This window comes from Rhipicephalus microplus, chromosome X (assembly GCF_043290135.1).
Source record: "Rhipicephalus microplus isolate Deutch F79 chromosome X, USDA_Rmic, whole genome shotgun sequence".
In the NCBI taxonomy this organism is placed as follows: domain Eukaryota; kingdom Metazoa; phylum Arthropoda; class Arachnida; order Ixodida; family Ixodidae; genus Rhipicephalus; species Rhipicephalus microplus.
The window spans coordinates 151,840,732-152,417,447 of record NC_134710.1 but is presented as its reverse complement, the minus strand read 5'-3'; the positions used below and the strand labels follow the sequence as shown (position 1 = coordinate 152,417,447).

The 576,716-nt window shown below is 43.2% G+C and overlaps 8 protein-coding genes and 1 long non-coding RNA gene across 12 annotated transcripts in view; 3 read left to right on the top strand and 6 right to left on the bottom strand.

Annotated features, from left to right (window-relative positions):
* The window catches only part of LOC119176893 (uncharacterized), a 210,143-nt gene extending 24,139 nt beyond the window's left edge, over window positions 1-186,004 (top strand). The window contains exons 4-8 of the mRNA XM_075878015.1: window positions 34,993-35,097; window positions 140,274-140,324; window positions 174,133-174,213; window positions 180,340-180,387; window positions 181,917-186,004. Coding sequence (XP_075734130.1) covers window positions 34,993-35,097; window positions 140,274-140,324; window positions 174,133-174,213; window positions 180,340-180,387; window positions 181,917-182,437 — 806 coding nt within the window. The 3' untranslated portion in view covers window positions 182,438-186,004. The remainder of the gene's footprint in view (window positions 1-34,992; window positions 35,098-140,273; window positions 140,325-174,132; window positions 174,214-180,339; window positions 180,388-181,916) is intronic.
* LOC142775830 (uncharacterized) lies at window positions 54,980-142,878 on the bottom strand. Its single transcript, XM_075878016.1, has 3 exons — window positions 142,460-142,878; window positions 125,621-125,723; window positions 54,980-55,163 (listed from the first exon to the last, which is right to left on the bottom strand). The coding sequence occupies exons 1-3, from the start codon at window positions 142,537-142,539 to the stop codon at window positions 55,005-55,007; spliced, it is 342 nt and encodes a 113-aa protein (XP_075734131.1). The 5' UTR covers window positions 142,540-142,878; the 3' UTR covers window positions 54,980-55,004.
* Window positions 186,005-290,137: 104,133 nt separating the features above from the next.
* On the bottom strand, window positions 290,138-314,653 carry Snx21 (Sorting nexin 21). 2 transcript variants are annotated; one of them, XM_075878012.1, is made up of 5 exons: window positions 314,362-314,653; window positions 312,497-312,774; window positions 307,301-307,437; window positions 299,980-300,361; window positions 290,138-294,175 (listed from the first exon to the last, which is right to left on the bottom strand). In XM_075878012.1, the coding sequence occupies exons 2-5, from the start codon at window positions 312,639-312,641 to the stop codon at window positions 293,853-293,855; spliced, it is 987 nt and encodes a 328-aa protein (XP_075734127.1). In that variant the 5' UTR covers window positions 312,642-312,774; window positions 314,362-314,653; the 3' UTR covers window positions 290,138-293,852. The 2 variants fall into 2 exon arrangements, with proteins under 2 accessions (XP_075734127.1, XP_037284300.1); XM_037428403.2 differs by lacking the exon at window positions 314,362-314,653 and adding an exon at window positions 308,641-308,732 and having other exon boundaries at window positions 312,497-312,633.
* Window positions 314,654-314,811: 158 nt separating this feature from the next.
* Window positions 314,812-347,686, top strand: LOC119177042 (uncharacterized). Its single transcript, XM_037428401.2, has 6 exons — window positions 314,812-315,142; window positions 315,345-315,537; window positions 319,032-319,193; window positions 327,990-328,197; window positions 329,325-329,520; window positions 332,119-347,686. Exons 2-6 carry the CDS (start codon window positions 315,364-315,366, stop codon window positions 332,270-332,272), a joined length of 894 nt encoding a protein of 297 aa, XP_037284298.1. The 5' UTR covers window positions 314,812-315,142; window positions 315,345-315,363; the 3' UTR covers window positions 332,273-347,686.
* An 8,653-nt stretch (window positions 347,687-356,339) lies between these two features.
* Uev1A (Ubiquitin-conjugating enzyme variant 1A) lies at window positions 356,340-403,347 on the bottom strand. 3 transcript variants are annotated; one of them, XM_075878013.1, is made up of 4 exons: window positions 403,328-403,347; window positions 390,518-390,669; window positions 383,509-383,634; window positions 356,340-361,903 (listed from the first exon to the last, which is right to left on the bottom strand). In XM_075878013.1, exons 2-4 carry the CDS (start codon window positions 390,560-390,562, stop codon window positions 361,763-361,765), a joined length of 312 nt encoding a protein of 103 aa, XP_075734128.1. In that variant the 5' UTR covers window positions 390,563-390,669; window positions 403,328-403,347; the 3' UTR covers window positions 356,340-361,762. The 3 variants fall into 3 exon arrangements, with proteins under 3 accessions (XP_075734128.1, XP_037284296.1, XP_037284297.1); XM_037428399.2 differs by lacking the exon at window positions 403,328-403,347 and adding an exon at window positions 403,076-403,220; XM_037428400.2 differs by lacking the exon at window positions 403,328-403,347 and adding an exon at window positions 402,820-403,001.
* A 9,575-nt stretch (window positions 403,348-412,922) lies between these two features.
* Window positions 412,923-454,404, bottom strand: LOC119177040 (docking protein 5). Its single transcript, XM_037428398.2, has 7 exons — window positions 453,876-454,404; window positions 453,374-453,458; window positions 448,847-449,069; window positions 447,559-447,675; window positions 424,997-425,186; window positions 423,292-423,439; window positions 412,923-420,973 (listed from the first exon to the last, which is right to left on the bottom strand). Exons 2-7 carry the CDS (start codon window positions 453,437-453,439, stop codon window positions 420,716-420,718), a joined length of 1,002 nt encoding a protein of 333 aa, XP_037284295.1. The 5' UTR covers window positions 453,440-453,458; window positions 453,876-454,404; the 3' UTR covers window positions 412,923-420,715.
* Window positions 454,405-460,298: 5,894 nt separating this feature from the next.
* Window positions 460,299-530,935, top strand: LOC119177039 (RING finger and SPRY domain-containing protein 1). The gene is made up of 15 exons (XM_075878014.1): window positions 460,299-460,854; window positions 462,326-462,796; window positions 463,075-463,240; window positions 465,071-465,197; window positions 468,470-468,528; window positions 476,566-476,635; window positions 476,906-477,046; window positions 480,643-480,653; window positions 483,393-483,497; window positions 489,184-489,327; window positions 504,490-504,601; window positions 507,702-507,804; window positions 512,136-512,291; window positions 514,344-514,448; window positions 516,561-530,935. Exons 2-15 carry the CDS (start codon window positions 462,375-462,377, stop codon window positions 516,646-516,648), a joined length of 1,809 nt encoding a protein of 602 aa, XP_075734129.1. The 5' UTR covers window positions 460,299-460,854; window positions 462,326-462,374; the 3' UTR covers window positions 516,649-530,935.
* A 6,441-nt stretch (window positions 530,936-537,376) lies between these two features.
* On the bottom strand, window positions 537,377-539,885 carry LOC119177038 (obg-like ATPase 1). Its single transcript, XM_037428395.2, has 2 exons — window positions 538,893-539,885; window positions 537,377-537,868 (listed from the first exon to the last, which is right to left on the bottom strand). Exons 1-2 carry the CDS (start codon window positions 539,748-539,750, stop codon window positions 537,533-537,535), a joined length of 1,194 nt encoding a protein of 397 aa, XP_037284292.1. The 5' UTR covers window positions 539,751-539,885; the 3' UTR covers window positions 537,377-537,532.
* Window positions 539,886-561,863: 21,978 nt separating this feature from the next.
* Window positions 561,864-576,716, bottom strand: part of LOC119175509 (uncharacterized) — a 71,491-nt gene continuing 56,638 nt past the window's right edge. Inside the window, exons 2-3 of the long non-coding RNA XR_005110296.2 lie at window positions 569,010-569,143; window positions 561,864-564,143 (exon numbers count right to left, since the gene is read on the bottom strand). This is a non-coding gene — a long non-coding RNA (uncharacterized LOC119175509). The remainder of the gene's footprint in view (window positions 564,144-569,009; window positions 569,144-576,716) is intronic.

Below are 576,716 nucleotides of genomic sequence, written 5' to 3'. Positions count from 1 at the left end.
ATACCGTTTGCAAGCGCTGCGGGTGTATTGGGTATAGCAGGCACCATATGAGTTTTAGAATAGCGTTTGCCCTGCTGCGATCCGCAACGCACGATCGCAGCGACACCGTAGCCTCGAAACCAGCGTTTGCGGGCCACATGCAGGCCGCGATCGCCACACGCAATTTCGGATTTTATGCGTGCGGTCCGCGAACGCGAACGCCGACTCGCATTACAACGCATGCGCAATGGCAGCGAACGCACCGCAAGGGCTCGCTGTGCGCTATTCTAAAGCTCCCTAATAAGGCACGCCGTCGTGGAGGGCTCCGGAAATTTTGACCAGCTTGTAATTTTTAACGTGCACCTGAATATCAACGCACGGGCGTATAGTATTTTTGCCTACATTAATGATGCGACCGATACGGCCGCGATCAAACCCGCACATTTCAGGTCAGCATGCGAACATCGTTACCACTGTGCCACGGCTGCGGCACTTTTATTTGTAGTTGACAAGTGTTATATAAACCTACTTTTATACTCTTGTTCGCACAGCCTGATTCAGGCCAAGGTTGGCAGTGCTAGTGCAGCAGACCACTGCTTCAGAAAAACGAAATAAAAAAAAAAGAACTTGTCCTTATGCGCCTATCCCGACATTGATAGCCATCCGGTCGGCTCTCCATCAGAACGTCTTTTTGAGCGAATTGACTCATTGCAGAGCAAGGGAGTAACAGCACGAAAACACACCCACAATATAAAAGGAAACACGGATACACATGTGCCGACTTACAAATGATTTTAATGGTACACTGAAACACATGTGCCAGAGTAACGCATCAAAAAAAGGTAAAGACAGGGATGGTAAACAAGGTTTTTCAGAGCACAGCGCTGACGACGCACAACGCCAGCCACGGAATGATCAGAACAAACACGCGATTTTCAATTTTTTTTTTCTTTCCTTCAGATCTACTACCCAACCACCACATCCAGCAGATGAAACTCGGCATCAAAGAGAGCGATAGGTTGCTAACGCACTTCTTGTCAAGTTTCTAAACGTGATACTCTCATAAATTACCACGTGCAGTCTTCCCATCACTCCTACATAGAATGGTGGTCTCTTTAAACTGGGCCTTACGAACTGTGCACTTAGGCCCAAACAACGAAACGTTCCTTTTCTTTGACCGCGTCCTCTCCTTACGTGAGGCCTTCTTACAACCAAGTACCGACGGAGGAAGCAAGCGTACTCTGAAAGCTCCCTTAACCCGTCCTCGCGGGAGGAATGGTTGCCGCGCTCCTGCGTTCGAGATTATCGAATATAAGCTTTGCTCACAAGCGTTTATTCTGTAAAAAAAGTTGGGTCACCACATCACTTTCAAATTGAAGTGTTAATATAGAGACGCGTGTACGCTTTCTTCCAACTACGACTACTGAATGTGAAAAGCCACCGTAGTCGAGCGCAAAACGTAGTGCATTCTAGCAACACTGCGCGCCGTCGGGCCTGGCACCGTGCACGCACGCTCGCCGCTCGTGTCTCCCCGCAGAGGTGGGGTGGGAGGGTTGCCTCGAAAACGAAAACATCACGTGGGCTAGCTGTGAGGCGAAGCGCTCGTGCAGGCAAGGAGCGGACCTAAGGGCGCACGAAGGTAGCCCCAAAGCAACCTTAAGCTGAGGAAGCGCTAAGGAAGCCTTTCACCGAGGGCTCCTTAGTGAGGAAGCTTTCAGAGTGACATAAGGCGGCCTCACAAAAATGAAGGCTTCCTTACTGAGGAAAGGAACGTTTCGTTGTTTGGCCCTTACTAACATGCGCAACTAAATGTGCGTCAATGATCGTTTGGGGAAACACGTACAAGAAACTGCACGAACTAGGTCACATGTACAAGACAAGTATATTACACACATTGATGATTGATTTTTGGGGTTTAACGTTCCAAAACCACCATATCATTATGAGAAACGCCGTGGTGGAGGGCTCCGGAAATTTCGACCACCTGGGGTTCTTTAACGTGCACCCAAACCTGAGCACACGGGCCTACAACATTTCCGCCTGCATCGGAAATGCAGCCGCCGCAGTCGGGATTCGATCCCGCGACCTGCGGGTCAGCAGCCGAGGACCTTAGCCACTAGACTACCGCGGCGGGACGTACGACAGGTATATTACGTACGTACGTACGTACGTACATACATACATACATACATACATACATACATACATACATACATACATACATACATACATACATACATACATACACTCAGCCAGGTGCCGGATAACGGGTGGCATATAGGCCGCGTGCTCTTGCGTACTGTCTACTATCACGGCTGTGGACAGCCCGGCGAAGAGAGATATACGTGACTCCCTTTAGGCGGCTTCAAACATGAGAAATGCCACCTGTCGCAATCGCTAATAAGCCGTCGAAGTGCGTATACGGCCCGCACGCGGATGCGCGTGAAAGGGAAGCAAAAGAATGCGCCGTATACTACAGCGGCGGCGAAGCGTAGGCAACGACTGCACCGTGAACGGTGAAGGGGGAGGGGGGCGGGCGGAAGGAAAAATTGAGACGTGCGCCCGCTCATGTTCTCCAGCGCGCGCATGAAGGAGGGAGAAAAAAGGAAAAATAAAACAGAGGCGAGTACCGGGGAAGCTGAGAAGTTTCGCATTCGCGGTGCGGCCACGACATAGTGCATGCGCGACTGAAACACTGGCTTTGTATGTTGATGCTCATGTTCTAGAAAAGCATGGCAAAAACGAAACAAACGGAAGACAGCGAGACAAAGAAAGATCAAAGCTGAAAATCGGTTGGTTGATGTTTGATTAGTGACTGCGTATATTGATGATGAACTTGAACATCAAGTACAGAAGTCAGGTGCAGAAGTGGGCAGGAGAGCATATGCTACCGACATTTGCCACTCTTTTGAATACTAAGTACAGTTTTCATATTCCAGCATGGATTTGTAATAGTGAACCACGACCAAGACAACCATGGTTGTCTTGGTCGTGGTTCACTGCAGTGTACTGCTGTAGAGATAATGTACCACCTATACAAATCCCCATTTTTTAAAGAGCACCTGAATGCAGTAACAATAAAGATTTCGAGCTTTGTTCTGCACCATTTCTTGACCCCAACTGCACGCGGACGTTCGCAAAAGAGATGTGCAGAAGCATTATTTATTTGGAGGGAGACTGTCTTGTCCGTCGCTAATTTGTGTACGTCATACTAGACCTTGGCGTGCGTTTTGGCATTCACTTGAACAGCGGTGTGATGTTGAATAAAGCTAATGATATTGATATGTGAGGTTTAACGTCCCAAAACGATTATGAGAGACGCCGTAGTGGAGGGCTCCGGAAATTTGAACCACCTGGGGTTCTTTAACGTGCACCCAAATCTGAGCACACGGGCCTACAACATTTCCGCCTCCATCGTAAATGCAGCCGCCGCAGCCGGGATTCAATCCCGCCACCTGCGGATCAGCAGCCGAGTACCTTAGCCACTAGACCACCGCGGCGGGGCTGTTGAATAAAAGTAAGAGTAGCCACTCCCCATAAAGAAGATCGGTTAAAGACTGAAAATGAGTCAAAACCCCTCTATATCGTGAAAAAATGCGCATAAATTCTAATTGCGGAAATAAGTAATCGTCGAATTGCTCTAAAGCCGCTCCTGCCCCAGCGTGCAGCTCGCGGCAGTTCGCGCGTACGAAATGCAAATGGTAGAGTAGGCACGCTAAATACACACGCAACGTTTACGTGCGAAAGCGCATTGTCTTCAAACGGCTGATAATAGGCTGCTATGAATGACGCGCATGTACCTCGTGACACAAATAAGCAAAATTGCTCACAGCACACGCACGTGCGTGAAACATATATAAGTTTCGACAGCCGAACATTGCCTCGTCGCGCCGGTATCCACGAATTTCAGTGAGCGAAACACCCGCGGTTCACGGGGAAGCACGAAAACGACACACGAACACACGTTAATCGTACTTGCAGAACGGCGCACCACAAACCGAAGTCGGAGCCGAAAGCGCTCACCGGGGTTGTCTCGAGTTCATGAAGCCCTACAAACTGCTGATCAAAAACATGCGCAAACGAATTCATATGGCACAAAAAAGTTCAAGGTTCCGCTGACGGTTTGCAAAAAGGCACATGGTAGATATATACCACCGCAAAAAACGCTCGTCTTCATACGGTGGCGCTGTGGTGCAATGTTTAAGACATCTGCTTCACGTGCATGCAGTCCCGAGTTCAATTTCAGTGCTGAGTGAGGTTTGCTTGTTAATCTCGCATATGTGGATTATTGTGATACTAATGGTTTTGTTATTACCTGTAGTCATAATGTCCACCATATTATCGGCGAGAAACCGGATGCGCAAAGTAGTGCTTTTTTTATTTCCTCAACCGCGGGCCAGGCCACTTGCGGAAATGTCACGCCTAACCGCAGGCCGTATCCAAGAAAAATTTGACGTAAAATATCGGCCGATCCTTGTCTCGCCTATTCTGAAGGCCACTTCCGATTGGGCCAGTTACTCTGGGACACGGCTACGGAGCCGCATAACTAACTGAATATAAGCGGCCATAATTTGACTTGATTTCCCGCGTATTCTAGCCAGTATTTGACAAGAGTGAAGATACATATTTTTGTGGAAACTCCGGAAGGACATCAAGAATATCCGCAACGAAAGAGATGTTGCCAGAGACAAATATTAAATGCTTTATTTATCAAGAAAACTGAACAGACACACGCACGCCTCATTACGTCACTGATGCTGGTATATAGGAAAGCGTTGCGATTCCCTTTCGGTGCCGCTTGTTCAGTATTGTGTGCTGTCTTCAGTTCCTTGTTTGGGCTTCGAACTCGGAAAATCCAGACACGCGATATAGCTATGAATGTTCTGTACTTTTCACATTCGCTTCTTCTTGCTTGTTATATATTTCCCAGTTGCTATAGAAAATAGCGGCAAAAAAAAGAAAGAAACGCACCCTCCGTGCTTTATATTGTCCGACTAAATGAAGCAAGGCTATGATTTAGCAGCTTCCACTACCGTATAGTGACCCTTATACGCTGAACATTTGCAGCGAAGGTCACTGTTGCGTTGAACTTCGTGCGGTGCGTAACCAAACAAGAATTCCACGTCGACAGCAACCAATCAGTGCCCTAAATATGCGATGACATGCATACTCATGGAAGGCAACTTCAACTGTTCCTGACCTCTTGAGGGCCCTGCCGCGGGGGTCTAGTGGCTAAGGTACTCGGCTGCTGACCCGCAGGGCGCGGGCGCGAATCCCGGCTGCGGCGGCTGCATTTCCGACGGAGGCGGAAATGTTGTAGGCCTGTGTACTCAGATTTGGGTGCACGTTAAAGCACCCCAGGTGGTCGAAATTTCCGGAGCCTTCCACTACGGCGTCTCTCATAATCATCAGTGGTTTTGGGACGTTAAACCCCACATATCAATCAATCAATCAATCAATCAATCAATGACCTCTTGAGGGAATGAAAAAGCTCATCCCACTCTAAGCTCCTCAAACGTATATGTCATCGCCAACATGTGCTTGCTGAATGCGTTTAGAAGTCCTGAGCGCACTGAGCAAACTGTTCAGGTTGACTGAGAGAAGGCAGGCTACCCGTACGCCACTCTGTACGCTGTCTGTTGCGGCAAATATGGTGCAGAAGTAGCGAAACCTCAACGAAGATCTGCCTTAAGAGGACGCAAAGCTATTCGTGATTCCCTACATATGCATCGCATGCCCCATACCCATAATTTGAGAAAGATTGCCTTGAGAAAGGTGGTTTACTCTGCCCCGTTTAAGTGTCTCTCAACAAGATCTCCAAATAGGACACATGAGCGCATTATTCTCTTTGTGCAACAATTCGTGACGCCAACTATTCGTTCACGGCGTGACGTGACGTCAGGATAAAATGGGTTCCCGATTGGTCGATATACGAAAGATATCTGCTGTCACTTGTCTCCTGCACCCTGCTTTTTCATGGAGTCGCGTACCCGTTCTGCTTTGTCTGACATGGCTATCACGCGCGATAAACTGATTTCGCTTCGTTTTGTGCGTTTGCGACTGCACTATAGCGGAGATAGCATGCAGCGTGCTCACGTAAAGTGCGAAAACCTGACTCGCTAAGCGCTTAGTGCTGATAATAATATTATCAAGGGTGTTGCGTCTCAAAATCACGATACGATTATGAGAGACGCCGTAGTGAACGGCTCCGAAAATGTTGACTATCGGGCGTTATTCAACGCGCAGTGATGTCAAACAATACGCGGGCATCTACCATTTCGCCGCCATTGAAATGCGACTGCCGCGGCCGGGATCTAACCAGCGACCTTTGGGTCAACAGCCGGACTTTGCAGCCGCTGTTCCACCGAGATGGACTTTAGTGCTCACAATTCGCGTGTTTTATAATAAAAAAAAGGAGTGGCGAGCACGAGAAAGCACTTGTAGGAAGGGCGGTGAAGGCGAAAGAGGAACTCTCGCCTCGGCTTTGAACTCGGTGTACTTTAGGGGCTCTCCTATCGGCCCCCAAAGAACCTCTGAAAATGGAAAGAGCCAGCGCGATATTCTCACCTGGCTTTTCCAAATTTTGCCGCGCATTTCACCAGCACAGTGGTTCACGTTACGTCATAGCGGTACAAGCTCTCGATTGGTGCTTTAGTGAGGGATATCAGTTGTGAATGATGTAGCATATTTCGCCGCGCAGTCGCGTGCCCATCCTGTTTTGTACCACTTGAATATCGTGCGCTATAAACTGGTTTCACTTCGTTCAGTGCATTTCCGACTGCATAAGCGGAGGCAACAGCGTGTAGCCGAAAAACGCTAAATACTTACAGACAAACACTTACTTCTAACATTGTCTACCTGATTTATGAATAGCTAAATGGCGAGGATCTAATAGTGTCTTTGGGAAGTGTCGCGAAGGCGAGAAAAAAACTACGGTCTCTCCTTTGAAATTGGTGCTGTTTAGGGGCCCTTTAAGCTTTCCAGGCTCTGTAGAATGACCAACCCTTGCATCCGAAGAGCCATGCATCGTGAATCACAAAACCAAGTGCGTCAGACGTCAGACGGGTGTGGTCTATGGGACCCTTTTGTCGTGTAGAAGGACGTATAGGCCGAACCAAGCAATGCCTGAATGATAGATTGAGACGGCATAATGACAACGTTAGAAATGGCAGAGAAGGCCACCTTAAAATTTATTGCCGTGATTGTCAAAGTAGTGTTGACTTAGTCCATGTAGTGTTGTCAATGTGCTGGCAATGTAGTGTTGATTGTCAATGAAATGTTCCCATGATCGTCAATGTAAAATTGACATGCTCACTTTGGCTTAGTTCAACTGAGCTGAAGTGAGTATGAGTGGGCGTGTACCTGAGCATATCGAGATGAACCTGCATAAGTGTAAGCTTGCCCGAATCACAAGGAGCCAAAGTGAATTTTAGGTGGGCATGAGTCTGAATAAACTAGAGCTAATGAACTCCGGTGAGTCGAAGTTTGTGCTGATATCTGCGTGAATTGAAGTAAAGCTATAGCATGTGATTCTAATCCCTCTTAGTTCAAGTTAGTTTACGCGATGATAAGCACATATGAATTCGCGACGTAAATTAATGATCAGAATAGAACTCATGATTGATTAGGTGTAAACCGATGTATCCGTAAATAGGATGAGGCGCAGTGAATTCCTCATGCCGTGAAGCTGAAGGAGCTTGTTTGAATCTGTACCACCGTTGTTCAGGGTGATGCTGTGCGAGTTCAGTGAGGTCTGGTTGTTTTGTTTTTATTTGAACATACTGCAGGCTCAACCAGCCGTCGCAGAAGTGGGTAGAGAAAAAAAAAGCATTTCAAAGAAGAAAAAGAACAAAGTGACAATCATGAACAGAAATGAATGGCCCGCACCTCTGCAACAAATGATTCCACAGTATAGTGTGATTCACAACACTATCCGGTAACGTGTTCCACTGACCAATTGTCGAGGGTAAGAGTGAATATTTGTGAGTGTTGATGCGGATTAAAAGTTGTCTGATTGTTTCTATCTGATGAACGGATCCAAGAGAGCCTCCATGCCTATGATTTATCCCAAGCTGAAGCTGAAGGTTAGCCTGGGTAACTGCTTAATTTCAGGCTATGTCTGTGAGACAGACTGAGTGAAATTTGTTTACTTTGGCAATCTAGGCTGGCTGGAATAATGGAACACTTATGCAGCTTTTTACGGGTTTACTCAGTCGGCTGTAGTGATTACACTAAGTTGTGAAGTCGGCATTTCCGTGCCCAACGGTATCTGGTATATGGCATAATTGTTTTCCCCAAACAATTATTGTAATTCGATAAAAGCCGATAATTTTTTCATGTGTCCAAGTCTACCGCTGAAGATAGGACCTTTGCATCAAATACGGCGCCCTTTTGCGAGCTAACCTGACACCATTTCCCGTCCAGTTTATCCTCATACCCCATTCCCGGAAAACATTGCAATAACATTGAAGGATACCTACAGAAAATGTCGCGTGTGAAGTAGTTCACGTATCTATCGACTCCAGTAGGTGATTGCATGTATATATTCATGCTCTTTCGCACAGTAAAAAAAATTCTTCAGATCAAGAAAATTGTCCACGTAATCGGGACATTGCTCTGTTGGTGCCTTGTAAATTGTCCAAATTATGCACTGTGATCACTTAGGCTACCTTATTCACTAGGCTAAAGAGTTCTACCGCATCAGAAGCCTCAGTGGCTTCTTTTCGTTATAGCATCTTACACGGATACGTTACCTGCTAGGTTATACATGAGACAAATTTTTCAAAAAAGCGTTCCGGTGATGTCACAAATATATGTGATGTTCAGCATTATCAACCGAGAGTTTCTGCAATCATGACTGAGAAGTTGTAACTTATATATAGGCATTGGCCACGCCCTGCAGAACAAACCAAATTACATCGTGTGCAAAATCTCTCCCATAATGTCTACGATTACGAATAAAATATGAAATTGCAGAGCACACAATAATATATTTAGTACCGCGCCGTATAGTGAGTTTCAAAAGGTGGCCACACCGACAAGCAAAGTAAACATATGCACGAATTCATCAAACGATATGGGTGCAGTTACAGAATTCACTCAAAACGAATGGCGCTCGCCACAAGCGGAGTAAAGATAGGCCCATACATAAACCAGCAGGTGCAGATGTTGCCGAAGTCTCCGGGAGATGACGTGACGACATGAATTCTTGCTTCAATTTATTTCTAGACCACCATGTGTGTGTTGTCACAATGATGGAGGAGAAAATCCACGCGTTCATGAATGCCCGTGGCGGTAAAACGAAATCTAAAGGCCGACTCAATGTGGCCCGACCACTGAAATTTCACTCTGAAAAATGAACAAATCAACGAAGAAATCAATGATTAAATAATTAAAGATATATCAGCATACTGATGTGAAGCCGCATTCGTTGCAATATTGAGACGCATTGCAATGAAGCAAACTTGCGCATTGAAATTCTCATCGAAAATAAGGTAAAAACTTTTAAAATTTTCTACATCAAATAATACAATACATCCGATGAAATCATATAATTTCGCGAGTTTCACATATGCTTCAGGACTTATACGTGGATTTAACGCGCATTTCGTCGAACTTATACTGTTTAGAGAACTAGTCCTCTCGGTGTATTTATAGACACATACGTGGAACTGACCATGTGTTTCAGATTTTTGCCTCTGCTTTTTATATAATACATTCAATATCTATCTATACATCTATCTATCTATCTATCTATCTATCTATCTATCTATCTATCTATCTATCTATCTATCTATCTATCTATCTATCTATCTATCTATCTATCTATCCGTCCGTCCGTCCGTCCGTCCGTCCGTCCGTCTGTCTGTCTGTCTGTCTGTCTGTCTGTGCGTGTAAGTGTGTGAGTTAACTCATTACTTTAATTACCATCACGGGCAGCCCCCTGATGGCAATAGCCACAAAATGTAACAAGATCCGACTTGGGTTGCATATGTTGAAGATCGTGCATGGCGCTCTTTCAAGCAGCCATTCCGTTTTATATCCGCCTGGCACTTTTTCGTCGCACTCCAGCCGCGTATACGCCACTGCGGCTCTGCGCCTGTGCGTGGTCAGGAAGAAGGCAGGAAGGAAGTCCGATGGCCGGGCGTCCGACTCTGTATGCGTTGGCCAACGGCACGGAGGAGTGACATCCGTTTCAAGCTTCCCTGAAATTCTGTACAGCGAATGAGCAGGTGGAAGCGGTGCTGTATTTGGGCCCTTCAAAGTCATGATAAAAGGAGGCAATAAGTGTCTCTTTAACATAGTCAACCATCCAGATGGTATAGGACATCCACTTGATATTTGTGTATACAATGCTGGTGGGTAATTGGGAACACGTGAATTCGCACAGCCAGTCGAGTTGGGAACTAAAGATAATAATAATAAGAAGAATAATAATAAGAATTATTATTATTATTATTATTATTATTATTATTATTATTATTATTATTATTATTATTATTATTATTATTATTATTATTATTATTATTATTATTATTATAACATGTAGTGTTTCGCGTCTGAAAATCACGATATGATTATGAGAGACGCCGTAGTGGAGGTCTTTGGAAATTTCGGCCATCTTCGCAATCTTCGGGAACTATAGCAGGGAGTACAAACCAAGATATATGTAGGCTGTAAAACCTGCCATAAAAATCATGGGGGTTGTTAAACAAATATAGCTAATGAAAGTGCTTATACCGTTTAAATCAGCATGCTGTCGCAACGCGGAATGAACAAGACGCCTAGCAACGGTGCGACGAGGAAATACAAGAATATGCATAGAGATCACAGAAGCACCGTCACCTTCCTCAGAAAAACGAGTGTTGCTGCTTGTGCTGCTCACACAGTTGTTCTTTGCCGGCCTGCCGGTTAATTTGTCCTAACAGTAATTTCTTAATTGTAAAACTGAATTTGCGCCATTCCTCGCACTACTTTAGAAGTCTTATGATGTTATGATGTCTTATGAGGTCTTATGGGTTAAAAAATGCACATATAGAAGCCTAGTTTTTATTGTAAGATGAAAAGTTGCGTGCTATCGGAAAGAGAACTACTTAAATGTCCGCAAACTTGGGAAAGCTTGCCAACCTTGATTCAATTGATTCTGTTCTGCTATAGCTGCACACTTATTCAAACATTTTCTCTAACTTTCGAATCCCTTCCATTGTTGTTTTTTTAAGAAAAAGTACCAAAAAATTGGATTTATAAGGTTGAAGAATTGAGCTACTGCGGTTATCTTTTTTTTTTCATTTGCTCGAGAAATATCGAATCGAAATAACTTTTATGAAGACCTATACTTTTGAAAGAAATATAAGCTGAGGCCATATTTAGACATGAGGATGGCTGTACTCCAACAGTGATTTCGTTTTGGTTCAAACAAATCACACACGAGTGACGAGTGAACCAGTGGTTGAATAAGCGTACAACTGCGCTACATTCACAGCTGAGGTTTCTTCCGGCGCAAGCCTTTCGACGTCCAATCCGAAATTGGATGCCTTTACCTTCAAGAATATCTCCGATAGTGGAACGGCAAGTTCTGAAGAAGAGAGAAATGAGCAATCGCTTTGAGCCGAGTGTAGTGTATTGATGTAGAAAGTCGCCCTCTTCGGTGATCTTCATCAGTGGACGTTCTTCCTATTTCGTGAATACTGAATACTGTAAAAGCAGCGCGATCATTTAATACACAGGTCTCTGAAGACTTGGTAAAGCTTGTTCCGCGTTTAGGCTTGCAGCACGTATAGCAAGGGTAAAGCAAAAATTTATACAGATGAGTTTTTTTTTTGGTTTCTCATTCTTATGCATCCTCAAAATAAATATAATATAGGCCGGTCCTTCTAAGTATTTTCACGCGTGGGATTAGGACGCTCACTCTCAGTGATACAGCGATGAGGCAAAAAAGTGTTGTATGTACATTACTGAAAGTTGCCACTATGTAGACAGAGTCTCTATATGACCGTGTCCTGTGCCGTTGCTCTGGGAGCTTTGCAGTAAATGGTGTCCCTTATTGATTACACGTCTTAAATTGCATATATGAATCCACTTCCTCAGAGGGACTTCAAAGTAACTCCTAAGCTGACCGACATAGTGTGCTGCATTGTGTAACAATCTATTTTTGTTTGTTTGTTTGTTTCTTTGTTTGTTTGTTTGTTTTCAAAGTGTAGGCAGTCTGATATGTGTGGTTTAACGTCCCAAAACCACCATTCGATTATGAGAGACGGTGGAGAACTCCGGAAATTTTGACCACCTGGGGTTCTTTAACGTGCACCCAAATCTGAGCGCACGGGCCGGCAGTATTTTCGCCTCCATCAAAAATGCGGCCGCCGCAGTCGGGATTCGATGCCGCAACCTGCGGTACAGCAGCCGAGTACCTTAGCCACTAGACCACCGCGGCTGGGCTCAAAGGGAAGACTGTCCTGTTACCGGCATAATCTATGGCAATACGCCTTATGATTTCGAATACATCTTTCATTCACTTTCATTCATTTCACTTGGTGAATACCACTTTCTTGCGGTGGACTTTATTTACTATTCAGTAAGTTCATGAAGGCGATAAATGTATATATACGCAAAAGACATTCCCTTCGTGCGTTAGGGACGACATGTTATTCTTTAAAAATTGGTTGAGACCATACAATCGCTAGAATGTTAAAAAAATCATTATATATATATATATATATATATATATATATATATATATATATATATATATATATATATATATATATGTATATATATATATATATATATGAAATGTAAATAAGCAGAAAGAAAAGTGGGTGAAAAAATAACCTGCCTTGAGCAGGAATCAAACCTACGACCTTCTAATAACGCGTTCAAAGCATGGAACGCGTTATTCGAAGGTTGTAGGTTCGATTCCTGCTCAAGGCAGGTTATTTTTTCACCCACATTTCTTTCTTCTTATTTACGTTTCATTTGTACTAATAACTTCCCCTATACATTCTTTGGTATTATTGTCTGCTATATCTCATTAATATTGTGTCAAAACACGGAAAAACAAGCCTTTAGGTATATACTTCGCATATTAATTATATATATATATATATATATATATATATATATATATATATATATATATATATATATATATATATATATATATATATATATATATATATATATATATATATATATATATGCTTATTTTTCAATTATGCACATAGTTATACGCTCCCCTCTTGTGAATATCTTTAGACCAGCGTTGTCTGCACTTGTGAATGGAGCGCATGGTTTCGAGTATATAGCTCAACTCCTGTTTTTTTTTAACTTTGTGTTTGGTAAATTTATGTAATTATTTAAACCTGCTACCCTCTGCACAGTCAGCGCGCACAGTTCTTGGCTGATACAGCGATGTGCAAGTCCGTGGCAAGTGCCCGCACTGAATGAAGTGCGTGAGGCTTTTCTCGTTGCAGCGTCCACTGCTGTAAATGCAGACATGGTTATGAAAACAAGTGCACGTCTTCATTTACACCGTGGACTCTTCCTATAAAAAAAAAGCTTTATTCATTTCGCAATATGTCAGTAAGGAACCTCCGAAAGGTATTGTTATAATCCCTAATGATGTCAGCTCGCAAAAATAGGTATAATTAAAAGTAGATACAAATAACCTCATCTTGGACAACACGGGATAAGTCTCATCACTTCACTTTTTTTATAGGGAAATGAAGCGACGACAGTTTTCAAGGACCAAAACTTTCGAACCCGCCTGCCCATTCCTTGCATTCCTTGCGGAGATCATCAATATCTCAATGCACAGATCCGTGGCGCGCTATATTGCATGGCAGGAGGTGTAGCGACAAGAACAGCCACTGGTGAAAAAAAAAAAGAAGAAATTTCCGGCACAGCGCAATGATATCGAATTCGGCGGAAGTTTGCAACACAAGCGGCGCCGCGCAGTTTGCAGCGCAGTCCAAAGCAACGCGTGCAGTTCGTGGCAGGAAGCGCATCGCTTCCGAGAAGAAAAACAGCGACATCCGGTTTTGTTTCCGGTTCGCTTCCGGTAGAGAAACATCCCCGCGCTCTCTGCCGTTCCGTTCTTCTACTTGCGAAATGACCCGGAGCGCGTTCAACATCGGCGGCCGCCTGAATAGAGAAGGAGTTTTGTGTGTATAAAACTATCCGGCTGTAGACGGTACAACACGCGGAAAAAAAATAGACGCAAAATTCTCGGGCCCCGTTCACACACGCTTCGACGAGCTCAGGTTTTTGACTTCCCTCCTTCTCCAGCCCTGCTCAATTATTTTTTTACTTCTTTATTTCTTCTTTCTTAGATTTTATGCCCATTGTGATGGCACATCGACGAACTTGAGGTATTTGGAATGTCATTAGGAATACAAACAAATTGGTTCCAGTGAGTGTCGACCCTGTATGGCAAAATGGTTTCATAATAATGGTTACTCGAAGGACGTTGATGTTATTGGAATAATAGTTATCACATTATGGTACGTTTAACAAAATACCCTCAAAGTAAGACAAAGCGCCAAAAAAAAAGATTGTCTCACTTACCACGGCTACAAAAAATTATTAAATTGATATTTCAATATACACATGATGATGCACGACGTGCCAAATGCTAAATGAAGGTCGGACGCTTTAATGCGTGCATGGTATCTTTTCTGAAACTCATCATGCAAGCTAATGTCGTAAAGAAAAATATGCAACAAACTTAAAGGTTAATGCTAGAATAGGGCACGAGAAGTGTTTCTGCATGTATCTTGGCATCACCGCTGCAAATAATTTTGTCAGTTTGACTTCCACAAAATGTTGTATCATTCCTGCAGGGTGTATACATTCTCTTAAAGTATCATTAAACGCTTATGTTGTAGAGCAACTTTTGAAAATGAGGATCAGTAAATTGTCCCCCGATTCATTTCAATACCCTATTCCTTTCCTCATGCAGAGTAGCATACAGGCGAATGAGTTCGTGGGTGCTTTAAGAGTCTAGGGTTCAATAAAGGGCTATATTTTCTTCTTGCTTCTATAGAAATAGCTCTTAATACCGTACTTCGCACCATAAAAGTGTAAGTGTACAGCGGTGTCCTCAACAACGCAAGAAGCAAACGAAATTATGACGGCAATAAACGCATGCAGCAGGGAGGATCGACCAAGCACAGTAGCGTAGCCCACCAGACCCATGCCCCCCCCCCCCCCACCCGTCCCTTCCCCCGAAATATTTTTCGCCACAGCAAACATAGCACAAAATGACCCTTTGCATGCCCGGCCACCTTTCATAATAAGGAAGTGCCCCCCCCCCCCCTATAGAAAATAATCAGCCAACGCCCCTGACCAAGCAACACGATTAAGAATAGCCACTTGAAGAGAGAGTGTTTATAAGTTCCCTAAATTATCTTTATTTGTATCTGTGAACATACAGGTTGTCCCCGCTAAGCTAGAGTTTAGAAATACGCCGACACAGTGCATGCTGCAACACAAGCGTCTGGAGTATTGTCTGGAGTACGTCACATCATTCTTCTGTTTTAATTGTTTAATTAGGTGTACTTACCTGAGTAATTTTTGAAGGAACATGAAGCTAGCGAAAAATTCCAACGAGACAACCGAAGATCAGTTTGCAAGATGTTCGATTAGATAGTCTTTAACAATCTATGTATTAAATATGGGTATTTTTCTGCATGCTACAACATGCCCGCGAAATAGAAAAAAAGTACCACGTGACAAGTCCGCCTGCGCCCTTGTGGGCGCCGTTAATGCATTGATTGATATGTGGGGTTTAACGTCCCAAAACCACGATATGATTATGAGAGACGCCGTTGTGGAGGGCTCCAGAAATTTCGACCACCTGGGGTTCTTTAACGTGCACCCAAATATGAGCACACGGGCCTACAACATTTCCGCCTAGTAAGCAGATGCACTGCACGAGTATGCAGCGAAACAGCCCTTTCACGCAAACTATGAAGTTCTCCCGAAGACTGATGTGTTATAGAGATTCCGTTGACGAAATATTGTAACAAAGCGTATACAGTGCACGCGTACGTAGAAGTTTGCCAGCAAAAAAAAAAAAACAACAGCGAAATATTGCTATTGCATTTGAAATGGAGCAGCCACCACTGTCCTGGCACGTATGGCACAATTTTTGCGTTTACTGAAGGAAGACAGAAGATACTTTAGGTATGCATAGAGTACGGTATAAGTTAGAGCTCAATGCAACCACATATGCGAAAGTTGAACTTAGTATATTCAGAAAAGTTTCTTTAAATACGGAGAAAATTATGTTCGCCTGCAAAGACGACCTAGGAATAAGTAACTGAATAAGTATAAGTGAATAAGTATGCACTTATATACGATGTAATTTTCAAAATAATAAAAGTGCCATTATACAGTAAGACACCTATATCGTCATGGCACACGAACTCTATTGAGGCAAAAATACTTTTCCGCAGCTAAAGTTGTACATTGAAAGGACTACTTAACAAAATCTTGCTAATTATTTTTGCATTATCAGCCTCAGAGCAGCCATTTCTATTAAGAAAGTTGTCGCAATCTGTGGCGTAGCCATTTTAAATTAAATAAAATCACACGTACTTTTTTTATATTCATAACCGATTTAAAGGCGCCGATCCAGGCAAATATTGGAATCCATCGAACGGGTAATTTTCGGTATCACCTAAGCTTGAACCTCGAATTTCGGGCAGATAGGTTGAAACAATCATGAAATTAGCTGAGAACCAAATACTTTTTACGCTGCTGTTTTTCGTTTCGGGTGCCCGTATATATGACGAAGCACGGCTATCAGTATATCTAAGCCTCCTTATGGGTTTCACGGCGCCCCATAGCAAACGACGCTTACCGCCCGACATTTTCCGATACAATATTGTGGATATGGCTTGTACGACATTCTTTATGGCTTCTCGCTTAATCGTGTGTCGCTTTTAAATCAAGTTGCAAGTGAATTTGCATGTCAGAAGTAAACGAGCAAGTCATTTAATTTGCTTTCTCATGAAGAGATTTTCCCCCTCTTTTTCAGCCTTTTCATTTTTCTGGCAAAAAATGCTTGAATTTTCTGCAGTCTCGGTGAAAGACGTCAAGTTTTGCAAAGCTGCTAACTTATTTTCTTATTTGCGTTTCTATGCCATTCGGTGCGGACTCAACTGTATCCGGTTAATTTCATAGAAGTCCATACGGTCGGCTATATTATGACTATAACAGAAGTGGAAAACAACCACAATAAATTGAAGCCCTCCGTACAGACAAAACAGGTGTGAACAACACGTACACTTGAATTAACGTATTCACACGAAACGATATATGACTTTACGAGAATGCATATAGAAAACCCATATACAGAGAAACTATATATTTTCATGATAGCCCTGTTTTTATGGTATCCACTTTTCCAGTATTTATATATACAATGTCCGGGAATACCATGCCATTCATATTTTCAAGAAAGAGTCGACACACGGAAAAAAAAAACGATAAGATTCGTTAGCCTGCTCCACTCAAAGAGCACTCGGAAGAAAGCTGCGCTTACCGAACACCGTGAAATCTCAAAGAGCGTGCGGTGGTCGCACCTTCATGTCTCCCTGGTTTTCATTTCTGTGTCATTTCTTCACAACTTATTGATGTGTAATCATGAGGAATAATAACTTTAGCCTTTCGCTGCCCATTCTTTCTTTCAGCAACGAAAGGGTGGTGGGGAGGGGACAATGGTTTACGATACAGTTTGCAAAGTTCAGTTAACGAGTGCTCACTTTCATTAAATATGAATCTCGATACGAAACATTATTCATTTTACTAACACCATTGCTTTTTGTATGTGGATTCCATATCACTTTGCCTTCTTCATAATGGCTATATTAGCACCTTGAAACCTCTAGTATAGGATGTTTCTCCTCGCTTATGCTCATCACTGTTAACTTTGACGCATTGAAACCTTCCACTTACGATGCCGTTTTTTTAGGTTTATATTCATGTCTAGTTGATTGAAAGGCAGAAGAGAAGGATGTAGGTCGCAGGTGGGTCTAGTATTGCGTGATATGCAAGTGCCCCGCCCGGTTTTCTCTTTTAAGGTTGAATTGAACACATGAGCCTTTATTTTTTTTTTTAGGCAAGGCGTGGGAAAAGAAGTGCAACGTGACATATACGATGCTGTTCCGAAGGAGTAACGTGCCATTGTATTACATATTGCAGTCATCCAGGAAGATTATGATTAAAAGTTCAAACAAAAGAGGGAGCACTATCTCCAGGAACTCCAGAATAGCGTTAGCAACTTTGTTTCTTTATTATTATTATTATTATTATTATTATTATTATTATTATTATTATTATTATTATTATTTTGGTGCGAATACAAGTCACCGGCTGCTCAACTATTGAAGGGTTTGAGCAATCGGCATATTGGGTTTACACTCACATATCAAGCAACATTGTCGCACTAACACTATAGGACGATTGAAAAAGAAAATGGTCTCATCATAATATCGGGAGAAAAAATACTTGTCTCCTACATCATACAATATTCTATGTGCCAAGCATGTGCACCATCAGTAAACTAGTGTAGAAAATAAGTCTAAAAATAATCATATCATGTAATTATAATGTCTCCAAAGATAGCTGAAGGGTGACCACCTCTGCAGCTCATTTGGTATATACAGAGCAGAATCGCGAGTTGGGCAAGTCGGTAGATGGTCATTGTAGAATAATTGACAGCGCCTGGGTTAGGTAAGAATAGAAGAAAAGGACACTGTGTGATTTTCTTCTGTTCGTACCTAACCCGTGGCGGCGTCAACAAGGCCTACTCTATAGATGGATATATGCACCGGGTGCGTTATTCGAAGGTCGCTGGTTCGCTTTATGTCAGCGGCAAGTTATATTTTCTTCCACTTTTTATTCTTCACATTTGCATGAGGATTACTATTATTAACATGCCCTAAGTACTTTTCTTCGGGCCATTGTCTCTTAGATCAATTTATTATTGTTTTTAAGAAAGAAAATGAGCCCTCAAATTACCACTACTTTCCGCTACATTGATAGCGGGTTGCACGTACTCTGCAGATAACGCAACATAGTAAATATATGAAATACAATACTAAGCGGCCGTAGAGTGATAGGAATAAAGCGTTTAAACGATTTTGGAAAGCACATATAAATGTAAGGGCCGCGGATTTAAGAGATTTCTTTTAATGTCGATTGGCTTGCTGTCTCAATGTCATTAGTTCTGGTTTATGTCGGGGCTTCGGTGCGTGGGGATGCGGGTAGTCTAGAAAGAGGTTGCATTTATGCCATCCGCAGTTGCATTTGTGATTTATTTTCGCTAGAGACAATTCATTGCAAAAACTTAGTGCAACTTGCACTAAGTCGGGCAACACTGGTTCACAACGGAGCTGGTGCATGGGCAGGTGTCAGCTTCTGTAATGTACACAAAGTGTTTGGGGGGTCATTGAGCGCGAGCCGGCTCATTGTGGTGATGACGATGATGATGATAATTTGCTATCTACGACACTCGACAAACCTCGACCATAAGAGCTCTGCTGCAAAAGTATTTTGTGCAGGCAGTGCCCTCCTGACCAATTAAAGAAAGGTTTGCACACTTCTATCTAAAGGTAAAGTAATTTTTTAATGCAACAAGTGCATCGATATGATAAACCAGAGCTTTTAGGACTTTGGTAAACCCACGCATTTGTACATAGCTTGAAAGACGTTGCCTGATATGGTGGCGCAGAATAGCTATTCATTGCGGGTTAATTGTTTCATGAATTTGATGCCGCGTTGTGATTTTTTATAACCTTGGTAGTATATAGTTTCCCTTTCACAGGGAAACACAGGTTACATTATATTTCTCCGAATAAAAAGACGAGGACGCTGACCGCAATAGAACAAAACTGTATGACCTTTAGGCACCCGCAGCACGAGAGCCCTGTTCGGTTGGTACCGAGATGGTCATACATTTTTATTCTATTGAGGTCAGCATCTTCGGTTTTTTTTTTCTCAATAATTTTTCATTACCAGACAGGGCGTCTGTCGAAGCCTTCATTTCATTATATTTCTCTCTTTGAAGAGCTGGATCAGTACTTTAGTTGTTTTTTATTAAAGAAAAACAAACGAGGAGAGCATCCAAGCTTGCGGGCCTATACAGGAGGTTATACCACGCCAGCATACAAATAAAGAAACAACTCGCAAGCAGAAAGCCATTCATTCATTGACAAAACCTTATTCGTGTCCTGAAGCCCGGTCTTTTCACACCGAGGCGGGCCGCGTCCACATCGGTACCGTCAGGCCGAGCCTTGTGGCCTCATCGTGGACCTTTTGGACTGTCCGTAGTTGGTCTTGATAAGACGCGCTTCGCACCATCGTCTGCCAGTAAAGCCATTGTTCTTCGGGGTCGACAGCACGCCAGCATGTGTCTGATCCCAATGATGCCATCGCACGCGTCACACTTGTCTTGAATTTCACTGTCAGGGAGAATTTTATGTGGAAAATACGGAGTGGGGTAAGTTCTGGTTTGCAGTAAACGTAGCGTGACTGCAGCCTGAGCCCTGTTCAATTTTGCGTGTGGCAGTGGGAGTCGCCTACGCCCCAAGTAATATTATTTTGTGATGTTGTTGTAATTGATTAAATTATTTTTATAGCCCCTGGAATGGTAGTGGGCGTCGGATCGAGTCTGACCGGCACGGAAAGCGAGTCCTCGTGCCAGCTCATTCGTCACCTCATTGAGGTTGACCCGATGTTTCGTCCACTTGTCCCATATTTTATTTATTTTTATTTGCAATACTGTCGACTCCAATGTTGGAGTCATTACAGAGGGCACATTGCAGGTAGTATACATTCATGAAGAACATTCATGAGCAGGAAACCATCGAATTTCAGTATCGATAGGATTGACTTTGCTCATAAGTTTAACTACAGTCCCAGCGACATAGCCCTTGTCGAAGCTCGTAATTGCTGCTTTGGAGTCGCAATAGACGTATGACCATTTTCTGTTCCTGATAGCTATAAAGCAATCGCCTTCAGGGTATTCTGCGGCTTGCTAGACTTATATATTAAAGAAAACATTATCAATACTAATCAGTCATCGGTGTTTCCTTTTATGTCTATAGTGCTTTCGGACAGCTTCTTCTTTGTGATTTTTGAATATTACTTGAACGATACGGCGATCTAGGAAAAGCAGGCCGTGACACATTCTATATCCTTCTCATCTTCCTATATTAAAGTAAAACGAAACAGCTTATTTATTGCGTAGAACTTGAAGCACGCTGACGTCCTAAGCACGGCCTCGAATAAAAATGTCATCATTAGGAGGCTGTCCTTGGCGCAATGCATTTCAAGAGCACAATGGCATGAAAACGAAAATCCGAGGCATTGGTCTGTTGTAGTGTATAGGTATAACAGTTGCACAACTTTGCGACACGTCCTTCGATGAGCAATGTTCAGAGTGAAGAATAACGAACATGAATAACGGCCACGAGACCATAACGTTCTTTGTCTTCGATATTGCGTGGTGTCGTAAGCATTATGCAGCGATTTTTGCACATATACGTAAGCCAGGACAACAGCGCCGCAAAGTTCATCAAAGTGGGTCGACGGGCCAGTAGCGGCTTCGCAGAACGAAAACGAAACCAAACTGCTCCTTATTTGTGATTGGCGAAGCGCCAACCAATCGGAAGTCGCCATTTCCTCTCTCATCTGGGCAAAGAACAAACAAAAAAAGGAGGAAATATCTCGGGAGGGAAGGAAAAGCCTGGTTTTTCTGCGCCGAGAAACAGGGACTGTAGAGAGAAAGAAAGAATAAAGAAGTTCCCCCTGTGAAAGACGCACACAGCTTTGCTGGGGCAGGAAAGTACATGGCAAAAGAGCAGGGCCGGCGAGTTTAAATGGGAGCCAATGGGAGCGGCGGACTGGCGTGACGTAGCGCAGCCAATCGGAAGAAGGGAGAAAGGAAGACGTCAGGAAGTTGCCAAGAGAACGAGGGAGTCAACCGGCGCGCGCGCGCTCCCGTGAACGGGAGAAGGAATGAAAAGGGACGCGAGGGGGCTTGACGTGAATGCATCCCCGAATTTCCGTTAATTTCGCGGGCCGAGAAAATTAACGCTATGCGCTCGCTCGCCGCGCTGATAAAGCCTTTTTGGGGGGGCGCGCGCGAACTCCATTGCTGCTACGCAAGTGCTGAAGAAACGGGGCGATGGCAGCTCCTGCGTTCCCGCAGCAAAGCGGCCAGCGAGACACAAAGCGCTTCGGTTTCGCGCACAGCGATAAGGAGTGCGCTTCGGCCCAGCGCGCTTCGCTTGCTGCAGCTTTGTGCCACTGTTTTTCAAGCTCGGCGTGCTCGAAGTCGCGTCGCGCTTTAAGAAAGAAAATTTCAGCACGCGAGCGGGACCGGAGGAAAATTAATGCACCCGGCTTCACTTGCAGGGCGATAGAGGGCGTTCTGAACAATAGAACGCCAGGGGCGAGACTGCGGGAATCGATACGCGGATCTATTGTTTCCGAGCGGCCTCCCCATTGTTCCAGCCGAAAAGCGTAGAAAGCGACGGAACCGTAAAGTGTGCCCGCGACGCGTCGCTTGCGCTTGTTTGGTTTTCTCTGCAAATCATGTTTGTAGAAGAGCACTTTGGGAAGGGAACACAGTGCCGTGTCTGTCGACAGTTTAAAACAAAGAAATGTCGAGTTTTAATTCAGTTAGCCACTTCCTTCGCATACTAATCAGAAGTGATTGTTGGATCCAAGTGCCGCTACCCTCCCCCCCACCTCTTATTTTTTGTCTGTTTGTAACATACTATGATTGTGAAGGGGTGTAATGAATTATCATTCGAATGTGCACAGGCTGCAGCGAAGATGCTTTCGTGCAATCGTTTTTTTTTTGTTTTTTTTTTGTTTCCACCATAACTGGGACTTTACAACAACATTAGGTATACAGATTGTTTGGAGAAATGTCTCCGAAAAGCCTAATAATTAATGCAATAAGGGAGACCCGCCTGCTTCGCACTTACTTCTTCTGTGGTGGTGGACATGCTAATGCGACTAGAGACATCAGTTACCACAGTAGTTAAGTAAATTAGGTTAACTAACTTTTTGGTTAGAGGGAGAAGCTGAATGGGTGAAATGAAAGAATTGGAGCCCTTCCTGCGAACAAGCCATTGCCGCTTTGAGATTACGAAAAAGTGACCTCTAATAACTATTGCATAGTAATAAAGTTCACCCAAAATTCACCTATTAAATTGGTTAATTTGTTCGAATTCATCTTTAGGTTCTTACGTGGTCACGCGACTGTATCCCTTTTAAAGTAGGCAAAAAAAAAAAAGGTTGAGCTCACTCGGACTCAAGCTCACAAAAATTTACCTTAACCACTGGGACTCATAATCACAGTTTTTGTTTCTTTGAACTAAACTCACTCACCAAAACGTTCCACCACCACACTTATTCGGACTCAATCTCACTAAATTTTTCTCTCAATTCGACTCACTTGGACTCAAGCTCACAAATGTATTACTCAACCGGACTTGGGCTCATGGCCCCATTTTAGTGAATCTGAGTAGCTCAACTCGAGTGAGTTTTCCGGCCTATGGTCACAGGACGTGATCCGTTGATCGGTTATCAAATTTGTGGGGGTTTCCAGCCAATTACTTGGACGAGTACAACGACAGAAGGATAGATGACACCACTGGTGTATCATCTACCCCCTTGCCCTCGTCCAAGTAGTTGGCTGGAGCCCCTCGCTATGTGCAACCAATGAGGTCAGGCAAGCACTAATTTCAAGCTATAAATTTGGCGCTAAAATTTATGTAAAGTCAGCACTTAGTCCCGTGTTTTTTTGTTTTTTTTTGCCATCGAACGTTAACGCCGACGTCTGCCAGATTTGGCTTTTTATAAGGCCTCTATGCAATGCTTTCACACTCAAACACACATGAACGAACTGAAATTTCGAAGGAAAGATTACCACTTTGGAAGCTCACAGTAATCTCCCTGCTCTCGTAGCACAGAAAGCTCTGAGCCACAAAACTATGAAACACAAGCACCTCCACAGCGTCCAATGAAGAAAAAAGACCGATTTCTCTTACATGTGTGCTGAAGAAAAGTTTAAATCGACGTTTCAGCCCGGGAGCGGTCTCTATTAAAAGGACACCACAGAAGCAACGACATCAATCTTGTACACTTTGTGACGCAGAGTAGCGTTGAAACATTGCGCTATATATAGCTTAGCTTGCTAAAAAGAGTGCAAAGCATGAACACCCCAAAAAAATCGTTGTGTAAGGATGCAGAGCTTGCAAAATACAACGTTATTGTGAGCAATTCACCATCGTATAGGCGTAATGAGACTTTGGCGAGTGGCATTATCTGAAAATGTGGCCACACGTATACACAGAAGCAAATTTCGACAGAAATATGGGATTTCACTCAGACTCACTCATGAAACATATGTTGCTCTGAGAGCTCACTCGGACTCACACTCACCGAAAGTTGTCTCAACCGGACTCACTTGGCCTTAAACTCACCGAAATTTTTCTCACTCGGACTCAGACTCGCCGAACTTTTTTCTCAGCCTAACTCGCACTAAAATTCATCAACATATTGCGCAGCCGGAGCCACTCAGACTGAAAATCGTGGCTTGACTTGAGTATGGCTGAGCCCGAGTGAGTCGAATCATGAATTCGTTGGCATAAAACTAGCTTTTCTGTTGATTGTGTAAACGCCCTCTAACGCCAACATCTCACATGATCAGTGCTTTACGATACGCCTTTTGATCTTGTACTTTGAAATGCGAGTTTTTAGTGTGTGCAATATAGTAAGGACGTTTTTACGAAACGTGGGACTGACGTGACGTGAGTTATTTCTACGAAGGACGTCCGTTTAAGATTTTGTGAGCGGTGTTATGGCACCTCCGCCCGCCCCCCTTCCTTTAACTCATGCCTCTGATCGATAAACACTCAGGGGGTACATGAACGTGTGTGGAAATTTTTGTGAATAGATATTGCAACGTTACCCTGCATCACCTTCACTTATACAACTGCTCCAGACATGACACCGCACGCTATTCCTTGCTTCTTTATGGACGTGAACCTTCTCTGCCTCTTCATACACTCCTTCCCGCTGGTTCAAGCTCCCCTGTCACATACGTCCGCGATGCCGTTGAGCGAGCCGACGGGGCACGACAGATCGCCCGAGAACGGATATATACTTGCTCAAGCCTCTCAGAAAGATCGATACGATCGCCACCACCATGAAGTTTCGTATACACCCGGTTCTCTATACTCTTGTGGACCCCATGTCGTCACATCGGCCTCTCAGAAAAGCTCTTATTTCGCTATGAGGGACCATACAAAGTCCTACGCAAGGTCACCAACCTCATCTACGAGATACAGCGAGTTGTCGATGCAGCGCACTAGACGCCATCACCATCTACAGTTGGGCACGTCGTAAGACTGAAGCTTTAATGTGTCGCCCAACACTCCGCTTTCGTGGCGAGCGCTGGGTCGGCGCTTTAACGCCGCGGGGTATAACCACAAGGCAGTAGTGGGATTGGACCATAAAGTGGTAGAGGGTGTCTGCCTGGAAGAAAAGACTACGAAGTGGATAGAGACTGGTCCCAGCCCGCCAGTGTGCGAGCCATTGCCGTCACGTGTAAACGTCGTAAATATCCGTAAGTTTACGTTTCCTTGTAAGATTATATAAATTTTAACTAAAGCCTATATAAAACTGTTAAGAATACTCATAGGCGAATAAATAGGATAATAGGTCTGCAATGAAAGGCGGAGCTCACTCAGACTCACTCAAGAAATGCATTTTGCGCTTGGGGCTCACTCGGACTTAGACTTAGCATTATTTTCCTAAGTCGGCCTCACTCAATTTCAGACTCACTAAAATATTTGTCGACCGAGGCCACTCGGACTCAAGCTCACAAAAATATTACTCACTCGTCCTTATTAACACTCACGGCTCGATGTGCATCTGAGTGAGTCGACTCATGGGTGAGTTTGCCGACCCATGGGCACCAAAGACATGCCGAAATTGCAATAACATCACAGTCGTATCAAGTTTCCAGTAAGCGTGCTTTCTCAGAGGTGTTTTCCAGCAGTGTATAAAATATAAGGGCACCAGAGCATTACTTCATTTTCAGTCGTTCAATATTGTTAAGAAATTGATTCAAATTGATTTTAGGAACACTACACGCTTTGAAAACCATGCAGGGGCACAGCTTTCAGTCTTGTGTTACTCGCACTAGAAATTGGACTACCTTGTTTACCGCACAACGAAATTCCACTGATGTTTTGAGTGAACCCTTTGGACAACTTATTAAGATCTACGCGAAATGGAGACTGTGAATGCGCTGAGATAGAAAGCGTAACCGAGGATGTCCAACGGTTACAGGTCAAACGAAAAAGACATCAGAAATTCGCAGGCATGAAATTAAATCAGCTAGCGCAGGGCAGGGTGGGTCGGAGATCTTTGAGAGGGGCCTTTCTCCGGCGGTGAACATGAAAGATTATTATTATTATTGATATTATTATTATTATTATTATTATTATTATTATTATTATTATTATTATTATTATTATTAGTGGCACAGGCGTTTCATGTGGTAGGTGATCCAATGAAACTGGATGACATGCATGCATGGGTAGGATGACCAACGCAGAAATTCGAACGAAGACCTGACCTGCTACTAATGGAAAAGATCACTATGTAACTGTCTCGATTGATCGCACTGACCGGCAAGTTGCAGTATGACCAGTCGGACATGCTCTCGGAGTGTCGTCAGGGCACGTTGTCCATGATAGTTAACGCAGCAATGTCATTGTTCTCATGGCTTCCTTCTAGATGGCTGCGGGTCTGACCAAGTGTTGAGCAGTCAGTCGATTGAAATCAACGAACGTGTGCGCGATGCGAGGTAGAGTCTAGAACGCGCCATCTGACAAGTCACCTCAGTGCGAGCTCGGTAGCTTTTTATAGAGCAATCATGTGAATTAACTGCGGTGGCGAGGTCGCGAGCTGTGGGTGCACTTAAACCAGTTGGCGGCAGAGCTCAAATAATGACAACAATCGTAAGTGACGATTCCAAGAATTGAAGGTGCTAGGGAAGACGTTGAACAGGAGGGCGTTCAGAATAAACAGCCTACATGACCCAAATGTGTATTATTCCAAACTGAGGAAACCACGTATATCCGGGTTTATATACGTGCACAAACCATGATATACACCTGAATCAAAGCACACGGGCCTTTATCACTCGGCCTCCATTGAAATGCGACCGCCGCGACCGGAGGCGACAAACTTTTCAAGAATGAATACATCAAGAGATTGGGAGGCATGACACCTCAGTTCCTGTTAAATTCAATAGAACAATCGTAGCACAAAGCCAGCTTCGGAAAGCGACATTTTACCAGATTTGTTTCTAAGTGTGTACATAGCAACTCTTACTTTTATTTTGAAACGCTAAGCGCGATGACACGAGTTCGATCCCCGGTCAAGTCGGCCGCCTTCAGTTGGGGCGAAATGTTGAAAAGACCGCAGGTGTGGTCAGACTTAGCTCGGCAGAAAAGAACATCGGATGGTCGAAATTATTACGGAGTCACCTGTTACGGCGTGTATTGTGATCATGTCCCGGTTCTGGATCGTAAAACTCTGGCAATCATTTTATTTTGAGTTTCGGAGGTCGTAAGCGTTTATGACACCAAGATTTACACCGTGCACCAAGATCGTTTTATGTTATTCAGGCTATGTTGTCAGCATCAATAAAGTAATTATTCATACCTCAGTAAGATATTTCATAAAAACAGCAGTACATTCATTAGGAATACTTAATGGCACCTGCTAATTAGTGGCAAGCATGGATAATACAATGAGTAGGTACATTCCTTTGTTAATTGTCGCAGGAATCGTAAACGCATCGCCGCCGTTCCGACCAAACTATTGGGTGCCCTTAAAAAATGAAATGTCAACGAAGTATTTACTGTATATTGGAGACATATTTTCAACATCGGTAGCATTGATCGAATGACGATCTTACTTTTTCGAACCTCGCACTTAACGCAGAAACATACCAGGGCGTTTCAAGAAATGCGTCCAATATTCTTTAAAAATCCCAGAAAAAAGGTATCTCCGTGCTACTTGCTTCGTTGTCTTCCGTGGCAGAAGGTGTCCTCAGATGGATACAAACAATAATTGCCGCAGTAAAACAGAAATGAACAAAATTAATTTTTTAACCAGTGGTAACAGCCGGTCGAGTCAAATGGGCGAATGCAAGCCCTTCCTACGAATAGTCCATAGCCTTTTTTGAAATTTTGGAAAAGCGGCCACTGGTAAACACCGCGGAACGATGCAACGAAGCTAATTTAACTGGACAAACCAAAAACGATGCACCAAACCGCGCATCTACCATTCAATTCGACAACGGCCGCAGTGACGAGACTGTTTCCCTCGCCGTAATCAACAGTCAATACTTCGCTTCGAGGCCGCTTATCGAAGCTTGCTTGTTAGCGCCCCTCCCCCAATGTGGGAGAAACAGTGTCGTCACTGGGAGCGTTGTCGAAGTGAATGGTGGATGCGCTGTTTGGTGCGTCGGTTTCGGTTTCGCCGAATTGGCCAGATCGCATCGCTCCGCGGTGGTTACTAGTAGCCAATTTCCCGAAATTTTAAAGTGGCTATGAACTATTTGTAGAAAGCGCTTGAATTGGCCCCTTTGACTCGACTAGCTATTACCACTAGATTTTTTTTTTGTACTGCAGGCCCTCCTCGGGTCCATGCAGGAGTAAAATACAAGAATGCAATCAAGCGATGCATTCTTATACACTGAATATCTTGGCCTAATTGAAGTATTATTACAAATAATAAGTACCCAACTCCAAAGTAATATCAATGTTTATACATATAATTCATAACAGACAGCAAAATCGCAAAAACTTTTTCTAATACACACAAGTCACTTAAATCATATACAAATCAAGCTGTTTTCAATATACATCGCTTTTATCAAAAACTCTAGACTTTCAATATGTTTCATAAATGAATCTGTCGAGGCATCATTTACTGCCTCTGCAGATAACATTTTCCAGTAAAAAATTGCGCGATGAAAGAGAGTGAACTTGCGGGCATTAATTAATGTGGCTATTAGCAGCTGCCGGAAAGTTTTCTCTCGTGAATCGTCCTTAATGAAACTTTCGAAGGTTGCTTGAGATAACATCAAGTCTCCATGATAAAGTTGGTATAGAGGAATTTTATTCTGCACACTATCCTGCGTTGCTCAAGTTTTGGTATGCTTGCCTTTATGCGTAGATTTGTTAAACTTGACTGTCGGGAGTAAAGGAATAAATAAAACGTAAAGCTATCTTGGACTCTTTCAATTTTGTTAATCAAATATTGTTGCCAAGGGTGCGAGTCTCTGTTATTTGTGTTATATTCTATAATTACTGCCATCATTCATGTTTCTACGCATCTATAGAGCCTTCTTTCTCAGGAACGCAACGCCGCAAATAGCACGCAGATACCCCCTTTCTGTGATATTTAAAGAATATTGGACACATTTCTTGAAACACCCTGTATACATAGCATGCGGCATTAAAGTAAAAGTATAGCTGTGTACGCAATTGACTTTCGGAAAGTGCTTCAATTATGTCGTGAAAAACTGAAACTCGATCTCGCGCAACCGAAACTGTGCGTGACCTTAGAAGAGATGGCTACTTAAGCATGCTGTCACAAAGTCTCGACTCTCGAGACACCGTAATAGTCTGTAAGGGCGCTTACATTTCACGGTTACGACAGGTATTGTGTAAAGCCCCCGCTTCGTTCCCAAGCGAGGACGAAGAGGGGTCGGCTAACAGCGCTGAACGCAGGGATTGAAAAAGAGTGAGATCATCCCTCACTGCCACAGAGTTAACAAGAGCGCGGGTCTCGATACTGGGCCATATTCGTGGCGCCATCGACTTCTCATTGAACAGCCATTGGCGAGGCGGCTTTTGGCCACGACGCGCAGTCAACGCTGTTCGTCCCCGCTGGTGGCGGTAATTGCCGCTACGCGCGTCCCCATGGCTGCCACCGTACAGGCAGCGAGGCCGGGGAGCGACCTCTCGTTACGGGGTGCTGCCTTGGAGCGCTGGTCTCGTGGGAACTCAACTGGAAGTCGACAGCGCCCGATTGTGCGCCCGAAGTGTCGCGCCAATGGACCCCGGCGAGCGGGAAAAGCGCGTGGCCTGCCACGCGTGTCCCCCACTACTACCGTTCGCTGGAAACTGATCGGCCGTGTGGCACTTTGGGGTCGCAATGATTTCGGACTCTCTTCCGCCTCTGGGAAGCTTCTCTGCACCACCCCGCTGCTCGTCTTCTCTGCTCCACGTCGCGGTCCTCTCATTCTTTTTGCGCCCCGTCGCATGCGCGTGAGTTATCGTCACGCACGCGGAGTGAATTTATTTGCTGCTCACACAATACAGCCCCGGCATACGCTGCGCGCACATCATCGGCGACAACGTGTCGCGTGTCGGCTAAACGAGCTGCCTTGTGGGAGCATGTATATGCCGTGCAGGATCGCCGATAGCTGCGCGGGTGGCGCAGGACGGCCGCCTGCTCGCGTGCGCAATTGTGCAGCCGCACTGCATGTCCGAAGTACACGAGGGGGGAGGGGGGACTGTTACGAGCTGCACCGAACATTATAGGCCACTGTGGTGTGTTGCTCACTCTCCGAGCATCTTTTTCTCGTCGCTTTCATTGACAAACATGGTCCTGTGGGACAGGCTAAGCGATCATAATTTTTTTCCCCCTCTTGACTACTGAAGGATCCGGAGCAAATGGTTTCTGGCTGAGGGAAGCTAAATCACGGGGCCTCTCCTTCGTTATCTGTGTATTCAATATACACGCTGTACGATTAGATGCTGTTTTACATATATTGAAATGCGTACAGACGTTGGCGCTCGGAAACTATAAATTTTGCCTATGCATATATGTATGCACGTTATCACAGTATTACGATATGTCACCACTCTACATGTAGCTCAGCGTATAGGCGTTTTGGTTGTCGTTACCAGAGTCATAATGTTTTCTTACGTCTGTTTGTCCGTTTGCTTATGAACAACATAATCCAGTGCTATCATGGAGGGTGCATGGGGGGGGGGGGGAGGGGGTTACTAGGAATAATAGCCGTCTTCCTTTCTAGAGCACACGGTGTCAATGCTGGGTACTCAATTTTCGGTCGGTGCTCAGAAAATTAACACAACTTTAGGCATTCAAACTGCTTGTCTTGTAAATAACAACGTGCTGTTAACACTGCGCCTACCTACAGTTTCACCCCGCCACGGTGGTCTAGTGGCTAAGCTACTCGGCTGCTGACCCGCAGGTCGCGGGATCGAATCCCGGCTGCGGCGGCTGCACTTCCGATGGAGGCGGAAATGTTATAGGCCCGTGTGCTAGGATTTGGGTGCACGTTAAACAACCCCAGGTGGTCGAAATTTCCGCCCTCCACTACGGCGTGTCTCTTAATCATATGGTGGTTTTGGGACGTTAAACCCCGCATATCATTACCTACAGTTTCAAGTGGGTCATCAATAATTATTATACGAGCATGAGTATAACGTCAAACGCGGCATACAACGAAAAAGACGGATATCTTTATTAATGCGTAAGTAAACTAATATCGAGCGATCTCTTTGGTATTTTTGATAAGATGCATGGAAGGTTGCTATAGTTTCGCTCCCGAAGAGATTACAATGAACAACAAGTGTCATGAATGCCTTTCCAGTGGAGGTTTTTGGCAATTCAAGTTTATAGGATAAGTTAATGTTTTGCACTGTGGCAAGCCATACTGTGCATTCCCAAATGCGCTTTATCTGATCAGTATATCACTTTCTCTTCAATATCGAAGTGTAGCTTTTCTCTTTCTGGCATATCCCCAATGAAGCCCGTCAAAAACATCTGACGAAGGAAAAGGAACTCTCTTTGTTCCTTTTTAACTGTCGAACAACTGCGTATTGAATAGTCAAAAACTGAAATGACGATTTTGTCAGCAGAACCATTCACACATAGGAAACAAAGTATTAGGCATGGTCATTTTGACAGCACCTGAACTAATACTTTTCAGCTTACGAACCTGATGGCTTGATCAGCCGTCGTGATAGAAAACACGCTGTTACGTAACGTGAACTGAACCTACGACAGAAAAGAACCTCGGACATAATGCCTGGCATGACACACCCCGTATAATCTTAAACGTCCGTGCAATCAAAGCTCCACTTTGACTCGTATATGTCCACAAAATAACCGCCTCTGGGCGGGAATGGTCACTTCGCACGAGCGGTAATCGGCAGCAATGCTTGATAATCACGACGTAATATTGAGCTGAGTGGTCGTGGTCAACTTGTTTCACTGAAAAGTGAACTTAAAGTCGAGGTTTGTCGGAGTATACATGGGTTAGGCAAGTGACAGCCTTACGCACAGCGTCGCGAAGGTACAGGGACGCACGGGATTACTTTTTTTTTGCATTTATCAAGAATGATAAATTATTTTAGCAGATAGCTCGTTGCACTAGCTTGCTAGAAGTCTCTGGAAATCAAAAGAATAAAATAGGGCCAGCTGTGGAGAATCGCACCCTTGCATGATCACGCTATACAATGAATAATTTTGTGAAGCGTAAGCAGAAATTAGTTGTATCACGTGTGCGTGAAGTTACCGGGATTAGCAAACCTACTGTCTCCTTCGTGCGGCCTATACGCAAATCACCTTTGATTTAAAATATATCATGCGAACTCCACGGCATGTTCGTGCAGTGCGGTGGCAAAGCACACAGCTTAAGTGTCGCCGGACCAGGGGCCTATTTATTATACCCCTGTCACACGGCCACCACTAAACTCCGTTGAACACCGTCAACGTAAATCTCCCCTAGGTGGTTTGATGGAGAAGGAGTTGTGGCAGTGTCACACGGCAATGAAAAGGTTGTAACAGTTGGCGCGAGGGGGCTCAGCTGGTGCTGTTTGATTTTCGGAAAAGTATTCTGATTTCATCTCTATTGATTTTCTTATGAATTCTCGTTCTGGGGTTTTTACAAAAAAAACACTATTAAGGAGGTAAGAGGCTTACAAACCATAAAAATATTTTCAAATAAAAACGAATTCGCTAAATGTAGCGATGTTCCTAGTGACGCTGGCCACATTGTGCTTTTAGTTGTTTTGTTGCCTGTATTCATGCCTGTGTACGAAAGTTCTTGTGCTTCCTTGCCTCGTGAGCGCACATTTTGTGTTCTTCAGCCATGAGTGACACAGCGACGACCACAACCACACGCATGGACGAAATATTTTTCAATGGCGCCGGCCGGCCCGACTCGCGAGGCACCCCGTGCGAGGCACGGAGTGTAGAGCATCAGTGTTGAGAGTAAGTGAACTCTGGCGGGCGTAAATATATGTAAACAAACACGCGTTGTGAATGAGTACTACAACGTAAGAACGTTTAAGATTGCCAAAATGTATTATTCTTTCACTGCGGCCACTTAGTGCTCGAAATTTTTCTCTGACCTCTAGACTGCTGGGGACGAGAGTACCTCGTTTCGCTTCGAAAGGAGATCGTTGAACGTCCTTTGCGAAGCGCTCCGTTTACCTTCGTTTGGGTAAGGGTGGCCGTGTGACACGGACCGCATCTTCGTTGTCGTCAGGACGAGGGAGTTAAACGGTCTTCGCGGGTGCCCGTGTGGCAGGGGTATTACTCACCGAGAAATTGCATCAGTTCAGTTTTGAACTGCAGGATCTGGACACTCATGTATTGTTCCTCAGTCAATACTTGAATGATCGATGATGACATGGCGCACTTAAGAGCAGATAAAGTGCTTCAAAAGGAAGATTCCCTTTTTTGTTATCTATCGCAGTTCATTCATTTATCTGAGATTTATTATTTTTTCACATTATCATCCCGATGACGACGTACATGGTGACGACAAATTCTCGTTCAGCATTGCGATATGTGTCTGTCATAATAATATGGTGGTTTTCGGACGATACGACTGACATATTAAATATATCAAGCATGGGGATACAGTTGCACTCATTTACGGAGAACTACAGCTATAGCTGCAACTCTGCACAAATTATTTCGTAGTAAAGCGTACTGGGTAGACAACAATGCATAACTTTAAGCAGCTGACAAAAAGGCCTTATGTGATGACAGGGGAGCTTAAGAGTGGTGTGAGGGGAACTACGTGTTCCTTTAAAATCAATCAATCAATCAATCGGTTTTCATTATTACGAAGAGAGGGTCGTCACGGAACATGAAATATACAGAAATGAGGGTCTGGGACCACAATGAGGTCTGGGACCACGGCAATGGGACCACATGTATGTATAGTACAACGGGAAATTCAGATGTCATTGTACCAGGCGCATTTTTAAATAATATTCTCAACCAGATCAAAAGCTGTCGTATTCGTCCCTTCTCTTCTCCGGTGTCAAATATTTTCGCTACGTGATGAGTTACACTGAAAGAAATGGTGGTGTTTCTAACACTTGTGCCATAATTTCTAAAGCTTTTTTTTTAGTAGCATAGTGTGAGTAATTTAAAATTTCTCAAGACATCCTAGGCACACTGTATACACGACAGTCAATAATATTTACACTTATCATGTAGGGCAAATGAAACGAAACAAACACACAAAAAGGGCAAATGAAATGACACGAAGGACAACTCTCAGAGCACAAACTGGGCTTCTCCCACAGAATAACATCTCTAATATATATATATATATATATATATATATATATATATATATATATATATATATATATATATATATATATATATATATATATATATATATATATATATATATATATATATATATATATATATATATATATATATATATATATATATATATATATATATATATATATATGTGTGTGTGTGTGTGTGTGTGTGTGTGTGTGTGTGTGTGTGTGTGTGTGTGTGTGTTTGTGTGTGTGTGTGTGTGTGTGTGTGTGTGTTCAACGGCGAATGCGTTCATCGAGAAGTGACAATGTTTACGCGGTTGCGTGTTCACAGGTGGTGGAAGCGCGGCTTCAAACAACGACGGCCCGGGGGGTCGAAGTGCTGCCAAGGCGTACGCTTCCACGCCCGATAGTCACCCGCTGCGGCTGACCAAGGACGGTGAGTGCTTGCCCGGTCTGTCAGAGCAGCTATACATTCCTCGCAAGACAGCAATGTCAGGGCTCATGCAGCTCGTCAGAGAGCTATACTGTTAGAGGCACTGCGAAAGCTTTGCATAAAAAAAATCACAATGGTCACAAGAACGTAAGGCTAATCTTTAAGTGTTATCTGTGGTACCTGACAGGCATCGATATCAATATCAATCTCAGCGAATAACTTACTTTCTGCATGACGATTAAGGGTGAAAGATATTGAGGACGTTAAACTATTGCGTCGTACTCTGCGACGCTGATCAGTGGTTGCGTTAGCATATATACGCACTGGCACAGCCAGACACCCATCAGCGCACCAACTGCACACACCAGTTACATGCCCCATGAGTGAACACTACTATCTGATTAACTCAATGCGGCAGCAAACGCCAGCGCTGCCAGTGACTCTCGAAGGAAAAGGGGCGACGAGATAGTGCCACCGGATATTTCGACGATGCTTGGCGGGTTCCGCCGCCACTATGCGTATGCAGGATGTCTCGATGGCAGCAGTGTTTGGCATCGAGGCACCCTGCTTATGCGTAGTGGGGCACATTATCTGGTGGTGTTACAGAGAAATAACCTTTGCTTCATGTGAGCGAACTTTTTTTTTTTCAATATATTACATACAGCATCCGTCAATAGAAGCACCTTCTGATGCACCACCATAGCTTGCATGGCACGTGGCATCATACGACCCTGTGGAATAAGCTGAAGCAAGCTAACGCTTTAAAATAAGCAGATGCACTGCACGCGTATGCAGCGAAACAGCCCTTTCACGCAAACTATAAAGTTCTCCCGAAGACTGATGTGTTATAGAGATTTCATTGACGAAATATTGGAACAAAGCGTATACAGTACACGCGTTTCGAACGCATTCGTGTATTTGTCTATTCTTGTGTTTTGGTTTTTGTTTTGTTTTGGATAAAGTAATGGCTCGTTGTAAACCTCGCTGGGAAGCGAATTGGTTAGCTTGAAAGGGTCAAGGTGGTCAAGTGGGGCTGCTGAACTTTTGCTGAATTTCGTGTACTTCAGTTCGTGACAAGCCGCTACCAGCTGGTGCTTCACGGGCTTTCTTCAGTGCGCCTGAAGAGTTCACGAGGTACTGCGCGTTGCCATTCATAACGAAAGACGCAGTAGAGATGCGGCGATGGTTAAGAATTATTACAGCAGAGCTGTCATGCCCACCGTTTGCCTGACTCGCGATGTAGACAAGATGAGCTCGGCCCAGCTTGCCTTTGCCACGTCAAGACAAGTTCATCATAGCGCAGCCTAAATAAGCCTAGTTCAGCATGGAAAACCTGCTAAGCGTAATTTAACTATTTATGTCAAATTCTAATCGGTGATAATTAGGCAGAGTAGAGACTCTGGTGTACTAAAATCATACCGTGCTTGAAGGATGCACCAAGTTATATAAGTCTAATTATGACCATTACGAATTAGTAATAATTGCGTTAATTTGCTTATTAAGTTTAGGTTGATTGGGAATACGAGTTAATCAAGTCGAACACGCGAATATGCAAATCATAACAATTGAAATACCCCGCCGCGGTAGTCTAGTGCCTAAGGTACTCGGCTGCTGACCCGCAGGTCGACGCGATAGAATTCCGGCTGCGGCGGCTGCATTTCCGATGGAGGCGGAAATGTTGTAGGCCCGTGTGCTCAGATTTGGGTGCACGTTAAAGAACCCCAGGTGGTTGAAATCTCTGGAGCCCTCCACTACGGCGTTTCTCATAATCATATCGTGGTTTTGGGACGTTAAACCCCACATATCTATCAGAACGATTGAAATAAGTAGACTAATTAGGCTATAACTAGGCCAAGGTTTTCTTGGAATAAATGCAATCGAGATCAAGCCTCATATATGAAAAGTAGGCCAGTTAAGCAAATACGCTTAACAAAGCTGCTCAGCGTTTTGGTTGCCAAGTGACACCCAATTTAAGCCGATTGATACCTAACGCATAATAGTGATTTATAATGGATGACGTGACCACGTCGCGCAACGGTGCGTAAATTCGCGTGTCTATACTCAAGTGAGGTCCAGCTAAGGGCCGATCAGACAGTTATGTCAATCAAATTCAATATTTTATCCCCTGATTGACTCCCGCAAATTCCATAAAATACAAAAAAACATTCTTCGACTGGCTTTTTAATGTCGTTACTCAGGCGTTATTGATAAGGGTAGGCGAATATTCTAAAACTTCGAATAACGAATTCAATACCAGTTTTGTTTGATTCCGTACTCACTTGAAGAAGAAGCATTAGAAAACCGGATATTTTTTGAATATTTTAGAACAAAAAGTCTTAAAAGTAACAAAATTTTGGAACAGAGAGGCGCTAAGTTTCATGTTTTAATCGTAGAACTTGTTCTAATCATAGAGGTTTCAAGATGCATGCAGCCGGAGCTTTTAAATAAATATTGACACTAGCATGATCATAGGATGAACGTGTTTTTGCCTAAAGCTCCAGTGTCGCCTCAGTGATATGTATTATAATATTTCCGATGATGTTGATTCATGAATATTGTTCAATATTTATACGCAAGTTTTATTTAAAATCTGCTGATAAGGTGCCAAGGAGAATACTGTAGTTACTGTTGAATTTTCACCTGTAATTATAAAATGTGTCTAATGCTCTAGTTGCTGCTTTTTACGTGCTTACGAGTTTCCATGATGGTCAAATTTTATTTTTGCCACTTAAAAGTAATCACAATGTTTATTTGCTAAAGCTTCATAGTTTTTAATTTTAAAAAAATTGTAGTGGAATTATTCAGCTGTTTCGAAAATGCTTACATTACTGTTCTAGGGTAGCTTTGAAAATGATTGCCTTATATTCGAAAACTATTCGAATGGTCTTCAATTTATATTCATATTTAAGTCAATGCCACCACTGTTCAATTCGTATTCGATTCAGTTCTAAAATTCATTATTCACACATGTGTATAACATATTTTTAACGAAGTTTTTTTCTGGTGTTTATATCAAAGCAGCATTTTAAAAGCCACTGAAGTTGTCTCTTTATGCATTTTGTGTGGAGAAATTGCTCATAAAGGTCTTGCAGACGACGTCGTTTAAAACAGAGACAAACAGATCTGTCAAGTGTACTTTTCCCACTTATTTAAGGCATAGATATGATTGTTCTTGTCTATTCAAGCACTTCTATAGCTTTCGAGGGGGTCAGTTTCTAGTTTTCAACATTTACGATCAGCCTTGCATGATTGGCCACAGAAATGCAGGGGCCTTTTTTGCTGGCTCATAGGAATCCTCTTTATTTGCGACCAGCTTCTTACTTGACCAAATGTTTTGTTTTTTGTAACTACTTTTTTTGTGAAAACGGCGTGACATAAATACAGAAAACACGCGAGCACTCTGTTCGTCTCTTTACTTCGAGTCCTTTTCAGAATAATGAATGCGTACCAACTCGGCCCATTTTCAGTCCCACTTTTGTTTTCTTTTCCATTAAGTTCTCTCGGTCCAAGAGTTCGATATGGAGCAACTCTGTGCGGTGAAGGCATGCGGCTAGCGTGACCTTGCATGGTATGCTTTGCTGAACACTATACAAGACAAAATTGATCTTTGTTTCACCCGGCAGAAATCATTTAGGGCGCCCATGATGATATCATGGTGATATGTGAAACCTCTACGACGACAAAGTTTCATTTCCCCGCAGTTTTCGGCATATTATATTCTAACTGCTGTCGCTTTCACTAGGCCCAACAGTTACATAGGCTTATCGTTTTACATATAGTCTGTCTAACTGAAACAGCGTGACTAGTCTGAGATGGCTGTCATCACACCGTGTATTGTAAGAATTTCAGAGCGTTACGAAAATCGGCAGATGAAATATAAAGACGCCAAATATTTGAAAGTGGTAAAAATGCCCTATAGATCTAGAGATAAATCCCTATAAGACTGTCATGACGGTGACGCTTTGCAGCAGCCTTGCAAAAAAAATGCAGGCTGCGAAAATTTTCTGCATCGTGCAGCTTGGTTGGTGCAGACGTGCGGGTATGAAGTAGCAGCGCAGTAGACGACACTTGTACCTGACGATGCCACTTTTTGTTTATGTGATGACGCATCAAAGAGAACAAAACAACTTTGTTGTATTTCATTTATTTCATCACGTAATAGCCGTGGTCAATAGGTATAGATGAGCACATTCTCTGGTTAATGGGTTAATTTAATTACACATCACATAAAGAAAGCAGAAAGGGGCTGGAGCCCGCGAGAATTATTTCAGAGATCAACACACCGCTTCGGCAAGTTTATCATTAGGCTTGATTTCCCGTAAGCATCCACACAGCACATTACAGAATGTGCATTTTTATACAAGACTTATTATACATATATATATATATATATATATATATATATATATATATATATATATATATATATATATATATATATATATATATATATATATATATATATATATACATATATTGTACCGAAGCATAGTGGCGCCAGCTCTGTGCCAGCGTGAAAGAAGACGTTGACGTCCGTGTGTGGCTCGTGCTTGCCGGGTTCCTGCCTGTACCAGCTTGTTGCGGCTAACGTTTCTGGAATAATAACCTGTGTTTTTACGCAACCTTGCTCGTTGCATTTGGTGGAAACGTGCTGGGTAACGTCCTGGAGCTCCGCAGCCGTAAGCTACCATCTCAGTCCGCGATGACCGAGCGCGTCGATCCCCCACAAGGCTCTTCCACGCTGCCACCTGTCATGTGTTCTGGTGTACTTCGTCTGCGTGACCCACCAGTATACAACGGCACTGAAGATCAAGATGTCGAGGACTGGCTGGCAGAGTACGAGCATGCCAGCGCGATTAACAAGTGGGATGACCCTGCGATGCTGACTCACGTCATCTTCTACTTGACGGATTTGGCCAACCTATGGTTCACCAACCACCAAGCCGACATCCCCACCTGGTCGGTTTTCAAAGAGGCCGTCACCTCGTTTTTCGGTCGTCCAGCCATGCGTAAGCTTCGCGCTGAACTGGGACTGCGGGGACGATTTCAGCGAAATGGTGAGAGGTTCACAAGCTACATTGAGGATGTGATCAGCCTCTGTAGGCGAGTTGATGACAGGATGACGGAGGCTGACAGAATAAAGAACATAATGAAATGCATTGATGACGACGCTTTTCATATGCTTGTGGCCAAAGACCCACAGACCGTCACGGCCTTGATTCAGTTATGTCAAAGTTTCGATGAGCTGCGCAAGCGACGAGTTTCTACACGTCGCGCTAATACGCAGACAGCTGATATTTCGGCCTTGGAGTGCAAAGTGGCCCCGACTACAGCGTGTTAATGCCTCAAATTCAACAGTACATCCGGGAGGAAGTTGCTCGACAGCTCTCTCTTGTCGCCACCATCAACGAGACCCCCACAACACTGGACCACTCACTTCGCCGTGCTATTCAGACGCAAGTTGCCGAGGCTCTCCCTTCGCCCACATCCCCAATATCAGTGGCTGCACCGCTGACTTATGCAGAAGCCGTCCGCCGACCTTCTCCCCAACCGCCGCTCCCTTCATACAGTCCAGCCACCAACTACTACAGGTCACTAGTTTCAGTTTATCCGGTAAATCGGCCCATTCCACCACCTCGAGCACCTGCCAACTCTTGGCGTACTCCGGATAACCGGCCCATCTGCTACAACTGTGGTATTCCAGGACATGTCGCGCGCTACTGTCGTCGCCGTGAATTCTATTTTAATGATGTGCAGCATTCCGGCAACATACCTCGGCCATCAGAATCGCATGTGACACCTGATTCGCATGACCCCCGCTCACGTCGACCAGACTTCAGCCGACGTCGATCTCCTTCACCCCGTCTTCGGTCTCCTTCCCCCATGCTTCGCCGTTCCAACCACGCCCAGGAGGAAAACTGACAGTCGCAGTTCCTGAGGCAAGAGCTGCGCCACCGACGAAATTTCCAAGGCCTCATCTATCGCCCCCTAACGAGATTGCCGTGTTTGTGGACGGTTTCGCCACAACTGCTCTTGTCGACACAGGTGCCGCTATTTGTATAATCAGTGAAGTGTTATGCCGCAAACTGAACAAAGTGACGACTCCACTGGTTGAAATTTCTTTACGCACGGCGAGTTCGCAACACGTCCAACCTTCTGCCACATGCACTGCTCGTGTTGTGATTCAAGGAGTGCTTTACATCGTAGAATTTGTCGTCCTTCCGCATGCGTCTCATGAAATCATCCTGGGATGGAACTTTCTTTCCGCTAATCATGCGGTTGTCGACTGCGCTCGTGCTCAACTCGTTTTGTTTCCATTCAGCACGACATTCATAGATCTCCCTCGCTCACCCAAAAAGGTGATCGTCGCCGCTGACGTCGTCATTTCTGCTTTTTCGGTCACCGCGGTATCTCTTTTGTGCAACTCCGTTTCCGATTCAACTGCCCTATTTATGCCGTCACAAGAATGCGCTCGTCGCCGGAACCTTGTCGTCCCGTTTGCCGTCATAACACTTGCCGATGGCTCCAGTGCCGTGTACGTGTGCAATCCGTTCCCTTGTCCCGCTACCTTATTGCATGGCGAATGCATTGGGAGTCTTGACACTTATGATGACATCTTTCCTTTCGATGCCCGTTCTGATACGACACCGATGTCCGTGGATGCTGTCACAGCTGGCACCGCACCCTCACTACCTGACGAAGACGTTCTGTTGCGCAGCGTAGACACCGGCCTTACGCAAGACCAGCGCAATCAGCTCATTCAACTACTTGACCGTTTCCGCGCCTCCTTCGACCACGGACAACCTCCCTTGGGGCGCACGTCAGTTGTCGCTCACCATATCGACACCGGTCATCATACTCCACTTCGTCAGCGCCCCTACCGCGTCTCGCAGGCCGAGCGTGACGTCATCACTCAACACGTCGACGCGATGCTGCAACGTGGTGTTATTCAGCACTCACACAGTCCTTGGGCTTCGCCAGTGGTCCTCGTGCGAAAAAAGGATGGCTCCATCAGGTTTTGCGTGGATTATCGTCGACTAAACAACATCACACGCAAGGATGTTTAGCCTCTGCCACACATTGATGACGCCTTGGATTGCCTTCAAGGTGCGGAGTTTTTCTCTTCACTGGATCTGCGCTCTGGATATTGGCAAGTACCAATGGCTGAACCAGACCGTCCAAAAACGGCGTTTGTGACCCCTGACGGCTTATATGAATTTAATGTAATGCCCTTCGGTCTTTGCAATGCGCCTGCGACTTTTGAAAGAATGATGGACAGTGTCCTCAGGGGACTTAAATGGCACATCTGTCTTTGCTATTTAGACGACATAGTTGTATTCTCGGCGAATTTCGAAACTCATCTTTCCCGTCTGGAACAAGTTCTCCAGTGCCTTACGGCAGCCGGGTTGCAACTTAACTTCAAGAAATGTCGTTTTGGCGCCCGCAAACTCACAATTCTCGGTCACGTCGTTTCAAAAGAAGGAATATCGCCAGATCCTGCCAAACTGCGTGCCGTTGCCGAGTACCCCAAGCCTACTACCCTAAAGGAGCTTCGTAGTTTCATAGGCTTGTGTTCCTATTTTCGGCGTTTCATTCGCAATTTTGCCTCTATAATTGCCCCTCTGACGCAGCTTCTCTCCCGTAGCACTGACCTCTCTGGCTGGAATTCCCACTGCGATGAGGCATTCACGGCGCTACGCCGGCTACTCATCTCTCCGCCAGTTCTCCACCACTTCGATCCCAATGCACCCACTGAAATTCACACTGATGCAAGCGGTGTCGGCCTCGGTGCCATTCTCGCTCAACGCAAGGATGGCTGCGACGAGTACGTTGTCGCCTATGCCAGCCGTACACTAACGAAGGCAGAGTCCAACTATTCCGTCACGGAAAAGGAGTGCTTGGCTATCATTTGGGCTATAGGAAAATTTCGCACCTACCTTTACGGACGCCAGTTTGATGTTGTCACAGATCACCATGCCTTATGCTGGTTAGCGTCCATGAAAGATCCTACTGGCCGCATCGCTCGTTGGGCTTTACGCCTTCAGGAATACGATATCCGTGTTGTTTATCGCTCAGGACGCAGACATTCAGACGCCGATGCACTATCCCGTTCTCCACTGCCTCCTGACCTTGCCTGCTTATCAACTGCCATTTGCGATTCGTCATCGTTGAGCATCACTGACATGCCATCCGAACAGCGCAAGGATCCCTGGATCAATTCTTTGCTCGACGTCCTCTCTCACAGTTCGTCAGAAACGACTTCACGCTCCCTCTCTCGTCAAGCAAGACACTTTGCTGTCCGTGAAGGCTTGTTGTATCGCCGCAATTACGTGACGGATGGCCGTAGGTGGCTCCTTGTCATCCCTCGTCATTTGCGTTCGGACATCTGCGCTGCCTTTCACGATGACCCCCAGTGTGGCCACGCTGGAGTATTTAAGACTTACTCTCGCCTTCGTCTAAGATACTACTGGCGCGGCATGTATCGGCACGTTCGCCAGTACGTTCGGTCATGCACCACGTGTCAACGACGCAAGACGCCTTCTCACAGCACTGCTGGCCCTTTGCAACCCTTAACCTGCCCAGCGAGACCATTCGACCGCGTCGGAATTGATATTTATGGTCCTCTACCCAACTCTCTTCGAGGCAACCGGTGGATTATCGTCGCCGTGGATCATTTAACACGCTACGCTGAAACATCTGCGCTGCCTGCTACCACTGCGAAAGACGTTGCGTCCTTTCTTCTTCACCATCTCATTTTGCGACACGGTGCACCTCGTGAATTACTCAGTGACCGTGGACGCGTGTTTCTCTCGAACGCCGTCGACGAGCTACTCAAGGCATGTCGCACTGTCCATAGGAAATCCTCGGCATACCATCCCCAAACCAATGGCATGACAGAACGCTTTAACCGTACCCTTGGAGATATGCTTGCCATGTATGCCTCTGACGACCACACTAATTGGGACCAAGTGCTCCCTTTTGTCACGTACGCGTACAACTCTGCGCCACAAACAACCACTGGCTTTTCTCCTTTCTTCCTTCTGTACGGACGTGAGCCATCATGCTCCATGGACACCATTCTCCCTTACAGGCCTGATGTTTCCGAAGCGACGCCTGTTTCCGAAGCAGCTGCTTATGCCGAAGAGTGTCGTCAACTCGCTCGCTCATTTACCGCACAAGACCAATGGCGCCAGAAAACTGACCACGATGCCTCTGCGTCTACTGTACACTATAACCCAGGAATGCTGGTTTGGCTCTGGGTCCCGTCTACCCCTCCCGGTCTTTCCCCGAAGCTTTCATCGAAATACCATGGCCCCTACCGTGTGGTGCGGCAAACATCTCCTGTCAACTATGAAGTTGAGCCCATTGATCCACCCTCGGACCAACGCTGCCGTGGGCGTGAAACCGTACACGTATCACGCCTCAAACCGTGCTATGACCCCCTTGTCGTGTCCTTTCCCTAGGTCGCCAGGTTGGCTCCTTTCTGCGCGGGGAGTAATTGTACCGAAGCATAGTGGCGCCAGCTCTGTGCCAGCGTGAAAGAAGACGTTGACGTCCGTGTGTGGCTCGTGCTTGCCGGGTTCCTGCCTGTACCAGCTTGTTGCGGCTAACGTTTCCGGAATAATAACCTGTGTTTTTACGCAACCTTGCTCGTTGCAATATATATATATATATATATATATATATATATATATATATATATATATATATATATATATATATATATATATATATATATATATATATATTAGATTGATTACCACAACTACCAAACGTTGACACTTTTACGGTTAGAGCTAAAAACAGCGACAAGTCAATCAACCACAACCACAGCCACCGTATATGAACCGCCTCGGGTAGTACGGCAGAGTCGGCAGCAGGTCATACGAGGTGCCAATAGTGATCTCGGACTCGCAATCAGCATGTCGTCAATACCTCACTGGAGCTGTATCGAAAATTACCGCTAAATTTTTATAGGCACACACAGTGAACAATATCAAGCTGTAATTTAGCGTACAGCACACGCGGGGCTAGAGGGTAATGAGAAAGCACATGGTATAGCTCATGCAATTAGTATCCGAGTGCTGATAGTGACCTTCTAAGAACTTCCAGTCACCCCACGCCACATCCTGGAGACACAAAGAAAAGAAAGCCAAAAACTCAGCTCACCACATCCCAATCTTGATATTGGGCAGGCTAGGGACTGGCTCTGGTTACAAACTAACACGTACCCCAATCTACTAATTCTCAACAAAATCCACCCAGCGCAGTACCCGGACTAATGCCCGTGGTGTTGGGAGTGACCATCTCTCACCCACATAATGTGAACATGTAGACTTAGACCCCCCGAAATTAATTCACCCTTATTAGGGAGAAACTCATTGGAGAGGCAGTGGGAGGTCTGGCTTACGAGAAAGGATCGAGAGAGCCAAGTTGCTCTGCTTCATCAGGCCCAGCGAGCCCAAAAGGCCTGTGGGGCCCTGGACTAGGAAACCCACCCACATTCGTCCTTATTCTCTCTAGTAAAAAAGTTCCTCTTCCTCCTCCTCCTACTACTACCACTACCACTACCACTATCACTACCACTATCACTACCACTATCACTACCACTATCACTACCACTATCACTACCACTACCACTACCACTACCACTACTACTACTAACTTTTATGCTTCACAAACACACGCGTCCTGTATACGTGCTTCGCCATACCACATTAAATATTGCCGCAATAATGCATGGTAGAAGCGTATACATTGCCAGCGGGCGTCAGACTATGTGATGATGATAATGACTTCATGGCTTAAAGCCAGTCATTCACTACACAAGGCGCACACGTTACTACTGCGTGTATTCCCTTAAACTCACGTAGGGGGTGCATAACAAGTTCGAAAAGATTTCATGCACCAAGTGTTTGAAGTACGCACTAGAGACACAACATAGCTGTCACGTTCAACAATTAAAGGCGAATCTTAAAGATCCACCATTTTTTTGCGTCTTGTTAGTTACCAGTCTAAAATTTCAAAAAGTCACATGGAGCCTAAAGGTACAAAAATTAGGCACCCATCATTCCCATGCTGCCAGAAGCACTATGCGTTGCAGCTTCCATAACCAGGTTTCCCACTAGCTTATTATTTAAAAACTCTATTTATTGCGGATTATATCTCAGATAAACTTGTTAGTTATAACAGTAATACAATTTGTAACATGTGTTGAGAACGTACTTTTGGAGCACAAAGAAAGCAGTAAGAACTGACTGCTTTGGCTTTTCTGAAATTTCAACATTTTACATAATAAGTACATCTAAGGAAATACTAGTTGAAATTTCATAATCGTTGCTATATCCCCGCAGAATCCACCTTAGGCATACGCGTTTATTCATCAGAAAAAAAAAGTTGCGTTATTCTTTGGTCTGCACTAAACTTCAACTACCCTGAACTTCTATGAAGCCACAGATTCTTGAAGGTGTAGCTTGTATTTTAAACTCCATGATACTTCGTACGCTGTATGGGAAGCACAAAGACGAATGATCCACCTTCCAAAGATACCATAACAGAGATACAAGAAACTTGAAGATTGATTGATATGTGAGGTTTAACGTCCCAAAACCACCATATTATTATGAGAGACGCAAAAAAGAAACCCGAAGAATGTCTTAGATAGTACTCATATGTAAGATACATGTATCTATGATACCGCTCAGTCCTGTCTCTGCGATTATGACCCCTTCGTTTCAATCGCACCTTCGAAGCCACATCTAACCTCAGCGGCGACACAACCTTTTCGCTCCCCCTCCCTGTCAGTTATTTCCCACTTACAAAAGATAGAAATGATTTTTTCCTAATTAGTACTATATATTTGTGTAGGAGCGTTCCCATCAAAGGTGATACCGGGAACTACTCTCATGGGAAAACAATACATAGTAAGGATAGTCCAGCTTAGAACAGACGAGCGAACAAGGGAGACAGTGCACACTGCAATACACGAATTAAAGCCAGTGGTTTCACAAGGCACATACACCTAAAGAGCATCAATTTTGAGGTAAAGGCCTTTGACCTTGCTGTAAAGTTTCACGAAAGTTCTGTACTTTCTTTTTTGTATCTATACACCGTTTATTTATTAATGTTCAACAATAGCTAGAAAACTAAACCCTTTGACCACGAACTTTGAGAGTACATGTCTCGAAACTTGTGTCATGCTCGCAATTCGTTCCCAGTGCATATAAAGCTTGAATTGACTAACTTCAATTTTAAATAATTCGAATTTGTGCAGCAGGGTTATTACTGTCACAATCAATTCTCAATGCTTCGATAATTATTTGTATATTGGTTTTACTTTCTCGCGCAACTAATGTGCGCCTCTGACAACAGTCTGGCTCAATAAGCAAGATTTTCCTGTTGCAAGGGTGATACTTCAAAATTCCATTAACGATAAAAAGAGAGATTACGCGGACTGTGTTTAAGCAGAAGGAAATCTCAGCTGACTCATCGTTTATAATGGCTACCCACAGCGTCGCAGCCCTCAGCTCCCCCTCCCCCGTTCGCGCCCCTAATCCTGCTATGGATACTCGCCCTTCATTCGCAGCCACAACGCTACCGATGACAGTATGTCATCACATCGGAGAGGGACACGTCCATCACAAAAGCAGTTCCCACATCCTCTGACAGTGCAGAAGCTCGTTAATGAAAAAAAAAAGCTCGACGGCCATGCGTCCAACACCACGATAAAGGCAAGGAGCGAGAAAAGAAGGCTTTCCGAAACAATGGACTACCCCGAAAAGAGCATCAATGTAAAAGTGTGCTGAACCATGAATTTCGCCACGAGACGCAGCCCATTCACGAGCCGATGGCACGCAACTGAGACAGAGCAAAAAGACAGGATCGTCCAAAAATACAAAAGACGGTGGCACAGTCCATGCGCGTGGCTCAAATGGGGGACGCTACCACAGTGACCAGGTTCATTCGTCATGCAAAGTGCAGTGTTCGTAATTAGGCGCACGCGATGCCGCTTCTTCGTGCGCTGACGGCAACACAGCAAGTTCGGGAGCGCCCGGGGAGGTCACGTGCCAAAGCGCGCTTCCGAATCCGGCCGCGTGCCACCAATCACGCATGGCGCCATCCCACGGCCATGGTCGCAACCGTGACACGCGCACATTGCTACATCGTTCACTGCGATGCCGAAGCTAGCGCTGATGGTGGCTGGCTAGCGAGGCAACTACGGCCTTGCTGTAGTACTCTCTCCTTCCTTTTCTTGCAGCTCCCTTATATCGATGCTGCTTTCCAGTTCTTTGCAATTAGTCTCTTTCCATGTACGTGTACCTCATTAGCAGTGTCTAATCAAAACAATAAAGAAAATTTTTATCCCATTTCACTTACCCTTCCTGCTACCACACTGAAAAGCATATGGGGGCTAGTGATGCAGAATGCACAAGAAGCACTTGCCAGCAAGAACCATGGGTTTGTGTCTCTCTATTATGCCTGTTAAAATATAGTGAAGTGAGCTGAGTAAATGTTTTACTGGAAGATCGAGAAAATGCGAGAGTAGTCCTTGCACAGGGGAAGCGCAGAACTGAGGGCGGAAAAAAAAAGCAGAATGGACCTGAAATAAGCTCACAGGCTGAGGTCGTCGTGTCCTCTACAAGCACCTATGTGCAAGCGCTATGGCCATATTCGTTCTACTCATTTTTAAAAATGAATGAGAAATTGGATGGTAAATCCTGTCAATTCAGAAGAAGATGCGATAACAACGGCAGATGCTAAAAAGAAAAAAAAAAGCTTATGAAACTGAAGCTTCATAGAAAAGGAAGAACGGGCAGGGGCACAGGAAGCGATATTGCCAACACTCCTCGGTCGATTCCACATCCTAATGGTTCAAACCTCCTTAAAGTTCTACATTTTACCGGCGCGAAGATCAGAGTACGCATTTATCAGCGGCCCTGTCTCCTTCTTTCTTGCACAATGGCCATAATTTGATACACCTCAGATAAATTTTGTTAAAAAGGAACTAGATTGCATAAATGTAGACATTAGCACAGTACTTGAAACTAATTCCTCTACCCTCAACATTAGGATAGAGTGTGATGAAATCTTCCTCCTACAAGCCAAGCTACAATCTCTCAGATTCTTTATCAATACATTAAACGATTGCTTGGTACATGCAGAAAGAAATAATGAGATGCTTCTGTGAACAATGACAAGGCAGGCGTAGAAATTGCCTCTGATTTCCTCGACTGGTCTTTCTCAGTGAGGCTTCCAGATTTCACTCCTATATTTGAAGCCGAGCTAGTACCTATTAATTTAGCATTTCGAAAACTTCCTACGACCGAACCCACTGCAATTATCCTTACAGATTCAATTTCGGTGTTTGAAGCTCTGACAACCTCAGAACAACCTCGTGCCCTAGCAACGTTCCACCCATTAGCACCGCCGCATTTAAAACTCCTGAAATTACTGGGGTCTTAGGTCACTGCGGATTACAATTAAATGAACTGGCAGATGCTTTGGCGCGGGCATCACTCAATGGACCATTAATTTCAGTATTCCCCGAATTGGAATACTGATCAGAGGTTAGACATAGAAAACTTGCTATTTTTACAGATAGTTTGGAAAATATCACAAGATGAACAGGTTATCAGCACCTCAAATACAGATAGTTTGGAAAATATCACAAGATGAACAGGTTATCAGCACCTCAAATTCCCATGGAAATCTCAGTGGAGTCCGTCGAAACAACTAAACAAGTTATTATCCCCAGATTCCGGTGCCGTGCTCCCCCATTAAATTTTATTTACACAGAGTTGGTCTGACACTCTCCCCTATTTGTCCGTTCTGCGAAGAATCAGAAACTATTGAACATTATTTTGGCTCAAGTCGTAACTATGTAGTAATTAGGAAACGACTTCTAGCTATTTCGTTTGCGAAGCTAGGTTTAAATTTAAGCACCGGTACTGTTCTAAATTTTGGTGCGTTCGTTTTGGGAAATTTCCACAGAGATGTATTCGATGCGCTGTGTAATTTCATTCAAGACTCTAAACGTTTTTCAACATAAGGCCCACTATAACAAATACTCAAAACCAAAGCGGGACGAGAAGTAATTTTCGAAAGGCGGATAAATCTGAGACGTGCATACCAAATTAATCGGGTTTGGCAAACTCAATATTCTGGTCGGCTCCCGAAACCAAGGTATAGTTATTATATTAGTGTATTTTTTTTTGTTTTTACTCTCACTCTCTTAATCTTTGTTTCTTTTTAATATACTGTCTTCCTTCCACTTTTTCCTTTTTTCCCCTTTTTATTATAAGCAATAGTGCAGTTATCGTCCCCATATGAGACTATATGTTTTCTTGGCCAATCCCCCAGAGTGGGTATGAGCCATAGATTCTAGGCTACAAACAAACAAACGGTTCATTAGTTTAGTCACTAGAAGAGAGCATCAGCTCTTTTTTCCTTCCTGATGCACCGAATACTTTTTTTTATTTCTAAATACTGTCGGCCGTCACAGCCGTAACAGGGTGGGTACAGTAAATGTCAACATAAGACGAAAACAAGTATAACATATTATAATAAAGACAGAACTAGAAAAATACATATTTTTTAAACAAAGAAAACAAATATTTAGAAACGCTGTAAAAAACGTACATACAGACATTGTGACGGTATGCAGTATAAAGTACCTACACGATGTATTTCCGAACAACATAGCAATGTACGTACAACACCAGAAATATACAATGTTGATGATATGCGGGGCTTAACGTCCCAAAACCATCATATGATTATGAGAGACGCCGTATAGTGGAGGGCTCCGGAAATTTAGACCACCTGGGGTTCTCTAACGTGCACCCAAATCTGAGCATACGGGCCTACAGCATTTTCGCCTCCATCGAAAATGCAGCCGCCGAAATGGGTATTCGATCACGCGACCTGCGGGACAGCAGCCGAGTACCTTATCCACTAGACCACCGCGGCGGGGCAATAGACAATGTTAGGCTACATTTTTAATGCACTCGTCAAAGCTGTCCGTGCTCTTCAAATTCAGTACACATAGTGGCAACTGATTCCACTCTTTTATCTTTCGTGAAAAAAACAATATTCATACACATAGAGATCGGATTTCGGAAAAAAACACAAATTGATTGCATGATCTGACATCGCTAGTCGGTCTGGGAGCAATATGAGATTTAATTTTAATATTGAGGTGCCCTTTTGATAACAGAAAAAGAAGTTTAAGTCGACCAACTTTCAGGCGTTGAGCCAGCGTAGGCAGTTCAAGCAACCAAAGCAATTCAGAAACGAAGTAATTACCATAGTAACGCGATGAAATTGTCCTTCCGGCTTTTCTCTGTACTTTTTCATTTCAATTTATTTAACCCCCGTGGAACGGATCTCATATTGCATTGGTATATTCTAACATTGACCTTATGTAGGTCAAATATGCAAGCAGCTTAATGGGTGGTGTTGCTAGCTTTCGTATGCGGAGAAGGGATCATACCTTTTTTTTTGCAGCTACAAAAATGCTGTTCACGTGTGGTTACAAACTTAAGTTTTTTGAAATTATTAGGCCTAGGTATTTTATGGAGTCAGCTTCGTTTAGAGTTGTGGAATTCATGTCATAAGGACATTTGATGACGTGCTTTCCTTGGTTCGTAACTCTGGGCCTAACTGACTTCTATTTATTAATTTTCATGTGTCATTTAGTGACCCATTCTTCTACAGCTTTGGGAACTTGCATAGGTGACGCTTCATCATTCTGGTTACTAATTCTATGATATATTCATGATATACTAGGCAGTCATCTGTGAAAAACCTGACGGCTATGTCGTCACTTATGTCAAGAGCACAATCGTTTATGTAAATAAAAAAAAGCAGTGGTCTTAAGGCGGATCTCGCCAGAAGTTATGTTAAGCAGATTCGATTTGCGACCGTTTATTTTGACGTATTGCGTTCGACCTGTGAGGTATGAGCAAATTCACACTACGGCTTCCAAATTTATATTCATTTCCATTAGCGTATTTATTAACTTGGTGTGCGCAACCCAATGAAAAGCTTTCAATAGATGTAAACATACAGCGTCCATCTGTTTTCTGTTATTCGATGCAGTTCAAAAGTCTTTTTCCGTGAAAAGCCGTGCTGATTAGAGAAAAAACAGCTTCTTTTTTTCAAGGCAACCATACATTTATTTTGATATGATGTGCTCAAGAAGCTTGTAGCACATACACGTCAATGAAATGGGCCGATAGTTTCCGATGTTTTGCTTTTCACCTGATTTGTCTACCGGAACAGCTTTTGCGACCAACCAATTATTTGGGATCTGCTTCATTGCTAGCGATGCCTTAAATATAATTTCAAGATAGTGGCCTACCAATTCTCAATATCTGCGTAAAAACACGTTTGGTATACTGTAAGGACCAATGGATTTCTTATATTCAAAATTAACCAATATTGCTACAATACATTCATATGACGCCTCCATATCAGACATTGCTGAAATGTATGGGGATTGCAGCTCAAAGGTGGAAAAACCATTTGCAGAACTATCAGTAAAGACATATTAGAAAAAACTATTACAGCAAGTCGCAATACGAGAGCATTCCGTCACAAGTTCATTATTAATGACAGTGGCCATAGGACGTTTGTCATCCAGTGACAAATGGCGCCAATAAAGGTGTGCATCGTCGTTCGTAAAACCAGTCAATGTCACATCATGGAAAGTTTCTTTTAGCAGCAGTCAGTTTCGTGCACAATGCAGTGCTTAGTGTCGAATGTTTATTGTAATCTTTTCTCAACTTTTTTGTTCACGGCAAGTTTTCCGTTTTATATGTATGATATTACTGGTTATGCACGAATTCTGCCTTTTTTTCATTCTTTCTCATCGGTACAAACCTACTGGTGCAGTGAAATACGATGTCTTTAAATTCTGCCCAAATTGCGTTGGCGTCATTGGTCTAGCTGAAGCTATTCAAACCTAGCGAAAGATGATCAATAATGCTTGGTTCATTGGTTCTGACAAAATTTAGGACGTGCGTGTTTGTGCTGTCAGTCATTAGGCACAAAGTGGTAGGCTTTATCATCAAATAAACTAGCTGATCATCCGAAATACCAGCCTCTATTAACACATCATATTCTTCAAATCGCCTGTCTAGGAACAATAAATCCAATATTGATCCCGATTTTCTAATTACGCACGTTCACTCTTCAATTACGTGTTTCAAAGCATGACTGAAGGCTATATCTAGGAGTAGTTCACTTTTTTTTTTCGCCCTCCGCGCGAATCTCAGACCAGTCGGTGCCAGCTATAAGTGGAAATCTCCAGAAAGTATAGTCATTCGAGAGCTGCGGATCTTTGGGCCTTCCAAAGTTGCATGTTTTCGAGATACGAAATGGGGGAGTTCGGTGGTCTATATACCGCGCCAAGAATTATAGTTGTTTTACCTACTTTAATTTGACACCAAACACTTTCATGTGTTGGAATACAGGGCATTTGTACACAGTCGGTATCAGCCTAGATCACAACAGCAACTCCACCGCCACACGCATCCCGGTCCCTGCGAATGATTTTTAGTTCGGTGGTACCAGCTCTTAGTCTTATTTTCGGCAGCAGCCGCGTTTCGGTAATCGTGATAACACGAGGATCGTAGGTAGCCAGAATGCGTTCCAGGTCTCCAACCTTGTATAGCCAGACTTCTTGCATTCAAATTGATCAAGCGTAATGGGTTCGGATCAGATTCTTTTTCTCGTCAGTCATATTTAAACAGAAGAAGCATGTCTTTTCGGACTCTCAACCTTCACGCGGCTGTTATTCGAATGATCCCACGTGTACACGTCCGAGTCCACGTGCAGTTTGTCACAATTCAAGCGCACATGACACCTGTGCGCTGTCCCTTTGTCGTTTCGCAAAACCCCAGAGCATTTTACGCCTTCCCAATGTTTCCTTTAAAAATTTATCCGATATAGAGATGCCACTGCCTTTCAGCTTTCTGCACTGCTTCTAAACTTTAGCCTTTTCCCCGTATAGTCATACAACCTGAGAACGATAGGTCGGGGTCTAGCACTTTTCTTCCCTATCCTGTGTATTCGTTTCATGGTACTCTAGTTGACAGCAAGCCTTTTTTTTTGGGGGGGGGGGGGGGGGATACGTTTAGTAGCACGTTTGCTTCAAGGTCGGTGACAGATTCTTTCTTGGTTTTTGGTACTCCAAATATCATATAAGCTATTCCACCTACTTCTGTTCTCGAAGCTTTCTATTCTTTCCTGCTGTTTACGAAGAGTGAAATCCAATTCCTTAACTCTTTTTGACAATTGAGCAATCATACTCACTTGTTCTTTAATCGCCTCAAATCTGCTTTTCACTGCCTTCAGTCGCTTGTTCCAGGTTTCTAGATCGGTTTGTATTGCATTTTGCCCATTACAGAACTCCTTGAACGTTTATATCGTTTCTGGCCCTGGGTTCATTTCTACATCACCGCAGAGCAATAGACACCATAATGCAAAGCAAAAAAAAATCACTTTAGGCCACGGTAGCGCAACGACAAAGCGATCATGCTTCTTGTAGCCATAATAACAATAATAAATAACCTGTTCAAGGATTGATTGATATGTGGGGTTTAACGTCCCCAAGCCACCATATGATTAAGAAAGACGCCGTAGTGAAGGGCTCCGGAAATTTCGACCACCTGCGGTTCTTTAACGTGCACCCAAATCTGAGCACACGGGCCTACAACATTTCCGCCTCCATCGGAAATACAGCCGCCGCAGCCGGGATTAGTTCCCGCGAGCTGCGGGTCAGCAGCCGAGTACCTTAGCATACACCACCGCGGCGAACCTGATCAAGGAAGGGAAGCCGATTAGGCGATATTGCAAATGCTGTGCCGCTGTGCCCACTGAGGCCGTAATTGTTGAAGCTGGTTTATTTATAGGGTCAGCCATGATCCGTGTTGCTTGGCGTTGGTTACCGTGTCCCAGAGTGCAGTCGATAGCGTGGTCCGGCTGAGTGCCGATGGTGTCCGCAGACGGCCAGATGGCGCACTGGTTCCACGCATGCAGTTGGTATGATGCGCAATCTGCATTACCTGTTCAAGGAACAGAAGACGATTGATTAGGCAACATTGCGTAAGCTGTGAGGCTGTGCCCACTGATGCACTGATATGGCTCTGATGATGCACTGATACATATGCATCGCATCACTATTCAACTTTCAAGCCCGTATTTTTCTTCTGACCGCGGATTTATCGAAATGTACTCCGCGCACAGTCACTTTCTCTACAGCGAGCAGGTAAGTGTGCTTCGGGACTACGGTCTTGTGCTCTATCATTCTGCCAGTTATGACAGCCGCTTGTTTCTCGAACATAACAGAGACAAGACTTCCCAGGTTCCAAGGTGGCGTGTATACGTATATATCAGTGCGCATTCAGTTAATCTGAGGGAATGTGAGTTTGGTTGAAGAGTATAATAGATACATACCTTCCCCTCACCCTCACCTTCCTCTTTTTATTCTGTATCATGTTTTTATATATTTTTGAATATTTGTTATCTTTACATTTTTTATCCAGCGAAGTGACCGTACACATTCTTTCTTTTTTCCTTGAAGTGCACAAAAAAATTGGTTGCGACGCTTCGGCATGAACGCCCATTGTAGTGGTCTAGTAGCTAAGGTACTCGGCTGCTTAACCACAGGTCGCAGCTAAGATGAAATCCCGGCTTCGGCGGCTGTATTTTCGGTGGAGGCGAAACCATGCACTCCAATTTGGGTACACGTTAAAAAACCCCAGGTGGTCAAAATTTCCGGAGCCCTCCACTACAGCGTCTCTCATATTCATATGGTAGTTTTGGGACGTTACACCCCGCATATCAATCAAAGCTTCGGCATGCATGCTCATCGACAGTTTTCACTAATTAGTCCAGTTGTAAGAGATCGTATTTCCTGTTCACTGTCTTTTCCTTATGACCTCTTCAATACGTCAAACCGATTACATGTTTTCCAATCCAAAAAGTTACCATCCTAAAATTGTTTCTAACACTTAAATTCATGACGTTGCACAGGGCGATATATATATATATATATATATATATATATATATATATATATATATATATATATATATATATATATATATATATATATATATATATATATATATATATATATATATATATATATATAGGATATGGCACAACGGGAGCGTTGTCAACAAGGATAAATATATTTATTTCCCAACAGTTTCGGGAGGGGTCCTCCCTTCATCAGGGGATGAGTTATACTGACATGAACTTCCAAACTTCGTTGCTGCCGCGTCCCTGCTCCCGTTGTGCCATATCCTATACCTTCAAGAAGACTAACTGGTCCATTGAATTATTACTCCCACTACATATATATATATATATATATATAGATATATATATATATATATATATATATATATATATATATATATATATATATATTAAATTATACACTACAAGGATGCTGAAGAAGCATCTTTACTTATTCAGGTGGCATTTTTCATCGCATCGTTGGAATATCAAAATTATCGAAGGTTTTACAGATGTCCAATAGGTTGGTGAATTCCTGCAACTTTTTAAAATAGACTGCTCCTTTTACCGTGTCGCAGCCGCTGGAGTAATACGCCAAATAGAGATTGATGGAGCAAGACCAATGTCTTTGTGTCCTCACACGAACGTTTATTCCTCTTGTGATTTCTAATTTCAAAAGCTGTTGAGAAACATTTTTGTCTTGGTCCCTCGAACACATTGGAAGCATTTTACAGCATGCAGTAAGAGGCAGATTCCAAGGTTCTGGATTGACTGATATGGAGGGTTTAAAGTCCCCAAACCACCATATGGTTACAAGAGACGCCGCAGTGGAGGGCTCCGGAAATTTCGACCACCTGGGGTTCCTTAACGTGCACCAAAATCTGAGCACACAGGCCTACAGCATTTTCGCCTCCAACGAAAATTCCGGTATTTGATCCGGGAAAAACTCCGGGATTCGATCCCGCGACTTGCCGGTCAGCAGCCGAGTACCCTAGGGCCGTTCCACGCGCTTCCCGCACAGCCGCAACGCACTTGCCGGGACCCCTACCGCTCTCAAGCGAGGGACAAATAAGCCAATTGGTGATGCTGCGGAGGAGGAAAGAGCATCGCCAATGGGCTTATTTGTCCCCCGCTTGCATGCGGCAGGGGCCCTGGCAAGTGCGTTGCGGCTGTGCGGGAAGCGCGTGGAACGGCTCTTAGCCACTAGACCACCACAGCGGGACCCGAGATTCAGGAGCGGCACACTTTTCGTTTTATGGTTTCTAGCATTTCATTTTTTTTTCATGTGATTCAGAAAGCCATCTTTTATACACTCCTAGGTTGTACGTGTTGCTACGCGCTTAAAACGTACAATCTGTTTGTACTCATATGTCCACCTATTCTATTTATAATAAATAAATATATAAATAGATAAACATGAGTCGCCCAACAATAACGATTGTCACTGGCATGTGTACAGACAGCGCTGTTTCCGTAATTGCAGCAATCGCAAATTGTTGAGCACGTTCACATCCTAAGGACCCCAGCTCCCAACAGTGAGGCAGACACGATCAACCGTGTCCGCTGTGGTTCGTCATTCGCCGCTGTGCTTCGGCCTCCGGCGTGCGACTGGTGACGGATGGCCGCGTTTGCGGGGTGATCACAGAAGCGGAGTCGCATGCGCCGAGCAGCTGCTGTCAGACGCTGCAAGCGTTCAGTGGTTTCCTCCCGCTAAACGGGCACGTTATTCAAGCGCTCACGCGCGCAGTCGTAGTCACGCAGGTCGAGACGGCCTGGTCGACGAACTGCCAAGGTGCCACGCGAACCCCTCGCCAAATCCACGCCCCTTATCACATTCCCACGGAAATGCGCGCTCTTTTTTTCTTCTTTTTTTTATCTATTCTGTTTTTCACTCATTTCCTGCACTATGCTATTGCGTCATACTATTTTTACATGAAAAAAAAAGGTTCACCGCTGGAAGATAAATGCTGAATAAAAAAACGGCAAAGTAACATTACTGCGTTTCCCAACGCTATAGTGATTCATAAACATTAAACATCTTCCCGAATCCACACATGCTTTAGCTGTTTCATACGTCGGAAATATCGTCCAAGATCTTCGTAGGTGTATACTTTATATATTAGTTTATATATTAGTTCGTCATCCTTCTGCAATGAGTAGCTAAACTTGGATCTTCTGTCCTTGTGCGGCTCAATGTATAGGGGCAGGGCCGGTGCTCCCGGACGATCAATTTCGGTGGTATACTCTTCCTGCTCTGCGATTAATACCAGCGATGCCATGAAATATGGATATACTAGAAGTGATAATGATCAAGAATAAAATATCCGCTGCTATGCGAAGACAAACGCTGCGCTTTGGATAATACACTATTTTTACGCATAATCTATAGCAGCAGCAATTACACCCTCGAATGTCAAGAAAGGCAAGGCTGATCATGTCACTCAATCTTCCTCGCAGAAAGCAACGGAGTGCCGCGTAAAAATCTATTTTCCTTCTTCCACGCGTGGACCATGTTGTGCAAATACCACAGACAAGATGCCCTGACGAAGATGTCACTGGCGCGAACAAAGCGACCGGCTTGCCCCGTTCCGCACGCACGGCTTCCCGTGCTAAACGCGGGCCCACGCTGACCGCTGCGCGCCCACGCAAAACGCGTTGCATTTCATATGCGGTCGCCCTTCGCCAGCGCTGATTGCACGCGGCGATGGGCTCGCGGGAAGAACCGTATCGCGTGCTTCTCCAATTTCGTGGTTCGTTAGCAGCGCCGGCTAACGCGGGGCGCGCCCAGCGCAGCTTTATCGCCCGCTGATCCCCACCAGCCCGGGTACCTGTGACACACACCGAACGGTTCGCGTTGATGGAGGCGCGCTCGGGGAGCCCATCCAGGCTGACACGGAGCGAGGAGGGTCTCGCGATACCAGGCGGCCTCCGGTCCGCCCCACGGCCGAGCCCCGGTCGCCGCTTCCGCTCGCGATAACGCCAACGCTGGCTCCGCCGGACCCGGCGTGTCAGGATGAGCGGTGCGCCGAACAAAAGTGGGAAGAAATCCGCGAAGACGGAAGCGCGGGTTGCGTGTCTGTGAACTGTGTCTGTTTTGCTCCGGCACGGACAGTCGGCAATCCTTCGCTGGTGCCGGACAGGAGGGGGCAGCTGATACGCTTATGGCTTGTTGATAACGAGCTAAAATACCATAACACGATCTCGAAAGGAAATAAAAAGGGTAAATAAACTAAAGCTTTCTTTTACAGTACTTCCTGCTCTGTCTTGCTAAATGTACAGCCAGAAACGGTGATTCACATAGAAGTCAGTGAAATATATAATAATTTTGGCGTTATGATAGACCCAACTTAAGCACATCATTTCACAGCAGTTTTTCTCAACAGAAAAAACAGCCCTTGTGCTTATTCATAGCTCAAAAGTTCCTATATGTATCCCAAGGCCTGTATGTGTGTGCACAGGCACAGGCCGTGGTGTTAGCAGCACACCGCGGCCTGCAGACAGCCCAGCTGCCCGCATGCAGTGTTCATGCACGTGTATGTGGGAAGTAGTCCAAACATGCAGCGCCCTAATGCAGACATGTAAACACTGACTCCGCATGTATACAATGAAATCTGTAACCGCCGCTCTGCCTGCCAGCATGGTGCATATGGGGGCTAAACGAGCTATGTACTCAAGACAGCGGCCTCGTTTGACGATACAGGCAATACAGTTGAGCGGTCACAGGCTGTCTCGGTAAGCCACGTGCAAGTTGAACGCTGCGTCATCAGTTTGTATTCATAGATGCAGTTTACGTGAGTACGTATTAGCTCAGTTTACCTTGTTCTATTTATGCCCACTACATTCGGCTGGCTCCACGCACGTGGCTTGCGGTGAACCACAAGCTCGGGTAAAATCGTAATGGTTACGCATTTCATCTAAAAAAAGAAAAAAATGTGTCCTGTGTGCTTGATCGGTGTTTTAAAAACGCAAACTGAATTCAGATTCCTTTATTTCAGCATTCATTGTGAAACAAGTGCTATAGGACAGGAACAAAACAGCCGCTATTGCCACGGCTTGACAAAGACCCCTGCGCGCTTACACTGCAGCTAGTAATTTTTTTTCGTCCTTCTGCACCAATAGCATATAAATTATTAAATTACTGAATTTCGTTCCGTCCCACGGAGCCACGATCAACTTTTCTTCACAATTTTTTTTCCGTAACAAACGGTACGATGTACCAGTGCATGACAGGGGTGTAGCCATAAATATTTTGGGGTACGTGGGGCGTGGGAAGAGAGGTTAACCACCTTTATGCATTCTCGTACTTGTGTTTATACGCTCGTGTACATATACACGTGCACAATTTCGTGATTTCGAGGAGGGGGATTGAATCCCTCCCGCCTATGGCTTATCCAGTGGGGCATGAATACATTACTGCCTATGTACAGGACTACAACGCGCAGTCTGTAAGCGAGCAACGTACGTTAGGTCGGTGCCTATGCATTTTCTCTTATATTAAACAACCATCACACAATCAAATCAGCTGGAACTTTCCTTTTCTGTGGTTATCAATACAAATGGGTACATACTGCTGGACTTAGTTGTTAAAATTACTATTGAATGTCTGCAGTGGTTTTACTGAATTTCGAAGTGAATGACGAAAAGTGAAATCTGGCATTAAGTTTGTTCAGGTGGCCTTATCTCTCTTTTATGTTGCCTCCATTGAGTCAGTGCCATGTTGATATATTGCGTGGTTACAAAGGATATTAATTCCTAAATTTTTACGAGATATTTCATAGCAAACCAAAGACACTTTGACCATCTCTGACCCCATGGTGGACCAGTGATTAACCCCCATATTCGGAAACGCACCTTCACATGAACATGACCCACCACCGCTTCAATTAATGCCGAACAAACGCGTTTCGAACGCGCTGCTTGAGTTGGCGCCAAGGTAGCACAAACGTGCAGATGCATTTCCAATGAGCTGCAACGAAGGCTGTGGCAAGTCAATGCTCAAGTCAAGGAGCGTTTCTGAATGCGGCGGGTAAGGTGCTCGGCTGCTGAACCGAAGGTTCTGGGTTCGATCCCGGCCTGGGCGGTCGCATTATGGTGGAGGCAAAACGCTAAAGGCCCGTGTTACATAGGTCGGCAAAAAGTTTCGAGCTCACTCAGGCTCACTCAGAAAACATGCCTCGCCCTTGGGGCTCACTCGGACTCACACTCACCTATGTTTTTTTTTTTTTTTCGTCGAGTGGACTCACTCGTAAGTCAGTTTCACTAAACATTTTCTCTATCGGTTAACTTAATCTCACCACAAATAACTTACCCAGATTCGCTCAGACGCATGGCTCTGTCTAAGTGAGTGCGGATGAGTAGACTCATGGTTACGTCAGCGTATACTATTAGCTGTTTCGTTCAAGGTGTCAGTGCTTCTTAAGATCAATATCTCTTGGCAGTGGTTGTGGTGCTCGGTTGCCGACCCGAAGGCCACGGTGGTCAAAATTTCGATGGAGCTGAAATGGTAGAGGCCCGTGTACTGTGCGTTGTCAGTGCACGTATAGAACACCCGGAGATGGTGGAAATTTCCAGAGCCCTCCACTAGGGCGATCGCGGTTTTGGACCTAAAACACCTTAAATATTATTAACACCGATACCTCGCATAATCGGTGCTCTACTCGGCGCTTCTGATATGGTATTTGTGGATACAAATTTTCGGTAGTTGCAATCCACAAAGGACATTTTTATCCAATGTGCTGACTCATGCGAGATTTTTTTAACGAGATCCTCTTTTGAAAAAGAATTAGAGGAGGGTCAAGACACCTGCCCCCCCCGTAACTTCGGCATCTGTTCGATTAATATTGAGCCGGCGTATGTACGCTACTACATTGAGAGGTGGGTAGACACAATAAGTTTAAACGTGAGCCGACATAAGGATTATAGTAATGCTGAAGCTGAGTCGGTAGCACGAGAGGTCAGCGAACCAGTGTGGAGCTCAGTCACATTCACTCATGAACTATAACTAGCCCTAAGGGCTCACTCATACTCGCACTCGTCAAAGTTCTCCTCAACTGCCCTCACTCGGACTCAGGCTCGCCAAAAAAATTTTCTCAGTCGGACTCACTTGGACTTACACTCCGCCCAATACTCGCCGGGGCACACCCTCATGGCTCGATCTGAGTACAGCGAATGTGTTGGTTGACCTATCGGTACTGTGTGACGTATGTACACGTTGAAGATCGCCACGCGGTCGAAATTTCCGGAGCCCTCAACTACGCCGTTCTCCTAATCATATCGGGGTACACCAGATATTAATTGATTGATACGTGGGGTTTAACGTCCCAGAACCACCATATGATTACGAGAGACGCCGTAGGCAAGTGGCTCCGGAAATTTTGACCACCTGGGGTTCTTTAACGTGCACCCAAATCTGAGCACACGGGCCTACAACATTTCCGCCTCCATCGGAAATGCAGCCGCCGCAGCCGGGATTCGATCCCGCGACCTGTGGGTTAGCAGCCGAGTATATACCTTAGCCACCGCGGCGGGGCACACCAGATATTATTGCTAATTGATTAGATCCATCCATCCATCCACCCACCCACCCACAAAGAATAACAATCAGAATTCAACCCGTCATCGAAGAAAGTCCTGATCCGTGGCAGTCAAGCATTCTACCACAGAGCCCCGTGATCTCTTGAAGCAGCTTAGCAAAAGACCCTGTGACGGCGTCATATGAAAACAACATCAGTTGTGGTTGTAATGCAGGTCATTCGCTTTTAAAACAATAAAGTAATACAGCAATATGACTTAGCAAGTAATATTCAAGGGTTTATCGACGACGAGGCAACGAATTCTATATGCTATGCACACCATATATCACGCATGGCATATGTCATTTCGATAAAAGGGACGTCTGCGCTGCTGGGACATGAATATTAACGTTACGGCGGACCATTCCCTGCCTTATAAGCGGTAGTGTTGATGACATACTTGGTGAATACACCATATGCACACTACTCCGTTTACACAAGCACGTACATTCACGTCGTAATGAATGTGCTCAGCAAAAAAAAAACAAAAAAGAAGGATGCCGCATACGCAGCTACTCACTCACTGCGCCGCGTGAAACCACCTCTCCCACAATGCATATAGGATCGGCCAAAATTTTCTCGCTTGAGATTATCCATGCATGAAATCTGAAGCGCATGTCGGCTGTCGTGTGATATGAAAACTAAGGCAGTCCTGACTACCTGTATATATAAGGGTAACTGCACGATTTTGTCGTAATCAACTCCATTCAGTAGAGACTGCATATTGCGTACTGGAGTACGTTCCCCCTGCTTGTTCTCGATATTCGATGCGGACACGGTTAAATAGTGAATAAAATAAAAACATTAACGATAGGCCAGATGTCTCACAACACAGCCGTGACAATCCGATTGATTTGTTGACATGTGGTGTTTAACATCCCAAAACCCCCACATGATTATCATAGACGCCGTAGTGGAGGGCTTCGGAAATTTCGACCAGCCGGGTTTCTTTAACGTGCACCCGAATCTGAGCACATGGGCCTACAGCATTTTCGCCTCCATCGAAAATGCAGCCGCCGAAGTGGGTATTCGATCCCGCGACCTGCGGGTCAGCACCCGAGTGCCTTAGCCACTAGACCACTGCGACGGGGCAGCCGTCTCAATCCGTGGGTGCTATCTTAGATTGGATGCCATCTTAGGTGTTTTCTTAGCGGATGATTGTGATGTGTTGACGGTTACGTTTTGAAAATAACAATCTAACAAGTGAGCATGTGAGAACTAAGAGATGCGGCTCATATATAGGACTAGAGTTCCAGCAGACCGAACTTGTTGACGTCCGATGTATATTATGGATTGTGGGTGGAATTTGATGTCATGCGTCCTAGATTCATTATTTCACCTCAATATAGTTTATTTGCATCCAGAGCATTAAAAAGTTGTAATAATTGCCAAAGAGGACAATGAAATCTGCATCCAGGAATTTATCACAGGTTCTATATCCGCAAAAACTGATTGTCATGTTTCTAAGTCAACTTATCTAGTTGTAAAAGCGGGCATACTCGGGCGTTGACGAATGAAAAAATTATGAAAGTCAATGACCGGACTTGCAGAATGTATACAGAGGGGCTCCTGTGATGGCCCGAGCACTGTTCATATATCGGCAGAGCGTTGAGAATGCGTTTTTAAACACTGTTGGTAAACTATAATGTTGGAAGTTACATACTTGTAGATTGAATATCTGTTAAAGAAAAAGTTGGTGTAGAGATGAATAAAAGCCAGGATCATTGCAACCTGGAACAATACACCATCTGTATCACTTCTGTAATTTCAAAAATAAATAAATAAATATTAAAAGTTGCAACGCATTCCTTTGGCGCGCGAAAGAAACTGTGGAGGAGGGGGTGCGAGTGCATGCATGCAAATAAATTAAAAAACCTCTAGAAGCGGAAGTTCGTACGCTGTAATGTCTCCGCGCATGCCACACGTATTCAATCTGAAGCCACGGCGAAGCACAAAAGCCGAAACACAGCTTATGTTAAATATACAAGCTAGAACGTACACACATTGAGGCTGCTGTCATTTTTTTAATAGCAGATAACTCAATTAATGAGACTGCGAAGTTGCGTTCAGTGTGTGCACTTTTCCTTTTTTCATTGAGATGGTAAACGATAGAAAGCTATTTATGAGCATCCACATGTTCATTAACTATGTCTAGTAATATTCAAAAAAGAACGGTGATAGAAGTCATCTGGGGCCTGAAAAGGGGTTGTCCGCCACGAAAGTTCGAATTTCGGCAAGTGGTTCGTGCATCATGATTTTAGTTTTACAACTGGGCTTGTACAGTTTTAGTCTGTCAAGCTTAATCACCGACTTGTTTATTAGCTCAGCGGAGAGACAAAGCAACGCCAATCAATTAAAACTTTCGTGTCAGTAAGGATGCAGCTTCTGCTATGACAGAAAAGAAAATCGATATAAACAATCAATATGACTGAATCGATTTTTAATTAAACTGTGCTCTTTGGTTCTCAAACAAGCACGCAACTTTTGCGGTGACGAGTTTTGAAGGAAGTTTAACTTCACGCAGAAAATCCAATAAACATGAAACTGGGTCCTGAACTTTGACGTTACGTAACGTTTTCTGTGGTGGGCCTATTACATGGCACGATGTAGCTTTACGCCTTGAGGAGGGAATACGTGTGATAAACTAACAAAAAGTATAAAATAAGAAGGACTACGTCTAGGTGGAGCTGTTCACTTTGCTGCTCCAGCATACTCCGCACGGTGACATTTTATTCATTAATGAATAAGGATGATATCTGGGAAACCTATGCATTTATCCGAGCACTTATGCCTATTTTTCTCATAAATTAAACTCTCCGCTCTTCTTTCCAGCTTTCCTTACCTTTACTCTGGCTGGTGTAGACTAAAGTAAAGCTTACTCTGGCTGGTGTAGCCTATAGTAAAGTGTCTTGTTGACGAATGTAAGGTGTCACTAAGATATTAACCTGGCCAATAGCAGCTCATTTTTTGCTTCCTAATAAACTTGCTCATAATTTTTTCTATCTCTTATCACTAGGTGCTGACGTCATTGCGTAACTAGTGGAAACTTCCAGCATCTTCGCAGTTGAGCAGTTCGCTACTTATACATTTTCAACAGCGTTGGTAAAGCTACCTGCTGGAAGAAAGCTTGCGTATTCGAAAGTTAGTTTTTAGGCATGTAAGTGTAGAAGAAAAGCTGCATATAGATTTAGTGGCGGCTGCACTAGAGCACGAAATCAAAGCAAAGTGTAAACTATTGCAGAACATGAGCGGATGGCGTTCAGCGGCGCTGTGAGGCTGTCGATGGAACGAACACTGTGCGCGCCTCCCTCCTAATCTGATAGATGGCGCAGCCAACGTGCTAGTGGTCTGTCTGGAGGGCACGGATGTTCCACCGGTCCCAATGTGTGTTGCGTGACAAAATCTGCCCTGTTTACTGGTGGTTTCGACAATGGGTGATCAATGTAGCTCCTTTTTTTTTTCCCTACATGTTTGTCTATTTGATGTTAATCTGGTACCGCGTTTGATGGTCACTCGCACGCCGTAAACTGTGCAATTCTAGAAAATATCGAATTCCCTTGTCACTTTGTTGACAACGTGTGCCGCATGTGCTTAGTGTGCCGCATTGCACTTCCTTGTTTCTTTTAATCCCGTTCTGAAAATAACTCTTTTGTCTGTCTAATTGAGTAGCACTCCGTGCAGGCATTACAAGATAAATTTCTCGCGCAATACAGCCTGAAACTTTTGCCCATTGGTATATCTTTGGAATCGGGCGTTTCTACGAATGTTTACATAACCTGTTGAGCGAATGTACGCAGGACGTAAGGGGAGAAACAGGCCACTTTCACATTTATATACACTAAAATATCGTTAAATCGACCTCCGTCCATTCGCAAAATTTGATCATTCGGACATGTCCGGACTCGAGTGACCATGGTTTCGTCCACAGTGGATGTGGCGCTCAGTAGCTTTGTAGACTCCGGGCAATGCGCGCGCATTGCAGCTAAACTCAAACATGGTGGAAGCTGTTCAAGATGAAGGGCTTCGATCGCGGTCCGCTCATGCTAGCATAAAACTCACGCGCTACATTGTCATAGTAAGATCAGTTGCCAGCCATTGTTCCGGCAAAACGTTATCCTCCCGTGCGCGTGGTGGTGGTGGCGGTACGTAATAACGGATGGATTCAGAGCACGTGTCGGGTGGAGACAAGAGGGTCTTGAGCCGCGTTCACATTGTGAGCAAAGTCTCGCTAATTATAAATTTTAAGGCTTTTACGCTGTGTTTATGCAAAGTAAGCGCTGCATTTATGCATTCATCAAGAAAATAAAGATACATTGATGTAGTGAATGTTCTTTACTGTTTTCTCGATCTTTTTGATAAGTCGGCATTCGGTTAGTCGGTGCATTTTTTCTAGCCTCATTAAGTCTGAATTAACGAGCTTTTACTGCACTCTACATTTACATGCACTCTGCGCACCTGTCAAGGGTATGGTTTAAATTTAAAATTTCACCTTATTTACTGCACAGAATAACTTCGAATGTACACAACAAGCGTGAGTATGCATGCGGGTGTTTGTGAGTGCCTGGTGTAGGGTGGGGGAGCAGCAGAGGGAGGGGAAGAATTACAAGTGGTGGCGAGGACACGCACACAACAAGAACTCAATAGTCTCCCATATTACCTGCAGGAGACATGCGTCTAAGATGGATCACGATGGATAACAATCAATGAGTGCTCAGGTATGCCTTCACTTGCGAAGGCAGCCCTGATGGATCTGAATTTTAGTCAACGCAATTGTGATAAGTCATGAACATGCGATTGTACTTGAGAGGCACTCCGCAGACCTGGATTGATATACGAGCAACAGCACCATGTTCAGATTTGAACCTTAAAAGCGTGAGAGGATTATGAAGCTATTGCTGATTTAGCAGCGGCGGTCTGCAACAACAGTATAGTGAGCACCACTGAAATGTTTCCAGCTCCTGAATGGTGAGACAAACTCAGCAAACCCGATTAATCTGCGGCAGACAACACCACGCAGGAGAAGGAAAGGAAATTCATCATACCTATTCCCGATGACCGCGGCACCCAAATACTTTTCCCCACTGACCACGCCAGACCGGTATACGTGTCTGCGAAAGCCAGTGGAAAGGACGCGAAATCTCTCATTGATAGAGGAGCGCCTACCACTACCGTTAGCAAGAACATGATCACTGAGATTAATCTAAGGAAAGATTATCATCCTGTCATCCAGTACGGTTATGATGAAAAGAAACAACTGAATTATGAATGGGTATTCTTCTTCATTGTGTGTCAAGGCAAGAGCACCATTGGAAAAACGTTGGTCCTTCGCGGAGTGAAACAATAATCACCCAGTTTGGCACAGATGGCCAAAAAACTTCGAAATTCTGAAAGATATATGTTTAGCGCACTTCCCCACCAAAGTACCAGCGTCGTCCGCAATACAGTCGAACCCTTTATAAGAGACACTGATACAAGAGACAAATGGTTATAAGAGACATCAGTGTGCCTATACAGTAAAATACAGGTTGATAAGAAAATGCATACGGGGTACCCTGCTTATAAAATACATCTCATATGAGACAAGAATTTCTGCCCGGAGCATGCCTCTTACCTGTATCAAGCCCAGTCGCTCTCTAAGGACGATGACGGGGAGTTCACTTTCTCGGGGTGGAAACCAATGTCCCAGTCCCAGTATAGGTTATGATAATGCAGAATGACAAGTAACAGTACTTGAAAGGAAAGCCAGTGGACGCAAGGATTTCGCGAGACACATCTTGTCGGGAAGTGATTCGGAATTGCAATAAAGAAAAAGAAAAAGTGAGCTCCACAACTGTCAACATCAAAGTGCGACACCTCAGCAGATGCTCACAAGGTAAGGGATAAGGAGGGATTAAAAGAGATGGATGGAAAAGTAAAGACCGACAGAATTGTGAAAGATTTGGGAGAGGGTTAGAGAAGTCTGTGGATGGGGTCAAGATCGGCGAGTGGACGAAGAAGAGAGGACACGCGGACGAGACAACCATCAGCCACGAAATCCGCCGAGCGTCTCGTCTTCATAAAGCGTGCCAATCGCCAAGGTGGTGTAGCGGTTACGGAGCTCGGCTGCTGACCCGATGGCGGAGGTTTCGATCCCGGCAGAGGTGGTTGCATTTCGGTGGAGTTGAAATAATAGTGGCTTGTCTACTGTACGTTGTCAGTGCACGTTGAGAAACACCACACGTCCGAAATTTCTGGAGTCCTCCACTACGGCGTCCTTGATAATCATAGATCATAGTTTTGTGACGTAAAATCTTGGGCATTATTAAAGCATGCACACAGCCGCAATCTCCTAGCTGCACGATCCACTCCTACCTCCTCGCCAGGAAGATCAGGGACGTCTATTGTCCCATCGTACAGCGGCGAGGAGGAGAACTCGCATTACCGAAGTGCATGCAGGCATCGGTGCCCATGGTCTCTTCAAGTCACCTGATTGACAACAACGAATCTATTCAGTCAATTCGTATTCCTCACCGGCACGGTAAAGTCGTTCACCGAGTTCAGCGATGATCAATAGGCGTGAACCCCACAATTTACCATTTGAAGATAAACATCCTTTCTTCGATTTTGTAGTCGCCGTAGCTATCCGTAGAAGTCCTTCTTTCGCCACTACTCTGGTTTTTACTGCTTCGACTGGACAAGGGCTAACATCTATACAAAGCCCATTTTCAGTGAAGATGAGGCGGGCGCTTCCACGGCATTTTGCGGTACGTTTGAATCTCTCTTGACATGGGCAAGCTACCGCGCAAGATGGCCGCCGCATGGCTGGCTCTCCTTGCAGCCATTGACAAAAACGTTCGGAAGCTCACTGCTGGCAGTAGACACCGTTCACATGTATCCCGAGTTACTTTGCGTAAACGTATACCCGAAGGCATCGTCGCCCCACCACGGCGGTCTATAGTGGCTAAGGTACTCGGCTGCTGACAGGTCAGTTGGGGATCTTGTGCTTTAAATTTATTCCAATCCCTTGTGGCTTTCTTTAAACTTGGACGGCTTGAAAATATTTGTAGCAGGAGCACGTTTTCGCTAAATGCTGAGAATAAACTAAGAGCGAACCTGAGCGCTCTTGTTTATGTCTGTGCCGTGTCCCGTGAGTGTTATTCCAAGCATTGAAACTCTCTAGAAAAAAACCAGTGAGAGCTCACTTTTAAGGGGGTGCGAGTGCCGCAGCGGGATGTCTAAAGCTCTCTGAGGTTCTTGTGGTCACCCAAACAGGGATGACGTTGTCAAAAGTGCAGCCGTGAACCTTCGTCACGTCGCTCATGATGCCGCGCCTATGCACTGGTATTCTCCACGTAACTCAGCGTGTCCCCCACAGAACCTTGAATTATTACTGAAACTACAGCTGTCAGCCATGATTGCTCACCATGACGCTACAACATTGCGTCGGTTTCGAAGCAGTGCAGCGTCTACCAACTCATTGAGAACACGATTGAGGACGATAGTGCCTTGCTTGGGCAATTCATCCATATGTGATAACCGCAACTCCGTAGAGACTATTGACATTACCTTATACCGCTACCCCCCCTTTTAGCAAGATCGCCAACTTTTCCAGTCTAACCTGACGAGTCTCGATCATCGGCCTTTTACTGAAAGAAATATCTTAGGGCACCTGTTCTCACAGCTCATCAACCCAGAAAAGCACATGAACCCTCCTGCAGTACTTGAAGTCAACAACACTGAGCTACCCCCTGTGAAACCCTGCACTGTTTATGTCTCTCTCTTTCCCTCTTATTCCTCTCCCCATGTGTTGGGTAGCAACTGGATGTAGTATAGTTAACCCCCCTACATCTCCTATATTCCTTCTCTCGCCAAACAACTTCACGCTCGTTAAATGTACTACTTAAAAGCGTGGTAGTGTCACAAACGCTTATATAAAACGTCTTTAGGTGGATGATCATTACCTCTTTTCTTTTGCACACATCAAGGCCACGTTATAGAGCTATATCATGCACACTGGGACCAGTTGAAATTTATTTTCCCCTCTCCAACTTAAGATAACAGACTATTATAGAGTAATTTAATTAATAAATTCTGCAAAACAATTGCTCAAGGTTCTTTCTGAATTCATGTGTAGGTGTCGTTTCCTGCTTACTTATATTTTCATGCAAAAGAATTAAGAAACAAATGCTGACACGTTCTCACCTAAGTGAATTTTATAAACATCATGAAGGTAACAATTTCTTATGAAATCTACCACTTATTTCACTGTATTTGTATAGATCAGTTAACGCAGTCACAAATGAGAAGCACAATGAACACAGCTTCTAAAGGGGTGTCAACCTAAAAGTACAGATTTTTTTTTCTTGCCTCATGTGCGAAAGGTGACTTACCATTATTTAAATCTCATTCTAGCCCTTGTAAAAAGTAAGAGTCATTCTCTAATTATATTGGGTAGTCGATATCATTAGAGTTCGTGCTGTCAACCATTCAAATCGCTTTTTTATCTCTATATCTCTTATTAGGTCCCTTGTGATCGTGATGGCGCATTGCCGTGAAAAGTTATCTAATGGAAATCTGTCGGAAACGTAAAGAGTAAACGGAGAGGGAACGCTGAAAGACTAGGCGTGAAGGCCGAGCACAGAGGGGAAGGAGGGGGATCCTGGTTGAGTACGGAGGTGGTTTAAATCACTCAGTTGACTAAGCCACTCTTCGCTCGGAACAAGTTCGGCGCTCGCTCGCACGCATAACACGACCGCCACCCGCGCCATCTATCCCTTACAGGCCCCAATGAAAACTTCGTCCTCAATCAAACACGCACAGGCGTCGCACTTTGCGCAACAAAAGCGCCGATGTGACAAGTCCCATATTCGTTTCCCAGCCGGGTGACTGAGCTGCAACAGCGAGGTGACCCCGCTCGATGACGCGCAGTGCCGAGAATTCATCAACTAAGGCCTCGCTACGCACAAGAGAGAGAGGGCAGAATGTACGGGGTGGAAGAACGAAGGCGTCCATCAAACCCACTCCAGGCGAACGCCACATAAACACCGGCCAAATCGGCTGCACCAGCCGCACGCCATTGTGCGCTCGACACTGGCGCGGCCGCTGCCACACAGCGGCCATTCATCGAAGCTCGGTTGCCAGCGACCCATTTTGTTCGGAGCTCCGGCTCGTGTCTCCGCCGCCACGGGGCGCCACTGGAAAGACCATGGTCTGGGCCGCGAGCCGTGGGATTTTCGGGTCCTCTCCGGACTGCGAAAACAGGGCGCGCAGTAATTGCAGAGGCCGCCAGAGCGCGTTGTTGCAGTGGCGTCTATGTAAAAAGGGCGACGGCGCCTCTCGGCTGTGTTGTGCATGCCTGCGAATGCACTCCGACGCCGAAAAGCGGCCACGCGACCGGCACGCGCTTCGCGAGCGTGAATGAAGTTGCTACAAATGTGCGAGCGCGGTTGCGCATTTTGCGGGCGCTGCAGCTACACAGAACGTCGCGACTCCGCGCGAAGTCCGACCACACGAGTGCTGGCAGCACTCGTGAGAATACGTCGGAGCTAAGTGTAGCCAGTGTACTATATTCCATTTCACAACATGCATCCCCGGAATGCGGCGCCGGTGTCTTGAAGGCTCATTGCGGTCGAAAGTTAGCGAGAGAATGGAACCAGGACGATTAAACTGTCCAGAAAGTAGCTGAAGCAGAAAGCGTTCAAATTTCTGTTTTGCTCCATCCACACGAAGCCAACTAACCGTAAGCAAGAAAAACACGTTGTAAATTAACCGTAACTTATTTATTTGTTGTTAGTTTTTATTTCTTTATTTATGTATTTGTTTATTTATTTATTTATATCTGCAACGCCTTCGCAAGTATTACAAGACAGGTGTGGGGTAAATCTCTTCACTATTAGTATTCAATATCAGCACAAAAAGCGTGGAAAAGATGATCATGACTCTATGCATACATTTGCTGGAAGAACAATGCAGTCTTTTATGGTTTAGCAGAAAAAAAATTAATATCGCACGACACCTCTGAAAAGAGTTAATAAATTTTCAAACTGTGGTCCCTTCTACTTGACATATAAGATGGTGACATAGAAATGCGGAAAAAATTTTAAGCAATGAAAATTATGATGGAAGAAAAGAGAACTTGCTGCATGGAGTGGTTGAACCGATATTTCAGTTGGGCATGTGAAAAAGGTACACGTAGTAAGCTTCGATTCAATAGGATAGAAATACCGGTATCTTAACCACCTCGCTTGTGCATCGCACTTTGTGTACAATTCACAAACTTTGTTGAGTATCATTTAAACCTAAGTGGTACATGCCAGTAACTGTAGCTTTTCTTTGTCTGAGAGCTACTTTACATGCCCACACTCACTCTTGGAATGACGGATATGGTATTAAGGGCGGGGGCAAAACATACCTGCCGTCCTCCAGATTGAAATTTTCTGCATTTGTGTAGACTCTGCATGTAGAGCATGTTTCACATATGCACTTCATGCCCCATGTGATGTTTCAACGTTGCACACGGAAGAGAAAGAAATACAAGGAAAGGCTGGGGGGTATATCGGTCGCGAGGCCCTCCACTGGAGGAGCAGGCGCTGCAATCGCGGTGACGTGCAGGGTTGGATTCACATGATCTCGCCTCGCTCTGGCGAAGGAAAGCTGGCGGTTGAATGCGTTGTTTTTAACTGGGACTTCGCGGTGTTTTCACTTTTGAACAGTGTTGTTTTGCTCTCACTTCATGTGTGCAGACTTATACAGACTGCACAACCCGGATAGTTTCAGTAAATGTTATCACTGGCGCGCCCCAGAGTGCCATATGCGTACGCGATGCCTCTGTCACAGCCGCTGGCTGAACCACTGTCACCTCTCTCTTTCTATGTGGTTGTCCATGGAGTTAAAACGAGCACTGACCACAATTGTTCACATAAAATCAGAGCGTTTAATTACCACACGGGAACCTCGTTCACAAGGAAAAATGAATGTGCAAACAGCCCGATTATGTATATCTTAAAATACGACTTACGTGCGTACATGTGGGGGAAGTTGCCGTCGTTACATGTAAGAATGTGCGCCGTCGTCTGTGTTGTCGAAGAGTCAAAATAAAGCCCGGAAGCCCAGTTCTTTTTCTTATATTTTTTGTTAATTTAATCTATTCCGGTCTATTTCATGGCCAATTGCGTCTGCGTGTTCGGCCACTGCGGCACGTTTGTCGAACCCTTCTTTTTTACATCATACTTGTGCCAATTCATGTCTGCTAAATCTACTTCTCTCGCCAAAGTAACTTTTACCACAGTCTGCACCAGCCCCCATTCTCCTCCCCGGGTGTCTCTCTCCACGTGTGTATACCCCACCCGTGTTTAGAAGCCTTGAGCTTTTTGCGCAAACTTTCTCGCGTAAAGTTCTTGATAAAAATATCTCCTGTTAGATGCTTCAATAAAACTTTCATGACTCGGTTGCAACAACTGATCATTTGTGTTTGAAGGTACAAGATCGAAATGCATATCGTAGAGCATCAATTATTCGAGACATTGGCCTTAAAGTGCATTGACACTGATCGAAAAAGCGTGAACGGAGTCATGAGTTGACTGAGTCAGTCTCACTCAGACTCGAATCAAGCCATGAATCAGAGTCTGAGTGAGTCCGCTTGAGTAATTTTGTGGCGAATTCGAGCCCCAGTGAGTCCGGTTGAGGAAACTTGACGAACTGAGTGAGCCTTAAGGGGAAAATGTGTTTCATGAGCGTCTGCCCATTTACTGGCAATTTGTTTCTCTTTGCTTTCTCTCTCCTCTCTCTCGATCACTATCATCTTTATACTCCCTTTCCCATTCCCCCAGCGTAGGTTAGCCAACCAGGCATGTATGTGCCTGGTTAACCTCCCTGCCTTCTCTCTTATTGTTCCTGTTCCTCTCATCAGATAGGCTGAGTGAGCTCCACATTTTTTAGGACTTATGGCTTCCGGAGACGGAAGCACCGCGAAATTACTGGTCTTCGTCATGGTGACTCCGTGTGATACAAGAAGCCATTGCAGCGTGTATATATGGCATCTCATGGCATATGTTGGAATAACCTTTGTTAGGGCTGATAAGTGTATGATGGCATTTTGGAGTCATTTACTCATATCTCTGAGGACCAACATTTCCTTAGTTTCTATTAAGAAGCAATTGAAATATTAGTGGTCAAATTGTAGATATATTCTTTTTTCAGTTATTTTTCTGACTTTCAGCCCCTATAAAATGCACTCCGTTTTCCTTGTACTCAATGTTCGGTTGTGTTGTACAGGTGATTCTGGTAATGCTACTGCTGCAGACTACTTCATATCTTATGTGTAATATTTAAAAGGAATCCTTCGAGACTCTCGTATGCATATGTGTACGCTGCAAGCGTTATTCGTAAAGGCAATAAACAATCATTGAAATTTTTCATGGTTGGAGTAGTCGCGTGACCAACACTAAATGCGTTCAAGCATTAGCTGGTCGTATTGATGGCATTCTCTCTGGTCTATTCCCCCGTAATTGTAGGCCGAAGTCGCCTAATGATCCAAACTATGTTCTTTTTGGAGACGAAGTCAAAAGTACGCCTTTAGGCTGCAGAACTTTTGTATAAAGTGCATGGTCTCAATGGTTCCATGTGCCATTGTGTAGCCACCCTTGCGGCTGTCGCAATACTGTCTGTTCCGTTACAGCGACTATAGGAGTTTCAGGCAATTGTTGAAATGAATACTTATAGTTTGTGCGACTTGTGAGAGAGACCAACAAACGCTAGATATACATCTAGATAACTTTCCGGATCAACTGCAGTGCCCCAGACATGTTATAGTCACACGTTTACATATAGGTTCCATACACACGAAGGATATGAACGCAATCTATTGCTGTGATTGCAGTAAAATAATTCAGTTACCCAGTTTAAAATTTGAACATAACAAGGAGGGTACACCTACGTTTATACAAAATTCCCGCCAGTGATAAGATAAAGTCTTAATTCATAATTGATTGGTATGTGAGGTTTGACGTCCCAAGACCTCCATTTCATTATGAGAGACGGCGTAGTGGAGGGCTCTAGAAATTTCGGACCTCCTGGGGTTCTTTAACGTGTACCGGTCTTAATTCATAATTAATTTCTTAACTCATAAAGAAAGCAACAGAATACCAATCAAGAAGGGCGTAAGGCAGGGGGACACAATCTCCCCAATGCTATTTACCACGTGCTTACAGGAGGTTTTCAGAAGCCTAGAATGGGAACCGTTAGGGATAAGAGTTAATGGAGAGTACCTTAGTAACCTGCGCTTCGCCGATGACATTGAATTGCTGAGTAACTCAGGGGACGAATTGCAACTCATGATTACGGAGTTAGACAAGGAGAGCAGAAAGGTGGGTCTTAAAATGAATCTGCAGAAAACGAAGGTAATGTACAACAGCCTCGGAAAAGAACAGCGCTTCGAAATAGGTAATAGTGCCCTTGAAGTTGTAAAAGACTATGTCTACTTAGGACAGGTAATAACCGCGGAGCCAAACCACGAGACTGAAGTAACTAGAAGAATAAGAATGGGGTGGAGCACATTTGGAAAGCACACTCATATCATGACAGGTAGATTGCCACTATAAGAGGAAGGTATGGGTATAAGAGGGGGTTAAGGGTATTTTATAGCTGAAATCAAGAAGAAGAAATGGACATGGGCCGGGCATGTAGCGCGTAGACAGGACAACCGCTGGTCGTTCAGGGTAACTAACTGGATTCCCAGAGAAGGCAAGCGGGTTAGGGGGAGACAGAAGGTTAGGTGGGCAGATGAGATTAAGAAGTTTGCGGGTATAAATTGGCAGCAGCAAGCACAGGACCGGGTTAACTGGCGGAACATGGGAGAGGCTCTTATCCTGCAGTGGACATAGTCAGGCTGATGATGATGATGATGATGCTGATGATGATGCTGATGATGATGATGATGATGGTCTTAATTGATATCTGTCAAATAATATTAAATATGCAAATTTTGCCGAAATGAACGTATGTACGACGCTATAGGAATGAAAATAAAATCAGGACTTCAACTATAGCTACACTCATTTTCTCGGTTACTCCATTCCTAAATCAGGCAGTGTGTTTTTGTCTTTACATTCATGGATGTTGCCTTGAGCGCCGTTAGTATCCATTGCAGGGCAGTGACGTTACTTCTCATTTATTTTTGTTGCCCTAACCAGAACGCTGCGGCTTATCGATCACTTTCATTTGTTTTTGTTGCGTTGGGTCTTTGCTTTCGGCGCCGGTGATATGCCGCTCATTGCGAAAGTTTCGCGTCGTATTTGAAGCTTGCGCGCGAAAGTTGTGGAACTTTCAAACCCCACTTGCAATTTTGTGCCCACCTCAGCCACGTTTCTTTCTCTTTTTCTTTCTCTCTTTATTCCATTCTTTCGCTATTTTCCCTTTCTTTCTTTCCTTCTTCTTTTCTTTTTTTCTACAGTTTAATGAGCACAGTGAACGTCGAGTGAGCAAACATTATTACAAAGTTTGCCTGGTCGTATATTCTTTAGACGAAGTGCATTTCAATAATACATGATATAACTGTACTAAATTATATCTATGTATATAGTCATACGAAAACTCCGCAATTACTTGTGGATTTATAATACGTGTACTCATCAAGTTATGCACATTGCTACTTATGTATACGCGTACCGTGAGCAATGTACTGGCGCGCATAGCGGGAACCAGCCAAATAGTCGGCCACGGTGTGCCCCCGCTTCCGGGATTCGTGTGGGCAAATGGTGATGCCTTAGACGCTGATGCGTGAAGGCGTCACTAGCCATGTACATCCTGATGATGATATGTCGGATTTAACGTCCCAAAACCACCATATGATTATGAGAGACGCCGTAGTGGAGTTCTCTGTAAATTTCGACCCCCTGAGGTGCTTTAACGTGCACCCAAATCACGGCCTACAACATTTCCTCCTCCGTCGGAAATGCAGCCGCCGCCGCCGGGATTCGATCCCGCGACCTGTGGGTCAGCAGCCGAGTACCTTAGCCACTCGAAGCCTTACAGTAGTACTTGTTATTTACAGCCTATGAGTTGGGTTGGGGCTGCACTACATAGTGATTTTTTTTTCATGTATGAATGGAATCGAATAAAAAAACTTGAATAATGTGACTCTTGCTACTTTTTTGGCGGTGTGTTTCTAAGGATGTTCCATCAAAATATACAACAAATATATAAATAATGTAGTAAGAAAAGTAAGATTTTTATACTTCATCTCACTCTTTCGGTATTAGCGTCACCAGTAATTTCGGAATATCGAAAGCATACGGTGCCGAAATCAATGCATGCTACACAAAAGCAGCTAATATAATTTCTTGCATGCAAGTTTAAAGATGCATAGTTATTTTGCTCGCTCAAAACACGCCAAGTGTCATATGCTTTTTAAAAAGATGAACGAGCTATTATTTCATGAATGTCCAAGACTTACTTTTTAACAAATTCAACAAAAACAAAGAAGAAATTTGAGCGCACGGATCATTCGGAAAAATAAAACGAGAGACCAAGAATGAACGCAGTGAGTGGAAAACGCAGATTTTATATACTTTTGTAATATGCATTTTGACTTTCGCTTCTGATATTATTATTCCTGAGCTGCATGAGTTATCAATGTTACTCAGCTGCTTTCACGCGTCGGCTAGCGTGCACAATGGCAACCATATCCGTGGAACACTGCACCGGCTACGAATTGGTGCACATCAATCGATGAGGGAAAATAACAATCGTATAATACTGGACGGGGAGCGTGAAGATGAAGGAGAGAGTGTGAGTTTCGAAAGAAAGAGCAAACACTTCTGAAGGCAGTCTAAGATAAAAGCCATAAAGAAAAACACAGATGCGCGTGGAATTACTAAAATAAAGAAAGAGCAAAAGAAGAGAAATGAAAATGGATGCCGCCATCACTTGAGCTGTCACACTAGCATGTTTGAAAATCGTGTTTTTACATTCTATACCACTGAAACCGCGGGTTTCGATATCAACAATCACTGGATTTTTCTTCTTGCTTCTCACCGCATTAGATGCTGCACCGCTTGCTTCTTTTTCTTTCTGTTATTTTTTTTGGAGAGGGGGGGGGGAGATGTTTGCGCTTTTGCGAAGGAATTAAGTATTTGCGTCCGTGAGTGCTCAAAGCCTGTGGAGGAGACAAAGGAAAAAGGAGGGGATATCTAAAATGAAAATCTGACCCTCCATATATATATCTATTGTAATGACCACGAACAAGACGAGAAAGGCGAAGCAGAGGAAGACGATCTGAGGAGTAGATCAGCCGGCCCGCAGCAAGGGTGCCGTCTCTGTCTCTCTGATTTTATTACAATGGCGCCGTTGTCGAAAGGCTTTGGCTAACCTCAGCTGCCAGCTTGCGGTCCCGCGTCTTCCCGAGGAACACCGTCAGTCACGCTTCCTCACTGATGACACCCTCAAGGCGATCATTGCGGCAAGTATTATATATATATATATATATATATATATATATATATATATATATATATATATATATATATATATATATATATATGTATATATATATATATATATATATATATATATATATATATATATATATATATATATATAACCTTTTAAATTGGAATTTTGTGGTTAACAAGTCGTATAATGCAGGGGGCACATACAAAAACTTTAATTGGCGTTTCGGCCAGCGACTGGCCTTCATTGCATTAAAAGTTTATGTGCTCTTGTGGAAGACAGAAGAAAACGAAAAAATCAATCGAAGTGAGAACACAAGTTGTGCGACGAGTGGCCGCGGCAGCAAAGTATGGAGGGTCGCCTAACTAAACCGTGGTTTAACTTCCAGCCCAGCGATACGCGGTCGCTTCTGGAAACGAGTCTATTTATAGAAGCGCTTCGTTCCCACTGCGTCGAACACAATACTTCCGCCTTCCCACAGTGAAATAAATGAGAAAAAATAAAAGAAATGAATAAAAACGTGCTATCTAAAAAAAAAGAAAGCGGCCCACTTCTGGTCCCGCACCGGTGCTGTTTATGATTGACAGATATATTTGTGCGCTCCCCTCCCGATCACTGCGGCATCGGCCTGATCGCGTATATCCCAGGCAGTTGAGTTTTTAAGATTATTATTATGACTTGTCCGAGCAAGCGGGTAGGACATGCCGTACATAAAGCGGCACGTGCGTCCCGAAAGCGCGCATTAGCGGAGCGCGTGCGTATCGCTGCACGCGCGCCACCGGCGGCGGCCGCCGGAAGCGCCGAGGCGCTCCTGCACGCCACGGGCCGCATATAGATATACCATGCGAGATGAGAGAGGGCGCTACCAGAGACCACTGGCCAGGATCGGCACAGGGCGCGGGTCGACAATGCATTGCTGCACGCGACCGCCAGTGCATATACTAGCCGGCTAGACTTTCGCACTAGAAAAAAACGTAGCTTGTTTGACGCGTACAAGAACAGTTGCTTTACTACTCTTCTCTCTCTATCTCTCTTTTTTCCGCGTCGTGCAGCATCTCCATTTCGTGCATCAACGTCTTTAGGCAATAGCAGATAGTGTTCTGCTATAAATGGCCCACTGGGAGAGCCCAGTATAACCGAACGGAGGCGCGTGCGTTCATTTAATAAGGATCGCTGTGCCAAAGGGCGCATTCATCGCCAGTCGGAGAAGAGCCAACCGAGAGAGGCAAACTATAAAACAAGGAAGACTCGGATAAAGAGCAGTGACAGTCAGGCAGTGGAAACCTCCTCGAGTAGACGTCGCATCCAACGGAGCGAAACGGGGCTCGTGTTTTCGGGCAGAGGGGTGCGACCATAGCGGGAACGCGCGAGCAGGGGAAGATATTTCCACGCGTGGGGAACTGTGTTATCCTTATTGCCGCCATTATACGATGGGCGGTAGTCGGGACCGCTCCCCGAGAGAAAGCGCGAGAGATGGCTAAAAAGAAGACACCCCCGTGTCAATCTCTGCGGTTTTTTTTTCTCTTCCCCCCTCCCCCCTCTTACTCTGTCTACGTCCCTTTCTGTTTTTGTAGCGCAGGTCCGTTGCTGCTGATGGCGGACTTTTAGTGCCAGCCGTTCCTTTTTTCTTTTTTTTTTCGTTCAAGCTCCCTTGATTCGTTCGTCCCCGTTCCTTTTTCTGACGGCGCGTGCAAAGCCGCCAAGAGGGAAGTGAGTGAGGTGACTCGCGGGATATGGATATGGATCGGTTTCCCACAGAGCCGTTGGCGGCCCCGCCGAGAGACCCCGCCGCTGACGGAAAGTGACCCTGTCTTGTGCGCGCGTACCGCTCTCCCGGTGTTTGCATTCGCCGAGAGCCGAAACGAATCGCTTAACGCCGCGCTCCAGACGCCACTCAACGCTGCGAGAGAACGCCGTGACCGGAGCGCGGCTTATGAAGTTCTCGGCAAGAAAATGTACGGACATTTCGAAACCCTGGCGGCCGTCATAATCGCGGAGCGGCTAACTGAGCGTCGTACGTGAACCTCAGACATGAGGAGAGCAAAAGCAAACAAGTTTTCTTTTGATGGGTTCGTGATGGGCTTTTGAGGTTATAAAGCGCTCCATCGCAGAACGAATTATTCGGGGTAAGTGTCGCCTATGTGCATGCATATATGATCGTAACAAGGTAAAGAGGCGCAATGTGAAAATATGTGTATGTAAAAGACAGAGAGGGATATAGACAGAAAGAATGCCGGTCTCGTGGTCTCTCTGTCTTTGTTTCATTCATTGCACAGAACTACTTTATGATGTGCGCCAACTCGCCCAACACTCTGCTAATGTCTACGATCGTTGCGTTTTTTTTTTTTTTTTCAAAACGATGCTTATAATCAATCTGGGATGACCTTTTTTTTCTCTGTCAAGTATTGCTCTCGCGTAATAGGTGTTAGACCTAGGCGTAGTCACGGGTCAGAGGCATGTCCAACGTATATACGAGCTATTGCGAATACGCATATCATACAGGGGCAATGTATACATTCAAGGAATATTCTTCCGCGGCATCATTTAGTGATACAAGTGGAATCAACGCACATCGACCGCTGTCAATACCAGATCTAGTGACTTTATCGGTAAGATAATTCTCACCAGTGCTGTAATGTCTCAATTACATGTAAACGCGCGCCATGCTCGCTGTATAGGCTGTGGTGATGAGATGGCTGACTTAGGCAGCTAATGCGAGAGTGGCTTACATGCATTCCTCTGTTCACCCTTGCTTCTGAGAAGCATGCAGTCAAGAGTGCTGAGTGAAAACAAATTACAGAAATATATAAAGAGAGTACATGTTCTTTTAAGAACGAGGCTATATTGCTGGGACATATACCAAAAAGTTAAGAAAAAGAATGATCACACTAAGGAAGAGCTGGCTAAGTATACATTTTGTGTGTATCAAAGCACAGTTTCTCCGCGCTAAATAAGCGATGAAATCTTGACATGAACATTCACGGAACCATAAACAATCTCAGAAGAGAGGGTAAACTCCTCTCCGCTGATACGCGGAGAGGAGTGCAGCATGAGGCCGAAAAGGAGAGACAGCACCACGTTGCGTATCGGATATAGACCTATCAGGAGCGACGGAAGTTCATTCTTCTCTTTTCGGCGTTCCCCGCTTCTTGTCGCACCACGGCGTCGCAATTTTTACATTCCCTCCTATTCTCTTTGTCATCGGCGCTGGCGTCCTCTAACGACGCGCAACGCACCCAATCTTCACGTATAGCCGCGTATGAACTGGAGCTGCAATGCATGCGTGTACTCCTCATACTTAACGTGACCGTAGAGTGCTTTGGGGAGCTTTGTTTTGATAGCCGAGTCAGTGCGCATGTTCTATAGTGTCGCTTGCACAGCATAAACACGAGGGTTGAAACTTAGAGAGGTAAAAAAAAAAGGAAACGCTAAAGCACTGAGACCAGCCACTTCGGGCCGCTCCACACGCACAGCTTCACACTCGGCTACGGAGAATGGCGTTCACCTGTCAGCGCATATATGCGAATATAAATTACTATGCGTGTGCCAGGCGCCGGCGTTGGTTGCGCCGTCGATCCGCTGAGGTCGTACTGCGTTTTGTTGTCGGAGCGCACGCGGACATTTCTTGAAAACCTGCGCATCCACGTCTCTGCACTTCCGCCGCTGTGCTCCGCCTCGGGCGAAATGGCGTTCGTGGTACACAGAACGCTGCGCATTCAAAGAGAGATAGAGAGACATATTTCCCGCCTCCATTTGTTCGCTGGGTATGCTGCTACTGTTTTTCTTATACGTCTGTGACTCTATTTTCTTTCACGGGTTGCTTTTTTTTAGGATAATGTTGGGGCGTACTTGCAATATAGAGTGACATTGTGTTCTTTCCATGCCGTATCCGTTTCTGTAGTTTCACTTATGACACCTTTTTAGTGTATGTGTGCGACACTATGCATGGAGTTTCATTATGCATATGCACACCAACAAAACTCTCATTGAGTCTACTAGCTATGCGATACGAATCGTTGCTCGTGTGTGTTACCAAGGGGTTAGTATGTATATAACTGCACAATGCAACGGTAGCGTTAATAACATGTACTAACAACAACAAGTAGCAGCCATAACTAATAAGATTAATCACTATACCCATAAATACAGTAATAACATTCAGTGCGCCTTATATATATTCCATATAATTTATCATGCTCAGCACTTCATATAAGCGCTTACTCACTGTATAGGTGCAGGTTTCGTCGCCATTATTAGATTGAATGTATACTAAAGACGAAAAAAAAATGATATTCGAAAACAAACTTGTCTCTGTAGTGTTTTTCATTACTTGCTCAATCATTAGGATGTCACGGTCAGGCTGAGCACATTAAACAGCAAGAAACAACGCATCGCTCAATGCAACAAACATGCTACTAGAAACATGCGAAATTTATACTGTTGGACATTGCCCACTTACTCCGTTAGGTAGGTTGTCGCTTGATTCCTTTTTCTATTATGCCTAATTTGCTCATTATTGGCTGATCTGAGAAAAACAGAGGCACAGCATACTGCGTATACACCAGAGATCACTTACCATCGGTTCCATTTTCTGGACCCAGCGCTGTGACTGCAGCTGCTACTTACTTAGTCTTTGCGAGTGGGAAGATACAGCGTTGTGTGGTCTCGGCATGGGTCTTGCATACACCAGCGCCTATTCATGTATGATTTAAACGGCCGACAGTGCCATGTACGGTGGCAGTGGTGTCAAGTGCTACTGCCTATTTTGAAAATGCAAGACTTTACCTCCCTATTCAGCTCTCAATCAGCTAAAGGAAAGTGCTTTTACCGTTAACAAGATCTTGGGGCCATCTCACAGTGCGTTACAGACAAAAACCAACGAAAGCGCTCCTACATTTTCTCGTGACTATCGGGCTGATTTACTGTCTGTGACAACGAGCACATAACTGTTAGTACGACGACGGCACCACGGTGGTGTTTTTTTTTTTTAATATACTCTCAAGCTTTTTTTTTTCTTTGCTCTTTACTGTACGTCGGTGTCCTCAAGAGGGCTCAACCCCGGTTAATAATATCCTGCTTCTCCTCCCCTTATCCTCTGACAACATAATCCGAGAAAAAGAATCGGAACAGAATCGTTGCGTTTAATGAAGAAAACAGAACGCCCTTTCCAAGAACAATCAGGCCTCACAGTATAGGCTGAAAAGTGTAGGCAGTATATTCGAAAACGATACAAAGGCAGTACGTACGCGTTCCAAACTCAGTCCCTTCACAATTCCCAGCTCCATAAAACACTCCATGCGCTGGCAACACTGATCAAAAAAACAAAGATGGCTGTGCTTAACAGGGTCAACGCGGCACTTTCGCTAGGCGCTGTGCTGAAGTTTCTTGATTGTGGCGTCGGATCCCGTAGCTTCGTCCAAGGCAAAAAGATGCTGGCCGCAGACCGCCTCATTCTCATCGGCATACAGGATTTCACTGGCAAAAGCGCGGAAATATTTGCGCTGTGCGTGCAAACATCAAGCTTCTTCAGCGAACCGCATCAGATTAGGTTCAAATTGAAGAACCTGTCTAGCAAGCTTGAGGCTAAAGAAGACAAGGGCTCATGCGCAGCGGGCCTCTCCAAAGGTACTAGCTCTCTTGATTTGCGTTACTACACTGCGACAGGCAAGGCTTTAAAGGGACCGCTAAATGATTTTTCTCAACCCAGTTTTTTTTTTTTTCGGTGCGACACAGATCTTACCCTTAGTATCATTCGTAGCTGCAGCAGTTACTCCCAATAACACGTAGTGATTTCATGAGCGGTATTTTCCGATATGAAAAGCTCTGAACACGGATGTCCCTTCTTGTCCAGCAACGCTGAGAATTGAATTAGACAGCGATGCCGGTAGCCCTTCTAGCGACTTGTGCATGCTGTCATTGTTCCGCTTTCGCAGGAGTTCCTGTAGCTATGCCCAAGTACGTTTATTCTTAGCTTTACAACTATTTTTCAAAAATAACAAGCCGTTACGATGAGACAATGTGGCATTATACAGCTTCCCTGTATTTGTACCAGGTTGCATGCGCCTGCGCCCAAGGTTGATGCGCCTGTATCGTGAATGGCTTGTCCCATCGTCGTTGCTCTCTCGCCACACGAGCCAGGACAAGTCGCCGAAAACGTCACTGCACACATGCGCGGCCGTGCTGAGTAGCAGTACATGTCATTTCTAATATTAAGTGAAGGTAGAAAAACTACGTCACTACAAAATCTTGGCAACCTGAAATCTGCATGCACGGTTTCATGAACACGCAGAAAAGCTGCTCAAGACGCGCTGACAAGAATAAGATCATTGCATCATGCAAAGGCAGCGCCACTTTAATCCGTTCTACCAACACAGGCCATATGTACATTTTTATGGAGTAATATGAAGCTAGCAGTATTTCAGTACTAACAAGAAAATTGTTGACTGCGTACACGGTCATGTGACAGGATACATAGGATAATTGAAGTTTCTGCCGCCATGCAGTTGGTGCCACAGTCCATTTTTTTAGATTTCCAATCAATAAATAAAATATAACTTCACTTTTCACGAAAAAATAACAGTTCTTTTCAGTCGCTATGAGGGACAATCTTTCAATCTATGCAGCCATCTCATTTCATGATCTGGGCAGTTGTCAGTTAATAGTATCGAGGTAACAATACGCAGGGACTCGTGCTGCCGATGGTATGCCACATTGAGTTCAGTTGTCCCATCAAAAGCTGAATACGCATGCCACTCACTTTATTACAAAACGCAGCTATGCCTGTACCGGTGTATCTTGAGGTCAGGTAAATCGTATAGTTTCAATTGTAATATGAGTGCTTTTATCTTTTCGTTTGCCGATCCTTGTTATTAGGTTTCTAATGAATAAGGTCGTGTGCTTCCGAACGCTCACTTGTTTGTAGTAGTAGTAGTTGTAGTAGTACGTTATTTACAGTAAGCCGGATACAGAGCTCACTGCAGGGGTTTGTGTCGGCAGTAGTTGATATTCAAAGCAGATATTTGCACGCACATATACGGATGCACGGGAATCATTTATATGCGCACGAACATACATTCACGCACGCTGCACACGCGCGACCTTCGCGCGCACGTTTATGTGCGTGTACACACACACACACACACACACACAAGCAAAATAAAAAATTCTCGAGGGTAAGGATTACAGCATATTCATTTGGGAATGGATGCCAAGAAGACTGGCGCAGAAAACAATCATCGAGAAATACAGCCACACACGTAACCCAATAGATTTCCTAAAGCGCTTGCTTACATGAACGAAACTATACTTGGTACTTAGAGAAGCCCGAATATTGATAAGAATGCACACACACGAAATATTGGCGTACTCACCGAGGAGAATTAGGTCGTTGTGAGCGCATTGATTGGAACAAGCTATACCGTATAGTGCCCGTCACCTTCTTTGCACTGCGTAATTTGTGCAGTTCTCTGTCGCGCGTCGTCTGCACCCATCGGGAAGTGATAGAACAAAACGTTGCCATCTTTTCATCGTGATGGTCTTTGGACATTGCTTTCTTTTTTCTTAAGATCACGCATGTGACATGGCGGAAATAAAGGAACTATATATGCGGCCGCGTCTCAACACGCCCATCGTGGGCACATGTCTCCATTCAAGTTTGGCCCTATAGCTGTTAGCACCGCTTCCAGGCACGGCTGCTAGGTGGCGAGGGCTCAGTCTGAGTCGCGAATACAAGAAAAGAAAAAACGCCACAAGACACGATGGTTACCTAGAGGAGATGAACGCAGTGCATAGTGTAAGCATCAGTCGTTTTCCGGGCTAGGTGATGCAGTGCAGGCTATCACAGGACAAAAGTTCACCATCTGTACTCCTCTCAATTAAGTTAACTATTTTCGTTTCTTTTGATCTATCTATTTATCTATCTATCTATCTACCTATCTGCCTACGTCTGGGTGCTCTCATGATGACCTCGTTAACTGGGGGCACGAGGGTAAGAAAGTTCGACGAATATGTCCAGTTCGTCATGACATGAATAGCGTGAAAACCCCGTCAAGTATACGTCCTAAAGCCTTATCTCCAGACACTTGTAGCACATACTCGGGTACCATGCGCGACAGTGTTATATCCACCCTGGAATGGCAAGATTAGACTTTAAAACTTTCAGTGCGAGAGCAAATATTATGGTCCCAGCAGGAATTGAAATCAAGCATTCTTCGTGGCAATCAAGTATTCCACCACAGAATACCACCAGGTCTCAAAAGCGCTTTAGGAAAATACCTTATGCAGGAGTAATGTTAGGGAAACGTCAATTGTGGTTGCAGTGAGCTGACTAGGTAACTGGTAAACATTACATATGAACTTCAATGATAGAGCCGTCACGCCAGGTTAAAGTCCATTGCATTTAGGTGTCATCCACTGAAGTTGGGCTGCGTGGTACGAGCTAGGCCTCCCATCCTCGTAAACACAAGCGCTACATATCAGCTTACAGCTGCTGGTGTTGGTAATATATGTTGTACATGTTGTTGCAAACATTACTCAACTGTAAACAACTGCTTATATAAAAGATAGGCGACTGTTCAACATAAGTTTTTGTGACCATTTATGATTGAAAAAGTACTTGGACCGTGGCTACATTCCCATTATTAAAGGCACGATGTGAGTGCCCTTCGTGATTTTAGTAATAGACACAAGTTTAATTAACTGTCCTTAGTTCATATTATACTTTTGGCCTCTATCCTCAATGTGATCCCTATATATGAACTGGACTATGCTGAGATATACTGTGGTCATTCATGCATTATAAGCCCTATAGTCCATATAGTATGTACGTACATACATAGTGCCTCTGATTAGTTTTTCTTTTTTTATTCTTACTTTTTCGTATTTCTGTGTTATCTTGTACATTACTGTCAGGATGTTGGGATAGCCGGCTCTCACGTAGCCTACATTCTCATATTTTGCCAAGTATATATTAAAAATGTCTCTGCGTACAAAGTTTGTACATGTCTTAAGCTTGATTTCGTAATGCTTAGCTCAAAAAATATTACACCGTAGTCACCCTCTCAGCGATTGCTTCGCATAATATCGCTTCCCATCGTACATGGGATCTGCCATTTTTAGTTTATTTTTTATCTTTTCTTTTTTTCCGTTGTAACTATGCACATGCATGATCCTGAAACCTGTGTACGCGCTGCATTCCTCCGGAGTCACACGTGGAGAGGACATTAAGGGCAAAAACATAAAATGATGCACTGCCAAGACAACGTGCACACAGCTACTACATATACCTCAGTTACATTACTTCGTTGAAAGGTGCGCTTGGTGGAGGAATGACTGCATGGAAACAGCTAATTCGTATATAATGCGTCACTTGGGTATTCTTGCACCAACTACAAATTTAGACGCAGTCGTTTTCAATGTTCGAATGAAGCTCCTGTGGCTGAGCGACTCAGATACTGAGATGGCGCATGTAAAGCAGGGCAGGCTCCTTTTGTGTTCAATCAGTTATTGGACAGGGGCCAATTTGATCTTATTTTAAAATAAGCAATTAACATTGACTGGTATCAAGAGGTCCAATACAATACGCATATGCGTCTTGAGTTAGACACATTGTTTTATATCAAATTCAATCAAATCAAAGTCTATTTGCATCATTAAGTTGTGGGCAAGCTTGGGCGAAAAGAGAAATAGTTCGCTTGAGGAAAGCCGAAGCCCCCAATACAAGGCGAACAAAAAAGACACACAAGTATGTACAAGTATATGAGCAATTATAAACGCACGCACGCGTTTGTGTGTGTGCGTGTGTGTGTATGTGCTTGTGTGTATGTGCGTGCGTGGGTGCGTGTGTATTTGTGAGTGTGTGTGGGGGCGGGGGCATATGTTCGCACATAAAAAAAAGAAGGAAAAGGCGTTTCATACTTGGACTTGCTAATGACCCAGATGTGCTGTTAGATTTTAATGCGGATGGTGTACATCGTCTCGATATAGCCCCGTTTATTGATATATTGTTGTAGGCATGCTTTTCATTTATTAATTTTAAACGTTGTAAGGATAATCTGTATTGCTACCCACATTTGTTCTGAAGTTTTTTTACGCCCTCTATACAAACTCAAACAACTAACAGCCATTCCTGTATGCGGATGAAACCCTTCCACATGCCAGGTAGCGAGATCTATTGGTCCAGCGTTTAGTACTTTTTAGTCCCTTTGTCTAGCTGTAATAAAGCTTATTCGAAAGTCTACGCTCTCATCAGACACTTATTAAACAGCTTTCGCAGTCCTAGTCATTTGTAATAATTGGCCTACTTCCTATTGTTCGCTTCAGACGCCTAGACGCACCACATGCACACACTTGGTCACCACGGGATGTTAATTTACACGTGATTGACCTTTATTTCACTTTAACATTTGAGTCACTCTTGATTGCCGCTTGATCCCCTAGCATAGCCTTACTAATTCGACTTACATTGATTTTCCTGTAATTCAACCTAATTTACATTTGATTCACTTTCTGCTCTAACCGCTTTTAACCACTTGGCATTAAAACATTGGGAATTCTATCCTCAGATTAAGGAAGGGTCTTGAAAGCGCCATCTGTGCACTAAAAGATCTAACACAAGAAAGAAAATGTGTTTGCTAGAAATTGCCTTTGAATTTAAATATTTTTTTTCAATGGGGTGCACATCCACTTTAAAAAAAATTCCTAATGAATGTGAAATAGCCGTGGTCGGGGCCAACAATTTCTGACCAAACCGTGGCGCCACCGGCCGCTGCCATTTCTACTCATTGACAGTAGTGCACGCGCCACCCTTCTTATTAAATTGCTCTTCTTTTGTATTTATCTTTTCTTTATCAAGGTTCAGCGGCGCAGTCCGTCAGCTCGCGAAAATCCCGTGGTGGCAAAAAAGCAAAACACCCGCAAATAAAAGAAGAGCGTGGCCTCCAGGGTGCCGCAGTCACGGAATCCAATTTGCATGATGAGTTTGATTCGCGGCACTGCGAACGTCGGAGCGGGCGCGGGTCACAGCTCGGGTAACTCGTTGACCGGTCCCGATTATCTGGCACATTGTCGCGCTACGCTCATACTGGCGCGGTCATTTTCCTTTTCGTACACACTCGTGTTTTTTTTTTTTCTTGTCCAATCACAGACCCTGTTTCACCGGCTGCGCGACAGAGAATTTCGAATCTTCCCCTCCCCCTTCCACTCCTTCGCTTCCCGTTCGACTGCGCGGGACACTCTCACTTAACGGCAAACACGACTTGTTTCTACCCGGACAAGTCACTTAACGACGTTTCATTTGACTGACTGCGTCAACAATACAATTTCAGGATTGTGTCCCCGCGCTTCTTCATTTCCATTCGATTTTATCTTTCGTTTTTTTTTTTTTTAAGTGATATGATTATAACTCCCTCTACATTCAAAGAGCCCGCCCAGTGCTCGTTTGCGAGAAGAGAGAACTTGAGGCTGATTTTTTTTTTCTAGCTTCCTTTTTGGCGTCTCTGTTTGTGTAAAAACTCACGCCTGAAGACCCAGATGTTCGATTGTCATTGTTCGCGACGTGTTCGCGCCTCCCATTGTGACGAGACACATGTTGCTCGGCGTCGCGAAAGATGAAAGAACCGAGCCCGAGAAACAAAAACAAAAACGCACAAAGAAGCGTGGAAAACGCGTAACCCCGCAGGAAGCGCGATTGGCGAGGAAGCTACTTTTCATATTTTACTGCGGCCCGCTTACACGCAAACAGAGAGCGGATCCCCAAATGTAATTTTCCGTAAACTCTCCGCCCGGGCTGCCGAACGAGCTAGGAGGAAGAGGACGCCCGAAACAGAGCGACAAGCAAATCGACAGCAGAAATTTCAAGCAGCACTCTGGGCGCCAACGTGCGATGGCAAGCGGCCGCGACGACCTGTGATTTCGGGAGCGCGCCATGCAGAGCCCGCCATGAATCCCCACTCCTCCCCTCGATGATCCCGGCGCTTTGTGTAGTTTGTCGCCGCCAGCGCGCGCAGCTTGGAGACGTCATTATGGAGCGCGGTGCAAATGCTCGCCGTCCATTCACTCACCCCAGACCTGAACGAATGCTCTGCGCTTCGAGTTTCCGGCCGTCCGTGTCTGCGTGAAGAGCTCTGCTTTTTAACTCGTCTCCCGTTTGTGCTCGGTTCTTTCTGTACCGTAATAAACTACGAAAACTCGTACTTGCCCGCCCTGATAAAGCGAGAAAATGCAGTCTCGGCGCAGCACACACCTTCTCAACAGCTCTGCCTGTAAGGAGAGCACAAACAGGCTTTAATTAATTTGTGTTCTGTGTACTGCACTTTGTAACGTTCAGAGACTATTTCGGTATCCATTTGAAATGACACAACATTCTGGCGGCCGTAAAAGTCGGCAGGGTCTGCAGCGCGTGGCGGAGCGACGGGGAACTGCATTGCTGTGTCGCCTATCACGCGGCCTGGCGTCGAGCTATTGGTTGAGGCCTGCATGCCGATTAGCTCCGGCAACGCAGCTTTCAGAGCAGCGTCGCTGACAGAAGACCTGCTGACGTATTTCCGTCACGAAAATACGTCAGCAGCCGGCAAAGAAAAAGTGTTCCGTTGCCGGGAGTGGAACCCATGACCTCTCAGTTCACGACGATGTCTGGTGGGTGTTTAACCTACTACGCCACCACCAAAGCTATGAAGGAGGCTATAATAACACGTTTTTTTATCTCTTCACAGTGCTGTTGTGCGCACAACACTGCCACCGTCTGGAAACGGAGGAGGGAAGCGTGGCTTCCACTATTGGCTCAGGAAGCGCAGCGTATTGTCGCTTTTTCATGCTCATCAGACAATAATAAGTTGTTGCTGCGCAAACTAATAACTAATAGGCACATATTGGGCGAGAGCCAATGTTGAGGTTGGCGAGGTGAGATTGAGAACAGGGAGCGCCGGCTTCTGCAGGAAAAGGCTTTAGTTACGTGCACTGCAAGGCATGTACAAAAGGCACCTGGAAAGAAAACTTTCCACAGTCCTATCCTGTAGAAACGTTTCTACAATCTGTAGAGCCTGATTTACTCACTTCACAGATATATACTCAGGCTTTAGGTCATTGTGTTATGAATACCATTAATCATTAGCATTTGATGTTAGTAGTCTTCTTTAAATCAATTTCATGTTTGCGGGAAATGTATGCATGTATGTAAAAAAACTGTAACCTATAATACATTCTTTATTCCTTACGTTTTGTATCTTGGTTTTCGATTGTGTGCTTACGACAGTGTAGTGTGTGCCTGTTTTACATAGTGTCACTATTTTTTATTCAGTTGGTATATTGTGTATTGTATTTTCTTGCCCTCCTTACTATAATCTTGAAATTTCTGGGGGTTGGCAGTCTAAATAAATAAATAAATAAATAAATAAATAAATAAATAAATAAATAAATAAATAAAAGAGCCTTCAGAGTTACGCTCATAAAGCTGATTTAATGCCATCTAACACGATGTGTTATTAAAGTATAGCTGCAGTGTTCTCTCTGCGTGAATATCAAAGCAGAAGCTGCCACGAACGTACCGCAGCGTACAAATTAGGAAAAAAGTATTCCTTTATTCGATGCTATCGACTTCGAAACGCAGACGACAGTAGAAAGAAAAAAAAAGTAAGTGCGGCACGTATATAGCGTGGCGTTCGAAGTTTGCCCCAAGGCAGCAGGAATGTAAAGGAAGCCGCATTCTAATTAGTGATGAACGAACCACCTGACACGGAGTGGCGCGAAGGCGGGTATACTGCGGTGGCCTCCTGGAGACGGCGCTGTTGCTGACGATGCGGGGCGCCAGAGAAGCGTGCGGTGCCGGAAGAGCCGCTCCGATTCGCCCGCCTGCGACTCCAATTTGCGAAGTGTTTTGGCGCGCCACTCCTTGCCTCGTTCCCAGTTAGCATTTCCTCTCCGATTTTCCCGCACGCATAGCAAAACGAATTCGCGCACGCCGAGCGTCGTGAGCAAGATCCCTTTGAATACGCCGTCTCGTTAACGGGTTATCCGCCCAGCTCGGCAGTGGCGTCCCTTTTACTTTCGCCACTTTCCTCCCTTCGTAGTCTCTCTCTCAGCTCTGAACGAATCGTACAAAGTTCTTGAAACTGAAAGCGCAAGTGCGAGACGCTGTTTGTTTGTGCATGCACGTGTGAAGAGTTTTCAGTCTTTTAGAGGGAACTGGCATGGATTCAGTCTTCGCTCCTTTTGTTATGACACACCCGCGGTCGATATATCGTCTCGTCCAGTCACCAAATGATGGTATAGCCTTGCTATCCGCGCTTATAGCAGGTTTTCTACGCACTGCTATGTCAAAGACGGTTTCAATTTCTGTGCTATAATCGGACGTTATACAGGTGCTCGTTTCACTAATTTATTTGCCCGAGTAAGGGCGCGCGGGCCGCCATACTAAATTAATGAGAGAATATATGCTGTCTGCCACACCATCATCAGCGCTATCGCTTTTAAAGTACTGAGTTCACCGGGGTAATTCACTCAAAAATCTCGAAAGGCAAAAAGAAAATAGTGGCCCTGAGCATATTTCTGTCAATGCTGAAAAAGACAATTGAAATAATGGTGTGCTTGAAACGAAGCCCTCCGTCTTGACGACACCCCCCCCCCCTTTTTTTTTTGTTACGCCCTTTTTAGGGTATTCTCCTATTCGAAGACGGCGAGAGATGATATATATATATATATATATATATATATATATATATATATATATATATATATATATATATATGAGATCTAACAGACAGTAATGCCAAGGAATGTACAGGGGAAGTTATTAGAACCAATTGAATGTAAATAAGAAGAAAGAAAAGTGGATGAAAAAATAACCAGCCGTGAGCAGGAAACGAACCTACGACCTTCGAATAACGCGTTCGATGCTCTAACCACTGAGCTACCACAGCGGCCTTCCCTCCATCCACTTTTTTGGGTTTATATGTGAATTTAGAAGTAGGAGTGACAGTCAGCGCCATCTATAAGCCAAACGACGAGTGTGAAAACACTCTTATGCGCATGTTTGGCGTCACGTAGCACGTGAACTTATTACGAGCGGGCAGCTGATTAATTGTCCCTCTTATACAACCTAAACACACCAAGTCTGCCATTATGAGACCCTCGTTCAATGAAATAAGGGAAAGAAGTGTATACCTAAGGGCTCGTTTTTCCGTGTTTTAACACAATATTAATGAGATCTAACAGACAGTAATGCCAAGGAATGTACAGGGGAAGTTATTAGAACCAATTGAATGTAAATAAGAAGAAAGAAAAGTGGATGAAAAAATAACCAGCCGTCAGCAGGAATTTTTTCGTCCACTTTTCTTTCTTCTTATTTACATTCAATTGGTTTTAATAACTGCCCCTGTACATTCCTTGGCATTACTGTCTGTTAGATCTCATTAATATTGTGTTAAAACACGGAAAAACAAGCCCTTAGGTATACACTTATTTCCCTTAATATATATATATATATATATATATATATATATATATATATATATATATATATATATATATATATATATATATATATATATATATATATATATATAGAGCATCGAACGCGTAATTCAAAGGTCGTAGGTTCGATTCCTGCTCACAGTTGGTAATTTTTTCATCCACTTTTCTTTCTTCTTATTTACATTCCATTGGTTTTAATAACTTCCCCTGTACATTCCTTGGCATTACTGTCTGTTATATCTCATTAATATTGTGTTAAAACACGGAAAAACGAGCCCTTAGGTATACACTTCTTTCCCTTATATATATATATATATATATATATATATATATATATATATATATATATATATCGAACAATTTTCTATCGCCTATAAGAACAGATTGAGTGATTACTGATGTGATTAAAAACTTCGCGTTACTTGTTAGTTTCCCTAGCGTGAGGCCAAAAGTGACCATGGTACTCTGCTGAGAGAGGGGATATATATATATATATATATATATATATATATATATATATATATATATATATATATATATATATATATATATATATATATATATATATATATATTTATATATATATATATATATATATATATATTGACAGGAAGGGTACCGTACCAGTCTTGAAAGAACGTACGTCAACATTAACATCATCTTAGTAGATAAAAAAGAAGACGTAGCTTACTCTCCGTTCTCTACGAACTATTTACAAAAGTATTATTGACTGATATGTGGGGTTTTACATCCCAAAACCGCCATATGAGTATGAAAGACGCTGTAGCGAAGGGCTCCGGAAATTTCGATCATCTGGGGTTCTTTAACGTGCACCAAAATCTGTCCACACGGGCCTACAGCATTTACAAAAATAACTTCTAATATATAATTAAGGTGGTATTAGAGCTCAATCAACGGAAGGACCAAGCAGCATTTCGTGCAGGCTACTCCACAATAGACCACATTCATACTATCAATGAGGCGATGGAGGAATGCGCGGAAAACAGCCAACCCTTTTACGTACCGTTCATCGATTACGAGAAGGCACTTGACTCAGTTGAGACATGAGCAATAATGTAGGCACTACGGAATCGGGGCATCGAAGAACCCTACATAAATGTACAGGAATAAATCTACAGGATCCACAGCCACCATAGTTCTCCATAAAGAAAGCAACAGAATCCCAATAAAGAAGAGTGTAAGGCAGGGAGACACGATCTATCCAATGCTTTTCACCGCGTGTTTACAGAAGGTTTTCAGGGCCCTAGATTGCGAAGAGTTAGGGATAAGGGTTGACGGAGAGTATCTTAGTAACCCGCGATTCGCTGATGACATTGCCTTGATGAGTAACTCAGGGGACGTATTGCAGCACATGGTTACTGAACTGGACAAGGAAAGCACAAAAGTAGGTCTGAAACGTAATACGCATGATATGTGGGGTTTAACGTCCCAAAACCACTATGTGATTATGAGAGACGCCGTAGTGGAGGGCTCCGGAAAATTTAGACCACCTGGGGTTCTTTAACGTGCACCCAAATCTGAGCACACGGGCCTACAACATTTCCGCCTCCATCGGAAATGCAGCCGCCGCAGCCGGGATTTGACCCGCGACCTGCGGGTCAGCAGCGTAATACGCACAAAACTAAAGTAATGTGCAACAGTCTCGGCAGAAAACAGCACTTTGCGATATGTGGAGAGACGCTGAAAGTTGTAAAGGAATATGTCCACTTAGGACAGATGGTAACCGCGGATCCAAATCGTGAGAGTGAAGTGACTATAGAAGAATATATGGATAGGGTGGATCACATTCGGCAAGCATTGCCAAATCATCAATGGTAATCTACCACTAACCCTAAAGAGGAAGTATATAACAGATGCATCTTGCCAGTACATACGGAGCAGAAACCTACGGAGAGCAAGAAATTAGCGTTCTGCTTGTAATAAACATATAGCTTAGCAGAACGTAACGCATATATGGTAACGAGCAGGTTTAGAGCTTTTCCCTTCCCGCATACTCGAACAGTGTATGAGCGTAGTCACACTGAGTCAAGCAGGCGTTGCGGGAGTTCGAAAACGCTAATGCGCACAAAGCAACAAGCTAGCGGCGCGGACCCGCTCACGGCCCCCTGGAAAGCATTCAATGCTTCACGCCTCCCGCCTTGCCCAATTTCGATTCCCCCGCGACGCGCGTTTCAATGGTTTTCCTTTCTCGTGTTTCCTTTTCCTGCCTGCCTGGGGAGAGGATACAGTGGCGCCGTTTTCCGGCTGCCTCCTTCGGCCGCCCGTTTTCCCGAAACGAGGTCACGGAACGCTCCAAGGACGCACGGCTGCCACGCGACGCCGGGTCCATCGGCGGCGACGTTGCAGATTCCGAGAGTGAATCGCGTTATGATGTATGGCTCAGTCAGTTTTTCCATATCAAATGACCAAACGGGCATCTCCGGGGCGGCCCATGGCCGAGCTGTCCCCTGCGGTGACGGATGGACGCGTCCGGCAACGGTCAGTATACGCAATTGGCACTGCCGTATACCACCGTGCGATGGTCAATGCTCGTATATATATACTTACTCTCCAGCATGGTACCATTGTCCAAACGGCACGACTTTTGGCGCCATGTGGTGCGGACATAAATATCAAAGCGCGGCCGCAGTTCTAGACACGCGGCGGGCGTCGACACTGAACGACGCAACGGCGTCCACAACGCCGCAAGATGAGCGCGCGTGCGGGTTCGCTCCAGGTCTCCACCTTTTCAGCCAAAAAAACGGTCAAGGTTTCGTCCTTCAGAATGACTGGCAAAACGTCCGCTCGAACATGTCGCCCGGTCTGCAGTGCACATATGCACAACGCGTTACATGCGCAGGCCCCGAGATGGTGAAAGCGCATAGATACGACGCATGAAAACATAATCTCGTTAAAGCAGAACGTATCTGCCCATTTGGCGTATCGCCGACTCTGTCGTCTTCGTTGTTTGTCATTTTCACTTAAAAGTAGAATCCAGCGCACACAATACACGTTCGGCCACAAGTAAATATACGATGAAGCTGATTATGGCCTCGTTTATATAATTGGTCTCCGTATTTGAGAGAAAGAAATAGACAGGAAAGCCAGGGAAGTTAACCAAGCTTATGGCTCGGTTAGCTACCTTATACACTGGGGGTGGGGAAAAGGGAGAATAAGAGAAAGGAAATAGACAGAGAGAGAAGAAAGAAGAGTAAGAAAGAGATGAATAAATAGTCAGCTCAAGACACAGCATGGTCTGACACTGTTCTTTCACAAGCGCTTCTCAAGTCCTGTGGTCCTTATTAAGAAGCACAGCGTACGCGACTCTCACAGCGTACGCCGCTGGTCAATTTTGACAAGCCGTTGTTTGTGCAGTTCAGTGAAGGTACCCTATCATATAGTTAAGGGAATAGCGATGCCCTGGGATTTTCAGGCTTTGAGATCGCCCAATCAACTTGGCGTGCTGTATAACTCTCATTGATCTTATAACGTGGGATTGTGTGGGACTATCGGAGCTTGGGTTGAGTTTGTCTCATTTATTGCCTTATTTTATTTTTTGCCTTCAATTATTTGAAAATGCACCAATGCGTCTTGAAAGGTCCGCGCTGCCGCTAGCTTTCTTTCTGATGCAAAGTGAATATGCGTATTACATGGCCCTCTACAAGGTGCACTCGTGATCTCCTGGCTCCTCCCTGGTAATATTGCTTCGTGGAGAAACACTTATATAGCAACGTTGGCATGACTCGAATACGATTACAAAGAGAGAGAAATCCCAATAAATAATAAAACGTGACTCGCTTCCTGCTCCTTCTCATTCATTTTGGCTCAGCTTCCTCTTCCCAACATTGTTTTTCTACTTCATAAGTCCTAAACTTTCGGATGGGGAGGAGATGAGAGAAAAAAAATGGAAAAGAATCCGGAAGGGACCATCTCATTTGGCCAACGCTCAGACAATGCAGCGCATTTCAGTCCGCGTAAACGCCTACCAAGCCACTGCGAAAGCCCGAACCTCCCGCGCGGCCTTCGGCCGTGGAGAATTATCGTCCAAACAGGAACAATGGCGATGCTTATAAAGTGCGCAAGAGCCCTGTAGGGCATCTCGCCTACATTACGAACGGTCGCAAAGGAAGCTTTTTGTGTCCAGTAGAGTGAGATGATGGGCGCCTATTTGCTGTTGCTTCGCGGCTCTATTCATTAAGTTTGGGTAATACGTGGAAGCGGTGGGCCTTGTTTTAATGTGGTTTAACTGTGCTGAGTCTCCAAACCATGGTAGTTCTCTGTGAAGACAATTGTTAGTGGGAAATAAAATGTGTAAATCGCGAATAAAGAGACGGAATAGAGGGAATGAAGCAGTAGTGCTATAGAAAATAAAGAACACAAATTTAAAAAGCCCTCGAGTGCGAAATGGTCTCCCTATACTGTTACGACAATTAAGAAAAATGCGTGTTTCACCAGTTTAGCGTGAATGAACAATTGTATGCAACAGTAGCTCGCACTTGGTGCAGATGACTTCTAGAAAGCTGGACCGGTAAAAAAAAAGCCCTTTGTTGTTCGCCTTCATTGAAACAACTACCGTGCACATGTAGTGAACTTATATTCATATTCTTCACGAACAAGTACTTCCCGCTTCATGTGACAAACAGGATCAGCTTCCGTGCAGCAAATGTGAAAAAAAAAATACTTATTTGCTGGAAAACCAAATGAAGTTAGTATATAATTAGAAAAGAAACAAGTAATCAAGAATTTGGGGAGACATGAGCTTGCAACATGTGAATTCGTGTACTATTTGTGCCAGTATCATGCACTACAAAGTAAAAGACACAGAGTACAGATTCCTCAAACCAAGTGCGCTTCACTTCTCTTATGTGAGTCAGGGAACATAACTTATCGCAGCTATAGGCTGTCTGCAGAGTTCGTTTGAAGTGCAATCCTCTTAGAACACCTGAGAGGATCGCACATACATCTGTGGTACAAACTTGAAACATGCATATGGCATGCAGTGTTTGCATCAGTCTGCAAAGTAAATGTGTTATGAATCATCAATGTAAACATTTGAAAGGCCGGTAGACATCAGGAATCAACAGGTTATCTTCCCCCGCACTTTACGCAATATATGATAGCATATCACGCTCACATGAAAGTCCATGGTCCAGGCCGCACGTTGGGAGCGAGGAAGCTAACCTGCATGAGCGGGGCTCGCTTCTGCTTGGATGGTGACATGCTTGGATTGCTGGAGATATGCCGATATAGAAGAGGAAAATTCTCAATAAGGCTACATTTCCTTCGACTAACAGTAGTTTATCATGCTTTTCAATGAATTAGGCACATTTTTAAGACGTTTCTTACCCCTATGGAGTGAATAAAATGTTTTGGTATTTGTTAACGTGAGGAACTGACCAACCGACGAATTTGTGTGCATAGAAAACGTGTGGAAGTTTGAGGAAGCCGCTGTTTGGCGTTTGTCAGTAAAATGCTCTCTCTCTTTCTCTCTCTAGCTGGCTCGATATTTCTAATGTTTGTTAGGTCAAAGAGTCTCACTCGAAGACTCATCGAGTCCACTTATTCCTCCAAGGTTCTTTCTTTGATATAAAAATCCAATTTCCTTGAGCTGTAGCTGCATGGCTTTCAGACGTGGCTGGCAGTCTGTCAGGCCATATAACTGTCTGACCCGGTTATATTTGGATATCCATTGGAGCCTGGCCAAACCGCCGCGTACACGGTGCAGATATGTTTGAATTCCAATCTCAATCTATATATAACCAGCGTGACCACAGGCACGTTTTTTGATGTCCGCGCTCCTACCGGACAAGCTGAGAGAGGTGAATTTCAGATATTACGTGCGGCAGACTTCGGAAATAGATGCATGTTAGCACGTGCGATGGGTTGATTTTTACATCATTATAGAATGTGATCGTGTAGATAATGGGACGCGAACGAAATTCCACGCCACGTAAGAATAATACCCTTTCACGATGAACAAGATTGAGTTTAGCCATACTAATAACAAGTATAGTGGGGAAAGGCTGCACATGTCCAAAACTCTTCATGCCTATATAACATAACCTGTTAATGCTGATGGTATTCAGTCGAGTACTATATGGAAGAAATAGCTTCCATAATAACAACCGAAGGATTTCTGGTTTACGTGTACATTTCACTGTCGTCAAGGAAGGGTGTGCCATTTCTCTCTACCGAATGGACGTGCGTAACCATATACTACAACACAACGTAGATGATATCAAGGTGAAGTTCGCTGCAGTGACATGGAACTCGGCGGTTGCCACCTGACCAAAATCAAAGAAGCCGAATAGAAAAAAAAAGGAACATCATCAGGCACTTCCTGCCACAGCCAATATTACGCGATTCATTCAGACGTGATGCACCAAGCTGCGTCCAATATTCCGGATCTTCATGAAGTATACTTTTATTGTAATTTTTATGCACTCTTACGTTCACGGGCGGTTTCTGGCCTGCAATTCTCTGTTTTTTCATCTCGCAGACGATGTAACAATTGAACCGCAGGTTGTAAAACCTGACGTGCATAGCATGCTCATTCACTGCGCATGCGATGAAAGTGCATTGCCCTAGCTCTGTAGTCTCATAACTGTCGACGAAGTGAAGCGTCAATCCTCTGGCCGCCGTAACCATGCGACATTTTTTCCTGGGCGTTAAACAGTCTGGTGCGCCGCCGCTGTCCCACGCCGTGGGCCCCCTTATTTATCCTGCGCGTGTCGGCCAGCGAGCACTCAGCGGGCCGGGCACACAACGCCGGTATGCCGGCTGCAGCGAGCGACCGATTCATCAGCGCCGCGTCGATGGATAGCTGCGCTATCTGCGGCGCGCCCATTGTCGTCAGCCGGAGAGAAAGGGGCTCCCCGCCGCCGTCACAAAGGGGCGACGTGGGCGCGCGACAAAGAGCGGCGAACAGCGCCCCCACCGTCTCTCTTTCCCTCTGCTGTTTCTTTCACTGTGCGCGCACTTTATGTATGTATGTATGTATGTATGTATGTATGTATGTATGTATGTATGTATGTATGTATGTATGTATGTATGTATGTATGTATGTATGTACGTACGTACGTATGTATGTATGTATGTATGTATGTATGCATGTATGACGTGTATACATACTTACGTCTGTATGTACGTACGTATGCAAATACGTACGAATGCATTGTTATAAGCCGCATTAAACCTACTTGGCTTGAAAGGATTAGAAGTGGCGATCAATGGTGAATACGACAGCAACGTACATTTTGCAAACGACATCGCCATGTTCATCTGCTCTGGGAAATCGTTCCAAGCTTTGCCGAGAAAGTGTGAGTGCAGTATTGAAGATTGATATAAAGAAAGGAGAAGAAATGTAATTGTAAAATAGTCTGGCGAGAAAACATTTAATGCGTGATTTTGAGGGCGGAACTTGGGATCAGCTACCCGAAGGCGTGCACAATGGGGAAGGGGGGGGGGGGTAGCCACTTCTTCCTCTTTTTAGGCATCGGAGCAGGGCGCAAAGTATTCCTAACGCCTTTGGTCAGTGTTGATTGATTTGATATGTGGGGTTTAACGTCCCAAAACCACCATATCATTATGAGAGACGCCATAGTGGAGGGCTCCGGAAATTTCGACCACCTGGGGTTCTTTAACGTGCACCCAAATCTGAGTACACGGGCCTACAACATTTCCGCCTCTACCGGAAATGCAGCCGCCGCAGCCGGGATTCGAACCGGCGACCTGCGGGTCGGCAGCCGAGTACCTTATCCACTAGACCACCGCGGCGGGGCCCTTTGGTCAGTGTGACCTACTAGTGCGCTATCTTTTCGCGCAGAGAAATAACGTCTAAAAGCTATCAACCAACTAATTCGCCTAAACGTCTGACTGACTTGCTTGTCCCGCCTTTGGTTAAGGTGCAGGGTTATGGCCATGTAGGCGAACACATCACCGAACGGCGCCAGCACACACATGTATAGCAGTCGTTCTCGGGCACCAACACTTATATGCAAACCCAATCAGTTAAGTACGCTGCTTTGGCACCGTTCATTGGTGTTTCTATAAAAGCGTTTGTGGTTTAGCGTATGTGTACAGTGTAAAATTTCGTAGCAGCAATCATACTAATCATGACAATAAACGATGCACAAGTTTCCATGGCCAGACGGTGGGCATCGTGATGGAACAGTGCAGAGCACCGAAACGAAACGGGGGGGCGTGAGAAGAAATATCTGGCCAGTTACAAAAGAAAAAAAATGAATACCGAAAAGCGTGTGAAAGAGATTTTGTTCTTGCATGTAGGTTAACGAAAGCGTTGCACGTAATGTACACGCGAAACTTCCGTAAATCAAGCAGTGGAATTAAGGGGCTCGCTCTACTTTCTATAACAAAATGAAATTTCTAGTTAATGTTTCACAACTTCATACAAGGTCATAATAAATTAAAAAAATGCAGAAACATAAGGCTCTCGCGGTGTGCCACAACATACACGCCAATAGATGAAATCTACTCCACGCAAAGACCCGGAGAGCACCGGACAAAACGCGCAGACTCCGACACTCGGGTTACTTTTGGAAAGGGTGCACGAGGCACACGAACAGCGGGCGCGCGCCTAACCTTTGTGTCGTGTTTGTGAGCCTGCCCGAAAAAAGAGAAAAAAAAAAGGGAACAGCACCGGTGATAGGGCCGCTCACGCGAACAGAGAGGAATCGCGCGGGATCGTCGATGTCGTCCGCGATAGCGCTGAGCAGCCAGGACAATGGGATTTGCTTTGACCCTGCGCGAGGAGTGCTCTCAATGCGGGCCACATAGCGGTCTGCCTTCTGGCCCCGCGAGACCAGTGCGTCAACCGCGTGCTCGGGATTACGACCGCTAGAACGGACTTGTGGAGTCTAATCCTCTTCGCGCTCTGTTTGCGTCCGTTGTTTGGCTTGTGTGTTGCTCCTTGGGCGTTATCTTAAAGCTGTTTACGAGAGGCGGCCCCGTCTGCCTCCTGACCCGCGGTCGCGTGCGTTGACAATGCTCCCCCCAACGGACAAGCTCTTTCCGTGGCCCGCTCGGCGTGTACGAATAAGTGCCGGACACGAGCGAACCGCGCCTGGCAATTTGAGTTGGCGTATAGCTGATCGCGCCCTCGCAGGCAAGCATCGGCTTTGTTCAACTTTCTATTGCGTGCGTTCGCGGGGCGCAGTTCCGATCGCGGGAGGGGGGCAAAAGCTGTAGCAGGTGCGTCGGGCATTGAGATCGTGGTCAAGGCAGCCGCGGTTATAGTTTGATTGCGTCATCCAAAGGTCAGGCAGCAAAGACGTTGTTTCCTTCCATCAACTATCGCACACCATAGTATACGTAATGCGTGTTCGTAAACACCGCATTGACTGCGTTTGTGTGTGTGGGGGGGGGGGGAGTAGATACGCACACGTTCTGCTGAATACTTATTCAAATGAAAATCATATTTTCAATATTTTTTTATTCCTACACTCGCACGACATCGACTCGATTATTCTATTTTCTCATTCGACGACGTGTTCGTAAGACACCAGGCGGCTGTCAGATGAGGTCTAGAGTGAAACGCGAACACTCGCTAGTCACATGGTATGTCGCACTTAATATTTAAAAGATTGTTTTTAATGCTCTATGTGGTCCTTTCAATGTGTACATTTGGCGGCAGCACTGCAGGGTTTGTTCTGTGCGCGCTACATACACCCACGTACTTAGCGTCGGCTGCATACGAGCGGCCCAAGATGGTGCTGAGGGGGTTCTCTCTCACCCCTCCTCCACGACAGTAATCGATCCGCGGAGCAAGAGTGGGTTCCGCGGCCGGCACGGGCCCTGCTGCTTCATCGGGACGCACTCTCCGTGAGACGCACAAACCCCTTCCCTCACGTCCGTCGGAGGCGGACAATGGCGAGACCGGAAGGGTCCGGCCGTCCATTTCCGCCCAGCCCTTTGAGGCCAGCGCGTCCGGCCCGCGGCCCTGAACAGGTCGCAGCACTCGGCCGGGAATGTGGCCCGTATAAGGGTCCACAGCGTGCCAGCGCATCTATAGTTACCAGCGCACGCGTCACCATACAGCACTGCTTCATTGGGTCACTCTCTCACTCGGGGCCTAAAGTTGCCTAGAAGTGTGGCAGCTTGGGCTAGTTGGTATGACACGACGATAGTTATAGCGCGAGAACAAAACGACGACACAGAGACAAGAAGGACACGAAAGACACGAGCGTGTCTTTCGTGTCCTTCTTGTCTCCGTGTCGTCGTTTTCTTCTCGGGCTATAACTATCGTCATGCTGAAGTTGCCGGCGCACAAATGTGTCACGTATACAGAAAGACATGGTAGGCCATTTTTTTTTCTCGAGCTTTGCTTTGTGTTGAAAGGCAGGTTTTTTTAAGAGAGCATGATTTCATGCCGAGAGATGAGAACCGCGAACCGCAAGGCTCTTCATACCTTTCGTCGTGTACGCAACTGATGTCACATTTCGTGGGGCGCGTGAGGTAAATTCACAATAAAAGGGACTTTTACTCTCTTCATTTACACGGTAGGTTCCGTTCAGTCTGACCTCAATCTTAACATAATGAGAAGAACGTTTGGCAGATACACTTGATCATAAGTACATATATAGCTGACAAACATTCGCCCCGGGGTCTGCGAAAAGGTTCGTGTACTAATATTTAGGTTCACGTTGAGAAACAGGAGGCCGAAATTTTTCTGATGTTTCCCACTGCGCCGTTATTCACTTGAACCGCATACTTACATATTTCTTAAATAGTATTGGAATATTTGCTGCCATTGCTTAGCTGTAATTACCGATATTGTATGGTCTACATAGGATAAGGTATGGTCTAAATTTTTTACGCAGGACACACACACGTACGCAAGAAGAAGTTTAAAACATGGAAATAGAGAAACGAAACATTGCAGGGCCGCTGAAGGTGAGGTACACGCAAGTTTGCCTCACTTTGCATATGGACGACGTCGGGCTATGTTTGGCCGAAGTTTCTCGCAATATTCAACCTGACCCCATTGCAACAAAAATCAGAGACCCCATTCTGACTGAAAATTTAGACCACGTGAATTATCGCCAATGAGCCTGCAAGTATCGAGCAACATACTAAATGTCCAACATATGCGTATTCACATGTTCTACGTGGAACGATTCGACCGACATGTGCACTAAGTTTTAAGTGTACACAATCGGATTCGTACGCAGGCCCTTCATCTTAATAGTGTGACACCAGTCACTGAGCTTCATGCGAATTCCGCACTTTTCGCCCGTATAACAAACAAATTAGTAGGACTTCAAAAGATTAATTTCCGAGATTTTACGCTCCAAACCGTACAATTGTCAAGACCCCTTTATATTTTGAGAAAGAAGAGAATATTATAACAAGAATTTTTGAAGTTTAATATCTGAAAGCCACAATATGAGATCAATATATATATATATATATATATATATATATATATATATATATATATATATATATATATAAGGAGGGCGCCGGGAATTTTGACTACATGAGGTTCTTGAACGTGCATCCACATGCAAGTCTACACGCGTTTTTTTTTTTTTTTGTATTTCGCTTTCTTCGTTATGCGGCCGCCATGACCGGGAACCGAGGCCGCGTATGTTCTTCACGCTTAATTGACAGCAAACGCCATAAAGCCGCTGGGCCAGCGCGCGGTGGTTAATCGATGAGGCCGCGGCCGGGAGTTGTTGAAGGCCCGTGGACCGACGGTCGGCTTTGGAGGGGGTCGGACTAGTTGCGCAACTTGGTCTTTGCTCATCGGAGATGCGGGGGAAACTTCGCTGGCGGCAAGGGTGACTACACGCGGCGCTGAGCGACGGGGTGGGATGTGGTTCAGGGATCGCTCCCCGGCCTCCCGCAGTCCATCAACGTGTGGCTTGCGCAACCGTGACTAAGGATGATGTACGACGACAGAGGTCATCGCTACAGCTCGACGCGCACGATGCACGCCCTCAACAAGGATGCTTCCGAAGAGTCCTCGAGCATGAGTCGTGCCGGAGAGGGCGGAGGTGCACACATGCATGCACCGCTTTGGAGACATCAATTACGTCGCGATTGAACGAAAAGCAAGATTCATATGGGGACAAAAAAGGGTCGGCGGGAACCAAATGATCAGATATATACTTACTCCAACTCGAAACTGACTTGTCACGTCCGAAACCTCCTGTATGCAGCGTACTCGGCGGCTAATTTAGTGACACAACGACGATAGTTATAGTGCGATAACAGAACGATGATAAAGAGACAAGAAGGACACTTCTTCTTGTCTCTTTGTCGTTGTTATGTTCTCGCGCTATAACTATCGTCATGTCATACCAACTAGCCAAAGCTGCCACACTTCTTAGTGACACCTATATAATATAAGTGTTAGTCCGCGGTATTCACAGGTACAGGAAACGATATATATATATATATATATATATATATATATATATATATATATATATATATATATATATATATATATATATATATATATATATATATTGGAGGAGCGTTTGTCGCCGGATCCGGGAATAATAGGAGAATAAAAGGAGTTTGACTCACAAGTGAAAAGATTTTTTACTTGACGTTTCGACCGTGGGCCCGGCCTTCGTGACGAAGGCCGGGCCCACGGTCGAAACGTCAAGTAAAAAATCTTTTCACTTGTGAGTCAAACTCCTTTTATTCTCCTATATATATATATATATATATATATATATATATATATATATATATATATACAAAGGTTCCGTTTGTATAGTACATAGGTTGTGGTTTGAAAGCACAAAGCACTGTATACGATGTAGCCTGGTCGCGTGAATAACCAATAGGGAGTTTTCGAAAAGGAGCCCCAAAAGTTTGTGGCCCCAAAGCAATAGCGTTGATGCCACTGCGCATGCGTTGGGAACGTTATTTCTCGAATGTAGCGGGAGCCTAAAAGCCTGCCCCAAAAGCTTTGCGTTAGACAAGCGTTATGGCACCCACTCAAGTCACATGACCCATAATTGGGTGAGTATCCAAAGCGCCGTATTCCCTATTCGAAAACTCTTCGCTCCTGCTTGACCCAACAAAGCATGCATGCGCAAAACGCTTTGGGGCTACAAACTTTTGGGGACCTTATTCGAAAAACTCCCTAATACGTACGCCGTTAGTTCATAATAATACTTCGTTATAAATTATGTTTCCTTGCTATGCAGTCCAACCCGACCTTATCGAACTCAGGTTAATCGAACTATGCTTTATATTGAACTACTTTCGAAAGAGGCAGTGCTTTAGCATCAACGCACAGGAATATCTACAGGTATACATCGAACGAACTATAGCCGCAACACTTTATATATCAAACATCCGGCAACGCGAAACGCCCTAAGAAGTGGGCTTTTTCTCGCATTTTTTTTTTACTTTTCTTCCTGAAAGGGGACTTCTCCCACATGCTTTCCGCAGATCACGTGGCGGGGTTAGCAGGGCGCCGCCCTATAAGTGAGTACAAACCACCGCTTGCCATAATGTGCTGTCGCCCATGATTCCTCGCCGTTGCTCCGATGGTCCTTCGTGCGGGGTCACCATTCGCTTCTCCGCTCATTCGGTTAACACGATGGATGCCATAAAACTAAAGAACTTGCTGTTCTCCACGAAGTTGGCTATAATTAGGGTGGTCCAACGTGAAGATAAGAAACCTGACGTCGCCGCTGAAAACAGCATTCTATGAAGCGCACTGACAAAGATATTCAAACATTGAAAAAAAGCAAAAAAAAATGCATTAAGGCGAAACCAGATTGTATGCTTACGGTGCCTGACGAGTACACATGAACATTTGAGGAGCTATTTTCATCTATAGTGCGATTTATTGCGTATAATTAATCCCTGCATATTAGCCAGCATCCCCAACTACCAGCCACAGACAAATACTCCATAAAATAAGAATGAGTTAGGGGGCGCTTGAGCTTCGCCTCAGAAGAAGAAAACGCTAACACAACAGGGCCCCACTCGCATTGCCTTATCAATCGGTAGACTCCCTTCACTTCTCTGTCGGCCCCTCAACCGTGTCGCAAGGAAACGAATGCCTGTGCGCGTGAAATTGGTCCTAAAGAACAACTGTCCTATAGTATACAATGTTCTGCTACAAGTGCAGCTGCGAAGTGCCCACGACGACATAATTATTCCTCTTGAAAATCACCGAAGTACCCTCTACGCTTCCGTAAGGCTAGCACATGAACCTCGTGGTCACACTTCGCTGATGAAGATGTCCGAGAGATTTGTAGTGGATAGAATTTTGAACCATTCGCTGGTTGTGTAATTCACATGTCATGACACGTGGTGTGATTATGACGTCCAATATTTCATGAATTATGAAGACTCTTCGCATTACATGGCATTCGCTCTCTCCTCTCTCTGTTTTTGTTTGTTTATTTGTTTGTTTTTTGTCGGACAGATCCAAGCGATGGCGTGAGATCTCATAGAATTGCTGCTTTCCACGTAGATGTCATGGGTTGGATTCCCACTCAAATTGAAGATTTCACTTATTTAGCATCTATCTCCAATTTTCGCTCACGGACAACGGTGATCGTTCGCTCACAACCAACGACGCTGACACGAACTTCTGCAAAACAAGCCCCCGTATTGCCGTAAAGGTGTGTTTGTTGCATTACCGCAAAGAAATGCCACAAAGCAAACTTGCGCACTCAAGTTTCTTTAGAAATGCCGTAATAGTATCAAAAGATGCATATATAATTATCCTTGGTATCAAGCTAACCCTCCTCCTTTTTTACGAGTTCTATATATTGTCACGTTAAAGAGACAGGAGACGTTTTTAAGGCGTCCTCACAAAAGTCCGAAGAGCGGTCGGCTCAGCACAGCCAAAAACAGAACAATGGCACGAGGGGAACTGCCACTTCGTCTGCCTCTTTTGCGCTGGCAGATCAAGCGCGCGGCACTGCCCCTCCTCCCTGAAGAGCATCGCCTCGATGCTAAACGAAGCGTGTATCGTAAAAAAAAAACATTGTCACAGTGTGTGGTACGGTTTTAACCGCACCACGTGCACAATCTCGGGTCGTAGCTGTCGGCGTCGGGGTGGTTGGCTTCCGTCCGGAAGGACTTCGTAATTGACGTCGCTCACTTGTCGTAGCACTTTGTACGGGCCAAAATACCGACTGAGAAGCTTCTCAGAGAGACCTTTGCAGCGCACAGGGGTCCAAACCAACACCTGGTCACCTGGTTTATAATCGACTTGTCTGTGGCAGCGGTTGTAGCGCTGTGCATCGACGCCTTGTTGTTTCTTGATGTTTACGCGGGCTAGTTGACGTGCTTCCTCGGCTCGTTGCACGAAACACTCAGCATCTTCGTCGAGATTCTCGATGTTGTCAATGTCGCATGGGAGCATTGCGTCCAACATCGTCTGAACGTCCCGACCGTATAGAAGACGAAACGGAGTGAATCGTGTGGTCTCTTGCGTAGCGGTATTATACGCGAATGTTACGTAAGGCAGTATTTCATCCCACGTCTTGTGCTGTACGTCTATGTACATAGACAGCATATCAGTCATCGTTTTGTTAAGCCGCTCGGTCAGTCCATTTGTCTGAGGGTGATACGCTGTTGTCTTGCGATGCGTGGAGTAACTTAACTGAAAAACTTGTTCAAGGAGCCTTGCTGTAAACGCTGTTCCTCGGTCTGTGATGACACAGGATGGAGCACCGTGGCGTAATACAATTCTCTCGATGAAAAACTGAGCAACTTCACAAGCCGTGCTTTTAGGAAGCGCCTTAGTTTCAGCATAGCGGGTTAGATAATCTGTAGCGACGATTATCCACTTGTTGCCGGAAGATGACAAGGGAAACGGACCCAGGAGGTCCATGCCGACTTGATCGAAGGGTGTTCTGGGTGGCTCGATAGGGTGAAGTAATCCCGCAGGCTTAACAGATGGGGATTTTCGGCGCTGGCATTCGCGGCAGGCTTGAACGTACTGTTTAACGCAAGCGGCAAGTTTCGGCCAGTAGTAAGACTTTCGTACCCTAGCGATGGTTCGGGTGATGCCCAGATGACCCGATGGAGGCTCGTTGTGGCAGGCAAATAGAATTTCCTCACGCAGCTCTGCGGGGACGACCAACAGGTAAGTTTTGTTGCTGGCGGCTGCGTTCTTCTTGTACAACACGCCCTGTCGTAAGCAGAAGGATGACAATCCGCGAGTTATATGCTGGGGCAGTGATACGTTGCGGCCCTCTAGATGTTCAATGATAGGTCGCAATTGAGCATCTGCTCGCTGCCGTAAAGCCAAGTCTGTTACGCTTACGGAGCCAAGGAAAGGGCAGTCCTCTTCGAAGCTCTGAGCGGCAGGCTCAACTGGCGCGCGTGACAACGTGTCCGCATCTTCGTGTGCACGACCGGACTTGTACACGATAGTGACGTCGTACTCCTGCAGACGTAGGCTCCACCTTGCCAGTCGTCCGGAGGGGTCTCTGAGGTTCGCAAGCCAGCACAGCGAGTGATGATCCGTCACTACTCTGAATGGACGGCCGTAAAGGTAAGGTCGAAACTTAGCAATTGCCCACACGACAGCAAGGCACTCCTTCTCCGTGGTACTGTAGTTTGACTCCGGGCGTGTTAGGGTTCGGCTTGCGTAGGCGATAACCTTTTCAATTCCCTCCTGCCGTTGGACGAGTACCGCGCCCAGACCGACGTTACTGGCGTCGGTATGAATTTCTGTTTCGGCTTCCTCGTCGAAATGTCCAAGAACAGGTGGTGATGCCAGGCGAAGCCGAAGCTCTGTGAATGCTGATTCTTGTTCAGCACTCCAAACGAACGGCGTATCGTCTCTAGTGAGTCTAGTTAATGGTTCGGCAATTTTCGAAAAATTGCCTATAAAGCGCCGGTAGTACGCGCATAGACCAAGAAACCGCCGCACACTTTTCTTATCGGCAGGAGTCGGGAAGGCTGCGACAGCGGCGGTTTTCTCAGGGTCAGGACGGACGCCTTCTGCGCTTACGACATGTCCAAGGAACTTTAGTTCTTCGTAACCGAAATGGCATTTTTGCGGCTTTAACGTAAGGTTAGCCGTCCGAATCGCCTCAAGTACTTGTCGTAGTCGCTTCAGATGTTCGGAGAAGCTGGTTGAAAACACGACCACATCATCCAAGTACACAAGGCAGCTTTGCCATTTTAAGTCAGTCAACACAGTGTCCATCATGCGTTGGAAGGTAGCTGGCGCAGAGCAGAGTCCGAACGGTAGCACCCGAAATTCGTAGAGGCCATCCGGCGTGACAAAGGCGGTTTTTTCGCGGTCGCGCTCATCAACCTCAATTTGCCAGTAGCCACTCTTTAAATCCAGGGAAGAAAAATACTTCGCTCGTCGTAGTCGGTCAAGCGAGTCATCAATACGCGGCAGCGGATAAACATCTTTTTTTGTGACGTTGTTGAGCTTTCTGTAATCTACACAGAAGCGAAGCGTACCGTCCTTCTTCTTAACCAGAACGACCGGTGAGGACCAGGGACTGTTCGAAGGCTGGATAACGCCGTCGTCGATCATTTCTTTCACTTGCTGCTTGATAGCTGCGCGTTCTGTCGGCGAGACGCGGTATGGCTGTTGGTGAATAGGTCTTGCGTCGTCGTAAGTGATTATCCTGTGCTGTGTAATTGGCGTCTGACTCACTTTAGACGACTGAGCAAAGCACGCCCTGAATTCAAACAATAGCTCTCGCAAGGCCCTCTGGTTCTCTTCTGGCAGTGCACTGTTCATGTCAACATCTATTACGGTTTGTCCATTGCGGCTACTGTCTTCACAGGCAAAACACTCAATGACGTCCTCCAAGGCTTCAGCGTAGGCGACCGCAGTGCCCCGGAAAAGGTGACGATGCTCATTGGTGAAATTTGTAATCATGACCTCGGCTGTACCGTTCCGAATGTCAATGATGCCTCGTGCCACAGAAATTCCAAGCGCCAGCAGCAGGGAGACGTTGCACTCTGCCACTGTTTCACCGTCACTGGTTCCTTCGGAAGTCACCTGAATTAGGATACTTGCACGAGGTGGTATTGTGACACTGTCGTCGGAAACACGGAGGGCGGTTGTACGGCGGTTGGAGTCCCTTGGCGTAGCGTTGACTGTCGAAAAGGAAATGCAGCGTCGCCGTAGGTCGATTACGGCGCCATATTCCCGAAGAAAATCGAGGCCGAGAATTAATTCGCGGGAGCAGTCACGTAGCACGATGGAGCTGACCAAAAACGTGCAGCCTCGTATTTGTAGCCTGGACGTGCACAAACCAACCGGCGTTACAACATGTCCGCCAGCTGTACGTACATGCGATCCTGTCCAAGGCATTATCACTTTCTTCAAGGTACGTGCCAATTGTCCGCTAATAATCGAGTAGTCAGCACCAGTGTCTATTAAGGCAGTTAAATTGCGACCGTCGAGCAGCACAGGTATGTCCATTGAAAAGTCGCTCAGCTGGGATACAGGCGCCGGCGTAGTCGAATTTCCGTTGGTCCGATGTCGCGTCGATTGGAGGGCGAGGTCTTCATCACGTCGAGAATCAGCGGCCTCGCCTCGAAAGGTCGCTGGCGTTAGTTTTCCAGGCGAGGGCTCGGAGACCGTCCTTGCGGCCTTCGATTTCCGTTGCCTGAATAAGATGACGACCGCGGTGACGGTGAGCGCGACTGACGCCTGAGTGGGACGTTCTGCCGATCGATAAAATCTTCAATTTCTGGTGGTCTCTGTCCAAACCGGGGGCGGGGTGAATTGGCAGGAAAACCCTGCAGCCCAAGTCGGCGGTACTGGCAGTCTCGGTAGAGGTGACCCGCTTCACCGCAGTGGTAGCAAAGCGGTCGTCGGTCGGGCATGCGCCATATGTCGGATTTACGCATGACGGGTCGAGTGTCTGCAAAATAAGGGACCACCTGTGCGGACTGCAGTGTGGCGTACGGGGTTGCGGCTGGTAGTGGGACTGGTGCAGGTGCGTTGTGTTCGAACGTGTCGGTATAAGTGGTGCGCTGGAAACCACTCACTGGGTATGGTGTCGTGGACGACGGAACGGTGCGTCTCAATACGTCTGCGTAGGTCACCCCTAGAGGTTCACTTGAAGTTGCGAACGCCTGAAGTGGTGCAGCAACCTGCGTTGGTGTCTCGCGGCGAGGTGTGCCGAGCGCATGCTGAACTTCGTCACGTATGATGGTGGCGATGCAATTCGTGGAAGGCTGCTGCTGCGCCTGGTTCAGCTGTTGCAGCTGTTGTAGCTCGTCGCGAACAACCGAACGTATCAGCTCGCGAAGCGCTCCCACGTCGGTCGGGAACGAGCCTAGCCCGGTGGTATAGGTAGCATTCACTTGCCGATCGTACTGGTTCCGCTGCTGCAGCGCCTTTTCCATGGCGACGGCTTCAGTGAGGAACTCCGCGACCGTTCTAGGCGGACTACGAATGAGTCCAGCGAAGAGCTGCTCTTTCACACCTCGCATCAAGTGTCGCAGCTTCTTGTCTTCCGGCATGGTTGGATCGGCGCGAGTGAACAGATGAACCATATCCTCCACGTATGTAGCCACACCTTCATTAGGCATCTGCATGCGGGACTGGAGGGCCCTTTCAGCGCGCTCTCGACGATCGAGACTCGAGTACGTTTCGCGGAGCCTGTGACAGAACTCATGCCACGACGTTAGGAGGCCCTTGCGGTTCTGGAACCATGTGCGAGCACCATCCAGAAGACTAAAGTACACATTCTTGAGCTTCGCTACTTCGTCCCACCCGTTGAAATCCGCTACGTACTCGTACTCAGCCAGCCAATCTTCCACATCTTCATAGAGGCCACCACGAAAGGGACTCGGAACACGTGGTTTTTGTAGCGTGTAATGAGTGGGTGCAGCTGCGGGTGCAGCGGTTGGAGCAGCGGCGGCTCCAGCGGTAGGGGAAGCGGTGACAGCAACAGTATTCTCCATACCAGTCGACGTACTTGTACTGTGAGGCACAAACTCGGGGGACAGTCCTCGAATCCTCCGACTGAAACGGTGTACCGGCGTAAGCTCTGGGTTTTGGGTCACGTTCCGGCTGCTAGAAGGAGTCTGTTGCATAGGTGAGGTTACCCAGCACCTCCACCATTAAAATGTCACGTTAAAGAGACAGGAGACGTTTTTAAGGCGTCCTCACAAAAGTCCGAAGAGCGGTCGGCTCAGCACAGCCAAAAACAGAACAATGGCACGAGGGGAACTGCCACTTCGTCTGCCTCTTTTGCGCTGGCAGATCAAGCGCGCGGCAATATGCGCGTTTGACTGTGTTTGTGAACGAGGAATTAAATTATTGAATGGTACTTTACAAAAGAGAATAACATGTCATTCACTCGTGTTCTTGAAGCTTCGAAGTTTCACGTAGAAAATTCATTCATTGATAAGAAGCACTTAGGAAAATGGTACCATTGAAAAAACCATAATTCATGCAGATGTACTCCCGTAAGTCACACAAGACTACGTACGCATACATCTTTTGTGTTTGCTTTAAAACAGGGTCTTCATAGATTACAGAGGAAACAAGATTTATTCTGATAATAAAATGTGGAGAAAAGGAAATCACCTGTGTATAGCAAACGAGCACCAAGTTGCATGCATCGATAATGCGTTGATCGGCAGGACGTCGTCATGCCAGCTGTTGCAGAAATTTAGTTCTGCGAAGCAATTCACTGTTTTTTTTTTTTTTCTCCCGGCCCCTTTTCATTCACACAACTCTTGCAACACTAACGTAAAAAAGCAAAAGAGCAGAAAGCGAGTTAAGTTCACGATTGAAACCTCCATTCATGGCAGCTTTTCGTGGTCATGCAGTGTCAGAATACCGCAGGTAATGCACTAGGCTGAAGAAAAAAAATACCAGCTCACAGATTGTTTTCGTAAGCAAACTGCACCTATTGTTCTCTCGCATACGCTTAATACCTTGTTATATGTTTGCTTCTGCAAAGGACGTCGTACCAGCTCGGGTGCACGCCAAGTGGCGTGCTGTCGATTCCGCCCTTTGCAGACGTATGTGGCGCACCCATGCAGTCACGTATAGAGGCTATATGCGCGCCTTAAATTATACATTCGAAATGCAGCTGGAGAGCATGAATCGATAATCGCCCACTCGGTCGAAGACGCACGCGTCGAACTAAGCGGCTCCAATACAGAGTAGCGCGGAGGGCAGTGAGCGTTAACGGTCTTCAAATGACCCCACCACTCGAGGAATGTGCGCGCCCAGGTGTCGTGCGGCGGGAGGAATCATGCGGTGGCGAGGCGAACGGCCGTCTTCTCGTTTCATGGTGTGCTAAGAACAACAAAAAAATAAAGGACGGGGCAAGAAAAAAGACGGAAAAAAAATAAGGGCGAGGTGCCTGGGAGTTTGCCCGTTGCTGGGTTCCTGTCCGGACTTCCGCGTCCTTAGCGGACGTTTAGAAACCTCGCACCGCCAGTGACGCTTCCCCGAAACAAGCGTTCCGCCGATCAAGTCGGTCGGACGACTGACGTACAACGCCGGGCCGGCGCGCCAGTGCTTCTCTTCGTAGCTCGTTACGGACCCTTTTGTGTTTCCGTCGAGGGTCTTCTCTAGGTTTTTTTCCGGCGCACTCCTTCGCCGACCTCCGGTGGTCGGAAATCGTCTGGTTCCGGCGGATTTCTCGCGCCACTCCTGGCAACAAGAACCGGCGCCCGCCTTTCCGGCCCCCGGATTCGCGCATAATGTGCCGCATCCGGATTCCATTGGTCGGCACCGGTCGGAGCCCTTTCCCCCGACTCTCGCAGCTGCGCTTTCCCATTGGCCGTCGTGCCGCGCCAATGGCGGGCTTCTCGGATCGAGAGCGAGGAGGCCCGAGAGCGATGGGCGCCCAGCACGCCAGGCTCACTCCGCAAGCCCACCGAAGCGGTCCAGCGCACCGTGTGACAAGCGAGCGTGGCATGACTGTAGGTGCCGGGCGTGACGCGGGTGGCGGCAGACCGTGAGTGACGTGGCGTGATTGGAGGCATCGTGGCTCGCGACGTGGCCGCCGACTGCCGGCAGCCTCAGCCGAGGTTCGGGCACGCGGCGGCGGCTGAGGTCTGCCGCCTGTGGATGACTTCGGGAAAACGCGTGCCTCCCACGGATCACCTGCTCAACAACTCCGTCACAAACCTCACCATGCTGTTCACCGGTAAACTGGCCCTGTTGCCTTGGCGACCAGCATGCGGTCGCACGGCTGTCTCTAAACGCATGCGAAAAAAACTACGCAGCTGTCTGAGGCGTTGCTGGAGAACGCCTCACGCAGTTGCGCCCTGTTAAGGCTCCGTAGGAGCACGTGCTTTATCAGTACGGCGGGTGCTTTCTGACACTTGTGGAGAATGACAATGACATGAAAAACCTATGCTTATACTTCTGTAATCTAGCCGTTTCGCATTATGTTTCCTATTAGGCGATCTTTTTAGGCACCCTCTTACAAGTACTAATTTCTCCTCTCTTAATGCCAACCACGACAGTGCGCGTACAAAATATGAATACAAGAATAAACGAGCCCAGTGTATAAGCTATCCTGGCGTTTACAAATGCAGACTTTGGCGGGCTTTCACCGCAGATATTCAGCAGGCAAGGAAGGAAGATTTGGAAGCCACAGTTGTGCGACAAAACATGGCAGTGCAATTTTTAGGCAATCTTAATCTGCAGTTAATCAATGACATCGAAATAATATTGCCATTTATTAGCCTACAGAGAGAGAGAGAGAGAAAGGAAGGTTGGGAGGTTAACCAGATATTGGCATCCGGTTTGCTACCCAGCACTTGGGGGGGGGGGGGGGGAGAGGGGCAAGAAAGAGGGGGTAGATAGAGAGGAAAGTTTAGGTGTACTTAAGCCATGATCAGCATTTGTATCAAGCGCTATAGCGCTGTCTAACTTGCAACCTTTCAGTTTTAACACGAAAGCATTTAAGACCCCGTGTTGCAGAAAAAGCGGTATCAGTGGTGTTTTTCGTGAGTGAAAATTCCGATTTACGCAAAGAATAAAAATGAGAGTGCAAGCAGGAATCGTACTAGGCATTTTGCGTGGAACTCGAGTGTTACACCACATAGGCACACGAACTGCCTGAAGCCGTTTCGGAGAATGACCTCATACGGCCGTCACCTTGGACGAAGAACCATGCATGCTTATAGACGCAATATTGTGCGACAGAAGCCTTTATGGAATCGCACCAGGTGTCAACACCATGTGAGCTGCCTCACAAATGGGTGGTTTAAAGCTCCCTAACCGTTGCAAAGAGCTCATCCACAATACATCATCATTATAATCAGCCAGAGAATTAACAAAGTCTGCAGCTATGCAGTTTGGCGTATTGCCTTGAAGGCGCGTATAGTGGATACTTCGCAAAATGGTGCATTATGGCATAGCATAAGCACTTCGCAAATGCACTTGCGGCAGGCGCCTATGGGCGAGTTTACCGCAGTGAATGTCACGTGTACTTACGTTCCTTTCTCAACGGCGCTGTTGAGGAGTCCACTGAGAAGCTATATATGCGTGGCAACCGAATACGCAGGCTATGAGAACCGGGCCCGAAACGCCGTATCGCATTCCACGCTTAAACGCGAACCTTAAGCATCCTCCAATTTTCGCTTGTTTATTTACTTGTTGACATCATATGGGTGTCTATTTAAAGGGTTCTCTACATGGGGGGCATTTGACCGTAAGTTTCTAGAGTAACACTGACACGGTTTTTGGTGCCCTAAATGAAAAGGTTAATTGAAGAGCTTCTTTTTTTTACCATATAGACCCCAGTCTATATATGACACCGATCGATAATCTAGACGAAGGAAGACATCGAAGTTTATTGTTACTAATTGAAATATCTAAATACTACGCAAAATGAGAGGGAAAGTATATAGAAAAAAATTCCCACTTTCAGGAGGAGCCATGACTCGAAAACCTCTAATCACAGTGAAATATTAGAGTTACGCGAATATTTTTGAAAATAATTTTAGTATACTGCTCCCACGATGCAAGATAAATTGTATGCATGCATTTCTTTAACGCTCTGTACGAATTATACAACACACTACAATCCAGCAACAGAAAGTGCAAGGTAACAAAATTTAATGATTAATTACTCGAAAATGAGCCCATTATTTCTCATATTATTCTGCATTTAGTATGTACTTATACATAGATTGGGCTGAGGTTCCTCCTGGGAAGCATGTCTCATGTCTGCAACAAACCAACCAATGTACTGGACACACTTGTGTGTTCGTGTTTTTTTTTCACCGGTGCTCATTACATGATGTGTACACGTCTTCTCTTTATATCACGCCAATACGACAATTGATTGATTTGTGGCGTTTAACGTCCCAAAACCACCATATGATTATGAGAGACGCCGTAGTGGAGGGCTCCGGAAATTTCGACCACCTGGGGTTCTTTAACGTGCACCCAAATCTGAGCACACGGGCCTACAACATTTCCGCCTCCATCGGAAATGCAGGTGCCACAGCCGGGATTCGATCCCGCGACCTGCGGGTCAGCAGCCGAGTACCTTAGCCACTAAACCACCGTGACGGGGCCGCCAATACGACAAGAGAGCAGCGTTCATTTTCACTGTCTTGCTTCCTCGGTTGTAACACAAAAACAGGGTACAGAGTTTCACCTGGCTGATAATATAGAATAAAAGGGGGGAAAAAACGACCAGACAAGCTGGCCGACACCTCCCCCTCTTAATGGAAAAAAAAATACTGAGAGAAGCCCTAAAATCGCATTACACTCAGCACTGGAAACAGGACGTTGCCAACCACATTTCTCTCAGCGAAATCGACGGAGCGATGTTATTTCTGCTGTCTCGATGCCGACGCTCGTTTCCGTCGATAGTTGTCATCGTTCCACAGAAGTTTTACCGGAAATGTTTAACCAGATTACATCGAATTCTGCGAACGAAAAGCAAACAGCGTCGCGGGCATGTACGCGTTCCTTAGCCTGTTTTACGAAAAAGCGTGAGTGATGTGTGTGAATATTTTGTAAGTTTTGTGCAATGCGTTCGTACGCGTTTCATATAGCACTTGTATTGCAAGATATAAAGAGCATCCTGACCTCTAGATATTGGTTCTGCAAACTACGAGTGGGTAGTATTTAGAATAATTATCCTATTTTTTGCAGTTTATGAAATTTAATAAGATCACCTTGTTAAAAGGCTGAATGTTGTTGAATAAACAATGGTGCATTTAGTATAAGCAAAATACGTAAGCTCCCCCTAAAATGCGCAATAATTTATGTTGCGTGTTTTTCGTTTAAACATTGTTTTTGTATGGCGTAAAATAAAAACACGATGCCATATTTTTTTCTGTTACCTCCTTTCCTCTTTCAATTTTTGTATTTGTATGTACATGTGTTGCGTCATCTTTTACCACATTTTGTCCTGGTTTTAGAAACCCTCCTATACCTCCACATACTATTTCGTCACTAAGAATGACAAAAAACAGTTATGGTGCCTCCTTAGATGGAGCACTGTAAATGGCACTTAGCATATAGTTGAAAAACGATGAAATTACAACAAAATTCTTTGTTTTCGTTTGACCATATCTTCAAAGTAGTGTGCGGAAATTTCTGTCTGAAGTATGAAGAAATTTAACTAGACGATGGCCCGTCACTTCTGCCGAGTATAGCGACCTGAGGCTGAACGCCCCCCAAATTAGCTGCAAGTGTGCAAAGCGTGCACACTAATACTCATTTCAATGTTAACCATGATGTTGGCGGCGTTGGTCTAGTGGCTAAGGTACTCGGCTGCTGACCCGCAGAAGGCGGGATCGAATCCCGGCTGTGGCGGCTGCATTTCCGACGGAGGCGGAAATGATGTAGGCCCGTGTGCTCAGATTTGAGTGCACGTTAAAGAACCCCAGGTGGTCGAAATTTCCGGAGCCCTCCACTACGGCGTCTCTGATAATCATATAGTGGCTTTGGGACGTTAAACCCCACGTATTATGATGTGGGCTTTCTTGCAGTTTCCCTTTCTTTCTTATCAATTGAGAGCAGTTTCGGAAATAACTACGAGGTATGCCGTAGTGCAGGCTCCGGAAATTTCGACCAACTGTGGTCCTGTGACCTTCGCCTAAATCTATGCACACGGGCCACATAGAATTTGGCCTCTATGCGGCAGCCGGCTGCAGTCTGTATTCAATCCCGCATCTTTCGAGTCAGCAGTGAAGCCCTATAACCACTATACCACCGTGGCAGGTCAAAATATGCTCGTGAAGCTGTACGCTGGTTACTCTGGATGACTAAGAAAAGGCAAAGTAAATATGGGTACAAACCTGTCGTCGTATGTACGCACGTGGGTAAACCTGAAACAGCAGTGTCGCGTTGCCACGTCAGCCGATTTGCATCAGTTACCCCCCCCTTCCCCTTTATATTGCGTTATTTTTCTTCAGAAGGACAGAGGGGGCCTGGAAGTGGGTCAGAAAAAAAGAGGGTGTGCAACGGTGAAATTACAAAATAAGAACAAAATCACCTGTTTGCTTATATATTAACACAAAAAGTTTCTGTTTTTCTGCATTTGTTATTTAATTTTTTTTGTTTCAAATGAAAGGTGCATAAAGCCCTCAAGAGCCTAGAAAAGGAACTACTAAGCGTGAGTGCCCCCTGAAAAGTAATTACAGTGCATTTTTCGAAAGCTAGTTTGGCTTACTGCTGTGCCCTGACGTCACAACACGGCATGAGCTTCTCGCCACGAGCTCGCGCAAAACTGCTCCGCACAGTTTCTTCGTTGGGGACGCACAAGTGGTCATTTTGAAAGTTTCGGTCCATGACGTTACTACAATTAGTCAGATGGCTGTGTGACCTCCCCGAAATTCGTACATTAGCCTTACGTCAAGCAAGTGTCGATGTCAGCAGGTGCACCATGGGAAAATTGACTTTGGTGTCAAAATAAGATATGATGCCGGCCTTTCCCGACTTTCATGGAGCCGTCTATGTATGCAGGATATTTGTGCGGGAGTTCAAACACACCCATGAAAAATTGTAACAGCACCGCTTAAGTATAGGTGCCCGTGAAGGAACCCCAGGTATACTCGAAATAAATCTGGAGATCACACTACGACAATCCTCACAATGATAACGTGGCTTTAACATGTAAAACCCGAGCAACTATTGTTGCTATTGTTTTATAAGATGTTCAATGTATAGTGTCGCTGTGGCGAATGACCGCATAACACGGGCTGTAGTACGCCGATATGTGCATACCACGCATGACAAGGGAAAGCCCATGCTAAGGGGAAAGGGTGGCATGGTGTAGACGAAAGGCACTAGGGATGCGTTACTAGGGATGGGTGAATATTTCAAAGGCTATTATAGTAGTTCATAGGGTAAATGAACAGAAGACGAGAACCCAGAAGAAGCTTGACAAACGTGGGTGCTTCGTCACGAATTTAATTTATTATAAATTTCGAAGGATTCTTCATGAACGAATATGTGCATGTTTAACTGTAAGTGCCATTCTTGTGAAGGGGCTTTCACTGCAGTTTTAAATTGCTATGCCGCGATGTTGCCCAATGAAGGGAAATCTGCACTGCCACAAAGCCACACTTCGAAGCTAAATGTATGGAGGGGGGGTGGTCAAAAATTCCCAGGCCGCGCTCCCATGGGATTGTTTGATTGATTGATTGATTGATTGATTGATTGGTTGGTTGATTGATTGATTGATTGATATGTGGAGTTTAACGTCCTAAGACCAGCATATGATTATGACAGACGCCGCAGTGGAGGGCTCCAGAAATTTCGACCACCTGAGATTCTTTAGCGTGCACGCAAAGTTGAGCACATAGGCCTACAGCATTGTCGCCTCCATCGAAAATGCAGCCGCCGCAACGCTCCTATGTGAATGCATGGGATAAGGGCCTGGAAAATTTGATCCCCCCGATCTCTGTACATATTGTGTAATATGTACCCCCACAGTTCACCTGAATTGTTTTTTAATTCCAAAATTGTTATACGGGCTTACGTGCAGTAAGTATAGTAAACATTAAAACGTAACGTATTGTACCACTTATAACTTGCACTATACTGTGCCAAATTTCGCTGTTTTTCGAAGTTCTTTCCACTTCCCTTCGAATCAAAAAAGCGGCATTCACACGTGCTTAGTTAAATTTTTTTTAAACTGTGCAGGTTAATAGAGTCTGGACGAAACAACTCGTTTTTTTTTCTTTTTATTATGTGGTATATACAATATGCTATTCTAACTGTTCGACTCTAAATTATTCGACCAAATCAATAATGGCTTCGAAGCTCAAATGTACTATTTGTCCATTCCTAACTGTTACACATGTCATGGCCTGTCAGACAGTGGAGGGCTCCGGAAATTTCGACCACCTGGGGTTCTTTAACGTGCACCCAAATCTGAGTACACGGGCCTACATCGTTTCCGCCTCCATCGGAAATGCAGCCGCCGCAGCTGGGATTCAATCCCGTGACCTGGACGAATACGCATGTAAACTACACTTGTACAAAAAAAGAAAAAATAATATAGTAAGAACCATTATTTGATGGCAGACAGCATGTTTTTGGCTATAATAATTAAGTCACTATAATTATATTCCAGACAGGTTGACATAAGGTGCCTCTAGAATGAGCACAATGCGCTTCAGCTGCAACGGGGAGTGGATTGTAAGGAATAGAATTCATTCTATTCCCATTGCTTTTAAAGAATTTCTTAAAGGTAATTTGTATTATGTGGATAAATTCTTGAGAAGGAAAGAAGGGGAAATAAATAAGCGGAAGGACAATGAGGTTGGCCAGCCCTCCGACCGGCTGGCTACCCTGTGCTGGAGAAGGGGGTAAGGGGTATAAAAGATGATAGAAAAGAGATGCGACAAAGAGCAAAAAGACAAAAAATAGTGGAAGAGAAAAAGCAAAATAAAGAGAATACAACACTAAAGTTTGTCTCTAAGACCAGTTATCCACATAAAAAAACGTATTAATTTTCAAAGCCTTCTGAACTGAGGATGAACTCGGCCAATGACGCAGAATGCTTTGTTCCGACAAATTCCTAGTCTAGATAGAGCTTCAGTAAGTTCTTGTCTTCACACGTTGAAAGGGGTACACTCGCACAAAAGATGGGCAGTTGTTTCATCGCAGCTGCAGCAATTGCATGTAGAGGTGCTGGCCATTCCGATAAGAAAGGAGTAGGCGTTCGTGAAGGCTACGCCAAGCCACAAACAGCACAGAAGTGTCTTCTCCACTCGAGATATTCCTGAGGAAAGACGAACTTTAAGATCGAGATCCAAGTTATGTAGGCGAGCATTTGCGAATTTCATCAAGTTCCACTGTACCAGTGTGAGATCACGTGCAAGTGAACGAAGCCTTGTAGCTCCGTCAGTTCTTGAGAACGAGATGGCTGTGTATTGCGTACCGTCATGTGCAGATCTAGTGGCCTCATCTGCGCGCTCGTTGCCATATATAGCGCAGTGGCCTGGTATCCACTGATGCGCTATCATGTATTGTTTCTCGATTGCTTGGTAGTGAAGAAGCTTTGTATCGGCTACTAACTGTTCATTGGGACCATGGCAAAAGGGTGACATAAGACATTAAAAAGCTGCCTTCAAGTCCGAAAAGAAGAACCAAGCTTCCTAAGGTTCAACTATAAACTCCACAGCTGCACATATGGTGGCGAGTTCTGCAGCTTTCGATGTCGTCAAATGCGATGTCTTGAATTTAATTGTGATAGACTTCGTGAGAATAACCTCCGTCCCTACTGAGCTTACTGAAGAAACAGAGCCATTCATGTAAATTAAAGGCGTCCGTTGTGCTTCTCTTGCAGGAAGCGTAATGTGGCCTGTTTCAGGGCTAGATGCGACGACTGTTTCTGATTTTGCATGCCAGAAATCGTAAGAAAAGAATTGAGTGGGTGTAGGCACCCAATGGTGACGGTGGCCGTGCTGAATATTTGAAGAGCGATGGAATCACAGCGCAATGCTGAGATATGGTTGCACTGAACGCTGAGTGGGGCCTAGAAAATTGAAGTGAGGCGAGGTGATACAATGGAATCCGAGCGATACGTCTTAAGTGCGTTCTCAAGGCGCCTACGCAGATGTATGTGTTGACTGGATAATCACGCGCATTGACGACTGTCCCTGCTGTATATGCGCATGTCGGAATGTCAGTACTCGCAGTACTTGGGCTAGAAGCGACTGGAGGACGCGCATGTTTGTTCTTCGGATCCCGCAAAGCACAGATGAGCTGTAGCGAATAAAACCGACAAACAGAACAGTGTAGAGTTGAAGCATAGCTCGTGCTGATGTACACCACGTTTTTCCAGCAATAAACCTTAGTATGTGGGTGATCATGGCGAGTTTCGTTTTCATGTAGGCGATATGAGGGCTCCAGGAGAGGTCGCCATCAACTATGACTCCCAGGAATCGGTCCTTCACGCAGTTGATCGTGTGTCCGTTGATTTTAAGGACACACGGGCCCGTAACCTTATGCGGGAATGCAAGAAGCGAGCACTTCTCTGATGACCGCTCTAATCCCCGTTTTTCGAGGTACTTTGTTTCCAGTGTAGCCACTCTCTGAAGCCTGGCACACACATGAAGGCGTGTTACTCCTGACACCCAGATGCAAATGTCATCTGCATATTTTGATAGATGGACTGATCGTGTAAGTGCGTCAACCAGGCCGAGGAGCGCTAGGCTGAAAAGTGGGGGGCTAAGAACACTACCTTGGGGCACACCGCGAAAGTGTAATAATGCATTGTTGTGCCATCCTCATTCTGTACAAAGAAGGTCTGCCCTTCAAATAGCTGTCGATTCATGGGTAAACCCGATCCCCTAATTTAACACTTTCCAAGACATTCAGAATGGCTTCATGTGATACATTATCGTATGCGCCTTTTACGTCCAAGAACAGCGGCGCAGATAATTGTTCAAGGCTTTTTTGATGTTCCACAGACGAGACTGCAGGTCGATAACGTTATCAATAGCGGACCGCTCACACTGAAAGCCCGTCACAGCATCATCTTGTGGTGCTCTAGGTAGGCGAGTCAAAATCATCCTCTCCATCACTTTCCCGAAATAGCTGGCAAGTGCGATGGGGCGATTAGAAGTCAAGTCCAGAGAATATTTACCTGGCTCAACCACAGGGACGAGGCGGTTGGATTTCCAAGAAGAATTAAGGGGCCGATTCGCTGCTCCACGAGTCGTTGTTCACGGATAGAAGGGCCCGTCGAACTGCATCACCGAGGTTGCAGATGAATTTTCGAGTGTTCACAAACAGGCTGACTGGTGAAATTGCGGTGCATTAGATGAGGCACTTCATTTATAACGAGAATTTTTATAAAAACGTGAGCGGCCCGAAAGTCAGACAGCCCTGGCGCACTCGCGAGCCAAGGCCTAACAAGCCGCTTGCTTTGCGAACATCTGTATTCCGGCCAACAAATTTGTTTCGTGGTCAGCTGCACATGTAATGGGAAGTTACAGTTTTCTTCAGTTCGACATTCAAAGCTGAACGATTTGCAGCGGCTGAAACTTAGGTAGAAGACGACGGCTCAACTTTATGAAGCACATGACGTCACATATGCCAAGACAAAATGGCGGTCGCCGGTGTCTATGGCTGGTGACTTCTAGGGCTCAATTTGGAATTAAATATTTATTTACAGTTCATTTTTCATAAGTGTACAAGCACAATGGACCCTCTACTTCCGTTTTTCACTGAGAACCACAATTGAGTGGGTGACCGTGTCACGGCCTTTTTAATATGAAATGCGAAAACTTGAATACACTTCTTCACGAAGGGTCTAGCGTGGGGAAGGGGGGGGGGGGGGGGACTTGGTTTTACGGAACCTTCAACTAAACTGTCAATATGGCGCCTTCTACCACCTATCACAGTTCTATATTTTATTGTAACTGTGAAATTATCTGTGAAGGCTTGCAAGGAGCAGCTAATTTAAATGACGCTCTAATTGGCCTCGCCGAAGTAATTTCCGAGACAGTGTCCATCGTTACTATACCGAAAACATATGGTATTCATATAGAAGTAACATTGGCAGCCAGAGTTTGCTAGAGTTCAGTCAAGTGTGTTTACAGCGTCTCAGTACAAGTGCGCTGCCAAGAACTTCAAATGGCAACGGATATAGATGCGTTGCTATTCACGTTTTTAAGATGAAAACTAATGTTTTCTTTACACTAATGTTTTATGCCTTCTTTGATCTGAAATTGTTAAATGATCCGATTCTGTTAGTTTCATTCTGTACTTTATCGCGATGTATGTCTTTATTGTGTACTTATTCGAATTTTTATGTTCACGCCCTTCCTGCTAAAATCCCCGATGGGATTGGCAGTATGTCGAAATAAAATAAATAAATAAAATGTGTCGTTTATGTATTGCAAGCAATAACAACTTTTGACGATTAATAATCAACCGCTGACATTTAAACGTCATCTTTGATCATAAGAGTGTATGACAACAGTGTGCAACTGTGTCAAAACGTGTGTGCTGGAGATATGCGATTGTTTAGCTTTCTGACAGTACAGCACCCATTGCAGCAGTCGCTACTCGGCAACTGTGCTAATTAAGCTTTCTTATCGGTTACATTATAATATGCTAACTGTGTTGAGGTTCTACATTCTGGAACTACTATACAAATATCACAGACGCCGTAGTGTAGGGCGCCGGAAATTTCGACCACCTGGGCTTATATAACGTGCGCCTAAACCTAAGCGAACGGGCTTCTAGACGTCACAGCTGGGTTAATAGGCCACTGTACGACGGCCACTAGCCCACCACGGCGGGTCGGCCACCTTCGATACTGTTTTCTGGTCATGTCAAGCATGAGTATATAATATTTCTTCGTATTTATTTATTTATTTATGTATTTATTTATTTACAAAATACTATTAACCCTCCACGAGAAGTGAAAAATACAAACATTGTATACAAGCGAGGTGATGCAATGGCAATACAAGAAGAATATCCTAGAATTGAACACACACAACAGTAACGACATCTTTACGTGAAGTGTCGTGATCGTGGAATTTGCCAATGTATACGACATACAAACATAACAACACGTTGCCTATACGAAACCAAAATATTCAAGAAAATAAAACATTACAGTGTGAATGCTTTCACCCGTACTCAGCTGCAGTTTAGTCAGAACTTGGAGACACCAACACAATATTTTCAATACTTTCTAGAATTTTTTGAAGTGCTGGTTGTGGCTGTGCAACGGCGATTAAATTCATCGTATTCCATTGTTTTATAACGCGAGTAAAAAAATAAAAAACAGAAGGTGTTGCAAAAGTATTTTCTGTACATTTGGTGGTGTTTTTGGTGCACCATCTTTGTTGTGTTTTTTTAACGACGAATGCCGAGGCCTTAGTTTTTAAGTGGCTATTCAACAATTAGTGTACAATCTTCAACCAAGGTATTTTTGCTCTGTCGTTGAGAATAAGTAGCTCTGCTTGGTGCAAAAGCTCGGAGGGAAAATCCGCTCACTTGAAGCGATTAAAAATGATTCTTAAGGCCTTGCGTTGTACGTTCTCGAGCATATAGCTATGTCAGTGTTTTTTGAAGAAAACCACACTTTATTCGCGGATTACAACATTGGTCTTATAAAAGTAATGTAAGAAAAGTGCTTCGTATCACTGCTAGCATGACGTAACGTTCGTTTTACAAAAAAAAAAACAAGTTTTTCGTTGCTTGTGGTTTGTCTGAACGTACGTCGGGAAATGGCAGCGTCGATTGACGGCGCAGCAGCCGTAACAACACTCCCAAAAGCTCTGCGGTGCAGCATTCGGACATATAGGACTTTCAAAGCTTTTCGAGGCGCATAGATCGAAATTCCGCGAATACGGGTTGCGCCTTGCATTTCGGCTCAGTGCGCAATAGAAGTAGTTCGCGATGCTCCCGTGCTTTCTCTCTTTTTCTCTCTCTTTTCACTTTGATTGTTCTGGCTGCTGCTGTCCTCTCACTGACGCCCCTGCTGCCGCCTCCTGACTGATGCCACTCTTTATGTAGTCTTTTCCAACATGAGCGATTACATGATATGAATTCATATATAGCGGTATACTTTGCCCTCGCTGACTTTTTAAACTGTCTGCACGAGTTGCAGCTACAATACAAATTTGGCTCTCTATTATCTGCCTTTTTTAGGGAACTGTGTTCACCCACCACGAGCCTAGCTCACACTCGAGCGCATGTCAACGAAACACAGTCGATAAAAGTTTCACTAACGGCTCGACGGTGACGGTTTGCATCTGCTCTCAATTTTGTCGTGCAACAAATACGCGTCATTTGATGGTCTCGCCAATGTTATAACAACAGAACATCTTCATTCCGTGAACTTGTGAAAATCGGAAAGGCAATTTTCTAGACTTATCATGGCTATCTCTTCAAAATGTGAACAGCATTCAGTGGCGCAAAGTAAGCTTCCAAAGCTATATTTAAAGGTGTAATAAAATAAAACCCTGTCTATTCATAGCTTTAGCGGCACACTCAATCTCTGGCGGTACCCACAAGTTCTGGCTGAGCCCTTCCTGATCCTTGGCTACACCCTCAAGTGTGTGGTCACCTTCTAACATATCAGAGTCGTCAGTCAGTACAGCTTGTGGGGTAATGAACACGCCAATTCTGAAATGAAGAACGCTCTGAACAATAAATACACACAGCTTGTATTCCCTTTTCTCGCCCGCCAATTGTATTTTACCGGGTCAATATGAAACATGGCAAAAACTTGACAGTTTTCTTTTCAGCTAACGCTGAGGACAACACACATGCGAAAACACATGTGCTCTCAAGAGACATTGGATAAAATACTGACAATCAGTAGCATTCGTGTTCGTGCCTGCAATACCGGATGCCAGATATAATACTCATGACTCATGAGCCACATAGGCCATGGCGGCCGTGATTTCGTTGGACGTAAAAATACTTGATGACCATGTGCTTAGATTTATGTGTACGTTAAAGAACTCTAGGTGGTCAAAATTGACTGAGCCCTATCCTACGGCGTCTCTCATAATCATATGGTGGTTTTGGCATGTTAAACATAGGCTTTTCACCTTAATATATCGGTTGTAATAATCAACCCCCCCCCCCCCTACTCTGGCGCACGTCACGTGATGTTGCACCATACCTGCGGAATCGGCCTAACTCACTCAAGTACCGGTCGTGACGGCGGATTTTTCTCCCTCGGGACCCGTATAATGCTTTCACCTGAACTGCGACCTTAGGGACAACATACTAAGATGATTCTAGTAACATTGCCGCAAATCAGTAAAAAAAAAAAACAGTGTAGCGTTCCAGCGTTTCTACATCGATTAGTGCTTGGAGTTGCCGCTTACACGTCGTTAGGTGAATTTCGTGTGTCATGTTGATTCCCCGAAGAAAACTCTGGGCGATGAGCATAAACATATAACACATCTTATATGTGATCATCGTCAGTGCATGGAGGATTGACGAAGCTTAGCTCGTATGTATTGTAATGCCCGATATGACCAAAGGTGGCTGTTGTCATATCGGGCATTACAATACATACGAGCTAAGCTTCGTCAATCCTTCATGCACTGACATACATACATACATACGAGCTAAGCTTAAATTTAGCGGCTATAAGCCGCTAAATTGGGCTCTTGTAGTCAGTATATTATATTGAGCATCCAGGCCATCCAGCACTTACTGGACTTTTTGTTAAGTACATTGACCTTAGCTAAATATTACGTTCGCGATCCGTAATGCCTCTCTCCACTGTTATCATAAATATAATGACCCATAGTAGGCCTTTTTCTTTCCCCGTACCTGACGCTCTGACTCAGCCCAGATATAGCTTTTTTGAGAATATACGTCAGTTGCATTTTAAGTGAGGAGCACATCAGAGGGCAGGGCTGTCGTATTCTGTGGTCACTTGGCGTAACGCAGGCATAGCCGCGTATAAAAATAGTAAAAAAGGAAGCGAGCTAGCAGCAGAAAGAGAAAAAAAGAAACACATACAGTAAGATATAGACAGAGAAAAAATAGAAAAGGATAGAAACAAATAAATTGGAATATAAAGAGAAAAAGCACAAAAAGAAATGAAAAAGGACAAAAGAAATGAATAGAGGAGGAATGAGAAAGAAAACCAGATAAAAATAAAAAAGCATTCTCAATATTTGAATAGATCATCTTCAGCTTTCTGAGGAGAGTCACGGGATGCGTGACTCTCTAAAAGGGGTTTAACGTATATATCCTTAGAATTATATATGTGGCAAGACATGGCTCATCAGTAGTAGCGACAGGTACTCCTTTTTTTTCTGAGCTTTCATAACTATGTTACTGATTACTATACGAATGAGCAGCAGGTCAACCTTCTTGCTTTTCATATGGTTAAACATATCTTCTTCTGCTTGTAAAACAACGCCGTTGCGTGGCACAGCATCATAAGTTTCTGACAATTAGGATCAATCATAGGCTGAGTGCATAGAAACTTTTACGGCCTAACTTGACTAATACCACATGGCCGGCACAGGGACGGGCTGCAATTTGGCTCGAAAGCATATGTCGGGTAAGGGCTATTTGTGTACACATGTTTCCGGGTGGTGTTGTAGCCCCCTCGTTTTGCTGAACGGCGGCTGACTACCTACCATAGAGGCTCCCTTTGTACTGTGTAATTTCTACGGGACATCTGCAGCGCCTGCCCTCAGTTATCTTATTTACGCACCCTTTCTTTCGGAGGCCCAATATGATCTCCTCCATAAAATGTTATTTTTAAAGCAGGTTTCTTCTGAAGCATAGAGGTAAAGAAGGAAGCCTCCTTTTCAAAAGGCGTGGTATTTACTCACTGAACGACAGGACATACAAGAGATAAAATCAAATACCCCAAAGAATCCCACGGCTCAAGCAAATGCACGCGAGTAAGAACGGTAAAAGAACACCCCTACACGTAGGGAGGAACGCAGTGGGTGTTTCCGGGGAGTGGAGTATCCTCCCTCGTGATTGAACGAGAAAACAGCATCGACGAGAAGCAAATTTACATGGAAAACGTGGGCAGGCCCTTTGGGTCCGTGATGCACCAGCCTTGATTCTTACGAGCCTTTAAAAACAATGCAATTTAGCCCAAAAATATGTGTAATTTCACAGATTCGATGTATAGCGAGCACGTAACATGTGAAAGTCTTCAACAACCTTTCAGAAATGTGCGCATTGCATTCTTCTTCAGACGCGAATGATTATTTAATTTCGCAAGCAACAGGAAAAATACTGGTAATTTCCCACTATAATACGTAAAGAAAGATATATTGATAATCATGTTGCAGGCGTCTTCACTTTGCTAGAGCCCAGATAGTTAAATGACTGAATACTTGTCAGTGACCTGCTGCTTTCTTTGGCTGTTTTCGTTGCTTGAAACGTGAATCCACTACGCCGCGCTTGTGAGAGTGAATTATCTTATCCATCCCTCTGAACGTCTTTACCGTCTTTACCTATTTTTCATTGAAGTATACAAGCAAGTGATGAGGACTATTGAGAATTTTCACCAATCCTGTAACCTGGTTGAAGAAATTCTTGTGAAAGAATCACACATTGAACTTCATCGTTGACAAGAATGAGCAAGGTCGTTTGTGCGCTCAACGGTAAGCACACAAGACTTGCAAGCGATGCCCCGTGTGTATTATGCCGCAATAAGAACAAACAGGCCATCTTGCACATGAAAAAACAATTATCAGAGGTTTTTTTTTTATTTGCTATGGTTAGTTACTGGCTCGAACACCACAGGCAGCAACGTTCCATATGTATCGTAAGTTGTGTACTTGTCACCCCTTTCTTAAAACTAGAATGGTTTTATGAAAAAAGACACGGAATAAGTACATAGCGTCGAATTCTACTACGGACGATTCACGTCGGTTATGTTCGCACATTAAAGAATTTCTGGCCGTTAAATAAATGCATGCAGGTAGCGAGCTGCTGGAATAATTTATCAGTGTAGCACAATTTGCTGCTTTGTCTTGCTGCCCCTGGAACAATTCGAATGAACAAATATTGAAAAGCCATACGTTGGGTAGCTTCGCCTTTTTATAACGGAAGAAAAAAAAATATCGAAGGCGGTTGTGTACAAACCATTGACAGGAATTGTCGACGAATGCAGTTAACGCTTCAGGAAAGCTACATTAATTGAATGGTACCGTGACTCCGTATAGTTGTTGCATGAGAAACACCTATAACGCTTGTTCTTTTACTGCGCAAGTTTCTACAAAACAGAGCCTTCAACAGGTGCATCTGTATTTCGTCAGGCAGGATATGCGCATCGAAGTGCTTCAAGAGTTTGCATTCAGCAACGAATGGACCTCGAAACATGCGTCAGCTCGTGCAATGTCATCCCTTTGGGCACAAGTATTTCATTTAACAGTGAGCGTAAGTGTGACGTAAGTGAGCGTAAATTTTCTCGAGAAACAGCTTTGATGGTTTGCGAGTAGTTTTCCACAAACCACCAGCAACGTCGTGCGACGGCGCTTGACGTGGCCACCGGCTATAGAGTAAACCGTAGTGCCACAGTGACTTTCACATCGTTTGAGTAAATGTGTTTGTGTTGTGTGTTCTGTGTAACAGTGGCTGCGCTTCCTACCAAAACGGATTCATACCAATTGGCCCGATACAATTGTTTAATAAATGTTCAGAGGTAAGTACCGGCGCAGGGGTGCAAAACTTTTGTAAAAACTCACTCCTAGTTTACTTCACATGATCGCGTGGTTTTGGAGGTATTTGTTTTAAACTCAAAGCAATCGTTTAGCTCGCCACGCCTGAAAAAAAATATTTAGGTAGAGACTGTGCTGGGAAGTTCTACTAGCCTCAGAACATTTAGATAACTGGACTTAAGATATTATTGCGAAGTGTGTTTTGTGATCCCCGACACAAGATCTTGCAGGGTCTCATCAAGTCTCGTCAGGCTTTCGATTCTTTAAAAAAAAAAAAAACTCACAGATATACAGTCGAACCCACTTATAACAATATTCAAGCGCCACGAAAATGTTATTGTTATAACCAATAACTGGTATAAACGGGTTACACGGAAATAAAAATATGGGGATGACACGCTGTTGTGAGAAAAATATAATATAAGATGGGATTGTCGGCGGTGATCGAAATTCGACCGATGCAGCCGGGATTTAACCCATGCCTTTCGGGTTCTCTTTTATTTACGAAGGCCGTGGACTGATAGAAAGAAAATCAATGTTATGACGCCAGGTCCCGCCCCCCCCCCCCCCTCCAATATATCATGATGGCATTCTTCAAAAATTGAACAAGACGTTTTCATAATGTTCTGCCAACGAGCCTGGTGTCGCAAGTTATTTGTTTACGATCCACCGTAGGTATATTCGCGCGAAACAGCATCAAATAAAAAAATAAAAGCGTTAATAGACGTACTATTACCTACACCCTCGGCGGGCACCAAAAGTAAGCCAAGTGGTTCTCGTACATAAGTACATTTACACACTAGTCACCGCGTTCACGCAAACGTGCATGCATCATGTAGTGACGTGGTGGTGCATCAGTACTCTGTATACTTCTGCCAATTTCGGTCGTGTCATTCCTCCTATATCTGAGTGCTATATATCATATATACTGAGTACAGCTTTTTCTCTCCACCAGCTTGCATATATCTGAACTTTGTTTAACTTGATATTCGCAAACCATAAAACCGATTACTTCTTAGTTTCGGTGGGCGAGTTAATGCGTGGTGGGACTCTTCTTCCTGTTATTTGTTCTCTGATGGAATAAATCAAGCAATCTTTGAATACATAAAAAATTGTGAAATACAGTTATTTTAACTGGCGTCTCGCTATCGGAGCAAGCTTATTTTGATCTTGTACGTGCGCAGCTCAAACGCTTCCGCTGTCCAGCCAGCTCGGTCGAAACGAGCTGAAACAAGCCCCATGCCCCTTGCGTAGTATATACCAAATTGTTCAAAATGGGCGACACCAAAGCGTCAAGTCTCTTCGCGTGCGCTTGGCGAAGGCGAGGCACGTCAAGGCGGCCAAAAACGACCCCGCACTAGCACGCGACGCGCTTAGCACGTCTGCGCATGCCACTCCGAGTGCAAACAAAAAACGAGTCGCCCACAGCGCGCGACTGTCCGAATCAGTGCGAGCCGCGAAACAACGAAGCAAATCCTGCTCGCACAGAGCACGTCAGGTCGTCCGGGTGTGCACGTGCGCGAGGCGGAAAGGCGCCTGGTGAGAATAAAAAAGCGCGTTGGCGAGTGAGCCACCGCGATCTCCATTAGCCCTGGCCGGCGCCTTGTTTGTTCTCGCAAACACCGGCTCCGCGCACGGGACCCAGGCAGAGACTTTTGCGCATTTGTTTCGCGCACATATTCGAGGCAAACGGGAGAGAAAGCGCAAAGAGTGGTGCAACAATCAGGCCGACAGTCCAGGCGTGACTGCTGCACGTTGAACACACTGTCAACTGTCGCACTGACACGTGCGCGTTCATGGGGGCGCGCACCTGGGAAACACGAGTATTACTGAGCGTCTCCTCAACACAAATCGCTGCCTTCATGATACGCCCCCGAATACGCGTTCGTAGGAGCACTAAATAATGTTGCTTCGGCTAGCTGAAGCAATATTTTTATACCACTTTTTTTATACAGCGACGATAAACTGTACAAAATATTCCTATGTTGCTTTCTTTTTCCGAATTCAAGCAATTGGAAGAATTTCAGTATCAAGAGTTGAAAACAACCCTGTCGAGGCAACACAACTGTGGTAATATTACATGAACTGTATGCGTATTTATCATTTTACGTCCTGTGCTGTAAACAAAACCACACACATTCATGGTTGTGTGAAACTGGCTAGTCATAATTTTTACCAGACAGGTGCATATACTGAGAATTGTAAACTGACCAAGTAAGCACTCCACCGACAGATTTGTATTAACTCAGACACAGGTACAAATAGACGTTCGATGAAATGCAGAGACATTCGTGGACAATGGTTTTTGCCTGGCTAACAAGCAGGTTGCAAACGTGAAAACAACCGCTTCGTAACTGCGACCTGCACCAATAATAGCTTGCTCCCTAAAGCAAAATAATGCCAAACTATGACCGGCATTTACAGACACCTTATTTTCGTGCTTAATAAAAAGGGCATAAAAGTGGGCTACCTGGAAGACGTGGCCTTGTGTGTAAGGCAAACTGTGCACAAGACTTTCTTAGCAGAGTGAGAACTAAAAGTTGCACTGTAAGCACACTGCGTAAGATACAAGCTAAACTTACGCGTCCGTAATGCTGTAGGTGTAATGAGCGAGCGGAAAGGCTGCTTGCCGTTGGTGATGATGCTTGTCGTGTAACTTTGTTTGAGTGCACGTCAACCCGATTACGACGCAAATCAATAGTAAGTGGTAGTTTGTAATAATTTGGTGTCGTGTAAGCTGCCAGTACTCCTGGAGAACATCGAATCCAGTGCCACAAGGAGAGCTCCCGGACGATGCTGTAAGGCCACCCTGAAGTGTACATGAAAAAGTATAATGCTCACGCAATGTGAGATACGTGCTCTTTCGGCAGCGCATTTACAAACAGAGTATGAAGTAAGCACTCAGATAGAAGGCCAGAACACAGCTTGGTCTACCTTTCCACCGTACTAAATTATCTGTCTTTCAGTTAGCTGAAACTATAAATGAGTGGACATTTAAGTTCCGCTTAACGTGTCGCGACTTTTTGCTTCTTTCTTTTTCTTTAGCATTCATTTCACAATTTCGTTAACGTCTCAGTAAACACTCTGAGAAAATTTGATGCGCACGGCTGTGGTGCGAAGGCCAAACGCGTTACGGTGCACCTGTGCAACGTATTTCGGTTTCTGCATATGCTTCTGGAGACCCCAGTCGCATAGCCCCAATTCGACGTCTAGAGGCTTCCCCTCTATGCGCTGAAATCATGCGGCACGGAGTTATTGTATTACACGGGGCATCCGCATTCTTAGTAATCAGGAAAAATAAATATTGTGCCCATTCTGGCTGAATACTTTTTAGTGGTACGTTATGGAACCTGCCTAAACAGCCCTCCTTCAAAGAGGTCTAAAAAGACGTTCTGTAGGTCTCAAGCGTGCAGGACATTGAATATCATAGCTATAAGAAAATTTGTATACATCCTTTTTTCCTTGCACCCATGTCTTATTTTTTTAGTATTTCAGTGTTTATTTTAATAAACACATATTTGTGTTATAGTATTCATGTGCACAGTGTTTAGATGGCTCACGCCTTCAAAGAAATTATACGTATTTGTTTAATGCGTGCCATAAACGCCGTAGATCCAAAATAATTAGCCATGATCGAGTGACTCGACGTTTTTCATCATTTTTTTTAAATCGAAATAATTTTCCAAGCGAGGTGCCTATACACCAAGTATCCTTAGTTGTCCCAAGGGGGAGGGGGGGGGGGTCTTGTGCGTTATGCTAAATATGGCAGCTGCAATTAGATCTGGGCGGACTCCCACCAGCTTCCTTCTTTTCGTTGTGAATGCTTACAGATATACCCATAGAGTTTCTCACAACCATACCTAGAGGGAAATCTGGTGCTAGCAAGTTGCTGGATGCAAGGGAATGACAGGATACGTGAGCTTCAAACTTGACTCGGGTTCGTATATACCTCAAAGACACGTCTGGGTTCACGTTAAAATGATCGATTTCTTACTAAAAGAGCACGTAATAAGCTATTTATTTTTGTCATTGCACATAAACGTGTTTTATTTACCACTGGAACCTTCTGCGTCTATGTACAATTTTACGAAGCGTAAGAAGTAACCAACGGCCGCTAAACTTGGCAGGCAGACGACAAAACGAGCGTTTTTTTCACCACGTTTATGTCGTCTGTTTTTTTGTTTTTTTTTCTTCACTGTTTGGTTGTGCCGTCAAGGTGAGTGAACTTTTATTTTAGAATATAATACACGTGAACGAGATCCACCTATGAACGTTTAGTTTTAGAGAAGCTTTATTTACGCAGTCTTATTAGCTTTTGAGCCAAAGCCTGCACTCAACACCAGCCAACGCAAGCCTCGCAGACACTCATACCGTCATTGCAGTGCTCCAACATCGCCCCTTAAAAAATTCGCACAGACGGTGGCGCCACACTATCCTCTAGGTATTTGTGAGAAACTCTAAGGATATACCACTAAGAGTATTCCTAATTGTCCGACTAGAGCTACAAACATATCGTTGCGTTCTTCAACTCTACTTTCCCATTACATTTCGTGGACTGTGCTACGAGGCTTTATATACCATGGCGTGATACAAGATATGAACGCAGCGTTGAGATTCACGCTGTGTGATACGACTCTTCATGTAGACCAGACAAACTAACAAAAATTTCCTGTTCAATAGTTCATCGATTCCCAACATATCGAGCAGCGTGTGGGCCTTTCTTTGATTACGACAATACCCTGTTTATGCATTCGCTACTGAGACTAGCGGGAAGGGCAGCCTATGCTGTCCTTCCCGCTATACTTTCGAACCAGCCTAAAGTTAGGCAAGCGCTGCCAGCTGCGCAAAATGGAAGCACTGCTTTTATAGTTTTATTCCGTATCCACGCATCTCGACGCTCAGAAACGAACAAACGTCCACTTCGCGCCGTTCATGTGCAGAGAAGTGTATCGACGACAACACGAAAAGGCGAAAGAAGATCGAGTTTTGAGCGCAACGCCGTATAAATTTTACATGCCGCTGGGAACGTAACATTCAAAGAATTACCACCGGGACCGTACATGGATGTTATGGCATAGAGGCTCTGCGAGGAGCGAAATGCGTACTCAGATTCACAGCGCCACTTGGGTGAGCGGCGGCTCACCGTTGCGCAAGTGTGGACCTATAACGCGGCGGCGGGCTTCAGTTCTTTCCTCAACAAGAGCGCGCGCGCAAGAGGAATGGAAGTATAGGCAAATGGCGTGCGCAGCGTAGCCAGGAGGCACAGCAGCAGCCGATGTCCGCGAACCAGGGAGTCGATGCGACGCAGCTCGATACGTACGAGTGCCTTCTCTAGGCGCAGATTTTTTTACTGGCTAGAAGCAACGATCGATACGCACATTTCCTTCACTTTCTTCTGGAGACCGCCTTCGGCGTCTTTACAGACTGCTTTTCTACCTCATTCCAGTCAATTCTGTCTGCGCCGGGCCATCTATATTCCTAGCCTTGATGACAGGCATAAAAAAAAGCGACAGAAAATTTGCCTTGACCCCTTTTTTTCATTACGCAATGTAAAAAAAGATCTAAAATCGTTTCATAAAACAGAAGCCAGGAAAAATAAATCTGCGATAAATACGTGTATTCAACCCCCTCCCCCCCTATTTTTCCCTTTTACCATGCAAACCCCATAGCAACATTCTCGGGTAAGCTTTCCTGTCTCTCATCTTGCTTTGACAAACATAGAGGGGGGAAGAAAAAGTCGTACAGTAACAAATCGACCGGTGAAACAATTACGCGCTCACGGGCAAGCTTTTGCCGAAGTTATGTTTTGCACAGTTGGTGCTTGGGTACAACAGCACGTAACCCATCCTCTCCTCTCCGGCGGGTTTCTTCGCACTTGTACTGACTGCTGTAACATATTTTAGTGGTTTTTTTAGACAAACTATGTTGTCAAGACATAATTCCCGGGGCTATAATTTCTGAAAGTGTTTTGTTTTGCCATTTATGTTAAGTTTGGTAGTACGGCCAGCGCTCAGAGTAAAGTACACAATCCGTGAAAAATGATAAAGAAATGAACAAGCATTAAAATGTGTCTCTAATTATTTATCCACAGCTTATGAGCCATGAAAACTGCCATGCTCCAAACTTCTCTGTGAATCATAACTGAAGTCCTGTCTTACGTGCATTGCCCGATTGCGTCGCATTCGTAGAAACCATAGTCGGATGCTATACGGAGTCTACATGAAGACGTCGATGTTCAGACGCAACACGGAGATGAACCAAAGAAAGTTGTCTCTTGTATTGCATTAAAATTGAAGATACGCGTTGTATTTCGGCCAAAATAGCGGCCTGATTAGGTCTTCGGGATCACTATTTGCTGATCTCTACGAGTAAAAGCAGGTCGTTCTGTTAGCTTGATTTTGCATTACAAAACGTATTCTGACAAGATATTGAGAGCAGCAAAGTCCTCAAAACAATTACATCATAATATTTATTTTTTTTAAATATATGGCGTGTAGATAAAATTGCGGCACTGAGATCATGTTTTTAGCGACTAAATTTGGAATACCGAACTGCATCAGGTACCACCAGTACGAAATGCATCTACGATACCGCTTCCGATGGTCATAACTGTGTGTTCCTGTAACTGCGTGTGCCTTATACGGTCGCACAGCAGATGCGACAGCCTGGACCACATCGGTCGAATCAATGAGCTTGCCTAAAAAGAGGCAACACTGTCACGTTCACTGTGTCTAGAGTAAATGCAATATTACGAAGTGATTGGTGTAAATACCATGCATAGATACTTTCACTGAAAACAACCGACAGCGCACGTCACGCGAGCACCGGGATAATGCAGATAATGCCTTAACTAGACATATCTTTCTGTGAACAGAACCACAGTAAGCACTCTGAGGCGCCGCATGCATTCCAGTGCCTATAAGTAAATATTTACTTTTTTGGTACAAACGTCAGTGTACATTCTAAAGTCATCGTATCAAGAAGTTGTAAGGACGTTCCCTAAGCTGAAGAATGATTTGCACCACGTGTATAATGAACGATTCCGGTAGCACCCCTTGAAAAAAAGGCGAAGGAATAGATGAACTAACGTGTTCTGTTATCATTCTTTCATTCCAGAAACGTCGTACAAGGCCGCATGGGGATCACCATCACCTACTCAAGCACAAGGTTAGTACAGGTTCATTCACACAGATTGCGTATTACAGCATTACGTACGCGCAGGTTTTGTATGCATGCGTACCTTTTTGAGAGAACGACGAATTGTGGACGTGTGAGTTGAACCATGTTGTCGTAAATTCATGTATAAGCCACAACAACCGCCAACGCGACATCAACGCGAAATACCTGAAGAGACTGTTTCTACCGCGAGGTCAAACTTATGTGATCAAGTATAACAATCTTGCGCACCATAAAACTTGAGCTTAGCACCGTTGTGCCTGCATATCTCGCAAAGCTATTCATTGTCCTGTGACCCAAGACGTCTTCCTTCTCCTCCTGCGAAGGACTGCGAAAACGCCGCTGAAGCTACAAGTATGGCTCTTTCGTTATCTTCACGTAAGCCACAACTTCAGCTATGGCTTGAGTTTCTGGGTGCACGTGCGTCTTCGAATGACACCACTTCCGTTAACATCGCAGCGATGCCTTCCTGGTAGCTAACATCTGGCTGGCCGGCTACTTTCGTGACGTTACACATAGCTGGCTGCCGCATCTCCGATTTCCTCATTGTGTGTATTTATTATGTTCTCACATGTTTTGAATGACCATGAACAGGAGTGAGAGTTGAACGAGCATTGCCCAATACAAATATGGGACCCATATATTCTTGTGGAATAAGGTTAAGAGACAAGTTGTGAACCAACGTTTGTACTTCTTCAAAGTAGTATCGCTCATCATTCGTCGCAGCAAATGGCTTCATATGAGATTCTGCGACGAGTGCACAGCCAATAAAGGAAGATCGCGAACTTTTCAATAGCTGATTGAAGCAAGTCTGGCCCCTAAAGTCGTTCTTTGTTATACAGTACAGTACGATAAAGATACACAATGCCACACAGCAACGTACGATGGGCACCGATTCATCTATGAAACAGATAGTGCCAACAGACAGGTTATGTGAAGGGTTTCGCTGAAACCACCACACGGAAATAAGGCTGACGGACAAGGGCGGTATGCAGACGGGAAAGGGCAGAAAAGGTGAGAGCGAGAAGTGTGGTTGAAATCGTAAATTTTGATTCATGGTGCGTATGAAAACGCATGCCCTGGTGGGAAAAAATTAAATACGCTGCTTTTCTTTTCAGAAATAGCAAGTCAGAGGGATACTTTAAAAAATATCTATTGCCACAAACGAGCCATGTAGCTTTCAAGGCATTTTGAATGCTTCCAGGCAGTAGCACACGTAAAACGCTTTTTGATTCACGCTGTTTTTCATCCTTAAATATCACACAAGCATTGCGCGATTTCTCCTATGAAATTGAAACCCGTGAATGCGCGTGTGATATCATTTTAATTTTTTTAAAAGTACGCATTAGCTTTTCTATGGCGTATATGTAAGGAAATCCTTTTTGACCTGATAGGAGAAATGATCTGAAGTCCATACAGCAACCCGCCATTATCTAAAAGCTTCTTCTATCGGTCTCGACGCGAGTTCAAGTTTCACAGTAGCACGTTCAAAAAGAGAATGCAACGAAAACATCAAAAAAACTAAACCCGGATATCAGTAATCCGCTTCACAAAAGCCCCCTCAATCCAATCAACAAAACTAAGACCAGGTTTAGCACTCGTTTTTTCAATACCAAAAGGCATAGTCAGTTGTAGAGGAGCGATCAGACGGGCCGTCGTTGAAATGATTTCGGTGTATAGCCAGCGTGAAGGCGAGGCAGCTGTATCGTCCACGCTCAGCCGACCAGAAAGTCGCGGCAGCATGTGCGGTCATGTCGACACCTCCGCGGTTCCTTCGCCCCCGCGCGCTCTTCGCTGTGCTGCAACACCGCTGAGCAACTTGCAAATTCAACTCCCCGTCCTCTCAGACGAGCGGATTCGAGAAGCGTTACTGTCATCTGCTGCTCGCTGCAAAACAGCGCGGTTAACTCGCGCGAATTCTGTCGCTCTTCTTTGTATGCTATCGCTTCGTTCACGCCTGTTTCTTTCGTTTTGCGAGCCGCTTTGCGCTCTGCCACCGCGTGGGTGTCGGCAGTCGCCCGACACAAGCGCGAGCAGTTGTCGCGGTGCCGATAAGCGGGGTCATTGGGAAACAAGGAAAGGGAGGGCGGGTACGTGTCCCCCGAAGGGTGTCCCGCGGTACTCACCCGACCTGAGCTTTTTGATTACCCGATGTCGTCGCAGCAAGCCCGGCAAAGCTTGCCACCGCACGTTCATTGACTTTCATGAGGCCGACAGGGGTCGACCCGCGCCTGCTGCGGCGGCAGAGGCAAGAACCCTCCTGGGACGACGTCGGGCGCCAACAAATCGCTGTCACCGCCCAGGACGCCTCTCGCTCCGCTGGACGACGTGTCTCTCCTCCGCTCGATCCGAAGCGTTACACATGCTCCCTTTCAACGAAACCGGCCCGCCCGCCGAGCTGCTACGCCGGTAAAGCAGGAAGGACAAGTGACTGGCGACGGTCGTCGGAATGGCTTGTGTACTACAATAAGCGCGTCCGCTGAAACATCAGAGTGCGCATGATCGGGAAGCCTTAGTGGACAGAGCGCTGTGTAACTTTAAAATGGTTTAAAGATGAGCGCGTGGCATTACCGTGTGCTGTCTCTCGACAACTATCACGTATGCCAGAACTGTCAATCCTCCTTATTGTTGGATCAAAGCTTGGTATCGGTAGTTCGTGAGTCTATGTTGAGTAAACCATGCCAGCGCAAGCGCTGTTCAGACCTGTTGTGTTGCACGTTGGTTCCCCACTTTATTTGTATATAAAGTCTGCTCGTTGCTTTTGAAGCTTACGTGCAAAAGCGCTTCATATACTTATTGTATTTCTGAAGCCAATTGTACGCTTGATTAAAATGTGCTCAATTAAACGCGTACAGACTGCTCTCCGTTGTCACCGCACTACTTTCTTTTTCACTTCTCAATTGTGTATTTCAAAGGTTTACACATAGAGCTCACCCGCCAAGGCGTCTCTCATAATCATAAGGTGGTTTTGGGACGTTAAACCCCACATATCAATCAATCAATCAATCAATCAATTAATCATTCACATAGAGCTCACAATGAGGTAAGCGTAAAAAAATGGCGTAAGTCTACATTGAAGCATTCGTAACAGTTATCCTGTTTTTCCTTCTCTGCTGAATCTTCAGCCATGCGCGCTTGTCTTCGTAAAAAGGGCACACCGTAGAAGTGCGAAATATCACTTAACTCTAACGTAACGCATTATGGCATAAAAAGGGCACACCGTAGAAGTGCGAAATATCACTTAACTCTAACGTAACGCATTATGGCATCTGCACAAATATTATGATCTCTTAACGAACGAAATTCATCTTTCGCCCCATCTATAAAAGATCTTTAGAAGTGCTTCACTTATTTTCCACCATTTATACAAGCTTGATTTCTTTTACAAAAAAAATCACTGTTCGTCGTACAGAATATCACGTTACGTCTCTGCTATAAGAGCCTAAAATTTCTCACACGCGTAAGTTAGTTAAAACAGCAAAGGTGAGAAAAAAAAACAAATGTCCTGAAATCCTAATTCATTTTTACGTCTCCTCGAGCTTAACAAAGAATGATGTCACCGCTTGAAGGTGGTGTGTAACAGTGTAGAGGTAGCATACACTGCGACGCTATTAATGGGAACATTTCGCGAAGCACAAATGATGACTCCGTTAATGATCTGCGGGTAATGATTCGGCACAATCCTCTTCCTTAATTGTATCGAGCGAAAATTATTCTGTCAACGATTATTCTTTTATCTATAGACCCGCAATCCTCAAGACATTCATTTTCGTTTTTGTCTGTCGCGAGCGATTCTGGGTCCATACTCTTAGTGGCATACTTAAACCTTCATAAAAGCGCACACAAGGGGTGACTCTCGTTCATTCTTCTAAGAGAGATTTCTTATACGATTCTAAGCACTTCCGGCAATGGAAACGCCGTTCTAACACATTTCAGAAGTTGTTGACCTCGCAACTTCTGAAAGTGTCCGACACTGAATGAAAGAGCTAAACAAAAGTGCGAAATCAGAATAATAGACAGTTCCTTTTGCAAGATTGGTATTGTCATTTCAATGGACACTAATTCATGTAGTGTTCTTTGCAATTACTATAGATAAGTAAATGCCACACAGCACGTGTGGTTGGAATCGTCTATTACGAGCAATTCTAAGGAAACAGGTTTCTTGTGAATACAGACTTAGCACCTTGATTTCGTAAATGCATTATACCTAAATAATGACGCATAATATACATGACGGAAATGGCGTTTTACTATCAGTGCAATAGTGACATTACTCCTTGAGATTGTATCATGAATTAACACAATAAGGTCACGCATCCGGTAAGCTTATTCAGGTGTTCTTGGTTTTCATTACTTGAACACGCTTTAGTGTGTTATAATAGAATATAATATTTAAAACACCAACTGTATCTATGTTACAAACCACGAAGATGTGTGGTTGATTACTCTTCGATACATTTATTTTGGATCCAATCTTTCAACTACTCATGTTGGAATATTGATTGATTGATTGATTGATTGATTGATTGATTGATTGATTTGTTAAATTTCCACATCCAGGAGACTAAGGTTAATTATAAAAGTAAAAGAAAACACTGACCAAAGTTCAGAATGACGTGTAAAAGTTCTACACACGAACAAAAATAAATAACTTGCACCCATGGGGACAGTTAGGTAGAGAAAATGCAAAACATCCCGTGGTGGTCACGAGCTCAAACAACATGTAGAAATTGAGCCACACCCGCAAAAAACAAGAGAAGCCCCCGCCTGGAGGTGAAAATCAACTTCGTTGCTTCCCTTCCTTCCCAATACGCGAAAAGAACATTTTCTTCCTTGCGTTTTTTTTTCTTCTTTTTGCCTCGTATTGTTCCGGTTCCTTGTGAACACCGGGCTCTTGCCCGCACTCGTGATTGTGTTCGCCATCGGATAGGACGGACACAAGTGCGTACCTCACGTAGACGAATAACAGCAGGCCACGAAAAAATCCCTCGACGTCTAACCCACTTCCCACTGATTGAGGATAGAGGCATGTAGTCAGGTGCTCCGTGGCCAGCAGACTGAGAAAGTAAAGGAAACAAGATAGAAAAAAAAGCGCCAGCGTTCTACGAACACGATCAGCAGACGGACACGCGGATACGAGTGCAAGCGTGTACACGAACGAGAGAAGTGCCGACAACTGAGAATCAGGCCGGCGCGCGAAATGCAATTGCCGGGAGGAGCCAATGCGATTGTTTCCCACCGGCCGCCTTTTCCTGCTGAGACGAGAAGTGAAACGACAATAAGCGCCAGCGCAGGACGCAACGGTGTTCTGTGCCGTGCACCAGTATCAACAAGCAGGAAGAAAAAAAAAGAAAAGCGTGTGTAAAAAACACCAGATGTGCGCGGTCAGGTGCCTGCTGGACACTGGCTGCAAATAAGTGAGTCAGAATCTGCAGCGTCAGACGCTGTTGTGCTTCGGCTTGCTGTTGGTGCCCTTGTTAGGAAGGAAAGAACTCCCACACAATGCAGCGCATTCTGTGTGTACGTGCAAACTCTGAGCTGGGTCGAGCGCGCGCGCGCGCGCGCGTCGTGTGTGTGTGTGTGTGTGTGTGTGTGTGTGTGTGTGTGTGTGTGTGTGTGTGTGTGTGTGTGTGTGTGTGTGTGTGTGTGTGTGTGTGTGTGTGTGTGTGTGTGTGTGTGTGTGTGTGTTTTCGTGCGTATTTTAATTCATGCGTCAGAAAGTGCAGAGCTATTCGTTCAAAACTTCCTCACTATCTATGTGCAGATACCGGTGACGTTCTCTCTATAAGATACAATGCGCCAGTATCCCGTATAAAGCGTCAAGTGACATCGCACAAAAGTGCAAAATGCACCACATAATAACATGTACAGCCGCGTCCAATATATGTTGTCTGTGCTCAGTGGCGCCAGCACTGCAAAACGGTGCCAAGTAGCCAAATTTACTGAATTACATTGTTCCTGTTGCTCGTACTCCATGAACTGATCTATCATTTCCCAGTGTAACTATTCAGGCTTGTGGCCTCTTCAACCACGGTGACTACGTTTGCAGCCCCGCCTTAGTGGTCTAGTGGCTAAGGTACTCGGCTGCTTACCCGCAGGTCACAGGATCAAATTCCGGCTGCATTTTCCATAGAGTGAAAAATGCTGTAGGCCCTTGTGCTCAGATTTGGGTGCACGTTTTAAAGAACCCCGGGTAGTCTAAGTTTTCGGGGCCCTACACTACGGCATCTCTCATAATCATATGGTGGTTTTGTAACGTTAAGCCCCACATATCTGTCTATCTGACCCCTTTGCTACTCATCTTGAATGCGAACGTACGGATCATAAATCTCTAACAATGGTGCTCGGTGGCCCGAAATGAACTACTGCCCGGTGTAGGCGGTGTTATGCCACAGACATAGTCCTCATTGAGGAGTGCTTCCTCTCATAAGATTGAGCGCTGTTCCGGCGAACTGTCTCCCTCCCCCCTCCCAGCGTCAAGACACCGTGCAGTTCCGCGGAAAGCGTCACCTCCTCCGCCGAGCCACCGTGTAGTTTCAGGTAAAGCTTCGTCTTCTCCGCTAAGCCCCGGGAACTGGCCTGAGAGAAAGGACCAAAAACGTTATTTAAGGCCGTGCTGGCCCCATGTTTGGGGGATTTCGCCCCAGCCGATGTCGTCATGCTGGCTGGCTCTGTATAAACTTTAACCTGCTGCTTTAGTAAACGTTCCTACCTGTTGCTGTTTTCAAAACAATTGCCTCCCTATTCCACATCTGGGCGAAGGCTTCAGCGACGTCCGTTCTGCTGCTTGCTGCTCTTGGCTACCACTACCATTGCGACACAGCTAATTCATAACAGTGGTGGCAGTGGTGGGATGCCATCAAACCCACAATAATAACAGCAGATAACTTTCTCCTGTAAAGCGTGCTCTGTCTTTGTAATGTGTGCTACAGGTTGAGCCAACTCAAGAGCCTGCTCTTAGACATGTCGAAAGATGGTGTAGTTTTTCGGAATTATCATAAGTTAGGTAGTTTCCAAAACACAAAACCTCTTCCTTTCTTTTTGCTTGTCATACAAGAAATGCATATATGAATACATTTCGTGGTGAAACGCCGCCTATCACGACAGCTCGGCGGCATTCTGACAGCGCCGTTCGTAAACAACGCGCACCGCAATCGCGCTGCCAGCGAGGCCACCCACGGAGCACTCGGGTTTCAGGCCGTATCAACGGTCTTTTGTCGAGTAAGGCACTCGAGAAGCACGCTGACACCGGGACCATTGTCAGCGCCAGCAGCGATGCAGAGAAACTTAACGACCCAGGAGCAAGCGTGTACATAAGTCACTCCTGCGCGTTCGCAAACAACCACATCAGGAACGGAAACATATCGTTTTCTTCACTCCTGCCTTCAATGCTCTTGAAAAGAAAGACAGACACTTTTTTGGGCTGCATTTAATAAGTTTCATATCTAGATAATCGCATAAAGCAAACTAACCGCGAGCAAAGTGCGAATGCCTTTCAAGTCGACGGAGCAAGAGAACCGTTCTTTTTTGCGGCCTATGCTTTCTTTCAAGTTTCGTTTTTTTTTTTAATACGAATCATATTCTGTGTGTATATGTTTGTGCCCGTTCCTATCGTTGCGCGCACGCGACTGCTAGAAGAGCTCAACTCGAAGCGAACACCATGCACCACCGCTAGCAGCAGAAGCATTGTGAGCTGCGACGCGCGCAGACCCATAGCGGCACTGCTGCTCGGCGAACATTTGCATCGCTCCTTTGACCCCGCAGTCGTTTTAATAAAGACGACTCCGTTCTGTGCCGCTTGTCCTTTTATTACTTTTGTGCGTCCCTGTCTTCGCTGTCTGACTTGCGTTTATTTTCGCGGGTGCCTTCAAGAGAGACGTGCAGTGAAAATCGTGCTTTTGCGGTACGTGTTTATTTGCTCCCTCGTCTGCCTGGCTCGTGCGCTTTATTTTATGGACTCCGGCCCGTCTCCAACTTTTTTTTTTCTCACGATGGCTGTCGATGTGCAGTTTTTATTAGCGATGCCGTACGCCTTATGATCTTTTTGTTGGCCAGTCGCGACCACTTTTTTTTTTTGTCGAAATGTTCTCGCTGATACCTCCTCATAGACTGAAAAAAGGGTTATTTAGTGCTTATAAGTTAATTAGATTTTATTTAAACTAAACCTGAATGATTGCTCTCGCTCATATTGTCATCATATTGTTTGTGTTTACAAGAAACATTTATTTGAGTACTGTTATGCGAAGTATCATGCTGAAACAACATATATATTCAAGATTGCTACGCAAAAAAAAAAAGAATAGGAAGATGAAGAAGGAACTGTGATGTCTTTTTTCCTTAACAACCAACACAGGCAGCCAATACATTGGCAACAAAGGAAGAGCCAGAAGGACACCTTTTTTCGTATGATATTATCACCCGCACATCACTCTATAGAACACGTTGTCATAGGTATTTTTACATGCTTACGTTATTATAGCTTTTAGGCATCATAACCAAGGAAGTTTAGACTATTCAGTAGTGCGGCGTATTACAATAGAACATCTTACTTGTACTGTAATATTGCAAAACTTATCTCTCTGTTTTCTTAAGATGCATTGTTTTGGAGATTTTTAAGTGCACTTTACCCTTGCACCATAAATGTGCAGATATTATTGTCACCATCATCCCTACCACCATGGAAAATATGTTGCATCTATCAAAATGTCTTGAACAGTGATTGCATTGTTCTGACATGTTGCTGTTTTAAATGCGAAGTATTTTTAGTGAACTTTGCGACTTTGTGCGTATCTATCTATCTATCTATCTATCTATCTATCTATCTATCTATCTATCTATCTATCTATCTATCTATCTATCTATCTATCTATCTATCTATCTATCTATCTATCTATCTATCTATCTATCTATTTGTCTATCTATCTAGCCGCTTACGTTTGGGTGCTCTCGTGGTCACCCCCTTAACTTGGTGTGAACCAAAATTAGCATGGGAGGGTAAGATGGTTTGACGAATATGATGTGCTCGTCAAGACATGAGTAATGTCACAATCCCGTCGCGTATGTCGTCAAACACTTCCTCCAGACAGTGGCACATACCCACGAGTGGGTATGTGTCTCTGGTATGCGGGTATATGCCACAGGTGATTGACAGTTTGTATCTACCAGGAACAACGAGAACACACATAGGCAATTTTAACGCGCGAGCGTTAAGAAATACCCGACATCGGTAACGTCAACTCGACGAATGCAAAGCCTTTGTACCACCTCAAGGTCCCAGCTGAAATCAAACCCAAGAATTCTGCGAGGCAATGAAGCATTCTACCACAGAGCTACACCAGGTCTCGGAAATATTTTTCATATAGACGCTAATCTTCGTGAAACGTCAATAGTGGTTGCAGTGCCGCCTACCCAATTTTATAAACATAAGATATGTATTTCTTTGATACAGCTGTCACGTCAGATTAACGTAAATTGTGGTTAATTGCCAGGCGCTGAAGATTATTTATGTAGCAGTGTCAAGGTCCAGCATCCTCGCCAGCATCAATGCTTCATATCAGCTTCTGGCGTTGCTAATACGCATGTTCCAGATGGCATCGTTGTGCAAGAGCAAACAACTGGTTATATAAACACCTGCAAATCTTCAGCATATGTTTGTGCCTGCAACATTTGCACATATATCTATTTAGCGTCATTTCATGACATGTCGTTAAATACGAAACTGTAGCACATTCACCTGCCTTCCTCATGCTTCGCACAACGTCGATTCCCAGGTACATGGCATCTGCCAATTTTTTTTGAAAACTCGTGTTAAATATTATTGCCCATTTACGGGCAAGCTTTTATTTATTTCTTACGAATGACCCATATCTACTCATCTTCAGTATTAATATCAGTCTCACATGGATTCACATTTATACTCACGTCTACTCTCATGTATTTCAAAGCAGTATCGTTCGTACACCATTTCAATATTTATTGGTAAGAAGCGGGAATTATGTAGGACGGCGCCTTGACTCCCTTCGCCAACTATTCCAGGAAAGTTCTTGATAAATGTATCTTATGTCGTCATCTCGTTCAAGAAAAAAAATTCCTTACCGATTTGCAACTGCTCATAACTTAACTTGTATTCGAAGGTGTACTAAATAAGAAGGCAACAAGAAGAACACCCAGAAAGTGAAGTATTTAACGAGCATTGACAACATGGTCGAAAAAGCTCATCCTAGCCTAACGGAGCGACGAGTCGACTCACTCACACTCAGATTGAGCCGTGAGTTGAGTTAGTCCTAATGAGTAACATTTTGGTGAATTTGAGTCCGAGTGAGTTCGGTTGAATAAATGTTTTGTGAGTATGAGTCTGAGTGAGCCATCAGTCAAAATATATCACACGAGTGAGTCTGAGAAAGCTCTACCAATTTCGTCGACTTGTGAGAATGACCGTCGACGCACAAGCGCACAAACTGCTTTGAGCCGAGGTGCCTGTTCTCCGAGCAGTGAGTCACTTCGGCGCAAGCGTCCGTCCACGTGCCAGCGCCTATAGCATTGACACTCAAGTTTACACATGCATATCCTTATGACAGGATATATATATGGTCAGGTGAGAGACAAGGTTTTGCTATTACTATTGTCCATACATTTCAAGCAAGCGAGTACAAGGCATTTTATCTTAAACTTGTCCTTGCAATTAAAATTTGAGCATCATGACCCACTACGCAATGCACCCTGCAGAGATGATTCGCGCATCTACGTAATTTGTGATGAGCCATAGGCAAAACCTCATACGCCGACAACAGAGCTGTAACACCTGATTTGTCCGAAACTATTACCAAGTGGCTAATAAACTTTTTCTTCTTATCATGAAATAAAAAGAAACCAAACCTACTCCAACGCTTTCTAAAATGTGTGCGTTAAAATTTTGGCCTTTGCGCAGTATTTTCGCTTTACTTTTCTTTTCATGCTCATTAAATCATGATGATGAAGATATATGAGGTCTAACCTCCCAAAATTACCATAGGATTATGAGAAACACCGTAGGGGAGGGCTCCGGATATTTTGACCACCTGGGATTCTTTAACGTGCACCCAAATCTGAGCGCACGAAGCTACAGCCTTTTCGCCTCCATCGAGAATGCACGCACATTAAAGCATTAGGTACGTTAAGCTCGTTGTCGTGCAAGAAAACTCGGCGGATTTTTAAGTGACAATTCTCTTCGTGGCTTCACCCTCTTGCAAAGACAATATATCAGTAAACCAACCAGTGGGCTTTAACAAACCAATAGCCAGCTACGTGAGGGAAAACCAAGCGTTGGAGATGTCGTCCGCTCATCGCAATCAAAGAAATAGAAAGAGAACCGGAAAAAAAAGAACACAAAACAGCAATATGATACGCAACCTGGGGCTCCGAGACGCTCGTGCCGAGTAGGAAGAGGAGGACGAAAAAAAAAGGGCCGTGCTTGCACGGAGAGAGATAAGGACAACGCACGCGTACGCTACGCTGCTCGGCACCAGTGACAGCAGCAGTCGAGTAAGAGAGCGGAGCAGCGATGCACGCGGGGCCCAACGTGTTCGGAGCGTATCGGGGATCGGTTCCTGGGGTGGGCGAGAAGGAAAGGGGCTCATTAGCTCTCCTTTGTCCGGGCGCCGAGCAGCAAAAGGCAGCCCGCGTCGCCAGCGGCCACCGCGATCGTCCTCGGCTGGAGGGGAGCACACCACCGGCCCGATAAAGACCGCAGTGACTGCTGCCGCCACTTTCTCTGCGAGATTCGGCGCTCGTTCGACTTGGGCTCGTCCGAAACGCTGGGGTCGCAACTACAGGCACAGGCGAAATCGGGCCTCGGGGAATATGTGGGAGAAAACGCAACGTTACGGCGACTAATAATAATGTCATAATTGCCGGGATTTTGCTTGTCAGCGTCGGCATATGATTGTGAGGCACGTCATTGCGGGACACTCACGAGTAACTTATGTCCCATTGGGTCCTTTAACGTGCACTTATATCTGAGTACAGGGGTATTCCCGCATTTCGCTCTCGTACATATGCAGCCGCCGTGACTGGGAATTGAACCATTCAGTGTCCTCGAACCTATGGTGGCGCAGCAATTCGCGTGCTAAGACATAACAATGGGTGTCCGTAGCCTAAGCAGGTGTAACCAAAAAGCGAGTAGTCTTCTTGTTTTAATTCACCGTAATGGATCCCCTTAAATTGGCTAGAAAAAAATCGAAAAGCTGATAGCGCTGAGCTTGTCGCTTTCTGCTCAAACTGCTTTTTCATCTTCATATTCGATCAAAGGTAGCATTAACTCAGTGCCATTTATATGCACACGCATTAATGAACACTGTTCAGCACAAAGAAAAATACAACTAAATCTCAGTGAACAGAACTATTTGGCGGAATCGTGACCCTATGCAGAACATTGTGAGCAATAACGCTCTGCAGCAGTCGAGTCATCTATATGTGCCAAATAAACACACGGAATATAAATAGAAAGTTGGAACATACACGGCCGGCTCTGCCAAGTTTTGAATTTGTCAGATAATATCCTTGAAAATAAAAGAAAAACAAGTATCTAGTTATGGCACTCCACCATTCTTAACCTGTAGGGGACGAACCTTAAAGGGTGCCTCACGCGATTCTGAAAATGCGAAAAAACGAGCGCGTTATTCTCTCCCGGCGTTTCTAGTCTCACTGGCGCACTTCATGACGCAAGAACGGTGATTTACGTCACACCGTTACGGTGCATACTCTCGATTGGACCATATACGCGTAATATCATTCATGAGTTGTCTCCTGCACTCTTTTGCCATCCAGCCGCCCACTCCTTCCTTCCTTGTCTCAGATGCACATTGTGTGCGATCAATTTGTTTCACTTCGTTTTGCTTGTTTTAGACTGCGCAAGCGGAGATCAAAGCGTGTAGCGGGCACGTGCGAAATGCTGATAGGCTCAACGCTTAGTGCTGAGATTGTACACGTGCTTTTAAAAAATATGTAAGGGTGGTGTGTGTGTGGGGGGGGATATTAGATGTTTACAAAGGGCAGCGAAGGCGAGAAAGAAACAACTCCCCCGTTTTTGAACGCGGGATTGTTAAGGGTTCTTTAAATGAGAAAGTTGCAGTCGGGCTAAAGACCTCGCAACTAGCGTTGGACGGAAAATAAAGGATCCCACATTAAGGCACAGGAAGACGGCAATATACAGGTTTCATAAAAGAAGCTGATGCTATTGATATTCTGATCGAAACTATTGCTGCGGTGCAGGTTACAATGCATGTTTTGAGCATATTAGCTCTCAAAGTAACAGAATGAGCACCAAAGATTGGGATATCTTTCGAAGGGCCCTTTTCTTTGTTGAAAGCAACCAAGTGAATATGACAATTAGGCCCGAGAAATCACAAAGACCACTTATTGCCTTTAATTGTAGTGTACTAATCATAACGTAAATTGAAGTAATTAAAGAGGACAAAAACCACTCTTTCTATCGGTGGGATGCAAATTTACAACTTTATAATTATGCTAAGCACAGAAAAACATAATGACGGACTGCAGTGAACAAGATGGTGTTATGTAGAAGTGTGAGTTGTTGGTTTATACAGTTGGCGCTACATTTGTAAGTACACGCGCGCTGAAGCAGATGCAGTTCAAAGGCGGACGAACACTGACGCTTGTCTACGTTCGAACTGCGTCTGCTACTGATTTTTCGTCTTCAAATAGTCTGATGACACTAGGGATCATACTGAGGCGTTTATTTTTTTTTAAAGAGCCAAATGCAAAAACCAAAACTAGGCTACATTTCAGTGGAACGTAAAGCATGCCTAAGTATCTTCAATTTCTAGAACAGTTATCATCAAATTGGGACAATTCCTTATTGTAACATGAGCTCAAAATGGCAATTGTTTTTTAAAAAACGAGCCAAGTACTCTAACTGTTTCAATCAAAGTGAGCCACATTGATTAAATAAACTCTGCGCCAACAAACATGATCAAAATAACCAACGTGGTCTCACCCAAAATGTTTCACTTGTGTCTTAGTTACTTTGTTATTGTGCTTACGTTCCACAATTAGGTTTTCTAGCGTGATTTGGCACTTATTGAAAGACATGATGTTTAGTGAAAAAACTCTATTGTAAAGTGTAAGAGGCTCACTTGCCCACTTTTTTCTGTATCTTAGTGATTGTCCTCGACTTTAGCAAAGTAGTATCTTGTCCTCCATCCTCTCTAACACAATATATTTGAAATAAAACAGGTATAAAATAAAGATATCAGACGTCTATCTATTCCCTAATAACAAGAAGTGGTCAGAAAAGGCATGGCATAAAACTGATCGGAACACTTTTAAAGGCCTTCAATGGATGCCACAAAGAAGAAAACACTGATGAAAGTCCAGAATAGTGCCCCTTTTGCGTTGAAGCACGGCAGCGACGGGAGCATAAGTATGATATCGATTCTATCACGAAATATTGCTACACTGTACATTCGAATTGTTTTACACTTATTTCACGAGCTAATTCATGTCTAAATGAAATGTTTCAATCTATATGAACCAAATACAAACTTCACTCTACAATACTGTCAATATTTGGCTATGTAGATTTTAGCCACATTATATATTTGTGTTATTTAGGGGAAAGAAACATACTGACAAAAAGTTGTTTGAGCAGGTCCAATCATATTGTCAGTAGAAAAAAAAAAGTGCGTGTTTCTCAGTTTTACTTGAAGTGCATTTGGCTCTTTTAGAAAAAAAAACGCCTCAATTGTTCGTAAGATGCAAAGTCTAAGTACGGGCGGGTTTGTATTCCATTTCAAAAGTGGTGACTGCGCAAGGGAAGACATGTGACCACGGAATCCCTGGTCTCTTTGTCCTGTATTTTTCCCTTGCGCTGTAATCTTTTTAGAAGTGTTCGTGAAAACTATTTGTTTCCAACGAGCTGTATTCATAGTGAGGTGTATAGGATGGATTTTCAGTGATTGTTTTATACCCTTTTTTTTTGTCGAAAACGATATTTCACATTGACATGGGTAGTCTCCCTAACAAGAAGTCATCTGACACACAGCGATGAATAAATGAAGTGCATTTTAAATGAGGTTGGTGTCGAAAAAATCACGGACGGTGAAGGATGGGAAAGGCAGGCGTATACTACGTTCAGTGAGCTTTGAGCAATTATGACGTGGTGTCGCCGGCAATGGGGAGCTGTGCATGAAACTATTCCAAAATTAAGTTATGTTTTTTATCTATCTATCTATCTATCTATCTATCTATCTATCTATCTATCTATCTATCTATCTATCTATCTATCTATCTATCTATCTATCTATCTATCTATCTATCTATCTCAGAGCTGTGCATCCCTGTGACGACATCAGTAGTAGCATATTGCTGACTATGTTTTCAATCTCATGCTCGCGCTAACTAGCGGTGAAACAAATGGTGAAAGATGACAACGTTTATTTGAAATATATGACATGCTATCCAGGCTAGAACTCTACTTCTCTGAAACTGTCGCGTCTGTAAACGTGCGGGTACAGTGCGCAAAATGCTACCACATTTTCTCCTCTTATTCATGAAAGCATATGCTGTGTTTATCCATATTCGTTTTTTTTTTCTTTTTCACATGCTTAGCGTAACAAGGCCAACTGCAGTTCTAAATGCGAGCGTTTCATGCAGCCACTTTTCTATGAATATCAGTGGACGCACATCCGACGTGGCGTCTCGTTTTTCCCGTCCGCTGCGCGCACGCAGCCGCACACGCCGGCACGAGTGATAATATCTCGATTCCCGTCACGCGCCCCCACCTGCACGAAACCAGCATTTTTCTTTCTCTTGTGCCCATTTGCTTCACTAATGAAGCCTGATTACTTGTGCCATATCCAAAAGGTGCCCTCTCCTCCTCACAACTATCGCCTTCTTAATGGAGCTACGTGACGTAACGAGTATACATCGCGCTCACGCACAGAGTCCTTCTCCTGGCAGCGTTTCCGGCTGGTGTCGGGTGCTGCCCGAAACGCGATCGTCTTTCGCGTCTCGCGTGTATATACACCGCCCGCTCCCACGGCCTCGTGTGCTTGCGCGCATCTATGAAGTAGCTTTTATGTCCTTTTTTTTATTCTTTTGCACGTCGAGTATCGTCGACGTAAGTTTTTGCCATGTTCACTTTTTCTCATTCTAATGCAGCCGTAAATGTGTTTTTATAGTAACACCGTGATTACATCAGTGCAGCTATTGGCAGATCAAAGGATTAGGTAAAAATCACAGTCACTGACAAAACTCAGTAAGCGAAGATAATTTATTATAATAGTTATAACAAAAAAAGTCCGCATCGAATGTCCTTCGGGAGTTGTCGAAGCGGTGCTTAGAGTTTTATTGTACGTTTTGTCTTGGTTTTTGGGCGGCATTGGCATGGCTTCTTTCATCTGCTTCACTTGTCAGCGCCTACAACGGCCCCAAGGCACGCACTGCGTATTCGGCTTCACATCTTCTTAAATCTGGAATTCGCCTGATGCGTACAATCCTCTATGTCGGTTTTACATCAATGATGATTGATATGTGGTGTTTAACGTCCCAAAATATCCATTTGATTATGAGAGACGCCATAGTGGAGGGCTCCGGAAATTTCGACCACCTGGGGTTCTTTAACGTGCACCCAAATCTGAGCACACAGGCCTACAACCTTTCCGCCTCCATCGGAAACGGGTTTTACATCAAGTCGTTCAGACAGCTTTTATGGCGCTACTGCGAGTGTTAACGTGCCCTCGTTTACATTTGTCTACACCGCGAGTACAACACGTTCATATGATTTAGCAGCTGTTTGCGAATGACGTACACTACAAGCTGCAGGCAGCAAAAAAAATGACAGTTTCGTATTGGGATATGAAAACTGAAGTGACGGGTCTAGGTGAAGCTGGCGGGTATGCAGAAAACTAGATGTATTCTTTTGTTTCTTATTGTTTTAGCAATATATATAATTCTTTTTTTCTACCCATACGCCTTACCCATTTCAGGGTACAATACTGGATATTTCACTTCCGGTTAACCTTCCTGCCTTTAGCTTGCCCTTTCTCACTGTCCCTCGCTATGGTTCAGATGAATTCAGATCTTGCGAGCCTGCGTGTGAGCCTGCGTGTGAGTAAGACACACACCTCCGGAGCGTGGACGCCTAGGGTCACACACAGTCGAATTGAGAAAATTTGTATTCTTTTATTCATTAATTTCTTTACGGCGATGGTCGTCTTACGTGACAAAGGGACGTACAAAAAGATAAACAGCCTTCTCGTTTAGTGAGCGTAGAGATGCTCACGCACTTAAATGTAAGAAGTGTAAAAGCCCCAGCCGAATCGAAAAGTTAAAACGTTCGTATGAGCGGAAATCGCAATAGCCAAGGCTTCCGCCGATTACGAGCATCTTTTATGAACACGTTTCATCAATACAAGCCTAAATGGTCACACTGTGTTGTAGTTCCTGAAATTTGAGATTTCTGCGCGTTTAGTCAACTGGAGAATGGTCAGGCAGTAACTTACTGCGCACTCAAGACAGTCCTAGAACATGGGATTTGTTAACTTTTTTTTAAATTCATGGTTAGAGAGAGAACAAGAAGTAGAAACAAAGAAGGGCAGACATAAAACGTAAGCGTCGTGTTTATCGTCTCGCTGGCTTCATCTGCGTCCGCAGTGCTGTTTACAACCATGTAAAAACATAATCATGAACGACGTTCTTCCTCCCCAACACAGTTACGAACATCATTTCATGTTTTTTTTTATGCATGAGCGCCAAATAATACGTATACGTCTGCAATGTCGGTAGCTATTTTCAAGTATACTGAAAAGCCTTCGTGAAGAAAGCATCTAAACTCCTGGCTAAATTTACGCTTCACGAAAGTTAGTAGCGAATAAAAATGTCGTCGCAGCAAAAGAGAAAAAGCTTGGCGAACGTGGCACTCATCTCTCGGCACTCATCTCTCATGTTACAAATTGCTGGTAGTCGCGCAAAAATATTGAAGCGAACAGATTCAATGTACTACCAATCCACCCGTGGCGTGTAGGACCATCGGTTAAACCCCGCATAGTCCCCCGTGCCTCAACTCAGGAATTTCCTAGTAGAACGCTGCATTGGTAGTTTCGAGGTTGTTGTCTTAATGAGCACCAAGTAATACGTACTGCTAGAATGTCGCGCTTATTACCGAGACTGCGTAGAGCTGATGCGAAATATTACAAATCAGGAGTGTCAAACATTTTCCTATTTTGCTTAAAATGCACATCTGCAAGATGAAATGTCACAAAAACATTTTGCAGCAAATTTCAACTCAACACACATATGCATGACACCGTCCGCCGAAATTATTTTCACTTTGAACGTATACAATCCTGCCTATTAGCAAACGTATTCCCCACACTATATCTGGTTTATTTGAACTCCATTTATGGAATCTCTCTCCTCTCTTTTTCGTCTTCTCCGCTCCTTTAACACTGAGTAGTGGGCCGGAAAATTTATTCAGGCTGACCTTCATTTTTTTCTGATGTAATAAATGAATCTCTTGCTCTATCTCTAGTTATGGAACGCTTACCACCGGTATTCACAATCACAGCCATGATGTAAAATGTACAGTTAATGTTTTTCGCCTTCTTTATTTGTTTGTTAATATCGCACTGTGGCCACGCACTCTTAGCCTTCAATGCAACGAGACGCCAATGCCAATGGCGATGGTTAATTTTCGCGTCTGATGAAACATTGAAGAATTTCACCTTAAAGGTCAACTAAAAACGACTTTTTGCTTATTGGTAAGGTACAATTTCACAATTACAAAAACACCCCTCTTACAGTAAGACAACGTTGATTGATATGTGGGATTTAACGTCCCAAAACCACTATATGATTATGAGAGACACCGTAGTGCAGGGCTCCGGAAATTTCTACCACCTGGGGTTCTTTAAGTGCACCCAAGTCTGAGCACACGGGCCTACAACATTTCCGCCTCCATCGGAAATGCAGCCGCCATAGCTGGAATTCGAACCCGCGACCTGCGGGTCAGCAGCCGAGTACCTCAGCCACTAGACTACCGCGGCGGGGCAGTGAAACAACGTTTGGTATTAGAAACTGTGGTTGGAGACGCCACCTTGTTAATCCCGCACCAAACACCATGACGTCAAAGGTTTTGAGGGCGTCTACTGGGTCATACGTAGCTTCAAATAGAATTGAATTGTGTTGTAATCTGTGATGGCCATAGGCCTCCCATAAAAATTTTCCGAAAGTTTCATCGAACCAATGTCAAGAAAATACCTCAAATACATTTTGAGATTTTCGACATCACGCGCGAAAATTTTAGCGCACAATTTAAAAATGAAATTTTAACGTCTATTTTCTCCGCTAATAATGACCTCATAATATTGACACTTATAAAATTTAAACTTTCATAGTGCGGTTTATCAGTCTAAACCAAGACATTGTTTCTTTCGAGTGTCCCTTTAATGTGGTGCGCATCTAGTGCGGTCTGCACTGGGACAGTCGGCGTTGATTCTAAAAGCGTTGTCATCACTAAGGTAAAAAAAAAATCCCAGTTCATTGCTATATTTCTTTTTTTCTTTCTTTTCTTTCTTTGTTTGTTTGTTTATTTATTTAGTTATTTTCCTCTTTTTTTATTCCTTTTTTTCTTTACTATAGCTTCATTTTCATTTACTTTTTTCTCACTTTCTTTCTTTGCCCCGCCGCAGTGGTCTAGTGTTATGGCGCTCGAGGGCTAGCATAAAGGTCACAGGATTAAATCCCAGCGAGGGTGGCCACATTTTAGATAGAGGCGAAAATGCTATAAACCTGTGTACCCAGATTCGGGTGCACGTTATAGAACCGCAGGTGGTCCAGGTTTCCAGAGCCTTTCACTACCTCATGATCTCTCATGATCATACAGTGGTTTTTAGACGTAAGCCCACTTATTATTATTATTATTTTTTTAAGGTGAACTTAAGAACTGTGAAGACCCCTCGTTTCTCCTCTGTGGTTACAGAAAACGTATAGCAACACCTCCTCTTAAAAAACACAGATCCTAGCAGCTATCGCTCACATTACTTCTCAGGTATACGCTATAAGTGTCCTGGTAAATATGAAGCATATATTTATTATTTATGAAGTCGAACAAAAACATAATCACGCATTCATCTGTGGCTTTAGGTGAACGTGTTTTGTACCTTTGTTTTCATTAATATAATATCTTATTTGTTTCTCTCAGCTTCTACGCTAGCTTTGCGAGGAGCGCTATGGCCGAAAACAGGGTATGCCTTCCCAGAACTTCTAAAAAATAACTGCCTCCACCGAAATACAACATAGTCATCATGTGGATATGGCTACAATAGGTGGTTAGCTTCTGAACGTGTTTCACTGAGTAGTATGCCCTTGTGGAACATAGAAGAAGCGTTGCGAATATGCGCTCTGTTGGCCATTCCGTCGAAAATGGCGAGATGCTTGTTTGATGTTGTGGACTCGGTATTGTTGCCTGGTTTGGCCAAGGACAGCTTTTAGTATCATGCTTACCTTCGAGTTTGCTTTGGTCTACGTTCTTGCGCTATATTTACGATGAATCCTGCGAAGTATTTGAACTGAAATGGCATTCAGTCATTTTCGTAATTAAGTAAGAAAGTATTTTAGCGGTGTGAGATTTCGGAGAGACGAAACAATTTTAGTATTTAGTTCACGTTCATCAGCGGCCGAAGATGCACTTATTATAATGAATGTAAGGGCATACTAAACTTCACAAGAGGCTATTCAATTACAGTAAGCTAGCTGTCGTAATAAACGAAGACTGATGAAACTTCTTCCAAACAGTGTTGCCAAAGATTGTTCGTCATCGCCTTAAGCACGTCAGCAGTCATTGCTATAGAACTCGTTAAAAATTTATGCTTCCTGTTAACTTACTGTGAAACATTTAACCCGGTTTAGTCTAGTATGGTGAGGTGTTGCCTACGACAACAATAGTTCGGACGTAAAAGTGAACGTGCTTGCGGAATGCAGATAATAAATTTAGAGTTGAACAAAAACAGCGTATCTTATTCACGTGCTTTTAACTTGTCCGCTTTGTAATCACAAGACATGAAGTTTGGATGGGCAGCATAAAGCTATATGAGTGGTTAATCTTACGTCACAGTTAATTCTAAAGTTTGAAATGATCGCGTTGTCAATGAGTGGGTTTTATTTTCGTTACTTTTGAAATAGTTTCAAACCACCGGCGTGTGCATCGTACTTACCTAACTCCGGTCACTTTTGCTTTTGTTTCAATATAGCGGGCGCTGAAGTGCGAGTTTTACATCGACTATCTGATCCCTAATAATTTTTTCACTAAATTAACTGCACATGAGTGCTACAGTTTGTTATAGCACCTGTGTCATTCTGTTCGTGACGCGTTAGAGGCAGTTAGGCATCAAATTTTATCAAGCATTCATGAGTGAAATTGTGTAACCGGAAGCAAGTTGTGCTGTTATATATGCTCGATAATCAATGCAGTTATCCAAATATAGCAGTACATTTCTAACAGATACTGTTTAATACGCGCAGGTTAGGCTCATCATATGCTGTGCTTCCGTTTTGAATGAAAGCGCTTAAATTTCTAACAGATACTCTTTAACATGCATAGGTGAGGCACATCATATGCTGTGTTCCGTTTTAAATGAAAGGGATTGGGTAATAAACTTTTTCCAGAGAAGAGTATGTAGTTAACGTGAAACCAAAGTGTATTGTAGTGTGGTATACATAGTAACGCAAGTTTAAGCTGCGCAGCTATATACACACACATACCGTTAACTCCTATTAATACATTCTCTTCAGCACAAATCATCTTTCTAGTACACGAGGCACAAAATCACAGAAACAAAGCGAGGGGTAGTGTTTCATGTTCAGCGAACCTCACACGCGAAGTAGCACGCTTAGGACATTACAGACCCCTTCCCCCTTTTTTTTTTCTTTACATACGCAAGAGTGGAAAACCATTATAGAACAGCAACGTGACGCCTAAGAAAAAAAGGTTAGCGAGTGCCATTTTTGTCTTGTTTCGTTGGCTGTCTTGCACCACTCGTTTCTGCGTAGTTTGGAGGTATAGTGTATCACTGTCACCTTTATAGTTTTCGCAGAAAACTTGTGACGATTTCTGTGTTATGATGCAACCGAAGCGCTATAAAACGCAGATTTTACGTGCTTGGTGCACTGTGTTGGGTGACAGCGCAGAGTTTGAAGAACACGAAGAAGCACGCAGCGATTTCACGCCGTCTTTCTTCCTTGTCAAGTTGACAGATTCGTCTACAAAAACGGCAAGCATTTTTTGTCTCTCCCTCCTTACATGTATTGTTCTTCCGACGAAAGGAGGTTGATTCACCTACGCTTAGGCATATTTGTAAGTATCGCACTTAGGGATGAAGTGTGTATGTGGCTGGCGTTCGTATAAGCTAAATGTGGTATTACTTTGTATGTGCCTTGGATTGCACTGCCATTGTTCTGACTGCAATTTTAGGCTATGTAAATTAATGTAAACCAGGAGATATCGCAATCTTCTAATGGAAAATTGGAGGATGCTTGAGCTGCGCCTTCAAGAGCAGATCGCGATAGCTTATTCGGGCCTTGTGCGCATGGCCTTCTAAACTGCTAGCCTGCTTCGGTTCTCGGAGTATGCCTCAACTCGGAGTATGTCTTGAGAGAGAGAGAGAAGTAAACGTTTATTTTGAAACAGTGCCCCGAGCAATGCACAGTGTCACCCTGAGGTGGGAGGGCTCCTTAGTCCAGGAACCCTCTGGCTTCTACTGCCCTCTTGGCCCTGGCGACGAGTTGTTGTTGCTCTTCCAGGTCCTCGAGGGCGAGCTTCGCCTCCCACGTTTCGTTTAGGTCTTCGTTCATCCATCCTGCTTCGTTATCAGTCGTGTGTTGTTGCAGATTACGTCTGGCAATACACTGGCATGCAAGAAGCAAGTGCGCCAGGGTGTCCGGTACGTTGCAAAGCGGGCACATAAAGCTATATCTCGTTGGGTAGAGACGGTGCATTAGGGCCCCATGTGTGTATGTGCTGCTTTGCAGGCGTCTCAGTATTACGCTTTCCTCTTTTGTCAGTTTTGGGTGTGGTGGAGGGTATACTCGTCGCTCCGGCCTGTAATGCTGGAGGAACGACGAGTAGGTCTTTTGAACAACTTCCGTCTCTTCAACTACGGGTCGAATGTCCTGTGGGCAGGGGGCAGCCCGGCTGACGTGCTCGCGGGCAGCGGCGTGGGCTGCTTCATTTCCCTGCAGACCCTCGTGTCCTGGCACCCATAATACACAAGTGTATGGGAGTGGAGTGCTTCGCCGTTTCAAAATATTGATAGCATTGGCTGAGATACGGCCCTTAGCAAATTTCCTGCAGGCGGCTTGTGAGTCGGTGAAAATCACCGCGGCGTCTGTACATGTTGTGGTTGCTAGAGCGATGGCCGATTCTTCTGCGGCGTCTGAATTGAGTGCGTTGACCGTGGCCGATGCTAATTCTCGGCCTTGAGAATCGACGACGCTGACAGCGTACGCGTTTCTATGCGGATACTTGGCCGCGTCAGTGTAGCGGGCGTCTGGGTCTTACTTGAACTTTCGTCGAATAGCGTTAGCTCTAGCCTTGCGTCTACTTTTGTGGAAAGTAGGATGCATGTTGCGTGGAATAGGTGCGATGGACAGCGACTCTCTAATGTACAGCGGGATGCGCTTTTTCCGGTCTGCATCGGCGATGAACGTGTCGCTGTAGTTGAGGTACCGAAGCACCGACCTCCCCGTGGGCGTCAGCTTGAGCCTCTCCAGCTGACTATTTCTATGCGCTTCAATGAGCTCTTGCCACGTGTTGTGGACGCCCATCTTTAGGAGACGTGTGGTAGAGGCCATTGGCGGAAGTCCCAGGGCTACTTTAGTGGCCTTTCTTATCATGATATCAAGTTTTTCAATTTCAGCGGTTTTCAAGTTCAGGTACGGCGTGCCGTACGTAGTGCGACTGGTGAACAGAGCTTGCATTATACGTAGCGTGTCGTGCTCTTTGAGTCTGTTTTGTTGATTCGCGATCCTCTTGACGAGGTGCGTGAGTTGTGATAGTGTCCATTGGAATCTCGGTATGGTGGCAGCTCCCGATCCATCCTTGTAGATGTGAACTCCAAGCACTCGCACGGCCTCGACTTTTGGAATTAAGGTCCCTTTCAGCGTTACGCTAGGGTCGGGCTCGTCGTATAGAGGGGGTTTGCCTCTTGTTCTCGCTTTGAGGACGAGGTGCTCGGATTTCTTGGGGGAACAGCAGAGACCGCAGCTGCTGAGATACCGTTCTATGGCATCTACGGCGGTTTGTAGGCAGATCTCTTGTCTCCCAGTGTTCGAAGCTCTGGTCCAGAGCGTGATGTCATCAGCGTAGATCCCGTGCCGTAAATCAGGTATTTTGTCGAGAATTTTCGGCAGATTGATCATAGCCACATTGAAAAGTAACGGTGAGATGACCGAACCCTGCGGCGTTCCTTTTTTCGGTAGTTGGAAGCTTTTGCTGCGGATGTTGCCTATGCCCACAGTTGCTGTACGGTCTGTCAGAAAGTTTCTGACATACGTGTAGGTTCCGGTGCCACAGACAACGCCTTCGAGGTTGTTGAGGATCGCGTCGTGGCTGACGTTATCGAAGGCCGCCTTGACGTCAACTCCGAGTATGGAGTACTTTCTTCGATGGGTGAGGTGATCAAGGAGGTCTTCTTTGAGTAGTAAGAGCACGTCGTGCGTCGAAAGGTTCTGCCTGAAGCCAAACACGGTGTCCGGTAGGTGTTCACTATCTTCCAGGTACTGGGTTAAGAGGTCGTGCACCATGTGTTCGAACAGCTTTCTCACGCACGAGTTGACAGAAATCGGGCGTAGGTTCTCGATGCCGACTGGTTTGTTAGGCTTAGGGATTATGGTGATTATGGTGATTTCCGAGTGCTTCCATACCGCAGGTAGCTCTTCTTTATCCCAGCAGTCGTTGTAATATTGTAGAAGAGCCGTGGTGGCCTGGTGCGGTAGGTTGCGTAAGTGCTTGTTGACAATCCTGTCTACTCCGGAGCTTGTATTTCTTGTCAACTTCGTTAGGGCTGTGTGCAGCTCAGCCAGGCTGAAGGGCTGGCCGAGTTCAGTGTTTGGTGCGCCAGCGTATTCTTTGGTGTGTATTGAAGCCCGAGTGGGTGCATCGCCACAGAGCTTCTTTTGTAATTCTTCTAGGAGGTGTTCTTCTGTACCGGCGTAGTTTTGAATAAGCCACTGAAGGTGCTGCTTCTGTGCTGCTTTGGAGGGTTGCGTGTCTAGAAGTGTGCGTAGCAGATGCCAGGTCTTCTTGGTGCTCAGAGTCCCCTGCAGCTTGTCACAGAAAGCATGCCAGTTCTGCCTGGCCAATTGGTTCGCATAATCTTGAGCTTGCTCGGTGAGGAGAGCAATGCTTTTCCGTAACTTTCTGTTTAGTTTTTGCCGCTTCCACCGTTTTAGAAGTCCTCTTCTAGCCTCCCAAAGGTGGAGGAGATGTGCGTCGACGGCGGGTGTATCGACGTCAAGCTGTATGTCCTTAGTGTAGCGTTCGGCTATTTTGAGCACATTCATAAACCAGTCTTCAATGTCGATTATGGTGGTTTCAACGTCGAGGTCATTCCTAAAGGATTGCCATTCTGTTAACCGCGCTATTCGAGTCTTGGTCTGTTTACGAGTGTGCGCTACGGAGAGTTGGATGATCTAATGATTACTACCTAAAGTTTCCGGCAGCACACTCCACTCTGCCCTAGTGACGTTCGCCGTAAATGTAAGATCTGGATTTGTATCCCTGGAGACGCTGTTCCCGATTCTCGTCTTCTGAAGAGGGTCGTTTCACAGGGTTAGTCTGTGATGTTGAGCAGTATCGTGCACCCTATAACCCTTCCTCGTGGTGATATGATAGCCCCATGCCGTGTGAGAGGCGTTAAAGTCTCCCATTATTATGATCTGGTGGCCATTCGTGCGCTTCCTGATTTCTCGTATGAAGTGATCGAAGTCTGGTAGTTGGTCTCGTGGGGGGCTGTATATATTGGTTATGAAAAGACTTTGCTGCGTCTTTCGTTCCGGCAGAATCTCTATTAGGGTATGTTCTATGTGAGTGTCCTCGATTTCGTGTTTTTGCGTTGAAAGTGCTTTCTTGACAAGTATGGCAGTGCGTTGGGTTTGTGCGCAAGTCGTGTACCCTTGCAGTCGTACGTTCTGCGTGTTGATTTCCTGAAGTGCAATGATATCTGGTTGGTTTTTAAGCTTGATGAATTCTTGTAGGCTTGCGTGTCGAGGGCGGTATGACCGACAGTTCCATTGCCATATGCGTAAAATTGAATGCTGGTTCTTATACTTATGGTTAGGGACTGCCATCTTCAATCGATTCGATGTCACGCCTGCCATCGCGACTCGGCGAGATTGAGCGAGAGGCATTGTGATTGTTCGCTCGTGCCTTCTTCCGAGTCATTTGGCGTGTGTTGTTCAAGCTGTCGAACTGTGCCATGGTTACGTAAGTTTTCTTCACGTGCGCGATGAAATTGTTGACTTGCGCAGCAATCCCATCAATTTTGGCATTAATCGTAGTGATCTTGTGTTCAAACATTGAGGTTGTTTTTTCTATTGCAGACTGGACAATCTTTTACATCGTGGCGTGCATGTTATTCATGAAAGATTGCTTCGAATATCGTGCACCTTGCGTTCACTATAGGGCTTGGACGCCTACCTTGGTCAGCGTCGTTGCCGGCTCTGTGCTTGAGTTTGCTTGTTCTTGATATTGTTGTTCTGCATTGTCCGAATGTCCTTGCTGATGCGTGCACTTTTCAAGTAGTTTGTCAATGAGCTCTTGTTGTCGTTTTTGACTCTGAAGCAGTTTATTTATGAGGCTTTGTTGGCTTTGCAGTTGGCTGTGCTGATTCTGGAGCTTTTTTTTTTTTTGCTGGTTTTTCAGTCTATCTTCGAGAACCTGTATAGATGAGGTGTCCGACTTCGAGGAGGTTAAGCTGCTGCTGTCATTAGATCCACTTGCCATGGCAGCGTAGCTCGCACGCTTAACGGAACGCGAGCGCGTGCGAGAGCGGGAGCGCGACCTGGAACGCAGTATTGATTTGGATCTACTGCGCGCAGAGACGGAACGCGTGCGAGTATGTTTTGAGGGACAAAAATTAACGTGTGCGTATAATTTGCCAGTTCAAAAATATCACTGAATGCCTACTGCAATCACAGTTGTTAACTGCCCGATACACCCTATTTATTGCTTTTGCGATTCACCGAACGGCCGACTACCCGTTCGTGAGGCAACGCGCGAGCTTATATATACCCAGCTGTTCTTCTTCTTGATGATTCTGCTGCTGATTATAATTAAATATGTCTTGGCGCTTTGTAATGCGTGACCTTTAAAAACATCCACTCACACATCTTTTGACGCCTGGCGCAATTCTACGCTTCTGATGAGATAAGGAGACTCCATACACAACATGGCATTCAGTGTGTGTGTGTGTGTGTGTGTGTGTGTGTGTGTGTGTGTGTGTGTGTGTGTGTGTGTGTGTGTGTGTGTGTGTGTGTGTGTGTGTGTGTGTGCGTGTGCGCGTGTGTGTGTTGTGTGTGTGTGTGTGTGTGTGTGCGCGTGTGTGTGTGTGTGTGTGTGTGTGTGCGTGTGTGTGTGCGCGTGCGTGTGTGTGTTCAAAGCAGTTTCAGCAAATATTGTGGCTCTGCAGTTAACATCTGCTTGCCACACAGACAGCTTGGGTTCTACCCACAATCGTACCCGCAGCTTTTTATTATTTACTTCATTTACATCTTTCTCAATTTTCCGGTCACGGACAAGATGATTTTTTGCTCACAACCACCGATGCCCACGCCGACGATAAAACATATGCGAAATGAGCTCTTTAACGCTATCGCGTTAATATGGCGTAGTGAGCACCTAAAAACGGTGCGTGCAATAGGCATTCAGTGATACTTTGAAACGCCCACTGTTACGCTCACACTCGTTCGTTTCCTTAAAGAACCCCAGGCGGTCGAAATTTCCGGAGCCCTCGACTACGGCGCCTTTCATAATCATACGGTGGTTTTGGGAAGTGAAACACCATATATTATTATTATTATTATTATTATTATTATTATTATTATTATTATTATTATTATTATTTCCTTACGGTATGGTTTAGGAATGCACAAAGAACCGAAGCAGGCTAGCAATTCAGAAGGCGGTGAACACGAGGCCCGATTACGCTATCGCGATCTACTCTTGAAGGCGAAGGTTAAGCGTCGTCCAGTTTTTTATTGCAATTTTGTGCTATATCTGCTGGTTTACTTTAAGGTGCATATGTCCTAAAACCGCAGCCAGAACAATGGCAGTCGAGTCAAAGCAGTTTCAACAAATATTGTCATTATGTGGTAGAACAGCTCCTTGCCACGCAGACGGTCTGGGTTCAATCCTCACTCGGACCCTTAAATGTTTGGTATTTGCTTAATTTGCATATTTCTCGAATTTCTCGCTCACGGACAAGATGTTGATTTTTCGCTCACAACCAACAACGCCGACGCTGGAATTTCTGCGAAACGAGCTCTTTAACACCCTCGCGTTAAAATACCGCGAAGTCATTTTAAATAGGTGAGGTTGCAGTGTTATTATGGATAACATTAGCATAGCTTCGTGATATCTAAGTGTTAGCTGCCAGCGTCACGATGACGAAGGCGATGTGTGATGCTTGGCGAGAAAATGTTGACGAGAGGCTGATTTACTGATTGATATGTGGGGTTTAACGTCCCGAAACCCCCATATGATTATGAGAGACACCGTAGTGGAGGGCTCCGGAAATTTCGACCAGCTGGGGCTCTTTAACGTGCACCCAAATCTGAGCACACGGGCCTACAACATTTCCGCCTCCATCGGAAATGCAGCCGCCGTAGCCGGGATTTCAACCAGCGACCTGCGGGTCAGCAGCCGAGTATCTTAGCCACATGACCACCGCAGCAGGGCCTTTGACGAGAGGTGTTTGTACAAAAGAAGTACAGCATGACGCTAAATAATGTAGGCCTTCCTACATCACGTGGACCAGTGATACATCAGTCCTGCGTATTTAGACAACAACTAGCACATACCCGTCAGCATTACTGAGTTGTCTACTAGGCAAGGCAGCAGCGAGTGACTACTTTGTGTATCGGATTGTCTAGATATAGCCCCTAAGGGACGAATGGCGAAAGTTCTGGGTTTGACATTTGGAAAGAAATGCCGTATTGTAGCCGGATGTGCAAGAAAGCAAGACATACATAGTCCAAATACAATCTAAAAGATCACGAAACAGTACATGCGTATCAACAACATAGTCAACTTTTACTGAAGCACGTATATAATTCCGGGATAAAATTATGTGGGTATATTAACACCAACAATGTGGCTGTCACTGGAACACAAGCCGATCACGCAACAGCTACAATACTTTTTACTTACCAAGTCACACCACAGTTAAGTACGTCGCCAGCGTTCTTATCACAAACTAAAGAAAAATTACAAACTCAAAACCAAGGGAGTGGCGAGACTCGCAGTCATGGCACCATTCAATCGTGGTTCTTGCAGCGCATTTCCGAGACGATGACGTTTTATTGCTTTTGGTTCCACACGATATAGTCCTGTGTATGCGCAGCCAAGCACTGATTATATGCTGTCATGTCGTTTAGACAGCTAGCGGAACCGCGCGACATAACCGCCGACATGTATTAACAGAATGTTTTACACTACCACCCCTGCGCACATCATATACAGATAACCGTGATACATGTTTCACGGTGAAGCATTTAACCACGCAATGACATTGGGGCACACAATTCCGCGCAACCTGACGGGTTTAATCACGGAAACGCCAAAACTATGACATCAGTTCTTTACTTTAAGAATGTGCAAAAACTAATTTGGTAGGGTATGACCAACCACAATCTATCCACACTATGTGAATACCTCGTTTCTGAGCCGTTTAGGGACGTAAAACCCCAGATATTATTATCGTTTTCGAAGTGTTCTCATCACGTCATCGCTTCTTCTTCGTCACACAGCTTTTCCTTCAGGCTATGCGGGTGATTGAACGTCGGGGATGAGACATAGTTTTGAGGCGCTCAAATGGTTGAGCACTTTAAACTTTTGTATCGTTTTTCGTCACGTCGTATATACCCATCAAGGTTTTATTGATTGATTTGTAGGACTTAACGTCCCAAAACCACCATATGATTATGAGAGACGCCATATTGGAGGGCTTCGGAAATTTCGACCACCTGGGGTTCTTTAACGTGCACCCAAATCTGAGCACATGGGCCTACAACATTTTCGCCTCCATCAGAAATGCAGCCGCCGCAGCCGGGATTTGATCCCGCGACCTGCGGGTCAGCAGCCGAGTACCTTAGCCACTAGACCACCGCGGCGGGGCACGCATCAAGGTTTGAAGCTTTTCACTAAAATGAGGCAGTTGCAGTCATGCATCTCTAGAAAACAGCAGTATTCACTTCGAAGGTGATGATGTGATGTGACGGAAATCAGCGAGAGAAAATAGCGCCGCGAACATCTTTAATCTCGTTTTGGCGGTTCCTTCTGAAGCTCTCATTTATATAAACGTTTTTAATGATGGTAACAAAACAACACATCGAGAAGCACTGAGACTCTTCCTCACATTAAAAAAAATTAGCTTAGATAAACTCAACACGAAAGTATGCTCGGCACATGCCAAGCCCGTTACACTTTCATGAAGAAATGAAGTGTGAACAGGACTGTTGCAGCGAGAATGAAAATAATGTTCCAAATGTCAACAGTAGCCATATGAGCGTGCTTCTTCCCATACACTCTACGACGTCTATGCTGTCTTTATAAGCAAGAATAAAAATACATCTCTCATCGTAATTACAGCGCGTCCTCTGGCTTTCCCATTTACATTTCATGTCTGTTTGCAATGATAGTCTGTGGTAACCACTGCCTTCTTTCATACTTCAGATGCCCACCACTCAGTTGCCTGGTTGTGATCTCTGCCATTAGAAGCACTGCTATCTCCTTAACTAAGCTCCCATTCCATCGCAACGTCGCCACGACCAGGCGGCCGATGACGAGCAAGGGCACGCGAGCTGCAGAGTCCACACGGCAGCGTTACGGATAAGAGCGCGCCACGCACTTTTGTTCTCCGTCGTTCGCTTTCTATTCCAGAGGAGCAGGGAGACGGCGCACAACGGAACACCCGAAACGTCTGCTGTCCCCGAGACGAGATAACTCGCTCGAGAGCACTCCAAAAGGGGAACCACGCGTGTCCACTCAGGCGGATCGCCAGAAGTGGCCCGCGCGATAGCCGTCCCTCGTTCGGACCAGCGGTCCTCGCATTCTGAATCCGACGTCTGCCCTTCCCCATCCCTTGCTCCCGCAGTCCTTATTTCTTGCGTTCTCGCTTCACCGCGCCTTTGTGGTTCCATCTGAAGGATGGCTCCGATCGCAGTCTTTGTTAGCGATCTTGTCGAAAAGCGAAGAAAGTGTTTTGAGGACGACTACCCGCGAGGCACATCATCTTCCGTCCGTTCGTCTCACTGTAATTCGACGCGCACGGCGCAGTAATAGTAGCAAGCTGTTTCGTTTTATTTCGCCATGATATTCCACTAAGCATTTCGTTTTTCAAATTTATTTTGTTGGTTGCTCGAGAAAGCTTCTCCTCGGCTTGCCGTCATGGGACCTACTGGTATTTTTTTTTTCGAGACTTTTCGGAAATTTGGAAGGTTGGCAACATTTTGTTATTGCAAAGCGGATTCTATTTTGTGTGTGTGGGGGGATTTGACGAGAAGTTGGGTCATAAACATGCTCTGTTATTAAAGTGTGTTGTCGCCCATGGGTTCTGGTAAATTGTGTATCATTCCTCCATAAAGCTACTCGTAAGAAAAATGTATAGTAAACATAGAAGCAGCACGCTTGAATTGCTATATCGCGTTGTACTCGCCGTAGCTGCGGCGCCAATAAGGAGGCCAATTGGTATTATAGTATTTATTCTAAACAGCTTCAACTCAGTTATGCAATGTGTTACTTGCTGCATGCGATTTATATTAGTAAAAGTTTTAGGCTCTTGAGCTAATTTCCAGTTGTAGTCAAAGTTTGTTCTGTTTGTTCCTCTTGTTGCATTAATATACTGCGCGGAAAAAAATTTGCGTCTTGCATAGAGTAATGGCTGAGACATTGTGTGTATACGAAAACTAAAGAAATACTAGACAGTCGAGTTAAAGAAACCAACTAAATACCTCTCATTATTTTAGTTTTTTTTGTTTTTGTTTTTCTTTTAAGAATTTTAGGAAGTGCTGGAGGCGGGAAGGGAATGTAAGGGCAGGTGTGAAACAAGCGAAGCAAAGTTCTGGTCTCGTCTCAGTTGGCTATTGGGGATCCAACAACTTCTCTTATTTATTTTTTAAAACGTGGTCACACTCGCTCTTTATTGAAAAGTGGCAGCAACAAAAACGAAGATTATCAACAGTAGTGTAGAGTTTATGAATGGTAGCAAATTTACGCGCTTAAAACAACATTGATTACAAGGAGTGAAGTCAGTTTGCTGATGGCAGGTTTTGGCAGCTTGCTACTTGCTCTTACTGCCCTCTAGTAATTAAAACGTTGCATGGTGCAGTATGGCTAGACACCTCACAAATCTGTGACTGGCTTCGAACTCGTGTGGTCGATGTAATTGAGTCAAAGCCAGGGTCAACTAACATCTGCTCTAGGCTTCAAATATTGTGTGCCCCTAGTGACATGATAGAGTTAACTTGCTGTCTCCATTAAAGCCAGGAGTCACATGAACATGGCACCGTGCACTCACAGTCCTTTCGCCAAAGTACATTATTCAAACATAGAGCTTTTTAGCTCTGCTCCTCCTTACACCAACCCAGAAAACGCCTCGTTTCATGAAGCTGACCAAGTTCAGCCAGGAACACGTCAGCGTCTTTGAGCTATGTCAGCGCCGCAGAAATTTTTTTTACACTTTTCCCACGAGATGGCACAGTTCTCGCCGATGATTCTGCTGAACGTTTGTCCCGAATATCAGTGCCTTGAGCAAACGCTTCCTTCCACGCACATCGCGTGTCCACGCATCGCCGGCCAAAGAGCCTCACAGAGAATCATTCTTCTTAGGTATATTGACCGCCTGTCATATTAAGCGAAGGTGTTGAAACTGAGGTCAATCTAGTGAATGAAATTGAAGTGAAAAGTTCCAAAAAACATGACAAAGCCAGATATAACGACGTATATGCGCGCCATTTTTCTTTTGATATTGTTCAATACGTACAAACGCGTTATACGAGAAAACATTAAAATTTTCTGCATGTAAAACATCGTATTGAATTATTTCATTTCAATCTGTCAATGTGAAAAAAAAACGAACGACGCTACTCGATGTCTATTTCACCTGTATGTATACTAGTTTTCTTACCTAATATATTGATTCCAAAGGCTTGTGCACTACTTTATTTTTGTTCATGGATGCAAAGACACTTGAATTTCTAAATATTTAAGCCAATTTTTGGCCCCGAAACGCCATCACATAGGCTAAAGTGTATCCTCAAGCATCTAACACTGAAGCAGGACTGATAGTTGGGCTAGTTGGTGATACATTATGGGCAGTACCAGCGCACAAACTCATGAAACGAAGCGCTTGTTTCTTCGTCCCGTGAGTTTGTGCGCTGTTACTGGCCATAATGCATCTAACAACAAAAAAGATGCAGAAAAGAATTGAAGGAAACAATTTATATAACCAACCTGAAACCATACAAGAAAACAAGCACCAAGTGATTCATTCGCTGTATTGAGTATTTTGTTTTCTATTTCCCATAGGTTACCCACACAACGCCCTGCCAGCTATGCCAAAGAATGCTCTTGACGCCCACACCCACAATCATCTGCGCAACATGCAAGGTGAGTATATCGTATTTATGTTGAGTGCACCACCGTCATTACGCTATGTATGTTCTCGGGCGTACAATGTATGAGATCAAGTTTTTAGGTGGTGTAGAAACTCCACAAAAAAAAAAAGAGAAAAATGCGCAGCGTATCGGGAAGCTTGTTTATTTCTACTTGTGTTCTGATTCCCAGTTTGTAATGGTGTAACATAATTCTACGGTTCCAAGTGCGATGACAAATTCTTCTGAAAATCACCGTTTTCTCAGGTCCCCGTGGCCCGCAACATTTCAATGTCCTTAGAAGCGTGCTTTTTCACAGTTATCATCTTAATGCGGCAAAGCATACCTACAAGTTTATTAGCATTTTTTGTTTCTTTTTTGTTTTGTTTTTGCCGTTTACTTCAAATTACTGTGGTCGTTTCATTGTAGTTTTCAACACTGCATTACGCCCCTGTTCTATGCGAACGTGGTGCTCCTACGAGAACAGTGTGCAGAAACAACACACTGTAGCACAACGGCATGTTGGGGGGGCGCGAAAAGCTATAAGCGTTCACTGACCGAGCTGAGACACAGTGAACGACACAGCCGAAAGCCAGGCGTGTTAAACAGGCCGTTCGTTGGAATGAGCTATGTTCGGACTAATAATCTCGGCTTTCGTGCCAGCGTCGCTCTGCCGCAGATAGGATCGCGTAACAGGATCAATGGCGCGGCGTCCACCGCGGCGTGTCTCTGCCGCTCGTCGGCGTTTCGGTGCCGGGGATCTCGCGCGCGTCGCAGTGAACGGCGGCTTCGGAGACGTGTTTGCCTCGGGCATGATGCGCTTTTCGCAGCGCTCAGGCACGCTCCGGAAATTGACTGCGCGCCCTCCTCGCCTCGAGCCGCTCGGGCGGCCGACGCTTGCCGCGATAGCAGCGCATGCTGCGCGCGACAATCTGCCTCTTTCTCCGGCATCATCCTCGGATGAGATTGCTCTCGGCGCCACCGTGTTTTTTTTTTTTTTCTCGCCCGTTCTTGTCGCCTCGTAGGTGGCCGATGTCGGCCCTTCTTTCTCCTTACTTTTGATCTCTCACCTGAGCCCCAGCGATTATTCTTTGGCTGTTTGTCTAGTTAGGTTATCGAGCGCGCTAAGCCTCGTCTATTTTGACTAATGCTTTACAACAGGAATAGCTCGCAAAAAAAAAAAGTCGGCAAGAAGACTACTGCTGTCTGTCTGAGCCCAACTGCCGTTACTGCATAAAATTAATCACCACATGGCGCTTGCGTCAACTCTCCAAAGTTTTAACCACACAATGTTCAGGCGCAATCGGGAACAACAATCTTAAGAAAAAAAGCCTGTTATTTCAAGAATTTTGACTAGGATTTATTCACTCGTCATTTAAACATGTGAACAATGGGGATGGAAAACATTCGGATGAAAAATTTAATGATTTGTTACTGTAGGCGAAAATTTTCAGTGAGAAACAAAGACAGGGTGAACATATGAGAGAAATGCGAGGGTACAAGCTAAAGCTAAGACCAATGAGCTGTCTAGCTTTGAAAAAGGGAGAAAGAGAGGCGAGAGATGAGGAGGCGAAAGAGAGATCACACACAAGCGAAAGTGTTCATCATTCAGTCTATCGAAAGCTGCCATGCAGGCATACGCGTCTCAAGAAACAGATTAACTTTTTTTTTGTTCGCATCGTTTCTGTTCTCCCCTGAAATACAATTTAACTGTTATGAAGGTCTACAGTTTTTAAGTACCATCGTGTCTCTGGCAATTCGACGATATTTAACATGGCACTTCATGCTAGCTCACATGACATATCCACAATAAGCAAGTTTTGCTTCAATACCTTCGCATTGAGAATTTATATTTCTTACGGCCGAGATACGACAGTTGTTTCCAGTGTATGCACTCTCAGAGAAACTGAAACATATGGCAAAAAAACCGGAATGTTGCAGCTACTCATTTACTTGTTTTCCTAAGTTTATTGTGTTTTTTTAATATATTTGTATGCTCCATGCCAACTGTAATTCAAGCGTTATGTACGACATTAAGCGACTTGAGGCATTAAGTCTTACAGGCTTTCGTATGTTTCTTATATATACATTCGAAACTCTAAGCACTCACATTCACACCTCCGCGTCACTTTTTAAAGCCTAATGTACACTTCGTGATCGATATAGACGCTTGTTCGCTTCGCTTGTTTGTTACCTACCTGCTCATTCATCAATTAGCATTTCCTTTTCAATTGCCCTCGTTCATCGTTAAGTATTTCATACACTCGCATGCTCATGAATACCAAATGTTCATTTCCATAGCCAAGTGTGTTGTGGGATGCTTAAATTGTCTATGCTCACGTGGTAATGTAAAGTTAGAATGAGTATTAAGTACTTGCCACACGCAGTACTTTTTCTGAGCGACCAAAAACATCTATTAAAAATAATTTTTTTAGAAACGAAGACAGAGTGCAAACAAAACTACAATATCTCGATTACGTTACAGCGACGACAGAGTTTTCCTGCAGGACACAAATTGGTGCAATGGCAACGCTTAGCAAAATGTTGGCAAGGCCTACAGCTCAATAAAGCACAAATTAGCAGGACGAACAAAGTAAACGCACTAGCCGGTACATATTTGTGAAGCGGAGGACGCCGGTGAAAAGCCACTTCTGGCACCGCTTTTTCTCGGAGCCCTGGGCGGTGGGCGCGCTTCGCGCTACTTTCATCTTTGGTTCCTTTTTTTTTTTAATTTTTTGGGGGGGCTTCAACTGCGGCAACGCTCAGGACGTGCGGCGACCGAAGGTGAGCGACGGTTCTTGCGTTGCGCCGCTTTAGCGAGACTCCTCCGGAAGTTAAATAGAGGGCGTCGGCGTCGCACCCTGAAACGCGCCGCAAGCACACATCCACACGCGCGCGGAGCCCCCGACGCGCCTGCGCTTCAAAATTGACCAATCACGCTCGATATTGGCAGTCCCCGAGGAGCGCAGCAGACAGCTCTCCCGCTCGACAGCGAGCAACTAGAGTCGAGCGAAACAAAAACAAAAGAGAACGACCGTGGAGGCGTTAGAAGAGCGGGGTGCGACAAGGGAAAAGCCCGGGGAGAAACCAGCGGGGTTTGCGAAGAACTTTGGCCACACGCCGAAGGAGGGAGAGCGGTTTTGAAACGAGTTTGCTTGCGCAGTGGCAACAGCCCCGCCAGAAGGCCTACACTCGCCAACGACTGAGGCGCCAAGACATTCGAGGGAAGAGAGGTCTGATAGAACTACGAGAAAAAAAGTAAAAAAAAAATCTAGGTGGGAAGGGGATTGAGTTAGGAGAGGGCGCGTGAAGCGTATGTGTGGGCAGGAAGTCGCGCTCGAGCCGTAGAGCGAGACAAGCAAAGAGGGGGGCCAGAAGCTTTAGGTGGAGAACAAGCCTTGATTACATGTAGGGGACGACTTTGTCGAAGTGCGAACATTTCATTTAGTTTTATTTCGGCCAGTCTCGTCGCCCAACCCTCATTGTTTTTTTTTTTTTCGTCCCGTCGGAAAACGTTTTGCTCCTTACGTTCGAAGTCTCGGAGGTTTTACTGCCGAGCATCGTGCGGCACGCAGCGGCATCTCCGACAGAGAAAGCACAGCCTATACTCACGGGCGGCTGTCCGTGACTGCCACCTCGCGCTGCTCCAACGTTGACACAACGGGGAGTGGCACTCCGCCCGCGTCTATACCGCGACCACTCGTGACGCGCTAAAACAAGTTAGTTGGTATCGCTTCTCATCACGCTCGAAAGAGGACGCGCTTTTAAAGGAGGGAAGTAACGGGAAAGAGTCAAAAGCCGACGAGCGCTGCCACATCTTTAAGCATCTGATTAGCATGGCTCCTCTCCTTTTCCTATGATGCAATCCACATCGCCGTGGATCAGCTTACGTAAGCGACGCTCTTGCCCACATCTCGTCGATGAAGAATCAAACCCCATTTATGTCACATGTATTTCACGCTACACTGTATTTTATTATCATTATGAGTATTATCAGTACTTCTTCGCTAGCATTTAAAAGCTGACCCGTTTCAAGCATCATTTTATTTGACTATCACCGAACATGATAGCCACGAAGAAACCTTTTTGCAGTAATACTTTATAAGGAAGTGTCTTAGTTCTGAGCGGATTGTAATGTCCTATTGTGGAAGAAATCGTTTAGCAAAACTTTTCTTCTTTGGAAGAAAATTAGATCCGAACTCATAATATTCAGCAAAGAATTTCTGTGTAAACGTTATTTTAGCTCTATCGAGAGAGAAAAAGAACGCAAGGAGAAAGGCAGGGAGGTTAACCAGGGCTGAGCCCTGGTAGAAATTTCTATCTTCCCTATCACCCAACACGCTGGGCTATTCGGAATGGCGAATGCACTTGCATCGCTGCTGACAATAAAATTAGGCTTTTTTTATTTTATTTTCGTTTTTGCATCTTTGTACCACTTCAAAGTTGCTCTGCTTGTATAGTGATCTTACGCGAGCTTTAAGAAAACAGAAGCTATAAACAGGACAGCACGTTTACGAAAAGTAGACGTGGCAGCATGCATGGTAGTATGAATAACCGAGATGCAATAGATGCCAGAGCGGCCGAGTCGAAGAAGCCGCCAACTGCGCCGCGCCGCGTCTATTGGAAGGCGACGCGGCGCTAACCGAAAAGCCGCCCTCACGCACGCACACACGCTAAATATTGGGAGAAGGGTCAAAGGACTCTCATTATTCGATTTCGCGTTCTGCGACGGTCCAAAGCGGAATGATGAATCTGTGTCGTCCTTTGTGTTCGCCAGCCGCGACGTGGCCTCCGTTCTGCTGCGCGCACCCCAGAGTACTCGCGTTTTGTCGATGCTGCTCGTCGCTTAAGGCTTTTTTTCTCATTCTTTTTTCCCTTTCGTTCACTGTATCATTTATGACGATCCTTTCGCTTTCTCCTCTTTTTTTTCAGTTATGTTCACCATATTCGCGGCGATTTCGCTTTACTGCTTGTTTGCTGTAGCTATGGAGACTGGCAGTGCTCCATGTTTGACGATCGAGCTATATATGTTTTCCTCTCGCTTCTTTTTTGACCTACTCTTGTCCATACGAGAGCCGCATTACGAATGACAACCGTGCCAGTCAAAACGGCTCGTTCCCCGGGAATGAAAAAAAGAAATGGTATCGAAACGCTAAGGAGCACGGCCTCAAAGTGCGCGCTCGTCGGCGGTGCCCAGAAAATGGAAATAGACGACAAAGAGCACGCGAACGAATTCGTTACAAGCTGGGAGACGCGACGCTGTCAAGGCTTCCACGCACTCTACGCACGAGCGTAATGTTCTTTCTTTCTGGTACGTTTATTACATCTTTAAATATACCCAGATAAGGGCGCACACGTGCCGGTTCCGCATACTTTTGTGGGCTGTCGAGCTTCCCTGCCTCCAGCCCAACTTGTCATTTCATTTTTATGAAACTGAGAGAAAAAAAACATATCACAAGCTACGGGTAACCGTATTAAAAATAAAAAAGTATATTGTGAAGAATACCTTTGAATTCGGCCTTTCGCCAAACAAGATAGCCCAGTTAAACCAATCCATCGTTACAGGTCTTGGTTGCTCGACTTATAAAGCGTATTTGAAATGTAATGGAAACGGCTACAAGAAACAAAAAAAAAGATACAGGCCTGACAAAAAGTCAGGCCACACAAAATAATCAACTATACATGTCAAACGAATCTGCGGGCCTGTATGACGGTGGGTACATGCAAAGAAAATATGGGGGGGGGGGGGGGGGGTATATAAAGAAGTTGCACCGGTGGAAACCGTGCCTAGTGAATTTCAATACTGAAGCGACCTACATGAAATGTCGCTTAACTCTGTGAGCTCAACACAGGAAGAAGAGTGCGAAGGGAAATACATAAAAGACCAAGTACATTTGGAATATACGTTTCGATTCATATTGGGTGCATTCTGCTGAAATCAAAGCTTCGACTATTTAGTCTTTCCGTAGTGGCCTGTTTGATGTATGCTTGACGAGGCATGTAACATAAACTGAGCATAAAAAAATGTTTTCGCTGTTTTTTTATAATAGCGAAAACATTTATTTATGACTTAGGCGTATAAAGCGTATACGTAAAAAAAAGTAGACGTATATATGACTAGTCTTGAAATATGTTCTTCCAGATCCGTACCAGGTTTTTGGACCCACAAGTAGCAGGCTCGCCAGCTCAGGTGAGCTTCCGTCATTCTCTGCGTTTCTCTAACACGGCAATTTTGCTTTGTCTTGTATTTAAAAGCTATTATGCACTTTTTATTTAGACTTTTTGGACAGATTTTTCATAATGATCCAACTGCGATTTTGTCTCGATGACGCGTCAATACGCAACATGGACCCACAAAGACAGGAACATTTGAACACAACCTTTTTGCCTCTAAATCACACCTAATTTATTGATTGTTGAATTGGGATGATCAATTCAATCGCAATCTCCAAAATCTGGCACACCAGAAGCTATGAAATTAAACAAAAGCCAGCGTTATCCTGAAACTGAACGCACACTCAACCGAAAAACGTGTTGAATCATGTTTTACCTGAAAAGCACCTGCCATAATACTTAATCTTAGGTCGAAAATGCCTACACGCAGTCACTGGACCAGTGACTCCAATGAAAGCAACGATTGAAAGCAATAAATGCAATAAGAGACTAACAGTGGCTCTGCGCGTTTCATGCTATAGCTAGCTATCATCGCACTACTAATGCTACATTAGTGAAGGGTGCCATTCAGATGCCGCTATTATCTCTTCGCAGAAAATAATCGAGCATTTCATTCTTTCATAAAATGCGTTACCACAACGCATCCCTTCGCTCCCTTTGGGTCCACCCTGCGCCCTACAATAAATTCGACTCGCCATGAACACGTGCGTAATGTACGTGATCATGTACATCATCATAACACCACAGCATGTTCACAATTATTTCTTCCTGGGCCATCAATCAATCGGAATAATCTACGTGCATTATTAGTAACTATCACCGACCCCACTAGTTTTAAGAATGCACTAATAAGCATGAAATAATGAATTGTACCAACAAGTATAATTATGTCTTTTTGGTGGACATGGTCTGTTCATTTTTATTGTCTGTTTAATATTATGTACTCCCCGTGTATATTCGTTTACTATTGTGTAGTATTGTTCCGTGTACTAGCAGTCCCCTGCACAAGTAATTCAGCATTTATTTTTTTAACATTGTATTTCCAAATCTACTGTCTACAATGTACAAATGGTACATGATGGACCCACAAATAAATAAATAAATAAATAAATAAATAAATAAATAAATAAATAAATAAATAAATAGAAGTGCCATTATTACATCATGAAAACTTCATGGCCAACTTATTAACGAACTGTTTTCGTCTTTGCTGTCTTTACTGTGCTGCCCACGTGATCAGAAGCAGACGGGTTGTGCGTAAATGTTTTCTCCTATTCACTTAAACTCGCACTGGTGTACTCATACAAGTAGTTACAAACTTCCACTAACACCTACGAAGCAAATATTCTCTGCACGCTCTGTTTATATTTTCTAGATTTAGCGTTGAACTCCCGTCTATGATTTATCGCATTAGGTGCGATTGTGATAATTTTTTTTAAAAATGGGTACATTGCTATCAAGGGGAGTTCATTCACTGCAGATTCCTGTATGCATGCATCCTTTAGAGACCGCGCACACTCACGATCCGCGTGTGGTGGCATGCAGGCAGCGGCCAGATCCAACTGTGGCAGTTCCTGCTCGAGCTCCTGTCGGACAGCAGCAATGCAAGCTGCATCACCTGGGAAGGCACCAACGGCGAGTTCAAGCTCACCGATCCGGACGAAGTGGCGCGGCGCTGGGGCGAGCGCAAGAGCAAGCCCAACATGAACTACGACAAGCTTAGCAGGGCGCTTCGCTACTACTACGACAAGAACATCATGACCAAAGTGCACGGGAAGCGGTACGCGTATCGCTTCGACTTCCAGGGCCTGGCGCAGGCCACGCAGCCGCCGTCGGCCGCAGCCGCAGCCGCTGACCCGGCCGCCTACAAGTACCACCACCACCAATCATCGGCCAGCGACCTGTTCGGCTACCACGCCAGCCCGAAGCTCAACTTTCCCTCCACCACGGGATCGCTGTTCCCGTCGCCCAGTCCGTACTGGACGTCACCGAACAACCTCTACGCCTCGTCGCACCACTCCATGCCACATCCGGGACATATCGGCTCCTATCCGCACTACGCGTGACTCCCGATGTAAGCGGGCTTGCCGGACGCTGCGCGATCGGACCCCCAAGCGTGGCCCACGCTCGCGTCTGTGTGTGCGCGCCGAAACCTGTCGACAATGTACGGGGCGCCTGACCCCAGCGTGCCATCATGTGAGCCCGCCCCGGTCGTCCTAGTCTTGTATAAGCTGCGCAGCAGCCCGATCGAGGCAGGACCCAAGAAATGTAACGGCGTGCGCTCAGCCCGCCGCAATGCAATTTCGATGGTTTGGTCCGATTGCGGTTCTGGTCTGCGACACAGCGAAAGCGACCGACAAACTTGGTCCGGCTCGATGTTCCTGTGAGGCCATGACTCTCCTATATTGTGACGCTACAGAACACCAGACTAAGTAAAATGTGGTTACCGCCGCGATTTCGCGCCGAAAGGACTAGGTTGCTATATTTTTTTCCGCGGGCCATCTCTGTCGACGCTGCGGTCGTACGGAGGGGAACATCGGGTAACCCTAGTGCTTGAGGAGCGTTCTTGTCGTGCTTTCGGCGCCGCCTAGCGACGAAGATGGCCTCGGGAAAAAGTCTCAGCAACCTCGGGAGCATCATGCGTCCCTATGTAGCCTTCCGTGTCTCCACGATATCGGGGCTTTGTGCTACTTGACCACTGTCTGCACTGAGTGCAGGCAGTCGATGCAGCAGAATCAGGCGTTTGGCTGCGCCTACACCACTGGTGGAGCCAGTTTTGTGTGTGTGTGTGTGTGTGTTGAACAAATACGTACGTACCAAGGGTGTTGCTGATAGTTGTCACAATGCATCGCCATGTAATTTCTTGTACTCAAAATATTAGTTTTGTAAATATTAGAGTATGTCACCTCATGACTTCCGCAAACGAAGTGACCGCAGTACTTCGTTTTTTGTCTCTGGAGGCGAATCCGAAGTGGGACAAACAAAAGGTAACGGGCGGAGGTCGCTGCGTAATGGCTAAGTTATGCCCTTCAGTTGGGTCAGGTGGAGCGAAATGGTGGTAAAATCGTGGAATCAAATATGCCATAGCCACAAAGTTATCAGTTTAAAGTGTGTGCGTTCAGTGTTTCGGCTTGACCACCCTCCAGCTTTATGAAAAAAAAATTGAGAACAATTTCGTCCAGCAGTATAGCGCTTCTCTATTCCTCTACACTTTTTGAATTGTTTGTCAGCTAAATTTAACGTCCAAATATCTGTTTACATTAAACAGCAGCCTATTCTAAAACAAAAAAGTGTATTCAAGTTGTTCAGGATATACCACTGTACTGCGTCATGTTAACAGGTATTACAAAAGCCTTGTACGTACTGGTGTGCGATATTTAGATATCATAAGAAAGAATACGAAGAGTGAACATGGTTAACATAGATGTTAGCTCGCAGAAAGAACATCATTTCGTTTATTCTAGTCAAATATAATTCCCGAACTGGTGTTAACGATTTTTAATCGCTATTGAAGTTTATTTGAGGAGCACCGGGATACGATAACTACATTTCAAACAAAATACCGGCAACGTTAGTGACAACGTGGAGAACCGAAAATTTCATACTATGGGATCCATAGAGAGGACAGCACTATAGTGTCTCGCCATGCCAAAGAGCGCTTACTATTTTAGCGCACGTGTATAGTCTGAGAAGAATTACCTGGTCTCGCAGAGTTTATTATTTCTGCTTCGTAAATATATGTAGTACTCTCTGTGATCTTTTTAGAGGAGTGATTTCGGTTACCATTTTGCAAGTGTCACATGATAAGGATCATTATAATCCCTGAACTATGATCGCCTGAAGGTTACTATAAAAACTAGATTCGCCAAATTGGTTCCTTATTGCCTCGTGTTTTTCTCTTGCTGCCTGGTCGCACTCCAAGCACAAGCATGACGCAAAATTGGTCGGACATTCTTATATGAGGATTTTGCCTTCTCTATGTACTTTATAAAACTCAAAGTGAGACAAATGATGTAGTGACACATGTCTGTCACCCTCTGTACTTAAAACGTTTTGGCATTTCCTTTCAAGTGGAACTTTTACGGCATGATTTATATCACTTCATCTTCTGTTCGTTGCTACGTCGTAACTTCACGACGCTTTTATGAAATATGTCCCAGTGACGTTAAGGCTGCGGCGTTCGTTATGAGACCACTGTGTATTGAGCGAATTTTCCCATTCCGTATGAAAACGTCGAGTGTACCTATTTCATGGTCTAGTCACTCTCCCTGTGCTTGAATGTTTTATTGGCGCTTTTCATTCGAAGATCACGATTTATTTCTCGCGAATGCCCTCTGAAGGGATCATGAAGCCAAAGAAGAATTCATACTGGACACTCACACCCTTTTTTCATCTTTTTCTTTGATTTTTATGCCTAAATTTGGTTTCCCATGAATGTGAAGCATCGGAAAATATATTCTTGGTGATGACGCTAGTTCAATAAACATTGTTTATTTGTTTTTGACAGTAAATAAAAAGCGACAGAGTTGTCTGTTTCCAGAAAAAAAACTAGTCAGTTTCTTTGTTTTTTGTTTTTTTTTTTTGTACAAAAGTCATTTCCGTGCAGACTTTCTGCACCACACACAATTAAAAGTTTCACAATACTACGAGCGGGTAACCAGATAAATATCTGCTATAAACTGATTTATATTGCGTACAGAAATATCTAAAGATGGTGGTTTTGTGACGTTAAACCACGACAATTATTACAGAGAGACCTTCAAAAGTTTATTTCGACGCTTAGATGCAAGAAAAAACAGAAAACTGTTATAAATGCTTATCACTGGACATAGAACCGGTGTCTTCCACACTCGACTCAGAGCCCTTATATCTCGTGTTATAGTACATTAGTCTTTTTCAGCTGCAATTCAAATAACTGTTGTCTGTGATGTCAACAGCCATAAAATCTCAGCGATTGCTTTAAATTGCATAACAAGAACGTTTGATATGCTTTACCCTTGGATACAGATAGCGGGCTGAACAAAGTGGTTTTAAAAATACACTTCACACGCATATTTTTGAACATATTTCTTTTACTTATTCTGCTTTTTTTATGAACACGGCGTTTAATGTTCTTTAAAAGCAACTGGCGGTTTTTGGACATACTCAAACGAGCCGTAAAGGTAACCTAGATGCAACGCTTACAGCATTTCGCATAAAGGAAACGCCAGATTTAGGCTTCATGTTAGCAGGACACGAGGCTAGTTTTTTCTGAATATCTTAATAATGTAAACGAAACAAGAAAACAAATTGGACAAACATCGTTGAATAACGCCCAGCTTTACGAATCTCTAGAAGCTCAAGCACTGTGATTTTGAACGAGTGTAGTCTTGACATTAAACACGAAATGTTGTGGCCCCAAATTTGATAGTCCCTGGAGCTTGTATTTGTATGCTGATTTATTTATTTTATTGTGTGTATTATACTTACACAGTACATTTAGTGACATGCTATGAAATTTTTTGTTAACTTACTTTTGACTCACAATAAAACAGTCAACCACACTGTGCATTTAGTGACATGCTGTGAAATTTTTTGTTAACTTACTTTTGACTCACAATAAAACAGTCAACCACGTTTTCTGTAAAAAAAAATATCTGTGTCATTTTTTTGCATGCTAGAGTGTTGTATCTAAAAAGAGCTCTCTGGCCCTCAGACACGTTGTGGCAGATTACATGGCGTGTTCTCATTTGGGCACACTCAGTGCCGATCGCAAGGAGATGAAAGCAGATAGTCACGAAAATGTTTTATTAACAAAAAACTTAGAAACGGTTCAGACATTCTTTGCCTGCCCATTGAGCCAGTTGAATGGTCATTCGGACTATTTAAGAAGCCATGACACGGCACCCAAGATTTCGAGGCTTTAACCAAAAACAGAAGTAAAGAGCCTATTGTACCTATACGTGAATGAAAACGCACTGCAAAAGCTTGTTTAAGTGCAAAATAAGCTCTAGAAGTCGCCCACTACAAGCCCCGCCCACCACTTCTATTTTTTCATGGCGTGTGTCATGTACGGCATGGAGCGAAGCCGTCGTGTTCTATCAAAGTTTCAGCTGCTTTAAATTATTCCATTTAAACTCCAAGCTGAAGAAATCTGAAGTAGGCTGATTGCACGTGTAGCCGAGCACGCAACTATTTGCGCACAAGCAGCTGGTTACGTCACGGCTTGTGAGTACGCTATAGTGTTGCCCGACTCTCAGGCCGCTGGCGTGTTCATAAAAATAATCAATTATAAATTAGGTCCTCGACCAAATGCGCTAGAGTTTCGTGAGCTTGTTGTTAATGTACAACGGTTAACCTACACAACACAGATTGCAATCGACAATTGGGTACCATACAACCTTTAAAAGACTGATTCAAGGGCTCTGCATAAAGCATATAATTTATTTAAGTTGTACTGGGCGAGCTGCTAAAGGTTCATGGATGGACATTGAATGTCAAAAACAGGACAAAGAGAAGAACACACAGGAAAACGCCTGTCCCGGACAGTGGCTGTCCCGTGTGTTCTCTTTGTTCTGCTTTTAACGCGCTAAGTCACACCATGAATGCTATTTACTGTAATTTGTTTAGCATGCACATCACTTCAGACCGCAGTCCGCCGCCACAGTAATGAATCATCCACACCTGCTTATGGAATTGGACGTTGTTTTGGGACGTTCCACGCATGGCCGATCTCATTGACTTGTCATAACGAGTACCGGACTAGGAAACATGAGCAGCTCAAAGTCCCTGGATATATTAAGAAACTTTGGATCAGCTGGGATTGTGGAGGCACCTGGTGGCGCAGAGATAAATCAAACAAACACAGAGTGTAGTCTCCGCGTTCTTCCGCCCGCCGGCAAACGATAGCGGCGGAAGGCCGAGCTTCGCCACGAACACTGAACGAAGAAGTTGTGGAGGAAAATAGTGGCTTTGTATCAGCACGATAAATTTACCAGCGGCAAAAGACGAAATATTTTAGTAACACACACACAGCGCTGTGTCTTTTTGCGCAAGTAAATCTACCTTAATAATGAACCAACTCACCCAAGCAGTCGTTTTGGAATCAGCAGCAACCAATAATTGCCCGTGCCTTTACTTATACAGAATGCTTGCTTCGTTTAAGTAAATAATGACGCGTATTATTTTACTCTGAAGTCTAATCGCAGGCATAAATCAAAAAAATTTCGGGTACCGTTTAAGGCATTCGATTTCACTGTGAGGTGTTTGCAGCAAAATGGCGAAAGTGGAAATAAGGGAGCAGACGATGAGGAATGACACGTACGTGAGGTGCTCTGTACGCCTGTCGTTCCTCTTCGTCTGGTGTCCTGAGTAATCTGGCACAGCTTTACTGCAAGTATGAACCAGCTAGCCCAAAAATATGTATTCGCAAATGTACGGTGTCACCACTGCAGGACGCTTTTGTTGTTGTTGTTGTTGTTGTTGTTGTTGTTGTTGTTGTTGTTGTTGTTGTTGTTGTTGTTGTTGTTGTTGTTGTTGTTGTTGTTGTTGTTGTTGTTGTTGTTGTTGTTGTTGTTGTTGTTTCAGCATGTTCTTACTTGCACGTATTTTCGGCCAATGATGCCTGTGCTCTCCAGTACTTTTATTATCATCGCTTCTTTTCTTTTTGAGTGGTGACACATTCTTTACCTTTGTTTGCCAATATTTTCAAGATAAGTTGCTTCCAGATAATCTGAACATTCTCTCCATAAAATGTGTGAATGAACACTTCTGACATTTATATAAGCAAAGCTCTGACAAGTCGTTCGCCATACTAACGGTGTGCAGCGTTGCGCTTGTGGTTGTTTTCCCTTTTTTTTCATTTATTCTTCGTCTATCCACCAACTGTTTTGTTTTTAAAGTTTTTCTTTAAAAAATCAAGTGAAATGTGGGGTTTAACGTCCCAAAACCACCATATCATTATGAGAGACGCCATATTGGAGGGCTCCGAAAATTTCGACCACCTGGGGTTCTTTAACGTGCACCCGAATTTGAGCACACGGGCCTACAGCATTTTCGCCTCCATCGGAAATGCAGCTGCCACAGCCGGAATTCGATCCCGTGACCTGCGGGTGTTCTCAAAATGCTATACAATAAAATACAATGTTGCATAATGAACAGAGCGTCATGCTCTGCACTTACAAGCTCAAGAGTGCAATGTATTTTGAAAATTCAATTCCTGAATTTCAACACTGAGCGTGATGAGTATACTGCTGCAAAATCTATATTTTGACACCTGTTCGAAAAACGAAAAAAACGAAGGGTTATCAATAGCGTTACAGGGCCTTCAACTGACAGTGACTTTCTAATCCTACACATCCTGCAAAAGCATTTCCAGAAAGGGCTTCCATATTCAGGCCATGTATTTTTTACACCATACTTCTATTCCTATATTAATAATATTTTGGGCTTAACGTCCCAAAACCATGATATGATGATGAGGGACACCGCACTGGGGGGCCACGGAAATCTTGACCATCTGGTATTCTTTCCCGTGCACTGACATCCCACAGTACACATACCTCTGCCATTTCGCCTCCATCAAAATGTGACCGCCGGGATCGAACCCGCGACCTTCGGGTCAGAAACCGAGCACCTTGTCCACTGACCCACCGTTGCGGGCTACTTCCACTCACAATGTCAGGCCTTTTTTTTTTTTGCGTGTGCGCGGATGTTGAAGAGCGGCTGGCCTAGTATAGTGTCGGCGATGCCTACATTCAGACATGTTTCAAAACACTTCTGTATCGCAGCCTGCCAAAGCGCAAAGGCAGCTGAAGTGGCATGGTGGACGTCGCCACAAATGTGCACATATGGTGTCACCAGAAGAGGAAGTCAGAAAGGTTGGCTATTTTGGCTTTCGTTTTAGGGGCGAAGCTCCTTTTAGTCTAACCTTGTCCTGCGTGTGGTGTAACCGAGAGAAGAAGAGACGACAAAAAAAAAGGAAGGCAGTATTTCTCGAACTGTATAATGGACGGAGCTGTCTCATAATAGTATACGTACAAACTGCAGTTGAGTGAGGATATTCTAGATGGCGCTATACCACTACTCTCCGATAAGCTGCTGCGCGGGCTGTACCTGGGTGCGCAAGGAAGGAGTACCTCCCTCAGACTCCTGGGCAGTCGCCGTACGTGGCGGAACGTTGGTGGGGCATGGACAAAAGAGAAAAGCGGGCGCGTTGAAGACGCTTGCGCTCGGCTTCCTTGGCTTGCGTCTCGTCGGTGTTACACGGATGGACGGACACACGGACGGATGCACAGACGGACAGACACACGGATAGATGGACGGATGGACGCTTCGCCCCACTCATCATCATTCACTTCGTCGATAAGCTGTGATATTTTTTACTATTCCTGCCGTTTATAAAACGTACGCTGCACCGGTGAAGCTTCAATTTAGTAAGTCTACAAAACCTAAAGAGCATTCTAAATTCAGGAAGCAGGAACAGAAAAAAAAAGAAAGGAGAAAGAGATGGAAATCTGCACGCAGGCAGTACAGCAGGGCTGTACAATCAGTCACCGAAGTCTGCCTTCAGAAAAAATTGCCGCAGCGCATGGATCACTTTATGCGTCATCAATGAATATTATCAGAACCCAAGAAATTTCGTTCGACAAAACGCCCTATTAAGTTCAGTAGTTTTTAAGTGTGAATACACTTTATAAGCGACCCCAAACCATCCACCGCCGTCGGCGGCGTCCGCAGTCTTCTCTCTCTCTTTAAAAGAAAGAGGACTTGGCGGGCCGCAGCGCGACGCTCTACCGAATAAGCCACGGACGCGACGCTGATATCGGTGTCAGTAACGCGCCTTATACCCCCTCCCCCTTCGCTCGCTCCTCCGCTCTCCTCGCTCGCTGCAGCTGTGCGCGCACCCCTCTCTCTCGCGCGCCCGCCTTCTCTCTCAGTCTCCCGTCGAGAGCGGGTCGTGCGATGGATGTCCCGGAGGCAACGCTACCATCAACAACGAATGCAGTACAACCGAATGCCAGCACTGCACCCGTCGTTGGAGGTGACGGTACCGGGGTGGTTTCGCTGACGTTGGCAGACAAGGCGGCGCTGCGAAGGGCTCGTGAGACCGAACGTAAGCGGGCGAAGCGTGCAGCGGATGCCGAACTGCGTGCTCGCGAGGCCGAGTGCAAGCGGGCGAAGCGTGCAGCGGATGTCGAACTGCGCGCTCGCGAGGCCGAGGACAAGCGGGCGAAGCGTGCAGAGGATGCCGAACTTCACGCTCGCGAGGCCGAGGACAAGCGGGCGAAGCGTGCAGCGGATGGTGAACTGCGCGCTCGCGAGGCCGAGATGAGGCGTCAGCATCGAGCCGCGAATGCGGCCCAAGAAGCGGAATGACAACGCAAGCGTCAGGCGGAGAAGGGCGATGAAGGCCGGCGTCAAGACACCGCTCGCAATCGTCAACGGCGAGTGGACGTTCCCGAAGCCGTTCGAGCCAGTGAACGGGCCGCGCGGGAGAGGTTGCGAGCTCTGGACTTTGCTCGTCCGGACGCGTCGTGAAGTGTAAATAAATAATACTTCGTATATAATGTATCTGTGTACAAATGCTTCATTACAAACAACACTTAAATTCATTAGTTACACTTTAATCATCATCATCAGTAATAAAACTCCCAAGCATTTCCCCGAGGGTGAACATGGTTAAGTGCGAATGCACGGGGTGATGCTATGAGGGGGAGTAAAGTTAAAATCCGTTGGCATTCGCCAGTGAGTTAACGTAAACTCCCCCGTGTGATCAAATTGCGATTCCCAGGAACCATTACACCATAAAGGCACCATAGTGTGATTAATAAATATAATAGTGCGAATTAATATAAATACCCCTCATAGAATCACCCCGTGCATTCGCACTTAACCATGTTCACCCTCGGGGAAATGCTTGGGAATTTTTTTTAAATAAGCAGGACATTGGGCACAAATTTGTCAATGTACTATCTTTGCTGCTAGTACCGCCTCACCTACTAGCCTTGTAATTAGAGCTTCCTGTGATGAAAAGTCAGGCTGTGGTTGATTTCCGAAAATCTCAGATGCATTTTAAATGCGCGGCATTTCTTAGTCGCACCATGTCACGCTTCGGCGTCGGCAGTGGCACCGTCCACAGCCCCCCTGCACACGCTCGCGTCTTGCGTCTCGTGCCGGCCCAGCAAGACACCCGCAAAACTGTCACTTCCTCTCTCCTTCTCTCGCCTCGCAAGGCCGACGCACGCAGCGTCTGCTAGTAAAAAACCGACTGCTCGTGCTGCACAACCATTCACTGTGGGCCCTGGACCGCGCGTTCGGAATTCACTCGAGAACGTCTTAACTTGGCTTTCGCTTGACGTTGAAGGCAACGCTTCTCATTCATTCAATAAATAAGAATAATAAAAACAAAATAACAATTAAGCATTTTCAAACCATGCCCAATTACGCAAGATTCACGTGATACCTCCCCTCCCTCAACTCTGTGAGGCATTTACTCGAGGAGATCTCCCCATGGGAAGATGCGGGTGGCTTATAGGGTGGGGGGGGGGGGTAATCTTATGCCTTGGCTATTTATTAATGGCCTACAGCTAAATGAGTGGGAAAAAAAATTCGAGAGAGGAAAGTTCCAGCAGTGCGAACACCGGGGCTTTCTTTCCGTCGCGTCGATACAAATAGGCGGCTGGCATCTGTCTATTTCACACAAGTTTTAGCACAACGACCGTCTACCGTGAGTTGTTGTCGGTGTGGTGGGAAGTTTCACGCATGAAAACTGCTAACGCACCCCTCAGATGCCATTTCCTCTCTTTTTTTTTTCTCCTTTCCAGTGGTGTCGGGCCACAAAATGGGCTGCATCTTCGTGGATGAGCTTTCTTTATTTTCTTATTTTCATTTGCTCGCAGGAACTGTTGAGTTCACAGACCAACGCGGTACCACAACCAGAGCACACAAGCTAGGAAGTTATGAATAAGCGCTACGTCACAGCCGTTTTTTCTTGCCCTTAATAATTTATATGGTTTAACATTCCAAAACCGTCATATCATCATCAGAGACGCCGTAGCGGACAGCTCCAGAAATTTTGACGACCTTGGGTAACGTTCACCTAAATCTAAGTACGCGGATTTTTAGCATTTGCGCCACTGTCGAAAATATGGCCGTCACGCCAGGATTTGATCCCGCGACCTGTGCGTAAGTAGCCGGAAACCTACAGACCACCTCGGCAGGGTTTTTTCTTGCCATACTATGCCTTACAAAACAGCACTGCGCTAACTGCTCTGGCAATACATAGTTTTTTTTTTCATTGCCCGCAATAGATAGCATAATTCGAGTCCATCTCAAATCTACCTAATAAAATATACATATTTTGATAAATAAATTTGAAATGAAGGACTTCAATTATGCTATCCGTCGCAAGCAAATTTTAAAAACTATGTAATATAATATACGTATTTGATTAAATATCAAATTTTAGCGAATTGCAATTTCAGGCTATTACTTTAGAGCACATACTGCAACTCGTAATTCTACGTGTCGACGAAATGCTCAGCGAACTTGTAACTTCTCCATTTCAATGCGCAAAACAACGTTCGCATGCACTGTAATTTTACGCTCTGTCACAACAGGTTTTTAAATATTCTGTGTTTCCTTAAAATAAAACGACCTTGTAAGTAACCTTGCAAAAAGTGGGCTAAAAACTGTTGAAAAGGGAATGTCGTTCGAATCGAAGCTTCGACAATGGGTCGCATCTTCGCCAAGGCCGCAATTTCACTCACTGCCTTGACCCACGGCAGAAGTTGTGAACGAAGTTGGCACATAACACAACTCCGATTTTCGCTTGCGCTTGGCTTACTCTTGAACGCGCACACATTGCTTACCTACACTGAAAACTAATATTAATGTTTGAGTTGTTCACAGAGTATTTTTTCGCTAACTAGCGTCTAAACTTGTTGACTGGTGTCACATTTTGCAATTTACGAAATTTAGCCTACATGACTACGGAATGAATTCAGATAATGACATAAGTTTCAAGATCTTCGCTCCCAAACGTCACAACAAAAAATGTTTGTGCTCGAGCAGCTTTTGAGCTGCAAAGAATAAAAAAGTACGCTTTGTTAGAACAGTAATAGGGAAAACAGTGTACTTCAAGTTTTAGTGTGCTTTGTGGCAATTTATTTCAATTTTAAAATTCGCTTCATGTGGATGTGCCGATCACTGGCTTGGTTCAGTACACTGCGATGTGTGCGCTAGAGCATTTTCTAATTAATTTGATTCGTGAAGTTGTCTTTATAGGGTAATGATGCATGTTGATTTAGCACATAATTTCCACCTTTTAAGATAACGCAGCTGGGTTAGTAGGTATGGCCGTTAAAAAATGAAAACACGTACGCTAATTTCAAAAGTTTGCGGAACATGATATTTCCAAGAAAGCTATATCCCCGCTTTGCCTGAAAAGAGAGCCTCCAAATAGATGTTCCCGCCTGCAACCTACGCAAATCACCGCTATAGGATGGAAGCACCGTACGGTAACAGAGCAGAAAATTTTCAGTGGAACCTACGCTTCACAAACATTTGTGGGTGGGTGTACAGCATTATAAAACGTCCAACCTTCCTATGTCAGGCTTTTCACCTGGGCTTACTGTGGGTCTGAGCTCCGTGAAGAGAGCTCCTCTGTAAAAACCATAATGCAGCGCGGGCTCTGAAAGTGAGCCAGTGAATTAACGGCTGTAAGGGAAGCTTTTAAAACCATCATGCTTTTAGGGGCGAAGCTCCTCTTAGTCAAGCCTTGTCTTGCGTCAGGCGTAACCAGACAGACAGACAGACAGACAGACAGACAGACAGACAGACAGACAGACAGACAGACAGACAGACAGACAGACAGACAGACGGACGGACGGACGGACAGACGGACGGACAGACAGACAGACAGACAGACAGACAGACAGACAGACAGACAGACAGACAGACAGACAGACAGACAGACAGACAGACAGACAGACAGATAGATAGATAGATAGATAGATAGATAGATAGATAGATAGATAGATAGATAGATAGATAGATAGATAGATAGATAGATAGATAGATAGATAGATAGATAGATAGATAGATAGATAGATAGATAGATAGATAGATAGATAGATAGATAGATAGATAGATAGATAGATAGATAGATAGATAGATAGATAGATAGATAGATAGATAGATAGATAGATAGATAGATAGATAGATAGATAGATAGATAGATAGATAGATAGATAGATAGATAGATAGATAGATAGATAGATAGATAGATAGATAGACGTTTCGTTCTATCATCATCATTCACTCCGTGGATATGCTGTGATTTTTTTAATAATCTATTTTTACGCATAGTCCTAACGGGAATTCCTGCGAAGCTTTAGTTATGAAACCTACGTTCAAAGATTATTCGTCTGTTTTGTTGTTGTTGTTGTTGTTGTTGTTGTTGTTGTTGTTGTTGTTCTCAAAAATAAGGGGTTTACGGGGAAATAAGGGCCTCCATTTTCCTGTAATGTCTCTTGCGGTTTTTTTTTTTTTTTTACATATGCTCTCTTTTCACTTCTACGAAAGTAACTAACTGAAAGCAGGGAAATATGAACATTTTAACGAGAATTGGATGCCAGTTCCGCATTTTCACAGTAATGAAGGAGCAGTTAAATGTGACGCATTTCTGGAGTAGCATACCAAACGTAGATTGGCACAACTTTCCAGGTTACTGATTACAAAAGCTATATTTATTTCCTCATTTTAACATTGAACATTTCTTAAGCTCCTGTACACTCATACGGTTTTACTCGAATCAGACTTGCACCAAAGCACGCATTAAAGAGTCTTGAACGGAACGATGGGCTCCTACTCGCACACGAAGTTCCACATCAATTTTTTAACTCAAACGTGCTAACAAAGCAGGGCTTCGGACAGTCGTATATTCTGCAGCATTCACTAAACTGCTAACCTACGTAAACTCTCCCATTCCTTTCCTACGTATAATAATAATAATAATAATAATAATAATAATAATAATAATAATAATAATAATAATAATAATAATAATAATAATAATAATAATAATAATAATAATAATAATAATAATAATAATAATAATAATATGTGGGGTTTAACGTGCCAAAACTTCCATATGAATATGACAGGCGCCGCCGTAGGCTCTGAAAATTTCAACCACCTGGGATTCTTTAACGTGCACCGAAATCTGAGCACACAGCCCTCCCCATTGTAGGGTAGCATACCTGTTATTATAAACCTGTTAACATTCCTGCTTCTCCTCTCTCTCTTCTTCTGTCCTACGTTTAAGTATCCTACACATGAAAAACATGTAACGTTATGAACACCGTAGCCTATCAATAAAATACAAATGAAAATGTTTTCAAATTGGGTGAACATCAAAAAAAAAAGTGAATAAATGATCTAAGGCACTGCGACCAGTTCGATGCAGAACATTTAAAGGGCAATAAACCGCGTCAATCTTTGCCGAAAGACCGTGCATATACGGATCGTGTTAACCTCCAGAAAAAGCTCTTCCCCCGCACGCAACAAGGAGCGCCGAGCAGGAGTCGCGTGTTCGAATTTCGTGCACGTCCGTATCCGCGCGCTCCCTCCGACCTCTGGGCGCTCGGGCGAAGACGGGCGCGAATCTGAGCCAGCGCTCCCCCGATTCCGACGACACGTGCGGGCGCAAAACTCACTTAAGGCACTCCTGCGCTTCTCTTTACGTCACCGAAGCAAACAAAACGCCGCTCTCGTGCGCCAAAAGGGCAGAGGAGCATGCAACGATCTCGCCCCGCTATTCGATTCCGATCGGCAACGACAACAGAACGCAACACGGCCACCTCTATCGCGTCGCGGGAGGCTTTGATTTATTGCGCAAGCCCGGCATCCCGGCCAGTAATCGCATACGCTAACAAACACATTCGGGGCCGAGTGTGGGGGCGAGGCCGGCTTGGCGACAGTGGCGAGCACCAATATGGCCGACCGGGCTCACTCCTCCGAACACGCGGAGGAGGAGGGGCGAATTAGTTTTCTAGTGAGCCACCCTCGCGGAACAGAGCATCGAAGCGAATCACGACGTGGGGCGTCATCGATCACGTGATGAGCCCACGGTCGCGCGGAGACCGTCGTCGTCTCTTCTCCCCTCTTCGGCTGAAAGAGTCGTCGTAGCGCTAACAACGCGCTCGCGACATCCGGCCCAATCTTTTTTTTTTTTCCTCCCTTCACCACGTAAGACGGCACATCGTCATCGTCCTTTATTTTCCCGTCGGCGACTCTTGTGTCCCGGCTGATAATCGCGGTGCGTAAGCTTTTAATCACGTCAATTGCCTCGGTTGGTTCTACTCGCTGACCGGTGCTAGTCGGCGCAAAAGGTAGCCAATCAAGACCAGAGAATGGACAGTTTCCCGGAGTAATAATCGTGACTCGCGTTCCAATACCTATCCTCCATGTAAAAAAAGGCAACTATGTCCTCTACAAGTTTTCGTGGACTGTTTGAGATGAGGGTTGTTTTTTTTTATTCCTTTAAAATATTTTAATGGCCTTATCTATCTTATAAGCCATTCCATTTAGGATTGTCTCGAGCTGTCAGTCGGGCGCCTTTGGCAAAACTGCCAATTGTGACGCGTAATGTTTTGCGTGGTACACCCCGCAATTATATGCTAGTGTCGGTGTTTCTGCTATACACGCTTGACTTCATTACTATACTGTTCCAATTTCATCCTTACTTAATGTAGCCTAAGGTTAGCAGTAGTTAACTTTGAATATCTGAATTAGCAAAAGTAAAACTTTTTTTTTGTTAGCAACATCCATCTAGTCACGAGAACTATACAGGCGCCTAGATATAACAAATTAAAAAAACTAAGTACCTGGAAGAAATTCATACAGCAAGTGCCATTCGGAGATGATTAAAAAATATTTAAAGCAGGCTGTGCGTTGAAGTGAACACGTCGGGCGAAATGAAACGGTAAAACGTTAAGCCATCTGTTGAAATTTGGTAACATTGTTGAGGTTCACAATAAAGGCAACGAACACGGAGTTATGCGTTTGTGCAAGGTCACCTGGTGTAATGGTAAATATTGTTAAAGAGAACTTTCAAGGAGAGACTGGTTCAGCCTTTTGAACTACAAGCACGCTAACAGGAAAAGTGACTTCAATGCAAAGAGCAAATCGTGCCCCGCTGCGGTGGTCTAGTGGCTAAGGTACTCGGCTGCTGACCCGCAGGTCGTGGGATCGAATCCCGGCTGTGGCGGCTGCATTTCCGATGGAGGCGGAAATGGTGTAGGCCCGTGTGCTGAGATTTTGGTGCACGTTAAAGAATCCCAGGTAGTCAAAATTTCCGGAGCCCTCCACTACGGCTTCACTCATAATCATATCATGGTTTCGGGACGTTAAACTTCACATATCACATCATCAAAGAGCGAATGGTGGTGGCGATTAGAAACGCACCAGAACTTTATTTGAACGAACGAAATAAAAATAACGCAAAGGAATGTGGATAGTAAAAGCAAAAGCGTACACGATGCCCAGCTGAGTGATCTGATTTATACTAGTGATGTAAAAAGGCACGAAAGGCTTGCGCGGGCACTATAGACAGTGGGAGACGGTGGAAGCTTTCCATTTCAACCTGGAGTAGTCGGTTTATGTAAGTCATCTTTCGCTCCTCGGACGACAGGTGAAGTAACGATGCAGTATTTAGTTGTATCATATTTCCCGTCGAGGTGGTCAGTATCAACCGTTTTATAGATAGGTTCACGCCTAAACGAAGTATTTCGATTAGTGTAGCAGTGCGTCAACTCGTGATTTATAGTCTGCGCTATCATCATTCAGCGCTGATTTTTACATCATGAGCGAAAGCGTGCTTCGAATAATGCGTTGACACAAGAGGAAAGGTCCTCCTGCGTTCAGTTGGAAAACATTGTGTCTCGCGGCACGCTAAATCACAGAATCATCCCACGCTATAGTTTGACGAGTGACAAATCAAAATTTATGCTCATGACAAGATAATCGAGAAACAGTTCGCCAGTACACGTATTAATCAAGTACTGAAATACGAATTGTATAGCGGGAGCCTTTACAAATTCTCGTACTTGTAATGAACGTGGACGCAAGTCAAAACAGGCATGAGTTTTAAATCGGCAATGGGGTTGTCGTATACCGTCTCGTTATATCAGTCAAAGAAGAAAGCGTCCCACGGTCCTCCCTTTTTGAGAACATCAGTAAAGTTCTCTACCTGCCTACACACGCACTACGAATGGATAGCCCAGTCAACGTTGCTGCCTAGACGGAAACAAGTGCATTCGTCGAAGCGTTGGCTTCAGTGACCTTCCCTGCTCAATGATTTCTGATCGCCTTCAACAAGTTTCGCCAAGGCTCACAATGTTCTTAAAAGCGTATATCAAAGAAACTAAAAGTAAAATACTATCTAGCATTATTGTGTTGCAGTTACGTTAAAGAAGTACATGGGTGACGCGTCTTATCAGCTTACACTACAGAAAAACAAGGGGGGGGGGGGGTCGTCCATTTCACCCTAAAATATTGCATTCGATGTCTGATATGCGGGGTTTAACGCCTCAAAACCACCATATATGATTGTGAGAGACGCCGCAGTGGAGGGCTCCGGAAATTTAGACCACCTGGAGTTGTTTAACGTGCCTCCAAATCTGAGCACACGGGCCTTCAGCATTTTCGCCTCCATTGAAAGTGCATCCGCCTCAGCCGGGATTCGATCCCGCGACATGCGGGTCAGCAGCCGAGTACCTTGGCCACTAGACCACCGCGGTGATCCAATGGCACGTAGAAAAATATTTTCAGGCCTGCTCACTGCCGCTATGACGTCACTCATTTTGCCTGAGTGAGCGCGCGTAGGCTGTGAATTCATTGCCACCATCGTCTCCCGTTAAAAGATAAAGGGTGCGTGGTGAGCTTTACATGCTTAACATATTTATTCTGCTTTTTACATCAAAAAGGCGCTAGTATAAGTAATGTATTATGCTGTGTTTGGAAATTTATCTGTGAGCTTTTTCTTCCACGAAAAAGAATGTGCGCTATCGATCGTGTGGTCGATCTAGAGAGCAAAATTTGATGGATCAACGAAGTGACAAAATAAAGGTAAATTTTATTCATTCTTTAATTACTCACACACACACACATACATACATACATACATACATACATACATACATACATACATACATACATACATACATACATACATACATACATACATACATACATACATACATACATACATACATACATACATACATACATACATACATACATACATACATACATACATACATACATACATACATACATACATACATACATACATACATACATACATACATACATACATACATACATACATACATACATACATACATACATACATACATACATACATACATACATACATACTTACATACATACATACATACATACATACATACATACATACATACATACATACATACATACATACATACATGCATACACACACACGCACACACACGCACACACACACATCTGTCTCTTATAGACATGTAGTTATTGAGGAGAAAGTGTGCTGCTGCCACAAGTATGTTGTTCAACACAATGTCAAGGTGATTACCATTGCAAGAGAAAACAATCTTTCGTTCTACGAAAATCTCCTGTCACGGACACAAGAAGCGGCGTTTCCTCTTTTGCTCTGGTCCCTCTCGCAATGGTGGGTAGTCGCTATATAACTTAGGGACTAGAGAAAATGTTAGTACTAGGTCTAGATTAAACCATGCAGCTCCCGTGGACTCTTCTACTGCACTGCCGGTTCTCGGACCCGCATATCTGGTAGTGGTTCTTAAATATTCTAGCTCGAAGTAGAGCTCACACACCTGAAAACCATTTAATAAAGTGCTTTATCGTAAGTGTCTGCACGCATCCAAATTTCATTGATTGATTTGTGGGGTTTAATGTTCCAAAAGCTCCATATGATTATGAGAGACGCCGTAGTGGAGGGCTCCGGAAATTTCGACCACCTGGGGTTCTTTGACGTGCACCCAAATCTGAGTACACGGGCCTACAACATTCCCGCCTCCATCGGAAATGCAGCCGCCTCAGCCGGGATTTGATCCCGCGACCTGTGGATCAGCTGCCGAGTACCTTAGCCACTAGACCCGCATCTAAATTTCAAGAAAACATATTAGGGTAAGGTGTAGGCAAGACTGGCGCAAAATTGTAGTACCGCAATAAAGTGGTTGGAACACTGGCAAGAAAATCGACACACTAAGCAATGCAACAGCATTCCTTCCATTTCTTTCAACCAAGTAAGAACGGGTATAATACAGGAAGTCCGCTGCGCTAATCGCCAATCGCGAATGTTTGCCGACCCTGAAGAAAAACGCCTGTTCTGAAAACGTACTGCCACGCGCGTTCATTGTTATTTTGCCACGGTTTACGCTAACAAGTGAGAAGCACACATGACATCTTTATTTTAGAGCAAGAACAGAACATGGTGGAGATGGTGCCATTAGGAACTCTTAGAAATATGTAGTATGGGCACACGTACCTTCGGGTCACTAATAAAACGAATGTCGACGTCAGCTTGAAGACGACACGCTCCGACTTCGTTCTTCGGTTGTCCTTAGGAAACGAGAACACTCGCAACTTCGATCGATCCCTTTGCCGCGACAATTCGCCACGCAGCATCGTCCAGCCGTTCGGATTTGCAGCCGTACAGATTGCGAATACCCAGTGCACAAAGCGCATCACATATCCACGCCACAGTTCACCGACACAGAAAAGCACGGTGTTCTCGAGTCGCCAACCAGCACGCTAAGAAAACGTTCGTAGGCTTAACAATTCATGTCTGACGAGTGACAAGAGCAAGTGTAGGCACGTCTGTTCAGCGAAACAACCGATGTAAACGGAGTGACGTCAGAGCCAGTGGCAGAAGATGTGAGAATGCCTGAAATCATCTAAAGTAGGGTACAACTTTGGATGGCAGTGACCTTTTCCCCTCAAAGGCGGATGCACACAAACCTCTACCAATAGGCGCGCACTTCAGGTGACGTCATGAGCCGGACGGCCGGTGAACTTGCCGACGGAGAATATGCTGCCACCGTTGTTTCCAGCGCAGCGCGCAAACGACCAATCGTTGGACGCAGTGTGATAAGATAGCTGAGCGTCTAGCTGCCCGAATGAGTATTTGAGCTCGCCAACGATAATAAGCGAACAATAGTTTTCCAATCCAGATATGCCAGTAAATCTAGCATGATGTGTGAGGGTCATTACTTATCGGCATGCGAGATCTGGCAAGTGCGTATTAGAAGCAGTCACAATTTTTGAGCGGGACTATTTCTTTAGTCGCGGAGCGAATTGACTGCTGCACTTCGGTCACCTGGGCGGTCTCCTGTCATCTAAAGTTGTACATGACTATAGGTGGCATTGGGCGGGGCCATTTGACGTTTCGATATGCTGCATCTGTACAAATGCACAGAAGCAGAATTGTTATGGAAAATTTCTCATTCGCTTTACCTTTACGTACATATATAGATGCGGAGCATCTCTTGCTCGGTTCTATGTCCCGCGGCGTCGGCGTCCGCACTCACACTACGCAAGCGCGGCTCACCTCCTTTCCTCTCTCCAACCGCTCCGCGTTACTCTCTCCACTTCTCTCGTCCCTCCTGCTCGCGCTTCTCGCTCCTGCTCTCGCGGCGCATGCGCTACTCTCCTCCTCTAGTCTCTCCTCCAAGTGTGAATATAAAGCGAGTGCGCATGCACGCCCCTCCTCTCCTACGCTCCGCCCCTCTCTCGCCTCGCAACGCCGACGCCGGCAGCGTGTGCTAGCGAGTTTCTTGATTAAAAAATCACAGCATATCTACGTAATGAATGATGATGAGTCGGGCGAAGCTTCCGTACATCCGTCCGTCCGTGTGTGCACCCATCTGTGTCCATCTGTCTGTCTGTCTGTCTGTCTGTCTGTCTGTCTGTCTGTCTGTCTGTCTGTCTGTCTGTCTGTCTGTCTGTCTGTCTGTCTGTCTGTGGATACGCTGTGCTGGCTAGGCAGGAGGGAAGCAGGACTGAAACCATAGGAAGCTTCGCTCTTAAAACACCGACTGCTCGCACTGCACAACCGTTCGCTAGCCACCCCGTATTTTTAGGCACTGGATCTTGACCTTCAAGGTGATGCCGGTGACAGATTTCTCCTATGTGTTGTTGAACAACGAAAATTCGTAGCGTTCCCGTAAACTAAAATTGGACTTCGAGTCTTTGTGTCCAATTGGAATCTCGTGTTTCTCATTGCCCATTAGCAGCGATTGGCATTTTCCAGTAGGAAACACTGGTCAATCACAGCATGCTTTGCTCCTCCCCAGTTTTCTCTCCTGTGCAACGCCGCGGTGAGCGCCAGCGTCCATGCCACCACCAGTGGCATGGACGCCAAGTGTTAGCGTCCACTGCTTCGCTAAGCGTTAGCGCCCACTGCTTCGCATCTACATGGTTCCCTTTAGTGGGAGATAGTGTAATTTTTTAATGCTCCCAACACAAAAATCCCCCAACGTCCCTCTATTCTTCTCGTGCCTGCAAATGCATACTCTCAGGTGGGATGTTTTTCGCGACACATTTACCCTTTCGCAATGTTTCGCGAGAATATCTCAAAGTGATCGTCATCAGGCTTAACGCTCAGTGCAGCACATGCGATGTCCAGCCAGCATAACAGCGTTTTTTTTTGTTTTTTTTAGTTTTATTCATTGCCAATCTACATGTAACAACGGATCGAGGAACCCGTCAAAATAAATCCGCCTGGGGCGGCTTTCGTTTATTAGAAGATGCTTTTTCGAGCATTGGGGTGCAGTACAGGGATGAGGGAAGATCAGAAAAGAAAAACTTTGAGCGACCTTATTGTTCAATTTAGGAGTCTTTTATGGCAATAGGCCGTACCGTTTGGTTCACTTTGGTGTATACATTTTATAGGTTACCTCTTGGTAGTCGACTTTCATATCTTCAGTGTACATACACAATCCGCTAAGAGCGGCTCGTTCCCCGTCGTCCACTTCAATGAATCAACTGACGAGTGAAAGAAGACTTTTCTTTCCGACCCTTTTCCCCACCCCCGTACAGGGTAGCAAAGCAGTTCTTCTAGGTTAACCTCCCTGTCTCTTCCTTTTATTTCTCTCTCTCTGTGTCTATCTCTCTCTCAAAAGTTGCTATGTGCCATCTTGATGGCACATGCATACTTACACATACTTACTACCTGAGCTTTCGACGAAACAATTCGATTAATTTTTATAAATTATCCTTACATTAATCTGACCCTTACCTTTGTTAAAATCATGCTATAATGTCATATGTATTTTATAAACCTCTAAACTTTAATTGAGTTTAGTTTTAAAGGCTTCATGAAATTCAGGCCAGCGTTCAAATTCCGGTTGGCTGGAGCGCATTTAGGTGTGCGCCGTGAACAGTATAATGTCACTAGGCTATTTAGCACCGTTATGAAACGTATAGAAAAAGTGAGTTGGGCAACGGCCCAGATCCTTTTTAAACATAAAAAAATCTAGCCGCTATAGAATGAGTCAGTTCTCAGTTTTCCTAATAACAGAAAGCTCCAGTTATACTGTCTACCTGTATAGATGTTGTGTAGAGAGAAAGATACCGAGCAAGACTTTTTTAACTTTCGTGTGAGCTCATCCGCGTATATTGAAGTGAAAATGCAAAGTATATTAGACAAAACGTATAATTAACTCCCATGCATACACTTGACGGGGGTCCATACATATTATGTCATTTCAGACAGCAGGATACAAGATAAACACAAAAGCGCCGTTGATGTTCTGACCAGTCCTGACCCAAGAGAAAAGGTCAACGAAATGCAGGAGACAAATGCTGCATTCATGCATAGCCGTGCTCGTTAAGCGAACTCGTAAGAATACAAAGCCACTCATTCGAGCCCTTAGCGCTGCTGTTTAGCGTCAAAGCATGTACTATATGTCGCTGTTATTTGCTCGTTTCATCGGTAATACGAGCTCTTGGAAAAGAAAGATGTATTTCAGCGCTTCATTCTTTATTTTCTTTTTTGGATTAAACGCTCTCTACTTTCTGGTACATCCATCAGGTTTATTTGTCGCAAGATACGCTCAAGCTGGACGGAAACACGAGTCTTCAAATTGGGCTAGAAGCACTCACGAAGGTAACGTTGTCACATTATCTGCGGTGTGTACACGTGTGTGTGTGTGTGTGTGTGTGTGTGTGTGGGGAGAGAGAGAGAGAGAGAAAGAGAGAGAGAGAGAGAGAGAGAGAGAGAGAGAGAGAGAGAGAGAGAGAGAGAGAGAGAGAGAGAGAGAGAGAGAGAGAGAGAGAGAGGTGCTATGTGCTATATGGATGCTGGTTTTACGGATGTGCTATTAAAAAACAGTGCCAACACAGCGACGCAAAAGCAAAAACGATCGGCAACAGCGCTGTGTAGTTCGTTTGTCTGCTTGGGTGCCTGTGTCAGTGCTGTTTTCTATCTCGCGCCACTTGAGAGCGCAACACGGCAAGCGTGTGAGTCGTTCCATTAGGCAAACGGCAAGGAGGTTATTGAAGTCAGAAATTATATACGATGATTATTTATCTGCATTATTGCAAGACAACTATTCCAGAATGCCATGAACTCGTAAATGCAATGTGCAAACATTTTTGGTTGTGGTCACTAGGAAGCTGGGGTGTAGCCAGGGGAGGGGGCTCAAGGTTTAGAAATTCTGTTCTCTGATTCAATACACACCTCAGAGAAATAATGTTTTCTATCAAATTGTGTACAAATTTGAGGCCAGACCTCATAGAAAAAATGTTTTCACGGTGTCAATATATGAAAAATATAAAAAGTATCACCATTCAAACGAGAGGGTGGAAAAAAGGAGAGCCTGAACATAAAGGATGTGCAGTAAGAAGATGAGGCAGGCACACTTCAAAGACTACAGAAGCACATGAGTAATTTTCTGCATGGCCAGCGTCCAGAAGTGTGTAAGTACCGAATGGCCGATGACAGAACCCAGCTTGGGTAATGGTCACAGCACTCTTGCAACACTTCCCCTGTGGCGTTGCAACCTTATTGGATCTTCTGAGTCACATATGCAGTTAGTTTCACGCCCGAAACACCTTTTAGGCACAGTAGTGAAGCATCACCAGCGAGAAAACTATAGTACGTGCGTTCACCAGTTCATTGTGGTCGAGTTCTTTGCACCATCAATTCATTGCATGCCAAGCTCATGAGCGTTGCTTTCAGCTGCGCTTCACAAGGCCGCATGGCTGCATTTGACCTCGAAGGCGTTCCTTTTTAGAAATTGAGACTGTGATTATACCAGGATCACTAAGATTTTTTTAAAATTGTTTAAAGTTTCTTCAGTTACGTTACGCAGAATATTGCATCCACATTTTTTCGTCCGGCACATGAGCACAATATACACTTGGACTATCGAGACGGTTGGGATGCTTCAACTCGATTCCTTATATGAAATTACTGCTACACGCACAAAAAGTGAGCACCGGGACCTAAAACGACATAAAATGCAACTGTTTCTTCCGTGTTTCATCTTTTTTTTTTTTCAAAGCAAATATTGCAAAAGTAGAAAAAGGAAAACAGAAAGATTGAGTCTCTAGTCTATCAAAGACGCATTAAACCGCAACATGGAGTGGGAAAAATCGCATCGCGTGTCATCTACTTACCACCTCCATAATCCGGCAGGCGCGCCTCGAATCCCCCCACACTTGTGCAAAAGCGCAAGCAGAGGAGACAAAAGAAGGAATGCGAACAAAAGTGGTCCACCACCTCGTACAGCACGCCCACCCATGGGCAAACACGGATGGGCGTCGGGATCACCAGAGAGTCCTGCTCGCTGCGGGCGGAAACAACAAACGCTCGTGAATTTTATCGATGGATTTGTTCTTAATCCGGCTTAATCTCCGCCGGGCCCCGTGGCTTAGGGGATCACCGCGCGACCTATTATATACGTGCTGCCCACCGACCTGCATTCAGCCAGTCCGCTGCATTAAGCGGCTAGCCATAATCCTGTTGACGCAATGAAGATGCGTATCTGACGAAGCGAACGAAAAATAGCTATTACACGCACCACTCAGTGCTGCCTGCAAGAAAAGGGAGCGGCAATGTGATGGGGTGGAAGAAACTGGAAATATATTTGAAGTATTGGTCGATATATTTGAACGAAAAAGACCATTCTTCATGCTTCTCCTGATGATTGAAGTTTTGCACATTAAAAGGTCTTCGGAAAAATTCGTAGCTAACTCAAGCTTGCAAAAAATATCGTTGCGAAGCTGTATAGATATAATACTGATGCATACAGGTATACCACCGAGAATTCGGACACTAAGAAAGGAGCGTTAGGTGAAGCGTACCGCAGAAGCACTTGGCATGATCATTCGGCGGACTGCAAGAAGAAACCGATGCATTATGTTTAATGAAATAAAGCCATAGCGCTATCTGTAATAACTTGAGAAAAAAAAGGAGAGGGGGGGGGCTTATATTACGACCATTGTAACATTGGCGATGTCAATATTTTGCTTTCGTAAGCCGCAATATTATTGCTTTTATATTGTTTCTATATTGGTCTTTCGTTTGCGATTCGCTTATCTAATAAGCAGCTTTAGAATAGGGTACGCAAACATCGTTGCAAGCTATTTCTGGACGGTTTTCTCGTATGCAAGACGAAAAAGCACGACGCAGGCACAGTGGCGATGAACACGAACGCAAAGCTTCATATACATTTTTCTAAAACAGTTGCTATCTAATAAAAACGCACCGCTACCAGAATCGCTAGTTCGATGCTGTTAGAGCCAGCTAGAATGTTCTTTAGCGCGTAGAAGGAAATAAAGGTAAGTGCCGACTTCTGCACCTTAGCGTCCTTACACAAATAAGTCAGAACTTATAAATATTCCAAAGCGTCCAAAGCGAAATCGACAACTCTTCAGACAGCAGTAAAGTGCATATAAAATGTGCACAGGCAGACTCTTTCAGCAGTCGACAGGAGCATATAAAGCTACAGTCGAAATACGCCAGAGCATCATACAGGCAAAAGGTTGTAGCCGTATCAGACCGATATGTACTGAAGTATACTGATATCGACACGTGTTGGGCTCTCTCTCCCTCTTTCTATATATATATATATATATATATATATATATATATATATATATATATATATATATATATATATATATATATATATATATATATATATATATATATATATATATATATATATATATATATATATATGTGTGTGTATATATATATAGTTACTCTACGCTTTAAAGCCGAAGAACCGCTTTGATGTGAATCTACTTCAGCGTGGTCCTATATTCATCAAAAATTTGCATGAAGTCCTCAAGAAAAAAAACAAAAAACATAAGGAAAGGAAACGCGACATTGCATGTTGTCACCCATGTTCACTTACAGCCGTTTAGAAAGCGTTCAACTCCTTTCCTTGCACAGTGTACACTTGGCGCGAAGGGGCCCGCTAAACCCGCCTACCACGTAGGCGGGAGCGTATTGCCGAGTGCAAACAGATCTGCTGCCGCGTCGCCACATGCACTACGGCGTGACGCGCACGGCATTCCTCTCGTGGAAGCCCGACAGCGTAGTATATATGGGAATGGCGGCGCGAGTACGCGGGAAACCGTATGGGGAGCACAATTAAAGGGCCGTTAATCCGGCAGCTCATCCGATGGGTCAACAGGGCCGTCACCGGCACGTGCCCACCGGGCGGCCCGTTATCGCGCGCGGGACCATCCCAGATCAAACATGCGGCATGCGCGCCACTGACGCAGCTACCGTTTCACGCGACCGTGTTTGCAGCTCTCACGAATCGCGTCGGTTGGTCACGCACACTCGGCCCTTCGCTGCGATCCTGGCAGTGACGTGCCCGCACGTATACGCTCAGTTGGATGCGCACGACGTCTGCGAGCCGCCTTTCGATGATCGTGTGCATGTTTGCCTTTCTTTTCTTTTCTTCCTTTTCTTCTTTCTTTTTTTTTCTTTCTTTTTCTTTTGCTTTCTGTTTCAAACGTGTTCACGCTTTTTGAGCGCCGCGATAGCTTTTATTTCTATCTCACTTGGGCAATGATGGCACCATTTATTTCTTAATGGTAATACGGAGAAAACGATTCAGCTCAGTCTCACTTATTGGTTGCTTGTCTGCATTGATACCTGTTGATTTCTCTGTTTTTTTTTCCTATAGCACAGAAAAGACGAGCACCCGCATCTACAAACCAAGCTTAAAGCTTTGTGCTCTTCAATGGTGAATCCTAATTAAACCATGGTTACTGCATATCTGCGCACGTAAAAAAAAAATGACGTGAAGGAAGTAAAACAGAAAAAGAAGCGATCAGATGGCAAATTCAGAGCATTTGGAAATGTAAAAAATTGCACGTTGCTATGTACATTTACAGGAAATGGCTGCCTCTCAACAGACACCATTCAATTATGGAGTGAGGATGCAGGTTGTGCACACGTTTATCAACTGGTACACAGAGATCGGGCAGATGAGCTGGGATTATTATAAAAGGCATTACAGACAATTATCAATGTAGGAGATGTATCAACTGTTTGGAAGAGCAGACACTGATGTATGTGCATCTATTGGTAAAAGAAACATAATCGTGTACTTTTTTATTTAGGCACATATTAAAGAACAGTTAGCGGACCAGTCTAATTCGTAATCGTCGATAATGTATTCCTCATAACTAAATGTGCCGTCTGTCGATGATAACGTCCGTCTTAATTCCGAACCACCTGTATCCTGGAGCTGGAACCTTGCAAATGAACTGGTGGTTATTCAAAATTGCACTAACTTACCTGGTCACCAATGTCTCAGTCACACTCACACATATGGCAACAGTGTTCACAAACAGCTTTTCTTTTTCAACTCATGGGTCCCTGTGGGACCTTTGCGACGCTGTGTGCACCCTCCCAATATTTTAACCTGAACGCGTGATCGTCGACCGCCTATAGTCGATAAGCGCAGCGGCGATATAAACGAGAATACGTGCGTAGTACACCTGATGAGCAGTCCTGCGCAGCTGTCTTCTGCTAGGTGGTTCCGGTAACAGGACACCAGCCCCACTTTTTCTGTGCGTCGTTATTGCCATCCCTTTTTTTTTACCGCTGTCATCAACTCATCAGAAAAAAAAAGTCAAGTGGTCACGCTAGAGATGGATGGGATGATATGTACATTCATTGATTATACTACGTGGGCATCACGTGTTTTTTTTTTTTTCTTTTAGATGCAAAGCATCTCTTCATCAAGCCTATCACCCGCGTAGTCGGCGTCTACACTCACACTACGCATGCGCAACTTCTTTCCTCTCCTACGCTCCCCCTCTCGCCTCGCAACGCCGACGCAAGGAGCGCCTGCTAACCTACGCTGGCTCCCCCCTCTCCTCTAGGCATTCCTCCCCCGGCGTTTGCACCCCTATTGCACATGCACATCCTGCCTCCCTCTCTCTCCTCTACAACGCCTCCGCCCCCCCCCCTCCTCTATCACCTTGCAACGCCGACACAGGCAGCGTCTGCTAGCGACGTAGTCGTGGTCTGCCACGCTAGTTTAGTGGTGATGGTGCTCAGCTGCATGAGCCGGAGGTCGCGGGTTTTATCTCAGCCATGGCGGTCATATTTCAGTGCTAGCGATTTTTCTTATTGAAAAAACCGACTGCTCGCGCTGCACAACCGTTCGCTAGCCACCCCGTATTTTTAGGCACTGGATCTTGACATTCAAGATGATGCCGGTGACAGATTTCTCCTGTGAGTTGTTGAAGAATAAAAATTCGTAGCGTGCCCGTTAACTAAAATTGGACTTTGAGTCTTTGTGTCCAATCGGAATGTCGTGTTTCTCATTGCCCATTAGCAGCGATTGGCATGTTCCAGTAGGAAACACTGGTCAATTACTGCATGCTTTGTTCCTCCCCAGTTTTCTCTCCTGTGCAGCGCCGCGGTGAGCGACAGCGTCAACGCCGCCACCTGTGTAAGCGTTATCGTCAGCTGCTTGTAAGCGGTAGCCAGCCGGTCTGAGAACTGGCTAACCTCCCTGTCCTTCCTCTTTCAATCCTCCTCCTCCTCCCGTTATCGCCCAAGGCAAACAAGCTAGCTTCTACTGCAAGCTAGAAACAGGACTACAAAGCAGTTGGTCTGCCATGGTAGTTTAGTGGTGGTGGTACTCAGCTGCATGACCCGAAGGTCACGGGTTCAATCCCGGTTTCGGCGGTCGCATTTAAGTGAAGGAGAAACAGTAAAAGCCCATGTACTGTGCGATGTCAGTAAAGGTTAAAGAACGCCAGAGGGTATAAATTTCGATAGCCTTCCGCTACAGTGCCGTTCATATTGTGGTTTTGGGACGTGAAACTTCAAATACTATTATATTTAAAAAGTAGTTGAGCTTGGGTTCGTTTCCCATGGCAGCCTGGTAGGCAAAAGCTCCACCGAACTGTTCATGATCCGCATACGCGTATTCTCGACCATTTCACAATTGGGCTTCGTCGTACGGCGCTTCTCTACTCAGTACTTTTTTTTTTGTATTCTCAGGATATGTTCAGTTATGAAGCGATGTCTTTCAGTAGTGTGCGGACTGGCTTCAAGTTCCTCTGCACACAGGGTTTGTCCACGATCAGTCTTCATGACAGCAACAAGCTATAGCGACTAGTTTATGCATGTGTAAGTAGGGCAGAGAAATCGGCCGTGTACAGCTCGATTCCCGTTGCGAAATTCTTGCCGAACACACAAAAAATAAATAGGAAAGTTCTTCGCACAATGCCCGCAACAACCGCGCCTTTTCGGCATGAGTGAGAATCTGCGTGTCCAGTCAAGCATACTAATCAGTCGGGCCAATGGGGCCTCGACGCAAGAGTGCGCGTGTGGACCTTTTTCCACAGAAGGGCCTCGTTGGCGCCCTTTCCGGCCGAGCTGAGGATCATCGGGTCGGGCGGGTCACCCGGGTAGCCTCAAAACGACACGCATTAGCACTGCTCCCGAATGCACCGACTCGTGTCTCGACCATTGCCGTATTTGGCGCCCAGCGCGGTGACCCTCGCGGCCACGCACACCCTACCCTTTGAAACCCAAAGCCAGTAACGCGAGAGAAGTGCGGGGTACGGCGAGATCCAGGTGGGGGTAGCTGTGACCCCAGCCACCGACTCGGGGGTCAGAGGAGCCAAGGTCGGCAACGGGTTAAATGCATTGGAAACGGTCAGCGACCCCCCTCGTCCCTGTGTTGCTATACGGCAAAGAGAAATAACCAACGCGTTCAACAGCGCGGAGGTTTCTATCCTGCTGCGCAGGCTGTCAGTGACCTGGTAATCGTGTCTGCGTTAGCGGCGATGAAAGCGTGCTTCGGTGGATCTCAGCAAATAAGCGAACAGAAAAAGAATGACGTACCCCATCGTCGGTTTGCACGAGCGCACAAATCGTCATGCCGAGACAGGAAAATCATTCTAGTCAACAAGGAATAATATGGCAAAGTGGTTTGTCGTATGAATTGGGAAGCCTGTTTAGGAGACGGACGGATGTTCAGTAACGTTTGAGTATCGATTTCTTACACGAGTCATTTACACGGCCCAGCTACTGCACTGCTTTCAGAACCACGAGTGGATGGTCAGACCCGATAATGTCTTCAGCATAAATGAAGTAACAAATTTTGTTTGTTTGTTTTTTTCAACGCTGGGATTTGAACCCGTACCCTCATGTTCCGAAAGCGAGTGTTCTTACTCCTAGGCTACACACCCATGCTTCCACAAAGGGAATACATTTCAGTACATCTAAACTACATGAATGTGCCTCTTTGTGCAAAACATATGCAGAAAGACTGCACTTTCTAGTCATACTTCACTGTTTCCTCTTGTAAGGCATTAAATGTCGTCAGCGACACATGATGTAGAGCGGATATGGAAATTTGCACAAATTAATAAATTTTCTTCTTTGCAAAAGATTGATGTCAAACTTAGGTATTGATTGTCCTTCTGAGGAGGCTATTACATGTCTTAATAAAGGAATAAAAACGAGCATGGGTACGTCATCTAGTGGTTGATCAGACTCTTTCTTGCTGGGCCGCGAAAAGGCTTCAGTGGCCACTCTTTATGTAGTATATTTCTCCATGGTTTTATAAGCTGTAGAGATGCGAATTTATTTAGACATCATGTGCTGAGGGCTTATTCATGTACCAGCACAGAGATAACATGATGTTAATAGAGCCAGTGGTCAGGAGGGAGAGAAAAACAGACCAGGTAAAAACAGCAATAAAACGCTCATGTCTCTCCTTGTCAGAGACCGGCGCCAATAAAAAAGCGCACACGCAGATAAAACGGGTTGCTGTTGGCGATTTTGTAAATGTCCCTCTGGGCCTTTCGCATGCGCCCTGCTGTGCAATCGCAAATAAAATTACACGTGTCGTCAAAGATGGAAGCTTGCAATCTTCTCGAAAGGAGATCCCAGATAACGTGCGCCTGAGACTGAGTGCCTAACAGCTTTGAAACTACAATGAGATGCATGCGAGCACACACACACACACACACACACACACACACACACACACACACACACACACACACACACACACACACATATATATATATATATATATATATATATATATATATATATATATATATATATATATATATATATATAGAGAGAGAGAGAGAGAGAGAGAGAGAGAGAGAAATAACTTATCCAAACAAATAGCTGTGGTGAAGCGATGGTGGCGAGCCGAAAACCGTGAGTGCGTCTATAGAATGTGAAAAGCAGTGGAGGCAGCGAGAAGACACCGAAGCGACAAAAGACCTCCCCAATAACGACGACAGCATATATCTATGAGATGTGCAAACGCCTGGTTTCAGCTCCAGTTCTGTCTTTAGATTTTGGACATCCGTGTCGTGTCTGAGACTACCTGTGGTTCAAGTCGAACCTCTCCGAGCTTAGAATCAACGTAGGAACAACTTTAGCGTCACCTTGTCGAAGCATGTAAAAAACATCCTAGAAACAACCATATTGGTCTTCAGAATCACCCCGTTTTGCTGTGTCAAGCCTTGCGCAACTTCGTGCAGGTTTCGCCAATTTTAGTTCTTCTTGGGGACCTTCAACGCAAACATTTTGGTCTGTCTGTCGGTCGGTTGGTCTTTCTGTCTGCTTGTCCGCCCTTAACAGTACCCCAAACGGCACATAACGATACCCAAAACGGCGACCCCATCCACAGCACCCACCAATATTGCTCAAGTTTCGGCGTTCATACTTGTTCGATTGTCAATTAAAAAAGCAATTATTGTGCATATCTGAGGCACCATAACAACACGTTAATATTCTGTATGTGTGTCTTCATACTAGAAATAGCGTTTGTCACGCTGCGCCGACCATGCAAGGCTTGCACGAAAAGGCAAGTGTTCCCAACGCTTTGCAAAGACGACACGGTGATGGCACCTACCCGTCACTTCGCGTTCTACACCTTATCGCCTCCGAGACGGTCGCGCACGCTGCGTGCTTCGTTTTCCAAGATAACTGCCAGATAACGCTCATGCCTCACGTGTGACGTGACTCGATGTGCTCGTTCGCCTCAGTTGCACGCTCGAGGCACTCTAACGCAGCGCCTCCAGAATACCATTCACCGATTTTCGTGCGCAGAACATCAAATAAACGTTTTGTTCACTCTCTCCAGACGCAAGACTATCATCTTTCGACGACATTTGCAGTGTAACATGCAGATATGGTGTCAATTTTTTCGTTAATGGTTGAACAGCGTATACGCCCCTGATATCCCTGGAAGATGTTTGCTAATAAAGCGCACTTTTTCGTTTTAATAAATTGGTGAAATAGGAGAGGTTCGTGCCATTATGGTGGCACCGGCTACTCGTTTTCTCTTAGTAAGCAAAATATGCCGTAAGATCAACAATAAGGCCACAAAATGCGAGTCTGTACAATATACGATGTGAAAGTACACTTTAACGAAACTTCACAGGTCAGTTCCCATACAGATTATAGGTTCATATGCTCCACACACAAGGTCAGTTCTCCTCAAATGACAGTTCATATTCACCTAATAGATACATATGTACACAATTTCCACATGCAAGGTCAGTACTGGGACAGATGATTGCACATATTAAACACACTATATAAATATTACATACTTTCTTTTTCACGAAGACGACATCGCATATGGTTTATATTTCCATAAAATACCGGGTGTTCAAAATTAAGCTTTATGATTTTTTTAAAATTAGGCGCTCGAAGGCACGTGAGAACCACTTGTGCAAATAAGTTAAGCGGCCAGGGGGACAGAAAGTTAGATGATAATTATCGCTGTCAGCAGCCCAATTAACTAAAATTTAATAATTAACTTTTTACTGGCTGCGGTAAGTTGGCATGTTTATATTGAAAAAATGTAGGCAGTGGTGTTTGTACACAGTTTCAGTTGGAAGATTTTTTCTAGCACGCCTGTGTTCCGAGATATCCGGCTCCAAAGTTTAATTGTCTTTCGCACGATTACGCATGCAAGAGGGTGAGGGTCCGCGCAAAGCTCCTCCCTAAAGTGACGCATCTGTTGCGTGTGGTGTTTAGTGTGTGAAGAGGGTGGAAGCGTAGGCATAGGTGATAGCAATTACCCTTGCCCTCTTCGGCCGGCGAAATCAAAAATCGAAGAACGCTTGCAACCAGTGTCGTAACACGCAACTGCAGAGCCTCTAACGATAGTGGCAGATACCATGCCGAGATAATGGTGCGAGCGGAGAATCTGGATGCCAGTGCGCGTGCGTAATAATCACTAGAGAAGCATGCGTGGTCGTTGCCTGGGCTACGCGAATAGCGTGACTGCTGATGTCCGAGTACTGTAACTTTTATTGAAACAAGAGCAACAACTCCACCAATAATAACTGAAACAGTTTTATCCTTGCTAACGCATATTTCCTGCTGCTACATAAGCATATTTCGGTCATGCACAAATCTCATCGAAACTCTTCACCTCTCAAGACGTCAATGCCCCAAAAAGTGTTCAAAATGCCTGCCTTCGGCAGCAACGCAAAGCATGAACCGCTGTCGCGTCGACTCGATGACTCGGCGCAGTACTTCTGCAGGAATACTCGCACAGGCAGATGTTATCCTGTCCTTCATGTCATTAACATCGCTGGGCTCTGTTACGTAAACTCGATCTTTAACGTAGCCCCAAAGGAAAAAGTCGAGCGGAGAAAGGTCAGGTGATCTTGGTGGCCAAAACATCGCTCCTGCGCGCCCAATCCACTGTTGTGGAAAACGTCTGTCCAACCAGTTCTTCGCCCTGGTAGAAAAATGTGGTGGTGCTCCATCGTGCTGAAACCATACTTGGCGCAGGTCATTCAGGGAAAGACTGCAGACAAGATCATCAATGACAACACCTAATATTTCTTCTGTGTACATCTTTCCGTTCAAGTTGTCCTCAAAAAAGTGAGGTCCGATGATCCTGTCCCCGAGTATGCCGCACCACACATTCACACTCCAGCGAACTTGATGCTTGTGCTGCCTCAGCCAGTGTGGGTTTTCTTGTGCCCAATAATGGGCGTTGTGAAGATTAACACTTCCATTTCGGCAAAACCGAGCTTCATCAGTCCAAATTATTCTGTGCAAAAAGTCATTTTCTTGATCAGTTTTGATGAGGCCCCAATTGCAGAAGTCAACTCGCCTTTCAAAGTCCGCCTCATTTAGGTCCTGATGAAGGTAAACGTGATATGGATGGAACTTGTGCTTTCTTAAAACATTTGTGACTGTTCCGATGCTGCGACCGCACTGATCGGCAATCTGTCGGATGCTGAGCTCTGGCATCGAGGTTACGCACGCGACAACGTCGATTTCAAAGTCTTCATCGACGATTGCCTTCCTGGTCCGTCTCGGAAGGTGGACAGAGCCTGTTGTGCAGAAGCGTCGAAACAGGTTTGTGAAAGTGGGCCTTGTTGGAAGGGGACGGTGTGGGTGGCGAGACGCGTAAAGCTCCATTGCTAACGAAGCGTTGCCATTCATTTCAGCCATTGCAAGCACCACGTCTACTTTTACTTTGGTAGAATACCTCACGCCAGAAGCAGCCATATTAGCTCGAAAGGACTCCACGTGGATTTCCTTGGTAGACCTTCAATGCAGAGACGCTGTGCTCTAACCGGAGGCACCCTAGTGCAGGACGGTCCTGCTAACGCGTTCACAAGAAGATGTCTCAGTGTGATCTAAAGTCACGAAAAAACGTCGCGAAAAATGGTCTCCTGTTATCGCGTTCATCAGGATCATGCGTAAGGCTCATGGCGCACCGCGCTGTCACATTTTGATTTCGCCGGCCGAAGAGGGCAAGGGTAATTGCTATCACCTATGCCTACGCTTCCACCCTCTTCACACACTAAACACCACACGCAACAGATGCGTCACTTTAGGGAGGAGCTTTGCGCGGACCCTCACCCTCTTGCATGCGTAATCGTGCGAAAGACAATTAAACTTTGGAGCCGGATATCTCGGAACACAGGCGTGCTAGAAAAAATCTTCCAACTGAAACTGTGTACAAACACCACTGCCTACATTTTTTCAATATAAACATGCCAACTTACCGCAGCCAGTAAAAAGTTAATTATTAAATTTTAGTTAATTGGGCTGCTGACAGCGATAATTATCATCTAACTTTCTGTCCCCCTGGCCGCTTAACTTATTTGCACAAGTGGTTCTCACGTGCCTTCGAGCGCCTAATTTTAAAAAAATCATAAAGCTTAATTTTGAACACCCGGTATTTGATTCCTCAAGAAACGTCTTGAAGGCAACAAGTGCTCTTTTCTGAAGACCCGCAGTTGGCCATGGACCTAGTATTTTCGCCACTTTGAAGGGCCTCATATCTAAAAGTTGCAAACTTCCTCGTAATACTTGTCTTTGTGTTTCACATTTTGGGCACTCCAGAAGCAGGTGAGGTACATCTTCGTCAAGGTGGCCGCAGGAGCACTCCGTACTAGGCGCACGCTTTGTCCTGTGTAGGAAGTGTCGTGTAAATTCTGCACCAAGCCGTAGGCGGTGGACCAATCTTTCAAATCTTCTATTTTCTCTTAACTATGATGGGATGCTTAGTTTTAGGCAAGGGTCTATTAAGTATAAGTGTGAACTTTTAATTTTTTCGTCGAACCATTTGTCTTTGGTGACGCTACAGCTTAGCTGTCCGAGATGTAAAAACATTTAAGTGTGTGAAATTGGCAGAACGAATCTCCCTTCGTTATTGTGGGCCCTATTGGCTGCGGCGTCCGCTGCAATGTTTCCTGGAATGGTGCAGTGACCTGAAATCTATTGAAACTCGATCACGCGGTTCATTTTTCTTGCTTTTGCGTGTTCGTTTATGGTCTCATATAACAGGGAAACGTTCTGAAAGAGGTTTTTATCACTTTGCACCGACGCTAGAGCAACCTTCTAATCGCTAAAAATGACCCATTTGTGTGCCTCTTTTTCAGATGGTATGAAGCGTAGCGCAGATAGAATTGCGAACATCTCCGCAGCAGTAGAAGACATCACTCGACATAATTTAAATGTCTGCTCTATTGCCAAGTAGGGGATGACATAAGTTGAAGAGTTGAAGAGGAGAAGTTTGCAATGCGAGAACTGTCTGTGTACACGGGGATATACTGCAGATATAGGGAATAAATCTGAAATAGTGCCAGCTGCTGTGCAACTGTCACAAACATGTCCTTTTTAGATATTGTTCCCTCGACCGACAACTGTATTTTTGGTCTTGGCAGCGTCCAAGGAGAAAAATTATTATCTACACTGTTCAACTCATACCTTGGTAGTAAGGCTTTATGCTCCTGCGCAATTTTGTGTAGCTTAGATTTATTTATTTCTGTAAGTGCGAGGTTCAATAGATGTGACTCGTGCTGAGTTATAATACGTAATATATGACGACAAGTTTCGACAGTTCGTATTACGGAGAATGGCGGATGACGAGCTTCGGCAATTACGAGAGAACTCGATGTCGCCTGTAGGACTTTTATGCATACTCTTAACCGCCGTGCCAGTAATCTCTGAAGGTGCTCCTCTGTAGTTGTCGATAAATCCTGGGGAATCGGTGTTGAATATGCAATCTTTTGTTTTATTAGTGCGTTATGCACTTGCAGTAGTGAAGAGACTGATCCCCCCCCCCACGTTGTGCCAGCTATTCGACGTAATACGTTTATAACTATGTTGGCCCCTTTTTCGAGAGCTCGGATGCGTGACGCCCACGACAGCTGTCTATCAAGGGTAACGCCAAGAAATATGTTCTTTCACCAATGTCACCGTCTGTCCATCCAGTGTGAGTTTGGAGTTGTTCATATGTCGTCTAGTGAAACGTAATACCACTGTTTTCGCGTACGAGAGACTCATCCCTCTGTTCTTCAAAAACTTGTTGACAACCTCAAGACCACCACGTTGCAGCACTGCTTGAGCTTCGCATATATCTGGTCCTGGGGCCCATATGCAGATGTCATCTGCACAGAATGTGTCACAGTTCCCGTTAATTAGGGAGGCGATCACCGAGCTAATTCCAAGGGCCGAAGTATCGGCCCCCTGAACTGCACCATGAAAGCACGGACAATTTAGAAGTGGTCCTATTTGGCACGCCAGCGGACACCAGCTGTGGTCCAAAGAACGAGTCAGAGCCGTGAGTTGATAACCAAAACAAAATTATATTCTCAGTATGATAGATCAAATCCTACACAAACTCGGCAATAGTTCAGTACAATATTTCACTAACCAAACAACGGACTACGCAATACAATCAGATACACTCGAAGCAACGGACAAAACAACAATACGCGCTACAATGCAATCACACTCATAAAACAAGCAAGACACTTAAAGACCAAAGAGTTCGCAAACTTAGTTAGTCCAAAGTTCTTGAAACAATGTTTGAATGATGCTCTTTCAGGAGTCACTCTCTAAGTCCAGCGCTGTTGTCGATCCGCTGCCCCCGAAGTTTCTCTCACAAGAAACCTCGCGTCTGCAATTGGCTGCCCTCCAAGCACCAAACTTCCTCGCCGGAAACACGTCGGCTTCCCACGCGCAGCTGCTGCAACGCGTCTTCGCTCGCTGGCGGTAGACACACTCTTCTGCTTGTAACACAAGCCTTCACCCCTCAGGTGGAAGCTCTCTTTATCACCTGCTTTGTATCTGAAGACTGAACCCTTCGCCGACACGGCGGAATGACCCTATACGCACACTTGCGCAAAACTTCCTTCATCTCCTGCCTACGCATAGTGGCGTAAACTGTTTTCATCTCCTACCTACGTACACTGGCGTAAACTCGCTTTATCTCCTGATCACCCTTCTTCGCTGGTGGCTTAAATACCTTCTGGCTAGGTTCTAGACGTTTCTAATCGTCTCGTCAGCGCGATGCACAGCCAAGGCTGAGAAAAGAGCGAGACGTTTCGAGGACCGTCCACGACACGTAACGCAACTCTACATCATCACGCCCCTTTCCTTCCAGATCTTTCCAATGCTTGCTCGGCGACCGATGTGAGGAAGTTGGTCGGCGAAACTACGCTTCCGAGGGGGAAAGACGGCTCGCCCGGGGAGTCTTTGGATGCTTGTTTTTCTTCTTTAGCGTTGACCTTGACGTGTCTCTCTGGCGCCTGGAATCATCACCATTGCCGAAATTTGTCGGCATGTGCTTTTCAGAGCACTCGTTTGGGACAGAGTGAATACCTCAATCCGCTTGGTAACTTTCCCGGTAACGCCGCCATAACACAGTTGAAGATAACACTCTTAGAACACTTAGAACACTCATTTGTGGGACGTTCTGTGTGACGGAATGATAATTGCTTTGTCCTTAAGTTGTTTCCATGTATATTTTCCTATCGCTCAAAAAAATTTGAAATCCATCGCTGTGATCAACCACATAGTCCAAGTTTTAACACCGCATTTCCAATGGAGGCGGAAATGTTGTAGGCCCGTGTACTCAGATTTGGGTGCATGTTAAAGAACCCCAGGTGGTCAAAATTTCCGGAGCGCTCCACTACGGCGTCTCTCATAATCAAATCGTGGTTTTGGGACGTTAAACCGCACAAATCAATCAATGAAGCTTTAACACCCCGCCAGCACGTGAATGTGACTAACTGAGTCGAATGCTTTTTGAATCTTGGGAAATGCCGCTATTGTTATGTTTCCACACATGCGTTCATCCTCAACACATGTCACAATGTCTAATATTGCATTCATTGCGCAACTCCTTTGACGGAAACCTGTCATGTAGTCTGACAACACTGTATATTCACACCACCATTGAATTTTACTGTATACCATTCTATCCATGAACTTGCAAATACAGCTTGTGAGACTGATTGAGGGGAATGATTCAAGACATAAAGGGGTCTTTCCTGGTTTTAGGACTGGAATTATTCGTCCTAATTTCCATGAATGAGGAAGGGTCTCTGATATCCAGATATCATTAAATAGCTCTAGCAGTGTCATTCTACCTGCTGGTCCAAGGTTCTTCAGCATCTGGTCCCGCAGCTGTTTTTGTACGACAGAACTCAAGGGCACACTTAAGTTCGTCTAGGCCAAAGTCGCCATCAAGTTGAGGGTGTTCCTACATAAAACACGCTCGCACCTTTTGAGTGGCAAGTGCTGTGGAACATGCAAATTGTGGACATGTTGTGATTCCTGGTCTGGTTAATAACCGACAGAATTCGTCAGTAACATTTGTTGGTGGAGTGTTCAGGGCTATGGCGAGAGCTCGAAAAGGGTGGCTCTGGGTAACAGGACCACTGAAGGATCGTGCGATCATCTATATTTTAGGCACAGGAGTGAAAGGACTCAACGACGAGCAGTATTGTCGCCATCGCCTGCTACCTAATTTCTGTGAGCGACGGCGTGATTTTGCGGGAGTTTTTTGTGCCATCTTGTAGTCCTCAAGTTTCCCGCTGTGACGGTAAGCCTGTTCTGCTCGTCTTCTGATTGCTCTTAAGTGTTCGTATTCCTCACCAACTGCAGTATACTCATTTGGCACTATGACTTGGTTGGTGCTAATGTTGTAAGAGTCGCTCAGTATAGTTGTAAAAGTTTCTAAGTTTGGTTTTTCGCCTAATTCACATGTTATGCGGTGACGAAAATGTTGCCAGTTAGTATATTTTGCGTAGCATTGTGTCCTTGTACTCCTCATAAGTCTATGTCCTACCAGAATCGGGAAGTGATCACTGCCATGCGTTTCGGTATCCGTTGACCATTCAGAATCCTCAAAAAGGTCAAGTGAGCTTAGCGTGACATCTATACAACTGGAATAACGGTATCCTCGTAATAGCGTTGGAAATGTATCATTTAGCACTGTCACCTTGCACTTCTCAGCAACACATTTGATAACATTTTCACGAGAGTCAGTATGTTCACTGCCCTAGATTACATCATGAGCGTTAAAGTCTCCACAAACCAGCACACATGAGTCTGCGATATTAAACACATTAACTAGGCTGTCTAAAGATATTTTGTTTCGTGATTGTAGATAAAGGCTTATCACAGTGACACTTCTATTTCTAAGGGATACTTTGCAGGCCCCAAACTCCGGTAAATCTGAGTCACTTGACTGTAATAAATAGGATGGCAGGTCTTTTGTAACAAAAAGCGTCATTCTTCTCTTTCCAGCTATAATCGACGACTTATATATCACGTAAATGGACAGCAGGAAATCATCTCGCACACCTGCTTCCTGTATGCATAACACAGGGAAGCTATGTTCAGCAAGGAGTTTACGAAGATCAGCTGACTTATTACGAAGGCTGTTAGCATTCTACTGATATATGAAGACATTGTTATAGCGACTATTCATAGTAAGCCTGTCGTGAAGCTGGCTGAGTTTGTGGAAGCACAAGCGGCTCCATTGAGAGTAATGCTTTTACCTCCGGTAGGTTGTTTGCCTGAGGAAGAGCACTGAGAATTGCACGAAGAGCTGTGATATGCATCGGTAGGATCGTATCAGCCAAAGGTACAGACGCGTAATCACTAACCGGCGCTGAACGTCCACCCGTGGTCGGAGCTGAACGTCGAGGAGGAGTATCAGATGACCGCTGAGATGTTCCCAATTACTGCGTGTGCCACTTCGCTCCTTTGTACGATGTCCTCTTGGCTAGTTTATTCTTTCAACGTTATGTGTCAACTGATCCAGACGTCGACCATAGTTTATTACGAATGCAATATTGTTACGGTCTTCACCACGCATACCGTTGTTCAGAAAAGCATGTCTGTGCCCCTTGGTGTGAGTTCTCGGAATCCAGCAGAATTAAAACGAACGTCCTTCGATGCAAGGCGAAGTTCGCGAAGCCAAGGCGTTTAAGAGCCTGGGGCTACTCAGGAAACAAACTAATTTAGGTCACAAGGATTACCTTGGTCCGGTACGCCAACACAGGTATAATAATTGAGGCTCTGGAAGCACGCTCTCTCTGCCATGAGTGCTAAAACAGAACTAGTTTTAAAAAGAAAGGAAAAGACAACGGTAGAATGAGTCCGAGAAGCGCTGAGTGTCGGGACATTCGGTGTGGCAAAAAAACAACACTAAGAGCTTCGATGCCGAGTGGAAGATGGTGGCGCAAAGTTGGGTGCGCGAAGACCTCGCAAATATTTTGACATGACGTTGCTGTGATAACAATGAGCAAAGCAGCAGAGCACCACAGAGGCCGGGGAGCGCGCCCATTTCGATAAGGTCAACATTGCCGTGGGCGGGCCGCCACCGGTAGTTGCGCTTTCGGGGCGCGCAGCTTCGGCCAAGTGGCCTCGGTCAAATACGTGCCCGAAATAACGCCGTCCAGCCGGTCTAAAAACTTTACAGAGACAATAGAGGGACCCCCAGGGGGCAGAAAGAACGCGAGTATTCGGTACCATGAGCATTGGGCTTTATAAACAACTCTTAAAGCAGCGCTAAAGCGCAAGAGGGAAAAAAGAAAGTTTTTTCTTTCTTTCTTTTTCGAGCAATAGAGAAGCTGTAATTACGTTTTTCAGTTCAACCGCATGAAAGCGCTAGCGCTGGTCTTTAGCGCGTTGCTTCTTTGATACTAGAAGAATTTACAGCTCGGCTAGTTTATAATAGTACTTGAACACCTTGAAAACATGTAGTGTGAAAGCGACTAAGACACATCGTGTGTCCCCCTTTCTTCTTTCGTCCCCTGTAAAACCTGATGCATCCAAGCAAGATCTGTCCATGGCTACGCACGCCTCGAAGAACACATATGTTTTTACCAGTAAAGTCGGGAGAATAAAAGGGCGTCCCATTTCACTGTCCAGAGTGTGTCGTGAATTCGCTGACACGAAATTGCATCAGATGCTACTTATGACTGTGTTTGTCTATATACCACTCGACATGGATTATGGCTGTGCTTTCGGCTCGCAATATTTCAGATCTGCCCACGGTGCTGACAGGTAAGTGATGCGCACAACTCTAAGTCTTCTGCAGACTCGTCCACTGTATGAGAACAAGGTCTAGCCCAGTGCTCGTGCAAAAAACTTCGCGCAGGAGGCTTTACTCGAGCTATATTCACGCTTCATTATAGACTTTTAGAAGTGCCACCAGCGGCCGATGCATATGCCTGGTTGCTTTCTGTTTCCCCTTTCGCTCTCTTTCCAACTTCCTTACCCACTTCACGAGGAAAACTTCGCTCTATATAGTGTCAAAATAAAAATAGCGCAGATTCCTTGTTTCTGTTTATTAAATGCGAAGCATTTCGCAGCAAACTTTGGCGACTTTGACTCTCTCTCTCTCTCTCTCTCTCTCTCTCTCTATATATATATATATATATATATATATATATATATATATATATATATATATATATATATATATATATATATATATATATATATATATATATATATATATATATATATATATATATATATATCCACTTACGACACACAGCTTTCCTGGCCGTTTAGGTAATGCGACCGAAATTGGTGGCATAACATGACACATGACGACCATAAGTGAGTAATCATAACATGAAAATCCTGACATGTATGTCAAGATTTACATTTCATGGTCTTGCTGCTCTTGCGGTGGTTTAGTTCACATGACTGCATGGTGAACTTGAGTGACAAACCCTAACGTGGAAATCACATGCATGTCATTAAAGTCATGACTACACGCCACACACATGGTGTGCTCGTGGTCGTTTCGATAGCTTCACGTATACCAAATTTGTTATTACGATATGTGAATGGATGACGAAGTCATATGAGGGGTGCAAACATGATAAGCGTGACATGCGTGTCATGTAAAATATAACTACATGCTACGTTCATAGCGCGCTGGCGGCCGTTTCGCTAGCTCCATATACGCCAAATTTGCAATCACCTGACGTGAATAGACGACGAAGGTGAATGACACGTTCAATAATGATAATTATGACATGCATGTCATGCAAAAAACATGACTACATGTTAAGGTCACAGCGCGATCGCGGCTGTTTCGCTAGCTTCACATATCAAATTTGGTATTACGTGACGTGAATGGATGACGAAAGTATATGACTGGTACAAACATGATAATCATGACATGCGTGTCGCGTAAGAACCAGACTACATGCCACGCTCGTTAAGCACTCGCGGCCCTTTCACGAGCTTCACATACACTAAATTTCGTATTACGTGACGCGAATGAACGACGAAAGTAAATGAAACGTCCAAACATGATCATGACATGCGTGTAATGTAAAACATGACTACATGCTACGCTCATAGCACGCTCGCGGCCGTTTCACTAGATTCACATATACCAAATTTGTTATCACGTGACTTGAATGGACGGCGAACACAAATGCCAGGCGCAAACATGATAACCATAACATGGAAGTCATATACGGCATAAGATATCAACCTTCCTCATTCGTGCTTCGCATATCATTGATGCCCACTGTACGTGGGATCTGCCAATTCTATATCTCTTTCTTTCTCCCTCTCTTTCTTTCTCTTCTCTGTTTTCTCTCTCTTATTTTATTTCTATATCTATTTATTTCTCTATCTATTTTTTTCATATATACATTTCTTATCTTTTTTTCATTTCTGACTGACTTTTTTTCTCGGTTTGTTTGTTTATCTCTCTCTTTGTGTGATTCTACGTCGGCCCCTCTTTTTTCTTTTTCTTCTCTTTCTTTCTACGACATGCTTTCCTCTCTCCCTGCTTTATCCCTTCCTCACCCCTTTCCTAGCGCCTTGCTTATACTTCGGCACACAAGGTTATGCTGTGCTCTGCTAGTGTGCCTGGATGAACGAGGGGTTATGATGCTCGCCTACGGACGCAGCTCCTATTCCCACTTCGTCGAGAAATTCGCTTCACCAAGAATTTTCACCTTTCTCTTTCTTACTATTTCTCTCTCTCTCTGCACTCGTTCTATCACCCGTGAGAGCTATCAGAATCGTTCGCCAGACTAATGGGAGACGTGTTCTGTGAAAGAAGCAGAAGATGAAAAGTAACGGCTCACGATGATGACAGATTTAAGTGCGGAACTTTCAAGGAGCCTGGCTAGTCTATCCGTATACATGGCATGCGGGTGATCACTCACACATTAAAGCGCTCAATACAGGCCATAACAAGTCTAGCCACGCTCAAACATGGACTGAGAAAACTAACAAGGTGTAAAATAATATAATTAACAGACACAACCAAGAATCAAATCATCTCAATAAACCTAAATACCGCTGTAGGGTTTCGAAAACACGGGACTGACTCCGACGTGGTGCAAGGGCTAAGCAAGCGAATTTTTCTCCCCGTGCGCCTGCTCTGCGTCGCTAAATGGACACATCTGATAGGAAAAGTAGCCTGAAGGAGTCACTGCAGCAACGCGTATCTCGACCGCCGTGACAAGCAGGAAGTCGATAAAGTGCGCCAATGTGTAGCGCACATGTCGCACGCCGAGTTTGCGAATGCGCCCAACCAGGTTCCACTCGAGCCGGGAAAACCCTACACGCTTACCTCAAACAGTGGCGTCATTGACGCTTTTGATAAACGGAGCAGTGGGGCGAACTGGAATCGCTGGGTGTCCGAGCTACGCACTTCCAAAGGTTTCACCGTAGTGCAGTTGCCAAACGTTTTTGTTCACAGATTACGTCGGACTGGTGCTCGGCTTAAATAGCCCCGCTGTTAAAAATCAACTCCATGTATTCCATGGTTGCCTTTTGATATAAATATACGGGTATCAACGCGCCGAAACCCCGATATAATCAGGGACGCCGTATTCAAAAATTCCGGAGGATTAAGACTATCTGGGGTATTTTAACGTGCACCTAAATATAGGTAGACGGGTCTCCAGCATTTAATCCGCATCAAAATTCAGCCGCCGCGTCTAGCACTCGAGTATAAATTTCAGTGGAGGTTCAACGGAACGTCATAGTGCACAATCATCGGTGTTCGGTTTGTTTTGTTTTCATCGTGTATACGTGTGTGCGTGCCTGTGTGTACGTCACGGCGTGTTACCATGGTTTGCGCGGTCACCACTGTGCATGACACGACATAGCTCAAAACGCAGTGACATTTCCTGAAAAAATAACCCATCACTGTCGATGTGTTTCCATTGCATTTACCTTATTCTTATGGCATCGAAAGCAAACATATATGGCTGTGTCCATACAGACACGACTCGCCGTTTTCTTTTTTTTTACGCGAAATTCTTAGATGCCTCATTTTGCATCAGCGTCAACGCGACGGATGCAAAAATATATCGCGTGATCACGTCACAGATTGCCTAATTTTGCGACGTCGTCACGGCGTCGTCATGACGCCACTGTGAAGTCAAATAATGTGGAGTCACGTGGTGACGTCAACACGTGCGATTATTGCTTGGTCAACGGTGGGCCGATCCCGGAAGCCGTGCTAAGCAAGGCGAGTGTCTCCGATCCTGGAGGCATCTCAAACCCACGTTAGTTGCACAAAGCTTTCAGAGGAGGACGTGGGAGGTTCAGTACATCGACTTGGAAGAAGAGGAAGAAGGATTTTACATTCGAGTATACCGACACGGACGCGTAAGGAACCCTGTGAGTTTTTATTTTTTAAGACTTTTTTATGGATCCATCTCAAGACAGCTAAAACAGCGCACACGGTGTTTGAAGCCACACGCTATCAGTTCCGATATCATAAAAGCACAGGCACCAATGGTAATAATATACCGTTTTATGTAGGGTGCACAACAAATAAGAATGACTAGGATTCACATTGATGTTTTTTTTTCCTTCATTTTACTTCCTTCCCAGAAGCAAAAGTACTGACACATAACGCTTTATCCTTTAGTAAGAACTGTCACGCAGTCGTGCCTCGGAGGACAATTTTGAGCAGCGGTATGTATCGGCGGTAAGCTCCAGCAATCGTTAAAATCACCGCGCAAACAGAAGCCGTATATATGAGGGACGACGCTTACGACAGAGGTAACATCATCACTAAGAATCATCAGTAGTACCACTGACAATTGGAAACCATAAATCTCGACTTTCATGGCTGCCACCGTCCTTTGCACTCTGGAAAAACATGTCGTCCAAAGGCACATCGTTAGAGAACCATCAACGCTTTTCAGCGGCGAAGACTCGACAAAGACGAGATAAACAAGCCTCGCTGTCCTTCTCAAGGGCACATTCATGCCACGCGGACAGAAAGCCACTAACGACGCACAGGTTCATTATTACAAAAGAAAAAAATGAAGGTGCGCGGGGTGAGCATGTACAAAATGTGAAAATAATAAAAAAACAATATAGCTCACAATAAACGACCAAGCTCAGATGAGGAATAGGGAGTGACTCTTCTTCATTATTATTCTCATTATTAGTTCGTTGCCCAAAGCCTTATATATATATATATATATATATATATATATATATATATATATATATATATATATATATATATATATATATATATATATATATATATATATATATATATATATATATATATAGTCAGGGCGAATGACGCATGAAAAGCTTATAATTGCCAATGTCAAGCATCAAAATACTTTTGGGGGAAACCAGCAACGAGAGACCCACATCACCAACTAAAAATGTGAAACCTTTATTTATCAGTGCCTCCTTTTAGTTGGCAGTTCCTCGAACCGCCTCAAGTTTCACTGGATTAGTGAAACAAGGCATTGTCAAAGATGTGCGGACCCGTGACACAAAACAGGCAGGACAGCTAGCAATCGAGAGCTGTGCACGTCGCCCCGACGAGCAGACAGAACAGACACGAAGCCAATGATCGAGACTGCGATTTGGGGGGGAGCGAAGCGCTGTCGTGCCGGATTTTAATGTCCTCGTCAATGAAAGAAAGTGAGGCAGGGGAGTGGGAGCAGCGCTTGGCGAGCGAGATGAAATGGCAATCCTTAAACAGCTTGACAACGCGGGTCTCCCTTTCGTTCTCGTCCCGAATCATCACACACAGAGAGATGAGAGAATGAGGTCCGCACAGTTTGCAGCCTTTACAAACTTTGGACAAAGACCGCGGAGGCTTTCTAGAAATAGGGTTTCACAATATTCGTTCGCGCGCCGGAGCCTTTGTGTTGCGGGCAAAGCAAAGAAATCGCCATCACATTTTCTCGCTCGTTTCGTTTCTGTAGGTTTTGTACCATGCGGTTCCGTGTGGTCGATATGGCATGCGTATTGTATATGCATTCGCCCAACTCGTGGCACGGAATCACACATTGATGACGTGCCACGAGTCAGGCTCACAATGAATTATTGTCCCGGACTTCGTTTGCCGAAATTACTTCACGCGACAGGCATTAAAGAGAAAGGGGCAGCACCACCGCGTTACTTTTCGCCGACTCTTTCTCATCTACGCGCCCGTCCCGAGGCGGAAATTCAATTTGAGTGGTTTTTCCGTGACGTTTCAGCGCTGTATACGACGAGATGAGTCGCAGGTGAAACGACACTTTTTTTTTTTACTACTGGCCAACTTACTGAATAACATACAATGCAATGCTAAACAGGTTAGCGTTATGTAGTGCTTAGTAATTTCCATGGATCCTCGGTTCGGCAGATGTTCTAAAGCAAAGATTCAGGAGCCTCCTTTTCGTTTCCACTAAATATGTCGAGAAAACTGAGCGAATAATCTACAATGAGCATCTAAACAAACTTTTTGCACTCTATTTCTTTCTAATTCTTAGGTTTGCTAAAAGCTGTCACAAAAATAGCAATAAGGATTGGGAAGTATTTGTGCCGTTATAAACAGTTCAGCTAATGGCTCTTAATCGACCAAATAGGTTGAGAAGCGTATGCTACTGTATAAAAGGGTCTTCCCAAGACAATCATTTCTTCTTCTGATTGGATGCATGCCCATATATAATTTATTTTACAGTGTGAAGCCACCCATTAGATACTATTTTTTTCACCATCACTGCCTTCTGCAGCAGCTAACGTTTAGGTCAGAGACTGGTGTAGCGTATCTTTAGCGTGAAGTAACACATAGTCATAAGCAACATCATGGAGACCACGGCACGAGATAAATATATAGATTACTTCTGGCACATCCACGTAACGCATAATTGACTCATTACATTTAATTTGTCAAACATGAGCGATTTGGCTGGCCAACTCGATTTAATAAAAGAACGCAACCAGGATTCGAAGATAAAAGAGAATTATTTGCTGCACTAATAGGTCTCCCAAATTATAGCTCCTCAATATAACTGGCGAAGGTTACTCACAATTGGAATTTGAGGCAGGTTGAACTGTATAATTATTCCAAGTATACGTACGCCAACAAACACCCGAACTATTCTACCACGGCAATGTATTCAGAGAAATTGAATATTTAAATGTGGAATAAAACACTTCCGAATAAGCGTGCTGAAAGCAGCAATACGAACCAAAGGGCGAGATACCTCAGTCGGGATCATCGGCCAATAAAAACTATTCTTACTAAATAACGGCAGCTTTGGGTACATATTCTCAAAATATTACGAATTGCCTTATCTTAGGGTGGGACGAAGCTTTAAGCTTTGTGCCCTGTATCGCGGTGGATCAGCAGTGGGCATATAGCATTATACTTCTGCTGAGTGCGAGGTCATAGTATAAATCACCGATCGATTAAGCCACACTCGACAAGGGCGTAACATAAAAAATGTGGTTTTCCAGCAATTAGAATACTCGACAAGGAACCCCAAGTGGAGTAATTCAGTCAGGTGTCACCAATGCCCTACGGCATTTCTTCAGAAATTTTGCCTAAAGACGCAAAATTATCTATGTACAGTACTACCACGTATTACAATGTTTCATACCGTGAACACAATGTCCTTCAAGTGATTACTGCATACATTCTGTATATGCGTGACATGAAATATAGTATAATTGCCTTTGCTTGTCGTGAAAAAAAAAGGAATTTCGCACGCAGACAGGAGAAAATAATCATGCAACACAAGCTTCATTCGTGTTGTCCTGAAATTAATTCCTTTCGCGTCAGCTTTTACTACCTATATTTAAATATAAAAAAGCATTACAGAAATGCATTTGTGAGTAAACTGTGAGGGCATGAGTGTGTGTGCACGCGTGCGCGCTCGAGGTTCCGAGCACACGCCGTTTCGAGGATCACTTATACGTAGAGGATAATGCACGCGTTAAACCACTAGCCAACAAGTTTCACTGGAAGCAAGGCTTCTGCCGCACTGCCAACACCTATACTCTGCGCTACCCAGGCTCAAGTGCTGCGATTGCTGTTCAAAATGCTATTAAGCAAGCTAAGCAGAGCGTGCATCCATTTTGCCTTTTCTTTTTCTTTGGTTATATTCGTTCTGTGCCTTTTTTCATCTTGTTCAATCAAGTGATAATCTAGAAGCAAGACGGTTAACCTTACTGCTCTCTCCGTTCATTTTGTACCCCTTCCAGTTTTGTACCTGCTCTCTATCTGTACTGTATATGCGCGAGCCTCAGTCACAGCACCCTTCATCGTGGAAGGCGCTTCCCAAGCAGAGGGATGTATGTTGTGCAAGGGACGCGCACTCCCCCACGGTACGTGGCGCAGCGGCTGACGCCAGCAGCAGGCTCCAAGGGAGAGGCGGCCCACGCAATCTGTCGGGCGCCAATTAGATAAATGAGCAAAGTTGGGGAATTCCGATGATCGAGGCACGTCTTGCTGCTGCGCCCCAATCAGGGCTTTCCCCTCGCGCGCCCGTTTCCCCATTTCCGCCGCGCCTCATCAGCGAGCCGGCGTGTCCCCCTGATTGGAGCAAAACTGGACGACGGTGCCGCTTGTGTCTTTCGCTGTGCGCGAATGGCGTCGCCTTCCAACGCGCTCTGCACTCGCTTCTCTCCCACGGCTCCCCGCTGTTTTGTTGCTGCTTCACCCCCATTTCTACACTCGGGAGCAATCCCTGCACCTCGAGGAAGCTCCGTGGGCGCCGTTTACCGTTTACGAGAGATGCAACAGAAAGCGCAGTGTAATATATATATATATATATATATATATATATATATATATATATATATATATATATATATATATATATATATATATATATATATATATATATATATATATATATATATATATATATATATATATATATATATATATATATATATATATATATATATATAATAAAACGTTCAAATTTTGGTGAAAATTAGTTTGCGTAGCATCAGTGGCTCGAGCTATATATTCGTGTATAAACTTTCACCTCCTCTCCTGCAGTTAATACGACGCCGATTCAGGAGTATATCCCAAGGATCGGTTCTGGGACCGCTTCTTTTTCTAATATTTATAATGATATAGGTGAACATGTGCCAAGTCATCTCAGGTTGTATGCCGAAGACTGTTGTCTTTCCCGGGAAATCATTTCCCTGAGTGACAGTGTCCAATTACAAAGTGACCTTCATGCGGTACTACTATGGTGTAATAAGTGGAATATGAGGCTGAATTTCGCCAAGTGCGAAGTTGTCAAGTTTACTAACAAACGTCACATTTTTTTATGGTACGTATTGTCTTGACGGTGAAAACCAGTCGATTGTATATATATATATATATATATATATATATATATATATATATATATATATATATATATATATATATATATATATATATATATATATATATATATATATATATATATATATATATATATATATAATTACAAGTAATTAGGTGTTTCGTATAAGAACAATTTTTCATGGAATGACCACATTAACTATGCAGCGGCTAAGGCTAGCCGTGTGCTCAACTTATTAAAGCAAAACTTCAAAAAGTTTCACCTAAATTGAAAGAAACTCTTTACATTTCAAACGTGCGCACTATTTTAGAATACGGATGCTCTCCGCATGGGACCCTGGTACAAAGACTTGCATTGCCGAATTAGAACGCTTTCAGAAGCGTGCAGCATGGTTTTTTTTTCCTCCAACTACAACTTTGAAATAACCTCCCCTTATACCAGAGCCGATCTTGGATGACCAACTTTGCAAGATAGACCAAAATACATACGTCTAAAGCTCTCTCACAAAATTTTCATTGGAGCAACAGGCATTAAGAAGGAAACATATATTCTCGATCCCACATACAGGTAAGCCCTTCGTGACCATTTTTTAAATGTGAGAGAATATAGGAGTCGCATTAACGTATGTACGCATTTCTTTTTTCGAAGAACATGCCAAGATTAGAATAATCTACCGGAGGAGGTAATCTTGTAGCCAATCAATTTCTTCGACAATGCCTTAGCTGAAATTCTGTTCCACTAGGTATCGCGACACCTCTATACAACATTCAACTAACTTGTCTATCTATATATTTTTAACCTTTTTACTTTTTTGTAGTTTTGTGGTAATATACTATTCTTGGTTTGGCACGATATATTTTTCAAGTGATCTGTTCGGAATGTACATGTGTCACATCATCTGTAATCTCAAATACATTGCTGATCTTGTTATATTAACTCCTGATGTTGTATACCACCTCTAATGTATTAATGTTTTGTTCCCCCCCCCCTACAATCATGCCCCTTCGGCGCTGTAGGTATCTGAGTAAATAAATAAATACATAAATAAATAAATTTTCTAAATTAAGCATACATGTATGAGCTCCTGAAAACACTGCATTAGAAAAGAGAAGGTGGGTGCCTCATCCAGATGTCCACCATTCATGAAATAATTACCTTTATTGATAGATTAACGCGAACGCAGGTTGCCATAACAAGCACAGTTCCATTCCATAACGAGAGAAAGGGAAGGGGTGATAGAGAAAAGTAACAAGTTGCAAACATAGTTGTCAACAAAAACAGATGTTCATTGTTGGGAAGCAGGGCGTACGAACTTAGCTGCCTTTCTAGATAATTTGTTATTCATTTTGGTCAAAATGTCCCTCATAATCCATCAAACGGTAAAGAGTGGGCGCAAAACAGCTGCGCACTAGCGGTGTGCCAAGCCTGAGGGAATTGCGGTGTTTCTTTTCTTCTCTTCTTCTGTCTTGTTCTCTTTCTATTGTATTTTCGCAGTTTTTTTTTACTTTTTCTCTTCCTTCATTTCTTATTCTATTTCCCGCTTGCTTCTTTCCTTCCACCCTATTTTTTATGTGTTTCTGCTTTCATTACACCAAGCGAACACAGCTCCAGGCCCTTAAAGCGATCTTTCCTTGAAAGGCAAGGATATGAGCATAGCCTCCTTATATATCTCGCACGCAAGACGGAACGAGAGTGCACTGTGGAGATGACACAATTATGAAATAATTACCACACTGGTTTTCGCTGAACTTCGGCGACATTTTTTTTTTCGTGGTAAAAGAAACACTATACTACTGCTCATTCCACAGAGCCTCTTTCAATGCTGCTGTGAACGCCCGTGTAACGTGCGTCCGTGTGTGCGCGCACTGAGCGATAGCAAAAGAGTCCTTCGTTACGGCAGACCTCCCAGGCGTCAAGGAGAGATCTATACGTGAATGGCGACTGGGGGGGGGGGCGATGCAGTTGTACGGTCAGTACGTGGTCTTGGTTCACTCTTGTCTGACCACAGCACTCGAGTGCGCAGTCGGCAGCGGCTACGCACCTCGGCCATCTCGAAGGCAAACAACTTGGCCTGCAAAAACACGGCGCCCGATGGCACTCCACGGCGGGCAGCAAAGGGGCGGCTTCTCACGTTGCAGTCAACACCGGGTGCTGCCAACGCTACTGAACAAACGAGCCGGACCGGTTCTTTTTGCTTTGCACTTCTGGAGGCGTTCGTAGTGTACATGGCTGCGTATCCGATGTCTTTGCCAGGCTCGATCTTTCGCCCGCGGGCGCGGAAAGCGCACCGCGCGTGTGTTGCCCAACGCGTGACCGCGTGTATCCGAGTCAACAACGCCTTGCCCGGCTGACAGACTGCACTCCCTGCTCATCTCGACTCGCTATAGGTCAGCGTGGAGTCTAAACAAAAGCAGCAGCGCCGCCCTGCCAGAGGAGGTGTCCGTGTTTGCTCTGCAAAGCTTTCTCGCGAAAAAGAGTACGGTTCCACGGCAAGATGATTGCCAGTCGAATCTCCGGAACAAAATCAGCCTCTTGACCTTCATTTCGGTATGCGCTATCGGAGGCGCACTGTTCTTTTCGGCCCACTTGTTTGTCACACATTTCACGCCTAACTTTTGCCGCTTCTTAGCACTTCTGCGTCAACCACCATCTAGCCCTGTTCAGGCATATCATAACCCCCTTCGTTGCTCGAACACTGGCATTGCCTTCACACATTTTTATTTTATTTATTAACGCGATACCATTAAAGAACTCGTTTCGCGGAAATTCCGGCGTCAGTGTCGGTGTCGGTGTCGGCGTTGTATAGATAGATAGATAGATAGATAGATAGATAGATAGATAGATAGATAGATAGATAGATAGATAGATAGATAGATAGATAGATAGATAGATAGATAGATAGATAGATAGATAGATAGATAGATAGATAGATAGATAGATAGATAGATAGATAGATAGATAGATAGATAGATAGATAGATAGATAGATAGATAGATAGATAGATAGATAGATAGATAGATAGATAGATAGATAGATAGATAGATAGATAGATAGATAGATAGATAGATAGATAGATAGATAGATAGATAGATAGATAGATAGATAGATAGATAGATAGATAGATAGATAGATAGATAGATAGATAGATAGATAGATAGATAGATAGATAGATAGATAGATAGATAGATAGATAGATAGATAGATAGATAGATAGATAGCCCCGCCGCGGTGGTCTAGTGGCTAAGGTACTCGGCTACTGACCCGCAGGTCGCGGGTTCAAATCCCGGCTGCGGCGGCTGCATTTCCGATGGAGGCGGAAATGTTGTAGGCCCGTGTGCTCAGATTTGGGTGCACGTTAAAGAACCCCAGATGGTCGAAATTTCCGGAGCCCTCCACTACGGCGTCTCTCATAATCATATGGTGGTTTTGGGACGTTAAACCCCACAAATCAATCAATTAGATAGATAGATAGATAGATAGATAGATAGATAGATAGATAGATAGATAGATAGATAGATAGATAGATAGATAGATAGATAGATAGATAGATAGATAGATACGGTCAAAGTGCTGCAAAAAATGATTTGCGTTTAAAAATATGCTTTCCTAACGCACAGTTTTATTGCAGCAAATACCGCTTTGAAAAGGGCGTTCTAACCTTTTTTTGGGGTCATAATTAGATGACTTATTGCTGCGCGCGAATATTGCGGATTTCAAAAACAAAATGAGTATATTTGACAACCAATATTTACTGTGCAAGAATGCAAAGGTGCGCTTGTTTGAGGTGATACATAGTCAAACTTGCAGCGCACACGCGCAAACACACACACACACACACACACACACACACACACACACAAACACTGACGAAGCAAGAGACGACGAGACCATGTGCTTACATCCAACAGAATGTTATTTGATGGGAAGTAAAAGATATACATTCTCAGTGTGCGAAGACGCTAGGAAACTCGAATGGAGCGACAAAAGAACCCACATAAAAGGATAACTGGGGGAGCGATAGCACTTTTGTAATACTGAGAGAAACGTTACACATTGACACGTAAGGAGCCTTCATGTGCGCGCATCTCTGTGTTTTAGGGTGGTCTCAGCCTTTGACCCACCGCTTGCTGCCGCCCGCTAAAACACAATGTTGCCAGTTCCGGTTTTCGTGGAAACAAGCGCCATGTTGGTTCTCGTGGCCAGGCGTTCCTGCTCCGCCGCACTGCACCAGCTGCGTGTTGGCGCGGGTGTGCAATCTGCGGTATGAGCTGTGTTTGACTACACCGTAGACGTAGCTTCCGCTACGACACCATCTTCGCGCTAAGCGCACCTACAAGAGCTTTAAAGTGTAAATGCCAGGGTGCTGCGTGCCGCAATTGAAAACCATCTGGAGACTTCCCCGCTGCCCATTTTGCCCTAGCCAACTAAACTGTCAGATTGGCCCAGCTAAAAATAAACTCCGGTTGCTGAGCAGACAGACTAGTTAATGAGAGAGCGCAAGAAGGGTATAGCCCTTTGCGCAAGTCCACCGTCGTTAAATATGCTTGCAACACCTTAAAAAGCTTACAATGTGCTGTCTCGATTCAGGCAAATGTACTATTCAGTCAATGTGTGCATATTTGCATGTTTGGATTCCTCTACAAAAACGTAGCTCCTTTAACGAACACTACACTTTACTATCTCCATTTGATGACGTGATACTTTTCTTTTGTCGTCCCATTTCAGTGCTATTATTGTTTCATTGTGCCATGCACGATCACTTTTCCTATATTTCTCATCTACAATCATCACAGTTCATTTGATATCAAACTGTCAACATTTCCTTTATCACGCTGCAATAATACACTTTTTTCTAAGCATATTCCATGAAACTTGTGTATTTTCTTCATAAAGAGCAAAAAAAAAGTATTCACGTCTTTTTTGATGAATCCCGACCTGCCGTAGGCTCCAATAATGCGGCATAGAGGCCTAATCACAATGCACCGAAACGTGTCCACATTTTTAAACTTCATATAGAAAAGAAACCGAAGAGAAACGGCAAGAAGGTTAAACACGCTTTGACTCAGTTGGCTACCCTACATGAGTGGTGGAGGAAAGGAGAACAGAGAGAAAGGAGAACAAAGAGCAGCACCACATGAATAGCAATGCTTGTTTGAACAGTGATTTCTTACTTTCACTTCGCTTTTAGCCCAATGTACCTCACAAGGCATTGCGATTCCCAGAGGAATCATTTGATCCAGGTAATGTTTAGGAACATCTTTATCGTGCCCATTTGGAGAATATGTACTACTTGCATTTATTTCCATTCCTTGGCCAAAAAAAATGATTTCGTTTCCGAGCTAAAGTAATCCTGAAGTAAACGAACAAGTTCCGCTTTGTGTGATCCATTTGGAACACTCAGTGAGAGGCAACACTTTTGGAGAATAAATTTAGCTTTTGCAAGGCTTGAGTGACAGTGCGAGAATTGACTTGGAGCAGGATGAAGGGGATATGAGGACAAACAACATGAAATACGAGCGTGCTCGGGACGAGAAGCATGCTTGAAGTGACTAGTGTCACTGGAAAGATTTTCAGAGTACCGCAAAGGTAGGCTCCACTCGGGCAACATTGAGCGGCGGCGTCCATATCCCTACCAGGTTTGCTCCGGAGCTTTGCTAGCGTGCGTGGAGACTAGACCGATCTTTCCGCATTGATGTCGTGTTGCGTTCGCCTGAACTGGAATATGTGTGTGTGTGCGTTTCCCAAGAGGATACTACAAGTAAGTTCTAGTCGTCGCTGGTTATGAATGAACTGTGCAGTAAGCGGCGTGATTGCGAATGTATACTGTTCGGCGAATGTCGTCATGTGCTCGCAAACTCTCTTCACGGCCATCATGGCTTCATCAGTCTCGTTTTGTCACGGGTGTGTTTGCTCGGTACGGGCGTGTATGTGTTCAGTGACTTCACGCAAGATGCCATACACTTGTACACTAGGCGAATATTGCATGCTTGCACTAACATTGAAGTCTGCTGAATGTGCAGTCGCTGTTCAGGTTCACGTCACAGCGCATGCCATGTTGCTCTCGGTGAAACTGGAATATGTGCATGCGTTTCTTCAAGGCGATACAAGAAGCGAATTCCAGTTAGTGTTTTTGAATTAATGGCACGGTAAGCGGTGTAGTTGTTAATGTAATGTTCGGCGAGTGCCGCCATGTCCTCGCTAACTCTCTTCATGGCTTAATCAGTCTCGCTTCACGTCACGGCTGTGTTCGCTATGTACGAAGGCGAATGTGTTCAGTGACTTCGCTCAAGACGCCATTTATACGTGAAACTTGCGTGTTTGTGTTGACTTTTGCGATGTTCTAAATTGGCCGTCAGTGTTCAGGTTCACTACATGGCACACGATTGCGTCCATGAATTAAATACTGAATAATACCTTGCTCGTGCACCCTATACATGCTGTTCAGCTTATTGATATGTTCGATAAGAGTGATGTGTGTAGAGTAATTGAAAGTTGTGCGCGACTTATTCATGTCTCGGTTTAGAATACCAACAGCCCAACGCACGGGCCAATCTACATGCGGTAGCTACTACCGTATCTTGCTTGCAAGTGAGTTGTCATTCACTAACTGATCCGCAGAAAAGTAGGTGTTTAAAAACTGACCAACAGCATTTAACTGTCTCGAGATTAGGCGTGTTCTTGAGATTTTGCTGTGCTCCTACATAAAAGTTTTCTTGTTATGTTGGCAGTGCGTAAGCAGCTGGATGCGGTTCAATTTCAACGGTTTTTTTTTTTTTACCGCCATGTGCCGTTGTAACAGCTTTCTCGGCACAGTTCTTCTCAGATTTTTGGTTAGAAATAGCATAGCTCAAAAATTTTCATAGCGTATGCTAAAGGAACACAGTATATCAGTTGAAAATATACGTTATCCACTGAAAGGGTCGCGAACCAACAACCCAGCAATAAATCCTCATAAAAAACAATGCTTCACGTTCATCTCAGTAGCTGGAGAGCGTGAGAAGCCTTTACAATATTAGGACGATAAGAAAAAAACTTGAACCACAAAATTCACGCTGTATTTTTATGTCACACATTCATCTTTTTTCAAATAGCCCAAGAACGAGTGTAATTCACTGCAAAAAATACATATTCGTTTTTATTGTCATTATTTTCACCCACTTAACTGCATTGTTAGTGTATGCTAGGTAGAGTACAACATGTTAGCATCATAATTTTCGCAATAAATACGCTTAATAATATATCCAGATATCATTTTGTCACCAAATTTTACGTGGGATCTATCAGTCACGCTTCTATTTTGTGACGCGGCAAATGATCAAGCCTAAATCACCATCAAGGTCGACCTAACAGTCATTATTTAAAAAGAAAATTTCGAACAGGCTTACGAAGCGGCAGCCAGGTACCCCCTGTTGGTCCCTTCGTGGAAGACGCCCCCTACGCGTTAAGCGCGTCCTGCAGGATAAAAATACATTCCATTTCCTCTTCAGGCCTGACCCGTTTACTCGAAATGCATGCGCAGTCTGTTCAAAAGATAGATATAAAAAGTGGGTCAAATTGAAGAGTATGTAGCGTGTTTTTTTTTTTTTCAATCACTGAGCAGAGCGAATGCATAAGGCGAAATAACCTGTCACATGGGACTATTTCCAGAGAGCTTCACGTTCTTTACTGCAGAAAAGAGTGTTCTTGCAGGGGACGAATTCTTTGCGATCAACTCTATGCAGTCACGTAGAGTACCTTTCTATGGTGCTTTTCCCCGCACGGAATGCGGAAATAAACAAGATTTCTGGGTCATGGTCAGTTGCTTTTAAGGTATACTTCCTCGCACTTACATGGCGCGATAAAGAAGCGATGAAATACCCTCAAGTTCTGTGCCAATGCTGAAAGCTCAGCGCGAACGCGCCGAAAGCGCGTGGAAGGAATATGGCAGCGCGAAGTCACGTGAGGCGAGTAAGCCAATCGCATCGGTGGTGGCGCGCGGAAAACAGATTCGATACTCTGAAATATTTAAAATGACTCTAGAAGGTGACTAGAGTCACTGGGGAAAAAAATGAAATTTTTCCAGCGACTTTAAAAGGGACTGAGCCCCGGCGCCATCTGGGTCTCTGAATTTGAACTACTCTTCCGCTGGACCATCCATAACAGGGCGGCAAGCAAAGGTATGTGCAAAGTCTACGGTTTTAGACTCAAAGGCACGAAAATCAAGTCAATGAGCCAGAACAACAACTACAGAGTATTTTTAAGAGGCCCTGCAACACTTTTTGAGCGTTATCAGAAAATGCAGCCGGTCGGTAGTCGAAGCTCCTGAAAACACGTGAACCGAACGTTATAGAGCAGCACGTGGCCTATAGTTTACAATAAATTCTCAAGGTGAGCTACGAATTGTTACCTCTCCTTTCTACAGATGATGCACTTAACTCAAATGGCTGTGCCATAAACCCATGGTCAATGGTCATTGGCCAATTTTACAGTAATGAGCTCAATAGTTGCCGTGGCCTCCATGGGATGGTGTGACGTCTCCGCACACTGGCTCACAATCATGCTGAAAGCCACGAGTTCTAATAGAAACAAAAGAAAGTGCTCAAGGTCAGGGCGCGCGCTGACAAACGGACGCAGCTTCTGACTTATGTCACCCTCCCCCTCACCCCTCTCTTGTAGCTTTGAGCGTGTTTTCTTGTACGAAAGCAGGAAGGAAACACTTAAAACGTGTGACAAATCCCTGTAACTCCACTCGTATTCAACATATTCTGAAAATTTTTGTGGCAGTCGATTCGTAAGGCAACAAACTCCTTCGATGAAGTCATTCGATCATTACTTGGAAAAGCGTTACAGGGCCCCTTTAATCTGGACCGAAGCTAACTCACTCGATTGACCATGTAAAGGCGCTCCAAAAGTAAAACTTAACATGTGAGATATGGCCCAACGAGGTGAAACTGCATGCCAGCGCGCCGTATAAGAAGAAGTATTGCAGATAGCTAGAGTGCGTCGACATATTCGTCTGACCTTTGCCGATATTATGATGACCACCTTATCGTCCACTCTAGTGAAGCCACGCCGTCACCACCACTGCTCGTGAGGGGCGAGAGTGGTGATATTCCTGACTCAGAAAGTGCATGCCTCCGATAATTTTGTCGCAACGCGGGCGAAGAAATGCGTAAAACTTTGAAAGCGCCCTCGGTCGAGCAGTGATGGTAGCAGTGCAGCTTCGCTCGAGCAGGCGACCATGCGGGCATCAGTATGTCCGGATGGGCCACCGAATATGTCACCGCACTCTCACCATCTGTAGCGAATCTTCTGATCGAGTGCGATGACATGCTGTTTCGCCCCGTTAGGCAACAGCTCGCGTACTCTGTTTTACTTTTTGGCCACCTGAACGTCGAACGATCCAGACGTAAGCGAATATACGCTAAGATTTCACTCATCCAAGGATTAATGTGTATCTTTTGTTTCGTAATTTTTGTATGAAATCAATATGCTCAGACTAGATATCTTTCAATCTACCTAGGCACGTCAAAGTGCCACTCTACCATGAAGCTCCCAGCATTCGTCACACAATGTAGGCTTTCCCGAGCAGTTTTTCGTGAATGCACCAGCAGCTCTCCAGATGACTTCCAAGGCAGTCTTAAAGTACACTTACTTTTTTTTACTGACTATTACACTTTTTGCTGACTCGTACACATACTCGTTCTGTGCTCAAATGCTCTTTAGTGTGTTTTACAATTGTACTGCACGCGTTTTAGTGACAACTATTCGGCCAGGATTTTTCAGCCGGGAAGGAGGAGAGGTGAGAGAGAGTGCAAAATTTTGTGAACACCTTAGTTGTGGTGAGGTAGAAAAGGATCTTCAATACGGGATGTACATGAGTTCTTCTTCTATCTTCCATCATTTTATTTTAACTTTTGTTGAGAGGAGAGTAAGGCTAGCCTGCAAACAAAGCCCATTATGTCGTTAAAAGATAACCTAAAAATGAAAGTACTGTGACTTCGTTTATATAATTGCTCTGTGCGACGCCTACTTAGCGAAGTCAGTAAAAGGTAACAAGAATTTTTTTTCTAGGGGCGTCCTTCCTGGATCACCCGGTGACTTTAACGCCTCAGGTCCTTTCATTAACGTTCTTGACTGACTGACTGACTGACTGACTGACTGACTGACTGACTGACTGACTGACTGACTGACTGACTGACTGACTGACTGACTGACTGACTGACTGACTGACTGACGGACTGACTGACTGACTGACTGACTGACTGACTGACTGACTGACTGACTGACTGACTGACTGACTGACTGACTGACTGACTGACTGACTGACTGACTGACTGACTGACTGACTGACTGACTGACTGACTGACTGACTGACTGACTGACTGACTGACTGACTGACTGACTGACTGACTGACTGACTGACTGACTGACTGACTGACTGACTGACTGACTGACTGACTGACTGACTGACTGACTGACTGACTGACTGACTGACTGACTGACTGACTGACTGACTGACTGACTGACTGACTGACTGACTGACTGACTGACTGACTGACTGACTGACTGACTGACTGACTGACTGACTGACTGACTGACTGACTGACTGACTGACTGACTGACTGACTGACTCTGCGGAAACCTCGCATGGGATGCTCTAAACTGATACATTGAGTGCACATCCTTTTGACATGTGTCTGTTGTCGGATCCAGTCCTGAAACAATACCTCCTCCTTGTGCCGGAACATATCTCACAATGTCTTTCACACAATACAAAACGTTTCGCTACATTCGCAATGCAAAACTTTTCACTCGCAAAAATAATTGCGGCCAATCAGGATCATAGCGCTGCGGCAGCCACCGTCATAAGACGACGATGTCGTATATTATGGCGAACCACGATCTCGTCTTGTTTATAAGGATGTTCCTGGAACAATAGGAAATTGCAACAAACTAAATCATGCTCAAATCACTAACATTCAGTAACCTACCTAATATATATGTTTTACTTGTTTTCCAATGCACATATAAATTACATACATTTTTTCTACCTTTAAGAAATAGAAATTCCCACTCGTGGTGGGAGAGTTCCACTTGCGTTGGAAGAACGTCACGGGGAAGATTGCAGAAGTTTTCCCCTTGGTAATGGAGCTATCCCTACATTTTTCAGACGCGCCGGTAGAAGGGTTGTTGCTGAAACTACGTGGCATTTTATTGCTTAAAATGCCCTTCTTGCGTCCTTATTTTTGTTGGTGCCGCGACACCCGCCATTGCGCGTTCGCAAAAGCTGCTTCGCCTCATAAATATCAACATTGCAGTAAAGACACCTTTACATTGTGAAGGCAGACCAACATGGGAAATTCGGCGACGTTACCGGTGGACTGTTCCGATCTGCTCATCGGACACATTTGGTCTGACCAGGATTAGCGCAACATATAAAGTGACACTTTCAAAGATTTGAAATTGGAATTACGTATTCTGTAAAATAACCTTGTCTAATAAAACCTACTAAAATAAAACATCCTGACATTCAAGAAACGAGCTACGTACACTTATATACTTCTATTTAATGCCAAATCAGTAAAAAAAAACTCGAAGCAACTTCAAGAACATTATTTTTTCCCCAGCATGCCAGTGCATATAACATAATCAAAGCGGAGAATAATCTGGCCAATTAGTGAACCAGAGTTTTGATCTTGAAGACGCGACGCGGGCTACGTTTTCTCTGTCAGGTCAAATATTATTCAGGAGACGCTGACAAGCACGGTAACACCCAGTTGCTCAATGTCATTGCTGTTCATCAATGTTCAGACACTCACTGCACCCCAATGATGATTCCTCCTAAAAATGCTTTGCGCAAAAATCGTTTGCCAAGGTTCGCCTTCCGCTGCGGGGGCTTTCAGCAGCATCGCTTTAGAAGCACCCGTTCACTACGGGGCCACATTTCAGGCTGAGTGAACTTTTGGCAAAAAGGGCTCCTCCACAGAGGAGATGGAGCTCTTTCTGACACACACCGCCTGCCTCCCCCCCCCCCTCAGGCCTCCTCCCCTTTTCCCACGTGTATTTTTTTCAGCGCTAACCACGGTGTCAGCCATTGCCACCGCTAGGGAGAACAACGACGGAACGAGAAAGAGGCAAAAGAACAACCGAACAAGACCGATAGACTTTTAAACAAGCGCAATGAATGGCCACGAACAATTCCAAAAAGCACGCCGTCGACGGGAGAGAGGAAGAAAGACCGGAAGTGGCGTGACTCACTAGCACTTCCGGCACGCTCGCCCGAGAACCGGAAGTAGACGGGAAAGCGGGAAGGGGGAAAACGAATGGCTCCGGGGTGGAAGAAGCGTCTCTTTTAACCAACGCTCACTAAAAGCTGATCCCCGCGCACGCCGCTGTGGACAGGCGAGCAGAAAGGAGCGCTCCACTATCGGCGCCCAAAGTGGGGGTTGTTCCCGAGGGTAGTGCTGTTCCCTGTGCGCCCCAGAACTGGACAGCGGAGCCGCAAAAACCGACACCGGTGTGCGGCCACCACCGAACCAAAGTCGTTGTCACCTAATTGCGTCACTGCCTGAGAAGCACGCCAGCCTTGCCGCAAAAGACGATACCGTCAAGGCTGGCTGTTATTGTCCTTGTCGTCCCCTTCACTCTTCTTTCTTTTTCGTTCATGGCAGCGCTTTACCGGAACTAGTATATCGTATTCGATAAATATGTGAAACATGAGTGAGCGCACTGTTTAGGTATGTGTCTACTACATGACTTGTGACCGCTCAGCTCCCTTCAGTGTCACACCAGACGCGGCCGACTTTACAAGGGATGCACGGAAATTTGTAGAATATAGGGCACCGATATTTACCGTACAAAGCGCAAGTAAATTTCTTTCGCTGATTGCAAGTAATCCATCATTCCGTGAACTTTTAAAGTAATTAACTTAATTTTTACTATAGTCAACTTCATCATTTTCTTTCCTGCCATCACAAGACGAAGTGAATAATTCCCAAGAACACAATATTAAGGATTTGCTGTTATTGCAGTTGTTATTTTCCGTTCGCAATGAACACCTGTCTGCGTGCGTGTCCATGTGTCCTGATGGTCACCTTCGTCAGCTCTCTGTATACTGCCTCACAACTGCCTCACAGATTGTGTAAATGTACTCTTCCTTCTAAGATATTTGGCGGCACTGCAGTCTATGCAGTATGACTCGGCCAGCACATGTAAAAATGCGTGCTCTAGCTAATGCGTCATCCGCGACGATGCTTCACAAATGCGCAGCTGCAAGATGGCGAAAGTCTCTGTGCAGGTATCGTGTTTTTGCGATATTGTTGGCGGCTGTGCGGAACTAATCGTCAACGGGAGGACAGAACCAGTATCAAATAGGTCTCACGCTGCCTCGGCAAGCCAGCTTGGTTCCCTCAAATGCCGGCGTGGCCACTGATCCAGTGGATAACGACCTTTAAAGTTTGGATACCTCTTCCAAGCTATGGCCTTTTTATCTAGCCTCAGTTACAACCTAAATAGAATTAAGAGAATCCGGATACTAAAAGGAAGTGAATCCGGACCCATCGTGCCGTAATCGTGTACATATCCTCAGCGTCACGAAAATTCAGTAAGGGGCGCAGGATACGTACTACAGCATGGCTAGAGAGAGCCATCAGTGTCCTTCTGTCACGGTATACTGACGTGCTTACCACGCGTGGAGCATGACAAAATCTTGAAAGGCGCGTAGTGCCGTTTCACTACAAAATCAACATGTGACCGAATAGACGCATCATCATGCTTATATGAATTGGCTGCAATGGTAGCGGAGTAAGGTATGTGTGCTCGGCGAATGGGGGCTCTAGCATAAGCTGCACGACCATCATGGACGGGCTCTGAATTTTTTTTTTTCGTTGACTCCATTAGACAAATAGTTGACTGCTGTGTATGCACTCTTGAATAGTACATGATTATGAATTATTGTACATGATTATGATTAGTACCCCACCAGAAATGGCAGGCGCGGAATATGGCTCTTGAGAACTTTGGCCAATATCAATTTCTTGCATCATTCTTAGGTTATGCGTGCTATCGTGTAGTTCTAGTATAGTGTTAATTGTGTAGGCGTTACTCTCCTTGTATTTGTAATTGTTAATGTCAATAACACTTGCATTGGGGTAGCGAGAGGCGCACGCTCCCCATTCCCCCTACGGGGAGGGTGAGAGAGGAGTCACGTTGACTTAGCTGTGCATTGTGAGTGACGTACGCAAAATAAATCTAGCATTGTTGCGATGAACATTTGAAAGTTGATTTATGCAGATTTTCGTCCAGCATTATACATGTCTAGAACAAACTATATCCATACGCTAAATAAAGCTGTTGAGATATACTACGTTTCCCCTTTGTCTCTTTATAGGCGAGGATGTGCACGAAGAGTTGGTATAGGTGCAATGGCGCGTTTTTTCCAAGGCAAGTTTACTCTGCCATGCAATTATCCTGTATACAGAGACGGCTCTGTAAGTGGTATAATAATCTGTAATTGTAAGTATATATATATATATATATATATATGTGTGTGTGTGTGTGTGTGTGTGTGTGTGTGTGTGTGTGTGTGTGTGTGTGTGTGTGTGTGTGTGTGTGTGTGTGTGTGTGTGTGTGTGTGTGTGTGTGTGTGTGTGTGTGTGTGTGTGTGTGTGTGCTCACGGCTGGTTATCTTTTCACCCACTTTTATTTCTTCTTATTTACATTCTATTGGTTCTAATAACTTCCCCTATACATTCCTTGGCGTTACTGTCTGTTAAATCTCATTATTCTTGTGTCAAAACACGGAAAAACGAGCCCTTAGGTATACACCTCTTTCCCTTATTCATTAACGAGGGTCTCGTACTGGCAGACTTGGTGTCATTAGGTTGCATACGAGGGACTATTGATCAGCTGCCCGCTCGTAATAAGTTCACGTGCTACGTGACGCCACACGTGCGCATAAAAGGGTGTTTCACACTCGCCGCTTGGCTTATAGATGGCACTGACTGACACTCTTACTTTTAAATTCACATATAAACCCAAAAAAGTGGATGGAGGGAAGGCCGCTGTGATAGCTCAGTGGTTAGAGCATCGAACGCGTTGTTCGAAGGTCGTAGGTTTGGTTCCTGCTCACGGCTGGTTATCTTTTCACCCACTTTTCTTTCTTCCTATTTACATTCCATTGGTTCTAATAACTTCCCCTGTACATTCCTTGGTATTATTGTCTGTTAAATCTCATTAATATTGTGTAAAACACGAAAAAACGAGCCCTTAAGTATACTCTTTTTTCCACACACACACACACACACACACACACACACACACACACATATATATATATATATATATATATATGTGTGTGTGTGTGTGTGTGTGTGTGTGTGTGTGTGTGTGTGTGTGTGTGTGTGTGTGTGTGTGTGTGTGTGTGTGTGTGTGTGTGTGTGGAAAAAGAGTATACTTAAGGGCTCGTTTTTTTCGTGTTTGACGCAATATTAACAAGACCTAACAGACAGTATTGCCAAGGAAAGTATAGGGAAGTTATTACACTGAATTGTAATGTAAATGTGACGAAATAAAAGTGGGTGAAAAATAACTTGCCGAGGGCAGGAACCAAACCTGTGACCTTCGAATGACGTGTCGATGCCCCACCACTGAGCTACCATGGTAGCTATCTCCCCAGCTATCGCACCAGTGACACATAAACCAGTAAAACGATGATTGGGCATCGAAAGAGACACGAGAAATTAGGGCGACATGCGCGGCAAAACAAATATTATGCGCACCTATTCCGGCACGGCACACACAAAAGTACTGAAAAATCACCACACATAATTTGAGAAGGCACTATGGTCGCTATACAAACAGGCGACTTTAATGCAATATGCGGTAAAAAAGGTGGGGGGGGGGGGGGGGTGCATGAAAAAAAGGTGTGTGAGTGACGGGAGGGGAGAGGATAGCGTATGAATATGATAAACTTTGTCACCCACAAAGAAAGGTGACACGTCCGATGCTTTCATTTATGCCAGCGTGAAGACTGTTGAGTTTATTGATGAAGTAGGATTCATGAACTTCTCGGTCATGATGAGTTTTAAATCCAGACTGTAGTATGGTAGCCTTGATGTTAACAAAAGAGAGACTTGGCATCTGGATATGTTTTGATAGTGGAAGATGAGGTAGGTTAGAAGCGTGGGCTCTATGGTTGTTAAAGCGTAATCTGAATGACTTTTCGGTATGACCAATGTATTGCTGGTGGCATGTGGAGCACTCAAGCACGTAGACAACATTGGCGCGATCGCAAGTGAAGTCTCCGTTAATGCTCATGGTAAAGCTTCAAGCGCTGCTAGTTACGGAGTGCGAAGTTGTCATGTGTGGGCATACCCTACAACGGGGTTTATTGCAAGGGTGACAGCCAACATAGCTTGATCGGCTGTTTATTTTGGACGAAGTTAAGGTATCACGCAGGTTTCGCGATCGGCGATAAACCACCCTGGGTTTTTCCGCAAATATTCCTTTTAGGCGGTCACTTTGAATCAAGATGTTGTGGTGTTTCTTGAGAATGTTGGTCACATTTGGAGCTGATGCTGAGTGCGTTAAAATGAGATTCACACTTGTACGTGAAGAGCTTGCTGATGGTTTGCTACCCGCGAGCAAATTCTCGCGGTCGATGTTTTCCGCCTTCTTGAGGGAGTCGTCAATGATTCGTGAAGGGTACCTTTGTCTGATTAGTGCACCTCGAAGATACTCACAGTTGCGAACGAACTCATTGTTGTCGGAGCAGATTCGTTTAAAACGAATGGCCTGACTGTAGGGAATGCTGGTTTTGCAGTGTTTTGTGTGGCTACTTTGAAAATGAAGGCATTGATGAGTGTCAGTCAGTTTCCTGTACAGCTTCGTCGTCAGTTTTGATGGTGCAATGTTACCGTGATGTCAAGAAAATTGACACTGATAGCTGAGTATGAATGCGAGAACAAGATATTTGGATAGGCATTATTGAAATCCTCGATGAAAGAAAGAAGATCGGATTCGCCATGGTGTCATATTAAAAAGATATCATCAATAAAACGTTTGTAGCAAAAAGGCTTCAAGTCAAGGCGTGAAAAAACTCGTTTTCTAGGAAGCCCATAAAGATATTTGCGTAATTGGGGCAAATCTTTGTGCCCATAGAAGTGCCACTAAATTGCTGCTGCTGATATTGTCCAGGGAGGTGGGACCAGTCAAGCTGCTTATATGCAGTTTTTATCTCGCCATTCTTGCTGTTTAAACATGTTTTGTATTCATGTGGCAATAAAGTTCCCTTCAGTTCGCTTCACTTCACTGCTAATTCTGATGACTTCACGTAGAAGGCTGGCTAGTTGTGGTGACATCACATAAGGAATCTTCCGAGATGACCGCTTGTGCGTCAGTAACGGAGCATGGTGCGCATGCATGACGAGAGGCTCATAACGTTTGTGACAACACGGTACAGTAGGAACCAGAACTAGCTTTTGAAGTCATACTGTAATTACTTTTTCAGGTCGCACTCGCGCTTACAGCTACATTTTCTAGGCTGTAGAAGTTTTGATCGTTTATGTTGCACAAGAAAAAACGGCAGCTTAATGTTTCCGCGTCAGTACCCCTTTAAGACACGATTTCGTACACATCCGACTGTACCTGCGGTCTCACGCTTTGAGTCATGCCTGCGCACGTATACGCTTTCGGCGGTGTACACCGTGTACATGCAGGCCTCTTGTTCTTGAGAATATGATTGCCGCCTCCCCTGCGAACGCCGAGCCACGACGCTCATAGCGAGGAGATTGCTTATGCTAATTATTTAAGACTTTCTGTAACTCGAGTTACAAGTTCCTTCAACTGCGTGAGCATACTGTAGGCGTCGTGGTCATTTACTACCGATTTGACGAGAGTGTCAGTCAGCAGGAGACCAGTGAATCGATCGAGTTATTTGCTTTTGGCGCGTTTGAAAAGGCTTATCATTACTCCTGATGCATTTCGTTTTACCGCACGGGCCTCTCTTGGTGCTTGGCATGCGGAGAGGTTCTTAGGAAATGAAAATGAAAAGTAAATCGCGTCGTTGCTGTGCACCGTCGACTGCTCCTACCAAGAACGATCAGTGATATTCTGGATAGAATGGTGCTTCCGTTGTGGTGCTATACTCGTGTTCGTCCAGCCAGGTGTGCCCACGACGGCTCCTTGAATCTGCAACCAAAATACCTCGGCTAAATTTGTGGCAAACATAAGTGGCTAGCCGGTTAACCTAAATGAAATTCATTTTCATCCGCTTCGGTGCCACATAAAATATCACTTTCAAATAATGTGTTCTTCGTTTTTCTTAATATCGTGTCACATACTAGTTTACGGTGTCAGTTCAGGGCGCTCTACGGCGTCTTTTGTTAGTCTTCAGGGAAATGCCTGACAGGCTGTATTGATATGTCACCTGCGTAAAACGTTAGTCACAAATGTGGTATCCTACGCAAATAACTCCGTAACTGTCACTAAATTAAAAATGCACAGGCGAAAGTGTCGCCCAACGGATAACTCCTGTTCTGTTATCATAACGCTTGTTTCGGTTGATACTACCACAACTCTTTCACAACCACCCCTTAATTAGCCACACAAATGCCAATTTCAAATATTGCTTATGCTCTTTTATGCGCAGATTATTATTTTCTTCTTTTCGCGCGATGTCAAAGCTTCGGATAACGGGAACCTCCAATCGTGTAAACACAAGCAAAAAAATTGAAGAAACAAAAAACAACTAACGAACACAGCTTCAGCGACTGGCGACAAATGTTCGGCCTTTCAGAAGACGCTTATTATTGGACATGCCTCCTCTGTAAACTAACATGCAGCACTGCCCGCCTTACATTACAACGTTGTATTGAACTAGGTCAACTGTAATTGCTGTTCCACTGAACGCTCGACTTTCCTTACAGGGAGCGTCACTTCCCCGATAGTCTCGTCATGATATAAGTCTCCAGGTCGCGGAGCATTTCGCTTGTTGTTGTTATTATTATTATTATTATTATTATTATTATTATTATTATTATTATTATTATTATTATTATTATTATTCAAGGGAGAAAGAAGGGCTTGTACAGTACAGCACTTTCGGCAGCCCGAGTTGCGAAACCGTGCCGCCCGCACCTAGACTGCCTCGGGCAAGGAGCAGCGGAGGAGGTTCCTCTTTTCCGGCGGCCCACTCTGGCCGACAGGTGTAGCACGCGTAATCTGCTCCGCGGTACTGGCACTGCCGCGAGGCCCCCATCGGCCCAGCGGTCTCTAATGGAACCGCATCCGGTGTCGCCTCTGCCACCGGAAACGCCGCGGGGGTCATCTCCCGCCGCAAGGACCCGCTGCTGCCTGTCGTGATGGCACTTCCCCACCGAACGGGCCGCGTTGCCAGGAGAGATCAATTTTTGTTCTCGTTTCGCCGCGCACAACGCTGCGATTCGTGGTGACAATTAGTACGACTGAATGCACGCTACCTCTCGTGAAAAGTCGCCCCGAAGAAAGGACCCGTTTCTTTGAGACACGGTTCACAGACCGAGCTCCACTCGACGTCCCGTCCGCGGTACCTTATATACATGCGGCACTGCCAGGCGAAAGGAAACGTTTGAGGGCGCTGCAAACTGGACACGCCAAAATTCTTATTGTCGTCATTTTAACATTAATACATTTGCGTGCTTTGGAGTGAACATAGGCAAATTCGCTTATTTGATTTAACGTCCCAAAGCGACTCGGGCTTAGAGACACAGTGGGCTGCGGATAATTTCAACCACCTGGGGATCATTAGAGATGACACAGTGCACGGGCCTTTAGCACTTCCATTTCTAGAAATGCGACCACCACGGCCGGGATCAAACCGACGTCTATCGGGTCAGCAGCGAAGAACCGTAAACATTGTACCACCGCGGCAGATGCTGGACATATTGACGAACGTTAAAGGGGCCCTGAAACACTTTTTTGGGTAACCATGGAATTAATTCACTGGAAAAGCATATTGCCTCACAAATTCAATGCCGCAAAAATTTTAAGAATCCGTCCAGTACGAGCGGAGTTACAAAAATTTGTCACACGCTGCAATCGCATTCTCTCTTCTCTCGTCTCGACGAAAGCGCTGGAAGCTAAGCAGAAAAGGATGGGAGGGGCAAACAAAAAACGTCACGCGCGCCTCGTGACCTTCAGCAGAAGCTTTTTTTCTTCTTCGAATACGCGGCTGTTTCAGTGTGATCGCGCTCGCACGCGTGGACAAGTGACGGCTCATGCATGAGCAACTAGAGCAGATGTCTCTAAAACGCGGCCAGCCGACCTCTTGTTAGCGGCCCGCAGCGAGAGGTCGACGCAGGCCGCTAATACATGACTCTCCTCGTCCCATATACAGACATGTGTTTACTTTGTGAATAAATGTTCGTGAGCTACAGAGTCACGGCTAGTCTTAAGCATTTCTTACAAGAGTCACCCTCCGCGGTGGTCACCATGTATTGATATAACCGTGAAACACATCTCAAAGTCGTTGTCACAAGTCCCGTTAATTAGGGAGGCGATCGCCGGGCTAATTCCAAGGGCCGAAGTATCGGCCCCCCGAACCGCACCACGAAAGCGTGGACAATTTAGAAGTGGTCCTTTTTGGCGCGCCAGCGGACGCCGGCTGTGGCCCAAAGAACAAATCAGAGCCGAGAGTCGATAAACAAAACAAAATTATATTCTCAATAATGGCAGATCAAGAACAACACACAAGTATGTACACTCCACAATACTTGAGTACAATGTCACCAATAAACAACGTACTACACAGTACAATCAGCCACACTCGAAACAACGGACACAGACAACGATACGCACTACAATGCAGTCGCATGCATGGAACAACCAAGACACTTAAAGACTAAAGAGATAGAAAACCTATTCAGTCCAAAGTTCTTGGAACAAAAGTCTGGATGATACTCTTCCGAGAATCACTCACTCAAAGTCCAGCGTTGTTGTCGTCCCACTGCCCCCGAAGTTTCTCTTCCAGGAAACCTCTGTCGTTCCGCTGTCCCCGAAGTTTCTCTTCCAGGAAACCTCCCGTCTTCACTTGGCCGCTCTCCAAGCTTCAAACTTCTTCGCCGGAAACACGTCGGCTTCACACACGCAGCTGTTGCCACGCGTCTTCGCTCGATAACGGTAGACACACGCTCTTGCCTGTAGCTTGAGCCTTCACCCCTCAGGTGGAAATCGTCTTCTTCTCCTGCTTTGTCCCTACGGACAAAACCTTCGCCGACTACACGGCGGAATCCCTGCGCGCTCTGGCGCTAACTTCCGTCTTCTCCTGATCTCTCATCTCGGCTGCTCGATTAAATACCTTCCGCGCGAGATTCCAGAAAGTTCTCTTCATTTCGTCGGCGCGATGCGCAGCGAAGGCTGGGGAGAGGGCGAGAGGGCTCGAAGGCCGTCCGCGACGGATGACTTAACCCGGTATCACCACGCCCCTTTCCATCTAGAACATTCGAGGGCTTGCTCGGGCGCCGATGTGGGGTGAGGAGGTTCGTCGGCGAACCCACGCTTCTGAGGGAGAGAGTCGCGCGCCCGGGGAGTCTTTAGATGTTTGTTTTCTTTTTTTTATCGTTGACCTCGCGGCGTCACTCCGGCGTTTCGTCCCGAGAATTTGGCGGCGCGCCCTTTTTGAGCGCTCGTTTTGTGACAGTCGTCGTCTAGATTTTAGTCCTTTCAGAGAGCGGTATATGAATATGATGTTGGTATCTTGGCATGAAATTCCCTTCAGAAGTGACCTCTGTATGCGATGAGAAGGGCCACCGAAATGGCAAGGTTAGTTGACATTGTGTACTGACTACCCCCCCCTCTCCCGTTTTAGATTCTGGACTATCACAGTGCTTGTGGGAGTAAATTTTCGTGGCTGCCGGCCGCTATCTGAGACGAGTTTGAGACCCCTGAACTTGAGGTTGACGCCGAGGTCCCCTATTCAAGTACGAATGTATCAGACAGCCACTAGACGGATTTGAATCAAGTACGTTGAATTCCAGAGATGAACTTATTGAATGAAATGATTAATTTTAAGGTGAAAGTCCTCGAGAACCGGCTACATCGACTCGAAAGGCGTCATTACGAAACAAATCTCGATAAATGGAAATAAAAATCGGGGCCTGATCCGCAGTTGAGCCCAGGTATACTGCGCGGCATTTATACAATCTACTGTGGAGCCGATTCCGTGCCCGAAACTTCTTCGTCAAAAGAGCCTATCATTTACGTCGGGAAAAGAGTCCCGTTAACAGTTGTAAATGTGCGAGGCGTGCAGAAGCGTAGAATCGCGGATTGCGAATTGAATTTTATTTGCCAGAAAGATGCATGAATGAAAGATACGTTAAAAAACACTTGTATCCTTAGTATAGCTAGGATTCCTATAAAAAGGTTTACAAATTTTGCAAGAGTTTCCCTTGCTTTCAATTTCATGTTACCACCACATTACAATTTAACCGCTGCCTTGCGCAAAGCGCGCCCAAATGACTAAGTATTATCTAAATAATCTTAAAACCTTCCGATGAGATTACGTTCTCAACGCGAACATTATAGAGTTAGTTTTTTACGCGGCCACTATGGTGATAACGGTGGAATATTCGACAATATATGCATAAAAGCCGACGCGCTTCACCGCTTGTCAGTTGATCGAAGGCCGGCGCTCTGCTCACCGATATTGCATTGCTCGCAATATATATATATATATATATATATATATATATATATATATATATATATATATATATATATATATATATATATATATATATATATATATATATATATATATATATATATATATATATATATATATATATATATATATATAGCCTATTTCTGTTCTACCGGCCGCAAGGTCGGCCAAATAAAAAGTTTCACCTTAGACATGCCGACCGCTGCACTCGTCAACGTCACGACGTGACAATAAACATAAAGAAAATTGCAATTTTAACTGCTTACTTATTACCTTTTGCAGGTAGCTTAAGATGTCCTTGGGGGCTAGTTGGTTGGTCATATTTACGATAAACGGCTGCGCACACCGGGTTAAGACACAAACACGAAACATGAAAAGGACGACACAAGCGTTGAACTTCAACAGCTAACTTCCACTGATATAGCTGAAAGCCGTCACTTGAGTTAGACTCCAAAAATCAGTATAGGTCTTTATAAATGTGTTTCAGGTTAACAGAAAAGTGTCTACTTTGTTTTATTTCGACCGATAGATGGTTCCACAAACTGCATCCAACTATGTAGACAGCAGTCTTTTGCCATATACATTTTTTGCAAGAGGCTGTAAGTAGTTGCCGACTTCGTAGCGTCGCCTCGCGTGCAAAACTGGGAGGAAACAAACGATGAACTCTGGAGCGGATATGGCTAGTTACACACTTATCAACCATAAGTTCACTTTTATAGTCTATGAGCATGCTAACAGGCGTGATCTGAAGTTTTTTTTTAAGAGTGGCTTGGTATAGGAGCAGCAGAACTTGAACTCAAATGAAATCAAATAACTCGCTTCTACTACGCTGCGAGTAGCTTTAAATAAGAATAATGCGGATGCGGCGTCGTGAAGCACCTCAGGGTGAACAAACATATGCAGGATATACAGTGACAAATGTGCTCACATGAAGCGTTCAAATGGTCCATTTAATGTCAAACATCAGTAGTTGTTCGTGGCAGCTCATTTATTTTGTATGAGTGCGGACAGACAATTCAATCACTAACTTTTCGAATCCGCACTTCACCAATCGCCGCCAACAACCAATTTCGCGATTCTGTAAACTGCATCCGTTAAAGTGCCACTAAACAGGTTCCGACTTTATTTTTTACATCCCCCCATACAAGCTCTGCAATTCGTAGATCAGGCCGCAGCAATCACGTTTTCTGAATATTACAGCGCTGTGCGTCGCGCAGAGCCTCTATTTCGAAAAACAATTCCCGCGCATCTTTCATACGCCTAACTGATCCCCTTGCACGCGCAGTGACGTCAACTCGGCGATCGGCGACGTGACGAAGCACGCAGCTCGCCGAAGCAGCTCACCGATTGATCTCAATCAGGTGTGGAAAAACAGTAGTGAAGTCAACGTCAGTTTCTGTTGCCATATAGTTTCTTAATATACACTAGAGGGAACTCTGGCGCTAGTGTCTACGGGAGCTGCAACGCACGGCGCTTGAGCGAGCATGGGAATGATGGGTAGTACACACATTTGTCTAATCTTCGTACTTCTGGCCTGCTTCTGGCTTCATTTGTGTTCGTGTGGCTTGGAGCTGTTTTCTCACGAAACAAAAATCAGCAAATGTTCAGTGGTTGTGCTTCACCACCTTATTTTTTAAAGCTTACTTTTTCAAACCAAGTCACGAAGTTCAAAAGGTTTCGTTCTTTTCTTTAAAACGAAACCGTAACCAGCTATAAACGAAGCCACAAGTACGATTCGCCGCCCGCAAGTAAGAAAACTAGGCAAATGTGTGTACCACCCATCATTCCCATGGTCGCTGAACGATCGCAGCGCTAGAGTGCCCTCTAGTTAATTTTAGGAAACTCTATGCCTGTTCCCAGCCGACAGCTACAAAACTGCCCCTTATTTCTTGGCAATGCGGTGAAAGAACCAGCCTCGCAGTTCTCACGTGCACGTGTACACTCCTCGCTCAACTACAGCGCCTGTGCGCACGTACGAACGTACTTCGCCCTTGACATGAGCAACACGGGTGAAAAGCGTTGCTCTGTCGTCAGCTGCAAATCGAGCGACTGAGCAGCGGAGAAGCATCGGCACCGGGTGCCTCATGATGGGGCCCTGCGCACTGCATGGCTAAAGCGAATCGGCCATTCAGCGACGTACGTCGGGGACCTGATCGTTTGTGGTCGACACTTCTCACCCGACGCTTGCACGGTTGACCCGCGGCTGGTGCGGCTAACAGTAAACAAACAACCACGCTTCGCAGCAAGCGGAAGTGCGTTGCATCTGATGGAGTTCACCGATGACGTCAATGGTTGACATGGTGTCACGTTGCCGAAGTGGGCAGAGTCACGACGATGGGCTACGCCTTCCCCTTCATGGAAGGGAGAAGAGGGGCGAGGCCACGCGAAAATTTCAAACCAGCTTAGACCAATGTTCTAACCCCTGTAACTTCCTTAATATAGCACGTATTCGCAAAACTCTTGCGGCAGAACGTTCGCAAAGGAAAACTGCACATATATCTCTTTTTCAAAACTTTTGGACCTCAGGGCTGTTTACTGGCCCTTTAAAGGGCGGAAACGCACACACGATATACGGGTTATAACAGGACTACATGAAATTGTTAAAATGTTGACGAACACCTTGACAACGTACCACTGCTTAAAGTATATATATATATATATGTTGTATTGAATCTGAATAACGGACGCTCTGCTGGTAATGAAGAAGACGATGATGATCGGTGGCTGTAGTAGTAGCTCACGCACGCCTCTCGCCATTAGCCAGACCTGTCTGATACCTGATAAAGCACATTTTGCCAAGCTGCGTCGGAACCTTTCTCGACGTACAACACCTCTATTCTAAGTGTTGGAGGAGCCGGGGTTCCCATCAACCTGGAACTTCGCAATCGAACGCTACCCTCACCGTTCACCATGACTGCTCCTGGCCCTTCTCAGGCTGCCTTACCAACGACAGTCTACTGTACTGGCGTGCCTCGGCAACGCGACCCACCAATTTTTTGCGGCAACGACGAAACGTGTGCTTTTACCTCGCTGATGTGGCCAGCCTCTGGTTCAAGAACCATGAAGGCGAAGTCACCAACTGGTCCTCCTACAAGACCACTATCGCCGCGGTCTTCGGTCGTCCCGCCATGCACCGGCTTCGCGCGGAACAGCGTCTCCGTAGTCGAGTCCAGCGCAAGGAGGAGACCTTTACAAGTTACATTGAAGATGTCTTGTGTCTTTGCAAGCACGTCGATGAATCTCTAATCGAACGCGACAAAATCAAACACATCATCAAAGGAGTTGACGACGATACCTTCCAGATGCTCGTCGCTAGGAATCCACAGACCGTCACCGATGTTGTCCAGCTCTGTCAGGAGTACGACGAGTTGCGCAAGCAGCGTGTCTCGACGCGCAGGGCCGCTGAAGATACGGCTGAGGTTTCCGCCCTCGTGCACGACGCCGCTGCTGATCACACCGTCTTACTGACCCACATCAAACAATTATTTCGTGAAGAAGTTGCGCGTCAGCTTTCTCTTGTGGCCGAAGCATCTGAGCCAGTGACTTCGTTAGACCCACGTCTACCCCAGGTCATTGAGACACAGGTCACGCAGGCACTGCCTCCATCGCCATCTGTCCCTACGCTGCTGACCTACGCTGCCATCGTTGCTAGACCCCCAGCCCCACCTGTCTCTGGCGCATACCGGGGCACCGGGTCCTCCTACCCTACGACGCTGCCTACATACACGGCACCCCATCCTGTTTCGCCCCCTGCACCTTCTGTCGTTAACCCATGGCGCACCTTGGATCATCGACCCGTCTGTTTTGCATGCGGTTTCGTGGGACATATAGCACGCTAATGTCGCCGTCGCAACTTCCAGCCTCCAGACCATGGAAATTCTGCAAATTACCAGGCTGCCCAGAATCCCCAGCGACCATCTTCTCCTATCACCGACTCATTGTCCCCACGACGCACTGTCGATTCTCGCCGGTCATTACCACCCCGTCGCCGATCTGTCTCCCTGATGCTTCGGCGCACGAGTCCCGCTCGAGAGGAACTCGTCGTCGAACTCTCCAAGACCTCCTCTTTGTCCGCCCAACGAAATTGATGTGCTAGTAGAAGGTGTTGCTGTACGTGCACTTGTCGACACAGGCGCCGTCGTTTCTGTAATTAGTGAAAAACTGTGTCGCGATTTGAGAAAAGTTACAACGCCGCTTACGAATCTTGCTCTGCGTACAGCCACCTCCCATTTCATCGCGCCGACGGCTCAGTGCACAGCACGCGTTCTTATTCAAGATGTTTGGTACGCCATCAACTTTGTTGTTCTCCCACGTTCATCTTACGACGTCATACTAGGATGGGATTTCCTTTCTACCCATCGGGCCCTCGTCGACTGCGCTCGTGCTGAACTCACATTGACAAATTCGTGCCTTAATATCGACCACCACTGTCCCTCGAAAGCGTTTGCCGCAGCTGACGTCCGCATCACGCCGTTGTCCGCCGTCCTAGCACCTGTGTTTTTCCCTGCTGCCACTAACTCGACGGTCCTGTTCCAACCAACTATAGCTAGTGTGCACCACCAAACCATCGTCCTCCCATTTGCCGTTATCAACTTTTCCAATGGTTCGGTGGTACTTTATCCGTGCAAAGTTTCTGCTTGTCCATACATCCTGCTACGCGTCGAGTGTCTGGGAAACCTCGAGACCTTAAATTGTATTTTCGAAGACCCGATCTATCCAGACAAGCCATTTTACCGACTTGTGCCATTACACCCGCAACTGACGCTAATGAACCTATGGATGTATTCCGCAAGTCCATTGATTGCATCCTGACGCCTGGGCAGCAGGAACAGCTGATCAAGCTCCTCCGGCGTTTTCGAGCCTCATTTGACCACAATCAGCCTTCCTTTGGTCGAGCGTCGTCTGTGTATAGATGCCGGTCAAGAGACGCCATTACGGCAGCGTCCATATCGTGTGTCAAATACCGAACGCCGTGCCATCAATGAACAGGTTGACGACATGCTGACACGTGGCATAATCGAACCGTCAAGCAGTCCCTGGGCCTCTCCAGTTATGTTGATGAAGAATAAGGACGGATTCATCAGGTTTTGCGTGGACTACCGACGTCTCAACCAAATCACGCGCAAGGATGTCTATCCGCTGCCACGCATTGACGATGCCTTGGACTGCCTACAGGGAGCCGAATTTTTTCTTCTTTAGATCTGCGCTCTGGATACTGGCAGGTACCCATGGCAGAGGCCGATCGCGAAAAAACAGCTTTCATCACGCCCGACCGGCTTTACGAATTCACAGTCATGCCCTTCGGCCTCTGCAACGCGCCAGCTACTTTCGAGTAAATGATGGACTCTATCCTTCTAGGCCTCAAATGGAACGTTTGCCTTTGTTATCTAGATGACATTGTCGTCTTTTAAACTGATTTCGCAACCCATTTAACCCACCTCGAGAAAGTCCTCGCGTGTATTTCTGCCGCGGGGCTGCAACTCAATCTGAAGAAGTGCCATTTCGCCGCTCGAAAGCTTACGATCCTTGGCCACGTGGTGTCAAAAGACGGCATTCTTCCTGACCTTGAAAAACTTACAGCCGTTTCAGCGTTTCCCAAACCGACCACCATGAAAGAGCTCCAAAGCTTCATAGGCCTTTGCTCTTACTTCCGGCGCTTCGTCCGCACTTTCGCAACGATCATCGCTCCTTTGACCAAGCTCCTCGCCGGCTCTAGATACCTTTCAGTCTGGTCTGCCACCTGTGACGATTCTTTCAATGAACTGCGCCGCCTCCTCGCGTCGCCGCCTATTTTGCGACACTACGACCCATCGGCACCCACAGAGATCCTCACCGACGCTAGTGGTGTCGGGCTAGGCGCTATTCTTGCACAGCAGAAAGACGGCTTCCAAGAGTACGTGGTTGCCTACGCAAGCCGAACTCTTAGCAAAGCCGAAATCAACTATTCCGTCACTGAAAAGGAATGCCTCGCCATTATTTGGGCGATAGAGAAATTTCGACCTTACGTGTACGGGCGCCCTTTTGACGTCGTGACTGACCACCACGCCCTCGGCTGGTTGTCGTCACTGAAGGGTTCAAGCGGTCGCGTCGCCCGTTGGGCACTACGCCTCCAAGAATATAATATTCGCGTGGTCTATCGCTCCGGCCGGAAACATTCGGACGCAGACGCCCTATCCCGTTCACCTCTACACCCTGACCCGGACTGCTGTGAAAGTCTAACCTGTGATGCCACTGCCGTCACCATCGCCAACATGCCATCTGAGCAACGCAAGGACCCTTGGGTTGCTTCGATTCTAGACATCCTGGCTGGGTGGACGGCTTCCCCCCTTCTCGCACGTTGCGTCGGCAAGTAGAGCACTTCACCACTCGCGCCGACGTGCTGTACCGACGCAACTACGCACCCGGTGGACGTCAGTGGCTACTCGTGATTCCACGTCATCTGCGATCCGAAATTTGTTCCACGTTTCATGACGACCCCTAATGTGGCCACGCAGGTTTCGTGAAGACTTATTCTCGCATACGCCTCCGATATTACTGGCGTGGCATGTACCGTTTTATACGACAATACGTTCGGGCCTGCTCGACGTGCCAGAGACGAAAAACTCCCCCTTATCACGCCAGCGGTACATTGTTACCCTTACCATGCCCATCTCGACCATTCGACCGCGTCGGCATCGATATCTATGGTCCCTTTCCCAACACTGCTGACGGTAACCGCTGGATCATAGTTTCCGTCGACCATCTCACGCGATATGCCGAAACTTCATCCCTTCCCTCGTCTACAGCAAAAGACGTTGCGACTTTCGTTCTTCACAACATTGTATTACGTCATGGAGCACCTCGGGAGTTACTAAGCGATCGTGGTCGCGTATTCGTGTCAGACATCATCGCAGCATTGCTGCGTGAGTGCCACGTCGTTCACCGCACTACAAGTGCCTATCATCCCCAGAACAATGGAATGACAGAGCGCTTCAACCGCACCCTTGGTGACATGCTGTCTATGTATATTTCGTCAGACCACTCCAATTGGGACCGAGTGCTCCCGTTTATCACGTTCGCCTATAATACCGCCATTCAAAGCACTACTGGGTTCTCTCCTTTTTTCCTCCTTTACGAACGCGAAACTTCTTGCACTATGGACACCATTCTTTTGTACAAACCTGACTCCTCAGAGTCCCCGACTTTGTCTCAAGCCGCTACATACGGTGAAGAATGCCGCCAACTAGCAAGATCATTCACAACCCAACACCAAGGACGCCAAAAGCACCACAATGACGCATCAAATAACACTACTTCCTACGATGCAGGTTCACTCGTCTGGCTGCATGTCCCTTCTGCTACACCTGGTCTTTCTACCAAGTTGGTCCCCAAGTATCACGGCCCATATCATGTGCTACAAAAAAACGTCACTGGTGAATTACCTCATCGAGCCACTGGAACCATCTTCTGACCAACGTCGTCGTGGCCAGGAAATTGTCCACGTCACGAGACTTAAGCCCTGCTACGACCCTCCCATGTTTGCTTGTCCATAGGTCGCTAGGATGGCTCCTTATTTCGCGGGGAGTAATTGTAATGAATCTGAATAACGGACGCTCTGCTGGTAATGAGGAAGACGAGGATGATCGGCGGCTGCAGTAGTAGCTCGCGCACGCCGCTCGCCATTAGCCAGACCTGCCGCCTGATAAAGCACATTTCACCAAGCTGCGTCTGAACCTTTCTCGACGTACAGCACCTCTATTTTAATATATATATATATATATATATATATATATATATATATATATATATATATATATATATATATATATATATATATATATATTTTGGCGCGCCTACACGCACCGTGATTCTGGTGCTCCCTAACGTTCTGCGTACGAACGAACGAACGATAGACTTTCTTCACACTGGTTCATGATAGTGGTTATCACTTTTGTGGCTGATAACAAAACGTGTTCATCGAAAAGTCATCACCATCGTTGCGGCCCTGTCGAGACAGCATAATTGGGCAAATGCAAGGTCGTACGTACGCAGAATGCTAGGGAGCACTGGAATCATCGAGCACACTGGCGCGCAAGTGGGCTTGTCACAAGTTTTTTTCTCTTCTTTTTGCATTTCGCGGGCATTCGCAGTTAGTAAAAAACACTAAAAATTAACAGATATAAAGCTCGAAACTATCTTATCGGACGCTTTGCAAACCGATTAACAACTTTCTCATTAGAATGTCCTGCGCATTTTTGTTGCTTAAAAGGTTAGTTATTAAAAGTGACTTAATTAGGCAATTGACGTATGCATGTGGGAGGTAGTGGCCAGATACTGCACCAGGGTGGCCAATCCTTCTCTGGTGACTCAACAATCGACCACATTCGTAGCATCAATCAGGTAATAGAGAAATACTCAGAATACAGCCAACCACTATCCATAGCCTTCATATAGATTACGAGAAGGCGTTTGATTCAGTGGAAATATCAGCAGTCATGCAGACACTGCGGAATCAGGGCGTCGAAGAAGCATATATAAACATCCTGGAAGAGATCTACAGGGGATCAACTGCTACCATAGTGCTCCATAAAGAAAGCGACAAAATACCAATCAGGAAAGGTGTAAATCAGGGAGACACGATCTCTCCAATGCTATCCACCGCGTCTTTACAGAAGGTTTTCAGAAGCCTAGAGTGGAAAGAGTTGAATATAAGTGTTAATGGAGAGTACCTTAGTAACCTGCGCTTCACTGATGACATTGCATTGCTGAGTAACTCGAGGGACGAATTGCAACTCATGATTACGGAGTTATACAAGGAGAGCGGAAAGCCAGGTCTTAAAATTAATCTGCAGAAAACGAAGGTAATGTACAACAGCTTCGGAAAAGAACAGCGCTTCGAAATAGGTAATAGTGCCCTTGAAGTTGTAAAAGACTATGTCTACTTAGGACAGGTAATAACCGCGGAGCCAAACCACGAGACTGAAGTAACTAGAAGAATAAGAATGGGGTGGAGCACATTTGGAAAGGACACTCATATTATGACAGGTAGATTGCCACTATAAGAGGAAGGTATATAACAGCTGCATCTTGCCGGTACTTAGCTATGAAACAGAAACATGGAGACTTACAAAGAGGGTTCAGCTTAAATTGATTAGGAGAACAAAAAGAGAGCAGAGTTGATCAAGAAACAGACCGGGATTAAGGATATTATAGTTGAAATCAAGAAGACATGGGCAGGGCATGTCGCGCGTAGGCAGAATAACCGCTGGTCATTGAGGATAACTGACTGTATTCCCAGGGAAGGCAAGTGGTAAGGGGAGACAGAAAGTTAGGTGGGCAGATGAGATTAAGTTCGCGGGTATAAAGCGGCAGCAGCAAACACAGGACTGAATTGACTGGCGAAACATGGGAGAGGCCTTTGTCCAGCAGTGGACGTAGTCAGGCTGATGATGCTGATGATGAATTAGGCAAGTAATCAGAACTCAAAGAATAGTGACTCGCTCCAGGCAACACTAGGCAAAATTCGTTTGGCCACATCGTCATTGCGTGTGTCGGAATATGTTTAAACTCTGGCTAAAGATAGCTGGGCACTCTATATATAGACGGTTTTCCGCAGCGGCGAACGGGCGCTGCCACGTTTGAACACGAGGTCTAGTGTTCTCCTTTCCACTTCTTCACCGTCGCCGATGGCCGGCCGATTCGCCGCGGGCGCTCCCGGGTTGAAGGCCAACAAAACGGGCACAGTGCATAGTCCGTGCCACCCGTTTCTCTCTCTCTCTCTCTTTCTCTTAGGCACTGCGCCGTGTCGCCTTATGGCTGACTGAAATTAGGTGCCCTTTTTTCTTCAAGAATCACTACCACCGCTGTTCCTCGCCGTTGGCTGCAGGGCAACGTCCGCCACACACCACATCGCGGCCGCGCCGCCGTGGAGAAGGCCGTGGCGCTTTGGTGTGGTGGCGCCATATAGTTTTGCATAGACAAACTAGCTGCAGAAAACGGTCTCTACGACGCTTCTGCAGCCCACACTCCAGGATTGCAGAGGAGGCTATCTCTAGGCAAAAGCGCAATTGCGTTAGAGCAGCCGGTCATGCTTCTGTTCTGCTCTGTCTGGCCTACAAGTTCCAACGTCAACGACACCAATATGAGCAGGACCGAATAAGCGTTTATGGACTGATAAAACGCTCTTCCTGTTTCAAGAAACACATTTTCTTTTATCGAAAAAGAATAGCAACACTATATCCCAACTTCGGTGAGTTGATGGGTGTCACAGAACGAGAGCTCAAAAAGAGCGCGCCGCCAACTCCTCGCGACGAAACGCCGGAGTGACGCCGCGAGGTCAACGATAAAAAAAAGAAAACAAACATCCAGACTCCCCGGGCGCGACTCTTTCCCTCGGAAGCGTAGATTCGCCGACGAACCTCCTCACCCCACAACGGCGGCCGAGCAAGCACTCGAACTTTCTAGATGGAAAGGGGCGTGGTGAGGCCGGGTTGAGTCATCCATCGCGGACGGCCTTCGAGCCGTCTCGCCCTCTCCCCAGCCTTCGCTGCGTATCGCGCCGACGAAATGACGAGAACTTTCTGGAATCTCGCGCGGAAGGTATTTAATAAAGCAGCCGAGGTGAGAGATCAGGAGAAGACAGAAGTTAGCGCCAGAGCGCGTAGGGTATCCCGCCGTGTATTCGGCGAAGGTTTTGTCCGTAGGGACAAAGCAGGAGAAGACGTGAGGTTTCCTCGAAGAGAAACTTCGGAGGAGAAGACGGAAGTTAGCGCCAGAGCACGTAGGGTATACCGCCGTGTAGTCGGCGAAGGTTTTGTCCGTAGAGACAAAGCGGGAGAAGAAGATGATTTCCACCTGAGGGGTGACGACTCGAGCTACAGGCAAGAGTGTGTGTTTACCGCTATCGAGCGAAGACGCGTGGCAACAGCTGCGAGTGTGAAGCCGGCGTGTTTCCGGCGAAGAAGTTTGAAGCTTGGAGAGTGCCCAAATTGAAGACGCGAGGTTTCCTGGAAGAGAAACTTCGGCGAGGTTTCCTGGAAGAGAAACTTCGAGGGCAGCCGAACGACAACAACGCTGGACTTTGAGTGAGTGATTCTCTGAAGAGTATCATCCAGACTTTTGTTCCAAGAACTATGGACTGAATAGGTTTCCTATCTCTTTAGTCTTTAAGTGTCTTGGTTGTTCAATGCGTGCGACTGCATTGTAGTGCGTATTGTTGTCTGTGTCCGTTGTTTCGAGTGTGGCTGATTGTACTGTGTAGTACGTTGTTTGATTGGTGACATATTGTACTCAACTATTGTGGAGTGTGCATACTTGTGTACTGTTTTTGATCTGCCATTATTGAGAATATAATTTTGTTTGTTTATCGACTCTCGGCTCTGACTTGTTCTTTGGGCCACAGCCGGCGTCCGCTGGCGCGCCAAAGAGGACCACTTCTAAATTGTCCACGCTTTCGTGGTGCGGTTCGGGGGGCCGGTACTTCGGCCCTTGGAATTAGCCCGGCGATCGCCTCCCGAATTAACGGGACCTGTGTGACAATGGGTGTGCAGAAGCGTTGGGCGTTTTATTTGAGCCCAAGTGCTATAGCTGAAAAAATTTCCTGTTTTTGCGTCCGATTAGGTTGCTTAGCTTATAATATAGTAGCTTGCAGCGAGCACGGCAACTTGCAAAAGGTGACGGATAAGCAACTGGACTCGAGCAGATTGGGAGCCAAGCCTTCAAGCTCGCCCTGCAAGTTGATCTACCTGATCAAAAAATGGTCAAGGTACATGGTTTCTGGAGTAAAGAAACTGAACCGACAGCCAGGTGCTGGTTTTTATGAAGGTTTATTGGCTTGTACAGCCCAAAATTAAACTCTGACGGCAAGGAAGAACAGAGGTGCAGTGCTTTATATTTCCCCTCCACCTTTCTCAGCCACCAAAGCTGCCTTCACAGAGCTGTAACGCCCACAAACAGCTCAACATAGTTATACTACAACTTAAAATATTTATTATTCTCATATGAATCCATCTCACCGGTTTCAATAAGCTCCCAATGCGATTGGCAGGCAGCCTTTTAGAGGTACGTTCGAAATCAGGCAATATCCGGTTATTTTGAAAAAGTTTTGTATTGTTCAGCTTTGTAATAGTAGGCTATTTAATGCGCGCATGTCATTTCAAAGCCACGAGATTTCAGATTTTCGACATCGTGTAACAAGCAGGTGATCTCGTGGTACACCGAAAATGTTTGAAGAATGGCGAAGAACCACCGATTAAAAATGCGCCGTATTCAAAAAAGTGTATTCTTTCTCTCTCTCTCTCTTTTTACATAGTCGTACGTAAGTGGTCGATACATCATTTTCATTACTCGAAGCATCGTTTTCCTATCATTTCCTGCATCGAACTACAAGCAAATGCTGTGTGAACGACCAAGAAAATGTCAGCCAATCATAAACAGCCGGCCAATGTAGAAGGAAACAGTGTGGGGTAGCTTAAAGGTATAGTAAAGTCAACTATCAGGTCGACGTTGATTGTTGAACAGCGGTCCAGAAACCTCTTAGTGTTGTTTTTGTGCCAAGAAAGAGCTTATTTTGAAATAAAATCCTATTATAGCAATCCGCATCGGGTTAGCACCCTTCGAATTACCCGCCTCAAGAAGCTGACCGAATCACGTCAAGAGTGACCTTCACGTCAAGAGTGACAATCACGTCAAGAGTGACAACGTTGCCCGGCTTTACTGTACGGTCGCCAACACTATAGTAGCAGCAAAACAAAAGCAGCGCAAGCGACAGCGGCAACAACGGCCATTGATAAGTTTCCTGCCATTGGCTCCGAGATGGCAGACGTGTTTTGGTTACCCCGCTAGATGGCATGACCTGTCTAGTGTAACTAGAGTTACTGTATATGATAAGTTTAACCACGCTGAAAATGAATTTTTGAACTATTCACGCCATTCCTCATTGTAACGTACGACGGTTTTTTTTTTCATGAATCAAACAGTAACGAACAAGCAGCATTTGATTGCGTGCGTCTCTAGATGCACGGAAGGTTCATTTAGTGCAGCTAGATTGATTACTAGTTATTAATTGTAGGCGGTTTCTTCTGATATCATCGGGATCATTTTGAGGATTTTTTACTGCTGCGCATGTATTCTTGTGCATTTATCTTAATTTCTCGTTAAGTAGGGCACTGCTTCTGATAATATTGTCATTCTATGTGTCATACATAGAGCTTTCACTCTATCGTAACTTGTTATTTGACTTCGGTGTCCCTTTAAAGTTATAATCACCCACATTTTTTTTTACTCAGATATTGTTTCCAGTTACACTGGCGTATTTACTTGGAGGTGCCGGATGACCCTTTAATCAATGCCGCGAATACAAATATGCTGAGTATAAATAATGTACTGCGCCTCTAATGCCACAAATATTCTAGTTTCTGAAGGAAATGTTGTGCTTCACAAGTTAACAATAATGGGTAAATAATAGTAGCAATATTATTATCCATAAAACGCACTAGAAACACTTTTGACTACGAGAAAACAAGGCATAATTTATTATATTGTACGCAAGCCTGAACAGTAGAAGAAACTGTAGTTCTAATTACTGAAAAGGTGCTGTCACTTTTACAAGCGTTCTTTTTTAATCACTGACGATTACGATACTGCTTATGTGAATTCTGAACAAAGCTGTCTAGGTATCAAATATCAAAACGCAAATAAAATAATAAAGGCCAGTCCGATTGAAAATCGAACCCAGGCCTTCTACGGGAAAGTAGCTTTTTTTACCAGAGAGCGGCGCTACAGCCTGAAAACACACACACACACACACACACACACACACACACACACACACACACACACACACACACACACACACACACACACACACACACATTCCATGCAGTGGACGAGTTGGGTGGTGGCAGGACAGAGTAGCGCGAGGCGTCAAATCATGCGAATTGCGCAACGAAAGGGTGTTTTAAAGGCTGATTTATTGCAAGCGCTCAAACATGTTCACGTGTTGCCTCAAGCACGCACAGGGAACCTTTCTCTGACTCGCAAAAGGAAGAATAATGGCGTAGTAGGCCCTTACCAATTGTTCTTCCAATATACACATTCTAGGATAGTTTGTGTTCTTCAGCCATGAGTGACACAGCGGATGACGTGAGGAAGTGGTACGACATTGCGCTGGTAATCGTTGAACGGTTGGCGCCGGCCGGCCCGACTCGCGAGGCACGGTGTGTAGGGCATCGGTGTTGAGAGTAAGTGAACTCTGGCGGGCGTAAATATTTGTAAACAAACACGCGTTGTGAATGAGTACTACAACGAAAGAACTTTTAATATTGCCAAAATGAATTATTCTTTCACTGCGGCCACTTACTGCTCGAAATTTTTTTCTGACCTTTAGACTACTGGGGACGAGAGTACCTCGTTTCGCTGCGAATAGGAGATCGTTGAACGTCCTTTGCTGAACGCTCCGTTTACCTTCGTTTGCGTAAGGGTGGCCGTGTGACACGGACCGCATCTTCGTTGTCGTAAGGACGAAGGAGTTAAATGGTCTTCGTGGGTGCCCGTGTGACAGGGGTATTAAACGGCCAATGCTAGTCATTCGTTTCCTTACGGCGCGTTTGACGGATACACCGAGAACCGAAACGAGGCTAGCGATTGAGAAGACCATCTGGACGGGGCCCGATTACGCTATCGCGTTCCATTCTCAAAGGAGATCAAGCTCAAGCATCATCCAAGTCTTTTTTTTTTATTTTGCGATAAGCTGAGGCCAATGTTTCTGCTTCGGCGGCGCGCACCTCTGGATTCTCGCAGCAGTGGCGTTGAGTCTCGTCTGCTCGGACCAGCTTGTTTATCAGCAACGGCAAATGACGCACTTCCGCCAGTCGCGTCGCTAGTTGTTCATAAAGAACAGGCAGAGACCATTTTGTATGCAGGTACACGGTTTACATTAAAAAGAGAACGCCATAGGTGACTCGCGTGGACAATTTCATGCAGCCCATTCCACATCAATCGCTGCAGACAGTTTACAGCGCGACTTTCTCGCTAACCGAGAGACTGAGTAAGGAAGCGCGTGGACGCGTTCCACAACAGCCAAAGCACAACGGCGTACGTAGCACCACGGAACCTGCCATCTCGTCGCGCTAACCATAACGGGGTAGCCTACCTCAAGCGAACGTGCATAGGCCCTCTTTCGTTGGTGTTGAGGCGCGGTTTCTTGGTGATCAAGGACCTGGCAAGCTTCGTTCCAACCTCACTTCAAAAAAGTAGGAAGCTCATCAAAGCGAACTGCGGTACAATGCAAGAAATGTTCGTTATTTCGGCATGCTGCAACTTGCAATTTAAGTGCAAACGAGCATCGCATGACATCGAGTTCAAGGCAAGCATTCCGACATGTGTTCTGTAGCTCCTAAATTCGTTAAATTTAGGCATACACATGATGCCAAAGCGATTAAGTGCATAACATAAGCAATGGTATATCTTACGATTAGTGGTACGAAGCTCACTTTATCCGGCACGAATATCCCCTGCGATTTTCGCCTTTGCAGTTGCGTTCTCCATCTATTCCTGTGTGTTGAACTGCTTATTGTGCATCCTAGAATGTTGTGTTGGCTGTTGTCTCCCGTTTGTATATACTGCAAATGGGGCACATGCGTGTCCACTGTCTCGGTGAAAACCGCCTCCGAGCTTGCTCCGGCAATCGCAGAGACAAGAAAAACCTGATTGTGGTCACGGCCAACATTGTGTGATTTACCTGTATGATGTACGTGTTCGCATTTGCAAGTTAAAGCTGGAACTTAGAGCCTCCAAAGCCTACGTGCATGATGCTGTCTGATGGCGACAACTTCAGATTATCGGTGGTCGCGGTGCGTGCGATGTTTATCGTGCGCGTCACCACTCTACTGTTGCACCTTTGCACGGCGCGAACTGTGGTCATAGGTTGTTGAGATTCATAATGAAAGTTACCACAGTTCTCCGTAAAGGCTACTCAAAACGTTAACAAGAGGCTTACATAATCGCACATTTTCAAGCGACTGCGGCTGTGGAGAACGCGAGTAACTCGCTTACCCAACACGTTCACAACAGCCCGTATCCAGTGCTCTCGCAATTCTGCTTCGCTAAAGTTACTGAAATAATTAAAACTGAAGTCCTTTACGTCCGTGGCAATTCACAACGCAACAGCAGCGTTGACTGATGTCTGTTTTTTTTTTGTTTTTTTCGTAGAATGCGGAGCTGTTACGACTGCTCTTGTTTTCCCCGTAGTTCTGGCGAGTGAACTGGCAAGCACTTCACGGCAGTTCAGTGATGCGTCCGATTAGCAGAGATAAATTCACAGCTCTTTTTTCAAGTGTTCAATGTGCAAACACACCAATTATTTAGCTCAAGCGTGGCTTCGCACGCACTAGTTGCACCTGGTTGCGCAGCAAACTGAGCAAGGGAGTTTAGAGTTACTGTATATGCTAAAAGTAGCATACACAGTAACTCTAGGGAGTCGGGCTATGCACTACGCAAAACTGCACCAACTGGTGGCGCTATGTGTATGCAAACCTCCGGCGTCTGGCGTCTATGTTCTATTTCTCGTAGGTTTTCGTTGTGCATGCGAACTGCTTCGAATAATTGTGCTCTAGCATGTCAATGTGGCATTAGCAACTTCTAAATTTTGGCCAAAGTCCAGCTGACATATGCAAGCCACTTATAAGTGCAATACAAACAAATTTGCTGGTTTTCTACAGAGCTTTATTAATCACCAGTGAAAGAAAATGGGTACAACAATGCAACCAGTGACATCTCCCATGCCACACACTACACATCAACACTCAATGTGTGTATACACATACTGAAAGTGATTTCCATTGCTCACATTTGTCCAAGTATTTTGTGGCATTGCTTCAACAGTGCATTCAGTGTTACCCACCCTCACTTTTTTTCCCTTCTAAATCTAAACTAGTCAGTGTCACATTAGTATACAAAAACACTGAACAGTACTGCCAATGCTCAATTACAAGCACTTGAGAAAACCAGACAAAAATATGTTGCACTTTACAACTATGGGCCATGTGCACGAGCTCCCAATTAAACCTTTTAAAAATTTGCCAGTGGATAACGACAGACGGCAAGTGATATATAGGAGCATATCCTCAATGACAAGGCTATCATGGTGCAATGTGATAACAGATAGATTTTTGAACTTCAACTAAGAGCCAATAATCATACATGGTTACTTTTTTTGTAAGGGTGCATGCCGTCTGAACTCACCTGCATTTACTTACTAGCAACGAATTCAGGCGTCTGGTCACACCTCCCACAAATTCTTGGAAAACTGATTAGGCAACTACAAGATTTCAAGCAAAAGCACTGACGATACCCAGAACAAAATTTTTGAAACAGTTTGATCAATGATCAAATCCAGTAAAATCTTCGTCTGTAGCATTGTTGCTATATTTGCACACAGCCGACCACAAATATTTAGTTCAATATGGTCATGCTTTGTACATTCATATGTCGTCTAATTCTTTAGGCCACATATTACAACACCAGAAAGTGCACTTTGGCCAATGAGACCAGGTTAACATGTGCTACTATAAGCTTATCTTAATATGCAACCTGGCACTGCTCTTGTTGAATCTTAAACCATAAAAGCGTTTTATTGTTAGTATGATTACTAAATGAAGGTCCTAGACTTTAAGAGCCTAGAAAATGTACTGCCAAGCCTCAACATAACGTAAACAATGCAATAGCTTTTCTACAGCCACTTATGGTTTCATTTCCATGAAGGCAACTGCATCAGCACACAAATGTGGTATAGTAGGAGTAGGACATGACATTTTAACACTCACTCCAGCTTGTTCTGTAGTCTTCTAAGCTGCTCTATCAGGCTTCACAATAACTAGAAGCATATGAAGGACCAAATCAAGTGTAAGTGATGGCTGAAAATTAAGGAACTCATAAGCTTCACCTTCAAGAGTTGAACGCGATAGCGATATCCTGTTCCTAGTGAGTGCTTCAAACACTTAGAGCACGAAATCTTTTCAAACTTGCTATGCACTCACTACGTGGCCTTAATGGAATAGGCACAGTAACGTGTGTACCTTTTGTAGTGGGTGACCAGCTTTAAACTATATAGTCATTATGATAATCACATGTTCCGACGCCCCCTGGCAATGTACCCTAATACCATGCATCATTACTGCAATACTTCATGTTGTATTGTGAAGCATGTATACAGGATGTGTGTGTTTGTAAAGCACGAGTCACTTTCACTGAATTTCCAAGCAGAGGAAGTTAGTTTTACTGTATTTGCAAGCAGACTCATGGCTGTGTGGCAGAACACCCTCTTGCCAAGCAAACGACCCAGGTTCAATCCCCACTCAGACCCAGAATTTATTATTTATTTTATTTGCATCTTTCGGTTTTTCAGTCACACACAAGATTATTTTTGGCTCAGAACCAACGATGGCGACACCGACACCGGAATTTCTGTGAAATGAGCTCCTTAACGCTACCATGTTAAAATATCAGTGTCTGCCTCCAACATGACCACTTTCTGCTTCGTGATGACAAGACACAGTTGCCTTGTGTAAAACAAAACCAAAACTCGCAGAAGAGCTATTATTTTATTCACACTCTAGGGTCCTCAAAAGCTTACTATCAATTTTGTAGTGAATTCTAAAAATTGGCCTACTTGGTTTTAATTCGGTGCAATGCACTGAAGCAGGGTTTCACGACTTCAGGTACATAGTACTATATGCATGCAAGTTTTCTTATACTTAAGTCATTTATGCTATGCATTTCCTACTCTTATTCTTTTTTTTTTATTTTCTTCCTTTTGTTTCTGTTCTCATCAGGTGCAAGTGCTAGGCTCGCATATTTTTTGTTCATTTTCAGGCAAGCAATTTCTGTGAATACACATACTGCAGTTCAAGTTCTGCTGTCATCGTATCTATACTCGGTGACAACTTGCTGTTTTGACATTGGAGCGAAGGCTACAGAGGCAGAGCTTCCGCACATTTTTGTTACTTCGCAAGAAGTACAACAGCTAGCGGCTGATTTCAGTTTTTCTAGCTTGCATCGTTGACGCGTTCACAAAATTATATACACGAAAATGTGAAAAGGAGAAGCATTTTCATTGTTCAGCGTTTAGTGCCATATTAAGTATATTCTTCTTGAAAAACTAAATGGCATGATTACGGCTGCACACTGGCACACTGCGTCATGGACCCCATATTTACTTTCGGAAATGGGCATGCTGAAAAGGTCGTGTTAAGAAATTTAAAGAAAAGAAACGTATTCTTGCAAAGTGAACAGTAACTTTATTTAACAATGACAATGCACAACTGTTTCAGTGTCATAATAAATAAAGTGGCCTTTATTTCAGCAAGGCAAAATGAAAAAATTATTAATTAGCTTAAGTAACACTTTATAGTGTGGTAGAATTCTGTAGCTTCAACAGTGCTGCCAGGATACGTCGTCAACGAGTGTAGTAGTTTGTTAGCCTTTGTTGTGAAAACTTCCTATTGCACTGATATTTCACAAATGTTGAAGTCTTGGACCTCCATTTAATATAAAAATTAACAGTCGGTACTCTTTTAACCAGTCTCATTCATTGCCAAGTACTCAGGTAACTACTGTGCAACATTTCACAATAGCATAAAGGCCAATTGCAACACTCAGAAGATCCATACCAGAAGATAGATCATAGTTTGGTTGTAAATCATTTAGTTTAGCAAATGCATACTTGCCAAGTTCAAGGATTCTGAATCCTAGAGATTTCCTGAACAGAAGAGGGGGGGGGGGGGTCACGCCAAATTATATTTTCTCATTTTTTTTGCCACCAAAAGAAAACAAGCAAAAAACATTGCGAAAACAAGAGGAGGAGGAGGGTCCAACTGCAAACTCAAACATGGGCTTGAAGTGGCCGAACACATGAGGGTATGGTTTTCCTACTAAGGTGAGAGTCTCAAAGGGGGAGCGCGGATACTCCCGAAATTTCACGTCGTCAAAACAACTAGCAAAAACTATTTCCATCAAACCAACTCGCGTATGTCTTCTTGGTACACAAATGAACAGACGCGACGGCACTGCTGGCTGCCGCAAAAGCACGAGTGAAAGCTTTGCTCTCTACTACATTTTTTGTACAGGAACACCAAAACGCTTCTAGCCTCTTTTACATCTTTACTGCCTTTAGTCTACCTCTCCGTTAGCCGCGTGCCCTCACAGCTCGTAGATTGCTATCACGTCACCGCGACCACGGTTTCGCGCCTGGCGGTTACGGCAAACAGTAGTTCCATTTTCGATCCGCGTGCGCTGGCTGCGTACGTGCTTTCATAACTAAGTCGTTTTATGCTATCTATGATCACATCTACTACATTTTTGTCCACAGAGTTCGCAAAAAGCAGCGCTGTTTTGACTCGTGGAGCTTTAAACGCAAGCACACTTTCCAAGTTCTGCCAGTAACGTCGTTGCCATACACGATTGTGTCAAGAACAACCGCGGTTTTGTCCACAGCGGTTGTGGCAACGACAACCACACACACTGTAGAAGACAGTGCGTGCACTGGTCCCACACGTACTTCCAAAACTTCGAGCACGCTCCTCTCAGCCTTCGTTCGTCATTTTCAGTACTAAAGTTCATACCAGTCGCCGCGATTACAAAAAGTGTTCGTAAAATCCAGATTTTGGCCCAACGAACACAGTGAAATTCGGCTGGGGAATTTCCCGAATTGGTATCTGCCGCGGTTTTGCACCACTGAGATTCTACCGTACGTTTAGATGAACGCCTCATAAATTCCTTTGTATTAAAATACGGTGGGTTCGCAAAAAGCCTAGAGTGGATTGATCTGCATTTTTGCCAATGTGGCAAGCTCACGCACAGAAATTTTGAATTCCGTGAAGTTTTCATGACAACCGTACAAACGGAAGAAACGATCGAAATCCGGGAATCTCCCGGAGAATCCTGGAGACTTGGCAGATATGCAAATAACAAGAACCTACTTTAAATTTCAAGTCAAGATTGTTTATTTCAAAGTATATTAGATAACAGCACTATACAATAGCTTGTAAAAACACAGATGTGTATATAGATGCAACATTAACTATACAATTAACAATTTCTATTGCCCTTCAGCAAAAGTAAATAAACACTCACAAAATATAAGACATAAATATGAGAAATACACAAAACAGTATAACAAAAAGGCAGTAAGAACAATTGGAATGTACAAGGTCCCGAGTGTTGAAATGCAGTATCCTTGACACAAAGGTCACAGCTGAAAACGATCCCAAACTATTTGAACAAAATAAAGGATTGTTCAAATGTGCGTCCTAAATACAGTATGCCTCTGTTGCTATTTGGTTGCTAAAAAAGCAGCTATCACTTATGCTACAAAGCTGGAGATAATGGCTTATATAGGATTGGTGGTCACAAACTTGGCATTGCCTGAAGCCTCTCTGTAACTGTACATACATGTAAAACAACAAAAAATTCAAACACCAGAGTATTGCTGGCATCTACTTCAAGGTGACAGTGCTATTTTCAAGCACATATCTCTTTTCATAGTTCACAGCAAGTCAATAACATAGTTGTCCAATAATTTTTTTTCCTTCTAAAGGTATTTCTATGGGTGATTTGCATTTGCACCAAATGCTCAATGAAACAATGAGGTAACAGGAACAACCCATTAGATGCATTCAGTGAGAAACGTGACAGAAGGATTGTATACTCTTGTTGTCAATATATGGTGCACGCAATCCCCAAAATATTTGTGTTTCTGTGCAACTCTCATATTGTAAATACCACATAATTACATATAGATATTTCTGATTACTATAAAAGTGCTCCAATAATGTGCATCAAGAAATTCAATTAACGGTATGTATTAGTGGCAACATGAAACACTGGATAAAACCTGTCATTTTACTATAATAGAATACACAAGAATAGAATATCAAATTAGTTTGTTCATGATTACCATCAACAGATAGTACACAGCAGCACTTTCTGCTATTCATTGACTCGATGTTCTAGGACTGGATAGCCACACCAATAACACAGCAATAGACAAGGGCAGAAAAGCAGTAATGTTCATGATATGTGGTAATACAGTTGTTGAAGAAGGAAGTATAAAACAGTGATTAGGACACCATTGCTGAAAATGAAGATGTCAATATAGCTTGTAAAAAATTGGACACAGGCTCACTATTGTCCCTTCATTCCATTCTGTTTAGAGGTATTGTAATTCTATGTGTTACTGGACAATTATTGTGTGGGTGCCGTTTTTCACGTGTGCAAGAAAGCGGGAATGAAGATGCAATAAAACACGTTTGAACTTCACCTTTTCAATCCTGTTTGCACGTATCCTTGCCCAAGCTGTTCCCTTGCACTATCTCATAAAATGTAAAACTTCATTTAAATTCAAGTTTCACTGTTCCATCCTCTGGAAAAAGCATTACAAAGAAAATATGAAACACATTCGCCATGTTATTCATCTTCCCTTTGCTACTGCCAAGAAAAGTTTCTATTAGACATAACTATGCATTTAAATTTTTTTTTAATTTCCAGGTTCCACTTCACTGATGAAAATGGGAAACTAGGCAGAACAGGACTTTCAGTCTATACTCAGCAGTTATTGCCAATCGATCATGAAATCAGATTCTGAATATACTTTCACAGATATCAGCAATTTTAAACGTGCATTCCTGGCCACTGCACATTGCTAAAAAAGTAATTTGATTAACTACGTCAGCAATATTCTAGCACCAAGGTAAACCTCCAGCTATAGGTATCATCAAACTTATCCAGGAATACATTAGGTATTATTAACATGAATCATACTCTTTCATTAGCTTTGGTCGCTCATTGTCTTCCAGCATCAACAAATGCACAGATTCAGCAAGATCACAATTACTTAGAACACTAAAAGGAATTTTTCAGTCATTGTTTAAGTCTACACTAATGCAGGCTTTCATTCACCAATCTCGCAAGCTCACTGTTGACTTATGCATGAAGCATTTGCGTCAATATGCTTTCAAAATATTCAGGAAACCATGCACAGTTCCTATACAAGCATATGAAGCCTTCACTCAACCAAAAAGCTAGCTGCAGCCTAAATTACTCTTTATTTGGCTCATTAATATAAACAGTGCACCAACATTATAAAGAAATCAATCATCTCACCGATTACTTCACATGCCCGACCAATTATCATGAGACAAATCATCATGAAACAAATCGCCATGAAGCTGTGAACCAGCTCCAAGCATCCAGATAGGCCAGGTTATTTGTAACAAAAAGGGCTCACAGGCAAATTTCAAGACATGCATATTTCAGCTCACACATAACCTCCGGCTCTCATATCCCTGTGTCACATGCTTAAAAACACATGACAAAATAAATTAAATGCCACGCCCTGGAGAAGAAATTACAATGGTGTCTTAACTATTTGAGTGTATGTGTGCATCTGTGACTAGGTAACTATAATCTGCTCTATAAAAATTTCTTAGCCCTTTTTAAGGCAGAGATGTAGAAGTGGCTGGTTTCATGAACAGAAGCCATTCAAGTGTGAAAACCAAGGGCATAGCACATATCTTATTTAACATTGCATGTGTCAATCACACTGCATATCAGCAGAAAAGTAATTGAATGGACAAACTAATTTCTGCGGTATTCCACAGTAATTACTGCAGTACTTCATGGTGCCACTGCAGTGGCTCAGTGGTTATGGTTTTTAGCTGTTTACCCGAAAGTCACAGGTTCAACCTGGTGGCAAGGGTCGCATTTCGATGAAGAGAAAATGCTAGAGGCCCATGTACTGTGCGATGAGAGTGCAAGTTAAAGAAACCTGGGAGGCCAAAACTATCAAAAGCCTTCCACTACAGCGCTTCTCATAGCCCGAGTCGCTTTAAAACTTTCACCCTTTGTAAGTACACCTATATTTTGGCCACAGCGACGTGAAAACCAGATGTGGTATATTCATATAAGCTACAAATAGCTAGTATGACCCGAATTTCACAAACATCAAGCCAGTAGTTTACTAAAAGAAAGTGCATCATATATGTTTCACGGGCTCGCAAGTATGTTTTCAAAAAATGAAAAAACACTGTCCCACTGTCTCATGAAAGCACCGTCTCGCGATTGTATAAATGGGTATTTGGAGATGAAACAGCCGAAGCAAGAGGCACAGAGTATCACTTCTCAAGCTGTGAGAAAAAAGGTTGTACAGATTTTTATTCACAGGAGAACACCACCTGCAGTTGCACCTCTTGCGAGCCTTCACAGCACAGTAGTCTGTTCCTGTAAAGCTCACTTCACTGCATGCACTCCTTGCTTTTGCTGTTGAAACTGTCGAGTAAAGATGTTGTCCCTGAACATGTGCCTACTATTCAAGAGGTATATGATGTCAAGAAAAATACTTCCATGCATCAATTTTGCAATAGCGCTGAGCAATAAGCAGGACATTTTTGTAGACTGATTGTTCCAATGCTTTCATCAGTAAAGTTATTACGCAAATCTGCAAAAACACGAGATGACTGAAACCTAAAATCACCTCCCTCAAATATAAAAAAATACGAAAGTATCCGGCATTTTGATTGGTACGTTATATCCATCTCGAGCCAGAAAGAGAAAAATTCATAAGCCACAAAAAATGCCCCGAAATTCAACGCCATTGTAACACTACATTCACCCTTGGAAGCGTGGTAAAAAGTTTACCTACAGATTATGAAGATTTTCGCGGGTTCAAATCCCGGCTACGGCGGCTGCATTTCCAATGGAGGCGGAAATGTCGTGGCCCGTGTGCTCAGATTTGGGTGCACGTTAAAGAACCCCAGGTGGTCAAAATTTCCGGAGCCCTCCACTATGGCGTCTCTCATAATCATATGGTGGTTTTGGGACGTTAAACCCCACAAATCAATCAATCAATCATCAATCAATTATGAAGACTTAGGCAAGATATGAGTGAATTAACATTGTGCTAATTGCAATGGGTGACAGAAAACTTTTTTTTGCAGATGAACAAGTGGGGCAAGTGTTATGTCGCACAAAGGGTTACACCCCACAAGCCAACCAACTCAGCAATGTTCTAGATCAACAGATGAACAGATAAGCTGCAATCGCAACACTGTGAAATGAATGTCTTTACACAAAAACTAAACAACTGCATAAAAAAAGAAAAATTGCAAAGAATATGTTATCCAGCAACTAAGTACTATAGGTATAAAATCATGGGAGCCTGCTCTCATATTAACTTGAATTTTCACATGGCACAGTGACTGGTTGACTTATCAATTGGGTGCGAACATTTCAAAGCACCTAACGAGCTATGAGGCACACTTAATTGGGTGACTTCAGATATGTCAACTTCCTGCAGTTGCGCAACATGTAAGCTACAAGCAGAAGTTTAACTAAAATGTGTGACTGGGTGAGTAGGTTAGGGTTTATTTTGAAGGCAGCACAGGAGATGGCGACCTAAGACGAACAAAACAGAACAGTGCCTTGTGTTGCCATCTTCCATACTGCCTTAAAAATGAAAAAAATAGAGTGAAGATTATTAACAGTAAAAAGAAAATGGTTTTCTTCGTACATTTGGCATGCTTGGTGAAACTTATGTGATACAGCTTGTATGATTGCGTATCACTAAATGTAGGGCAATTGAAAATTATGTATTCAACAGCTGTAAAAAAATGGCATTTGAACTTTTAACTGATATTTCCCTAAAATATTGCTCCATACTATTACCACTGCTTTATCCACGAGTATTTTCCCATTCTGGCATTATATTAATGCAATCGCTAGAGCAGAAATTTAAACTATTGGCTATAGTGCTCAGTATCAGGATGCCATGACTGCAGAGCTGCAGCAGGTACATTTCAGCTGCTTCTGTTATCACTCATTAGTTTTGGAAATTTAATGTACTCAATGTCTTTTTGTTTTTCTCTGTCATTCTACCCAGTTAGCTTTCTTAACAAAAATTGCACCTTCCAATCTGTTTGACGATTTCCTTGACATAACAGCCAGCTATAGCTGGACAACAATACTTGGACAACAAATCGTATCGTGATACACATACAAGTTACTATTGAATTATTTGTACTAAACTGTTACTTGGCCTTTGTATATTAAAGGGTGGTGGGACCAAATTTATGACTTGCCTGCTCCTCATTGCAAGCATTTCTTACAGCCCCAGGAAGCATGACACATTCACCAATATACGGGTATTCTCGCTAAATAATGTATCGCCTTATTCATGTGGACAACTTTCGGTTTCGGTATCTAGGTGGAGTTGGGCCATGACGTAGCAGTGTAGGTGGCTTGGTCACGTGGCCACACAAATCTGTGACGCACGTAGTGCTGAGTATGGTCTGCTCAGCCTCATGCACACACGGGCCACAAGCCCCAGCAAAAGAAACGAGCGGATAGTGGCCATGGCTAGCTGCAGTAGCTGCAAGTTATGTAGCAATTGAGGCTTTGCCTGTACGTATGTTGTGAAGGTGGCGGAGGTCCAGGGGTCACCATAAATCTGGTGTGATGTACGCCACTACAACATGCATAAGCATTAGCTGTTGGGCCACCTAGTGCATCATGAACTTCAAAGACTGGGTACCAGCGAATACACAAATGCCACTACAAACTGCATAGGCACTTAAACAGAAGGCAGTACACACAGACAAACGCTGGTACATATAAACCAGTGTTCGTTCATGTGTACAGTCTTCTTCTTGTGTACATTTATATGTACAGTGTAGACCACTTATGTAACCGCTTATAGTGCAGAATCAGTTAAAATAGTCTTTTTAAAATTCCCGTTTATCCTTCCATAGAAACACATGTATACGCACACCAGTTATTGTGCAGTCCCCCAAGACAAAAGACATTTTATAATAAAGTTGCCGTAAAACCTTGGTGACAAACGCGGTAGCGAATACACGTCTGAAAGGGAGCGTTAAGTGTGCCGCTAGGAGTGATTGATGAGGTCATTACGGAGGGAACGTAGAATAAATGAACAAAGGGTGGAGGGAAGAAAAAGAAAAAAGACCCCGGCACACTGCGCGGGCTCGCCGCCTTTGCGCCGACGCGGCTACAGTGTACGTGTCGTTAGCGCATCTCAACAAGGCACGTGCAATGCCATCCATATCAACTGCACTTGACAGTTTCCTGTCGGGGAAGACGTCGTCGGTATCGAGCTTGCTACATATATCGCATTTGCTACCTCGTTCGTAAACTTAAAAACTTCTTTATGATGCAAGCTTTCGCCTTTGCTGCCATGTGAGAGGTCTCACGTAAGCTTAGCACATTTTCATCGTTGTTGATCTCCTGGCCGTGAATGCCAACTTTGTATCACGCACGCTGTTCTTGGTTCAGTGCTTGAATGTGATCTTTTCGACGACGGATCTTCATGTCTTCGACAAACTTCCAGAGTCAACATACCGAACGGTTGCACGCTATTTATAAGTAACAGTTTGGTACAGAATCAAGGAAACTCTTTGCAGTGGCTCCACTTTATGGGAAGGGATAAATATATATTAAAAAGAGGGTGGCACGTGTTGCAATGGACTTCTCCCTATTTGTAAACAGTGTGATGTCACTGCGAAAACCCCGCCCACCATACCCTCTCTCGGAGCAGATGCTGGTTGGCAAGAAAGTTCCGCAGGCGGCATTTTCCTGCAGAGCAGAGCTACGTGTCTGCATTCCTTCGACACAAATTGCTACAGTGCTTTGTTCTGAATTCACAGCTTTTGAAAGAAAGGGGTCGCGAAAGGGTCACTGCTCATAGTGTGGAAATTTGCTTGTCGTAGATGAATGGACGGAGAAACTTTATTTAGAGTACTGAGAGACGCAACTAGCACGCAGTGGGCTTCACCCACGTAGATGGCAGCCAAAAAAAAATCTGATCTTTTTCGAAAGCGAACATTTTGAATTTACATGGTGACTGGCACTTTGAGAAATATTTGCATGGCATGGATGTAAACTTACTTAATTTCCATCATGGCATGTGCAATGCAGTGTTAAATGAGGTACAGCATTGGCGGCAGCATGCTTTTGAGCTGCTGTGAGCGACGACATGGATAAGATTCTCACTCATTTTGCAAAAGTCTGACCCGAGGAATGAAAAAAAAAAAAGCAACACTTTTTGCTTTGCATTAGACTGAGGTTAACATATCCTCATGAAAATTAAAGTGAAATTCTGCTGCTGCATTTCTCAATAGCCCAGTAAAAATTCATGTGATGTAAAACCCGAAAACTTAATAATATATAATATTATCTGGCACAGTTTCCTTGCTGCATTTGACACCTATAACGTGTTTTCGTACCTATATTGCTCCTTTAGGCCTGATACACAAACTTCTAATGCGCATTGTCACTTAATAAGGATCGAGACATAAAAGTACAAAGTAGATAAGAAACGAAAATCTCTGCTGTTTTCATTAACACGTATCAGGTATCCGATAATACGAGTTATGGCGGAAATGCTGTAGGTCCGGGTGCTCAAATTTGGGTGCACATTAAGAACCCCAGTTTATCGAAATTTCCGGAGCCCTCCACTAAGGCATCTCTCATAATCATATGGTGGTTTTGGGACGTTAAACCCCAGATATCAATCAATCAATACGAGTTATAGCTGTAGTGAAACGTATATGCAGATTCGGCAACACTACAACATGCTCATAGCTCATGCGTAGTCATATATATCACCTGGAGATAATGAAGTTTATGTTTCTGCACGCAGCGCATACGCTGAGATGTACCCACTCGCAGATGCTTGCATCAAATGCATTTTTATCTTGACTATAATGTCAGATCGTATAGTTCCATCGACAATTAGTTACTACAACCGGTCCACAACGAATACCAACGTTTTCGCAAAAAGGACGCATCGCATTATTCACAGTGCACACGCCACGCACAATATTCCCAGTTTCACCCTCAGTAAAGGTGAACCAATATTGTCGATGCCTTTCTACGCACACTGCAGGCCACAGTTAACGCCGCAGATTTTCGAAGACGATGCCACTGTTTCTCGCACAGGCCGCCACCTGTGTTCACTTCTCAGAGATAAACAGACAGCCAGCGTGGGAAAGATTTCATCACGCACTTTACCACACACCTAGATGTTCTCCGACACATACCACAGCTAATGTTGCCACTGTGATATGAAGCTTAAGCTTTCAAAAAGAAAAAAAAAAGCTCGTCCCAAGCATCGAGCGACTGCACTCCACTTAGCCACCGGCAGGAGTGTTTTGTCAACCGCCGTCTTGCACGTGCACCAGTGACGTCACGCTGTGATGTGCCCCGGTAGAGGTCTATTGAATGGTGGTTCAGGATTCGATTGAGACGCCTTGAAATCGTGTGCGGCATCTTTCAGCGCGTGAAATTTCGGATGTAATTCGACATAGTTTCTGTGTACGGTAATGCGCATATTCAAGGCTGTCTAAGAAGTAGTCGGCAAGTTTCCGCGATGGCGTTTTCTTTTTGTTGGACCCCCCTCCCCTATTGCGTTCATTTCGTTGGCAACACAAAACGTTGGACGTTAATTTTTTTTTTTAACATTTGAAAATTTATATGCTTGTAAGCACCACGCATCGCATGCTTCGATTCTCAGACACGTGAGGCTGCATGCTAAAGATGTTTTGTGCAATTGCAACCTTTGAAAGAGGTTGTTTCAGTTATAGTGCGGTACGCTTATAGTGCTGATATTCATGACTCCTGCAACTTATATTATACTCGGTCTATACTATAATTGCTGGTACCCCATCTTTGAAGGTAACAACACTACAGCTTTCGTTGCCATTCCCATAAGGATACGCGAGTGATGGACACACTAGCGATGGATCTCAATTGGGAGAATGAGCATTTACGATCACTTCGAAAGTGAATTAAAATATATTCTATAGGTTTGCCGTGTTCGATCATTTTTGTGGAATCTCCTTGAATACAAAGAAAACCCACAACAGGTTTGGTATAGCCTCAAAATTTTATGGCACTACCCCTTTAATATACTTAAATACATTTCAATATTTCTCACTATATAACCTATTGGCACTGCTGGAAGTTCATAACAGTTCACTCACAAATTGTTTTACTCTTGGATTAACATATTTCCCACACTAACTGCACGTAACAACATTTTCGACATTTTGACAAGGTAATACACCAGCTCTACAGCAGTCAATGATGCTTACAGTACTTGCATCAGATCAGTGAAGGCACAGTCGACCCTCAATATAACGAACATAAACGTAACAAAGCTCACAATGAAAGAAACTTTTATTGTTACTGATTTTTTTTTTCTCACTGAATTGCATGTATTTTCCCCTCAAAATTACAAGTTAGTCGAGTGCTGCAGTTCGAATGCATGGAAGCTTTAGTTAAAACTTGTAGATTTGTAAATTTTGATACTATGTTTAAAAAAAAATCAAATCTCATTATCAAGCGCAAACTTCTAGTTCTTTGTAGACAGCCAGCAGAACCTATTGCAGAACTCCAGGTTTATGACAATTTTCAGTGGAGGCTTTTACCAACAATCATCAGTTAAATATTATGCTTGCGATTCAGTCTTAAAACCTGATACAAAGCCAATAGGATGTGCAATGCAAAATGTAGTGGAATGCATAGACCTGAGGGAAATGCAACATTTTCAGCAACGAAACTGGCAATCTTATCTTGTCTCCGCTACTTATTATACTAAAGTTCAACTGCACTGCCCCTTCAGCAGTGCCAACAGGCTCATGTGAATGCAAAGAGACACTGTACAGTGGGCAAACTCTGGAGTGGGTCAGGGTCTTATTTTGTTACATATTTCACACAGTTCCACAATCAACCTGCATTGTTTGATTTTACACAATAAGGTGGTATGAGTTGCATATTTAGATTAGTTCATCACAATCAGGAGATTCTACACAATGTAGGAGCTTGTGTGCAAAATGAAGGTTTCATCTTTTCTCTTAAAACCTGAAAGCAAATGTGCAAACATGATGCCAACAAGAAATGTTTATACAAATATATTTCAATTTTACATTTTCACATAGCATGCTCTTATCCTATTTTGTTCACTTTCTTGTCTATTCAAACATAGCAGTTTTCGTTGAATTCTTCCCTTTCTTCCAGTGGATCTAATTTCTAGTAAACACTTTCTCCGCATTTTGTCTTCAGCTTGTATACTTGGGCATATCCTTTCTGTACCGAAATTTTCGTATGGTAGACCAAAATTGTTTAATGTTCTTTTCTAGCTAACAGACTATTAAAAAGCGTGCAATAAAATAGAGGACACTATATGCACAGAGGTTTTCACAGGAGAACCCGGTTCAGTATACTGTACAATGGGATTCATTTTAGATGAAACAGCACTTTTACTAGCTTGTGTAACGCTGTCCCTCCATACACCCCCACTGAGCATGCTCTCGTCTCACATCTTGTGCAGAGACGCACATGCTCCAGTCTCGTGCCAGCACAAGAAGACACTCGCAAAACAATTCCTCCCTCCCCCCGTCTCGCATCGCAAGGCTGGCTCAGGCCGCATCCGCTAGTAAAAAACCGACTGCACGCGCTGCACAACCATTCACTGGCCACCCCGTATATGTAGGAACTGGATCGCGTGTTTAGAATTCAGTCAAGGGTGTCTTTACTTGGCTTTTTCTTGGTGAGCGCCAGCGTCAACGTTGCCGCCAGTATAAGAGATAGAGCCTGCTGCTTCACATGTACACATGGTTCCCTTTAGAGGGAGACGGTCTAAGTTTTTTGCTCCTATGGGTGAATATATTATGCTCTCTTGCTCGCAATGATGTTGCTTTTGGTACTGTCAACAGGTTCATTGTCTTATAAAACACAAAAACAGTCAGCTTGGACACAGAGAAATTGTTTCTCGCAAGTAGTGTACTGCACCATCAAAGGAAAGAACATACGAGGGAGCACGCCTATAGTCCAGAAGACGCATGCTGCTGCCATTTTATGGTATTTACACGTGCCTGCAATGTCGTGGCAAGCCAAGTCCCCACGCATCAGACATTCTATGAAAGGTGGACAAGGACAGAAAGAGGAAAAAAGCTGTCTTCGCAAAAAAGCTAGGCCTCAAATGTGACGCACAATTGTTTGAGGCGCGCACACCTGCAAACTTTTCAATTGTTCGGGCATCACGGCAAATCTTTCAGAAGACATCCCCAACACCACCGCTATCAGACAATAATAATAATAAAAGAGAGATGTTCTAAAATATTTGGGCATTCATTTTTCGCGTGCAAAGTGTTCCCAAGTCCCCACGCATCAGACATTCTATGAAAGGTGGACAAGGACAGAAAGAGGAAAAAAGCTGTCTTCGCAAAAAAGCTAGGCCTCAAATGTGACGCACAATTGTTTGAGGCGCGCACACCTGCAAACTTTTCAATTGTTCGGGCATCACGGCAAATCTTTCAGAAGACATCCCCAACACCACCGCTATCAGACAATAATAATAATAAAAGAGAGATGTTCTAAAATATTTGGGCATTCATTTTTCGCGTGCAAAGTGTTCCCTAAGCCACTTTTGCCGCAGCAGTTTTTGTTGCCATGTAGAAAAGTGCACGAAGATTAGATAGGGGCTACTGGTTGGCGCAAGTCACAGAACACCTGGTTCATTAAAGGGTCTGTCTACCGTCCTTCGTTGCTCTCCTGTTTTGTGTCGCAATAAAAAACCGTACCATGTAAAGTTTCTAACCTTGCAGCGGTTTCTCTGGAAAGTGCGCAGAAATTTTTAAAACAGAATTTTTCTGTCCACATTATGTCTCCTTCCACCCGTGGGGATGAATGCCCACAACACTGGTCGGTGCCGGTGAAAGTCGAAAACTGAAGCCGCGTGTGGTTTTTGTAGGCTTCATCAAGTTTGGTTATTAATAAAACAAATATCTTAGTGGTCGTTTTAGGCACACACACTCTTTTGTTGTTGTCATGAGCAGCGGCGACGCCGTGGTCATGTTTCTCCGCCGTTTGCAGGTAGGCATGCAGGCAAGCGAACACACTGCTGGCAGTGCAGCCGGGCGCCTATTTGAGCACGTGAAAAAAAAAGCAAAAATTGGTCTGTGGCGCAACCTAAAGCTGCATAAAATACAATTTCAAGTTAAACGTGTTTGTTTTTAAGCAAAATAAGTTCACCTGCGAGGATTTCTTATCCTACCAATAGATTGTCAAGATTGACCACATTCGCTGTTTGGTGACGCTACAGGTCACTTTTCATTGATTTTCAACATTAAGTGAAAATTATGTCTTTGTTACTGGCCCGAAAGCATGCTCGTTACCACCAATGTGATGAACTATCTTTTCATTTGCGTCACAATCAGAAAATTTTTCCAAGCGGTAGACAGTCCCTTTAATTACACACGCCTGCACCGGTTGCATACAGGTGCAGATATGATCATTGCGTCTAAAAACTTCACTGGTAATCATTCAGAGCTGTTCATGACGTTGCTGTGGCCCAGAGATAGAACAGGTGAAAACGTACCCCCTTTGTCTATTGTTGCACACTAATTTTTCGTATTTTTGGGCGATACAAATTTAGGATGATACGAATACTTTTGATGACTCCACAAGATTACTATCACTTAGGCTTTACTGTACACAACCATATTTATTAGGTCGAAAATAGTATATCAGGGCAATATGAAATCGAAGCACCTAAATTCAGTCAAACGTGCATCTAATTTCTTAAGAAAAACTGGTCTCCCTTTTGGCAATAAGAAAAAGACAAGACCGGCAAGCTTTACCTTGACAAAAGAAAACATTACATCACGACTGTCAAAATTAGTTTTAGGCTGCACTTTATTCTCATAAACAACAATATGACATCCTTTGCATGATTGACGATACGCTTGATAAATGCTAAACCTCAACAGACTTCTCAATAATTGCAGATAGGATCAAGGCCCACACCTAGACCATGGTACTATAAGGTTTGCACTCTTTAGGTGGGGACACTTCACGGTTTGCTTGTAAGGGCAATCACACAGGTAACGTAGCAACAGCACACTCCAATCAATCTGGTGACAACAGTGAACGTCTGTTGGCACAACGAAACTTCTAAGACAAAGGAGTTTTTTTTTTTTTTTTTTTTTTTTTTGCAGCAGCAGCAGCAGTGCTTTGCAATACAGTTGAACCCCTTTATAGGAGCCATGCTCTTGGCAGCAAATCTTTGTCTTTTATATGAGATGTCTCTTATAATAAGGGTACCATGTATGCATTTTCCTATCAACCCGTAATTTACTTTAGGCACACTAGTGTTCTATACGCATTTGTCACTTATATCAGCGTCTCTTATGAAGGGGTTCGACTGTAAATTCAATATGGTCGAGCCACACGGTGAGAAATAGGTCAGTCGCAAAGGTAGAAGGGCGTCCATGTCATTCATGTTCAACAGCTGATGAAACGCAACAGTTATGGACATGCACACGTCTGCCACTGAATTCATATCTTCCGTGAAGCAGCATTTGCTATAACGCAACATTCACGCAACATTAACCTCTTTTGTCTGGAAGCTGCAGCATGCCACTAAGACCCAGGAGATGCCATCGCCTCACCAATGGGTACGTGCTGAGGTGACTTTATCTGGTTGATCATACTTCGCAAGGGTCCTTACCAAAAGGGTAAATATCACTAGTCTGTTCAACAATGCATGCCATTCTAAAGAACACCGAGAACACTCAATGCCACAGCCTTGAAATCAAACAATCAGTTTCAATTTGTGGTAACAACTGGACTAAAAGCGGCAAGCTGTCATTGTCACGCTATGCACTAACTCATCCCATCACCATGCACGGCTGTGCGATAGTCATATCGTGATGCAAACGGGTATGACATTGACCAGGCTTGACTAGGTTATTCAAAACTGTGTTTTGGTTTAGTATTGATCTGCAATAACAATGCAATTTATAGAGAAGTAGTTTTTTTAAACATGCATACATAGAAACATGGTAAGTACTACCATCTGTGGATGATGATGATTGATTGATATGTGGGGTTTAACGTCCCAAAACCACTATATGATTATGAGAGACGCCGTAGTGGAGGGCTCCGGAAATTTAGACCTCCTGGGGTTCTTTAACGTGCACCCAAATCTGAGCACACGGGCCTACAACATTTCCGCCTCCATCGGAAATGCAGCCGCCGCAGCCGGGATTCGAACCCGCGCCCTGCGGGTCAGCAGCCGAGTACCTTAGCCACTAGACCACCGCGGCGGGGCATCTGTGGATGACCATCATTGCAATAAAATCCTCCTGGGATAGGTACAACCTAGCAATTTTCGACAGTAAATGTTTGGTATATACGTTCATTTCACCTTAAACTTCCCTCTTGACATACATTGCTGTTAGTTGAACCACTACTGTTGTAATCATCAGGGTTGGGCACATGTAAGATCAACTTAATTTGAGTTATGCGGAAGGCTATTGAAATAATTCAGAATAATTCACAAAATAATTTAAGATAACTTGGTCCCATATAAATGTGTAGCTGCCACCCACGATACTAATGCTCCCAAATATCTCTTACTTTTGGTAATCTCAAGCCACCATCAAAGAAACATGACACACGAAGTAGTACAAACATGCCGCATACAGTTTTTACACTTGAGCTGTTTGCTCATGCCCTCCTCTTAACAGATGACCCATTATATGAGTGGCCAGCCCCTTGCCTCAATATTAAGATATCGCTACATCGCACCCAATTTTCCCAACAGAAGCGGGATGACTCTTCACTGCCATTAACACTGGAAAGCGCAGAGCTTGCAGACAGCATTGTTTTGCTTATGGCTCCTATTTTCTCTAGTGCGATACCATTCAAAATACAAGATAAGACAGTAGTCGAACCTCAGAAAAAAATCTCAAATATAGCAACTTTTAAAACATGTCACCTGTTCAGACATTTTTTAAAAACAGTTTGCTTCAGCCCACAAGCTTCAAACAATGCCATTTTACTCTTCATTACATGTACATTTATTGAAAAAAAAAAAGATCTTTTTTGTCACATGAATATTTGTGTGTTCATATTGTCGTCAACTTTCGAAAATGACAAGGGACGAAATTGATCCCCCTGTTCCAAATATGTTCGATATTTTTTCTTCCTAAATTGTGCAGTTAATAACAAAAAAATGAAGTTATCTTTTGAGCTACTGGGTGGTATGTGCACAAACTATAAAATACACAATCAAATCTAAAATATCAACTTTCAGACCCGTGTCGATCTCTAGCAAAATCAACCACAAACAATGCACCTGTATTTCATCATGTAACTTAAACAAAAGAAATCATGTCTCTCTTTGACCATGACTTGATCAGTTAGTAAACCATTTTTATTGTGTGACAGATACTGCTTTAAGCAGACTCTTATCGCTTTTCGCTTTACATTTACCTACAATGTCTCCTCACAAAATGTTCAATTGAGGCTTTTACCTTATCAAAAACTCAGTGACAGCTTTGCACTTGTGTGAGAGAATGCATTTTCACTTGACCTTCTCTTTTTCTCACTGACTAATCCCACCACCTTTGCCATAGATTTAAGTATCTTCAGCTAGAATGACCATTTCAGCAAGAAATGCCAAATAATTCTTAAAATAAAAGTTTTATAGATGTGTACATTATGCAGGCCAATTCTGCAAAAATTTCATATAAAATGCATTAGAGCCATTCAAACTAGCAGTTAACAGTTAAGTGAACAAAACTGAAGGTCCACTCAGCACTATGGCCCGTGTTTGGTTCTCACTAGTGAGAGACGACAGTAGAACTCAGTACACCAACAGTAGTACAGCAGTTATGAAGCAGTTGCAATCGTCACATCTACTCCCATTACAACTAAGGGAGTTCACACATAAATACAGTGATGTGCACTGCTAGATAGGGAGGCAACTAAGGCAGACAACTAAGAAGTGTGCAAGATGTCTACATTACATGTGTACTAAATGTTGTGAAGAGTTAGTTACGATATTCCTCTAAATTCATCCATTTTTCTGAATTAAACATGCCAGATCTACATTAGAATTTTGTCATGACACAAGAAGCAGATGAACACTGCAAATTTTTACACTTAAACGACAGCATACTTGCTCTTATGCATTGTGTTGGGCTAGAAATATTTTTTAACTATTTTGGTAGTTACTGTCACTTTTTGCAATACTATACAAAATTAATATGAAAGTTTCCTTTGCTTTAAGATTGTAACATGCAGGGACAAAGCCTAACCATAACGAGAAAAAAAGTGGGGGGAGGGGGTAAGTCTCGGTGGCCTGTAGTCAAACCTTGAAAGGCTAACTGCATTGCTCATTACGGCCATTTGTTAAAACTATATTGCACCACGCCAGGGTTTTCATTTTATAAATGCCCAAGCTCTGAACAATTCTCACTAGTTGACACTACATAATATATAAATAATGTAAACATAAAACATGCACATATAGGATGCCTGGATTTGCTCTTCAAATGACAAATGCAAAACCCAATAATTAATTGGCCTCATATATATGTTGAACTAGTTAAAGACAAGGCAGTTCAGGCACTCTCGTCAAAACACATGCAACTAAGCAAAACATATTTAAGATGGATAGTGTAAGTGCCAAAACTGCCGGCACAAAATCATCAATCAGAGCTTACTGTTGAGATCTACACTAAAGAAAAGAATGCATATCTTTGTAGTGATCCCACATCAATGCTTCCAACAGCTCCTGAGCAATTACGCAATGAGTATGCTAAAGCTACATATACTGTTCAGCAGTGAAACTGCACACCGCAGTCATGGTGTGCAAAATGATTAACTAATGACAATGACAATGAAGTAAAAAAATTACTTCATTGTCATTGCATGTGAACAAACATATTTGTAGGATACTATTTCATGTTTTTTTTTCTTTTCTGCACATGCAAGTGCCAACCACAACACTATTTAACATAAAAATCTGATGTAAATCAAGTTTGGAAGTCAAAATAAGGTGTAAGCAGCTTCTTTGCAGCACATAATGCTAACAATAGATTGTTCCGAGTAGTTTTGCTTCAATAGGAAGCACATTTTTGTTTAATCTAACATCTTTTTAACATGCATCGCATACAAGTCTTCAATTAGGGCATTCACTACCCTCTGATACAAGCTTAAGAACACTGTAAATAACCTCAATTTCGTCATTAAATGGCAATCAGCAAACTAGCTGACGCAATCTCAAAAGTTGGTCAATAAGAAAAAGCATGTAATGTGTAGTTAAGAGCCCACTAAAAAGTGCCATTACCTCCCGTACATGGAAGGTTAGGTGGACAATAGTGAATCGAAAACATTTACTCTACTTCCCATTTACTCAGCTAAAGCCTTGCTTGGTATGCCTAATTATTCTTGCAAACACGATATTTCGTGCCCTACAACAATTCCATTCACCTTTTCCTATGATTTTGTCTTTCACCACCATAATAAAACCACAGGAAGTTTTCTCTGAATGTTGAAGCAAAAAGTGCAGCACAGGCATGACATGCTGGGTACAATGGGCACACTGTGCATACCTGCCATGACAAAGAAATGAAAAAGGCAGTAAGCAGAAAAAAAAAGTTGCAGAACCACCTCAAGGAAATAAAGAAAAATGTAGCAGGAATCCCTAATGAAAAATAAAAATCTGCAATGATCAAACCTACACAAAATTTTGCTCCATTCACATTTTAAATTGCACAAAAGATGCAACTGCACATAATTTTTGCAAAGTCCTGCAAGCTTAAAGGTTGTTAAATGTTCCAGGTCACAGAAGTCACATGAAGGGATGTAGAGATTCATTTACTTGGCCTGCAAAGACTAGCATTGTCATCAAAACCTTTTGTGCACAGAAAATTAATTTCAGACCTTGTTCCACAACAAGAAATTAAGAGCTGCAGCCTCCCAAAGGTCTGCAGCCACACAGTGTGCTGTGACATGCACCTCGTGCGGAGCACGTGTTCAAGTCTATAATGTTAGGATGAATACAAAGTAGCACTGTCCTTCTTGAGTACCAGCTCAAGCAGTGTTGGCAGAGCATCCACATTAACTCCGGTGTCCTTCACCTGACGCAGTCGCTCCTCTAGCTCACGTTTTTCCTTTCCCACTGCCCACCACAGCCGAATCGCCAGCACCAGTAAGGGAACCTCTAGGTCACTGGGATTTGATGCAGAGCTGCCAGGCAGCCGCTTGGACAGGGCCAGCTCAGCATATTTTTGTGCCTCAGCCACATTGTCCACTGCATTCAGGCAGGCTGTCAGTACCACCAGGGTGGTGAAAGTGTCCGGGTCACCATCTCCTGCAGCGAGGGGTCATTCAACAATAGCCCATGTCATCGGATTGTACAAAAGTATATGCTCTAAAAGCTTCTAAAAAAGTGTTACACTCAATGAGTGCCGATGAAAAGACAACCTTTCATGATGCATATGAAAAAAAGCAAAAAAGATGCAAGCCTTCCGATTAGAGAATAGCTACAAAAACTGGCCCTTTGTACGCCCCACACATGTCCAACTTATCAAACTATACATACAACACATCCCAGTGATGAACCTCTTTCATGCAAAGATTTGACAATCTATTCTGAATACCATGAATGAGCAGTAGATGGTTTCCAAAACAAGTTAGAACAAATTAGCAATATTAGAAGGAAATATGCAAAAAGCAATATCAAACACTGGCATATTCAGCATGGTTCTTCTTGGTTTCTGATTGAAACAGGCTGCACTTCTTATGGTTCTTGTTGCAAAAATAGCACCATGTTTCCAAAAGCAAGAAATAACCTTAGTGTGTAACCTTGAATAACAAACAAGTGCTGGACATATGACATTTTCCTTCATTTGAATGATGTTTAAAGCATATACATACTTGCAACACACACAAAAAAAATTAACTGCATTTTAGTTGCACACAGCACTTAATGTACACACAGCATTTACTCACAGTGCAATAGTTTAAATAGAAAGTTATAGCACATGCCAATTTATGGCATACACACTTTTTTTAATTGTAAAAGTTGCATGCAATTGAAGATATTTAACATCAAATTTTAAGGGCGATATCAAACAAAGCACACCCAGTGCACATGCAACGTGGCCTTTTTCTAACGTCGAACTAGAAGTACCCTTGACAAGATGTGACAAAGTTTGAATTAAAGTGCACCAAAGCAAAATGTGGTCAAGAAAATCGGCAAGCATTTTGAAATACAGAACAAGCTTATTCTTTCCGTGCATTGTGTGGCGTTTATCTGTCTCTCTCAAACTGTAAGCAGTCACAAAGAATTCATTCGCCCGTCTTCAAGAAGAAGCACTGCAGTAAGTACTCTTGAATTTTCTGCTTCACAGAGAAACAAAAGGTTGATATTGCAGTTTTCTTGCCCACAGTTAAAAAAAACAGAAAAGCATCAAACAGCACACACAAAGAAAGTAAAGGTGATGCACAGTGCAAATGAGATGACTTGCCACTTTTTACGAAAATACATGGCCATGACGCAGCTTCACAGTACGAGCACCAGTTACACTAACTATTGAGTTGAATGAACCTTTTTTAGATCCCCCGCCGAAGCATCCCTGCACCCAATGCAAACACATTTCACTTGTACTGTAGGGCGCATTTCAGTTCTACAAACATAATTCATGACACATGACACTAAAACTAGAACTGTGCAAACAGCCGAATTTCGGGTACGAAGTTAATCCGAATATTGAAGTCGAATGCAAAAAGAATATTTTTTGAATACTACAAAATTGCAGAAAAAAGTGGAGAGGATTCTTAAGTGTAGTATTATGAGATAGTAACATGAAAGTGTTTCTTTTGGCTAGGCTGGCAAAGTGCTGAAGAGGTGGAGTTTCATTGTTGTCTTATCAAGAATGAGGCTATGCAGAAATTTAATTGTATTTATATGCATGACTTGGTGAAACGTAAGTGTTGTTGATAAAACTTTACATGTGAAAGGCAAAAATGTTATTTCTTCAGCCTCTCCTCTTTCAACTTCTGTGGAAGCCCAACTGATGCGGCAGACAAGGGTGTGCTCCCTTCGAGACCAGAGTTCAATATCTGTCTCATAGACGTCAATTTGTAAAAAGACTTAAAACTTCAGATGCGAAAAATTATTTGCATCCGCTTTTTCAGACTTACTACCAAAATTCTGAGTCCAAAGCAGCATTAATTGAGCCCCCATGTTGGAACCAGCATTTTCTTGAGTTGGTGCATTTGCAACTGTCAGAGCTTGAAAGGCACTGCCTTTGGTGCAATGCAAGGTCATGAAATGAAACATATTGAAATTTCAAAGAAGCCACTACTAAACGAACATTGCGCAAATTGAACCAAACAACAAGCCCTATTAAAAAAATATTCAAAAGTTTGAATATTCACATGCACACCTTCAACTAATAACAGCACTGAACCCGGTGGCTGAATGGAATGGTTTGAAAGACTAGGTACAGACAGCACCTCAGAAGAACTTCTTGTTGGGAAGTTGGTGCATGTCTTATTGTAGGATATGTGTGCAAGAATTGGACGAACACAGAAAAAAAGAAGTTACACAGAAAGAGTGCAAACTATCAACTGGCTTATTCATTTTTCAAACCACTTAATGTAAGCTTAATGTAAGAAATTTGTGTTTTCAAGAAAAGGCTCGCATCCTAAGCACATACTGCAATAAGCAGGCAGGTGCGCTCCTTCTCTATTTAAAACCGACATGGCATGCTCCTTGGTGCGCTATTAACAAAGCATTCCGTGTGTCCCATGTAGGACCTTCCACATTTACGTGGTATTTCATACATCACTTTTATGGTACACTTGACAAAGCTCTCCGCATATTTCATTCTGCAACCATTGCATAGGAATTGCTTTGCACCACCAATCTTGGAGCATAATCTCGCGAGCTCTCTAGGAGCTGAAAAAACCACCTGGGCACTATGTCTACATATTCCACTTATTTCATGTTGTGGCCAACCTTGTGCATACACGGCACAACAATGAGCTGCTCTTTTACAATTTCCTGCGCAGGTTTGCGTGATGTAAGGCATGCATAAATTTGTTCTCATTGTCTCCTTAACCCTTTTCTTTGTGACATTTGAAAAGGCTTATATTAGGCTGTTTCAAGAATGAATACACCAGTTGATAGTTCCCGCACTTTCTACTTTGTTTTTCTTGTGTTCGTCTGATTTTCGCGCACATATCCTACAATAAGTACGGACAGCACCTTGCTTTTTAAGGACTATTTCACATGCGACCTTTGCATTGAGCCATGTGCCACTGTCTGTAGAAGAGATTATAGCAAGGTCCTGCCTGAAGAGGAAGAAAAGGAAAGGAAGCACCAGTAATTTCAGCTAAAGGAACACTGTTGTACTTGGAAAAAGTGAAGTTCTTCACTGCCAGACAGATTGTTGTGCTGGAGAAGGTTTATGAGAGCTTGAACACAGCTACTCAATTTATGACCACTGAAGTCCCAAGTGCACAAGAGCAGCAAAAAATTACTGCATTCTTCTAAATTTACTCAATAAGCAGAAACTCACATTCACATAAGCAACATTGGAAAGAAGAGAGTTCAAACTTCATTTCAACAACTGATGTTTTCTTTGTCCCTTACTAAGTTTCAACATGGCTCTTTCAGTTCAGCAACTTTCACTTTTACGAACTTTCTTCTGGAGTCCCTTGAAGTTCGTTCAAGTGATGTTTTACTGTACTTCCATCTCAACAGAGTTCATGCGCAAAAATGACAAGAGCCATACCGTTATAACATTTTCATTAAAGAGAATGTATATTGTCTGTAGAAACACCCTGTATACTACCGTGAAAACTGAAATATATATTGAACTTTTTTTTTTTTTTCAAAAAACGGAATGAAAAGTCGGACCTCATCTTATACACCTGTCATTGCAGAAAAAATGTGGAAGTCTCACAACAATGGGCAGCTAAAGTCGAAAGCCTCCATAGCCATAGTGAGCATCAACAGCGGCACTGTTGGGCAAGACTAGGCAAGGCCTACAGCAGTGGTTCTCAAATGAGGGTCCGCGAAGCCATTTCCATGATTCGCAAAACCCTCACCCGCATTTTTCTTCAGGCGTGACTGTGCCACGTATTGATGAACTGTCCAAAATGAAGTGATGTGGCACGTTTGCTTGATGTTTTTCGTAGAAATAAAAGGTAGGCTCGTGCGAATATTTAAATGTTTCGAATATTCAAACGAATGATAGAGTATTTGAATTTGTTTCAATTCAAATTTAAGTTATAGAAAATTTTGAAGTATTCGCAATAGACGAATAGGTGTATATTAATCCGCATGTAACGGTTTGTAAAGGTAGTTTTGCTGCAGTGTCGGAGTGCTAAGCCGTGAACACCCATCCAAGGGAAATTCGCTTCGCCGCGAAGCCTCCCTGCAAATTTAAAGGGACCCTGCAACACTTTTTGAGCATAGTCAGAAAACGCTCCCGATCGGTAGTCGACACTTCCGAGAGCATGCGAGTCAAATATTATAGTGCAGCACGCGTGCTGTGATTTACTGTGAATTCTCAAAGCCAGCTGAAAATCGCTCTCTTCTCTCGGCAAATGACACCACAAGCTCAAAAATCACTCGTCACAGCTATTGCATCAGCCATTGCCTGATTTGAACATGGCGTGCTCAGTCGTCACTGGAGCCGCAGCGGGAGGCCGCGACCTGTCCACGTGTGCGGGCACGATCACACTGAAAAGCCGCGTATTCTAAGGAAAAATAAAAAAGATGTGCTCAAGGTCACGAGGTGCATGTGACGTATTTTCTTTCACTGTGCCATTCCTCCCTGCTTAGCTTCCAGCTATTTTGTCGGGACAAAGAGAGAGAATTAAATTGCAGTGTGCGACTAATTTTTGGAACTCCGTCGCTCATACTGGACTGATTCAAAAAATTTTGCTGTGGTAAATTTGCGAGGCAACAACCTTCTTTACTGGCTCTATGGCTACTTTAAAAAGTGTTGCAGGACCCCTTTAAATGAACATGTCACCCTCAAATCAATTCATCATTTTATTAAGCTTAGAAGCTTGTTATGACAGCTTATATGCTCAAGTATAATAAAATGTTAAATGTTACCTATTTTACAGGTTATCAATCGCATCCTACCGAAACTCATATACCGCTACTACTCAACAATTTTTTAACTTTCTGTGAATGAAAAAAAAAGACATTTGCATAGAGGACTTATTTAAGTACAAAAATATATTGTGCTGGTTAGTTAGGTCATGATAAATATGCCCATTTTTATTTGTATGTCATATATACTATTCAAGTCTAAATCGGAAATATTCAACCAAAATCACTATTTGCTTCGAATTCGCTTCAACGTATGCGCAGTAGCAAACTACTGCGCGTACATTGAACAGAAATATTGGGACACTCCCCCCTGTGTACGCGCGATGTCTGCAACACGTGATGAAACATGCATAAAAAGAGCGCACTACGCCATTTGCGGTCACTGTGAACAAGGCTCCCGTGTCGGGAGCCGAAACGTCTTTTTAAGTTTTGTGTATTTCACCTTGGTCGGCGTTTTTGTTAATTTGCACTATGTTTGTCCCCGACCAGACGGGATTCCGTCGGACTTTTGACTATGAAAGAGGACTTGTCTAACTGAAACCGAAGGTTGTTGCCGAAAGTGACCAACTATAGCAAGCATGAAGCCACCCCACCTCTTGGGCACAGCAGAGAATAGCTGTTTGCTCACAAATAAAAAATATGATCCCGTGCCTCTGAAATGTATGCAAAATAACAGCTGGATCTCGGGACACTCCTGCTACTAAAGCATGACATTGTGTCCATCATATCTTCATGCTTTGAAGTTTTTCTAATGACCATAAGAAAAGCATTATTCACTGCCCTACACTCCTTTTGTTTAAAGTATCATGTGTTATACTACTTTTGTTTAAGGTATCATTTGTTATAACTTTTTCAGTAAGTGCTTACTTGCCATTCCTAAACTTCAACTCAAATGACTCGACTTGACCTTCAGGTGGTCCCATACTACCACAAAATGACGATGACTTACAGTCCATACTTTGCAGGCTACAAGACCAAAAGTGTGCAACATGTTTCTAGTTAAAGAGAACCTAATTTAAAAATTGTGCACCACTTACCAAGAAGTTTCTCTTGTACTGAGTAAGCATTTTCAAGCAAGACAGAGGCATCTTCAAACTGGCCAGCCGTCATCAGCCGGTGAGCACGGCACACCTCCCGGCGCCACGTGAATTCGGCAAACTCTGGAGATCGGCGAAGCTCCGGTGAGGCATGAACACGGGACAGTAAGTGGCGAAAGGCCAGGCTGCGTTCCGTTATCACCTCGGAGGTGAAGTTTCCCAGCAGGGCTTTGCGAGGGAAAGGGAAGTCGCGCAGTGCCACACATGATGGGTGACGACGGCGCAGACCCGCGAATAGGGCAGAGAAATCAGAGTAGCGGCGCTCTAGGACACCTGGGAGTCGCTCCAGTCCAGGGCTCTTTTTCACAAGCACTGTGTAGCACTGGCAGGAACAAACCAAAAATATCAAGACGTAAGTACAAGGTCTGCTACCAGACCAAAATTGAGTATTGTTAAGGCATCGGTCATCGAAAAAGAACACTTTCAAACATCAACAAAGAATTTGGGCTATACTGCTTGATGAGGTGTGAAAAAAATTCAACTTAAGATACCCAAATAAATTTTAGCTTTTTTTTTTTTTGCCTAAACAGACTTGAAGATTGCTATGAGTAGCTAGCTTGGCAAAAGGAGGTAGTACAAGACCATACAAAACCATGAGACCAGAAGTAAAAATATTATTATTGCACAGCTATTAGCCACCACTGGGCTGACGAAGCCAAGCAGGCAACACACCAATCTCCTAACAGGGTCAAAGATTTCCAACAGTCAATGAAAGCATTTGCTATTGCCCATATTTTGTTAACATATTCTCAGTCAAAGTACAACATACTGTTCGCTGTTATTTCGTGTGACTAGATTAAGAATGAAATATGCGAGTGAAAATTGTCAAGGTGGTAGCATTCATACCTTCAAAGAAAGGCATAGCTGCCATGACTTTTTTTTACTGTGTTGACCATAATATTTTCCCATTTCATTAGAAGAAAAACCTTACATATGAAACAGTAATACTAAGGCTAGTACAGTCGAGCCTGTTTATAGCGAACCTGAGCCTGACGCGATATCCATTCGCTGTATTCTGAAGTTCATACTAAATGAAAACCAGCTTTAAAAAAAGCTGCAAGTGAAAACACAAAATTTTTTGCCCAAAAATGTCCATGATGCACATGTTTCGAAGTACAGAAGTGATAAGGGCGGTCTCTAGTTTATTTCAAACGGCAGCGTGCTCTTCGCCGAGGCCCGTGACATAAGCTGCACGAGGCACTGGCTCCAAAGTTTCGTCATTCTCACAATCCGATTCCTCCAAAAACGCTCTTGCCGCTTACTTTATTCACAATGCCCTAATCCATGCACGGTTCCGCGGTGTCGGCATCATCATCGGCCCTAATGAAACCATCGCAACAGATGTCCCACCTCTTCTCCCATGTCAAAGTCGACGACACGCTCCCACAAATCGCCGCCGCAGTGGTCCTGTTCGGAAGCTTCAGGCTCGGCATCGAGCCCAACGTCGACGAAGTCGGCCTTGCAAAAACAGTTTCGCGCGCAAGTAGCCGTCACCGCCGCCCACGAAATATTCACCATCTCCACAGCTGAATACCGGGACACCTGAAGCGGCAAGTTGGCTGCCAGGTGGTCAACAGCTATTAGCAAGCGTTCTGCGATGCGGCACCTAACGCGCGGATTAGGCCCAAGCCGGTGTTTTGTTGAGCGGCAGGAAAAAGCGTGCAAGGCCTGAGACGTCAAACTCTGGAGTTCTACGGACACGCAGCGTCACCTGTCGACGTAGTTCTGAGTAGTGCAAAGCCCGACTCCCTTGCACAGTTTGCTGCGCAACCAAGTGCATGATGATGATGATATGTGGGGTTTAACGTCCCAAAACCACCATATGATTATGAGAGACGCCGTAGTGGAGAGCTCCGGAAATTTTGACCACCTGGGGTTCTTTAACGTGTGCCCAAATCTGAGCACACGGGCCTACACCATTTCCGCCTCCATCGGAAATGCAGCCGCAGCAGCCGGGATTCGAACCCGCGAGCTGCGGGTCAGCAACCGAGTACCTTAGCCACTAGACCACCATGGCGGGGCCGCAACCAGGTGTAACTACAGCTCACGAAAGAACGATCGAGCGAAATATTAGATGCATTTGCACATTAAACACTCAGAAAAAAAGCCATGAATTACTCTCCGCTTGTCAGACACGTCAACGAACCTCTGTGAAGTGCTTGCTGGTTCAATCGCCTGAATGACAGCAAAAATAAGAGCAGACGCAACAGCTCCCCACTCCATGAAAAAAAGACCTTGTTCTGTGCTACTGTTGTGTTCTGAATTGCCACGGACGTAAATGAATTCAGTTTTACTGATTTCCGCAGCTTTGGCAAAGCAGAATGGCGAGAGCGCTAAATAAATGCCGTTGCAAACTGTGGGGAAAGCAAATTACTCGCGTTCTCCACAGCCGTTCGCTTAAGTATAAGTATGTTAATGTAGGTCTCCTGTTATTGTTTTTAGTAGCCTTGACGGAGAACCACGGTAACTTTTATTATGAAGCTTAACAGACCCTCTGACCACGATGCGTGACATACAACAGTAGACAGGTGACGCCCGGCGATTCGGGCGACGCACACGTTGCAACCACCAATAATCTGAAGTTGTCGCCACTACACAGCATTACGCACGTAGGGATTTGAAGGCTCTAAGTCGCGGCTTTAACTAGGAAATGCGAACATGTGCATCATGCAGGTAAATCGCAAAATAATCGCGACCACGAACAGGTTTTTTTTCTTTTTTGTCGCTGGTCTCCGCGATTACCGCAGCTATCTTGAAGGCATCGGTTTTGCCTTTCGTTGTACACTGAGAAGTGGACACGCATGTATCCTCATTCGCAGTATATACGAACGGAAGACAATCGTCACCAGAGCATTCGAGCATGCGTAATAAAACAGTTCATTGCACAGGAAGTGAGGAATCGATGGAGAATGCAACTGCAAAGCGAAAATCACCAAGGCCATTCGTGCCGGATAAAGCGAGCTTCGTACTACTAATGGCATAGATGGTTCGTGTATGCACTTCATCACTTTGGCATCAAGTGTATGCTCAAGTTTAACGCGTTTAGGCATTACAGAATGCACATCGGAGTGCTTGCCTCAAACTCGATGTCATACGACGCTCGCATGCAGTTAAATTGCCAGTTGCAGCACGCCGAAATAAATGAAACATCTTTTGAATTGTGCCCGCATTTCATACTGATGAGTTTCCTACTTTTATGAAGCGAGGTTGGATTGAAGGAAGAAGCTTGACAGGTTTTTGATGTTCAGGAAACCGCGCCTCAAGACCAACGAAAAAGGAGGGCCTATGCACATTCGCTTGCGGAGGGCTCTCTGTGCACTACCCATTTATGGCCGGCGCGGCGATGGGGGCGCTGGTGATGGCGTTTTTTGCAGCGCCGCTTAGGCAGAGTCTGGTGACCACACACGCACACCGAGAGCGAGCAAGACGCGCACACGCGACACACATGCCAGAATGCGTGATACAACTTTGGGCTCGTGTCTAGTCAGAAAACAAAACTTCTGAATTCGAGCCAGTGTGGCTGGCATAGCGGAGCTGCGGAGACGGGCGAAGGAGTTGTGATCAAGAGAGGAGAGCAGACTTGCGAGAGAAAGGCAAGGAGTTGTGATAGGGTGAAGAGAGGGGAGGATACGGCGGGAAAGCGACCTTGAAAACCAAAACATGCGGGAAGAAGCAGGTCGGGTAGCTTGCTCGAAAAGTCAGTGAAACGCGCAACTCGCGCGTAGAAAAATTTGAAAGAGGGCCTGCGTGCACAGAGGTCTAAGCACGGCCGCCTGGATCAGCGCACGCGGCGGTGTTTGAAGAATCAGCGGCCGTGATCAAAGAATAGTTTTGTTGCGCCGGCGAGTTTGCGTGGCCTCACCCACTTCAATAATTCGCAATTCGTTCCACGCAAATTAACAGCTGTTTTTATGCTTCCGCACGCGTGCGGAGGGCATGTTGAGCAGACTGCGAAGTGAGCGAGAACAGGTCCTAAATATGAAATGAATTGTGAGTGAGTGGGGAAGCGTACGTGCGTGCACTAGATTAATACGATAAGACAAGACACAGACGATCGGATACAGACGATGTTGGCAAATGGTCAGGTCACTACAGGCCGGCGATGTCAACGACAGTACCAGCGATTAATAACAGGGGAGATGGCCGACCGGTCTTCGAAATATCGGTGGCAGTGTGAAAACACCGGCCGCATCTGGCAATACGGGGTGCTCAGAGTAGCGAGGGGCACAAAAGACAGAGGGGTGCGTAACGAAAACCGGTCAGGGAGAGTGGCAACTGGAAGGGCGCGGGGGCAGGGTCGGTGTTTAACAATAAGAATCTATGGGCACCTCGCCGATGCCTGATCGGTGGTCGAAAGTGGTTTCCCGGGAAGTCGGCAGAGCGCCGACTCCGTTGGTTGTAACCGATCGACGGTGCTCGGAGATGTTCGTTGTAAGTGTTATTTTGAGTCGTTGAAGCAATGTAAATTTTCATGGTCACACGGATATTGTTCGTTTTAAGCAAAAGTTCGTCTTAAGTGGGGCCGTTATATGTGGGCTCGACTGTATCCATAATTCTAATAATGAATTGAGTACCCCTAATAATAATGCTGCGTTATGTGGCACTTGATCCTACCTTAAGCCACGTTTAATTTTGTCCTAGTTATGTACAGCCATCAGCAAGGTGAACACTAACGTTCCTAAAGATGGCCTGAAACTGTCTGTCTGACGGCAGTGCCATGTACAGGCTATTTCACACTTAGCGGGAATCTCTGATCGCATAACATGCCGTGATGCCAGCGCTGTACTCGCGTGCCACTATAGCAGATGACATGAAAGTGTCTGTGCATGCGCGAGCTGCTGCCAGTGCTTGACTGCAGCATTGGCAGCAGCTCGATTTATGTGTTCCTAGATTTCCCCCAAGTGTGAAACAGACTGTACGTTCAGGTTCTGTCGCCTAAATGTTACCAATACATGCCAACCTACTATCCAAGCATACAGAGGTATTATCTCGGCAAAAGTGCCCAGCACTTCGCAAATGGAATAAGTCAAACCAGTCTAGGGCACACTGCAAAGCGCTCGTGTTAAAGCATGCTGACAGTTGTACCAACCAACCCTTCCCAGCACACTTCTGAAACCTTGCTCTCCTACATATCTGTTATATGAATATCCATCAACATTAAAAATTAATCAGGTGAAATACTTTTTATAGCATTCAATACGTGCTGTCTATACAAATGAGGTGACAATATAAAGCTGTTCCAGTCAGTAGATAAGGTAACCATGTCTGCATGGCACCTCATCCATTCTGTCAGACAAGAAGAAGCCACTTAAGAAAAAAATGTCAAAAGTGAACACTGGCCTCTATGAAGAGAGAACTACACACTAAGTTGATTCGTTTCACCTGTACTTTGTGAACCCGTTCACAGAGGCACTGTACTGAGACATTCGTTTCGTGAGCTCAGGATGGCGGCGGCAACACCACAGTATTCGTTTTGAAAAGTGCAATTGTTGTACAAGGCTAGTTCATGAATTTCCTGCACCTGCTCATCAGATAGTGCAGAGTCTATACAGCAAAAGGTGACTGGAACCACTGCAGACCCAGCCGACTGCATTTGTGTCTATTTTGGCAGCGTCCGGTAGTTGCATAAGCCAAGCAACGCAAAGAGCGTTATCTTTTACAGATCACAGCCTCCACAACCCTTGAGGCAGCCGACCGTAGTATGGGGGCTTGCACCACATCTGCACTCTCGTATTCATTTTAACATCTCATTGCTGCTGCACTTTCCAAAATGAATGCTGTCCGACGACAGCATTCAGACTGCACTACCATGAACCAGTTCAGAAAGTGCAAGGTGAAATTAATGGACCTCAAGGTAGATGGTCTAAAAGTACTTATGTCTATGGTGTTATGTATACCTCACATGAGCTGAATAATCTACCCTATGCACATAAGACACCCAAACTCTTTTTTTTTAACCTCCCTCTCAAAATACGAGCGACTAAAGAAGTAGGAAAGAATAGCAAGCAATTGTGAAAATTGAATCATTTACATATATGAAAAAACTATGCGGATTTTTATATGAGTTTGTGAAACCAAACTACATCATGCCTACCAAAAGGTGTATGTTGTTTGCTGCTTATCATTTCATTGATACAAAATGTGAGAATAAATTCTTTAAAAATGAAATGTCATTTGTTTCCAATTATTACCACAAATGACATCCTCCATTCACAGTAAACCACTAACAATAAACCTGAAAATTTTAAGGGTCCTATAAATTCAAGCAACAGCATAAATATTTCAGTGAAGAGAAATCGTAGAACAGGACATGTCGCTGGTGCCTACTTTTGGGTTAGAGGATTTGTCTTCATAAGGGCACCAATAGCCTTCCTAATCAGCATTTTTAATAATGCCTTGCTCACTCTCCCCTAACTCAGAGATGGAGAAGTGTGAGCTTGTGCACAAACAGGAGAAAAAGAAATAAAGGAAGCAGTGTGAATTCAGCTTTCAATAATAAAAATTTTGTACGACAAAGGGAAAATCGATGAACAGCGAGAAATGAACATAATGGGGAGGGGGAGAGGAACAAAGGCTGAATACTGGCTTTGATCTCCAACAGTTTAGGTATGATGTGGAGCCATGCTCCCACCAAGATAGCAGAAAACAGTGCCAAAATCATAAAAATAGGACCTATATTGTTACAACGAAAGTTGAAGGACCAATGCATGGTACTGCAATCATAAATATTCTAAATACAGTTTTTTTAAACATTTCTATGCCACTACTTTTTTGGCGTGTCACAATTACAGGAGCTGAAATGTTGATAATTTCTAAATAGCTTCCCGATAATCAGCTCTGTAGATCTCTCCCAATTTTTTCCCAATTTTTAGAACACGAAACATGAAAAAAAAAAAAAGCCCTAGGTACAGAGTCAGCGTGAGCATGCCGGGAAAGCTCCAGAAAGTAGAGTTCTTGTAACAAAAGGCATTGCACAACTTTTAACAAAGTTAAAGGACTGCCTCATACAACTGAAATAACACTGATCTTTCAAGAATTACCTAGCCAAAAATATACCTTCACCGCACTATTTCTTGTGTTGTATCATCATGTGCTAAAATTTCAGTCAAAAAGTGCTGAATAACAAGACATGCCCACCAAATGCAAAATTATTTTATACTATGGCATGCTATATATAAATTGCTAAGAGAGTTTTATAGTCACAATGACCCATAAACAAATCCAGCAATGCAAGCATAACATAACTCAATAGTGTACCCACCACAAACTTCTTACGCCCTTCATTGACTGTTTTGGCTGACACAATCTCAAAGACCACCTCCTGAGGTCCTACTCTCGATGGAGGATCACCTGCCGAGGCCATCAGGGTATTTGGCTGTGAAGTCTTTGACCACGACCCTACGGACCAAATAATAATATTTAATAAATTGCCATGCTCCTCAAACAAAATATTTTGGGACAGCCTGAAGTGCGACACCATATTTAATCACCAGTATTAGTAAAGAACACTGCTTGCCAAAAAATGAAAAATGGGCGAGAATACTCCATTATGGGCAAGCCACCTCCTATTTCATAATACAATAACTTAATTAAGGATATTACATCCGGACAAGCTGTGTAGTGAACCATTACAGTGACACTAATGAAATTTATGTGGGAACACAAGTGTACTCACCTACTTATGCACATACTATGTTACTAATTACAATCACCTTGTAATAATTACACTGGCTAAAAACAAAAAGAAATAGAAAATATGAAAATTCACGAACTGGCCATGACCAGAACTATCCCATACATTATTTAAGCCTACCATTTTATTGTGCACAAAAATAGGGAGCACGGAAGCGTATATTCTGTTCTCAGTTTATGAACTTCCGCTGTGTAGTCTTACTACCTCCCTTTTTTTTTTTTCGGTAGTTCTCAAACTTTCCTCTTTTCACTGATGATAAATGAAGTTACGAACAGTACATGCATCAAATGACGAACACATCAGCTAATCAGTGCTTACCCATCACAATGCAGCCACCATGTCTGTGCAGCCTTGTGCTTAGCAGCAGAGTGCCACAGCTACTGAGCTATTATGGCCATTAGGAAGGCCCCTCGAAAACAGTGCCAACAAAAAATAAAAACTGCCACTTTCATGAGAAAGCCTGCAACACTCATAGCAATGGAGAGAGCAGGTGTTGTAGGTAATGAAGCTTGAAACTATAAATGTTTCTCATTTACTCATTCCACTTCTATTACTGAACCCTTTTAAGGGAAAATGCTACTCAGAAGAAAAAAAAGTTTAATCTGTAGCCTCAGCAAATGAAATTTTTTCCTGTATACATAGACTTTTATGCTCATTTCAGTATGTGATCAGTTTTATAGTAAATTGCTTAGTTTTTGTTTTGTACCATGAAAATGTGTAAAATTAGTTTTTTTTTTTTTTTGGCACACTCTCTTTGCCTCTGAATTTTTATGGTTCCGAATCATTAATGACTCGTACTACTCCACATTAACTGCAGAAAGCAAATCACAAGAAAGTGTGTATAAAACACTTTAATGGACAATAATAATAGTAATGTGAGCAGTCTTGAATGCTCAGGCCACACTTACTTTAGGTTTATCACAATTATATAGATGATATCAAGTTTTGAAGGAGACACTGCCACTCTTCAATATCTGGGCAAACTTTCATTCAGATCTGCCTATCAGAAAGAAGCACCAAAAACATGATGTCAAAACTCAACCACTTGTCTAAAATTGTATCGTGAGGAAAACACATTTTAAAGGTATAAATGAAAGCTTGTCTATGCAACCAGGACATGTTTTTAATATTATTTCCTCAATCACGAGAGCTTGGAAACCATAGTTATTTTGAGCATGTGGCTTTGGCAAACTGCTCATGCGAAATGCAATGGCAAGCAGCAAAGTGACAAATTCCAGGGAACTCTAGACAATAAGCTCCTTTTAGTTGCCGCACTGTGGCTTTTAAGAGATATTTAACCTACCTCTAGTTAAGAGATTTTAAATTACCTCTAGTTTAATTACAATTTTCTATTTTTTTGTCAGGAAAGTGGAGAAACTAAACTTGTGAAAGCAAATAAAAACAAAATTATGTAATTTTGGAAAAACACTTCTTTTTTTACTTGCATCCAACCTTAAAAAATCCAAGTATACAACTCCCTAATAAAATTTGAGTATGTAATGAACATCATCCACTAATAAAAGCTGGCCGCAGGTGCCCGTGTCTTCCGACGGCGAACTGAGCAACATAAATACTTAAGCTTTGCAAATTCGCATTAGAGTTTTCAGAGTGCATAGTGACATGCGCTGTCACGGTTACCTTTCCTTTTTCTGCTAGTGCTTTTTACGCATCACAGTCTGCCAAGCACAAATGAAAGGATCTGCACTACACACTGTGCAGAGAATTCCTCTAAATTCCACAATTTCTTCTTCCCTCAGTTCAAAAACACCAGTGGACAATAGAGTACCAGAAAGACAATCACTATGGTGTTCTAATTCTTTATAGAAATGTCGTATCAGGCAATCATGACGTGAATAAAAGGAAGGAAGATATGAAAGAGAAAATACATCGGCAGACACTTTGATTAGTGAAGTTACGATACTCCTTTTCAATATGTTAAAAAGCTTGCTTCAGTCCCTTTTAAGTGCAATTGCCCAAATCTAACTTGCATGCACAAATGTCAATTTTTTCTGTGCATCTTCACCATATGACTGAATTCCGTTCCAAAAAAGGCGAAGGCAAGTGCATGCTTAGAGAGCACCATGGTCCCAAAACCAATTTTTTAAACTTCATTCCATCATGTGGAGCTGACACACAGAAAAGTTGCCTGTGCACACGCTAGTCAAGATATGCGTTTCTGTACATGCTAGTTTATCACAATACCAGCTTACATGTGAAAGGCTTTTGGCAAGCAGCAAATGGTCTGGGATCTATGAAAGCTATAAGCTAGCAACTAAATGAATGAGCATAATCTGTGCAAGTGAGCCAATGAGGCCACATTCACAAAAAATATCAAACTGCAACTACAATGTTCACACTTCTAATGGCAAAGTGAACAATACCTGCACAGCAGCGCACACAGCTATTCAAGAAAAAGCTCCTTCCTTCCTATTGCATTGTAAATCTACACTCAGTCCCAATAATATTTGACCTACATGACAAAATAATTGTGAAAACTTACACTAACTAGCAAGCATACAATTTACATGTTAGTAAACGCTGCCCATTCATGCAATTGTAGCACACTTTTCAAAAAACAAAAACACAGATTTACTTGTAAAGGATTCATTGTTCTTAATAAAAATTGCCCTGGTCTAGATTTTCAGTCAAAGGTCTGCACTGAGAACTCAATGTGGTGAGTGTCACATGATTTGAACACACTAAATGAAAATTTCCAACAGAGCTTTGTTAAAAAGCTGATGCATAAACGAGCAAGAAAGATTCCCCAACAAAAGCCTGTACTTTAATTGAATGAGTGTCTACATAAATAACTACTCCTTTGCTAAACAAAATTATATTTCTGCATGTACTCAGATGATCAGCGACTGTGTATATGCAGCAAATGATGCCAAATAACAGGAGTAACCAAAGCTTTTTTTGAATAGAAAATGTATATTTTATTATTGTTAAAAAACACAAAATGAAAAGATTCAGTAAAAGTTATATCTGCCTTGACAGAATTCTCTTTTAGAAGGTTCTCAATGTGCAAACAAAAACAAGTCACAGTGTTTAGTCAGGATCTATGAACCAGCCATTTAGGAGGCGGCTTTCTTGTGCCACTAATATCTAGGACCACCATTATCGTTACTGCAAGACCTGTGACAGTAATGTGCACAAGCTTTGTTTGCAATGTTATTGTGATGCACACAAATGGCACGTAGAGCATAAAGCAATCAAAAACATTTTCTGATGAAGTTGAACATTTACATAGTGAATACTACACCCGAGTTTAGGGAGGCATAACTTAAGTTCATTTATTATTGTGCTGTTCCTCATTATTTCAAGCTATTTTTAATAACCTACCACAACCTACCTTTCTCCTTCAAGAAAAATTTCTTCAATGTTTGTGAAACTAGTCTGGTGCTAGCTATTTACTGAACTAATGTAAAGATTCAGATCTTTCTTCAATAAAAACTAATTCTGCTGTCATTTACAAAGGGAGTCAATTCATGGCTCCCTTTGTAAAAAATAACAACATAGCCAACTAAAATTAAAACAAAATACATAGTGTCCTTTCTTTAGCAATAATACAATAACAACTCCAGGGTGGATATTACAGAAATCAAAAATCATGGCAAGAAAGTGCGTTTCTACACTTAAATTTGTACACATAAATAGTAAAGACCCATCTTAGAGGAACAGTGTTTACGGACGTTTGCTGGTGAATGGGTACACGAGATACTGAAAACAGCAAACACTGAAGGAACGGCACAAGGCATTTTAATGTTTCATTCTTTCACTCTGTGCCCCCCCCCCCCCCATATTCGCATTTCTTTTTCATCATTCCTCACACTAAGCTCATTTTTAAATGGTTTTGCACACGGCCAATTTAAAACGAATGAGTGCAGTTCATTTCGCAAATTAGAAAGAAATTGTTGGCAAATGAAGCCCACACACCGAATGTCAGAACAGAATTCGGGGGCAGCACATCGCTGCAAATTTATATCCATGTAGCAAGCCCACGTCATAACTCGAGCGTACCTTTTGCTGAAAAAAAGTTTTGCAATTTTTGGCCTGTTCGAAGTACTCACTGGTTAAACATCACACCCAATCAGGATTAAAGAATGGAGAAATTGAAGAAAAAAGGGGGAGGACCCTATGTTTGTAACAAAGAAGTCGAGCGCATGGCAGGCATGTATGGGAAAGCACGCAAATTCGGTATCATCCGTCGTGGCGAGCTTAATGAGAATTATGCCACTGTAACCAATTTGTAACGCGCGCTGGACGAAAACCAAGACATCTTTACAGCTTCCTTTCACTTTCTCAAATATCAGCTTTTGATTGATTGATATCTGATTGATATCTTTAACGTCCTAAGACCATCATATGATTACGAGAGACGCCGTAGTAGAGAGCTCCGGAAATTTAGCCCATCTGGGGCCTCATCTGAGCACACAGGCCTACAGAATTTTCGCCTCCATCAAAAATTCGGCCGCCGCAGCCTGGATTCGATCCCGCGACCTGCAGCCGAGTACCTTCGCCACTAGAACACCGCGGCGGGGCCAAATATCCGGTTTTATAATGCATTGTTTACTCAACAAAAAGTGAATGAAGGCCGAGTGATTTCTCAGTCACAGCGTAGCCTAAATGTGCTTTGATGACAAGACTGCATCCGTTTTCGGGAATCATTGCGCAACTGACTATTTCCCCCGTCAAAGGCAACGTATTATGGATCAAAGTTCAATTAAAAACAGCACGGTAAGCGAATGCGAAAAAACAACTCACGAATGGCTCTCGATGATGACGAGACGAAACACTCCCCCGTGTCATCATCGACAGCGTCCGAAAAGCAGAGTGTGCCCACTACTTGGGAACAACGCAGTTCGTCTACGTCGTCAGAAAGAGAAGAGTTCAGTTCCTCCGAGCTCATAACTAGTCAGCACCACGTGCTACACGGTTTGTAGCATCTCGCTTTCTAATCATCCCTCGATTCTCTTGACTGTCAATACAAGCGCAGCCAGCCTTGTTTGAGGTGCAGCCTGCCCAGCTGCAAGGGCACACGCCTCTGACCATGACCTACTACACTCCTGACCTGCCCAGAGAGCACCTCTTCCAGCGCCCACGTTCTAGTTCATACCTTCTGCCGCTAGGGCCGTCACCTACGAGCGGCGTGGCGCTAGGCAGCACCTGTTCGCTGTCGTCTGCTTCAGCCATCGCTGTGGCAGTGCAAATCGTTCTTATTGTGCATGAATTGTGTATGAATGTGTAAAATATGGCAAATAAAGCGATATGATTCCTCGTCAGAGTTGGCTGCATTCGTGTGGACGTTTGAAGCAGAAATAGAACCGTAAAAAAAGCACACAAAGGGTCACAGTGGCAAGCAGACGGGAACTTTTCTACAAATGAAGGAAAATTTATTATGAAAATATTTCTTGAATGAAAACGTAGTCCAACGAGATAAAAAAACTATTGTTAGGCATTCATTGTTCACACTGAATCACGATGGTTCCAGACGATACGCATACACAAATTGCAGAAGATACGCAGATCGAAACACAGTAGGTCGTGTGCAGAAACTTGCAGACGGCAGATAGCTGCAGTAGTCAGCTCTAATAGTGGCCGCGTGCAGTTTTTTTTTTTTAGATGAGCTGACACCTCAAATGTAAGTATGGTGTATTGCTGCGTGCCATATTGCAAATCGGAACAAGGCAAACAAAGTAAAGTAAGTTTTCACGAGTTTCCTGCCACAGACATACGGGAAGAATGGATCGAGGCAATTGGAAGAAAAGGTGAGTCTTGTGTTTTTGAGAGTCGTTTCAATTCAGAACGAGTTGCAAGCTAGCAAGAAGCACCAGGGTGCTTTAGTAAACTTTATTTCCGTGTGTTATGCTAATTCACTGAGCTAAAAAACATGAAAGCTTTTTTAAAGTACCGCGGCTAATATGGCAGGCTCCACAAATAGTGCCAAGAAATTTAAATATAGCACACAAGAAAAAAGTAAATATACGAAATCTGTAAATTATGTAAAAATGCGTAGCGGTGGGTTGCGAGGGGTTCGAGCACCCTTCCCGAAGGCTGCCTCAACAAATGCCGCCGAAATCCATAAAAAAATTAATGATATGAAATATTTACGTGCTGCCTCCACAGTTTGTCTCTCTCTGTGTGTGTGTGTGTGTGTGTGTGTGTGTGTGTGTGTGTGTGTGTGTGTGTGTGTGTGTGTGTGTGTTTAGCGATGGACAACTCTTGAACACTGGGTGTCACTGAAGTTAGCGACCGAATTTGGTCAAATGTATTTCTCATCTCAAACCTCTATCTTCCCATACAGCTTTGTTCGTTTCTGTATAAGCTTACTTAAGGTAATTAGAAACGTTACGCCGGTAACGAAATGTGGCGATTAACTGTTCACTCTATATAGGGCTGGCAGGCGGTCGGGTATAATGACATAATTGAAGTCCTTCGTGCACGTATAGGCAGTTTGTCACAGAAGCAGACGCATGGTATCAGTCCGTCGCCCTCCTGCCGGCCGCACAGTAGCAGACGAACAGGTTATAGGTAGCGCCACCTACGGCGAGCGATTGAACGAGAGCGGGGACACGCGCTCCCATAGGAACCCCGCTATCTGAACAGGTCAGGAGTGTAGTAGGTCATGCCTCTGACACAGCCAACACAACAACGAGTCCAACGATTATTTTACCAAAAACAATCGTTGAACCTTCCAGCGAGTTTCACTGCCGTCGTCTTACAGGCTGACACAGTTTTCGCAGTAGACTCCGCATCCTACTCTCCCAAGTGCCATGTTTTTGAATAATGAAATTTATCAATTGGGAGCATTGGCGCTGTCATAGCGGATGATGGGGCGCTGTCGGCACTGTCGTCATTGGGTAAATACTCAAGAAAGTTTCATACAATAGAAAAGTTAATTATCTGACTCCAGTAATGACCATACCCCAATTTAGCATCTGTCGTAGTACCAGCAAATATATCTATTACACGGGTGGCTGGGGATCGTCGTTTCTGTCAAAATAGCGAAACCGAAACCTTACTGAGCTCTGAAGCATTAATCTGGCGCACACACAGCAGCTGCCACACAATGCGAAGGAAGCTTTTTAAAACGCGAAAGTTTTTGAGTCGTATTTACGCGTCGATATTTTTGCCTGTGCTTTTTTTAATCTTGTGGTGATACATATCTGCGGGTGCTCGATGCTTGTTTTTGTTCGTTCGCCTTGCGCAGTGCTTGCGCGCATCTATGCCATCTATGCGCACTCAGCCCACACTTCCAGCGCATTGAAGCCTGTGCTTAGCGCGACATGTCTTCCGATAGTAGAACCTATTTTCGGTCGAAAACCACGCACCATCACTCTGGAAGCAGAGTCGCTTCGTCGTACGAGCATGATGACGTTTTTGTGCTGTCGCGGATATGAATAGCGAGAGGTAAGCGGTCATTGTGAAACATTGAAAACTGGGGTCGATGCTTTGTTGCATTACATAAAAGTGTTGCCAAGAAGCTATATGATGTGTGGACTGCATTAGAACTTTAAAAGCTATTGTTGGATTGCCCTTACTGTACGTGGTGTACTTGTATACGCCAGTGGATCACACAACTGCCGTTTCCTCTTTTTCCTTTTTTTCCCAGAAATTATTCAAACTGACGAATGGCAGTAGAAATATTTGACGCCGACCATTTGGCCATATCTGCCATCGTTACCGTCGGACTGCAGTTTATTTTCTTTGTCATCGCAGCAACATTTCATTTCGACAAGTTAACAGATTTCGCTGGTGGTGCCAACTTTATTATACTGGCCTTGACTGTATTTATTCTGTCACAGGTATGTATCCCTTACATATGTCGGTCGTTACTTTTGAAACAGTTGCATTTTCGTAGCGGCACGCATTCATGTACGTGTGCACCATTAGAAATAGCAACGAGATAAGAAATGCCCTTTATTAGAACGCAAAGAAGGTTTTTTTTTTTTTTTCACTCCCTGCTGATATGTTACTTATCTAGATATGGGAATAGGGTAAATATAAAGTGTCTAAGGAAAAGAAGGGAAAACCACATCTACAAATAAACATGATAATAATAATCACAAGTAAGATGAGTGCGTGAAATTCTGCCTTTATTATATCGCAAATCAAACAGCTAAAATTTTTAATGAGGCCAATTCCTGTAAGACAGTTTACAAAGTAATCCGAGGCCTCTTTTGATAAAGCTGCAAGGCATATGCTAATGACTTCATAATGTATCATATAGGTTATGTTCGTTTGACAATCACAGCAAAAATCTTGTTCATTATCAGTAGCACATAAATGAATATTGAAAACGCATAGCAAGGAATGGCAAAAACATTGAGTTGTTTTCTTGTTCCTTTGTCTATTGCTTATAACGAATGCGTACCGACTCATCCAACTTTCATTCAAAAATTTTTCTCGACAACATCGAAGGCATTCAAATATTATGTTTTTCACAGTTTCTAAACATTCAGTCATATTTATCACAGTAGGTATGTACAGTACCCTAAGCAACGTAAATATAGCTCTTCATCAATGCTATATTCAATTGAAGCCAATCATGTAATGTCTCATTTTTCATTTTATTTCTTGTTTAGCGTGTCTTAGGAAGTAGTGCTTCTGAGCTGCCCAAATGGACTTTAGTAAAAAAACTTGAAATATTGTTTTGTAAAATGTCGCATATTGAACTTGCAATATAACAAATTATTTGTATTCACTTGGATTCATCATCATCGTCATCCTCAGCCTATGCTAGGTACCTTGCAGGAGGAAGGCCACTTCCAAATGATGTCCACTGTCATGTGCCAGCTGATTTCATTATGTGCCTGCAAACTTCCTAATTTGATCATCCCACCTAACTTGCAACAAACTTTGGTGGCACCATATGGTGGTTTTGGGATATTAAACCCTACATATCAATCAATCAACTTTGGTGGCATTTCCTATAACTCAGTATATCCATTCCATTGTTTCAAGTGACTGCCCATTATCTGTCCTATGCATTGTTGGCCAGCCCAGGTATCTCTCTCTCGCTTGCATAATGTCAATTAGAATATTGGCCACCAATGTTTGTACCCTGATCCATTCTCCTGTCTTTCTCTCTCTCAATGTCACTACTCATATTATACTCAATTTTTAAGAACCCTCATTGCTCAGCAGCTTCACCTTTTCATACTAGATTACATACCTTAAATTTCTTTATTGCATACTTACATCTTTCCTAGTCCCTCAAAAAAACTGTATTGAATATATAGCTCAACTAGTTCACAGCCAAGGAAGACAAGTGCAGTGGAGCTCTGGATGTGAAATTGGAGACTCATCACTTGTACCCAGTTGTGACTGCTTCATATGACACCAGTTATTGTTAGCTTATGTTCACACACATACCACAACCTGGCTGCCAAAAGCCCTGACCATTCAGCTCTCGACGATATAAAAGGGAGCATTGTCACCCATCCAAGATAAGCAAACGATTGGGAGAAGCACTTTGAGCTATCAACAACACAGTCATTGTATGACCTTCGAACACCACATAAAGTTGGCAGTTTGTGGTGCCATATGACCACCACCTCCACCTTTATTAGCATGGCGAGTCTCATTTTCACATCTGCGGCTGCACTCTGCATGGACTTTCCTTGGATAGCATACAAGGAGCTATAATTAATTATTTATGAAACCCTGTAGAAACTGAGGCGGTGTACCATATATATATATATATATATATATATATATATATATATATATATATATATATATATATATATATATATATATATATATATATATATATATTTAATCGTGAGCTACCCAAAAACCGAGAAAAAAAATACAGCACGAAGTTGTGTTAGTACTCGTCTAATATCCCATAAAGCTTTCGTTTAAAAAGTTACGATGACTCTTACTTTGCTTAGATTGCAGTGAATGTAGCAGAGTGTTATTTTTTTATAGTATATTATTATTGCAAGCATGCTTTTAGCCAGCAACATGCATCCAAGCGATTGGTATCATGTGCTGAACTTTTCATAAAAAATTTCATCTCTGGATTATAGTGCATGCAGTTTTAAAAATATGCGTTTACTCGAGTCGTGCATGCTTGCGGCAATGAAGTATAATCTTTTTTGCAGCTGCCATTATCAACAAGTAACAAAGCTCCTTATTTTTTACCAGATTAGTATTTGCATTAATGTTTGCATATACTAAATAAGTAGACTAAATACCATACACATTTAATACCATAATACTATCAGTGCTATCATGTATTTTGTCAGTTTTGATTGCTGTCATGTAGTCACGACTGACAGCTAGTCTTTTGCACTTGTTCTGAACTAATGCCAAAGTTAATCATACTAATTTTATTTTTATTATTTATTTCAATTTCTTAAAGGCCTAGTAGAAATTATGTAGGAGGGCAGTAGTAATTATGCAATAAGGTATATAATGATCACATGTAACGAGGAGGTATATAATATATGAATACAGTACAAATGGCATTGCTACAAATAAAAAAAAGAGAACACCTAAATTGTTGTCTCTTTAAACAGTGATACTGTATTTTAAATATTGATTACTAGTAAGCAAACAAAATCATGATTTATTTGTGTTAAAAAAATTAAGACGGATTAGTAACCTTAAGCATTGGTGCATTAGTAAGGGTAACTATCTATTGTGGTAAAGAATTTTAATACTATTGTCAACACAGAGGATTATTCTGATATATTACTGTTCTTCCTAAAATTGGTTCTGCTTCACAATATACATAAAATATTTTCAACCCAAGAATATTTTGCACTGTAAAAGCTTAGTAATCTGTTAAGTGAAAAATAAAAAGTGATAAACACCATGTGGTGGCAAAGGCCATGCAGTGTGGAATGGTATGGTCAATATTAAATGTTATGCTACTGTTGTTAATTATTTGTCATCTTTGAGCATCATTGTGTCATTTCATTATTACGTGACACAAATTAACTTAATAATACAGAAAGTAAAAATTTAAAAGTGCAGTCGATGTTTCTTGGCTCTGGTGCAAAATATGGAACATGATATTTTTTTGGAAACTTTTAAAATGATATGCACTGTGTACATGTTCATAAGCTGCTTTTTTTTTCTTATGTAGCATAACATTTTTGAAGGTGCATTTCACTAGAATAGACATACTTTTAATACCTAATATTATTTTTAGCTCATTTGTAAAATGAACTGCATATAAGTATTTACAGTTACTCTAAAAATTAAAAATTCCTTTAACACAAGATATATATGTAGCTGAAAAAAAAAAAAGTCAAGAATACTAAGTCACGATTGTCTCTTTCAGACATATAGCCCAAGGCAATGCCTCATCACTGGTCTCGTCTGTCTGTGGGGTGTGCGTTTATCAACGTTTCTTCTTTTCCGGATCATCAAAATTGGTAGAGATGAGAGGTTTCAAGAAGCTAGCAAGAATATTGCCCGTTTCGCCATCTTCTGGACCTTCCAGGTTGGTTGAAATTCAGCAATGGCAATCAATGGAAAGTTCTTCATAGTTTGCCAAACCGAGCCACTGCAGCTTTGATCTCATTAGACAATGACTGGGAGACTGATTTCGATTCATTCCAGATGGCAATCAGCCTTTTGCACTACTTCTGCTATGATGGTTTGTCATCATAATAGCAGTGGTACGGTGGCTAGAATAGGGAGGTGGGCGGAGCGCCACGCGTTTCCCTTGCCAGAGAGGGTCCCTCTGCACGCTGATGCCGCTATAAGAGCTCTTGCAAGGGGCGCTGCATGGTACAGCTACCACCGTCACAAATCACCTGAAGGAAACCTAGCACTCAACACCGTAGCATTCTTTCTCCCCCTTTTTTTTCGGTGTTTGTGTGGTTTTTATTGTACGTGGATCATACATTTTTGTGAATTGAAAACAATGCCCTATAAAACAATGAAAAAAGTTTAACATTCTTGCTTCATTCCTGACTGCAACTTTTGGGGCAGGTAGGGGTCTGCAAAAGTTCTAAAAGCTCGAATAACGGATCAAATGGTTTTTATTCAATTCAGTACTCACGAATCGAATAGCACATGTTTGTAATGCTGAGTATTTTTCCGAGCATTTAGCACTGGCGGAAAACTCCAGAGGAGCAACACATATTAGAACGAGACAGCACTTATTTGTTTTAATTGGTGAAGTTTTGTTTAAATGGTGGCAACAAAGAACCTCCTTGAATTCTGAACTAACCACTGTATTTGAGTGAGCAGTTAAAAAATTTTTATTGCCTGTCACTGCCTATATGAGTTTACCCCATTTAACCTAAGAATGGCATTTTTTCTGGTTAAAATTAATCCTAATGATCCTTTTGTTAATGTTTCTGACTAATAATTCCAAATGAAATATTGTTGAAGCATAAAACTGCTCTGAAAATCATTCTCTTACTATTCGAATATTATTCAATGTGTATTTGTATTCGATACCCTGTCATTTATGCTGTTTTTTTCCTATTCGATCTGGTTTGTTCACTTACTATTCGAATATTATTCAGTGTGTATTTGTATTCGATTCACTGTAATTGGCTATTTGCACAGACCTATGAGTACATGTCACCGGCAGAAAAAGCATCTGTTTCGTGCACTAGTGTGCAACAGGCTGTTTGAGATGTGGGCTCAAGTGACACTGAGAGTTGATGCTGAATGAGTGGTGCCCACTTCCTCTATTACATTGCTTGCTGTATGTGACAATAGATCATATTCTTTGTATCAGCTGTCAACTAGACAAAGCAGCTTGCCTCAACATCAAAGAAAATGGCACCCCAATTCTGGTACCAAGTGGGACCATGATGGTGGGTGTACCACTTAATTGAGCATCTTGAGAACAAGCTGACTATTGTTTAGACGGCTTGCATCTACGCCCCGCTGCGGTGGTTTAGTGGCTAAGGTACTCGGCTGCTGACCCGCATGTCGCGGGTTCGAATTCCGGCTGCGGCGGCTGCATTTCCGATGGAGGCGGAAATGTTGTAGGCCCGTGTGCTCAGATTTGGGTGCACGTTAAAGAACCCCAGGTGGTCGAAATTTCCGGAGTCCTCCACTATGGCGTCTCTCATAATCATATGGTGGTTTTGGGACGTTAAACCCCACATATCATCGTATCAGGCTTGCATCTACCCAGCCTGCTGCAGACATTTAGCAAATGATTGGGTAAATGTCACATGTTGGTTGCTCTGAGCATGTCATTATGTGAATGCAGTCAGTTACATGCTTTAATTGCTTAACTCACTGCATTCATTTATAAACGAAACGTAGCTTTTTCTGGAGACTGCTTTTTATTGCACAGATCAAAAAAACTTTGTTCATGTGCGAATGTGTTTTTTTTGATAATTTTTTTACTGCCACCAAAACGTACACACGACGTATTGAGTAGCATTTAGGGGATAGTAACAGGTCCAAAAGAGCAGGCAAGTTCTTAACAATATGAATGGGCATTGCATATGACTTCAATGAGTTGCAGTGATGCATAATTTCAATTAGCAAAATGGCAGGACAGAAGCTAAAGAAGCAAAAGAAACACGGTGCTCAAATTAAGTGAGATGCCTCGAATGATATCACTAGCGCGCAGTGCTGCTCGTTATCAGCCTGCTGCATGATAATGCATGTGAACGCTATTTTTCAAAGGACATGAAGTCAACACCTTATTATTGCCCATGCTGAAAAACAAATCAATTAGCATTTGAAAGTGTAGCATGCAAAAGATATGGTGAGCCATGTTCCTCGAGCACAAGCGAAGCTGCGCTATACGTCGTATGCTCAAACCACACGCCCCTGCGTACAGCGCCCCTTGTGGCATCGGTGCATTTTGGCGGCCGTTTTTTGAGGGCACTTTTCACACCTCCCTATTCCAGACAACCTAGCAGTCGCTTGATTTGTGAGTAGGCAGATCTCTAGTGTTTGCATCACAATAAACAAGCACCTTCATTCATGTGTACGCTTATGTCAATTATCAGTACTTGAACAGCATTCATTTCACTGCTTATTTGGTCCCGTGCTTGCAAAAAGTAGAGTGTATTGTTGTTCAAAAGTTACACTTATTTAATTTTGCATATGTATTCTTTATAAATATGGCAATGCTCATTGAAGGGAATTGGAAGGCACCAGAAAAATTTGTTCTGTTTAACAGGAGTTCTGGTCACTGAGAGTTGAACAGGGTTGCAGAATACAAGCCTACAAGCAATCATATAAAAGGCAACTGTTCCTCAAGCCACTGTACAATTTAAGAGATCTCCATTCACTGAGAGTTTAGTGTGAAGCGTTAGCAAGAAATTTTGTTACCGATAATTTATTCACATCAACCAGCTTCATGTTGGACATCACTCAGGACGGGGAAAGAAGGAAAGGCAGGGTGGTCAACCAGATGCACTTCTGGTTGACTATCCTGCACTGAGGGGAAAAGGTGAAGAAATAAAAATAAAGAAATAATAAGGAAGGAGCCACTGTCAAGATACATGTGCACCTGTCCATTATGCACCTACGAGTGATCGCTTTACCCGTTTGATTTTAGAAACAGTACCAACTTCAGCATTATCTTGCTGGCCTGCAACATGTAGCCCCATAATCTGAGGATCTTCTCTTTTGAAAATGGTCTGTCATCTAGTTTATCCAGCACATTGTCAGTCAGAAGTTTTATATGGCTGTGATGAAAGCTGATGCAGTGATGCTGCAACTCATCCAATATGGAAGACCATCACTCGGAGTTTGCTTGAAAGGGTAATTATTTATTACAGAATAAAAGCAATTCTACTTCTATTTCCCTAGGATATGTGACACTTCATGGTGCACCTTTCTAACCAATGTAATCTGTAAGTGTTGATTCTCATGTCACATTTCACTATCCTCACACTGGAGGTCAGTGCAGAGTGTGTGCAACTATAGTGGTAAAAGCTGATGACTGTCCAGTCCATGCCTCTTATAACACAATGCCTGGAACATGATTCGCAAATGCACTGCCCTTTTATCACCTATTCTCTCCTCCTTTTTAACACAGAGGTCAGCACCTCTTCCAGCATTTCCTTGTAAACATGCACAGCCCTCACAACTTCTCCCGAGTTGCTGCCAACATCATGTCATATGACTAAGTGGTACAGGAATCGAGCGCTCTCTCACGCTACCTGGTCACAACATGCACCATGAGGTGTAGCCTCCACAATTGGCAGCGATGTTGATTGATGTGTGGGGTTTAATGTCCCAAAACCACTATATGATTATGAGAGACGCCGTAGTGAAGGGCTCCGGAAGTTTCGACCACCTGAGGTTCTTTAACGCGCACCCAAATTTGAGCACACGGGCCTACAACATTTCCGTTATCGGAAATACAGCCGCCGCAGCCGAGATTCGATCCCGCGACCTGCGGGTCAGCAGCCGAGTACCTTAGCCACTAGACCACCGCGGCGGAGCGATTGGCAACGATTTTCCATGGGCATATAGTTAAAGATGGTGTTCGTTGAGTACAGTGTTTCTTGCATGAGAACTCCTAAGAACATGTTGAACAAGCTATCGCTGAGAACGCACAGGGAGCTTAAGTGTTGAAGCATCATAAAAAAAACTGCCGAGGAACAGCTGCTTAATTAGTACTCCCAAACAATGTAAGAAATTACTCATACGTCTTTGCTGTCTTTTATGTACCAGTTCTCAGAATTGGCAAACATCTACCTAGGGTCTTTTTTTTTTTTGTTAATAAAATACTTGACCCTTTAACTCCTGATGAACAAAGTAAAGAGCGAAAAAAGGATAATGTGGTCTAAGGCAGACAAACGGCAGGTACTTGTCATCTGTCCATCCTAGTGCACATTCTTTTTCCCGCTTTACCCTCATTTATCATGAAACACCAACTAGCCCAAACAACCACCTTTCTCATTTAACTCTTGCATGAGGTAAGAGGGCGTTGCGCTTGGTCAGTACTTGAAAGTCCATGTGGGAATGCTGACAAGGCATTCTGCTTTCTTCATTCCCACTGCATGAATAGTGCCTACCTAGTGCAATTCATATTCTCGACTACAGAAAATAGGCACCTTTTTTGCAACCCTTGCCAATTGTAATTATTTTATGCTTCACTGAAGACACAATGTAGTAGCTCATTTTTAACCTGGTTATTCATTATTCCTGACCAGCTTATATTTTTTTATTATTAAGCATTCAGACTATTGTACTTCAAACTTATGTACACATTTAGAGAAAAACTAGTTTAAAAAGCATTTTCCTATCATTTTTTTAATTATTTGAATAAATATTTGGCATGTTGTTTAAAGGGCCGGTCAACAGGCTCCGACTTTTTTTTTTACACCCCCCAAACAAACTCGCGAATTCGTAGAGTATACTGCCGCGATCACGTTTTCTGAATATTACAATGCTGTGCACCCCGCTGAGCCTCTATTTCGAAAAACTATTCCCGCACATCTTTCTTACGCCTCACCAACCTCCTTCCACGCGCAGTGAGGTCAACTCGGCAATGGGCAACGTGATGCAGCACGCAGCTCGTTGATTGGTCTAAACCAGGTCTCAACAAACAGTAGTGAAGTCAATGTCAGTTCCTGTTGCCACCCACTGCTATGAAACTGCCCCTTTTTGGGCCTCACAGCACTTTCGCGCACATGCATGCACGTGCTTCGCCCTCGACATGAGCAAATTGAGGAAAAGTGTTGCTCCATAGGCGGAGTCACGACGACAGGCTGCGTGACTGGGTACACCTTCACCTCCATGTGAGGGAGAAGGGTGGCGAGAGAGTGCGAAAATTTGAAACCAATGTTCTAACTCCTGTAACTTCTTAAATATAGCACGTATTCGCAAAATTTCTGCGGGAGCATGTTCACAAAGCAACAGTGCACGTATTTCTCTTTATAACAATTTTTGGACCTTGACGTTGTTTACTGTCCCTTCAAAGGCCATCTCCAGCTATTTTTTGACCATGCCAGGATAATGGTTCTTTTATGTTCCTTAGACACTGTTCTCACATGCCCGATAACTGAAATGCTCAAAAACTTTGAAAATAATTTTTAATTACCGAAAAAACACAACACAGAAGCTGAAACCCAACCGAGTGCGCTTCTACGTGTGATGTAAAGATTTGCCTAATGCTGCTGGAACCTGCCTGATTGCGCATAATGCCTGCCACATGGCACTATCTGTCCACGCCATCCGCGACGATTGGCTAAAACACTTGCACTGTTATGGTGAATATATGGCAAATCGTGTGTGGCTCACAACGCAATACCACTTGGCACCTATCGTATGCCCACCAACATGGGAAAGGAAATCGCACGCTCAACCAAGGAAGTGCCGGCCAAACCCACACAATTCATAGCAGACAAGCAAACACTGCAGTGGCACATCAGTTCGTCATTTCTGCCACGCAAAACTCTACGTCACACACAATGTTGCCATTAATTCTGGCAAGTGAGGTGAGCGTTTTGGGGCAAGCTATAAAATTCATTTGAAAATAATCTGCTAAACTCTCAAGCCTGCAATTTGGCATGAATAGCACAAACGTGCAAATGAATGTACCCAGTGAATTTCATTGAGATCCACTGACCTCGAAAAATCGCCATAGTTGGCCTTTAAGGCTTCTTACGTGATAATAGTGGTACAGTTGAAGCTAAGTTTAATGAAATGATGACCATGCTCAAATTATTTTGTTAAATCAGAATGTTTGTAAAATTAGGAATAGAATTTTTTGGTCCTTCAAAATGTAAAATTGTAATGTAGCAACACCCTAAAGCCACCACAATATTGTATACGATGCTAACCAATACCCGAGCATGTGGAAAGTCTTCAAGGTTCACCCATACATGAAGCATCTCACATCGTCTTGATATGGCGCCTCCCACGTCCGGGCGATACAGGCAAAGTAGACAATCACGCGAAGCAGTCATAGGCTGCCGATATGCAAAGGCAGGTAGAATGAATGGAGTAATTGTGCAAGAAGGCTGAGCAAGCAAGTTGTGAGGAAACCATCAGTGCTATCTGTGCAAGGAACTAAAGCAACCACCACAGAGTTCCTGTAAGAGCATTTACCTTGACTATAAACCATCATTGCTTTTAGGGGCATCTAATGTGTAAGAGTGCGATTGACTGTCGAGTTAGTTCTGTGCATGGATGCAGCATGCAGGCTCACGAAAATAATACTACGGTCATTACTATAATCACTACCTGTTTTAATGTAATAGCATTATTGTGCAAATTTAAAGAAAAGCTCATTTGTTTTGGAATTAGAAAAAATTGCCACTTTTTTACTAATTTACGTTGGAAAAAACTTCATTCCATTAGGTTTCGGGCCAAGTTGGCTTTGTTAAATTAGTTTGATAACAACATTGAATCCTGCGGGTACCCGCCAGTGAATGGAAATTATTTCTTCTTTAGATCGAAAACTTTGTAAAAACAATTTGGTTTCGCTAGATCGAGTTTTCATTCTATATGAAAAGTTCCACATTTTTACTTCTCAGTTTTGGTGAAATAAGCCTGTTGCATCATAAAGGATTTCATGTTTTTTAGTTCTTCGTTATTTAATAAGTTGTACTGGTCACCATCAAAGTTGTAAAATGCATCAAAAATACTGAAAGCAATTATAATGCTGCATGAAATATTAAAAAGTTAGCTTCAATACTAAGCTTGTAATCATTCAAATAAAAAAACTGTGTTAAAGCATGACTACCCTTTTTTCTTCATGTAACATTTTTTTTTTTTAACGCTCTAAAGTAGTGTTGCTATACTCATCGCTGTATTCTTATCTGTCAAAGCTCTTGTAACAGACAGGCATAGCATGTAGGAAAGACATATGTCACATTACCATGTTGCAGTGTCACCATTTGACAGACTTATTAAAAGCAATATCTGTCAATGAGACCTCAATACCAACATGTCTCAATGCTAGAGAGTGGGTTAAAGGCAAATGACTATTTCTTGCTGTATTACTACAAATTATAGGTATTGAAGTTCTTAATGCACTGACCTTGTGCCCATAAACGCCTCTTTCACTCCTGTATGTCTGTATAGAGAGTGTTTTTTTTTAAACAATACGGATTTTTTATCAAAATTCTGTGGTACTTTGTGTCTAAGGTGGAAATACTTTGCTGTAGCTAAAATAACATTGGAGTGACCAATTACCAAAAACTGGATAATTGAAATTCTAATTATTTGCTTGAGGGCGACTGTTTATATTAGAAAGTTGTATTGCATGACAATTTATGGTGTTTGCTTTCTGAGAAATTGCAAAAGTTAAATGTAGTCTGAGATATTTATTATTGAATTTTAAGGGTGGTATTGAAACTGATCATGCCATGCACATAAAAAACTCAGTTACTTTGTTACGTCAAACTAGAATGACTGTTGACAAGGAAGAACGCCAAACTTTTTGGTGTCGTTAGTTAACATGGCAGGTAACGTTTCCTTAATTAATTCTAAATAAATTCAGTGCGGACACATATGTACCATTAGCAATGTAAGCCCGCATTGGTAGGAGAAAACTTGGCAGCATAGCATGCATGCTTTTTTCTTTTCACTAAATGCTTTTAGTGGGCATTGTACCAAGGAGCAGGAAAGGTTCTGCAAGAGAATGCATTTGTTTTCGAGGTTGTGGATTTCAGAGTTTTGAAAATTGGCCAGTTGTTATGAACAGTTCGATCGTCAAAGTTATTATTGCCTCAAAATTAGCCTTTTTTTATATAACACATATGACTTTGTTATAATACATGCTTTTTTGAAATAGGAGTCTTAATAGTAAATTTTGGAAGTAAGTGGTCACTTAGGCCAGGTAAATACAAAATATTATAGCACAAGCTTAGTACAGGATGTTAAGTCGAGTGTGTTAGCTGTTTCATTTGCCAGTCTGGTTGGTTGGAAAGTGAAATGCTGTGAAAAAGTGAACTAACTGTGATAGAGTGAACGATGATTACTGATTCAAGAAGAAGAAGAACATAAAGGCTGTTGCTGAATCAAGAAGATTCGAGTCAAAGATTCAGTCGATTCGATGGACAGCAGATGAACTATAGGCGACACTGAAGACCATTGTATGTTTGTAAAGTTGAAATCTCCAATAAAGGAAAAAGGGATTGTCCAGCATGATAAAGTGTAGCCGTTTGTTTGCACATGAGGTAGCGATTACTCCATTCTTGCTAGTGTTGTAAGCCTACTTTTGAGTGCCATGGACTTGTAGTTAATGGTGGAAATGAAGATGTCAGCTGCCTTGTGCATGTGTGTCTGTCATAAGAGCCTTCAAATGGAAACTCAAATAAGGTATGAGCTGAGGCATGATGAAATGCAGGCGGTGTGGGTGTACACTGTCAGCCTGCCCGTCATCTTTGTAAACTCCCCGCGCAAGGCCGAGCCCCTGACGGATGCCACCATGACCCGGCTTGACATGGCCGGCACTATTGTGTTTGTCATTGGCTTCCTCTGCGAGGCCATGGCAGATGCCCAGAAGTACAGCTACCGGCAGAACACGTCCAATGCCAGGCATTGGTGCGACGTTGGTGAGTAGTGGCAGTACCTGACCCATGCTGATATGCATATGTAGGCTCGAGTGCATTTGTGTATGACACTTATGCACAAAGTTTATTATAAAATATGGAGGCCATAATGCATGGGGCAAATGCCATCTCTGGACTACGTTGTTTGAAACTCGTACGCTACTTGTGGCAGTTTGAAGCTATTGGTAGTGAATCAAATTGACTTTGTCATTGTGCCAAGAAGATAATAGCCATATTTATAGATGACCCAGATATAGGTTTGGTTGAACACTGTATGGTTTTGACAAAGGCAGTACTCATATCAAAGACCCTTTTCTAGAATTGCTAAGTGGGCTTTTTCTGGAGCATCACTGCTTGAGTTATATGTCAACGAACACAATATTAGAAAGAATTGTCTGTGTACTCTTGCTGTTGTGTACTACAAATCTGTACAGCATTTAAAATAACCCTGCATACAAGTGTCAACATGTGGATCACTTACAAGTATTCTTTTTTAATGAGCACTGCTATTGGGGCATTGCAGCAGGATACTATAAAGACTATTGTAATGTTTTTACAAGGTATTATATTCTGAGGTTTTTTTAAATATTTATACAAAGCACAATTAAGTAAGCAGTGATATATTTTGATTGGAATCCTTATATTCTAAAAAGCATGGCCAGTTGTCTGCATAATACAGCTTTTCTGTTTTTTCTGAATAACACAGCCATCTGTGTTCTACACGTTCTTTGTAACCCTCGCACACCTATATACAATTGCTTGTCCTGCACTTTTTACTGATGTCTACTATCTTCACCTAGCTGCCACAGAACAACCTGTGTGAAAGTAAGGCCTGATTCAGTTTCTAATTATTTAAGTTAACTCAGGTCAAGAGCTAAGCTGATCACAAGTGCACTCCAGTGACATGTATACTGTATACATACAGCACACACGTCACGTTTATTTGCTGTCAGTAAATCGGGGCATATGTTGTCGATTCACTTAGCTGTTTCAATAGAGCACAAATTTAAGTTCGTTACGGTTAGTGCTGTGACCTCTATCAAGCACATTATATTATAGCATTTTGTGAAAACAGCTGAAGCCATGTTCTGTGTTCAAGACATAATTTTTTTTTATTGTGCTTGCTGCAGGGTTGTGGAAGTACTCGCGGCACCCCAACTACTTTGGGGAAATCACACTCTGGTGGGGAATCTTCCTGATCTCCACAAACGTACTTAGGGGGGCCGAGTGGGTGGCCGTACTCAGCCCCCTTTTCATCTCAGCTATCATCCTTTTTCTCAGTGGAGTGCCCCTGCTGGAGAACAGCGCCGACATACGCTATGGCTGGTGCGTGCCACATGTTTAATAAGCCCTGTACCACTTCACCTTTTATGAACCGCATTCAACTTGGGGACACAGTGCATGCTGTGCACCCAAGTAGAATACTAGTTGCACAAGTGCCATATATTACAATTTCTCAAAGAAACAATCAGGTGAGGAATATAGATCACTCAGTGTTTGAGCGAGCCATACTTTGAGTGAGAGTGAAAGTCATTCACTCACACATGACTACATAACAGGCTTTTCTTGGAACATCGCTAACTATGATACATAACTTTATCCAATATTTGGAAATGTGCTGCCTAGGAAAGGAGAACATGGAATGTTTTCCAGCCTCCGGAAGCTGGGAAAATACAGGAAAGGTGTGCTGCTTGTAGATGCTAGCCGAAGAAAAAAGAGAAGGCGTAGCTTTGGCAGTCAATTAAGCTTGCCTTCAGTAAGCATAGTCAACGCAAGGCATTGGCATAATAGGACAGATATATTTCTTCTAGCTCCTCTAATAATGAACCGATTTGAAAAATCGTCTCATTGTTAAACAGTGAAATGCTCCTCAGACAGCAACGTAGAACTTTCAGTGTGTAGCCATAATTTGGAATGAAACCTGGCAAGAGGCTGTCTGAATACAGCCTCTTCAGTCGAACCCCTTCATAAGAGACACTGATATAAGAGGCAAATGAGTATGAGAGGTGCCAGTGTGCTTACATTAAAATATGAGTTTATAAGAAAATGCATAGAAAGTTCTCTGCTTATAAGAGACATCTCATATAAATACAAGCATTGCTGCCCAGAGCATTCCTCTTATAAAGGGCTGTAGTCCCGTGAGAGAATTTGAACCCAGATTCCTGATGTCGTGTCTCATGGCTCTTATGCCACTTAAATGTTTCTAAAAAGTTCAGATAGCTCAAAGCCATGACCCACACTTTCTTCTCACTCACTGATAAATATAGTCCTGAAGGTGGTCATCACGGGATCAAAAGGAGCTGATAGGGTGCGATCTGTACTTATGACAAACCTCTCTATTCTCATAGTACTGTCACATCTATTCCATCATCAAGAGAATGACCTTTTTCTACAGACATTTTTTTTTTTTGCATTACAGGTATAGAAACATGTGATGTTCTGACATTTCATGAGCAGCATATAGCTTGTAAGTGGCTTTAATAGAGAAGGGACTGCCTCTTTCCACAGAGAGCATGTACAATGGGTTACTCTGTTACACATCATAAGAAATCAAAATTCGTCGGGAGTCAACATGACTCCAAGATAATTAAAAATGAAATGCACAACACCACAAAACAAACCTCACTTGTATAAGGGTTTACACAGTCCATGAATGTATGCTTGTGAACCACTGGCTAAAGCGTAATAAAAACTGAAACACACTAAAAGCAGCAGTAGTATAGTGCAGGGGGCCAAACTTTATCACTCTTGAATAATTTTTCAAAGACTCTTAAAACTTTTATTGACTCTTAAAATGTTCAAATAACTGTGGTTAGTCACAGAAATATTGTTCTAAAATTAAAACAAAGTTTAGCACTTTTGTGCTCTCATCATTGGAAAGGTGCTGACTATGCTACTGTACAGGTATTTTTTTCTTGCATGTTAAGTTTAGCTTATTTTTATAGGAAGCAAAACGAAACATTTACAGTATTCCATAAAATTCAACCATAGAAAGTTCTCCAAAACAAAGACTATGTAATGCAAAGTAGAAACAATTTTTTAATGCAAGATTTTTAAATTCATAATGGTAAAATAATCCCTTCAACGCTTCGAGGCTGTGCCATTTCATTTTTACTTCAAATATATAGTTTTTTCATTCCATTCACATATATGGCCGACATAATTTTTCTGGAACAATCGAACATATGAGAAGCCTTCTTGTCTACTGCATTCTTTCATAAAGATGGCCTCAAGCTTGTGTTTATTTTTCACAGTTTTTTTTTATGCACTCCTACATTCTCTGTCAACCTATATGCACATTATTCAACTCACTTTTTTAAATTGTATGGCAAGAACATTGGGCATGGATAGCACGAACAGCTATAGCCAGCATCATGGAAGAAAATGCTGTGTTAGTATCTTGTTCTGGGCTGAGAAAGGCCTTAAGTGCGAGCAATTTTTGCTCGCACTCACTCACCATGGGCCGTGTCCTTTACTTTTATGAAACAGAGCATGTTTCCACAGTTGTACTGTGTGCCAAACATTAGGGCCATTTTGCAGATTCAGGAACAAAGTGTACAACATGCACAAAAAAGCTGTCAATAAAAATACTAAAGAAGTTTGCTACCAAAATAGCTGTGTATTGATGTATTGAGAGAGGCACACATAATCATTTTTGAGACCAAAATGAGAAGTTTGTGTATGCAATTGAAGTTAATTTCAATAGTATACATGTCTAGGATATTTCATATACCTTTGGACAATGTTTCAAATAATGACTTATTCTCAGTTTTATAAGACAATGTCACAGTGTGTGGTGGACTACTATAGTTTTAAATTATATTTTGTCTTTGAACATTTGACTTTTCACTGTTTTAAAGCATAATTTCATGTTTTGAAAACATTCATGACTATAACAATATGTGACACTGTTGTTTTATCCAGCATGGAGGAGTACCAGCGCTACAAGCGAACCACCAGCCCCTTGGTGCCAATGCCTCCAGGCCTCTACAGGGAGGTGCCGTCGTGTTTCAAGTGTCTAATTTGCTTTGAGTTCCCCATATATACAAATTCAAAGGCCATTGCAACATCTATATAATATAAGTTGCATTGCCAATACATTCTTTCTACAGGGAAACAAAAACTGTGGTAATATGCTTGCCCTGGGATAAATAGAAGCAGTTATACAAATTTCACTGCAATAATATCCACTCAGAGACAACTTAGCAGAGTGGCAGTTTCTGGCCAATTATTTATGCATACTGAGGTAATGAAGTTTACAGTGTGGACAAAGACACCTACTAAAGGATAAAATGCTGTGCATGTAAACTTGCCAGTTGGTGTCTCAGTGTATGTTTGTCTTCTTATTTCTACTGAAGTTATTTATGCCTAGAGGTCCACAGTAGAAAGATAGGAATATATGTACATATTTATGTTTATGTTTTATTTGAAAATCTACCTAAAAGCTGGTTTCCAGAGTTTTAATGTTCTACTGTACATTTGTATATACCGCATTTAATGTTCAAATGCCGAGCTAAATGTGTGTACTCAGAGGCAATGATAATGAAAGTCTTCATGAGACTTGTAGCTCCAGCATGCATGTTCTGTTTGTGATATGTCTTATGTGCCACAAAGGGTGCACTTTCTTCTTGCTGGGGTGTACAAGTGGGTGTGTCAGTAAAGATTCAGGGCTAGAACATTTGTTGGAAGTCAGCGCTTCATCCTGTCTCGTCTTCTTTATTTTTTTTGTTAATTCAGTGTGCTGGTCCTTCTCATAATGGTGTTTTCTTCTGTCTCTTGAACAAACTTTTCATCATGTATTTTCTGCTTGTTGTGTTATGTCAACAATAAGTACACAGTTGGCTGCTCATTTTGCTCAAAATAGATTTGCTGGTTTTCAGCTAAAGTACACAGTCAACTTTTAATTTGTGTTTCTTTAAATTATTTATAGTCTTAATCATTAACAATTCATTGCAGCTTCCAAGAGTTTACTAAGTTCAACATTTATCTTCTGAGGCTGTGTGTGTGTTAGCTTATCCATGCACATGGGAAAGTTGTGTATTCTTGCAATGTGCGGCAGAGCATGGCGTTAGCACTCTAAGCACGTTCAGTCATAGCTGCTGGGCCTCTTTGTTACTGCCTCTTCAAATCCCTGGAAGTCTCACTTGTGGTGTGGCATAACTGAAACTTGGAGTTTCTTTACCGCATGGTCAGTGGCTTGCCCATCTCTTCTCTGCTATCCATAGTTGATGCATACCTGAAGGCTGATGTTTCTTGAAATAGATCAATTTCTGCAATTGAGAACTTAATTGGGCATTTTTTGACCATGGACTGCACAGAAATAAGGCTGTACTTGCTTTACACAGCTTCTGTTTGTTTTGGCTTATCAGTATTTCCACACTTTTTACAGCTAGCTCAGTTTCCTTTCTATGTAAGAGAGTCTGCATAAATAGCAATAGTTCATTCCGGTATGGTATGAATTCTTAGCTTTACAACATCTCTAGTCTGAATTTAAAAAATGGGAAGCATTGGGTACTTTTTTCAAACATGTAAACATGGTCTTTTTAAACATGATCATTTTTTTAAAGAAAAATTATGCCAGGTTAATGGCTGTTGTCTGTTGTGTACATCACAACCAATAATCACTTCTTAGCTGTGCAGATGCTGGAACATTTGAAAGTAACACTGACGAACTAATAGCTTCGAGTGGCACACTCTTGTAATTATGTGACATGGAGAAGAAAACATAGTGGTTATTAAATTGGATATTTCCTAGTTTGTACACTTAAGCAGGATTCAATGTCAGGACAACTGTCAGATTATTGTAGGCTAGCAATAATTCAAAATTGAATCGTTTGCAGCTGCTCTAAATTAAGATACATTGCAGCTTGGGGTAGCCACCCCATTTTATGTACATTTAGACCATACTTTTGATTACACAGTTCAACATTTTTTGCCTTAGTCTGCAGAAATGCTTGGCTTCCTTGCTCAGTGATGATACGGAAAGTGCAGGTAAAATGAGATACGGAATATTTCAAAATGTGACAAGTTAACTTGGGATTTTATGTAATTTTATCTTCCAGTTTATCATTTATAGCATAAAAATGTCAGTGTGAGCCACGCCCACACAAATTTAAGTGCACATAGTGTACTGCAAAAAAGCTTTTTTAATGATCCCAAATAATATCCATGTTCATCCCTTCTGTTAAATAACTGCTGCATAATTAATTGTGATGGATAATTTTATGCCATTTCACACAAAGACTTCATTGAATATGTTGAATATGAAAAACAGCACTGGAAGGCTTTAGTGAAGGAGGAAGAGGAAATAGTTATCTTAAATAATAAAGTGCAAGAAGATGTAGTATTGCTTAACATAATTGACCCAGTAATGCAGGTCTTGCATGAGCTACATTAAACCTGATGAACCATAACTGAAGTGATGAAATAGTCAAGAAAATAGCAGAAGGAATACTACAAAGAAGCAATGATGAAATGGTAAGAGTATAAGGAATAGACAACTAATAAATTGATGTGCACATTCTGGATGTTTCCAACATCATTGTCAATGAGCCTTTCATTTTATTATATGATGCTAGGGCTCTAGAAAGCAGCTTACGTGTTTGTGAGATTTGGTTCACTAACCCTATAATGTCACCTCTACAGCAACTGTATGTTGAGGGCACCACAATTTGAATAGTTCACCTGTATTTCATTATTTCATAATATTTCAGGGTGGAAAACATGGATGGCTAAAAACATTTACCACTTTAAATTTTCTCATCTGTTACAGGCTCTTCTGTTACCTCTGCAGCTTCTTTCCAATGCTGTTACAATTTATGTGACTGTGGGTTTAACTTCCCAGTGTACAGAAGCTACATAGTATACAGCTCAGTTTTAGAATTACTCTATAAAGATGAAGTGCAGTTGTAGTAGTTGTAGTCTAATAATGAAAGTGACATGCTGAATGGGCTAAGTGGATATTAACAAATGTATGAAGTTAGTAATTATACAGTAGCCACTAATAGGCTGTAGTATAACTATACTGTTGTAACTGTTCCTATAATTGAAATCTCATTGCAGTTAGAAAAGACACTGCACACCTTATATTTAGTTATCCAAACTAATAGAATTCCGTCATTGGCCACTTTGCTTTATACTGCTATTCAGGGGATTTCTCTTTCATTGTAGCAGTTGTGCACATAGTTATGAGCAAATGTCTGGAGATAATTGAAGCTGACACTATCTCAGGCAGCTAGGGCAATGCAGGAAGACACATAAGGAAAAAACTATATTGTTTTCTGGTTTGTTGTACTGTTAAGACTACTTATGTTTTACAGAAAAAAAGGTAATCAAAACTGCAGTGTTAAATTTATCACTCCTGTAGTAACAGTTCTGATCATAGTTGTGTGTAAAGGTTAGATGGTGGTTGAAGCTGACAATCTCAGGCTGCTTTAGCGATGTAGTAAGGCACGTTCGGAGGAATTAGTGTTTGCTGGTTTGTTATGTTTGTAGAACTATTTATGTTTTGATAGAAAAATATTATAAGAAGTACACATTAAATTCATGCTCTCATGACCTCTTATTTTTGAATATACTTTGCTCTTGCTTTCAAAAGGTTCGGTCTTGTGCTGCGACTGTTAGCTCACATTGGAGCTGTAACATGCAGCAAAGTTTTATCTTTCATCAAAGAAATGCAATACTTTGTAAATATTCATCAGTTGGTAGCACATACACCATATTCCCTGTCCCACATAACTGACAAGCACTGCAGCTATCAGCAGCTTCGAAAAACAACAATAAATAAAGCTGTTCTACGAATGTGTAGAAAATGGTTGTGCTAGTTGCAGTGAAGATAATATTACAACAATTCAATTTGTGCATAACGTGCATGTTGTTTAATGTAGCTACTACAACAAGGTACGTAGGCACACTCGTTCACATAGAAGTAATGTAGATTAGAGCATGCAGCTTGATAGAGCCCCCACTCCCAATTAAAAAGAACTTTTGATGATGAAACTAGAGGTTGTTGCAGGATGGCAGCACAACTGTGCAAATTCTGGCATAGAAGATTTTAATTGTAATGATTTGTTCATGTGTTTAAAGCACTGTATGTACATATATAAATATGACTTATAGAGGTCTTATAGAATAGTAATTTTAGCATAGAAATTATCATCTCAGTAACTAATATATAGATCACATTAGAGCTGAATCGTAGAGGTTAAAGAACGCAGTATAGTAGCTGTTTATACCCACGGTTTATGACATAGTGCCAAAAGTAAGAAATACCACCAGTCCTTCCTTTTACACGTCTTAAAGATCATCTTTAGCAGCACCACAGTTTAGCAAATTTACGCAGGTGAATTACTTAAAGGGGCAGACATTAGTTGTACTGCTACGAATCACTTGGGTTGTTTGAATAGGTAAGGTTTCTAATGGAATGAAATAATTTATGCAGGTGAATTACTTAAAGGGGCAGACATTAGTTGTACTGCTATGAATCATTTGGGTTGTTTGAATAGGTAAGGTATCTAATGGAATGAAATACTGAATGTTCCTAATTTATTTCAAAAAACAAAGAAAAAAGTTAGCAAGTTCTGCAGAGTTTGTTTGGAAACAAATGGCTTGTTTACATTCTTTATATAAATAAAACTTGTAACGACAGGATCTTAATTCAGACAACTGATAAGTATATAAATGAGAAAAAAAGAAAGGTATGATTACTACTGAGGTACTATGATAATGACAGTAAATATAACACGGAATGTAGTGCTCATTTGAGGAGCTAATAGTAATGCTACAGCATTTTGTAGAGATTGACCAGTCATTAAATTGTTTTGTATAGTGATAGCATATCCATAGGCTGGCTAAGGAGGGACATGAGACATTCTTGCATAATGAATGGTAACCATTACACATTAGTCATCTCCATGTATTTTTTCAGGAACAGTATTGCTTTCCCAACAGATGAAGCTCTCTTGATGAGAATTATTCAGATGAGTTTCCACTTGTAACAGTCTGTCTGCCTATAAACTTCATGAACTGTTGTTGTCTTTTCCAAAGGAAACAAACATTCAGCAACTTCAAATAGTTACTACTCCAAATGAATGTTCGCATACATCTACCCTATAAACTGCAAGAACTGTTGTTTTCCTTTTGGAAGGAAACGAACGTTCAGCAACTTTAAGTAGTGACCTCTCCAAATGAATGTTTGCAGACATCTACAAGTCGCAGTGTGCAGTGAGCTAATCAACGAATTATACTGATCAATTTATGTTTATTTACATAAGCACACATAGTGTACTGGCGGGACGTGAGCTAGCCATAGCTTAAAGATTGTTTGTTTCCTGTGAGCCACGAAACTATTAGCACAGTTGAATCAATCATTAGGAATAATGTACGAAAGCATCTTCATGTTCAAATTATTTGCTTGTTATGCAGTGAGAGACAAAACCACATAGCATGGCAATTATACTTTGGGCTGGATATATCTGAACTGATGTTTTCCTCTAGATTCCTGCTAAATGGTTATGCTCTGATATCTTACTGGCTTCAGTCGCATTACATTATGTGCCAAATGCATTGATCATTATCGTAATTAGAACAGTTGTGTTTGTCCTCTTACTGCACATGGTGATTTGCTGTGCAAGGCACGTCCATCTATTGAATGATCCGTCTGAAAAGTGAAAATTGTTTTTTTTTTTTTGCAGTGATGATTTTTCAAAAGTGTGTGAATTACAAAAAATACCAATAAGATAGATGGTGTGTATTGTTTACTATGAGAAACCAGTTAGCATGTTTGTTTGTATTCAAGTACATTTTATGCTATCTTTATGATTTGGTGCAATTTTTGTTAGATGAGTGTGTTGCTTTATTGAGGCATGATGCTATGTTACAGTCATTTAAAGGGGCCCTGCAACACTTTTTCAAGTAACCATTGAATGTCTTCATTTAAAGAGCTTATTGCCTCATGAATCGACTGCCACAAAAATTTTTAGTATCCGTTAAGTACTAGTGGAGCTACATGGATTTTTTGCACACTTTAAGCATCTTCTCTCCTTTTGTACCAGCGAACGTGCTGAAAGCTACACAGAGAGGGAGATGACAAGGGTGCAAGAAGCTGTGTCGCTTCATCAGAGTGCATTATGAGTTGAGCTCTTTCTTTTCATATTTTTTTCTTTGAGTGTGCAGCTTACCTTCGATGTCATTGCGAGCACTAATGGGAACATGGGGACATCTTATGGCTGCCACGGTAACTACGTACGTCACAATGTTGTAATCAGCCAATGGCTATAGACTTGGGTATATGGTGCAGTGGTTTGGGTATATGGCATCATTCGTTGAGTGAATACAGGGTAATTTCTTGCCAACTTGGAATTAATTGTCAATTCAAGGCCACATGCTGCACCATAACGTCTGGCTCACGTGTCCTCGGGAGCCCAGACTACCAATTGGCAGCATTTTTCGTCTTTTCCTGAGAAAGTATTTCAGGGGCCCTTTAAGTGTTCAGATATAGATAATAGCTAACTGTCAACTATGACCACACATAATATATGGACAAAAGTATTGAATTGTTACCAGCATTCGTATGTATGCATATGTACAATTTCTCGCACTCTGCAACTTGTTCATAAGCCTCATCAGGAGTGATTGTGCTCCAATTCTAGCTGTGGTCTCACAAAAGTAACGAAAAGCTGCTGGTGTGCAGATGCTTAAGTATGTATTCTTTTCACAAACATGGCTGTTGCAAGTAATTGGGAGTTTCCCTGTGAGAATAGGATAACATTTCAGTGTTTAAAATCTGTGCCTCCAAAGGTGCACCAGTCACAGCAGCACTTCTTGTGCTGGTGTAAAGCCTTCCAAGGACACTTAATAGTGCTCCTGGTTGCCCAGAGAAATTCTCTCTTCCCTTCCTCTCTCTCTTTTCAATCTGCTACTACATATAGATCGTACTCTCTCAAAGCATACTGTTCCGAGTTGTTCATCCTCAGGAGACAACTATACCGGGTTGTACACAGCTCAAAAAGCACTGCTTTCTGACTATCTTGCTTTTATATTGCTAACGAATAACAAAAATACTTTGTGAGAACCGTTGATTGTCAAAAATTCCTCTAAGCAGGCAAATTTTGTTTGTTTATACCACACGTAATAACTCATGCATTTAATTTTTTGCTATATCTGTTTCCTGAAATTATAAATTTTAGTTATGCCTGTACCTGCAAAATACAGTTTGCAGGGGCTTTGCTGTATGTGTTACAATAATGTGTGCATTAAATCATGAGTCACTGCACTTTTAAGAAGAACATTATAACCTGTTTACCCATGTAAAAAATTTAAAATGTCCTACCCTCACATTTGTCATATATTCTACATTTCTATTGAAAAAAACATGCTCAAGTTGCCACAGTCAATGCCATTGCTTCCTTATTCCTAAAAACTCTGTACCAATAAAATACTTGTTTTCTTCATATTTTTTTAGCTTGAGCATAATAGATGAGCCTCAAGCATATTATAAAAGCACCATATAAAACTTTAGAGTACCTTAGTTTAATAGAAGCTATGGAAGTTTCGTAATTAACAGTCTGAACAGTACCATAACCCAGTGCCAAAAGAAAGTCTATGCCTTGAGTTTCAATATTGCACTTGTTATCCTGTTGAAAGCATCTAAATCCAGGCTATGCTTCTGTATAACACTAGAAGAGACTGTTTTTTTTTTAATAAAGTTTCTACCAGTACTTCTATATTTAATCTTTTTATAAGAGTATTTTATCGCATATAAATGGAGGCAAATAAGAAAGAGCTGACCCCAAAATTGAATTGGACTAGGGCCATGAAAAAAAATATTTTTAGATACTAAGATTAGTGGTCCACTGTATCAAGTGCATTTAATCATTTATGAAGCTAGCATACATTTTAACTATATTTTTAAGTGTCATGTTCCTGAATAGATTAACTAAGCAAGAAAGTTTACCATGAATTGCAGAATGTATGAAAATTTTCAGCTTGGTGTGGCTTTACAGCCGCATATAATGAGCTGCAGCTTTAGGCCATAGGTGATGCTTCAGCAGTGACTAATTAATCAAATGAAAAAGTTGGGACAAAGTAGTAATTTTCACTTGCGAAGGTTAACAGGAGTGGTGGGCATCTGAAATTATACAACTGCCTGCAACCTCGGGAATGGACGTGTTTACCCAAATATAGGTTTGCCTTTCTTTTTTTTAAATATAAAGTGAGTTGTTCATCTGTATTCATGACCAAAGAATCTCAGCTTATATTAATTAATAGAGGTAACAAAAGTACTGAACTAGTGGAGCCCCGCCGCGGTGGTCTAGTGGCTAAGGTCTTTTAAAAACGCTAACAATGATTTATGACTAAAAAGCGGTTCCCTACCAACGAACATTGCAGGGTGTAAAGGTATATGTTGACGGTAGGATAATAGAAAATGCTGTTTTCTTAGAGTTTCTAAGTTTGCACTGAACTAACATGTGAAGGACTGTTAATTCTTCACCACAACTGTCACACAATGGTGGATTGCCACCGGACAAAAGATATGTGTGGCCCCGCCGCGGTGGTCTAGTGGCTAAGGTACTCGGCTGCTGACCCGAAGGTCGCGGGTTCGATTCCCGGCTGCGGCGGCTACATTTCCGATGGAGGCGGAAATGTTGTAGGCCCGTGTACTCAGATTTGGGTGCACGTTAAAGAACCCCTGGTGGTCAAAATTTCCGGAGTCCTCCACTACGGCGTCTCTCATAATCAAATGGTGGTTTTGGGACGTTAAACCCCACAAATCAATCAATCAATTACTGAACTAGTGGAGTTCTCATGTCGTGTCTATTGTTCTTCAAGCAGCACCAGCAGCATCGGCTGTATTTTAACTCTGCTAACTTCAGCTAGAGTTAAAAATATGTCTACGCATTTTTCGATGGCATGACTGAATGCATATTGCAAGTTGTTATGATAAATAACATTATATTTTGTGTTCTTAATTGCCTGATGAGGCAAGATTGAATAACCAACTTCTGGAGCAATGAAGGTGGGTTATAAATTCCAATTATAAAGTTGTAGATCAGTTCGAAAAATATCTAATTATGTAATTTATAACTTAGTATTCAATAAGTATTAGTGATTTTCTACTTATCACAGGAGCCAGCAAAATATAAAAAATATCACATGACATCTGCACATTAGGAAGCACTGCATTGATGTAGTACTCCCTAATTTTTGCATAAAAGTTATTTGCTACCCTCGTGGCGGTTATTTACAGCAATAAGCAGATGTTGCAGTTATCACTTGTGCTGCTGCAAACAATAGGCGAATCATCAAACAGCCGCTACCATTGTCGCCACCCTATCACCTTAAGTGGCAGCCCAACCTATCGATTGCTGTGGTCGTTTGCATACGAAACATTGCGTAGCATTGCAATTATGGTGCACAAGCAGGCATGTTGCATCATATATTCTATTTCATGGGCATCTGCAGTAAGCAGAAAATACCAGTACTTAGCAGATACAAAGTTTGATACTGCCTAATCAGATGTTTTGCCAACCAATCTATAGTTTTCTAATTGCAGTTTTTCCAGCTTTTTGTTTTACAAGTTTGTTAATTAATCTTCTCTAATTAAGCGATTCAGCAGAATAGTGAAAGTAGTCTAACGTAGTCCATGCAGTAGTCAGAAACATGCACTTGGTCATGCTGTCATAGAGTGAATCAGCATATTTTTAAACTCTGGCTGCTGGGGTGCCCTGTATTATATGTATATGTGTTACACATATGTGTTATTCATGTAATATATAATGTATGTATATTGAAAATGAATAGACTTACCAAAATATAACAGAAAAAAAACACTGAGCTAATAAAAAAAGATACGACTTGAGGATGTTGTTTAGGGCTTCATCAAGCAAGATATATAGGAGACAAACTTTTTATTTCTCATATAGGAGCCAACATATGTTCATTTTCTACTTATTTTTTGGGAGATATGTAAAGTTTGCATTTTACTCTTACGAACTTAACTTTAAATGTAGAACTTGCAGAAGTAAAGCATTTCTGAGCCTAGCACTTGTTTAGAGATATTGCTCTTCAAAGCCATTATTGAAATACTTGAGTACGACACAAGCAGATACTATCCTTCGTAACCACATTAAATTAATGTTTTATGGTACTGTGAGAAAATAGTGTTGTATGAATAAACTTCCTGTACATTATTTGCTGTACATCAGAAACTTTTGCATGTCTAGTTGCATAAAACATTTTTTTTTTTTTTTTTGCAAAATTCGGTAGTTGTTCTATACACATTTGAAAAAACTCACTTTGATTCACACTTGGGTTTTATTATTTGAATTTGTTTCAAAGTAGAAATTTGATATTTGCACACCCCTGGTTTTTCTCTCTCTCTCTCTCTCTGAGAGCTTGGGAACATAGCTCTTACAAAAGGCTTGCATGACATATTGATATATGTAGAAAGTGTGTAATATATGGTAGCAGAGTTACCTGTTTTTAGAAGAATTTCTTAACAGTGGTGCTAGTCTTGTACTTTCTGCTAGGTGAATGTTTATTTAGCACTGAATAAGCCTCAATTCTGCGATTGGAAGAGGTGGGTTGAAGTTACCAATTAACAGATAGTACAGTTGTGTCAAAGATTTTACTGGCAATTGTGTTGAACACCACTTCTGATGTCCAGTGCTGATGGTTTTTTGGTTTGAGAAAGTTATCATTTGGTATTCAGTAATTTGTTTTCATAGGAGTACTGGCTCATTACATTTAGCTTATTCCACTGAGTGAACGTTCTGAACCTTTCAACTCCAGAAACATTGCTGGCAATCCTCAGAGCGCCCTAAACAGTTTACAAACAAACAGCTTTTCTACAAACTGGTTTCAGTTTTAATATCCAGAAGGTGACCGTGCCATGATGTCAAAACACGAAAGTTTGTCACATAAGGGAAGAGCATCGCAATGTTTTACAATCACACCAGCTTGCTTCGCAGTCTAGTAGGCTCCCATTCATTGCGTGGTTCATGATACGAGGTATATGCACAATGATACATATGCTACCTCAGAACAATCCCGGGGAAAGGAAGCCACAACTGGCTCACGGGAAGTTGTTACGAATTGTTTAGGGCACTCTGAGGCATGCCTCTATTTCTTCTAGAGTGACAAAATATACAACCTTCATGTAATGTGAAAAAAAAACATTAAAAAATGAAATTATGTCAATAACTGGTAAAGGGCTCATTTTTCAAAATCACAACGGTATCATTGCGACTCATTTCTTTTTTTTAAATTGCAAACAGGGGATCTCTGCTTACAAGAATTGCTTGCCGCCACATAGCGTGGCAAAATTTACTAAATGAGAGTACTAATAGAACAGCCACTGCCATTTGTGTTGTGAAATAAAACACACTTGACAGCTGCTATTCATCACAATCTATTCACAAAGTGGAAAAATAATCATGATGAGTACGAAAATGCAAGCTCATTGTAAGTCAAAAAGTGGCAGTCACTTGAGATGAGCTGAGGTCCAGTTACCTCAAAGTTTTAATAACTGAAAAAAGAGTATTGCCAGAATATTCAGCATGAAAGCAATATTGCTTTGCTGGTTTAGTTGGAAGGAAGATCAGAAGTCCAGAAAATTTCCTAGAGGGATGAAGCTTTTGAAACTACTGGAAGCAAAAAAGATCCTGGATGGTGATCTCAATGCTTTGTGATATGAAGCGTGGAGGGATCTTCAACAAATGGTTGTGCAAAACAAATACACAAGAAGCAACAAGGACACCACTAACCTTTCTGTATTTTATACACCTGCCTTTGTAAACCATCTATTTCTGCAAACTTGCTCACTATTTTGTTGCTCTCCATGGGAAAGTCACTATGAATTTCAATGATGCATTTGTTCAGAGTAATTATTATTTTTCAATTTCCCAGAATGGCTATCTGACATGACAAATAATTGTGTAAATATGTAGTATTTGTGTTTGAATACTGCTATAAAAACTTATTTTGCTTGTTTTTATGGCTGATTTCAGATAAAACAAAATACAAATATGTGTAATGATTGATGAACTTAGCTTTTTAAAACTTTTTAAAAACTTCTTTAATAAACATATAGTTAATAATTGTAAATTTTCATTTTATCACTTTCTTTTTGTAAACCCCGTATTGTTTTTGGCTTTATAAGCAACTTCTTTATGTTGGAAATATTAGGACTTGCAGTGATGTAATGTTAAAATGCCCAATGTTGTCCTCTACTGTTTTTTATTTAGTTAAACCAGCTGTAACAATACTGAATATGCTAACCAAGCACTGTTGGTTTACTTATAATGTGGGAAACATCATGCTTTTGAGGTTGTGTAGTTTTCATCTCTGTTGAATGAGAGCTGTAGCCAAGCTGACATGACAAATTATTGTACTTGTTGGCTTAATATATTTTTACTAAAAACTTCACTTAAACTTGTTTATTTTCTTAATAAGCAGTAGCTAGTTAATAATGCTATGATAATTTTACTTTATTCCGCTTTCTAATAAATAGCTTATTTATACTACAACATTTAGTTTGAAAGATCTATTAAGTAACAGTGATTACTTCAAACTGACACATGTTTTGTTTGCATAATGCATTCATAAGAACACAGAAAGCATTTGGTCCCTGTACCAGTTGACTTCAACTGGTCCCTGTACCTGTTGAATTTAGTACTGGAGGACGTAGTACCTCATAGAATAAAATTTTTGCATATATAATGCATCTTCGCAAGATTGGACTATGTAGAAAAAAGACTTCCACTGTGATGCAGCGCGTTATGCAGAACTCTAAAAGGTTTGTCCCGTTCGGCATCTACTATTAGCATTTCTAGAAGTTTAAGCTCTTCCAAAATGTACCAAGAGGAAAATGGTCATTCTGTAACTTATAAGCTGTTTCAACAATAATAGAGAGTGGAGTTCTCTGGTACAGCCAAATCTAGCAGTTCCTGCAAAAATTCTTACAGGTATCTCTCCATTTACAGTATTATAATAGCTTACAGGCTTTTTTTACTCGTGCATATTTATAAATCCCTCAAATGTGTCTGCCAAAAATATTTTTTATTGCAGCTTACTACCCGTAAGTCATGTTTGACAAAGATGGTGTTATCAGCAGTGCATTGAATAGCAATGTATTTATACCTTGCTTCACCAGCCTTTGTTTCTTCTAATGGATAGGAAATTTTCATGTTTAGTTTGAACTTCTTGTACATTGAATCTGGACTTTTCATACCCAAGTAATCATTGGTATTCATGGCACGTACGATAAGGCACAAACATTTAAGGTCAAGACTGGATACATGAGGTTATACATACATCACTGAGTATTAACATAGTAATTCAGCTGGATAGTCAACAGCATCGATACTTAGACATTTCTGTGATTGTTTTAGCACACTTTCTGTTGTGGCAGCTTCACTACATCCTTCATAAGCATGTATTCTATGCATGTAGTGACATTGACAATGCTCATGGAATGAAACAAGTCATTTTAAGGTTAAGTAATGCACATACTTTCATTTACACCTAGGCTTCGATTTATATCACATTGACATGATATTCACTCATACACTTTCAAAAGAGAGAGGGTTTGTGAGTGGCCACCAAGCATTGGAATCTGTACAACAATATTCATAATAAGCAAATTCACCAAAGAATAAGAATTGGCTGGAGCACATAAGGCAGGCATTCCCGAATAATGACAGGCAATTTGCCACTGCCTCTGAAGTGAAAACTATGCAATAACTGCATACTATCAGTTCTATAACATATGGGCCTGAAACTTGAATGTTAACGGAAAAACTAAATAAATGTTGACACAGTCTGTATGCAACATTAAGAGATATGAAGACAGCAGAATGGGACAGAGAATAGGCAGACATATCGGATGTACTAGTTGACGTTAAATGAAAGAAATGGACTTAGTGTGTGGGGCAGACAACCAGTGTTCAGTTAGTACTAGTTGACATTAAATGAAAGAAATGGGCTTAGTGTGTGGGGCAGACAACCAGTATTCAGTTAGTGCAACTGAATGGCTACTAAGGGATGGGAAACACAGTCTAGGAGGATGGCAGCGAGTTATATTAGATGGAGAGACAAAATTTTGTAGCTTGCAGGAATAAAACGGAATTAGTTTCAAGATTGTAAAAATTAGAAATCATTGGGAGAAGCCTCCTTCCCTAATGAACATAAAATAGGCTGAAAAAAAATGAGCTGATAATGAGAGCCAACATTATATTTAGTGACTAGATTTCAAGCAGCATTACATGTTTAACTTGATCAACTTCACGCCACACTTCTTATACTTGATGTCGCACTTTATTCCATGAGCACTGTAGAGTTGACAAAGGCTCAGGAAAAGGGTGAACTTTGTTTGGATCTTTTTTAAAGCCTGAAACAAAAACTGTTTGCCAAGGAAACATTGATTGATTAACATGTGGTGTTTAACATCCCAAAACCACCATACGATTATAAGAGACGCCGTAGTGGAGGGCTCCAGAAATGTCGACCACCTGGGGTTCTTTAGCGTGCACCCAAATCTGAGCACATGGGCCTACATTTCCGCCTCCATCGGAAATGTAGCCGTCGCAGCCGGGATTCGATCCCACGACCTGCGGGTCAGCAGCCGGGTACCTTAGCCACTAGACCATCGCGGCGGGGCGCCAAGGAAACATTGGTACATATATGTGCTAGTTTTCTCAAAGCATAAAAATCCCTACTTACTTCTACGTTATAAGGGTGGGCATAATACTGCAAAAACGTGAGTGGGCTTAAGCTGAATGCTCTTGTCAAAAATATAGCCGTTACTACAACCTCTGGAGCACTCTAGGCATAAGAAAGTTGGTCTTGAGATATGCAGGGATCCTGTCATACTGCCATTTCTGCAGAACTCCAAAACTCGTTTTCATTTTCAAATGCTGTTAGACAGTTATTTAGGAGGCCAATCAGACGACTAGGAGCCCACTTGTTACTCATTGTGGGAGAATTAATCTTTGACAGAAGTTGTGTGTACATGCATGAGAACAAAGAGATTAACTGTGGAATAGCATTAATATGCCTGGCAACTGTATCATTTGGTATGCATTAAAGTGCACAAATACTAGTTTTGAAATTTGAGAATAGATATGGATAGTTAAATCAAACAGGATGTTGCCACTCGACATCTTTCAAATTGCTGCTTCATCATTAACCCAGAATTTCATGTCATCTTGGCAGGAATTCAGAAGTTTAATGGATATTACAAAATGAGCATTGCGTGTCGCATGATTATTTGTGGTTACTTGGGAAAGTACTGCAAACATTCCGAAGTTTAAGTCAATAACCCGCCAAGGCATTTATGGTACACCTTTGTTTTACGACAGAAGTACTCCTGTGTTTTTCTCTTCCTAGTGCAGCTCCTCTTTGTATACCTGATTTTTACCTCAATCCCAATGTACAACTTTACAATATGTATAACTATGGCCTATATTGTTAATAAATGGTGCTTACCCTGTTCTCTGACTGTGTAACTCATTCGTTATGCATTCATAAAAAGGACATTAAAACTAGTACCTTAAAGTGCTGTCCGTAAGACAAGGCTAGGTATGCTTGCTGCTTGTGCTGAAATCATTCTTTATGAGGCAGAAAAAAAAAATGCAGGGACATCTATATGAGGAACTGCTTTTTTAAAACACCCACTGATTGCTCAATTCACATCTTTTGAAGCCTAGCATGGTTCTATGCTTTTGGTACGTGTTATGATGAGTGTAAGGAGCCCTGCAACACTTTTTCAAGTAGCCATGGTATGGATTCACCAAAGGAGCTTACTGCCTTACAAATTCACCACTGCAAAAATTTTTAGAACCTGTCCAGTACAAGCAGTGACAAAGATTTGTCGCACCCTGCAATTGTGTCCTCTTTTTTGTTTCGTCCCGACAAAAGCGCTGGAAGCTAAGCAAACAGGGAGGGATGACAAGGAGAAAGAAAATACATCACGCACACCTCGTGACGTTGAGCACTTTTTTTTTTTTTTTCAAATATGCGGCTTTACAGTGCAATCGCGCACGCAATAAGTCGTAGACAAGTCGTGGCCTCCCAAGGCAGCTCCAGTAATGACCGAGCGCACCATGCTCAAATCAGCTAATGGCTGATTCAATGGCTGTGACAAGTGGTTTCTGAGCTAGGAGAGAAGAGAAAGCAATCTTTAGCTGCATAACTTTAAGAATTTATTTGAATTCCAGGCCACGTATGTGCCGCACTATATTATTCGGCTCACATGTTCTCAAGAGCCTCGAGTACCGATCGACAACATTTTCTGACCATGCTCAAAGTGCTGCAGAATGCTTTAAGAAGGCTCCTTCTACTACATGACATTCATACAGTGTTTTTTTTCCAAAGCAGTTTCAAGAAATATTGTGGCTCTGTATTAGAACACCTGCTTGCCATGCATACGGCCTGGGTTCAATCTTCGCTCAGACCCGTAAAATTTTATTATTTATTTTATGTGCATTTTTTTTTACTTTTTGGTCATGAACAAGACGATAATTTTTCTCGCACAACCAACGACGCCCACGCCGATGCCAACACGGACACCGGAATGTCTGTGAAACGAGCTCTTTAACGCTATTGCGTTAAAATGATGAATCGATGCGAGTGGAACTTCACGGCAATAATTTTGCATGAATAAGTGTTTTCATGGCTTAGCACTTCTTTATTGCAGTGAAACCACCTTTACAAAAACCTACATGTAAACTAATAAATTAAATAGATAATTTTGCGGCGAGACATTTCTTCAATGCAGTAAAACCACAGTTACAGGAGTTACATGTGGATTAACATACATTTATTTGTTTCAAATACTTCAAAATATTCAGCAATTTGAATTCAAATCGAACCAAATTTGAATGCAGTAATATTCATTCGAATATTCGCAGAAGCCTAGATATTACAGTCCCTCAACTCTTGACAAATTTTCATTAGTACTATACTTTCTTTGGGGCTTATACACTGTAAAATGCAGAGAAAGTGCCCCCCTCCATGGTGAAGGATACTCGGACCAGATTTGGAAGGGGGGCATTCGCTCGTTCCCAGACTGGTCATTGGCACTCACTTGCTTCAGATCTCCAAAAAAAGACAGGGGTGCTTGCTCGGCATTTTACGGTGTGTGTGTGTTTGAGCAAGAAACCTTGTGGCAATGGCCAATATGCACCTGGAGTGTCCATATAATTGCTATTTCAATAATATATCAGTAACAACCAGAGTGTTTCACAAACAAGCGCAGCAGTTATGAATGTGTACTAAGCGATTGCACTGCTATTGGTACATAATTAATACCTGCCATAAACTAATTTAGTGTCTCCAAGTGGAATACACAATAAAATTTGGCATTACTTTCACAGTATATTAGAATTCCTGCATAGCTGATCACATTATCAACAAATAAACATCCTGCATTATTTATTTGTTAAACCTGCAAAGAAAATTTTATCCCGATACTACTTCAGTGACAACTCTTTGTAGTCCTAAAACATCCCCCACCTTTTGTTCATTCTGGTGCAAAACTAAAGAGCTCAACGCTCAAGTAAAGAAACCTTACTTACTCATTCACTTAGAGTTGATACATAATACATTGAGAAAACATGGACGTGCATCAAGCACAATACAACTTGTTGAGCGCGGCCCAACCACGAGCCGCTGCGGTCTTGTTGCATTGTCTGGAGGGGCCCCGACAATGAACCGGAAAGGGTTCAACGTATTCATACTCAAACGCTACTAAAATATGAACTGGTGTTACAGTTTTATACCTAACTGTTAATGATTGATTGATATGTGGGGTTTAACGTTCCAAAACCACCATATGATTACGAGAAGCCGCAGTGGAGGGCTCCGAAAATTTTGGCCACCTGGGGTTCTTTAACGTGCACCCAAATCTGAGCACATGGACCTACAACATTTCCGCCTCCATCGGAAATGCAGTTGCCGCATCCAGGATTCGATCCCGCAACCTGCGGGTCAGCAGCCGAGTACCTTAGCCACTAGACCACCATGGCAGGGCTATACCTAACTGTTAAAAGGAAAGGCTTTTGAGCAACTGTTAACAGGAACACAACAGCATTCAAATTTTGCGGATAGACATGTCACAAGTGGCAGATGGTAGCCTCAAGCCTTCTGTTTAGCAGACACTGTATCACCGCTGCTCAATTTGTGATTTCAGCATGTAATGTAAAGCGAATAATTAAAATTCTAACTGGCTACAGTCAAACCTCAATATAACAAATCTGTATATAACAAAATATTGGTTGTAACGAAGTCAATGAAAAAGTCTTGCAACAGATATAGTGTTAGGAATAAGCCTTTACAATGAATTTTCGCATATAACAAAATTATTTTCGTGTAAGATGCAACTTTGTTATAATGAAGTCTGAATGTATTTTTTTCAAGTAGTAGTGCGGTACCGCTTATAGTGCGGATATTCGCGACTCCCGTTATCTGCACATTTGCAACTTGTGAGGTAAGCTAAGTCCACATTTTTGTATAATTACTTCATAAGAACAGGATATTGTGCATTAACAAGCAATTATATTTTGAAATGTGTTCTTTTGTAAGAAATGTGAAACATGCTACATTTCAAAAACATTTGAATTGGATATCGTTGGATATCGTTGAGCCTCATTCCAAAAGACTAAGAAAAGTGGCCTAATGAATATCTCACAAGACACAGATAGTGTAGTTTCCACTTCTATGTTGCATTTGTTTTTACTTGTTAAATATTTGGAGTCTGCGTGTACGTTCTGGAACTAATTTTGACAGCTCTGCACACAGTAGTTGCAGTTCAGAAGGAAACAGAAAAAGAAGTTTCTGCTATACGATTATAATGGTGCTGCACATTCTATAAAAGGAAAACCTAAAGCAGCTTGTTCTCCTAGTCTTGCATAGGACAAAAGTTCTTAGCAACACTTATGGCATACGTAAAACAATGACACCTGCAAGCAATTTTTAGAGCAAAGAGCTGAACAATTAGCTATGCAATTAACAATCAACTCTTGTACAATCGTTGTATCAACTGCTAAGCTGTAAAGTCGCCATCTTGCACGCGGCAGGTGACTTCCCAGAATATGACCTTTCATTAGCTGGACAGCACACTATCGCAATACTATAATTTCGGAAAGTCTGTATTGTGCACACAACCACAAAATGTTTCTCAATAGCTGATCTTGCAGCGGACTTTGTGAAAGTGGCAGCACTGAGTGAAAGATCCTGCATGTGCAAACTTACTAAACTGTAGATGTGCACATAAGGGCCACCTGATTTATAAGAACCAAAATAAAGGATATGAATAAACAAATAGCACAACATGACTCCGTACAGCTTGGTGCCTGTCTCAGGGTTTTATTTTGAGGCTGTTCTGGCACTTATCACAAAAAATAATGAGTACCAGGACAAAATTTCAAGGGGAAGGCTGCCTGTCCTGCACCCTGGTGCTGCCCCTATTTAACTTTTGGGTGAAGGTGCGCCTCATTTTAATCATTAATCATTTGAGCACAGTAATGTACTTATATGGCATTGCAATCCATGTCCCAATTGATTGATGACGTACATGGTCAACAAGTTAGAAAAATGCACTTTTTTTTTTTTTCACTTATTTCTGCCCTAGAAGGGAAAGTTGGGCAAGTTAGTGGCTCCTGCTTGGGATGTAAAAACTGCAAAAAAAAAACATGAGGACTAAGAAAGATATGATGCAGGTGCTTGTATCATGTCTTCCGTAGTCTCGTCCATTTTTAGCGCTGTTTTTAGAAACCAAGTCATCTTTGCCCATTAAGTAAAGTAACCCTACAGGGATGCAGGAAATTTTTTGTGCTGTTGACCTTCGGTTTCTTTTACAAGGTTTACTTAAGCTCATGAGCATCAGCAGGATTTTCTCTTGGGAGCTGCAAACTACTGTTGCATTGCAGGTGGAAGAGGGAGAAAGCACTGGTGTACCTTGAGTCAGGGCTGGTGCGCATGAGGCTTGAGGCGGGCAATTGCCCCTTTTGCACCTCCTGCCGACGCCCATGCTTAAGATGGCACAATAACGCAGGCATGTGGTAGTATTGTGGCAGTTTTCATTTGTTGTGCTCACAAAACTGATGTGTACCTGGTTTCTAATACCGCAACTGCTTCATACTAGCTTATTATCCACGTGGGTACGATTTGAAGATATTTACGATATTAAAGACATTTCAAGAGTGGGTGCTGGTATACAAACGATACCATCCTTGCACATTTCTTTATCAGGGTGCACATTCTTTAAACCTGTGAACCTTATTTATTACAGTGAACATACTTCTTTGCTAATAATACATTTACTTCTCAATTTTAATTAGTTATGAATAAATACCCATGAAAAATATTTTTGACATTTTATGGTCACCAAAAAATGGTGAAATTTTTTTGATAGATCACTTTAACAGTGTAATGTAATTGAAAAAAATCAACCATGGCACTTCCAATTTGGCTTTCTAATGGTCGAGAATATTTAAAAATCATATTTAAAAATCACCTGTGGTACATACAGTTCTGTTTTCATTTTTCTTGTGCATTAGCCACTGAGACAAAAATTGCTAGCACATGAAAGTATTTGGCTAATTAAGAAAGCTTTGCTAATTAACTTTTAAGCAATCTAACTTACAATGTACATTACAAATTACAAATTATACATGGTGGCATTGAATATCATTCCCACTAAAAATGAATTTTGAGGACACTACCTTCGATAAATGTATTTCCAAACCTTTTAGCAAAATGCATAGGCGTCTCGGTAATTTCCAAGTTTCAACGAATAAAAAAATGTTATGTGCAAAATGGTTGTTAAAACTGTGTGTATTTACTGCAAGTATGATAGTACACATCTCAAAACTAGTGCGTGCACCTTTCTATATCCCCTACAGCAGCCGTGTTTACAATTATACACAAACTTCAGAGGTACATTACGCACTGTGTGTTTCTTCAAATGGCTCAAAATGCTGTGTGTACATTCAAGCAGGCTTCCCAAGTGAACAGCTAGTCGTCATTTAAATTCATTTAGCTGCATATGGCCAGAGAGGAGCACTTCGCTGGAGACACCACCATGCTTGTCAATGGTTCAACATGCCATGTCCTAGGACTGCCGTCGATTTTTGTCCTTGTTTGAAATGAATACAACCAAAAAAACAAATTGTGCACAGATTTGGGGGGGGGTTTATCCTTTTATGCAAGGAGTGGAGCAGCCCGTTTGCAGAATTGCACATTTAATTATATGCTAATTAACATTCATTTCTGAAACCCACATAAAACAACACATTTCATTTTCTTTCCATGAGTGTAATACTGGATGCCATGCCATGCGAATTTGATGCATTTGCAGACTGTGCATCATAATTAGTGCCTGAAGGGGTATGTCAGCTAGTGAGATGCAGTGTTTTTCACCATCACAAGTCGGAAACTGCGATATCTAATGTGAAAGCGCATGAAACCGTCGTAATGTTGCAGAAAGCATTGTAAAGTAGCGTGTAAAACGTGGGTTATATTACAATGGGTGCTTTAAGGAGAGATGCAAATCAAAAAACAGTTTTTTTCCGATATTACATATTTTCTTTTTATTTCTTTTTGCAAGGTTAGCTTCTATACTTTCACAAAAAAAACTGAAGATTGCAATTAAACTAGCAGTACATTAAAATCTATTTTAATGGGCACAAGATGGCTACTAAAAACTCAGAAGAGCTCATTCTATAGAGTGTGCACGAAATTGTCACCTGGCTGCTTGCCATTACATTTTGCATGAGAATCTCACTAAAACTACATGCTCAAAATAACCAAGATTTGCCAAGGTCTTATGATAGAAGAAATTAAAATTTTTTCAATAAGGGGGGCTTTCACTTACACCTTTAAAATGCGTTTTTCTGAAGATCCATTTTTGGGCAATTTCTTGAGTTTGGACATTATGGTTCTGGTACTTCTGATAGTCCGATCGAGATAAAACTTTGCCAAGATATTCCTTAACATGTGAAAGGTGCAAGTATCTCCCATAAATCTTGATATCATTAGCACAATTATTGCAAAGCTAAAAAGCATGCAATAAGTGTAAGCAGAGGATTCCAATAAATCTCGCACTACAATTTTTCTTGTCCATTAAAATGTTCAGTATGCACTTTCTTGATAGTTATTTGCCTTCTATAGTTAATGAGAAGCAATATTAACCATTAATAGCTCAGAACTGTAAACGCTTAGTGGCACAAAAAATTTGTTTAAAATGAACTATACACAGTTTCATGTCACAAAACAAAAACTAAGCAACTTACTATAAAACTAATTACATATTTAAAATCAGTATAAAGCCTATATATAAACAGTCAAGCACATGCTCGCGTCTTTGGCCTTGACCCCTTTGCTTTACTGTAAGAAAACGATCAAATGTGTGAATAAAAAAAAACAAAAACATTTTATTACTCTAAGCTACCGGCTAATGAAACATTTTTTTCTAATCGCATCTCCCCTTAAATGTAGATCACTTTCTTCCAAGTTTTTTTTTCAAGTTTATATTTTTCCAGTTGATTTTTCTAGTATTTTTCAAAGTTTATATTTTTTCCCAGTTTACCAGCTCAATGAAAAAACTTAATTACCACAGGTGAGTTTTAAAATGCTGTCTTAAGGGAACAGGCTAAGCCCTATAACCACTATCAGTTATGTACCTTTTTCTCCATAAGCATATGAGTTACTGTAATTATTTTATTATCATTATGATCATGACCCATTCCTCTTCTTACTGAAGTAGATTTCACACTAAAAATTGTCATGCTCATTTTTTGTAAATTTTTTACTTCAGGTACCGAATTATCACTCGAAAATAGCTAATAGATGTGATGAAGAGCACTTTCTCACACAACAATCATTCTGCTTCAGCATATTCCCTATTATCTTACGTAAATATTGGCCGAAATCTACATTTCTGGATACAGCAGTTGCTGAGATAAAGGAACCAAAGTACAAAAAAAGCATGTTTTGAAATAATTGAATTTAAATGTGAAAATGTGCAATATTTCAAAAGTACAACAAGATAACAGCAAATTGACGGACCCGTTCAATAGGCACCCGCCAGATACTCATCACCAATATCATTTTTTTTTCTTGTGTTGAAACGTCTTGCCTGGCGAGCCTCCTTTGTCGCCTGCTGTGCAGTTTCGGCACCCTTCGAGCAAAGCCGTGGGATGGATTGGTATTCTTTGAGATCGTGTGAAGATATGTCGACCGGACAGCTTTTCGTATGCCCTCCAAGCTGGCTGTGTCTCTTTTAGTGGCCCAACAATAATAGTTTTGGAGCTTGCCAATGATGACACCATTTAGATGTCCCCAGCCAGATATAGATTTCTGACATAAATCTTGATGCCTCTGCTTTCTTTTGTTTTCGCAGTTCTGGGCCCATTTTTTTCTGAATGTGCCAAACGCACCCCAGCTTAAATACTGTGACCTCTCTATATGGCTATGATGCTTGAACTGCAAGGAATCTTTTGCTACATAAGAATGGGGGCATGGCAACACAAAGTGGTTGCTTGAGCTTGTTGGTACAGCATATTGGAAGGAAACAGCGCGAAAAACGAGAAACCAGACAACTTCGGTTGCCCTCTCAGAAAAGGAAGTTGCCTTGTTCATCTGGTTAATTACATGCACTATGAGAATGGTTTTATAATATTCATTTTTCATTATATTTGGCTGTCACTTCTGTTTTTCCTTTCATTCCATTGTATAGGTATATATGCATGGTTTGATTGTAAGTAAGCGCTCTGTATGTTTCCTCTCTTGTCTGATTTACAGTTTTTCGAGCTGTTTTTTTCCCAAGATGGCAAGCCGCCACACAAGTCTGGAACTATGTAATTTTTAAAGTAAAAATATCACAATAAGACAAACAACTGATTTTGGTTCACAAAAGGCTGCAAATTTCAAATAAGGCAAAAAAAATTTTTTCCCAGTATTTTTACTTATCCTCTCCCCTTAAAGAACAGTATAATCAACTTTGGTAGACATACATAGCTATAGATTATTTATACTCTATGAAATACACACAACTGATTCAATTGAGTGAACAGCTTCTAGCTCCTGCTCAGCAGCTTTAAAATGTAGAACTGCAAGTTGCATTTCCAGCAAATACTACATCTCGCTTTAATGAGAAGTGATTTTATTACATAACTAAATGACAAGTCAGTCACTCTTGCGAGCATTTTTGTACAGCACAGACTGCATAAGTACCAGCACATCTTGAAAAAACGCTTTGCCAAACAAACCGCTGTTCACCATAATAATGGCAATGTGCAGCGAAACTTTCTACACCTACAGCACACAGCAGAATGAGCAGAGGTAACTGTGTTATCCAGCTTCACAATGCCACTCCTTTGTTTTTTCAAACACAATCATTCATGGCCTGAATAAAACAACTGCACAAACCCAGCAGGACAGAGCGTGTATGTGTACAAGATCTTACACTACCATGTCCAACCAAATTTGTGAGTTAACTGAAAACATCAAGAAAAGGCGAGCTAAGAAACAGACAGGTTTTTATATTGGCTTCCAAATAAATCCTAGCAGCTGGCAATATAACCTATCCGGCAGGATATAGAAATGCACACACCTGGCCAGTGACAGTTCTAAAAAATCCTTTGATAGCAGTCCTTTTTAAAGAGGATTCTCCAAGTACCAATAAGTTGATTGTGCTTTAATTTGCACGATCAGCTTTATTTCAGCGTTTTTCCTGTTTTTGTTAGTCTAATAGCAACACCACCACTTAAAGGGACCAACAACTGAAGAAAATTTGAAAGCTTAATACAGGCAAAAAAGGTCATGCTTAATACTGTGAAAACAGGCACAATTGAGAGAATTAAAACTTCACATCTATCCACATCATGCGACTAAGATGTGGAAAACCACACTCTTACAGCTTACCTACAAAATGACCTTTGAATTAATGTGCTTTTGTGGTCAAGAGAACTTCCATTTCTTCTTCTTCTTCTTCCTTTAATACTTCAGCCTTTAATAATTCAGCAGCTTTTAATACTTCATTTTTATGAAGTTTCCCACATGATCTATTTTCCACAAACTCTCATTTTTGCATGGATGTTCAGTGAACACCCGCTTTGAAAACAGTGCTGGAACGCTTATGACATTTATGGAAAATAAAGACACACCACAAGGCTATTGTGGTCCTTTCAGGCTACATCAATCGGTAACATTTGTTGTGATAGTTATAAGTTATAAACCAAACAGCCCATCAACCAAATTTCAGTGGGAAAGATGAACAGAGTAAGACTCAAAATATGAGCATGCCAAACTTCATTTCAAACCTAAAATTACTCAGTCTTGCCACACACTGCGGCTTTCTCGTCACTCAACAATTCTGACTTATTTTTATGTGCATGTGTGTGCACATGCACACATGCTGTTAGAGGTCAACTTCATTTTTAACAGTTCCAGTCAAACACAAACTACATATTTTCAAATGCCCAAGGACCTTAACTTTTTGAACATAATGCCAAAAAGCTGAGAGGACTCTACACTACAAAAATAAATTATAACTGCTTCACATTTTGGGGAACTTTCAAATCTCAGGTTTAGATTAAATTAAACAAATTGACACTCCGCACAGAGTGAATAATTCATATACTACATAATTCACACATTACACAGGTTGGTAGATGAATTTACGAGTTCTGCAAAATCCTAAATAAAACTTGCAGCCATAGGTCTCGCTATGAAAATACAAACTCTGTGCAGCTATTTTCAGCTTTCTGAGCAATGCTGGTAGAAATAATATGCTGTGCTTTTGCACTAGGTTTCAAGGAACCCAAGAAGTTCATTTACAGTTGGGTGCCTTTAATGGTCATACAAAAATCTTTCGTTTGAGAAAGATATGTACCCTGTGCCTGTTTAGCCATTAGTGAGCAAGCTATTGCAGGGCTATACTGATTGAACTAAAATTACTATGAAATTTCCACTTTTCCAGGTACTCATTTTTTCTGGCATTCCACCACCATCATTTCGCCTTTTTCCATCTTCTGTGCTGCCCTCTGACAGTATTGTCGGTTGGCAGAGCATCATGGAGTAATCCGGTACAAGCTGCCAGCCAGAACAAAAATCTCCAAGATCAGAGACCCTACCACAGCGTTTTGCCACTTTTCCAACAGGGGAAGAGTGCATGCACTGTGAGAAAGGTTGACTGTGCTACTAGAAGTTAAGCACAGCAACACAGAGTGATTGAAGATTTCGATAAGCTCAGAAAAAAAAAGGAGGATGGGAGAGAGGGTCCTAAAAAGCAGTTGTCAGTCCCTTTACAGCACGTGTGGCACTATTGCACTTGAGTGCAAAGGAAAATCATAGCTAGGCACAAAATGGTACATATCATCCAGTATACCCAACACAGCCATGCTGCACCAGCACAAATCTTTATAATCAGACACATCCAATTTAAAAGATATTGCAAAAACATGGAATCCATATCTATGAAGTGCTTCATTAAATTTTTGAAACCAGCCATTCCTGAGAGCCGCAAGAAGTTCCCTGAATGATCTCAGTTTCTGTACATGCACTGCATTTGTTCAGACATCCAAATCTACTGATATTGTACGAAAAGTCATGTTTAGGGCTATGAATGCCTTCTTGTTGCTTCATACACAAGTTATCACAAAAGTTTTTAATATGTGGCCTTATCACAATAGAAAATACGCAAATATATGCAGTTTTTTTATGAAACCCAAAGTGAGGCTCACTTAAAATAATTAAAGCAAGAACTAGTTATAAAAAACTGGACATGACAAAGAATATACACATCTATATTATTCTGATTACTGTTTGTTAACAAGAGACTGAAACAACCTTTGTTTTAAAAAAATATTTACGACTTAAAGCAACAAAGCTTTGAAGCAATCAAGAACACTATATTATGTCACTCCCTTAGAGTACACAAACTTCACAGGTATTTCTTGCTCTCAAACCTAAAGGGCATTGAAACATTTCACAGACAAAACCTTGTGTGATCTGAAGGCAACGTTACATTTACTATGCAAATCATTCATTCAATGCATGTAGTAGGGAGCCCACAATCGTGTATAAAAGATCTCTCTCACACTCTTGCACTTTCCAAGGTCATGGTCTATTATGCTCCACATACGACGTCATAGAAATGTGACAAACCATAGGTGCCAACCACTGGGCAAATGTTCTCATCAGGAGTTGCTCCCGAGTCCACACGTGATACACACTTCCCCAATTTTCTATAAAGTGTGAAGCTATACTGGTTATAGACAAGCCCCGACCATGGTGTTTACTCCTTTTGTCGCACTCTAGTACTTATCTCAGACACTAAGCTTGAATGGCAACAATGCTTCAATACAACTAAGCAAAAACAACAGCTTTCCGCCGTCAAGAGACCCCCCCCTCCAGCCAATGGCATTGCCGCGTCATCGTGACTATGCCAAAACGCGTCAATAAGCGACGGCCCCACCAGTGGCTGGAGGGAGGGTCCGTTGACGGCGAAAAGCCGCGTTTTTTTTTTTTTAGTTATAAAAATACAGCGCAACATAAAAAAACGTAGGCAGGGCCAAGTTTTTTTACCATTTATGGGTGCATTGAGGGGAAGTGAGAAGAGAAACATTGTGCTCTGTGTATCATTAATATTAGGTACTTAAAAATTTTTCTCAGAATTTGTTTATTGAAAAGCATCACAATAACAGCCTCTTTAGTTTTGGAGAAAAGGTGTGGCAGAGACCCTTTAATACACCCACAAAAAAAGTACATTACATATGCACCTATCATACTTACACATGACTGTCGGCAATACCCAGAGAAAATATAACTAGCTTTCATTCCAGGTTTTCTTGGCAGCTACGAAACAAAGATATTTTGATACAGTGTGCACTGCATCTAAACAAATTAACAAAATCTACAACGCTCACAGCAGGCCTGAAAAGTAAAAGGAGAGAATAATATGTCACATTGCACTAAAATTAAGTTTAGTTAGTGCCATGTGTAGTAGTCCCAAAAATAAATTACCTTCCACTTGACTGCAGTAGAGTGCTACACAATGAAACCAGCTCCGTTTCTTAAGAAGCAAATCTCACAGTTAAAAAGTTTCTCCCGCTTTGGGAATCAAACCCAGGGCCACCACAGGGGTGGTGCAGTCACTCTACCGACTGAGCTAACCAGAAGGTAGTGCTAAACCAGATCAATTGACAACTGGAAGAACGTAGTGATATATCAACCAAATGAGTTCTACAGAATCTGAAAAGTGAAGGAGCTGCTCCGATATGGTGGTGGCTCCAGGCATGATTCCCAATCCAGGCTGACTTTTATCAATGGTTTGCTTTTCAAGAAGTTATTCTGGTTCCTTTTGTAACACTCTACAACAGTCAGGTGGCAAGATTATTTTTCTTTAAGCTACCTCCACCTCATTGACTTCTGCAGAACTCATTTAGTGAAAATAAATTATTCATCGAAAGGACAATCGAACATCATTCACTGGAAAGTTACTATGTCTACAATGTGTGTCAAAGTCAGCGTAAAGGGCTCACCCCAACCAAGCCAATTCACCACTTGGTGAATGCTGGGGACAAACATATACTTATGGCCACAACTGGCACACGACTCAAGGCACGCCATGTGGACACTACCTTCACTGCAACTCTTTTAACATGTGCATGTGCGCAGAGCAGCAGTTCCGAACACACATCCTGCAGATGCACGAAACAGCCTGCCAGGCTGGGGCAGAGAATAAAGCAATGTAGCAAAAGACTGGTCAGAAGGCTTTCTTTATCAAACATTAAGATTGTTTCATTCAGCAGAGCTCAAGGCCAAGATATCCAACATTTTGTAGATTTCCCAGGTGAGCATTAGTGTTCCACTACCATTTCCTACCCACTTCATGCTTGAGGGAAGGAAGGGCATCAGCCGATGGTACAAGGCATGTTCATGGCCAGCCTCAAACCAAAGAAGAATCAGTGCAAAATGTATACAGAAAAATTTTCAGCACATTAAAATGGCCTGTTTTTTTATTTACTTTCCTGCATATTTCAGCTTGACAGTTAAAAAACTGGTCTGGTCTTTATTGCAAACACTGCAGTACACTCCTCTAATTCCATATGGTCTAAGGCTGTTCTGCTAATGTAGGAAAGGGCAATGCTTGTCATATTTGCTTTAAAGGTGAGATTAAAAAAGAATTTCGAGTGCCACTAGCTCCCTAAGCCAAAAAAGGAAAAATGGGCCTGTATGCAAAGAATTACACAAAAGATAAAGAAAGCTCTGCATGTAATATACTCAAGAGCTGATATTTGGGAGAAATTAACAAAATTTTTAGCAGCGGCCACAGGTGTAGCTATCTCCTCCCCTAACAGTATGCCTGCGCTCTACAAGCAGAAGAGGATTGAGGGAGAAAGTTTGAGAGACGAGCTGCATCATATACAAAAATTAAGGAGAGAAGACTGCCATGGCTCTCAAAAAATTGAACGCAAGAAAAGAAGGCCAAAATGAGACACAGAGAAGAGCGGTGGTGGTAGTGGTGGCAGCAGCAGCCCAGTACAGAAGGGGAGAGCACCACTTATTAAAAAGTGGATCCTTCAGGTGGCTGAGCCATCCTCTGGTTCTCCTTGAGGGTCATGGCACGCCTCAACTCCTGCAGCACCGTCTTAATAGAGTAGTTCCTCTGCCAGCGGTTGAGCACACTCAGGCTGCGCTTCTCCACCTGCAAGAGCAAAATGTCGGCTGACACAGGAGCACATTGCTTTAAAGAAAGCAACTGCACTTATTATTAGACTGCCCTTACAACACACAGGAAGTGCCAATTTTACTATGAAAAAAATAAAAAGGTCTGCAAGCCAGCAGAAGTAAATAAAGATGCGTGACAGTATCAACTTGAAGTTCCCAAACCAGCTTCAAGAGACAGCATAGATGTTGACAGTGTCTGCTGGGGCAAAGTCAAGTTTTTATAGGTGAAATGAACTATGTTGTGTTCAAATGTAGGTAATGATCCAACATAGCAAAATAGTAAAATATATTCAAATAGGCACGAATGCAAAAAAAAAAGACAGCTTTGAAATCCAAGACGTCAGACTGATATGCTGCACTGGGGTTCCAGCACAAAAGATTTAAAACTTCACTATTTGTTTTATCTTATAATCAAATTGGCACAAAATTGCTAGAAATAGTTTTGAAACATAACTAGCTTATTCTATACCAATTTGATTCAGCATTTTTTTTATCTATAGCTTATAAGTATTATCGAGAATTCATTTCACTATGCTCATTGTTTTTCAAGTAGCTACAACTACTGCCGTGTTTGCTTTGCTATAACTAATTTCTAGAAAGCATAGATAGCATAGCACTGTAGCGTTCTTTAACTCTGTAACTGTGATTTAAAAATTCTGATTCCAATTCAATGCTATTATTGGTACTCTGGTAATGAACAATGCACAGCACATTTTCATGATAATATGTGGGATTTCATGTCCCAAAACCACGATATGACTATGAGAGACGCCGTAGTGGCGGACTCCAGAAGTTTTGACCATCTGGTTTTCTTCAACATGCACTGACATGGGCACAATACATGGACTTCTACCATTTCACCTCTATCAAAATGCAACCGCTGTAGTCAGGATTGAACCAGCGACCTCCGGATCAGCAGCCAAGCACCCCAACCACTGATCCAACGGGGCGAACCAGCAAATTTTCAGACCCAAAGCTGATCATATGTCCCAATCCACACCTATGAATATATCAAGCACTGCATGCCTTCATTGTGTCGTATCTATTTCTGTCATGGCACCTTTTTTTATTAAGTGCTTCAATGAGGCAATTGAAAAATTGGTAGATCCCACGTAACGTGGAAACTGATCATATGCGAAGCACGAATGAGGAAGGTTGATATGTGACTTTAAGATGAGCACAACATTACGAGACGGACATAAAATATGCCATACGTGACTTCTATGTCATAATTACCATGTTTGCACCTCACATTTATGTTCATCGTCCATATACGTCACGTAATACCAAATTTAGTATACGTGAACATTGCGAAACAGCCGCGAGCGCGCTATGAGCGCAGCACGTACTAGTCATATTTTACATGACACATATGTCATGATTATCATGTTTGTACGTGTCATAAACCTTCATCATCTATTGACGTCCCATAATACTAAATTTGGTATATGTGGAGCTAGTGAAATGGCGGCGACCGCATCATGAGCATGGTGTGTAGTCATGTTGTTACATGACACGCATGTTACGATTATCATGTTTGCACCAGTAATATACCTTCGTAATCCATTCACGTCACATAACACCAAATTTGGTATATATGAAGCTAGCGAAACAGCCGAGAGTGCAACATGAGCATGATATATAGTAATGTTCTTAAATGACACACATGTCATGATTATCATCTTTGTTATGTAAGTAGACAACTGTGATATGCAAGTAGACAAAAAAAAAAAGAGCACTGCACCAGCACATTGTGGCACCTCATGGCGAGAAATGCACCATATCTAAACACTGCAGTTTATTCATGCCAACTATTGGCATGGTGTTCGCTGTTTGACGACAAACAGCGGGCGCCAGCAGCTCCGAAGTAAGTGAGGGTGGGCCTTTGTATGAAGACAGTGTGTTTGAGAATATGATAACTTAACACCTTGCTTTTAAACTCTCCTTGCTGCGTGCAACCTCGGGGTTTGGCCAAGATGTTCATAGCAGTTTTCTGCTATTTGCAGGATGTGTTTACTCGCCAAGCCCGAATGCTGTAAAGATGTTTTCGCTTTGATAATTTCAGTGATGTGATAAATAGGCTGAAGCCATCTTGGAGCAGGTTTTCAGAGCACTAAAAAGCATCTTTTAAGGCAAGAAAAAGGGCTTTTGGGTTGCTAAAACAACGTTTTACAAGAGTAAAAATATTTCTGAAGCTTCCAAAAGTGCCTTTATGAGCAGGAAAAGAAAAGGCTTTTAAAGCAACCAAAAGTGAAAATTAAGGAAGAAAAAAGGCTGCTGGAGACGCCAAAGGGACATTACCGAGTGAAAAACTGAATTTGTGACAACGAAAACAGCTGAATAAAATATAACTAAGAAACATTCCATAACAATCCTCGCATGTACAGGTTGGACTACTTAGAGTGTAACCACATATAGTGCATTACCGGTTATAATGCAGACTTTTCTTACTACTATTTATCATTGCACAGAATTCCACGTATACACACATGGCTTATTGTGCACGCCCCTAGATGAAAAATGTTGAAATACGACTCAGGTAAGGAGGTAACGACAGCACTTCTCAACGGAGGTATGCCAGCAAATGGGTGTCAGTGACGAAAGCACTCTTAAGAAGAAAGGGACACGGAACAAACTAACAAGCAGTGAAGCGTGGGAAAAAAAGGAAGTATAAGGAGGAAGGTTAGCCATGTAAAACTTAAATAACAACTAAGCTGGTTGATCTTAAGGGCTCAATGTGGTCTCTAGGCTGATGCTATGTCTTTCCTTGGCGTAGAAAGAGTCGAACAAGAGCCTGTCACAGGCCGTACAAAATGTCCGAACTTAGTGCCAGAATTATTATGTAAACCTGGCATGGGATAATTGTCGCTGGTACTCTGCTCGCACCAAAGCAGGCAACCTCACCACGGCGGCTGCACGGACTGTCTTTGTCAGTTGGCTTGGCTTTGCGACGGCTGCTCCCTGGCACTTGCGCGGCTGGGCGAGGGTGGGTAAGTCCAGATGGTGCAGAGCGGTGCTAAGCAACGACGCGAAAGTTACGTTCATGCACGTGTGTGTGAATACCAGACATTTTACCTATCTACGCTCTCTTGCTACCACGAGAAAGGGGGCCGTTTTCACTAGGTGTCAAAAAAAACTTTTTTTTGCGACTAGATACTAATGCGTTATTTAGATTCTTTGGTACCAAACTGTAGCTAAAAAAATGTTCTGTCGAATAACATAAATGTTGCATATATATTTATTACACACCTCAAGAAAAAATTTTTATAATGAGAAGTTTATACAGCAATTATACAATTAATGCTTTAAAAAGAAGGACAACATAAAAAAAAGAAGAGGTTAAAAATGATTCAAGATATACAATTTGCAACTTACCATTGCAGACGGCTCAGAGTGCATGCCACTTAAAATACAAAGAATGAAAAAAGAACTGCTTTGGGGCATAATCTTCGGAGAAATTAGTCCTGAAAATAACTCCGAAGTACTCCAGTAGAGATAAAAGCAAGGCAACCCAACAATTCCCATGTAGATGAGGATTCCAATGCACTTCATCGGGACTGAAGTTCCTCCACGAACAGTTTCTTTCTGCGTATGTCTGCCTCTCTAAAATATGCATCCGCGCATATTTGATAATGTAGTCGCAGATCGTGTGGTCAGTTGTGCAGCGAAAGACCGCTAGAAAAAACCGATGGCCCGGATGAAAAACTGTGCACTACTCTGGAGCACGCCTTCGACCCCCGGGTTTTGTCTCGAAAGAAACTGCACATGCTTGATACATGCCGGCAAGGAATCATGTCCGTAGGACGTTGAGACCCTCAAAATAAGTAAAATTGCTGTTAGTACACGCTGCCCCGCCCGCAACTACTAATTAGACAACAAAATGTGCGCCACAAATATAACAGACGCTCACTCGATGTCACGGCTTGACTTGACGCATCCTTGTCATCGGTGATGAAATTTGATGTGTCTACATCTTCTCCAGGCTCACTACTGCTGATTTCATCCCCAAAATCTGCTATTGATGCACTCGATTTACGAGAAGAGAGTCGTTTTTTAGGAACGTCCCCACAAGAAAATGACACCATGATTGACGCGCTCGCACAACAGCCTCAAACTTTAAGCGGCAAGAAAAAGCTTCGCTAAAGCAAACAACAACCAAAACATCGCGGATCTTGCGAGTTTAAACTTGAAAATTTAAACTAGAAATGCATTGTTTGAATTGAATGATATGAATAGGAACGGTAGCGAGAGTTCGAAATAATGCGATGCGAACATCACAGCCGAGAGGAAGGGCTGTCTAGGCGTCGGAAAAGATTTCGCTCCAGCTGCTTGCTGTACATTCTGTGCACATGCGCCGCATCGCCGCCTGCATCAGAAAACAGTTGCGCCATCACAGAGTGCAATATCATGCATGCGACCTCCATTTCACTGTCAGTGAAGGCACTGTTCCGCAAATGCAAAGGCTCGTGATGCAGGCTCTCGCCTTTCCCACAAGCAGGCAGACTTCTGAAAGACGTAACTTCCGAGACCTTTTATGGCACTGCATAGTTTCTTGTAAGAAAACGTGTTTGCCATGTATGAAGTAGCAAAAAGGAGCAGATTTATCTACCGTGCAGTACGTCGACTTGTTTTGCGCCGGGGTCCAACAGTGGCGACCGCAACAATGATTATGCTTCAACGCGATTTGTTTGTTTATTGATTTATTTTCTTTGTAAACATTGTTACACAGTAGCACAGTGGCAGCGGCCAAAATATAAGCTGCTTAAGCACCTTGAGAAGTTCATGGCCCCCGGTCTCTTTCGCCCAGTGTTAAAGGGCTAGCAGACAAACAATCGTAAGGGAATTTCCTTTCTGTCTAGCCTTGCACGTTACCTAAGCATTCATATTGTGCCAATAAAGATTATCATTCCATTCTATTATTATTATTATTATTATTATTAATTACACGTGGTAGAAATTGGCGGGTATGGTGAAGGTGATGCCTCTGAGCATTATATTCAAGACTCCAACTGAGCGCTCACCACCTAGCATCCGTGTCTGGAAACTGCGCTAACCGGATCAACCTTGAAAGAAGACATGTTACCACGTTGCGTGCGTTGAGAAGTGGCCACACAGTTACTTTATTTTCATCATGCCCCCAGAGCGAGCCCGAAAAAGAGGAGAGCAATGTCCAAAGACCATTCCAGATTGCCGCAATGCGTGGCATCGCAGTGTAAAGATGCCAACGTGTTGTTATATATCACTTCCCAAAGAATGCAGACGACACGCAACTGAGAACCTCACAAATAAAAACTTATGCATTCAAAAGAAGGTGACAGACACTACGGTAGTTTGTTCTAATCAATTCACTTGTGACAACTTCATACTTTTCGGTGCATACACCATTATTTAGCATGTGTGCATTTTTGTCAATATTCAGGCTTCTCTAGGCGCGAAGTAGTTTCTTTTATATAAGCAAACACTTTAGGAAATTTGTAGCGTTACATGTGTGAATATATTTTTCACGTATGCTTGTTTTCTGTGCAAGTCTTAGTGCTACCTATTCTCAAATTAGGCTGCTATGATCCTTCCTCCCGAACATTTTTTTGCAAGTTTGTATATACATACACACAAATGCACACACAAAGGTCACGTGTGTGTAGCATGCGTGTATGTTTGTGCATATATATCATGTCTGTGCATTTGTAGCGTGCGTAGTGCATGTGCATATATCTGCTTTGAATATCAACTCCTGCAAACAAGAACAAGTGAGATTTCAGTAGTACACGACCTTTATTAGAAAACCTAACAACATGGATTGGCAAACGAAAAGAAAGGAGCATTCCTATTATAATTGAAAGCGTATTGAAATGTGTGTAGCCTCTGTTCAGTTGTGCCGAGAGTGGACAGTGCAGGCGAAGTGTGTGATGTGCTCGCATGGTAGTGAACCTTCCGCACACATGACTGAACGCTGCGTGCCAAACCGTCCGACGAGCAGCTGTGACCAGTGTGCGCTTTGCCCACGCGTCATCCACGAGTTTCTGCGGTGATTCTGAAGGTTTCAAGTGTGTTGTGCGTGGTAGAAACACGGAATCAAACTGCTTTGTGGTGGGTGATGATTCAGCGACAATCACAGATTGGTTCCTCTCAGCAACGCGCTGCCGCCAGGGCTGAATCACAAGTGTGCTGTGTTCGCATACCGTATTCCTAAGACTGCCGCAATGTCTCAATTTCGCTGCGCAACCCGGAGGCGCTATGCGCCCGCATTTCTCGTATTTGAATTTTCTCGCTGGGATAATTCTTCTGCAAGATGAAGGGATTGTGACGTCCCCGCAAACACGGACAGAACCCCGGTCTTTTCAAGATGTTTGCGGTCGTTTCTTAAACCCACGCATTAAAAAAAAAGGAAAAGAAAACCTTCGGTGTGACAAATGGGCATTCCAGAGTGGAGTACCTGGAAGGATTATTTCTACTGTTCTCGCCCCCCCCCCCCCCCCGCGCAAACACGAGGACCGGGCAGCGGCTTGTTGTCTACAGACAGTGTGACAGTGCACGGTGGCAATAATTCGCGCGCACCCTTCAGATTTGTGGCATGGGGGAGCAGCAGAGCACCTTTTGTTGGTTCGGGGAATGCGACCCTGCCGCAGCGCCTGTGCCGGGTCGGGTCTGACTTTCCGTCAGCCTCCGTGGCTCCATGGCTCATTACTGCGTTCTGCGCAGATGGCTACCCGCGGCGTTGAATGACGAAGAAGCGGCGACTACGGAGAATTTCACAGAGACACCGAGCTGCATGGAAACGTCGAGACTCATTATGGACATCGGCTCATCAAGTACCGGAAACCGGGGAAATTGGTTCAGCCGAAAACTTTTCGGCACAACACTGCGAACTCCGGACGTTGGGCATTACAGGCGACGCCCTTTGTCGGAAGCATCGGGACCATTGTTCGCCCGTAATTAAAGTGCTTTGGGACAGCTCGCCCATCTCTTTCTCTGAGGCTTGAGTTTGTACATTGTTACTTGCTCAGCTTTGTTTGGGAGAGGGTTTTCTACTGGTGTGGGCCGCGGGGGTGGCCGTCGAAGATGATACACTCCGACTGACAAGAAAATATGGCGCATCGATAGTGGCGATTGGTTTGGTGCCCCGGTAGGGCGGAGTCGGGTCCTACAAAAAGGGACTTCGAGACGATACGAGAGAGTCAGAGATATACGATGCGATGAGCTCGAGATGGTGGAGAGACGGAATGGAAAAGGAAGATAATGGTGCGAAGAGATAGCGATGAGAGGCGATGAGATGATGACTGGGGCAAGTACGGTACGATGAGGAATGAAAGTTAGGGATAGAAGGCGAGTGAATGGAGCGTTACGAAAGAGGGCTAAGATGGAAATCACTGAGAGGCATGACGTAGGCGACGATGACGAGGACGATGAAGACGCTGACGAATTGGACAGATCAGACCTCGACGCCAAGAACCAACCTTCGGCCCCGATTCGAGCAGCCAACTCCGAGGCCCCGACTACATGGACATTCTGTGAGGCAAACTTCACCTCCCTTACTTAAACGAGCTTTGCGGGAAGGGATGCGGCATATTGAGACATTGCGCGGTTTTATTAATTAATGACTTTATCATTTGTGTCATCCTGTGTTTACCCTGTATTAAGGCACCCTTGTATTGTCACCGTTACTTCGCTTATGTATCCTGTTTCGCGTGTCGCGAGTATTTGCTGATGTGTTACAATTTGGTGAAACAGAGATGTCGTTCACGGACAGTATGTGTGTACGCCATTTGCACTTGCTATTGAATTAAATGCGCCCATGATTAAGAAAAGATCGTGACGTCTTTTACTTCCCGACCCCAGCCCGAATCCCTGTATGTGGAAAGTGATTGAGACACGTAGCCAAGAGGGAACCTCTCTTTGGCAATCAGTGGCGTAGCGGGGGACGTCTCAAGTGGTGGCAGTGGTGGGATTGCTGCTGGGGCAACGGTGCGAGATTTCACCCTCATACTAGAGAAGGAGAAGCGGAAAAATGAACGAGCAGGCTACCAAGATGACCAACAGAGACGACCCACTAAAAATGAGCGCGTTAATGTTAGCGGACATGGTTCTGTCGTTTACGAGAGGTGATACGGGTCCGGATGTTGGGGTCTTCTTGAAAATTTTGGAGCAGGTTGGTCGCTTGGGTGGATGGCGAGATAGTGAGCTGGTCTGCATAGCACGATGCAAGATGGTAGGCGCGGCGTACGATTTTGCGTGGTGGGATGATAACGTCGCTGCGGCTACAACTTTTTCCGAGTTCAAATATTTGGCCCCCAAAAGGTTCGATACGGAACCACTTATCTTTAAAACGGAACGGTTTTTAAACGCGAGGCAGAAGACAGATGAGGAGGTGAGGTCCTTTGCAAGTCGCTTGCGCATCCTCGGGACCGCCACCCTGGCGAGCTCCGATAGTCAGGATCCGGTGAAAGCTTCACTGCGCTGCGAAATTCTCCGTAGTCACTGCTTCTTCGTAATTCAACGCCGCGGGTAGCCATCCGCGCAGAACGCAGTAATGAGCCCTGGAGCCAAGGAGGCTGACGGAAAGTCAGACCCGACCCGGCACAGGCGCTGCGGCAGGGTCGCATTCCCCGAATCAACAAAAGGTGCTCTGCTGCTCCCCCATGCCACAAATCTGAAGGGTGCGCGCGGATTATTGCCACCGTGCACTGTCACACTGTCTGTAGAACAAGGCACCGCCCGGTCCTCGTGTTTGCATTTGCGCGGGGGAGGGGGGGGGGGGGGCCAGAACAGTAGAAATAATTCTTTTAGGTACTCCACTCCGGAATACCCATTCGTCACACCGAAGGTTTTCTTTTCCTTTTTTTTTAATGCGTGGGTTTAAGAAACGACCGTAAACATCTTGAAAGGACCGGGGTTCAGTCCGTGTTTGCGGAGACGTCACACAATCAAACCTACGATTTGCCTTATCTCAAGATACACTGGCCCAGGCATAGCTCCGTTCTGTGATCAAGGGAACAGCACGTATATTCAGCTTTTACGGGACAAACGGAACAAATCTTTTAAGACCTGTAACAGTGTAGCAACACAGCGCAAAAGTGCTAGCACCTTTCGGAGAGGCCCGCTACACATGAGCAGTTGCCTTCTTCAACCTAGGACTTGCTAGACAGGTTCTTCAACTTGAAGTTAATCATATCTGGTCCGCTGAAGAGACTCGATGTTAGCGCGCACAGCACGAGGTATTTCCGCTGTTTCGCCAGTGAAATCCTTCATGCCGATGAGAATAAGACAGTTCGCGGCCAGCAAAAAACTTCAGCAAAAGGCCAGGCGAAAGTTCCACATTGACTCTGTTAAGCGTAGTCATCTTTGTTTTTTTTTTCTACCACTGTTGCCAGCACATGGAGCATTTTATGAAGTTGCAAATACATAGTGTGACAACAATTCCACAACAGTTACAAAAGACGGAGGACGCTTGAGCTTTGCCTACAAGACTATAATGTGATATAGCACAATGAGGCCTTGTGGGAATCACCTTCTCAACTGCTAGTCTGGCTTCAGTCTTGGTGCTTGCCTCAACCATGCCGTAAAGGAACGAACGACTGTGCGTGTAACACTGGCTGTTTCAAACTTTCATAGGATGTCTACCGCAAGTACAATTGTTAAAAGTGCCCACTAAGTCATCATTGTTCCTTTTGTGAATCAGCAAAGGGCCCACTACGTGTGCGTAAGGCAACACGCAAACATATCTTAGAGCGTTCTGTAATGAGTGAGCCTTTAGAACACCCACTAGTTGTGCATTTCCCTTTTTTTATGCCTGGCAAGATTATACGCTTCTACCACGTAACATTACGTGCGTTTAACAGGCTCCTTCTACTGCATAAAGGAAAGAAAGAGTAAACTCAAGAGTAGGCTCAGAAGACAAAAGGCATGCGATAACCAATGCTGTCGATACTCAGAGTTGCATCACATTAACATTCGATCAATTGCCAACTGCCGTGCTGCCTTCAAAGCAGTTGATTTTTCTGCTTTAATATGCATGACCCTAATGAACCAACACAATCGTCATGTTTTACCAGTGACCAGATTTTGTTACATTTCCTAAACGTCGATCTTTTACCGTATTTACTCGCATAATCTTCGCACTCGCATGATTCTCGCACCCCCCCCCCATCGCCCAAGAAAAATACGAAAAAAATTTTTCCTCGAGTAATTATTGCACCCCCGAAAACTGCCGCAATAATGTCGTCTGCTCGTTCCAGCCACTGATGATGATAGCATGCACCATTTGGCGCCATCTCTTAAGCATCAAGCGTACTATTGCACGGAGATTCAATCCAATCCAAGCCAAGCCGAAGTGGCCAGTGCGCATTGCGGCGTGTTTTGTATGTTGTGTCGGTTATCTTGGCACGTTATGGGGCGATACTGAAGCCACACGGCTGCTTCAAGTTGCAAGTGATAGATCATACGCTAAACAACGGCTACAGGGACGCCGGTAGGCCCTTCGGCGCCTACGAGTTTTGTGTTCGCTACTGGTGACGGCAGCTGAAAGCCATCAAGACGCGTTGGGCCTGCCGTGTGCCTAAAACTGGGATTGATGGTAAACTTTATTTCTTCAGAAAGAAACTGCGGACGATTCTGTTAAATAGCCATCAGCCTAATACTGACGTCCTACGCTTACTTTTTGAGGGCTCCTGTTGAGCGCCAACCGCTACCGCTATGCCCGCAACACCCACAAGCTTCGCGTATGGTATTCTAATTCTCGACTATTTGCTTCCAATTTTTATGTCTCAAATAAATCTTGCCTTGTGTTGAACCTCTGCATTTATTGTTGAGGTAAGTTCTAATTTGTACTTTGTAAAGCTTGCTGTAAGTTGCTGGTGTGAAAATCCCGATTTGCGGCCACTTCGTTTTTTTTTTTTTTTCGCTCTCTGCATTTTCGTGGAAAGTTTTCCCCGCGTAATTCTCGCACCCCCTAACTTTGCATCAGGTTTCCGGCAAAAGAAGTGCGAGGATTATGCGAGTAAATACGGTACTTCTTGAACGTAGTGCTCCCATTTGTGAACATAGCGAGGTAAAGAAGTGTTGCACATCTTGATGTCACTTCTTCCAACTGCAGTATAACGCACCGGGAAGTAAGACACTGTGAGTGTACTATATCTGTGGGTATCTTCCCAAAAAAATGGAAAGCTGTCTAGAGGCTTTTGATGGAAACACCACAGTTAGTGACATCTTTTGGATTGTGCTTGAAAAGTTGGAGTGGTTGCCACTGAATGTGGCGGCTAAAGTAGTGATGTTCTACATCAGTGGTACTCAAACGGCAGTCCGCAGACCCCCTAGGTTCTGCGAAGCCATTTCCATGATCCGCAAAGCACTCACCCGCTTTTTTTTTTTAAGTCTCACTTAAACTCTGTTTAAATTCGACTGCCACGTATTGATGAACTGTTGAAAACGAAGTGATGTAGCATGTTTGTTTGATGTTTTTGATAGCAATAAAAGATCCTGTTTCGCGCTCCAGTTGTGTTAGCTTACCTATGTACCCCACCCCTCACTCCTTCCTCTCCTCTGCAGGAGATTCCCCCTATATAGGCCAAACATCGATTCTCAGCCAACCATTGAGCAAAATCTGGGCTAATGTATACAGGCGACCTTATGCATATCCACATAAACAACCCACAATGGCTACGTGAGAATGTTGACTGGAAGCATAACAAATGTTTAAAGGGGTACTGACAGAACTTTGGCCTCACGTTTTTCTGCTGCAATGTGTTGCTGGGGGCCTGCAAGTCATAACACGACACATTGTTTGCTGCAGTACGTGACAGATAATTAATTACAGGCCCCTCATAATCGACCACATTCAGTTTTAGTAACAGAGGGCTCCAAAAACAAGAGGCCACCGGGTGCAAGTATCGCCATTTAACATGTACAACTCTCGACCACGTCAGCACACAGAACTGTGACACACTTTCGCATGATCTGCATCAAGAATTACTTTCGAATAGGAAACAAGACTCTAGTTGTCGCCAAACACAAAACTTTCAAAGCGTGTGACATAGCCATGCACTTGCGACCAGCCGCCAAGAAGTATAGACTGCGGAAAAAAACGTGGCAAAAGAAAAATGGCAGCTATGACATGGTCATAACTTGCTTTATTAGAGAGTTATGGTTTAGCGTTAGCGTGATAGCGTAGGTTAAGAGAATGGTGTTACCGTGGAGCTAATGTTCATTGTGGGCAGTGTCTTATAGTTTAGCGGAATAGCGTTTACGTGGTTTACGTGCGCCAGCTGGGATGGTGGCGCCATCTATTAGATGGTTAATAAGTTAAACAGTGAAAATGAAAAGAAAACTAGAATATTTACCTATGCCACCACGCGAAGCATTGTTAGAAGTTTATTTTAGTGATAATAAATGTAAATAAATATTAACCATGCACCAAACACGAAAACATCTACGTTGCCGATTTGTTTACATCGATCTTGTAGTTAGGCCTAGGCGCGTTAGAAAATGGGAAGCTATCTCAAAAACTACGCCAACTTATCCGTAATACTCGGTCATCAAAGCTAACTGAAGGCAAGCGAAGCCACTTTGAACAGTCGTTTGCGGCGGACAAGGTGAATCTTTCAACAACTACGCCAAAATCACTTCGAAGCGGCGTCTGAGAGCGCCGCCATGTTTACCTACACTACGTACACCTACGCTACCACGGTAACGTGAAATCTGAAAAATACCGCGCGTACGAGAAGCTGTATGGGTGACGTACGTATCTGCGCATGCGCACTTCGATTCCGGTATCACGGTACACCCAGTAACCCGTGTGGTATACTATAACTCTCTATTGACTGCAGCGTGGCAACAGGAGGGAAGTAAGGGGTCCCCAAAGGGTCCCCTTCGAGGGTGTCAATGGCACTTTGGATTCAAGCGTTCCCGCAACCTTGACCATTAATTTAAAATACCTTTCAAGCTATATTCACTGTTGATATTTTGCAGATCATACACGAATGCTCACAGGAATCGACCCAGCAGACTACCTCAGCCACGAAATTCTGTGTCAGTATCTCTTTAAGTTTGATAATACAGTAGAATCTCGATGAAACGAATTCGAAGAGAACATGCAAAATATTTGTATCATCCCGAATTCGTATGAAACAAAAACAAGTTAAAACTGATAATGAATATTAACAAGAACTTTATCGGCAACTACTTCTTGCCTTCACCGTTTTCTGCATAATGTGCCACGGTTTCCTCACTCATGCTACTGATGCGGCGCACTCACACTAGACATCGAAGGGAGTGAAAGAGGCCAAACTTATGGGAAATTCACTCACTTCGTTGTGCGTAAGCGGCTGGAGAATTTCGCTGTGAAGTCAACGCTAAAAAAAATCAGTCCTAGAGAATTCACACTAGGAAATTCAAGTGAGAACGCCAGAGAGGCCGGAAAACCACGTCCACACCGGTGGAAACGTTCCCATTGAATCTGCCCCTCGTACATACCACCGCCACCGCTGACATCGCCGCTTGAGAATTCATTCCAGTTTGCCCGTTTTCTGAGCATTAAAGTTCGTACCGAGTTTTAGTTATGCATGCAAAGCACTGAAAAGAAACAGTTTGCGCCTTTACAAACGTTGTTTCAGAAGATATGCCAGCATTCTGAATTGACACGAGCGGACGCAGCAGTGGCAACGAATTCAGTCAGCAGTGCAAAAACGAGACACGTTAGGGCTTGCCGACTCGCTGGTGCTGCACCCTCTTCTACTTTCGGTGTTTTCAGCGATCGTAATCCAAAGCAGGCTCTCTATGAACACGTCATCCTCAAGGCTGTGACCTTTGATGTGCTGCACGGGTAGTTAACGATTGCGCCTACGCGATCCACCGCCGACGTCTTTGCCGCCATGTTGAATTTGCAGCTGGTTGTTTAGATCACGTGGTTTGGGAGAGAGCAGCCGGTGTAGCCAAAGCCATGAGCGATCTGCTATTGTAGAAAAATTGGTCTCAGGGCGATTTTTTCGAGTCAGCCTTGCGGCGCGTTTCTCTGGCCACTAAAGCGAGAAAAATTCCACTGAGTTTTGCCATATTCATTCTCTTCGAGGCCAAGAGTGAATGGGCCTTCCACAAACAAGCCGCGTTGCGTTGTTTACGTACAGCGGTCCTTCGCAAATTCGTATCATATGTAGTGACTGGGGAAACCATGTGTATAGCAGCAAATCACGGCAAAATTATATTGTTACAAGCTGTGACGAACAAAAGGGAATGCTCCATTGAGGCGATGAAGACGCTGTAATAGCTCTCGCGTTTTTGTTGTTCGATGCCGCCATCTTGGCTGAAAGACTCCCCGTGAACATTTTAGATACATTTCTTCATTTCTTTCTTTATTTCGCGTATTCTCGCTCCCGTGACATTTCGCTGGAAGGTGCGGGGTAGTAACAGAGCTCCGTAGCGGCGGACGTTTGGTGCAACCCACGATGGCGAAAAGCTCGGCCCCAGCAGCCGAAACCACAACGACAACGATTGTACTACCACAACTGAAAGACTCTGGCGCGTTCTGAGGGACAGACAATGTCGATATCGAAGAGTGGTTGCCTATGTATGAATGCACCAGTAAGAATTACCGCTCGGACGAGACGCTCATGTTACCGAACATCCTGTTTTACCTGAAAGGGACAGCCAAACGTAGGTTTGAAAATCATGAGGTAGAAATTGACAGCTGGGGTTTGTGCCAAAAGAAGATGCGTGCCTTGTTCGGCAAATTGACTTGTCGAACAGCGGCCAAGAAGGAGCTGGCCTCTTGAGTGCAAACGTCCATGAAATCCTACCTGTCTTACATAAAAGATGTCCTCGCCATTTGCCGCAAAGTAGACAACAGCATGGAAGAATCTGAAAAAGTGGCGCACATCTTGAAAGGAATAGCAGATGATGCATTCAACCTCCTGATCTACAAGGGTTGTGAAACAGTAGATGCCATCGTCCGTGAGTGCCAGCAATTCTCAGCGCCATCTTGCTAATAATGCTGAAAACATAATTCCCGCCCCCCCCCCCTGCCCCCGAGATGCCTGCCAACAGCGATAAGTGGTAGATATGAATAGCCCCCTGAGATGCCCGCACACAGCGGTAAGTGGTAGATATGAATAGCTTGCCGTTTTGAACGTTGAAGGAGGTACTTTTCGGTAGCTCAGTGGTTAATCCTCGCTTTCGCAACGTGGAGGTCCCACGTTCGATTCCGCACGCCAGAGTCTTTTTTTCTGAGATTTTTTTATTTCTTGCGTTTTCATATATATAGATACGTATACATATACGATACTGTTACGAATAAATATAGCACCCGGTACTATATAAACTCTTTATTTAGGGCGAACTTGTGCCCGTAAACTCAAAGCTAAAGATGGTCAGCCAAGAATGCCTCTTGCTCGCTGGCTCCAACTTCGTCGGTCTCTTCTTCTGCCCCTCGAGTCTTGTGCCGGTCCCGTGGCGTAGCATCGTGGCGCGTGCAGGACGGCGTTCCATGGCGCGGCTTTCTTGCTACTTGCTTGGCGGCTTTTACGAACGCGAATTGTGGCAGCGTCTTCTGCGATGTTCGAGCTGTGGCATTAGTCCCCCTCCTAGCACGCATCGCCCCGATGCGTAGAGCCGGTTGACAGTTTCTAAACAATAGGACTTGTCCTTGTGTTAGACGACGTGAGTCAGTTCACTTGTTGAGTTCCTGTCGTAGTACGGTTTCATCCGTACTACATGTACAACTTCTGGGAGATTCCGGCGTCGTGTTGTGCATACTTGACCTTCAGGGATCACTTTGTAGTTTAATGGGCCTAGCTGACGAAGAACCCTGTAAGGGCCAAAATAGCGGCGCATAAGCTTTTCTGATAGGCCACGTGCACGTACAGGCGTCCAGACCCACACTTGGTCTCCAGGGGAGTACTGAACATCCCTTCGTCTTAGATTGTAACGGTGCGCGTCTACGTCCTGCTGTTGAATGATGCGGTTCCGTGCTAGTTGTCGTGCCTCTTCTGCCCTTTCTACATATTCGCTTTATGTCAGGGTCCTCTTCATTCGTGCTGTTGACAGGCAGCATCGCGTCTAATGTCGTTATTACTGTCCGACCATAAACAAGTTGAAATGGCGTGAAGTGGGTTGTCTCTTGTACTGCGGTATTGTATGCAAATGTAGCATACGGTAATATGGTGTCCCAAGTCCGATGCTCGACGTCCACATACATCGCGATCATGTCAGCAAGCGTCCTGTTCAGCCTTTCAGTTAACCCGTTAGTTTGCGGATGGTATGCGGTAGTTCTGCTGTGGTCGGTGTGCGTTAGCTTCATGACAGATCATACTAGCCTGGCAGTGAACGCAGTTCCTTTGTCAGTTATAAGGATTTTAGGTGCGCCATGTCGCAGCACTATATGGGTCACAAAAAACTGAGCCACTTCATTTGCCGTTCCTTTTGTGAGAGATGACGTCTCGGCATACCGGGTCATGTAGTCGGTTGCTACAACTATCCAGCGCTTCCCAAACGATGTCATAGGAAATGGTCCTAGCAAATCCATTCCGACCTGCTCAAACGGAATTTTCGGTGGCTCTATCGGTTTCAAAAGACCTGCTGGTTTCAGGGGTGGTACTTTGCGTCTTTGGCATTCTCGACATGATCTTACGTAATGCTGTACTGAATCCATCAATTTTGGCCAGTAATATCTCTGGCGGATTCTTGCCAAAGTCCTACTAATGCCCAAGTGACCTGCCGATGGGTCATCATGACACGCTTCTAAAATTTCCGCTCGCAGTGATGATGGTATCAGCAGTAGGAACGTTTCACCGGTGTGTTGAAAGTTTCTCTTGTAGAGAACGTTGTTGCGGAGGACGTAGGAACGTAGTCCACGGACGAAAACTCGCGGTACTTCGACTTGCTGCCCCTCTAAGTATTGAATGAGCAGAAGTAATTCTGGGTCCATTCGCTGATCATGAGCCATCTTCGATACATTCACAGCTCCAAGAAACGCGGAGTCTTGTTCATGCTCAGGAGACGAGGTCTGGACTGGTGCTTGTGACAAGCAGTCCGCGTCATTGTGCTTGTGGCCAGACTTGTAGACTACGGTGATGTCATATTCTTGTAGACGCAGGCTCCATCTAGCAAGTCTTCCGGAAGGATCCTTGGGGTTCGCAAGCCAGCACAATGAATGATGGTCACTGATGGCTCGGAATGGTCTACCGTATAAATATGGACGGAACTTACTGATGGCCCATATAACTGCGAGACATTCCTTTTCCGTAGCTGAATAATTATACTCAGCTTTCGACAGAGTGCGGCTTGCATAAGCAATAACTTTTTCTTCTCCGTTCTGCCATTGAACAAGAATAGCACCGAGGCCAACGTTGCTGGCGTCCGTATGAATGTCTGTTTTGGCATCTTCGTCAAAATGAGCGAGTATGGGAGGTGACTGCAAACGCCGTCGTAACTCAGAGAAGGCGTCTTCTTGCTCTTGGTGCCAGATAAATGGTACACCTTCCTTCGTAAGTCGTGTCAGTGGTTCCGCAATCTTGGAGAAGTTTTCAACGAAGCGCCTATAGTAGGCACAAAACCCCAGGAAACGTCGCATAGCTTTTTTGTCTCTGTCTCTTGGCCTTGGAAAATTTTCAACCACAGTGATTTTATCCGGATCTGGGCGGACAGCGTGAGAACTGACAATGTGCCCGAGGAACCGAAGCTCCCGGAATCCAAAGTGGCACTTTTCGGGTTTGATCGTAAGTGCAGCCATACGAATGGCGTCAAGTACCGTTCTCAATCTCTGTACGTGCTGCTCGAACGTAGTGGAAAAAATTACTACGTCATCAAGATAGACAAGACATGACTGCCATTTGAGGCCGGAGAGCACAGTGTCCATCATCCTCTGGAAGGTAGCGGGAGCAGAACACAAACCAAATGGGAGTACTTTGAACTCGTAGAGTCCGTCGGGTGTGGACTCGGCGACCTATTGCGCATTGGTGCAATCGACCGCGATTCATGTCGCTGAGTGTTTGGATATGCATAGTGCGAAGATAAATATTCTTCGATTTCGTAAGGGCGCTCACCATTACGAGGGCAGGGTGCATTCACTGGGAAGCCACGTACCCCGACCCGACGGTAGCGGCATGTCCGATAAAGATGACCTGCCTCCCCACAGTGGTAGCAGAGGGGCCGCCGGTCTGCCGTGCGCCATACATCACTTTTGCGGGGTCTTGCTTCTGGCATCGGCGGTGGCGTACTGCGAGGAAAGGTCGGTGGCATAACGGGAGCTTGTGCAAAGCTCGGGCGCCTCATGTCTTGCCGTACGACTTGCGCGTATGACAGCTGTGGCTGAGGTTCCGGTTGCGTATGGTGTGGCACCTGAGGCTGCGGTTGAATAATTGCGTGCCGCACTTCTTCACGTACAACGTCCGCGATTGAGGGCATCGCTGGAGGACTTTGGGGGAGTTGCAGTTTCTGGAGCTCCTCCTTAACAATAGCCCTCACCATTTCCCAGAGGACGTCAACGTTGGTGGGGAGGGTTGTTGACTCCGCCCTGACTGAAGAGACGCTGAAGTCTCTGTTGTACAGTCGCGCACGTTGTTGTAGTGTCCTTTCCATGGTCGTTGCCTCGGACCGGAACTCCGCCACAGTTCGCGGTGGATTACGCACCAGGCCTGCAAAAATCTCTTCTTTGACTCCGCGCATTAGGTGCCGCAACTTCTTCTCTTCGGCCATGTTTTGGTCGGCTCGGCGGAAGAGCCGCGACATGTCTTCTATGTACATGGCCACGCTCTCGTTATTCCGTTGGTTCCTTGTCTGAAGAGCAGCCTCTGCCTTCTCTTTGCGGTCCGTGTTCGGATAGGTTGCGATGAGCTCTCGTCGGAAGTTGTCCCACGACAGCAAGGACGCTTCGTGGTTCTCAAACCACGTACATGCCGAATCTTGCAGGGCGACGTAAACGTAACGAAGTTTTCGGGCTTCGTCCCAACCATTCAATCGTGCAACCCGCTCGAAGCCTTCAAGCCAGTCCTCGGCATCTTCAAAGGTCTCACCGTAGAAGACCTCTGGTGTACGTGGCGAATCCACAATGAGGTGAGATGGAGATGGCATCGACTGGGTGACCATCGCAGTGACGCTTGTGCTTGAGGTCTCGACAGGTCTTGATGGGTCAATTAGGGGGCCAAACTCGGGCTGCTCACCACGTAGTCGGCGACTCTTGCGTTGGTGCACAGGTGTCAATTCTGCTGGCTCCAATCTTGTGGGATCTGGGCTTCTCTCCCTTGCCTGTGGTGGGCTTGGAATCATACCCAGCATCTCCACCAGATTGTTACGAATAAATATAGCACCCGGTACTATATAAACTCTTTATTTAGGGCGAACTTGTGCCCGTAAACTCAAAGCTAAAGATGGTCAGCCAAGAATGCCTCTTGCTCGCTGGCTCCAACTTCGTCGGTCTCTTCTTCTGCCGCTCGAGTCTCGTGCCGGTCCCGTGGCGTAGCATCGTGGCGCGTGCAGGACGGCATTCCATGGCACGGCTTTCTTGCTACTTGCTTGGTGGCTTTTACGAACGCGAATTGTGGCAGCGTCTTCTGCGATGTTCGAGCTGTGGCAATACATGACATCGATGCCGGCAGCAAAATCCAGCCGCGATCGTCCATATAATTGCTATCACAATAATAATTAGGCTGGCTCTAGTGGCAAGCTGTTACAAATACTGTGAACACTGTTTTGGGTATGCATGAGACTGCCCCATGTTTCAACTTTCAGGATTATCATGCAAGAAAAAAATGCATATCACAATCGGGCAAATAGCAAATACTGCAACTATTATTTGTTAACTACTGTAGCTACTTTTTAAAAATATTCTTGGAGCAAACCGAAACACACGGAACAGTCAGTGTACAATAAACACAGCCAACTATAGACCAGAGCACGCCCATCTCGCACCCAGGCTGCCCAGGCGCTGAAGCTCCCGGCGGCATACTGTCGCACGCAAACGCCATCCTGTTTTGAAATACCAAGGCATGTATATGTGGGGCCAAGTTAACACAGCAAGTTGCGTCTAGGGGACTTCAAAGTGCAAGAAAGCGTCTATTCACACCGCTCCAGCTTACAAGAAGGCGTCTGGGCACTACTGTGCCGTATTTAGATGCAAAAATAATCAGCACAAGAAAAAAAAAATGACTCATCACTGTTTGTGAAGATCACAACACGACCCGGGAATCGTGCCAGTGTGGTGTTTTTAGGTAGCAATGATTTCCATGCACAACGACAAACGCCAAGCTCCGCCACCAGTGGAAATTGCAATCAACAGGAAAAGCTACGAGCCCAGTAAAAGTGTATGAGTAAATACACTTACTACGTTTATTCAAGCAAGATCCCAGCTTTTTTTGCTTAACAGCAGTTGCATTCAGTATGCCTGTAATATGCGGCGGCACCAAATCATTGCCGTACTCTTTCGCATGCCGCATGTCAATAAAAGAATATCATATGACTTATGCGGGCATGTACGCACTGGGAACATTTAGTGCAATTGTAACAGCATATAGTACAATTGTAACGGCGTAATATCGCAATGCTAAGAAACGTGATCAGCGGATGGGTGGCTAGGCACTAGACAAATCTGTGCCTTCAGCCGGCATCACCGTAGCGCTATAAAATCTTGCTCTCGATGGCACTTTTCGACGAAGTGTGTGTTCCGAGTGCATGACAGGCAAATGATGAACACATGTGATGCATGAGCACAAGACGGAGCGGGGTTCGAATGCTACGATGACACTCGCTTATAGTACAAGTTTTGCTTTGCCACAGTCAAGCCATCCCACACTTCGACTAAGTGAAAAGCAACACTTTCCCCTGTTGGCATTTCTTTCTATCGCAATAGTACGTACCTCATGAAGTTGCTTCTGTAGTCTGCAGTATACACGTGCTGTAGACATTCCAGACTGTCGAGGAAGGTCTTCTCGACATTTCACATGAAAACAGCACAAAATTCCAAGAGAGGAAAAACACGAAACATGTTTACAGCCAGACTCGGGATAGAAAGCTTTGCATTTGATTTTCAAACTGTCTGCCCACCTGGCAGTTCAGAGTGTTGCTTCGTGTGCTTGCAACAGATGGCGCGACGCGCACTCTAAATATGGCAGCACGCACTAAGCTTGCTGTGTTCTGGGGTATACATTGTATTCACATGACACCACAGACAAGTTTTCAGCACTAGGTACCCAGACATGGCAGTCATTGTGACAGCCGCGCCAAGGGTGAACGCCCTTGGCACGGCTGTAACGAGAGGGGCACTAAAGGGCGGTAACATGAGGGGCACCGGCACTAATCTGATTCCACAGTTTCTTGCTGCACACATCCGAGTAAAAGCGCACGTGGCGTCTCAACGAGCTGGTATAAATGGGGGCCACGGTGACATCAGTGCACACTATGCAGAGGAGTCATCCCTGGAATAAGGTGCACACCTGTCCACCAACCAAATTCGAAGTATCCACCAAAAGCCAATTTCAGGCTCCAGAAAAAAAAGGTGTATAGGTTCATCAAAACGCACATGTGCAGGTCGGAATATGCAGTTACAATTAAATTATTTACAGTCAATTCACAGCAAAGAATATGAATATCTAAAGATTCACTCACACCACCATTGCTCTCACTGATGCCAACCATCTTGATCTTGGAAATGAACTTGACACAAGGGGGTTCATCCGGGTACTGGGATCCACACTCCACACGCAGGCTGTAGATCCGGTTCTCATACGGAGTCTGGAAAGCCATTTTTACATAAGCTATGCACACTAACTTTTGTTACGTATCTGTGCTATTTTGTGTCCAGAAGCTAACTATACAAACCATAAGATGCATGTGCTGAGTTTGATATAACAGTGAATTTCCTTTGCAGGGAGGCTTTTCTGGACTAGCTAACCTAAAACAAAAATAATAACTGAACAGCAATGAGCCCCTTCACAGCTGATTAGCCCAAATTCCACCATATTAAGAATATGTTACCTGCATCTAAAGCATAACTACAAAGTTTAAAAAAAAGGAGGGGGGTATCATATTTTTACTAGTATAAGGGTTCAATTTATTAACTTGGAACTGACCTCATACAGCTCAATCACTGCATACTTTCTCAAAGGAATATAATGGAAGAGAAAAATGGAAATGGACTTGAGCCTTTTCAAGCAGTTCAATAATAATGCAGGAATAACGCTCCTTCGGTACCGCTATAGAGCAATAAAAGGGGAGCTTCGGAGCACTTTTGCAGCATCAGAAATGTTTTTAAGCAGCGCAAACTTTTCTGTATTGAAGCAGATCTCTAAGTGTGCATCAATGTTATACATCATAATAGCCCAGCACCTGGAGTAGCACGTTAGTCAAATAACCAGGCTAACATCTCCAGCTTTTCATTAAAACATTTCTCTCTCTTTCTCAGGAAAAACAGGCAGTTAGCAAGGAACTGAGTGTTGTGGGCCACTAGCATTTGACAGGACCCACTATAACATCTTGCATAAGGAATATAAATCTATGCATCAACCAGACTTCTTTATAATGTACTGCACAATTCAAGCACAACCTCGAGCAACTACACTGCAATTAAGATATGCAGGTATAACTCCATTTCACCAGCTGTTTGCAATGCTGTGGAAAGTATGGGCACCCTCAGCAAATCGCCACAGAGCGCACTACATAACTGTGTTTCGACACGAATGTCACTTCCATTAATTTGACCAGTGGCTCCACCTGTGTGGGAAAATGTGTTCTATACTAATTAACTTTTTAATTTTGTAGCAGGTGGCGCTTGGCACTTTCATCTGTTTTGTTTATTTTTGGATGAGCCGACCTTTTAGTTCCTAAAAAATTGGCCCGGCTTTTTTTTTTCTACTTATCAGGGCTTTTTCTAAATTTTTACACCACGGGTATAGAAAAAATATTTACTTTAATGATTAAATCAATCAGAATCATTCAGACAATTAACAAATGAATACTTCAATCTGAAGTAAATTTAAAACTTTTTTTCTGACGTAATAAAACATTCTTTTTTTTTTTGTTTTCTATGTTCGCAACTCTCACTACAACAGTACTCAATAATCCCGTCCTGTACGCACCCCGTATTGATTATCAAGAGTCAGTTAAAGGGGCCCTGCAACACTTTTTGAGCATAATCAGAAAACACTGCCGATAGGTAGTAGAGGCTCACGAGAACACGGGAGGCAAATATTATAGCGTAGCATGCAGCCTGGAATTCGCAATAAATTATCAAAGTCAGCTAAAAAATTGCTTTCTCATCTCTCGACAAATGACGGAAGACTCTCAACAATCACTTGTTAAAGGCCATTGGCTGATTTGAACATGGCGCGCTTGATCGTTACAGACATCGCCATGGCAGGCCACGACTTCTCTACGCATGCACACGTGATCACACTAAAAAAAACGCGTATTCCAAGAAAAAAAAAGTGCGCAAGGTCACGAGGCGCGCATGATCTATTTTCTTTGCCCCTGCCATCCCTCCCTGCTTAGCTTCCAGCACTTTCGTAGAGACAAGAGAAGAGAGAATGCAATTGCAGCAAGCGACAAATCTTTGTAACTCCACTTGCACTGGACAGATTCTTGAAATTTTTGTGCTGCTGAATTCAAGAGGCAATAAGCCCTTCGAGTGAATTCATTCTGTGGTTACATGAAAAAGTGTTTCAGGGCCCTTTAAAAGGGCTAACATCTCATCGTCCTCACAACTTAAATCTGGTGTCACAGCTCCACAGAAACCGGCGGCGATACTGATCAATGTGTGTCGCTTGAATGAGAAATGCGTTCTGACAGTGTTCCTTGTACTTTAAGCCAAGATGCTTCAGAATCCTCTGCATCGTGATTGTGGTCACGGTCGATAGCATCTCATCCTCTTCAAAATGCTGCATCACCTTGGCGATATTTGGAATTTCACCCCTCTCCAAGATGTACACCACTCATCGAAAGACACTCAGGTTGAAATCGTCCAGCTTCTTGTTTAGATCATGACCTTTCCCATTAGAGAGCTTGTTCGGTGGTAGGACTCTAGCCACGTTCTCCACCAGCGTTTTCTCCCGATAGAGCGTCCGCTCGCTCACCTTGGCAGGTTCTTTCATCCTCTTGGTGAGTTAATCCACACTTGCACTCTCCCCACACTCAACGAGAATCGCTAGCGTTTAAAGCTATCTGCTTCGCCAGCTTAAAAAAATTCTGCATACTCAATGAATGGCTCACTGGTGACAGTTTGTGAGACACACTGCAGACACACGACCAGGCCACGCCATGTAGCTAAAAAGCGGCACATCACTACCTCAAGCTTCTGGTTAGCAGCGTCCGTGCGGGCTTTTTCTATTAATTTCATGAATTATTAAAATACTTTGAAAGCTTAAATATAGCAATCCTAACCATACTATCACTTTACGAATTCGTAGTACGCAAAATAGTTCTGTATTGCTAAAACAGTTGGACTATTTGCTGTGCTCAGAGAGCCCTGATTGGATGAGAGCTCTACCTTTGGCAGCATTTGCTTGTGAAATGGAGTATAGGTAGGAGTACAAGCAAAATCACATCACTTCACGCACAGCCTAGTTTCAGCCATCACTAAAATTAATGACATGAACTAACAAACTTCTGTGCTAGGTTATTTAGTCAACACTCACCACTATATACTTAGAAATTTGGCGCAACCTCGACTCACGCAAACACTCACACAAGCACACACACTTACACCAGAGCAACACACACGACACGCAGCGTGTGTGTTGCTCTGGTGTAAGTGTGTGTGCTTGTGTGAGTGTTTGCGTGAGTCGAGGTTGCGCCAAATTTCTAAGTATATGATGTATAACCAACTAGCCCAACAACAAGTTTTATTAAACTCACCACTATGTTCAGTTAGAGAACACAGTGAAAAAAATATGTGGACAAATATTTTTCATCAAAAATTTGTACCTGAATGCATGACAGCTCTTTCATACACTGCAGATCAGCCACCTTCTACTCATGGCACAGCTGCTGTGGGCAAACTTTGCCAGAAGTTTGATGACCAGAAGAAAAATACAGAAGGACCCTAGTGAAACAAAATCTTGTCGCAACCACAGTGGACATACAGTAGCAGTATCGATGAATTGTAAATGGCCATTGCACACCCAGTCACAACCTAACGTTTGCCTTAAAAGGACACGAAACAGCAAAAATATTTTTCTCGTACTCGTAAATTGCTCTTGTGGTACCAAAAACACCAGACTTGCAGCGAGAAGACACTTGGTAAGCGAGAAAGTATGCAAGAAGAAATTGTGGGTGGCGACGCCACCTCGGAGTTTCTGCACCATTCGCAATGACATCACGTATTATTCTGATGGCACCTACAAGGGCCTGCCTAGTTCTTGATCGGTAAAAATGAAGTGAAGCAACCTCTGAGGGGACAATAAACTGAACATACAGAATTTGAGGCAATTTTGTTGGGCCATTGGCGCCAAAATACGATAAATGCATTTTGAAATCAGTGACGTCAAGCGCAAAGATTTCGGTGCAAAATTTTAAAATGAAATTTTGAACTTGACTTTCTCCTTTATTACTAAACATATGATGGTAAAATTAACATTACAGTTTTTAGAGTACATTTTATCAATCTAAACCAATTCATTGTGTCACTTTAGTCTCCCCTTGACTCTTGGAAATGGAACAATTGTCACTATCAATGCAACCAGGTGTAGCGACCATGAAGTTCCAAAAGCATATTCACACCATAAAACTGATATTGCTTGATGCAACTGCTACAAAGAACCCTGGTCATTATAAATGGTTCATGGGTGGCAAAATGGAAGTCGAGAAGTAGAGCTAACTTTTCCTGAACAGAGCATCAAATTCCTTGAAAGGACACTAAAAAGCAAAATGATTTTTCGTGCATTTGTAAAATACAATTTCACAATTCTAAAAACACCACTCTTACTGCGACATGACGCTTGGTAAGCGAGAAAACACACGAAAAGGAAATGCGGGTGATGACGCCACCTTGAGATTCCCGCACCAAACATTGTGACGTCACAGCGTACACAGGTTCTAATCGATGAAATTGAAGGGCATTTTCATATGTGGGTGCCATGGATCTAATATACAAAGTTGAAAAAAATTTCATTGAGCCAGTGTCGCAAAAAATACGAAAAATACACTTGAAATTTTCGACGTCACGCACGGAGATTCCTACTTGAAATTCAAAAATGAAACTTCAACCTTGATTTTCTCAGCCAATAATGAACTTAAGATAATGAAACATGTGGCATGAGAGTTCTCAGAGTGTAGTCTGTCAATCTAAACCAAGTCATTAAGTCATTATTTCTTTTTAGTGTCCCTTTCACTTTTCCTTCAGAATTCTTACCACTGTATTCAGAAACGCTACTTGACTTGACACCGCCTTCAATGCAGCGTGTTCGGAACGCATCTGTGCATTTGTGCTGCCTTGGCACGGCCTAAAGACAGAGTGTTCAAAACGCATTTGTGCTGCATTGAAGTCTGTGGTAAGTCAAGATCAAGTCAAGCAGCATTTCTGGACACGGGGTTTCAATAATTTTCTCAGTTGGATGATACCCTCTCCTAACTCTTTGCAGTCTGAAACCCTTTCCCACCTTCCATCTGTTCTGGTCTGAAAGTGAGAGTCAAAGCTGCAGTAAAAGAAACTTTTACAGATGTTGCATGATGCAGTGAGGAATGAACTTGACAGTGTGCCCAATTTGATTGGGCTAGTTGGTGCATAGTAGATGAAGAATCTTTTTAGATTTTGTGAAAGCGTTTGATAAGGTGTCTCACAAGCTGCTTCTTTTTGAACTTTCAAGCTTGAACATTAACCCTTGTGTTCTTAATTGGACTGCAGCTTTTATGAGAGAGCGCTCACAGTCAGTTTTTGTTAATGAGTCTGTCCTTAACCCTTTTCCAGTAAACTCCGGTGTTCCCCAAGATTCCGTTTTAGGCCCTCTATTGTTCACAATATAACATTAAGGACTTACCTTTACATGTTTCATGTCACGTTCGCATGTTCGCTGATGACTGCATCATTTATCGTACTATTACTAATTCATCTGAACAGCAACCCCTTGAACATGATCTCAATTCTATTCAAGCATGGTGTGACTAGTGGCTCATTGATTGATTGATTGATTGATTGATTGATTTGTGGGGTTTAACGTCCCAAAACCACGATATGATTATGAGACACGCCGTAGTGGAGGGCTCCGGAAATTTTGACCACCTGGGGTTCTTTAACGTGCACCCAAATCTGAGCACACGGGCCTACAACATTTCCGCCTCCATCGGAAATGCAGCCGCCGCAGCCGGGATTCGAACCCGCGCCCTGCGGGTCAGCAGCCGAGTACCTTAGCCACTAGACCACCGCGGCGGGGCGTGACCAGTGGCTTATGACACTTAACCCAACTAAATGCAAATCATTATCTGTTTCACGTTGTTAAAACCTTTAACGTTTCCTTAAAGAGTCAGTAACGTAAACTTAAACCAAGTCAAATCCTATAAGTACCTGGGTGTAACATGATCTAACGTGGGGTCTGCATGTCACTAACATAATAGCGGGAGCTAACAAATCACTCGGATATCTGAAACGTCATTTGAGTCATGCTCCCAAACATATAAAACTTCTAGCCTACAAATCCATAATCAGATCAAAGCTTGAATATGCCGCTGCCATTTGGAGCCTGTCTCAGGCTTATCTAACAAATTCACTTGAGGCATTGCAGAACCGTGCCGTACGATTTATTCATTCATCCTACTCGTATCATATTAGTGTGTCATCGTTGAGGGAAAAATCATCTTTATCAACTCTTGCACTTCGTCGTCGCATTGCCACTCTAGCTCTGTTCCACAAGGTATATTACGGCTCACGTGACCGCCCGGACTTTATCACCCCGCCAGCCCATACATCTCATCGCACCGGTCATGCCTTCCAAGTCACCTGACTGCGCAGCCACACCAAGACATTTTCTGCCTCCTTTTTTCCGCGGTCATCATCTGAATAGAATGACATTTCCCACAGCATCGCCGCCATTACCTGCCCGACGTTATTCTTGCAAAATACAACACATTACCTGTCTCACAAATATCATATATGTGGCTACCATTTTTATACTTTCTTTGCATACACCCCTTATGTAACACCCCCTAGAGGGGTACTAAAGGTAATAAAATGAAATGAAATGAAGAATAAAACCCCACTTAAAAGCAAGACAAGATGAAGACGCAGTGCCATGAGTGGGTCTTCCCGAGGCGAAAACAGCGCATACTTGATGAGAATGAACCAACGAGACACAGGACACGGCGTCCTATGTTTCAATCAGCTAGATTGAGATGTGTATTCTGTCTTCACCTCGTCCTGCGTTTAAGCGTTGTTTTTTTCTTCCTGCAGTGAGAAAACGAGCACATGAATCAACCAAGACAGAACTTGTTCAGCAGTGCCCCACCACGGACTGCTGCAGCCATGTTGTGTTGTTGGGCAAGGATTCACGATGGACTGCAAAGGGCTAAGATTTAAAATCTACATCTAAACAAACAAATAGAAAGCACTACATATCGGGGGATAAGTCTTCTGAAAAAAGAGCTATAGGGTTAAATCACAGCTTCTCAGACTCAAAAAAGATACCCTCACCCTTGGTGGGCCAATGATCATGCCAGTCCAGTGAGTCAGCGTCATGTCGCAGTCGTCCTCAAGGCCCCAGCTAATGGTGCCATCGCTAACACCTTTCTGGCCTTGCTCCAACTCTTCTAGCAGACGGAAGTTGCGTGGTACCACCACTCCGCCTGTAAAGCGGGTGCTAGCATTATGCCTTTCAGTTTCAAGTATGATTCAACAAGTGTGGTTTACAAGTTGCTACTGCATACCTGCCAACCTAGCAGCACGAAATTTCGGGTGACCACAGAGGCCCAGAGACAGGGGCAAGAGAAAGTTGTTGTTGTTTTTTTGCAACACGCTGTTGTTGCTTTCATTCACTGCGATTGCGAAAATCTGGGGTTTCAAAGCCTCCACCCTTGTCCCTTGTGTTTTCGGCATCTGCAGGCATTTTCTCGGCAAAGGCAGTTTGTTTTCGTACGATCAGCACCTACATTGCTTCGTGTCCTTCGAAAATATTTTCCGAAGCAACAGTCCAGCATGATCACTAACACTTAGCGGCAAGTCGTGTTCCACAAAAAATCCCGCAATAGACACACTGCGCGCATCGCACTTTCTTCACATCTCTTTTGGAAGAAACTACCGATGTTGTCCTGCCCTTCTGCAGCAATGGCATAGTTCCAATGCTTCTGTGAAGCAATGCGCCCCCTTACGACGGCCTTGCCAGTGGGCGAAATGCTTACATCAATACGCAAGTGGTACAGAATCGGTACTTGCTACTTTCCCGTGAAGTCACAAATCACAGAAACTCAGCTGTGTACCAATCCAAAAACACTTGCAAGTAACTGAACTCTGCAAATACGCCCCACCCCCCCAACATCATAACAAGCACAACTGATGCCTGGACAGGCGGCGTAGGCCTAGCGTACAAATTGCCGGGGCCAAGACAGGCAGATAGAAAAGTTGTGGTACTTTGTCCTCCATCTTTTTTTGGTATGGTGGCAAGATGCGCTCGGCCGTCACCAAATGCGCAGTGCTATAGTGCTTATAATATACTTAGTGGTACTTTTGAGCACATATTTTGTCATTGACCAGCATACACACGTGAACAACTAACACTTATCTCTTCTACTGAACAATTTCAGTACTTAATTGATCAGACTGTTGAGTCCTTGGCCTGACACCGACAGTGCAACTGTGGTCATAAGAGCAGTTATAGCCCTTTTAAAAGCAACTGGACTATATGTGCGGCTATAACATGTTTCTCGGCTGGAAAGGATAGTATATACTCACATCCCTACCTTGCCATTGTCATCCATTACTACTTTTCTTCCCCTTTCCCCTATCCCAGTGTGGAGTAGCAGACTAGAGCATGCTATCGCTCAGGCGGACCTCTCAGCCTTTTTGTAAATAAACCTGTCTCTCAACGGTGCTCTGTGGTAATGGTCACAATGAACTACAGAAGTGTAGTGTCGGGTCCTTTTCCGCAGTGCCATTACTGTAAGCTGACATACGGGCGTGATCTAAAAAAAAAGCCCCCTCGCTGTGGCAGTCACTTTTCAGGAGATTTGAGATAGCATTCATACAATCAGGAGATTAGGTTAAAATGTGGGACTCTCCCGCACAATTCAGGAGAGTTGGCAGGTATGCTACTATGTTACGACTAGAGGAACACACTATACAAAAACACAAGAACAGACACTGTTCTTGGCAGAGAAAATTTATCATGCACATGCTACACTTATTTAAAAAAAAGGCATGAATGTGCTTGTTAATTTTTCAAATATTATGATGTCACACAAATTTTCTCTGCACAACTCCTAGAAGAACTGATTCTTTCACTACATGGTGCTTTTTAAAAAATGGTCAGCAGTTACAGTGCCCCTGTCTAGTCTCACCTGTCTGGAAATAGACAACAAAGGAGGTACTGGTAGCAAAGCACCCAAGAAATAGTGATGGCTACAACCCTGGCTTACCTTAATTTCGAAAATTGAACAAATACCTAAAGCTTATCAAAATGTAATCAGCAAATCTTTCTAGATATTGGGTGATTATGGTATACGAGTGAATTACTGTAATGCTGTAGCCACTAACGTACTTGCACTTTTTCACCTAATTTTACCCAAAAAACAAGTCGAGCAAATATGACTTCTAGAATGTACCATCATTAGAAATATCAGCTCGAACATGTCAGCGGGTGGCAAATAACCTCAAACTTGATGTGGGCAATTTGCAGCAAAATGTTGCAAGAAATCATTGGAAAGGACACTGCAGTTTTTCCAAATGTTGGCACTCCCAGCTGTTGCTCTGCTACTCCTAAACAGAAGCTGACTGCAGTCATTAGCCACTCTTGATAAGTGGTTATGCAAAGCAGATCATGGCAATTATCCATTCATAGTTATGAACCATACACCCCTGTTCATTTGGCCCACATATCGCATTACTTGTTTTCGGATCAAACAGTACACTGTTTCCAGTCACATTTATACCAGCGCCATTCAAATATATGGTGAACAAGAAAATTATTGGTTATGTTTTACTTTTGGCAGACAATTCATATACCCTTTTCTTAATGCAAATGTAGTTACACAGTAGAACCCAGCTATCTATGCAAGGTAGTCATCTTTGCTTTAGAGCTTAATGAGGTTTTGAGTACATCTTTGGTGGCACCCTTCTAATCCAAATTAACAGGCTGTCCTGTTTTGCTTGTTGACACTACATCAAACTGGCATCACACGGACATGGCAAAGGAGCTAGCGAAACAATAGCACAGAATTTTTATGCGGCAGATCACCACTTCCATATACTCATACTTTATATACTTTAACCAATCTTGCGATACCCAGAAACTGCGAATACAGTCACATCCTATTCCCAAGTTTAGTACCCTCCCGCCAAACGTTTTAAAGATGGCTCTTAAATGATCTGATACACAACGAAAACTAGCACAAATTGAGCCTGAATCGTTTAAAATTTAATCGTTCTAAAACCAGTAAAATTATAATTTTTAGTTGGTGTTTACATGTGAAATTCCTTACACAGCGAAGTAACCTTTACTCTACCCTTTCAAAATGGGCAAAACTCTACAATAAATCTGTCTCCCCCAATTTTTACTTTTCCTGTGCTTCCTCTAAACACACAACTCAGCTCGGCTTAGCAAGCCAGTTTATGTCCCTCTTTACCCTGTCTTTCGTCTTCCTGCACCTGCTAAGCTACCATGGAGGGTTAATGCAGTCCATTCTGCATCAACAGGACAACTGATGTAAACATGTTACTATGAGAAGCACACAATTTTATGGCTCTATTTCCCATCTATTGATAACAGTCATTAAACAGCTTTCAACCACTAAAAAAGACTGGACAGCAGACTCTTTCGTACGTTGTAATATCTTGTTGACACCCCAAGTCTTCCCCACAGTCTGAAGCAGTGTTCTCCACGAAATGTTTTTTTTTAGAGATGGGCATTATAAGAGCATGGAGAGGGTGTTTTAATGTCTAATTCATCACATACAATACTTAGCTTAACTTGTTCAATGTCTTTTGATTTGTTGAGCTGGTGGGTCACCAGACAACTTACACCAGCACTAGAGAAAGCTTCTTCAGAAGGTCACAAAAAGTATTAGACGATGCTCATGCCATTAAAACAAAAAAAATGCATGAGCGACATTATAAAAAAGCGCCATCTACTGCATGGTATGATTACACTATTCTAAATGCATCATTGAGTAATTCTTCAGCCATGGTTTATTTTCTAACATAGTTTTCTACAATTATTTTAACTTTATTCAGACATAATAGCTGTTCTTGCACTATCTTGAAATTATGTCAAAATCACCAAAGAACTGAACGCTCCACACGTCAGAACCATATACAGAGCATGTACTTCAATAAACAAATAAAAAAATAAATGACAGTAGTGCAACGCTAGCTGCACATGTATCCTAAACATCCCCATTACTTTTGTACACTGAAAAACTCAATCCCCTTGTTGAGTGCAATATGACCAACAATGCTCATACAGGAAACTTACCAGTCATGCACAACCACACCATCCCTTTGCATCCAATATTAAAGGGGCCCTGCCACACTTTTCCAAGTAATCATCTAATGACTTCATTAAAAGAGTTTGCTGCCTCATGAATAGTCTGGCAAAAAATTTTTAAGCTCTGTCAAGTAGGAGCAGAGTAACATTGATTTGCCACCATTTTAAACACTTTCTCCCTCCCCTTGTAGGAGTGAGAGCACTGAAAGCTATGCAGGCAGGGGAACGACAAAGAGGCAAGAAGATGCATTCCTTCATCAGAGTGCACACATGACCTTGAGCACTTTTTTTTTATGCTGCCACGGGGGCACATGGCAGCATCTTGCGGCAGCCGCAGTAACTGTGCAACTCACGATGCTCGATTTATCCAACAGCTGTGAATTCTGGGGAAAATGTGGCAGTAATTTGTAGCTGACTTTGAGAATTAATTTCAAATTCCAGGCCTCGTGCTATGCTACAATGCTTGGTTTCCTGTTCTCAGAAGCCTTGACTAAGTCAATTAGTAGCATTTTCGGACCATGCTCAAAACGTTTCAAAAAGTGGGCTGATTGGTATTGCATTTTGAAAAAAAAAAAAAAAAAAAGATACTTTCTTAGTGCGCAGGGGAAAGTTTCAGAAAGAAGTCAGATAGGACAGAGCGCACACTTACAACCACTTCATCGCACAAATTATGGGAATATATATACAGTCAAAAGGGTGAGAAGATGACACACAGAAAAAGGAAAAATGATGACATGCGCCAGAACAACTTATGCAAATCTTGAAATTACATTCTAACTGCAAAGATACTTGTGCTCATTGTCCAACGGATTAACAGATGGGGCACAAACTCAGTTCCTGCCCTGCAAATAAAAAACGCTTCATTTTATTCAGCTTTAGTTCTACCCTGGGAATAACAAACTTAGATTTTTAGACCTAGAGCTTATGTTTTTGTCAGAGCACATGTGCTGGCAATACACTCCCCGCTCCCAGAAAGCCCTGCTACCTTTCAGTTCAGCCCATTCCAAGCTTGTTAAGCGAGGATTTGCAAAAGCATGCATGATGGCATCATTGTCAAGGACCAGGTTGAGAGCACTCTTGGCAACCAAGTTTACAGAGTTAAGAAAGCAGGCTTTCCTGGTCAATTGCTCTCAGGCATAGCAGAGTCACTTCTGAATGAATTGAAGCAGGGGAAGGATGCAAAGCACGCAACTCTGGAAGAGCCTAAGCCGAAAGTTTCTGCCAGACCTTATATGCACAAAGTTTCGCGCTGCTTAAAAATAATTGTCGAAAAAACTGGGATGAAAGTTGTTTTCACGGCAAAAACAAACAAACTTGGGTCTCTATGCAAAAGAGTGAACTATCAAGGATCCTCAAGTGTTGGTTGTAATAAGAAGCATGCAGAAATGTTTGTAGAATGTAATATAGGTGCTGTGTATCACATTTCTTTATCATATGGTCAATACATCGGTCAGACGGGGCACTGTCTGAGCGATGGCCTTAAGGAGCATGCAAATCTCATGTGCGGATCAGTGGGCAGCCACCTGGCAAGTCACTGTGACTATTGTGGGTGCACCCCGACGTTTGATTAATGCCAAGTAATGGTAAGATATAGGGATAAGATAGCACGTGAAATACATGAAGCATTTTTCATCCGCAAGGCAGGAAATGAGTGTGTAAGTGCCCCATCTTTTAATCAGTTGGACAATGAGCACAAGTATCTTTTCAAGTTAGAATGTAATGTCAAGATTTGAATAAGATGTTCTCGCACATGTGCCATCATTTTCCCTCTTTCTGTGTATCATCTTCTTGTGTATATATCCTGCTATATATCTGTGTATATATCTGTGTATATATCTGTGTATATATACTGTGTATATATCCCTGCTATCTGTAATTGTAAGTGTGCGCTCTGTCCTATCTGACTTCTTTCTCAAACGTTCCCTTTTCCACTAAGAAGGTATTTTTCTTTCAAAATCAAAAAGTGTAGCACAGCCCCTTAAGCCCACTGGCTTATGCAGCCGGCGATTCGACAGCCACAATCTCGAGGCCAAAAGTTCTTTGACCGGCAAATCGCCGGCCACTTAGAAAATGGTTGTTTTTGACAATGTTTCATGGGAGTACATTATTCGATTTCCGCTGTTTGCTGGATATGTTCCCCACTAGATGGACAGTTGTTCGTTGTTGGAATTGTATGTGTGTGCTTTTAACGGCAAAGAGTGCACATTACCAGCCTTTTTGGAAACGTAGAGTTGTGGAAGAGCCTGCCCGTGTTTTTAGTGGCAAAGGGTGCACATTACCAGCTTTCTCAAAACAAGGCGTTACCCAAAAACCTGCCGGTCACAGCCGCACTTATACGCCTAGGAGCCGCCAAATTGGCTCATTTTTCCCATCAGATCCTGCCATACAAATTAAAGAAGAATCTCTCAAGGCTGTACTTAGTTTGAAAGGCACATGGCTATAAGTTCAAGAGCTGATGGAAGTGTGAGAAATGTGAAAGTGCTCTTCACATGCCTGTTTTTCACACACAAAAATCGTACTGAAACAGTTGATGCAGTGAAGCATTACTGACAGAATAAAACAAGATTTGTTATTCTATGATGTTTTCAAGGATTCTATTGCAATTCATATACACCAACCCATGCCGCGAATGGGCGTGAAAATTTTGCCGTGGAATACCAGGCAGACCGGCCGCGGAGAGTTCGGATGCCAAAGGGTCCTGTGAACATAACTAGCCTCACTATTCAGAACATATTTTACATGGCTCCTAGAACCAGAAAACCAGCTTGTAAATACTGCTCACACTTAAAGGATATAGAAATGGCAAGGAATAAAGGACAAAAAATGCAGAAATTGGCTAATCCCCACCACAAAACTGTGGGACAAAAAAAAATGAAATGCCCGAGAATGACAAGTTGCGCTTTTTGGATTTAAGATTGGTTTTTAGTTCACAGCACATCTGTTGGTGTTATGAACCACGTGCGCAGAAACCTCTACTTCCTTTTTCTTCCGCTCACAGCAAGTTAGTTAAGCGAGGCATAGCACGAACCTGTCTTGAGAATGCCTTAAATAGGTCGTGCGCCCACAATATCTCTGCGAGCTTCAAAGCTCAAGTTTCCCGGCTTAAGACTTCGGGTTTCCCTGAGGCATTTATCGCTACCATTGCTGAGACTATCCTGCGGACTAATAAGGCAGAGCAGAGGCAGCGACAGAATCCGAGCAACACGGATACAGAACGTGAAAGAATAACCGTGATTCCATACAAACACCAGATATCACACAGGCTCAAGAAAATCGGAAAACGTGTTGGAGTTCGTGTCCTGTTCTCGGCACCGTTCAAATTAATCAGCCTCACCAAATCTACAAACACCATGAAAACGCAGTCATCAACGGAATGCAGAGTTCAACATAGAAACAGGTATGCAGCCTGCTCCCGGGAAGTTGTCTATAGGACCCCCCTTTCATGAGGTGCTTGTTATGTCGGAACCACCGAAAGGTGTCTGAACGATCGGCTGAGAGAACACGCTAACAATGTTAGAAACGGGAAAGATGGTTTTCTTGCTCATCACTGCACTGAGTGCAATTGTGTGCCCCTTTTCAAGGACACAGCGACGCTGTACAAGCACAGAGATGAGCGCACCCGCGTCATTGTCAAGGCCGCGCAGATGGCACGCAAACAAGTGCCTTGTATTAGCAAGCCCTCCGTGGCTCTGTCCAAGAAGGAACTCAGGTTCCTCGAAGGTTTCAGTGCGCGCAAGTAGTTATATTGTTTACCTTTCTGTTTCGTTTTCTTATAAATCTTTCTTTGCCGTTTTTTCTGTGCTTGTGTTTTTTTTGTTTTTTGTCTTTGTTTTTCTCTAACTCTTGTTCTGCTCTTTGTGCAATATGTCTTTTATCATATGGTTACTGCCTCCTCTATATATTTTCGTGCTCTGGGCAATAAACTCAGTTGGAAGTTAGCGCTCGTGTCTTTCGTGTCCTTCTTGTCTCTGTGTTGTCGTTTTGTTCTCGCACTATAACTATCATCATAAGGGACAAAGTTTTGGCAAATAAAAACTACTGTTCTTGAGGGAGGCAGGGTGAAAAACAAATGAAAAGGAGAAGGAAAATGGGCCCAATGCTGACTACCGAATTACCTTACCTGGGTAGGCAAGTGGATCAACACGCACTAATGTTTTGATCATACTCCTGTTTTGATACTGCTGTATAGTACTTTGAGTAGGCATGTTGCTCGTATAAGTAACAATTATTGACGCCACCCCTTTTTCTTCCAAATATCTTAAGAGAACAACAATATATTTCCAGTAATTCAATCCTGGGAAAACTGACAGTGCAATACCAGTGCCGCATGACAAACGTAACATGGGTGAACCTCGTTACAATAAACACAGATATAGTAAATTATCAGTTATATTTAACTAAATATAAACTTTCATTGGTCACACTTTATTTCAATTACATTAGTTCTTTTTATATGAAACTGAAAATGTTGCAGCCACTGTGAGATCTGCTATAATAAAAATATTCTATTCGTGCAAGGCTCAAAACTCCAAAGGTGGCACAGACAGCATAAGCTTTATGAGCAGTACTGGGAAAAGCCACAAAAATCTCATCTTTTTTCAAATAAATGTGACACAGGCCTGCTTTGCCAAAACAACTTTGTTCTGTTGTGATTTCACCTCGTGTTCCAGACTACTTAGTTTGAAATGTCCCAAGGAAACAAGTAGGGTTTATCTTGTTTATATATAGTGTGTTTTAAGCCTAGAATAACACATTTTTACATATAAAATTTTTGCGCAAGCCAGATTGCAGATTTGTTACAGCTGATTTTTATCTATACTGTAGTAAAAATATCGGATATAACAAAAGAAAACCAATGACAGGGATGGAAGTGGACTTCAGTGTTTTGGAGCAGCTCAGGGAGCAGTAATAATAATGCTATTTTATAACAGCTTTGGTGCAGCAAAATGGGAGTTTTGTAGCATGTTTGGAGCACCAAAAGGTGTTTTTTGGAGCAATGAAAGTTAGTTTTAGAGCAGCTTTCTAGGGTAAAACATCATCAATCGAAATTATTTCTGGTAAAAAAATTCCAATTATGTTTCCTAAACAATCAGTACTAATGAGTTGACCAGACTTACCACCCACAAGTGTGTAAGTGTGTTTGTGTGTGTGTGTGTTCTCGTCATACATCACAGCTGACGGAGAACTAAAAAAAAAACGAGAAACAAGCGGTCCTTAGCTCTTGTTTTCATGACCGCTTGACCATCGCAGCGTACTCTGCTTGGCAGAAGTTTGTTATTCCCACTCTTATCAAACACACTACTCTGCTAATCTGTGCTTGGTCTGGAGGGGAGTGAGGACGAGCAATTTACATGGCAAATCCATGCGCACAATACAGTGAGCTGCCCGGCAGCGACAGCGCGGGCAGCATAGGCGCCGCGCTGCACGTAACTAACCAGATGACCGAGCCCACGCAACCGCTCCGTGTTTCAATGAACTGTCAAATGTCGCTTAGTATCAAATCGCGGCAGAGAACTGCACATATGTGTCGCGGAAAACCGATAGTGTCCATACTGGCTATATATCTCAGTCACTGCGCATCCCGGACCTTGTAGTAGTTTCGAAATGCTCGTTGGCGCCGCCACTGCGCGCTGTAAAACAATCGTGCGAGAGTGCCAGCCTAGTATCTTTTCCACACTTTGGTAAAAAGGAAGAAAATAGTTTTTGGTGGTTACTTTGGGCAACATCTGTTGTGGTACTGTATTTGTTCATTCGGGGCAGAGGTGCACGTCCGAAGATGCACATTTTGTACTGGTAAACGAGCACTGCCTTTTAGTGAATGATCATGCCGCGTTCCCCGCTGGTACAAATGAACGAGGTTTCATTGTATCACTAGATAATTCAGTTAGTCGTGTTGACTGCACCATAGTTACAGGAAAACCACGGCAATAACAGCGATGAGGCGAGCACAAGCAAGCCCCACGAATGAATCAAATTACAACGCGATCGAACACTGGATATGGCTGCAGCCGCATCCTTTGCGTAGCCAATGCTCAGTGTTGCGTGTTGCTCAGTGAGCGATAACAATCAGCTATATTTAACAATTTACAATTCCAATTGACAATTATCATGGAAATTGCAATTTATGCACAACCTGGCGCATAATGGTGCAATTGGCACAACACTTCCATTCCTGCAATGACAATCGTTAAAAACTTAATTATCAAACAAACGAGTACACATAACTCCTTCAAATTTTCTTTGAACCATATGTATGGTCTAAAAGCCAGGGACATTCTAAAAATATTGCTAACACCCACTGTTTTTTTAATATATGTATTTAGAAATAGATTGCTGAATTGAAAAAAAAAAGATAAAAACTGTTGTGTTGCTCCCATACAATGTCATGTCATAAATGATGATTTTTATTTGGCTCAAAGCTTGACCGTTTATATGCCAAGCTGCAACAAATTGTAAGGGCCAAGCAAATATATTTAGAGCGACTTTCTAAAACAACTTATTTCAAGGATTTACCAATGCTAAACACATATGACGTAGACGGTTATGGTTGCAGTCATTCTGAAATGACAATTGTGTTTATCGTTTAACAGCATGCAGGTAAAGTTGCATATAGCTCACTTAATGTGATTCGGTGGCAATGACATAGCATTTGCTGGACAACAGAGGTATGATGCGTAACTATTCTCCATGCGTGTTCCATATTTACAGCACAGAAGAAATGCACTTTATGATTCTGTTCACACATGATTGGCAATGGGTATTACAACTTTATTATACTGTCAGTATATATGATCGTTGCAAAGCTGACTAAGCAAGAAATACACAATTATTCTGCCAATTTTTATTTCTGTTATGGCAGTGACATTTGCTACAAGGGAGTGAGAGGCTAAATGGCTTGAAGGAGCGGGCTGCCACGAGAGTGCAAGTAATCGCATCAGCATTCTCACCAATAAGAATGCAACAACTGTGCCATAATTAAAAAATATCAAACTATTCTCCCAACTGGCTCTGGCATTACGCTGAAGTACAATAACTTATTTCCCGCTAGAAATATGTTTCATTATCTCTTTTTCTTTTCAATTTTTTTTTCAAAAAACATTTCTCAGTCACTGGCATGGACATCGGCAGGATTTTGTTTTGCTGCAAGTGGAGGAGAGTGGAGATCTTGAAGCTTGGGTGGGAGGGAGCAAGCACTGGTGTGGCTAGAGGGGGGCAACTGCCCTTTTTACACCCCTCCTGCCAACGCCTATAGCGACTGGTCCTTCAAATAGGAACAAATCTAATGATCTCAAAATCATTGAATGTCAACCATCATTGTTCACGCTTTTTCTTTTTCAACATCAATACGCAGTACCATCAAACACATAAGAGTGTCACACGGTTACTTTTGATCCAGTTCGGGCATTATCCACATCAAGTTTTTACATCGTGACCGGGTCCTATACATAAGCCATTGAAGCGAGTCGTCCAGGGTTGAGAAATTTGATCCCCAAAGGCCTAGCAGCGATCCACAGTGCACCGTACCGTGCGACACCACTATGATAAAAATTCAGCGAGAACACTTCGCACCAAGTAGCGATTGCCGACAGTTATATTTTGGCATTAACCAGAACATTGAGCCTGAAGTGTTGAGAAAACAGAACTGCCAAGCTATTCAACCATTTTTGTTTTCACCAAGAGTAGAAACAATTTACGGCGTCTTTTTTTTTTTCTTTTTCAGTGACGACAGCTAAATGTCTCATTCAACAAAACTTGATGCACAATCGCACAACTCTCCAAGGAGTGAAATGCACAAGAGTGGCTCTCGCGTCTAACGCCGGCATTCCGCAGTGGAGTGTGCGATAAACCTGGCAGAAAAACGAAGATAAGCTATGACGAGTAGTCTCCCATTCTCGATGAATCATAGCTACAAGATCGTAAAACGCGCAGGCTGATGCGTACTACCTCGGCACATATAAGGCGACCGAGTTTCATGCACGTTCAAACCCTGCGTTAAAATCTTAAACCGGAGCGTTCAGACATCACAAATAATTCCAAACATAACCCCAAGAGTAGCAACACGCAACAGCACTTTGCTGCTCGTGACAATGAAGATTTCCAGTCATGACAAACGCATTTTGTAGCTGAATAACCCAATGACGCACAACACGACATAGAGATGTCAAGACCGGCTTAAGCATGTCGCACAACTCTCTCGCTTGGGGCCTTCAACTGAACCCTAACGAAGGCAGTTTTCCCTCACTATAGAACCAACCGTTTCACAAACATGTCGCCAAACTAACAGTTACACGACACTTACGTTCCCGTTCGTCAGACATGGCCAGGCAGCGCGTAAAAATTCCGATAACTTTCGTACGTCACAGCAGATACATACAAAAAATGGCTGACCAGATTGAGGTTAGGTGTCACACCGGAAACACATCTCTCATGCAGTTAATAAAAGTAACACCAGCCTAACGCAACTGAAAAATCATTCACAACTGCAGTCAGGACAGTTTCCGTCACAGTGCGTAAAGAAATGCGAGGAAATCATTATTGAAAATTATATCCATTACCCGCAGCGCAGGTGGAAGCCGCCATCTTGGGAGTAGAACAATTAGGACATTGTTGCCACACTGACGAATTCGCGGTATCAAAACTCATCTTCACTCAGCCGGCTCAGGTCCGACTTCTCAGCGGTTCAGCTGAAACAGCAGTGATGAAGTAACACTGGATCTACGCTGTACGCAGACAGTGGCACATAAGTGCTTATTGATTCTGAAGATGAGTTCGCTGTAAAATGCCCGAAAGCATGTAGGAAGACCTACCACTGTGCACGTTGATTGTTCCTCGTGGTTGATGAGTGACTGCAGGATCCACTCGCTCTCAAGATCGACAAAAAGAGGCCGCGGAGGCGGATAAGTTGTATCCCCTTCAGACTCAATTAGATCTGTCCTTTCATGGATGGATGGTAAAACTTTATTTTGTCAGAAAGCAACTGCGGACGATTCCGTGTTAGATGGCTATCAATCCAAGGTTGGCGGCGATCTGTCGACCTGTGTGGCCCACTCCACGACCCGTAACTGGACGACTGGGTTTCAAAATTTTGTTTCAATGTTCAGACTCACTCTGTAGATTCCACCCCTCCACACAATCTACTTTACAAGGTCGGCAAAGGTAGGACGTTGGGACGGGACAAGTGTATCCCCTTCAAGCACCGTTGGATCTGTCTATGCTAAGCTTCGTTTCACGTATTAGCTTTCTCCAATTTTCAAACTCACTCTACAGAATCCGCCACTCCACTTTACAATCCACCACCCTACAATATTGACAAAGGTAGGATGTTGAGATGGGTCAAGTGTATCCCATTCAGGCACCATTAGATCTGGTTATTCAAATTAAATTTCGTTTCACCATTTTCTCCAATGTTCAGACTCGCTCTGTATTCCGTTCCTCCACAAATTCCACCCTACAAAACCGCGTCAAAAATTAGAGGTTGGGATGAGTCAAGTGTATCCCCTTCAAGCATCATTGGATTTGTTCATTCAAATCAGGTTTTGTTTCATCAATTTTTTCCAATGCTCAGGCTCACTCTGCAGGATTTACCTGTCCACCTTATTATCCAGAAGATGGCAAAGATAAAACTTTTGGTTGGGTCAAGTGTATACCACTCAGGCGCCATTAGATCTGTCCATTAAAGTTTTGTTTCACCAATTTTTTCATACGTTCATAATCACCAAAAAGTGTAAACATGAACAAATTGCATAAATGCAGAGTTTGCACTTCTTCAGAGAGATTTGTCAAATTTACAGAATATACACTTTGTGCGACAAGTCTCTACATGATCGTACTGACCGATTCATAATAATGATAATATTTTATGTAAAAATGCCACGAGCAGTGACGTGCAAGCTAGACTAGGTAGAAAATAAATGTCTTTAATACATGTCTAGTCATGTACATTTTGTCTCTTCACATGAAAAGAACCTTTACAAGCAATAGAAAAATATGCTTTTTCTAAAAGAAACAAAAAACAAATTATGAAAAGCACATGAATACAACGAAAGAGAAATGTATGTAAGTGTTCATTTGTATGAACCACCTAAATTGCTGCCTTGAGCTTCGTCTGATGATGTTCCGATGTATATCAAGTTTAAACCTTAAGTGCATTTTTAGTTATCCTTATATTATTCGTCATTTCCACTTTTTTCTGACCAGTGTCTATGTCACATTGCCCAATAAATTAATTTGTTTTATACGCCCGTTCGTGTTGATGAATATATTCATGTACTTTGCCTCTAATGTAAAGACCCGTGCATGTTGGGGCCTACAGTAAATAAACAACGTAAATAATAACGTATGCAAACACCATGAACAAAGTTTGTTTGTTCTAACAATTTTTCTAAGACACTTACTACGAAGAGAGTTATAATGAAAGTTTTACAAGGCATATCTGGTCAGAAGTGTTTGAAGCTGCACACTGTACATTTGAAATATTTTTGACAGCAAAGCTCCATGCTAGCTCTTCGGTGTTTTATGTGGCGGCATGCTCATGGAAAAAAAAATGCACACATTCTTTAGTGTGATAAACATATAAAGCATAGCATTTGTTTAAAAAAAATACATGCCACATACATATATGATTATAAAGCGTGATAAGCACATAGCACTATGTTCATATGTCTGGTAAAGTTTACTGTTGCACAAGCTGCCACAGTATTGGCAGGTTCCAAAACAGTGCAAGCTGCTGCAACCACTTGGTTGCAACAAAGTGCAAAAGTGATGTCACGAGCCTCCCATTTTTCAAAGAACCAGCCTATGTATAAAAGCAGCAGTCATGTAGTTGGCGGTTGTAATAGCTTCATAAACTGACTCATGAGTCCACTCATCAGACTCAAATCGAGCCGCACTGGTTCTGAGTCCGAGTTTCGTTGGGAAAAAGTTTAGCAAGTTTGAGGTCCAAGTCCGAGTGAGCCCTAAGTGCAAAATACATATTTCTTGAGTGAGTCTGAATGAGCTCCCCTTTTTTTACTACTCTATGGCCCTATGGCTATTCTTCAGCATTACTATAAGACTTATGCCAAGACACACCTATATGCATGTCTACTTAAACATATTTAAATGTACTAGCATTCATATGTAAGCACAATAATTAGTGATCAGAGGCATGTGTTACAGGAAGAGGGTGTGCCTTGACTTCCCCCTGCCATCTCTTTCACGAGAAGTTCTTCACAAAAATATCGCATGATATCGAGTCATACCCCTCAATAAAAATGTCCTTCCTGGATTACAATCACAGCTGATACTCATATTTGAAGGTATCAGATAAAAAGGCTCCACATAAAGCAGCGATTATGGGAGATATTGGTGTTAAGAGCATTGAAGCCATGATCGAAAGATCTAACTATATATACACTAATGCACTCGTGGGTCAACTCGCTCAGACTAGGATTGAGCCATGATCCTAAGTATGAGTGAGTCTCGGAGAGCAATATTTTGGTAAGTTTGAGTCTGAGTGAATGTGGTTGAGAAAAATGTTAGTCTCCAAGTCTCTCCAACTGGGAAAAATTTTAGAGTTCTAGTCCAAGATCTAACTATATATACGCTAATGCACTCGTGGGTCAACTCACTCAGACTAGGATTGAGTCATGATCCTAAGTATGAGTGAGTCTCGGAGAGCAATATTTTGGTAAGTTTGAGTCTAAGTGAATGTGGTTGAGAAAAATTTTAGTCTCCAAGTGTCTCCAACTGGGGAAAATTTTAGAGTTTTAGTCCAAGTCAGTCTTAATTAAGCACAAAATATATATCTTGAGTGAGTCTGAGCAAGCTCTGCTTCTTTTTGCCGATTGATGGCGACTATTGTTCACATTAGGAAAACTGACAAAAAGGATTGGTACATGTTCGTCTATCACAGACAACTTGGGACTGGCATGCTAGAATGTCTCCAATTAACCAACCACAATGTGCAGATCATGTTTTGGTTAGGTCTTGGACAAGAATGTGACAAAAGTGGTACATAGGATGCATCACAGTGTACCACAGCAACAATGACATTGTCACTATCATAACCTTAAACAATCAAAAATGACTGCGGCTGCTACCTGAATTTTTAGGGTAGCACTGTCTTAGCCATGCATGGCGAACAAATTGATAGAAAGATTTTAGAGGCAGCTGAAATTCAGAGGCTGGGGGACAAATGCGTAAGCAGGCCTTCCGTTTCCCTCTCAAATAAGGAAATAAGCTACCTACAGCGCATACCTTTTCAATAGTTTTAATCCGTGCTTCAAACTGTTCTTATATTTCATTTTAGTTTTTAACGTTTTAGACATTTTTTACCTTTCGTGTGTGTGCTGCCTTGGCTTCTCTGGCTTTGATGTGCTTGCCCCGGTTAAGTTCAATTATATTTTCTCACTTCTTTCATATTGGAGGTGTACTTTGTGGCATAAGAATTTTAGATGGCGCCTTCGGTTGATTGTCTTTTTGGCAAGCAGTTGTCACATCGTTTTCATCACTTTTTTTCATGTTATTTTTCTGTTGTTTCGATGCGTGCCTTCAAAAAGGCCCTGCATTTGAAATAATAGTGAGTTCAATGCTGTGTGTGTGTCCTTCCTAGATGTTTCGTCTTTTTTTTTTTTTTTGCGCTGGTAAATCTGTCTTAATCATAAAGCAACTCACCCAAGCAGCAGTTTTAGCACTGACTATGTAAACGCTCTTTCTGCAATGACTTCTGAACTACCAGCTCGCAAGAAACGAGAATGCGCCTTCACTTGCAAAAGACAATGCTGACACAGGCAGCATCTGCTAGCGAGTTTCTTGATTGAAAAAAGCTTACTGCTCGCTCTGCATAACTGTTCACTGGCCAATGTAGTGCCTGTGGGAGATTTCTTTTGTGCAGAATTGAACAATATAGATCCGCAGTGTGCGCATTGAGCATTGACTAAAAGTGGACTGCATCCCTCGCCCCTTTCTCTGGTTTCATGCCAGTGGATCTGAAATGTCCTTCCCTACATGCTTCGCTCCTACCCAGTTTTTCTTTTTTGCAGCAACATTAAGCTGAATGCTTTCGGACGAAGGACAAAATAGACACGAACAGGCTGTGTCTATGTGTCTAGCGCCTGCATATGTCTATTTTGTCGCAAGTCTAAAAGTTTTGCACTTGATGGCCCTGAAGTATGGAGTACCAATTACTAGCTCAAACCCATAAATTCAGATGAGCTAATATTATCTGCAAAGCTATCAATGTTAATCACATGTACAGCACAACCGTCTTGGCTGGCCACAAATATGTATAAATACTAAAAATGTTTTACTGAATGGATATATACCAAAAATGCAAAAAAAAACGGCAGTTGCATTTCTTGATGTTGCTTGTGAAAAAACTTCGAAGCCTAATAGCAAAGCATAAAGACACATTATAGATGAACAGAGAACTTGATCTTATAAATGGGTCTGCCCAAAACTGAAAAAAAAATGGCAGTTGTATTTCTTGATGTTGTTTGCGAAAAAACTTCGTAGCCTAATAGCAAAGCATAAGGACACATTATAGATGAACAAAGAACTCGATCTTATAAATGGGTCTGCCAAAAGGCAAAACAGCTGAACCCACACTTTCCACCAAAATGTTATGGGGAGAGGCATTGCAGAATATATTTACAAGGTATGTATACAGACACCTAGAGTCAGGCATACAAGGCAGATCCAAATCCACGCTAATATCAGTGAATGTTGTCTTCGTCTTTGCTCTCCTCCTCTTCACCTCCGATAGCGCTTGTAGGAACATTTAACAAACATGCATATGGCCAATCACAAGGAAGACATATGTGCACATTCTCTGTGAAGTAAATGTTGGCAAGTATACATCATTCACCAATAGCACACCTGCTTGAATTTATTATGTTTTATGTGTGAATGCTTGCTTATGTGTGAATACTTATAAAATTGTAAACAAATTGTCCAATTTTCTCAATGTACTTCCTTGACGACTTTAAAAGGTGCTTTTTCGATAACATTTAACTAGCAATTATTTTAAAACAAGATGCATGAACCAATAACACATATATTTCCCTTTATTCAACATATCTTGTAATAATGAAGCCCATTTGTACAACACTAATTCAAAATGTCTCCCTAATAAAAAGAGACGCGCATTTCACACAGTCTATGTTCACCTAAGACGCCCATTGGGAGACCCACAACAGTTCTAAACGTAGACACTGTCCTCCATTTTGTCCAATGACCCAAAGAGGTTTTGGCTCGCAATTAGCTTTTCGGTTCTTGACACGATTATCCTCGTTAACTTTATTGGCTAGGCTATTTCGAATTACGGCTATCTCTCCATTCACAAGAACACATTTACCTAAGAAGCCCAGAGAGGCCCCACCCAGGTGACCGAAGCATGGCAGAAGACTGCCTCCACAACTACAGAAATAGTCCTGCTCATGCACTTGCCTGTGTTCACTAAAGGCACAGTCAGCGGCCATCCGGCTCACGATGTTGGTCTTGAGTGTCTGTGCTTTGTTCCAGCAAGCTTGTGTGCATGCGCTTTGAAGGAGGAAAGGATGGATCACCCCCTCCAAAAAGCTCATCACATGTGTGCTTTGTTATTGAACACTTGACCCAGTTAAGGTATTTGTTAGTTATGTTACTCATTAATACAAAGTTTTTAGAAAGTACTTGCATGTACTCATTCCCACTTAAAAAAAAAAATCTTCAGCACTTGCATTGCATTGCATTTGCATGGAAAGCAAATCGAATACAATAAATTTTAAATATTTGTCAAATATTTTCTAATACTTCAGAGTGAAATTACATTAAAAACATGCAGAAAATTCCTAAGCATATTCTTACGAGAGAGGAATGTGAAAGCATTTCTTTTAACTAGATTGGTGGAGCACTGGAGGGGTGCTGCTAAGTAGTATTTCCAAGACCTCTTATAAGTATGATAGAATCCAGAGGCCAAATCGTGTTTATTTACATGATTTGGTACAATCGAAGTGGCCTCGACAAAACTTGACATGTTGGCACTGGCGCCTGTGACGGTGGAAGAGATCATGTTTCCCAACACACTGCATTTGCAGACATCGGATGAGTGTACACTTTTGGATACCTCGCTAAATAACACTTGCATGTTAAAAGATAATGCAAAACATGGCCCGAAAAATTATGGACCATTTCCCCAAAGGGAACCCTGATAGCATGCGAAGCAGCAGCGGTGTGCATGGCCTTGACCCTGTTGAAACGGGCGTCGATGTGGGTGCTGGAAGAATGATTTGAAGCAAAACTTGGTGTAGCCTTTACTCGAGTAAACATGTCTTTGAAATGCAATGACACGGGAGGCGGGTTGGGTTTCCTGTAAGTTTCATCGCAGAAATACTCTTCGCTCGATCTGCGCTCGAACATTGCAAGCGTGGAGAGGGCAAAGCAAGAGTGATGATACTCGGTGAGCAGTGACAGGCTACGGACAGAGTGACGTCAACGCGCGTGCACTGTGAGGAAAGGCGTGACCTACTTCGCACTGTCCCAACACCTCCAGCTAGGGGAGCGTGGTGCGCATGGAGGGACAGCGTTACACAGGATAGTCAAAGAGCCGCTTTACATCTAAAAGAAAATTTATGGCAATTTGTACACTTGGTGGCAGTGCACTTTCCGTTGTGTGAAAATGGAACTATGCTGCCAGCTGTCGCACAACGTCATGCGAGTGATGCAACAGGTTGTATTGCCACAAGTCTGAATAACTTTACACTTCACTGTTTTTCGGGTGATTCTAGTAAATGTTCATGCCGCAATAAATTCGCGATGCTAGGACATTACTCAGAAAGCACACTTCACAAAATGAGTTGATCAAGTACGAAACTGAAACCACATTTGCGGCATTATCAAGAGCTGACTGAAAGGGCCAGAAGTAGTGACATTGCCATCACAAAATGGTGATGAAATGCATATAAACATTTCTTTTTTTTTTTTTTGCTGCAACATAGACTTTCCATAAAGGCATAACATTTTGTGCATAAAAGTATCGAATGTGTGCTGTTAGGCTGGTGTTGTGTATGAAATGAAATAGTGTCTTGTGAAATGTGTTGTCATGTACCCAGCAGTGATAGGTGGTTGTGTCAATGTAGTGAAAGCTGGCTTGCAGGAAGTGACGAGAGCGTTCCAACTATAGACCCATTTCATGTTTGTAAACACAGGTAGGCTGAAGTCGACATTATGGGTAAAATTATAGCGACGTCCGCACGTAACTTCTGCCATAAGCGCTGAGGGCTGTGATATACACCAACAGAACGACGTTGTGAGACATCATAAGCGTTGTGAAAGCCATAAGCGCTGAGGGCTGCGATGTGCGCCAACAAACAAAACTAAGTTGTGAGACGCGACTCACATCCAACCACGACGCAGTTCGTAAGCATATCGTTTTTTTCTCTCGTTGCTTTAGAACCGAGAACTGAGAAACACCGCATGCACCATTGAAAACCCAGCAGAAACTGCGGTAGGCAGAGCGTCTTTTGACTACCAAGACAGTACCACCACATTTTCATGAAGTAAGTCCGGTGGAATTTGTCTATAACCCTTGGCATGCCCATACAAGATGGTATGCATCTGCTTGTATCACTGGACTGGAACAGTATGGACAAGTAGGACCAACTGGTAAATGAGACCAGTTTCACGTTGACATAACAGCCAGTGTAAGAGCCTCCTAAGCACTACATCCTCTTCCCTAACAAGGTGATGGGTAAAAGAGCAAACACATTGTGGGATAAGAGCACGTGTATCCTCCCCCAGAAAACTTTTACAGGCACAAAGTGAGTTTAGGGGCTGAGGTGTATGGGGAATAGATGGAAGGTCCATATTAGGAGGGCAGCGTGGCTGCTGGTCAGCATCAATATTGTGAGGGTTTGCAGCATGGCCTTAAGTCTAGTGTACCCTGATGCAAGTATCTGTACTACAGTTCATCTTATGTATCACCTTGCATGTTCAAACATGCTCATTTCGTGCTTGACTATGATCTGTCTGTGTGAATGTTTCCCGTAGAGTGGAAATGTTGATGCACCTACTTTTATTATAAAAGCTCATATCAAGGAAAAGTTATTCCATGCACTGGACAGCTACATCCAATCTATTTTGCATGCCCAAAAGCTGCATCAGTGAGTGGTGCTAAGGATGGAAGGAAATCTTCAGCTGCCTGTCACCTAGAAAACTTAAGCGTACCGAAAATGAGAAAATATCCGGATCTTAATGACAAGCTTGCAGGCGTCAAGCGGCTTTGTAGACAGAGCTTGTCAAGTTGAGTTTTGCAAGAATATGATTTACGATAATCGTACTGTGCCGATGAAACGAGAAATATCGAGACAAGAAACGTGGTAAACCGAGATGATCGTACACGTTCAAACATTTTACAGTCTATGCTATGAAGCGACACTCGATCGAGGTGTAACCAGGAGTAACCTTAAAGCTAGCACTAACTGTGTGATGGAAGGAAAGAAACTGCCAGCAGAATAAATTTCACTTTCTCTGAGAATGCACTATGCTTGCCTTTTTCTTCTGATCATCAACATTGCAGCATGCTCCTTTTAAATGATCTTGTAACATGATATGCAGATGCACTTTTATTTAGAACTAGAAAACTGGGTGAGTGTTACATTCAATTAAATATTGTATAAGCACATGCTACCCTTTGCATTTTAACACTGCACTCTTTCTAGTCTGTGCGCAGTGATCAAGCTTCCATGTTCAAAATACAGAGTGTCAAGGGGTGGTGACAACTGTTAACCTTTGAATAGGTCGAAGTTCACAAAGACTATTGGGTTTCTGAACATCCTTTCAAAATGCAGTAATTTGATTTTAAGGGCATGAAACCATCACGTTTTCTGGAAATTTTTTCAAATAGTAAAATTCCAGTGTGAATCAAATTATATATTTTTGAAAGAAATATACTTTTTTAGAGTCCAGGAAACATTTCGGAAGGAATATTCCCTGTGCACTAAGAAATTATATTTATTTCGAAAATGCAATACCAAACAGCCTAAGTAGCCACTCTTTTGCCAATTAGAAAGAACACTAGAAAATATTTGAAAGTCCGAACATTGGCACACACTTGCAATTTACCTATTAATTACCATCCCATCTCACCAACTAGCACAGCCTGCAAAATGTTCAAACGTATACTATCATTCCAGTTAATGACGTTTCTTGATTCCACCTTGCTCATTTCACCGGTACAGTATGATTATTGTAAATAATTTTTTATAAAACTCCTCACATACATGCTGGCTTCAAGCAGTTTTTGGCAATATAGCAGTGTAAATACCAGCACAAATGCTAACACCCCAAATCTAGAAGTAGCACTGAATGCCAGCAAATATACCTGGAGGCAACGGTCCTGAGGCAATTTGCCCAATGTAGCTCCATGACAAACTTGCATATGTATCACCTGGTCAGAGCAATTTATTATGTAAACACGTACACTCATTCTGTACAAAACATGACATATTGACTCCGCTGCAAGTAGATTAGGAGCAACAGTTGCACTGGAAAGTAATAAAACACAAACCGTACTTTAAAAAAATGTACAAACGTCTTTCAGTGTTAGGATTTACAAAAATATGCTGCAATTTGGGTTTAGCAAGGCGCAAGGCTACAGTCACTATGTACACTCACACATCACTACAAGGTGCTGCAATTCTACAGCAGAGCAGCTTCTGTACCACAGAACAATCCTTCAAATCGTAATAAGGTTTTGCAACATTGTCAAGCTTCACCTCACGTAACCATTAACTGCAAACCTTGAATTAACATATGCCAATTATTATAGCTTGAACTTAGAATACATAAATAGTGTTAAAATCATGTTTAGTAAAGTGAATTCAACCAGAACTGCTATGTGCAAGCAGATTCCTACATTTAATCTAAAGCGACCATAACACAGTAGTCCTTGTAACTATGAGCAAATGGCATAATAAGGTTAGTCACCCCCCCCACCCCAGTAGCTAAGCTACCACTACAGGTCCTAAAGCGTAAATTTTGGCAAGCTCTACCAAGTTTAAATTATGAAGGAAAAATTTCTTCCACAGCAGTACCGCACGTATGGACGTTCATATCGACCATGTGTTTTTAGACTTCTAGAATGGTGTTCCAACATTCAAAATTTTACATTGTTCATTGGCTATCCATGCGAAGCATCTCCAGGGTTTGGTTTGATGTTTTGCAAAAACACCTGCCTTATTGCAGTTGCTGCAGTATCACGTGAACCTCCCAATATTTTTTTTTTTGTCTCTGTGCTACAGTTGCCAATCAATGCAATTGGTTTTGCTTTTAAAATCACTTGTAATATCTTCATGAAAGCATGTGACTAAAAAAAAAGGTATTACAATAAGTTCTAGATATGCCCCACATCAAACGCACAACTGAAAGACAGAAACTGCGATGAAAAGAAAGCTTGCATGAAGTTTTTCGTGAGTTGTATGACTGTTATATCTAGGTTCAACAGTTTAGAAATTTATTGGTCCCAAGAAAATTTTAAATTAACCTATTGAAGTGAGAATGAAAACATTTCACTGCTCTAAAGAAATACTGTGAGGACAAAATGCAACACAAGTGCACCTCAAATAAAGGATTCAAAATGCTTTAACAACCCATTCCAAATAAAAAATTATGCTAGGCTGCATGATGATGCAGAACAAGATGCATCTGATAATTTAGTATGAAAGTCTGGGTTATGCATAGTCATCCTAAGGTTCAATGACATTGCTTAATGAATAATAAAAAAAACACTCAGGAACTGGCAATTAAAAGTCTAAAGAGAAGAGTGTAAACAAGTATTAGAAAGGAATGTGACACAGTTGTGAAAGAATATAGATGCCACACATTCAGAAAACTAGACAGATAATAATAATAAAAAGACATTTCAGTATGCCAGAAATGTTCTCTTCACATTTTCATAAAACTGCACAACATGGCAACACTAAAATAAAAGTGGAAAATTTTAACATACTTGACAATGCACAAGCAATTTATCATTATGTAGTCAGCTGACCACAATAAATGACCATGAGTACCAAATCATATGTCTATCGTATCTAGAAATGGTTATAACAGGATGAATAATTAACCATTGGCCCACCTATTTCCCTTATACTAAAAGTAGAGTATAAGCTTACAAGCTCCATTACTTCCATAATTCTCAATCTTGGCATGCTTGTGACGCAGCTTATAAAAAAGCAATAGCTTCAAGCATACAAAGTATAACCAGAAGTAATTTTTAGGCCAACAGGGTTTGACAAGTGGACAGTGAGGCTTGCCAGCACGCGCAGCAGCTTTAATCTTTACAAACATACACATAAATATACAATGCTGTTCACTCATTGTCAAAAGTATTTAGGCTGGACTGCACATGGATTAGAGCAGAATGCTAGTATGTGAGCCATGGGCACCCAAAGCAAACCCAACACATACCCAGCATGTATACACAGAAGATAGAGAACTCTCTTGCTCTTCAGGGTTGTGCAACTCCAGGACTGTAGAGGCAGCATCGCCACATGGCTCAGCAATAGCTATGAAGACAGAGGCCAGTATACTCTTGACAAAGGTTGCCACAAAAACTACATGCTCGAATTTGGGTTAACGCAAGCACTGTGGTACAAGTTTCGATTCCAGAGATAAAAAATGAAAGTGAGCCACTCCACATGACACATCAACGTCCAATTCACTGTCGTGCACACTTTCTCTAGCTCACCGACTTGTCTAATACCCCTGTCACACGGCAAATATGATGACATTCGCTTGTAATGTCATCCGTTTGCTGCCACACAGGGAAACTAATGACATTTGACAAGAGTGACATTTTCTTTCGAATGAGTTCCTGAAACACATTCGCATTTGATTTCAGACCGAATGAGTAGTCTCGATGTCAGGGACTTTTATGGAAATGACTGTTAACTTATGTAAACGCAACTTTTAACATTTGTAAATATCTTGTTCTTTACTAGATCAACTTATTACTGGTTTTATAACACATAGCATGCGCAAGCGTTTCTAAAAAAAAAAGCTACTCTTAACTACATAGACTGGACACTGGCCACATTTCATTTTCGCTCTCTTGTCGTTGTTGCTTGTATTGCGGATGTTGATTGTCAAATTGCACGTGTTGTGGTGACCAAGGGGGTGACAACACGAAATCGCTGCCGCCGTCTCATTTTTGCAGCCGGGAATTCAGTCATGCGCCCTGCTTCATTTCACTGTACTATACCTGTACTTATGCACGGTCATACCGCTTTGCCATGTTGGTTTTCGAGTGTGTTGTGCAGCTGTGGCAAGCAGTGTAAAATGGCTGCGTTTATACTCTAGGAGCATCTTTTTACCCATAAAAATTTTTATTGTGGATACGCGCATGTTACATGCAAGATGTAGTATATTTTTATTTCTCCTAAAATTCACGGCTCAGGAGGGCTAACGTCTTGGTCATCATTACAAAATGACATCTGTTTTCGTCGTGTGACAGCATGCAGGTAAAAAGAAATTAGGTCTGCTTGATGTCATTAGTTGATTGGTTGATATGTGGGGTTTAACATCTCAAAATCACCATATGATTATGAGAGATGCCGTAGTGAAGGGCTCCGGAAATGTCGACCACCTGGGGTTCTTTAATGTGCACCCAAATCTGAGCAAATGGGCCTACAGCATCTTTGCTTACATTGAAAATGCAGCCGCTGAAGCCGGGATTTGATTCCATGGCCTACGGGTCAGCAGCCAAGTACCTAAGCCACTAAACCACCGCGGCAGGGCAATGTGATTCGTTGTTAATGACATTAGATTTGCCGTGTGACAGGGGTATTAGGCTGCTGTTACTCTCATGCTACAAAACGAGTTGTACTGCTGTGCTACAAAGTTGGGCACAAATTTTTATCAGTGAAGCTCCTATGGTGAATGTATGAATTTTATAGAAACTGTAGATACTAAATTTCTCCACTCATGAAATTGATGTCTGTAAAGCAAAATAATGTCAACACAAACAGCCAAGTCACAATCACTGAACTAGAGCTAGTTCCCCAATCTAGCACTTAGTTAAAAACCCTTCAATCCTTCCATTACAAGCTCAGTTGCTTTACTGTCCTCGCGCCTCAAACAATATTATTCACTGCATTTGCTTTCTATATCTACGACATTATGCCAGGCATACAATATAGGCACTACACCCAGCAAAACACTTCTTTAAGGTTATCACATCTACAATAACTAACAAGGGTGGAAGCATATTGCAATGGCCAGTGAAAACTCCAGACATAGAAAAAAAAAATAACTGAGTTCTAACAAATAAGCACTGGTCCACAAGAAACATGACTGCAGAGTTACATAAAAGAAAAAAGTGAAAGCCTCCACTGTTTCACACATACGGAAACTAGTCACCAGGTACTGCTTTTAATTTTCTAATCTTCCTGCGGTGTTTAAATAATTATTGTTGGTTCAACTAATTTAGAACACCTTTTAAACACAAGAAAGAGGGATGAAAAAAAGGATGCACTATATTAGTTGCAGCACTACTTATATACAATCTTTATTAATTGACTTTGTTAGTATAGCTAAACCATGAAAGAGTCTGTGCACAGCATACATGAATATTAGCATACAACTAAAATGCATGACAACACAAAAAACATAGTGGTGGAATATCTTCTGCCCAAGCAGAGACGACATCATAGCAACACATTCTAACTACACCATGAAAACTGAGTTGCTATAGATCTACCTTATGAATATGACTGCAGTACACACTTAATTTGTGATAGTTGAAACAAATATAAATACCAATACGAGTTAAAAATGCAAAAGAGCTCACTGATGAGCCAAATCTCGTGTCCAGTGCATTCGTTCAGTTTCATAAGCCACTCATTCAAAAAATACTAAAAAAAAATTAAGAGGGCCCTGCAACACTTGTCAGAGTAATCACGGAATGATCACAAAAACATAGTTTACTACCTCGTGAACTGTTTGATGCAAAGAAGTTTTCAGATCTATCAAGTGTAAATGGAGTTATAAAGATCTTTTGCATGCTCCAAGTGCTTTTTGTCTTCTTTCATTCCAACGAATGCTTGAACCTACACAGGGAAGCATGACAAAGGGGGCAAAGTACTACATCAGTGAGCAACATGACCTTGACTGTTTCCAGTAATATCTGAGCTTTTACGTTCCAAAACTGTGATATGATCATGAGGAATGCCATAGTTAAGGGCTCCAGAAATTTCGAAGCTCTAGTTTTCTTTAATGTACACTGACATGACACCATACACGAGTTTCTACCATTTCGCTTCTATTGAAATGTTGATTGATATGTGGGGTTTAACGTCCCAAAACCACTATATGATTATGAGAGATGCCGTAGTGGAGGGCTCCGGAAATTTAGACCACCTGGGGTTCTTTAACGTGCACCCAAATCTGAGCACACGGGCCTACAACATTTCCGCCTCCATCGGAAATGCAGCCGCCGCAGCCGGGATTCGAACCCGCGCCCTGCGGTTCTATTGAAGTGTTACTGCTGCGGCTGGGATCAAACCAGTGACCTTCAAGTCAGCAGCGAAGCACTGCAACCACTGTACCACCATGGTGGACCTCCTTGACCATTCAACCCCCCCTCCCCTCCCACCACCTTTAATGTGTTTGCACACTTTCTGTAGGATGGTGATGAACATGGTGGCATGCTCTGCGAGTACCTGGTGAGCACTGGCTTTGTCCTGCATTATAGACAAATTCAGATAATGCATTTCCAAGCCAATTCACTTAGCTAAGCACAATGCGATGCCTGGCAAGGTGTCTTAATAGTATGAAACATAAAAAAAGAAAGCGTGCAATGTGAACGGCACCAGCAGTTTTCGAAGCAACAAAAGGCATTGCCAAGTGCTGTAATGGTGAACCCAGGATAAGACAAGTGACCCGCTAAGGCAAGTAATGTTTGAAATAGTAGTCGTGGAATATGCAACATAATGCCTCTCATAAAATTAGGAGAAACTAATGAAGGCTGATAGAGGCCCAAAGTTCCAAGATAAGTACCTTTCCAGTTTTAAGGGCAAAGCTCCTAAAGGCATGGGTCTGTACATCCCTTTTATGTATGTACATGGTCACCTATAGTTCCACCTTTGCCAACTGCCCACTACTTCGTCCTAGCAACATTCCACTACGCCCAATCACCGATCTACGACTTCACCAACAATAAAGCAAATACTGTTGAGAAGTAGCCAATATGAAATGCAAGACGGTCGTGTCCTTATACCCAGGTGCACATTAAAGAACCATAAGTTGTCCCACTGTGTCCATCCCTAGTTTGTACGTGACCTCCTGTAGTTCCACCTTTGCAAACTGCGACTACATCGTCATTGCAAACATCCCACTACGCTCCATTACCGATCCATCACTTCAATGACCATAAAGCCATTATAATGAAGGCTGAACGAAAGCGACGCATAGCTATTACTTACAAATAATAAAATTTCTTGTATAAATATATACAGTGTGTCACATCCTTGCTGATGTAGTGGGCGATAATCACAGATGGTTCACGGCTCAGCTACGCAATCCTCCAGCGCTTCACCCCACTCATCATCATTCACTTCGTCAATATGCTGCGATTTTTTTCTGAAGAGAGAAACATGTATAGTTTATTGTGATAGCAATTATATGGACACTCTCAGCTGAATTTTGCTGTCGAAATCACTTATCGTCTATGTATACTTATCTATATATATATGAAAACGAAAAAACAAATCCAGGAAAAGACTCTGGAGCGCGAAATCGAACGTGAGAATTCTGAATTGTGCGTGCGAGGCATTAGCCACTGAGCCATGAAGGAGCACTTTCTTGAAAGTCCAAACAGCAAGCTACTTGTCTACCACTTACCACTCGTTACGGGCATCTCGGGGGGAACTATCGTGTTTCCAGCATTATCAGCAAGATGGCACAATGAGCGCGCGTCGCCACGTTGTCATGATGCGGCAGCGCGCACAAGCTGGACGCTCATGCGTGCGCTTATCTCGCGGTGGGGACAATCGTACGTCTTGACTGGCCTTGGGCTTTCGCCGGAACAGTTCTGCTGTAGTTACTGGGCGCACAAAGGTCACTGCAATCATTGCACAGCCTCCGTTTGCAAAAAGGGCATGCTTTTCAGACACGGCGAAGTAACAACTGAGGCACTTATTAGCGTTCATCTGTACCTGTGAGTATGTTTCGTGCATCATTTGTGCGTGAGAAATGCGGGGCACGTTTAGATCTGCTTGCTATTTTGCACGTGACCTTTCAATTTGTTGCTATGGCGTTCATTACTTTGCCTTTGCGGCAAAGCTGTGACTTAATTTATTGACCTCAAAACAAACATATATACTACAGGGAATGTCTTCACGATCATGAAATAAGCCAATGGCATTGTCTGTCACTATAATTACACAGTCGGCCCCTTTGACAGCGTATTATGTCAAGGGAAGTGTGGGAAATTTTAGGCTGCTTTTGAAATTAAATTGAAAATTTTCTACTGCATGCAGCACAATACTCATGTTCACATGCAGTATTTTCAGACTGTGTTCATAATGTGTTGCAGGGCCCCTTTAAGAGGACAACAAATGGCTGTGCAGAGACGTGCCATAGATAGTAAAAGCACTCACGTCAGGCAAACTTTAGCTTCCAATGTACAAGTACAATAAATGATGCAAGAAAGTTTATCTACAAGCAAAATTGTTATAGCCGCCCTTATTTCCAACGCAAAAAATTGCAATGGTCTTACAGCAAACTAATATTTGCAACATGTACCAACCAGCCCAGATCTACAATATGTAAAGATGTGATCAAAGATGGACAACACAGTTTCTTAAATATACACATTTCAGTGTCCACAACTTGTGGCAGATGAGGCATCTGCCAAGTACTACACTGCTCAAAAAGTCACAAAAAAAAGTGCAACATCAGTAGATATAACAACAAATTCTTGTAAAGCAGAAGTCCAATTTAGTGCACAAACAAATCCAAACAAGGTCAAACATCTACACATGCACGGCGAGTCGTAAAGGGTGTTCTACATCCATTCCAAAGGAAGATAGGTCCAAAGCTGCTACGGAGGCAGTCCACTACTTTGTGCTTAAAAAAACACTATCCACAAGCTCATAGCTTCAACTGTTCAGCAGTTCACCCACACATACACAGTAGTTCACCCACACATACACAGTCTCTCACATTTGCGAGGATAATCAGCGTGCTTGAAACTGGAGAAGATGGGATCGCAGACTGCAACGCGAGGTCCCTCCAATAGTACTGGAAACTCGAGGGGGATTTAAGATGTTGTCAAAAGACTGCGACGTAGTAGGCACATCCCGCAAGGGCATTACTGTATGATTGGTCCGCTCCTGACTACCTGGGAGGTTCTCAGATGAACTGAATTGCTGCAGGGGGCTGGTGGAGTTACGATAGGGCACAGATGATGTTGGGCCAGTGGACGGGATCAGACTCTGCAAAAAAAAAAAAAGAAAATCCTCACATTAGCCCCAGCTGCTGGCGAAATGGCTACACTAACCCAAGCTGCCACAATTCACACAGAAAACAGTGGGAAAAATTAAATTATAACAACCTGAGAAATGTAGAGACATGCTGACACATGTACAGAAGGAAATTTTGAAAAATGTGCGCCTTAGCCAAGATGCATGAAATTAACACATCGAAGAATGTAATAAATTGTGTGGGGCCAACTCGGCTAGCTGTGAATTCAGGCCTTTAGATGGGAGATTTGATGGTGCAGTCACGTATTTCTTCTTCTTGATTCATTTCTTCTTCTTGATTTCAACTATGATATCCTTCACTCCGGTTTGTTCCCTGACCCACTCTGCTCTCTTTTTGTCTCTTAAGGTTACACCTATCATTTTCCTTTCCATCGCTCGCAGGATCATCCTCAATTGAAGCTGCACCTTCTTTGTAAGCCTCCAGGTTTCTGCTCCGTAGGTAAGTACCGGCAAGATGCAGCTGTTATATACCTTCCTCTTGAGGGTAAGTGGCAGATTACCATTTATGATTTGAGAATGCTTGCTCAATGTGTTACACCCCATCCTTTATTCAAGTTATTTCACTCTCATGGTTCGGCTCTGCAGTTAGTATACCTGTCCTAAAGTAGAAATATTCTTTAACAGCTTTCAGCGTCTCTCCACCGCGAAGTATTGTTTTCTACCGAGACAGTTGCACATTACTTTATTTTTGTACATATTTTCAGACCTACTCTTCTGCTTTCCATGTCAAGTTCAGGAATCATGAGCTATAATTCATCCCGAGAATTACTCAGCAAGGTAATGTCATCAGTGAATCACTGGTTACTAAGATATTCTCTATTCACTTTTACCCCAAACTCTTCCCAATCTAGGGCTCTGAAAACCTCCTGTAAACACGTGCTGAATAGCATTGGAAAGATCGTTTCTCCCTGCCTTATACCCTTTTTTTATTGGGGTAGACCAAAACGAATTGAAATTTTGGTATACCCCAAGTTAAATAGGTGCTCATGAGAGCACCCAGATGTGGGCCGCTAGATAGATATATATGTAGATAGAAATGATCAAAGTGTGCAGTACACAAAGAAATGCTTCACATTCATTTAAAATAACCTGATGCATCACACCGTAATAATCCAATGAGTAAGGCATGTTCCATCTGATGCCTTTTGAAAAGGTGGCTACCAGTATAATTAAAACATCGAGATTTATATAAAAACTAATAATTAAAAAGTGTATACAGTATTTGCATAACCAAGTGGCATGACGACCTTCTGCCCACCATTTTTTTACAGACGCTGCTGAAACAAGAGTGCTTTCCTGCACTATAGCTATAGTGCCTAAAATGTTCTCCATTTCCACTGCTTCTCACAGAAAAGCCAAAGCTACAATGCCTATGCACATTCTAGCACATGTTGGTGTACCACCTGCATAGATGGTCTGTCGCTTTAATGAATGTGTGATAAGATGAAATAGTAATTGCACAAACTTAATTATGCTTATTTGTAGTGATGCTTCTTGCTCATGGCTGTCCTAGTATTAACATCTTGAGCATATGAATGGCTGATATACACCAGCGACAATGTGAGTGGAGTACCACTTTTAACACCAAAGGGCATCTGCAGCTGCAGAATTATTGGTTTAAAATTATTGCCTTGAATAGACATTGGGCATTAAAGGTGTATACGAAAATAACTTGCATATGTGTACTCTAATAAAAGAAAATAATAGTTCTTCATTTACTGAGTAATACCACAGTTAGTGTTTATCAATCATAATTAATACGAACTCACATTACCAGTATGAATTTAGCATTAATAATCCCCCAATTTACATGTACGAGCATTACATATAAATAAGTAATACACAGTGTACAGAGCCAACACGAACCAGACTTGTTTTGCACATGGCATCAGCCCTTATGAAACTTAAAGAACAGCACATTGAGCAAATATCATTGTATATCTGCCTAGTGTTAGAAGGGCTACTAAACAAGATATGACCAGGTTTAAGAGACACAAACAAGCTAACAAACATGTTTTATAGCTCTGGTCTAAAACCCCTTCTTGTGCCAACTAGCTCAAAAGCAGACACTATCAAAATTGCCCAATCTCCCAGACAGGGTGGACATAAACAAATTTCAAAGACATCAAACTTTCATGAAAAACTTAAGAGGTCTTAAAAAGATGCTATATGCATAATTTTGATTGCCTGTGGTATTGTCATTAACACAACAAGATGACAGAGTGTTAATGTATACACAAATGCATTTTAATGCAGTGGAAGGACGCTACCTGAGGCGGAGCTGAAGGTACTGCATGCAGCCGTCTGGAACGATGATGCGCCTCAGCAATGGCAAGGGTTGCTTGGTGAACTTTGCAGTAGATCTTCTCTCCCTCAAGGGTGTGAAACACAAACATGCCTTCCCCAGTGGCACAGTGCCTATGGGACACCACAACATTTCCAATAAACCTCTTGATGCTTACGCTAGGCGCTAGCTGGTCTCAAAATTATAAGTCTAGCCCAATGTTCAGAAGCCCTAAGGTTACTTCAGCAAGTTCTTCAGAAATTTGGATTTGTTAAATATATATTAAAACTGATCAAAATTATGCCAAAGAGTGATAGAGAAAATCCCGCTGAGCCTATAGATTACAGAAATCTATTTTATACCAAGCAGTCAGCAAGTGACAGCCCGTGCTAGATTTTTTTCTTCTTTGCTTTCAGCCAAGCATTACCAAAGAAGACACATGTAGCGATGTCTTTGTAAAGATTGAGTAGTGTACGCATATTGTGGGCCTACCAGGCAAGGCCGAGTACACTGGGCATGTAATGGGTAGCTCACGGTGCAATATAAATCAGTTTTATCACCACTAAGTGCACACTACGGTGTGATGATACGCATAATATAAGTAGGACTCATATGCATATTTGCTCAGTGCTTGACAATATCTTGCAAAGTTATAGGTGTACATATGTGATTGTTATCACACTGATATAAAGGCCCAAAGCTAACACTGCAACCAGAATTGACACTCTGGCATGGCATATGTAATGACTATTTCCAAAGCAGTTGGAAGCACTGGCGTAGCTCACTGATAGGATACTTGACTACCATGCCGAACACTCGTATTTGGTTCCGGCTCGAGCCTTGACTTCTATTCTTTGCTCCATAGAGATATCACACTCATTGACAATGCTGCTGCCTTCACCCTTCACACAGTCACGTTAAAATGTTGAGAGCCTGGGTTGATATACACTATCACCTATGAAACATGCCCACATACCATGAGTCACGATATGCAGGCTTTGTACCTTCAACCTATAAACAATGTGGGTGTATTACTACTGGGCAAATACCACCTAGTAAGGCAATGGTCTATTTTTTCATGCTTCTCATTCCTATGCTTCTAATGCACTAGGCTGGGGAACTTATATTTCAGTCCCATGATTATAAAAATTAGAGACTATCACAATACCAGGCCATACTTTTGCACTACAATAGCACACTGCAGATCGTGATAACATTTTGTCAATCAACTTGGGGTCAAATTAAAGGCAAATGACAACCTCATTTTAACTAACAGATAAAAATAGGTGTCAACCATCAACTGATGCTCGTTATACATTATTACTTACCAAGCTACTAAGTAATCTCAGGCCATGTGACAGTACATGACTTTTCAATGTTGGAGAAGATAACACTAACGTCGCATTAGTTCTTTGATTGCGTACTGGTCGTGCGACAAAAGCGTTGCAAAAATCAAAGCTGCATTATAGAGACCATCGAGTACAGAAATGGTGATCTTCCTTAATGCTGTTCATAACACTTATTTCTCTCTTATGTATATGAAATTTGCAGAGTTCCTAAAGCCCTATGACATGACCATCTGAATATGCCATAAACATACTGTATCAGCTAGAATATGAATACACATAGAGCCAATGTCTTTTTTTTTCTTCCCATAAAACAAAGTAGAATGTTAAAGCAAACATGCCCACCTGCCAGCTTCAAAAGTGAACTTGGCTGGGTCACTGCCATAGCGTCGCAGAGCAGTCAGGGGCCAAGCAGCCAGCTTGGTTCGAGGGCTAAGCAGATCCCAAAGGTATATGTGCTCATGAGTGACCTGTAGCAGACACTCGCCGAAGACATCCAATTTTGGGCTTGGCACCAAATAGACATGAAATTGTTCTGAAAAAAAAAGAGAAAAACAAAAACAAAATACAGGTTCTTTCATACATTGTAAGTCACCTTTTTCTCCTTTTATTTCCAGTTAATAAGATACAATGATAATTTGCAATCATGCTACCATCAATTCCATCCATTCTGTGGCAAAGCACTATTAAGCTGTATAGTCACTTTCGTTGTAGAAGCTACATGTACTTGAATTCTTTTTCTGAAGAAATATGACAGGAAGTTCTCAGTTTTTTTACTGCAAATGTTCACACACCCTTGCATGGTTCACATACTCTTGCAAATGCATGGCAATGCAGTGCAGGCTGGCCTGCTCTTGCACTGTTAGATGAATGCATTTTTTCTTTGTTAGGAATATTCTTCTTGGTGTCCAACTAAATAATTCAGTGGTAAGTGTATGCTAGTATTTTCTCAAGCGTAAAGTGAGCGACGCAATGTGATGCTGTGTAAATTTTGGCGACCGATTATGCATTTTGTGAATATATGCAAGAACTTTTTATTTTAAAGCAATAAATTGTACATTGTGTTTACTTATGACATAGGTGTACAGTTCAACCAGTGGCATTGTGAAAGATAATTACAGTGAGGATTGAAATAGCTAAAATTAGACAACTTGGCCAACCAGTCTATGTGAGTGCTCCATCATCTATTTTTCACATGAAAGGTTTTTAAAGCGATATTGATCGAAAGTTTGAAAAAACTGAAAACACTGAATTTTGCCTCGAATGATTCGGCTGCTCTTGATGATTGATATGTGGGGTTTAACGTCCCAAAACCACTATATGATTATGAGAGATGCCGTAGTGGAGGGCTCCGGAAATTTAGACCACCTGGGGTTCTTTAACGTGCACCCAAATCTGAGCACACGGGCCTACAACATTTCCGCCTCCATCGGAAATGCAGCCGCCGCAGCCGGGATTCGAACCCGCGCCCTGCGGGTCAGCAGCCGAGTACCTTAGCCACTAGACCACCGCGGCGGGGCGACATTCGTCTGCTCTTATAATCAGTGTTTATGCCATATAATTTCAAGCAGATGGCCATATTTTCAGTGGACTGTGAGAGCAAGGCCGCTGCACACCAGTGTGCTTGTCGACGGCCGTGACATCACATGCACCAGCAAGAGGTGGGCAATCGGCGCACTCTCTCCTGCCCAACTTCTTTCCTTTCTCTACCTGTCCTCTCAAAAACCACATCGAGTGTGACACTGATTTGTGTCTCTGGTGTCCCCGCATGGGAGACAAACAGCGCTAAAAAGAGAGTGGTTAGAATGGGGAGGTGTAAAAAGTGGCCACGATATACGGTCCCCAAAGTGCGCCAATACCGCAAGGGGCACTCCACGCAGGGGCACATGGCATTGAGCAGATGACGTACACCCCAGCCTTACTTGTGTACCAGGAGCATGGCCTGCTCTACCTTTTGCATGCTACACTTTCAAACGTGAGTGCAATAATAGGGACTTTTAGCTTGTATGTATACTTTTTTGTTACTGCGTTACAGGATAGAATCTGCGCATGCCCAGGTCTTTACGGAACGCAAACCTTTACGTAGCATAAGCTACCCCCCCCCCGGATAGGCTTTACGTTTCCCACCCTATCTTGCAAATCCACCTTTGTTCATAAGAACTTGCAATATCCGCTCTGCGGAGACTTGAGCCGTCGAGTTAAAATAAGCCGAAGTGCAAGTGCCAATAGCAATTGCATTGTTTCAACCTGATTACCAAAGCTAGAATGGACTAAAACAGACACCATAAATGTGCGAGCCCCGGACAAGCTGGATAGGCGACGCCATTTAGCGGGGTCATAATAAACCAGGTAATCACAAAATTGTTATTGCAGAAACATCGTTGTATTGTAAGTCTGGTGCAAAAACTGTGCAACAGCATTATTATAAGTTACCTTTTTAATAATTCTCACCTCACAAACATTATGTGTAAGCCAATGCGTTCATGACTGTGGTTGCACGAAGTGTCACAAATACCAGCACTATCATTGCAGTAACCTTGCATTTTTCATTTTCACCCTTTTGCACATACGAGAATACTGTACACAATAAAGAAATGTCTCCTGATTTTGCTGCAATGATGATTAAATCCGATGAAAGTTAAATCCAGTTTAAATGCAGTGCAGTTACCATCACCATTTATGGTTTCCAAAAACGTAAAGGTATACGCATTTACGTATTAGGAGCTAAAGCGTTAAAAGACATGCATTCCGGTAAGACGGTAAACGCAAACCGGTTTCTGGTAACACGTTAACGTAAAGAAGTATACGTACAAGCTAAAAGCCCCTACTAAGAAATTGACTTTATCCCCTTCTTTGTAAAATAGCGTACACATGCATTATCATGCAGCAATCTGCATACAGAATAGCACTACACCTAAGTAATATCGTTCAAGGCCTGTTGGGCATACTACTTAATTCAAGAGCCATGTTTTTTTCGTTCTTTTTTTTTTTCGCGTCTGTTCTGCCATTTTACAAATTGCAATAATGCTTCACTGCAACTTATCGCAGACATATTGCCCATTCACATTGCTGAAAACTTGCCTGCTCTCTTGTACCTATTACAATACCCTGTCTGCTGGTCACAACACCGTGTGTGCATTTTACCCGCAAAAAAACACAATTACACACAAAGCAAGTTTCGTTTATTCATGCAGTATACCATATTTACTCGCGTAATGAACCCACACCCATAATAAACCCACCTCCCACTCGTTCCTTGAAAAAAGAAGAAAAAAGATTTTTAATGTATCTTTTTTTAATGTATTTCGGTGTGGTACCCAGTGCCGTTGACTATCGAAACAACGTTAAATCAAGCCGTTATATCACAAAATACTGACAATAAAAGTCAAAGCATGGTTTCACAATCATGCTATACAGTTGCGAGAACGCGGATGATGTCAATCAAAATTTAAAAAAGGAGGAACAAACTTTATTATTCAGAAAGGGGAGGGGAAATGGGGGAAACCAAGTTTGACGAGGGCTAGGTTGGGGCCCAAGATGTCGCAACACTAGCAGACCAGTCCGCCAGCTTGGCCTGTATATGCAAATTCGGGCTCCTTGAGGACCTCCCCCAGACTTCCGGTGACGGAGATGGCTGCAGGAGCTCCTCGGGTGGAGGGTTGTTGGGCCAACCCCATAATACGTGGTCTTGTCCTGCCTGTGCTAGGCCACAGTTAATCGAAATTTAAAAGTTGCGCCTTTTAGAGCAAAGCGCCATCTGATGAATGCAGGATAAACCTTTTTGCTTATAGCGCCTGCACAAACGGATGGCGCGCACAAATGCCCGCAACGTTTGTGCGCCGCCATCCGACGCTGCATTTTTGTTGTCAGGGTTGTTGTAGTGAACTTAGTTGAGGACACCTGCTGCGCAGGGCACGTTCGGCGGCTAGGCGACACTGGCGTTAATCCATGCGCATTCGATATGGGAGAAAACAAGGGCTTCAGGCTACAAAAAGATTCGTCACGTGTTTCGCGGGCCAGAACAAGAAAAACTGTTGTGCTAAATTTTCGCTGTTATAACTCCCGTGACCCTTTTCTTCCGGTTAATGAACCCTCTGCCCAAATCGTTGTGAACTTTTCTGGAAAAAAGGTGGGTTCGTTGCGCGAGTAAATACGGTATAAAGAGTTGTCTACACAACACAGGGCTTAGGCTACTTGGCTTTCTTTTGTTGCTCCTGTGAGCATTTAGTATACCCATCCTCTTCATCTGTACATTATCATCATTATCATGCGTTGCTCATGCATCCTCATCGATGTCGCGTAGCATCATCATCTTGGTTCGTTCATCGTAGCTGTCGGCTGTCGGTTCTTCAAGCCTAATAAAGGTCTTCCAAACCAAGACTTCATACTCCTTTCAGTTGGCGTTATTTATAAATGCAGCAAGCTAAGCTACAAAAGCATGTAACAACTCAAGTTAATATAACTACATGCTCACTGCAATGAACCTGTTACATTTGCCCAATCTCTTACTACATGTCTACAAGAGACTTAGTGGAGGCAAGCTGTCTAAAAAAGTGGTCGCCTCGTTCACAAGCGACTGGATTAAGTGGTACAGCCTGCCTGACAGGTAAAGGGGACCACCATGGTCCCACTACCCCCGCCGGCAGATTCAGGGTGCCATCTTCTTTGATGTTCAAGCTACTTTGCATAGTTTACAATTGATGCAAAAAATCTGATCCGTTGTCACATAGCCCATAATGTAATAGACAAGGCGGGCACCACTTATTTAGCATCAACTCTCGATACCACACGAGCTCACGTCTCCAACAGCTCTTGGCATGCCAGTGCTTAGAGCAAATGTCTGTCTGTCTGTACGAACAGCCAATTTCAGAACCAGAACAAATAAGAATGAAATAGGATAAATGACAATGAATTGAATACAAATTAAATACTCAAGTAGTAAGGCAACAATTTTTATAACAGTTATATGCTTTTTAATTTGCAGTAGATACCCACAAACATTAACAAAAGGAATGGCACAATTAATTTTAAAAGGAAAAAAATGCCTCTGTTGCATTAACTGAGATAACCTGAAGCAAGCAGTGACAGCCTATGAGAAAATTTTGTTATTGCACCCTGAAATACAGCGGTACAATCAGAATTTGAAGAGGCACTTTTTCTCCACCTTTTAAAGAAAACTGAGGCATAAGAATCAATGATATTTTTGCTGAATCAGCACTAGACGTGACCTATTGTGAAAAATGCATTAAATTCATTATTTTCTGCTAGTTTCTGGCTGACTTGAAGGTTGTGTCACCATGTTACAGCACCAAATCTTTCAATTGGGCCATTTACCTCAGGGGTGAAAATTTTGTTAAGTGTCCCTTTAAAGGCAGAGAATGAAAATTAGAGGAGATGTAAAGGCCCCTTATTTCTTGTGAAAGAATTCAGTAGCAACAATGATGACAAATTAAAAGAGATCTAAATTTACAGTTCAAGCCAACTGGATGATGAAAACTGCAGTCACAAGGAGGAATATATTGAACAGCATCTCCGCACTAACTCAGTCAAGTGATCACTCGCCGCTTCCTGCCAAACAAATTTAGAAAGACGCCATTCCGTACAAAGCCTGACAAACTTGGATCCTGAGAAATGGCCATTCTGATAGATGTATCGTCTATTTCACCGCATTTTTTGGGCTAATTCAATGCATCAATTTTCTCAAATGCTGCTGAAAAAAATTGATGTGCCTTATGTCCAGGCATACAAAAACTTTGTGAGCAACTTCTCAAAAGATCCAGCAGCGTTTAAGTAAGTATGCATTGTGGGCACAATTCTTGATGGATTCACCTAGCGGACTATCCACTTCGACAGAGCGTGTTTAGTTAAAAAAAAACAATAAATTGAGACGTCATGGCACTCTTCACCACATTGGTGCACCAAACTCGCCAGCACATTCCAAGCATAAAGTGAAAGAAAGGCGATAAAATGTACAGTAACAGGACACTTCAACAAACTTGACAAGCCTACACTTGCATATGAATGAGCTCAGATGCTTCAGAACGATGCAAAAAAAGGGTATCGACCTTCCAGGTGCATCAGGGTTGCGACAGCATTAAACCTAATTCAAGGGCTAACGTGATTAGAGCTCAATTTTTCAATTTCAATTTATTTTCCATAAAAAATGGAGGATGGCCCGAAAAAAAAGTGGAAATTCCGACTTCGAGATTCGGGCCCCCTGCACAAGGCAAAGAGAGATACTATAATACACACATGTACAGCCACGGCCATGTCTGTGTAGAGAGCGCGAGCAGTCAGTTTATGCTTTGCGGGGTGACACCTTGAAGCTATTTTGGGCTCTGGTGTGGTGCGTCAAAAGCATGTACAGCCTGTAGACAGGTTGACCACGTGAGAGCCAGAAACTGCCTCAAGGTGTCGTTACGCAGAGCATAGAGTGGCTGCTTGCGCGCTCTACAAAGACGTGGCTTCGGCTGTACATATACCATATTCAATATCAGGGGAAGTAAAAGAATTGGCAAGTACAAGTTAAACAACACTGTTATAATTCATGTACAGCCTGTAGACAGGTTGACCACGTGAGAGCCAGAAACTGCCTCAAGGTGTCGTTAACCAGAGTATAGAGTGGCTGCTCGCGCGCTCTACAAAGACGTGGCTTCCGCTGTACATATACCATATTCAATATCAGGGGAAGTAAAAGAATTGGCATGTACAAGTTAAACAACACTGTTATAATTGCTACATACATCAAGAAAAAAAATAAATACAGATACAGCTTTGAAACATGACAAAATAATGAAATTGTGCCTCATATCATTTAAAGTTATCTGTGTTACATCAATAGATAATGAAGCATCTGATGTCATTTTATTGCTAACCAATTGCATAGACCCCTTTTTGTGATGTTAGTAATATGAATTCCTTGTTGAAAGAACAATAGAGGGAGGGTATATAGAACAGTTTGCTCACGGTATTTGTTTATTGAAGAGGGTACTCGCCATAGTTCATTGTTACGCGTAGTATACAGGAATGTTCCGGTTTTTAATTCTTCTAGAACAAGTAATATTCGTTCATTATTCCTTAACCACTGTTTGTATTTCGTAGACAGGGTGTGTGAGTAACATTTCTCATTGCTGCTTCGCATATTGATTCCCACTGTACGTGGGATCTGCAAATTTTTTATGCACTCTACAACCTCAATAGCTGACTGGCCAAAAGTGATTGTCGAGATTGTTTTGGTGAGAAAAGAACTGCTTTTGTTCTAAAGACATTAATATGTAAAAAATTAAGATCACTCTATGTGCTAAAACTTTTGAGGCAGTTATTACTATCTGAATGGGGAGTTTCAAGCACCGTGTTAGTAAACAAAAGAGTTGCATCAGCTGCATATGCAGGGTGTCCCAATTATCATGCAGCACGATTTTAAATAAGAGGAACGGCATTACGCTAACTGAATCTGATGATGATGGTAGATTTTAGTGGCGCAAGGGCAACTCAGGCTAAAGAGCGCCAAACACAGGGTTTTCGGTCGGCTTAATAATAAAAATCTACTCAAGGTGGCAATAATAAAAGCGCGGTGCATAGGGCTTAAAGTTAATTGCAATGAATATGTGTGACGAGTTTAAAACTGGCAAAACCTATGGGCTTTATAAAGCCACGCAGTGTCTCCAACAGTCCTTGTCAGGACAAGGAGTGTGTGCTGCATGACATTTGAAAAAAGTCTCGGCGGTTCCCTCAGGATTGAGAGAAGGCCGAGATTAGTGAGAATGTGTTATGGAACGTAGGAAGCCTACACTTGCTAACAACTTTAAAACTACTTTTGAGAGAAACATGAGATCGTCACCTAGAAAAAATTGTGGGCGAGGCAATGTGTGGCATTTGTACAGCTTTGGGAAGTGACACAATCTTTCTGGTTCAAAGTACAGATAGATAATTAAAATACAAACGACAAATAGCGCACCACCACATTTTTCAGTGTTGTGCCGGAGAACCATTTAAAAGATGTGAATGTCTTGCATGTGTATGACTGATCCGGAGTCTGCACAGTGCAACCACTTGATGCCAGTTATATTTTTCAGTCACACATCATCCTATTCTTGGCTTTACTGAGTGCAGTTTGTTTGCATTTGCTGTGTTTCATTCCTCTTGCTATTGCCGACACATTCGGGTTCAGATCAGTGGCCTCAGGTCCTCATATGGGACGATGTCTACTGATTGGTGGAGTACAGCTGACTTCGCAAGCCGGTCCGCCGCCTCATTGCCAGCTATGCTGCAGTGTCCCGGAATCCAGCTTAGTGTAATTTTAAGCTTGGATTTGTGGGCTGACATGATGCATTTTGCAAGAGTATTGGTAACTGGGTTATTATGTATCGTATTAGAGGACAGTGCAGTCACTGCACTGAGGGAATCAGTGTATATGACGGAGGCCCGTTCTTTTTTTTTTTAAATGTGCCTTACAGCTATAAGTATGCCATAGCGTTTTGCAGTAAATATGCTGGTATGTTCGTCCATTGTTCTAGATTCAGAGAACGCCAAACCATGTGCTGCATATGCGACTGCAGAGGACTTCGAAGCATCAGTGTAATACTCAGTACACTTGTATTTCGCCTGCAAGTACATGAAGCGTTGATCGATTGTGACCCGGAGGGCATGCTTTCCTACCTCTAAGAATGACAAATCACAATTGATAGCCCGCATTTCCCAAGGCGCCACAGTGCCTTTATAAGAGCTTAGTCAAAGATTAGAGACTGGTACGTGCAGATTTTAAAGGTGTGAGGCCACTCTGATAAAATACGATGGCATAACTGATAATCGTCTCAAAAACAGATGGGCATTTAATGCGTCATGCATTAGCTCACAAGATGGGTGGTCAGCATGGGAAAGCACCTTCGTGGCATACATGACACTTGTGAACTGATGTCGTCGTTCTAATACCACCTGTCTATCTCAACATACAGGCTGGCTGTTGGGCTGGTTCGGAAAGCACCGCTCGCCAGCCGAAGCCCAAGGTGGTGCACTGGGTCAAGCTTCTTTAATGCAGATCTTGATTGATTGATTGATATGTGGGGTTTAACGTCCCAAAACCACCATATATGATTATGAGAGACGCCGTAGTGGAGGACTCCGGAAATTTAGACCACCTGCGGTTCTTTAACGTGCACCCAAATCTGAGCACACGGGCCTACAACATTTCCGCCTCCATCGGAAATGCAGCCGCCGCAGCCGGGATAATGCAGATCTTGATGCTGATTCGTAAGCCACCGAGCGAAAACAGATATGTGATAACATTACACTGCTGAGAAGTTTTACTAGACACGCACGGTCGCTACCCCATGACTGATGCGAGAGAATCTTGAGCATGTTTAAGGCTTTCAAGCATTCAAGTCAAAGCTGTTTGATACGTGCAACTAAGTTGAACTTTTCATCAACGACAACACCTAGAAGTTTGTGAGCTTCTTTAGTAGCTATGGTTTGTCCATTCATTGAAATGTTGGGGGTGGCCTTATGCCATGTAGCTTTGAAAAGAGAAGGCAAACAGTCTTGTCACAGTTAAACTTAAAGGGGCCTTCCAACACTTTTCACGACCTTATTTTTTATATTTTATTCTTTTTCTAGCTGGTTGCGTACACTGGAGGCTTAAGAGATAAGTGCTGCAGGAACAGCAGTGATAGGGGCATGCAATGTGAAGTTATTCAGTGTACAAATATCAAAATACAATGAAATGAATGCTTACCCTCAACTCGATTTTTGTGGGCTCACCTGACCGTGTCTCCCTCGCCCTGTGACGTCGGAAGGCTGCCTAATGATAATCTTACAAAAAAACGTATATTTGCGGATATTTGCGATGTTCACACGCGACAACAATGGCTGGCACACTGGCGGGCTGGGGCCAGTCTCTATCCACTTCGTAGTGTTCTCTTCCAGGCAGAGACCCTCTACCGCTTTATGTCCCAATCCCACTACTGCCTTGTGGCAATATGAACTGAAAGCCCTACCGTACAGGAAGCTTGCATGCCATATTGCCCCTTATGTCCGTCATATTGAGGACGCTGTTGCAATGGTAACAAATAATGTGGTACTTGAAGAGGGAACAACGCGTGCGAAACGAGGCAGCTCGCAAACACTTCTATAATGTTTTGTAGCTTTACTAATTTTTCTTTTTGCAACGACGTCTATATATAAACGCTCTTACATTTTTTTCTTTTAGTTTCTTCAAACAACAGTGCCTGGAGCGTCCCCGGCGCTTTCCTCCAGCACCGTGGCGTTCAACGCATTCTTTGACCGGCTTCGCATTTTTCAAGCTGAAGAAGTTGGAGAGCTTTATTCTCTTCCGTTTCGAGTGAAAAACCATGCTAAACAAAAAATAAATGCAATAGTAATCCCTATTTTGATGCAATGCCGCGATAACATTTAACGTAACTTTTATCCAATCACATCCGCGCCTTCAGTTTTCATTTCCGCTCGCAATAGTTCAGGCAAGTGCCACTACGAGTTATGCAGTCAGCACCAATGTTTTAAAGTGTTAGAGGGCCCCTTTAAAACTGTTTTCATTTGCCATGCTTGAGAGTTTATACTGCCAACTGAATTTGACGTTCACAGATGGCTAGGTTGCACGATTTGAAGCTGATCTGAATGTCATCCACATATACAGAGTAGGAGATTGTTTTAAGAAGTACAGTACTTATGGAGTTTACTCTTTACAATGAAGAGTGTGCAACTAAGAACACCACCTTAGGAGACACCATTTCTCTGCATAAACTGCTTGGATAAGGCATTTCCAACACGAACTACAAATGTACGTTCAGAGAGGTAACTTCCAATAGTATTCAGCATATTTCCCGACACTCCAAAAAATTGCAGGCCACGAAGAATGCCATAATGCCATGTCGTGTCGTAAGCCTCCTCTAAGTAAAAAAAAAAAAAACAGAAAGGCAGTGTTGTTTATGAATGAAGGCATGCCTGACATAAAATTTGAATGCTACCAGTTGTTGATTTGTCGACCGGTCGGATCTGAATCCAGCTTGACGACGATCGCAGAGGCCATTTTATTAAAGATAATACATAAGGTGGCAGTTTATATTTTTTCAAACACCTCGCACGATCATTTTCACTGGTGTAGCGCGCCACGACAAGGACAGACACAAAGGAGAGATGCACACACACACAGCGCTATTGCATGTGTATGTAGCGCTCTGTGCGTGTGCATCTCTCCTTTGTGTGTGTCCTTGTCGTGGTGCACTATACCAGTGAAAATGATGAATCTCAACCAACTAGCCCGGCAACGTGCCTTAGCAAACCTCACACAAGCAGCTAGTCAGTGCGACAGACCTGTAACTAGCAGCAAGTGTGAATTCGTTTCCTTGTTTAACCTGGTAATATGCAGGAACAGTCATGCTTTCAGAAAAATTGCGAGAAAATGATGACTGTTTTTACTCTCACTGTAGAGTTCACTTAAAAAATATCTGAATAAAATATTTTGAGGCATAACTTAATTAGTACTAATTGAAAATAATTACTATCATATAATATGTAAGTCACTGTACTTTTTTTCTAACATGTCAAATCGTCAATAGCTGCTTATCATGACACCTATAGTATCTTTTAGTAGCATTATTGAGGTATCATATTCAATGTATCAAATATGATACAGTGGGCATTACAGGGTATCATACCCTGTAATAGGTATAATAACTGCATCTTTCCAGGTCTTGGGTAGGTTCCCAGAGGACCGTACGCTGTCGAAAAGGAAGAAAATAGCGTCAAGCATTTCTTTGTGCAAAGTTCCAGCATGCCGTATGTAATCCTGTCCTGGTCTGCTGCTGAGGCGCCGCATGTTGCCAGCACTGCCCTTAATTCATCTATAGTGAAAGGGGTATTGTACCCTCCTACAGATGGCCTTCTATCATGGATAGGTTTATGTTCCTCGGCAAGCTTGTATCGCTTAAAGAAGTCGGTATAATGTGCTGAGCTGAAGATATACTCAAAATGTTGGCCTATGGCATCTGCCTGGTGTTTCCGTGTATCACCAGCAGTACTGAAAAGGGGCACGGAATGAGTGCTGTGCCTCTAAAGTGCTCTAACTCTGTTGCACACCTTATGTGTATCAGTCTAAGAGTTAACCGATGAGAGGAGGGACTGCCAGCTCTGTCACTTAAGATTCTGATCGGATACGCCTACCATTTGCTTTTGCACACCTTGTAATTCATTAAGTTGTCAGCTGTAGGATACCTGCAGAATTTCGACCAAGCTTCATTTTAATTGTCGCGAGCATTTCTGCACTCTGCATTCCACCAAGGTCGTCGTTTGTTTCATGTGTTATAAGATGTATGTGCATACCTGCCAAGTTTTACGATTTTATCGTAAAGTGCCCGATTTTCAGCACATTTTTACGAGTATCGTAATGACAACTATATTTTTACGATTTTTCATGTTTCGGGTCGAAAAGTTCGCAAACTGAACGCGCTGCTTCAGACACTCAACTGCACCAGCTGAATCTGGCCTCTTTTTTTGCGGGGCTATGCAGGCAACACTGTATTGGCTTATATCCAGAGTCAAAGCCAAAGCCAAAAGGCATTGACTTCGCGGATAGCGGAAATGTGCTCGACTTTCTTTGTTACCATGCGCTGCGGGAGGTGCCTTGCACATGTTTTTGCGGAGCGGTAGCGTATGGTTCAGCCCTAGCAGCTCACGAGATGTCTGAGAAGAAATACTTTCAAGTTTTTATTCCCAGCTATTCGACTGACTTTCCATTTATTAAGAGGTCGCGTAAAGGTGAGCGGTACGCATTTTGTAGTTTGTGCTGCTGTGATGTGAACATTTCGCACGCTGGTCGCCGGGATATTCTGCTACATGTGAATACGAAGAAACACAGACTCGGCGAAACTTGTGGACTCTAACGGGAAACTTGGAGGGTACTTCAGCAAAGCGGATCTCGATACTACAACTCGAGCGGAGTGCCTTTTTACTGCGTTCCTGATTGAACACAACGTGCCGTTCACGGCTGCTGATCACGCTGGAGACCTCTTTCGAAAAATGTTTCCGGACTCGAAGGAAGCTAAGAACTACGCCTGCGCCCGTACGAAGACTACGGCGATTGTGAAGGAAATGGCCAATAAAGCTATCGACGAAGTGATAAGTCACTTGCAGCACGCTCCGTTCTCAGTCGCCACAGACGGGAGCAATGACGCCGGCAACGATGCAAAACTGTATCCAATCGTGGTGACGTTCTGTGATAGTACTGTTCGCACTGCCTTGCTCGTGATGCCTGCCCTCGAAGGTAACTCCACGGGACGAAACATCGGTGCGTTTGTTGTGGACACGCTAACGAGCAAAAAGATACCGCTCCAGAACTGCATCGGCATGGCGTGTGATAACGCGCCAGTCATGATTGGATTAAAAAACGGAGTGGCTGCTGTGCTGAAAGAAAGCCATGAGAACATTGCCATCATGGGCTCCTGTTGCCATTTGATCAATCTGGCGGCACAGAAAGGCTCAGCATGCCTTCCACTGAATGTGGATGAGGTGCTAGTTGACATTTTCTACTACCTCGAGAAAAGCTCAAAAAGGAAGGACAAGCTGAAAGCTTTTCAGTCTCTCCACGATGTAGAGGCCAAGAAAATTTTAAAGCATGTCAGCACCAGGTGGCTCTCTCCTGGAAGGAGCCTGAAACGGCTTGTGGACCAGTGGCAGCCACTGCTTAGTTTCTTCCATAGTGAAGTAAGGCCCTCCGGGCAGGTTTCCAAGTTTCCCAGCAAGCCATGTAACCATGTAACTTTCGCACTGACCTTCAGAAGCATGCAAAGGAAGCGGAGAGCAGTCATCAGAGCAAAAGACCAAGACTGGACACAAATGTCCCCGTGTCGGATACAGCTCCCAAGCGAACCCAAAACCGTCCAGGAAAGGTCTTAAACAGAGAAGAAAGGCTATTCATGTTTCTTTCATCAGATGCAAATAGAGCATACTGTGACTTCTTGCTGTCTGTAATCCCAGAGTTTGAAAAGGTGAACGTGTTCCTGCAGTCTGGAGCCCCTCAAGTGCACTTGCTGCGTGAAGTGCTTAGTAACTTGCTAAGAGAGATCATGTTGCGTTTTGTAAAACCTTCAGTGATCAAAAAAGCTGATGTGTTGGCTGACGTTGACTACAAATTTTCCGTCAGCCAAAGAGATAATGAAGATATTGTAATTGGTAGTCGGACCACACAGACCTTGGAAGGCCTAAAAAAAGAAGCAAGGGAAGAGTTTTTTACACATATAAGGAGGTTCTTCGTTGCAGCAACGGAGTACATGATCCTGAAATTTCCACTGAAGTGTGAGCTGTTGAAGAGTGCAGAAGTGGCAAGGCTTGCGTCCATTGAACACGCCAGGTTTTCTGATGTCAAGTACTTAATCAACCGCTTCCCAGTGCTGCTACCACTTCAAGAGGGGCAAGATGTGAATTCTGCTCTGGACAACATTCAGGCAGAGTTCACGCGTCTTCAGTTGGAAGAATTACCCGCTGAAGTACCTAAGGAGCAGCAGATTGATGAGCAATGGCGGGCGGTGTCCGGTTTACGAGAAGTGGATGGCAGCTTTAAGTATGCCAGACTTTCAAAATTTATGTTGGGGGTCCTAACACTCCCGCATAGTAATGCGGAGTGTGAAAGAGTCTTCAGCAAAGTGAAAAAGGCGCACACCCAGTTCCGTGCCTCCATGTCGAAAAAGACTGGAGCAGTTGCTTGTCGCAAGATGTGCCCAGTCACACTTGGGAAAGTGCCACGAACAGGTCTTTGACAAGGACTTTCTGAGGAAGGCCAAGGCTGCCACGACCTCTATGCTAGCCCACCCCTCCACCTCCGAGACTTGAGAACTTTTTGTGCCTGTTTTGTGAAATGTTTCTTTTGTATTCCATTCATCTAAGCCAGTTCTTAGAAAATAAAGCGCTATTTTAGTATTTTGTACTTGGTTTTAGTTTTTTTTTGTCATCTCCTGTAGTACTTTAAGAACTGTGGGGTTGGCACGTCTGTATGTGGGATGGATTGCTCTGCGACCTGTATAATATGCAGTGTGAGACCAGGCTTCACATTCATCAATGCCTAGGTCTTCAATTGATGAGCGTGACTATTTAAAAAAGTTTTTAGAAAGTTTGTGTGTGTTGGGTTTAGGTGCGTTTCCTGCAAGCAAAGTATGTTTGGTTTGTGTTGTGCAAGTATTTCATAAATGTCGTCTAAATTCTTCAGTAGGCCTCGTCTATTCAAGTGAATGATACTCTCAGCAGCTATTTTCACTAATGAGGAAAAGAGGGCGACTTATTCACAGTTTGCAGCCCTTATTAGGCGGCTGCACTGCAGGGCGTTTCTTCCCTTTGAGGCGTTCTGTAGGGCCCCGACTCACTTAGGGGGGATTCCTGTGAGCATCTTAGACACTCAGAATCTTGGTGTCACTTCCATTGCCTTCGGTGGACACACGAAGGCTAACGGAGGTTTTTCAGGAGGGACAAATGTCGTCTCAGTTGTCTGCGTCATCCCTGGGGTCTGATGGAGGCTGACCTCGGGGACTTGAAAGGTTGGGGCAGCCGGTGGCTGTTTGGTGGGGGGCAGAGATGTGCACGCATCAGCAAAGCTGTATTGCGTACCCACCATCACTAGACACCGCCTGGTCCCCCGGTACGCTACATCAGCATATGATCTTCTGAAAAAAAGAGATACCTTCTTCCGGGCTTCAGTAAATGTGATTTTTTCTGTAACATTTATCTGAATTACAGCCTTCACTTTCTTGAACGCTTCACAAGTGCACAAGTGTGCCGTATGCAACCCGTGACAATCAGGACATTCTGTTTGTGTGGAAATGCAGCTCCTGGTTATGTGCTCATGATCACATTCCGCTACACGTTAGTTTTCCGTGACAGGTGTTTGAACCATGTCCGTATTTATGGCATATGAAGCACCTTCTGGGGTTAGATATATAAGGACGGTCTTTACAGTGAAAGAACGCAGCTTTCACAGCTTCAGGCAGGACGAACCGATGAAACGTATTTTAATACTATGTGAGGCGTCACCACTTCTTCACCCTTCCGTCTGATTGTGATCCGACGGATGGCGACTACACCTTGCTCTTGAAAGCCTTCGAGGAGGTCAGTTTCAGTTCCTCGCATTAGATCGCCTTCTGAAGTCAGTGACACCTCTAAGACTGCCGTGGGGGAGGGGGGTGATGGACACGTTCAAGTGCGCAAACTGCTTTTGTTTCCGGAGAGTGTTTGAGTTGTCTTTCTGGGTCACTTCAACAAGATCCCCAGATGACAGCTTCTTTGCATCAAAATTTTTGCCTATTTCAAAAGTTCTGGCTATCAAGAAGATAGACAATGCTGCGACAGACTCATTGTCTGTAGGAGAGTGTATGATCAAAAAGTGGGGAAAGTGTCACAATCAGTTCGGGTTAGCTTAGAGCTTTCATCGATGCGGTTCCTTTTCAGGGATTGATAATCCAGAGAGCGGAAGAATTTTGCATGTGAAGCATTTGAAGTTCAGTGGCGATGGTGACCCCCATCCCACCCCCAAGCCCAACAAGGTGACGCTACAAGGTAGAACACTTGAAGTCGCCAGCTACACATCACCGCTATAACCAAATACAATTAAGGTTGGGCCACTATACAAGATTAGCCTTTGTCACCAGGAAACAAGGAAGTAAATAGAAGAAGGAAGATGAGAGGAAAGGCTAAACGTTATAGAAAAGACGAAGATGTGGGTAGACAGAAGAGACACACAAAAAGGCAACTGCCGATTTCCCCAGGGTGGGTCAGTCCAGGGGTGCCATCTACGTAAAGCCGGGGCGAACCGAAGGGGTGTGTTGCCTCCGCCGGGTGACCTTAAAGGTCCAATCACCCGGCATTGGCTCAATCCCCAGGATCTGCTTTTCCCCGGAGACGGCTCAGCCATGCTCGACACCACGGCCGCCCGTTAGTTCGGGTCCGTGGTGCCGCTGAAAACTAAACGCCTGCTAGTGCAGACGCCCCTGCGAAGTGAACCAAACCAAGTGCATATTGTTCCCAGTATATTGTCGTAACAACTAGTAACTTTTCATTAATGAGAATCAATAATCAGTTGTATTCATATTTTTAACACAAAAAGTACTTGCCTATTTATCTAAATGTCAATGATGTAGATGTGCACATGTTGAAACATCTGTTAGTGATACTTTCAACATACTAATTATGTGCTAATTTTTTCACACTGATAAAGAAAGCCCGCAAAATATAAAAAAATAACACACGACTATATTGCAGCACGCATCTGTAAGCAGCGCCCTCAAACGAGACGCTTTGCACCACAGTGGCCATTATCAATGAAAGATATGAAGAAAGAAAAACATACGGATCGTGTTATCCGCCACTTCCTGCCGGAAGAAACACACCACTGACATCTTAAGACAGTCAGGCTGTATCAGAAGCGTTCCATCCACCTTTTCACTAAAGCAGTTCACCGTGAGATATTGTTAATGATAGTTATGCACAATCAAGCAAAAGGAATCCTTGCAAGATTGCCACACATGCTTTTGGCACCATACCTGTATCCTTGCAATAAGTGAAAAACTGCCTCTGGAAATGGAATAGAGACAACCCGGGTGCTTGCAGTAAGTTAATTTGAGGGCGCTATCTTTCGTGGGTGAGAGCGCAGTCGCGAATTATTTTTCATATTTCGCAGGCTTTCTTTATTAACAGGAAAAAATGAGTTCGCAGTTAGTGCGCTGCTAAAGTAACAGACAGATGTCGTTTCAACATGTGCACATCTGCCTCATTTATATCCTGATAATTAGGGGAGTGCTTTCATAATTAAATATATAAATATGACTAATTAATTAATTGTCATTAAAGAAAAAAATAGCAGTAGCTACTTTTTTTTTTTGGAACACTATGCACTAGGCTTCGTTCACGTAATGGCGTTCTTTTCTTTTTTATATCGTGCTGCATGATATTTGGGATGCCCTATACAACGTACTTCGGTTGGGTACTAACTTTACCAATATCGGTTACTTATTGATTAAACAAAAGTGGCCCTAGAATACTCCCCTGAGGTACTCCTGTGCTCGTAGTTTTTAGAGGTGATATGCTACCCCTATCCGCACACACTGCCTCTGGTGCTGCAGGTAGGAAGTCAATAGCGAGAGTAGTATACCTCTGATTTCAAAACTATGAAGTTTTTCTAGAAGTGTATCATAATTTAACATTAAATGCTTTTAAAAAGCCTATGTATACACTAACGACTAACTGCTTCTTATCAAATGAACCTAGAATTATTTCTTTCTGTATTAAAAGAGACAGTTCAGTGGATCCATACTGACATTTATTCACCAAATCAAATTTATTTGTGAAACTTGAAATTCTAGTGTACCATAACTTTTCCAGTCCTTCAGAGGATACTGGGAGTATCGAATCACTGACGATATTTGCAGTTCATGCACAGCCACCGAGCTGTACGTCCAAAAGCAGATATCTGGGGGCAGCATTAATTGTGGTGAAACGCATTCAGTCTTTCATTTGTGTTGAGAGTTCTGAATGCTTTGAGCCAATCAGTGGAGGCTAAAGTGGATAGCCCACTAGGTGGATCCATAGAGCATTGTGCCCTAATCATGGCCTGTATCGAATAGATGAGGCACCTTGTGCATCAGTGAAGAGTAAAAGAATGCAAAGCAACAACAATAATGCCCCACAAAGTCAATCTGCAGAGCAGTCTCCTGAAAGGACCCAACATAAGCGATTGGACTCTGATTACCACTGGCCATCAGTACACGTCCTGACATCTGCACATCGCCGCAGGTTTCCAGGTTGCACTTCTTGTACCTAGACGGATCGCAAGAGGTGCAACTAATACCCGTGTTTCTTGAGTGGCAAACAATGCTGTGAAGTGTTCCATATGCAGCACTGAACAGGTTTTTTTTTTTTTGTGTGTGTGTGTGTGTGTGTGTGAGAGAGAGAGAGCCATCCTGAGAGCTTTGCTCACTGCAGTCAATACATGAATAAATGTCCAACCTGCACATATGTGTGGGTGTTTTCTGGGACAAATAATCAAATTATGACAGTTTAATTTTTCAAAAGCCTATTAAAATATAGCACCTAATCATAATCTTCGAACAAATCAGCAATTTTTCTTAGGCAGGAAAGGAATAAACTAGGCTGTGGATTAATTTTGACGACCTGGACTCTTTCGAAGGGACATTTATTGGCGGAAGCACGCGTTCAAAATTAAAAAACACTCGCTCGAAATTCACCCCAACATGCAGTGGTCTTACAGATACTGAATTAATCATCCATTTCGAAATTTAGGTATGAAAATAAAGTGCCATAAGCATAAAATTGAAGCAAAGTAAATTTAAGATCTCGTTTTCTTTGTTAGACACCATTATAAGAACCAACAGACGATAATGCCACGGAAAGTATGGCGGATGTTGTAAGGTATATGTGAAGAAAGAAAAAAAAAATAAACATCTTGGGAGTTAGTACAGTTAAACCTGGATATAACAAAATTGATTAATTCCTGGAAAAATTCGTTGTAAGGAGGATTTCGTTCTATCAAGATGTGGTAAGAAAATTCAGAAAATGGCGCGCTTGCTATCTCAGCAAGTAAATCAGTGCCCTTTCAACACGAAAATACTGTGTAAAAAGAGCACTTCTCCCTGGAGCGGCCGTATTTGCTCACACCAGCGTTTTGCAGGAGTTCCGCGATATCCGATCCAAAAGAGTTGGCTGCCAGCTTTACTTCTCATAACATTATTTTTTCATTATCGCATTCATTGCATTGCATTCAACGCACTGTCGTGTTGCCAGAACTAATAGGCTAAATGCGAAGGCTACCAGCCTGCGAACTCGCGGCGCGGCGCAAGACAGAAGCGCGTGACGAGTCAACCTCCGAAGATCCGTCATCACCGTGGTCTCCGAGAGTTTCCATCAGTGCCTAATCTGACATGCCCACGGTTGTGACAACACGATTGTCCGAAATTAAGGAAAGATAAGTCGCAGCTTTGCCGCAAGGACCAAGCAATCAATGCGATAGCAACAACTTGGAACGAAACGCTCAGAATGGAAAGCAGATCGAAACGTGCAGCGCGCTGCCCACGCACAAGACGATGCACGAAAACAACATACACAGGACGAGAGAGAACTAACATTTACCACTCGACACTTAATGCACTGTTTAAACAAAAACGAGGCACGAAACGTAATCACAGGTACAGATATGAGTGCGAACTAATAAGTGCCCCAGTTGTTTGAAAAGTGCACTCTTCGCAAACGGCGCCAGTCCAACAAGCGAAGTGATCGTTGCGCGCCCGGCAATCCGGTCAAAGTCGAAGGCTCGCGATTCTCGATGATTTTCCTACCGAAGCATAAGTGCACGCGCACAAACCATCTACCCCCCCCCCCCATTCATGGGGCAAAGTACGCGTAGGAGATAAGCGCGCGTTGGCGCATCGTGACAAGCTGGGCACCGAGCGCGGGCGGCTTTTTTTTTTCTTGAGTTTTCATATATATAGACACTAATACATATACGGCGAATGACGGCGGCGATGGCAATAAACCAGCCGAGACTGTCCATATAATTGCTATCGCAATAAAAAAAAAAGAGCAAAGCTGAAAGTTGTCGGGAGCCACAACATGTGCGCGCAGTGAAACTAAGAACGCGCGCACAGCGCCAAAAACGGTGAGGCAATGACACAGACACCGCGGAAAACTATTCGGTAAAGCACCCTCCCTATGCAACGCGGCCCCATATATGTGACGCTAACTAGAAGTGCCGCACTGCCAACGTGCAAAAGTAGTTTTTTTTGTTTTGTTTTGAGGCGAGGGCACCTCCGCGCATGCGCCCGAAGTGGCGAGAACAGAGGCAACGCCGGGTCGTGAGGTGTAGGCCCCCCCTGCTCGCCTCACTCTCGCCTGGTGCGCCCTGCGCGCCGCCGCCGCTACATCGGGTCGGCAACGGGGCTGCCGCAGAAGATACATGCTTGCACCAAAATGCTAAAATGTACAGAGAAATTTCTCGATTGCCCATGGGGAAAATTCGTTATATCAAGGTTGTCTCCCACTGTTACTTTGTTAAATAGAAGTCGCAAATACATGTGCTTCTATGGAGCAATGGTGGGGAATAGATAAAGTTTGTTATATTGAGGAATTCGTTATATGGAGATTTGTTATAAGCAGGTTTAACTGTATATGAGAAATACAGAACATCTGAGGCTTTAAGTGAAGCCCTAAAATAATGCTGCTAAAAGGTGGCTAAAACACAAAATGTGTAAAACATGCACATGCTGCTTGGATACTGCGCTAGTATACAAGGGCTGCTTCGATCATTTTGCAACCAGCCATGAGCAAGTAGAAGCAGACGATATTATGTAATGCTTTTAAAGGTTATAGATTCTATTAACAGCAGCACATATGCTTGAGTGTTTTCTAGGATATAAAATGAGTTTCCGCTTCCTGCTGTGATTTTCTATGAACAATACTCGATGAGGAAAACCTGACAGCTTGTGCTGAACAAAGTGTTAAAGTTGAAACAGATAAAGGTGTTGAAACATGCAAGTTATACAAAAACATTGAAACTATTTCTTGCTAACCATAATCAACAATAAGGATTTTTTGAACAGAGCTTTCTTTCCAAGAAAAAAAAATTCATGTGGATTTCCTTTGTAGAATTGTGCAGCAAATGGTTGGAAGACAAATTTCTCGCCTTTTATGAACCTAACTCTACCTTGCAGGTTTGTGCAGAACTGTTTTTCCTTAATCAAAATTATGTTGGTGAACCAAAACTAAACCGTTTTGAATTAAAATGTCAAGATCATTATAAACAACCATGACAAAGGCTATATAAATACCAAGAGAACTTTACTGAAAAAAATAACAAAACTACACCATTTAAAAGAAATCCATGGCAAAAATATAAATCTCTTCCCGAGTTGTACAGTGTGAATGACAGCCGCTATTACGACGTGTCAGAGACACCTATTATCCCTACATCATGCACCAGAAAATGACAGCATTGTGCCATCAAACACTTGACTAAATCTAAGCCAGCATCAATTCGCATAAATATGTCTGCTCATAAATGTCACTATTCCTGCACCTAACAGAAGAAACATCCATTTGTAGCATGCACCAAATAATTATTTCAGTAAAACATTCCTTTATACTTCCAGTGGAAAACCAAAATTTACAATGTGGCCAGATGAAGGGTATTGATTAGAAGCCAACATGATTAAAAAAATATGTGAGATGATGGCAACCCACAGTGCCAGGTTCTCACTTTTAAAAGTACAGGCTAGTTATCACAAAGCACAATGTGCACGCACCACCATAAGTCAATACATTCTGCTATGTGCCAGTTACCAGCACTGTTCTTTCAAAAGACTGCTTCATATTGCCTATCTATTCTTGTGCAAAAGAGCTGAAAATGCCTATTACAAACATTGTAGTGATTAACTGCATTAAATATGCAGCAAGGCATGTAAACAGACAAGTTCGCAGTTTTCAGCCAATACACAGTTGTGTATCAACCCTGTTCGGCACTTACTAATGAGGTTTACTGCACTTTGTTAACAAAAAATCCAAAGTGAAATGGCCAAGCTGACAGAGAGAGAGAGAGAAAAAAAGTTTATTAGGTGGCCAGTGAGTGAACGTGGCAGGGTTCCTTATTCCAGGAACCCTCTGGCCTGGACCGCCTGCCGGGCCCGCGCGACAAGTTTGCGCTGGTCGACCAGGTGAGATATTCTTTTTTTTTAAGTGAAACATAAGACATTCACACAAATTGGCTCTCACCAGCCAAAGCTTCAAAGATAATCCTCTTTGGAGCTTTGGTGAGTGGGTAATGTGCCGAAACTATGCCAGACAATTTTCACACACTTTCATTCAGCCAGCACCTTCAAGAAATGATTAAAAGCAAACGCAGTGCATACCTTGGAGCTCTTTCTGAATCCCTGGACTTAATATATCTGGTTCCCCAGCCGAGAGCCCAGACTGTGGTTCAAGGCATTCCTGAACCATCAACTTCACCCATGTGTCTGCCTCCAGATCTGAAACAACGCATATGACAATATAATTATATGACAAAGCTGGGCCAGTTTTACACTTTAGCTGCTAGTAAGATTATAAAATACTAGCTTTTGGCACAATAAAACATATAATGTAGCCAGCCTACAAATCTACAACCTAGAATTATCTCCAGAGCTCATGATAGCACTCCTCTAGCTCCAATACCCTAGCAACTGCCATAGATGCATGCTTTGCGTCTTCACACTTGATATAAAGCCTTTGCAGAATTTCAACCTTTATACATCAAGACAAAAAACTATTTAAAAAATTACTTATGTAATTGGCTGTGCTTTAATTTTAACATTTCGTGGAAACTAACAAGCTTTTCTAATAGTAGTTGAGATGTGAGTTAAACTACAAGTAGAAAGAAAGTACTCAATGTCTACTTACAATTTTTTCTCCTAATTCAACCAGTTATGAGTATCAACATCAGGATACTGCACAATTAAGTCAAACTTCAACACAGTATCAAAAAAAGTGAACTTGGAGCAGCTATATGAAGTAACAAGACGTTACGGTATTGACGATTTTCTTCGACACTTCTCATTTTCGTGATTATTTTTGCATCGAAAAACGAGGGGGAGGGGGAAGCGAGGGCATCTCATGGTGCTTGAGTAGTTCAAGTAGTTCATTCTAGTAGTCAAATCAGAACAGGCACATTCAAAGCCAACTTTTGGGCTAGTTTCACACTACCATTTGCTTTGTGTCATGAATTGCTGGCATTTTTCAATTGTTCCAGACATTCCTTTGCTGTAGAACTGGGCTTTTGCTGTGCGAGGGCCTAGTACAATCTGCCACAGAGAACATCAAAGCTATTACTTGCACTTCTAGCAGCAAAACAGTTAACACACCACCGTGGTAAAGCTGGTTTTGTCTTTACAATAAAAAAAATCTTATTAAGCAACATCCCTTTCACTGCAACAAAAGCATGGACATCAGTTTTATATATACTGCCCTCTGTCACTGAACACTACTCAGTGACAGTAATTTAAACACAAAAAAGCTGCTTATGGCCTCCTAGATGCTCTTTATATTTCTAGCAGGGAATATATGCTGTTCAGGCCAGAGATATTTATTCCTATTTTGACTGCGATGTTGGTCTAGAAATGCAGCTAGATACAATGGACACTCGATCCATGCCTGAATTCTCACCAGAGTCGCATGCCACTGATTTGACTGATCCATCTTGAAAGCAGATAGAGAAGGCATGCTTCCGAACACTTGATGGCAGTCGGGTGATGCTGGTGGCTGGTGTGAGGAGTACTACTTTCTGTCCAGTGTGGGTACGGGCATGCTTTTCCTCTAGGTACTTCTCTAGACGACATGCCGTTGTCCCAGTTGCCTTGCGCAGCACAAGCCACCGCCGCTGCCACACCTACAGCCACAGCCAAAACTACTTTAGAGCTTTGCACATTCCATCACCTAGATTTACCATGTGCAAAAATACACACATGATCCACACAATGATCACACCAGGCCATATCTTTTAAAAGCTATGTTTCACACCAAAGGTTGCAACTACATTTTGGTAGTTCATACGATAGATATGAGAGATAAAAAAAAAGTACTAAAGCATAATCTGTGCAATATACCATGCACAATTCAATGCCATCACATTGTGTCACAAGTGGAACAACAAAAGCCTTATTTTATGTCATAACTCAATTCACAGTATAAGCTAGTGTGGCAGTTGAAATTGCCAACCGCCTCACATCCTGGAACTTTTTTTATATTCTTTTTCTATATTAATCTCACATCCTGGGACTTCTTTTATATTGATAACTAACATATAGCAATAACATCTGAGATACACTAATTTACAGATGATTTCACAATAATAAGGAAAATAAGCACAAAATATGACACTACTTTAGGCTGACCTCATAAAAGCACTGCATAGATGGTTATTTTCTACTTGTGCTTTCATTAGGCGGTGATACATCATTGATTGATATGTGGGGTTTAACGTCCCAAAACCACCATATGATTATGAGAAACCCCGTAGTGGAAAGCTCCGGAAATTCTGACCACCTGGGGTTCTTTAACGTGCACCCAAATCTGAGCACACGGGCCTACGACATTTCCGCCTCCATCGTAAATGCAGCCGCCGCAGCCGGGATTTGAACCCGCGACCTGCGGGTCAGCAGCCGAGTACCTTAGCCACTAGACCACTGCGGCGGGGCAGGCTGTGATACATCAGCAGCGGTAAGATCTTCAAGTATTTGATATATTAACTTGCTTCAGAAAGAAGTCAATTTTCATGCTCACAGTATCAATGCACACCGGAAATTTTCTGTAGCAGATGTGAGGCAGATGGCCACACAACTTACACTTATATATATTCTTTTTCTTTACTTCAAATGTGTTTCATGCTTTAAAAAACCGCAAAGAAGTCTGATTGATTGATATGTGGGGTTTAACGTCCCAAAACCACCATATGATTATGAGAGACGCCGTAGTGGAAGGCTCCAGAAATTTTGACCTCCTGGGGTTCTCTAACGTGCACCCAAATCTGAGCACACGGGCCTACAACATTTCCGCCTCCATCGGAAATGCAGCCGCCGCAGCCGGGATTCGATCCCGCGATGCGGGTCAGCAGCCTAGTACCTTAGCCACTAGACCAATGCGGCGGGGCCTGCAAAGAACTCTCATTATTTGAAATCTCATAAAACTTTAATAAATAGCACTGTAACTGCACTGTCCAATAGTTTACACAAATTTCTGGCACCCTCCACATCAGATGTGCTTGGTCGGGCGGTATAAACCAGCATTGGAGGTGCTATCTTGAGACAGTGAGATGAACTAAAGGACGCTAAGATTGCAACGGTCAGGTAATAGCTTTCTGTTGATGCAAAAATATAGGCAATAATTATCATTAGTGTGTACTAATTTTTCTTTCACTTTCGCCCCTTTTGTGACAGGCAAGATTGAAAACAAACAGTACATGGTGCTACCAGTGCTACAAAAACATTTAACATTTCCCCTAAAGTGCAGCTCTAGCTTGTCGTGAAAAGGTCACAATCTACGACTGCTTCCACTACTGATTATTGAAAACTGCATTTAAACTGCAAGTAGCTTAGACAACTTTGCAAGCAAAATGTGAAAGGCCACATCCATTTTTTTCTTTTTACTAGTTGACTTTTATTTTGTAAGATCAGTAACTTTTTGTTAGCCTGCATCAATTTTCATACTTCTTTTTTCACCGATCTTGACAATGAAATGAACATGCTCTTGTTCAGAACATGCATGTTAAATTAAATATGTTCAAAAAGACAAGGAAGTCAACTATGTACTAGGATATTAGTGCTGGTCTGATTATTAATCTCCTATAGCTTTTTCTACTCTACTAAATCCTGCTGAGGTAAAAAATATTCCAAGATTCTACAGATAAGTAGGATTCCTTTTAAGAAATTCCAACAAATTACCATGAGCTAATTTATAATAGATCATTATGTTTAATTCTTTGGAACTACAACCATGCAGAGAGTGCCCCTTTTAATTAAACCAAGTCTAGGTCTTCCGTCAATGGTCAAGAGTTATATTTCTCATGCTTCATTCTTTTCACAAGCCACATCATTACACTATTCTATTTTAAAAATGGATGTTATAAGCACCCAACTTATCTCAGTGCATTGATGATCAGCACTAAGTCAGAATTCGTGATTGTTCTTCAAATTTTAGTAGTCAATTAAATGAAAGTGCGGAATGAACTTTCAGTTGATATTGTACTTTAGTATTAATGAGCCCTTTTAAAAGCACATTAGCTAATATTCAACAGTAAGCCACTTTTATGAATGAATATTAGTTACCATTATGTTACTGATATTAATTTGGTGTAATGCTATATTTAACACACTCTTTGCCAAGACTGAATAATCAGCAAATAATATGTGCAATCTAGTGAAAGTCCAGCTAATTTAGGATTTGGAGCGATGTTTAGAGCAGGAGAAAAGGTGCTTTGAACAAGGAAAATTTACTATAACTTGGAGCAGCTCAATAATAACTATATAGTGAAGGTTATTTTATTGACTTATCAGGAAATGTTGCTCTACACTACAGACAAAAGGCAAACAGTTTTAGAGCAGCTGTTCATTCGGCTCATCTTCTCATGGAAGAATGCCAAATTATGTTGCAAACACCTAGATAGGAAACTACTAGGTGGCAGTGGTTGTTGTCTTTGGTGCAATACTTGCAGGCCAACTAAGAAACCACAAACTAGACAGAATTAAATCTGTCTGTATTTGGCGTGTGGTTACAAGACCAATAAAGAAGTTATGCCAAAATTACAAGGCCATGCAAGCAAATGAAAATAATGATCGTACCATAGCACAATAACTTTAACACAGGACAAGTGCTTATTGCAAAGTGCTTCTGCTATCTTCATCTTGTCTGATGTTCAATTACAATGCTGTGGTTTATGAAGTATGATGAACTACCAACACGCCAAAACTTTGCCCCTTCCAAAAAAAGTGAATCTCCCCACCGCGGTGGTCTCGTGGCTAAGGCACTCGGCTGCTGACCTGCAGGTCGTGGGATCGAATCCTGGCTGTGGCGGCTGCATTTTCGATGCAGGCGGAAATGCTGTAGATCTGTGTGCTCAGATTTGGGTGTATGTTGAAGAACCCCAGGTGGTCGGAATTTCCAAAGCACTCTTCTACAGCGTCTCTTATAATCATATGGTGGTTTTGGGACGTTAGACCCCACATACTACTACAAAAAGAGTGAATCTCGCAGAGCTGGCACAAGTAGCAGTTGTCTACACCCACATGAGCACAACTGTTACAAAATTTCACAAATTATGCAGTTACACCAAAAATGATAACCCATGCCCCTCACCAACATGCAAAGCTACAAGGATAACATAAACAAAACATTGTCAAACTAGTCCAAGGGTCCAAAACTGAGCAGTTCAAGTCACACAACAAATCAGTTAATAGGCACTTTATGATGAAGTAAATTATCGCACCTAATCTTAAACTGTCTGTAACTATAGGGAGGATGACTTATGATATAATACAGATCCAGCATGGAATTAAATAATAACCATAAAGGATCCATGCTTATTTGAAATTTTAACTCCTTCCTCTTTCTCAGTTCGTGTAGTGCAAGCTTTAGATAGCTGTAACCTCATTACCTCAAGCGTTACCAGCCTGGCTGTTTTACAAAAACAAAGTGACGGGTGGATGCCAATTTATGCACAGTAATGTGCCATCAGTAGTTCACAATACCCTTATGGTCACAATATAACTCATCACAGCAAAGTAATCGGAAGCTTGCAGAGTTACTTCAAGTAGACACACATTTCAATATGCATATATAACTGTGATGCTTCTTTGTTTCTTTGAACCATTTCAGTCAAAAATTAAAAACAGACTAGCACTGTTCAAGCCAAGCATATAACAAAATACCCACAATCACGTAGATTTTGACGGGGTGTCCAAATAATTAGGATATAACAAACCAAGGTAATGTAATATTCACAAACGTAACAAAAATGCACATGTGAAAAAGAAGATCGCCTGGCACTCGTTTAATATGGGTAAATAAACGCTTCACTGAACGCCATCGTACAGCCCCGGATACCCAACACGCGTGCTCCGCATAATACTGCGAATGCTCGTCAAACATTCTTTCGTCGCCTAAGACACATTCAAAACACGCCGGTCAACTCCTACTTACGCCGATGTTACGACTGCGAACTCGAACGTAGCCTTGCTTGGCGATGTCACTAGTGTCTGTTGCCATGGCTTCACAGCTGCGATACCTGTGAAGTTTGTATACACACATTTTCAAAACATTAGTGGGCGTGTAATTATCGCCATAGAGAACTCATCAAATCGATCAATATCATGACTTGCGCACGCTTGCAGCAGACGGTCTCATTGCCTGTGGAAGCAAGGATCAAGAATATGCCCAGCATCACTTGTTGATCCCGACCCGTGGGCTGGAGAAACCCCCATCAAAGCTGTTTCGCTCTCAACCATGTCACCTCAGTTTCAGCTGCCGATTTCGAGCACAAGCGACAGACTGCCCAACAAACATTATATGACCATGCGCAAATGCGTTATTGTCGTACCTTTGACATTAGGTTGTACGAACTAACAATTGTGAAATAGCTGAGAAGCGCCTAAAAAGAAAAATTACAAAAAAAACGTTAGGCTTAGCAAGTCTGTCTGCTTACCTGAGACCGCGAAAACGTTCGGCACTCCCGGTAGCACTACGTTCGAGTGTCTGATTTCATCAGTGAAGCGCAGTGCTTAAACGCAGGAACTCGTCCCATGTTCGTTCTATTTGATGCACTGGTACAACTCAATTAACAATTGGATCTTCGATCCGCGTCAAACCCACTCGGTATCCGCCTTCTTTTTCCGTGATCGTCATCAATCAGGTTGGGGCCACTTCCTTCCCACCTCGCTCGACTGCTCCGCACACTCCCCTCCGTGGGGCAACCAGGGGGCAACGCCTCTCTCATCTGCGCTCTTCTTTTCCTTGCCAAACTCTTGCCCGCGTGCTCTTACCTTCCTCTCTTTCTGTCCCGAACAACCCGAACCTCAGGCCAAAAGGGAGGGCGTGGTACCATAAAGTAATGTGCTCCCACAGTGCAGTTCACTGCGTACTATAACAATTGCGTTACCATTACAAAAAATTTCATTGGGCTGAACGTCATTTAATTGCTGTTACTACAAAGAACATGAAAACGGCGCACTTTTATTTCTACGAAAGTGCGCCTGCTAAACCTTTGACGCTGTTACAGTCAACGTTTCTAGAACAAAGTAAGTTGGAAAACTAAGCGATGTTGCGCGGCGCCATCACTGCCAGCGACAAATGTGGCGCTGCTGTCGCATCCTGATTCATTCACTGCATGCTGGGCATTGCTGGCTCATGTCACTCCCGTAACCTCCGTCGGCTGTGGATGTTGCAGGGCTTCTTTTTGCGTGAACAGTTTTGTGCTTCAGCGTGCCATGTTCTGGTTTGAATGTGTTGCGTGTTTTCATCATACCCACATGTTGCGTTCCCGGTTGTACGAGTGGCTACAGGAAATGAGAAACACCACGACATTTATTTTGTGCACCGTGTGTACCTGAGCAGCGAGAGGCATGGAACCGCACTATTCCTCGTGCGGATAAGAAACTATCCAACACATCACGTGTGTGTGATATGCACTTTCATGAGGAGGACATCGATCCTGAAGACTTTCACTCACGTCATCAATAGTAAGAAGGTACAAATCACCAGAGGAAAGTGGGACCTCGTCGAAGGATGCGTTTTACGCATATTCCCGAATTTGCGCGCTTACCTTCCAAAAACCATGACAAAGAAGCGAAAGCTGCCCGATAGGAGTGGGGTACTTTCAAGAATATTATCGGCGAGAAAGAATAGACTACCTCCGAGCACTGAGCTCAAAGACGGTGAAATGTAAGTTTCGACATGCCGTCAGCAAGTGGCGTCATAATTTCGCTTCAGGACATAGAAAACGTTTGTTTGCCTGCTAAATGCTGGCGGAAAGTTGTTGAGAATGGCAAGACAAGACGTCTTGTGGTGTTTCTAGTGCTCAAAGAAGAAAAAAGAGCACTATTTGTGAATAAATGCATAGTCGTCGCAGACAACATGACAGTCACCATTAGCAGCCATTGCTTAGCCAAGTCGCCCGGCAATGCAGATACCATCACCCATTATGTCGAACTTCTAGTGGAGATAGAAAAGAGAGGATACAAGACATTGTAACTGTGTTTTTCACGCCTAAATATTGATTGCGAAGGTACACCATCTAGCAACTAATGGACAAACTCGTATGTTATGCTATTAAGCATTGTTTATCGTGGGCAGTTCAGAAAGCCATAATTGTACTGTATTTGCCTTACACTGCTAAGCAGTACGCAGTATTAAGTTTCTGCGGCAGCACAACAAGAAATCCCGATAATATACTGTTTGCAAAGTTCTTTCAGAACGGCCGCCACGGCGTCTTGCCCAAGGAGGATACAAAAAACGATACATAAAACTTGCGTTTTTTGTATCCTCCTTGGTTTTGCCACGACGACTGCGTGTTTTCGTCTGCTAGCAAAAGCTTGTTGCGCCGCCAGCACCACCAAACCGAAAGTTGTCTTGGCACCGTGTGACGGGTCGTCTGACGCGGGGAGTTTTGCAACTTACCTAGTTCTAGAAACGTTGGTTACACTAGCTGGGGCTGATGGCGGACCGGAGGAGGCATTGACATCTAGTGTTTACATGATTGTTCCAGGTAAATTATGCACTGAAGAGCTTTTTTTTTTGCATGATCACTGTCGTTTTAGGTTGTGTTCTAAACTTCAGTTTAGTGCTTATAATGTACGTGCTGCTGATAGCTCGTTGGACGATTCTCGTCTCGTTCGCATCGTCTCGAGGGGAAATACTTCTGTTTAATTGCAAACGTTCTTTGGTCATTCCACCTAGAGTGTATTGAAAACATAATAACTGTTTCATTTGGCTGTTTGACGGTGCGGCCGTGAAATATATCGCGTTTTATTTGAACGGTAATGTCATACTTTATGTGCGCTAGTATCTGCGGCCGCGAAAGATAACCTGTACCCGAAACTGGATTCCGGTACATGGTTATCAAGAATTGCGGCTCCAACATCGTAATAATATCTGTTTCTGGCAAAGTGCTTAGCTTGTAAATCTTTTGTTGTGAATTTTTTCTCCACATGTGCCGCTGGCTGTCAAAGACGGAGGCAAGTCGGTTATGAAATAATACATCTGAACTCAGCTCTGCCTTCAGTCACGCACACGGTGGTAGAATGGGTCGTAGGGTTTGTTGGGGTCATCAGTTTACAGTGAGTGCTTTCCTGATTATTTCTCGATGTCTCCGAAAGACTGACGCATAACTGCTCCATTCTTATTGATTAATTTACATCAGGAAGAATGTCGGTCAAGGGGATCTTGCTTTGCAGTCTCGGAAATCCCTGCGCTTTTGTTCCTGCCCATCCGTACGTCAAGAACCTTTTGACACTTTCGAAACAATAGTAGTTCAGGAAAACAAAAAAGGTGTTTGAAATAGCCATCACAGACTTGTCGCATTCGTAATTTTTCGTGGGAAGCAATGTCTGTCCTTATTTAAATGCGAATGACATGCCAGATAAGACAGCCAAAGTCAATTTAGTTTCGTAGTGAGCTCAAATTTGAAGTGTAAAAAAAAGCCATATGTGAGTGAAGTGTGGGATTGGATGGGTGTAATTATAGCTCTAACACTCCTGAAAGCAACTTTGAATAGTATATATTTCTATGATGTTAGCTCTATTCTTGCTTCATTAATATATATATGTACTAGACAAGCCTGCGATTTTAGTTGAAACATATTTGAACAAAGTGATAATTTATTACAATAAATGAGAAAGTTTATAAAATTGAAAAATTTTTAGGTCCTCCAAAATCTAAAACTGTAGTTTAAACACCCAAAAGCTACTGTGCATTGCTTTTACGGCCAACTTATACCTGTGCATGTGAAAGTTTTGCGAGGGCAGCCCAGACATAGAGTCTTCCATGTCTGGGTAATGCAGGCTAGTTAAGTGGTCATGTTAAGCTATGAAAGGCTACCGATATGCAAGCATGCAGTAGTTGTAGGAGCCGGCCGAGCAAGAAAGGTGCGAGGATATTATCAGGAATATATGTTGCATAAGCCATGAAATAACGAAAGCAACCACTGCCGCCCTTAAGACCATCTAGTGCGCTAGAGTGCATCGTTACTGCCAAGCAACTGTGTACAATTTCATATGTTGGATTTTGTCTGATATCCCTTCAAAAGAATGACAAATTTGTCCTATATACCATGGGGACTCATGGCCAACAAGTTTGATGTTCACAAAAAGGGGATTTACCTTATTTTTGCCCTTTCCATATACCTTCACTTTCTTTGTTGTTGCTATGCCACATGAAATTTTTCTCATGAATGTACACAATGGTTAGTTACAAAGGTATTTAGAAACACAAAAAGTTAATGTCCTTGCATTGTTAGTGTGCATTGAAAAGTTGAGTGATTTTTGCAATTGTGTGTTCTGACATATCACGTGCTATTTTTAATTATCGCCGTAATGCTAGAGCCTTTTGTAACTTTGCCGATCATGGTTGCTTCCAAGTCCTTAATCAAAACTAATGTGATCGCCTACTGTTTCCTGGCATAGAACCCAATTGTGAGGTTCATAAATTGATAAGCCCTTGTAACCTTCTTTCATAACCTCACAGTTTCATACATTTCTTGAAAATGTATTTATTTTGTGCTGTATATAAAGTTTCAACAGTGGCTGTGTATATGCTCATATGTGTATCCCAAAAAGACTGAAGAAAAATCTGCTGTTTGCATAGCTGGATGGAAATTGGCTCTTGTGCAGTTCATTTTTACCTGAGAGCTATCTCTAAATTTAACAGTTCAGTCGGCCACAAAATAATGCAAACCACACAAGCACATGCCATCTGTGCGCTTTACTGGTGAGCCATCCTTTGTCAATTGCATTGCTGTGGCTTATATGCAGCCACAGCAGTGCTCTTGACAGCAGATGGTTCGCCAATAGACAGTCCAGACAAAAAGTTCAGCACATACTAACATACTCTAAAAGGACATCTTTTTGGGCGAGGTGGTGCTTAACTAGTTTAGGTAGGGATGACTGAGGCTCAAAAAACATATCCTGAAAAAGGGAGGAGCAGAACAGAAGAAAGTGCAGTGGCAACTACCAATTATTTTATGGCAGTCTAAAAACCGCACAGGAAGAAATATATTTCTATGCATGCGTGAACAGCCAACAAATGACGTACACGTCTTTCATAATCATATAATGGTTTTGGGTGCGTTAAACCCCACATATCATATCAATCAACAAATGACCTATAGCGACATGATCAAGACAACAAGCTATCAAGAAAGAGCATTTCTGTCGAATACAAGGAGGAGGAATAAATGAGGAAGGACAGCGACTGTCAAATACAACGTTATAAATGTGTCTATGATACAACATTATAAATGTGTCTATGATACAATTATACCCTTTGTTTTTTTATATATAAAGAATGCTTCCAAGAGCTCTTTAGCTGTTTGCTTGCTGCTCTTGTCTAGAGTCAACACTTGCGCAAAGCATGGTTCACATCTGCAGGCATTGTAGTGCGCAGGAAGAATCGCATGATCTCTTTTGCCTAAGCTATTAGCATGCTCCCTCAATCTATCATCAATGCAACGACCCGTTTGTCCGATATAGGACTTGCCGCAGCTCAGGGGTATCTCTTGAGCGCATCGCCTAAACGGTTTCGTGTGCTGCTTCTGGCAGCCCCTTGCCTTGTCACGTATTATACGCAGGCACAATCGAACCAACTTCTTGGGAACTGAAAAAACGACCGGAATGTCGTAACAGGTAGCGACCTTCTTGAGGTTATGGCTCACACAGTGAACATAATGGACCACCTCCGATTTAACCCTCTCCCTTTCTTTCGCGTGTACGTTTTGATTGGCAGCCCTGCCTTTCAACTTCTGCAACAAGTATTCAAAAATAGAAGTTACGACAGACTGAGAGAAGCTGGCCTTGTAAAGTCTTTGAAGCTCATTTGAAAACCTAGCCTGAATAGCATGTTCACAAGATCTGTGCAAGGCCAACTCCAAGCAAAGCATAGCGATTCTGCACTTCATAGTCTTTGAGTGCACTGAGTTGTAGTGTCATCTTTTCTTACATCGTGGGAGGTATGCACAGCAAACGTGATCACTCGAAATTGTCAGGTTGAGGTCCAAAAACTGCAATGAGCTGTCTTACGGAAGCTCATTACTGAATGTGAGACCAGTAGTGTTTGCTTTAAAAACATTCAAAATGTGCTCAAGAATCACAGGGCAAGGCAAAAGGCACAACTAAATAATCATCGACCTATCTAAAGACTTTAAGAACATTCAGATGAGATGAAGTAAAAGCACTTGTAGTGCGTGGTCAAAGTACGACAAAAAAATGTTACATAATATGAGTGCTTCTCGTGAACCAATGTAAATGCCCTTTTTCTGGAAAAACATGCCATGTTCAAAAGAAACGAAAAGGTAGTTGAGATAGGCTTCTAAGAGGGTAACAAAGTTCTCAGATGACACCTCCATTTTAGTCACAAAACTGGCTTTGTCGATTTCATCAATGCATGCACTGCTTAGCTGCTGTGATTTCTTGGTGTGATGAAGTTAGGAGTGAAACTTTAGCTAAACAGATAAGCAAGAGCAAAACAGATTCCCTTGCTGCTTTCTTCAGTGTGAAGACACATAAAGCAGATGTCCCTTTCCGCACTATTATTAGTGAGTGTGGCACATGGAAATATAAGGTTAGCAGTATTTTGCTGAAAGCCCTAAGACTTCTTGATTTTCATGACCCTTTCTTGACAAAAAAACTCTGATGAAGTATTTAAGTTTTTCAGCGGAAGCCAGAAAAAAGACTAATTCTTTTCTGTAGACGCAAATTACTTGTTTACTCGGTTCTGCAGCCAAAGCTACTACGAGTGGTTAAGCAGTGTATTGGTGAAAGTGGCGAAGCCACTTTTGTGACTAAAACAGAGATGTTGACTGAGAACTCCAGTGCCCTTTTCAAAGCCTATCTCAACCACACTTTTGTTTCTTTTGAACATGGCATGTTACAGTGAAGCTGTTATGAGATCAAAACTTGGGTCACACGCGGTGCTGTAGTTGTCTGCCACCGCCGCCAGTGTACATAACCACTGTCACGAAATAAGAAAAAAAAAGAAAGAAATCCTAATACCAAGGACACAGTGGGTTTCGAACCTGGGTCCGCTGCATGCCATCCCAGTATTCTACCACTGAGCCACGCCACAGCTTGGGACTTGTTTGCAAACTTGCCTTAAGCAGCCTTGATGGGAAAGGAATCGCGTTAATACGACTTATAGAGCATTTTAAAACAGCGAAAAAACAACCAGTCGTCGCACAATGCGAATAGCGTAATGAGTGGGCCGTCCAATGCTCCAGCTCATTACAAAAGCTTGTTCTTGTTCCCCTATAAACTGTGGCGCATACACTTCAGCCATAATTCCTCATCGTCATCAGCCACTGCATGAACAATTAGAACGAAATTCCTTGCAAGTGTTTAGTGGATACCACGCTTCTCAGAAGGATAATGAAAAATAGCAGAGCGAATGTTGGTCTACCACCCAGAAATTATGCTGTTGTGGGTACCCAGCAAGTGTGCTTGCAGCAGTTACCCAATCAGTGTTTAGAAAAGGCTCGGAAAGGCCACTCTTCTAGCTTTTACTGTGACTGCGCTGCACCTACTGTATAGGCCTGGTGCTTTTTTTTTTTTACAGAAAAAGAGCATTTGCATTGGTTCAGGAGTAGCACCCATATTATGTGACTTGTTTTTGTCGTACTTTGACAACGCACTACAAAGTGCTTTTACTTCATCTCATCCAAATGTTCTTGAAGTCTTTTAATATGTCGATGATTATTTAGTTGTTATTGACAATAGATGCCCTTTGCCTTGCCCTGTGGTGGTTGAGCACATTTTGGATGTTTTTAAAGCAAACACTACTGGTCTCACATTCAGTAATGAGCTTCCGTAAGACAGCTTATTGCAGTTTTTGGACCTCAACCTGACAATGTCGAGTGATCACGTTTGCTGGGCATACCTCCCACGATATAAGAAAAGATTATGACACTACAACTCAGTGCACTCAAAGACTATGAAGTGCAGAATCGCTACGCTTTGCTTGGGGTTGACCTTGCGCAGATCTTGTGAACATGCTATACAGGCTAGGTTTTCAAATGAGCTTCAAAGACTTTCCAAGGCCAGCTTCTCTCAGTCTGTCGTACCTTCCATGTTTGAATACCTGCTGCAGAAGTTGAAAGGCAGGGCTGCCAATCAAAGCGCGCACGCGAAGGAAAGAGAGCGGGTTAAGCCGGAGGTGGTCCATTATGTTCACCGTGTGAGCCATAACCTCAAGAAGGTCGCTACCCATTACGACGTTCCGGTCATTTTTTCAGTTCCCTAGAAGTTGGCTCTATTGTGCCTGCGTATCACACGTGACAAGGCAAGGGGCTGCCAGAAGCAGCACACGAAACAGTTTAGGCGATCTGCAAAAGGGATACCCCTGAGCTGCGGCAAGTCCTACATCGGACAAACAGGTCGTTGCGTTAATGATAGATTGAGGGAGCATGCTAATAGCTTATGCAAAAAAGATCATGCAATTCTTTCTGTGCACTACAATGCCTGCAGATGTGAACCAAGCTTTGCGCAAGTGTTGACTCTAGACAAGAGCAGCAAGCAAACAGCTAGAGAGCTCTTGGAAGCATTCTTTATATAAAAAAACAAACAGTCTAATTGTATCATAGACACATCTATAACGTTGTATTCGACAGAAATACGCTTTCTCAATAGCTTGTTGTCTTGACTATGTCGCTGTACGTTGTCGCATGTGCGGAAATGTCTTCCTTTTCCTGTGAGGTTTTTAGACTGTCATTAAACAGTTGGTAGTCGGCGCTACTCTTTCTTCAGTTCTACTCCTCCCTTTTTCACGATATGTCTTTTGCGCCTCAGTCATTTGTACCTAAGCACTAACGTAGTTTGTATTATTTTGTGGTCACCTGTACCTCGGAGGGGCTGCTTTGAAATGTTTATTGTTTGAACTCATTGAAACTTTCAGCATCTTCCCGAGTTGACCATGTGATGGTGGAACCCAGCTGGCTCACCAGATGGTTTACTTCCACACTGTTCCTTGGAAACCGCAGCAGGGACACTTGTCAGCCTCGTGCAGCTGTCGCTGTGCCAGCACTTTTGCTACTGCCCTTGTGACATGTGGAGGCCCTGCAGCAGCCTACACAGCATTTGAAAGAGCTGCGAAAGCAACGATGGGAAACCTGCTCTGCTGTGTCTGCAGGGACCACAAGTCAGGAGTAGATGATGGTGGCAGCACAGGTGGAAGATATGGCTTTCACCGAAGACACAGCTCTCGTTCACTTCCTGTGGAGGCTCACGATGGCTCAAGTGAGCGGCGCAGGTCCAGCTCTGCTTTCAGCTGGCATGGCACAAGAGGTTCACTAAGTGCACCTGCAACAAGCTACGTGGAACATCTCATCCTTGAAACCCTTTCCATCATTCGGACCTTGGTTGACAAGTAAGCACTGGCATCTTTTATGTTTTAAACTTCCTGTACTCCTTTTAAAATATACTTATAAAAGGTTTGATTTAATATAGTTGTGGTAGTGCTTGCCGCATAAAAAGATTCTTCAAACTTATGGAATCATGTCCTGTCTTATTCTTCCTTCCTTTTGTGGTGCTAGTGGCTGTTGAAAACTGTGTCATAGCGATGTTGCTTATTTTGCTTCTAGCTTTTTATATGAGGAAGCAGTTCACTGCACGAGACACTGAATGGTCGGTGTAAAATAATTGCAGTGAGCAGGAGCCTCCACCATTCATGATCAAGCTGCACCTGATAGCTGACAAAGAATCTGGCTGGCTTTTGGTCGTGCGATCCATGGTGAATGCCATACCTATGGATGACCCCTTAGGCCCAGCTGTCATTACTCTCATCCTTGATGACTGCCCTCTACCAACTAAGGTGCGTGACAGTAGCCTGTGTGTAGCAATGTAAGGAATGGAAGGAGAGAGAAAGAGAGGAGGAGCTGTCGGTTCCGTAAAATGTACTACTAATGATGTGTGGTTACACATCAATAGAAGCATGCATGAATACAGCACCAGAGACCTTCTAGAGCTCATTGTGTGTGGACAGATGTTTCAGTATGGTTATGAATCAAGAGCCAGACATCGTTTCATAGGCTCATTAATGCCTCCTGCAGAGATGCTTGACCAAGATGTATTTTCTGCATTTTAGGCCTCACGAACAAGTGCTCCATCATTTTACTGCATGTCGTGATTTGGGAACACTTTATTGTGCTTAAAAAGAAGCTAATAGCTTGTCTCGCAAGCACTGCATAATTAGTTAAATACTTTGCAGTCGCTGCTCTTACAGAAGGCCTCATACATGCTTGCAGGTATACTTGCATGTAATTTAAAGAGGTTGTGAAAAAGTCACTCCTAAAACTACAATGCAGAACTGCCGGCATCCACATGTACTAACTAGCTGACGTCAACATAAGTAGAGTAGAGCTGCATGGACACTTTGCCCATCAAGGAACGCGGAACTCAATGGTACTTGCGAGTGCGCAATTGGGACACTCATCGGCGTCTTTGCCATACGCGATCCGCGCTAATTTGAACTCTGCAGCTGAGGTCATTTTAAGCAGCTTTCTTTTGGGAAGCGAATCGCGTATGGAAAATACGCTGATGAGTGTCCCTTGCACGCGCTCGTAGATGCCGTGGAGTTGCGCATTCCACGATAAGCAAAGTGTCTGCATGCAGGTCTACTTGGGCCAGTGTCACTTAGTTAGCCCATGATGCTGCATCATTGTTGTAAAAGTGACCTTTTCACGACCCCCTTTGAAAAGATTTAATTGATATAGTATACTATTCAAGATTTATCATTATCCTTCTGAGGAATTATGTTAACTACTCCTGAATTGCAGTCTATTGGGCTATGTCAGAACCCTGCACCTATTTTGGTAATCTCATGCAACAGCTCTAAAAGCAGGTGCTTGTTCTCTGTAATGGAAACTTCTATAAGAAGATTAACATAATACTTGACGTGATCATTGCTTTGATATGATAGTATAATGATTTCAGTGGTGGATTACAAGGCATAAAATTCAAACAATAGTTTGATGATCGCCATTTTGTCTGAATGTTTCTGGTTGTTTGCAATGCGAAAGATGCAGTGAAGCACAGGCAGACTAAAGCTGCTCATAGTAAGTTAAATATATAACATACTGTGTTATGTAAATGTTGCTCTTGAACTTAATACTGCTTTTGAAATGTTACATGTTGCCTTTCATTTTCCAGTTTTCTGAAATACTTGTTCTGTAAACTTTGTTTACAGTGAAAGCTGTTATGATATGGCAACAAGGGTGCCGTAGTTGTCTGCTGCTGCTGCCACCGCTGGCATCCACAACACTTATCGCTTGAAACAAAAAGAAAAAAAAAATATCCAGGATAAATCAAAGTTTAAACCTGGGTCTGTTCTGTCCCAGTCCAGTATTCTACCACAGCATTACAAAAGACTCGGCCATAATTCTTCATCATATTCAGCCATCAAATCAATTAATGGAGTTGTGGGTACCTTTGCATGCATACTAGTTGTCCCAAGAGAGGGAGCAACAGGTTTTAGAAATGGCGCTCTTCCAGTTTTCGCTACGACTGTGCTGCGCTTTTCGCACAGGCCTGGCGTGATTTTTTTTATGACATTCTCATAGCATTGCTTATGCAAGTTCGCTTTGATTCTTTGAGCTTCACACATTATTGTGCTGATTTAATTGATCTCGTTATACTTTTGAAGGAATCCGTGGGAAAGTTGTCGCAAATGTTTCAACTCTCAAGAGAGCTCTCGCTGAGTGGCAGGAACAACCCAACGTGGCATCGAAACATTTGTGTTGTTCTCGGATGCATTGCAGAAAAGCTTGCTGGTAAGTCTTGTATGGCTGCTTAATTTTTATTTATTTTATTTTTTCGTGCGAGTATCCTCTGAAAGCATCATGCTTTGATAACTTTTAATCAAAGGAGCCCAAAATTTGGGGCATTCCTCAAGTGAATATTCTTCCAATGCATCTGTGAGTAAGAAATGTGATTTTTTCAATAAACGGGCAAAGCTTTCTTTTATAGATTGTTTAGTATATTAGGAAAAAAGCAAGCACAATATAAGCAGGAACAATTGAAGAACTCCTTCCTTGTCCATGCTTTTTTTGTGTGCTGTTTTTTTTTTTTCACTGGAGTATTTTACTAAATAGCTCACATTCAGGCCCTTTTAAGATTGTGTATAATGTTTCATAATAAGCATGAACAGCTATTCAAAAGATGTATCAAACTATTTTTTCTGCATACTGTAGCGTACTCAGCAACAGCTTATCTTGACATTGGAGTGAAGCTATGGGGGCGGGGCTTTCGCACGTAGTACTGCAACTTGCGGCTGATTTTGGTTTTGCTCCCTTACATTGTTAAGGCATTTCGAAGATTAAATACACGAAAATGTGAATGGGAGAAACATTTTGACGGTTCAGTGTACATTTTAGTGCCATATGCAGTATTACAAGTATATTTTGATTTGAGAACTAAACAGCATGTTTGCAGCTGCACACTGACCCGCTATGTCATAGACGCCATGTTTACTATGCAAAATGGGCGTGCTGAAAAGGTAGTGGTGTCTAAAAAATTAAAAGAAAGGGAAGGCATTCATGCAAAGTGAACATTAACTTTATTTTAGCTACTACTTCCCACCACTGTTTCATTCTCATAATGACTAAAGCAGCATTTATTTCAACAAGTCAAAATAAAAAAATAATCAGTATACTTGAGTACTATATTTTGGCATGGTAGCAGGCATAGACTTCGGTTATGTAGCTTCCACAGAGCTGTCAAGAAAATTTGTCATTGAGTATAGGTTACATCCAAGGAGCAAGTCCTGTGGACACTACAACCTCTACATTCCACACCATATCGTGGCCACTAATTTATGACCTGGTGAACGACATAGGAATAGATGAACAGTTACAAAAATTTTGTAGGTACCCCCAACTTTTCAAGTAACTAAAATAAGCTGTATTAGTCCTTTTAGATTTTTCAGTGTAGTAGAGAGGAGCTTACTATAGCAATCTGACAATGCATTGAACTTTGCTGAAAAAGCTGAAGTATTGGAAAGAGTATGTACTTGTTAATGAGCCATTTTACTGAAGGAAGGCTTGGAGACACCATTGTCTGTGGTAATTTATGCTGCTATTTGCAAGCATGAAGGCCTTTTACTGTTGCCTTGAACATAAGACAGCATTTTGTCCATAAAAAAAAAAAAAAAATAGAGTTACGTAAAGGAAGTGTAACCTGAGTTAAATCCGAATATTGCTACAAATAGTAGCAATATTTGATGACTACAAGACTGTTGTTTCAACTTGGTTACCCGACAGTAGTGTTAAAATTTTCAGAAATTTGGAAATTATGTAGTGTTTTTTATTCAGGTATTCATTTGTGTTTATAGTTTGTTCCTAGACTTGAAATTTTCATCTTTGATAGCTATGATGTGTATTAATGGATTTCTTTTTTTTTTTTCAAAATAAACTTTGTTTTCTTGAGTTACTAGGGGTATTCTAACTGGATGAAGACAGTAGTGTAATGCATTTTTAAGTAGAAATGAATGGTTTTGTTCATTGTTTCTTATGATTGGTTTCCTTTATATACATGGGAAATAATTTGAATAAACTAGTTATAGGTCTGTATATTACTCATTTGTATGTGCATCTTATTCCTATTCTTACTGTGCTGCCAGTTACATGGTACTGAAGAGAAAATGACTGGTACAATTTTGCATATGTAGGCTTCGTAGTGGTAATGGCAGGGTCAGAAAAGTTTTGGGAAGGTGGTGGAAGTAGGAAAAATGCCAAAGTAGTAAAAAGAGGAGGAAGAAGAGAGGGAGTTGAGACAAGGATGGGGACAACCTGGTTGAGCTGGTAACCTAAAACCAGTTGTAAGCATCATACAAGTCATGTTTTTATAAAAGTTGATTGTTCTTTTGGTTAGTGAGTGGTCATCAGGTGCCATAGACACTGTGCAGGTTAAAGAATAGCTGGAATAACGTGCGTGGTGGTTTTAGCTGGTGAAATGTGGTCATAGTGATTACAGTATTGCCAGCTAAAAAATCTCTTATGTGAATTCGTCTGAAAATTCTGTCAAGTCCTTATGAAGCTTTGAACTAATTTTTGTGCTGTCCCTGCGGCAAAATTTAATATACCTGGTGCCAAGCAAAACCAGATCAATCCAACGGACAATTATGTCAAGGAAAGCGTATGGGCCATTGTCTTTAACAGTAGCATAGTAATTAGGTTATAAATTGAAATGAATGAAAGTAGATAAAAAATCATCCTTTCAGTCTGTGGAATCCAAACCCACTGGTGCCTAGCACAACCAGGTGAATCCAACAGACAATTACGTCAAGGAAAGCATATGGGACATTGTCTTTAATAGTAGTGTAGTAATTAGGTTGTAAATCAAAATGAATTAAAGCAGATAAAAAATCACCCTTTTAGTCTGTGGGATCCAAACCCACAACCTTTGAGTTATTCTTCTAGCAGTCATATGTCAGGCAGCACACAACACATTCATGCTACTTTGAACAAATATACTCATAGACTTTTTTTTTTCAAGTAGTTAAGATGATGGTAGTGATGCTCATAGGGAAGCACACATTAGAAACTCTTTCATTATTGCATCTTGTACATCTTTACATGCTTTTATTTTAAAATTTTATCATGTGCACCCATTATGTATAATGATGCTACTAAAACATGACATGTGCCTCACATGTATCTCACAAAAGCAACTCGTGTGAAGTCAATTAGTACCGGGTAACTATGGTACAGGGATAGAGTAGCTTACTGTATGTGTCTTGCAAAACAATTTCTGGCTTCCATCCTAAAGGGTGCTTCAAGTGCTGCATAACATGACTGGCTCCCACTGATGAAATGAGTAAATTATTATACCTTTGTGCAGACCAGCGTAATATGTACTTCACTGTGGTTTCTGATCATTCCCAACCAGAAAACCTGTAAAAGGGGTAAACGTTTAATTGCATAGGGTCAACACAGCGTTGTTTCTTGTGGCTGCTATTTATCATGCAACACTTAAATTTGAAATTCAGTCATTTATTTCTGGTATTCATCTTTTTCTTCTCTTATTTTCTTGCATGCACAAACAGGACCAAGCAGTGTTGCGCTTCTGACAGAAGACACACTCGAATACCTCATTGCAAATTTGGTGAGTGTGTTTTGTATTCACGCTTGTTGTTTTCCTAAATTGTCCATACATATTATGAGCAAAAGCTTGGTAATGCAATGGGATGATATCAAGCCAAAGCAAAATAATGTGAAAGCTTATGCAGGGTGAATGTTAGTAGTTGTGCACTAGCCATTGATTTGTGTCAATGGGGCATAGATGTCTCTTGTGGTTATCTGCCTGTTGCTGAATCTACTCTTTAAAGCTGACTGACCTCCACTGTCTACTGTCATGTTATGGTACGTTCAGGTAATTATTTTCAAGTGCTACAGAGCACTATGGCAGTGCACAGCATGTCTAAATTGAGTGTCTCAGGCACATATGACTGGTTCTTTCAGTACAACTTCAGATGCTCTAACCTTCGACTTGAAAGCAGAACTGTAGAGTTCCAGTCATGTGGCTCCTGCAGCTTTTATTGTTTATGTGGCATCTGTTATGATGTTAATAGGCAGGTGCTGCACCACCTGTGTTTGTTTGTTTACAAATGAAGAAATAGTTTACGTGTTTCTTCCTTAAATGTATGATCGCTCCAGCAAGCAGCAACACATTTATCCTGGGCATGCCTTCTCTGGTTTCGGTTGATGTAATCTTAATGTTAGCCAACTACAAATATAAGAGCTCGTGGCATTTCGCACAAACTTACTTGTTCAGTCTGGTTATTCAGCGAGGTGGTTATAACACTGGTAATCTAAATAAAAATTGAATATATACCAAAAATTTACTAATAAACTTTTTAATCACTATGTTAGCATATTACAAATACTACTTAAATTAAGCCATCTGACAAGGTGTATACACTTGGCACAAACTTGAAACTAGTTTCAGTTTTCAGTCACTGTCAAACTTGGTATAAAAATGCACTTGTGTTCCCATTACTTTCTTAACTGAACATTATACATCGACGCAAGAAAGTTACTCTACGCTAATGGATATCTTGAAACTATCATCATAATGAAAACTCTTTGCGAGTGCATAGAACTTTTGAAGTAAACTGCTCTAATTCGTGTAAACTGCTCTAATTCATCAGCTGCAGTGTGTGCCTCTTCACGTGACATATATTGTTATTTGGCCCCGCCGCGGTGGTCTAGTGGCTAAGATACTCGGCTGCTGACCCGCAGGTCGCGTATTCGTATCCCGGCCGTGGCGGCTGCATTTCCGATGGAGGTGGAAATGTTGTAGGCCTGTGTGCTCAGATTTGGGTGCACGTCAAAGAACCCCAGGTGGCTCAAATTTCCGGAGCCCTCCACTACGGCGTCTCTCATAATCATATGGTGCTTTTGGGACGTTAAACCCCACATATCATATCATCATCATATATTGTTATTTGATCAAAGTTACATGTAGTCTTCGTCAAAATTATAGCCTAAAAATCGTCTCCACGGTGGCCTTTATAGTTTGCAGTGAAATACCTGCCTGGGAGACTGAAAAATGCTGTGTCTCCTGACACTCACTCCTGGCTGTTATGAAGGCTGCAGGAAAATTTTCTTTAGATGGGCCACAGCAGCAAGCAACCAGAGTTGTGAGGGTGTAAGTGGATCACAGCCAGGAGACTGGCCACAGCCATCTGGATTCTGGTTGCATTGTGGGACAGGGATGAAGTGCTGCTTATCAAAATTCAAATTTATTTACCGTATTTACTCGCATAATTAACACGCTTTTTTTCTTGAAAAATCACAGCAGTGCGTTTATTTGGCGAGGTAAATTTAATGCAAAATTTTTTGGAGGAGCCAAAAATGTGGTAATGCAAAAAAAAGTTAGGTCGCTTAGCCTTTCGCAATTGCCATATGCGTACACTGTTTGGAAATAGCTTCGTTGTTGCACTTTACTCATCTTCGGTGGTTGATGGCGCTATTTCCTGCAAGCTGTCCCCGGGCCGCCCGCGCACACCATAAAAGCATTTTGCGGCCATCTTTTCTCACAATTGTTTAACCACAACAGTGGTATCTGCTGTGATCTGCAGGGGCGCGCAGAAGCGTGCGCTATGACGCTACGACGCACTTTGCTAACTTCGCGGCAACCTCGCACGACGACCTTGACGATGCCGTTAACATTACAGCAAGTAACCAATGTCCTTTTGCAATTGACATACGCATACAGTGTTTGGAAATAGCTTCTTTGTTGCACTTAACTCATCTTTCGTGGCTGATGGCGCTATCTTCAAGCTGTCCCTGGACTGCCTGCGCACGCCATAAAAGCGTTTTGTGGCTATTTTTTCTCGCAATAATTTAACCGCAACAGTGGTCTGCTGTGATCTCGAGAGGCGCCCAAAACAGTATGCTACGACGCTACGATGCATTTTGCCAACTTCGCGGCAACCTGGCACGACGACGCTGTTTACATTGTAGCAAGAAACCAATATTGCAGCAAGCTACCCCCGAAACACCAAAAGAAATTGTCAATAACAAGATTAATGACAAAATACGGCCATTGCCTCGCTTCTACATGAGAAGTTCCTCTACGCGCGGATAACAAGCGAAGCGAGAATTGGGGGTGCTACTATGTTGCGGAAATTATCACGATCTTTTCTGGACGACAAGCAATTTTTTCTGGTTTTCCAGAAGCCGTTGATGCAATAGCAACTATTGATTCTTCGCGACAGCAAATCTTGTTATGGTCACTTGAAAATCACGTGCATGTGGTTGGGCTTTTTAAAACTGCCTGCGTCGGTTGGCGCTGGCAGTTTCGTGACCTTCGCCCCTCCGCAAAGATCTAGTGGCTAAGGTACTCAGCTGCTGACCCTCAGGTCGCGGGATCGAATCTCGTCTACGGCTGCTTCATTTCTGATAGAGGCGGAAATGTCATAGGCTCGTGTGCTCATATTCGCGTGCACGTTGAAGAACCCCAGGTGATCGAAATTTCCGGAGCTCTCCACTATGGCGTCTCTCATAATCATATGGTGGTTTTGGGACGTTAAACCCCTCATATCAGTTTTGTGACCTTCGCTTGCTGTGTGGTTATTAGCTGCGATGTCTCTACACTCGCACTGTTCAACCCCTCTTTGGCGCACAGATAAGACGGGGGACATGCCGCGCACAGATAAAAAGCAAAACAATACGGCACGCGGTAACAGGCAAAGGGGAGGGAGGGAGCAAGCCAAGGTGGGTCGGCAAAATAATAGAAAACGGAAGAAATCCAACGGGTGAGAAGGTGCTAGGTGTTGGTTAGCGGGACTGCAGCGGATGAAATGTGGTGCGTTTATTACGTGGGGAAAAAAAATTTTCTAATTTTGATGGCTTAAATTGGGGGTGCATTTATTATGCGAGTGTGTTCATTACAGAAGTAAAAATGGTACATACTGTCTGAAGGTCATGTAATCAAAGAAAAAAGGAGAGAAAAGGGCGAGGTTTTTATTCTACGTGCCCATGTGGATCTCCATTGCTTTGTTGCCCATCTCTCCACACTTTAAAGAAGGTTTTAGAGGAGCTGGATGGCTTTTCGATGCTTATTAATACAGTCGAGCTCCGCTATAACGAATGCCGCTTCACTACAACAAAAAAAGTCACGACTCCCCGTCAGTAGTGCATAGGAGTCAATGCATATATATTGCCGCCACAAACACTTTTTCTTCGATTGTCCCGCTTCAACGAAATTTCACAATGCAATTCTATGCTCAGATACATATTTATATGCAGGAAGCCCAATCTTTAACATTTCAATGCATTTTCAGAGCCTGAATATGCGTCAACGAAGTCTAAAACACTCGTTAGCACTACCAGAAACGGCCGCTATACCGCTGCTGTTAAGTAAGCGTGGGCGCCGCCATTGCTCGATAGCGATAGCAATGAGACTACCCTGCTTTTGCGACAGGAGCTTTTGAGCCGCAGACGATCCGAAGGTGAAGTTCACTCGCTCAGTTCATGGTTTCCTTCACGCGGCTGCTGGCTGCAACCGCAGAACGATGCCTTTTCCGATTCCGAAGCTTATAATTATGTTCGCGCTTGGCCAATGTGGTAACTAATCAGTGTGGCTGTTCGTCCACATTATCAACAAAATCAGCTATCCGCGAGTGATGGATGATAAGAATGGCATAGAATAATGGAGAAGTCGTCGCTCCACGATACCCTGCTGTCATCTCGGCATTGTCGGATACACTTTGATGGCGGACGGCTGCTGGTGTTAACGTGTTAATGCAACTGTTTGGTCCGTTTACGAATGCGGTTGTAGGCGTTATTTCAGCGGTTTTCACCATGGCCTCTCTATGCATGACTGTGAATCGCGTCGTGATGCTGCCGGGAAAGAATAGGAAGCAGCGGACTCTTTTTTAATTTTAAGAGCAGACGTTCCTTTGTATAGCTAGCTCAGATCAGCTATATTTTTTCAATTTCACTACAACGAATTTTTGCTTCAACGAAATTTTTTTCGCGCCCAGTCAGTTTCGTAGTAGCGGGGTTCGACTGCATCTGGTGTTTAACATCCCAAAATTACAAAATAATTACAATAGATGCCGTAGTGGAGGGCTCTGAAAATTTCGACCAACTGGGGTTCTATAAGATGCATTTAAATCTTAGCATACAGGCCTCAAACATTTTATTTTCCAATGCTGGAATTTTTATAAGTTGAAGTGGATTCTCATTGTCACAGTGCAATAAATAAAGCTTGTATGGAAGAGGAAGCTCACTAAGGTTATGAGCTTGCCACCTGTGCAGCAAGAGAATTTCTGTGTTTTAAGATATCTGGCCGAACTTCATTCATACCAATCGTCTCCAGTGGTTTTTACTTCCGGAGATGGTGGATTTAAATGGGGGAGCTTCAGTCACTGCCACCAGTAGCCAGTACGGCAATGTTATAGGTATATGCGTTTATATGCACGTATATACCCTATAAAATGGACGTAGGGATAACTGCCGCTATAGGTCAGTTGGTAAAGAATCGGATGCGTTATTCGAAGGTCGCAAGTTCGGCCCCTGCCAGTGACAATTCATCTTTTCCTCCACTTTCTTTTCTTCACATTTCTATCACAATTGATCTCATGCTCACCTTCAATCTTCATCAGGTTGTTTCGCACCCTACCCGCTCTCACGGGGTAAATCGGAACATACTTGATCTCATATTTCTCAGCGACCACTTTGACATAAACCATATAAGAGTAGATGTAGCCAGTGGAATATCTGACCACGACGTACCGGTGTGCGTCGTCCCGCTTGGAGATATCATAACCACACTTTTTTCTGCATCTGTTGTAACAGACTTCGAAAAAGCTGATGATGAAAGCATACAAACTCACCTAGCTCATGAATTTCAGAATTTCTCATAAATGGGTTCGAATACCTCAGTAGATGTCGATTACCTTTGGCTTCTCTTCAAATCTGTTGTACTTTTTTGTATCACTCATTACGTACCAACAAAAATCAAGCGCCTACCAAAAAATAATCCTTGGATCACGCGTGACGTCATTCAGGCACAGCGATGTTTGAAAAGGTTACGCAGGGCAATAAAAACGAAAGGCAGGGGAGAATCAAGAATTCAGAAGCTACCAGATGTCATCGCGGAATTCAAGCTTAAAGCTAAGCTTGCTAAACAGCGCAATTTCGACGTATCGTTACCTACTTTTCTTATCAACAATCCCTGCAGGTTCTGGAATCACTTTCGTACCAAGAAAACAACATCGGATCTCCTCCCTGAAGAAAAAACTGTTAAGGCCAACACATATAACGATTTTTTTCGATCAGTGTTTATTGTAGATGATAACGTTATTCCACCAATCATTCTGCAACATGGCATAAAAATCGACAAAATAGATATCCCTGATGCTGGCATTTTCAACCTGCTTCTAAAACTCGACCCCAGAAAAGCTAGCGGTTCCGACAATATACCTAACAGTTTCCTAAAAAAATATGCAGAATGGTGTAGTCAGTATCTAGGTGTCATTTTCCGGAAATCACTCAAGACTTCACAACTTCCTAATGATTGGAAAGTAGCAAAAGTGATACCAATACACAAAGGAGGCAATGCATTATTACCCTCAAATTTCAGACCTATCTCATTGACCAGCACTTCATGTAAACTCCTTGAACACATAATTTTACAACACATGACATTATTTTTGAGCACATTCATTTTTTCTCTTCCAACTAACATGGCTTTAGAAGTGGCTTTTCAACAGTTACCCAGCTTACTGAACTAGTTCACTATCTTGCTGCTACAGTTAACAACCATGGCCAAACTGACTTAATTTTACTCGACTTGTCTAAGGCATTTGACTGTGTATGTCACAGCAAACTAATAGCTAAAATTGAAACTGTTTTTGGAATAGGAGAAATTTCTGCGTTGATAAAAGGTTTCCTATTTAGCCAATCACAATTTGTACTTTACGAACAAATGTTTTCTAACACAGTTGCAGTGACATCCGGAGTTCCTCAAAGCTCTGTGCTTGGGCCTCTGCTTTTTTTAATATACATTAATGATATTACTGATAATGTTGCTTGCAATATAAAATTATTCACAGACGACTGTGTCATTTATAAAGAAATTAATATTCACAACTACCATATCAAGATTAATAATTCTTTAGCCGTCTTAGCTGATTGGTGCTCTAAATGGCAGATGAAAATAAACATACAAAAATCAGGGGTATTGACTGATTGTGTGCAGGAAAACAAAACCATCCAACTACACATACACCATTAACGACACTCCACTTAATAAAGTTGAGGAACATAAATATATTGTAGTTACACTCACTTCTGATCTTAAATGGGACCAACACATAGATAATATTACTTCGAAGGCACTACGCAAACTATTTTCTTAAAACGAAGTCTAGCGCTCTCAACAACATCAACGAAGCTGTTGGCTTACACATGATTTGTGAGGCCAGTTCTCGAACACGCTGACACGGTGTGGTTTCCGCATACGCAGACTAACATAGGCAAATTAGAGGCAATACAAAGGAAGGCTGTTAGTTACATCCTCAACAAATACAGATGCTTATATTCGCCAACATATCTTTTGATCCAGTCCGGCCTACAAACACTGTCCACAAGAGCGAAACATGCTCAAATTTCTGTTCCAGCTACTCAAAAATAACTACAGTATAGATACTTCCAAATACGTCTCACGTTCCCAGGCTAGACAAACACGCAATAAGCATATGCGTATGCAATAAGCGAAAATACGTATGCAAAAACGACGCATTCAAGTATTCATTCTTCCCGCTCGCAATAGCAGAATGGGATGAACTTGATGCTGCTATCACCAATACAAAATCATTATCTGAACTTTCATCACAAATAGAAAAAACTGTGCGCGCATAACAGGAGCAATGTATGAAGGGCCACGGTAGCAATAAAGCGACATAGATTCCGTTCTTCTTTATTTGTTCACACCTGCACTCAACAATCATTTAGACATTTTCAAACAAGCTCTCAATGATTGCAAATCAAGTTTTTAATACATTTTAAGTCTCAATACTAAAATTATCAAATCCATCCAGCCTTCATTTGGTGCCATACATTTCCTCTTTTTTGCATTCAGTTTGATGACAGTATTGCATAATATTTAGAACTTGCAATATATTTTGTGGTCATTTTATGTCAATTAATATTATATTTACCTCCTCCATTCTTTGATTGTATTGACGATATTCATATTTTCTTTTACGCTTGTAAGTGTTTGCTTTTACTGTTTTCTTTCGTTATTTTTTTTGTGAAAAATCTTTGTACTGCCCAACTGCCACGCTCTCGAAAGAGAGTAGCAGTATTGTAAATAAATAAATAAATAAATAAATAAATAAATAAATAAATAAATAAAATAACATCCACTGTACTTTTCTAGGCATCACTGTCTGTTCTAATTAACTTTTTACCAGTAGTCATCCGAAATGAATACTTATTGTTATAACTAGCAGTCAGCGTGAAATTTCATCTTCAAATTGATGGTTGGGGTAGGTATTTTATGTAATTTCCTTTAAAATCTTTTTAATCAAGTTTATGCTATAATTTAGAAAGCTTGTCTTGCTTTAGAGACTTGTTTAAATGTTCATGAGCATTGTTGTTTTTGCTTTTCTTCATTATCTTGCAGGATCCTGTTACATGCAACACTCTTGTGATCTTGTTCTCACTTATCGCCTTGGAGAAATTTGCTCAAACAAGTGAGTTTTTGTTTAGCTTAGTGTAGTTTTTTTTTGGAAGTCTTGTTTATAGAACTTGGTTCTTAATAACTTTGTAATAGAGGGTATTTATGATTTATTATTACTAAGCATATTTTTTTTAGTATTCATGATTCACTAGACCAAATATTCTGCTGCCTATCATTGCTTTATTTTCATTAAGCTTTTTGTCTGAAAAAAAAAATGGATTGTAGTCCAGAGCTTGCTGTGTACTTGAAGTGAAGAGATATTTGTGCATGCACTGTGATGCAGGTGAGAACAAAGTAACCCTGGAAAAGCGCCTGTCAGGGCTACCAGAGAACCCTCTCGCAAAAATGGAGCCTTGGGTTGACAGTGAAGATTTTGTTGAACGTCAAGTTGGCTTCTGTGCTCAATGGTGTTTGGACAACCTTTGTGAGTACTTTGTGGGTGAAAAGTGGCTATTTGCTTGCAAGTCTTTTGTGAAAGCCACTAATATGATTTGGACGACTACTTGAAGAGGTGGTAAACAAAAATATCAAAAGTGAGGGAAGTTTCAGAATGCAACTTCAGAAGACACGATTATTACAATATGCAGTGTTTATTTTACATAGTTTTGAATGGATAGGTGTATTTTTAAGAGTATAGTGCGCACCAGTGGCATGCCATCTCATGCAGGGCTGCACCTTGGTAGGCATGATATCGCACCTACTCCAGACTGTAGGTACAGACGCAGAGATAGAGTTTGATGCCATCACTTAAGGGCCATGGCCAACCTCTTCAGCTAAGCAGTTTCACCTGATTACTCCATTCAAACAAAGACGGTTACAAATTCAAGGTGCTCATTTTGGCTGCGGTAGTCGCCCAGCATGACCAGCTCTCTCAATAACGTATCACACAGAGTGTCTTCATGACTGTGCCAGCCTTTGCACCTGGGTAATTTTCAGGGGACGAATTACAACTCATGATTACTGAATTGGACATGGAAAGCAGAAGAGTAGGCCTGAAAATAATGTGCATAAAACTAAATTAATGTGCAACAGTTTTGACAAGGGACAGTGCTTTGTAATAGGTGGCGAGACATGAGTGTGCAATTGAAACTTCTGTATGCTGTGTTCCAAGAAGCTTGGCTAGGTGAACACGCGTCAGCCTGACAAACAAAAACTACAAGTGAAGAGAGGGACTGCACACAGAAGTTGAAGGAACCGTGACTTGGGTTTTTGCAGTCTTCATGCTGTGGCCATTGTAGTGGACGAACTAGTCGCATTCACTTATGGCACTAAACTCTTGTGTCCGTGCGATGATTTATTCTGACATTATTCATTGGAATTTTACACCTTGATACAACAGTGTCATTTCAACTGTGTCTGGGTGTTGAATGCACCTGAGTTCCTACGAATTCAAAATGTCATCTGTCATTGTATTCTAGCCGAACAGATTTCTGACATCTTCAATGTTTTGCATATACAGTGACACAGTATTGAGTAGGATCTGCAGCCATTTAGTGCGTTTCAATCTCCTCAAAGTTAACCAACAGTAATGTCACGGGGGAGGGGGGAGGGTAGATACAAGACAGCTCTGCACAAAAAAAAAAAAAAACAGATGCTTTTCGGTTCTCAATCTTTCCCTCTTACAGAACCAATTTCTTGGAGAATTAAAAAAAAAAAAACAGCTGGATGAATTTTTGCTAAACAAGAAGACTGAAGATCGCCAAGCCCTAGCTATATTTGAGAACTCGTCATGCTTGCGCTTGTCATATCGAGGGGCGACTGTGCCACAGAAAGCACTGTTCATCTTTGTGTCCCCATAACTATAGCTATGGTATTGCACACTTTAAGCAGGCATTATCAAAATTTTAGCATTTGCAACTAAACTTTTGTTAAAAAACAGTGCAGTTATAATTTAGTTATAGTACTGAATACAGCTAAACCTGGATATAACAAATTGACAAATTTCGGGAAAATTCATTGTTAAGAGGATTTCCTTATATGCAGGTTTGGTACCAAAATTTGTAAAATAAACAGACAAATTGAACAAAAAGGGAACTGAAGGCAGAGATAGCTTATAACACTTACTTAGAGGCAAAAAACTGCATTATTATTGTGATAGCAATTGTATGGACACTCTTGGCGGGCCTTTGCCGAAGTCACCATGTTCTATAACAAGTTCAAATTGCCCCCGTGCATCATAATTGTTACGGGCGGGTAAAAGCACGTGAGCGCTGCTGAAGCAGAGATCAAATGAGCCAGCCCATCTTTACCGCCTGCAGGGTGCATGAGATAACATCCCCCCAGCATACTAGAACTGCTGTCCAATGCTCAAACAAAAAGGAAACCACCCGTCTTGAACGAGCATGAAAAAACACAGAGGAGGGGGGTGTTCGAGTAGTAATCGTGAACTATGATTTTAAGGGTGTGGTCGCGATCGCTGGCACGCGCATGCTATCTCGGCAAGTATCAGGGCGCTTTCAACGGGAAGAGACTGTGTGAAAAGAGAATTTCTCTCTGTAGTGGCCATATTCGCTCACACTAGCGTTTTGTAGGAGTTCCGCGATATCAGATCCGAACAAGTTGGCTGCCAGCCTTACTTCATATAACATTACAATTTGTTGTTATCGCATTCATTGCATTGCGTCAACGTGCCGTCGTGCTGTTTCCAGAGCTAATCAGCTAATCGCGAAAGCTACGATTCCACGAACTCACGACATGGCGGAAGACAGAAGCGTGTGATGAGTCAACCTCCAAAGGTTGGTCGTCGTCACTGTGGTCTCCTAGAGCTTTCATCAGTGCCTAATCTGACTTCTCCTCGGTAGTGGTAATGGTTGTCCACAATTCAATAGAAAAAAAAAAAAAAAAAGAAAGTCAAAGCTGAAAGTCGTCGGTAGCCACACCATGTGCGCAGTGAAACTGCAGCGCAAGCGACACGAATATTGCGAAAAACTATTCAGTAAAGTGCCCTCCATATGTAATGCGGCTACACATGTGACGCTAACTAAAAGCGTGTTACAACCTACGCAAAAGTAGTTTTCTTTTTCTCTCTCTTTTTTTTTTGTTTTTTTGAGGAAGGAGGCACATTTGCACATGCGCCCGTGGCAGTGAGTTCAGCCGCAACGCCGGCTCATGGGGCGCAGGCCCGGTTACCTGCCTCGCTCACACCCGCGTGAAATAACGAGCGCTCGCTCTTGCCTGGGAGTAGCCAAAGCCACAAGCGCGCTGCTGCTGTTTCGCGCTTCGTCGGTGGCAGGTCACCCGCAAAAGATGCATGCTCGTGCCAAAATGACGAAATTCGCTGCCGAATTTTCAGATTGTTTATGGGAAAAATTTGTTATATCAAGGATGTCTTCTGCTATTACTTTGTTACATAGAGGTCGCAAATACACGTGCTCCTACGAAATAATGGTCGGGAATAGAAAAATTTCGTTATAATGTGGAGGTTCATTATAAGCAGGTTTAACTGTATAAAGGAAGTTCTTTACACTGACAGCTATGAAATGATTATGTTGTTCCGTCCAGTTTAATTGTTCATGCACATCACCATAATTACAAAAACGCTACAGTTAAAGAATCGTGCTTGTAGTTGGTGTTGTTGATATAACTCAGTTCTATTCCACTTCTATAACACTTCTAGTCCGGAGTGTAGCAAGGAATCTTTTTTTCGAAACCCCTGAAACAACTAACCTGGCTACGTCACTGCTTCTGGCTATTTTTGTCCGCACTCTGCATATCGCGGTATGCATCTGAAGATAATGAAACATTTTCTCAGTGGATGATTGAGTTGGAATTGCATCTCTTCCTAGTTCAATATTACATGGTAACTCAGCACTTGATGCACAATCCTGCAACCATGCATACATGTTGCCGATGTCAAAGCTGTAGGTATAACTGATGCTCTGAAGCTTGTTAAATGCAAAATTTTATGTATGCCTGTGGTGGACTGAACTTTTTTGTAGCTTTTTTTGTGAGTGATTTTTATTTGCTTACTCATTCTTTTTCTTTTTTTTTTTCCATGCAAAACACGAATGGTACTTACAGTCATCCTTGAGGTGAGCGGCCATTTCCTGCTGTGGTACAATGTGGAACTTCTATTGCTTACGTGAAATGCATTCTCCCACTTTCTTTTAAATTGCATAAAAGTCCTTATTAGCCAGTGTATTCATTCTAATCAAACTATTAAATGGGGAATAAATGTTGGGTGTAGTGTTGCGATATTTCCAACATATTTGGAGCAGCACAAACCTTCCTTCAGGACGTCCTATATTTCTGCACAATGTCCAAGAGATTTTTGGGCAAATGGATTCAATTTTCAGAATGCCAGGCATTTTTATGCATTAACTCTTTCAAATACATGGCTTGTAATAATAGTAATTATATATATATATATATATATATATATATATATATATATATATATATATATATATATATACGGTGTCTCAAAAGTTATTATTATGTTATTCCTTTCTTTCTCAAAATATAAAGGGATCTAAACAATCGTACAATTTGCAGCGTAAACTTTCGGAATTAAAACTTTTTAAGTCTTACTAACTTATTTGTTATACGGGCGGAAAGTGCGGATTTTGCATGCAGCTCAGTGACTGATGTCACACTATTAAGATGAAGGGCCTGCGTACGAATCCGATTGTGTGCACTTAAAACTTGGTGCACATGTTGGTCGAATCGTTCCACGTAGAACATATAAATACGCATATGTTAGACATTTAGTACGTTGCTCGATACTTGTGGGTGCAATGGCGATAATTCGCGGGGACTGAATTTTCGGTCAGAATGGTGTCTCCGATTTTTGTTGCAATGTGGTCGGATTGAATATTGCGAGAACCTTTGGCCAAACTTTGCCCGACGTCGTCCATATGCAAAGTGAGGCAAACTTGCGTTTACCTCACCTTCAGCGGCCCTGCAATGTTTCATTTCTCTATTTCCATGTTTTAAACTGGCAATAGAGAAATGTGCGTGTGCGCACACACAATGTTAATAGTTTGGATGCCTTCACAATACATGGATTATCAATTATAGTAGAAGTACGGGGTATTCGATTAATTGGGCACTCAATGGACACATTTGTCTCGAAAGCAAGCAGAAACAGTGTATAAATGGAGTGTGTATCCTTAATGGTCACTCTGTATATATGGGCATGATAGGGTAAATTGACTGCGATTTACTCGATTTACCTCGAAGCAATTTTTAAAATTTGATTAGTAATACACACTCTGAAGAGAAAAGTGGTGCATTGGTGAGAGCATAAGGATACTCAGTACCATTTAAAAATTGTGCAAAAAGCTGCACCTCCTGACGGTTGTGAGTAGGGTTGCCACCGTTTCTCGAATGATAACCGGCCCTTCGGCAGGAGGGGATGGGTATGAGCTACCAGGAGATTAAATTAGTGTTGAACAATAGACGCCATGTAAGGTCTTTCGCATGCAGTGCCATTTAATGTAACATTGCTTTCCTTAAGCCAAGTAAGCCTAACGTACAAACAAAAACTGCACACTAAGCTAACCTACTAGTCTAATTGCTGTCATAAAATTGCCCGTTATTAAAGTGACGCTTCATGGACTGGTAACCAGCTCGCTGTAGAAGAAAAACCGGTTGAGCCGCTCTAGAACTGGGCAGGTGGCAACCATAGTTGCGAGGGATTGGGGACATTTCTTTTCCATCATTGCTTTTGTGTGTGTGTATTTTTTTATAATAGATATGGTTAGATCGGTTGAATATATTGATTTTCTGCCATTTTCTTAAGCTTCAGTTTGCAAAAATTTTGCATTATCATGCAAAATGCAACAGTGACACTGTTTCTTGTTTAGGGATAGGTACCTTTCACTTTACTTCTTTGCCTGCATTTTAATACTGAAATACAAAAAGTAAAAAAAAGATACAGGGTAATAATTACACAAAGTAAATGCCAATGACATTGTGTTGAACACACGAAGTTTTACTGTAGAATACGGTATTACTAGTCATAGAGATAAAAGCTGAAACTAAGACGACCTATTCACCCTGTCATAGCCCTTTAAGTACAAGTTGAAGAACTTTCACCTTATGTAACTGGTAACTGTCTTAATTACTCTCTTGACCCTGTCTACAAAATGTTTCAAATGATAAAATTTTGCTCAGCTTTGGCAAGGTAATATCACTATAGTTAGCTCATTTTTAAATGGAAAATTACCACATCTTGAATGTATGCTCAAAGCATACACAGGCTGCAGGACTGATACAGTAAAAAGAATGTGGTAGAGGATATTGTTGTCAACATGTATGAATTTTTTTGTAGGTTTGTGCTGCAGTTTTTTTTATGACATTCATTGGAGTTATTCGAACGCCTAGGTTTTGTTGGGCATCTTTTTTCTTTCTTGGTGCTCTGCTTGTAAACTTGAATTATGCAAGGTGTTTCATTTTCAGACTGAAAGGCTGAAATTTTTTGAGAGGCAATACAGACATTTACAGCTTTTCAACTCAATCTAACTCTAATCAGATGAACAAAACTTCTGATTTCTAAATTTCACCTAAAAGGGGCCTGTAAATTCAGTCTTTAACTTGCCATATGTTATTTGCAACAGTGGTTACTAGGACAACTATATGCTTCAAATTTTGTAATGAGGGCTTTTGACTCTACTGCTCTGGTATTGTCCACTGGGGTGAAATTGTATCAAACCAAACCATCTCATGCAACTTTGTATTGATATGGCAAATTTTATTTTTAAATTGGTAGTTATTGTTTAATCTTTATTCTAGCGATGTAGGCTGTTAATATTTATATATCATTACAGGGACGTCATTACACATATGAGGTTACTGACAGAACCAACATTAACGCCATGCTCAACAGCAATGATGTCAGCGAGTATTTGAAAATTTCCTCCAACGGTCTCGTGGTAAGTTGCCGCCAACATAACATTTCCACTCATACACTGCTGAAAACAGTCAGACTGTGCCTGGCAAAAACGCACTAAAACTTGTAATGAACGAAATAAATGGATTGATCAAGGGGTCTGTATCTGTTAGAGACTGCTGTACGTAGGAAAAATTTAGGGTGTGTTGTTTGCAGTAATTATGAGATGATGGGGAATTAAAGTGAATGATAAAACAATTTGCTGCAGGTTAAAATGAACCCATAACCTTTGCATCACTAGCTATGTTATGCCATTGGACAAAAGAATGTTGCACATAAGCCGCTATGTAATAATAATAATAATTGATGGGCTTTAATGTCCCGCAACCACGATATCATTATGAAAGACGACATAGTGGAGGGCTTCGGATATTTAGACCACTTGGGGACTTTAATGAGCACCTAAGTCTCAGTACACGAGCCTTGAGCTTTTTTGCTTCTATCTATAATGCGGCCGGGATTAGATTCTGAGCCCTGTGGGTCAGCAGTCGAGCACCATAACAACTAGGCCACCGTTGTGGGTACATAAACCCGGTTGGTGCCAGCTAGTTTCTTTAAGGTGTGCATGTAGAGGTGCCAAAGAAAAGGGATGGGAGAACTGCCACCACTATAGCACAACTGGTAGCGCATTACACGCGTAATGCGAAAGTTGTGTGTTCTATTCCCACCAGTGTGTAGTTGTTTTTTCCATCCACTTTAATTTCCCTTTATCTCATAGATACCACACGTCATTTAAAAACTGTGAATGACCCTGGAATGCTTTAATTGGCTTCATTATCTAGTTGATTCATATGGTTGTGTAAACTTGCAAGGATAACTTATGCTTCGTGGTCAAGCACCAAAATTAGTGTCATTATTTTGGTGTGCTTGGAATAAATTACTACTTACCAGGCACACTCACTAAGGCAGCAGTAACATTTAGTCTTTTTTTTTACCAAGGAAAATGACTTTTTTTTAATGTTTTGGTGAAAGAATTTTTTGTGGTACAGCTGCTAGGTTTACAGTGTAATCGATGTAAGGGCAAATGAACATACTTTCTAATGGTGTTTATCTTGAGAAAGGTTATAAAAGCTTGTTTTCTTAAAGGGTCCCTGCAACACTTTTCGAGCATGGTCAGAAAATACTGCTGATCGGTAGTCGAGGCTCTCGAGAAAATGCAAGCCAAATACTAATATAGCGCAGCACACGGCCTGGAATTTACAATAAATTTCCAAAGTCAGCTTAAAATCTCTTTATCTTTTATCTATAAAAGACACTAAAGGCTCAAAATCACGGTGTACTAGGCCAAGTATCAGCCACTGGCTTATTTGTGCATGGCGTGCTCAGTCTTTACTGGGGCCACTGCGGGAGGCCGCGTCTTTTCCACGCATACGCACTTGATCGCACTGAAAAGCCGCGTACTTGAAAGAAAAAAAGAGAGAGAGAGAAAGTGCTCACGGCTATGAGGTGTGCGGACATATTTTTTTCATCTGTGCCATCTCTTCCTGTTTGCCTTCCAGCACTTTTGCGGGACGAGAGGAGAGAGAATGCAATTGCAACATGCGACAAATCTTTGTAACTCTGCTCATACTGGACGAATTCAAAAAATTTTTGTGGTGGCGAATTCATGAGCCAATAAGTTCTAGTAAATTCATTTAATGGCTACTTTGAAAACTGTTGCAGGGTCCCTTTAACCCTTTGCAGTCCAAAACCTTCACCCACTTTCCGGCCCTACAGGTTCAAAGCTATTGTTACGAGTGACTGTGTTTATTTACAGATGAGGTGAAATGGCGTTGTGAAATAGCAGCGTACTTCTGAGACAGGCCTAGAACGCTTCCACCTAACCACACAGTCCAGGTGCCGCTCCACTACTCTTCTTCTTCTTCCGCGCCCCGTAGGCTTGCGCATCTTCGTTTCACTATTTTGCCAGTTTCTGGCGCCGCAAAGAAAAACACAAACTGGAAGAAAAGTTCACAGGTTATTTATTTTTGCTCCTGCATTCTGCAGGCAACATTTTTAGCGATATTTGGGCCCGTATGATACCGCTTAAAGCGTTTGCCTGGATGCAGGACAGGGTTGTGCGTTTCCTTATTTGTCAACAGAAGTGTCACTCACTTCTGTCAAATCACTGTCATCACTGTCTAGTGGAGGCACGTAATTCTCTTCCTCACTAAAGTTATCCTTGTTTTTGCTAAAAGCATCACCATAAAATGCAAGCGGGGAAAATGTGGCCATGAATCTCAGCAAACCGCGTGCGAGTGGGCACGCTCTAGGCTCCACACTGTACATAGTGCTGCACCCTACTGTTCAAAAAATGTAAGCCTCAACAAACAAAAGTCGCTTATTTTTTAAAAGATGGCACCTAATTTATAAAAAAAAAATGTACGTGACTAACACTGAGAAGACAGCGAAATTTAAACTACGAACACCCTTGTCGGGCAGTGCTCGACAGTGGACCAGTACGGCCGCGTTGCGTTGTCAAGTGCTGCGTGACAATAGACCGCAAAGGGTTAAAAAAATTAGTGTACAAAAAATGGTAAGAAAATTTTGGGACAGAAGTAACATTTCTGGCAACAGTACTTTTAAGAAAATTTGGAAATATATAAATTTTTTCATGATTACCTGGCAAACATTGTTCAAAAGACTATAACTGCAGATCAAGTACTCTTTGAATCATGCATTAATAAAACCATGCAATAATAATTAGCAAGGGCAACAAATAAAAAAAATTCACTATGCCGAAGTTTTCTTATTCGAGCCAAACTCGCACAACAGGGCAGTGACATCGTAGTTATCACTGCTTGTAATGTCCAAGAGATTGCTTCTTGCAGGGTCAGGATCTTGCAGGGTCAGGGTAAGAACTGTGTTTTTCGAGAGCGTGCACCATTGCAAATGTAAAGGCCACTGGTGATCAATGCTTAGTGGCATGGTAAGGAAAGAGTTAAAAGGGGGTTTTCAGCCTCCTAATGGTGTTTTGTGAGAGGCTGCTTCTCTTTGCTAGCTTTGCATTTATGCTATTCTTTTGATTTATATGTAGGGTTGATTGATATGTGGGGTTTAACGTCCCAAGATATGTAGGGTTGGGCATCCCAAAACCACAATATGATTATGAGAGACAATGTTGTGAAGGGCTCCGGAAATTTCGACCACCTGGGGATCTTTAACGTGCACCGAGATCTGAGCACATAGGCCTACAGCATTTTCGCCGCCATCAAAAATGCAGCCACCGCAGCTGGGATTCGATCCCGTGACTTTAGAGTCAGCAGCCCAGTACCTTAGCCACTAGACAATTGCGGCGGGGCATCTGTGCTGTTCTTTTAGTAGAGCCCACACTTGTGCTTTGGATTCATTCGTAGCATGGTTTCAGTGACTATTGACAGAACTTTCAACCTTGTGCTTGTTAGTAGGACGCAACTGCCACTGAGGCACCCATTATAAGCCATAAATAAAGATTCTTATAATTAGATTTGGGTGCACGTTAAAGAACTCCAGGTGGTCCAAATTTCTGGAGCCCTCCACTATGGTGTCTCTTATAATCATATGGTGATTTTGGGATGTTGAACCCCACATATCAATCAATCAAAATTCTTATAATGCTTGTACCTTTAAGGCACCCTGAAACGTCTTTCAAACTCTTTGAGCCAGTAAAGCAAGTCCCAAAAATCCTTTGCAGATTTATTTTCTCTCTCTACTTAAATTGTGTAATCTCTTACAGGTCTTTAAAACCTTGAAATCATTACAGATCACTGTGGCTCAGCCAAAAGAGTTTTCAATCGCCCACTTTCACTACACATAGTGTTATTCCTCTATATGTAGCACTAGCACCAGCGACCTATCTGATTGCATATATACACTCTATGTCTCTGACCATTTTTATAACCTGATTGTGAAGAAATGCTGTTCATAATAGTTATAACTTTTTGTAGTCTGTTTTGTTTTTAAAAAAAGTAACAGAAAGAGGATACACAACCACTGTTTGCTGCCAAACTTGGGGACCTCAGGTGGACAGGGAGTATTGTCTGCTTGTGTTACAACGTGCTCTGTGTTGACGTGTGCTGCACAACAGTATTTATCTTGAGGTTTCTTTTCTGGGGCACTATGAATTTCGTGGTGTGCTCCGAATCTAGTGATCGGTGACATGTAAAGCTGCGGCATCATTTGAGGCATGTTAGGCTACAAGCGAGCGAACTTGCCTCAGCTCGTTGGTGAAGTGAGTGTTGGCCTCTTGCTGTCTAATCAATGCTGAGACCCACCTGTCTGCAGCTATAACTTTACCCCTGAAGACACCACACATTGCCTGTGTTTATGCTTATCAGTGATCATTCCCAGATACTTTTAGTTGGTCTGCATATTTCTTGGTGTTTGCAGATTATTGGTGTATGGAGGAATAAAATGTTAATGGCTGGGGTCATTGTAGTAGCTGGTGAAGGAAATCTCAGCTATGTGCTTCTTTCTTTGTGGCTTTCACTGTGGCACTGCCAGAAGCCAATTTAGAGGGAGGCACTGCACCAACCATTGAGTGTGGTGTGAATTTATGATGCAAATTATTGGTAATGCTATAAACCTGAACAATGATAAAATTTCAAAAGAAAGGTTTCAAGATCCCTTTATAGCTTGTAAGTGAAAATATATTGATAAATTTACAGCATTAGCCTACCCTGAACTTTGTTTCCCAAGTAATCTATACATTATATTGGCATATCATAAAAAAAAAAATGGGGCAGAAACTATCCACTGCAAAATTGCCAGTATGTGCGTAAACATCATATGAAGCACTTGTGAGGCCTATACTGAGCTCCTTGAAGCTGGCAACCAACTCTCTGATTTCGAGCTTTTTGTTTCAGTTTTTTTCATTTGTTGCAGCAAAACTTTAGTGGCTTAGACTTTATTTTTTTGTGCCAGCTGTATGTTATAGTTGCTTATGGCAACTCTGCTGTTGGCCTTTCTTTTTGAACCAACTGTATGATATAGTTGTTTAAGTTATTGTAGTGGCCTTTTCTCCTTCTGCACTGACTGTATTGTTCAGCTACTCATTGTGGCAACTCTGCTGTTCAGCTTTCTGTTTGTACCAACTGTTTTTTGTTGTACAGTCTCACTGATAAGCACATTTTCACACACACACTTTTGTCACTGCACCTTCTTCAGGATGTTTTGTGCTCTTCATATCTTTTTCATCTGTTGCTTTTTCTTCCATATCACTAGTGGTATTTTTCATAAGCCCTGGCTGTTTTTATTTCATATACAGTAGAGTCTCAGTAAACAGTTAAACCAAACTATTGCCTCTGCAATGCTTGGTTTCAGGCTTGTATTCTGCACCCATGTTCACCTCTCAGTAAACGCAACTTCTGTTAAATGGAACATATTTTCCCAGTCCCTTCATGTTTCACTTACTGAGAGTCTGCTGTATAAACAAAAATAGAGTTGATTTCACATCTAAAAGCTGGAACCAGGGGCGTATCACATGCAAAAAAATAATCACAAGCAAGATTTTTCAGACACACACTGTGAGTGTATGGTCAGTGTAATCAATACAAATACTTATGTTATGGAAGTGACATTCAAGTTGCCTTTTAACTGGACCACAATTGTAGTGACAATGAAATGTTACTCTGCATTGTTACAAGTGCTAGGTTTAGGGGATAGAAAGCGACAAGTTGGCGTCATGATGGCTCCACATTTTTGCTCTTCAGGCACGATGTGACGCATCATCATTTGAGAGTGTACGCTGTACCTTTCAAGTGGACTCTGGTGTCTGGTTCTACGAGGCCTTAATTGTCACTTCAGGCGTAATGCAGATTGGTTGGGCCACCCGAGAAAGCAAGTTTCTCAATCATGTAAGCACAATCTTGCTCTTTACACTTGTTTTATAGGGTAGAGATTTTCGTATTATTAGACCTTATCATGGCCTCCGAGATGGCGGGCACGTGGCAGGTTTCTCTCCGGCCGTCCCAATCGCACGGAGAGCGCGTTTCCTGAGATGGGCGTGGCCCGCTATTTTCTCTGCATTGTAGCGCTCTGTCTTTCGGTCGAAAAGGCTGTTGCACTGTTGGTGAAGCTTGTATGTGGCGTGAAAAAAATAGTTTAGCGCTTTTATATAACTTTGTGTTCTTTTGGGAATGTCGGGTCAAGGCATACAAGAGCCAAAGTCAACGCTGGGGTGTTTTATTTTCAAGTGGAGGTTTTTATTTTGCTGTAGATTGGCGCCGCCCATATTAGAGCAGTTAAAATTACATCGCCTCTGCAAGAGATCCGCCGTCCAGCCGTGCTCGCCACAACTGGTCTTCCCTATAGATGAGGCACGCTCAGTGGGACTTCTCACGAAGAGCAAAATTCTGTTCGGTGCGTGAGGGATAAATAAACAAAACCACGGCATATGCACGGAGTAAATGATTAGTGAGGCAAAGCGTCCGTCTATCCATTTGTCCGTCCGTCAACTCCTATCACACTACAGCACACGTCAGACAGACGGACGGTTCACCCCACTCATCATATCATTAACCTCATGGATATGCTGGCTACGCTGGATAGAAGGATGACCGACCAAGTAGTGCTATAAAGAGCTTCGTCCCTAAAAGCAATAAAACCACATCTTGCTACGCGTCGCAGCTGTGATTACCTCAGCGTGCCTGTAATAATTCTATAAACAGCATTACAATCTAAATCAGGGGTAGTTCTACGAAAAGAACAAGAAATTAATTGAACCATTTATTTGCGTGTAACCCGTGAGCACAGAATGTGGCATTCCGATTTAGCTTGTGGATTGGGCTGTCAGTTTTTATTAAATGTGGAGCATTTTATAGTCGCACCCACTCGCGAATTCAATGTTGGCAGTGCCGTTGACACCAACACTGCGCATGCTGGCATCTCGTGCCCAAGTTTTTTTTCCTATCTGACGTGCGGAAGGGCACGCAGCAGTATGACATATTCCTGTAATTAAATCGAAAAAACAAGACCCGACGTCCCTTTCTATAACAGAAAAAAATCTACAGCATTGACATAGCATCAATTGTATAAACCGTAACCAGTCGGCAACTTAATTGATAAATGGCTACTATTGAATCAAACATTCGTTTAGACTTCCACTCCAAAATTTTCTTTCCTCTGTGCAGAATGCCAGTGATGCATGCACGCAAGGTAACCACGCGAACACCTCAGCGCTCTGCTTTCTGCCGTGGTCTCCGCCACTTGGGGAACCCACATTAAACACGCCCCCTCGCGGTAGCTGGGCACGTGATGTGATACTCTCTGGTTTTACTGGGGAGTGCGGTGATTGGGACAACCGAAGAGAACCACGCCGCCACCCGCAATCTCGGAGGCCGTGACCTTATTTCAAACACAAGTGCATGGTCCTCTGAACATATTGGGTGATTTATCCCCTTCAGGCTCAAATTGTGATCCTCTGGCTGCAAATCCATCAAATTTGCATGGCATGATTCCAAGGCACGCAGTATTACTTTCCAAGGAATAAAATGAAGGAATGAAGGAAAATGAATGAAAACGGCACCCCTGGGCTGACCCACCCAGGGGAAATCGGCAGTCGCCTTTTCCTATCTCTCTCTGCCTACATCTTCGTCTTTATTTCTCACTATCTATCTGTCCTGTCTTCTATTCTCTTCTGTTTACTTCCAAATTTCCTGGCGGCAAGGGTTAACCTTGTGTAGTTACCCAACCTTGGGTAGTTATATCTGGTTATAGCGGTGATGTATGACTGGCGCCTTCAAGTGTTCTACCTTGTAGCGTCCCCCTGTTGGGCTCGGTGGTGGGTGGTCACCATCGCCGCCGAACATGAAGTCCACCACATGGCAAAATCTTTCCCCCCCCTCAATGATCGGTCCCTGAAAAGGAACCGCACCGATGAAAGCTCCAAACGAACCGGAAGCGATTGTGAGCACTTCCCACGCTTCCTAGTCATACACTCTCTGGCAGATAACGTCTCTGTGGCAGGACTGTCGGTTTTCCTGATAGCTAAAACCCTTGCTAACTTAATAGGCAAAAAGTACGACGTAAAGAAACTGTCATCCGGTGATCTTCTTGTTGAAGTAAGCCAGAAAGAGCATGCAAACACTCTCCTTAAACAGAAGCAGTTTGCCCACCTGAATGTGTGTATCACCCCCCATCGCAGCCTTAACACTGTTCAAGGCGTCATTTCACAACGTGATCTGATGCGAGAAACTGAAGCTGACCTCCTTGAAGGCTTTCGAGAGCAAGGCGTAGTCGCCATCCGCCGGATAACCATCAGGCGAAACAATGAAGAAGTGGTGACGCCTCATATAGTACTTACATTCAACCGCTCCACTCTGCCAGAATCCGTGAAAGCTGCGTTCCTTCACTGCAAGGTCCGCCCCTACATAGCCAACCCTAGAAGGTGCTACAAATGCCAGAAATATGGACATGGGTCGAATACCTGTCGCGGAAAACAAACATGTGCAAAATGTGGTGATCATGAGCACCCAACAGAGAGCTGTACTTTCACGCAAACAGAGTCCCCCAACTGTCACGGGCCGCACGCAGCATGCTCGCGGACATGTGAAATTTTCAAAAAGGAAAAGGAAATCATCCAGATTAAAGTAATGGAAAACATAACATTCTCTGAAGCCCGGAAGAAGGTGTCACTCTTCTCCGGAAGAACGTACGCTGACGCAGCGCGCCGGGGGGCCGGGCGGCGTCTAGTGACGGTGGGCACGCAATACAGCTTTGCTGATGCGTGCACATCTCTGCCCCCCACCAAGCAGCCACAGGCTGCACCAACCTTTCACGTCCCGGAGGTCGAACTTCATCAGACCCCAGGGACCACACAGACAACTGAGACACCTGTCTCTTCTGACAAACCTCCATTAGCTTCTGAGGGTCCACCGGAGGCAATGGAAGTGACACCAGGATCCTCAGCGTCTAAGATGCTGACGGAATCCTCCCAAGTGAGGCGGGGCTCCATAGATCGCCTCAGAGGGAAAAGACACCCGCCAGTTAAGCCTCCTAATAAAGGCAGCGAAGTGTGAATAAGTCACACTCTTTTCCTCATTCATAAAAATGGCTGCCGAAAATATTATCCAATGGAATTGCCGAGGCTTACTTAAGAACTTAGACGACATTTATGAAATATTTGCACAACACCAACCAAACATACTTTGCTTACAGGAAACACACCTAAAACCTACACACACTAGCCTATTGAAAAGGTATGTGGTATACCGAAAGGACAGAAAGGGCACTTCCCATTCATCTGGTGGTGTCGCTATCGTGGTGCAGAAAGCAGTTCCGTCTCAAAGCCTCACTCTGGTTACTGACTTAGAAGCAGTGGCAATACGAACCCTAATTTTTGGACGAGTAACAACCGTGTGTTCACTATACATCCCTCCAGACCACCAACTCTCTACTAAAGAATTTGAAACGCTCATCGACCAGCTTCCGCATCCATTTCTGTTGGTCGGAGATTTTAACGCGCACCACCCTTTATGGGGATGTAGAAGAACGGATTCTCGAGGCTCCCTAATCGAAAACTTTCTGTTGTCCTCCGGCTCCTGTATATTTAATAAAAAAGAGCCAACATACTTTAACGCAGCACACTACTCATACACAGCAATAGATCTTGCTATCGGATCTCCTTCACTCTTGGCAACCACTGAATGGGCTGTAATTCATAACCTCTATGGAAGTGATCATTTTCCTGTTTGTCTAAAATACAAAGGAAATACGAGTACAATGACTGTGAATGTAACCAGGTTTCAAGAACAGGGTGCGAACTGGACGAAATTCCGAAAACTCTCAAAACTATCGCGCTCATCAATTGAAACCCTAGGCATCGATGAATCTGAAGCGTTGGTCACACTACACATTGTACAGGCCGCAGAGCAATCCATCCCACATACATCTAACAATACACGGAACAAAAGACGACCTTGGTGGAACTCTGAGTGCAAAAATGCTCGTGACAATCAAAACAAAGCATGGTCAAAATTCCGCAGGTATCCTACAGTCGAAAACTTGGTGAATTTTAAGAGTGCAAAAGCAGACGGTAGACGTGTCCGACGAGAGTCTAAACGACAGAGCTGGCAATCCTTCCTCTCATCCGTGAACTCTTACACTGACACACATAAGGTCTATAACAGAGTAAGAGCACTCCAAGGGCACAGCACTCATTCGATGCCCCTTGTTAGTACTGCTGGTGATACACTGGAACACCAGGCAGATGCCTTAGGCCTACACTTTGAGTATATTTTCAGCTCTGCACATTATACAGACTCCTTTAGGCGATACAAACTTGCCGAGGAACGTAAACCTATTCGTGATGACAGGCCATCGGCGGGAGGGTACAATGCCCCCTTTACTATAGGTGAACTAAAGGCAGCACTGGCAAAGTGCGGCAGCTCAGCAGCTGGCTCGGACAGGATTACTTACGGCATGCTGAAACACCTACACGAAGACACGCTTGACGTCATCCTCATTCTTTTCAACAGTGTATGGTCCTCTGGGCCATACAGGTCTACCCATGACCTGGAAAAAGGTCTACCCATTTTCCAGGTCTACCCATGACCTGGAAAAAGGCAGTTATCATACCCATTCTTAAACAAGGAAAAGAAGCCACACTTGCTGCTAGTTACAGGCCTATAGCGCTGACCAGCTATTTGGGCCAGGTGTTCGAAAAAATGGTGAATCGCCGCCTTATGTATTACCTTGAATACAATGGCCTCCTTGATCGTCATCAAGCTGGATTCAGGTCTGGCCGGTCGACAACTGACCAACTGGTAGCATTTGAATCCTATGTCAGGGATGCCTTCATTCATAAACAGCACTGCCTATCTGTATTTTTCGACTTAGAGAAAGCTTACGACACGACATGGCGTTATGGCATTCTCCGTGACCTGCAATCTTTTGGAGTGTCAGGAAACATGCTGAATACTATTGAAAGCTACCTTTCTGACCGTACATTTGTGGTTCGTGTTGGTAATGCCTTATCGAAGTGGTTTACGCAAGAAAATGGCGTCCCCCAGGGTGGTGTTCTTAGCTGCACACTATTCATCGTAAAAATGAACTCCATAAGCACCATTATGCCTAGAACAATCTCCTACTCTGTATATGTGGATGACATTCAGATCAGCTTCAAATCATGCAACCTAGGCACATGTGAACGTCAGATTCAGTTGGCAGTAAACAAGCTGTCAAGCTGGGCAGACAAAAATGGGTTTAAGTTTAACTGTGACAAGACTGTTTGCGTACTCTTCTCAAAACTATGTGGCATAAGGCCACCCCCCAATATTTCAATTAACAGACAAACCATAACTACCAAAAAAGATCACAAATTTTTAGGTGTTGTGGTTGATGAAAAGCTCAGCTTTGTTGCACATATCAAACAGCTACGACTTAAATGCTTGAAAGCCTTAAACCTGCTCAAGATTCTCTCACATCAGTCATGGGGCACAGACCGTGACTGTCTGCTGAACCTTCTCAACAGTGTAGTGCTATCACGTATAGATTACGGCTCGGTGGTTTACGAGTCAGCTTCAAGATCTGCATTGAAGATGCTTGACCCAGTGCACCATCTCGGGCTTCGGCTGGCCAGCGGTGCTTTCCGGACCAGCCCAACAGCCAGCCTGTATGTTGAGACAGACCGGTGGTCACTAGAACGGCGACGTCAGTTTACAAGTGTCACGTATGCCACCAAGGTGCTTTCCCATATCGACCACCCAGCTCGTGCGCTATTGCAGGATACATCGAACGCCCCCCTGTTTTTGAGGCGACCATCAGCTACGCCACCGTATCCCCTCAGAGTGGCCTCACACCTTGGAAATATGCACATACCGGTCTCCAGTCTTCAACTAACCTCTCACAAGGACACTGTTGTGCCATGGGAAATGCAGGCTATCGATTGTGACTTGTCATTCCTAGAGGTAGGAAAAAATGGCCACCCAGTCGCGATCGATCAACACTTCAAGCACCTGCAGGCCAAATACAGGTGTGCTGAATATTATACTGATGCCTTCAAGTTCTCCGCGGTCGCATGTGCGGCACACGGTCCCGCTTTCTCTGAATCTAGAACAATGAACGAACATACCAGTATATTTACTGCGGAATGCTATGGCATACTTTTAGCTGTAACGCACATTTTAAAGGAGAAAGAGCCAGCCTCGATCATATACACAGATTCTCTCAGTGCTGTGACTGCGCTGTCCTCCACTAAGATACTGAAAAACCCAGTTACTAATACACTTCGAAAATGCATCATGTCAGCCCGCAAATCTAAGCTCAAAATCACGCTATGCTGGATTCCGGGACACTGCAACATTGCTGGCAATGAGATAGCGGACAAACTTGCGAAGTCAGCAGCACTCCGCCCATCAGTTGACGTAAACACCATCCCGTATGAGGACCTGAGGCCACTCATCATATCCCAAATGCGTAGACAATGGCAAGAAGAATGGAATGCAGCAAACGCAAACAAACTGCACTTAGTAAAGCCAAGAATAGGAAGATATCTGACTGAAAAACGTAACAGGCACCAAGAGGTTGCACTGTGCAGACTCAGGATCGGTCATACACATGCAACACACTCGCACCTTTTAAAGAATTCTCCAGCACCACATTGTGCAAAATGTGGTGATGAGCTGTCTGTCGTTCACGTTCTAATTACCTGTCCGTACCTCGAACCAGAAAGACTGTGTCACTTTTCAAAGCTGTACAAATGTCACATTCCGCCTCATCCACAATTTTTTCTTGGAGACGATCCCTTGTTTCCCCCAAAAGTAGTCTTAAAGTTTTTAGCTAGTGTAGGCTTCCTACATTCCATAACATATTCTCACTAATCTCAGCCTCCTCTCAATCCTGAGGGAACCGCTGAGACTTTTTTTTTTATCAAATGTCATGCAGCACGCACTCCTTGTCTTGACAAGGACTGTTGACGACACGGCGTGACTTTGTAAAACCCATAAGCGTAGCCCGTTTTAAACCCATCACACATAGTCACTACACCTAAGTTTAAGTTATATACACTACTCTTTTACTCTTGCCACCCTGAGTAGACTTTTTATAATCAAATCGACCAAAAACCGTGTGTTTGGCGCTCTTTGGCCTGAGTTGCCCTTGCGCCACTAAAATCTACCATCATCATCATCAAAATGAAGGAATGTATAGTTTTGGTAAATAATGTCAAGTAGCATGTAATTGAATATCTAATTATTCTGCAATCAGTCAGCTTCAGTTCTTTCATAAAAAGAATCATATAGTATTAGGCCCAAAATGTGTAGCTTGTTTTCTGATTGTATTCATTTCAAACAAAGAAAAATAATTCTCTTAACGTTGTTCCTGGAACGCGGCATGTCGGACGATCATCGAACATAGTAGTGTCTCCGGCAAAGTGATTCTCTGCAGCAATAAGCAGCACAATGAAGTTAAATGACCACTAGTTATCCACTTGGGAAACCTGCTCACTGCATTTCAAGCGAGGCTGCCATTGTTTCCTTGTTTTCTTGTTACAGCTCTCATCCGCATGGAATCTGCCACCTAGTAAAGCTTTCTCTGTTCTCATTTAAAATAGACTGTGTAACTAAGCAGCTGGATGTAGTACACTACTTCAAGCTGTAGTTTGCTCGGGAAAAAGATATGTTGAGCTGGTGAGGTAGCATGAAAAATCTGCACAAGTGGGGAGCTGTATAGATACACCGGCAGAGAGTTTTTTTTTTTTTTCTTGTCCTTGGTTGGCTTCATTAGCATCGGCATATACAAAGTAGTCCAGGCTGGGACTTTTTGTCAATTATTACTAGACAGACAGTTAATACGAGGGGGGGGGGGAGAGTATGTATTGGTGATTTACTATCTTAAAAACTCTAGTGTTTTTTTAAAAAGAAAGACAATGCTGTTTAATAATCAAGGATGTTACTTTAGAGGATGAACATTCTTTTCTCAATTTTTATGTCTATGCCTTTCATATAGGAGAACATCCATTGAAATCTCAAATTTAGCTAGCACCTCTTGTATAGGAATTTGCCATTTTTCTGCAAGAAAAAGCACTGGAACTTACTGCTTGCAAAGCTTTTTAATCTTATAATTTATTGCTTTTCTTTTGCGATAACCAGGCCCACTGCGGTGCTCTAGTGGCTAAGGTACTCGGCTGCTGACCCGCAGGTCGCGGTATCGAATCTCGGCTGCGGTGGCTGTACTTTCAGTGGAGGCGAAAATGATGTAGGCCCGTGCGCTCAGATTTGAATGCACGTTAAAGAACCCCAGGTGGTCAAAATTTCCGGACTCCTCCACTACAGCATCTCTCATAATCATATGGTGGTTTTGGGACGTTAAACCCCACATATTAATCAATCATCAATCTTTTGCAATAACCGGTAATTTGACCAAGCCCAGTTCATATACACAATGTAAAGTGGTGTCATGTACAGATGTTTCAGAAACATTAGAGTCATTTCAATACTCTGTAAAGGCTTCCTGTTTGCTGTTTCAGAAGCGTTTTTTGTGAAAGTTACATTAGCATCCATCCTTTCTTTTTTTTTACTGTTTCTTATAAAGCTTAAATATTGTTGCACATGAACTAGCACGAAAACAATTTCTTCAGCTTTACTTTTGACTATAGAGAGCACATTTGTACTGTAAAAAGTTTATTGTTATTTCACTTGAAGGGATCATGAAGCATGCCTCTGGCTTGTGGAAATAACACATTCTGCAGAAAGCAGACATGGCTATAAACTGCTCAGCCAAATATTTCGGTTGTGTGCACCGCGTAAAGGTTACAAGCAGAGCGCGAAGTTGCTGTTTCCCCAGGTGTGCTCTTTTTAAACAAAGGCTGGTTCTCACTCTATTTGGTAGGCGGGCGTCTGTCATTGGACGTCATGTTTCTGTCATCTGACGTTGAAAGGATTATTGGCTAAATGCCGGCATAAATGTAGAGTGCTGTTTGAATCAGATGCACTTGTTCCCATTAGCACTGTGTATGACAGTTGTTGTAATTAAATAAACAGACAGAAATATGGAAAAGCTTTGTTGCAAGTTTTTGAAAAGATGACTCACTTCCGGTAAGAGGCCAACTGTGGTTTGCTGAACTCAGTGCATCCACGTACACCTGAGCGTGCGTGCATGGTAATTTGCTTGGATGTTGAATGTAGCTCCCATCTACGGTTATACTAACGTGTCTTTCCATAAAACCTGCCAGATGAACGTTCTGATGCTGGGCAACACATAACAAACAAATCAACAATCTTCTCTTAGGTCGGTGCGAGGGCTAAAATACAGCAATATTAATTTCTAAACAAGATGATGAAAATAAGGGTCACTGAAATTTGGTATTAAGTGTAGTCTTGGGCGAATAGTGAATTTTAGGTTCAAAGAGAATTCGAAGCGAATTGTGATTTTGGTCGAATCATTTCGAATCTTATTTGAATAGTGTATATATCACATATTGCCACAGAGACTGTTTACAATATCGGACATTATGAAAAATCAGCGTCCACAGTCTTGTGCGCACTCTTGCTTGGGGCCGCACGACTCATGCCTCTTGTTCACAGGCACGAGCCAGTGTGGGTTGGAGCTGCGAAGAAGAAGAAGGTGCATGGGCAGAGGAACAGTTTTTGATTTTGGAACGCTCTAGCGGACTCTTCCATCTTTTCGCACATAAATTTCAGGGCACAAGTTTGCCCATAATAAACTAGTTTGACTTTTCCTCTCTTGCACCCGTTACAATATTATAAAGAAAGAGAGGCATATTTGTCATGACCAAACTGACCTGCACAATATTTTTGAAAATTCAAACAAGGCCTGTGCAAATGCCATTTTTTTGCATCAAAGGAAGTGGAAACAACTTTGAATAGCAGCAGGATTTGACTTTCCATAAAATGGAAGTGATAGCCTGTAAAATATGCTAAGTTTTAAAATTTGCTATACTTAGAGCATATAAGTCGGTATAGCGAACTTTTAAACTGAAAAAAAAAAAAAAAGAATTGATGTTAGGGTAAAATCTTCATATAACCTTGAAGTGGGGCTTTGCAACAATGCAGAATTTTTTTGATTATGTGTTTTCACGGTTCAGCACAACTTCACAGCAATGAAGCCACTTTTACAAAAAATCATGTGAACTAATATGTGCTTGATTAGGTGCTTTCACTGCTTAGGACTCCTTCACTGTAGTGAAACGATCTTTACAGAATGTTACATGAGGATTAATATGCATCTATTCATTTGTCTTGAATAATTTGAAATTTTCAATAATTTATAATCGATTCAGAGTAAATTCAAATACTGCATTATTCGTTTGAATATTTCAATCATTCGAATATTCTCCCCAAGCTTAAGGTGGTAGGCCACTCAAAAGCAAAAGTTTTTTTAAGGGCAGGCAGCATTGAAATAACTTTTTTCTCAAAACCAGCATGTCTTATTTAATTTACCCAGCTACTTACAGTGCAAAATATTGAATATTTATTTATTGGGAGGTAATCTTTGTCGAAAATTGCATTGAAAGTGCTAGCCATGCCAGCTGTGAGAAGTGACTAATGGGTGGCTTTATTCAGTAAAGCTTTGACATTTGTGTAACTAATGGCTGGAGCTATGCAGTGAACAAAAATAAATATTATGCAGTGAATATCAAGGAAGTAATGCTAAAAAAACAAAAAAACGGGGAAAAAGAGCCAATTTAGACTGAACCTGTTGGAGAATTCAGCTGTGAACTGAAAAATATTCAATGGATTTGTTTTATTCTAGTTCACTGCACAGATATATATGTTGTAAACCATTTTGCAAAATTTCAGTTTAAAGTATACGCTGAGAAATACGTTATGAAAGTTTGCGTCGCAACATTTGGAGCAAATTTTTATTTTCAGAAAAACGTAAACAAAGATTTCCGAGCTTGTAAAAAGGGTCACAATCTTCGCATGCAGGCCTAAAATGCACCAGATTCACAGCTGGGCTCTTCTGCAGAAGCATTATTGTCTCCTTTTGTTTAGGTGGCTGCTCATCTTTTGTTCCTGGCCTGTTTTGTCCCATCCGCTGAGTTGCGTTTAGCATTCTGCATGCGCAGGTGATCTCTGGCGATGCAAGCTTTCGTCGTGTGGTACCCTGGTTCTATGCCAGCTTGCCTCAGGATATCTAGGGTGCTTACACTGCCATTATTAAAGTGTGCCACAGCATCATGCAAGGCAAACATTACTGTAGGCAAGCTTACATAGACCTCTTTGGGTGCCCGCTACCATATTAGACCATTGAAACACTCATTAGCATTTTGAGTCTTTCCACGAAGGCACTTCATTAGAAGTTCATAAGAGCACAGATCACTGTAGACAGTTTTAACTTTGTTGAGCACATCATTTGGAAGTCCTCCTTTGTGTACATATTTCCCTTGGCCGAGTGCTTGGACCCTTTGGTATCCACACCAGCTTTTCGGTCCAAGCAGACACAGGCCATGTCTCGGCTGCTTGTCGGTAGAGCTGCAAGGAAAAAGACTGGCAAGGGTAGCCTTTTTCATTGCAGAAAGGTTCCCCACATTAGCCCTTATGGCGATGCCATAGTAGTTTTGCAGGCGGTCAATGAGGGCATCAGTGAGCTTTTCCTTACCACCGAGTCCACGCACTGTCTTCTTCAATTTTCTGAGGCGGCAGCCAACATGCTTCTAGACATGCCCAATACATTCCAGTTTCTGCACACTGGCCTTTCCATACATGTCTTTGACAGCGGCATAGCTCTTGGAATCACCATCGCCGTAGTATTGCAGGTACTTCAAATCTCTTTTGCCTTTCGACCTTTCAAATATATGGTATAGACTAACCGTCTCCATACTGCCAGAACTTCCTTCATGGTTTGCTTGACAGAAAGTGTGGTTTGCCTTCCATTCCTGGTACGAAGCACTATCTTGCCTCAACTTGCTTTGGTTTTACAAGACTTACACGAACTAGAAAGGGCCTCAACATCAATAACCTTTCCCGTGTCAACAGAAATCACAGACACACAACCGTTCAAAGATTAATGGCCACGCTTCTGCCACGTGCCATCACCTGAAACACCACACTCGGCACTCCCCACAATACGACAAACTTCCACAGCAACATCAGTCATTGACTTCGGCGCCACTTCTCCTGCCGCTGCAGAAAGCCGAGATGACAATTTGTCATAGGCGGAGTGATCTGGAGGAGCAGGCATGTTCATCGCTTTGGAAAAAGTTTTCGCACCACCGTGCCCTTTTCCTAACTGGCGCATCTCGTAAACCAGACGTAAATTGTTCTCATTGGCACGACCCACCTTTCTCGACGTATGAAATGGGCGCTTGAATCCACAGTCGGTACACACGACCGCACAAGCCGAGCATATCCCTTGGTGAGAGCGTTCCTCGAGCTTCAGTGTTGTGTTCATGTATTCGGAACATGCTAGCGATGAAAACACTGAAGAAAGAATACCAATGTCCATTATCCTGTTCCCTTGGAGTGCAGAATTCTCTAGTGGAGCCTGGTATGCCTTGATTATGTCCCCAAGCTTCTTCGTGGTTGCCGAAATACAGGCGTCTGTGTCAGTAGGCAGCCTCGTCTTCTGTGTTCTGCACTTCCCCATGCTGGTTGTAATATGGTCCAGGTGGCCTAAGGATACAGCCCTAGTAGCATTGACACGTGGAACAAATGCAGAATGAAGCCTGACGTAGCCTGACCAAGGCAAACAACGAAAATTCCGACGAGCATTGTGCGTCCCCCTTGTGGCTGTTAGAGAATAACGAAGACTTTTAAACACAAAGTTGTATTTAATGACATCATCTTATATAACAGTCACAATAAAATGCATAAAGTATTTTGAATAGCATTAATATAGACGAAACAACACTTGCTTTTGAAAGCGATTTTTCGAAACCGAAACCACAGTTTGAAATGTGGTTTCAGTTTTGCTATAGGAGCATAGGGTATGGAAAACTTGCTGTAACTCGCAAACTAATGACGCTAGGAGGATAATTTTTGTTGCAACATATATGTGAATGTTTGGGCGTGCAAGAAAAACAAAACCCTAAAAATTTATTTCGCGAAAAAAAAAAAAAGACTTTTGAAGGTGGCCTACCACCTTAATTGAGAACACCACGCTCGTTCTTTGAAGTGTAGTGTAGCAGTAGCATGTCAGCTTCATATTGCTGTGTGCGTCAACGGTCAGCATTACTATCTGCTCATGAACAGAATGTTCAAAAGCAATTTCTAAGTCCGATTTTAGCCTAAGATGGGTGTGTCATGCGCCACCGTCAAGCACGCATCGTGCAGTCTGCCAGCCTCCCAGTATCCTGCACAACAGTGCTGTGGTGCTGTATTTATGTACGGCACTGAGACAGCATTACTGGGTTTTTTAATAGCGTAGGCTGTAATGAGGCATGCATTGTGGCACCTCTGCTCGGGAGGAAACGTGAACATAACCGCTGATTTATCGGACGCCGATGCTATTGATGCTTCACCAGTGGCACGTCGCACAGGAGATCCGCCGCCACAGAATCGGGCACAGAAAGCCTACGATGTAGCTAGCTATATTGCCAACATCTGGTAACAGGGAAGAATTACGCTCAGCTTGCCCTTCAAGTTTTTTTTGTAGGGGAGTGGACGAAAATGCTGGTGATTCCCAATCATACCACGCTGCTTATTCTCTAGTAATATGAGCGAAAACTTGGTGCAGTTTTAGGGTACCTTTATGTGAAACATCTTCCCTGAAGACCTTCCTAGTCATAAGGGACTTGCTAGTCAGCTTGAGCAGTTTGCAGTGCTACAGGCGGGCATTGTTTCAAACTAAAGAAAAAACGCTGGCCCGCCAACAGCAAACGAGTGATTGTGCGCTCTCTTCCAGGACGAAACTGCAGCTTGTGGTAGCTTCACTCGTGCGCACTTGAAGCTCCTTCCATTTTCCCCAAGTTACAGCTACAGTACCTACAGCGCAGTAAGAAGCAGCCGATCAGAACTATGAGTTGCCATCAGCAACCGTCAGAACTGCCAAGTTACGCGGAAAGGAAACCACACAACATTGAAGTGAGGTGACGTAATGCACTGAGCAAGGCACCATAAACAGCACTGCCTTCTCCTGCTGAATGAAATGAGTTAATGGGGAATGCATCAGTCAAACCTAGCGATCGCTGTATCTCCAGTTCTACTGTAGCCTTCGAAAAATTTGTTTGACTTTTTATTCTTGGGAGGCGTTCAACTCAATTAATGTTGTTTTTCATTCCAAGTGCTAAGGGTGGTTCATGGCCTCTGTAAACATGAATAATAAATTAATTATCAATTGATTTTTGTTTACTCTTTGTAACTGAAACGTTACTCTAATGTATACTAAAGCCATTGTAAGGTACACTAAAGACATTACGGGCTTTGCATTCAGTTGCTTGCGATTAAATATCATTTTGAAATGCTGAACCATGCATGTCAAAAATTATGTCAGGCTTGGCAAGCTTATGGAATACAAGTCTCTGATAAGCTGCACTGGCTTAGCTAACTATGGTAGTGAATACAGTCGTTACTTTCCTTTTGAAGCTGCAACAACTTGCACTGCTGGTTTTTCTCTGAAACCATGTCGGTAGTCAATGAAACAATGCGTCTTTTAATAGATCCTGCTTCTGTCTGAAGAATGTATTTAAAAAAGTTTGGTTTTGTTGTTCCATTTAGTGCTCATTGAACATCAAGCATTAGTGTGTTTTAAGTGTGATCGACATAGTATTGACTGCGTTTCTTATGTATGCTGTACATAACATAGCTGTTTTGTGAGCTCTGGATTGACAGTTTCTCCTGCAAAAGATGCAGAAATGAGAGGACACATATGAAGAATAAGTTTCAGCAAATTAAGATTCATGACATTTTTGTGTTCTTTATACAAAATAGATGTATCTATTCATAATATACTATCTGATATGATAAAAGTTGTGTGTTCTATTGTTTGAGTCTTGTAGTGAACAACAATAAATTGCTTTTAAGTGCAACATTTCTTTCTAAATAGCATGTGCCTGTGCTATTTTGTTTGATTGATTTGTTCACAAGGAAAATTTCATCTCAGTAAAATTGCTTCTGCAGGAGGGTTATGGAATTGGTGACGACGAGTTCTCGATAGCTTATGATGGGTGCCGGCAACTTATCTGGTACAATGCCCTGAGCCAAAGCCATAACCATCCTTGCTGGAAACCAGGTAAGTGTGGGTCAAGCAAGGAAATTGTCACCAACTCTTTCGCGACCGCATCTATTCGAATCGTTCAAGTTGAACGATGCATTTCAAGTTTAAATTTTCGCGCACTCATGGAGTTAACGGGCACCTAACACCATCTAGGTAATAAAGTAGCAAACGCTCAACGAGATCCGCTATGTTTTGGTTGTTTTTTGCTTTAGAAAAAGTTTTTCTCTCGCGGCTTAAAAATTTGGGTTGTTGCGTAAGTGTGCCGATCATGGCGTCGTTTTCCCATTTAGACGTTCCTAAAAGAAGGCGCATTCCTCACAAATCATCCGCATCAACAGCAAATTTGAAGGATTAAGTCAGAAGCAGTGAGCCTGGAGAAGATGTTGACGTATCAAATTTCAGCACTGACGACAAGTATGCTTCAAGTCAAGTCGCAACATCGAGCTAGTGAGAGTCGGCTGTGTGTGTGGCGCACATCTTGTTGTCTAATTAGTTGTTACGGGTGGGCAGAGCGTGTACTCAGAGCAATTTTACTCATGTTGAGAGTCTCAACTTCCTAGGAACATGATTCTTTGCCGGCATTTATCAAGCGTGTGCAGTTTCTTTCGAGACAAAACCCAAGGGTCGAAATCAGAGGCGCAGTAATGCACAGCTCTTCATTTGTGCCGTCGACTTTTTCCAGCTGTTTTTTTACTGCACAGCTGACCACATGACCTGTAACTACACCAACAAATATGCACAGATGCATATTTTAGAGAGTTGGACATACGCGGAAAGAGACGGTTCGTGGAGGAACTTCAGTCCCGATGAAGTGCATTGGAATCCTCATCTACATGGGAATTGTTGAGTTGCCTCGCCTTTATCTCTACTGGAATACTTAGGAGTTATTTTCAGGACTGATTTCTCCGAATATTATGCCCCGAAGCCGTTCTTTTTTCATTCTTTGTTTTTCTAAGTGTCATGTACTCTGAGCCTTCTGCAATGGTAAGCTGCCCAGGATAACCCATACACTGCTGCACCCTCATGAATTTTCTTTTTTGTGGAAAGAGCAGTATTTGGCAATAATTTTTGAAACTTGTACAACCTTTTCTGCAACATAAGAAGCTACAAATTTTATATCTTGAATCATTTTTAACCTCTTCTTTTTTTATGTTGCCCTTCATTTTAAAGAAATAATTGTATAATTGCTGCATAAACTTCTCATTATAAGCATTTTTTCTTAATGTGTGTAATAAATATATATGCAGCATTTACGTTATTCAACAGAACATTTTTCTAGCTACAGTTTGGTACCAAATAATGTAAATAAGGCATTAGTATTTAGCCGCAAAAAAAAAAACATTTTTCACACCTAGTAAAAACGGCTCCTTTTCGTGTGGTAGTGAAAGAGCTAATGCCGAAGCTCTTGATGCTAAAGAATTACAAGTGGTCAGTTGCTCTAGAATACTATGAAAGTAACATGGCAATATGGTGTATTTTACTGGTGCTGAAGGATGTCAGCATAGGAGGCTATTTTTCTTTATCTGAAAGTTGCCGTCTCTTGAGGAAAACGAGATGACAGAAATTTCTGTTATTACTGTGGTGTTGATCTCAGCTCTGTTAATTTGCTATGATTTATTTATGCAGCTTTAAGCATTATCATTGTAAATAATTACTACATCCAGGACCTCACTATAGTTTAACAGTAGTAAAGACGCTTTACTTTTTGTTTGAAAACTTCACAAATAATGTTCAGGGATCTTTATGTAACAGCGAAAAGTACTTGGCGTTTGAAGACTTGTTGGGCCGGCAGGAAGGCATTTTGGAGGCTCAATTTCTTTACTGTTTTTTTTTTTTTTGCATTGTAACAGCACAAAGTGAGGGGGTTTCTTCATTTTGTGATTAAATCTTAAAATTGTTAAGAAACCAGTACGAGCTTCTGGCTTTAATTGTACTGTAGAAACCAGCTGACATGTTTTTGAAGCGACTATAAGAAATATATGTAACAGCTAAGAAAGGCAAGAGCCGAAAAACAAGAAAAATGAGAAAGCATGTAGTGGTACAAAATTTATTTATATACTTTCGCTTGAAAAAAAAAAGTACAATGTTGCCTGGTGCGTTCACTCATGCTCAATCAACGCAACAACGTTTTCAAACACACACAGTGTCATATCCTTTAATAAATATAGTGGGAGCACCTGGCGAGCACTCACTTTTAGCAATACCTTCTTCGCGAGATTGTCAGGGGATGTGTGAGCATCTCTAAGCAATAATGTAGTACTGTTGCCATAGTGATAAAGCACCGTGGCTCATTTTAGAATGTCGAACACTGCACGAAGTGAAAGTATACCCATAAGCGATCTTTGAAGAAAATTACCCCCGCTCTACCAACTCCTTAACTACGTCACTGGTGCACGCATTGGCCCACTAAGCCACTATTTAGCTGATGGACAGAACGGTGTAGCTGAGAACGGTGTCATTCACAGAAGTGTAATCAACGTATGCAATTATTTTGGCACCAACAATTATAGGTGTGAAAAAGACAGAACACGACCAGCGCAGACAGTCGGACTGTGAAACACACAATCTCCTCCAAAAAATGATGATGAATAGTCCACGCAAAGGCGACAATGGAAAGAAATGCCAATCTCAAAGGCCTTATTTTGACGAGTGCTAAAAACTAGTCTGAAACCAATTACGTAATAGATGCATAAATAGCAAAAAATGCATAAATAGCATTAAACACTTGTCTTGAAGAACGGACAGCAGTTCAAACTAAGGCTTTTGTCTACCAAGTGGCATCACGCCTTGAGTTTGTCTATGACTATAAAAGCTGATGCAAAGATTATGGAGCAGAGAAAGTTTTGTAATCACATCATTGAATAGCTGCTCCAAATTAAAATTTTTCAGTTTTGGTAATGTTCTTTTTTTTTCAATTAACCTGCTCTACAATAGCTGTGTTACCTCCCCTGGTGATTAAGCCTAGGAAAAAGTAACACTCTCACATAGATAATTTCACTAAAAGGAATGTACTGATATGCCATGTCTATTAGGAAAAATATATATTGCTCACTTATACATGACATTGTGTGCAAACATGAAAAGTTGCATCTTAAAAATATTGCTTTCTTTGCAGGTGACATTCTGGGCACCTTGCTCGACATGAAAGCATTCCAAATTACATTTTACCTCAACGGGGAGCCCCTGCCACCAAACACTCAAGTCTTTCAGAATGCCAAGTAAGTTGTTTTTACCTTGAGGTCAAGGGTCCACCTCCATGCGCAGTTGATCCTACAAAAAAAAGTTAGACACTTAAAAGTGATAAATAAGTATCGAGCAAAAATCAGATTGCTCATTACTTTGACAAAGGCACTATGCAATAGGTAGTGTGTGAATGTCTTCTGTAATATACAGGATTTATAAAACTACAGATATTTTTACAGCTATTAGATGCATACCTATCTCTATCAGTGCTTCACATATTGGGTGAAACTGTGATGATTTACTTTCCCATCACCAAATACTTGCATCATTATATACCTGTAACTTTTTCTAAGGTCTTAATTAGAGTTAGAAAAGAAGCATGGAGATAAAACTGCAATAACATTGCATACACGAGTAAATGATTGGATAGAAGAAAAGCCATCACGAATATTCACCTTCGTGAACCATTATGAAATAGTACATAAAATAATTCTGGCATTGCATAATAAATCTGCTAGTCAGGAAAGCTCAAGTAATCTACTGCAACATATTATAGCAATAATTGAGAACACAAATGGTTAGGCTGGCTTCTGAGCTGTGGCTTTTATTCCAGAGGTTATGCTTGGTAGTTGCGGAGAATTATTGTGAACACACTAATAAATAGCAAGTTCTACAATTGATAAAAAGTTGCTCAGTCTTGAATTCATGTTTTGTCTCCATTTGTACACTCTTCTGGGACATGCTTACAGCTAAATAGAGGCAAGAATTGCCATAGAAATTAATAACAAGGGATTGCTGTTTCATCGTTTATGTTTTGTGTCAGAGTGCTATGGCGACGAGATTCTATGATTTTTTTATGCTGTTTGTCGCCATTAGCCGTCTGCCATTGGTCAAAAGGGGCAGCCCAGAAATTGTATTCAATTGCGGACATTTAATGGGAGCAAAAGGCATAAGATAAGACTTAGAATCCTGATAGGAACACTCCGCAATAGCACCCTTGCTATTCTTGTCTTTCTTTACCACCAAGTTTTCTAAATAATGGGCTGGTGAAAGGTTTGCGTGACTTGCGCAGTGCACCAAAATGGAAATACTAATAATTTCTCAGTAATACCAAACAGCTGCAAAGTAATACCAAACAACGGCCTTTCACATTTATTGCGCTATGGTTGTGCCAAGGTGTCATACGTGTTGCTTAAAGGGACACCAAAGGCAAACAAGAATTTATGTCAAAGTGAAAGGTCAATGTTTGAGAACATCTAAAATGCCAGTAGTATGCAAAGTAGTGCTTTAGTAATTGAAAGCTTAAACTAAAATTATTTGTTCCACCAGTGGGACATTCTGGTATCATATACTGATAGTGTAGAAGGTCCTCAGTATGATTAAGTACAAGTACTCAAACTGTTCGTGCTAAGAAAACAATATTGTAGTGAAGTACAACATAGTAGATGGACTAAAATGCAACTTGCGAATTTCAGTTTTATTCTTGGGAAGAAAAAAAACTTTACCCTTGAGAACAGCTGGTCGAGAAGTTTTTCACTTTTTGCTTGGCTATGCTCAATCACAGGGCCGCTCTTTAGAGAAGGTGATGGCGCTGTTTCTCTCCCCTCCCCCCCCCTCCCCCCCCCCCGCACCTGCCTTTCTGCAGTGCCCACTAAGAGTGGCAAGACAGGGTAAGCCTGAATATGGTGGCTGCACTATAGTAGACGACGCAGATGTTCCCACCAAAAAAAATTGGCCCCGTATCTGCATGTAATCTGCGAATGTCGTCGAAAGACGATAGTCTTGCGTGTGGAGAGAGTGAACAAAACATTTATTTGATGTTCTGCGCAAGAAAATCGGTGAATTGTATTCCGGAGGCGCTGCGTTAGAGTGCCTCGAGCGTGCAGCGAAGGCGAACGAGCGCATCAAGTCACGTCACGTGAGACATGACCGCCATCTAACAGTTTTTTGTTTGTTTTTTCTTGAAACAAAGTGTGTGGCCCTAAGACGGGTGTGCACCCGTCTCAGAGGTGATAAGGTGTGGAACGTAAGGCGATGGGTAGGTGCCACCACCGTGTCGTCTTAGCAAAGCGTTGGAAACACTCGCTTCTTCGTGCAAGCGTTGCATGGTCAGCGCACCGTGATAAACGCTACGGTCCTTAGAATTACTTATGTATGCCTTTTCTAGTAAAATACGCACATGCAGAATATATATGTGTTCTTATGGTGTCTCAGATACGTGCAATAATTGCTTTTTAATTGACAATCGCGCACATATGAATGCTGAATCTTGAGCAACATTGGTGGGCGCTGCGGATGGGGTCGGCCATTCGGTTCGCTGGTGCTGTTTAAAGTACCCGGTTCGCGATAAGGGTGGACAAACAGACAAATGTAGACAGACAGACCAAAGTTTTTGCGTCGAAGGTCCCCAAGAAAGACTATCGTCTTTAAATGTGGAGAATGTGCGTGCCAAAGTACCTAGCTACCACTGTGCCATAGCACTGGCCGTCTGGCAGGAAAGGGAGGACATGGCAAAGTCTACATCACTAGCCCATTCATAGAGGTTGGCTGTATGAATTGTGTTATGAATATGTTGACCTTTAAAACGTGATTTTCTTTCGAACTAAGCATTCCCTTGGCACAAAACCAGCACTGAAATGTGTCTGGAATACTATTTCAGCAATATATGTTTACTTAATATTTGCCTTTTTTAACACCCATGTTGACCTTACAGGCTAAATGGACTGTAATGTTTCTAAAGCCAAAATTGTGTGTATGTTTCTGATGTGGTCAAGCCAAGCAAACTTCATCTTCAAGCAGCTCCTAATAGCATGTGTAATTTTCGTATGGCAGTTGGTTTTCCAATGCATCACAGCAGCACCTGTTGCAGTACTGCCACACTAGGCTTCCTGGTGGTCATATTGGAGTGTTTGAGTTGGCATCGACACTGAAGTGCGTGAGATAGGCCCCTGCACAGTTACTATACACTGCTTCATAAGGAAACTTAAGTTTTGTCCACTTGCCTTATGCTACTCCACTGCCACATGCTGAGCGCAGTCACAAAGCATCCCAAGTTTTGTAAATAGGGGTGTGTAAATATTCAAATTTCAAATTTGAATGGAATAATACCTAATCGAATAGTTTGATTAGACTTTTTAATAGCTAGTATTCAAAGTATTGATCAATACTATGAATATCTAAAACACGAAAAATGACAGTGATGTAACTTAGTTATGGTGGACTGGTTAAATTAAGTTTATCAATACAGTGGGCATTTTGATAAAACTTTAATTTATGTCCTGGTTCAAAAGCAAATACATGCTTATTGTGAAGACGATTGTCATTTTCTTGTGTAAAAAAAAAAAAAAAAACATGGGGAAAATGCCATGCTCTTTGCAACTTCGCTTCCAAAATGAAGGCACGAACTTCTTGCATATGTTGGTCGCGTATACCGCAAGTTCCACAAAGTGTCCTTATTTTGTCCCATGAAACATTCGGTGATTGGCTTTTGATGTGAAAATTTCTTCAAGCTTTGCATTCATCACTGCCGGACCGCACCACTTGTTCAGACTCTTATCGTTCTGGCACGCAATGAAAATTCTGCTGTGAATGGGCACCTAAATGTTTTCGGGCACAAAGCACTCATGGTGATAAAACACAATATTACCGTTGTATTACAATTTTGTAGTGTTTTGGCAGCATTCACTTATTGCATTTTGTGCTGGAGGATATAAGCAAACTTAATTTTTTTTTCTTTCATTCAAAATGTCTTGCATTTGGAGTTTGATTGAATATTTGATATATTGGGCCACTTTTTGGTACTATTCGATTCAAATTCGAGTCGAGATGAAATTTCACTATTCGCACACCGGTGGTTGTAAAGGAGCTGGTCGTACATGCTGTGTGTGCAATGTCAGTTTTCCTTTTGTTCTTTCCAATTACAGGCCTATCAACTTTTAGTTCCATGCGTCTCTCATAATCATCTGGTGATTTTGGAACGTTCAACCCCACATATCAATCACCAAATCAACTTTTAGTTCCATGGTTGGACATGGGAAAAGAGCTTTTGTCCTGTCGCATTTGGTGTTTTGTGCATCCTGTGTTCTATGTTCCCATAGCTGAAATACTTTGCTGTCTTTGAATGTAAAGCTTATTTTTATTGACAAAATAATGTTGAAATGCTTTTACTTGTGCTTCTGCTGTCTCTTGTAATCATGCTGAAAATCCATGAAAGGTACTCAGACTAAATTGCGACAAATATAATTATAAGTGTCTCTACAAGATGTAGTCGTATTACTTCTGAGAAAGGTATTAAAAGCTGATTAACAAAGCAATGGTGTTTACCTGCTTGCTTGTTTTTGCTAATTTTCTTTCTGTTGTTTTCCAGATCCGGTTTCTTTGCTGCTGCCAGTTTTATGACATTTCAGCAGTGTGAGTTCAACTTTGGGCGCTCACCGTTCAAGTTCCCACCTAGTGGAGTTGAGTTCTCTTGCTTTAATTCTTTTGCCCACCTGTCTGAAGAAGACAAAATTATTCTGCCAAGGTGAGACCCACAGTGTGTTTCTCAGAAGGTACAAGCCATGACTCTAAAAAACTTTTGATGGCTTTTGATTTTCATGTGCTGTTGAGGCTTTAGCTCTGCAAAAACAATGATTGATATTGTACTTGTGATAACTACATGTTGTGGTTTCCTGTTTATGGTGCACTTCACATGTGCCTGGAAGCACTGTGGCTATGAGCATGCCAACTCTTAGAAGGAGCTGCTTTTTTTCTTGTACTAGTAAAGAACGAGCTGACGTGTTGCTGCATGGGCTGTCAGACTCTTCAAAGGGTGACAAGATCAGGGGCATATGAATGAGTCTATTTAACGCAAGTTCCTTGAGATCCCTGAGATATTTCTCTGTAGCCTGGAGAATCCTGTCTAAATCAAATTAGTGCCAGTGATTGAACAATGGTCAAGGATTCTAACAGTGAAGCATGCAAAAGACTGCTAGAAACTTCACTGCATGAAATGCTGGCAGGGAATGGAGAACAGCTACCTTGCGGTGTTTGCACAGTGCCAAAGGCATCTCTTATCTGATGAGTAGTCATCGCTCACTCCAGTATAATGGCAAGAGTGATGATGAAAGGTTTGATTGGGAAGTGGCACACCTAATCAAGTGGTGATAGGGGAAAAAAAAAACCCTTGTTTACACTCCTCGAAGTCAATCATAACAGCCAATGTGGGTGCCCTGAATGTGAATGCAAAATTTATTTTTCTATGTGTGAGAAAAACACAATAGATAGATCATAAATGCAGTCAGCTCTGATCTTGTTTAGAAGTGCTGTTTATTTTTCCTCTCAGTAACTATGTTTTGTTCTTATCTAGATGTTCTATATTTCTGTGTATGTTTGTGTATGGTTGTTAGGGGAAGGGTCAGAGCCATGTAACTAAAGGAGGGCTAGTCTTTCATTTTTCCTACACATCTTTTCCCACTTTCCAATGTCTTACAATCTTACAGCAATTATGTAATCATTTAGCTTGTGCTCTAATTACTGCATGTTGTAGTTAAGCAGCTAGATTTTATGAACAAAATTTGGTAGTTTTGTGTTTCGTTTTGTCATTAACATCAGAGGTGTCGTAGATGTGTTACATGAATGCTTTTTCATGGCCATTCAAAAGCATAAATGAAAGTTATTATTGTGTTATATAAATTTAAAGAGTTCTTTTTCTTGTTTTCTTTCTCGCTTTTTTATTTCAGCAGACTGAACTTAATCTTTGCAAAATTTAACTATGTACTACTTCTCTGGACTATAGTAAAGTTAATTCAACAGCAACAACTACTTTAATGCATGAAACACACTCTTGAAGGCTGTGCATGGATACTGTGATATCATAGAATAATCTACCTGTCTTGTTATTTGTTGTAATGTAGAAATGCAGTACTATTTTTGTTTTAAAGTACCACAATCGCTATGTCTCCATGTGCATTTAGATCAGATGTCAAAATAAGATTGGTGTCTTTGATGCCGGTGTAATGGTAGCATCTGTAGTAGTAACTGCTTATTATTTCTGCTCTGTGTAGTCAGCCAAATGTAGAATAGATAAATATTGTGATGCAGTTTGACTAATCTTTCATTTGTAAGAATACTTGTTCTTTGTGTACATGGTGGTGTATATAATCTTCATATAAAGCCCCAACCAATTGGGACTTTAGTGCATGCATAGTAAAACAGTAATTTTCTAATGACAGATTCTTTTATACTAATAAATAGTACAGTGAGTCTTCTGAAAGTTCACCAATTATCATCTTTCTACTTATGTCTATTTTTACTGTGGGTCAAAGTAGTACAACCATCTTCAGCCCAGATTTGTTATGTTCTGATATCCAATAAACTACACAAAGTGGCTTTTAAGTCAGTATAAATTTTTATAGCTTCAAATAAAGATGTGGTCAGTACGTATGATTTTTGAATTACAGGAAGCACATATACACTAAAATTAACAATATATTAAAGTTTTACACTTCAACTCCTCTTTCATGGCATATTGTCATACTTTGTTGCTGTACTGGCGATAGGCAGAACTTGATCAACTGTAAATTTTTCTTTATAGGCACATTCGTATGGAGAAGCTAAGGCACAGTAGTGTCCGTGAAGATTCCTGCACCCTATGTTTTGACCGCAGTGCTGCGGTTCGGCTGGAGCCTTGCCAACACAAGTTAGTGTGCTGCTTGCTTATTTCATCCATTGTGACACTGTATCTTAGGGTCCTCTGCGATTGTTTCATTTCTTTAGCAGGTTGTTTATGACTTTCTCTTTGGTGCCAATGTCAGCGCTGCAGTTGCCATGCTTATTTTGCCAAACTGTACCTTGGTACATCTAACTTCTTTATGATAAAATTTCATTTGTTTATACCAAGCCTGTGTCACAATTTCATATTTACAGTCATTTGAAAATGAAATTACAGGTCATCGTCAGGTCGTATCACACCCACTCAAGGGATTTTGTATTGCTGTTCCTAGAGACAAGGGTTTGGCCCTAGACGTGGCGGTTTCATTTTGATGGAGGTAAAATGCGAAAGGCTTGCACACTATGCAATGTGGAACCCTCTTTTGCAGCATTCCTCATAATCATGTCATGGTTTTCTTACATAAGACCTCAGAAATTTTTATTGTTATATTTGGGTTGCCAGACAGCATGCTGATGCACTGCCATATTTGATTGCTGTTAATTATAATGGACACCTTCATTTTTTAGTTTATCTTTGGTGAAAATACCTATTATGACAAGAGCGAATGGACAAAAGTAGTCCATGGCTGAAGTGGTGGTCTGGCAGCATTATCAATGGTATCAGCTGGCCTTGATATATAGATGATGAGCGTGGGGGTAAAATTAGGCAGAAGAAATTGCTTCAAAAATAGAGATGCATGTTGGGGCTGTTGGCGCTCCTTGTGTACCATTATCAAAATAATGCACCATCTGTGACAGTACTCAACAGGCAGAGTGGTTGCTTGAAGTTAGCTTATCTAGAGGCACTGCTTTATGGTGCTGGTGCAAACACAGTATTTGGTCATGCTGGTGGGAGCACATAGTATTTTTCATATTTCACTGGGTTTCTTTACGAGTTGGAAAAAGTTGCTGAAAATCAGCAGTTAAATATTCCTTTGAAACACCTAGAATTGCCTAATTACATTCTGTTTATTTATAACAGTACTTGTCAAGTCAATTTATTATAATTAGCTAAATAAATATTATGAACAAAAATTACTGGTGACTACTCCATTGTACAAATAATATTTATCGTATTTACTCAAATCTAGGCCGACCCCGATTCTAAGCCAACACCCTAAAGTCCGAAGCCCGGGGGAGGCGTGGTGGGGTGGGGGAACTTACCTTGAATGTAGGCGGAACGAAACAGCGTGCGCAAAGAAAAAACATTTATTGAACATAAAAATGAAACAAAGCAGCTGGTTCATGACGCAAATAACTCAAAGAACATACAACCGCTAGTCCTGTTGTGTTTCTTTGTCATCACTTTTTCCACGCTGCTTCTAGTTATTTGAATCATAAAGATGCCGCGCTTGCCGAGGTCGCACTCATTCCAAGTCGTTGTTGCTGCTTCCCTCGTTGCTGAGTCTTCTGTCACTGTCTTCAAACAGTGCACAATCCCCGGGGCCATCAAGCGCATTGGTATGGTCGTCCCATGCTGCGGTCCCGCCCGGCGTTAACATTGGATGACGACTCCGTGGCTAGGACAACTTTCCTTTTATAAGCGGCACTGTAATGGCACTGCCTCTTTGGCACTATTGAGCTACGTCGCACACAGACCACTCGAAGCGCGACTCAAATTGGCAAACGGCTCACCTCAAGACTCGCCACAAAGATCAAAATGGCAGCCTCACGTGTGCACATGGAGAAAGGAATTATTCCTTCCTCCATGCGTGAGTGCTTTAGCCAGGTGTTGGCCCGGCTACAATACCACCTAGGTGGTGCTAGTTGTGCACTATTTTTTTCAAAATTCTCGAATCTAAGCCGACCCTGGAGTTTGATACAAAGAAATTCGAAAAAGACTATTGACCCAGATTCAAATGAATATAGTAGTAGGCTTTCTTTCCACACTGCAATTCTTTTCAACAATTTTGGTGCACAACATTTGGGACACCACGTATAATGTTTGAATTTTTTAATGCATTTTTCAAACAAAGTTGTTGCAATTATAATGTATGGTGCTCACTGTTATTTAATGCAATAGCAAGAAATGTTTATTACATTGAATGAGGGCTGCGAAACTAAATATTGATATCGCATTCACTGCCTCTTTGTTTTTCAGGGGTTTCTGCAGTGAATGTGCCATACAGCTGGAGGTATGCCCCATGTGCCGAAGCGAGATCCGGGAGCGGATAGAAGCATCTCTTTAGCTTCTAGACTACAGCCTTGCCGGCAGTGCTGCTTAATTCAGGGGATATTATGCCTAAAAATGCAACCGCTACAGAGTCGACTGGCTTTCAGCCGATTGCTTGAGAAATGTGGCATACTGTAGGAAAAAGTGCGGCATGCAGCTCGAAATGAAATTATGCGTTAATGATACTTGTAAAGCTGTTCTGACTTTTATTTTATTCCCTGTTAGTTTCTTGCACTGAAGGCATTGCGTGTTTTCAACAATGGAAACATGCTTTCATAGTTTTCATTACACATTTATTGTAGGTACCAAATTGGATAAAGACGTGTGGCTAAGAGCTGTATGAACAATGTTAGTTGTAAAAGTGGTGCATAATTTCTGACAGGTTACTTTAAGAATTATTTGATGTTGTGACTGCAATTTGAGTGGTAATGTGTTAAATTTATTATTGACTGGTTTAAAAGACTGTGACTAGCAACTGCAGCCAGTTTCAATGGAACTCCATGGTGTTACAGGGACCGTATGACACCTAGAAGTGTCTATTGATGGCGCTCCATCTACACTATCAATGGCCAGGGCAGCACTACATATTTTTTTTACTCTGTCTAGCAACTTACTCTTCTGTGAACACTGAGAGTTGCTTTGGTGAGAATCATGGGGTCACATGTGTGTGTCTCACACAGTAAATATATCTGTAAGAGCTGAAAACAATTATCATGGACAAAAATTGGGCAGAGTTAACTGTAAATAATACCTCTCAAAAGAGGGTTCAATATTTAAACATTCTGCTCATAGTCTAAAGGCTATCCTGTAAAATTAATGTACAGTAAAAACCGGAAAATAGGTCAGTTTGGAATGTAGGTCGATCCCTCCAAACTGAATAAGAAATTTTTAAAAATCGCAAAGTATTGCGGCGCACTCTTACCTTGGTAAATGCATGACAACCAGCTGTACTGTGGTGACATTTCTTTTTATTTGGACATTGATCTTACTTAGTTAAATGCCAGAAGGCCACAAAGTGCTCTCACTCAGACTCGTCTGTACTTGAGTACGACGATGTCTGTTTTTCACTAGTAATGTCCCAGAGTGTATCGTCCTCCATTCCATCCAATGCGTTACTGATGCAGCATTTGCGGAAAGACGAAAGTACGCCGCCTCAGCGCAGAGCCCTTCCACTTCATAAATTGATGCACCCTACGATTGTGATCCCTTGAATTGCACCTTCGTGGCCCAGAGTCGTGCGCTATCCCGAAAGCTTTCACGCGGATGCTCTTCGCTGTTGTAGCTGGCCACCTTGCACACAGCTTCCGGATAAATTCGCCGAATAGTGTTTCCAGTTCAGGGTGCACTGAAGTCTGTCCACGAAACGTTTTTGGTGCAGCATGCTATGCGCTGCTTTTGGTTCCTCCAGTATTGGATGCTTTTCTTTGATGCACCAAATTCCTGTTGCACTACCAGGTTGCCGTGCGCTTCGATAACATTTTTCTTAAAGCCTATTGTGAAACTTCCGCCGACTACCACTCACTTCTGAAAGAAATGAAAAAATGAAAACAGCAGACTGACAGCTGATAACCGAGGCAAAATGGTGTTGATAGAACACCGTAGGCCTTGCCTAGCCTTGCCCAATGGCGCCGCTGCTGATGCTCACGATAGCAATGGAGGCTTTCGACTTAACTGTCGATTGTTGTGAGACTTACTTCCATGTTTTTTTTTTCTGCTAATAACCGGTATATAAGACGAGGGATGACTTTTCATTAATTTTTTTTTAATTCGACCTACATTTCGGTTTTTACGGTACTACCCTCTATGCAGTCACCTTAACTTTTTTTTAAGCAGGCAATAAGTTCTTCTAGCCAGCTTAATAGATGTCAGTGTTAGGACCAAATCTTTGCAAGATTGGGCAGGCACAAATTGACAAAACATTTATCTCTGTGGCTTCATGGCTGTGACATTGTGCAGCTGAGCACGAGATCGCAGGTTCATTTGGTAACCATAATGACCTCATTTCAGTTTGGTGAAACGCAAACAAGCTTATTTATAGCTTGTTTGCTAGAAAATTAGAGGAGCACTGACAGCAAAATTGATGTTTGGGACTTTATGCTTTAATTAGTAGCTTTCTGTCTGATGGTCCCAAAATTAAATCTGAAGTTCCCTAATGTATAGTGTAATTAATACTAGTACAATTTATTATGGCTAATTTCACAATCTTTTGAAATTCCTCAAGATTATTGCCTAATTTCATAGAAACTAGTGCTGCGCTGAATCATTAAATCACGGGTACCCAAGTTTTGGCGACGTTAAGAGTGCACCTTTTGAATCAGGGCCCCATGTGATTGTGCAACATAAAGATAGGTGTCAGTATCAGTTAAGGTGTGATGCAATTTCTGTGAAGTTTCTGTGATGCACTCATCTGCGAAGCACCCATTATTCTCTCAAAAGTTAGCCTTCTTATAAAAAATGGACTGACTCGGTTTAAAAAGTGAAGCCAACTTAAAAATTAAGTAGTACTGTAACTAAGGATAGCCAACGTTTTATTCAATACAAATGATTGTCCTCAACGTCCCTCTTCGTTACTCGAAGTTCTGTTTGCTTCTTCAGATTCTTACATTCTACAGCGCTCGCCTCCTTTCACCACCTAGCCACACACACGTATAAACACACGTGCTGACGATGCTCCGCATATCTCATTCCTTGTCAAACGACATTGTTGGCGCACAGCTGTCCATGTCATCATTAACCTCCGAAGTGCAGCACAGTCTGTGGGTGTGTAAGGTAAACATTCAATCCGTATCGGAGATGTGTGGACAGGAGATGTATATTGCATGTGCAGTCCTACCTGAAAGCATTTTTAAACAACCTTTGTAACTGTCCATGACATAAAAATTTTTTGTTGCAGTACTTGAAAAGCCACTGGTGTAAGCCTCGCACAACTTTTTCGCAATATATTTGGATATAATGCAGTTGAGATTGTTTCTCTGAATTATCACACAATGATGATTGCACAAGAAAAGATTCTAAGCAGTGTGGTGAAGACACTGAATTTGAGACGAACCAACCCAGATAATCGGAGTCAAGCTGTTGCCAGGCATCGTTGCTTGTCAGTGCCACGATTACAACACTAGAATTGTCAACCTAATCATTACTAGTGCATCTTCACACAGTGCTCGAGGGCGATGAGTCACAGTACTGGTGATGTCGCAGTGTGCTGGACATCCTGTTGAGCCTTCATACGCTGTTCACTCACTGTTCACATACGCTGTTCACATATGCTGTTTACAATAAAATAGCTTCCATGCAATGTACACAATTCATGATTTGGCAAAAAAACATGAATACCAAACTATCAGATCAAGGCCCAATCTCAAACTCGAAATCTTGTGTCACTGTTCCTTTAAAGAATCCCTCCAGTTCTTCATAACCCACTGTGCAGTTTCTGAGCATTAAATGCACAGCACAGGTTCACTATGAACAAAGCTTTACAGCAATGGACTTCTGTTGTAAAAGGACCATCTGGCTGAAGCCATCTGCACTCCAGTATTTATTCATTTAGACATGGAAGACTGCAAAGTGGACCGTAAAACAATTGGCAACTAATATTAAAGTTGAGATTAAGAAGAACAATTGGCAACTAATATTAAAGTTGAGATTAGGAAGAAAAAACAATGGAGCTAGGAAGGCCATGAAATGTGTATGGCAGATAATCATTAATCAGTTTTACAATCAAATGTGTACCATAAGATGGTTAGTGCAGCTGAGGATTGGAGAAAGTTAAAAGCAGGGGTGTAATAAAAAGAATTAGCAAGCATAAAATAAAAGCTGCTCGTGCAAGACACATTAAATTGTAAATCATTTGGGCATAACAAAAAGGCTGATTATGGTGTGATGATTTAGACTCAGTACTATCTTCATTAACTATAGAAGGTGACACATGAACAGCATATGAGGTATGAATGAAGCTCAATTCTTCTTGGGGACTTTGCATGCTCAGCATTTTTCAAAGAATTTGGTATAAATTCTTTCAGCAGTGTTCTCATTCATGTGAAATGGATGCAAAAACTTGTACAGATTTTTTTTTTTTGTACAGTTATGCGTGCTCTAGCTCTTTGCCAAGAGTAGTGGATACAGAACCATCCCTAACTCATTCAAATGCTAGATTGAACTGTAAGGAGCTAGACACAGCCAAGCGGATAAGGTTGCCACCTGTGCAGTTTCCCCCCAGCACCATTAGTTTTTAAGAGCTTAGTTTCCTAAAAGAGCCTTGGTTTATATTGTGTGTGCCACACTCACTTGCTCTCCACTACATTTTGTATCTCAAAAGTGCACTGCCAAGGTGGTACCTTTGTGCATGTCACACAGTCCCTGTAACTGTCATTTTTCAATGCAAATTACATGAGTGGATAAGACATTTGGTTGGCCATAAGTGTTGCATGTAGCGAAACTGCTCAAATTTTTTCTAGCAAATCTTTTTTCATGGATGCTGAAACATAAACAGGCACAGCTTCTAAACAACCTACTTGTGTCAGAACAGCTCTTTGAAAATGTGTGAATTATTTTTTTAATCTTTTGTGCATTATCACTCATATTTTGATCTGATGTTCAAGGGTAGAGTGAACAGTAGTAGTCTGTCTGCTATGTACTGCTGCAAAATAATTGAAGCTTCTGTTTGTTTGCTGTAGAAGACTGGCATTCTTCTGTTATCAAAGCTCTGCTGTCATTGCATAGCTTTTTCTGTCAAGTTGTGGGTCTTGTAAATGTCTACAGCCAAGATGTCACCGGTGGTTTATGGGAGTGCAAAAAACAAAAAGCTTTAATTTATTTACGGGGACTAAGAAAATCAATAATTTGAAAGCTAGTAGTTACAAGGACATTATAGCAGAATTTCAGTTTACTTTTGGCACTAGCAGTGCTTTGAGAGTAAAAGAAAAAGAAGGAACTTCCATCAGTAATAAACTATTTAATAAACTATGTTAGTAAGAGCCTTGTGGTGGTCTTCTATACAATTTTGAATGCACAATATGTGTAGAATTTTATGTAAAACTTCATTCAGTATGGAGAGTTATAAAAATATATTTCTTGTGTACTTAAAGGTGTGAAGACTTGAAAGAAATACCTGCTTTCTCTTTGATTTTCACAAAACAAATTTTATCTGTCAAGCAGCATGTTGTGGAATTGCTATGCATATTTCCCTCCTCACCTGAATTAAGTGCTCAAAAGCCTTGTTGCAGCACGCTGAATAAGGCATGTTTAAATGCAGTGGCAATCATTGTTTAAACAACATGGATATCTTTGTCCACACTGAAAACTCCTTTACAAACCACAATGTGCACATACTGTTTTAATCTAAATTAAATTTGGTAAAGTAGGCATTAAATATTAGTAAGACATCAGTGTACTCATTCATTTAAATTTTCGGGGGCCGCTGCAGCCGATCTTGTTTTAGTTTAAGTGGCAATATGCAGCATTGCCTTCATTTGTAGAGGTAAGCCTGTACATTTTCAAAACCTTTAAAGCACCATAATAGTGGTGTGTGCACACTGAAATGTCACTCTACTTTCAAGTTCTGAGGCCTCGAAAATATGACACTCTGAACTGTACAAAAGGTACTTGATTGAATTGCTGCGGATTTCACAAATATTGCTTTATTATTCATGATCACAAGTTTCACGTATTGTATCCTGTAGAGTATCAAAGTGTAGTCAAAAGTTGTGTTGTTTCCCTAGTTTTGAAGGTGTTCCAGCTAAAATGCAGAAATTTCTTTAGAAAGGCAAAGTTGTCTATTTGCATGAAACAGCAAATATTGTTCGCAGCCACCTGAAGAAACCTTCAGTATTTTTGTTTTATTGTTAAATTTTTAATACTTATGTTTATGGCTACTATTTTAATACTAGAGTTATAGAGCACTCTAGGAAACATTAATATATTTGCAGTGTACTAACTGTATCAAAATATTATATTGTGGTAGAGATACACAAAAAATCAGTCACACACGCAATGTCACTCTCATGCAAACAATAGTACTGCCCTCCACCCTCTTTAATTATCCACTGCCCCAAAACCTGTCTCGAGTAACATCATTTCATAGCATTAGCATAGTGCAAAAACCCTGAGAGCTTTTGAAGAGGCAGAAAACATGCAATGAGGAAAAGGCATATGGCAGGCCAATCTTGCAAGTGCAACCAGTTTTCAGGCAAGAAGGGGCTGGCACTTCAATGTATGCTCTCCCACTGTATGCTGAATGTTTATTACATGATCCAGAATGTTTTGACCCACCCAGAATCTTCACATATGAACAGTGGCTGACGTGATGTGTGTAGTTGGCAAGCATGTGTTTACTGTGGTTTATACTGCCCATTAAGTTATATTTTGCAAACTCTGTCAATGTTTTGCCCGCAAGCTTTTTTCACACATTTGAAAAACAATGAAATTTTCTTTCAGTTAAGAACTGTCTCCGGCTTGCACATGTACCAGTACTGGTCTGCCAACAAACTACTCTAGCTTCATGCATAACCTTGAATTTTGACAAGTGTTACTTCACTGTGGCTGCTGCATTCCTGCTTGTGGTGAACTTCGTGTGTTTTTTCATAGCAATAAGAAAGCGTTGGAAACGAAATTATTCTACTGCACATATCATAGATTGGCCAGATCAAGTGAACCCACTGCATACCTGCCAAGTCACCCAGATTGTCCGGGAGGCTGTCGGATTTCGACTGCTTCTTCCGTTTGTATGTTTGTTATGAAAATCTTCCGGAAATCGATATTTCTGCGTGTGCTCAAGCCGCATTGACAAAAATGCAGGTCAATCCGCTTCAGGCTTTCTTCGAACTGCGGCAGATACAAGTTTGTGAACTTCCCCAGCCAAATTCTACTGTGTCCATTGGGCCAAAATTCGAATGCACGTTCCGAACACTTTTCCTAATCACAGCGGATGATATAAACTTTAGTACCAAAACTGTCGAACGAAGGCAAAGAGGAGCGTGCTCGAAGCTTTGGTATTATGCATACATCAAGCGCACGCACTGCTTTCTACAGTGTGTGTGGTTATCATTGCTAACTGCGGTTGTTCTTGACACGATCATGTATGGCGACGGCGTAACTGACAGAACTTCAAAAGAGTGCGCGCGTGCAACTCTCGACTAGTCAAAGCCACGCTGCTTTCCGCAAACTGTGGATAAAAACACTGGCAGATGCGGTCATATATGGCATAAAACAACTTCGTTTTGAAGTCACGTGTGCAGTTAGCGCAGCGGGTTGAAAATGGAACTACGGTTTGTCGCAAACGCCGCACACAAAACCGCGGTCGCGGTGATGCGAAAGTGATCTACGAGCTCTAAGGGCACGCGGCTAACGCAGCGATAGATTAAAGGCAGTAAAGGGTAGAAGTGTTTTGGCATTCCTGTAAAAAGAATCTAGTAGCGAGCAAAGCTTTGACCCGCACTTTCGTGGCAGCCAGCTGCGCCGTTCCTTCCGTTCACGTGTGTCCCAGGAAGACATGCGCAGGTTGTTTCGACAGAAATTGATTTTGCTAGTTGTTTTTATGACACAAAATTTTGGGAGTATTTGCGCTCTCGCTTTGAGACTTCTTTCTTAGTGGGAAACCCTACCCTCGTGTGTTCGTCCACTACAAGCCAATATAAAACCGCAACGCCAGTGGTTGCAATTGGGACCCCCCTTCTCTTGTTTTTCGCGCTTGCGATTGGAATCCCCCCTTTGTTTTTTGCTATGTATTTTTGTCCTTTGGTGCCAAAAAAATGGGGGCAAATAATTCGACGTGGCAACCCCCCCCCCCCTTCCCCGCATTGCAGAAGTCTCCCGGATTCAGAATCCTTGAACTTGGCAGATATGCCCCTGCAAAGAGGGTGAATCTATAACAGTCCAGGCACAGATTCAGGCTTTCTCAAAGGGGTGTTGGATTTTAAAATGGTGAAAGGTTGTAATGACTTCAGGGCTGTTTAACAACTTTATGAGCTTGTCACATTTACTGTTGCTGCACACATCGAATTGAAGGAGAGCTCAGGACAGCCAGACGTACTTACTGGATCAGTGCATTCCACGTTCACCACCTAATTGAAATAATTAATTCATTGGCACTCCATTTGGGAGCAGTGCTGCTATGTCATCTAAGCAGTGTGCTGCATCAGCCTTCATGGAACCTTGTGGTGTTCCTTTGACAGGGTAAAGATAACCGTGCAGGTAATGCCAAATGAAAATGTTTTTAGTTTTGCTCTAAAAAGCTAGTGTTAATTTAATGTCAACTAACAGACAATAATACCAAGAAAAGTATAGGGGATGTTAGTAGTAGTAAATGTAATATAAATGTGAAGAAAGAGAAAGTGGACGAAAAGATATCTTGCCATGGGCAGGGACCGAACCTGCTACTTTCAAATAATGTGTCCTATGCTCTATTAGAAGATCACAGGTTTGGTTTCTGTCCACGGCAATTCATCTTTTCATCCACTTGTTTTTTCCCTTCACATTTATATTGCATTTACTACTATTAACATCCCCTATATTTTCTTTGACAGCATTGTCTATTCTCATTAATGTTGTGTCGAACAAGAAAAAACAAGCCCTTAATATTTGCTCTTCTTTCCTAGTATTAATTTAGTAGCCTTAATTTAGTTAGTGCTAAGTAAGGACTCACACTAATTAATTAATAAAGGAACATAAATATACCAGAGGCTTTTCTTTCTTGAAGCCTGCTGCTTGTTCGCTGGTTGCTACAGCCAAAGACATACAGGTACACCTTGTATGCCATTTTCTTGAAGGGCAGAATTAGGTGCCAGCCAACAACAGTCTGGCATCGCATTGCTCTGCATACTCGTGGTTCAATCCAGCCCCCCTCCCTTTTCATTTGCTTTTTCACATAGAAAGACAATTTAATAAATGTGTTTCTTCTCGTCTATGCCCTACTCTATGAAAAAGAATGCATTAATTTTATCATTAATTGAGCCCTTTGATGCCACACCCCATTATTTAAAAAGGTGTGAAAAACTTCCTCTGTCTGCCAATTATCAAAATGATTTTCTTTTTTTTTTTCTGAACTATCTCACTTAGCTAATATCTTGCACCTAGCTTTTTCTTCTCTCTTTTGCATGTGAGGACAACCCTTACGCAATGTGCTAGTGCTCGTGCATAATCTCTTCGAAAGTTATATATAGCCTGCCATTCAGCTGAAGTCAGATATGGGGCATTTAATAAGGTGGCATTTATCTATATGAATCACTATGATAATGTGACATATAAGGTTTATTACAAAAAGGCAAAAATGTGCATTTTACGGCAAAAAAGGGGAACAGTTCAATTTATGCTTGAGATGATTTCATAAAAGAAAGTGGCATGGCAATCAATTCTAATATATGCAAACTCACAGTTTCTATTTATGATGAAGTATTTGACAAGGATACAAGAACTATCATCTTTTGCTAAGATGCAGTCTGATTCTCTTGGCATTGTCACAGTGTAATAGACAGTGCAATGGCAATTTTCCGGTTTATTCAAAATCAAGATTTCATGTGCACATGTGTGCAGTGTGGATGCTTTTGAAATGTGGACAAAATGCAACTGGAGTGGTTTAAATTTCGGGCACTATTTTTGGGTTGCATTTTATAAATGTTTGGTATTTCTTTTTGTTTCTCTCAAGCCAGATTATGACCTAGTATGAAGCAAAACAAGAGAACTTCTTTTTAAAGCCATGTGGCTAGGTTTGTGAATGCTGTGACTGCCTGTTAAATAAACGGAAAAAGAAGGAAACCTTTATTTTGGCTACAACATGGTTAAATTTACGCAAGCCCTGCCCCTGTACCTCCCCCCTTTTTTTTCTATTGACTTCACGCAGCTTGTGACTATAGCCTGTGAAGTCTAGTGTACATTTGTAGCTTTACTCCAGCTGCGTATTTTGACATGCCACTCTTGAAAACAGTTTTTGCAAGAATATAAAATGTAGGGTAGCTGATTAGCCATTAGCACATCTTTCTCTTCTGCCATTGCCAAGCTAATTTTTGTGGCATTACACTACATCACCTATAGTGGACAGCTGCTGTTGAATTGTACAGTTCACACTGCCTGAAACATATCTTGTGCAGTGGAAAGATAGTGGTTGTAATACTTTCCAGACATTGGCTTCAGTTGTGGCTATATGAAATATACATGACTTTAAGAATTGGCAGGTACAGTGAGCAATTGCTATTGAATATTAATAATTGTCATTCATCTTTTATGCAATTGATTGCTGAGGTTTTTACAGGTCGAAGAGCAGTGATGAGACTGTGTTCTGATTTTGTTATATGGTTTGTGTGCTTTGAATGCCAAGAAATCTGTTTATGGTATTTCCTTCCTTCTTTCTTTTTTATTTCTTTAAGTTCTGCAAAAGTTATGTCATACAGTGTGTAGAATGCCTGTGGTAGAGTGCTCTTTGACCACAGAATCTGCGAGTGATTTCACTATTTGTAATTGAATTCACTGGCAGCTCCTACTTATGCCTTCGATGTCCATGTATCCATGACTAGTTCAAACGAGACTGTTAAGAACTGTTTGTAAACAGGGTCAACTGTAAAAAGATGGCACAAGATGTGTATCCTGCCCGTTTGAACATGTATGCAACAGTTAACATATGGTGCCAAGCAAGCTACTACTTTTCATTTTGTTTTATTGTATAGCCAAAAAAAGCACCTGCAGTACTGCAGGGTGCTTGTAGCAATACCATGCTGATTCACATGCAAGACAATGACATCAGTCTGAGCATGTCATACAATACAAATAATAATATTGAAGACAGCTGGAATAATTGCAGTAATTGGTTTCATTGTTCAGTGCACAGTCTAGTTGAGTAGTCTTTTAAAAAAAATTTAAAAACAAGTTAATCTCCCAAACTGCTGAGTATCCGAATCACTGAAAAACAGTTTGGAATCATTCTTTTTTTTAGCCAGACAGTAATACAACAGCAACCATTGAATCCCTGCTGTGAACAATTTGCAAGGCTCATCATTGTGCAAATGTAGCAGTGCTGTTTGACACTTCATAGCAGAAAATTGCATTGTTTCAAGCTATAATTGAATTTTTTAAGATATATTTTTTCTCGCACATCACATGGCTTTCTTGCCGACCATTACTGCTTTGCTCAATTAATATGGCAGCATTCACCAGGAATTGTCCAACACACAACCTGCAGCAGTCCCTCTTAATGTTTTATGCATATATTTTATCATCGAATCTGGGGCAATGACCAGGAAGGTGCTAAGAATCAGTTTGTAGCCAAAAATATTTTATTCACCTTTTGTTTCAACTTAAGGATGTAACATTAATACATAATTGTCTAGGCACTTATAATAAAAGAATAACTAGAAGGTGAAGAAGAGGATGGGTCAGTGCTGGGCTATTCACACTCTTTGTTTTGTGCCAGTTTTTTGGATGTGTGTGATTGTGCACGAGCTTGTCTTAACTCCTTATCTTGTTGTATTGTCATGTACATTTCACTATCAACTTTCATTGATAATGTGGACAGATAGTGGCAAGGTTTGATGTTCACTTGAATCTTCGAACGATTACTGCTTCGGTACTTTGAGGTACTGCTATGAAGAAAACAAAGCCGGTACACTATTTGACGTTTAGCTTGCTATGCTATAATGGCTATACATTTGAAGCCCGATTAACGAAGCAATGACTGTGCTCGAATTATTTCATTAAATCTGGAAGCCCATAAAATTGGAAAAAAACAAGACTTTTCAGTCCTTAGAAATTTAAAATTTAAAGTAGCCGCACCCAAAAGCTAACATGGAATTCAACTTACAACAAGCTGTGCCTGCTCGTGCAAAACGTCTGAGAGTGTGGCATGGACATGCAACCTCCCATGTCTGGGCAGTGCAGGTGAAGTACAGTCACCTGAAGCCAGGACAGGTGTCCGATATTCAAAGATGAGAATGAACGCAATGATTGTGCAAGGAAGTACCAACCAGTGTTATCTGTTGCTTTTGGATGCAGGAGAGTACTACAGACTGTTCAGTCCATTCATCCATGTAAAGTTATGCATAAAACCTCGGCAAAATGAAACTAGGGTCGAGAATAGGGTGGCTAGATGTTTTAGTGTGATGGCGTTAGAGTGTAAGACCAAAAAAAGGCAGTGTGTGTCAAAATTAGAAAAAAAGTCACTGAATTTTTCACTAAATTATTTCTGGAAAACCTTCATTAGATCTGGTTTGGTGCAATGATAGTTTTGTTAATTTTAGTCGATTAAAATTTGAATCCTATTGGTACCTTTCAAGGAATGGAAATTTCTTCGTTATACCGGGAAATAAGGTTTCGTTACATCGGGTTTCAACAGTAAAAGTTATAAAAGCCTATACGCCATGAAGTAGCTAATGATAAACAATTAGTAAGTGCTTTGCTTAGTCCAGCAAGTGATGATGTATTTTTAGTTACAAACTTAGTAGCTTGGCTAAACCATATGCCTAAAGGTGTTACCAATTATGGCAGTTTTATATAGGCCTTCAGTTATCACAGTTAACAAAGGCACGACATGCCCAGAGCAGCTCAGCCATGACAAATCAGCATCATCTGCCCTTTCCTCTTTATTGCATGCTCTAGATATTTCTCTTGTGAAGTCTGACAACAGAGACATTACCATCTGTGTGATCTCATTGAGCCGTCTACCTAGCTAAGGATGCAAGCTGCGCAAGTGCAGGGTTTTGACTGAGGAATACAGAAAGTATGCAGTGGAGTGTAGTTTTTCTGTTTTACACTGTTTGGCTATGCCTTTTGTCAAAACATATGTAATTTCTACAAGATGTACGAGTAGCCATTTTTTGCTGTTCCACAAATGGTACCTTTCCTTGGGGGATGGCCCGAATTATCTTGGGAGAACCACAAATTAGAGTTCTGTGTATTGACTCGGTTTGCCCTCTTGAACAATGCACACCCTGAATACTCTCCAGGAATTGGCATCCTTTAAAAGGCAGAGGCATAACACGCCTGTTATTAGTTTTTACTATAGTTATTTTTGAAGCACTAGAGCAGATCGACAAACAGTATCAAACACCAATTACGAATTGCAAGTTCATTTGGGAAAAGCTTGCATCTTTTGCTATGTGTCTGTTCGAATCCTTTCTTGAACCTGCATCTGTTTTTAGCCGCTCTGCTTTTCGACTTAGGTGGCCAATAATATGTAAACAAGTATTTTCGCTGAAAAATCAGCTCTTGTGCAAGGCCCAAAATTTTGGCCGCACGAAGATGCAGTGCATTGGCAGGTACCTTAAAAACTGCATTGCAGCAGTTCTGCAAGTTCTGTAAACATTTCTGCAAATGGTGTTAATTTTGTTTGAATTTTATAACAATATTTTATATGCGAGAAAAAGTATTTGTGGCATATAAATAGTGCTTAAAGCTATGTAATTTGCATGTTAAATAATATTTTCCATAACTCACTACCATGGTATGATTTGCTCTATCTCGCAAGCACATTGATGGCCCAGTTACACTACTGTTAGATATTTTGCTTTGTATGAAGCAGGTAATGTCAGTAGCCTCCTCTCTCTCTTTTTTTTATAATCGCTTTTACACAGTCAAGCTACAGCAAGGTTATATGACAAGGTCTAGACACGCTGCTTATGCAGAGCAAGAAATGCTTGCGCTTGTTTCTGCATGCTGCATGAGGGTCATTTCTGTCGTGCATGCAAAAGATTGAAATGCTTATGGCTATTCTGTTGTAGTGCACGGAGGAGTTTTTGAAGTGATATAGCCAGAGCTTGCTCCGTAGGCACAGTCGGCTCTACGTTACCTTGCAGCTGTGTTTCGTTTTAGTCTTCCCCATTCTGTACGGTAGAGATCTGGAAACTTTAGGTACCTTTGCCCTTTAAGTAAGCAAGAATAATCTCTCGTCAAGATGTACTGGCTCAAATTGTTCACACTAAACACTTTGTTGGTGTTGCCTTCTTTCTTGCCAAGAATTGTTGAGTATATTGTCACTATTTCAACTGTCACTACTGCATGTCCATATTAATTCCATTGACTTATTGCACAGGGTTTTCACTAGATGGTTGTGTTGTATCCCAGCAACATGTAGGACACCTACCTGTACAGGATCTAGTCACCTTTTTTTCTTTCCTTCTCCAGCTGAAGAAATATACATTCAAATATTTTTAATTTTGTAGCCTTGTTTGTGAGGCCACTCTCGAGTCATGTAAATATGGAGCTTGTCGAATATTGTATATCATATGTACCAGTTGATTAAAAGTGCTGTTCACTAAGTGAAATTGCCCTGTTTCAATTTGCAAAGTGTTGATGCTGTTCGGTGTATAAATGTTTTCCAAACAAAACCATTGCATTTTACTCTCTCTCCGCACTATAGATTGAATATATTTACATCAATCGTAACTAAATATTTTATTGTAGCTTTCCGAACAAGTATTTCTTGTATGTGATAAACCTCTTCATGCAGCTAAAAAGGTAGTCGAGGACTTCATGGGAGTTCATGTGGTTGGAAATCAGTGACCAAAATAAAATGTGTGCTGACCACTGAAGAATTTTTTTTAATGCTTAGCTGTCCAGGCGGGAGCCTTGTCCACAATATAGAGGAGTATACTAATAGATTTACCTATGATCACACCACAAGTGTCAGGTATTTGGATTACGATAAGAGAGCTACACAACAAATAGATTAGGAAACTATTTAGCAGGCAATTTCGTATCACTGACAGCGGCATTACAATAGTGCGAGGTGAAAAAAAAAACAGATAGCTGTTTTGCAAGCAAGAATTGGGTGATGAAAAATGAAAATTATGTAAAAGTTATAAGCAACTGTTGACAGCATGATGGACTACAGTCTGACCTGCTTTACATACATTGAAGTACTAGGGTTTGTAAGAAATAGTACTAGGGTTATGTGATGTGTAGCACACTCATTGGTCTACATGAGTAAAAGAATGAATCCGAAAGATATGTTGCAGTTAAAGATGGCAAAAGAATAAATGCAGTATTGAGGTCAGAAAACTTGTAGGAATTGTGTGGATTTAGCTTATGGAAGATAAAAGAATTAGAGATGTCTGGCAGGATGCCTTGAAACTGCATGGAACAATTACTTGTGTCCCTAGCAAATGTGTAACAGCAGAATGAAACCATCAAACCTGTGCAATCACACAGTGAAAATTAATGTTTAAATTTTATTTACATACGTCCTTCAAGGTTTCAAGGTAATATTAACAGTGACTGGTCCTTAGCTACGCCTCCATTGTGGGAAAGTGGCATAGCTTGAGAACAAAAAAAAATTATAAATGAAAAAAAAAATATTGAACCCCAGGATCGACTTCTGCAACAGTCTGGAAAAATTTTTTTAATACGTGTATGAGCACGTGAACAAAACTGCCATAACACTACTGCGAGAATTTACCTTTGCCAGGAGTATATAGGGTGCCCATGTAAATTTCCTTGCATGAGGCACAAGATGGCCTTTTGCAAAAAAAGAAACGGAAGGTAATTCCAGGCATTTTAAGCTGGCAGAACAAGCCAGATGGTTGAAAGTGTTATGATAAGCATTATGTTTAACCATTTTCATTTATTTACATTTAATAAATCCTTGAGTACTTCTATTTCTGTTGAAGCACTTGTAACTGAGAATGCACACATTTCATATAGTGCTTCTCCGGTAGGGTACATGTGGTATTTCAGCCATGAACGACTGACTGACATTGAATTGTGACCAGCTTTCTGTGCTGTATGAAGTTTTGCTTGTTGATTTGCCAGTCAGCTTTACATAATACTGTTGGCTATGAAGATGGGGATTAGGTGACGCAATGCCTTGACTAATAAGTAAAACCAGTACACAATAAACTGTGAAGAGTCACTTCAAGACTTGCATAGTGCTACTCTCTCTCGAACAAGCATACAGGGAATACAGTTATGTGATTGGTCGAAGCCATATTGGTGCATCTTCTGGAGCAGATAAAACCCCGCTTTGGAACAGCAAATGAGCCTTTCGGAGCAGTTACCAGTCCCAGAATTCTGAATGCAAGCATTCATGACTTTAATATGGCGCAGTTGTACCGGGTTTACCATGTTTAAAACAATGGACAGGTGCACACCTGACTGCATATTTCTATAAAAAATTTGCTCCCCACCTTTCAGTCATCGTTCGTCTACTCACAATTTGCTGCAATACAATTCATATTTTTTTTTAATTAAAGGGACTGACAACTGTCCAGAACATGAAGTGAGACGACTCTACTGATGGAAAGTTGTCTGTCACATTGACTCAAACCAACGCTGTTTTTTTTCGTGAGAGCTGTATTTCTATTTTTACTTCTTCATTAGGAGTCACGAAAAATTACCAGTGGCGCCTCTGGCAGCAATAACATGAATGATCCGATGTACCAGGCTATGTGACCGTTTATTGCTGCACGCGGTCGATTATTTCCTAGTTAGTATTTAAATATTGTTAGTTTCTTTATATTAAAAGATATTACTCCACAAAAAATTATGTATAGGCCTACTTAAGTTGTAAGTATTAACGTTGCACTGCCTTCGCGCGATGTAATAATCTCATGGTCGCCAGTGCGTCTTAAGCAACATTTCAGCAACCGTGCACACAGTTTCCGAGGTCGCTAAGATTTTGGAGCAACATAGTTTTGCTACCTACACTTCGTCTCAGAAATGATGTGCACTGCTACTCAGCATGGCCGTGTATACGCATAGTGCTGTTTTCGGTGACATGGCTTGGCTTGTGTATAGAGAGAGTAATGACGCCGGGACAAGCCACCCATGACACAGGTGCAGGCAACCTTGGGTGCAGCCTCGCTGTGCCGGTCTAGTGACTAAGGTACTCAGATGCTTACTCGTAGGTCGCAGGATCGAATGCTGGCTGCGGCGGCTACATTTTCGATGGAGGCGAAAATGCTGTAGGCTCGTGTGCTCAGATTTCAGTGCATGTTAAAGAACCTCAGGTGGTCGAAATTCCTAGAGCCCTCCATTACAGTGTCTCTCATAATCATATGGTGGTTTTGGGTCGTTAAACCCCACATATCGAATCAAATCAACTTTGAGTACAGGCGCACAGAACATGGTACGAATACAGGGAAGGTGTGTGATGCCACATAATCTTATTGTAACAGCTTGTTACTTTCAAAAATAGTTTAAAAGCTGAAAATATGGGTGGCTAAGCATAGGTACAGGAATTCCTGCAAAAGCAGAATGACAGCTTTCACAAATCGCGAGAAGGGCTGGCAGCATCGCTATCAATTCTCAGCATTGTTAGAAGAAAGGTACATATGTGCTTAGAGCCTTTCAGACTGAAAAATACAGCTTGAAAAACATCTACATGCTTTTGGGATTAACTACTGCAGCTACACACATTACGAAGGGTGAGCTTTCTGTCATGTCATAAAAGAAGGGTCAAGGAAAATCATTTGTCGGTTCCTTTAATGCTTCATCAAATGCTTTAGTTTTATGTAAACGCAAGCTGCAAAAATATTCCACACCATTTTTCCACAATCTAAAAAAACTATATATACAAGGTTTTTATGATTACTAACTGGTCCTTCGTGCCTGAAATGTTCAATGTATTTAATGAAATTCTAAGTATCGTAAGGCTTCATATCTCGTTGGAAAATCTCTTTCACCTGAACCTTTTCCGGAGGCTAATAGACCAAATGTGCAAGTATTTGCCTCGTACCCTTTTAATTTAACATTAACGCAACCTAACATTAATATTGCAAAGCAAATACTCGTGCATATTGTCTAGCGCATACAGTTACGCATTACAAGGGGTGTGGATATACTTCACAATTCGAAATAACTAATCGCTAGAAATCATAACCAGACTACTCGCAAGATTATTGAGCCATTGCACATACACAATAACAAGAATTCATGTATAAGCGTTCCATCTATGACCTAGCAGGAAAAAGAAATCGTGTATTTGAATGGGCAGTTTTGATATCTCTTGGTTACTCTTGTGTGTTATGCTATGTGGGACCACATGTGGGTATAGAAGTGTGTGTCAAAGATGAATGAAAGATCAGTTGAGGGTCTGACACCCGTCTTCATGTATTATTCTTCGTGTTTATAATCTTTTGGTTCTGCCATTTCATAATGATAGTATCTTTATAAAACAAGTGCACTGCATGACTTTACTAAACTTATTTAGAGTGAACGGTACTACCATTTTTTTCGTGAAAAAGTAAAACAAAAAGAACATAGCAGTCATTAATAGATTATGTATAGGCTGCTGTTTAATTTTAGAATATGTGGAAACTATATTCACTAGTGTTAATAATGTTATGCCAAGTAGTAAGATACCAGCGGGAAAGCTTGCACCATGAGATAGTTGAGCATTGCCTGACAGAGATAAGGGAGTACTGACAGGTAAGTGAGCATTGCAATGATAAGGGAGTACTGACATGCATTTTAGAAATGTCATATTGTTGCTCTTAATAAAAGTATTGGTTTAAAAAATTTGTTGCTTGGAATGCATTCTGAGTATTTTAATACCACTTCTTTGAAGAAAAAACTTGAGTTCATTATCGAAAGGGTGATATCACTGTTATGTGTAAAAATTATGCGACTTAGGTGTTAGTCGTGCTCAGATGACATTCTTGCAGCATTCTGCAGTTTGCTGTTAGTTGAACATGTTGCACATAAAGAACGAAGGGTGAATCGACATCCAGCATCTCTGTCAGCAATTTCAGCCGCATCCAGGACAAAGAGTTTGCCAATTCAGCAGTGTTGACTAATAACGATAATGTCCATTGCAATGGGGTTGGTTTGTAGATGCTGGGCAACACACTTTAACACCAAATTAAAATATATTGTATGTGTTTACTGGCTCTCATGTACAGAGAACGTTAACCCTACATGCCAAAGAAACTAAAAAAAATGTCCCTTTGACAATGCCTGAATATCGAGTCAATGGTCCTTTAAAGCTTGTTGTAATAGACTAGCATTCTTTATGAGGTTGCTGTCACTGATGGAAGGGCACTCCTTTCGAGTGACGATTCTCAGCTTTGAATTGGAGCACAACACACCCACATTGGCTAAGGCCTCGCGAACCTTCTGTGGAGTGGTTTGCATAAGCATGACAAATGATACTTTGGTACACTGCCGAATTACTTGCAAGTCTATCATATGAGAGGGTCCTACATTCAGGAAGCTCATCGTCACGGAAGGTTTCAAGCCGCGCTCCCCCCTGTTGTACATCCCCAGAGATCCAGCAACTTGTCGATGCCGATGGATATGACCAGTCTTTTATCGAAGAGCTTATTGTCACAACATCCTTCACACTGACTTAACGCAGGTGTTTCTGATATAGTTGATTACTACATGACATCATGCGAGTCGCCATACATTAGCTTCCAAAGAGCCTGCTAAGAGGTTCATCAGCCTGATGTAATGGAATCCCAGAATAACAGTACATGGCAAAACTGGCGTGCAACCGACCAAACCAGCCAATGTATCGGTGACCACTAGGAAAATGCCATTTCGAGAAAGAATGGAACATGGCCATCTTGCATATTACAGAATGGACGGTGGTCTCCTGTCTCATTTCTTGCACTGTACAAACCAATTCGTCATAAAAGATCATATTGGCTGTTGAAATCTTAGTTCATGAGATAAATTAAAATTGTCAAATATTTTACTGACGAGTGTTTCTAGGATTCTTTTATTCATCTAAAAACCTCGATGGCCTAGTCATAATGCACACCCTGTGGCGAAATGTTTTTCGAACATGGGCTTCACAGGGAATGAAATCTTCTGTTCTGTCAATATATAATACCTCTATTTAATGCATAACTGCTAAGGTCACAAGAACTACAGCATGTTGAAGCTTTTCATTAGAGGCAATGTTCCCCAACTTTGTAGGAAATCTGCTTACTATCAAATCCGACATCCCACAGGATTTGATGCTGGTTCTGCAGCGCAGGTCGACAAACTTACTCATGACTCAAGGCAGACTCACTCAGACTCGGCCAGACTCAAATCGAGCCTTAAGTCTGAGTGAGTTTTAGGGACCAATATTGTGAAGAGTGTTAGATTAAGAAAAATTCCAGTGGGTCTGAGTACGAGAGTCCAGTTGAGGGAAACTTGATGAGAATTAGTCCGAGTGAGGTATATTTCACAAGTCTGCGTGAAATCCACATTGTTTTGCAGACTTCTCACCCTATCTACTCAACTTCTGCATTACTATTGCCCTTATGCCGGCTCATGTTAAGTACATTATGTCTACTCACAGATCAATGCAGTGGCATTCATATGCCAGCTCAATATCATCCGAATAGATGCACGAGTTACGGAGAGCCCCCATGCCCTCCCCATTTTTTTCAAACGAGGGCCCTGTAAAAATCATCACGTGAGTCATCACTTTCTATAAAAAATTTTTTGGTAGATTTTAATCACTGATAGCTCGCATTTAAAGATAAAGGGTAAAAGTGCCAAGTAGAGCAGAGATTATGAGGGATACCAGTGTTAAAAAGCATTGACACCTTATATAACAGCTAATAGTTTGCTAACGAACTCATGAATCGACTTACTTGGACTCGCATAGAGCCATGAGTGTGAGCCTGAGCAAGTCCAAGTGAGTAATATTTCGGTGAGGCCAAGTCCAAGCGAGTCTGATTGAAGAAAATATTAGCGAATCTGAGTGAGCCCTAGTATGTTTCATGAGCAAGTCTAGAGTGAGCTCTAAATTTTTTGCCGACCTAAAGTGTACAGTGCAGGCAGCGTGCGTTGTATGAAGTTTTAATGCAAAGAGAGCACCAAGACACATCATATGCCTTTATAAGGTTTTTCAGTTTACTTCACACCTCATTCAAACCTTGCGAAAACATGCAATTTGTGAAACTCTGTAAGGCATACATGCTTGGCAGAAACATGAGTGAACCTGTGAACAAAGTGTCATGTCAATTTTTGACAGTGAGCAGTCAGAATTACTTTTTCTTGGCTTGTAATCCTGCTCCTGCATTAAACTTAAAAAATATGATGTCACCATCTTCCACAACATAATTGCGGCCTTGTTGTCGATACTTGCCAGAGGCTTTAACCGCTGCCTCTGAGCCTTCCTCTTTGAAGTCATCAAACTTCATCACCTCAGCCATGATGAAACCTTTCTCGAAGTCTGTGTGAATTTTCCCGGCAGCCTGCGGTGCTTTAGTGTGCTTCTGGATTGTCCATGCCTTGACTTCATCTTTTCCAGCTGTGAAGAAGTACATCAACTGCAGTGCCTTGTATCCAGTCACAATTATCTTGTCCAGAACGGAAGTCACCTATATAGGAAGAACAAAATTTTCACTATTCACCACACACTACAGAAGCATCATTCCATGTGCTACTGCAAAAAGGTTGGTTTAGAGAACAATTACAGGCTTAAACTTTTTTTGTACTTGTTAAATGATAATACCTATATTACCCAAAGGACTAAGAGACCAAAATGGAGCATATAATCTTGACAGTGAAAAAATGGGTAGAAATATTTTTATTATTGGTGCTGAGAAACCAAATTGAAGGCCCAACATGATTTTTTAGACCAACAGGCAGAATACATAAAGGTAGTAAAAAATTTGCCCAGAAAGAATGCATTGTTTTGAATTTACGCCAAGCACGATGTACTAAATTTTGTTCTTATCCACTTCAGTAGTACAGTGCTGACCCGAAGATCACGGGTTCTCACGGGATCACGGGTCCCCTATAATAATATTGTGGTTTTGGCACATAAAACACCAGGTATTATTAAATTTTGTGCTGTTCAGGGAGACATACCTAAATAAATTTCCAAGCTGGCGACTCTCACTTCAGCAACACTTATGTGATAGCCAGTAGTGCTTTCCTGGTACAGTAAAAAACAGCTCTAAGCACAGAATCACAGAGAAGGTATATGCCATTAAAAAATGCTACATGAATTGTTTTTCTATGTGAAAGATCATTTTGGTCAGCTTGTTCTCTGAAGGGATGCTGCATGGAACTAGAGCAGCCTTAATTATTGTTATCAATCAATTCTGTCCTATTGTGCATACTGTTACGGGAAAACTACAGATTCGAAGGAGTTGGGACAGATATATTTACAACTGGCTAAGCAAGCAGTCTTAAAGCAGATCAGCATTTGCACAACAGCCGTGAGCTACTCGAAACTTGCGCAGCACAACCGCTCAGGATTTGATAAAAATTACATTTAAGAGGCCGGTACTCAAGTTTTCGACACACTGTAATCTGTATTTAGATAATTAATCCTTGCAGCACAAAAATGGGCGCTAACAAAAGCACTGGCTCCGGCGTCTCTCAGCACGTGCTTACTTTTTGCTCCTCCTCGTAGGCTTTCTTTTGCTCGGCGTCCATTTCGATCAGCTTGTGCTCGAAAGCCCCGCTGAATGGAATCACAGCGGCACCTGGATCATTCTTGTCAACCCATTCTTTGATCTTTGGCAGCCATTTGTTCTTTTTGCGTATAAAGTCCTTTTCGGCCAAATTTACCAGGTAGATCATGGGCTTAGCAGTGATGAAGAGGTGCTTGTTGAGCACTTCAATCTCGTTAGCATTCCAGTCACAAAACCGCAAATGCTTCTTTTCGTCGCACAAAATTCCCCGGATTTTGACCAGGATGTCATACTCTGGCTTCATCTTCTTGTCGCCGCCTCGCAGCACAGTGCGCTCCATTTTGTCAATGATGGCCAGCAAGTATTCCTCATCTTTCTTTCGGAGTTCCTCGTTAATAATGTCTATGTCGCGGACGGGGTTGACGTCGCCTTCAACGTGCGTCACGTCTTCGTCTTCGAAAGTGCGGCACAAATGGAAGAGCGCGTCACAGGCTCGAATATGGGAGAGAAACGCGTTTCCAAGACCCTGACCATCGCTGGCACCTTTCACGAGGCCCGCGATGTCAACCACGTTAAGGAACGCTGGCACCTTGCTTACTGGCTTGAAGTACTCGCAGAGGTAATCGAAACGAGCATCTGGGACAGCCACCCTGCTCTCGTTCGGGTCGATGGTGCAGAAGGGAAAGTTTTCGGCGGGCACCTGGTTGGCTGTCAACACGTTGAAGAACGTCGACTTACCCACGTTGGGAAGGCCGACAATGCCTACTTTAAGGTTCGTGCCTACGCGACCGATCAGCACCGGCCGCTCTGTCTCGTCTTCCTTTTTCTTCGGCGGCATGTTCAAATAAAGAAACCGGCGTGCTCAGAGCTTCGCCCGACAACGTGTTTGGTTTCAGGTAGCAGGCAGCGATGACGACTAATGACAACGTTTTGGACTGGCTTTCACGGCGCCGCCGCGTTTAGCGCGTTGCCTTTACTCTGCTCATTTCTCTATGTTCAGATGGTTCTACGCATGACCTACTACACTCCTGACCTGTTCAGATAGCGGGGTTCCTATGGGAGCGCGTGTCCCCGCTCTCGTTCAATCGCTCGCCGTAGGTGGCGCTACCTATAACCTGTTCGTCTGCTACTGTGCGGCCGGCAGGAGGGCGACGGACTGATACCATGCGTCTGCTTCTGTGACAAACTGCCTATACGTGTGATTGTTTTTTGCTGAAAAGGCTAACGTGTGCTATGTGTTACATTTTAGTAGTTAGGCTATACTGGTTGATTGACTTCTAAAGCTGTATATTTGCGTAGAAATGTCTTGCTGCATGGTTGTTTTTGCCATTCCAGCCTAAAAAAACTTCAATTTAGTATTCATAAAGCTTTTGACTAATAATGTACTCATTGGTAATAGAATATCAAACTGATTTTAGGTTGTTTAGGACGCGTCAGGTGAAACGCAGTGCCCCTGTTGAGCACTTACCTTGGACACTCGCCCTGGACAGGTGTTACACTTGTAGTCAATTGATAGAAGAGAATAATGCACATACGCCCACGGACGCATATCAAGGAGAGACACAGGAATTGAAGCTTTAACTCTTACTGTGACCTACACAACAAAAATTGTGCGTCAAATTTCGCTACGGGAGTTTGTCTGCTGGAACGGGGAGCGCTGGCCGATGCGCGTTTCTATGATTTTATATGTCCGTGCGATGAGACGATATGGTAAAGGCAGTGATGTGCCTATCGAGGGCAACACATTGCGACCCCAATAAAGTTTTTATCGTCATCATTATCATCATCTTGTCGAGCATAGTTAATAATAATAATAATAATAATAATAATAATAATAATAATAATAATAATAATAATAATAATAATAATAATAATAATAATAATAATAATAATAATAATGTTTTATTTTTCATCAATAGTTTGATGAAGGACAGCGGCAGGTAAAAGCTGCTCTTCGAAAGAGGCAGCTTGACATAGGCATTTGTTGAGGCAGCCTTCGGGAAGGGTGCTCGAACCCCTCGCAACCCACCGCTACGCATTTTTACATAATTTACAGATTTCGTATATTTACTTTTTTCTTGTGTGCTATATTTAAATTTCTTGGCACTATTTGTGGAGCCTGCCATATTAGCCGCGGTACTTTAAAAAAGCTTTCATGTTTTTTAGCTCAGTGAATTAGCATAACACACGGAAATAAAGTTTACTAAAGCACCCTGGTGCTTCTTGCTAGCTTGCAACTCGTTCTGAATTGAAACGACTCTCAAAAACACAAGACTCACCTTTTCTTCCAATTGCCTCGATCCATTCTTCCCGTATGTCTGTGGCAGGAAACTCGTGAAAACTTACTTTACTTTGTTTGCCTTGTTCCGATTTGCAATATGGCACGCAGCAATACACCATACTTACATTTGAGGTGTCAGCTCATCTAAAAAAAAAAAACTGCACGCGGCCACTATTAGAGCTGACTACTGCAGCTATCTGCCGTCTGCAAGTTTCTGCACACGACCTACTGTGTTTCTGCGTATCTTCTGCAATTTGTGTATGCGTATCGTCTGGAACCATCGTGATTCAGTGTGAACAATGAATGCCTAACAATAGTTTTTTTATCTCGTTGGACTACGTTTTCATTCAAGAAATATTTTCATAATAAATTTTCCTTCATTTGTAGAAAAGTTCCCGTCTGCTTGCCACTGTGACCCTTTGTGTGCTTTTTTTACGGTTCTATTTCTGCTTCAAACGTCCACACGAATGCAGCCAACTCTGACGAGGAATCATATCGCTTTATTTGCCATATTTTACACATTCATACACAATTCATGCACAATAAGAACGATTTGCACTGCCACAGCGATGGCTGAAGCAGACGACAGCGAACAGGTGCTGCCTAGCGCCACGCCGCTCGTAGGTGACGGCCCTAGCGGCAGAAGGTATGAACTAGAACGTGGGCGCTGGAAGAGGTGCTCTCTGGGCAGGTCAGGAGTGTAGTAGGTCATGGTTCTACGCAGGGAGAAAAGAGTTGTCGAGTGAGATTTACAGAGGTTGGAAGTAGGTGTAGTAGGCAGCAATCCTAGTGGCAGTAACCATGAGGGAAGAAAAGTTTTTTTTTTTTTCGTGAGCAGTAACGCACAACTCGTTAGAGCCTGTTTTCTTTTGAAACAAATACATTCGACGGTAGTATTTTTTACTACAAAACTTTATGCATTCAACTAATGTTTACTGAAATATTGGTTCTACTACTAGATGGCGTCCGCAGTCTGAGTTTAATCTTGACTTTGAAGGTGTTGATTCTTTGTTCTGTGGTGTTTCGTGGTACTTTTCATTATCGCTTGTATCCATGTCGTATAATCTAGTATTATCTGATAATTCAATAGTTTGTTTGCCATATGTTGACAGGTGATATCGAAGTGCTGCAAGACAGGGTGCTTCTGTAGAGGTGTGATTTTGCTGGATAACTTCATCCGTTACCGCTTCCTTAAAGAAGGAAAATTGATAGCCGTCAATCATTTCACAAACAAGAAAAAGAAAAGAGAGTGGTGGGCGAAAAGTCTGCACAGTACCGTTACTCTCATACCTGCCCCGTCGTTGTTTAGAGAGCAAGGTTATGACCACGCGGGGTTTTTACGATGATGGCGGCCGAAGCTCCCTCATGTTGAATTCCAAGAACTTTTTACTTCCCACTTTACTCCCGGAAAGGTACATACCAAAGGCAGGCCATAGAGATAATCAAGTTATCGCATCAGTTTCTTTCTCCCCCATCCTTTTTTTCCAATTCATTGGTGAAGTATGTTGTGTTTTGGACTCGACCAATTGGTAAGGGAGGGGGGGGGGGGTGCGTTGAAGTTACCCTGCTCAGCTGAGCTGAAACGATTCGTATCGCAGGCAACGCAAACACTAATTACGACACGAGATGGCATAGGAGCACTAGTAGCCGTCGTTTGTCGTTTTTCTCTCTTTTCCTGAGCTGAAAATCGTTTTAGATGTACAACCAACTGGCCCACTTCTCCGCCATTCACCTTCAATAGTGTTTATAATGCAGCGGTTGATTTCAAAAGCGCGCGGATATTTTGTAAGAAGAATTTGTCTGCCTGGGAAGCCACTAAAAAGTAAAAGAGTCCCTCCTTCAGCAACGCCACGAATTGATAGCAATTCGGATAACTCTCCTCAGAAATTTCATTACGTTCAACGTTCTACTTTTACAGGAGTGAATGCAACTGTGGTTAACCACGTTAATTTTTCCATTTTCAACTGTTTTTACAGAGATGGTAGAGAGAGAGGTTAATGATAGAGGAAGAGATCAAAATGACGCTATTTTCTGCCTCCCGTCGCGGGGGCACGGCTCACGCCTTTAGGGATGGGGGGAAGGGGAAGTAAAGATGATGGGAAGAAGAGAGAAGAGAAGGAAAAAGTGAATGGCATGAGAAGAGAACGTCTTATCAGCACATTCAGTAGTGCGAAGAAAAAGCGATCGTCTATAAGGCGGCGAGGTCCGCACATGCACAGAAGTCGATGAAGGCTCGGAAAGCTTGCGTCTTCGAGTGCGCGGGAAAAAGTGTGTCTTCCATCGTTGTGGCAGGTAGACCAAGCAGACGATAGCAGTTCACCAGTACGCAACGCTCTGTGGCCAGGTCAGGGCAGGAGCAAATAATATCCTGCAGCATTTCGTTATCACCGCACCTTCAGCACGCTGGCGATGAAGAGCGACCCGCGGAGATATGGTAGCTAATGTTCTCCGAACGCTCGTCGTTACGTTATATGCGTGAGTGAGTGAGTACAACTTTATCCTTCAGCAAGCTTTCATGATGCCTGTGGCCTCCGCGATTCGCTCCGGCAACGTGTATGAGCTCGTTGCGAAGGTCATGTGCCTGAGTGCTCATGAACATCGGATCATACGTGAAACGTAGAGTTACGGTATGTAGCATATACAGTAACATTGGGAACTTACTTGCAGCACAACACCAGAAAAAATACAGGACAGGGAAGGAGTAAAAGAGAAAGAAAAGACGGCGCCGTCTTTTCTTTCTCTTTTACTCCTTCCCTGTCCTGTATTTTTTCTGGTGTTGCGCTGTAAGTAAGTTCACGATGGATCCTAACCAACTGGCCCAACTTACCGTCTAACTACTATACAGTAACACTAATCAAACGAAGGCGGCTCCTTTGTTTTGCTCAGTATGAACGAAGTAAGGTGTGTCGTCCCTTTTTAAAATATTGCGATCGCGGTATTTCAGCACTGATCCGAAATACGCGTATCAGTGGGGGGAGGGGGGCAAGGTGGGCGCGAGCTACCCCACTGAGAAAAGATGGGGGGGGGGGGGGGAGGCTGAGCCCTTTAATTTTGAGAGTGGTCACTCTTGACTGCACGCTGGGGCAACCAACAAGTAAGGGGTAGTTACCCGTCACAACAGTAATCACTCAATTATGTCCTTACGGGAGAATGAAATTGCTACGAGGCTATGTTACAGCATAGAGAAATTTTGCCAGCATTTCCGCTGTGATGATGTTCCTTGTAGGCTCACACACACACAGACACACACACACACACACACACACATACACACACACACACACACACACATATATATATATATATATATATATATATATATATATATATATATATATATATATATATATATATATATATATATATATATATATATATATATTGATACGTGTATGAAACTGTCACCCCGACACAGCTGAATTGGCACCCAAATGAAGAAGATGACAACGTGGTTGTAGTGGGTTGGACTCTCGAGCTTCTCCCGTTGGCCTGCATGACTGCATGTGCGCTCTTTAAGCCGTTAGCAAGACCAGCTCTCGGTGAATAAATCTTCCCCGTAACATCTTTTGGTGGAGGTGCGGGTTCTTCACACAACCCGGCTCTGGAACTCCGCAGTGGACGCCAGCTTTCTCCAGCCGCGATGCCTGAAACTGGCACTCAGGCCTCGCCATCCGCGCCGGCCCCATCACCTGTGATTCCCCCCCATCTTCTCGACCCTGGCACGTTTTCCGGGACGGACAGCACGGACGTCGAAGAATGGCTCGCATTATTCGAGCGCGTCAGCAAACACTACAGGTGGGACGAAACGCTTATGCTGGCAAATATTCTGTTCTACCTAAGGGGTACGGCACGCGCCTGGTATGAGGCGCACGAAGAAGAATTAACCAGCTGGGACACATGCAAGCAAAAGCTTCGCGATTTGTTCGGTCGGTCAGTTGCTCGTCAGATGGCAGCCAGGCAGGACCTCGCGTCGCGTGTTCAATCATCGACGGAGTCGTACGTCACGTACATCCAAGACGTACTGGCACTGTGCCGGAAGACGGACAAAAACATGTCCGAGGCGGACAAGATCAGCAACGTGTTGAAAGGCATTGCTGATGATGCTTTCAACATACTAATGTGCAAGAACTGCACCACTGTCGACTCCATCATATCCGAATGCCGACGATTTGAACAAGCAAAAAGCAGGCGAATCACCCACCACATCGCGAGACTACCAAACACTGCTGCGACTTCGTCTTGCGAGGATTCTGCAGCGCCCCGTTCACTTGCGCCTCCTGCCAATATCGCAAGGATTGTTCGCCAGGAGCTGGAAGCCATGGCACCCGCTTCCTATCAGCCCCCTGCGCAAGACCACTGGGCAACAGTCTCGCTCATTCAAGCCGTCGTACGCCAGGAGTTTGCTAACCTGGGCGTCCAGGTTCCCCAGCCGCAGCCCATGAGCACTCCTGTCCACAACGCTGACCACCACTCTGCCCCACTTGTCGCTGCGGCAGCTTCGACTCCTCGGTTTCCACCACGCTACCGAAATCCATCTGAGTGGCGTACGCACGATGATCGACCCATCTGTTTTTCTTGCTCTCGAGTTGGGCACATCTCCCGCCATTGTCGCAACAGGGGATATTTCCGGCCAAGCTTTCGTAATGTCGACCGCCGTCAGGACCGTGGACACTATTCGCAACCCGGTTTTTCGGATGACCATATTCAGGACTCTTCCGCTCGCCGTTCATCTCCACGCTCCGAACCGTCCTACGCTGACGTCGTCGCCCAAAGAAACTGGTCAAGCCGCTCGCCGTCACCTCAGGGTCGGCCGTCACGCTCCCCTCAACGCCGCCGCTCTCCGTCACCGGCTTATTCTGGCCATTCCCCGGGAAACTGACGAGTGCAGCTCCTGGAGGTGGCGCTGCGTTGACGACTCGGAACGAAAACCCTCAACCGGCTACAATTTCAAGACGCAATTTACTTCGGGTGTTCGTTGATGGCCACGCCGTTACTGCTCTAATTGACACTGGTGCCCAAGTATCTGTTATGAGTTCTACACTTCGATCTCGCCTGAAAAAAGTTCTCACACCAGCTATGTTCTCTACTGTTCGAGTTGCTAACGGAAGTCGAACATCGGTACTTGGTATGTGCACTGCCCGCGTTACTGTTGCTGGCCACCACACTTCCGTTCTCTTCGCAGTCCTCGATGCTTGCCCACACGACGTCATCCTTGGAATAGACTTCTTAACCACCCACTCCGCCCTCATCGATTGTTCTACCGGTATCTTACGGCTCGAATTGCCTTTGCGTCCCGATTTCACTCCTCCAAGTCGCACTCGGCTACGATCCGTGGAGTCTCTACGGCTACCGCCCCAGGCTGCTATGTACGTTCCTCTGTCGCCCTTCCCGTCCGTTCCTGATGGAGACTATCTGGTAGCTCCCCTCATTGATTTGACCCTTACGCACCACATCGCACTACCACATACTATAGTGATTGTTGCTAACAACATGGTGCTACTTCCAGTTCTGAACTTCTCTACGTCGACCCAAGTTCTTCCCCAAGGCATCACTTTAGCTGATCTTTCGACCCTTGATGAATGTTCAATTTGTTCTTTTACACCTGACACTAAGACCATGGCGAAACCTGTCATCACGTCGCAAAATAAGGCGTTCCTCGACAAAATGATATCCAGCGACCTCTTACCTTCCCAAATTGCGGCGCTCCGGGATGTTCTGTTTTCTTACCTGGATATCTTTGACGTCGACGACCGACCCCTGGGCCGCACAAGTGCCGTAACCCACCGCATCGACACCGGCGACGCCAGTCCACTCCACAAACGCCCTTACCGCGTGTCACATGCTGAGCGCCAAGTTATACAGACGGAGGTCGAGAAAATGTTGAGTAAAGACGTCATTGAGCCTTCATCGAGTCCTTGGGCCTCCCCTGTGGTCTTAGTTAAAAAGAAGGACAACACCTGGCGCTTTTGCGTCGACTATCGCCACCTGAATCGGATCACCAAGAAGGACGTTTATCCTTTACCCCGAATCGATGATGCGCTCGACTGCCTCCACGGCGCCAACTATTTCTCGACCATTGACCTTCGATACGGATACTGGCAAATTTCGGTCGACGACCACGACCGCGAGAAGACAGCATTCATCACACCCGACGGCCTTTACCAATTCAAGGTCATGCCTTTTGGGTTGTGCAATGCCCCGGCTACGTTTGAACGTATGATGGACTCTCTTCTTCGCGGTTTCAAATGGTCGACCTGCCTTTGCTATCTGGATGATGCAATAGTTTTCTCGCCCTCCTTCGAAAGCCACCTGTCTCGTCTCTCGGCAATTCTTGACGTTTTTCGTTGCGCTGGTCTCCAACTGAATTCGTCGAAATGTTCATTTGGACGTCGGCAGATTAAACTACTCGGCCACCTTGTTGACGCCACTGGTGTTCAACCCGACCCTGACAAAGTCCGTGCAGTCCGAGAATTCCCGGTTCCGCGTTCCACACAAGAAGTTCGCAGTTTTATTGGGCTCTGCTCATACTTCCGCCGCTTTGTCTTCAACTTCGCGGATATTGCTAGGCCCCTCACGGATCTCCTCAAAAAGAATGCGGCCTTCTCTTGGGGAAGGGACCAAGAACATTCCTTTGCGTCGCTAATTACCGCCCTCACCTCACCACCTGTGTTGGCTCATTTTGATCCAACGGCTCGAACAGAGCTTCGCACCGATGCAAGCGGCCATGGCATTGGTGCTATACTCGCTCAGATACAGAATGGCACCAACCGTGTGATAGCCTACGCTAGCCGCCTTTTGTCGCAAGCGGAACAAAATTATTCTATAACTGAGCGGGAATGCTTAGCCCTCGTTTGGGCTATCGCGAAATTCCGTCCGTACTTATACGGACGTCCGTTCGCAGTCATCACGGACCATCATGCGCTTTGCTGGCTGTCGACGCTTAAGGACCCTACAGGAAGACTCGGCCGATGGGCTTTTCGATTACAGGAGTACACGTTCTCGGTTGTTTACAAATCTGGAAAGCTGCACAGCGATGCTGACTGCTTATCCCGGCACCCCGTTGATCCACCTAGCTCCACTGATTTGGAATCCGATGCCTGCGTTTTAGCCATCACTGACTTTTTGAACGTGGCTGACGAACAGCGCCGAGATCCATCGTTGCTCACCATCATTGACCGCCTTCAATCGCGTTATCCTGACCCATCTCTTAGCAGATACCTGCTTCAAGACAACATTTTGTACCGCCGCAACTTACACCCCGACGGCGCGGAACTTTTACTCGTCGTACCGCATCACCTGCGAAAGGATGTTCTGCGACAATTCCACGACGCTCCAACTTCTGGACATCTAGGAGTCTCCAGAACTTATGACCGCATTCGACGACGAGTATTCTGGAAGGGTCTGTACCGCTCTGTTCGCCGTTACGTCACATCTTGTGACCTCTGCCAGTGCCGAAAGAAGCCTACGACTCCCCCTGCCGGTCTTCTTCAACCTATTGAAGTTCCAGCCGAGCCATTTTATCGAGTGGGGTTGGACTTGCTAGGTCCCTTCCCTACTTCTACAACTGGAAATAAATGGATTGCAGTGGCCACTGACTATGCCACTCGGTATGCAATCACTCGAGCGCTACCAACCAGCTGCGCAACCGACGTTGCCGACTTCCTGCTGTACGACAATATTCTCCAGCATGGCGCTCCGACTCACCTGCTCACAGACCGTGGTCGCTACTTTCTATCTCGTGTGGTTGATGACCTACTCCGATCTTGTGCTACCCGTCACAACTTCACCACATCTTACCACCCTCAGACTAACGGCCTTACGGAGCGCCTAAACCGCACATTGATGGACATGCTTTCCATGTACGTATCTACCGACCACACTGATTGGGACATAGCTCTTCCGTTCGTAACCTTCGCCTATAACTCGTCGCGTCATGAAACAGCGGGCTACTCCCCTTTTTATCTACTCTTCGGACGTCATCCCTTACTGCCCTTCGACACACTGCTTTCATCAGACCACCCATCCTCCACTTCGTACGCTCAGGATGCGATCACCCGGGCCCTCACGGCACGCGCGGTAGCGCGCGCTCGGTTATCGTCGTCGCGGACAGCACAGAAGTCCCTTTACGACCGTCGACATAGAGATGCCGTTTTCTCTGCGGGATCTCTTGTTCTCTTGTGGCTCCCATCTCGACGTGTTGGCCTCTGCGAGAAACTACTATCGCGATACGCCGGGCCCTACCGAGTCATTCGTCAGGTCACACCTGTGACCTACGAGATTTCCGCTACCACAAACTCATCAGCTGCTGCACCCAGAACGGAAGTAGTCCACGTTTCTCGTCTCAAGCCCTACAACGCCGGCTCGCTCATTTAACAGGCACCGAGACGGTGCCTTATGGGCCGGGGTGATGATACGTGTATGAAACTGTCACCCCGACACAGCTGAATTGGCACCCAAATGAAGAAGATGACAACGTGGTTGTAGTGGGTTGGACTCTCGAGCTTCTCCCGTTGGCCTGCATGACTGTGCGCTCTTTAAGCCGTTAGCAAGACCAGCTCTCGGTGAATAAATCTTCCCCGTAACAATATATATATATATATATATATATATATATATATATATATATATATATATATATATATATATATAACTTGCCGTTATTATATATATATATAGAATCTAAGAAGAATTGACAGAGAGATAAAGAGAAAAGAGGTAGAAAGGCAGGGAGGTTCACGAAGTTGCACCCGGTCTGGCCAATCCACTTCAAACGGTGCACGTGTGTGCCATCTTCGGAGGACAAAAAGAAAAAGAAGACCAGTGGCGCGTGGATGCTTTTCGGTACAGGGGCTGCCAAGACTATGTGTCCAGCGTGTCTTTCTGTGACTATTGCGAACCTGACGTGGGGTTTCGACGTCTACAAGGCTGTGATAACGAGGGAGACTTCAAGAGATCCCTACTTGGCCCGAAGTGCGTCCTAAAGAGCGTCCACCTGCTTACCTTGTCCGCACACCTGTTCCAGGTCAGCGCGACCACCCATTCATTGTGGTATCGCAGTGTTCCAGTCAATGAAGCAAGCCAGCGGATGCATATAGTGATTGGCTTGAACCATACACTTCACTACTCATCTGGCGTGAAGAATTCGCTGCTCCTGGACAGCGTCTTCATCCACGAGCTTACCGCCATTGCCCCTGTTCGTGATGCAAGAAGTTTTGATTGTCATCCGTTTAACTGGAACGTGCTGATAGCCGCCCTTCTGCTTGCCCACCCATCCCTCTTGTACCTGGTGAGCGCTGCCATTCATCACCTGTGTGAGTCCATGGTCCTGACCGCTGAAGATCGCCAGCGGCAGCGTCGGAGCACTGGCTTGTCCTATACGCGTCAGTATTGTGGTGGTGGGAACCCTATCCCACCTACTGCCCAAGTGTCGCTCCTACCAATTATGATGTCTCGGTTAGCCTGGATGCTGCGTGATCGCCGCTGTCTTCGGATAAGAGGTGTGCTTTCCATGGTTCAGCAGATCCACTTTCAGTCGTCGCTGGCATTGTTGGGCACCTTCTTGACGACAGGTGTGATCTGCATCTCTGAAGAGGATGAAAAGAAGATATACAACATGGAACTGTGCGCATTATACGGTCAACCATTTATGTGTAGAGGTGCCGTGAGTTGCTGACAGAGGAAGCAGTGCATTGCTTCTTTCACCTACTGCTCATCATCTGCTCATGTCTGGTGAAAGAGGGCCGTTTCCAGAAAGCTACACAACTGAAGGATTGTTGGGTGTCTTTCATTTCGTAGTCATTTGTTTTACTTGTCGAACGATAAACGTGAATAATAAAATACATATTATGAATGTAGATGATGTATGATGCGCTGTTCAACGCTACGGAATCCTGCTTTTTGTACCACGGGTTATTGCAGAAACCGTTAAACAGGGTGTCCCACGTAACTTTAGCCAGAGCTTTAAAATATGCCGAAACACGTAATTACGACGCGACCAAAAGCGTGTTGCTCACCTTTGCCTGGACTTAGACTATTTTTTGTGTTCTCAAATAATGTTTACTTAGATATGTTTAACTGACTTTCCAAGAAATGAAGATATATGAAAAATTTCAATGAGAAAGTTGTAGATCGGTTTGCAAAACGTCCGATTAGACAGTTTTGAACTTTTTACCTGTTATAGGTATTGTTTTTTTCTAATAATTACAAATGCCCGCGAAATAAAAAATACCACGGGACAAACCCGCTCGTGCGCAGCGCGCGCAACGATTCTAGTGCTCCCTAACGTTTCGCGTACGAACGACCATAGCATTTACCCGCACATTGCTGCCTCGGCAGGGCCGCAACGATGGTGGTGGCTTTACGATGAACACGTTTTGCTATCGGCCACAAGAATGACAACCGCTGTGACTGCAGCTTATCGCTGTCATGAGCCGCTGCGAGGGAAGCGTGTCGGATCCAGAGATTCTTAGCACCATCTGCTGCGTTGCAAATCTGACCGCCGCCGTGGTCAGTTGCTTCGCAGATGCTGCGGACTGAGGGCCGTGAGTTGATTGACGTATGCATGTGTGAGGTAGTGGCCAGATACTGCATTATTGTGGCCAATCCTTCTCTGGTGAGGGAGTGCATTACCGGCGGTGGTCATATATATATATATATATATATATATATATATATATATATGGGAAAGAAGTACATGTATACTTGTGTTTTGGCACAAAATTGATGAAATCTAACAGACAATAATGCCAAGCAAAGCATAGGGGAGGTTATTCGACCGAATTCCAAGGTAAATGTGAAGAAAGAAAAGTGGGAGAAAAGACAACTTGCCGTGGGCAGGAACCGAACCTGCGACCTTCTCTACCACCTCTACCACCGAGCTACTACCACCGAGCTCTACCACCGAGCTACTATGGCGGCTATCCTCCCAGCCACTTTATTGGGTATATATGTGAATTTAAACGTGGGAGTGTCAGTCAGCGCCACCTGTAGTCATAGTGGCGAGTGTGGCACACTCTTTTATGAGCCCGTGTGGCGTCACGTACTCACCCCCCTCTTCTAAGCCAATAATTCTCGCTCTAACGTTTATAGTTTGAAAAGTATTTAGTGGGTATATAAGGAGCGAAATACCTGCCATGACGTGGTTCCTGATATCTTGGAACGCTTCCAAGATGTCACCCGCCGCGGTGGTTCTGTGGCTGTACGTGCGTCAGGCACCGGAGCACGAGGTCTGAGTAACGGAGACTTACCAGCTGCGCCGCGGCCGTAATACCAAAAAGATCATGCACCGTTCTTTGAGATCGCACTTTCAAGAGTCCTCACTTCGTCAACAAAAACATCGATGAAGCAGCTAGGAGTTCATTTGGGGCCTCCCCCTCTCTAGCCCCCTCCCCATTCCCTGTTGCTTTGTGTCAGAGAATCGATGTGATGAAAGTTCACAGTTTCCTGAAGACGGGTTGACTCGGCTCCCCAGTCCTATAGCGAAGACGCATGGCGAGTGCAAAGTACTGAATCTACTGCATGACCGCTCATTTGATGCACTGCGATGGCGCGACGTCACATGCTGCTTGAGCACGAGCGAGATGCGTTTTCAATGGCCGGAGCGACTCCACTACTTACGGAGCAACTGCCCTCAAGCACGCGTACTGCGTGTCGCGAAAGGCCAGCCGCTTTCCTGCTTTTATAGGCAGCTGCGGAAAGCCTCTGGCTATAGGTAAGATGACACCACCTCGGAAACCAGGCGGGATAGCGTTCTCCGCCCCCGTTCTATTACTTCAGAAGAGCGCCCTGACGGGTCGGTGACGATCGGCGCGTCTCGGTGGTTTCGCTGCTTGTCGTTTGCTTCTTTGTTTGAGTCGCTTTGTTTCGGGCACGTGTGATTGACGCTGGCTGTCTCGTCACATCTGTTGTCTTCGCGAGACGGGCGGGCGGGTCACGCCTGTTTGCACATTCGGGTTGTTGTACGCGGCCAAAGAAACAATGCGTCACGCATCATTGCATGCTGGCATGCATGCTCCCCGGGAGTTGGTTGATAAACGGCAGGCTGCCACGCAGCTGGCACCCCTCCCCCACCGCGGCCACTTGAGCGAGCCACAGGATTCAATCATTGGCCGCCCGGCAGTGTCTCGTGTGTCCGTTGCGCGACGGGAGCACGTGCACTGCTGGTGCCGAACCCCGCACATATGCGCTCGTCCGGACACCGCCGTGACGTGTGGCTGTAAATGCGGTTGCCAAACAGCTTGACCAACGCTTTCGCTCTGACGTAAAAACGCCCGAAATACTCATGCAGATTAAGGTGCACGTCAAGGAGGATCCAAGCGCACGCACGCGCATGGAACCCACAGAGAAACCAAGACTGCGAGAGCAAAGAAAGTAAACGCACAACAGCTACGATGGCCACATGACTGTACGGTACATCAGAGCCAATCGATAGCTCAAATACTATTAGTGTGGTGTACATCGGTATATGCATACGATGAGGTCATCCCGCACACTAATTTGCAGCAAGCACAGTGATGTGTTTCTGCTGCTGAGCGCGAAGGTTTTGACCGCGTTCCAATGAAGACGCTCAAAACTTTCGCGCATCATGCGCCGCTTCACGCGTCAAACGTTCGTGCGTCATGCTTTGGGTGGACGTTGTAGCGGCATGCTGACGAAGTTAATCCACATTTCTCGACCTTGTCAGATGTGCGAATAGGACACAACCTGCCCGTTTATATATTTTCGATAACTTGCCATCATGCAACAACCTTGTTTCTTTGCTCACTGCTACCCTAAAGCATCTGCCAACGTCTCTGGTTACCCAAAGTCCCTCATATATAGTGTCACAGGACTCCACCTTATCATCTACCGCCGCTAAGTGTGTTTTCTTTCTCTACAGGTATAGTATACATGCTGACTAATCTACACGTCCCATGACTAACCCAACTCCACTACTTGCTCTCAGTCTCAATTTTTTCAGAACGCCCGTGTACCAGGGGCGTAGCCAGAATTTTATTTCGGGGGCAGGGGGCGGAATCAACCATACTTTAAGTATGTTCGTGCTCGCGTTTGTATGTGAGCGTGTACATATGCAAGCAAAATTGAAAAAAAAAAAGTCGGGAAAAGGTCCGAACCCCCCTTGGCTATGCTCCTTCAGTCTGCCGTCTCGTCTATGCTGCCCGTCTTCCTGTCTCTTATTGACATCACAGATGTAATTCATCCTATCCACAACGCCTTGTTCATTGCTTGACTGCCTTTCTTGTATATTACTCAAATTTTCAGGACAATAAACTAGCACGAATAAAATAAACTGATACGATGATTTTATTTTCGGGAATGACGGTAAGCTACTGTTCATGCCTGGCAAATATCGTAGCCTATGCATAAGCTCCTGGCCATCGTTTTTCGTCTGGATATTTATTCTTCATAATATGAGAATCCTGTATACTTGGCGTCTGTGAATTAATCATTTGGGGCCGGTTACTTATTCCGGACACTAGTGTTCTTACCATATCTGTACTAGGTTACAACCGGTTCAATGTTCAATCATTTCCATTGTAAGTAACCTCCGGCGTTAACTAAAAACAATCATCCGCAAACCACGTGTATGCCGTAAGCCTACCCATTCAGACATTTGCGAATGCTTCTTTCAAGAATGCAGGGAAGCCAACAATGACGGAGAAATTGCATTCAAGGACAATTTTTCGTCCTTATAAAGTATTTAAATAAGCGAACACTTTGATGGAATAACGCACGATACTCAACAGCTTTACAGGTGCTTAAACCCGGAGCAGCGAAAAGCTCGTCAAGCTTTTCGCTGCGCCGCGTTGTGCGAAGAGGAATTATCGTCATCATAACGCGGTACGCGCCCGCCTCATCCTCTTCACCTTAGACTTTACTCCCACAACACGTGCGCTGATTTGTCCAGTGTGATATTATATGAGCAAGCCTGTTATGTTACTAGAAATTACGTAACAACTAGTCACGGGACTGAAATCGTGTAACATCACCTAACAACTAGACTAACGTAGCGTAACGTAACGTGACTAAAACTTGTCATGTAACTAGACTAACGTGACGTAACGTAACGTACGTGACTAAAGCTTGCCACGTAACTAGTCACGTGACTATAATTACGAAACATCACGGTCACTCGCGCGACTAAAACTAACGTAACATCACACATCTAATCGCTTGACTAAATATCATGTAAGAATTAGTCACGTGACAAAAACAACATCGTGGCTATTGCGCGACATCGCGCAACAACCAGTCACATGACATGTCCTCACCATACATCACGTAACAGATAGACACGTCACTAAAAGGACATCACGTAACAGATGGTCATGTGACATACATAGCCAGTTCTAGTCATACTTAGTACTCAAAGCAAAAACTTGGCGTCTCTAGCATGAGCTTGGCACTGGCTTGGCATTACCTGCAGAACTTGGCTAGGTCTAACACTATAAGTCCGCCTTTGGTTCCAGCCTTGCGCCACTAGTACAACCGGGGAACTTTTAAGGTCGAAGCACTACTTTAGGGTCTCGGCATGTTCACGTGCATCGTCGTCATCTGCTGGGCCTCTGCTGCTGTCGTAATGGTCGATTTTGCTTGAGCGCAATAGACGGCGCCACCACCTCAGCGCTCGTCGCTATGCGAGAGAAAGCGAACGCCGTGCGTGGACTACTCAAACGCTCTTCCTGTGATGAACGCTGAACTTCCTGCTGGCAATAAACGAGAACGCGTCTTCGCCCGCGAGAGACAATGCCGATGCAGGCAGCGTCTGCTGGCGAGTGCCTTGATTAAAAAAAAATCACAGCATATCCACGTACTGAATGATGATGAGTGGGGTGAAGCGTCCATCAGTCCGTCCGCGCTTCCATCCATCCGACCATGTTTGCTTCCGTCCATCCATCCGTGTACGCAGGGACGGACGCACGTCCGTCCGTCCCTGCGTTCGTCCGTTCATCCGTGCGTGCATCCATCCGTCCGTGCGTGCACCTGTCCGTCCGTCCCTGCGTTCGTCCTTGCGTCCGTCTATGCGCCCGTGCGTCCATCCATCCGTCCATCCATGCATATGTCTGTCTGTCCGTCTATATAGTGAACACTCCAAGTACCACCATCTCACATTTTTTCATCATATATTCATCATATAGAAGTACCGTCATCTAGCGGACATTCCTAGAACTAAACGAAAGACGAAAGATGACTACCTACTACTACTACTACTACTACTACTACTACTACTACTACTACTACTACTACTACTACTACTACTACTACTACTACATACATCGCGTACACACGAACCACGGCATAAGGAGCTTCGCCCCTAAAAAAAAAAAAACCCGACTGCTCACGCTGCACAACCGTTCACCGGCCACCCCGTAGTACCGGCCATCTGGTACTACACTTCAGGATCTTGACCTGAAATGTAGTACCGATGGGAGAGATTTCTCTTGTGCGTAGTAGAACAATAAATATCCGCAGCATGCGCGTTAACTAAAAGTGGACTGCGAGCCTCTGTGTCTAATCCGAGCACCCAGTTTTAAGGGAGAAGTCCCTAAAACGGGGGGCTTTGATTAGACCAGTGAACAGGGCATGACTCGCTACTCCCGAGGTGTCATGCTAGTGGAACTGAAACACCCTTCCCTACACGCCCCTTCGCTACAGTTTTTCAATACTTTAGCTTTACGAGTGTATCTAGACTCGTATGTGCCATAGCTGATATCATTATTGATCAAGTACTTCAACCTCAAAAACAAGGTCTTCATGGACTTAATTTAGGCAGGTTGAAATGTTTCCAGGAACTCTAAAAAAAAAACCATGGATAGGCTGATCCACATGTGCTCTGTGGAAGCCGTTTAGGCCAGCCGTTTTATGTCAACCCTGCCGTAAAGCTATCATCATCATGAACAGCTATGTGCCACAGAATTTGTGCAAATTCCACTGCTTACCGCTATGGCGTGGCCTGTAATATCCCTGATGGGTGAGGCAATGACAGAAAGGAAGAGAAAAAAAAGAGAGACGGAAAGAAATATGTGAGGAAAGAGAAAAAGTGACGCCGAAAAGAAATTATTCGCCAGGCTGGAATCGAACACGCGTCTCTCAGTTCGAAAGTGAGCGTTTTTAAAGCACTTGACTATCCAGGCACTGCCACCCGAGCGCAGCATGACCTTGTCTAGTATATATAGTGTATCAAGGAGGTGGCAAAGGGAATAGTTGTGATTGTGGAGCGGGGTAAAGGAGAAGGCGAGAGACTAAAGCGTATACCACAGAAAGATTGAAAAACAGAGAACTGGGGATAAATAAATGCAAAAATGAAAAAGAGACGGAGAAAACATCAACGAAAAAGAGAAAGAAGATCGAAAAAAAAAAGAGGAAGCAAGCAAGCCAATCTCAAAAAACCTAAAATAACATTTAAAAGTCTCAACGTCGCATTCTTGGCCAGTCCTCCAAAGCGGGTACGCGCCATTTATTGAAGGAAAACAAACGCCCAAAAAGGGAGAGAATTCGCGCATCCTCTGCTTTATAATGGCTCCGATCATGTCCACTCCCGAGAATGGAGCCGTGCATTTCGAAGCTTCAAGGGTCGATCGACAGCGAGTACGAGCGACGATGATCCCTTACTTCGCTGTGACCTGCTTTGCGCGACTTAGGACAGATGTTACTTTTTTTTTCCCTGACCACCTGGCAGGAGATTTTTTTGTTTTCGGGGGAGGGGGGGCTTTTTGATTTCGGGAAAGACACCCCCTTGAAATGGTCATTTTTCGCGCTCTCTATGCGATGGCGAAAAGCAATGTCGGGGTTGGGGCACGGGTGCGATGTGCCGCCCCGTGTCCACGCCCCTGCCACCTGGTAGTCCTTGCATCATTGGTAGAAGATAGCTTTTTTTTTTTGTTTCAGCTAAAGTTCAGAGTACTATATTCTTTATTGTGAAACAGTAAAAGCAGATTACACTTTTCCTCTAGAAACTAAGCCTTTAACGCAAGCTAAATATTCTATTCATTAACTTCCTTGAATTAGCGTGCTTTATATACCGGGTGTTTCAAGAAACGTGTCCAAGAACCTTGAAGAAGCGTAATAAAACGCAGCCAAATGCAACGCTAAAACCGAAACCAAAGCACCGATGAGCACAACGAGTAGGCGTCCAAAGCAACATCACTCTTCAAGACAGCGTATAAGACGGTGTATTTCTTTCGTATTTGTTAACGTCTGTGCGCTCTACGCGCTATTATTGCTAGCGCATTCCGCACACCCACACAATGTCGTTGGTTGATGGTTGCTACACTGACACTTACTGATTCTAGAACTTTCAGGATAGGGCAATTGCGCTTTTCCACGTTTCGGTTTCGGTTTCCTCGCTGAATTTGGTTCAATTTCATTACTTCGCAGGTATTACTATATAGAGGTCGTTTTTTTTTCAAAATCTCAAAGCTGCGATGGGTTCTTCGAATGAAGGAATTTAATTCTCCCATTTGAAATGCCCCCTAACTCCGTTAATAAATAATGTTAATTAAATTAATTGGTGTTCCAAATGATGTCTTTAGCCATTTCAAAATACTTGCGGCTACGGAAGAAGCAACTGCGAAAGTAACGAGCTGATGTCACATTTTCCAGATTTTTGAGAATTCGGACACATTTCTTGAAACACCCGGTTTATTTTGGGCTTTTGTAAAATGTGCTTCTGTTTTTTCTTCTCCCTGTGGCACCTCTATTTTTCTCTTTCACCAGGTAGAAACACTAGGGAAACTTCTTATATGCGTTTCTGCATCTTAAGTTCATCGTTTTATGTGTAATGCATATGCGCACTATTCAAAATACCATATTCATTTTTATAGATAACTAAAAGCACACAGACTGAGAGAGAGGTGGTATGAAGAAAGGCGGCAAGTATCTGGTTTGCTATGCTGCGCTGGGAAATGGGTTAATGGGAGACAGTTAAGTTAGGAATAGGGAATTAGAGAGAGAGAGAGAGAGAGAGAGAGAGAGAGAGAGAGAGAGAGAGAGAGAGAGAGAGAGAGAGAGAGAGAGAGAGAGAGAGAGAGAGAGAGAGAGAGCACTGGAATGTCACAAAAGTTCGACGAGGCGGGTCGCTCGCAGAAATTTCACGAGCGCCTAAATTATAACTATGCGCATGCAAAGGCCACAGCTGGCCCTCAGCTGTACGACATCATTTTTCATCACCCTAGAATTTTTTTTGAAAATGTTTCTAAAGGATATGCTACCTACCACAGGTGGGATATGAAACATCAACATCTGGCGCAAAGCTCTGGCATGTCGGCATTGTGTAATAGACATGCATAAGTTCCGCGTTCTTGTCTCGCCTGCGCGTCGTTTTGTACGCAGTTTTCTTCGTTAGCTGCGTCTAACAAAGAAACGAGCCTCTCGAACGATTTCCCTTCTTTCGTATATGTGAACATACATTTAATCAGTAGCGTAGCCAAGGAAGGGGGTCAGTACCTCACCCACCCCCCGGGAAATTCCCTAATTTCGCAAAGTACACGCACACGTACATACAAAAGCTCGAACGAACATAAATATATGACACCCCCCCCCCCCCCCCCCCGAAAATATTTCTGGCTACGCTCCTGATGATAAGGACACATCCGTAGTGAATATGTTGCGTAAAATAAGTAAACGAGACGTCGAATATTCCCCTTCTTCGAACATGCAATTTAGAAGTTGTTACGCGCGCGATATAGACCTGCCGTGGTCGTTGCTATATGGTGCTCGACAGCCGAGCTGAAGATCGCGGGATGGAATCGCGGCCTTGGTGGCCGCATTTAGTTGGCGGCGAAATGCTCGACGCCGGGCTTCAAGTGCACGTTAGAGAACCACAAGTGCTCGGAATCGTGGTTTGAGGACGTTAAAACTGAAGAATTATTATGCTACGCGTGAAGTAATTTTACATATCATGAAGATGACAGACAACTAGACGAAAAAAAAAAGCCATCGGTAAACTCAGCCTCAGTTTTTGAAGTTAACAAGAAGAACTATATCATACCTATTAGGTGAAATAGAAGGCAACTACAGCACGCCGCACAGGAGAGACAAGAACCCACATCTAATGCACGAATGTTACAACGCTGACAATCCAATGATCAAGCTTTGCGCCAGACATTCTAACGCTCATGTTTCGTGGCCCACCTGTGATGGGTATAGTATATCCGTAAAAAAAATCAAAAATTCTAAGTGGATGATGATGTTTTGCGGTGCGGTTAAGGGCCAGGTGCATTCTCTCCTCTATCGAAAACACATTATTGCTATAATAGGAGAGTATTGTAACACCTATTTAACGGCAACGAAGCAGACGGAAAGCAACAACAACGAAGTCTGCAGGGTTGTTTCAAGGATGATAGAGCGCATCAATCGCACAGTTGCTTCATGTCCATGGTTTTACTTCATGATGTATGTACGCCGACCAATTTAAAAGCACGGAAATTTTGAAAAGACTTCCTTAGCTCCTGCACAGGAGCCTTGTTCACAATGACAGCACATGACCTATTACACGTGTCGCAGATATCTCACATACACAGGGGGCATGCAATGTCCCAATATTCGTTTGGTGTGTGTGCCGTAGTTCGAAGAGCCAAAGATTTCATGTTCAATCGCGGGAACAACTTTCTTTCAATGACAATGATGCAGGCGTTATCCCAGTTGATGCTGTGCCGGGTAGAGGCCACATGTTCTGCACGTGGTGTCCACACAGAACCGCGAGAAATTTTAGCAAAGCAGCCCAAATGGCTTTTTTGCTACAATGCTTCAAAATTCTGTGCCTTCTTTCGTAGAATAACGTAAGATGCGACAGAATATAGTACACATGGAAACTACAGGCATAAACGCGTCTTGAACTCTAGATGGGTTTCAGTGACAGAAGTGAAACTCAGAGGAAAGCCACGAATCAGTGACAGTTCAATTACATAATAAATTTGTCATTATCTCCTGCGCGTGGCCAACAAGTTTCAAGCGATGAATGACAACGCATGCGCGGTCACTGGATAACGCTGCTAGACAGGTGATCCGTAGAAAGTGCTGCGTTTAGAAGCCCCCTAGTGGCTAAGGTACTCGGCTGCTGATCCGCAGGTCGCGGTATCAAATCCTGGCTGCGGTGGCTGCATTTTAGATGGAGGCAAAAATGTTGTAGGCCCGTCTGCTCACATTTGGGTGAGTGTTAAAGAACCCCAGGTAGTCGAAATTTCCAGAGCCCTCCACTACGGCGTCTCTCATAACCATACGGTGGTTTTGAGACGTAGACGTAGCGCTAAAATTTCTCGCGGTTCTGTGTGGACACCACGTGCAGAACATGTGGCCTCTACCCGGCACAGCATCAACTGGGATAACGCCTGCATCATTGTCATTGAAAGAAAGTTGTTCCCGCGATTGAACATGAAATCTTTGGCTCTTCGAACTACGGCACACACACCAAACGAATATTGGGACATTGCATGCCCCCTGTGTATGTGAGATATCTGCGACACGTGTATATATATATATATATATATATATATATATATATATATATATATATATATATATATATATATATATATATATATATATATATATATATATATATATATATATATATATATATATATATATATATATATATATATATATGCTACGTTTACAAGAAGCTGGTTGAAACGATGCACTTGATCGTTAAATTGACAGCTCCGACGATTCTTAGGCTCTCCAAGGTAAAAATCGCAATTTTTTTCGCAAATTACAAAAAAAATAAAAATCAGCCCACTGCGACACGATGATAAATGTAATTTTTCAAACCTTTTACGAAAATGTGATTAAATAGTGCACATGTTCACCCAGCGGGTTGGCATGAAGCAAGCTGACAGACGAACTTCAGCGTCAAAACAAAACACACTGTGACGTCACGCCGAGGGTAGGTGTACGACGTAATATTTTGGATCATGTATCGTATATCACCTGCTTCAGTTCATACAAGCGATCATATATGTGGGGCAAAGTTAACAAGGCTACAAAAACATTTGAAATGATACGTACAACTAGCGGTCGAGGAATTCCCGCGCAGTTCGCATTCCGCAGACGTTTATATGCGCCAAGTATACGCCGCTCGGCGTTGCACAATCTTGATTGATGATTGATTGATTCGTGGGGTTTAACGTCCCAAAACCACCATTTGATTATGAGAGACGCCGTAGTGGAGGGCTCCGGAAATTTCGACCACCTGGGGTTCTTTAACGTGCACCCAAATCTGAGTATACGGGCCTACAACATTTCCGCCTCCATCGAAAATGCAGCTGCCGCAGCCGGGATTTGATCCCGCGACCTGCGGGTCAGCAGCCGAGTACCTTAGCCACTAGACCACCGCGGCGAGGCTGCACAATCTTGAAGTCCCGGAAGCAACAGGCAAATTTTGTGGCGCTTACACCGTTAGCAAATGCACGTGACGAAAAAAAAAAACAAACAAAGAAACACCGGATATGACTTCGGCGGTGCAGTGTTGAGGCGTTCGAAGCATGAAAAACTGACATGAGGCGCGGGGGAGGCGGATACGCAACGTACAACCGTTTACGCAGAAATGACATTCATATAGATGAACACATTCTCCAAGAGACAAACTATATGCGCTGACAAATACACTTAGTGAAATATCCATAAATGTACTATTCATTCAATAAACATAATCAAACACATAAATTTCTTAATTTTACACGCATCTGATTCTCAAAGTGCCCATAACTATTTTATAATATTGTCACAAAGACACAGGCACGTAGGTACAAAATAGGGCGTTTACTTTCGTAACCCAAGGGCCAGAAACGCGAACACCAGAGCACGCGCACACAGAACGACTTCGTTGTCCTCTTCAGAGGCTGGCTACTATAGTTGCCAGCCTACCTTGCGTCAATATGGTCACCCCTGTCGCAAACGTTACAATAATCCTCTAGATTATGCAACAACATTTAGCACAAACATGAACCTGTAACCTCTAAAATGTGGTCTTTATTAAGGGTGCAGTTTTTAGAAAACCGTATGCAGTTATTTATAGGTATTTAATAAGTGAATGTTAAAAAAAAACTCAGTTGGTCAAAATTTCTGGAGCCCTCCACTACGACGTCCCTCATACCCATATCATGGGTTTGGGACGTAAATCCAAGCAACTATTATTATTACTATGATGTCTTTGAATATAATTTCTAACAGTATACCTAGTGTTGCACATTTTTCTATTTACAAGTTCTATTTGATTGTCGTGGCTGGGAAAAATGTTTCAATTGGGCTCTTATCCACAGACTGCTAGTTGCAAATTGATACTCTGCAAAAAATATTTTCCCTTGATTACGTAAAAAGGCGTAGGTAACATGCTGTCAACCACTTCCGTAAAAAGAAAATAGTAGACCAGAGATCACGTAGAACACATGGAACGTACAGTCCTTTCAACTTTGTCTGAGGGCTCCACAATGAAGAAATTAAGTGATGGCTGCTACGGAATGACAGCTGCTCCGTAGGGGCATTCCTCACACATTATTTATAATACTAATGCTACATATCGGTAAATAACAAACATGATTTCATTAGAATCAACTTGAGGCATTTGTAATAAGCAGATTTATTTTCTGCAAGTACAAAGTCCTTCAAAGTTTTCCTGGCTACCATTCTAACTAATTTTGTGGCAGCCTCACCTGGGAACTTTTGACCACACCTGCACATGATAAAAAATTTAGGAGTGAATTCAAATGTGTAAAAACCAACAAGGACAAGTTTCTTCTTCACTGAAATCAAATTTAGTTTTTCTATGATCATAATACAAAATACAGCACAGACATTCTACAAGTTGTCTGAAAAAAAATTGTCTAAATTTTTTTTTATTTCAGTGTCTTTGTATCTGGAATTTCTAATACGAATAAAGAATATCATAACTTCCAGATACCCATAGCACCTGTGTTGTTGTCCCATTGTAACAGTATAGTGCAGACTTCTTTTCTGAAAAAAAAAGAAACGAAAAACGTTTGTAAGTGCAACCACACCAGGTGAGTACAAAGCAAAAAACAGTGCAAGCACTATTAATTTATTTATTTATTTCAAGACTCCCAATGAGCCTTGTTAGGGGCACTGGATTGCAGCACAAAAATAAATGATCACACATAATAAATAATAGATATCATACATATTAAAATGGCTGAAAGCACAAACAACTTCATAAACACACCAAAATAATGACTAATAATATTAGTACAGGCAGAAAGAGCAAAGGAGCAATTCAACGTATTACACAATACAACGATTAGAGTTATGCCATGCCAAATCACCCAGCGTTTCTTCGACCATCACAAATCTGGCGGAAAAATTTTCACATGTTTCTCGAAGTGTGAAACTCGTCCTTGTCCTTTAATTCTGTTGCCAAAAGTTTTCTACTTTATTTATGAGAATCTGTAGTATGGCACCAACTGAGCTGAATTTCGTCACACAACAATTTTTTTCAAAAGACGTTTTAGGAGGAGCTCAATAGATGGCATTTCCGGCAAGGTAATGAAATGATCTAATTAAAAATAATGACTTACTTATGTATATAAATTCTTCAAGAGATTTTCCCACAAGCAAGATTGAATAATGTTGCCAAGTTTGGTATTATTTTCTGGAAACGTGGCAAATTCCAAGGATACAAATAAATTATGTGCTGGTGACCTGTTTAACATACTATAAATTAACAATAATTTACGCACTGAAGTTTAGCAGATAGTCTGAAAAAAAATTTTAATATAAATTTTTGGGGAAAAGCTCTATATTATGGATCATAAAGCTTGCCTTGGTAGTCGAACAAAAAATATGCACGGCATTTCATTTGAAAGCTCTACGTACTAGCTAAATATAGATGAAGTTACAAAGTATGATTTTCCAAACTCGAGAAGTATTTTTTTGAAATTATGAATCTCCACCAGCTTTACGCCTACTTAACTCAAGTAGCATGAAGCACTGGCAAGAGCAATCTTCAGCAGAATTCCACAGACCTGAGGTACAGACAGCAAGCTTGATACGGAGCAATTGAAATCAGAATAAGGCTATCATCTGCATTCCATCGCCAACAGAGGTGCGCTAGAATAAATGTGGCCAGAATGTGGAGGCCAGTAACGTAGCAAAAAAATATTTTTCGCGTGGGGGTGGTGTGTGAGGGGAAGGTCACTTCGGTCATACTTTATGTAGATTCGTGTGTGTATGTGTGCACATAAGTATACACATGCAAAACTAAGAAAATAACAGCATATCCCCAAAGTGAATGATAATGCGTGGGGCGAAGCGTGAGAGGGTTTTATCAGTAAACCATGAATCAATCTGTCTGTCTGTCTGTCACTCACACTAGTGCCTTCTGCTAAGTCATCCATAAACTAGGCAGGTCACGAACCGGTCACAGTTGAAGGACAAACCCATGGCTTTACGATAAAAAATAGCTCGACTGCGCTGGGGAGGGGAGAGAGAGCTTAGCAGCTCCTCCTGCCTTCCTCACTATGCCACTGGTGATGACACCCAGATGAGCCATCAAGCCGTTAAAAAGTATACAGTACACAATCATCCTTATGCACAACATCAACGAGACTATAAGCTTGGCTACCAGTTTTTATTAAAAAGTTCTTTTCGCTTCCGTATTCATATTACAGGCTTTGGGCCTCAGGAAGCAGGGTGCTCTCCTGAAAGCCCGAAAAATAAGAAACATTTGTTTTTCAGTAGCATTTACCAGAGTAATGCATCAATGCTATTAGCATGCTATAAGACATGTGTACTGAATGTGACAAAATATCTTTATTAAGGGTATAAAACACACCTACTGCATTTGAAGAACTCCTCACGAAAGTAGGATTTCTGACTATATCTCAAAAGCTGCATGGCTCATCTGTAAGTCACCACACTGATCCCAGTCTTTGTAGCGCCCCTCTGTTAGCAATGGAATGCAGATGATAACCCCATTCCCATTTCAATTGCTCTGTAGAGAGAACCTGATTTGCTCTCTGTATCCCAGGTCAGTGGGATTCTGCTGAAGATTACCCTTGCGAGTGTGTCGTGTCACTTGAGTTACATAGGCGAAAAGCTGGTGTAGATACATAATTCAAAAAATATTTTTCGATTTTAAAAAATAATACCCTCTAGTAACTTCAGCTATAATTAGCTTGTACATAGAGCTCTAAAATAAAATATTGTGCTTATTTTTAGTCTGACCACCAAGGCAAGTTTTTGAGGCTGAATACAGAGCTTTTCCCAAACAAAATGACACTCACAACTTTAGTCAGACTATCTGCTATAACATCAGTGCCTAAATTATTTTAAATTTGTAGCATGTTGACAGGCCACCAGTACATCGTTTATTTGTATCCTTGAAACTAGCCGCGTTCCTGGAAAATAATCCCAAATTTGGCAACATTATTCAATCTTGCTCTTGGCAAAAGCCCTCAAAGAATCAATATACATAAGTGAATCATTATTTTAAGGTAGGATAACTTTATTACCTTGCCAGAAATGTCTTCTATCAAGGGCATTCTAAAAACCTCTTCTGAAAAAATTGTTTGACGCCTTTTACCTCACTTGGAGCCAAACTACAGACCCTTGTATATGGGGAAGAAAATTTTTGGCAACGAAAATAAATGACCAGGATGAGTTTCACACTTCAAGAAACATGTGGAAGTTTTATCAGCCATATTTATGATGGTCAGAAAAGCGCTGGATGATTTGGCATGAAATGACTCATCAGTGATAACATCAACAGATATACAGGGTGCTTCAAAAAACGTGTCAAGTTTTTTTTAATTAAAAAAAAAGAGGTTTTTGCGTGCTACATGTGGCATTGCCTTCCTGTAGCAAAGGCACTTTCAGATAGGTACAGACATTATTTCTAGCAGTAATTATATAAATTAACACAATTAACTATATACACATGGTAATAGCCGGTCGGGTCGAATGGGCGAATAGAACCCTTTCCTACAAATAGTCCATAGCCAGTTTAAAATTTGGGAAAAGCAGCCCCTAATAATCATTGCAGAGCGATGCATTCTGCCCAATTTAGCTGGTGAAACCGAAACCAACGGACCAAACAGTGCATCTGCCATTCACTTTGACAATGCCCTCAATGACAATGTTTCTCTTGCATTGGGGAAGAAGAATAAGCGAGCGTCGATAAGCGGGCACAAAGCAAAGTGTCTAAATTGACGGTTGATAACAGCTATAGAAACAGTCTCGTCATTGAGAGCATTGTCGAAGCGAATAGTAGATGTGCTGTCTGGTGCATATGTTTTCGTTTCACCAGCTAATTTAGGCGGATTGCATTGACCCATGGTGATGACCAGTGGCTGCTTTTCAAAAATTTCAAAGGGGCTATCGACTTTTCATAGGAAGTACTTGAATTTGCACATTTGACTCGACCAGCTACTACAACTGGTAAAAAAGGTTATTGTCTTATTTGCTATAAATACTGCTGTAATTAACATTTGTATGCATCTGAATATTCCTTCTGTAACAGGAAAGGCAACGCCCCAACTAGCCCGCAAGTACCTCATTTTTCTAAGTTTTAGAAAATATTGGACACATTTCTTGAAACACCCTGTATTTCGTACACATGTAGAAAAGGCAAGGTAAAAACAAAGTGTATGACAAACAAGCAAGAAGAAATAACAACCTCATAGACAGCCCCATAGCCAGGAATTTTTTTCATGGGAAGGGGGCACATGTTGATGGCCATGAAAAATGACTCACTTTTTTCATTACTTATGCTCAATAGGACAACCCACAACATGCAATTTAGGGGGGACAAACCCCTGGGGCACCTTTCTGGCTACAGGTCTACACTGAGCACACTTCTTTGGAATACACCAGATGTCACATAAGCAGAAAAAAAGTTGTCATTTTCAACAGCCTTTTCAACATATGTAAACGGAGTTATGCACAAAAGAAACCCTTTAATCCAAGAGAAATTGAGAGGAATGTTTTGCTGTGTTAGTAAAATATGTACTGAGAAACCCTATCAAGAGCTTTAGAAAAATATGAAAACAATGGGTCAACCTGAGAGCCCATGTCAAGTAACAAATGTATACAGTCAAAAAGGCCAGCAAGTCCAGTGAGACACGAAAAACTTATGGAAGCCGCACTCATAATTGAAAATGATGTTACAAACTTCCAGCTAGAGGCCTCACCTTTCAACAGAAAAGCTGCAACTCATCACAGATTAAACTTCGCAATTGTTATAGAAGTTGGCAATAATGGGTTTGATCTTACTAGTTGAAAAGTGGCCTAAACATGCACTCTCAAAACCAAGATATAGTTGCTTACCATTTATAAAAACTCTTTCATGGCACTTCCACTCATCCCATTGAAGTTTGGATGCCCTAGTTGGTGCTGTTACAACTTTTTCTGCTATAGTTGACTAATTTGGTACGCTGTCAAACACAGTAACAAGATACCAGCAAGGTTTGGAGTACTCGTGCTACGTTGCCAGCACTAAATGTTTGCACTCACTACGGCTCGAAGTTGTGAGTGTCAAATTCAATGCAGAAATTACAACTGCGGGTCTCGAAGGTCACTTTTCGGAGGCTATGCTTTGAATGTGCGATGTCGAAAACCAATTTCAAACTAGATAACGACAACAAAGTAAACATTATCTACATGGTACATGCTTGTTTCACACTCACTAACATGGAAGAACATTAACACTGAGTATTAAATCTGGATTTTAGTACTATATAGCTTCATGCAACGAAGATATAGGTGTGCTTATGAGCTGCTTGATCACCTGTCACTGTTCCATGCTGCTGGGCTGAGAACAGTGAACCGTCCAGAATTGGCAGTGGTGGATGTAGAGAAAATGCTTACTCTTGATACTTTGCTGGTGATGCAGTGACACAAATTTCTGCAACATCAGGTCACTAAGGTGCTTGTGGCATGAACAGTCATAGTGGCGCTGGCATGAGAGGGGACAGCTGGCCCAAGAACAATAGAAGCAGCACCTGGAAGAGAATAGTGAGTGTGACATTGTAACTGCTGTGTCATGTTCCTATGACAAATAATGTGATATGTTTGTCTAATACAATGTCAAACCTTTTTCAGAAGTCATGTGTGTGAATACCTGCACATTACTGCATGTGAGATGTGGGTATGACCCACATGTGATTGATTCTCTGCCTATGTTAACTCAGGAACAGCAAGAATGCACTATGGAAATCTCTGAGTAAGCATTAAGGAGACAGTACAACAGTACATCTGGTGCCAATAATAGCATCTTCACAATAATAGCAGCTTCACAACAAATTTTTCACTTGGCGAGTGAAACATTTCAATGAAAAGATACAGTAAATATCAGTTGCAGCTGCATTTGATCCTTATAATTCCAAGTGGTGTAAAAAGCTAATCTAGTGGTGGTAAATGCCCCTGAAGACTAATCAGGCATCGTATTAAAGCAATGTCTAGTATGTTTACAATATTGGCTATCCTCGTTTCAAACAGCGTAATAAACAATAAATATGCACTCGTATATGTCTCAACAAGCTACAAAGAAGTGGTGTTTTACCTGGAAGATATGATATGATATGCATATCACCGCCCTGTGGCATGCCCTTGATTTTGATAAACCTGAAGTCGGTGCTTTTAAAAGCACAGATGTGAGTGCAGGCATAATATTGTACCATCAGCTACTCCTTAGGCATCAGTGCGATCGACATGCCTGGTAGGCCCTTGATATGCTGACAGCTACTAAGTTTACACAAAAACATCTATCAACTTAGTAACAATTGACTCGAGGAGTAAAAAATTGCAGCCAAGACAGCTGACCATTGACTCTTTCACATGAAATCTATCTCCATAAATCATGAGATTTACTGTATTGTATTTGAATTTAGTCCATTAGAATGTTTAAAAACAATGCTTTCTAAAGGTATTTTCATGTCTTCTGCTGCGCTGTGAATAATAATTATATCCCAGGTATAACACAAGCAGAACTTTAAAGAAGTAGTATGTTTAGAATAAGTGTGTTAAATCTAATGTATCCAATAAAATATAAAAGTATGTATATATGGGCTTGAAAACATCTCGACACTAATCAACCTGAGCCAATTACTTTTCCTGTAATATTTGAGTTCTCTCTGAAAAGAATAAGAGCTTTCTAATTTAGTATACAAAAGTTTGAACTATTGCAACCCATCATGTAAACCATTTTACATTTAGAAACTAGTAATGACCAGAGCACATAGACTTGAAAGTGTGTAAAAAAAAACAGCTCTTTTGTGAATGTAAAAGCTTCTGCTGAAATGAATTGTCATGTTTATTTCCGATTGAAAAAATAATTGATTATATTTCATTCACAATATTAAGGTATAAACTCTGTCTGTAAGTGAGAAAATTAATTGATTCTATTTTATTAACAACTTTAAGTTGCCAACTCTTATCCTTTTAAGGTGGAAGTGGCATCAAAGATTGTAATAACTCTCACTCTGCAAACTTCAAACAGAACTACAAAGAAAGAACACAACTTCTTAATAAAGCTTCGCCTTAAAAGAATCAATTACCTTCATGATAAGTGCCCCATTATGGTTTAAATATTTTTTCACTTGTCCAACCTTTGGCCAGCAGTTTTTAACTGTAGATAAACAGCAGCCACATAATCTGCAGAGGCTTTCATAAATGCCAGTAGTTAGCAGTGTCTTCGTATTCTTTTTTTTTTTCACCCATGCATCTAAACTTTGCTGCAACTACTCGACATGCATTGTTATTTCAATACAGCTGTATTGGTTCATGACAAAAACATACCCTTTTTTATGATTTCAGCACATCCTTTTCTTAATTGTGGTGTTCTTGCCAATTCCAAATGTTATCATCATGTAATGGGTCGTTGCATGCATCTGTGTGCATAAGCAGACTATTCAAACTGTCAGAAGATAGCTGCATGTGGTTAAATGCACCATGGCTTGGATCTCTCATTTACTCATGCAGGCTAATACTAGATAGTAAACTATTAAAGTAAGCACAAACAAAAATGATACAATGTCTAAATGTTCCTCATGCCTGCGCAGCTAGTACTCACCACTAGGATGCATTGCTTCAAGGTATAAACACGGGCAATCAGTGAGTCCAGCAACCATATCAAAAAAAGTTTTTATCTGGTAAAATAAAAAGTAATTTGATGACTTTCTCTGATGGTAACCAATGAAAGTTACTACTAACTGTATTATTTACCATATTTTGTAACTAGGACCACCTCAATGCTAAATTTACAACCAAACATGTACAAAAACAAACATCTTTGAAACTTTTCCACCTGCTGTAAAAATTATTTCATACTGTACACGTATCACATTATTCTTTGCCTACAGAGAAAAAAAAAACTCTGGGGTGATTCCACGAGAAATCGACACGGGTCCAAAAGTTGATATTTTAGATTTCATTGAGTATTTTATATTTCGTGCACCTCTCACCAGGTAGCCCGAAAATCAACTTCGTTTTATGATTAACGGCATAACTTACGAGAAAAAAAAAATATCAAACTTCACCAACACGGAGGCACCAATTTCGTCACCTGTCACTTTCGAAAATTGCAGATGCTATAAAAAGACAAATATTTTTGTTTCAAGGAAGATATTTTTTACCTGAAATGCATGTCTAATGAAGAATGAATTCATACGGTTTCATGTTTGTAGACCTTAAGAAAATAGCTTTTAAAAATGTCTAATTTTGCAACAGTTTAAAATAAGTTGCGTATTCTTCATTTTTTTTCTCCGAAAGTAATGCAAGCAGCGTTTTCAAACTTAAGACGTTTTAAGGATATAGTGTGTTTATTAGGTACATAAATTATTGCTGTCGTAGGGCAAATGTAAATTTTTATATATTGCCTCAAAGTTCTCATATTGGCAAAAGTGTACTCCACTGAAATTTGAATATTAAAAAACGCCATCTTCGATTTTTCTTAAAATCTCGTAAATAGACAACCGAAGGCCATCATACAGTAATATAGAAAAACATGTTGCATTATTTTGTTTTTAGCGACTATATTCATGGTACAAATCCGAGCTTTTCGAGAATGCGCTGATAAGTTGAGAAATCTAGAAATCGGAACGGAAAAGCGGCAATAAGCTTCAAACGCGAGTAAACCTGACCGCATTTGGTGAAGAAAGGCTGTTTTAGCAGATAGGAGTAACTATTTTGAGCACGGTATTCTACAGTATTTGCATTCACTCTTATACGTAGAGCACTGAGACTTATAATATGTGGTGCCTCTCCATTACTGACACACAGATGGTGCTGCTGTGACGGCCATGTGTTTGCAACACGTTGGGTAAGAGAATTGAATGTTGAATGAGTTCATAAACGATTCATAACAAATTTTTATCATTTGGGGCACGAAAACTGCCGCATTAGACTGAAGAACACGCTTTAGGGCAAGTTGTCATCCGTCGTCTGCTCTACAAATGAATTGCTGTGCGGCGCATCTCAGAGGCAATGCTTTAGATCATATGGTTCAAAGTAGGGACAAAGATTACGCCTCCCGTTATTTTAGCGACAGAAACATTGTGAAATTCATTTTAACGTACTATACTTCAGTTTTGCATTCGCACTGTGGATACTTGCGCACAAGTATCCACAGTAAAATGACCATGTGTTCATCTTTAAGGAGCACTCACATTGCACGGAACACGGGCCTCTACCATTGCCCCGCCGCGGTGGTCTCGGCTGAGGTAAGGTACTCGGCTGCTGACCCGCAGCTCGCGGGGTCGAATCCTGGCTGCGGCGGCTACATTTTCGAAGGAGGCGGAAATGCTGTAGACCGGTGTGCTCAGATTTGGGTGCACGTTAAAGAACCCCAGGTGGTCGAAATTTCCGGAGCCCACCACTGCGGCGTCTCTCATAATCATATGGTGGTTTTGGCCTGTTAAACCCCAGATAGCAATAGGGCATCTACCATTACCCGTCCATCGCAACGCGACTACCACGGCCGGCATCAAACATGTGGCCTTCGGTTCAGCAGCCGACCACTGTAACCACTATACCACCGCGGCAGACGAAGCACAGATTCTTCTTCTTATTTTTTTTACAACGCGTTTTGCGAATCGTGGTTTTTAGCTTTCTGGAAGAATGCACGTGCTGCTTTAGATTTCTGAGTTCTCTCTGACTGTTCGCACCGCAGTCCGCCAGCCACTTACAACGCGGAGGAGATGAACTTCGGACCGACGGGGAGAACACGCGGGTAGGCTGCTGCGCGCCAAGATTTCGCGGTAAATATCGTCTCGTCTTACGGCGCAGCAGCGTGCCGGCGCCGTAAACAGAGGCTCACCTAACGCCGCCAGAATAAAGGGAGGCGCACACATTACACGGCTGCACTACGGCGCTGAGAAGCCCGAAAACTATCGGCATAGAGTAATGCAACTGGTGTGGACAAGTAATCAGAGCGCAATGAAAATGTCACGCCCGAAATGTAAACACGACCAGCACAATCAATCGGCGATTTCTGTGAATGCTGTATTTTCTGATCTCACTACGCACTCCGTCTTAGTAAAAAAGCATGCATGATACAAGCCGCGCGAAAACGACATCGACAAAGGAACACTGCCCTTAGCGCCTGGGCTTTACTCGAAGTGGCCTAATCTGAGGTACTACATGACACTGATCGTTAGTGGCACGAGCTGCAACCCAAACGGCGAATAAATGAGAAGTTAGGCACTCACCTACAAGCTGCAGACCGAAAAAAAAAAAAAAACAGCCCCAGCCGGGTTCTGTTCTATATGTGCGTCTTACCCCCGTATTCAGAAACGCTCCTCGACTCGAATTCCATCCTTCACTTGACTGAGTTGAGCAATGCGCCGCTGCTCGACTGAAATTGACGCTGCGCTTCTCAATAATCGCTGCAGAATATTGCCGATATGCAGTGACTTGTTCTGCCAAGAGACGGCGCTCCCATCGACTTTTTTTATGTCGAGGAGACTCCTTGAGTGAAGGAGCGTTTGTCAATACGGGGGTTAGCCGTTGAGGAGGGTAGTCGGGCTAGTGACTAGAGTAGTGACTGCCGACGGATGAGTGACGATGGCGGGGCGCCCGCCATGGTCGAATGGTTTCTCTGTACGCGATGCCCGCCTAAACTGCCGTTTGGGAACAAATACAGTTTCGTAGAATAAAAGCAGTGCAGAACACATCGTGGCAATGGATGCAGTGATGGTATGTGAAGGCCATATTAGTTTACATTTCTAGAGGTCATCCGTATTGCAGATGATTACTTTCAATTTGTTTTTTTTTTTTTGACGGAGGAGACTTTTGTTTTTTGCACTATTCAGAGAAACATCATTGGTAAACGAGTGCGGTATTCATGATATTCGCGAAGTGGTGAAGTCTGTGATCCTTAAACGTGTGCTGTATCCTTCACTCTAAAAAAAGAGCGAGTAAAAAGGGTGTCTTTTTGTCCCACAACGATAATCGTCATCTATATTGCGTTCCATCCTTGCGCTATCGCCCCGCGCCCAATATATTCCGGTCACGATCGACATGCCCATTACCGGGGTTACACTGCATTCTCGATACGAAAGTGGCCAGCGCCGAGTTTTCAAGAAAGGAAGCGCACGCAAGCCTGATGACGATTATTGTTGCGGGACAAAAAGACACCCTTTTTACTCGATATTTTTTTAGAGTGTTGACTTTCGCGAAGGGGTGGAGTGTGTTTATTTCCGGGACTCTATGTCAACTTTTCTGTCCGTAAATACGCGCCATTTTTCGCAGTGCGGGGCGTCTTAACCACTGCGTTCTCGCACCTGTTTAAGCGCGCTTCACTTCGAACTAATGTTCAAGCGCACCCACATACTTAAAAACAAGTACTGAATGTAAGGGGCAGGTGAGCTGCGACAGCCTTTTGGAGCAGAAACTTCTCATCGGGGCAGTGTGAGATAGCACATTTAAATTTCATCATTCAGTCAACATTTGATTTTACTGTCCGACCTAAGCCGTCCTTCAGCCAACCGCACAAACATTATCCAACATTCAACTGTGGTAGAATACGCAAGTAAATGGTGTAGGCACATGCAGTGTCATGGTACGCGAGTAAATTAATACAGTATATAGCCAACGTTAACCAGTGCTGACCATTGCTGGTTGCATGCAAGTCAATGCAGGAATCCAGTACGCTGGTAGCCTACATTCTTTTCGTGCCAACTGCTTTTTTACCTTAACATGTACACTGTTGCGGACCCCACATGAACACGCACACACGTTGGCATGCTATGGAGACAAACAATACCTTAAAATGTATGTAAAACAATACGCATGAAAATGTCCAAAGTCATTGCATTGGCACACTGTTCCGAGTCGGGCCCTGTGCACATGGTTCTCCCTTCAAAAATAGAGATGCGAGTCAGCTCAAAAAACAACGACTCAAGAAAGCACGAGCACGATGGAAGGGGAGAGTGTGACATGTTATGGTTAGCCCGAAAGCAAAAGAAAAAAAGGGCCGGCGCTACGTCGAATGTTGCCTGTAGTCTCATAACCAGAGGCCGGATTTATAGGCACTTAAAAACCGGGTTTTAGGCGCCAAAAATAGGCGGGCAAAACACTGTTTAGGCTCACAAAATTGTAAACATAGGCACAATAAAGTTTCACGAAATTCAAATTTTCGAAGAAATACGTGTAGAATCTGTGTGTACGAGAGTAAAGCAAACAGGAATGTTTCATTTTTTGATGGTACAAAGGCGCCAATGGTTTAGCATAGCCACGCATTTTTTTTTTTCGGCAGAGTTCGCAGATTACGGTGGCTCCATTGGTGGTCCTGCATGGTGAGTTAATTGTTCACCTTCGCATAAACATGCTCCTTGGTCTCTCTATTTTCGGCATAACTGAGAAGGGCGACACAGGAGCAGATACCCAGAGCGCTCAGAAGGCTCTTGGTCTAACCACACGGGGCCGATTTCTCTACTGTCCGTGAACATTCTAAAGGGCCCTTCAACCGCTTTGAGAATTGCGAGCATGCAGGCAAGAGGAATAGATACACTGGGCGCTCACGATCTGCTAAATTTCAATTGCTTGCGCCCCGGAAAGAGGGGAAATGTCAGACTGAAGGCCGCATGACTTTCATCTCACAGGCGCGCGCCCAACATGGTGGAGGTGACGTATACAAGGAATGGTCCTGCGTACGTCAAAGTAGTACACTGCGAAAGGAATCGTGAACAAATGCGAAAAAGTTTCTTGCGCCGAGAGAGGGCACCATTGCCCTCAGAGATTCGCCTTCCCCGACTTCTGCCATCGCCGCAACCAGCGAACGGTCGAGAGTGAGGCGCGAGTGGACGAGAGAGTGGGGCGGGGAGAGGAGAGATAGGGTGCCTTGATGCCCGCGCGCTTGAAGCGGGGGCGCGCGCATCGAGGCACTCTAAGGAGAGAGAGTGAAGAGCGAAGAAGCGGCGATGCACTGCACGAGACGACGTGTGTGATTTGTGCAATCTGATACCTAAATAGAGGAATGAAGGTTGACAAAAATATAAAAACATACAGACGGAATATATGCGCGTTATTTTTTTAACTTCGTATGAAGCGAAATACGAGGCTATGCTGCCCCCGTTT

Excerpts from the sequence above, each read along its gene's own strand:
- Snx21 (XM_075878012.1), bottom strand. The coding sequence starts at position 312,641 with ATGAGCTCGGAGGAACTGAACTCTTCTCTTTCTGACGACGTAGACGAA. Across the intron at positions 307,438-312,496 it reads GTCATCATCGAGAGCCATTC|GGTCGTGGTCAAAGACTTCA; the intron begins GTGAGTTGTTTT and ends TTTGGTCCGTAG. Across the intron at positions 300,362-307,300 it reads AAGGGCGTAAGAAGTTTGTG|TGCTACACAGTGCTTGTGAA; the intron begins GTGGGTACACTA and ends TGTTCCTGCCAG.
- LOC119177039 (XM_075878014.1), top strand. The coding sequence starts at position 462,375 with ATGGTTTACTTCCACACTGTTCCTTGGAAACCGCAGCAGGGACACTTG. Across the intron at positions 468,529-476,565 it reads AATACCTCATTGCAAATTTG|GATCCTGTTACATGCAACAC; the intron begins GTGAGTGTGTTT and ends ATTATCTTGCAG. Across the intron at positions 512,292-514,343 it reads GACAAAATTATTCTGCCAAG|GCACATTCGTATGGAGAAGC; the intron begins GTGAGACCCACA and ends TTTTCTTTATAG.
- LOC142775830 (XM_075878016.1), bottom strand. The coding sequence starts at position 142,539 with ATGAAAGTCAATGAACGTGCGGTGGCAAGCTTTGCCGGGCTTGCTGCG. Across the intron at positions 125,724-142,459 it reads AATCAAAAAGCTCAGGTCGG|TTCGACGGGCCCTTCTATCC; the intron begins GTGAGTACCGCG and ends TCGGTGATGCAG. Across the intron at positions 55,164-125,620 it reads CGTCCCTGTGGTTGAGCCAG|GTAATGCAGATTGCGCATCA; the intron begins GTAAATATTCTC and ends TTCCTTGAACAG.
- LOC119177040 (XM_037428398.2), bottom strand. The coding sequence starts at position 453,439 with ATGGCAACAGACACTAGTGACATCGCCAAGCAAGGCTACGTTCGAGTT. Across the intron at positions 425,187-447,558 it reads GATTCAGAAAGAGCTCCAAG|AACAATTTCATGTCTATTTG; the intron begins GTATGCACTGCG and ends TTTTTTTTTCAG. Across the intron at positions 420,974-423,291 it reads TACCTTCAGCTCCGCCTCAG|AGTCTGATCCCGTCCACTGG; the intron begins GTAGCGTCCTTC and ends TTTTTTTTGCAG.
- LOC119177038 (XM_037428395.2), bottom strand. The coding sequence starts at position 539,750 with ATGCCGCCGAAGAAAAAGGAAGACGAGACAGAGCGGCCGGTGCTGATC. Across the intron at positions 537,869-538,892 it reads CCTACGAGGAGGAGCAAAAA|GTGACTTCCGTTCTGGACAA; the intron begins GTAAGCACGTGC and ends CTTCCTATATAG.
- LOC119177042 (XM_037428401.2), top strand. The coding sequence starts at position 315,364 with ATGGCAGTAGAAATATTTGACGCCGACCATTTGGCCATATCTGCCATC. Across the intron at positions 315,538-319,031 it reads CTGTATTTATTCTGTCACAG|ACATATAGCCCAAGGCAATG; the intron begins GTATGTATCCCT and ends TGTCTCTTTCAG. Across the intron at positions 319,194-327,989 it reads CCATCTTCTGGACCTTCCAG|GCGGTGTGGGTGTACACTGT; the intron begins GTTGGTTGAAAT and ends GATGAAATGCAG.
- Uev1A (XM_037428399.2), bottom strand. The coding sequence starts at position 403,163 with ATGAGTTTTGATACCGCGAATTCGTCAGTGTGGCAACAATGTCCTAAT. Across the intron at positions 383,635-390,517 it reads TGATCATTGGCCCACCAAGG|ACTCCGTATGAGAACCGGAT; the intron begins GTGAGGGTATCT and ends ATGGCTTTCCAG. Across the intron at positions 361,904-383,508 it reads TCAGTGAGAGCAATGGTGGT|GTGGAGAAGCGCAGCCTGAG; the intron begins GTGAGTGAATCT and ends TTGCTCTTGCAG.